The following is a 576716-nucleotide window of genomic DNA, read 5'->3' as shown; positions in this document are numbered from 1 at the left end:
AAATGTGACAGTTATACAATGAGCACTAAACAAAATTATGAATGATGTTATGGATTATGAATCTAATCTCCCTTTTCCATTTTTGATATTTCCCATCTCCATGTTTTCTCCCCTTACTCCTTACAATGTGAGATTTTCTGTTCTATTACATATTGAGAAATTTCTCTGGATTTTTCTTTGGTTTTTCTTTCTACCAACCAAGTCTTACATTTTATTCACATGTTATTCTACTATGAACTCAGATTGGATATAATTTTTTATCCAAGTGCTGATAGCTAAATTTTTTCTATTGATATATACATTTAATTTTCTAACACAAAAGGATTATTGTGAGACACATTTAAGACAGTAAAAGAGATAGACTGAGATAGAATAAAACATACTAAAAAAAAACCCTCTTTAGCAATCTGTTTTCCTAGAGATATGATAATTCTTGAGTTCTCATCCAAGTGTCATGGGGACAGGGGCATAATCAAGTCTCCCCTCATACACAGCTATACGATTTGCTTCTTTTAAAATGGTACTTCTGGGTTGCCAAGACTTGTCAGAGTAATTAGGTGCAGGGACCTTGCATTAAAGAATAAAGCATTCACCTGCAGAATTAGAAAGCTGACTACACTTGAAGCAATGTATCTCTGAGTCGGTAGGGCTGAATAACAGAGGATATCCAAGTGTACCTGTCAGAAAAACTGAATGGAGCCCAATTGAAATTTGATACACCATGGAAATGTTTCCGGAAGGTACTGCAGTGGGCCACCCATATGTCATATGCAAGCCATTGCATCGGTGGTAGATTCAAACCCTGCCTAACAGCGAGGCTAAAGAGGTGTCACTATTTCACACCGCAAGTGGTTCTCTAAAATTTCTTGTTGGGGTGAGGGAAGGCTTGGGGTAAGCAAGGAGCAATGGAAGAGTGGGTAGGACACTCGCCTTGCATGAGAACAATGTGGCTTCATTTCAGGTACCTGTGTAGTCTTCCAAGTTCAAGGGTTCCCCAAAGTCAGCCAAGAACAATCCTTGGGCACAGAGACAAGAGTCAGGGCTGAGCAGTACTTAAAACCCAAACAAATAATTAAATCTTCTTTCGGTAAATAATTACATATCTTCTACTTTTCTAAAAAAAAGTGTACTAATTTATATTCTAAAATAATAAACAGATATCATTTTGCTATTTATTTTATCAAGATAAATATTCCAAATCAAGTTGAGTGTAAATAATCCTAGAAGATGACCCCTGTTTTAAGGTTCACAATCATTTATGTAAAGGAATTTGTTGATTACTCCTGGTTCTGTGCTCAGGTCTCACCTTCAGTGGGGCTATGGCATCCATACATGGTACTGGGAATTAAATCCTACCCTCTATACTCTTGCTCGGTGCAAATGAATTTTCTTTAATTCATGTTGAGGCATTAATTTGAAAGACTCTTTGAGTATCTTTAATTTGCTATTGTTTTAATTTGAAGAAACTCTATATAATTTAGCAAGACATGGTTTTAGAAGTAACTATTTTACTTAACTGGATCTCCCATTATCCTTCAACTTACACCTGTTCTAATATTCACCATCCCTATGAACAGAAAGCATCTCTTTCAACGTCATCACCTTTTAGAAAAAATGTGAAATATTTCAAAATGTACAAAAACATGACTGCCTGTCTTATATAGCTCACCCTTTCTAAGTTTAATCAATCAGATAAAGATTAATGAAACCTCAAACTGAAATTGAACCAGAAATAGTGGTTGCATGGAGAAAAAAAATATAGTGTCTCATACAGCCAGACCATTAAGATTGTAATAATACTATTGGTGGCCACTGGGGAAAGCGCAGTCCTCAGAGAACCCAAAAACCCCCCATCTCTCCCAAACACACACACACACACAGACACAGACAGGCAGACAGACAGATACACACACACACACACACACACACACACACACACACCACAGACTGAATAGTAGCCCCACAATTCTTTGAAGTTATTTCCTTGTCCAGATTTTCATTTCTTTTTTTTAAAAAAAACATTTAATGTCACGCCACAGAACCTTTCAATAGTTTGGGCATTTATTTCTCTACAATGCCATCATTAAGCAAGAGTCAGAAGCCATGACCTTTTACAATAGTAACATAATGTTCGCAGTTAGGAGGATGGCCAGAGTGAACCACGCAGCGAGCAGGTCGAACGTGGTCCAGGTTCCCAGCAGGTATTGAAGAGCTGATGCACCTGTAGGAAGGCCACGAGGTCAGGAGCAAGGCTTCCTGGAGAAGTGCAGAAGTTAAAAGTTCCAGGCAGCTCCTTTCCTCGCATCCTGTGTCGCTGTAACATTTCTCTTCACTGCAGAGTTCTTGTGATAGTTGATAATAGATAGATGCATCCTGCTCCACAGGTGCAGGAAGCTTTAGAGAATTTTCACCTTAGCTACTAATGACTGTACAGTGAGCATCCCAGACAAACGCTATGAGTCATATTTACTATCGTCCACAGGTTCAATACATGTTTGCATATTTTAAATTTTCTATTTTGCATTTCTTTTCTTGTCTCGAAGGATGTTTGTCATGGTATTCAGCAAATGATTTTGAAACTCATAGAGCTGTGGCCTGAGTGTTCTCAACAAGATGGTTTTCTTTTGCTCATTCTCAAAATGAACCATTTTTGGTGGCATCATATGACCTTTCTTGGGCACAGTGAAAGGTGTATCAGATCATGTAAAGTCTTCTGAATAAAATAGAAAACAGATATGAGTATGGTTTCAAATGAAAGCCAGATATAAAATTCTTCTCTAGCTTTGTGGGGGATTCAAGGTGCACCCTTGGCCGTATAAAGTCAAACGGGCTGCATGGATAAATGCAGGGAGGCTAGTGACAGAGCAGCCCTCAGACCTCTCGAGCAAAGGTGCCCTGGGCATCCGGCAGTGCTTGTGAGGACCGTATTCTCTTGATTCAGGAAATGAAGCCCAGTCCTTGCACATTCAAGGCATGCTCCCTGACCAGAAACGTGGACGACTTGAACACAGATCTGTAACCCCTCCCTAAAACTAAGTCACCAGATACACAAATTAATTCGAAGTTAATGGCCAACCTAAGTTTATAAACTGACACTGAAAAAGCTCAGAAGTCTCAGAGAAAAGTCATTGTGCTCTTCTATTAGGCAATAGTATCATAGCTATGATATCAAAAACAAAATCTCTAGGAGGAAAAGAATGAACTAAATGACATAGTCAATTACATCTAGTCTTTGAAATATATTGGTGGAAGTATGAAAAAGTAGTACACAGACTGGGAAAAATATTTATAAAACCCTTATCTAGGAAAGGACTTGTATTCGTTACAGTGAACTCTTAAAGCCAAACAAATAAAAACTTTTTTTTTTTAGCTTTTTGGGTCATACCTGGCGATGCAAAGGGGTTATTACTGGCTCTGCATTCAGGAATTACTCCTGGCGGTGCTCAGGGGACCATATGGGATGCTGGGATTTGAACCCGGCTTGGCATCGTGCAAGGCAAACGCCCTACCCGCTGTGCTATTGCTCCAGCCCCCAATAAAAACTTTTTAAAAGTTAAGATATAATTAAATGGACATCAGGGAATTCATATTTGATTATTGGTAAGCAGATATAAGGATATTAATGATCATTAATGACAATAAAAAAGAAAATTAAGACCACACTAAACCACCACTAGGTATCTATCAATACCCCTAAATTTTAAATATTTATAATATAATGATTTCATGGAGGACACAGAACTCTCATGTAGAAGTGCAAAATGGCACAACTACTATGAAAAAGAGTTTGACTGTGTAAGATATTAAACATATATCACTATATCACTTGTCATCCCATTGATCTTCAATTTGCTTGAGCGGGTGCCAGTAACATCTCCATTTATCCCTGTCACGTGCTAGTGCAGTCCAATGATATCTGCTTGCTCCAGGCACAGGAAGAGCCTCAAATTGTTCATTCAGGGATTTGATGAAGAAATCTGACCATCTAGTTGGTGGGCGGCCACGAGGTCTTCTGACATCCCGTGGAATCCAGTCTGTAACAGTTCTAGTTTAGCTGTCCTCTCTGAATTGCATTACATGACCAGCCCATCTGATTATTGATGCCTTGGCAAATGAGACAGTATCCTTGATTCTTGACTGTTGACGGAGGTCAGAACTCCAGATTCTTCTCTCATTTGAGTGAGACGTGATACTCCTAGCATAGCTCTTTCGATTCCTCTTTGGGATACCCTAATAACATTCTCATCCTGTTTGCATAGGGCCCAGGTCTCTGAGGCATATGTTAGTGCAGGAGGAACGGTGGAATTGAAAAGATGTGCCCGGAGTCAGAGGTTCTTCATTCTCTTAACCACTTCCTTGATGCTTTTGAAGGCATTCCACCCTGCTCTCTTCCTCCTGCGCAGTTCTGGCACCAAGTCATTCCTCATGTTGATTTCTCGACCCAGGTATACATAGCTGCTGCATTCAGAGATGTCCTAGAACCTAGATGAACTCTAGGTTCAACAAGACCTGGAAACAAGATCCTCTGTCTGCCTCCTCCAATCTCCGGCATCTGAGGGTGGGGTCAAACCCAGATGCCCCACCCTACCCAAGCCAGATAAATACCTCACTGGCCGACCCTTACTACATCCACTACCCAGCCACTGCCACGCTCCAGGCCGCTCTCCGACACACCATAAGACACTAAATACCGGCGGCCAAAGCTCACGCGGCGGCAAGTAGTTTCCTCGACATCCTATCCAAGACTAACATCCTAGCTATTCGCAAGCAGTAGGACAATAAAACACAAGACTTCACATAAGAACTGAAGGAAACATCTCAGTAGGAGACCAGGTTCTACAACTGGCAAGTAAAAAGCCAACCACTATTAACTGAGCCTATCCACAATCCTTTTTCGCAACAAAAGGAAACAGGGACACTCATCATCAAGGGCCCTCTTTCATATCACCACAAACAACATGAAGAAACAGCGAAAATCCCCAGTGCAACCAGAGGACGATCAAAGGAGTCCGGAAACCTCAATGGGCGCTTCCTACAAACTTGACCTCTCTGAGAAAGAATTCAAACTTGAAATCCTCAACATGTTCAGTGAACTCAATGCAAAGATGGACAACTTCAAGGAAGACCTGGCGGAAACAATACAACAGATAGCCGACAAAATACGGGAAGAAATGAGAGCAGAAATAAAAAACCTTCAAAAAGAAATGAAGGATTCCGTACATGAAATCAAAACCTCTCTGGCTGCCCTCAACAATAGGATGACTGCAGCCGAAGACAGAATCAGTATGCTTGAAGATGAGCTGCAAGAGGCCTACAGGCAACATCAAACCATGGCAAGAGACCTCAAAATAGCTCTAGCCAGAATCAGAGTCCTAGGGGATGAATTCAAGAGGAACAACATTAGAATCATTGGACTACCAGAACCACAGGGAACCAACCCCAACGAAAAAGACACAGTCAAACAAATCATTGCAGAAAACTTCCCACAGCTGGACAATGCAGGCATCCAGATTCAAGGCGCCCGAAGAGTGCCAGCTAAAAGAGATCCTAACAGAAAAACCCCAAGACATATCATAGTTACAATGATGGACATCTTCCAGAGAGACACAATACTCCAAGCAGCAAGGTCCAAGAAGGAAATCGCATACAAAGGAGCACCCCTTAGGCTCACAGCAGATCTATCAGAGGAAACCCTCCAAGCTCGAAGGCAATGGTGGGATATAGTGAAAAAACTCAATGAAATCAACGCTTCACCAAGAATACTTTATCCGGCTAAACTCTCATTCAAACTAGAAGGAATCATACACTACTTTGGGGATAAACAACAGCTCAGGAACTTCATAGACTCAAAACCAAACCTAAAAGAAGCACTAAAGGGGCTATTGTAAGACAAGAACAACCCCTACAAGCACAACAAACCCTTGCACAAAGACGGCACAAAATCCCATAACAATAATCTCCCTTAATGTCAATGGTCTGAATTCACCAATTAAGAGACACAGACTGGCAAAATGGATTCAGAGACTCAACCCAACATTCTGTTGCCTGCAAGAAACACATCTGAATAGCCAGAACAAACACAGACTCAAAGTCAAAGGATGGAAAACAATCCTGCAAGCAAACAACTCCCTCAAGAAAGCCGGGGTGGCGTTACTAGTATCGGACAACATAGACTTCAGGTTGAAAAAGATTAGAAGGGATAGTGAAGGCCACTTTTTATTAATCAAGGGATGTGTACATCAGGAAGAAATCACACTCCTAAATGTCTACGCACCCAATGAGGGACCAGCTAAATACCTACAACAGCTGCTAAGAGACCTCGAGAAGGACATCTCGAGCAACACAATAGTAGTTGGAGACTTCAACACTGCACTGTCTCCTCTGGACAGATCTAGAAGATTAAAACTCACCAATGAAATACTGGCTTTGAAGGAAGAAATAGAAGAGAGAGGGCTAATAGACCTATACAAGGTTTTATATCCCCAAAAAAAGGAATACACATTCTTTTCCAGTGCACATGGAACATTTTCCAGAATAGACCATGCGCTGGGCCACACAACATACCTCAACAGAATCAACAAGATAGACATTGTACCAGCTATCTTTTCAGACCATGATGCACTGAAGATAAAACTTAACTGTGGACAGATGCAGAAAACCAAATCAAACACCTGGAAATTAAATAGCTCGATATTGAACAATGAGTGGGTCAGGAAGGAAATCAAGGAAGAAATCAAAAGGTACCTAGAAACAAATGAGAATGAAGACACGAGCTACCAGAACCTGTGGGACGAAGCTAAAGCCATTTTAAGGGGGAAATTTATAGCTCTGCAAGCATATCTCAGGAAGGAAGAAAGGGCCCACATAAATAACTTGACTTCACAGCTCAAGACCTTAGAAAAGGACCAACAAAAGGAGCCAAAACCAGGCAGAAGGAAAGAGATAATAAAACTTAGAGCAGAAATTAATGACATGGAAACCCAAAAGACAATCCGGAAGATCAATGAAACCAAGAGTTGGTTCTTCGAGAAAATAAAAAAGATTGATAAACCACTAGCAAGACTCACAAAGAAAGAGAGAGAGAGAACCCTTATAAGCCGAATCAGAAATGAAAAGGGGGACATCACAACAGAAACCAATGAAATTCAAAAGATCATCAGAGACTACTTTGAAAATCTCTATGCCACGAAACAAGAGAATCTAGAAGAAATGGATAGATTCCTCGACTCCTATAATCTCCCAAGGCTGAACCAAGAAGACCTGGAGTACCTGAATAGTCCAATTAACATCAAGGAAATTGAAATGGTAATCAAAAGTCTCCCCAAAAACAAAAGCCCAGGTCCAGACGGATTCACTAGTGAGTTCTTCCAAACATTTAAAGAGGACCATTTGCCAGTCCTTCTCAAGCTCTTCCAGGAAATTGAAGAAACAGAAACCCTCCCTAACAGTTTCTATGAGGCTCATATCTCCCTAATACCAAAAGCAAACAAAGACACCACAAAAAAAGAAAACTACAGGCCAATATCCCTGATGAACACAGATGCAAAAATTCTCAACAAAATATTAGCAAATAGAATTCAACAACTCATCAAAAAGATCATACACCACGACCAAGTGGGATTCATCCCGGGAATGCAAGGATGGTTTAACATCCGGAAATCAATCAACATAATGCACCATATCAACAAAAGAAAAGATAAAAATCATATAATCATATCAATAGATGCAGAGAAAGCATTTGATAAGATCCAGCATCCGTTTATGATGAAAACACTAGCCAAAATGGGTATAGAAGGGACCTTCCTCAATATAGTCAAAGCCATTTATCACAAGCCTATGGCAAGCATTGTCCTCAATGGGGAAAAACTAAGAGCCTTCCCTCTGAGAACAGGGACGAGACAAGGATGCCCACTCTCTCCACTTCTGTTCAATATAGTACTGGAAGTACTTGCAATAGCGATTAGGCAAGAAAAAGACATTAAGGGCATTCAGGTAGGAAAGGAAGAAATCAAGCTCTCACTATTCGCAGATGATATGATACTATACTTAGAGAACCCTAAAACCTCTACCAAGAAACTCCTAGAAACAATAGACTCGTACAGTAAAGTTGCAGGCTATAGAATCAATACCCAAAAGTCCATGGCTTTCCTATATGCAAATAATGAGAGAGAAGAAAGTGACCTGAGAAAAGCAATCCCATTCACAATTGCGCCTCAAAAAATCAAATACCTCGGAATCAGCTTAACAAAGGAGGTAAAGGACTTGTATAATGAAAACTATAAAACACTACTTCAGGAAATAAAAGAGGACACGAGGAAATGGAAAGACATCCCCTGCTCATGGATTGGAAGAATTAATATTGTCAAAATGGCAATTCTCCCCAAAGCATTGTACAAATTCAATGCGATCCCTATAGGGATACCCTTGACATTCTTCAAAGAAATGGAGCAAGCGCTCCTGAAATTCATATGGAACAATAAGCCCCCACGAATAGCTAAAGCAATCCTTGGGAAAAAGAAAATGGGAGGAATCAACCTCCCCAACTTCCAACTCTACTACAAAGTGGTAGTCATTAAAACAGCATGGTACTGGAACAAAGGCAGAGCGGCAGACCAATGGAACAGGGTTGAATACTCTGACATACACCCGCAAATATATGATCATCTAATCTTTGATAAGGGAGCAATAAATGTGAAGTGGAGCAAGGAAAGCATGTTTAACAAATTGTGCTGGCAAAACTGGATGGCTACATGCAAAAAAATGGGCTTAGACCTCCATCTATCACCATGTACAAAAATCAGATCAAACTGGATTAAAGACCTCAACATCAGACCAGAATCCCTAAGGTACATTGAAGATAAGGTCAGCAAAACCCTCCACGACATTAAAGCCAAAGGTATCTTCAAAGCTGACACGCCACTGGCTAAGCTAGTGAAAACAAAGATAAATAAATGGGACTATCTCAAACTAAGAAGCTTCTGCAACTCAAAAGAAACAGTGACCAAAATACAAAGACAGTCTACAGAATGGGAAAGGATATTTATGCAGTACCCATCCGATAAAGGGTTGATAACAAGGATATACAATGCACTGGTTGAACTCCACAAGAAGAAAACTGCCAACCCGATCAAAAAATGGGCTGATGAAATGAACAGAAACTTTTCCAAAGAAGAAATCCGAATGGCTAAGAGGCACATGAGAAAATGTTCAATATCACTAATCATCAGGGAGATGCAGATCAAAACAACAATGAGATATCATCTCACACCACAGAGACTGGCCCACATCCCCCAAAACAAAAGCAACCGGTGTTGGCGTGGATGTGGGGGGAAAGGGACTCTCCTTCACTGCTGGTGGGAATGCCGACTGGTTCAGCCCTTTTGGAAAACAATATGGATGATTCTCAAAAAGTTAGAAATTGAGCTCCCATTTGACCCAGCAATACCACTCCTGGGAATATATCCCGGAGAGGCAAAAAGGTATAGTAGAGATGACATCTGCATTTCCATGTTCATTGCCGCTCTGTTCACAATAGCCACAATATGGAAAAAACCAGAGTGCCCGAAAACAGATGATTGGCTAAAGAAACTCTGGTATATTTACACAATGGAATACTATGTAGCTGTCAGGAAACATGAAGTCATGAAATTTGCATACAAGTGGATCAACATGGAAAGTATCATGTTGAGTGAAATGAGTCAGAAAGAAAGAGAGAGACATAGAAAGATTGCACTCATATGTGGAATATAATGTAACTGAGAAGTACAAGTTGGCAACGATGCAACTTCTGGCAGATATCTCTCTGGACTTAGTTACTAAAATACTAAATTACAGAAACCCAAAACTGAGAGGATGCTAAGTGTGGTCACTCGACCTCATACTTCTTCATCCTCAGCAATGGAAAACAAATTTTCTAATGCTTCCTTTTCAGCAGGTCTGACTTTAGGGGAGAGACTCTCCAAACAATAATAGTGAGTTTTGTTGAAATATTGTATGCAATCAAAGTGAAAGTAAAGTGAAATTTATTAGTTACACAGGCGGGGGGGCTTAGGGTGGGGGGGCTGGGGGCGTGGGGGGGTTTGAGGTGTGAGGGGGCGGGGTGGAGCTATACTGGGATTCTTGGTGGTGGAATATGAGCACTGGTGAAGGGATGGGTATTCGAGCATTGTATAACTGAGATTTAAACCTGAAAACTTTGTAACTTTGTAACTTTCCACAATAAAAAATTTTAAAAAAATAAATAAATAAAAAATATAAAAAAATAAATAAAATAAAATAAAATAATTAAAATATATTTCCTAAAAAAAAAAAAGATTGCCCCAGAAGAGCAATTCTATAAGCTTTTCTTATTGTGTCCATACAAAATGATTAAAAAAAAAAAGACACTAAATACCCATTATTCTCCATATTAAACATATATTTAACGTATTTTTCTACCTTCTTGTTTCTAAGTGTTCTCCCAAGGAAAAAAATTATCTGTATATGCAAAGCCTGGCATGGCAATTTTATTTAAAATATTCAGACACTGGAAAAATAGAAATGCTCATCAACTGGTGTAATAAATAACTTTTGGCATATTCACAGCAGCAGTGACTAAAAGACAAGCTATTAGTGATCTTAACAATATGGATGGATTTCAAAATAATCATGCTAAAGGAGTTCATTAAGAAAGACTCTCAGTCTATTATTCCATTTACATAAATATCTGGAATGTACAAATTAATCTTTAGCAACAAAAAACTGTCAGTTCTCAGAGAGGGAAAGCAAACAGGTTAGGAGATGAAATTAAGACATTTCAGAAAGTAATATAGACACTTATTACCTTGATTATGTTAGTACTTCATGAGTGTATATGAATGTCAAAATGCATCTAATTTTAAGATTTAACAATTAGTACTCCTATACATCAGTTATACCCTAAAATTGTTTTTCTCTTAAAAGAGATTTAAATAGGAAAGTCATGAAACAAATAAGAACTGGTAAAATTTGTAATCACTGTATCATGTATCACTGTCATCCCGTTGTTCATCGATTTACTCTAGCAGACGCCAGTAACATCTCCATTTGTCCCAGCCCTGAGATTTTAGCAGCTTCTTCTTACTTGTCTTCCCCAATGATTGGAAGTTCTTTTCGGGCTCAGGGGAATGAGGCTGCTATTGTTATTGTATTTGGCATATCGAGTATGCCACGAGGAGCTTGTTAGGCACTTCTGTGTGAGCAGGATACTCTCGGTAGCTTGTGGGGCTCTCAGAGAGAGGAAAAATAAATATATATGTATATATATAATTTTTTTCTTTATGATGATGTGTCGAGGAATATGTTCACTCATGCATGAGGCTCAGCCTGGGCATGTGGAATTCGCCTGGACCGTGGCGACAGTTGGGTAGTGGAGGTCAGCTGCTGGGGCTGGGTTCCTTGGGGTGGGGAGGGCTCTCACCCACCCCTCTCTGAGGTGTCCATGGTGCAGAGTCCAGTGGCATGGTTATGGGGACCCCATTTTATGCTTCCTTCTGGGAGAAGCAGCAGTGAGTTCTGGAGGGTGGCTGATGAGATTAGCTGGTGCCGGCACGAGGTGGCCTATGGGTGTGTAATAGTTTTCAAAATTTTTAAACATGGGGAGATCATTGAGACACTTTCAGAAGGTTGAATAAACATTTCAAATGCCTTTATTTGGGTGTGGGGGTGAGCGATAGTACTGAGATTAGAGTATTTGTATTGAACGCGGCTGGCCCAGGTTCATTCCCCAGTATCCCGTATGGTCTCCCAAGTAACTCCAGGAGTGATTACTCATCTCAGAGCTAGGAGTAAGCCCCTTTGTTTTGGGTTTGGTCCCAAAACAAAAATAAAGAAAGAAAAATAAAAACGATTTTCTTCAAATGTTATTACATTTTTCTGAAAATGACGTGTAAATAAACTTGGCCAAAGGCAGGTAATTTTCCTTTGCAAAATGTATCACTTTCAGTTGCCAAGAAAGCTTGATGTTTTACCAAAGGCTTTGGAGCTCTCCAGAAACATTAGAAAAACCATTCTGTTAGGAGACCAATGGTGGCAAATGTCAGGGGAGAGTCACTAACACAGAATTTATTTACAATTAAAGTATATAAGTGTTATAATAGAGAAAAAATTGTAAGGCAAAAAGAGGAATGTGGTTTGGATAGCAGAGTTTTCTTTTTCTTTTTCTATGCCCAATTTCAAAGTTTTATTAATGCTTTTTTTCCCATTATCTCATAATTCAAAATATCTTTTAAGCATGTTGCTTCTACTTTTCTTGTTTTGTTTTGGGGCCACATCTAGGAGTGCTCAGGGCTTACTTCTGGATCTATATTCAGGGTTCATTCCTGGCAGGCTCGGGCAACTGACTATTTGGAGTGCCTTGGGTTAAACTGGGTAGGACACATTCAAGGAAAGCTCTTGCCCCCTGTATTATCACTCTGGTCCACATTACTTGCACTATATTCTAGAGAATTTACTTTGGAAATTATTTTAGTTTAGAAACTTAATACTACATCAACTTATACTAATGAAATGTTTCTTTACACTGCATTTTTATCATTAGTATATGAGAAACTGCCACAAGAATATGACAATAAGTTTTTGAAATCTTCAAAGGTAGTGTTAGAATAATTGGTTAACTATATGTAAATCACTAAAACAGGGTTATTTTCTTAGACTATGCACAAAAGTTAACACACATGTATTAAAGTCTTAGATGTTTGCCTAAAACCATAAAATACACAAACACAATGTTTTGGAAACACACTCTAAAATATTGACTTCTGTGTTAGATTAGAGAATTGGACTCTAATCTCAAAATAATATGCAATAAAAATATAATTATATCCAAATATAAAGCTTCTGCACTGGGTCCAGAGAGATACTACAGAGGGTCGGGCACTTTGCACTTGGCCAACCTGGGTTCATTCCCAAATACCCCATATCATCTCCTGAGCCTGCCAAGCGCGATACCTGAGCACTGAGATAGGAGTAAGACTAGAGTACTGCCACATATGGTTCAAAAACAAAAGCAAAATAAAAGCTTCTTCTATACTATGAAAGAAATGATCATTAATAAATTATTCTACTGACTGGAGGATAATATTTGCATGCTGAACATTTGACAAAGGTCTAATACCCAAGATATTAAAAGCACTCAGGATATACAATACCAACAAACAATCTCATTAAAAAATATGAAAGCAGTCTGAACTGACATTTCCAAAAAGAGACATGTCAATGTCCAATCTGTACCTGAAAGAAATGCTAATTATCATGCAGATGTAAGCCAAGTGACAGTGATATCACCTCATCAGCAGAAAGGCCCTATACCAAAAAAGTCTGAAACAAAAAAATAACCAGTTTCAGTGGGAAAGGAGATAAATGAATTCTCTTACATCTGCATCGTTGGTGAGAATGTAATTGGGTCCAGTCTCTATGGAAAACAATACAAAGAATTCTCAAAATATTAAAAACAGATCTACTATATGATTGAGCACCACCCTGCCTTCCTATCCCAAAAGAAAAAAAAGAGAACATAGAAATTTTAAAGACATATATGTGCTCACCCATGTCCAATACTGTGATATTTATAACAATCATGATCTGGACACATCTCAACTCTCTAAAGGCACATGGCAGATAAGGAACAGTGGTATGTATATACACAACGAAATACTACTCAGCTGTAAGAAAGGATGAAATCTTGCCTTTTTCAGCAATATGTATGAAATCGCAGAGTATTGTGCTGTTAAGTCAGGAGATAGACAGATATTAGATTTGTCACTCACATATGGGATGTATATAGAGAAAAGCAAATAAAACCAAGCTTTAGGACTCTGATTCTTTAACTGAGGTTAGTAGAAAAGAGCAGAGAGAGATTATATGGAGATGAAAAGCTGTCCAAGGTCTATGGTGGAGATACATGGAAACTTTGATAAGTTGTATGAGGAGTATAACATAAATTTTGAAGATATACGACTATCGCCCTAAAACATATAGAATCTTAGAAAGCATTCTCTCAATTTAAAATACATTTTTCAATTATCAAAGCTTAAAAATAGCAGTAATGGTGTCTAGAGAGATGGAACAAGAAGTAAGGCTATGGCCTTCTATGAGGCTGACCCCGGTTCGATCCCTGACACTGCATAAGGTCCAGAAACCCTACTAGGGATGATCATAGAGTATATAATCAGGGTTTGGACACCTCCAGGTGTGACCCAAAACAAACAAAAAAGGAATAAAATAACAGTAAACCAGAAAGAAAAGATGATGGAATGATTATGAACTTACACAAATTAGAATGAGCCGAGTGTCAGTCATTAATAATTGAAACATATTATTAAGAATTCTTGTAATTGCTTTCAAGGGCTAATTTAAATCTACTCCATGGAAACAGGATCTTGACTCATCCACCCAAAGCAACAGTGTTGTGTATTCTCTTTTCTGCCAATTTACTACAAGTAGCCTGTTTATTCTCCCAAGAACTAAGGTAAAAAGGACATGTTTCCTAATGAAAACCATTTGTAACAAGAAACAATCTTTACTTAAGAAGGAAGTGAAACGCTCAATAAAGTAATTAGGAAACTAAAAATGCTCTTTAAATTACACCTTTTGAAGTCTTCACTTGAGATTCTTTGCATCCAAAGTTGGTCATTTATATCCTGGGCATGTGAAATCAATTTCTATCCCCAGGATATACATGCAAGGTCCTACTTGTTCATCAGACCCAGGAATCTGCAAGCTTTAAATAACAATATAAAAGCTAAAATGTTAATCCTATTGCCACTTCATCCACTACTGGAAAAAAAAACAAAAAAACCCTAACACTGTACCCTTGCCAGTAATGAAACTAGAAATAGTAGCCAGTAATTATTTATGTGTTTTGTTTTTTCTTAGGGCAAATTTGGAAATTAGCAAACAAGACCCAATAAACTACTGATAAAAGCTGAATCTCAGCTTAAAAGAAAATATCCATTAGATTTGTAATGAAACACAAGAGTTTCTTTTGGAGTTGGATTTTCATTACATTTATTGTGTTTAAAATAAACACTATACTTGTTTTCTAGTTGAAATTATTTTGATTGGTAGTCCCTATTTTTCTAACCTTACTACACATTCTTTGAAAATTTACTTGTTACTGAAATAATTCATTGATAACACAAAACTCAGCCTACTGCTTAACATAATTTAAAAAAAATCGTGATATCGAGCCTAATATCTCAATAGTGAAAAGTCAAAATGTGTTATTCTTGACCTTTGAAATTTGATTTACAAATTCATGATAGTCATAATTCTCATTCACTCTTTGGAATGATTTACCAATAACATTAACTTTCTATTGCTCATTTTTACTATCTTCTTTTGTTGAAGAAAAGAACTATTGTCTTACTATTTTTTAATTTACATTTTTACAAATTTATCATCACTTGAATATGGAGAGTTATGCCATGGTCAACAATCAAAGAATTAAATGAGCTCTTAAATTCTCTTCAGAATTCATGACATCGAATAAAACACATATTGGATATGACATATGGCCTCCAATAGTGCTCCTGCAGAGGGCCACTCAAGGCATAGGCCGTATGTTTTAGTTTCAAACTAAAATACTTCTCTATCAAGAAGATCACACTGGTTCTAGCTGGTTTGGATTTTGTTACTCATAATTAAATATGTCGTTTTAGTATATTTTATAGTATACATACATATATATATACTATATGTGTATATATACATATATAGTCATATATACATATATGTATTCAAAATATTTTTAATATAATTGGTGTGTTAAGCATCCTAACCATGCTCAGCGGGTCTGTGATTTGTTTGTTTTGTTTTAATTTCCAGCAGTATGGTAATTGATTCACTGTTTGGGCCTGGAAATGCTGCTTTGCTTAGGGTCAACACTGCTGAGTGCCACCAGAGCCAGTGTCATCTGGTCCTGGCACAGCAGACTGCTGAATTTGCATCTCTGTGCAAGTATTTCACGTACTCCTGAGCTCTTTGGTTCTGTATTTGTACTAATCTTATGAATTGCACTGGCCATCGAACCGCAGTTCATTTCCTGGTGCCACGTATGATCCCCTGAGCACTGCCAGGAACCATCCCTTAGCAAGAGCCCAGAGTAAGCCCTGAACACTGCCAGGTGTAGCCCAGTACCTCCTGCCCACTTCCACCCCAAAGGGAATGTGGAAAGCAGCTATTGTAGGATAACATTGATTTGTCCTTTCTCCCTTGCTACAGAGAGCTTAGGTTTTTCGGATGATACCCATCACAGTGCTCCTGAAGCATCTCCATTCCTCTGTGTTTATTGGAATGTAGCTCTAAATACTTTAGGCCTAACATTGGTTTGTCCTTTCTCCTCTGTCACCAGAAGCTTAGGTTTATCACAGTTCTCCTGAGGTACTTCTGTTCCACTATACTTATCTGTAAACTCCTCTCCATGCTTTCTTCCCAACTGCTCTATCACCTTTTTCCCTCAATCAGACTTTGTTAACGTACAAGGTCAGATTCCTCAGAAATCTATGATTTATATGTATGAGTGAACTATTGCCTTTATCCTCTCCTTACGTGTTTTGAATAGTTTACTTTAAAGCAATGTCCTTTCTGTATAGACACAGGAAGACAATGTTATGCTTTGTAACTTGGGATTTAATTGACTTTGAATATTATTCCCTCCCGGCATCTGCTTCCTTGATTTAAGCTTCAGCTTCCTTTAGTTCCTCACACTCCAAAAGCAGGGTCCTGGTGAGGGACTGATTGGTACCAGGGCAAGCTGTGAGCTACACTGGCATCGAAGTGGGCCAGGCCAAAGTGCCACAATACTCAACAATAAGTTGAGAGCTTGGTCATGGACAAATGCTGTCATGATCCAAATGTATCAACGAAATAAGGACCCTGCTAAGGATAGGAAACACTAATCTGGCCTGAGCACTGTAATCTGAGATTGAGATGGCCCCAGGAGAGCAATTCTATAAACTTAATGTATCTCTTTCTGTGTCCACCCAAAGTGATTAATATTATAAATGTTTATGTGTTCGTTGGACTAAGGAGAGGAGAAACACACCCATACTTGCCTTTAGACCTTGCTGGATAAGAATCTGTCCTGGAAGTAGATTCCCCTGAGGGAAGAACCTTACATCCGCTGATTGTATGATGATACCTATGTGTAAGCCCCAACCCCTCATGCTTGGGGATTTAGCTAGGCTGTAAGAGTGGGGGAATACAGATCCAGAGTCGTAGGAGAAGGAGAATGAGAGAGGCAGAAGGAGATTGATGAGAGATCAAGAAGAAGAGTGAAGTAGCATGGGGGAGGGAGAAGCAGAGAGAGAGACAGGAGTGAATGGAGATGAGATTGGAATCAACGGCAATTGAGACCAACCAGCCTGGCTCTCCTTTCTTCATTCGCCTGTCTGTTGCCTTCAGCCTCCCTGGAGTTGGGGAAGCGGGTTGGGACTACTGAACACAGGCAGAGGGAGAGAGAAAGCACCCCTGCCTTTTTCTGATTACACAAACTATAGCCTTGGGAAAAATGTTATTCATCATGATTTCTATATTCTAATAACCTACAGTTTTACACAATCTACACTACTATAAATAGTCAAAGAAAAAATATGAACAATTCAAACTAAATAAAATGAGCAATATTACTTTATTATTTTTTTTTGCAAAATTTTTTTTAATTAAATAACCAAGAGATACATAGTTACAAAGCTGTTCATGATCAGGTTTGGGTCATACAATGATCCAATAGCTATCTATCCCTCCACCAGTGTATATTTCCCACACCAATGTCCCCAGTTTCCCGTTTGTCTCCCTGCACCCCCAGCCCAACCACCCCTGTCCTTTTCTGGTCACTATAGTCTGCAACCCAAATACTGAAAGGTTATCATGTTTGTTCCTTTACCTACTTTCAGCATGCAGTTCCTACCCAAAGTGATCATTTCCAACTATTTTTGTCATAATTGTCCCTTCTCTATCCCAATTACCTTCTCCCCGAGCACTTGAGATAGACTTCTAACCATAGACTAATCCTCCTTGCCCTGGTTTCTACTGTGCATGGGTATTAGTCTCATATTATGGTTATATTACTGAATTTTTTAATTAACCTTTTAATTGAATCACTGTGAGATAGACATTACAAAGCTGTTCCTGACTGGATTTCAGTCATACAATGTTCCAACACCCATCCCTCCACCAGTGTACATTTCCCAGCACCAGTGTCCCCAGGTTCCCTCCCATCACCCCCCACCACCATCCCTTGCCTGCCTCTATATAGGCACTTTTCTTCTCTCTCTCTCTCTCTCTCTCTCTCTCTCTCTCTCTCTCTCTCTCTCTCTCTCTCTCTCTCTTTCTCTCTCTCTTCTTCTCTCCCTTTGCTCACGCTCCTTTTGGGCATTGTGGGTTAAAGCATTTTCTTGACCCCACTCACTTTTGTAGAATTTATATCAAGTACTTTTAATTTTAATGTTTATTCATCCTACCAGAGATACTATTGCCTAAGAAGGTCAGAGGAAATAAGTAGAGACTTAATAGGGAGGGTATTTTGAAAAATTCTTCACAGAATGATTGTTGTTATGAGGAATTTACTATTTACTATGAATATTCACTTCTACCTGTCTTGGCTAAATGTTGTCTACACGCTTGACAACTGTACACCCAAGACCATGCAGAGATTTTACCTGATAGAATTATAACAAATTGGAATAAGAACACAAGAATTTATTAGTTTGACAAATGGCTAAAATAACACTCTAAATTAATTACTTAGAGAATTTATTAGCTCTCAAAGATGATGTTAAGTTTGTAATGAGGCGAATAGTTAAATATTGCCTATGTACTGTCATTCTTCTCTCAGCTGGCTCCCCTATAGTTTCCTCTTATTTGAATCCTTATTTTAAGGACTTAAAATGGCAATAAAATGATGGTCATAGAAATTTAAAGATCTTCATAAAATATTTAGATACAACTTCTGTAGGCTAAATTTCATAATAAAGTCAGTGAGAAAAAATTCCAAGAGTTTAATCTAATGCTTATTTTTAAGAATAACTCATTTGGGGAAAACCAAGATATCATTTTAGAATGGGTTAAAATAGTGTAACGATTAATTGAAACAACATGATAATTTGTTGTTTCATTCTGCTTCATTACACTCCTTTTTATTAAAAAAGACAATATCATTTTTAATCCCTTTTAGTATAAGAATTAATACTTTCTCATAGGCCAAAAAGTAACAAAAACCATTGCATATTTGTTTTACTATTGAAAGTTGTGGAAAAACGTTGAATTTTGTTGTACAGACAGACTCTTTATCAGCTTAGGATCTTCTAATACTTGGTTTACTTATTTTTCTTAAGATCTTTATATCCACACTACAATGTTCTACTCTAAGATATTATGGAACATCATAGGAATATAAATTTTATAGAATGTTTATTGAACGTTTATGATTAGAAATTAGGTTTTAAAAATTATCTCTGGGGCTGGAGCATTTGCTTTGGACGCGGGTGACCCAGGTTCAATCCCTGGCATCCCATATGGTTCCCCAGCACTGTCAGGAATAATTCTTGAGTGAAGAGCCAGGAGTAACCCCTGAGCATCACTGGGTGTGACCCAAAAAGCAAAAGCAAAAAAAAAAAAGATCTCTTGCATGCTATATGGTGGGTGGACTTTTTCCAATCATTAAAATTCTCAGGATAAACAGCTAGGTTTTCCAGGAAAGAAGAATTTCTAATAGAATACTGTAGCACCCACTCATTATCTAGACTATGGGTCAAATTGTGGATTTGAGACTCAAAACTGATTTCACATTTTCCTCAAGTTTCTTTCTGTGTTAAATAGTAGATGTTGGACTAATCGGCCAACATATAACTTGAATCAAATTTTTAGAATATATTAGAGAGAAAGAGAAAAAAAAATAGACAGAGAATATGTAGACGGCTCCATAGTAAGTTGCACAAAGATCCGTTCATAATGTCTACCACGTCTACACCAAAATATATTCCCCCAAGACTAAATTGGGCTAAATTGAGTCTTACTCAATTTAGTAAGACTCTTACCCCCAAGAAGGAGAGTAAATGTCTAGTCCATTAAGCTGGTTTAAATTGAACTAAGTCAAAAACATAGTTACCTTTCATATTCTCTTAAGAGAGATACTAAGTAATGAGCAGAAATATAAAATCTATATCAGAAATTTGGGCACAGCCCATAGTTACTATCTCTACAAATCAAGAGATATATTCTAATAGAAAAATATCAGCGGCAGCAAAGTATTTTGTTGCTAAGGAAAGATAATTTGTAAGGAAAATAATAAATATAGCTATCTGTGTTTCAACCAAGTAGTAGGGTGTTTGCAACAATTATTATTGTTCTTTAAATACGGTTTATCATTAAGAAGCATTAAGCAACCATGTAGGAAAACTAACAGCTAAATAAACTCAATCTGTCTTTACAATCAATCACCCTAGTGCTAGCCTAATGCTCTTATGTAATAGTAATATAACAGTAGGGCTATGTAAGGGCCCAATAACACAGGTGCCAATAATAAGGCCAAAATTAAGTCTTCTCATTCTTTTTTTTTTTTTTTTTGCTTTTTGGGTCACACCCAGCGATGCTCAGGGGTTACGCCTGGCTTTGCACTCAGGAATTACTCCTGGCGGTGCTTGGAGGACCATATGGGATGCCGAGGATCGAACCCTGGTCGGCTGCATGCAAGGCAAATGCCCTACCCGCTGTGCTATCGCTCCGGCCCCCTTCTCATTCTTTTAATACCCAATAGCTAGTCACAAAGACAAATGTTGAAACCAATATTATCGCTATCACTTGGGGCCAATATGACCGTAGATGACCAGTTGGCACGAACTGGGTTCAGTCTATCCTCTAGAAAGTGCAGGGCTCATTCTTATTTCATACACAGCATACACCTCCTGCCTCTTGGACTTCAGCTCTTCCCAGTAGAGAGAAGTTCAGAGTCTTAAAGCCACCTACACAGCGTTTCACAAAATACCATCCCAGACCAAGAGACTCATCGTGAAAGCAAAAATTGCAATGAACCAAGTTTTAAAAAGTCACAGAAGATATTTCCAAAGACTTTTGCCACAAGGAAACGATGGTAACACTCAGTCTGAATCCATTCTGTTGAAATGAAAGGCAGGAAGTTTTCTAAATGCTGAGGTGAACTGTGGGAGAGAACTGGAAATCATTAGAGGGAGACCTATCAGTGGGATGAGTTCAACACATTCAGTTATTCCTGTGTTAGCAAATGTTTTTCCCAGCGATTAGCCATCTGTGTTTCTAACTGAAGCTCACAGAGCTAGGATCGTGCCTCTCTTCTCTAGGGTACAGAAACGGAGGCCCTGTGTTCCTTGATGATTATGCCTAGGGTGAAGTGTTCCATGCATCAGAGGAAGTGCTCCAGGTCTTCGTATAGATCTTTTCTCAATTATAAAACTTGCAAGAGACCTTTTTAAACACAGGTCAAAGATTCAAATAAAGCTTTTATAATTACACCTTTTCTAATATAAATGCTCTGAGTAAAGGGTGATCAAGGTCCAGAGTCTTTCAGTTTTAACTTAAAGTTTGGTTAAGTTATCTTGTCACCACTTTATGGTAAAAAAGAAAAAATCTATCTATCTATCTATCTATCTATCTATCTATCTATCTATCTATCTATCTATCTATCTATCTATGTGTGTGCCTAAGGCCTAAGAATTCACAGCTGCTTTTAAATAAACTTACAGTATGATACATCAATAGAATGACATTTTGGCATCACCGTTAAAGTATAGAAATGGAGATAAGACACTCCATGAGTAAGAGCTATGCTCTAGGATGCACTATACCATCAGAATTGGTAAACATTTTATGACTTTGCATCTCCACCAGATAGGTCCAAGAATCAAAAAGCAGAAAAAGAAAGAGTATCATTCTCTGGGACTCACCTCGGGCATTTGCTACTACAAATTTAATTTCCAGCCTAGAGATCATAATCCTTAAAAAGAAAAATGTGTCTGCAAAGGATCCAGCACTATTCCCATTCATTGTTCAATTCTAGCTCTTTGCTACTCTGTTACTTTAGGTTTTTCATGCCAGGAATAGCTGCAGCCTTCTACCAAGGATAGATCCAGTTATGAGAACCCCTTCTTCCCAAATATCTTGGTATCAATAGCTTAATATTAGTCAGTAATCGTCGTTATACTATGGAAATTGCAAAAGCTGAGAAATCAAAGTTCCTCAGTCCTACCCCTGGAGCTGGCTGTTAAATATCTCCCAGCACACCTTTGACAGGAGCTGAGAAAGGACTGTCCATTCCAGCAGGAGTAATTGACCTTCCTGGTCAGGAAGAAGTAGGGATTTTATTGGCATTAGCCTCTTTGAACTCAAAGGACCTTGACCTAGACTGAAAGGCTACTGCAATCTCCTGATCACTTCCATATGTCACAGAACTAGTCATTACTCCCACACAGCACTAAGGGAAATATCTGGACTCATTTATCACAAAGACTCCCAACCTTTTGACCCGAGAAAGTGGAAAGCTTTTTTTCTCCCTGTTTTCCAAAAAATACCCATTTTCTGCAAGGCGGGAAGAGGGTGGGAATGGCAGGGCACTTTGTGCACTGGAAACCCCCAGCCTCATACAGAGAATGTGGCCAGACTTTCTTTTCATTTTTCCCTTGCACCAAAGAAAATTCCAATGGATTTTGATGTATTTCCTTGAAATTTTGTGTTGTTCTAAAATAAAACCATGCTGTTGTTGTTTTTAATATTTGGATGGGGAGGAGAGGGTGAAAATTTAACACCTAAATATTTGTAAGTAAATTTTATCAGATTTTTTTTAAAGAACATAGTTTGGTTAACACTAAACAAAATTAACAGTGATCTTTTCCTCATGCATCCTTTTATCTGTATTTGATCTGATTATTCCCAGATTAGGTGAGAAGTCATTTTACCTTTTGGTGACTCTCTTGATAATTTTTCTAAAATAAAGGTTGTATTAAATGTCACTGATTTGGAGCCTGTGACACAGTATGGGGGTGAGGCACATGCAGCCAACCCCATTCAATCCCCCTTACAACATATGATTCCCTGAACACTGTAAAGAGTGTCTGAGCACAAAGACAGGAGTAAGCTCTGAGCATAAACAATTGTTCAAATGCCCCTCTTCCAAATAAATGACAAAAGTAACTGAGATTTAGACCCAATTTGGCCACAACTACAAGTTCACTACCTTTAAAATATCCTCTTAATGGACAATTCTCTTTGGAAAACTTGTTTTATTTCCTCCGAAACACTTTTAATTAAATATAAGTCCTTAAGAACAGTTGCAATCCCTACTTTTTATATATCGTTTGGCTTGCTTTTCACCACAAGCTGTTACTGTGTTGGGAAATTGCAAATGATGCTCTACCAAATAGGATCAGGTGTATCACCTGTCATCCCATTATTCATCGATTTGTTCTAGTGGGCGCCAGTAGCATCTCTATTTGCCCCTGTAGCATACTAGTGTATCCCAATGACATCTGCTCGCTCCAGGAACACGAAGAGTCTCAAACTGTTCATTCAGGGTCTTGATGAAGAAGTTTGACCATCTTGTAGGTGGGCGGCCACGTGGTCTTTTGACGTCCCATGGAATCCAGTCGGTAACAGCTCTAGTCCAGCGGTTGTCTCTACATCTCATGACGTGTCCGGCCCATCTGATTTTCAACGCCGTGGCAAACAAGACAGCATCCCTGATTCTTGATTTTTGATGGAGGTTGGAACTCTGGATTTCTTCTCTCACTTGTTCTGATGTTCTGATCACTAGAGGTGGTTTTAATGGTGGCATCAGCAAAAATACATAGAGACACAACCTTGACTCTGTTAATTTCTGCCAAAGAACTGTCTCAACTTTATAAGCTAATGATTTTGCAGGAGGAATGTTAATTCTTATATGAAACAACACAGTTGGTTGAGTAACAGTCCTTGGCAAGACAACTTCCATACTCTTAAGTCCTTTGAATGTATTCAGTGACTGTCAAATTATCTTAAATATTCTGTCTTGTGGTAATATAGATACATTAGTTTTTAACTATGTTCTCTACTTCAAGACACAGTTTTTACTATCTTTGGAGAAATTTCTTTTCCCACTAAAGTCTATGATAATATTCATTGGTCTCATCCTGTCAAAATGTGCTTAGTTGTTATATTATTTTATGTAGATCATTTAAATTATTTTTTATTTAAATGACTGCAAATGCTTGTGTAAACACATATGTAAACATATTAACATAACTAACACCTAAATCGAAAAAGAGGAAATACAATTACAAAAATAGATATGCATATAAATAAATGTGAATTTCTTCAATTAGCCAGAAAGTATAGTATGAAGCTTTAAATGTATAGTAAGTTTACATTCAGATAATACTTGATCATTTTAAAATAATTATGTGCATGTAACTCAGCATAAAAAAGTTTGTAATATGCTCTAGTGTTTTATCTCTTTATGATTTTAATTATAAAAAAGTTCTCATAGAGTCTTTGAGTTTTGGAATCTCTATGATAAAAAGAAAAATAAACTCTATTGGAAATCAAGCAAATCTGGTGTTGAGTTATATTTCTCTAATTTACTAAGTATATGCCTGAGAAAGTTAATTTCTGCATACTCATTTTTTATCCTAATAATGATTTCTGAAAATTAATAAAACGACAGTAAAATTTAATAAAAAAATAAAATAGCCGTTCAGTGTAGAAAGCAGGAAATGTTTATGACAAAAGGTAAATTAATTTGAAAAAACAGAATAGAAGGATTAAGAAAACAAAAATCTGTTCTCTTAAAAATACAAACAAACCAACCACTTCCATCAATTTTAAAGAGTACATAAATTAATACTAGATTATAAAATTGAATTTTGTTATGCATCCAGAAATTAAGGCAGAGTAGTAAATATAAGGATGTTTGTTAATTTAGGCTCTTACCATCTTTGTGGCTGGATTATAGCACAGCCCGTAGGGCATTTGCCTTGCATGTGGCTGATCTGGGTTCGATTCCTTCGTCCCTTTCAGAGAGCCTGGCGAGCTACTGAGAGTATCTTGCCTGCACGGCAGAGCCAGGCAAGCTACCTGTGGCATATTTGATATGCCAAAAACAGTAACAAGAAGTCTCACAATGGAGACGTTACTGGTGCCGCATAAGCAAATTGATGAGCAATGGGATGACAGTGATATAGTGAATAATGAGACAGAAGAATGCTCTAAATTATTTGATAAAATTATTAGCATGCAATCTAGCTAATTTCACTCCTCGAACATTGCAGGTATCATGACAAATGATACTGTAATAATTAAAATTAATGTGATCCCTGAAATTCCATTATTTTTATAGAAACATGTTTTTTCATATGAACCAATATAATATGGACTATAAACATATACTTTTTGAGGCAGATAAAGATAAGTTTCTTTTTTACAATAATTAATTCGTAGGAAAAAATATTCATTACCATTTTATAAAGGCGTTGTTGAGGTTAGCCTGTTAAATTTCATGTGTTTTGATGTAATTCTTTATCCACAGACTTTTTTTATTAGTCAAATAACTGACTCCAAATGAAAAGCTCTTCTTTCTTAAGAATTTATTATATTACATATGGGAATTTAGAAGAATATTGCCAAGATAATCTTCTTAGTTAAATCTTATATCTCCTTAAAATATGCTATAAAATAACACTTTCTTTTGTGGAGAGAGAAAGAATATAAAAAATGTATTACTTACACTATAAAAATATTAAGCTAAATTAAAAACATTAAACATGTTTTATTAATTATTAATGCTGTTATACTCATATGTATGATATGTAAGTACACATACTCCACACATTTACAGATAGGCCACACAAAAATGTGCCAGATTTAATGATTAGTTATACCTAAAATTGAAAATATTTGAGAAATGAAACACTATTTCAGAGGTGTTCTTTTCTCTGTATCTGATAGAGGATCACACTTTTCAGTGTGTTTTCACTTTTCAGGTATCATAATTTAATCTAAGGATATAAAGATAAATAATTACATTGCTTTTATAATATTGATTCAATGTCTTTCATTTCAACTTTTGTTTATCCATAAACAAAGTTAAGAAATATTTTTAAAGAAAATGCTCTTTTTTTCTGAAAATATTTTTTTTTAATGCTTCTGGTTGTAAATTTGATAGCACATCAGTCCTAATTAACACATAAGTCCTAGATAAAATCTAGCTTTCTAGGCAAAAAAAAAAAAAAAGAATCTTCCCTTAGACATTCTCCTGTATTTATTTGCAACATCAATTATAAGACACAGAGTTGGCCCCTTTTATATCTGGTTCCATTGCCAAAAAACGTGACTTTCACAAGCCTCAGAGAGCTACTTAAGTTAGTTACATTCTAGCCAACAATATAGGGAGAGATGATATGAGATAGCTCAGCTTTTTCTCAAAGAACCCTGGGTGAATATTGTCACATGGTCTCTAGAATCATCAAGAGACACTGCAAGTGGTAGAATTTAGTTAGTTTCAGCTTACACAAGAAGGGTGTGATGGAGGTAGACTGGTAGGGAATGAGGGGTGAGAAAGGTAGGGAGCGAGTACCAGAGAAAGGATAGTAGTTCAGTTACTGAATGAAGAGGTGAAATGGGATTTAATGAATGTCATATAGATGGGAATCTTTCAATTTTATATTTCTTATATTTAAGACTTCAGCAATTGTGAGACATAATATTAATTTATATATCACTACAAAAAAACACAGTTAAGCCATTATATCATGAATTTCTCATCACTTAGTATTTTATTTTATAGCTTTTGAATGTATTCTCATGGACTTAATTAGAGATAACATGGTTTTACTGACCAAATGAACGATACCTATGTATCCATATAGAGTTGACCTTTGTTCTTACAAAAACTTTGATGATGAAATAGTTCTCTACTCAGTACATACTAATGCCTGTATTGAAAAAATTTCATGCTATCACATTAGATATTATGAGAAAATTTCAACAGGAAATTTTAAACAAACATAACTCATATTTCTTTCTCAAATGACTTGGTGACTGAAAAGATATTAGTAGCAGAAATGCCATATGTGACATCGGAAATGACTAATAAGTAAGTCTATAATATATATGTATTTAAATTGTCTGGCCAATACATAATATGAGATCTCAACAGAGTAATCTGCATTAAAATTGTGTGAATAAGAAACTAAAGAAAAGTGTGTGTAAGTCATTTCAAATTGGATAAACAATAAGATGTGTATTTAAGAAGATAATTCTGAAATTATATAAAACATGACAAAAATTAGTGTTCCATATTATGCTGACTGCATAAGAGGTAGCTTTATTAATAATTTGTATTTTCAGTTTTGTCTGTAAAAATAATAACAATAATAACATCTGGTCCTAAAATTTTAGAAGTATACAGATGTAGGTAAAGTTTTTAGAACAGTACCTGACACATATAAATGTTATATAAAATTAACTCATTATTATTATTATTATTATTATTATTATTATTATTATTGTGGAATACAAGTTTTTGATCCATTTAATTTGTTTCTTCATCTTTTTCCTTCAACATTGAAATTGACTATTTTTTAAGAAAATAATCCATTTTATGAAATTATGGAATACCTTGTTGAGTAAAGTCAGTCAAAAGGCAAAGACAGAAAGATCTCTCTCCTACACAGGACTTAAAGATTCACAGTGAGGTAGAACAAAGGGCCAAACTCAATGTAATGGAAGAGTTGATCCACACATTATTGAATCTGGGATAGAAGGGCCTTGGGAAAGAAGGAAGTCCTTGGAGAAAGGAGGGATCTTGGAATTATGCTCATGAAAAACCATTACTAATAGCACCATAAACCACAGAATCAGAACTTGAAAATTTAAGGGCAAGTAATTCATTTCACTTAGGTTACCAAATATATGTCCTCTTAAGTGAAATACCTTTCAAATTGGCTGGAGCAATAGCGTGTAGGGCATTTGCCTTGCATGCGGTTAACCCAGGTTCAATTCCTCCGTCCCTCTCCTAGAGCCCGGCAAGCTACCAAGAGTATCCTGCCCACATGGCAGAGCCTGGCAAGCTACCCGTGGCATATTCGATATGCCAAAAACAGTAACAACAAGTCTCACAATAGAGATGTTACTGGTGCCCACTCAAGTAAATCGAAGAGCAACAGGATGACAGTGATACCTTTCAAATTATGTTTTTGTTATTATTATATCTATACTAATTTTCACTATTTCATTTATTTATATTTCATTATTGCTTTCATAAAATTTATCAATAACATAGCAATATTATTTTTTAATTTTTTAATGTTGTGGAAGTACCAAGATACTACATTGATTTTAATTACAGAGTTTCATACATGCAGAATTTGAACACCACACCTTCCATCAGATAGTAACATTTTAATATTCAAAAATTATCTTCCAATTTTATCGCATGCATATTTGTTTGTGCTATCATTATTAATTTTATGTAGCATTGATTTTATATATTAAGTTTATGTATTTATTCTATGTCACTTGTCACTTGTCATCCCGTTGATCTTTGATTTGCTCAAGCGGGCATCAGTAACGTCTCCATTTGTCCCTATCGCATGCTAGTGTAGCTCATTGATATCTGCTCACTCCAGGAATAGGAAGAGCCTCAAACCGTTCATTCAGGGTTTTGACAAAGAAGTCTGACGATCTCGTTGGTAGGCGGCCACGTGATCTTTTGACATCCGGTGGAATCCAGTCGGTAACAGCTCTAGTCCAGCGGTCATTTTATTATATGCATTTTACATATTTACATTTATTTTATGCTTATTTTTACATGTTAATTTCACTTTTAAAATTTTCTATTTGTTAATTTGCTTTAGTATCTGTCTAATGATGTAAATATATATTTTTGTTTTGATATTTTATTCCATTTTTTCAATTTGATATTTTACCATGTCATAAGTAAAGATATTATGTTTTATTTATTTGATATATATTAGTCCTTTGTAATATATTTTGGCATTTTGTGACTGCCTTTTGTTTGCCTATAAATACGCTAAATACTTTTCATCAGACATAGGCTACATATGTTCAAACTTAATAATCACAGTGAAATTATTTATCTCTGTGGTTCCTATTTTTAAAAGGAGAATGGCTTCTTTATTTGGGGAATGGGTGCACCTGGAGGTGCTCAGGGCTTACTCCTGGGTCCGCTACATGCAAGACAACACCCTCCCTGCTGGACTATCACCCTGGCCTCATCTCTGTAGCTCTTATATCAGCAAATTTCATTGGTTATTTCAAATTAAGCCCAAGCAGTGCGGGGTTATACAGAAATAGCTTCTCTAGGTATTTTTAAATGAGTTAAACAGTCCAGATTTCAGAAATATCTGAAATATTTTCTTGAACATATGTGGCCCAAAGGCTTCATAGATTAAGTCCTCATAACTATCAGTAGTTGCTTATTATTCATATACGTGATATATACCACTTCATTTGATACATATGTTCATAATAGTTGTCTTCTTGATTTATTCATCCCTTAACCAGTATATAGCGTCCATCCCTAGATTTTATTACTTTTTAAGTTTGAATGCTAATTCGTCTGGCACAAGTATAACCATCATGCTTATATTTTGTGCATAATTAGCCGATATGATTGTTTTCCAAACCCTTCTTGAGTCTGTTTCTATCATGAAGAGTGCAAGTGTGTCTCTTGTAAGCAGCAGAAGTTCGAATATTTGTTTGCTGAGCCATTCAGGCACTCTGCATCTTATAATGGGAAAGTTCACACTACTGGTATTAAGATAAAGTACTGATTTAAAAAAAAAAGATGGATGCTCTGTATATATGAGGGGTTTTGTGGTAGATTTTGCCCTTTGCTCTTTGCTTTTTATATGAGGCCATTCAACTATTCCTTGCAAAGCTGCTGTAGACATTGCAAATTCCTTTGGCAGTATTAGTCTGAGAATGTTTCTATCACTCCTTTAACTAGGGGGGAATAACCTTGTACAGTCTAGAGGATTCTTGGCTTAATGCACTGACTAGTATTTTAATAATATTTTGAATATATTGTTTCATTCCCTACTTGCCTATAGAGTTTCATTTGAAAAAATCTGATGGAAATCTTACATTTTCCCCTCTTCCATATGATAATTGAGTTTTTTCTTGATACTTTAAGGAATCTACCTCCCCCTTTGATTTCTGCCATTTCCATGACAATGATCTAGATGTTGCTCAGTTTGGGTTTACTCTCAGTGCATTTGCTTGGCCTCATGGTCAGGGCATCAGTCTTGTTAGATGCGGGGAAACTCTCAGCTATTATTTCTTCACCTGCCCTGCTAGTCATTCCACTTCCTTCTTGCCTCTCTTTAGGTATTCTTACCATACAGAGGTTTCTGCTTCCGGTGTTATCAAAAATATCTCTGAAATTATGACTTTGTCCCTGATCTCTTCTTTGATGTCGCCTTTATTGATGGAATTGTATACATTATCTTTGAAGCCACCGAGTTGATTTTCAAATCCATCCATTCTATTGCTAGATTTGCTGCAGCATTCACCAGTTCTTTCATTTTTATTTGAATATGGCCTTTCATTTTTTCAATAGACTCATAAAATTGATTGACTCGAATCACTCAACATTGAGAAGATTGTTGTCCTAAACATTTATTTCAGCAATTTTTGGTTGTTTGTTTTGTTTGGGGGTATGCCTGGCTGTTCTCTGGCCTTATTCCTGCCTCTACGTCACTCTTAGCGGGGCTCTGGGGACAATATAGGGTGCTGGTAATGGAATCCTGGTTGACTACATCTAAGACAAGGGCCCCAATCACTGTACTATCTCTTTGACCCTTCTTCCATCATTTGTTTAAAGGATCTGATAAGGTTGGCTATGTATTTCTAGACTTTGTTCCCTGTCTAGTCCTTGTCTGTTGATGCTACTAAATTCCTTCATATTTCATTGCTCCTGGGACTACATTCTTTTCCTACGTGAGCCTCTGACTTCTTACATATCTGAGGCATCTCACTTCCATAGCTGAGGCTTGGCTCCCTCACAGACTCCAGAGAATTGGAGAGGAAAAAAAATAAAAAGAAACATTTTGGTATATGCTATTTTTTAAATGACCTTTGATGTGAAATACAATTAAATTCAGTAAGAAGTTAAAAAACAGACTTTTCTTTTATGTATCTATCTACTCTTTTATTCATCTATTCATTCATTCCAACATTGATATTTTATAAATGTTTGTTATCACTGAGAGATTATCATCGATATATTACCTAAACTCTAGATTGTTTCACCATTTTTTATGCATTGCTTTCTCTGTTCTAAGATCAATTCAGGATGAACCATATCACATTTAGGTGTGGCCCTCTATTAGGTCAAATAGGTCACCTGTTTGCAGGCTATGAACAGAAAGTCCAAAGCCTTGTCATCACTTGTATCACCTGCATCACTAGCCATCCTGCTGTTCATTGATTTGCTCAAGCGGGCGCCAGTAACATCTCCAATTGTCCTTGTAACATGCTAGTGTAGCCCAATGGCATCTGCTCACTCCAGGAACATGAAGAGCCTCAAACTGTTCATTCAGGGTCTTGAAGAAGTCTGACCATCTCGTAGATGGGTGGCCAGCATTTTTTGACGTCCCATAGAATGCAGTCAGTAACAGCTCTAGGCTAGCAGCAGTCTCCAAATCGCATTATATGTCAGGCCCATCTGATTTTCAACTGCTTGGCAAATGAGACAGGGTCCCTGATCCTTGATCATCAACAGAGGTTGGAACTCCAGATTCCTTCTCTCACTTGATCGAAACATGATACTCCAAGCATAGCTCTTTTGATTCCTCTTTGGGAGACCCAAATAGAATTCTTATCCTGTTTGCATAGGGCCCAGGTCTCTGGGGCATATGTTAGTGCCGGAAGAATGGTGGAATCGAAAAGATGTGCCTGGAGTTGGAGGTCCTTCGTCCTCTTGACCAATTTTTTTGATGCTCATAAAGGCATTCCATGCTGCTCTCTTCCTTCTGTGCAGTTCTGGTGCCAAGTCGTTCCTCATGCTGAGTTCTTGACCCAGTTACACATAGCTGCTGCATTCGGAGATGTTCATTCCATTGAGAGCAAATGGAGTGTCAGGGACTAGTTCGTTTTTCATGAACATCGTCTTGTTGAGGTTCAGCTGCAGTCCGACCTTTCCACACTCGTGGTTGAAGTTCAGCCAGCATTTGTGCTGCTTGGCTAATGTTTGGTGTCATTAGAATGATGTCATCAGCAAAATGGAGGTGGTGTAGTTGCCGACCATCTATCTTCACTTCCATTCCTTCCCATTCCAGTTGTCCCATGAGATTCTCAAAGTTGGCAATGAAGAGTTTCAGTGAAATGGTGTTGCCTTGATGAACCCCTCTCTTTGCATCAATGATCACTTCTTTGTAGAATGGTGAGCCCCTGGTGGTGAAACTGTAATACCACTCATAGAGGATCCTGATGTACTGAGTTTGAACACCTTGTTTGGCTAGGGCTCCAATAACAGTCAGTCTCAACAGAATCAAAGGCCTTCTTTAAATAAATGAATGTTAGACAGAGTAGCATCTTGAACTCTTACAAAACCTCAATGAGCTTGGTGACCGTGTGGATATGGTCGATTGTGCTGAATCCCGTCACAACTCAGCTTGCTTACATGGTTGTCCATTGCCTAGTGTTCTGCTAATCCTATTCATTTGGCTCCAGTGAACAGCTTTTAGACAAAGGACAACAGGCAGATCAGGCGATAGTTTCTGATGTCGTGGATGTCTCCCTTCTTGTATAACGGGATGATTCTGCTGGTTTCCCATTGGGACGTAACCTTGCATTCAGACAGATTGTTGTGAAGAGCTTAGTCAGTGTATAGATGAGTACTGGAGGCAGATTCTTTGGGTGTTCTGGTCTGACCTTGTCTGGACCTGTGCTATACATGTCTTTACTGATGAAATGGCATGTCGAGATTTCGGAAGGGAGAACTCTGGGAACGACATATCCATCTTGTGAAATTTGGTATGTGGGCAGGTGAATGTGGCTATCGAAGAGATCCAAGTAGAAGTCATGGATAACCTTTTCCATTGCCCTTCTGGAAGATGTGATAGATCCATCAGGATGTCGGAGGGAAGTCATCTTGGTCTTACAGTTGGTGAAGAACAGGCGAGTATTGCAAATAGTTTTCCTGGCTTTTGCTGCCTCGGCCAACACTGCTGCTCTACTCTCTTTGAGGTCTTCTCTTATCACTTATCTGCACAGCTTTGCAAGCTCGGACATAGCTTGTGATTGCCTGAGTCTCTCACCAAACCATGTTGACGAATGAGCACAAGAGTTTCCAAAGACAGGCATTTTTTGTGGCTTTTTCTCTCTCAGTGCTCCTCACACAATCATGGAGGTGCTTAACCAATCGATTGTATTCCTCATTGATGTTGGCAATGATGGCATCTTCCCATATTGTTGCAATAGTGCCAAAGAGCTCCCAGTTGGTGTTTGTTCTAAGAGTTCTCTTCTTAAACTTTGCAGTCCTTTCTTCCCGCTCCCAAGCAGAATTTCATATGAAGGAGAGGGTTGTCTGATCCCGTTTGGAATTTTGGGACAGCAAAACCGTTGATCGAATATGATCTGGTCAATTTTGTTGTGGAACTGTCCACCGGGAGATTCCCATGTCCAACGTTTAGATTTGGCCTTCAGGAATTGTGAGTTACCATGGATAGTCTTGGTCAACATGATGAACTCAGTCTCTCACCCTGTTCATTCCATTCTAGACTGTGGGTCCTGATGTGGAGTTCTTTGGGCGACCTTCTTGGTCCTCTCTTGGTGTTAAAATCACCGACAGTGACCTTGTAGAAGGTGTGATCTTCTTTATAGAACTTCTTCAGCTCCATTTAGAACTTCTCAATTTTTTACATACCTCTATCAAATTTCCTTTGTCCAATTTAAAAACATTTACCCATATGCCTGGTTGTGCTGGCTATTCCACGGCCTGCCTCAAATGGCAAATGTTCCACCAGCTGCATGCTGATGTGTTCCCATCTAGCTATTTTATCCATTGTATCGTAACGGCTGTCAGGCCTATAGTGCTTTTAAAACTAGTCAAAACAATTTTTATAAGCCTTTCTAAATTTAACCAAATCTGCCCCAGGAGAACTAACTGCTGTCTTTGATTAGCTTCATTATACCTACTTTGCATGCAGTCATTGAACTCAAAGTCTAAGTTGTATTTGATGGGTGAAATACCAATATTTCCCTGCCATTCTTTTCTCAACATACCCAATCCCCTTCATTGGTTGTGACTTGGAACCTCAGTGAGTCTCACATAAACATAACACATAATAAATAATAATAAATGCATAATAAATACAAAATTCTTCAACCACCTGTGTCCTCATCTCCTAAAGCACATATGAAATCCCTCAATGAAATAAAAGTGCACATATATGTGTATATGAGCTTTTACATGTTACTATAATGTGCATGGACTGGAGCAATAGCACAGCGGTAGGGTGTTTGCCTTGCATGCGGCCAACTGGGTTTTATTCCTCTGTCCCCCTCAGAGACCACAGCAAGCTATCAAGAGTATTCCGCCCACACAACAGAACCTGGCAAGCTACCCATGGCATATTCGATATGCCAAAAATAGTAACAACAAGCCTCACGATGGAGATGTTACTGGTACCCACTTGAGGAAATCAATGAACAACAGTATGACAGTGCAGTGCAGGAATAAAAATGTTCATGTGGAACTTATAAAAATCAAAGTTAATATTGTTTCTGCAATGTTCTTACTTATAATGACAGAATCTAATCAACGTTTCTTAAATACCTTTACTACTGGAAGCATCATTTATATACTGTGTTTCAAACTTTGTAACTAAAATGTAGGCAATTGACTAATGGATAAAGAAACTATGGTACATCTACATAATGGAATACTATGCAGCTGTCAGGAAGAATGAAGTCATGAATATTGCCTATAAACAGATGGACATGGAGGATATCATGCTGAGTGAAATAACTTAGAAGGTAAGGGACTGATATAGAATGATTGCATTTATTTGTGTCATATTAATAATATATATAGAGAAGATAATATCCATGGCCAGGGCAAAGAGGGGTTAGGAGAACTGATCAATGGTTGGATCAAACCACAAGCATGTGTAGGTCTGAGGGTAAGTAAGATAGAGAAGAGACCAACATGACAATAATAGCTGGGAATGATCACACTGGACAAGATATGAGGGTTAAAATTAGATGAGGGTTATTCTTGCTTTTTTTTTTATCTTTTTGGGTAGCACCCAGTGATGCACAGAGGTTACTCTTGGCTTTGCACTCACTCAGGGATTACTCCTGGGGGTGCCAGGGGATCATATGGGATGCAGGATACTGGGAACTGAACTCGGGTCAGCCACATGCAAGGCAAATGCCCTACCAGTTCTACTATCACTCCAGCCCATGTAAGGGATATTCTTGATAATCTTTCAGTAACAATATTGCAAACCACAATGCCCAAAAGGAGAGATAGAGAGAGACAGAGAGAGACAGAGGGAGACAGAGAGAGACAGAGACAGATAGAGACAGAGAGACAGAGAGAGAGAAAAATTCAAAGCACCTGGCAAAGAGGCAAAGAGGCAGGCAAGGGGTGGGGATGGGGGTGATGAAAAGGATCCTGGGGACACTGGTGCTGAGAATGTACACTGAGGGAAGGATGGGTGTTGGAACACTGTATGTCTGAAATTCAATCATGAATGGCTTTGCAATTCTCTAAATAAATAAATAAATAAATAAATAAAATACGGGTGATTATATTGATATCTATCTCTGCATGTGGTAAATTGTTTAAATGTAATAGTGCTAGCAAAGAGGGAGAAGAATGAAATAAGACAGAGATTATTAAAGGACCATGTTTTAAGCAAAACTAATTTATAGGCTAGAGTTCAAAATACAGGTAGCTCCTGAGACTGGTATCCTGACTAAGTAATCCATTATTCACTAAAAAGGTCACTTTAGTCGCTGGAAATATTCTGCTTCTTGATCAAATACTGGTTATGTGTACTTCTTAAATTAAAAAAATTATCAAGTTATGCAATTATTATTTGAGCACTTTTCTATATGCAAGATTTATTTGAATTTAAAAAAATAGTCAAATTTTCTCACTTCCCATATTCAGCCTCCTGTGCCTTACAAGTAACATTTACCACAGTCAGTTAATGTTTCTCATAGAACTGTCCATTAATCTTTAGGGATTTTTAAAAATTCTCTTTTATTTATTAACAGATTGCTTTCATAATTCATTTTGTCAGAACCTACTTTTTGAGGTTTTTTTGTTTTTTAACTCCAATTTCTCTAAATACTAACTTTAAAACATCCTTCATTTTAAAATGTTCATGGGAGATTCATAAAACATACTAATATCCTTCAGGGCACTAATTTTAAAATCTAAAATCAGATATATTGCCGACTAGAATTATAGTATGATTTTAAGATATAATTGTTTATAGAAGAAGAAATACAAATGAGGTTATGATATAATGTTTCTCAAATTGAACCATATTGCTTGATGCTTTAAATAAGAATTTTAAATTAGATTGCTAAATTGTATGTTTTGTTGCTAAATTAATGATAAAATAAATTTTAAAACTGTGTTCTATATGTTTTTTTATTTAAAAACTTAAGTGTATGCTAAATACAGCAACATATAAAACTCCCATATCTCATCGATCTAAAACCCTATTGATGTATTATTTAAACAGGTGTACAACTGAAAATTACTTGCTTTACTTGCTTTACGTTATTAGCCTTAAACTTCAGTGAAGGAAAAATCAATACATATATGAGTATTTGACTCAGTACTATTGGGATCATCACACGGGTAATTAGAGTGAAATAAGTCTCCTGCCTTCTCCTCCCTTTCTGTCACACATTTTTCCTTCACACAGTCACACCCAAAAGAACAAGCACCACAGGACAATTATCACAGAAATTCCACATTCCTCCTCATTTTTGCTTATAGATCCACACATATAAAAGGGTCTTCCTGCCCACGTGCCATATGTTGAGCAATCCAGACTCGTGGAAAGTGTGGAAGTGCTTTATGGAACTTGTAGATGTGCATTTGTTTAATCTTTGCAGAGTTGCATGGAGCTACAAATTTCCCTGCAGTAGATTTTGTGTTGTGAGTTCTGAAAGACTGCAACTAACACTCTTTGACATAGCTTATAACTCAATTTCTTCTTCAAACCCATTCTCGTTTTTTTTTTTTAGAACCATTAGTGGATACTAAGCAGGTATCTCTGTTTCCAAGTCCAACTCGGCTGGTTTCTTATCTATTTCTTTGAGCAGCTCTATGCTCAGTCTGAAACAGGAATTTATTCTGGTTTAGTGATATTATCCTCCCATCATCCAGCCGGCTCACATCCTCTGCACCATCTGTTTGCAATATATCTTCACTACAGCATTTGCTACCAGGAGGAAAGTATTTAACTAGAGTTATTTCTTTCTTTGATAAGCATGTTTTTATGACTTCAAAAACTTAGAGTTACTGTTTATTTGTTACATATTACAAGATATTAACTTTTAAGTTTCACTGTTAATGTGGCAAAACAAGGAATTGTCTCCTCTTTTTGTTCCAGGAATGTATCTTTTCAGCAGTGAGCATTAACACTAGGCTCTGATTAATATTTGTTTTTCTATCTTTCTCACTAGCTCATAACTCTAAAACACCCTTCAAATAATTGCTACTATGATACAGTTCTTTCTAACTGTGCAGTTCCACAGGATAAGGAAAATTGGATTTGGATGTGTAAATATTTATGCAGAATTACAGATAAAATAAATACTATTTTATATATCTTTCTATTTGTGAAGTCCCTTTCCTTTAGAAACTTCCAAATTTTCCTATTTTATTATACTGAATACATTACCAAATATTATTTGTTATTTCAATTCTTAGGAAATTTTCACATTTCACTGTACCTCATCCTAAATTCCATTCAGTCAAACTCTTATTTTCTCACCTGAAAAGTGGTTGAACTTCTCATGAACAGAGAATCTCAAGTTTCCCTTTTAGATTCATGTGTGTACACATCCACACACTTAGAATACTGAGTCACCAGTTTAAATTAGTTGATAATATATATAACTTACATAAATATTTAATTTGAATATGTCTAGTACTTGTGCATACTTATATATAATTAATATCCTTGGTCATATGTATAAGTTAGGAATATTTTTCTGATAAATATATAACCACTGACTCCTGGGGATGGGAGAAATGAAGAGAATGGAGACAACTACTGACTGCCCTGTCTGCACCTCTGTGAGGTAAATCCTCTCATCTTTTCAGAACTGAGCCTCACTAAATATGCAGTTAGGCTGTATGCACAAAGAAAACCATATCATGGCACACAGAACAGAGAAAGTGCACATTTGGATGGGGAACCAAAAATACTAGTTTTCAAAAAATACACTGAGGTAAATGAATTTTCTGGCAGTTGATGATTACAGACTTCATATATGAAGATTTTGTCAAATATGAAATGTCAATATATGTTTTATCAGATATGGGTTTAAATTTTCATATTTGATCACAATGCTTCAAACATATTTGCCTTCTTTCAGTCTTGTGTGTATGCCAAGATCTTTGCTGCCAAACTGTATATCATTTAAAAGAGCAAAACTTTAAAGTAATTTTATTATGTTATGTAATTTAATACATAAAACTTAAAGTTAAAATATTACAATTAATATTTCATTATAATTATATCATCATCATCATCATTATCATCCCGTTGATCGTCAAATTTCTTGAACAGTCTCAGTAACGTCTCTATTCATCCTAGCCCTGAAATTTTAGAAGCCTCTCTTTACTCATCCTTCCCAATGGTGTTGCATTGGAGGCTCTTTCAGGGTCAGGGGAATGAGATCCATCATTGTTACTGGTTTTGACATATGAATACGCTATGGGGAGTTTGCCAGGCTCTTCCAGGTGGGCTAGAAACTCTTGGTAGCTTGCCAGATTCTCCAAGAGGGAGAACTAGGTTATAAGATGTCTCTAGCTTGTGGGAGCTTGGCTTTATAGTATCTGGATGTTGGACATTGGTGGGATTACATGGCTCCGGGGGCAGTCCCGGGGTATGATTGCCAAGCTACTGGAAAATGGGGAATCTGGGCGGAAGAGGCCCAGTCCCAATCTGAGTAGGCTTGGAGGTCTCAGCCCCGGGTCCCACACACCTGGGTTCCTTCATGTGTGAGGCTCATCCAGAAGTGTGAAGAGGGGCCTTGAGCATGACTGTGGCTAGGATCTGGAGTCTTAGGCTGAGGGAGCTCTGCTCAGGGCGGGGAGGGAAACTGAAGCCCACCTCCTTCAAGAGGCCCTGGGGGAAGACAACCAGGCACGGGGGCAATTGCTAAATTAATTGCTAAATATGTAACATATGAAAGATTTAAATATCTCCCATTTATAAGTAGCAAGCACTATTATTTGATTTTTTTGAATTAATTATGCAACGGCAAAAATTTATCACTTGATTACTTTAAGAAAAAGTATACGTGGGATTTGGTGTATACACCAAGAGAAATTTTGTGTGTAGTAAATCAGAGGTATGGATGCATGCCTCTGCATACACTCTTACTAACAAACTCATGTCTACTTTCAGTTGTAAGCAGAGTTCTCCAAAGTTCTCTTCTATTTTCCCATTTGTGATACTGTTTGTTCTCAACTCTCTTTTCAAACACCAGCACCTGGATGAGGATCCTTAATCAGAGGTGAGGTCTCTCTCTGGGGCGGAGGAAAAGTCTGTTTGCCACCCAAGACAAGAACAATTCCAGCATGGAGTTGATAATTACATGAAAATAATGGGGTTATCTAAACTCAATCCCCCCTTGCCTCTGGCACAAGCCTACTTCATTCATATGGTCTCCTGGATCCTCCTTTACATGGTTAGTGGGGGACTTAGACTTCAAAGGTAACCAATGCAAACATAGATCGTAGTAACTTTTCTGCTATAAATAATAAAATCCATTGTGTATATTCCAAAACTCTTGTGACTTTCTCAATATCTATGGAAATGGTGGCAGACTCATTTGTTGTCTTAAATTATGCTATACTCTCAAACCATTCAAATATATTTATATAAAAATATGTAGATAGATAGGTAGATAGAGAATTTTCCTACCTAAGTTTAGCTACAGACCTGCTATAATAGTAATATACTATGATTATATAAACCAATGTAGTAATAATAATGGGCTGGAGTGATAGCACAGCGGGTAGGGCGTTTGTCTGGTATGGGGAGCTGCCCACCTATGCAGGATCCTTAAGTAGACATAACCCTGGGAGCTGCCTCAAACGATGGCCAAGAATACTCTCTGTAGAATCTCTGTCCCACTAGCCCTAGTACATGGAGTGGCCATTGTGTCGCCAAACTAAGCCTATAGAGAAGTTCACCATTCATAGTCTGCAAGAGAAGTTAATAAGAAATAGATGTATTGTGATTTTGCGGAAACTACACCTTTTGCAATTATTGGAAAGTACAGGAATAATTAGATTGTTTTTCTATGTACTTGTTCTTATTTCCAGTAATTGATCTAGGAACAAGTCGTGTTTCCTTATACTGTGTTCCTCACCATTGTTATAATCAAATACATGTGCTTTTTTGTAACAATCATGAATAACTATGAATAATGATTTTACCTGCCACGTTCCTGATAAAGATGTCTAAAAGGTTACCTGAAATAAAGATCAAGGCTGCTGTTCCATGAGAGCTCAGCCCTCTCAATCACTTGCGTTGTCTCTTTAAGATCACCACCTTCCCTCTTGACCGGCTCTACTGTCGGCTGGCCCCGCAGTCTTGCATGCGGCCAACCTGGATTCAATTCCTCTGTCCCTCTGGAGAGCCTGGCAAGCTACCAAGAGTATCCCTACCACACGGCAGAGCCTTGCCAGCTACCAGTGGTGTATTCAATATGTCAAAAACAGTAACAAGTCTCACTTCATGTTCCTGGAGCGAGCAGATGCCATTGGGCTACACTAGCAGGTGACAGGGATGAATGGAGATGTTACTGGTGCCCACTAGAGCAAACTGATGAGCAACTGACAGACAGTGCAGTGCAGTGCAGTGCTATGTAGTAATAATACTACAAATGTATGTGCTCTGTGGCTATTAGAGTACATAGTCCTAGAGGGACTGCAGAGATAGTCCAGGTGATGAGGTGCTTTCCTTGCATGCAGCTGACCCTAGTCTGATCCCCATCCCATAGGTGGTCTGATCCCCCCATCCGTGCAATATCAGGGACTCACCTCTGACCAAGCAGTGATCACTCTTATAGTTGAGGTTTTTCTTCTCCTTGTTACTTTAAGTAGTCTGTCTGTTTGCTTCTTGTCATTCTGATTACCATAAGTCTTGTTTTTTTTTTCTATTTGAATATAGTTTGTTTGGTCCAACATGGGCGCTTTGAAACTGTCCAGAATTCTCCCTCTAAAACTGGGGCGTTCTGCATTATCACCTCTTCCACCTATTGTTCTTTTCCTGCTACTTCTCTCCTTCTTGGGTCTCCTGGTCCATTTTGTTATTTTATACAATAGGCTACTATTATTATACTATTACTATTATACTATTACTACTATTATACAATAGGCTACTACTTATGCGTCTGTTACCCTATTTACATTAACATTAAAGAGTATTTCCAAGGGACAGGCAGGTTAGATTTACCCCACTTTTTAGTTGAGGGAGCTTCTGTGTGGGTTCCTTGGCAGTGAATTAAGACCATACATTTCCCTCCCTTCCTTTGAGTGTGTGAATTGGGTGAAGCACAGGTCTTGAGTGGACTCATTCAAAATCCATGAGGTACCTGGTATTCTATGCAGCACTTGGGGGCTAGAGTTTGTTCTTCCTGGAGTGGGGTAGAAATTTTCCTATTTGGGTCTTGTCAACGTACCTGATACCTGGACTGGGAGAACTTAAATTGGCATTGACTGGCACACCTCCCAGTTATGATAAATCAGGGGCAGGCAATATCTTTATACATATTACATAACCCTGCCCTACTAACCTTCTGCAACTGTAGTATCAAATATTAATCAGAAAAAATAAGTTCATTTTTTATTTTTATTGCTTTTCCTTATAAAAAATCAATGTAATTTTTTGTTATGTAGGATGTATAACAGTATGTCTTTTATACTGTAATAACAATGTGTTCCAGCTAGCTAAAGAAAGCCTGTATATGCTATAGACTTCTTTTATAGCTCATTACCTTGTGAAATGCTATAGATTCAGGGAGAAAAACGTGACTAAGCTTATTTTCTTCCACAGGTTCACAGAAAATAATTATTTGATACCTTTGATTATTGTCATGAGTCCAGATCTTATTTAATTTGGGGGATCTTTATGAACCCAACAGTCAATAACAAATCCATAAAGACAGTCACAAGACATACTTAACTTAAGGACATTTTCAGTGTGAGTTAGTTTCCATTATGAAAGGAATACACCAATTGGCAGGTCAATGAATAACATTTATTTATTATGAACAAAAGCAGTCTAAGGACTGTGCTCCAATAAACTGCTTCATTATTTATTCTATTCTATCCATTCCTGTTTGTACCTGAATATATGTAATACAGGGGACTCTACTGCCTAAACGAATACCAGTGACCATCCCATTGTTTACAATGGATTGTATTCTAATTGTGCTAAATTGTATTTGTTGACGGTAGATATCTATGGTATTTAATGTGTTTCATCATTGAAAATATATTATAGTTCAAATATTTCATTTCTCAGGATAGACAAAATATTTTGGTTTGTATTTTGAGGGGTCTGGCAGTTCTAGGGTGTGAGGGGGTATTTCGGGCTTATTACGGAGACCATATGATTGACTGGACCAGCCTTCTGCATCCAAAGTTGACCCTTGTACTACAGTGTGGTGAGCTTTCTGTCAGCTTCCTAGACAAAATCTTTTTGTTTGGGGATTTTTGGGGTCATGGAGGCACATGAGTGATGCTCAAGGATTACTCCTAGATCTGTGCTCAGGAATCACTCCTGGAACTGCTCGAGGTACCTCTGAGTGTCAGGGAATCAACCCAGGATTGACCACATAAAAGCAAGCACTCTACCCATTTTACTATCCCTCTAGCCCCCAGACAAAATCCTAAAGGAAGAAAATAAGCCCAATTTTAAGTTATATATCAGCAGAAAATATTAAAAATTATAGGAGAAAGATTATATCCTTCCTTACGTTTACTTCAGAAGTGTTCAGTTTAATTTGGGTTCAATTTAGAAGTGGTGCAGAGGCACGAAATGACTTTATGTGTAAAATTCTCCTAATTTTTCCAGATACAATATATGTAAGAGACTGTATTAGTCTGACATTGGACATTATTTTCTGCTTTAGTGATATGCAAAGTGAATAATAACACTTTCCAAAGTTTGGGCTGCCAAACACCTGCCAGCAATCAAGAGCGAGTGAAAAATTTAACCTAGAGGTGATGGTCCTCTAATGGTAATCAGCTAGCATTGTTAAACAGAGGTTACCATGGGAATAGTCCTTTCTTTTCCTCAAAGGTGATCAGCGCACAATATAAAAAGAGTTTGATATGGCCACCAGGACCATTTTTTAATGAATGTTTTTTGCTTATGTCATTTTAACATAGAAATGTGATGTGAAAAGCACAATAAATAATCATTTTAAAAATTACCTCTGGAATTACTTAGACAACTCACTATACTAAAACTAGTTCCTTTGGTTTCTTACAAATTTCTTATGATTTCTTACATTGTTAGTTTGTCTGTTCTTACTTTTATGGTCTGTAGAAGGCAAATGAATCAAAATGAGAGCTCATGTAGAGAAGGTTGGGATCTGAAGTAAAATTCGAGTTTCAATCAACTTTTTTTTCCTTTTTGGATCACACCCAGTGATGCTCAGGAGTTACTCCTGGCTTTGCACTTAGGAATCACTCCTGGTAGTGCTTGGGGGACCATATGGGATGCTGAGAATCAAACCCAGGTCAGCTACCTGCAAGGCAAACTACCCGCTGTGCTATTGTTCCAGTCCCTCAATCAACTTTTAAAATAAAATTAAAATTTTCTGATACTTCTGCCTTCTTTACATGCAAAATTTTGATATTCCCTACTACCTTCATTTTTTTCCTGAGCATCAGAATTTATAACATCAAAAGAAAAATGAACAGTGAAGCTATAAAGATAGACTCATTATCTTGCCATGTCTAAGGAATTCAGATAACAGCATTTAGGGACTTAGGGAAAAGAGAATTTATGGCTACAGTACAAAAGGGAAATCCCAATTTACATCTTACATGTATCTGAGATATTTAGTGAAAGAAACACTTTCTTTCACTAAAAGAAAGTACAGTAGTACTTTCCAAGTTGCTCTTCTGTGATCATACTTTTTTTCTTGCCTTAGCAATTTTCTGTGTTTTTATTTTAAGAATATGTGAATAACCAGGAAAATTCCCCAATTGTCATCTATATTTTGACACTGTGGACTTTCATTGAGTTATAGTTACCTTGTAAGTATAGCTAAATATGAAGCACTGAAGACTGCTTCAATAAGTCAAAAAGATAATTTTAAAATATATGCATAAATAATCAAACCTGACAATCATATGATCAATTAACAACATGCTTTTGAAGAGTTAAAAAAGAATTTTTTTACATATGTAAAGAAAAATAACATTTGACAGAAAAAATAACAAGTGCTACATGTAAATGTTTTATGAAATAAATTTAATCTAGGTGAGTTGAGATGTTCATCTTATTTTCTAAAATTCATTGTTCAGTATCATATGAGATAAAAGTAAAAACATAGTTGCTTGTGTATGTTTTAGTGTGTAACTGCCATATGGCGTATTGTGGCAATTTAAATATGTGGATATTGTGATATTGTTTTCTTTTTCTTTTCTTTTCCTTGGGTGCCACACCTGGTGATACTCAGGGGTTACTCCTGGCTGTGCACTCAGGAATTACTCTTAGAGGTGCTTGGGGGACCAGAAGGGATCTTAGGGATCAAACCCAGGTTGAATGTGTGCAAGCCAAACTCCCTCCCCACTGCTTTAGACTCAGAATTGTGATTTTTAATAACTTTGATATTTTAAAATAAATTTGAATGTACATATTGTATCTCCTCATTGTGAAACTGCTACCAGTACAGGAAACAAAGCATTTATCAGTCTTCACTCACGCAAAGTTTCATAGCAGGTAAGGGGAAACCAATGGAATATTGTAATGGGGGAAACTATTTCCCAGTGGAGACATAGTTAAGGAAAATGTGTGTCTGGCTGGGAGGGAGCAGCAGGCTGAGGCGAGGGGGTTGGGCGCTGGAGGATGACAGTAGTACTGGACCATGAGCGTTTCTACCAAGATATCCCTGGAGATGTATATCAGATCTGATGGATCATGAAAACGAACATATTTTCACTAAATTAAAATTATATTAGTCCTACTTCTTTTCCATTCTTCAGTCATATCTTGCTCAAGAGACTTGATCAAACACTGAAAATTAGAATGTTGATCTAATTATATTTTAACTTGCCACACTATTGTTTTAAAGTAATATCCTCCACAAGCTCCTTAGTCTTCTTTTCCAAAACTTACCTTGTTTCCAGATATCCTTGGTTTAGTATTCAAACGCATCATTAAAGATGAAAGACCACTGAAATAAAATATTTTGCCAATGGGGAGAGCCTGGACTACTTTCATGCTAATATAATACATTTGCTTTAGACATTTTAAAGTTATTTTAAAAAATAAAATTATTTAAAAACAGATTTTATTTTATTGTATATAACTAAACTTAGTTGGGCAAACAATAACTATCTTCATCTTAATGCAATGGAGAGAAATGCAAACTTTGACTATTTCAGTCAGGTTATCCTACTACTTTGCTGAGAATTATACGTTTCTACATCTCTTAAGAATCTTGCTAAGAGTGAGTTAAATAAATCAGAAGCAGTTAATCATGTGGGAAATCCAAGGTGAACAGCATGTTTCTTCATTTTGTCAAGTCTAGGACCCTTTTCACCTGTATGACCTTGCCATTTTGGACTAAGATATGTTCTAAATATATTATCCACATTGCATTAACAGAAAGAAAAGATGAAGAAGGAAACAGTCTACCCAAACTTGCACAGGATATTCCTGTTTATATCTCCTTGACCAAATGTTACAGCAGCTTGTCAGGTTGAAAAATGCTGTCTCCATCCTGAACTGCTATATTTCCAGACAAAAATAGGTCCTCTATTACCAGGCAGCAAAAGGAGAACAAATATTGGGGAGCAAATGACATCTACTGAACACCAATCTATAGCACACACTCATAGGAAAACATGTATACACTCATCCCTGAATACTCAGCAACAATAAGAATAACAATTTTTGCATACAATTTTAGTAATATAGATATTGGACATGATATTAAAAAGAAAACAAAAATATAGCTGCTACAAATCCGTGCCTGCATTCAAATACCTTTTTAGAGGTATAAGTATGTGATATTAAAAAATAAAACTGTCTCGGCCCTCCCGCGCCCCGCTTCCCGCCGCCTGGACTCCCCGAGACCTTCCAGCCGCCCCAGCCCGTGTCCTCTGCGCCCCGGCTCCTCCCCGGGCCCCCTAACTGCGGCCCGCCCTCTCAGGTACCTTTCCGGACCCTCGGCCACGCCCTCCCGCGCCCCGCTTCCCGCTGCCTGGACTCCCCGAGACCTTCCAGCCGCCCCAGCCCGTGTCCTCTGCGCCCCGGCTCCTCCCCGGCCCCCTAACTGCGGCCCGCCCTCGCAGGAAGACACTGGGGGCGTGTCCTGTATGTTAGTGGGCGTGGTCTAAAAGTGGGCGTGGCCTCCTCTCAGAGCGGCCAACACTAACGCGGCCGCAGTTATTCTCTGTTACCTCAGCTCAATCAGTACTTGTATGTTTTTGAAAATTCACTTTTGCAATCTCTAACACACAAAATAGCCATTAGCTTAGTCTGACACTATAAAAGCTCTCAGTTAATAAGGGAAGTTTAGCACGATCAGAAAACCTTCTTTCCACAAGAAGGAAAAAGGAACAAATAACTACAGAGCTCCAACTCTATACTTCCGTAACAATATGAAGAAGCAGCGAAAATCCCCTCCACCAAGAGAGGGAGAAGAAAAAATTCCAGAAACATCAATGGGGGCTACTCACATCTATGACCTCTCAGATAAACAATTTAGAGAGCAGATCTGGAGGAGAGTCGACCTACTCCAAGCAACCATGGAACAGACATCCAATAAACTAAGGGAGGAGATGAATGAAGCGCTGGAACGGTCTACCAAGAAAATTCAGGAAGAAATGAGAGCAGAAATGAGAGCAGAAATTTCAAATCTTCGAACGGAAATCTCACAAATAAAGGAATCGGTAGATGAAATAAAAATCTCACTAGATGCCCTCAACAGTAGAATGACTACAGCTGAAGAAAGAATCAGCGACCTGGAAGATGAGCTGCAGAAAGCTTATAGACAACAACAAATCATGGCCAAAGACCTCAAAATGGCTATAGAGCGAATCAGAGCCCTGGGGGATGACTTCAAGAGAAACAACATAAGAATCATTGGAGTACCAGAACCGCAGGGAAGTAACCCCAATGAAAAAAACACAGTCAAAGACATCATTGCTAAGAAATTCCCAGAGCTGGAGAAGGCAGGCATCCAGATACAAGGAGTCCGAAGAGTACCAGCAAAAAGAGACCCGAATAAAAAGACTCCAAGGCATATCATAGTCAGAATGACGGATGCTATGGATAGAGACACAATTCTGCAAGCAGCAAGGTCAAAGAAGGAAATTACATACAAAGGAGCACCCCTCAGATTTACAGCAGACCTGTCAGAGGAAACCCTCCGAGCCCGAAGACAATGGTGGGACATAGTGAAAAGACTCAACGAAATGAATGCCTCACCAAGAATACTTTATCCGGCTAAACTCTCACTCAAACTCGAAGGAACCATACACTACTTCTCGGATAAACAACAGCTCAGGTCCTTCATAGACTCAAAACCAAACTTGAAAGAAGGTCTCAAGGGGCTACTGTAAGACAAGGTGGAGCCACATAAAAACAACAAATACCACAGAAATATGACACAAAATCCTATCACAATAATCTCTCTCAACGTCAACGGCCTAAATGCACCCATCAAGAGACACAGAGTGGCAAAATGGATCCAGAAATTAAACCCATCATTCTGCTGCCTGCAAGAAACACACCTGAACAAACAGAGTAAACATAGACTCAAAGTCAAAGGATGGAAAACAATCCTGCAAGCAAACAACCCCCGTAAAAAAGCTGGAGTGGCCATCCTAATATCCGACAACATAGATTTCAGGTTGAAAAAGATTAAAAGGGACAGCGAAGGTCATTTTCTGTTTATCAAGGGATATGTTCAACAGGAAGAAATCACACTCTTAAACATATATGCACCTAGTGAGCGACCAGCTAAATATTTAAAACAACTCCTAACAGACTTCAAAGAGGACATCACTAACAGCACAATAGTAGTCGGAGACTTCAATATGGCCTTATCGCCTCTAGATAGATCGACAAGAACAAAACTCAACAAGGAAACACTGACTCTGAAAGAAGAAATTGAAGAGAGAGGCCTAATAGACCTATACAGGGCCTTACACCCCCAAAAGAAAGAATACACATTCTTTTCCAGTGCACACGGAACATTTTCTAAAATAGACCATGTACTGGGCCCCAGAACATACCTCAATAGAATCGGAAAAATAGAAATTGTATCAACCATCTTTTCAGACCACGATGCGCTGAAGATAGAAGCTAACCACTCACTGACACGGAGAATCAAGTCAAACACTTGGAAATTAAACAATTCAATGTTGAACAATGAGTGGGTCAGGAAGGAAATCAAGGAAGAAATCAAAAAATACTTAGAAACAAATGAGAATGAAGACACGAGCTGCCAAAACCTATGGGACGCAGCTAAAGCCGTGTTAAGGGGAAAATTTATAGCTCTCCAAGCATTCCTCAGGAAGGAAGAAAGGGCCCACATAGACAGCTTGACTTCACGACTCAAGACCTTAGAAAAGGACCAGAAAAGGGAACCCAAACCAGATCGAAGGAAAGAAATAATAAAAATTAGAGCAGAAATTAATGACATGGAAACCAAAAAGACAATCCGAAAGAGCAATGAAACAAAGACCTGGTTCTTCGAGAAAATAAACAAGATTGATAAACCGCTAGCAAGACTCACAAAGAAAGAAAGAGAAAGAACCCTAATAAATCGAATCAGAAATGAAAAGGGGGACATCATAACAGAAACCAGTGAGATTCAAAAGATCATTAGAGACTACTTCGAAAGTCTATATGCCACAAAACAGGAGAACCTAAAAGAAATGGATGGATTCCTCGATTCTTACAATCTCCCAAGACTGAACAAAGAAGACTTGGAATACCTGAATAGACCCATCAATGTTAAGGAAATTGAAGCTGTGATCAAAAACCTCCCCAAAAACAAAAGCCCAGGCCCAGATGGCTTCACTGGCGAATTCTTCCAAACATTTAAAGAAGACCTGCTGCCTGTTTTCCTCAAACTTTTCCAGGAAATTGAAAAAACAGGAAATCTCCCAAACAGTTTCTATGAAGCACACATCTCCCTAATACCAAAAGCAAACAAAGACATCACTAAGAAAGAAAATTACAGACCAATATCCCTGATGAACACCGATGCGAAGATCCTCAACAAAATACTGGCAAATAGGATCCAACAACTCATCAAAAAGATCATACATCACGACCAAGTGGGATTCATCCCAGGGATGCAAGGATGGTTTAACATTCGGAAATCAATCAACATAATCCAGCATATCAACAAAAGTAAAGATAAAAACCATATGATCATATCAATAGATGCAGAGAAAGCATTTGACAAGATCCAACATCCTTTCATGATGAAAACCCTCGCCAAAATGGGGTTTGGAGGAACTTTCCTCAAGATAGTCGAAGCCATCTATCACAAGCCTACGGCAAGCATTATCCTCAACGGGGAAAAACTAAGGGCCTTTCCTCTGAGATCAGGCACAAGACAAGGATGCCCACTCTCACCACTCCTCTTCAATATAGTACTGGAAGTACTTGCGATAGCTATTAGACAAGAAAAAGAGATTAAGGGCATCCAGATAGGAAGGGAAGAAATCAAACTCTCACTATTTGCAGACGACATGATACTATATCTAGAGAAGCCTAAAACCTCTACTAAGAAACTCTTAGAAACAATAGACTTATACAGTAAAGTTGCAGGCTACAAAATCAATACCCAAAAATCCATGGCCTTCATATATGCAAACAATGAGGCAGAGGAAAGGGACATGAAAAAAGCAATCCCATTCACAATCGTGCCCCAGAAAATCAAGTACCTCGGAATCAGCTTAACCAAGGAAGTAAAAGACCTTTACAAAGAAAACTACATAACGCTACTCCATGAAATCAAAGAGGACATGAGGAAATGGAAACATATACCCTGCTCGTGGATAGGGAGAATCAATGTTGTCAAAATGGCAATACTCCCTAAAGCATTATACAGATTCAATGCGATCCCTATAAATATACCCATGACACTCTTCAAAGAAATGGATCAAGCAATCCTAAAATTCATATGGAATAACAAACGTCCAAGGATAGCTAAAACAATTCTTGGGAAAAAGATGATGGGAGGCATCACCATCCCCAACCTCAAACTTTACTACAAAGCAGTAACAATTAAAACAGCATGGTACTGGAACAAAGGCAGAGCCGTAGACCAATGGAACAGGGTGGAATATCCCTACACACAACCCCAAATGTATGACCATCTAATGTTTGATAAGGGAGCAAGAGATGTGAAGTGGAGCAAGGAAAGCCTCTTTAACAAATGGTGTTGGCATAACTGGACAACCACATGCAAAAAAATGGGTTTAGACCTTGACCTGACACCATGCACAAAAGTCAGATCAAAATGGATTAAAGACCTCAACATTAGACCACAAACCATAAGGTACATTGAAGACAATGTCAGCGAAACCCTCCACGATATTGAAGATAAAGGTATCTTCAAAGGTGGCACGGAACTAAGCAATCTAGTAAAAACAGAGATCAACAAATGGGACTACATTAAACTAAAAAGCTTCTGCACCGCAAGAGATACTTTGACCAGAATCCAAAGACTATCCACAGAATGGGAAAGGATATTTACACAATACCCATCAGATAAGGGGTTGATATCAATGGTATATAAAGCACTGGTTGAACTCTACAAGAAGAAAACATCCAACCCCATCAAAAAATGGGGCGAAGAAATGAACAGAAACTTTACCAAGGAAGAAATACGAATGGCCAAAAGGCACATGAAAAAGTGCTCTGCATCACTAATCATCAGAGAGATGCAGATCAAAACAACCATGAGATACCACCTCACACCACAGAGACTAGCACACATCCAAAAGAACAAAAGCAACCGCTGTTGGAGAGGATGTGGGGAGAAAGGGACCCTTCTTCACTGCTGGTGGGAATGCCGACTGGTTCAGCCCTTCTGGAAAACAATTTGGACGATTCTCAAAAAATTAGATATTGAATTCCCATTTGACCCAGCAATACCACTGCTGGGAATATATCCCAGAGAGGCAAAAAAGTACAATCGAAACAACATCTGCACATGTATGTTCATCGCAGCACTGTTTACAATAGCCAGAATCTGGAAAAAACCCGAATGCCCCAGAACGGATGACTGGTTGAGGAAACTTTGGTACATCTATACAATGGAATACTATGCAGCTGTTAGAAAAAAGGAGGTCAAGAATTTTGTAGTTAAGTGGATGGGCATGAAAAGTTTCATGCTGAGTGAAATGAGTCAGAAAGAGAGAGACAGACATAGAAAGATTGCACTCATCTATGGTATATAGAATAACAGAGTGGGAGACTATCACCCAAGAACTGTAGAAATAAGTACCAGGAGGTTGACTCCATGGCTTCGAGGCTGGCCTCACGTTCCGGGGAAAGGTCAACTCAGAGAAGCGATCACCAACTACATTGTAGTCGAAGGCCATGTGGGGGAAGGGAGTTGCGGGCTGAATGAGGGCTAGAGACTGAGCACAGCGGCCACTGAACACCTTTATTGCAAACCACAACAGCTAATTAGAGAGAGAGAACAGAAGGGAATGCCTTGCCACAGTGGCAGGGTGGGGTGGGGGGGAGATGGGATTGGGGAGGGTGGGAGGGATGCTGGGTTTACGGGTGGTGGAGAATGGGCACTGGTGAAGGGATGGGTTCCCGAACTTTGTATGAGGGAAGTATAAGCACAAAAGTGTATAAATCTGTAACTGTACCCTCATGGTGATTCTCTAATTAAAAATAAATAAAATTTAAAAAAAAAAAAAACTAACCCAAACTGGAAGAAATCCAAATACCTGTAAATGGATAAATAAATTGCATGTCTGTCTAAAAAAAAAAATAAATAAAAAAAATAAAACTGTCTCATGTGCTATAAAATAAATACCTATTATTTGTTACCTTTTCTTTTCCATCAAACAATCCCAAAATATAGAAAACAGTTTTCTCATGTGTGAAAATATACTGTGTATTCTGAAGTCACGTGACAGTTAGTTTCTACATTGCTTTAGCAGATGCTACAGTTTTGGAGGATGCCACTGGGCTTACAAGTCAACATAATCAACTTCATGGCTGGGAATTAGCTCAATGTGCCTGTCAATTAGAGAACCTCAGGATATCTAACCCATGAGTCTTGGGTGCTTTGCAATATGAAGAAAGGATTCCATGAGTAGAAGAAATGAAGCTACTAGTTGCCTTAAGTACTGATTTCAGAATTTTCAGAACATCACTTCTGCCACATTCTCCTAAATGGGCCAAAATCAGGGAGTGGATTTTGATGAATGCAGAGGGACAAATAAATGAAGAAGAGATGCATTGTGAGAGGTCAATTTTGGGGAGAGTAGCTATAGCTCTATGCAGATGATTTCAACAACAATATAAGTAGCAAATATAAAAAAATACTTTGTTGGAAAATCTGAAATATAAAATTTCACAGGAAGCACTGCTTGGCCTTTAAGTGCCTTTAAGATGTCTGATTGAGATTCATCTACAAAATAAAGATGATCCAATTCTTTATAAATACAACAAAACTGAAGGTTTATTTAGTAACATCAGGGAGTGTTTTCATTTATTAATTTATGCTCCAGATATACGTCACATGTTGAGTTTACTTAAGAGCATCTTCAGTCTAAGGTCACATGTGGCTAAGAATCTGAGGAAGCATACTTGTGTTCTGACTTTCCCTGGGTGAGGGGTACCTGGGGATGGGTTTGGTGGTGGTGATTAAGCTACAGAGTTTAACTCCTGCTTGATAAGAAGCCATAAGCCTCACTTCCACAGTCAGTTTTGAAACCAGGAGCCTTAGATACACACAGGAATTTCTCATCCCAGTACTAATCTGTTGAATCCTAGTCCTTAGAACTCAGGGATAAGAGGTTAGAATTAAAGCACTTTGACTCTGACTCCACTATTTTCATCATATGGGAAACACACAACACACTATATGGGCTTGTATTACATTCCTGGAAAAATAAGTCTTTGTTCTGAAAAGTGGTCTTAGACCAACAAGAGCGACAAAAATTATGAGCATGTGATAATGTAAAGGAAATCCATCCATTCATTGGGTCTTCCTCTAGGTTCTCTTGCAAATAAACCATGTAACTTGGATTTTCTCTTCCATTTAACATTCAGATTATTGACAGTACTGGGAGAGAAAGAAGATGAATTAAAAAATAAAACTTTTACACTAAGAAAAGGTTAAAAAATAAAAGCTTTACATTCAGTCTAAAAGATTCAGAATGGATTCTAAGTTTCCTATTCTACTAACAACATTAGGAACTCAAGGCAGTAGAACACATTTTAGTTAAAACAATGTCTATTAATATATATTAATATATAGGTTTATTGCTTCTATTTCTCCTGGTCAAATTTCCTACACTGTTTATCAATTTCTTATCATTCACACACATTTCTACTCATCTGGACAGAGAGGACAAATTAAGTTGGTTTCAATATGCCTGTTGACTTTTCAAAATTAATCTTTCTAAATTAATAAATTTCTTAAAAATAGTTTAAAGGTAAAACTTTGTGTCAATTGTATTTATATATAAAATGCGTTTCATATTTTGCCTGAAGGGAATACTTTGTTTTCAAGAAATATGTTTCCGCCAATTCCATAAACTTTCATGTAAGTATCCAATTTTATTTTAGGTTTTACTACCTGGAAAATTCTTCAAGTGAAAATAACCTGTCAACAAAATATTGGGTTAAATGTGAATATCATTCAGGTAAGGTATTATTTGATAGCACAAAATATCAGATCTTGCCAATATGGTCAATGTAATATTTCGAAGAGTATTCTTGTCTGACACTTCGCATGGCTGAGTTTTCAATCTGGGGGAGGAAAAAGTCTCTGTGGAATTTCAAGACAAAATGAAAGAAAGATTCTTAAATGGAAAAATCATTAGCTTTGCTCCAAATCTAGAAAAATACCAATTTTCAGTGTCAATAAAATTTGTCTTAGTTTATTGTACACTATAAATGTTATGGGTTAGAAATAATTTTAATTGATTTTGCTGCTTAAAAGCCTGTTCTTTATTCTTTATTTACAACTGTGTTTTCAAGCATAACTTCTGTAAATTACAGAGTCAATATTAAGCTTGTAATGTAAAAAATCAACTCCTTTGGCCTCAAACTGCTTTCAGTTTAAACATTCAGTGCAAGTATTTTGTCTCATACAGAAAATCAACCTTATTACTTTTTATATTTTAATATTTCAGCTTAAGATAAACAATAGACTTACTCTTGAGATAGGGCATATAGATAATAAATGTCTTTTTTATACTAAATCTCAATACTTTATAGATTTTTCCTTTCTTGTTTTTTTCTCACAGTGATCAAGTTGTCTCAGGTATACTATAGTATCCCAGAGTCAATACCAGAAACTGAAATATTCTAGATATTTACCCTATACTTTATTAAGAAAAGCAAGAGCATAACCTCTTACCTTAGTTTCATCTGATTTTCTTAGATCCTCTCTAGAAATAAATCTCTGCATTTGTTAAGACAATTTTGAAACCAATTACTGACCAAATTAACTATTGGCAGATATGCTTTTAAATTTAATCTCTCATCAGAATTGTTGTAAATTACTGTAAACTCTACTTCGAAGATACCAGCTTTCCCTTTTAAATCATCAGAATAAGTGAATTTCCTCTGTGAAAATCGTATAGCAATTAAGAACAAAAGTTTGGAATTATACTTTATTTGAATCCTATCTTGTATGTTAAAAAGTTTTGCATGTAGCATAAAAATATTAACAGAAAAAGAAGCTTTCACATATATGAAATGCATAAGCATCATTATATAAACATAAATTTACCATATTATAAATATTCTAATTTTTCAACAATTCTTAATTTGAAATTCCTGGTGATTCTTATACTTCTTTATCAAAATCATATCTGAACCCTAATTCCTTCACTTTGACTGTACCTGTGTTATTTTTTTTACTGTTGCCATAACAAATTAGCACAAGCATAAAAGCACAAATTAATTTATTATCTCACTACTATAAGTGCCATGACTAAGAGGCTGGCTGAGAAAGCTTAGTGGAGAGCTAGCAACCGTCTCTGAGAGATTCCCATTTGTGCAACCAATGGCCAATTTGAAAGCTAAAGAATTTGAGCAGGTGTGTAGCTGAGGTGGTCCAGAGACTACTAAGGCAAGGGAGGAACTTGTCCTGGGGGGGAAAAATAAGGTGAGACTAACCAAGAGCCAGAAAGCCTGCCTTACATCTCCACTGTGAGAATACCTGAATGGAAGCAAAACCTAGCCAGGCAAACTATGTGTATATCACAGCCCTGCTGGGTGGTGAACTCAGAACCTGGAGTTTCTAGGTCTGGAGAACCTGCACCCGTTGGACAGGTCTAGAGAGTCTCTGCAGGCTTCTTACTGAAAAGGGCTGAGCTGCAGTCCCAGCTGATGATAGAGAGAGCATCAGCTGGCTGAGGGGGCACAGAGTCCAGAGCCCAACAGAGGATCACCTCGAGCTCAAGACCCCCTCTGAACTCCCTGGAAGGTCTGTAGGGCGATCGCCCCACATAGCGGTCTAGCACCTTTGTTCCCTGTTACATGTGGTCTAGCGCATTTCCTTGCCATTACAGGAGGTCTAGCTCATTTGCTTGCAGTTACAGGTGGTCTAGCACATTTGCTTGCTGTTACAGGAGGTCTAGGGCTGGTTAGCTCGGCTCTTGTCAGGTCTGCAAAATTCCACTTTTTGCTGCAAACTTCTGACTTGATGAGCAGGGCCTTTTCCAGTAGTTTCATCGGAAGTTTCATTTATTTTCATTTAAGTCATCTAACAAAAGTGGCAAATCCTCTGTAATCCAAAGAGGTCACTTAATATGAGACTGAAAGAAAGAACAATGAATTCTTGAAAATGACAGATCCAAACGGGATTTGCCCGGGGCAAAGTAAAAGCAAGTTGGATAGTCTAGGCAGTGGATACTAGGGTTATGCAATATGTATTCTCATGTTTGGTAGAATCTCATAGTTAACTGACATGAATAAGTAGTTTATGCTTGTAGAGAGAGAAACATAAAGGGAAATAAGTGTGTGTGTCAGTGGGGGGAGGTAGTGCCATGATGGATCCTCTACTTCATAGATGCAAAGTGTATGTTCAACCAACCTCAGTGTCACAACTTAAATACAGTAAGTTATTTTTAATATTATATAAATTCTATATGTTTTATTGAGATAAAATGCATTATGAGATCATATAAATTTTGGTAGACATCACTACAAAACAATGCAGATATGAAACCAAACTCACCATTTAAAGTCCAATTCTATCTTTCACTCTGCAGTTATACCCTGTACCCTAATTTGTCCACCTGCTTTGTCCATGCTCTTCAGGAAACCATTAATTGGTCTTTGTAGTCTTAAAGTTTACCTTTGTTTTATTTAGTGCATCTGTTTGTTTTGTTTCCTTATGTACCATATACAAATGAAATCCCATGTTTGTGCCTGCCTTTCTTTGACAGGCTTATTTCCCTAAACATAAAATCATCTATGCCCATTTATGCTGTTGCAAATAGCAGAATTCATGAATAATATCTTTACCTTGATTTGATGACTTTCAAGTGCTTTGAGATATATATATATATATATATATATATATCATCATCATCCCGTTGATGGTCGATTTTATTGAGCAGGCTCAGTAACGTCTCCATTTATCGTAGCCCTGAGATTTTAGAAGCCTCTCTTTACTCGTCCTTCCCAACAGTGGATGATGGAGGTTCTTTCAGGGTCAGGGGAATAAGAACCAGCATTGTTACTGGTTTTGGCATATGAATATGCCACGGGGAGCTTGTCAGGCTCTCTCATGTGGGCAGGAAGCTCTCAGTAGCTTGCTAGGTTCTCTGAAAGGGAGAACTAGGCTATAAGATGTTGCATGGCCGAAAAGCAGCCACGTATGCAAATCCAGGAGCTTGGTTTTATAGTCTCTGGATGTTGGCCGTTGATCGGATTACACGTCACTGGGGGCAGTTTCTGTGTGTGACTGCCTACGTACTGGAAAATGGGGGATCTGGGTGGAAGAGGCCCAGTCCCAAACCGAGCAAGTTTGGAGCAGGCTATATATATATTTGCTGCTATGATATTGGAAAGCAAAATGTAAGTATCACACAGAAATAAATTATATTAACCTCAAATTCAAGAATATGTGATAGAGAATTGCCTTGGAAAGTACAGAATTCAGCAGCAGGTATATAGAAGCTTGAAGTTACAGGGAAGACAGTTTAGAGGAAAGAGGAAAGCAAAAATATTCATACTGCTAGAACACACCACTGAAAGAATTTCTGAAGGAAAATTAACATATATGCATATATGTCTATGTATACATTATATATACGTATATACATATAAATATAGACAAAATTTCTATTTATAGAGTTTTCAGTACACTGTGCTTAAGAGAAGAAATATTCATATTGTAATAGATATAAAACTTAATGATGCCAAAAAACAGCAAATTCTGGTTGCTGTTCTGGAAAGTACAAGTTAAATTCCTTCTTGCTTCTTAAGTTTTCTGGCTAAAAATGACATGCATTTCTTCATTTCAAAGTTGGTCGGCAAATAGATATTATACAGCCATTATCTAATTATAAGAGGACATTATACTTGTGTATATGAACAACAAACAGTGTGTTCAACATCAGCAACATCTATTGCAAACTGCATGAAAAAGAGTTGAATATGTTTGAACCCCCAGATCCATACGACTCCTATCTTATTCCTTCCCCAAAACTTCAAGTGAGTATAATTCTTTCCCCAGAAGATAGTGTGAGCCTCTGGAGAGAGTGAATTTCATTCCTGTACTTAGGTGACTTTATCTAAGTGGCTTTGAACTGTACGTCTGAGGACTGCTGATTGTCAGCCAAAGTTTTCTGCGGGTCCAGAAAAAAGTTATTGCTGCTGAACTTTTCTGTAGATCAGTGCCAATCTACAGGGAAAAGGCAGTAAACCATGTTACTTTCTATGACCTGCGTGAAGGAAACTTGCAGGTGTAATTAAGTTCTCAAATCAATTGACATTAAAATAATCAAACAGGAGATTATACTGGCTGGATCTGATTTTTAATCAATTGTGCCCTTACAAAGGACAGGGAGCTTCCTGAGGGAAGAAATTCAAAACATAAGAGGCATTAACTCCTGACTTTGAAGAGGATGCCAGGAGAGGCAGCTGGTGACATGCGGCAAAGTCTTGGAGCTGAGAGTGACCCCCTACACAATAGCCAGCAGGAAAAGAGAGATTGCAGTATCATAGCCGGAAACACCTAATTGTCTAATAATTTAAATCATCGCAGGAAAGGAAACTGAAGCCCTGATAAGCAAGCCTCCTAGCTCACACATTTATTTTAGCCCCTGAGCCAGGGTCCTGGGAATGCTGAGTGTATTTAGAACAGTGAAGCAATTTTTTTAAATACATTCTCTAAGGATAAGTCTTAAATTAGATGCTCAATAGAAATAAATAAACACAGTTATTCATTAACCACGTCTTTAAATTATAGAGATTGGGGGAGTCCTCGCAGTCAGGGTTCGGGGATGCTGGCCCCCTTCCTGGCAATTCTACATCACCAGGACCAGCAGGTCCATGAAAAGGTTGGATGCCACTGAGCTGCATGGGCCTTGCAGTTCTGGGGTTGGCCCAAGCTACCTGGGGGTGTTGGCAGCTCAGGGGCCAAACTCGGAGTGATGAGCAGCCATCACGCAGTACCCAGACATGCTCAGGGGAACATGTGAACTGGACAAAAAGAATCACATATACAGCAAGTTGCCTAAACCTTGTACTACCTCTATGGCTTCTACAATATATCATATTTTATTTATTATTTTTTAAATTTTTTATTTGTGAACCACTCTAAGGTACAGTTACAAACTTATGAACTTTCAAATTTGCATTTCAGTCATACAGTGATCGTTTACATCCCTCCACCAGTGCCCATTCTCCTCCATCAATGTTCCCAGTATCCCTCCCACCACCCGCACCCCATCTGCCATCATCTCACCCTGCCTCTGTGGCAGGACAATCCCTTTTGTTCTCTCTCCTTTTGGGTGTGCAGTTTGCTATTGAGGTATTGAGTGGCCATCATGTTTGGTCTATAGTCTACTTTCAGGATGTATCTTCCAATCCGAATGGGTCCTCCCAACATCCTCTACTCAGTGTCTACTTCTTTATCTCAGCTGCCTACAATACATCATATTTTAAACAGCAGTCACTGTCACTGTCACTGTCATCCCATTGCTCATCGATTTGCTCGAGCGGGCACCAGTAACATCTCCATTGTGAGACTTGTTGGTACTGTTTTTGGCATATTGAATATGCTACAGGTAGCTTGCCAGGCTCTGCCAGGAGGGCGAGATAATCTCGGTAGCTTGTCGGGCTCTCAGAGAGGGGCGGAGGAATCGAACCCGGGTCGGCCATGTGCAAGGTGAATGCCCTACCCGCTGCGCTCTCTCTCCTGCCCAAATGGCAGTCATAATACAAAAATAAAAAAGGCAATTTCGTTTGTAAGTGCATATATTTGAGGACCAAGGAGATAGTATATCAGGTAAAGTACTGGCCTTGGCTGTGACTTACCTGGATTCAGTTCCCATCAGCCCATATGGTTTCCTAAATCTGCCAAAAGCAAGCCCTGGGTACAGACTTGTATAGCCCCCCAAAGCAATATTTAATTAACTACTGAAAGTTTGCACAAAAATAATTATAATATTTAATAACTGTTAACTAATTCAATGTTAACAAATCAAATGTAGTTTACCCTGAGAGGCAAATTTACCTATATATAATGCTACATATTGATAATCTTATCTTCACAAAACCCTAAAGGTGGTTATTATTATCACCAGGCATTTAAGGTTGAATAACTGGCTTTCTTTTCTTGTAGTTTTCAAATTTATTGGAATCAAAACTTTCCTTTGTTAGATAAGAATAATAAAATAGTTACATTTTATACATAGTCTATATTTACAGGAGAGTAACATTGGAGAAAACACGAATCATGAACATGGCACAGACCAAACATGACATCATAATGAGATTAAAAAATGAAATCAGCCATCTTAAACTAATTTGGTAACTCTATTTCAACTAGTTTCATATGACTCATCAAATTCCACTCCCTCTTCTACTTGAGTTGACTGTCATAATTCCCAGATCTCCTCCCTTACACTTTGCCATGACCCTGAGTTCTAGTCCGGAATAGGATATGAAAAGGATATTAGACACCTCCAAGTCTAGCACATAAAAGCCTTCCTTTCCTGCTTTATATTCTTTTCTGACCCCTCTGGCTGACTGGGAGGTCATCTGTGGTTTCCGGTGCTAAAGATAACAGAGTTTTATCAATCTGGGTTCCTGAAAGACTCGCGATTCTTCCCCTCCCAGAGTCTATTTGGGTACCTTGCACAAAACTACTATAGGTTAAGTTGCTTAAACAAAGACATGCATTTCCGCCCAGCAAGATCCTGGAAAATGTGCGGTCTAGAGAGAACCACTTCCTGTTTCACTAGTGGCTATGTCTCACTACCGTCACATGGTAGAAGAGTAAAATGAAACTCTGCACTCTCTCTAGCCCTGTCTCTATTTCTGTCTCTGTCTATCTCTATCTCTATCTCTCTCTCTCTCAAAGTTAAGTTATCACAACATATGATACTATCCATGGTAGTGTTCCATGCACACAATGTCCGAATACCACACCTTCACACATTGTCTGCTTCCCTTTGCCACTTCTCAGTGTGCCCTCCCTCCACTGTCCACACCCCTGCCCTCAGAAAGCTCAGTTCCATATACCAGTTCTCATGTCTCCTTGTCTTTGACCATTTCTAGTTTGCTTATTACATTTCTTTATATCCCACAGAGAGAAACAAATCTGTACCTATCTGTCCCTCTTCTTCTAACTTCATTCACCATGACAACCTCTAGTTTCAACCATGCAGGGAACTGCATGATTTCATCTTTTCTTAAAACTGAGAAGTTTTATAGTGTGTGTTTATACCAGTTTCTTTATCCACTCATCTGTTCTTGGATACTCAAGTTGTTTCTAGATTTTGGCAATTATAAACAGTGCTGCAATGAACCACATGGAACAAACACCTTTCAGGAAAAAAAATTTGGAGTCCTGGGAATAGATTCGAAGTAGAATTGCTGGATCATATAAAAGTTCAGTCTTAGTTTTTGTTGAGAACTGTCCAAGAGGCTGAACCAATAACCATCCCCACCAACAGTGGATGAATGTTCCTTTTTCTCTGGGGCTTATTTTACTAGGGAATAGATGCCATTCTTAAGGCTCAATCAAAGAGCTATAAAATGAAGTTCTAGCTTGTCTAAAATAAAATGAGATAAATAAGAAACACTGGATGACTATCACAAAAGACTAATTTACAGTTGCTACTCAGTTTTATAACATTGTACCTATTCTATGTGGAAACACTCTCATTAAATCATGTGGTATGGTTCATAACGTATTCTTTTTTTTCTTTTTGGGTCACACCCAGCGATGAACAGGGGTTACTCCTGGCTCATACACAGGAATTCCTCCAGGCGGTGCTCGGGGAACCATATGGGATACTGGCAAATTGAACCCGGGTCAGCTGTGTGTGCAAGGCAAAAGCCCTAACTGCTGTGCTATCACTCCAGCCACTCATAATTTATCCTTGATTGCATGTTAGAGTTTTTACTTTGAAATAACAACTATCAAACTCTGTTGTCCATAAAATTTTTGGATAAATTTTGTTATTCTACCAAGCACTGCAGTGTAATAACCTAAGTAATTTTTAGCCAAATTAAAAGCTAAATGGTGCTTGTCAGATAAATGGAGATTTTCCAGGTAAAGGTGTGTACTCAAAAAGCATAAAGATACCAAGTCTTTCTGTCTCTTTCGTGATTCCAAAGTAATTGGATCTTGTTGGAATACTGAATATCTCAAGGAAAGTAGCAATAAGATAAGTTCATAGTTGTAGAAATTAAAAGGAACCACATTGCTATATTAATTCTAAAATACTAAAATTGTAAAATATATCTAAAATTATAAAACATACTAAAAATTCTAATGCAATTCTATAGACAGTAAAGTCCAAACAAAGGATTTTCAATCTATCAATAAGTACAATATATTCCATATGGATCTGTATACTGTTATTCTATGCTCAATTTGTTTTATTTGTTTTGGGTTTTTCATTCTGAGATTATTACCTTTTTAAACATGGTAAGTAAACACAGCAAAAAAATAACATTAGAAATATCTTTCATCTATACTCAAAAATGTTTTACAGGGACTGGAGTGATAGCGCAGCTGGTAGGGCATTTTCCTTGCATGCAGCTGATCCAGGTTCGATTCCCAGCATCCCATATGGTTCCCTAAGCACTGTTGGAGTAATTCCTGAATGCAGAGCCAGGAGTAATGCCTGAGCATCGCCGGGTGTGACCCAAAAGCCAAAAAAAAATTTTTACAGAGTATTTTTTAAACCTATTTCAGTTTAAAAAATGAAATTAATGTGATCCTATTTACTACTTACAAAGAACATATTTTTATGTGAAAGTTGAATTGGAAAAAAATAGTGTGGGCCCACCTGATCTTATAGATTTATAAGTTTCTTAAAAATTTAAAATCTTTGCAGCAGTAAATCTATTACAACTTTCCTCAATACTATCAGTGAAATAATTCTTTGCATTATTAATACTTAAATTTTCTGTTTAAAAGAACATAAACATTTAAATAATAATGGATATGGTATTAGGTACAATGTTATGGTAAAAAATAAAGAATTATTAGCTGTCTTTGTTTTTTCAGGTATGGTTTTCTCCATGTTTTTCTCCTAATTTGAATTGCTGTAAAAGGGGCATGGACTACTTCCTAGCATCTCTTTAAATCTGTAACATTTGCCAACCTGAGTGTGTCCTCAGGTGCCCTAAAAGCCCTGAGCAGCCACCACAGGCCCTCGCTCCCACCCGTACAGGGCATCTGCTTCATCATCACTGTATCCTACCTGTCAAGGTGCTGCAGCATCAGACATAAGGAAGAAGCAGAGGGATTCAGCCACACAATGGGAAAAATATACCAACAAAGATCCCAGAGTTAGAAGATCTGTCAAACCTCCAGTATGAAAAGTTAAACGTAATAATGAATTAGAGAAAACAATAGAGTATACTTCCTACAAAAAAGAGATATTAGGAGATTTCTTCAATTATGAAACTCCAAGCTGGTGACAGAGAGATCTTACAAGGAGAGAAGTACTTGCATCGCACACAAACAGTGCCGGATTGATTCCTGGCACCCCATATCACCCTCAAGAACTACAGAGTAATAGGAAACAATACAAGAGATTCAACAATTCAGAAATGGAAACTAGAGTGGTGAAGATGCAGTAACTTTATACACCAAAACCAGAAATGTAACCTTGTTTCCTAAGTTATAGTAAAATTTTGAAAATAAAAAGTAACAAAATACATAGAATCTTCCTAAGATAACATGCCATTATTGTACATAACTGACTATGGACTACTAAGGTATAGACATCCTTGCTTAGATTTTATTTTTTGTGCATTATATGGACATTAAGCTTACTAAAATTCTACTAGCAGACTAATTTATAAAATTTATAACAATAAATCATTTTGCAAAATCTGTTAAATCACAATTTCAAAATAATTCTTCATGTTGAGAAAATTATGTGATCTGAATGGAATCCAGGATTTCATAGTTATTCCAACTGAGAATAATAATCAATATTTTAATATTTCTTTGCTTCCATGTGAGTCACATTAAAGGTCCTAATGTCCTTTATGTGACTCACATCAGACCATAGACAGTTTAACCTTCCCTTTGATAAATTACTTCCTGATTGTCTGTACTAACAGTCAAGTATTTCGGTAATTAGTTTTTTAAATTAAGTTCTCTGTGTCTAAAATTTGTTGATAATTTTTATATTTTATATTAATGAATATTCACCTCCCATTCTTTTTCTGCTGGGTATTTAACATATATAGACATTACAAGTGGTCTTAGAAGGAATTGTAAATTTTTTTCATCATAATCAATGTGGTTTATTTAACTTACAAATCACATATTCTTTTATTCTACAAAAATTATTTTACTATGCTGTTAGGAAAAACAAAGTTATGAAATTTGCTTATAATGGAGGTACCTGAAAAATATTGTTCTGAGTGAAGACAATCAGAAGGAGAGAGATGGACACATAGAATGATTGGACTCTTGTGATATATAAAAAACATAATAGGGGACAAATACCCAAAGACAATAGAAACAAGGGTCAGGAGAATAGGTCCACAGTTAGAAGCCTTCCTCAACTCCTGGAGAAGGCAGATGGGATAGAGAAGGAACCACTATGACAGTAATATTGGAAATGATCACCCTGGATAAGAACTGTGTGCTGAAAATAGGTAAGGAAACAGAATAACCTCTCAGTATCAGTATTACTCATGGGCCACCCTCCAGAACTCATGGCCTCTTCTCCAAGAGGGAACATAAAATGAGGCCCCCATAACCATGCCACTGGACTCCATGCCAGAAGTGTCCCAGAAGGGGGCGGATGAGAGCCCTCCCTGCCCCAAGGAACCCAGCCCCAACAGCTGACCTCCACTACCCCACTGCCGCCACACTCCAGGCCGCTTTCCACACACTAAGGCTGTGTGAGCCTCATGCATGAGCAAAGTCCCACAGCACCCAGGTAATGCAACTTTGTGATCTTGGACTCTGGGCTCAACAGGACCCGGGAGCAGAGATCCTCTGCCTGCTTCCCCCAATCTCCGGTGACTCAGGGATCACACTCATAAGCCATCTGCTGCTGGCACCCGATAATCTCATCAGCCACCCTCCAGAATTTATGGATGCATCCCCCAGAAGGGAGCATAAAATGAGGCCCGCATAACCATGCTACCAGACTCCGAGTCAGAGGTGCCCCAGAGAGGGGCCAGTGAGAGCCCTCCCCGCTCCAAAGGACCCAGACCCTGCAGTTGACCTCCACTACCCAACTGCCACCATGCTCCAGGCCACTTTCCACACGCTCAGGCAGAGCCTTTACTCATGAGTGAATGTATTCCTGGATTGGCCGCGCAACACATCATCATAAAGGGAAATATATACATATGCCTTTCAGAGTGATACCGATAGTATCTCTACTAATGGAAGAACCTGGCAAGCTCCCCGTGGTGTATTAGATATGCCAAATATAGTAACAATGACAGGTCTCATTTCCCTGACCCTGGCCCTGAAAAGAACCTCCACTCATTGGAAAAAACAAGTAAGGAGAGGCTGCTAATCTCTCAGGGCTGGGATGAATGGAGACATTACTGGTGCCTACTCGAGTAAATCAATGAACAACAGGATGATAGTGATACAGTCATGGAATCTCAGACTGCTAGTCAGTGCTTAACTCACGTTAGTTTTCAGTATGGTAGTAATCAGTTATTGTTGCCTTTTTAGGTCTGGCATGTCTACATAATAAAAATAGCATTGCTATTAATTTTTTTTAATCCATACTTTAGAAAATCCATGTTCATGGTGTTTTCTTTTTTCCATCGTTTCTATGTAGAAATTATTTCTATGTATTTCTATATAGAGAAGATGAAAATGAATAGAACTGTGCATGGAAACTATTTTCATAACAACAGAATATCAGAACAACAGAATATCTCTGGGAAGGGAGGTACCCCTCAGTTTACCTTTTTTCACTCTTGACGGTCCAATATCATGAGGGTAAAATCCTACGTGGCAAGTGGTGTGGAATTTCAAATTGCTATTCTGTTCAGTTGGTAAATGTTATTTTGCCTGCTGCTTAATCTAGTTAAATAAAGATGAAATTTCCACAAGGTTTGCTCTCCCATCCAAAACCAACTCTGTTAGATGAGCATAAACATTGATTCAGTGGCTTGAAAGGTCCTGACCTTTATGATGCAGAATCAAAGCACTAGGTGAGCCAACCTCTTGATGTCTTTTGTTCTCCTATGTAACAGAACACGAGCTGTCACATCCCATGATAGATGGGCAATGTGTTAAGTTGAAGTAAAACTTTTAAATGATGTGGGAGAAAAATGAGTCATTTGCATTTAAAATCAGCAGGACAATAATACACTTGTGTGATTCCAGTTAAATATACAAAGAGGTTCCAGTGCCAAATAAATGTCTACAACTGCACTTAGCTTGCTTCCTTTAGCAGTCTATGCAGCTTTTAGTTCTAAATTCACTGTGGTAATGATAGGAAGTAACATATGTAGCCTACAAGGTCACGTTCCACTCATAATCCAACCACTCTGGTGGCTTCATGGTGGCCAGCTGTACGGGTCTTTGTTTTTAACTTAATGGCCACGCGGTATGCCATTTTGTGAGATGCGAGGTTCATTAGACCTTCTGTTCAAGTGCCTTAAGGCCACAATTCATTCTGACTCTGCAATTACTGATGACAATTTTTATATGCAGCCAAATTTTTCTATCGCAGTGGGAAGGTTTGCATAATTTGTGGCTTTTTGCTCTTGTCTCTGATAATCTGACATTGGGAAATAAAGATGCATTCTATAGAAGAATTAATGTTCTATGTACCATTTTACTATCTTTCAAAAGAACAGGCCCTAGGGAAAGACAGAGAATGGGGAGGAAAGGATACTCGCACATCTGTTTTGTTGTGTCTTGCTTTGTTTTGTCTTTTTATTTTTTCTGTAAATAGTTCACATTTACTTGTGATAGAAACTCGAAGGGGAGGGGATATCTGATAATCTTCTTTGTTGGTCATATCTTGTAAAAGGCAATTTTCAACGATTTTAGTTCTTTGAAAGTTTTTCGCTATAATTTACACCTTTCAGTGATTCTCCTATGGTGCTTTTCAAATAAATTTTGAAAACAACAAACAGCTATGAGTTACTGTCACTGAACTTTTGCTGCCAATTTAAGAGATACTGAGAGGAAGTCAGTCAGGCAAAAATTTAAATCACTGCTGGCCAGAAACTTGGAGTGAATCCATTATAAGCCTGATGGTGTGCAAAAAATCTAATTGGAAGACAAATAAAGATAGAAGTATTCCTATGCAGAATCCTGGGGTTTGATTTGCAGGTTATCAGTACATGCTGACCTAGAGCAGATTTTTACAAGACCAAAAAAGTTATATTTTAGGTAAACAAGTGTGAAATGGCAACTATCCAGTATTTTTAAAAAGTACAGGCTGAACACAATTCATTTCAACAAATGAACATAAGGAAGTTAATTTTTTCCAGAAATATTGTTACTACTTTGAAGTTTTGAAGATGAGTGAAGAGATATAGAAAAATAAAACTGTTCAAAGGTCGTAGCATTAAACAATAGCTCAGAAAGGTTGGAGATGATCAGAGAGAGAGCTAGAGGGTGTAATGACAGAGAGCAAGAGTGAGGAAGAGGAGAGAGATAAGGACCGAGTATGTGATGGAGAGGAAGGAAAGAAACTCAGTAACGTGAAGGAAAATAAAACTTTCTGGGACTGGAGTGAAAATACAGTGGCTAGGGTGTTTGCCTCGCACACAGCCTATCTGGGTTTGATCCTCGGCATCCCATATGGTCTCCCAGGCACCCTAGGGGTAATTCCTGAGTGCGGAGCCAAGAGTAACCCCTGTGTATGCCAGGTGTGGCCCAACGAGCAAAAGAAATTTTCTTCAGAATTCAATTAAAGCAATTTGTACAAAATATACACATTCATTAGCCTGGAGGAGGAACTACACTTCAATAATCTAGCATTCTCTGGGGATTTGTGTTTTAGATATAATTTATTTCTACTTCAAACACTGTATTCATCTTTATTCTTCAACAGCAGTTGTTCTAACGCATATTGAACACCTGAGTTCCAATCCCACTCAAGCTAGTAGACTAGAGATGCCATGTAGAGCAAATCACTGTCTTCGTGGGCATCAGTTTCCTCAGGGAAAAGATTTGGTAGCAACAGCAGCTTTCAAAGTCTGTGGAGTGACTTTAAGTTTTAGGTTTTACAAGAAACATTCATATATGTTCATCAACTCTGAATTTTTTTGTGGAAGCACAATATTCTATGTTGACATAGTACTGATCAAAGCTCTAGTGATTTTATATTCACTGGAGGATCTTCTCCCACTGTAACAAATGCCACCTGGTTGTAATAATTATCACCTCTCATCCCTGGCTGGCAGTTTCCCCATCTCAACACTGGCTTGCACTGAAATTTCCTGGAAGTTATTCAATACACAAGTTCTTGTTTCCAAGACCTTAAGTAAGTTGCTAGGTTACCACTGGGACCTTTTCATACATAATTCTACTTCTCTAAGCAAACTACTCAAGGGGTTTGTCATTTCATAAATTGGAATGTAATATGTTTCCCAAAGTGGCACATAGCAATCTGCAAAATTATGTTGCAAAAAGCTAGGCATGTTAAATTGAAGTTAAGTGTCTTAGATGGTTGTTGTTAAATAGTTCCGACCTAATTCTTTAATAATTTAAACTTTAGTATATTATTCAAACACTTAAATCCTTACCTAATCATTTCTTTAACTTCTGTCAGCTAGTTAATAAAAATAAAATAGAAAAGACTACTTTAATATAAAATTACCATCATTTTAATGCATGTTCCAAATATTTTAATTTTTCTCAACCAAAGAAATACAGTATTATACAGGTTGATTGTAATAACTAAAGCATATAATTCCCTTTAGTTAAATAAATAATCACCTATGGAATGTTTATGATCCATTCTATTCAAAGCTCTAAGAATAGAGAGAAAGGGGAGTAAACATTTTACGTGGTTGTTTAACAGGTGAGTTGCTTAGCAACAAAAAACAAGATCTCAAAGACTATGTCAATTAAGAATTCAGAATTAAACTCTCAGATGTACGAGCAGTTAATTTTTGACAAAGGATCTTGGTGCTATGAAAGGAATAAAAGCATTTTCAACTAATAGTGTTGGAGAAACGTAATCACATGCAAAAAAAGAAAAAGAAAATCGGACCTTTATATCACATCATATATACAAGTTAATTTAGTATGGATTAAAGGCCTTGATATACGACTAACATACATTAAAAAATCAAGAAAAAATAGGGAGATGTTGACTTGTGAGGCATTTTCAATGATTTGACTCAACTAGCAAAGAAAAGAAAAGCCAAACTAAGTAAGTAGGACTTCAATTAACTAAGACATTTTTTGCATTGTTAAACTGTGATTAAAATGAAAAGATACTCAAATGAAAAAAAAATGCACACTATACATATGGCAAAGAACTGATATTCAAGACATATAAAACACTCACAAAATTCAACCATCAAAAAACTCAAATAAAAAGTGTAAAAGCAAATGAATAGATACACCCTCAAAAGAGACAGCAGTCTATGAATTTTTTAAAAGTGTTCATGATCACTGATTATCTGAGAAAGCTAATAAGAACAATAATAATATATCAACTTACAACAGTGAGAATGGATTATAACAAAAGGACCAAAGTAGCCATTGCAGGTAGAGATGCAATGCTATAGGATGCTCATTCACTGTTGAAGGGACTTTGGGTTAGACTCTATGGAAAGCAGAATGAAAACCTAAAAATATTCTCTAAAAAAGACCTTCCACGTGGCAGAGAGATTCCACTCCTCGTATTCTATCCTAAAAAACAAAAACATTAATTTGAATGTATATGTACACCAATGTTTACTGCAGTGCGATTTGAAATAGCCAAGAACCGAAAACACCAAAATGCCCAATACTGGTAAATAGATAAAGTCATGATAATATATACAAAAATTAAATATTATTTCATTATAAGAAAAGATAATAGCTTGCCTTTTGCTCCAACTGGATGGAACTAGAGGATGTCACTTTAAAAGAAATTAGTCAGAGGATGAAAGACACATGCCAGATGTTCTCGCTCATACTGTAGTATATAAAATAGCAGAGAAAGGGATGGATAATAGCCAACAAAAACAAATCTTTGGTCACTGACAACAAAGTCGTTGTTAGCGAGTAGAGGCCATGGAGGCGCAGTTCAGAATTAGAAGTGACACAAGAACAGTTGTGGAGAGTTGTTCGCACTTCGCTAGCTTTGGAAGTGCAATAATTTCATATACCACAAACATAAATGTTAATGCTATTGTAAACCCTATTACCTCAATAGGAAAAAAAGAGATTAGATCAGTAATGTCTAACCAAGGGACTGGAGAGATAGTACAGAAAATAAGGCTCTTGCTTTGCACACAGCCCTAACCTCGGTTTAATTCTTGGCACCACGTATGCTTTCCTGAGTACTACCGAACTTGAGAGCACAGTTCCAGGCATCGCCTCAGAGCCTAATAATAACAATACCTAACAAATTTGTTCATATTAATCTTATCCTTTTGCCCATTGGCCATCTGCCTGTCTTTTTGACGAAATGTCTTTTCAGCTTTATTTCCATTTTCTGATGGAGTTGTTCAATAGACAATCTCCTGTTTAACATGGTTTCACAAGCTATGCTCATATAGGTAATAGCAGATTCCCAAACCCCCTTCATGTTAGAAAGACCTCTTCCACACTCCTACCCGCCTCTGACCTGCCACTTTAGATTACTTCCTCTGCCTGCCTGATGTAGAAATTCAGCAGGACCAAAAGCAGCAGAACCTTTTGTTTTGACTCCAAATCAGAGACTCCAATATTTGATTTGCATATTTCTCATTTACATAAAGAAAAAGATAAAACATTCAGCACTTCCCTGAAAATCTACCTTCTTAAAATGAATAAAAAGCAACAAGAGCTGGGGTTGATTCAGGGAGAAAGGGACTCCCATTCATTGTTGGTGGGAAGGTCAACTGGGGTAGGCCTTTTGGAATACACCAAGGGCATTCCTCTTAAAACTAGAAATTGGTCTTCCATATGATTCGCAATACCACTTCTGGGAATATACCCTGGGGGAGTAGTCAAAAATACAATGCACAAAGCTATCTGCATGCTATGTTCATTGCAGCACTATTCACCATAGCCAGAATCTGGAAAGAACCAGACTGCCCAAGAATAAATGACTGATTAAAGAAAATGGCACAAACACATAATGGAATACTACACAGCTTCCAGGAAAAATGAAATGATGAAATTTGCTTATAAATGGATGGACATGAAGTATAATATTGAGTAAACTGAGCCAGAGAGAAAGGAACAGACACATAATGACTGCACTCATTTGTTGGATATATAAAAAAGCATATACAGTATGATACTCATTGCCAAGGACAGTAGAAGCAAGGAACAGGAGGACTGTGACATGATTGGAAGCTTGACACAAGTTGGGAGTTGGGAGGCAATTAGGACAGAGAAGAGACCACTGTGATGATGACAACTGGAAATGATCACACTGGACAAGAACTACCAGTATATACAGTATATACATGGATAATCCTTAAGTACCTGAATTGGAAACCATACTGCCCAAAAGGAATGAAAGACAGAGCATTATCTAGTGATAAGAAAAGCAGAGAGAGGCTGGGTGATGAGGTATTAAGAGAGGTGACAGGAGAAAAACTAGGTCACTGGTCATGGAAAATATACACTGGTGAAGGAATGGATGTTGGAACATTGTATGACTGAAATCCAACCATGAACCACTTTGAAACAATATATGTCATGGTGATTCAGTTTTTAAAATGAATTCAAGGAAATAAATGCACAAAAGAAAAAGGACCCCTTCAATTGCTTCACAGGATACTACTAATTCCCTGGATGAATTCAGAACACCTTCAGGGAGCAGCACCCACTTTTAAGAAATGTTTCTAAGTTATCCTGGGACAAATAGGATGTCCCAATATCCCATACCTCAATACTTCTAGGGCCTACTATTCCTAGAAGAATTTTGGTACTACTTTTTTTTAAGAAAATCTCATGTCTAGCCAATGTATCAAATGAAATGCTTGCTGAAAAAAATTAAAATAAAAATATCTGAAGTTTTAAGAATAGCTGCTGGTTCAGACATGAACCATGGCAGTTTCCTAGAAAATACCTTGAATCTCAGAGTTTGGGATGATCTCCCCAAAGGCTAATTCATAATGCATTGTGAATGTAGATTCAAAATGACAGTAATTTCATTAATACTAAAAGGGAGATCCTAGGAAGAATAGTAGAACTTGTTTGCATTGTATGAATAACCATTCAGCTTCCTTTGAATAATTTCCATTTTCCTAATCTCATAATTGTCTCCTTGATCTTACAATAAAAAAGAAAAAAAAACAGGCAACTATGAGCAATAAAGTAAGAAAAAACTAATTGGACTACAATAATTATTTATTTGTTTTATGGGGTTTTCTTACCTTATTAAGTGTTCCAGAATTAAGAGCACTTGTAATATATAAGCAGAACCTGTCATTTACAATAGTCACTCCTTCCTAACATATTAGGTTAAACTGGTTCTACAATTTAGGGATTTCACATTGAGATTGTTGATAAACATTCCCCCTTTATATCCTAGAGTATTATATTGAATCCCAGGTGAACATTTTCACCAGTTTCTATCATTTTTTCTCCTTTTGTCAAATTTAAAGAAAACCACAAAGAGTGGGTAATTTGAAATGAACTTGACAGAGTAATTATGACACAAATTTCAACACAGTTGAATGTTGAAGCAGACAGCTATCACAGTGGTACCATTCACCCAGAAGTCTAGCACTGGGATTACTAGTAACTGTTCCATACATTTTGATTTCCCAAAAGTTTTTCAGTCCATATCACATCTCTTCTCTTCACTCTTAGAAGCTCTGCTAGACCACATATTTCTCTTGAGAAATTACATTTTAATCTGATTTTCAAAAACCTGAGCTATACTTAGGATAAGTAGGCATTCCGGTTCTTTCTCAAAACCACAGACTCCTCGTTTTTCTCAATTTCTTCAATTCCCCTCTTTCTCTGTATCCACAGGGTTGAAATGGATTTCTCATACTAGAGGCCTAAGCTATGTTTAACAAGTCAAGTTCCTCAAATACTTCAATTAGAGTGACTGACAAAAAACATTCTTACATAGAAGGGGATACTAAAATTATGTGATTGATTTTGATCTTTCATTATTCTATTTCATGTTGAAAGAAAGCATTTGAAAAACTTCAATTATAAAATAAATATCCCTCAGGATGGTCACATCCAATGTTGAATAATTATTTCCGACAAATTTTCCATTATTCAAATATTCTCTGGAAATTTTATTCTAGAAGACTTCACTGTCAATTTATAAAAAATATAAGGACATCCTATTCCTTTGTGCCTCACAAATATAATTTTCTCAAGAAAATAAATGACATGTTTTATACCTAGGCCCAGTTGCAGCCTCTGTAAGTGGTATTCAAGTCATGTTAAGAAAATTTTTGACCAGAGATTTGAGACAACATTAAACTAAACTTGTCCCTTTCATGTATGCCTTATACTATGTCTACACAGAATCTTCCATTTGAAAGTAAAAATTTAGCCAATTATTTATTATGAACTTACAGAAACCCTATGGCATTTTTTGTTCACTTTTCTTTTATGACCAGTTCTTAAAAGAATTGTTCCGATCAATGTTTTATAATATCCTGACAGAAAAAATGCCAGAGAGATTCTTGCCTCAAATATAGACTACACATTTAACAGAACAATCATGATCCTTTCAAGAATGTTTAGGGCTGACTTCAGGGCCAGAGTGATAGTATAGCAGTCGAGATACTTGACTTGCACATGACTGTTTCAGGTTCAAACCTAATAGCCCATCAGGACCCCTGAGCCTGCTAGGAGTGATCCCTAAGTGTATAGCCTGTTGATGGGGCCCAAAGAGCAAATTTTTAAATAAAATAAATTACCCTCAAAAGTTTATGATTTATGGGAGACAAATGCATTCTTCATAATCAGCATTATTTATCTCATATCTCCACAAATTTACATTAAGTAATATTGCCTTAAATTCTAGGATCTTCAGTATCTAGTGTTAATAGAATTCTATATAATAAATATCTACATAAAATTTTACTCTTAACTTAAAATACTTAAGTGTTTAGGTGGTAAGGGTACAATAATATAAGTTACTATGCTTAATCAGGGAGCAATAAAAATTCTACTTACTGAAAATCTAGGAGAACATAGAATTAAATGTCAAAATCTAAGTTTTATGTGAATAAAACTATGTATTAGAAATCCTTGAGGGATACAGGTTAGCTGTAAAAATGTCTCATCAGAAGTGACTCATTTTATTTCTGAATTTCAAAGTTCATGTGTAGTTCTACGAGAAATTGTGAAATTTGCCACATTTTATTTCAGATTTAACAAGAAGACAATAAAGCATATGTATATTTAGGGATACGTAGTCTAGTAACTGAAAATGTAATCAATTATGAAATGATTGTGATCAATGATTAAAATCCATTGATCAATTTCACACATGTAAAATGTGTATATTGATAGTAATTCAGAACCTATGGAGTACGTTTATGTGTAATAGTTCCTTAATGAATATTAACCAAAGGCACACCTTCAAAGTTAAAGAATCTCTTCACATATCAAAAATACCCTTGAAAAATTGAAAAAAAGAATTTAAAACATTCCAACTAAAGTTAAATATTGACATTTAGTATGCCTTGCTGTATCATTCAGATTGAAATAAGCAATTTATGGTGAATAATTTTATTGTCATTATATATAAAATGATAGCAGATAGAGTAAAATAAATTTTAGTTGCTTACACTCAAAGTATTTGATTTGGGGTTGGGGCAGTGGCCACACCCTGTGTTCAGGAATTACTCCTGTCAGGCTCAGAAAACCATCTCTAGGGCTGGGGATCTAACTTGGTTTAGCTATGTGTAAAAAAAGTGCCTTAATCTACAGTAGTATCTCTCTTGTCCTCATGCAAGATACTTGAAAACATGATTATTTTAAAACAGATAAGAACAAACATGTGTGATAACATCATTGTTTATTACAGAAGGCATTAAAAACCTTTATAAATAAATGCAAATGTGTATATATAAATATGCATTTATTTATATATATATATTTTGCATTACCCTTTTTGTAAGGTGAGTTGTTTTTTTGTTTGTTTGTTCTTTTTAGCATTTTAGATCATACATGGCGATACTCAGGGGTTACTCCTGGCTCTGTACTCAGGAATTAATCCTGGCAGTGCTCAGGGGACAACATGGGATGCCAATGATCAAACCCAGGTCAGCTGCATGCAAGGCAACACACTACCTGCCATACTATAGCTCCAGCACCCACGTTACCCACCCACCCTGTTTTTTAACCTACCTGGCAAAGAGTTAACTAAACAATCTATGATTATATATTTTTTCTAAATCCCATCACAATGGAGTTAGAAGGTACTCATTAAGTGTGTTTTATATGACACTCAAACAGAGCTGAATTTATTATGTAGCACTGTCCTCCCATTGTTCATTGATTTGCTCAAGCGGACACCAGTAATATCTCCATTGTGAGACTTGTTGTTACTGTTTTTGGCATACTGAATACGCCTCGGGGAGCTTGCCAGGCTCTGCCATGTGGGCTGCATACTCTCAGTAGCTTGCCAGGCTCTCAGAGAGGGACGGAGGAATTGAACCCGGGTTGGCCACATGCAAGGCAAACCCCCTACCCGCTGTACTATTACTGCTGCCATAGTATAGTCAATAGTCATTTAGTATAGTCAATTGAAAACCGATGCCAAAACTTCTTCCAGTATTTAATGCATGGGGTTTTATTTTCTACGTAAATCTGAACCTCAAGCAAAGATTTCTGTATCTCTGACTATGAATACTTCCTGTCATTTCAAATATCATCATCTTCCTGCAGTCTTATAATTATCCCATATGGTAGAAGAAAGTAAATGTTGCACATTAAATTAAGATAATGGTTAAAATTCCAGATGTGCAACTCTCTAACTATAATTTTAGCCAACTTACATTTTTTTATTTTAAAAATTGTTATAATAGGATGGAATATAAAAGGTGTAAGTTCACATCTCCATATGCCTGCATTGTCATAGCTGTCTTTACTACAAATATAATGTTTTCTACTGGAGACTCTACCCACCTTCCCTCTTCTAAGTATCATAGTTTTCGTCATTTCTACTGATCAACTTGATAACTAGACAAGTTGAAGTGAATTTTGTTGTTTCTTGCCAACCAGTTTGCTTCAGTAAGTACATGTTCCAAGTATAAGTGAAACCATTCAAAATTTATCTTTCACATACTTCCTTCAATTAGCAGTATCACCGTAAGATATATCCATTATATCCTTAAGGACACAATTTTATAGTTATTATGCCAGAGTTGTCTTCCAATGAGTATCGATACCACCGTTTCTTCAGCCACTCATTTATTAATAAACGTTTAAGTGACTACCTCCACTATGCAGCCACCACCACGTTCCACGCTACTTTCCACTCGTTCAGGCCAAGCCTCACACATGAGTGAAGCCACTCAGAACCACGTAAAGGGAAATTTGTGATATTGGACTCCAACTCAGAAACAGAGGTCCTCTGGCTGATTCCCCCAATCTCCAGTGCCCCAGGGGTCACACCCAGATGACCCACCCTACTGGTGCCAGGTAAATACCTCATCGGCCGACCCCCACTATCTCCACTACCCAGCCACTGCCACGCTCCAGACCTCTCTCTGGCCCACAACACATCGTAAGATACTTAATACCCATTTTCCATAATCACCGAACCATATTTGATGGGGTTCAAATATGGTGTGAACCATGGGAACAGCTATAAGGGCAATTAGAGGCCACCCTAAAACCCTCCCTCCTGGCAAACTACCAAGAGTATCCCACCCGCAAGGCAGAGCCTGGCAAGCTACCTGTGTAGTATTCAATATGCCAAAAACAGTAAAAACAATGTGCCTCATTTCCCCGACACTGAAAGAGCCCCCAATATGGCAGCATTAAGAAGGATGAGCAAGGAGAGACTAATCAAATCTCATGGGCGAACTAGGCTGCCAAAACGAAGGACTAAAATAACTGTATTCTCAATGCACGTATGCTGGCATCTGGAAGCATCCATCAAGGATGTGATGGTGCAAGTGCAGAAGATCAAGTATGGCATCTTTGATCTGATTGAGATGAGAAGGCATCCATCACATCAGGCAATTTTTGACACTGGAGAAGAACTGTTCCTCAGAACATGCAAAAATATAGATGTCGGTGGTGTTGGTGTCCTTGTCAACACTAACTTGGCCATGAGCATTAATTCATTCAAATGCCTAACAACCCTAATCAGAAGATTATGCTTTAATATATGTGGTTTACTGCCAGCAGTGTTTATCTTCATTGTCTATGCACCAACATCCAACTACAATGAAGAAGAAATTGAGAAGTTCTACATGGAGCTGGAGAAGTTCTATAAAGAACACCACACCTTCTACAAGGTCATTGTCGGTGATTTTAATGCCAAGACTGGACTGAGAGAGAAGGTTGCTCGAAAAACTCCGTATCAAGATCCATGGCCTAGAATCAAACGAACAGTGTGAGAAACTGTCTGAGTTCATCATGTCGAACAAAACCATCCATGGTAACTCACAGCACCAGAAGGATGAATCTAAACGTTGGATGTGGGAGTCTCCCGTAGACAGTTCCACAAAGAAATTGACTACATCATATTTAATCGATGGATTTGCCTAACCAATGTCACTGTTGTCCCAAAATTTCAAACGAGATTAGACTACTATCTCCTTCGTGCAAAATTCTACTTCACAGAGTGGAGAGAAAGGACTGCAAAGTTTAAGTTTAAGAAGAGAACTCCCAGAATGAACCAGATGGGAGCCCTTTGGTACTATTGCAGAAGCGTGGGAAGAAACCATTGTTGACAACATTCACAAGGAATACGATCGACTGGTTCAGCACCTCCATGACTGAGAGAGGAATGCCGAGTGGGAAAGCCACAAACAGACGCCTGTCTTTGGAAACTCTCGACCTCATTTGCCAACTGGTTTGGAGCAAGCCTCAGGCAATCACGAGCTAATGGCTGAGCTCGAAAAGCTGTGTAGAGAAGCAATAAAGGAAGATATCAAAGAGAGAAGAGCAGCAGTGTTGGCTGTTCATTTCCCGATGCAGCAGAATCCAGAAATATATTCACAATGCTCACGTATCTTTTGCCAACTACAAGACCAAGATGTCCTGATGGCTCTATCACATCTTCCAGACAGGAAATGGAAAAGATTATCAATGACTTTTACTCAGATGTCTTTGATAGCCAGGACCACCTGCAGACATACCAAATTCCTCAGGATGGATATGTCGTTCCCAACATTCTCCCTTCTGAAATCTGTTATGGCATTTTGTCGACAAAGATGCATCAGCACCCAGTCCAGACCAGGTTAGACCCACTTGAAAAATTTGTTGCCAGTACTAGTCAATACACTAGCTATTCACACGCTACCTGACTGAAAACAAGGTTCCATCCCAATGGAAAACCAGCAGGACTATTTGTTGTGCAAAAAGGGATACATCCACGACATTGGCAACTATCACCCAATCTGCCTGTTGTCCGTTGTTTACAAGTAATTCTGAATAGAATAGGCAGAACATCAGATGAAGAACAACCATTCGAGCAAGCTGGCTTCTGAAAAGGATTCAGCACACTCGACCATATCCACACAGTGACCAAGCTCATTGATGTTTCGAGAGAGTTCAAGATGCCGCTATGTCTAACGTTCATCGATTTAAAGAAGACCTTAGATTCTGTTGAGACTGACACTGTCATCGAAGCCCTAAACAAACAGGGTGTCCAAACTCAGTTCATCAGAATCCTCTGCAATCTGTATTATGGATTCACTACCAGGATCTCACCATTCTACAAGGAAGAGATCATTGACGTAAAGAGAGTGGTTCGGCAGGGTGATACCATTTCACCGAAACATCAGTGCCACCCTCGAGAACTTCATGCGATGACTGGAATGGGAAGGAATGGGAGTTTAGATAGACGGTCGGCAACTATACCACCTCCGCTTCATTGATGACATCATTCTAATAACACTAAACATTAGCCAAGCGGCACAAATGCTGGCCAACTTCAACCGAGGCTGTGAAAAAGTCAGACTGCAGCTAAATCTCACCAAGACAATGTTCATGAAAAACAAACTAGTCCCTGACGTTCCATTTGCATTCAACGGAACAAATATCTTTGAATGCAGCAGCTATGTGCACCTGGGTCAAGAACTCAACGTGAGAAACAACTTGACACCAGAACTGCGCAGGAGGAAGAGAGCAGCATGGAACACCTTCAAGAGCATCGAAGAAGTTGTTAAGAGAACAAAGAATCTTCAGCTTTGGGCAAAGCTTTTTGACTCAATCATTCTTCCTGCACTAACATACACCTCAGAGACCTCGGCCCTACAAAAACAGGACGAGAACTCTGTTCAGGTATCCCAAAGAGGAATCGAAAGAGCTATGCTTGGAGTATCACATTTCACACAAGTGAGAGAAGGAATCCGGAGTTCTGACCTCTGTCGACAGTCAAGAATCAGGGACGCTGTCTTGTTTGCCAAGGCCTCAAAAGTCAGATGGGCCAGACACGTAATGCAATTTAGAGATGACCACTGAACTAGAGCTGTTACCGACTGGATTCCACGTAATGTAAAAAACCGCATGGCTGCCGACCTACTTCATCAAAACCCTGAACAAAATGTTTGAGGCTCTTTGTGTTCCTGGAGCGAGTAGATGCCATTAGGTAAACTTGCATGCAACAGGGACGAATGGATACGTTACTGGCACACGCTCAAGCAAATAGGAGATCAATGAGATGACAAGAGAACAAGTGATTTAAGTGACTCTATGTTCTGCAGAGAGTCTCTTTCCCGCACGCCTGGCTGTCTTCCCCGGGGCCCCTCAGAGAGGATGGGCTCCAGCTTCCCTCCCCACCCTGAGCAGAGCTCCTGGTGACCAAAGACCACCGGAACCTAGCTACAGCCATGCTCAAGGCCCCTCTCCACACGTTCAGACAGGCCTCATGCATGAAGGTACCAGTAGAGGAACCCAGTTGTGTGTAATTCCATCAATTGTCAACCACCCAGAGACTTAAAAGCAAGCTCCCAGAAGCGCGTGATATCTTGTAGCCTACTTCTCCCTCTGGGAGAAACTGGCAAGCTTCTGAGAGTTTCCTGCCCACATGGGACAGCCTTGCAAGCTTCCCATGGTGTATTCATATGCTAAATCCAGTAACAAGCTGGATCCCGTTCCCCTGACCCTGAAAGAGCCCCCAGTGCAACATCATTTGGAGGACTGAGTCCAGATGGACTGCTAAGATCGCAGGGAAAGGATGAATGGAGAGGTTACTGAGCCTGCTTGAGAAATCGATGATTAACGGGGATTTCGTGATTTGTGATGTTTTGCTATTATGAGTAGAACTTCTAGGAATATAGCAGTGTGAAACTATTTTCAGATTATAGCTTCACGTCCTTCAAATACATGTCTAAGGATGGTATTGCCAGATCACATATTGTTTCCATTTATTGAAAGACTCTCCAGGTCATTTTTCATAAAGTCCATCCAACTTATTTCCAATTTGCATCTCAACACAGTGATAATTCATTTTCATTTTCTCCTCACTAGCCATTGCTATCATTTTCACAGACAACACAATCACAAGAGAAAGACTGAATCTCTTTATGATGTCAATGGACATTTTCCTAATAAGTAATGCTGGGCCCATGTTCATCTGTTTGTATGCCTTCTTTGGAGAGGTGTCTATTATGGTTTTTTATCCATATTATAACTAGGTTCTTTTGTTCTTGAGCTGTGTGAGTTCTTTATATATTTGATATATACATAGCAGATGTATAATATGGAAATATCTTTCAGTTAAAATTTTTATTTTCTTGTGGTAGTTTCTTTTATTCAGTAGATAGTTTTACTATGATACAGTATTATTTATTTATTCACCAAGGATATGTGTAGCTCTTAGAGTCATTTGCTGGTCCCCGAAACTCATATTTATGAAACTCTATTGGTTGTCTTATTTTTCTTTCTACCTATTTTTTTTTTGCTTTTTAGGTCACACCTGGCAATGCACAGGGGTTACTCCTGGCTCTGCACTCAGGAATCACCCCTGACGGTGCGCAGGGGACCATATGGGATGCTGGGAATCAAACCCGGGTCTCCCGCTTGCAAGGCAAACGCCCTACCCACTGTGCTATTGCTCCAGCCCCCTATTTTTTTTAATTTATCAAGTCACCATGAGATGGATCATTGCAAAGCTGTTCATGATTGGATTTTAGTCATATAATGTTCCAGCACCCAAACCTCTACCACTGTAATTTCTCAGAACCAGTGTACCCAATTTCCCCCCGCCCCTCTGAACTACCCCACACCCCTCTTTTCTCTCTTTCCTTTTATTTCTTTCATTTTAGACATCATGGTTTGCAATACAGAGGCTGAAAGTTTATCATGTATATATCTTAATCTGTTTTAAACACTCGGTCCTTATGCAGAGTAATCATTTCTAACTAATATTGTCATAGTGGACCCCTCTATCTTAACTAACTTAATGCCCCACACACTTGTGGTCATTTCAAACATTGGACAGCTCTCTTGGCCCATTTTCCCTGGCCTTGGATATTAGTTTCATGCTGTATTTTTAAAAATATATATCCCACAGATGAATGTAATTATTATATATCTGTCCCTCTCTTACTGTCTCATTTCACTCAGCCTGATACTCTCCAAGTCAATCCATTTCTTGGAAAATTTCATGACCACATTTTTCCTAATAGCTGTGTAGTATTACATTGTGTAGATAGATGTTCCATAGTTTCTTTATCCAGATTTCTGTTCTCAGGCAATCATGTTGTTTCCAGATTCTGGCTACTGTGATGGTGCTGCTGTGTGTTTTTGGACCCCCAGGTTATATTCCCAGAAGTGATATATCTGGGTCAAATGGAATCTCAATTTCTAGTTTAATGAATAACCATGAGATATAGTTACAGACTTAACAAACTTTCATGATTATGTTTCATTCACACAATGATTGAGTACCACAAGTGCCCATTCTCCACCACCAATATTTCCAGGATCTCTCCGACCATCCACACCTCATCCCCCTCTTTCTCTGAGGCAGGCACATTCCCTTTTACTATCTCTCCCCTTTGGAGTGTTATGGTTTGCAATACAGGTAGTAAGTAGCCATCCTATTCTGTAGTCTGCTTTCAGCACTCATCTCCGAACCCGAGTGAGCTCCCCAAGGGTGGTTGCATTTTATAAAACTTTTTAAATCAGTAACAAGCTTTTTATAAATTTATGTATTCTGCTTTTAAAGTATTATCTATAATTTTTAACTCATAATGTTCATCTCTTCCATCACTTTACATTAAGATATAAATACATATAACATACATAGAAAGATATCTACCTATGAATACACATACACAATTATATATTATGGTTATGAGCTGAACATTTATATTCTTCCAAAATTCATATTCCAAAACTTTATGCCCTCAAAATGATGTTACTTACAGATAGAGTCTCTGTTGGTTATTTTATTGGTCATGACTGGAGGACAACCTGACGGTATTGAGTGCTCCTAGGAGATGCAGAGAAAAACAGAGTTCTTATATACTCAATATCCCTCACCCTCTCATGTAAGAAGACAAAAAAATGATCAATAGTTCAAAAAATTTCATCTACACAGAGAATATTTTTAATGTATCATTATTTTTCTTTTATTTTAAAAATTTAATTGTTTTTATTATATGTGCCTCGGTTTACAATAACATTAATGACAATGTTTCATGCATAATATGTTCCAGGACCACGCCCTCCACTACAGGGTCTATTTCCCTCCAGCATTACCCCAGCCTTCCCCCCATCTTACACTCTCTCCTTACCTGCCCTGCTTGATGTTTTAAATTTCGTCTATTTATTTATTCTTTCTATTATATTTAAGGCATCATATTAAACTGCATTATTTTATTTTTTAATTTTATTTTTCAGCCTATTTTTCACTTTAGGCATTTTAACTTACACTACTATTAATGGTAAGATTTCATGTCTGAGGTTTTCCATCATCACAAGTTTACACCAGTGTCCCCTTCCCTCCGCCATTGTCTCAGGATCCCACCTCCCCTTTGTCCTACCACACCATGCTGGTGAACTCACTTCTACAGACCAGTTCCCTGCTACCATTCCTGTTTAACATTTGTTATTTCCTTAATATGTTTCTCTACATCCCACCTGTGAGAGACCAGACTATATCTAGCACTCTCTCCATCTGACTAACTTCACTCGGCAGGAAACTTTCCAGATTTATCCACTTGGCAGTAAATTGCATGCCTTTGTCTTTTCTGTGGCTGTGTAGCACTCCATCACACACACACACACACACACACACACACACACACACACACACACACCAGCACGCACTAAGGTTTCTTATCCACTCTTCTGTTATGGACCTGAGTTGTTTACAAATTTGGGGGTATTGTGAAGATTGCTTTAATTGAACATAGGAATGCAGATGTTTTCCAGAATAGAGTTTTGGTTAATTGGAGTAGAAGCCAATAAACGGAATTGTTGGGTCATATGGAAGGTCAATTCTTTTTTTTTGGGGGGTCACACCTGGCGATGCACAGGAATCACTCCTGGCGGTGCTCAGGGGACCATATGGGATGCTGGGATTAGAACCCGGGTCGGCCGCGTTCAAGGCAAACGCCCTACCCACTGTGCTATCACTCCAGCCCCTGAAGGTCAATTATTAACTTTAATAAAGCTATTCATATTATTTTCCAACAAGGTTTAATCACTTGGCATTCCCACAAGCTCTAGATGAGAATGCTATTTTTCCTAAAAATTACTGATATGACATTTAATAAAATTTGTTTTTCTCTCATAGTTCAACCTGCTAGCACAAAATGAAATGATAAAGGGGGTAATAAAAGAAAAAAAAGATAAAATGGATAATAATCTAAAAATGAAAGGTTAAAAATTAAAGAATTAAAGTAAAAATCAATCTTGGAAAGAGAATCCTTGGATAAGATGAGACTTGCATGTACTGAATCCAGTTCAACCCCTGACAATAGTTTGGTTCCTTGAGCACCACCAAGAGTGATCCATGAGCACAGTGTCAGAGTGAAGTCCTGAGACCCACAATTAAATGATATTTTTTGAAATTTTGATATCTGCAAGAATCCAAAGATTTTATGTAGAATCTCTAATTTTCAATTAATGAGTGAAGTGCTGTTATATTTTGGAAGGGTTGTTTTGTCTACATAGAAAACAATTTAGCAAATCAATTTGAATGGGTAAAATTAAGGCTATCTTTCGGTTTTGTATTGCAAAGCAGAGATTTTATTTCTCAATTCCTTCTGTGTTATATTTCCTTTTTCAGAACTGTTTGTGATCAGAAACATATTTTCTTCTATCTTCCTACCTTCATAATTAAATACATGACATTACTAGTATGTACACTGCATATATGAGATATTTTCCTTAGAAAGAGATGTGAAATTTTACAGTCTTCAAGACCTCAAAAACAATGAGCAGAGGCAATAGCACTGAGAAACTGCATTTTTGTCATCGCAAGATGAGCACTGAAGCACAGAAAATTAAGTCTTTCAAAAATTATTAATTCAGCAATCTCATTGATTTGCCTAGCCAATGACCCGTATGAAATATACACACAAAATAAATAATTTGGTTCATTGAACAGTGTCTTAACTAAAACTCACCAGATGTTAGCAATCACTCATTCCCATTCCACATTGCATCCTACTGATGAAAGAAGAAAATCCCACAGTCCCTCAACTATTCATTAACTAGTCAAGCAGCTCTCGTAAGAGGCGGCCCTTCCTGCTCTCCGCGGTTCTTTCATCTCCTGTAATATCTGCGGATTTTTCTTCAGCGGTTACAGGGAGAAGTCGGTCACAACTTTTTTGATCACTTCAGGTGTTCAAAACTTTTTCTTACGGAACACATCCTCTCACCTACTCCTGTTTCTTTATTCTTCACTTCCACTGAGATGTTCACAATTTCTTCTCTACTAACTGACAGAGACACACTAACACTTGATAGCTTTCACTTCCCAACCTTCCATAACCATGGCTGGATCGACCTCTCAGGCCACTCACTCCCACAGATGCCCAGACATTCATTAATTTTTTGTAATTATGTATAACTTGTCACCTGAAATACCGAAGGGAATTTTCTATAAATGTTCTAAATGTTAAAGCCTTTTCTGACTTCACTCAATGTTTATTGCCTCATTGGTCTGTAGCTCACCTACAATTAAAGTTCTGGTGTGATATAATGAGTGACGATTTACTATTTTCCTTGGCTCTATTAAAAGCTGGCGAACAAAACTAATTGAAAAGACTCCTTTTCCCATTATTTGATTGTTTTATCACTGTAACAAAAGGGAATAACTAAAAATGCATGGATCTATCATAAGCTTCTCTTTCTATACCAAATGATTTGTATAGGGTTTTTCTTAATACCACAATATGCTGAAAACTTAATTTCTATTAATAATTTTTTTTGTATTGATGCCTCCGCCTCTCTCGGAGAGCCCAGCAAGCTACCAAGAGTATCTTGCCAGGGCAGGGCCAGGCAAGCTATGCTACTCGTGGCATACTCGATATGCCAAAAACAATAACAACAAGTCTCATAATGGAGATGTTACTGATGCCAGCTCGAGCAAATCAATGAGCAATGAGATGACAGTGACAGTGACAGTGACAGTCTTGAAGACAGGGATTACACTATATTTTAGTGTTCTTTGTTATTTTAGTCTTCCTATGTTCATATATGTTTTAGGACAATTTTATCAGTTTAATGGATAAATGTTCAAATAAAAACTCATCAGACTGTAACTTTAAAGATGCATAACCTATTATGCACATTGATTTTCTTGTTTGCTTTTATATTTGTTTTGTGGCCATCCCAGGCTCTGCTCAGTACTAACTCATAGTGTTGAGCTCAGGGATCACTCCTGGCTGTCCTAGAGGACCATATAGAGTGGCAAATGTCAAATACAGGCCAGATGTGTGCAAGGCAAATGCCCTATCTGCTATACTATCTCTCGGGCCCCACAATGATGCTTTTAAAGTACTATAGTGTTTGATTTCCAGACAATGGAGTAAATACACTGCTAAAACAAAAGTGTGAACAAAAAATGACATTTAAAAAAATTTAAAAATCACAAAAATACATCTTACCACAGAAAATGATGTGCAGATGGCAAATATCTACATGAAAAGATGTTCAATAACACTAGCCATTAGGGAAATGCAAATTAAAACCACTGTGAGTTATTACTATATAACCATCAGAATGGCTAAAGTGAAAAAATGTGACAGCACCAAATGGCAATAAGGTTGTGTGAAACTAGATCATTCATGCATTACTTGTAGGAATGATAAATTACACAGCCATTCTAGAAATCAGTTTGGCAGTTCCTTTAAAAACAAAATGTGTAATTATTATGCAACTTGGCAGTGGAAGTCCTGGACATGTATCTATGATAAATGGTAATTTATGATCACAAAAATCTGTACATAGATTATTATCGCAGATTTATTATATTAAAAAAAAAGCCCCAAATTGGAAATAAAGCAGATACCCATGTATCTTACAACAGGTGAATGGCTAAACACAAAAACAAAACTTTGGTACGTTCATTGTATGTAATCCTGCTTAGTAATAAAAATGATCAAATGAATCATATATGCAATGGTAGAAAAAACACCAAGGAACACTGAGTGACAAAATTAAGTTTCAAATTATGATTTCATTTATATAACATACTTGACATGGCGGTATTTTATATATTTTATACTTGATTTGTGGAGCAAACTATCCTCAGAGCTTACTCCTGGCTCTGCACTCAGTGATCATTCTTGCAGTGCTCGGGGCCATACTTGGTGGGGCAGGGGTGAGGGATGAACGGAGTAGAGGGCTGGGGGAGGGGAAGGCTGGGGATCAAATCGAAGGATGCTGAATGCAAGGCAAGTGCTTCAGTGGCTGTGCCATATCTCTGCCCCAAAATTAGATATAGAGAACATATTAATGATATCACAAGATAATGAATGCTGTAGGTGGATGGCAATTGAGGGTAACACTGTAACACTGCTGTAGCACTGCCGTCCACTCTTCATGGATTTGTTCAAGCGGGCACCAGTAATGTCTCCATTGTGAGACTTGTTGTTACTGTTTTTGGCATACTGAATATGCCACGGGTAGCTTGCCAAGCTCTGCCATGCAGGCAGGATACTCTTGGTAGCTTGCCGGGCTCTCCGAGAGGGAAGGAGGAATCAAACCCGGGTCGGCACTGTTCAAGGCAAACGCCCTACCCTCTGTGATACTGCTTTAGTCTGGCAAATGGGATACCCATAAGAAAAAAACATTCAAATTTTATGTCATTATCCTGCTTATGATAAAATTCTAGAGTCCTGTGAGATACTACTTACAGGGGAATAAAGTGTACATGGGTTATATTTGTATTGTTTCATACCACAGCTTGTGAGGGGCTGAGAAGCTGGAGGGATAAAACAACAGCAACAACCAGTAAAGCTGTTTGAGAATCTAAAAATAATTTCAAAGTAGAAATATTTATTTTTATAAAGCTAACGGGGCCGGGAAGGTTTCTCAAAGGGCTGGAGTGCCTGCCCTGCATTGCACAAAGGGGCCAAGGCTCAATCTCCAGCACCACATTGTCCTGGAATATATCCAGCGAGCAGTGTCTGGGCACCTAACCAAAAGTAACCCTGAAGTGTCACTGATCCCAAAATCAAAAAATTAATCAATGAACATAATTAGTTAATTACAGTTAAGAGCATCACAGTTTGAGCTTATAATTTCTACTATAGAGTGGTTGATGTCATAAATTCACATGGCCATAATCAAAAGTAAAATCTAAAAAGTAATGTAGCTTTACTCCCATTTTCCTCACTATAAAGTTAGCTGACTGGTATGAAATTATGTATATATGTGTATATATATATATATAATCATCACTAAATCCTATTAATCATCGATTTCTCGAGTGGGCTCTCCATTCATCCTTTCCCTGAGATCTTAGAATTCTCTCTCAACTCGGCCCTCCCAATGATGTCACACTGAAAGCTCTTTCAGGGTCAGGGGAATGGGATCCAGCTTGTTACTGGATTTAGCATATGAATACACCATGGGAAGCTTGCAAGGCTGTCTCATGTGGGCAGGAAACTCTCAGAAGATTGCCAGTTTCTCCCAGAGGGAGTAGTAGGCTACAAGATATCACGCGCTTCTGGGAGCTTGCTTTTAAGTCTCTGGGTGTTGACCATTGATGGAATTACACACACCTGGGTTCCTCTGCTGGTACCTTCATGCGTGAGGCCTGTCTGAACGTGTGGAGAAGGGCCTCGAGCATGGTTGTAACTAGGTTCTGGTGGTCTTCTGCCGCCGGGAGCTCTGCTCGGGGTGGGGAGGGAAGCTGGAGCCCATTCCCTCCGAGGGGCCCCAGGGAGGGCAGCCAGGCTTGTGGGCAAGAGACTCTCTCTATAATATATATATATATATATATATATATTACAAGGGTTAAGGCATCTACTTATCATGGGAAGATTCCTCCAAAACACTGTCAGTTGTGCCCTCCACAACGCTTTTTAATTCAGATTTTATTTATTTTGGTTTTGGGGCCATACGTAGCAGTGCTGAGGGCTTATTCCTGGCTCTGTGCATAAGTTATCACCCCAGCAAGGCTCAGGGGACCCTATGAAGAGCCTAGTATCAAACTATCTCTGCAGCTCATAATCTTTTCTTTTTCTAAAGAAATGTTAAAAATCTATAAATCATATAATTTTTCACCTTATTAAATGTTCTTGGCAGATCTCTTGCCTCCATATCTGGCTGTCTTCACCAGGGCCCCTCAGAGGGGTTGGGTTGAGTTTCTTTCCCCACCCCAAGCAGAGCCTTGGCAGCTGAAGACCTCCAGAACCCAGCCACAGCCATGCTCAAGGCCCCTCTCCGAAACTTTGGACAAGCCTCACTCATGAAAGAACCAGCAGAGGAACCCAGGTGTGCGGGACCCGGGCTGAGATCTTCAAGCCTGCTCGGATCAGGATTGGGCCTCTTCCACCCAGATCCCCTATTTTCCAGTAGGTAGGCAGTCACACCCAGAAACTATCCCCGGCGTTGTGTAATCCTATCAATGGCTAACATCCAGAGATTATAAAACCAAGCTCCCAGAAGTGAGAGGCATCTTATAGCCTAGTTCTCCCTCTCGGAGAACCTGGCAAGCTACCGAGAATTTCCTGCTCACATGGGAGAGCCTGGCAAACTCCCTGTACCATATTTATATGTCAAAACCAGTAACAATTATGGGTCTCATTCTCCTGACCCTGAAAGACTCTCCAATGAGGCACCGTTGGGAAAGACAAGTAAAGAGATGTTTCTAAAATCTCAGGACTAGGATGAATGGAGACGTTACTACTAAGACTGATCGAGAAAATCAATGATCAACCGGATGATGATGATGATGATGATGATAATTAAATATTCTTAAATTTCCAGGATAAGTAGATAACAAAAAACCTTGTTTTCCTCTAACATCCTTATTCTGCTCACCTTACCACTATATAAGATGAACTGCTCCCCCTCTTCATTTTTTTTTGTCCAATGCTTTTTTATTAAACAATTGCTCTGTGAGCACTTGTCTGTTGCTTAGACTTTATGTTATCATTTGGGCTCCAGCAATGAATAAGAGATACAAGATCTGCCTTTCACACCCACTTCTCTTTAAATGTCACTTGCCAAATGCAAATGTTACCCTTCCAGAAAGGTTTTCTTCAACCAGATGTACCTCATTCCTACAAATCTCAAAGTGTAATTTCATCTTGTACTAATGTTATTTTTTACACCTGAGTCATTCCCCCCTACACACACACACACACACACACACACACACACACACACACACACACACACACACACACACACACGGAGGTGGTGGAAGAAACTAATCCCAGAGTTTATAATCACATCTCCCAGAGGAAAGCACAGTTTCTTACAAATAGCAGACTTTTTGTTGTTGTTGTTAACAATGAAGAGGCCAAAGAAATAGTGTATACAGGAGGCAAGGGCTTTTGCCTTGCATGTGGCTGACCCCAGCTGATCTCAGCACCAAATATGGCCTGCTAAGAAGTGCCAGGAGTGATTCCTGAGCAAAGAGCCAGGAGTAAGCCCTGAGCACAGTCGCTGGTGGTACAGACATCAAAATAAAAAATTGGAAATAATTGTCTAACTCACTCTGCTTTTAAAACTTACTTTTCCTCTTATTTAATATGTTAAGTTAAAGTATATATCCCATAGCTTCTTCTCCAGAAATTATAAATATATGAATTATATGGAATCCTCAAGGAAAGTTCATATTCTAAGTCCTGATCTGAGAAAAGTATAAGAATAATGAGATGATTCGTCTATTATGATTAATTAGAAATGGACTAGTTCCTGATGTTCCATTTGCCCTCAATGGAACAAACATCTCCGAATGCAGCAGCTATGTGTACCTAGGTCGAGAACTCAATATGACAAATAACCTGGCACCTGAACTGCACAAGAGGGAGAGAGCAGCATGGAACCATGGAACGTCTTCAAAAGCGTTGAAGAAGTGGTTAAGAGGATGAATAACCTCCAGTTCTGGGCACATGTTTTCGACTCCACCATTCTTCCTGCACTAATATATGCGTCAGAGACCTGGGCCCTACACAAACAGGATGAGAACACTATTTGGGTATCCCAAAGAGGAATCGAAAGAACTATGCTTGGAGTATCAAGTGAGAGAAGGAATCTGGAGTTCCAATCTCCATCAACGATCAAGAATCAGGGACGCTGTCTCGTTTGCCAAGGCATCGGAAAATTAGATGGGCCTGACATGTAAGGCAAGATTTAGAGATGACTGCTGGGCTAGAGCTGTTACCAACTGGATTCCATGGAATGTCAAATGACCATGTGGCTGCCCACCTACAAGATGGTCAGACTACTTCAAGACCCTGAATTAACAGTTTGAGGCTCTTCCTTGTTCCTGGAGCGAGCAGACGCCATTGGGCTACACTAACACGTGGGGATGAATGGAGACGTTACTGGCGCCTGCTCGGGCAAATCTAAGATCAGTGAGATGATAAGTGATACAAATGATGGCATATTTCTAATTTATGGCATAAATATAAAAATAATATTACAACGCTATACTTGTTTGTGCTTTATTCTTCAGCTTGGTTCTGTAAACCTTAGTTTGCATGGTTTTAGCTCAGCTTTTGAAGTTGGAATCTTTCTTTGTTCTGTTCATTGAATCTCAAATAGAATTTGTTTATTGAAAATTTAAACAGATTTTGTTTTAATTTCTACTTCCTACTTAGTTATATTTTTTTTGCTTTTTACATTTACATAACTATTCACCTGTTTTAAAATTATACTGGAAATTATTTTAAAATTAACATATTGAATATTGTCCTATTAAAACGAGGTAACTGAAGAGATGGAAAAATGGGTGTATTAATTGAGTGTGCATATTTGTACAAATAATTTCTGACTAGAAAATCAACATTTTGATTCTGATTAATGAAGCATAATTTTTTCAAATGTTATATACGCAAGGAATGACAATATTAAGGAGTGCGTTCTAGAACCATATTCAATGTCAGTAGATGTAAGCAAAATTTAATTTAAATAAGAAAGATAACTTTTGATATATATATATATCACCATACTTTGAATCTTTTTTTTTTTTTTAGCAGGAGTTCCCATGGCCAGCTCGGAGGACTGGAGCCCTACTTATATTCTCTGCCCTGCGGGCCAGCTGTTCAGTGCCAGGCCCAAGGATTTGGTACTGCCCCAGCTCTGAGGTGTCAGGGATTATCCAGTTTACAGCAGTGCTGCTTGGGGGTCTCCAGGCTCATCCCTCTGGTGTTCTGAGCCATCCAGGGCTGCACTGACTGATGCTCTTGGGACAACAAGGTGCCTGGGAATGAACCAATTCAGCAAGACCTGCTTTTATTTGGGGGGGGGGGGTCTCACACCCAGTGATGCTCAGGGGTTACTCCTGGCTCTGCACTCAGGAATTGCTTCTGGCGGTGGTACTTGGGGGAACCATATGGGATGCTGGGAATCGAACCCGGGTCAGCCGCGTGCAAGGCAAACGCCCTACCCGCTGTGCTATAACTCCAGCCCCAGCAAGACCTGCTTTAACCCTTATATTGTTTTGTATTATCTCTGAAGCTCCATGCTTTTTTATTGTTGTTGTTATTGCTCTCATTCTGTTTTTGTGAGTTCTCCCATGCAGTGCTCAGTGAGCGTAAAGACCGTTCCTGGTGATTCTCAGTCAGCCAGGCTTGCAGTTCAAACTGAGGCTGTGGTGCCACTCAGGCTCTGAGTGTCAGGATTCCCTGGGACACTCACTGTGTTTACAGGCCTCAAGGCTACGCCCAGCAGTGCTCAGGGGGCCTTCAGGTTCAGGAGATGAAGCAGGGTGGATCCCGTGCAAGTCATGTCTTAAGCTTGTGCTACCTCTCTGCATCTCGACCCCTATCCTTTAAATCCTTTAGGAGATTTAAAAATATTTTACCAAAGATTTTTCTCACCTCAGACCTTAAGTTCCTGAGTGAATTAAAGACTATTTCTTCCTAGACCAATAAAATGTCATTAAATGGGGCCTTGAGTAGCAATTATTCTTATCAGTACAATATCTACCAAATGGAAGCATTAAAATGGAGCAAATAACGGATTTGTTCATGTTTGCGTGAGATTCTGCATACTCCAGGAAAATGATTTGTATGTGGGCTTCTGTTCCAGTTCCATCACATCACCAAACATTTTAGCTTCAGGAAGAGACAGCTAAAAGAGTAAAACCAAATTCCCTGTCACTGTCTCTGTCATCCCGTTGCTCATCGATTTGTTCGAGCAGGCACCAGTAACGTCTCTCATTGTGAGACGTATTGTTACTGTTTTTGGCATATCGAATATGGCACGGGTAGCTTGCCAGGCTCTGACATTTAGTAGGAACCAGCAATAATAGTATGTACTGGGGCAGGGGGCAAATTCAAAATTTTCCTAACAATAAAGGAGCAAACAAGTGAGTGGTGCATATGCAGTAGGTTGTGCTCATTAGCATAATATTCCACTCAGTCATCAGATCACTGTGAATGGTGCCAAAATGTGTAATTTCCTCAATGCTTGGTAGATTCAAAAAAGTCAGGTGAACTGTTCTTCAGCAGGATGATTAAGCAATTAGAATTTTGTAAATTGTCCTGATATTTAGTTGGCAAAGAGATGTTCTTGAAATGTCTGCAGAAATGTCTTAAGCCAACTTATAAATGATAGATTAATCCAATATTTAAAATTATTCTGAACCAAATAAGAATTTAGTGTAAAAAAATGTGGAAACATGGGAATATCCCAATGATTTGTTTATGACTCCTTTGGTTATTGGATATGGAATAACTCAGGAAACTAATAGTGAAAATCACAAAAGAACGAATTAATCTGCTTGATTATAATTTTTGTGATATGGAATTTTATAGTCTGTGAGATATGCATAAACCTATAGATGATATATGCTATATCATGCTGAGGAAAATACCTAAATCTTGGATTTAAATCCCTTTATAAACACATAAAGGTAAAATTCACTTGATAAAAAGTAACTATTTCTGGGGCCTGAGCAATAATAAAGTGGGTAGGTCACTTACCTTGCACAGGGCACACTCGGATTCACTCTCTTGTACCCCATATGTTTCCTGGAGATATTTCCAGGAGATATTCCTGAGTGCAGAGCTCGAAGTACTAAACCCTGAGCATTTTCACGTTTGGCTCAAACTCCCCACCAAAAACTTAAATTAATGATTTAAAAACAAATAATTCTGTGTTTACAACACAGTACATAAGTTAAGTAGTTTCGTGGTTATGCAACTGACCCTTCTTAGAACCCCAGCATCACTTATGATACACGGAGCACCTCCAGAATGAGTCCTTGAACAGAGGCCCTGAGCACCTCCAGCTAAGGCTATCCTTTCTCTCTCTGCACAGTGAACAAGTCTGAAGCCTGAAGCTTCAGTATATATATATATATATATATATATATATATATATATATATATATATATACAGTGGTTGTAGAGCACTCTACATGGTGTGAATTTATATATATATACATACATATATATATGTGCATGATTCCCTCTACCCTACCTTATAGCCACCCATCTGCTTTAAACTTCAGTGGATTTATCCAGTCTTCATGTCTTACATATGGAATCACAAATTATGAGACTTTTTTGCCTTTAGGCTAGTATATTGTCATCATCCAACCATGATGCACCAATTACGAGGACTTGCTCCTTTGGAAGCCAAATGATATTCCATTCTACATATATTACTATTTCTCTGTCCTTTGATCTGCTCATGGAAACAGCATTTTTGTTTTTGTAAATAGTGCTGCTAGTAGCATCTAATTATAAATAGTGCTGCTAGTAACATCAATCTACATGTTTTTGTTTGATATTCTTTTTCAGTACTTTAGGATATATACCAAGCAGCGGAACTGTTAGGTTATATGGTAATTCTATGTTCAAATTTTTAAGGATCTCCAACCTGTTCTCTATGATGGCTAAACATGTTTACATTGCCATGGCAATATGCAAGTGTTCCAGTTTCTTTCTATCACCAACATTTGTTATTTTCCTGTTTTCATTATAAACACAAACTTTGTGTATAATGATACGTATTGAAGAAATAAACTTATAAAGTCAACTATTATTAGTCATGCCAAATCATAGTTTAAATTTGTCTGTACATATGGACATTCATAAATTTTTAGGACATGCAGTAGAATTTTAATCTAAGAGAAACATTACTTGTGAATGACTGTGGAAACACTTCATGAGTATATTTTTCTAACCTTTGTAAATAAATTCAAAGAGTGTTTGGGATATTTTCTCACACCTGTGCATAACGATGATAAGTAAAAATGGTATAAATTAAGTAAATTGCTTCCTTCTGCTAAACACCATATTGTAAAAAATTAAACTGAGATCTGGTGTTGCCTCTCAGAGTTACCCCTTGACTGGCGTCGGAGTGTTTGCCATGCACACAGCTGACTTAGGTGTGAGCTCCATATGGTTTCCAGAGCCCACCCAGTAATGATCCCTGAGTTCAGAAACTGGAGTGATCCCTGAGCACTGCTGGTTTTGCTTCCCCCTCAAACAAAATCAAAAAGTATTAACCCATAATGAAATTTTGAAATCAATTAGCATGAATTATCATCTGTCTCTACCTCCCTGCTTTCCTATAGCTCTGATTTCAAGATCCTTACCAATCTCCTATCATTACTGAAAATATAAAGATAAATTGTTTGCATATATTGCCATACATGTGTGAGAATAAGGCATTTACACTTTAAAAATGCAAAAGATAAGATAAATAGGCATGGAATAAAAATCTCATTTGAAACCACAAATTTTTAATATGGATCTATTAGCTTTCTAAAAGGGAAGAATCTTACTTGAATATTGGACTCATGGGACATATAAAGAATACTTTAGATCCTTTGCATCATTTATAATTTCATGCGTCTCATTGTCAACTCTGCACGGTACTATTCTAGAAGAATTAGATTGAAACTTGGGAAGATAGTTATTTGGAAAGATATGCTGCACTTGGAAAAGACATTAGTACTGTGGCATGTGGGCCAAGAAGTGCAGAATACAGATTAGTTGCATATATCATATTAGACTACTCAGCAATTTTTGTAGCTTTATTGATTATTATTCTTTATGTTGTATAAAAAATTGGGTTAAAGGAAACTTTCCATTTTCTCCAACATTTCTGTCTGCTACTCAAGTAGCTCTTTTGTTTGCTTTTTGGGCCACAGCCGGCATTGCTCAGGAGTTACTCCTAGATCTGCATTCAGGAATTACTTCTGGTGGTTCTCAGGACACAATATGGGATGCCAGAGACTGAACACTGGTTGGTTGTGTGCTAGGCAAATGCCCTACCAGCTGTTCTATTCTTCGTCCCCTATTAGGTCACTCGTCTGGCATTTTGGGAGGCTTAAATGAGGCATATTTAGCATACATTGATTCAGATATCACAATCAATATCCACTGTAGGCCAATTACATTGTGTGTCCAATGATATTCTAAGTATTAAAGTGAGGTTATAGGGAAAAATAAAAGATTAGGAGAAATGATACTGTTGAGTCAGGGCTTTTTACTTCATCTTTTACTGAGGTCTTGTCACAGCTAGAAGAGATGTATAGTAATAGCACATTTCTTCATGTGTTTTCATGAAATTCTCTACCCCAAATAACTCAGAAAATATCAATACTTTTTTATATGTAAGTCTTCTCCCAAGGAGTCTAATGACGTTATCAGACATTTCAATATAATTTGTCCAGATATTTGAGTAAAGGATGTGAAGTCTAGGGGCTGGAGTGATAGCACAGCAGGTAGGACGTTTGCCTTGCACGTGGCCAACCCGGGTTCTAATCCCAGCATCCCATATGGTCCCCTGAACACAGCCAGGGGTAATTCCTGAGTGCAGAGCCAGGAGTAACTTCTGTGCATCACAGGGTGTGATCCAAAAAGCAAAAAAAAAAAAAAAAGAATGTGAAGTATGAAAATGTCAGGTTATCTCCAAAGTCAACAAATGTCTCAAATACAAACAGGTGTGAAGGACGAAAATAACATTTTACTTGTCTTTAGCTAGCTAATAATATGATAATAAATAAGTTATAAGTACAGCATAATGAAATCTAAGTCATAAAATGGTTAGTTTTAAGTATTTCAAAATAATCCACTTTTACTATTTGTACAAGAAAATCACTTATTTTGTTTAAACCCTGAAGAAATCAAAACACATATATACCATCATATATTTTGAAGGCCATGTCTAATCAAAGGATATAGAAGCTTGATTTACCATTTGTAGCACTGTCACTGTCATCCAGTTGTTGATCAATTTGCTTGATCGGGCACCAGTAAAGTCTCCATTGTGAGACTTATTGTTACTGTTTTTGGCATCTCGAGTACACCATGGGTAGCTTTCAGGTTCTGCTGTGTGGGCGGGATACTCTCGGTAGCTTGCCGTGCTCTCTGAGAGGCATGGAGGAACTGAACCCAGGTCGGTTGCATGCAAGGCAGACTCCCTATTTGCTGTGCTATTGCTCCAGCTCGATTTACCATTTAACTATTGAATATTTAAAGGAAAATATCATTTTTCCAGTTGATTTGTAACACTTACATCAATATATTTTATATCATTTTCTGTACATTTTCTATCTGTAAAGTAGATTTAAAAAAAAAAACCCTTCTGCTAGCTTTTGTAAATTTAGTAAAGTGGTGACAAGTCTCTTAGACCATATTTTTCTAAACTTTTAATTTTTATTTTATTTTAAAATAACACTGACTTTTTCCCAACTGTCATAGAATTTAAATGACAAATAAATTGATGTCTCAACTTTAAGAACCATGGCTCTATAGATAACCCAGGGGAAAAAAGTCCATGTAAAAATAACATCTAGAAAACTATATATCTACTCAAATTAATATGTCATAAAGTTAGTAAGAAGAACCTTTTAAGAAACAATAAATTATTTCCTAAGATAATTAGTTCTTTAAACCTCCTGAGAAGTTAAAAGACAGAGGTTTTATTACCAACTCCCGACCGAGATTTTTTTTTTTAATGCTGAAATATTGAACAATGAGAGTTCTACACTTTCAAGAGTCAGTGACTATGGAACATTAAGATGAATGCTTCAGGATGTTAGAAATACAATTTTTACTGTTTAATTTTTCACCTCCCCTGTTAATCACATGAAAGCTGGCTTTCATCCATAGAGGTATACTGTAACTGCTCTCTTGGCTGACACCAATGATCTTGCTTAAAATTCAGTAGTTATTTCTCTACTTCATCCTCCTTGACCTTTATGTTGCATTTGTTACTACTGATCATTCACTTTGAAACCTGCTTCCCTAGATGTACCCATTAAAGCAATGTCCTTGTTCTCTTCGAATCTTGAACAGACCATTAAAGGTGTTATCTATCTATCTATCTATCTATCTATCTATCTATCTATCTATCTATCTATCTATCTATCTATATATGCATATATATATATATGTTTTATATATATGGATACAGAACATTTGTTCATCTCCTGTTCTTTTCTGAAGTAGAAAAGATGGAGTAGAGCCCATCAACAGTCATCTTATATTTTAATTTTCTTATTCGGTATGCCAAAAACAGTAACAACAAATCTCACAATGGAGATGTTACTGGTGACTGCTCGAGAAAATCAATGGGCAATGGAATGACAGTGATACAGTAATACAGTGGTTCACAAAGCTTCTACACTGTAGAAGAGCTAAGAAATTCAAATAATTAAATTCTAAGTAAATACATCATACAAATTCTAATAATGTATTTTCAGTTTTTTAACTGAAAAAATCTATCCAGTTATTGAAGCCTGGATGGATAGAAAGGAAAGAGAAAGTCAGGGTCTCAGTAAAATATTTCACTTAAGTACTCCAAAACAGATACCAACAGCAAGGCTTAATACCCAGAAACAGTGACATTTTTATGATCATAAACCAGAGCATGAGTCTAAGACATTGGGGAGAAGAATGAAAGACTTATGTCTGGATCATAGTGTGATTCTCTGTACTGTGGGTGCTGGAAAGTAGAACCATGAATGAGAATAAATAAGAATAACAACTTCAAACTAAGGAGGAATGCAGAAGTGGTCATATATTTAAAAGTAAGTGCAAAAAAAAAGAGAAAAACAAAACAGAGCTACCTATAGTTTGGGCAAGGGTCACAATAATTTCTAAAATTAAGATTATAGAAGCTATAGCAGAGAGTTGATGTTAAATGTGTGATTACGGGTTTTGAGACGATAACAAGTAATATTTATTAAATGTTTTCTCTGTGCTCAATACTTGATTAATTTATAACCAATCTCTTGGACTCTGGACTATTATTATTACCATTAATTAGCAGGGAAGGAAGTAAGGTTCGGAATGTTTCTCCAGATACTTTGTTCAAAGAGGCAGATGGTGAATTGGTACCATGATCTTTCTGATTCCAGCACACCATCTATTACCCAGTAGACTACTCTTTAGACTACTCATCTAAAGAATTTTCTATAAGAAGGTTTCTGGGGACCTCTGTAGGATGCTACATCAAAAATCATACAGCCTATCTCTTGTGCAAAACAGGGCAGTCGATTTCAAATTTAGTCTGGTCTTGTTGCTTATCTTTCATAAGTTTAGTATTCTATTTGTATGCAAAAAGGAAAAAAAATCTAGATCAAGTAACTATAAAGTGATATTAAGTCTTGCCAAGACTGCATTACCCAGAACAAAATCATATGTTTCAACTTACTTAGATACTTATCTTTCCTGACTAAAAGATTTCCTACTTATTTTTGAGGCATGAAGTTGAACCAGAATAATGAATATCTAGACTACATCTTTGATGACATCAAGTTGAATGACCAGTCACTATAAAATAAACTGTTTGCAATTTGTTGAATTTATCATCAAAAATATTTGAGCAATATATAGCACTCAGTTACAAAGATGAATGAGAAAGAAATCTCCACTAACTGAAAGATTTCAACCCAGTTGTGCTGAAAGCAAATTGGGTTGCCAATTTTTTAAAAGTTTCAAAATAAGTCATCCAAGTCCCACCAAGGCAGATTGGAATTCATTCTCTCAGAAGGAAAAAAAAAATCAATCATTCTAGATTTTCCTGGCTAAGTCTGATATGGAGATCTGACTGATAAGAATACTACCTCCCCCTAAGCAAAGGTTGCATTTTTTAAAAGAATTTTTGTCATCTTTTGTTAGTAACCATTTTTTTTTGCCTATTTTAGACTACAAAAGCATTTCCCTTCATACAACCCCTAGCAGCACCTTTTATTTGCTAGATGTAATACCACTTTATTCATGAATTATTTAACCAAGTCAATCAAATCTATACATATATTCAGATAACATTTGCTTCCGAACCTGTTTGAATAAAAGAATATATCTCAGATTGTATGACTATGTAACAGATTACTAAGTTATTAAAATTAAATAGCTAGCATAGAATTATGCTTATAGATTCTCTATAGTTGGGGATTTTGAAGGTTTACTCGGGAGGTTTCAGTTTGTTCCATGATGTTTTATTCACGGTTTAGGAAAACATGAAAGGCTGAAGATTAGAGCCAACCCCTGGCTTTTCATTTTGCATTGACACCAGGATCGAATCGAGGTCGGCTAGGTTTTCATCTGTTTCCTAAAGCTGAGGTTTTTAAGGTTTCAAATCACAGGTTTATAGTTGTAAAAAGGTTAGAAACCATTGGGAATCAGTACCTATATTTGATATATAGGATGATGCAGTCTTCTCTTTGTATTCTTTTAATCTTGCTTCCTTTTCCATAAATGTTGCCTTTGTTTAAGGAGCTTATAATACTTGATTTCTCAGTGAAGATGTTCTCAGTTAAACTCTAGATGCAGACATTTGGGGTAATGCGGCCAGGACTTGGCTCAGTGGTTAAGTATTTGCTATGCATCTGTGAGGTCTTGAGCTGAATCTCCACTATCCCTAGGGGAAGAAAGAAAAAAAAATTAAATTTACAGAGGAATTTTAATTTCTTTGTTTAAGTCCAAAATAGCATAATAACCTTTTCTTTCTTTTTTTTTTTTTAAATTTTTCATATCGTTATATCCTAGTCCATGAGGCAAAAGTCCTACCTACAATCATTTTTTGAAATAAGCCTTTTCCTGCTTTGGAGTTTCGGGAGGCCACTGTAGGGCAATGCCTTGGGGTGCTTAGGGGCCTTTTATTACTTAGTGGAGAGCACATGTGAGGCCCATCCTAAAATCCCCAGAAAGCCTTTAGTCTTTGTTTTTTTCTGCTTTGAGAGACTATGAGAAACCAATTGAAATCCTTCTGAAGTGGTAACCCAGACTTCACAGTCACACCCTTGACCTCTGTGACTTGCCCACAGGCCACTGTTTCCGATTCCAACTTGGATTTGAGTTTTGTCCTGTGGTCCCCCCACCATTTTTTTTTTGTTGTTGAAGAATATTTTACTTGGGAGAGGGACAACCTAAAATAGTTTTATTAACAAAATTAGCAATCTGAGTGTTTGAAATCTTTTTTTCTAATTTCCACTTAAAAAAAAAGAGAGAACCTAGAGTATTTCTTTATTCTGGTAATACTTCCTGTAATGTATAATAATCATTTCAAAGCAATTTACTGACATATTAAATATCCTGCAAGGAAAATTTGTTCATCAACCCCAATAGTTCCTTAAGTATATTTTCTATGTCCCACATAACAGTTCTACTAAATCACCTCTCTTAGTAAGTAGCAAAGTTCTTCCTGGCTTACAGTGACTGTATATTTTTGAGGAGCTTTTCTTGTAACCTAGTGACTCTGGTTCAAATCCCTGGCACCACAGAAGGTCCTCAGCACGGCCAGCAGTCAACCCTCAGCACAGAGGCCAGGGATAGACTCTGGGCACTATTGAGGATGCATCTCCAAACAATCAAACAAACAAGGCAGTTTTCTCCTTCATTCCAATTTCCAGTTAACATTTGAGCACTTGCTTTTAAGCCTCATCTTCATTCCCTAGGAACCCTGTTAGAATTTTACTAATCACCCCCTCAGTGGCTTTCTGAGTCTTTCATTGCCTAGACAGAAAGTTAATGCCAGATAAGCTGTTGTTTCAATGGCATTTCATTTTCTGTACCTATCTAATTTATGTAACTACTTAATGCCCACTAGAGTAATAAAATTACCGTTGCATAACTGTGAATGAGAAATCTGCAACAGGAGTAAAAACTTGCACAATTTAGGTAGAAAAGTCTATGTGTGTTTTTTTTTAAAAATTTAATGAATCACTGTGGGGTATAGTTACAGACTTACACACTTCCATGCTTACATTTCAGTCATAAAGTGATTGAGTACCCATCCCTTCACCAATGCCCATTCTCATACGCCCAATGATCCCAGTATCCCTCCCACTACCCCCATCCCATCCCCCCCACTCCACCCCGCCTGTGTGGCAGGGCATTTCCTTTTGCTCGATCTCTCTTTATGGGTGTTGTAGGTTGCAATAGATGTATTAAATGGCCATCGTTCGGTCTGTGGTCAATTTTCAGCCCACATCTCCCATCTCGAGGGGCCCTCCAAGCACTTTTTACAATAGCCAGAATCTGGAAAAAAACCTGAGTGCCCGAGAACAGATGACTAGTTAAAGAAACTTTGGTACATCTATACAATGGAATACTATGTGCGATTTTTAATCTCTTGTTTTGGTCTGAAAAGACTACAGATCAAGTGAGTCGTGATTCTAGAAAGACAGATGTAAAAATGGAAGGAACATTGACAGACTGGAACAAATAGGGTAAAATAGAATTCATGTGCAAAAACTGGCCCCGCTGAGAAGAAATGGGAATCTTTTCTAATCTCAGTGTTATAGAAGATATGGTGAAGGAGTTAACATCTTTGCCAAGAAAGATACAAGTCCAAAATTTAGACAAACTGAATAATTTTAAGAGATGTTAAACTTCAGATCCAGATTTTACCTAAACTCATAACAGAGGGGCTGCCGAGATAGCACAGTGGGCAGGGCACTTGCATTGTACATAGTTGACCTGGGCTCAATACCCTGCATCCAGTATGCTTCCCTGAGAATCACCAGGAGTAAGTCCTTAGTGCAGAAGAAGGAAAAACCCTGGGCATCATAGCAATTCAAAGGCAGGTGACAAGCTGTCACATTGACCTGTCCACCCACTGTCCTTCCACTCTGTGAAACTGCTGCCACAGTGACCCCTCCAGTCCCTTGTGTTCAATCCTAGCTTGCAACAATACAGATAAAACTAATTTAGAAATATTTAGCTCAGACCACCAAAGAAGTATCGAAAGACATGTTGTTTGAGGTAAATCTCAAACATGGGGTATATTTGGCCAAATAGTGATGAAACGGCAAAAAAATCACCATAATCAATTTACCACTGTATCATTGTCATCCTGTTATACATTGATTTGCTCAAGCCAGTGCCAGTAACATCTTCATTTGTCCCTGTCGAGTGCTAGTATAGCTCTATGGCATCTGCTCACTCTAGGAACACTAAGAGCACATTGTTGTTACTGTTTTTTTTTGCATATCAAATAAGATATGGGTAGCTTGCCAGGCTCTGCCATGTGGGGAAAAAATAAAAGTAATAAATAAAAATAAAGAGGTCGTGCGGCCGCACTCCAGGAAAAATTGCATCACTCTCTTCCCGGAGCTTTGTTTTATAGACTTTAATGGACCTTGGCCATTGATGAGATTACATGGGGATGGGGAGGTGACAGAACAGTTTGTGTGTGACTGCCAAGCTGCTTGAAAACTGGGGATCTGGGTAGAGGAGCCCCAGTCCCGATCCTAACAGGCTTGGAGATCTCAGCCTTGGGTCCCGCATACCCGGGTTACTCTGTCGGTTCCTTCATTGATGAGGCTCATCTGAGCATGTGGAGAGTGTCCCTGAGCATGTTTGTGGCTGGATTCTAGAGGTTTTCTGCTGCCAGGGCTCTGCTTGGGGAAGGGAGGAAAACTCAACCCGCCCCTCTCCAAGGTGCACCAGTGAAGACAGCCTGGTGTGGGGGCAGGAGATTCTGCATCACTCTCTTCCCACAAACTCCCCTGGCGCCATGTAGTTTCATCAAAAGCCAAGGTCCAGAGACTATCAAACAAAGCTCCTGGAAGAGAGCAAAGTGATCACCATAATCAAAGATATAAATTTAGCAGATTATTTACAGAATTTAGAGGGAAAAAGGGCACTGGAATATGAGATGGACACAAGTAGAGACTGGTTCTTATTTGTTCCACAGCCGTGTTCATTGCATTCACTTCAGTAGATATTCTCAAATTATTCATTGAAGAAATACCTGTGCTGATCAACAAAACATGAGGCAGATAATGGCAGAATTTGAAGCAAGACATCTGCCATCATTTGAGTCAGGATTTGTATATGAGACAAAAGAAAGAAGTCTGGGTCTGAGAATACTGCCTGTGAGGCTCTTGCCTTGTATGCAGCTGACCTCATTTCAATTCCTGGCACCACAAATGGTCCTCTCAATTCCTCCATGAGAGGTTCCTGAGTACAGAACAAGGATTAAGCACTGAAAACCATCAGGTTTGTCCCAAAACCACATCAAAAGAAACACACACGTGTGCATGTGCACGCGTGCACGTGCGCGCGCGCGCACACACACACACACACACACACACACGTAAAGTTTTAGGCAAAAAAAAAAAAAAAAGAAATGACTTTCTTAGATGTGCACTTCTCTCCCTGCCTGTGTGTGGGCTAATGGCAGTGTAGCAGTGTTACCAGCCCAGATGTTAAAAAAGAAAAAAAAAAGGAGGGGGGAAAAATAAAGAGAAAAGACTTAAATTGGGGCAAAAGAGTGAAACTAATATTGGCTGGGCAAAGGGTGAGAAAGCTGTGACTGAAACAAAGTTTTAACAGCATGTTCCAAAGTGCACTTAATAAGGATTTTTTTTCCTAGCAACTGTTCAACCAGTTCTTGTCACATTTATGGAAAAATAAAAATCACTTGGATCATTCATTTCTGAGAAAATTTGCTACATCTAATACTGTCCACCTTTAAATTAAACACTTTCATCCTATCCCATATTTTACTCTTTTTCTCCAATTCTCTGAGTTGGAGAACAAAACATATCCCTTTGTCAGTGAAGTGTAGTATATCATCCAGTTAGAATTTTTTTTCTTACACTTGAAATTCATAACTCTTAATGGGTAATCCAGCTGAATCATATTTCCATATGGTGAAAGAAAAAGAATTGCCAGTCACTAAGAGAGATAAAGACATTTTCCAGTCAACCATTAACAGCACAACACATATAGCTTGTTTTATTTGGCAACGGAGTTTTTCTTTTTAAACTCCAAAGCGACACTAATTTAATAAAACAGAAGATAGTTCTGTTGACAGGAAAACTATTCTGTAAAACAGAATGACAGGAAAACTATTCTGCCCTGCCAGAGCTCTGTGCACGATTGAAAGTCTTTTCAATTCTCAATCAAGAGAGCCAGAAATCCCTTTGGTCACAGGAGGAAATAGTTTCTGGATCCTCCCTGGCAAAATACAGGAATCAGACCCTCCCATTCTCCAGCCACTGGAGCCCCGCTAAGCCCATTTAGCAGAAGATGTCAAACTTTAGCTTCCGCAGCACTTTTCTCTCAGATAATTACACAGAAAGATGCTCTCTGCAGACTCTCACATTTGGTAAGGCCTGGGGGTTGGGATATTAGTTGACCTCTTTGCCCTTCTTCCGAGAATTTGACAAAATCAAGGTTTACACTTTAGGGCTTCTTGTTTTCACAAGCTACAGGAACACCCCAAGATTTATGCAAATATTGATCTCAATCACAGCTTATAGCAATCCATGGCTTGGAAATGATATCAGCTTTTATTTATTGATTCCAAAGCATGTTTTATTAATGTTTGTTCTGGCTAGTATATGACTCGCTTTTACCTTACTTTATTGTATTCAGAACTCTGCTCAAGACTTCCTCTATGACGCTTCAATTCATCACTCACATCCAATTAGCCACTAAAATCAGCTCTTCACCTTTCGCATTCTTCCCCAGTATAACCTCTCAGCCTGAATGCACCCCAGTCTGCCTTCAAAATATGTGTTTGTGTGTCTGCCACAAATGTAGCCACTGATTAGGAATGTTAACATATGTATGTGGGTCATTTTTAAAGCACAGATAATTCTCATGTTTACACAGATGCATATACTCACCATCACTGGACCCTGCCAAGGAATAATTGAAGAGTTGAGAGATGACAGGAAGTGTCAGTGAATTTTGCAGCCCAAGATAAAGGAGAGCAATCAGAAGAAAGGCAGGATTTGGGATAAAAGTTAATGAGAAAATCTAGAATTATTTTCGAATTGCTGGCATTTGTGTAGTGGAGGTCGGCCAGTGAGGAATTTATCTGGCATCCGGCAGGGTGGGTCTTATGGCTGTGACCCTTGGGTCGCTGGAGACTGGTGGAAGCAGGCAGAGGATCTGTTTTTGGGTCCCGTTGAGCCTAGAGTCCAAGGTCACAAAGTTCCGCATTACCTGGTTCTGTGGGACTTAGCTCATGCATGAGGCTCGGCCCAAGCGAGTTGTATAGTGGATGTCGGCCTACGAGGAATTTATCTGGTGCCGGCAAGGTGGGAAACAGGGATCTGCTGCCTGCTTCTATCAACCTCTAGCGACCCAGGACTCACAGCCTTATGACCCACCCTGCCGGCGCCAGATAAATTCCTAATCAGGCAACTTCCACTACACAACTGCCTCATGCTCCAGGACACTTGCCCAGAACTGTGCAGCCACTTCTCGGGCATTCAACACATCATTAACACTTCCTACCCACTTTCCATCATTACCCCACCATATCTGATGAGGTTCAAATATGGTGTGAACCGTCAGAATGGCAAATTGGAGGCCTACCTAAAAGCCTCCATCCCTCTCAGAGAGCTAGGCAACCTACTGAGAGTCCTGCCCACAGGGCAGAGCCTGGCAAGATACCTGTGGCCTATTCAATATGCCCAAACCAGTAACAACAATGAGCCTCATTCCCCTGATCCTGGAAGGGCCCCCAATAGGGCAGAGTTAAGAAGGACAAACTAGGATGGGCTGATAAAATCTCAGGGCCGAACTAGGCTGCCAAAATAAAGAAGGACCAAAATGACTGTTTGTACTTGTTTGTTTGTTTTGCTTTTTTGGGTCATACCTGGTGATGTACAGGGGTTACTCCTGCCTTTGCACTCAGGAATCACTCCTGGCGGTGATCAGGGGACCATATGGGATGCTGGGAATCAAACCCGGGTCGGCCGCTTGCAAAGCAAATGCCCTACCTGCTGTGTTTGCACTTTTAACGCATGTACACTGGCATAAGAAACATCCACCGAGGACTTGATGGTGCAAGCATGGAAGATCAAGTATGAGGTCATTGGATTGACCAAGATGAGAAGGCATCAAATAAATACATCACACGTTTTTTGATACTGAAGAACTATTCCTTGGAACATGTGACAGTAGAGGCATCAGCGCATCGGTATCCTTGTCAACACAAACTTGGCCATGAGCATTGATTCTTTTGAATGCTTAACAACCCAAATTGGATGCTTACATTTGAATAGATGTGGTTTGTTGACACCATTTTCTGTCTTCATCATCTATGCACCAACATCCAACTATGATGAAAAAGAAATTGAGAAGTTCTAGATGGAGCTGGAGAAGTTCTATAAAGAACACCACACCTTCTACAAGGTCATTGTTGGTGACTTTAGTGCCAAGATAGAATCTAGAAAGTCACCCAAAGAACTCCACATCAGGACCCACAGCCTAGAATGGAACAAACAGGGTGAAAGACTGAGTTCATCATGTTGATCAAGACTTTCAATGGTAACTTGCAGTTCCAGAAAGCCAAATCTAAACAGTGGACAAACATCTCCTGGTGGACATTTCCACAATGAAATTAACCACATCATATTCACATTCATATTCAATTTCACACATATTAATGTGTGAAATTAAACACATCACATTGATCGGTTTTACCTGATCGATGTTGCTGTTGTGCCAAAATTCCAAATGGGATCAGAACACCATCTCCCTCATGTGAAATTCTACTTCACTGAGTTTGGAGAAAGGGCTGCAAAGCTTAAGAAGAGAACTCCCAGTACGACCACAAACTGGGAGCTCTTTGGCACTACTGCAGCAATATGGGAAGATGCTGTCATTGAAAATATAGACAAGGAATACGATCGACTGGTTCATTACATCTACGATTGTGCAAGGAAAGCAGAGAGAGAGAAAGCCACAAAAAGTCGCCTATCTTCAGAAACTTTCGAGCTCATTCACCAACATGGTCCGGTGTGAGCCTCAGGGAATCACAAGCTAACATTGAGCTTACAAATCTATGCAAAGAAGCAATAAAGGAAGACCACAACGAAAGAAGAGCAACAGAAGCCGGGAAAAGTATTCACAATGACTACCTGTCCTTCAACTATAAGACCAAGATGATTGCCCTCCAACATCCTGATGGACCCATCACATCTTCCAGAAGGGCAATGGAAAAAATTATCCACAACTTCTACTCGGATCTCTTAGATAGTCAAGTTCACCTGCCCACATACAAAAGTCCACAGGATGGACATGTCATTCCCAACGTTCTCCCTTCTGAAATCTGACTTGCCATTTCTTCTGTAAAGAAGCTTACAACACCCAGTCCAGACAGGGTCAGACCCGAATACCTGAAGAAGCTGCTGCCAGTATTCCTCAATACACTAAATCAGCTCTTCACACGCTACCTGTCTGAATGCAAGATTCCGTCCCAATGGAAAACCAGGAGAACCGTTCTGTTGTACAAGAAGGGAGACATCCAGGACATCAGCAACCATCGCCCAATCTGCCTGTTGTCCATCGACTGCAAGTCCTTCATTCGAGTCATGCTGAATAGGATTGGCAGAACACTAGATGAAAATCAACCATGCAAGCAAGCTAGGTTCCAAAAAGGATTCAGCACAATTGACCATATCCACATGGTGACCAAGCTCATTGAGGTTTCACGAGAGTTCAAGATGCCACTCTACCTAATGTTCATCGATTTATAGAAGGCCTTTGATTCTGTTGAGTAAAAGCAGTCATCAAAGTCCTAGCCAAACAGGGTGTTCAAACTCAATAGATCAGGATCCTCCATGAGCTGTTCACCACCAGGATCTTACCATTCTACAAAGAAGTGATCATCGATGTAAAGAGAGGGGTTCAGCAGGACAACACCATTTCACTGAAACTCTTCAGTGCCACCCTCGAGAAGATCATCAGATGACTGGAATGGGAAGGAAAGGGAGTAAAGATAGACAGTTGGCAACTACACCACCTCTGCTTCACTGATGACATCATTCTAATAACACCCTATATCAGCCAAGCGGCATGAATGCTGGCTGAATTCGACTATGAGTATGGAAAGGTCGAACTGCAGATATATCTCACCAAGACAATGTTTATGAGAAACGGACTAATTCCTGATGTTTCATTTGCCCTCAATAGAACGAGCATCTCTCAATGCAGCAGCTATGTGTACCTAGGTCGAGAACTCACCATGACAAACGATCTGGCACCTGAACTGCGCAGGAAGAAGAGAGCAGCATGAATGCCTTCAAGAGCGTCAAAGAAGTGGTTAAGAGGATGAGGAACATCCGTCTCCAGGCACATCTTTTTGACTTCACCATTCTTCCTGCACTAACATATGCCTCAGAAACCTGGGCCCTACGAAAACAGGATGAGACCTCTGTTCAGGTATCCCAAAGAGGAATAGAAAGAGCTATGCTTGGAGTATCATGATTCACCCAAGTGAGAGAAGGAATCCAGAGTTCTGATTCTACAATCAAGTACCAGGGATTCTGTCTCAATTGTTAAGGTGATGAAAATCAGATGGGCCAGACAGGTCAGGCAATTTAGAGATGACTGATGGACTAGAGCTATTACTGACTGGATTCCACAGGACGTCAAAAGACCACACGGCCGCCCACCTACGAGATGGTCAACTTCTTCATCAAGACCCTGAATGAACAGTTTGAGGCTCTTGTCCTGGAGTGAGCAGATGCCATTGGGCTACACTAGCATACAACAAGGATGAATGGAGACATTACTGGTGCCCGCTCAACTAAATCAATGAAAAACCAGATGATAAGTGATTTTTGAATTGCTTTATACCTTCACAACGTCATGTCCTGGCACTGATTTATTCCAAAGATGTTTTCTGTATTTAGACATGATATCAGAGCCGATGGAAACTGTGTAGAAGATCCTTTTCTCTAGATGAAGAAAGTTCAGAGATAAGATACAAATTCAGTAGGAGAAATAGTGTAGCGACTGAGTCACTAGCATTACATGTAGCTGACCTGGGTCTGACCCTCAAGAACCAAATATGGTCCCTTGACTCCCACCATAAGTGACAACAAAGCACAAAGCCAGGAGTGATATCTGAGCATCTCAAACCCAAAGAAAAGATGAGGAAACTAAAATACAAACTTATTTGTGTGTTTCCCGAGCATAATTGTCTGTCAGAGTGTTCTTGGAGAAAGAGGAAGAGACCCATCAGGTTTCTGTTAGTTTTTATTCTATTCCCATGGGATAAGCAAGAAGCAAAACAAGAAATAAAGGAAAATACTTGTCCCAGTATGACACTCATGGGCTCTTTCAGCACTTAGCAATGCTCTAGAATGTGTTTCCTGTACTTAGGAGGCAACTCATGTGTGTGTGATTTGCAGAGTTGATCAGAGGAGTGTTTCCCGGTGAGGAGAAAGGGGCAGGAGGCGTGGCTTCTCACTCAATGGGTGACTAGGGACTGAATCTGGACAAAAGAATATGTCAAGAAAATCCTTTGCTTATCCATTAAATACCCTTAAAGGTGTCATATCTTTGAATTATTTTAGAATTTCCTAATATCATGTATGAAGACAGTCAAATTTTAGACAATAGAAGGTTGACAGGAACTCACAAGAGCACCCCAGGTTATCTCGGTATCTGGAGGCAAAAAATCCCTCCAGTGCCTTTAAGGCTACACTAGATAAAATGATTGGGAATGGTGACTGCTCGGCCACACCCAGAAGTGTTCAAGGCTTACTGCTGGCCCTGTGCTCAGGAATCACTCCTGGCTAAGCAGAGAGAAATATATATGGTGCTGGGAATCGAACCTAGGTTGACTTCATGAAAGGCAAGTACATTAACCCCAATAAACAATAAAACAACCAAGGCAAATACACAACCAATAAACAATTAAACGATGTTCTATATAATGCAACCATAAGCACTTAAGCAGATATTTCTTTCTTTCTTTTTTTTTTTCTTTTTGCGTCACACCTGGCGATGCTCAGGGGTTACTTCTGGCTCTGCATTCAGGAATTACTCCTGGCGGTGCTCAGGGGACCATATGGGATGCTGGGAATTGAATCTGGGTTTGCAGCAGGATGTAAGGCAAACGCCTTCCTCACTGTACTCCCGGACCCCCAGATGTCTTTAATGGCAGAAGATTTGTCCCATAGACAGACTTCTTACCATGTATCATAAATGTTGCTCAGAAAAGCCAACACCTGCTAATATATCTGGTAAATGTTATAAGATAGCCAAAAGATATCAGAGCATAAATCAAGGTTAAACAGTCAAATTCTTTTTAACACTGAATCCAAGAAATGTAAACTTTTCCTAAAACAACTTTTTGTTGGATTATATCCGTGCTTACCATTCCCTGTCCTGAGTTGCTGGCAATGAAGTGCTCTACTGCGGTGATCTTTAGTTACTGTCCCCACATCTGATTCATCAGGCACCTATGTCTTCCTCACAATCACCTTAGGAAACAAACAGCCTACATATGCAAACTAAAAAATAATAAGTAATATCTAGATGCTAGTATGTGGAATATTTGTAGATAATATACTTATTCCCGGGACTGGAGCAAGAGCACAGCATGTAAGGTATTTGCCTTGCACGCAGCAGACAGTTTGATTCCCAGCATCCCATATGGTCCCCTGAGAACTGCCAGGAGTAATTCCTGAGTGCAGAGCCAGGACTAACCACTGTGCATTGCCAGGTGTGACGCAAAAAGCATATATAAATATATATTTATATACTTATCCCGTATAAAAGATCTCTTTTGTGTAGAAGTCACACCTTGTAATTCTTCTCTCTATAAAGTCAGAACACAATGGTTTAAGAAACAGGATAAAATAGCATAATTTTATTGCAGTAATTCCCATACAGTTTTCGTTTTTGAGGAGACAAAGAGGGAGAAATTAAAGTATAGTTTCAGAATTTTCCAGCTTTTCTTGCTTCTTAATGCTTCAGAGAGATTTTTCCCTTTGCTTGAATATACTAATGACCATATCTATTTTTCAAATTACATATAAAATAAAAAATCTGTTCTATATTAGAACAGGGAACTGAGGTAGAAAGGATGTTGAAAATCATTTCCACATTCTACTCAGCTGTCCCTTAGCATTGCTGGACAATTAATGCACTCTCCAGATTGAAATCTGACCTCGACTGCAAGCAGAAGGAACTTAGAGCATTTGTTTTTATACTTAAAAAAATACTTCTCTAGTTTGGTTTGGAGCACCAAACAGACATGGAATACTGTTCATGTAGACAGATATCTTAAAATAAACCCCAAAAGAAATGGAACACCTTCCTAAGAATAATTCTAACTCCTTTATTTGTTTTGGATCCTGGCAGTAAAGAGTGAAACAATAAGTCAAGATGATAATCAGCATGAGATTTATTTTAAAATAACTGTATACAAAGAAATAATTTTAAAATGGTCTGTTGTTACATTTCCATTTATTGCCCTAGTATGTATAGAATTCTGTGATCCTTGCACAAAATTTCTCTAGCCATGTAAGAGAAATAATGCCACTTCAGTGAGAAAAATTGTAGTTTGCTCAGTTTTCTACACAGCGAACATCTCTGTTTCTTTGGGAAATGTTCTATTTAACTTCCTTATACAATATCCAACAAGATAATTCCTTTAAACTTTATCTTCAAATGTTTTGCCTTAAAATATTTGTTTAGGGGAGCGGCCTTAATATTGTAGGTGCCTAAGGGGCCACCTTCGAGAGTTTCAATGAGTGAGGCTGCCGTTAATTTGGGAGGTTGGGGACAGTTTGGGCCACACCCACCTATGCCGTAGGGTTCCTCTTCTGGCCACATCTGATGGACCATGTGCTGCCAGGCATGGAACTGGGGTCAGCAGCATGCTGAGTCCTCTGCACTTTTAAATACATTATGTTAAATTTAAATTATATTAAATTTAAACATAATGCATATGCCAGGAACCTAGAAGACAATTTTAAATTAAAGATTAACAAACAACAACTATAGACATTCTGGAAATTCCTATTGAATTTAAAAATTACTTGTTATCATACCAACACAATGTTGTTTGGTTTTGGTTTTTGGACCACACCTGGTGATGCTCAAGGATTACTCTTGACTTAGCACCCAGGAATTGCTTCTGGAAGTTCTTGGAGGACTATATTTATTGTATGCTGCAGATTGAATTCAAGTCAGCCCCATGCAAGGCAAATTTCTTACCAACTGTACAACCCTCCAACCCAAATCCTCCTCCTCATCATCATTATCATCCCATTGATCATCAAATTTCTCGAGTGGTCTCAGTAACGTCTCCATTTGTCCTAGCCCTGAGATTTTAGAAGCCTCTCTTTACTCGTCCTTTCCAATGCTGCAGCATTGGAGACTCTTTCAGGGTTAGGGGAATGAGACCCATCATTGTTACTGGTTTGGGCATATGAATACACCATGGGAAGTTTGTGAGGCTCTCCCATATGGGCAGAAAACTCTCGGTAGCTTCCCAGGATCTCCCAGAGGGAAAACTAGGCTATAAGATGTCACAGGCTTCCGGGAGCTTGGTTTTATAGTCTCTGGATGTTGGCCATTGGTGGAATTACATGGCGCTGGGGGCAGTCCCTGGGTGTCACCGCCTAGCTACTTGATAATGGGGAATCTGAGCAGAAGAGGCCCAGTCCTGATCCGAGCAGGCTTAGAGGTCTCAGCCCCAGGTCCCACACACCTGGGTTCCTCTGCTAGTTCCTTCATGAGTGAGGCTCGTCTGAACATGTGGAGAGGGGTCTTGAGCATGGTTGTGTCTAGGCTCCGGAGGTCTTCGGCCTCGGGAGCTCTGCTCAGGGTAGGGAGAGAAACTGAAGCCCACCCCTTCCAAGGGGCCCCGGGGAAGACAGCCAGGTGCAGGGGCAAGAGACTCTGCACTCAAATCCTCATATTGTTGTTGTTATCATTAGTATTATCATTATTATTATTTATTATAACTAACAATTCCCAAAGACAATAACTACTGAGAACTGGTCTTCAGTAGGAAGCTGACCACAGATATGGCAGAGGAGAGAAGAGTATTTGTGGTGGTGGAAGCGGAGCACACTGGGACAACGGTGAACAGAAGTGGTGGGTATGGTGCTGGGATGAATTATGCATGAAACTCTACATTAACAATATATTAAACCATGATGTCTAAAATTTTAAAAATAAATTGAAAAATTGTTTTTAAATTATTTATTAATCCTATACAAGAAGATAGTAAAGAAGAAGGCAGAGGAGCTAAAAATAAAACCTGAAAGAATAAATCAATTTATTCTATTCTTTGTTACCCATATTCACCTATTGGTGGATTAAAAGTGGCTAAAAGATAGGAGCACTCAGAAAAGATGGTGTAATATTGGGTAATTAGAAAGAGTGGGATGGGTCCAAACAGAGCTGGGAAGGAGGGAGCAAGCAGTTCACCACAGGGCAAAGGCTCAGATATCAGGCTGCACTCACCCTCCAAACCGAGATATACGCCCTTCTGGACTTTTCATTTCATTGAGCACCATTATTAATCATCTGAGCAGCTTGAATCTATTCTGAAAGGAAGAGTTATATCCTTTAGTGAGTGTCAAACTCTGTGAGTATGTGTATGTGTGTGTATATGTGTATATGTGTGTATGTGTATTATGTGCATCTGTTTATATGTGTATGTATGTGTTTGTGTATGTGTGTATGTGTATGTGTGTATATATGTGTTTACGAATGTGTATGTGTTTGTGTATGTTTGTGTATATGTGTGTATGTGTGTATGTGTCTATGAGCGTGTGTGTTAGTACATGTGCACATCAACATTGGAGATGAAAATGATAACCACCACTTTATTTATTTATTTATTTATTTATTTTTAATTTAATAGTTTATTTTTAATTAGTGAGTCAATGTGAGGATACAGTTACAGATTTATACATTTTTGTGCTCATGTTTCTCCCTTACAAAGTTTGATAACCCATCCCTTCACCAGTGCCCATTCTCTACCAAAAGTAAACCCAACATCCCTCTCCCCCCCTTCCCAGTCCCGTCTCCCCCCACCCCACACTGCCACTATGGTAGGGTATTCCCTTTTGTTCTCTCTTTCTGATTAGGTGTTGTGGTTTGCAATAAAGGTGTTGAGTGGCCATTGTGTTCAGTCTCTAGCCTATATTGGGCCCGCATCATCTTTCCCCCACATGACCTCCAATCACATTTTACTTGGTGTTCCCTTCTCTGAGTTGCCCAGAATGAGAGACCAGCCTCCAAGCCATGGAGACAACCTCCTGGTACTTATTTCTACTATTCTTGGGTGTTAGTCTTATAGTCTGTTATTCTATAGTCCACAGATGAGTGCAATCTTCCTATGTCTGTCTCTCTCTTTCTGGCTCATTTCACTTAGCATAATACTTTCCATGCTGATCCACTTATATGCAAACGTCATGACCTCATTCTTTCTAACAGCTGCATAGTATTCCATTATATAGATGTACCAGAGTTTCTTCAACCAGTCATCTGTTCTAGGGCACTCGGGTTTTTTCCAGATTCTGGCTATTGTAAACAGTGCTGCGATGAACATATAAGTACAGATGTCATTTCGACTATACTTTTTGGCTTTTCTGGGATATATTCCCAGCAGTGGTATTGCTGGGTCAAATGGGAGCTCAACCTCTAGTTTTTTGAGAATCGTCCATATTGTTTTCCAAAAGGGCTGAACTAGCCGACATTTCCACCAGTAGTGTAGAAGGGTCCCTTTCTCCCCACATCCTCTCCAACAGCGGTTGCTTTTGTTCTTTTGGATGTGTGCTAGTCTCTGTGGTGTGAGGTGGTATCTCATGGTTGTTTTGATCTGCATCTCTCTGATGATTAGTGATGTAGAGCACTTTTTCATGTGCCTTTTGGCCATTCGTATCTCTTCCTTGGTAAAGTTTCTGTTCATTTCTTCGTCCCATTTTTTGATGGGGTTGGATGTTTTCTTCTTGTAGAGTTCAACCAGTGCTTTATATACCCTTGATATCAACCCCTTATCTGATGGGTATTGGATAACCACCACTTTATCTTAGCTTAGATACTGGATCTAACAGATACACGTCAGATGTATCTGACAGATTTGGTATTATTCTGGCTCTGTGCTCAGGGATCACTCCTGGAGAGACTTGGGACTCAGGGGGCCATTTTAAAAGCCAGGGGTCAGCCGTGGGCAAGTTAAGTGCCCTCCCTACAGGACTATCACTCAATTGATTGCTCAGTTGAGTCCTTTGATCAATCCTGTGAAAATTTTATCATGGCAATTGAGACTTAGGGGCTAAAAATTACAGTTAAATACAAAATTGGGGTGGGGGTTAATATTTTGGAGTCACCCATAATGCATGATTAGTAATTCTAAAAACAAATATAAAAATCACATCGATGACCACAAACAAAGTGCTTCTGTAAGTTCAAACAGTTGTAATATGGAAAATTAAAAACTTGTGACATTTAGAAAAGGGCAAATTGGAACCCAGGAGAATCCCAGGACATGAGCTGACATCCCTGGTGTCCCACATGCATTATAACTACCTCGACAGCTTAATTGCTTGCGTTTCCTGGAACCACGAGCCATTTCTAGCTGCAGCATATCCACATATATATAAACAGTATCAAAAAGGGCGTGACCCTTGGTGGACAACACAACTACAGTGAGGTGTGCATGTCACAGCCAGGTTGGGTGACATCTGACACCTTATGTATGATCCCCACAGTGATCTACATTATAGTGAGCACCAGAACTGTGACTCATATTCCTCAGCCAGGAGTGTGGCTTGGAGGAAGATGCAGAAAAAATGAGCACCACAGCCAGTGTATGTGCAGTCTCTGGATTTCACATCATCAACAGCAATGAAAAAGAAGGCACAGAGGGATAAAAATATTAATCAGTTCATTTACACAACCCTCCCTAAACAGGAAATAAAAGACAACTTGATTTATTCTGAGTCTTATAAAAGTTAATCTTGGGTTTGAAAGAACATTCTCAGAAATTGGTGGGCTTGTTAGTAAAAGGAAAACAGTGGCAAGTATACATAATTATTATGGCGATTAAAAATAGGTTCTATATTGTAAAATATATCAAGAACTCAAGAATGTTACTGTTTTAAACTGGAGTTTTAATATATTAAATCAATTAATATTGTAATAAAAATACATCAATCATGCTTTATACCATTGTTTGTCAACTTTTGAATATTTCTTTAATATAGAATGATTTACAGATGACATCATATAAGGATGCATGCAGAACAGAGATACCACTGCACAAATATTTGATTCAATATAAATCTGTTTTCTGAGGTTGTTTTTATGGAGGTAGTTCCTGCTACAATGAACATTAGTTTTGACATTCTCTTAAGTGTTTACATATTTTGCATTTCAAAAATATGTTGAGTATCCTAAAGCTTTCCTGAATCTAAATTTAGTTCCTGCATTTATTTACAGTATTTTATAAAATACAGGAGCTTTTATTTTCAAATACATTTGAAAAATATAGTATTTTTTAAAACCATAAATTTTGTTTCTTTAAAATTATATCAGGAGCTAGGGAAATAGTTGTGCAGGTAGGTTGCTAGCCTTATATACACACAGTAGGAGTTTGAGCCCAGCACATTATATGATCCCCTGTGCCTCATTAGAGTGATCCTTGAACCTAGAGACCAGAGTCAGTCCTGAGTACCTATTGGCCCCAAAACGAAAATGAATAAATGAAACATATTAGAATCAATACTGGTGATGAAACACCAACCCTAAGCATATCAGTTCTTCTTCTCTGCATTTTAATATTTTTCTTCTTTGAAACAACCCTATATATAGAATCTCCGAAGTAGAAAATCTTGTTAGCAGAATCTTCCTTGAGTTTAAATTTAGGTGAACGACACCACTTTGAATTATTCAGGAAACAGGGTATCACTCACCAAGAACTTGTAAGATCAAATGTGTCAGAGCTCCCCCAAACTGATTGGAATGTGGAATCCTGGATTCTAGGTCTACCGAATAAAAGCCATGATTCTGTTTCCTTTTTCATGTTAGTCTCCCCGGCGATGGATAGTGATAATAAAGAGTCAGTTCTCGTTACATTAAAGAACATTCATGGAGGAGGGGAACACAGGGAGTTTTCCACACGGTTGACCCCAGTGTGAATTCTCAGGCCCATAAAACTACCAGTTTTATCTATCCCTGAGGAAAGGACCAGAAGTAAACACTGACCACAGCAAGGTATGGCTTAAAAAAACACAAATCAATCATTTATGAATCACTGTGTCACTGTCATCCCATTGTTCATTGATTTGCTCGAGCACTCACCAATAACATCTCCATTCCTCCCAGTGTGAGATTTTAGGGACTGACTTCTTATTATTCGTCTTTCCCAACGATTGGAGGCTCTTTCAGGATCAGAGGAATGAGACCTGTTATTGTTACATTATTTGGCATATCAAACACTCCATGGGGAGAAATGCCAGGCTCTTCCATGCAGCAACATATAATTCAAGATCTATACATTTTATAAAAAATATATAAAATGAAATCAAGAACTATCACTGCGCCACTGTTCATAGATTTGCTTAAGCGGGCACCAGTAATTTCTCCATTGTGAGACTTGCTGGTACTGTTTTTGGCATATCAAATACACCACAGGGAGCTTGCCAGGCTCTGCCATGGGGGCAAGATGCTCTCCTAGCTTGCCAGCTCTCTGAGAGGGAAAAAGAATCGAACCCCTGGTAGGCCTTGTGCAAGGCAAATGTGCTATTGTCAGCAAAACCCGCTGTGCTATTGTCAGCAAAATTAATTGTGGCTAAAGAGGAAGTATAGGGTGTTTGCCTTGCATGCAGCTGTCCCAGGGTTGAGTTCCACCACCTCATATATTCCCTCAGGCCCTGCCAGGAGTGGTCCTTGAGCACAGAGCAAGGAATGAGCCCTGAACACACGCCCCGCCAAAAGAGAAATGCTCAGCAAGAAGTTCCTATGGGAGAGACCAGAAGAAATAAGCCCCAGCTGCTTCCCTCACCTGTCAGCAGCTGTGCAGCCAGGTGGACCATCACCACCAGAATTCTCCCACACAGACTGAGGGCTTACAGAAGAAACGCTTCAGTTTCTTTCAAGCACTGTTGTTACAAACAAGATGAATACTGCAAGAACTATACATTTTATAATATTTTAATCAGTATATAATTGAAAAGTATGCTGGGAAAATGGAGAGAAAAGATAACAAAACTAAAACTACTAACACAAAGTGCTTGTGTGACTTCTCACCTTGAGCTAAATTAATGCCACTAACATCCAAGTCACTAATGGAAGTCTCTGAGAAATGTACTATTCATAAGAAAACCTTCACGGAAATCAAATTTTAAAAACTAAGCTATCATAAAATATCAAAATCATGAAGATGATACATTTGCAGAATTAAATATAGTATTTATAATAAAATCATATGAAAATAAAATTTTAAAATAAAGCTAATGCATAGAATTGAAGTTGCAAAGTTATTTTTATAAAATTAAAGAGTATTAAAATATAAAGAATGATCAATTTATTTGTGATTATAACTAATTTTTTCCTCTAAATATTTTTAAAAATTGTATTGAATCACCATGAGATAGTTACAAGCTTTCATGTTTGGGTTACAATCTCACAATGATCAAACACCCATCCCTCCACCAGTGCACATTCCCCACCACCGATATCCTGGGTTTTCCTCCAAATTTTGAATACATACTATAATGGTTTAAGTCTTCCAAATCAGAGATTTTTTTTTCCCTAACACTTTACTCACACATTCTGTTTTCCACAGATGCTTTGCAATTTGGCTGGTTTCCACATTGTTCACTAGATTACCTGATCTCGTGGCAGGGTAATGTGAGGATTGAAAAGCCAATTGCTCAATGTTCAGGACACGGCCAACAGTGTCCCCACTGTTGGTGAACTCTATATGGTGAACCGCTACTTTCTAGTTCACCATATAGACCGAAGGCTATATGTGGTGAATACTCACCACAGCAAGGTTTAACTTCTCTTTATTGTTGTCTAATGATGTAGGTGTCGAGATCTATGTACACTTTTAATCTGACAGTGTGTAGCTATGGAAACAGAAATAATGAAGATAGTAAGAGCTTGCTGCTCACACTATAGTTTTATTAGCTCCCAATTCAACTCCTCTGTTTATATAACAACCCCCAAATTGTGTCTTGCAAAAACCGTGTGACATAGGAATCAGAGCAGTGCACTAGGGAAGAGAAATCAAAATATTACTTGCTACCCTTGTGAACTTCTACAAATCACTTAACCTTCTAAACCTATTTCCTCAACTATGAAATGGAAATAATTGTGTGTTTTCTGACCATTTACAGTGCTATTTTTTTCTGAATGCCTCTGTAAAGACAGCTATCTTCCTAACAACTTCTTTCTCAGAAGGTCTTTAGTGGCTCCCAATTGCTTGTGAAATTCTTCTGGCTGACAAGGACAATGACAGGAGAAAGCTCGGTTTCACTACCACACTCTGACCACCAGTCTCGATATTTGGATTCTGATTCTTTTAAGGCTGTTAAAAAGAAACAAAAAAAATCATATCTTTCTATCCTCCAAGTTCATCTGGGAGTGCTAATTGCCTTCTGACAATGTCGTGTACTTGAATATAAATGAAAACTTCTGATTGCACTTAAGGTAATGTGGTTACCTATGCCACAACCTTCATTGTTTTGTTGTTTGAGATAACTGCAATTTCTCACCACTGCTCTTGATGATTTTAAAACAGAGGATGTATGAATGGTCCAGATCTAATTAATTAACTGCGGAATGGTCAGCCCAGGTTTTCCCTTAATCATTAAGATGAAATTTGCTTGAAGCGCTGTTTTTATATTTTTTGGATTTTTTTGTTTAGTATTATATTATAGGACACAGATATAATAACCAATGAACAGATGAAGAATCAGTGTAAAAGTGTTCAAAACAAAACAAAAGCTCCTGTGTTAACAGGCTTAACACAGAATGACTCTCTGTAGTCCAGGGTAGGCAAAAGGTTATAAGGATATACTGCATCAGTTATTCATGTCTTAAAACAAAATTGTTCTCATTGGGTTTTAAGATTGTGCCTGATTTTATTATTATGTATTCAAACAAGAGGCTTTTTTCTATAGAAAGTATATGTTAATACTTTTGAAAGGGCATATATCAAACATAGCAAAATTTAGAAGTACCTTCAAATTATAGACACAGAAGCTAGAATGGAGTATAGAGAAATAAATGAGACATTATAGAAATTGAAAATCTTTAGCAAAATTTACCTTCACTTCCATACTCTACTTTCCAACTTCTTGCTTTCAGTATCTTTGTGTATTTCTTCCCATAAGTTGCCTTTGAACCAATGTTCAGGTAGTTTATGGATTTGAAGTTTATACAATTATTTGGATTGGAATGAAAGCATAGTGGGTAAGGCGTTTGCCTTACATTCAGCCAACCCGAATTTGATTCGTCCATCCCTCTTGGAGAGCCCGGCAAGCAGCCGAAAGTATCCCGCCCACATGGCAGACGCTGGCAAAGCTACCCGTGGTATATTCAATATGCCAAAAACAGTAACAACAGGTGTCACAATGGAGACATTACTGGTGTCCCCTCGAGCAAAGTGATGAACTAAGGGACAATAGTGCTACAATGCTACAATTATTTGAGGTAGGACTTAAAGAGAACTTCTCTAAGGAAATGAATACACAAATTAGATGAACTTTGATGCAGTAGTGTTTTGTTTTGTTGTTTAGAGTTCCAAGTCACACTTAGGAGGCTCAAGACCCCAGCCAGTAATTCTTAGCCAGTCAGCAGGTGATTAAATGGAAAACCAAGAGCCATTCAGGGCTCAGGCCATGCAGTACTTCCGGTTACTCGTGCCGCCCTAGCAGCAACAGTTAGTACTTTTTGGGGGCCTCCTTATCTGCATGAGGCAGCTTGGGGGGACAAAGCAGAGATCAAATAGGGTCGGCCACAAAAGCATGTAAGGCATGCAATGCAATCCCTGTACTATCTCTCTGAGCCCAGAATTGAATCTTTTAGACAAGGATCACACAAGATAAAAGCATCACTTCAAATCCTATACTTTATTTACTTTATAGTAAATATTCCATTGGTTAGCATTAAAATTGTATTTTTTATTCAAGTCCTAGCTACAAATCTACCATTCAGTGACAATTTGTCTAGCCTTCACTAATAAGTCTCATTGCCGATATTTATTCTTCTCTATAAAGCATTTTATAGAGCAGAGAGATGGTACAGAGAGTGTCACTGTATCACTGTCAACCCATTGCTCATCGATTTGCTAGAGCAGGCACCAGTAACATCTCCATTGTGAGACTTGTTGTTCCTGTTTTGGCATACCAAATACACCACAAGTGGGCACCAGTAACATCTTTATTCCACTCAGCCCTGAGATTTTAGCAGACTCTCCTTGCTCATCTTTTCCAACAATTGGAGGTTCTTTCAGGGTCAGGGGTATAAGAACTATTGTTACTATTTTTGGCATATTGAATACGCCACGGATAGCTTGCCAGGCTCTCCTGTGTGGGCGGGATACTCTCAGTAGCTTTCCAGGCTCTCCGAGAGGTATGTATGTATCTGTTACTGTATTTTGGATATGAATATGCCACAGGGAGCTTGCCAGGCATATATACATGTATATATCACTGTATCACTGTCATCCCATTGCTCATAGATTTGCTCGAGCAGGTACCAGTAACATCTCTATTGTGAGACTTGTTGTTACTGTTTTCGGCATATTGACTATGCCATGGGGAGCTTGCCAAGATTTGCCGTGTGGGCAGGGTACTCTGGGTAGCTTGCCAGGCTCTCCGAGAGGGACGGAGGAATTGAACCCAGGTCTGCTGTGTGCAAGGCAAATGCTCTACCTGCTGTGCTGTATATATATGTAAAAATATATTTCACTCTAGGTTTAGCTGCCTTTTACTTTAAACTCCATCAAATGTGGTACGCTCTTCTTGGATTATGAGTGCTGTGGAGTACGAGATGTCCAGGAATAGGTTTACTCATGGGTGAGGCTCAGACCAAGCATGTGGAGAGTGGCCATGAGCAGGGGGTGGTTGAGTTCTGGAGGTTTCCGGTTACAGGGGCTGGGTCCCTTGGGGCAGAGAGGGGTCTCACCTGTCCCACTCTAGGGCGCCCCAAATGAAGCAGCTTGGAGCAGGGTCCAGTGACTTGGCTATGCCGAGTCATTTTATGCTTTTCTGAGGGGACAAGGAGTCTCTTGTAGTTTTGTTCTATATAAAGACAAACCAAAGAACTTTTTATAAAGTTTCTTAAACTATGTGTTCTTTGGCACTTGTTAAGGGAACTAGATAATAAATATTTATCACCAGAAGAAGGTATTCTATAGTTGATTGCTGATCTAGGAACAAGTCTTAACATGTCATTATCTTTATCTGTGTCTTGTATAAGACCAAGTAGATATGACTATATAATGGCTATATAATGGCTACAAATTAAAAACATATTCCCCATTAAATGCCAACTAATTTATCTCCAAATCAATATCCCTTGACAGATTCTTAATTGGACAGGCAGTGATAACCAATGATCCAGAGAATGCAGTATAAAGAACAAAACTCAGAAACCCAATCCAAGCCTATTCTCTGGGCCATCCTGTGTCTAATACCTAAAGTTGTTGCTTCTGTTCTCCCAGAATAATCCACTTAGGTCCATCCCACATGTCCAGTCAGGCTTTAATTCTTACAAGTACTCATTGTACTTTAAACACATGTTAGAATTTGCGTCCATGGGTGGTGAGGAGAATAATACATAATAATTAATCATCTTGTCACTAACTTTTATGTAATAATTCTTTAAGGCTAAATTTGTTGCTATTTCTTTAAATCTTTTCTGCATGTTATTTATGCTTATGCTTAATTTTCTCACATCATTTTAATTTAAATCCCATCCCAAATTCTCCAGATCCTTTTTATTTATTTTCTCAAAGTAGATTGTGTTGCAGCATCCCAAGCTGTAACAGACTAAAGACAATCACTTCATTGCATCTTAATGACTTAAGTAAGATCACAAATTAAAATGTCTCTATTAAGCAGGCAAATAGCTAAAAGAAGGGAATCTCAGAAATTTCTAATAGGCTATCACAGACCCTAAGTAAAGCAGATATGTTTTTCACATATCTGGCTGTTTTTCACATAAGAATATTATATTTCCTAGACTTCCAAAATTTTTGTTAATAAGTTAGAAATTATCATTTTAGTATAAATCTCTCAAATTCTAAATAAAAACTTCAAATATATATTAATCAAAACCAAACTTGTAGGCCAATTACTAGCCATTCCTTTCCCCCTAAAACCCAAGAGAGAATTATGCTGGAAAGAGATCACCAGAATGAGTAGCAGATATAAAGGGAAGAATTCACTTAAACAGAGAACGTTCTCTGGGAGCAAGATACACAGTGATGCAAACTTTTATTTTCTGAACCTTGGTAAAGTGTCCTGGGATGCAGGTGAGCATGAAACAATGATTTCCTAGTTCATTCTGTGAGGGGAAAAATGGGGGACTAAAACGAGACTAATGTAAACTGTATCATTCTGGATTCTGGAAATCTGAAATTAGTTTTATTAAATAAGCTGCAAACAAAAAGAATGGGAGAAAATGTGTGCCCAACATTCAATCTGACAAAGGGCTAATATTCAAGATTATATTTATATGTCACTTGGGAAATTTAGCATCAAAAATTGAAACACCCCTATCATAAAGTCAGGCAAAATGATGGACTTTTCCTTGTAGAAGACATTAAGATGGTCAGTATGTAAAAAATAAAAGCTCTCCATCACATATCATGAGGGAAATGCAAATAAAAACAACAATAAGCTATCATATGACACAGTGTGAGACTGGCACACATTGCAAAGAACAAAACCAATGAGTAAAGGCATGAATGTAGGAGTAAAAGAAATCCTCATCCGTTATTGATTGGAACATTGACTGGGTTCACCTCTTTGAAAAACAATCAGACTCTTCTCAAAATTAAAAACTGAGCTTCCATCTGACCTTGCAATTTCGTTTTTAGGGATCTCCGCCAAGGACTCTGAACCAGTACTTAGGGAAAAAAATACTTGTACTCTTTGTTCATTGCAGCATTATTCACAAGATAAGATTTGGAAATAACTCAAGTGCCCAAGGACAGATGACTAGATAAAGAAACTATCATAGAAATACAGAATGAAATACTACTTTGCTATTAGAAAAGACAAGAATCATGCCATTCGTCAGTCCATGGGTTGGATTCGTGTATATCTTAGTGATGTCATCAGTTGGAGAGGGACAGGTACAGAATGGTCTTTCCCACATGAGTGCTATAAAGAAACACAGTAAGGCTATGATTCTAATGTGGGTGAAATCAGAAGGAAAGGAACAGAGACAGAATGACCTCTTACATATGAGTAATATGAAGAAACACAGTTAGGTTGATAGCAGAACTTGAGATTTGTTCTACAGGAGAGAGCTTATTTGGGGGTGAAAGGGTGGTAAGTGTCATAGCGATATTGATGGAAAGAAGTGGGCATTCTGGTGGTGAGTGTGTGTTGGAACATTGTATGTTCAATAATTTCATTGAAATTCATGATACCAATTTAAAACAAAAACTAAAGAGATTGGATCCCTACTGGAATGATTCCCTTTTTTTTTTTTCTTTTCTTTCTTTTTTTTTTTTTTTGTAGCTTTGGGAGTCAGACTGCATTCCTTATCTTATGGTCCCTTTCTAAGTTACTTCAAATCCTTGCTTTCAGAGTCACAGCAAATATTTCCTCCCATTTTCTTTTTACCATTTTGTTTGGGGGATTTTTTCCCTTTAATTTTTCGTTTTTGAGACAACAGCTGACAGTGCTCAGAATTCAGTTACTCCTGGGTCTGTGCGTAGGACTCACCCACAGTGATGTCCAGGGGACCACAAAGGGTGCCAGGGACCAAACCAGGTTAAGTCCTGTGGAAGGGAAGTTTCCCTCATCCTCCATACAATGTCTGCGGCTCTTTCCTTTCTTCTCTGATTAGACACGTGTGATTCCATTTTGGACCCATCTGGGTAGTGTGAGACATAAGAAGATCCACAGATTAATAATGTTTGCACATCTCATAGATCCCAAGGATTTGGGTATAGGTAGCATTTGCAGGATCACTATGCAGCCTACCACAAAGTGAATGCTTCCTAAAAAAGGTAAAGTTGTGGGTTGAACAATAATGGATTCTACCTATCTTATCTTTTAAAGGCAGCACTCACTTCATTGAAATCTTCTGTACAGTCTAATAAAAGAACTGGCCACTTAATAGCAACTGAAATAGGATTTTCCATCAGTTCAATGGGAAGAAATCTTTCAAAGAACCTTCACTTAATTTAAGGTGTGACATTGCTTTGCGTGTGGATCAACACCCCTACCTTTGACTGTTACCTCTCTCACATGGAGGCTTTTCCCCTCTATCTGTATTCTTTTAAAACCATATTCACTTTTTACAATGGATTACTATGTTTACTAAAATTGCATGTTCACTATCTGAACAAAAGGTATTAGTAATTTTTATAATAACAGTTCATCTCCAGGACCAAATACACTAAATACTTAATGGAATAAGTGAGATGGAAGAATATTTAAAACATATCCTAAATATGTCATGTTTTTCTTTCAATTTTTATAATTTGATAAGGAAATTGAGTGCAGAGATCTGGTGGGGAGATAAGAGACACTTTAAAGCGTGTGAAGCTAAACCACCAAAATATTCTACTCTAATAAACCAAGTCAATGAGAAGACAAAATTTAAAATTTTCTCTCCCTTCCTTCCTTCCTTCCTTCCTTCCTTCCTTCCTTCCTTCCTTCCTTCCTTCCTTCCTTCCTTCCTTCCTTCCTTCCTTCCTTCCATTTTTGGATCACACCCAGTGATGCTCAGGGGTTATTCCTGGCTCTGCACACAGGAATTACTCCTGGCAGTGCTCAAGGGACCACATAGCATGCCAGGAGTAGGCTGAGTCCAAAGCAAATTGAGAAACTATCACTGCAATAAAAAAATTAAAATTAATTGTAACTAATTATAAGAAGAAGCAAGGATAGTGAATGACTGAGGAGAAACCCCTCCTTGAGAACCCCTCCTTTTGTTGTCTTTGGGCCAAACCCTATTCCAATCAGTGCTGTGGGCCTTACAAATACTAGGCAAGTGCCCAATACTTGAGGTACTAACCCAACATTGATCTTTGTATTTTTTAACTCATCTTCAAAATAATCTTTTAGAAAACCTAATTATGTTTAGCTGACTCAGAGGTAAAACACATGACTTCCTTGTAGGAGGCTCTGGTTTCAATTCCTATCAGTGCAAGCCCCTCTTAACTATGTACATGGGTGTGGCCTAAAATTAACAACGGCCTATATACCGAAAGTTTAGCAAGCACATCAGTTGGTGGCCGAGCACTTGCTGTATGGGTGTGAGTCTCTGTGTCCAGTCCCCATCACAGGGGGAAAAATATTATTAGGAATATAATTATTTATTTCAGATCACTGAATGATGAAGCCTTCCAAGTGGATGTTGGATTTACAGAAATATTGTCTGATTGCAGACACATGTATTTGTCATTTCTCCCTTTTCTCTTTATTTAGAATGTCATACTTGATTCTCAGATTTTTTTTTTTTTTGCTGGATTCCAGTAATGATCAAATCATTGCTCTGATGAAAATAGTGCCAGTTTTCTTTCCTTTTTGCTTTTTTTAAAATTTTCCCTTTTCCGCAACTCCCACTGTCCCTTCAGGGATAAAGCACAGTTACTTCCTGGGGCCCGGCAGCATCCCACAGCGCAGAACACAGTAGAGGAGCTGTGCTTCTTCCTCCCTGCACTGCCCCCCGCATAAATCCTGGCAGCTCCTGAGAGTGTTTATTCAGGCGAGCTTTTCCACCCCACAGGGGAGAAAACCAGGCTCATTAAATCGTGAATAGTACTTATTATTGCTTGGATAGAAAAAAAAAATTAAGAGGATTTATTCTTGAATATGTGGGGAAGAAAATGTATGTACTGGCACACAAAATGATCTTCTCAGGGAAATATCGAAATCCCTGTAATTTGAGTTACACATTTTAGGAGGCACATCAGACGAGGAGATGCCAAAGAATGAGATGCTTGTATAAATAAAGTCCATCTACGTGCCTGGTGAGTTTACACTTGAACTCTAATGTCTGACCCAACAGGGCATGCACAGGTAATCTTCTCAACCAGAAATCCTGATGCCAAGGGTAAAAGAGAGAAGGGAGGGAAGAAATGCATATTCTTTTAACCTGGAAACATTAATTTTTCTTACTTTGTTTTCTTATGGTTTGGGGCCACATCCAGCTGTGCTCAGGGCTTAATCTTGGCTCAGATTTCACGTTTCACACCTGTTGGATATCAGGGGACTATATATGGTGCCTGGAATCAAATCTGGGTTGGCTGTTTGCAAAACAATCAGCCTATCCACTGAACTATCTTTCTAGCCCCTTAATAATTTTAACAAAAGGGGAGGAATAAGAAGTCAAACGTCTCATTGACTTACTGAGATCTGCCACTTGAAAAATGAAAGTGAATTAGGTTAAGTTCTTATAAAGCTCCTATAAAATTCTTGTAAACTACAAATGAAAGCTCATGCATTATCTTCTCTCATGGCATATTTTATCTGAAACCTCTATATTAGCATGGCCTGAATATAATCAACAAGGTAACTGATTCCTATTATAAAATAAAAAAGTTATCTGACTAAATATGGATATGTCACTTGGTTAGTGAATGTCACATTTTAACATGAATTAAAAAAGATTAAGACAACATATTAATTATAAAGATCAAGGGTTCTACCTAAACTGCACATTTATAATCTTCATATTCTAACTTGTGCCAAGAATTCCAGCACTTCAATTACATAAAAACATCTAAGCTTGATTAAATAATATGAAAAGGAAGGGAACTAAATTGTCCCAACATACACGTATTGCTTGAAGACTCTCCAGCAATTAAATATGTTTTCTGAAAATAGAAGATACATTATATCTATTTTAAGAATCAGAACAAATTTGATTTAATAGAAGCTATTTCCATAAGAGCATATTTTTTTATATCATGAGTACAATGAGTATTGTTCTGAAGTTGGGTCTTATTGATTCACAATTGCTAATTGTTAAAAATCAACAATTCTGTGAGAAACTGTTGAACCATTGCTAACCTCACATGAGCCATGGTGGGAATATTTATGTTTTAGAAATTGGCAAATACTACAACAAATCAGGGCTTATTTTTAATGTATATTTTTCTCTTTCATAAAGTCATTCTTCACTGCACATCTTATTATCACTCAAAAATTAAATTCAAACACTTTTTTAAAGATAGAAATTTGATATTGGATATTCATGTGAGAGCCATGGGTGATCATTTAGATTTTTTTTTTATTTTTGAGTTCTTAATTAACTCCCTTTGGTTTTTATCAGAGAAAGAAACAGTACAGTCTTTCTGTTGTTAAGTGTGATTTTTGTAAGATTACCCATGGGATAAAAAAAGGCAAAAGGCAATTTTTAATCAAAAGAAAAACATAGTAATATTCACTACAACAGTTGTTCAGAGATATTCAGCGTAAACATGAGTTCAATATGGATGACCTATCACCATAAAAAAATAGAAATTGTTGCTTAATGATTTCTGTGAGAATAATTTATTGTATTTTTATTTTATTTTATTTTATATTGATGGTTGTATTCCCAGTGTGCATACCTTTTGTGATATTTCCCAATTTTCAAATCATTATTATATATTCCAGAGATTGTTGAAAATAAAGTATACATAAATTACTTTCTATACAGTGTCAAAATTTTGCTAGTTACTCAAGTTTGCCATGAAGGGACATAATTTTATTTTTAAAATATATAAAATATAAATGCAAGGCTAAATTAAATAAAAATGCTGTTATTGTCATCTTTAAAAATACTAATTATCTGCATTCAGAAAATCTACTGGGTTCTGAAAGCAGTTCATAATGGCTATAATAATAATAATATTAGTTGTAATAATTGTTATTTGTAATGAGCAAAGTTCCTTTATCATAATTTATAATCATATAAATACCATCATATTCTTCCTTGTATCCATAAGAACATTCCAAAGATGGAAGAGAATTTTTTTTGAAGGAGAATTTTTGAAATTGGAAGAATCTTCCTAGGACACAGCAAAATATAATAAAATAAATAGTAATAAATATGTACAGTTGACATCTAAAGTCAAACTTTGAGGCAGGTCTGTTTTAAACTAAGTATTGCAACCAGTTTATCAGTTCTTATGTAGTATCTGTTTAAAAGAACAAAATCAGAAATGTGGCCCACCTTATTAGTACGTCTAGCACTGTAGCACTGTTGTCCCATGGTTCATCGATTTGCTCGAGCGGGCACCAGTAGCATCTCCGTTGTGAGACTTCTTGTTACTGTTTTTGGCATATCCAAAATGCCACAGGTAGCTTTTGAGGCTCTGTCGTCCGGGCGGGATACTCTCGGTAGCTTGCCTGGCTCTCTGAGAGGGATGAAGGAATGGAATCCAGGTTGGCCACGGGCAAGGCAAATGCCCCTCCTGGCTGTGCTATCGCTCCAGCCCAGTAAAACTGAGTAGATTTACTTTTCACTCTGCTTTTACTTTTAAATCTGCTCTTTTACTTCTTACTCTGCTCTTTGGATTGGAGACCACACTAGGCTTACTCCTGGTGATGCTCTGGGGCCCGAATGTGATGTCATGGACCAAGCCCAGGTGAGGACAGGCAAGCCAAGTGCCCTAGCTGCTGACCACCTTTGTGGCTCTCACATTTGTAGTCCGAGTTTTGCAATTCTAAGATCGGAGCATACAGCATCCCCATTACTTGCTGTCACATTTATAGTGACACACATTATGGGATGGATGAAAGGATTGTTGATTCACTCTACCAACGCAAAGTGTGGATGAGAGAGGCCGAGAGCGGGTGGCTGGCCCAACACTGGGTCACTAGGCGGAGCCCGTTCAAGCTGCTCTGAAGAACATTTTCCACTTGAGCTTGGTCAGCAATCTCCCAGATTACACTACTGTTTTAAGTAAGGAGTAAAAAAAAGCTGTATGGATTACACAGGATCTTTCAAGCTACTTGGTAAAAGAAAAAAACAATTAAAAATAAATATTATTATGTCTGATTATCATAAAATGAATCTGCAGAAATTAATTTCTTTGTTAGGAATGTCTACATGATGATGTGTATTCAAAAAATCCCTGAATTTTATGTTATGTTCACACAAGAAATAATCTTTAAAAGTAGATGTGCAGGGGATGGACTGGAGCGATAGCACAGCAGTAGGTCATTCACCTTTGATGCAGCCGACCCGTGTTCGATTTCCCTGCTCCTCTTGGAAAGCCCGGCAAGCTACCAAGAGTATTGCGCCCACATGGAAGAGCCTGGCAAGCTACCTGTGGCGTATTGGGTATGCCAAAAACAGTAACAATAAGTTTCACAATGAGAGATGTTACTGGTGCCCGCTCGAACAAATAGATGAGCAACAGAATGACAGTGACAGTGCTGGGGACAGAAAAGATAACTCAGTTGACAAATCACATAGCTAGCATGTGGGAAGCCTTGAATATGATCCCAGGTATGACCCTGGAGGTCACTTGAGCACAGAATTATTGGAAGGAGGATTAAATCACTTGGTCTCCAGGTCTTGCAAAGTTGAATTTGTAAACCCTTTATAACATTTAATACCTAGTCATTGTCTTTATAATGCATGTGATAAGTAGTAATTAATATGCACAATATGCACCATCTATGTACTCTAGTGGCAAATAACAAAGCAACCCTACTTAAACTCCTTCTAATGATGAACATTTGAGAGATTATGTGTTTAATGTCCACACCCCCATCTCCCTGCCACTCCTTTTATAATGCTGTGCACAAAAGACTCTTTTGATAATAATTTAATGAAAGAAAGAAGCAATGAATATGCGATGAATGAAAAGGTATTCAAGATTTTATTTTTACCGTTAAAAAACACATATCACCCAACACACACACACACTATGTATTGCAAATTTTTCCATAGTATTTCATGTTTGAAAATGCTTCTCTAACTCAAGGATAGTATCAATGGTTGCATTCATAAAACTGAATAACCAAAAAAGTAGTCTGTAGAAAAAAAATGATTCATTATGTTGTTCTTCATTCAGTTCTCCTGCTTCAGACAGTATCTTACTAAGGATTAGTTCCACTTACAAACAAGGCATCTTAACTACGCTCTCTCGTGCTCTGCCTTCTAGCAATTGAGAAAGGAGATGGGTGAACTACTCTTTTGCTGTAAAGTTCTATCCTCCTAGGGATGAAAGAAAGCTCAGTGTTACAAGTTGAACAGTGCTTTCTTGTACAGCTTGTGAAAACACTTTATGTCTTGTGTAGGAACTGAATCAAAATCTCCTTTGGAGGCCACAGGATGTCATTTTAGTGAACTACAGTGTCTCTTTCAGTGCATTATACACTATTTAACCACAGTCTTCAGATACACAAAGGAAGCTGTATGAGTCAGAGAATCTTTGTTTTCTCCTGAACAGACATAGTGAACTCTTTTTTTCTCACAACTGAGACAGGAAGCATTTAGGTTAATCAGTCAGTAGGTCAGTCTGTCAAAATATTTTATCTTATGCTTATAATTGGTATCAATATTCATATAAAAAAGAATCAAACATGCAAATTAAGAAGACTAAGTTAAAGAAAAACAAATTATTTACAAAAGGCATATTTTAGCAAAGTTAATTTGCCACACATTTTACTTCTAAACTCAAAATTCTTTTTCAAGTGCACATTTATGCAGACTCTCTCTTCTACCTACAACATTTTCTTGTCTTTCATTTCCCTAGAATTCATTCATAAATCTAGTTCTAATGCCATTTGCTCTGGTAAGTCTTCACTGATCTCATCTTTCCCTCAACACTCGATTATATTTATCTGCTTTTATGTAATAAAACTTATTTTTAAAGAAAATTTAAGTTCACAACAAAATTGAGTGCAATTATAGAGTTCACTTAATCCCCCACCTGCCCCATACATTTGGTCATCCTCTGCCAGTGATACATTTGCTATAGTCAATAAGCCTACCATGACATTATTATCATCAAAGTCCATAGTTGATTTTATGGTTCATTTTTTAAAAAAAAATATATATGTATATATATTTTGAATCACAGAGAGATACACAGTTACAAAGTTGCTCATGATTGGGTTTCAGTCTTATAATGTTCCAACACCTGTCCCTTCAATTTATGTTCACTTTTGGTATAACACATTCTATGACCTTTAACAAATATTAAATGTCCCCATAATTATAGAACACTTTCAGTAGCCCTGAAACTTCTCTGGGCTCTAGTCATCACTCCTAAATAACTTCTGATGCTTTTACTATCTCTATAGTTTTGCAGTCTCTTGCCCCTATGCTTGACTGTCTTCAACAGGGCCCATTGGAACAGAGCAGGTTGAGTTCCCCCTCCCCAGCCCCAAGCAGAGATCCAGCAGCCAAAGACTTCCGGAACCAGCCACAGCCATGTGTAAGTCCCCTCTCCACAGTTTGTACGAGCCTCACACATGAAGGAACCAGCAGGGGAACCCAGGTGTACAGGACCCAGGACTGAAATCCCCAAGCCTGCTCGGATCGGGACTGGTCCTCCTCCACCCAGACCCTCCATTTTCCAGTAGCTTGGCAGCCACACCCACAAATTGCCCCCACTGTGTAATCCCATCAATGGCCAAGATACAGAGACTATTAAGCAAAGCTCCCGGATCTCTTATAGCCTAGTTTACCCTCTTGGAGAACCTGGCAATGTACCAAGAGCATCCTGCCCGCAAGGCAGAGACTGGCAAGCTCTCCGTGGTTTATTAGATGTGCCAAATGCAGTAAAAATGATAGACCTCATTCTCCTTACCCTGAAATATCCTCCTATGCAGCACTGCTGAGAAGAACGAGTAAAGAGAAGCTGCTAAAATCTCAGGGCTAGGATACCCGCTTAACTAATTTGATGATCAACTGAATGACAGTAATACAGTGATAGTTTTGCCCTCACTTTTCAATTTGTTTTCCACTTGGTAGTTTTTAAGTTTTCTCTCTGTCTTTTTATGATTTGATATTTACTTGTATCACTTGTCATCCCATTGATCTTCAATTTGTTCAAGTGGGTGTCAATAACATCTCCATTCAACCCTGTCGCGTGCTAGTGTAGCCCAATGATATCTGCTCGCTCCAGGAACAAGAAGAGCCTCAAACCATACATTCAGGGTTTTGATGAAGAAGTCTGACCATCTCGTTGGTGGGCGGCCATGGGGGATTTTGACATCCCGTGGAATCCAGTCTGTAACAGCTCTAGTCCAGCGGTTGTCTCTGAATCGCATTACGTGACTAGCCCTTCTGATTTTTGTGCAAATGCATTGACTCTTATCTTTCCTGTGTAGAAGGATACCTTAGCTGATTTGAAATTTAACTATTAATAAAACCTTTTGGGGAAGGAGAGTTGGGGCTGCAACCAGAAAGTGCAGTGACAGGGATTCAAAAAGTCTTGCATGTTATGTCAGGCACATGATCACTCCTTTCAGACCATCTCTGACCCTAATTAAAGCTATTTCAAACATTCATGCACAGATCTTTCTCACATGCTTATTTGAGAAAGATCCACACTTATATGCAGTGAATATATAAGGAATACCTACTTTCTGACAGATTCCCTGGCAGGCAGTGAATTATATGTGACATTTGCTATGGCATAGGAGTAAACAGTAATTTATGAAAATAATTGAGACAATAAGAAAGAAATCTCTTCCCAAATACAGCCTTGACACTAGCAAATATACCTATGTGCAGACATATTGCTAAAGACTTAAGATGTATCATGGAATTCTTAAAACATATAGTCTATTTAAAAATTCCCAAGGGGGTAATTTCAAACAAAAGAAATAGATCCACATTGAAAGTGAAGTCTATTGAGAGTACCAAAAATGATTTTTTAAGATTGATTGAATATTTGTAATCAAAATTCATTGGTAATCTTTTGAAGATGCTTGTAGGAAAGCTAGTAACAAAATACTGGATGCAGTTGGTGTAGGAGTAAAATAAAAACAAGAAGGAACTGGTTTAACCTCTTATATAATAAGGTAAGGGCTCAGAAAAATCACTCTAGGGGCTGGAGTGTATGCTTGTATGTGAGTGGCCTGTGTTCCAACCTCATCATTGTACGTCCGAGTAGCAAACCCCGAGCACTGAGACAGGAGTATCCCACAAATACCATGGGGCATCTCCTCCAAAAGAAATTTTAAGAAGCAACAAAAATAACATATAATCCAGCAGTATCAATAAAATTAAGTGCACTCAACATTTAATAAATACTTACTACTTTCCAGGAATAGTTTATTTATATCCGATATTATTCCAACTATCTTGGATCTAGTGTCACTTAATCCACACAATGGAAATTTTAAGTATTGTCATTATCTCCAATTCACAGATGAGAAATCAACTGAAACATTAAAAATGCTGAATAACTTGCACTACAAATCTAATTAATCTAACAAAGCCAAGATATCGAGAAAGTAAGTTAAAAACGTCATGTCCACCTCTTAGCTTCAGGCACTTAACCCTGCTGATATCCCTAATGGAAATTGTTATTTCTATGATTTCCTAGTAGAGTTTGTATTTAAACATTATCTCCAACTCAATCTGCTGGTATTTCCCTTGCCTTTTAAACTTTTCAAATAATTGTTTAATCAAGACTTTGTGACAATTTTGCAAAGAAATTCCATTCTAATGTGCTCTGAAACATGAATGCACAGACTAGCTAAATGGATAATATTGTTTCTGCTGGTCCCATTTTAATGGTTAGTTCTATTTTCAATGAAATTATCTTACAACAGGATTATTATGATATGACTTTGATGTCTGTGATTGCATTTTTGGGGAGATTGTGGCCATACCCGGATTTGCTCAGGGTTTACTCCTGGCTCTGTTCTCAAGGATCTCTCCTGCCATGACTAGAGAACCGTATGTGATACTAAGGATTGAATCTTGATGAGCCATATGCAAGGCAAGTATCCTACTTGGACTATCCTTCGGGCACCTTCAGTGATACCTTAAAGCTAAACATTCAATTGAATGAATCCAAATGTATCTATTATACAGTGAACACTTTTCTATAAGAAATTACTTTTATTTGAATAATTCTTAAATATAAAGTTATTTAATATAGTGATTAGCATAGCCTTAGAATCAGATCAGCCCAATATTACCACTTCCAGATGAAGTGATTTCAGGTGTCTCAGTTTGATAATTCCCATTTCCATGGTTTACATACACCATGCATTTTTCATAAAAAGTATTGTAAATATTGTAACATGTACATCATGAGTAGAATTTGAGGCTTTATATATAATATACATGTATCTTCATGTATATTAAATTGAACTGTTAAATGAAACTAAATATTTTATCTCTGTCAACTACTGAGAGACTTCATGATAATTACTACAACCTGCTAACTTGAGTCCTATTGAACAGATATTGAAGCTTCAAAAAAGTAACTTGTTACAGTTTAGAGTTAGATTCTAATCCTGAATGACTCTCACAGCAAACAATATAGTGAGATTCGGATGTGTCTGAAAAACAAAAATAGAACCATTGCATTTATTTATACATTTATACAAATATGTGTATTAGCTTGTATATACATAGGTATAATGCATATGTGTATATATGTGCGTATATACATATGTATGTATATGTGCATATACCTTTGTATATATGCGTATGAAATATTCACTGTATTTACCATGCACTTATTATACTTTTAAAGATTTAACATTTCTCTTTAAATTGTATATTTTATCCATTCTGAAAATTCACTGTAAGGTATTTGAATAATTCATTTCAATTCTCTAAAATGTCCTTATGCTTTCCAAAATAAATGGGCCATTATTTTTTTCCTTTTTCTGAATACTTATATCTCAGAGTATTTCTTACAATGTGCTGATTCTTTTCTTTATTTTTAAATTAATATTAACTAAGGAGCTCAAATGTTCTTTGTAACTGCATCCTTATTTGTCAATTTGATTTCACTTGAATATTCATAAAGGGGTTTATTTTATTAGCTTTAATGTTCATTACTGACCACTAAAACAAAATTAATTTTCTTTTGTTGAAATGAGGAAAGATATATTTTAAGGTTTTGTATATTAATTTTATGATATTCAACAATTTTTCCTTAGAGGATTGTTCCATTTCAATATTCAAGGAAAGCACTTTCTTAGCTAAGATATTAAAACTGTTCATATATATACATCATACATATAGATATATGTAATAGTCATAAAGCTGTCATAAAACACAAAATATACCCTTTTTTTGTTTAGTACTTTAGTATTCAATTATTGACAGTTTTTATATTAAAAAACTGAATTTCAATTAGCATCAATGTAAATGTGAATTAACTGCATTAAAATGACATAAAGGGAACAGAATCTTTGCTGTGCTTCTGGCTCACAAATTGGAAGTTATCCCATATCTGCCAAAGAATAATACACCCTGAAGAATTCCTACCTAGATATTTTTCTCCCATCAATTCAAACTTGCTTGTCAAATAACATTGTTTAAAGCAATTGTCTAGATATTGGATATTTTGATAATTGTCTAGATATTGTCTAAATATTACATGATTTAATCAAATAATTTTTTAACATTTCTGTTTCCTTCTATCTGATGCACTTGAATTATTACTTAAAATGTTAATTCAATCACCCTCTGTTACAGCAGGATTCTCTTCTGAGTCCCTTGCTGGTGTTTATTCATGATACAATGTAAGGTCTTGGTAGTTACATACTATTTTCTGTTTCACAGTAGCTTAATAGTATAATGATTGAACCCTTAGAACTATTTAATTATTGACATCTGGTTGACACTCTTTGACTTTCACACTTAGCCCTCTTCTATGACAGTAATGTGTTTCTGCTTGAGCCAGAAAATTCTGCATTGTGGGAAAAATCACTGCAAGACTTTGTTAAAATAGATAAAAAGGATTTAGCTCTGGGAGACAAAACAAATAAAAATACATGTTCTGTCAAGGAGAGGGACCAAGTAGAAAATGGCACCCTCTGAGTGCAGGGCTTGAGAATGATTACCTGCCAGACCCGTGCTCCGATCATCCTCTCAGCCAGGAGCCTTTGCACAGTGATTAAGCTGAAGAACTCTAAGTGGACTTTCAAAATCACATTATTTTGTTACAAATGCCTTTCTCATAATCCAGAATGCAATAGATAGATATTGTTGGTCTAAACATAGGTTGATTTAAGGTACTCTTTCCTTTTATTAAAACCGTTCCACTACAGGTCATTCAGAATATATAGTTCTAAGTGCCATTTGTAAGGTTACATTTTCCCACAACATGATGCTGTGCATTATCATCAGAATTACATTCAATTCTTCTTCTAGTATTACTCATTGTCTCCTCCTGGTTAAGTTTCTTCATACCTGTGGCCTCAATTCCCTGCAAGAATAGGATAATGTGATGTATCCTGGAGTGTAAATGTAGAAGGTTGGTAAATCAAAGTTAAATGCACAGTGTGTAAAGTGTAAGGCTAAGTATTCCATCAGGACATTATCCTGATGAATTAGTAGAAGCATCATTTTATTCACACAGTGATGTGAATATAATTCTGTTTGTCACTATAACCCTCATATTAACTTAGCACAATTCTTGTAAATATGTGTTCATATTTATTTTCTGAAGCTAACTTAATAAATGATCTTTATTATTACAAAGAAAGAAGTTTTACTTACAGGAGAGAGAAAGGAAGGTATTAGGAAATAGAGAGGCAAGAGAAAAATTCTCTTTTCTAGCAATTTAGTTTATTATGTATGCCTTTTTTTAAGCATGCAGTTTGAAAAACGTTTTCTCTATATCTCTTTGCATTCCTTTTTAACCCATTTTCTCTTCTACCCCAACTTAAAAACCACTAGATACCTAGATATTAGTATATACCTAAACGAAACCCAGCACTACTGAAAGTATGGGGCCCAAATGACAACAAGTAAATTTACAAATGTATCGGTCAATGGTTCACCTTGGGAATAAAGAGATGGTATCAGGAACTGGTGTGATAGAAAGTAGGAACATTGTATTTATGAAATTCAATTATAACCAACTTTGTAAACCATTATGTCTAAATAAAATTTAAATTTTTAAAATGAAAAACTTTTAAAATAAATAGAGAAATTTAGAGTAACCAAAATAGCAGACTTTGCAAAAGAATAGTCAAGAGCTTAATGGAATATAGTATTACAAGAAGAAAATCAGATTTCAGAAATAGGAGGGATCTTGACCCTGGTAAAAGGTGTAGTGTAGCAGTACTTTAAATAAAAAAATGATTTCAAAGCCATTATAAACTATGACACCTCAATAAAAACTGATTTTAGTATTCGTAATAAATAACCAAAGGTCTGGTACTACTTCAAGCTTCCATTCAAGTTTCCCAAATAAGATATTCACTAAAATTTAATCTCATCCATTCTTCAGAATTACCTAGTTGCTCCAACAAAAGCCTATTCTTTCAGAGTTAGTTTGAAATAAAGTTATTATAATACTGATGAGATATTTATTAAATAGATTAATGTAAATTTGCTGAACTCTTACCCTTAACTTGTGGTCACATTAAAAAAGAAAAACAGTCATGCCAAAAATTTTAATTGGAAAAAATAAATTGTGATATGAACAAGGGGAAAACGTGATATCTGAGAGAAATACTAGATTAGATGGAGGTAAAGAAAGGGTTGATTTTAGGATTAAGTCCAGTACATCAAGGAACCATACTCCACACAAATGCTATGTTCAATAACAGCATATTAAACCTATTATGCTGAATAGAAAAAGACACCGTCAAACATATTTGGGTCCACAAATAATATAAGCTGCTTGTTTATACATTTTTGATTTCTTAAGAAATGACATGAAAAATTAAGAAAACTTGAGTTTTTGCCATTCTACCCATAGTGCCAACTCAAGAGATTGTTGGAAAAAGTAAACATTTAATATATGATGTTTACTTAATATAGATGATTCCCAAATTTGGTAAAGGTACAAAAAAGAAAAACTGACCCCATCAATAAGTGGTAGATATTATTATAAACCCACATTCAAATTGACTAGTAAATTGAGCTTTGATAGGAATTTCAGCTGAAAGGGAAATGGCCACAATTGGATACCAATTAAACAGTTGCTTTCTTCATTTTTTTTTCTGAAGAACAACAATGATCAATGATGAAGCCCTGCTCATTTTCTCAGCCAGGTGTGCATTTTCAACCATCTAATATAAATACAGCCAATAGGGAAACAAAGAAAAGATTTTTAGTAGGCTGGCATTTTGAGCTGGATTCAAAGGTGGATAGATGACAATTCATTAAAATTGTCCTGAATTCCTGTGCATGTTAAAGACAATTCCAAGGCATCCTCTGATGATTGCAGCGTGTCAGTCTCATTAGGATGCATCCTCTCTGTGCTGAGGGGGCAGCCTTTCAAGGCTGGGCCACTGAACAGGGGAAGCTTTATGCGTGCCCGGACTCCTGCCGGCCACCTGCTCATCCCTCTCTTTGGCTTCCATATAAGTTGTTTTGTTCCAGTAATGCTGGCACATGTTCAATATCATTTAGGACAAGATTAATACTGTGAACTGACATGCTTTCCTGGCAGTCTTTGTCTTGTCGTTTCTCTAAAACACCTCTCACTTCCTATAATGTCTAATGTTATCATTCACACAACAGTGAAAGGAGAGGAATTTCACTTCTTTCTTGTTGTGATAAGCAGTTGGTGGGGGGGATCACATAATTAATAATGTTCTCATTATTTTCATGATACACATTAGAATAAATTATGACAAAATTGACCAAAGAAATAATTTAAAAGTAAGATGCAAATAGATAGCCTTGACATCATAAGTCTATTTTCTCCAGTCCAATGGTACATTTTACTTTATCACTCTGCACAATTCTAGACTCTAAATTTGACAGTCTAGTATTTTAGTAAAACAAATATTTCATACATTAGGAAATTTTGACCTGTGGAAACAAAATGGTGAGATTTCATGAATAATACAAATTATCTGAGAGACGTGACTGGAAATTACTGCCAGTTGTCTACAAGAGACTTTATTCCTCTATGTAGTTCAACCATAGCTAACTGAAAGCTAACAAAAGACAAGATGACAAAGTTGAATGTGAAAAAATAAATAAGGACTTTCATCACTGACTCTCTTCTAAAAACTATTTACAAATAAAGCAAACATAAAGCTGGTCATAACTGATTGAAAAGAAATGAATAAGGCAAAATGTTTTAATTAAGTGTGCCTTCAAATGGACGAATATCGGGAATGATTTGGCACAGTGAACCATAAAGCAACAAAGATAAGTTACATATAAATAAAATATATAACATATGAAGTATATTGAATATATGTGGGTTAGAAAGATAGTTCAATGAAGCAGATCCGTCCCTCGGGTAATTCACAGATCCTGGAATAGTCCCCAAGAACCTGCAGTTATGCCCATCAAACACACAAAAATCCATAATTTTCCATCTCTTGGAGAGGTTAAGAATTGCTCAGAATGAGTTCTTATTTGGTGAGATCAAGATGCAGATCATTCGTAAATGCCCCACAAATTGCAGTGGAGAACACACCTAACATATTGGTCCCTTGTTGGTTGATACTGATTTGGAACCCTCGATAGTTTGCTACCTCATCATGGCGAGGGGTTGGCAATGGTGCCAGCTGGCGAAGAGCAAACCAATAGGTGCTGCCCAGAGATGCAGGCAGGTGCAGGGCTGGACTCCTTGCATTAACTCTGTCGATCTGGCCAGTACTTGATGTATGTGAGCAGTATGTCCATGCACAAAGTGTGTGCCATGTTTGTCAGCGTGCAAATCTTTACAACATGCCACCAGCATGGCAGAGCCTGGCAAGCTATCCGTGGTGTATTCAATATGCCAAAAACAGTAACAAAAATGGGCCTCATTCCCCTGATCCTGGTAGAGTCCCAATATGGCAGCATTGAGAAGAATGACCAAGAAGAGGCTACTAAAATCTCAGGGCCAAACTAGGCTGCTAAAACGAAGGACTAAAATGACTGTCTGCACTTTTTTTGTCTTTCTGGGTCACACCGAGTGATGCACAGGGGTTATTCCTGGTTCATACACTCAAGAATTACTCCTGCCAGTGATTGGGGGACCATATGGGATGCTGGAATGGAACCCAGATTGGTCACATACAAAGCAAACGACCTATCCGCTGTGCTATCATTGCAGCCCCTGACTGTCTGCACTTTTAACGCACCTACGTGTTGCGGTCTCAGCAGCCAGCCTGAGACCGTGGCCAAATACCCTGCCCTTAGAAGCAGGAGCAGGCTCTCTTCAAACAGAGACCTAAGGCCCTGCGCCAGCACTGCACCCAGAAAGGTGCCCTGGTTGAGGAGATAATGGGATGAAACTTGAAACTCACCACTTGTCTGAGCTAGCATGCCCAACCTTGAGAGTTAGGGAACATAAATCATTAGCTAACATCTATAAAGGGCCCAGCAACATGTTTACATCAAGAGTTGATAACCAGGTGTCCATAGTATCCACAGCACCCTAAAGTTTGACTATAAAAATTAGTGTGTGAGAGCCAATAAAATGAGAGTTGCTTGACCTCCAACTCTCGCCCCTCTGCATGGTTCTTTCTCAGTGGTGGCGGTGGGGTGACTGTGGTGTGCAGAGGAGCAGGGCAGAGGCTTCTCCCCTTCCCACTTCCTCTCCTATAGGGAGTAAGTCTGGTTGCTTGGGGGATCATACTTTAGTTTTCCAGGGTCTACTGGCCAGGACCCTGACACCTACGCTGGCATCTAAAGGTTCCTTCGAGGACCTGATGGTGCAAGTGCAGAAGATCAAGGACGACATCATTGGATTGACCGAAATGAGAAGGCATTGATAACATCACGCAGTTTTCAACACTGGAGAAGAACTGTTCCTCAGAACATATGACAGTAGAGGAGTCATTGGTGTTGGTGTTCTTAACAACATGAACTTAGCCATGAGTATGATTTATTCAAATACCTAACAACCCGAATCAGACGCTTATATTTGAATAGATGTGGCTCATTGCCGGCAGTTTCTATCTTCGTTATCTACACACCAACATCCAAACACAACAAAGAAGAAATTGAGTTCTCCATGGAGCTGGAGAAGTTCTATAAACACCACACCTTCTACAAGGTCATTGTCAGCGATTTTATCACCAAGATAGGAGCTAGAAGTTCACCTGAAGACTCCACATCAGTACACAAGGCCTAGAATAGAGGGATCAGCATGAGAGACTGTCTGAGTTCATCATGTTGACCAAGACCATCCATGGTAACTTTCAGTTCCAGAAGGCTGACTCTAAACATTGGGCATGGGAGTCTCCTGGTGGACTGTTCCACAATGAAATTGACCACAACCTATTCAATTGACAGTTTTGCCTGACCAATGTCGCTGTTGTCCCAAAATTCCAAACAGGTCTCCTTCCTGTGAAATTCTATTTCGCAGAGCAGGGAGAAAGGGTTGCAAAGTTTAAGAAGAGAACTCTCTGAACAGCCACCAACTAGGAGCTCTTTGGCACTATTGCAGCAATGTGGGAAGATGCCATCATTGACAACATTGACAAGGAATATGATCGACTGGTTCAGCACCTCCTTGATTATGTGAGGAACACCAAGACAGAGAAAGGCACAAAACGATGCCTGTCTTCGGAAACTTGAGTCATTCATCAATGTGGGTTGGCGTGAGCCTCAGACAATCACAAGCTAATGTCATGAGTTTGCAAATCTGTGCAGACAAGCAATAAAGAAAGACCTCAAAGAAAGAAGAGCAGCAGTATTAGCTGATGGGGCAGAAGCTGGGAAAAGTATCACAGCACCACCTGTCCTTCACTAACTATAAGAACAAGATGACTGCCTTCCAACATCCTGATGGATCTATCACATCTTCCAGATGAGCAATTGAAAAGGTAATCCATGACTTCTACTTGGATCTCCTCAATAGCCATGTCCACCTGCACACATACCAAATTCCGCAGGATGGGTATATTCTTTGCAGTGTTCTCCCTTCTGAAATCTGACACTCCATTTCATCAGTAAAGAAGCATACAGTACCGGGTCCAGACAAGGTCATAGCCAAATACCTGAAGTATCGGCCGACAGTACTCATCAATACTCTGACTCAGCTCTTCACACACTACCTGTCCAAATGCAAGGTTTCATTTTAATGGAAAACCAGCAGGACTGTCCTGTTGTACAAGTAGGGAGACATCCACAACATAGACAACTATTGCCTGATCTACCTGTTGTCTGTCGACTACAAGTTATTCACTTGAGTCATCCTGAATAGGATTGGTAGAACAGTAGATAAAAAAACAACCACGCAAGCAAACTGGGTTCCGAAAAGGATTCAGCACAATCGGCCATATCTACATGGTGACCAAGCTCATTGAGGTTTCACGAGAGTTCAAGATGACGCTCTACCTAACGTTCATTGATTTAAAGAAGGTCTTTGATTCTGTTGAGACTGAAGTGGTCATCTGTAAAGTAACACGCAACCCGGAGATTCTTCTTCCAGCTATTTATTAAGAAACCTTCTCATGCAAACGGGAAAAAAGGACGAACGAAGCATGGACTAAGGACGAACGAAGGAAAAGGAACCAGGGGGGAACCCACTAGCTAGGCAGCTTCCCTCCTTATATACCTCTCGCTGCTTGTTTACGCCCAAGTGTCTGCAGCTGATAGGCTAGTTACACCTTGTGGGCGTGACAGGACATCCTGTTTTCTTACCCCTTGTGGGCGTGACAGGACATCCTGTTTTTCAAAGCACGGTGAAATTAACAAGAACAGGTGTTGTTTATGAAGTACCCGGTCCTGTGGAGGCTCTCCACAGTCATCAAAGCCCTTGCCAAACAGGGTGTTCAAACTCAGTACATTAGGATTCTCCATGATATGTATTACAGATTCACCACCAGGATTTCACCATTCTACAAGGAAATGATCATCGATATAAAGAGAGGGGTTTAGTAGGGCAACACCATTTCACTGAAACTCTTCAGTGCCACCCTCAAGAATGCCATGCAATAGACTGAAATGGGAAGAAATAAGAGTGAAGATAGACAACTGGCAACTACACCACCTCTGCTTCACTGATGACATCGTTCTAATAATATCAAACATTAGCTAAGTGGCACAAATGCTGTCTGACTTCGGCCATGAGTGTGGAAGTATTGGACTGCAGCTGAATCTCATGAAGACAATGTTCATGAGAAACGGACTAGTCCCTGACGTTTCCTTTGCTCTCAATAGAACAAACATCTCTGAATACAGCAGTCATGTGTATCTAGGTCGAGAACTCAACTTGAGAAATGACTTGGCACCTGAACTGTGCAGGAGGAAGAGAGCAGCGTGGAACACCTTCAAAAGCATTGAAGAAGTGGTTGGTTAACAGGTTAAAGAACCTCTAGCTCCGGGCACATATTTTCGACTCCACTGTTCTTCCTGCACTATCATACACCTCAGAGACCTGGGCCCTACGAAAACAAGATAAGAACACTATTTGGGTCTCCCAAAGAGGAATTGAAAGAGCCATGCTCTGAATCTCACATTTCCCTCAAGTGAGAGAAAGAATCCAGAGTTCTGACCTCTGTCAACTATCAAGAATTAGGGATGCTTTCTCGTTTTCCAGGGCATCAAAAATCAGATGGGCTGGATACATAATGAGATTTGGAGACGACCACTGGACTAGAGTTGTTACCCACTGGATTCCAAGGGACATTAAAAGAACGCCTGGCCGCACATGAATGAGATGGTCAGACTTCTTTGTCAAGAACCTGAACAAATGTTTTGACGCTCTTCATGTTCCTAGAATGAGCTGACACCATTGGGCTACACTAGCATTCAACAGGGACGAATGGAGAACTTACTGGTGCCCACTCGAGCAAATTGATGAGCAAAGGGATGACAAGTTATACAAGTGATATTGATTTGGGCATCATTATCTAATCAAACACCAGTAAGAGGTTTTATATGATAAACTGGTGTGGGACAGTAGTTGGGAAAGTTTTTTTTTTTTGAAACTCTTAAAAACATAGCATCATTCTTAAACAATGCTTAGTTACAGCAGCATCTTCTGTGAAGATTAAGACAGCCCAAAATTTAGGTCATAGGAATTAGGGAACTGATATTTTCAAACTTCTTGAGATTTTCCTTTCAATGTGTAAGTCAAAAACAGGAATGAAAGCAAGTTGTACTGTCCAGGAAATTGCCTTTTCAATCCTGTGATCTTCTTTTTGGTAAAAAGCCTTGATTACATTATCCTTCCTCAAATACAAGGTTTTCAGTGCAGTATTTCTAGCAGAATTGCTATTTAGGACAGTTGCTGTTAATTTTTCCCCTTCCCCAAAGTTTAAATATGCATTACACTTAAAATATGTTTTTCTATGCATCACTTAAACAGATATATGATTGGTAATTTTTTTTTCAAGAGCAAAAACTAAATCTCTAAAGGAAATACTCTTAAATACATATAATAGTTCTTAAAGGTTTTCTTGTATTTTTCTGCATGTGCATCCTACTTTGTTCCCTCCAGTAGTAATTATGAATCGATATATTTCCATATGTTCACTAGAAATATTATTTCTTCAGGGTTATGGAAATACAGCTATAAATAGCAGGCTTCAAGACCCTGTTTTCAAGAAGTTCACAATCATCTAAGAGAAATGCAATAAATCACAACAAAAATGTATAAAAATAACCTAAAGACAGTGGCTTGCCTATCTTCTTTACAAAGACAATTTTATTGTCAACATAACATATGATTTTCCCATTTTCAAGACTGTTAAATAGATTTGGTTCTCTCTGACAATAACGTACTTCAGTTTTGTTTGTTTTATCTTCTTTTAAAATTTACTTAAAATTTTAGAGGAACTCATGTGTGTGTAATCCCATCACAACATCCAGAGAGAGACTTAAAAGCAAGCTCTCAGAAGAGAGTGATGCAGAAAGTCTCTTACCCGCACGCCTGGCTGTCTTCCCCGGGGCTCCTAGGAGAAGATAGGCTCCAGCTTCCTTCCCTACCCCGAGCAGAGCTCCCGGCGGCCAAAGACCACCGGAACCTAGCTACAGCCATGCTCAAGGCCCCTCGCCACACGTTCGGACATTCCTCACGCATGAAGGTACCGGCAGAGGAACCCAGGTGTGTGTAATTCCGTCACAACATCCAGAGAGAGACTTAAAAGCAAGCTCTCAGAAGCATGTGGCCACTTTGTGGCCACACGATATCTTGCAGCCTACTTCTCCCTCTGGGAGAAACTGGCAATCTTCTGAGAGTTTTCTGGCCACATAGGACAGCCTTGCAAGCTTCCCATGGTGTATTCATATGCTGAATCCAGTAACAAGCTGGATTTCATTCCCCTGACCATGAAAGAGCCCCCAGTGCGACATTGTTGGGAGGGCCAAGTCGAGATAGACTTCTAAGATCTCAGAGAAAGGACAAAATGAGAGGTTACTGAGCCCACCCGAGAAATCGGTGATTAACGGGTTTTTGTGCTCGTGACATTAGCTCCTATTAAAATAAAGTCATTTGTTTGTTTTCTGCCTTCTAAAGGAATCAAAATCACAGGAAAGTTGTTTGTCTTTTTTGGGGGGGGGCTACAGTCAGTGGTGCTCAGAGCTTACTTGCTCCTTATGCAATTCTCAGCAATAATTCCTGGAACAATGTACATTACTAGGTATGGAAGTAAGGTTTGTTGTACACAAGGCAAGTGTATTAACCTCTATTCTATTTCTCTGACCCAATGAAACTTGAACTTTCATAATTAATTTCAACTCTAACACATTTTTCCCTCCCTTCTTTTTCTGTCCACAAGTCTTCCCTCATTTAACAAACAAATCTTCGTAGCTAGACTCAAATTCAGAATAGACAGGTTAAAACCAAGAAGCCTGGGACCCTTCTTACACAGACCTAGTGGTTTATGAGAGAGAGAGAGAGAAACATCATTTTAAAACTTAACACACTTTTAAAATAAAAAGCATTTTGCAAGTAGCCATAGGAAGCTGAATGGAGAAAATTAAAATTTTTCAGTAAATGAAGGATCAGTTGAGGAAATGATTTTCAGAAATTGAAGGGGGAATGAATATAAGTTGTTCTAGAAATGATCTTCAAATGTAATAGAAATTAGTCTAGAATAATCGCAAAGTAGGTAGCAAAACAGAACATAAGTCAGTGAGCTAGGTTTGGTATCACATGAAGATTCAGTGGTAGGGAGGCAAAAAATAGTGCCTGGTCTATATTAAAAAAATTTGGGTTTTATTCTATGCAAGAAAGAACAATTTTAGGTAAGCAAGTGATCTGGTATAATTTATATCTTATAAAAATTATTCAGTTAACTTTGTGGAAAATTGGTAGAAAGTAGAAATTGAAACGACTTAGGTTGCTGGGGGCTTTTGTTATTCAGTGAGAGAAAATGGGACTTTGGATAAGGCACTGGCAGTAGAAATGAAAAAGCAAATAGGAAGTATATTTTTGGAAGCAGGACAGACCTGAATTCCCCTCAGGTTTTTGAGGACAGTAAACAAGCCCACCAAGTGAACCCCCAGATATCTTCAGTACTGTAGCTCTCTATTTCACTTCACATAGGTAACAGTTGAATAGCAAACTCCGTGTCCGAGAGAAAACATCCCCCAAAACCTCAACTCTCAACGGAGACCTGAGTTTGCACATATTCTGTATCCACATTTACTGTTTCTGCTGATTGATTGGTTATGCCCTACCGAAAAGGATGTTTTGTGGAACTGACAAATTGAATTATGTCTGCCCTTATGCAAATAAGAATTTTCAAAATGACCAATCAGAGGTCATGGATATATGGTCCCTCCCTCTCATTTTCTCTGTAACAGTTTGAATCCAGAGATTTGGAAGAGGATTCTTGAGATACACCCAGTTTGAGGAAAAACACAGATTCACAGTGTAGAAAAGAAAATAGACCTTAAATATAGCATCATGATGAGTGTAATGAAAATATATTCCATTTAAAGGTGAAAGGTAATCTGATAATACCTGTTTTAGCTAGTGTATTTATGTAAAATAAATTAAAACACTAACTCAAAAATATTTAGTTCCGTGTCTATCACAACACTATTGCACAATAACCAATTATAGAAAGAACTCAAGTGTCCTTCAATGGATGGATATACATTAAAAATGTGAATTGTGTAGACAATGGAATATCATTCCGCCTCCAAATTGAAATGATTCTATGCATCTGTGACCACAATGATGGATCTTGAGTGCAATATGTATTAAGTGAAAAATGTCATATAATGGAATATGTATGATCTTTATGTGAAATCCCCCCAAAAATGTATCATAACCAAAAAAAGAAAGATTCATAGAAAATCGTTCAGGCTTCTAGAGCAGCTGATGTGGGATGATGCGGCCTCAGATATTGTTTTCCTCATGATTTATAAAGATTTGGAGGAAAGTTTGGGTGTTCTTTGAAATGTTACATGTGCCAACATCAGAGCAAAGAAACAGTCACTAAAACCACATTAACTTAGAGAGTGAGTGGTAGTTGGAAAGTAACAATTTTGAGTTAGAGATGACTGGATAATGTAGGCTCTAAGGCCCTATCATTCTGCTTGCCAATCCATTTTCAGTATATTTTGTAACATCTGTGAATGTTTTAGTGTTTCAAATAAGGAGTCATTGAATCAGCTTTGTTTATGACCAACTCCAAGAAATCTCTGATCTTCCATAATTTTAAAAGGGAACAAGAAATGTCTCAAGCTCTTGATCTAAGGATTCTTATTAACTTTTTTTTTTTGCAGTGAATTTCTCCTTTACCGCTCTAGTTAATGTTAGAGGCATAACATACTTCATTCCCCAGCTTTATTTTTCACATTAAGCAACTCTGGAATTGTTCTAAAATGTAGTAGGGGTCCTGGGCCTAACCACGCCAGGCTTATGAACAAGGATAGATAAAAATGACACTTTGGAATTTTCTAGGGTTAGTGAATATGCAAGCTTTTGTTCTTTGGCTAAGAAAAGGCAATGAAGCATCTGCATTGATACCAGTTCAAGTAGCTCTCTGATGCCTTCGTATTTTCTACTTAGATGCACCAATTGATTTTCCCCCAATAACCAGAAGGAACAGACAACACTGGCTGAATGGAAACCAGAAGAGCTAGCTGCCTTTACACTCTCAGGCTGAGAAGCTGGGGCAAGAAGTCGTGTCAAAATACTATTAAAAGAAACTCTGTTACTGGAGCAATAGCACTGCGGGCAGGTCATTTGCCTGGCACACAGAGGGCTCGGGATTGATTCCTGGCATCCCATATGGTCCCCCAAGCACCACCTGGAGTAATTCCTGAGTGCAAAGTGAGGAGTAACCACTGTGCATTGCTGGGTGTGACCCAAAAAGCAAAAAAAAAAAATCTGCTTGCCACCATTTCATAGCCCAGTTACTTCTGTGTTGTACTTCTTGCCATTACGTTCTTATGTTTTAACTATGGCACAAAACAATAAAAGCCCATTGATTTTGGAAATATTTCACAATCTTTAAATGCCATGACACAACTAATTCTCACTAAATACCGGTAGGTTCTTAGTATGCTAGACTTTAGCTGACAACATTTATAACAATACTGCTTATAGAGATTGCCACGACTGATGGATGTGTAACTGATAGAGTTACATTTCTACTGCTTATCTCTGCTCACAAAAGTACCATCACACTTCTACTAACCCCCAAAATTCTAATTTTAAACAATAATTTGTATTCATTAACCTGGCTATTCATTCTTTATTTTCTGAACCACTTTACCAGTTCTAGGTGGAAAGTGACTAAAATACAAAACATCCTGTTTCCCTCCATCATCAGACTTGCCCACATACAACTTTCAGATTCACCCAGGCTAGGAAAATCTAGACATACCATTAAACTTAATGTGTAAATCAGGAATAACTAGAGAACAGCTCTTCAGGCAAAGGAACAAAAGAAAATTAAAGTCAAAATCAAATGTTTTTTTTCCATCCATGTTATTAAAAAATGACATTATAATGTCATCATTTATTTGTATACGTGGGAGATGGGAGCACAGGGGTGGGAGTGGTTATTCCTGTGCAAACTCTTGGTTCTCTGTCCAGGAACTTTTTCTGAAAGCACATAGGGGACCAAGTGTTATAGCTGGGAAATAACCCAACTGAGCTGTACGCAAGTGAAGTGCCTCATCGCATGTACTATCTTTCCAATCTGTTCATTATTAAAATAATTATTGTATATAGTAATGGATATATACAAAGACTCAAGAATATGATCAATAAACTAGCAGCTTCAGACTCTAGGCTATGCCTGGGTTAAGGAGATTAATATCTTACACTTACAGCTCATTTGTGGCACATCCATACTTTATGGTGTACTAACATAATAAAATGAACTAAACAAGATAATAGCTTATTTCACTTAGGAGATGAGAGAAGTTCAGGATTTGTGTGGTTACCAGGAGTTCTGATTCAGACTAATTTGTAGCTTCAGTATGCCCTTCAAGTGTACTGAAGGACCCTTTGTCTAAAGAACCCAAGTCACACATCACCAAATTTGTATTTCATACAACTGGGTTAAGAATGAGAGTAAGAAGTCACTTCCACCTCTAGCCCCACTTACTTTTTCGGTAAATTTTTCTTTTGGGCCCAGACTGTGGCCGTATTCCAGACTTAATTTAGAATTAAGCTCAGGGAATCACTCCTGGCAAAGCTCAGAGTACCATATGTGGTATCTGTGATCAAATTATTGTCTGCTGCAAGCAAGACAAGTGTCCTGCCTGCTGTATTATCACTCCAGGCTGCTCGTTTCTTTTAAAGTCATAACAACAACAAAACAACACATTTCTTACTGCACCATTGCTGAATTAAGCAAAATAAACAGGGACACTGAGTAATGTAATATTTGACACAAGTCTGGTTTTTGGTGAAAATGGTAACATGTAAACACAATTATATATTGGAAAAGGAATATTGAGTTTCTGACCATTTAATTATGGGAATTTTGTGATTTATGTGAAACTTTTTATATACATAAGACTATATTCATCTTCTCTCCAAAAGACTCATTCTATATTTCAAGTAACTTGATTCATTCCAAGCTATAAGACATTGATGATATGAATGTACCTCCTTAACAAAAATATGATCTGTATAACTTCTTAATATATACACATGTTTGTATAAAGGAAAGAGAGCCTGGGGATATCTAAAATATGATATGCTATTCAAATCCCCCAATACAAATATGTACACAAACAAATTGCATGAATGTATAAATTAAGACAAAAATTATTATATCAAGACATTATATTCAGAAAGAAGAATTGGAAAAATGGGGCAGAGTCCTCATAAAGATTAGATCCTATTGTTTTATTTCCCAATTCATTCTGTTCCAGAGAAACAACCTTACACATGGTTCTACAAGTTCTTCTGAAAGTTCTTCCACCCATCCTATACAACTACCACATGTTAAGAGAACACAGGAGTTTTGCTCATCCTGGTGGCTAAATAACTTTTAAAGCCCTATTCCTTCAAGTGTACCTTTGAAAGCATAGGTGTTACTGAAGTCATATACATTTTGGCATCCAGGATTCAAATTACATGTGCAAGTAACCATTATCAAAAATCTGCTACTTACAGTTTTAACTTAAAGCCTTAGTATATGTTATCCATTTGCCTGTTTTCTGAACCTTCCTTTTTCACTTAATAAAGGCAATCTTAAAACTATACCAATAGTACAGTAAGTGAGAAAGAGAGGACCCTTTTAATATGATTCCAATGTCCAACTCACTTCTAACTTTGACCAAAAACCCTGCAGGGAAAAATGTCTGAGAATATTTGGGGGGCATCGCTCTTGCAGGTCCTCAGCAAACACATCTAAGTGTATTAGTTTAAGGTACAAAAGAAGTTTTGGTGTTTTGGTTTAACTTTTCAAGGCAGTGGAGACATAGCTACCAGTCACTTAGCCAACTGGAATTGTTCATTGCAGACAAAGAGTATTCTTCACACTCCCTGCATATATTTAAATTTCTTACCCTGAAGTTGATTAGCAATAGCTCAGATTCTTTGTGACCATCTTATCTTGAATTGCTTAAAAGTCTAACTGTACACTTATGTGTATACTGGCATTCAGGGGTTTTTTTTCCAACTGTTTCCCTAATCAAAGTACTAGTCAGCACATGATCTCAGATGCTCTAATTTCCAGGAGATCATAAGCAAAATTACTTTGTAACAATATCCCAACTACTCAGCCAGGATATCTGTGTCATGATTAGCTGTCTCCTGACATCTTAGCCAATGAATATCATATGTTTCGCAAAGTGCTATGTCAAGACAACACATGCAGATGCCTGATACTGTGACAAGTAGGATAGCTTTAGTTACTAAAAGTAGACAAAAAAATAATAGAATTTTGTGAGTGAGGATATGGTTTCTTAATAATAATTTAAATGTCAGCTGCCCATGACTACTGTACCAGTGCGACAGGATATTTTCAAGCTGCTGCTCACTTGATTTAGTGGGTAACCTTTGCCCACAATAGAACTGGGCTCAACACTGTATGTACATTCTAGAAAACAGCATAGAGAAAGGAAAAGAATGCCTCTCGATCATGGTTTGAGAAGTGGTTCACACTCCTCAGTCCAACATATTCACTGGCCAAAATTTAGCAACAAAATCAGAATCATATACAACACATTGTAGAAAATGTACCCTATAGCTGAGAAATCATATTTTGCTCACCTAGGAATCTTGAATATGAAAATAGAGAATCCAATTTAGATAGGAAATGCCAGGCTATTTAATAATTTCTTTCTTTTTAGGAATTTATTACAGCAAAATAGTTTTATTCCAAATTCTTTTATGTTTGTATTTGGCTTACATCTTACAACCTGTTTCCTGCATTTTTAAATTTCATACCATGTGGAAATGAGAGTTTATTTTTAAATTTTTTAAACTCAAGGGTTTTTCAAAAAAATCTTACTTGTTTCACCTTAAAAACTTTTCTATTGAATGTAAGTTAACCTGCTTTATATTACATCAGTCATTGATCAGTAAGAACCAAAAGTCACTAAGTTTTAATAAGGCTGTCTCTAAGAAAGTTTGGCTCCACAAATTTGCTATAAAGTTTCCTAATTCTGTACATCAGGTAACAATATGTCACTGTCACTGTCATCCCCGTTGCTCATCGATTTGTTCGAGCAGGCACCAATAATGTCTCTCATTGAGAGACTTTTTGTTACTGTTTTTGGCATATCCAATACATACGGTAGCTTGCCAGGCTCTGCCGTGCGGGCTCCAGGCTCCATACTCTCGGTAGCTTGCCGGGCTCTCCGAGAGGGGCGGAGGAATCGAACTCGGGTCGGCCGTGTGAAAGGCGAATGCCCAACCGCTGTGCTATCACTCCAGCCCCAACAATATGTAACCAATGTAAATTTTAAAATATGTAACAATTGACCTATGAGAAAAAACATCTCGATTTATCTTTTAATTTTTCCTATTATATAGAAAAAACAGCTGGTTGACTGTAGACAATGATTTTTCACTTCTCAACTCATTGTTTCAGCTTTACATAGACAGCATCGATATCTAATTACATTATTACTTGATATCCCCTGGGTTTCTTAAACTAACTCCTCAAGCTACAATCTTTTCTCTGAAAAACCTCATTTGTCTGCTACAAATAAAAGTATGTGGTCATTTTCCGTTTAGATTTTCTTTCCTCTGTCACTGTTAATTACTGTTCTCTCTTCTCAAATCTACCAGCTGCTGCTACCACAATGAATAAACAAATCAACTATAAACTACTTGAGAGATTTTTAGCAAGATGTCCTCAGAATGCAATGGCAATAAACTAAGTGTAGACATTCTCTTGCCTAATACAAATATCTGTTTCCAAAACTTAGAGCAATGTTAGAAAGGTTAAAGTACAGTAACAGAAGGGCATTAGACTGAGGTAGTTCCGCATAAGCACAACAAAAACTTAACCCAAGTCAATGTGCTAATGCACTTGAATCTGCAAAAAATTCAAAATTCAGGACGGCCAGTGATGATTACCCAACCAATTTTTCTCAAATAAGATAACCAGTTAAATAGAATAATTCCCTTGCTCTGTTTCCCATCTTCTCTACTAATACATTTCCTCTAGCATCTCTTTTGTTCTGTTTGTATGTGATGGGAATGTATCCTTGCTTAAATACTAAACCATACATTTTAATATGCTTTTGTTTATGTTAAAATATTAATTGGTTATCATTACTGTTCAAAACTATAGAACTTTAAGAATATTGCTATCTTCATCTATATGTGTATAGAATGAACCACACATATTGCCAATGTTTCAGTTCTGTACCCTCAAAAATAAGGCCCGTTCATGCATTACTCTTACACATTTATCCATTTCCATCCAGTAATTACTTTAGCCTAGGAGCCATTTTGCTTTTAGGTATCGTTTTTCTTGCATTATTTGTTGTCCGTTAAAGAAGAAACTATTTGGTACTTGGCATTGATGGGCTGCTTTATGTCACTGAACATACATACCTCATGTACCATTCATTTTGTCACAAAAGGTACAACTTTCATGTATTGTATGACAGAAATATTCCACCAAGTCTGTACACAACAGGTCTTTTTTCAGTCATATTTATATATTTCTTATTTTGATGGATATTAAAGGTGAATCTATGTTTTTAGCTGTTGAGATAGTGTTCTTACAAATGTAAGTGTGCAAATGCATTTGATTTATCTCTGTCTTTGCTTTCGGGGTGTGTGTGTCATTGGTGAAGTCTTATTTCAACCAATTCTCTGCCAAATGGGATAAAAGTTCAATTCAAGGCTAAAGAGTGAGTACTGTTTGGTCATGTATAGCCTGGGGTCCTCTAGAGCTACTTCCAGTGATGCTCAAAGCACCGCGGCCATGATATGCTGAGAATCTAATCAAATCTCAACTATCTCTCTGTGCATCCTTCACCCAAATTGATCTCAACAGGTTGAATGCACGCTTGCAGACAGATATTGGTTTTCAATCCCTGGTCCCTTCATGGTTTCAATCCACTTCTAGGAGCTAACACTGAGCCAAGAGTAATGAATAGAAAACCTACAACTGCTCGTTGTGGTCACAAAAGCACTATAGCACTGTAGTACTGTCGCCCCTTTGATCATTGATTTGCTCCAGCGGGCACCAGTAACGTCTCCATTGTGAGACTTGTTACTGTTTTTTGGCATGTTGAATATGCCATGAGTAGCTTGCCAGGCTCTGCTGTGTGGATGGGATACTCTTGGTAGTTTGCCGGGTTCTCTGAGAGGGACGGAGGAATCGAACCCCGGTTGGCCTCATGCAAGGCAAACACCCCACCCGCTGTACTATCACTCTAGTCCTGGAGCAAAGCATACATATAATTTCAAAATAGCTCACTAAAAGGGAAATATATATATATATGTTACATAAATTCCTGTTATTTCAGCATGAATTATTTAAAAACTTAAGGAGTTCAAAATTAACAAACATTTAGATTTAGTGTTCCTGTCACTGTCACTGTCATCCCATTGCTCATTGATTTGCTCGAGAAGGCACAAGTACGCTTCCATTGTGAGACTTGTTGTTACTGTTGTTACTGTTTTGGCATATCTAATATGCTACAGGTAGCTTGCCAGGCTCTGCCATGCAGGCAAGATACTCTTGGTAGCTTGCCGGGCTCTCCAAGAGGGATGGAGGAATCAAACCCAGTTGGCTGCCTGCAAGGCAAACGCCCTGCCCGCTGTATTATCACTCCAGTCCAGTTCAAATATCATTAATACAACTATTACTTCCTTAGTATCTTTGATGTTCTAGGATTTTCTTAGTTTTTTTTTGATCAAGCATTAAAAAAATCAAGCCCTAGGCTAAGGTGGGAGTCAGGGGCACTTGTTTTGCATGCCTGGGGCCCCTATTTGATCCCTAACAGCATATGGTTCCCTGAGCACCTCTGGGTATAGTCCTGAAATTTCCCAAACACCCAGGTGTGGCCTTGATGATCCTGAAATGCTGGCTAGGGTGACCCAGATGGTCTTCAGAATTTTAGGATCCAAGTAAGAATTGTACTGTTAAATTATTTGGCGTGTTTGGCTGCAAATCAACTGGAGTGGCCCCAGACCCCTGAACACTGCTTTGCAAAGGGTGTGGTCACAAAATAAAAGGTAAAAATAAATTACTAATATAAATAGAATTACTTTTTAACTCTGTACTCTTTGTCCCTTTATCTTCTGTCATCCCATCATCCCGTTGCTCATCGATTTGTTTGAGCGGGCACCAGTAACGTCTCTCATTGAGAGACTTATTGTTACTGTTCTTGGCATATCCAATACGCACGAGTAGCTTGCCAGGCTCTGCCGTGCGGGCTCCATACTCTGGGTAGCTTGCCAGGCTCTCCGAGAGGGGCGGAGGAATCAAACTCGGGTCGGCCGCGTGGAAGGCGAATGCCCAACCGCTGTGCTATCGTTCCAGCCCTGTCCCTTTATCTTATAATAAATAATTACTTTTAAGTGAGAATAATTGTAGACTTTTCTGCATTGTGAAACAGTTTGGTTATCTGAAAACATTTTAATGCTATTTTCTATTTTGTAATGTAATAATCATAAATTTGTATGCAGCTTACTTGGCTCCGAACATATAAGTAAAATCACAGTAAAAAATGCATTTAATCCAGTTTTCTTAAAAGTTTTGTTTACCTTATAAATAGATCAGTAACTAAATTTAATTTCTAATTAAAATAATTGGAGCATTATAATGAAATATATGTTATGCAGATTCTATTCGCTTAAATATTTTCAAATGTTAATAACCAATTTTTTACATGCCTACTTATATAAACCTGGTCATCTTCAAGAGAGGTAGACAAAACGTTAAAATTTCACTGTAAAGAAATCTCTTAAGATAAAACTTAATAAATACTTAAAACTAAGTTTGGACTATTTATAAAATTGTGATCACCTACTTTTCAGAATTAAACAGAGGTACTAGGTTTTTTTTTACTGTTTTTCTTTTTTAAACGAAGAACAAATTGAGTACTTAGTAAGCTGCACAAAATCTCGAACTGCAAGTAAAACACTGTGATTGGCCTCCTGGGCATTTTATCTCCATAGTCCAGCAAAGACTGTGCATCTGTAGCATATAAACTGCATGTCCTTTTTATGTGTGCATGACAGACATTGATAATCAATTTCAATATTCCTTTGCTCTTCATTTCAGTGTCATCCCAGAATCCTTTTCTTGCCAGCACTTCAAGAAGCCATTACTAATCAATTGGTGTTGGGTGCAACTTAAAATCTGTTTTCCCTTCCTAGCCTCACATTTTTTTCCATAAGAGCAGAATACCTCTTGAGAAATGATTGAACAGTGTCTACTTCCCAGATGCTCTAGTGTTTAAAATATAAAAACCCAGATCATCATGCGGCTGATTAATGTTTTCAAAGTCTTGTATTGAGTGAATTTTAAATAGATTCTGTTCAGTGCACCAACTAGTCTCTGGAAGCATATTTCCCTCTTTTTGAAAGCTGTTTTGGGACAGTTCATTAACATGACACAATAAATTAGTACTTTTCTGCAAACTAAAAGGCACTTTAGAACATTTAAGTGCTCTGCAATAATGCACACTCAGTAAGTGCCCTTGGGTGGTGAGTTGCCATTAGTAAAAGGAAGAAAAACCTTGAAAAGGATGCAGAATTAGGATTGCTATTTATTTTTAAGATTTGCAGCAAGCTATAAGTAGAGAACAGTGACCTACAAAGAGTCTTCACTTCAGCTTGAGCAGGTCGGTATATGTGCCGAAGTGCTCACCAAATGTTGGATTCAGAAACTGGACCAGGATGTTCTTATCTTTAATGGTGCTAGAGGTGGTGAAAATGATTAGCATACAATATGAGGGCTAAGCTATAATTTATGAAGCACTCTTCATGATAAGGGATGCGACTTAATTTCACTACTTGTATTTCTTTTCGAAAGCACAGCGGGTAGGGTGTTTGTTTTGCATGTGACCGACCCAGGTTCAATTCCTTTGTCCCTCTCAGAGAACCTGGCAAGCTACTGAGAGTATCCTGCCCGCACAGCAAAGCCTGGCAAGCTACCCATGGTGTATTCGATATGCCAAAAACAGTAACAACAAGTCTCACAATGGAGATGTTACTGGTGCCTGCTCGAGCAAATCGATGGACAACCAGACTACAGGGCTATAGTGCTGCAGGATTACTTTCACAGAAACACTCTTCATAACAGAGCACGACTATGTTTTAGAACTAACGTGTAAATTGTTTACACATTTTTAATTGTTCTAGTTTCTTCAGTTTTGTTTTTCCTATTTTAGTGACATTAATAGTCAAAGGATATCAAACAAAAAAGGCTAAAGGATAAAATCTGTATAATCATGTAGACTCATTTATAAAGAGAAATAAACTCAGAAAGTATTATTAGAGAATTCAAAGGTTTGTTTAGATTGAAATAAAAATAAACATCCTATTCTTATTCTTGTCTATTTGTGATGACTAGATATTCTAGGTAACTCAAAGTTTAAATATGATTGTATGCATAGATATTAAAATGTGTTACAAAGATTTTCTGTTATACCCATATAACTTTTGCTTCTGTTTTAGTCTTCTAATTATTCTCATTTTCTGATATTTGAGGGATGCCCTTAGTTACCTGAATGAAAATTAGGTGTACCTTCAGAGTATGTGATCTGAACAAAACATCAGCTAAAGCATCTAAGTGAAGTGCTGGCTTCACTATCACACAAAAGAAAAATCTGGGCAGCTAAACAAAGCTTCCTGTCAATTCTCTGGTTTCCTGGTGCTGACTCTTGCTGTGAGTGAATATCTGACTGCTGCTGTTTGGTGATTTCCTCTTTCTAATCTTTGAGGAAATATAACTTGAAGTCTATGGGATTTTTCTCTTGAAAAAAGAAAAAAACCTCTAATACTACAATAATGGCAAGAAATGCAAAAGTAGTAGGGAAACACAAGAACAGCAAAAAGACAGTTCAATAGTAACGCACATGGGGAGCTTTAGAATTTCTGACAGTTTTTTGTGACTCAGCAAATGCAGCTGGACAACCTGAGTATGTGCATACAGCACATTGCACATTGTTGACTTCATAATAATCAGTCTTAAATTATCTCCATGCAAGACGGACACTAAATGGCCTCCTCAATTTCCCACAATATTGGGGAGTTTAGATTTCAAAACTTCAGTGTTCCATCCTGGAGAGATGAATGAGTTCCTAATGGGCGGAGCTCTTTTGAGGGTAGGAGATATCGGATATGACTAAGTGAGAAGGTTTTGATTTATTTTCCATATTTCTATATTGTCTATACTACCTATCTTTTTCTTCCCAGAACTGCCACTCTGCCTTAAGATGCCAAGGAAATGAATGTCCTCGTTCACAGGCAGACCACAGAATTTATTAATTAATGAGTTGTGCCCTTTTAGGAAGGGAGAGGGTGGGCACACCCAGCAATGCTGAGGGGTTACTCCTGGCTCTCCACTCAGGAATTACTACTGGTGGTGCTTGAGGTACCATATGGGATGCTAGGGATGAAGTCTGGGCTGCTGCTTGCAAGACAAGCTTCCTACCCATCTTACTATCCCTAAGGTCCCTGAAATGTGTTCTTCTCCAGAGATATGTCAGTACCTTTCCACAGTCAAGTACTTTGGCCTTCTCCAGTATAGGAACAACAAACTCTCATAATTGGGACATATTTCTGGCTTCTTTGCCACACATCTGTCTATATATATTTATAGAGCACCTTTAGAGAATTTAATTTGAGTAATATTCCCGTAAATGTTCAGGAAATTTGAGAAAGGTATAGTCATAATATATATGTAGCACTATAGCACTGTCTTCCACTAGTTAGATATATATTATATATATTTAACTATATGTGGTTAGAAGGATCAGTTCTCACACTAAGAGGATCCACTTCTAACTGAAAAGAACAAATATACACATTTGAATAAACAGCATCATTTGGTATTGTGTATATAAGAAAATGTCTACATAATATTATTTTTATAAAGCAATATGAGATAATAGCTTATTTCTAGAGATATATAAAATTAGCCAAAAGTATATAACACTTTATATAAAGAATATATCAAGGCATCTATAAAAACTAAAACACTACTGCACTGCAAAAAAAAATAAACCAGAATAAAGACACCCCACAGACAAGGAGAAAATATCTACTCACCACTCATCTGACAAAGGTTTAATGTTCCAGATACATAAAACCTCCTAAAACTTAACAAGAAAGATCAATTGACCCCACTAAAATTGAACAGAAACATTCGCAAAGAAGGTATACATAATGGTAAATATGTACATGAAAAAGTGCTTTGCATATCTTATCACCATGAAAATTCAAATCAAAACAATAAGATATCACATCACATCAGTGAAATTGGCACATATCCACAAAAACTAAAACAACCGGTGTTGGCAAGGATGTGTTGCAAAATGTACCTTCATTCACTGCGGGTGGGAATGTTAAATATTAACTGGTCCTATCATTTGGAGAACAATATGAATGCTTCTCAATATAAATTAGGAATTGAACTTTCAAGTTATCCACTAATTTCACTCCCCAAAGTCCGAAAGTTGTTCAGAAAGACATTTGCATTCCCATGTTCTTGGAGCAATGTTCACAGTAGCCAAAATCTGGAAAAAGGAGCTAGAGAGTCCAGTTGGTAAGGGGCTTTCCTTGCAAACAGCTAACCCTATGTCTCGCCTCGCCCCCATCTGGTGCCTCACATCTTCCTCAAGTGATCCCTAGGTGCAAAGTTCTCAGTAAGCCCTGAGAACAGCGAGGTGTGGCCCCAAAACAAAACAAACAAAATGAAAAACCTCCCATTCACTCAGTTCTGAGGGCCAAGGCCAACTCTCCACTTTTGTTTTCTGTTATCTCTGTCTTTATTTTTACCCTTATTGTGTATCTTTAAAGCCATATATGTGTGCCTTTCCATCTGACTGACTAATCTGTTGTTGGGCACTTGGGTTGTTTCCAGATTCTGACTATTGTGTATATTGCTGCAATGCACATAGTACTATATAGATGTCTTTTCTTTTCTGCATTGCCTATTCTTTTTCTTTTTTTCCTTTAGAAATCTTCACAGAGGTTTAACCAGTTGACATTTCCTCTGATAGTGAATGAGGCTTCCTTTCTCACCACAACCCTACCAACACTGGCTGCTTTCAAGCATTTCGACAAGTGCTGTTCTCATCAGTGTAAGATAATATCTCACTGTTGTTTCGCTTTGCATTTCCCTAATCATCAGTGACTGAGCACCTTTTACTCTTTGCCATCCGTATGACTTTTTTGAGGAAGCTCCTGAACCCATTTTTGGTGGGGTTATTTGTCATTTGTTATGTTGCATCAACAAATCTAGCTGAGATATTATGTATGGTGTACAAATATCGTCTCTCATCATGTAGAGTATCTTTATATTTTAGCTATCCTTTTTTCCTCACTGAATTTTTTTTGAAAGTGCCCCAAGTGTCTGTGTTTCCAACTGTCATATCATGCAGTAAACATTGTATAATTGAACAAATAAAAATGTAAGAGTACCTGGAAACAGCAAACTCAAACTTTCAGTAATAAAGCTTTTATTTCTGAACATCCAAACTTTGATTTGTTTTGTGCTTATTGAGCATAGAATATTATAATAAAGCAAGGAAACAGTTTGCTGTTGTGAAGTGAGTAATTTGGAGTTCAAGAAAATTACACTTTCTAGAACAAATAATGGCTGGGAACTTATAGAATTTCCATCCTATTTTACATTATGAATTTACATTTTGGAAATATTCATCAAAATTAACTGGAAAAAAGGCAGCTAAAAGCAAACTAAATATTTTAGGGATAAAAATTACCCCTAAACCAGCTACCACAAACCATATTTCTATAATAGATTTTTTTTTTAATTTTATGGAAAAATTTTCTCTGACTGAAGACCTCCAGAGCCTAGTCACAGCCATGCTCAAGGCCCCTCTCCACATGTTCAGATGAGCCTCACGCATGAAGGAACCGGCAGAGGAACCCAGTTGTATGGGCCCCAGGGCTGAGATCTCCAAGCCTGCTCAGATCGAGTCTGGGCCTCTTCCGCCCAGATTTCCCATTTTCCAGTAGCTAGGCGGTCACACCCAGGGACTGCCTCCAGCGCTGTGTAATCCTGTCAAGGCCAGCATCCAGAGATTTAAAAGCAAGTTTCTGGAAGCGGCCTTGAGATATCTTATAGCCTACTTATCCCTCTGGGAGAACCTGGCAAACTACTGGGAGTTTCCTGCCCACATGGGAGAGCCTTGCAATGTCCCCATGGTGTATTAATATGCCAAAACCAGTAACAAGCTGGGTCTCATTCCCTTGACCCTGAAAGAACCTCCAGTACGGCATCACTGGAAGGACGAGTAGAAAGAGGCTTCTAAAATCTCAGGGCTTGGACGAGTGGAGACGTTACTGAGACCGCTCTGGAAATTTGACTATCAATGGGATGATGATGATGATGATGATGATGATGATGATGATGATGATGATGATGATGATGATGATGATGATGATGGAGGAATAACAAAAACTTATTTTAAAAAAACCCTAATTTTTCAACACAATGATGAAGAAAGAGCTTTTGAATAGAAAAATGAGTGATCGGGAGGATGAGTATATTGGGTTTTTGTTTGTTTGTTTGTTTGTTTTTTAATTTTCAACATTTTATTGAATCACCATGAGATAGTTACAAGCTTTCATATTTGGGTTACAATCTCACAATGATCAAACACCAATCCCTTTACCAGTGCACATTCCCCACCACCAATATACCAGTTATACCCCCCCTTCCCCACCTTCCCCCTGCCTCTGAGGCAGACAATATTCCCCATACTCTCTCTCTACTTTTGGGCATTATAGCTTGCAACACAGACACTGAAGGGTCATCATGATTGGTCTATTATATACTTTCGGCATGCATCTCCCATCCCAACTGGTTCCTCTAGCCATCATTTTCTTAGTGATCCTTTCTCTATTCCATCTGCCTTCTCCCCTCCACTCATAAAGTAGTCTTACATCTATGGGGCAATCCCCATGGCCCTTGTATCTACCGTCCTTGGGTGTCAGTCTCATGTGATGGTACCCTACACACCACAAATGAGTGCAGTCCCTCTATGTCTGTCCATCTCTTTCTGACTCGTTTCACTTAGCATGATACTCTCCATGTTTATCCATTTATAAGCAAATTTCATGACTTCATCTCTCCTAACAGCTGCATAGTATTCCATTGTGAAGATGTACCAAAGTTTCTTTAACCAGTCATCTGTTTTAGGACACTCGGGTTGTTTCCATATTCTGGCTACTGTCAACAGTGCTGCAATAAATATATAGGTACAGATATCATTTCTATTGTGCTCTTTTGCATCCTCAGGATATATTCCCAGAAGTGGTATTGTGGGGTCATATGGAAGCTCAATTTCTAGTTTTTGAAGGACTGTCCATATCGTTTTCCAGAAAGGCTGGACCAGTCAGCATTCTCACCAACAATGAAGGAACATCCCTTTTTCCCCCACATCCACGCCAGCACTGGTTGTTTTTGTTCTTTTGAATGTGTGCCAGTCTCAGGTATATAGAGAAATCCTGCTTCTGCAGGCAGAATTTGGAGTGATCTTGTGGAGACACTTATATTTATTATTATAGTTTAGGTAATAGGGATTACCTATTTATCAGACTGATGTACAAAGTTGCCCTACATCGCTGCCACCAAATTGTCGGTGACCCTCCACTGCTATCTCTGTCACTCTGGTCTGATATTCCTCTCCCACCTTCCATTCCCACTATTTGTTGACTTAATATTTTGGTGCATATCATTACCTCCACGAGTCAGTATCCACCCATGTGCTCTGCACCTCCCACCGATGTTTCAATGTTACTTCCAGTTTACCTTATCATTCCCCACTCCCGCCCACCCACACATACTTAAAATTGCACAATGAAATAATAAATGGGGAAGTTGTAGAATGCCTTAAGCTAAAAGTCATTACAGCTACTGCTAATCCAATTCTATTTCTTCTATTTTAAATGAAGAGGGGGACTGGGAGGCACTTTGCAAACATACAGTAACTTATGACTGTATAATTATAGAATAATGAATTCTGCATTTTTCGTTTTCATTTTTCACTCAGCAAACACTTACGGAGTACCTAAATGTTTTGTGGCATGAACATATTTCATTTGCATGTCCAATTAAACATTTCAATAAATTAAAAATCACTGGGTGCTTATCTGCTGTTTTCCTTAAGTCTGGAATTAATATCCTCATCTTCACCTTGGTCTCATGACTCATACTCAGGATTCTCGATAGCTAAGAAATAATGCTCCACCACTAACCTCATGATGTGCCGTGTTTTCTACTGTCCTATGTTAATTTCATGTTTAAAAACAGTAACCTAAGTATAGTTGTGAAAATATTTAAAAAAATATTCTCCTTGTAATGTAAATACAGAATCCATCCAATTAAATGTGGGTTGGAAATACATTTTTTGAACTTGTTAGGCAGTTTCTGATCAGCATCTAAGAACTGAAAGAAACAGAAAGAAGTGCTGTCTTCTGTCTAGAATTTCGTTTGCCTGCCTCCATAAATCAAAACACAGATTTTACGAGAAATCTTAGAGCATATTTCTAAGTAGACTAAAGTTCCCGCAACTTTATTACTAAACGCAAATGCATACAGATTTTCCTCTTAGGACTTCCTTTTCATTGCCAGCTTTGAAAAGAAATTTGAGTTAGAATTGCTCTACAGAGTTACTATTAGCATAGGCTGTTAAGGCTGGTTTACCTTCTTGGAAAGAGGGAGGCAAGGCGATAGGTCTGAAGTTTCACCTGATTTGAATTGAAAGATTGCAAAATAATTAGAGTCTAGTGTGTTTCGTGGAAGTCTGTAGCATCTATTTGAGCATTTATTCTACACAATGCCTTTCATAATTGAAAATAAAACCATTTCGCTTTCATTTCTTTTTAAAGCCCATTACTGAAATTGCTACACTGATGCCGATTTGTGAGTAAGGCTTTGACAAGCAGGATAGAAGAATCTGTTGCCTAATTGGCAAAGTTTAGGGAAAGGAAGAACACTGACACTTTCACAGGCAAAGACTAAAAGTGCAAACGGTGTGTGATTTAGCCTGTGCCTTCCAAGAAAGTCATGTTTGCTGACAATGGATTCATTAGAACCTCTCTCCTACCGCCAACGGGCACAGTGGGGAAAAAAATATTCTGGCTGCTCCTGGTGTTGATGGAGGAATCAGTGGCCTTCACGGAACCCCTGGTAAAAGGAGAGCTTTGTTTTCTGTTCCAAAAGACTTGAAAACGGTCATTTTGTAACTCAATAAAGGTGTCTGTTCTAGGAAGTCAAGAAGTTGTTTGCTAATCCAGGAGGCCCCCACAGAGGAAGCTGGCTTAAATATGTCACTAGGAAATTTATGATGCATGCAGGTTTTCTGACTTTTGGGCCCTCAGAGACTATGTTAATTTTTCGATATTAATAGAAAAAATTCAGAGGGAAAGCTTTTAATGTGAAGCACAAAATAGGATGATTCCACGAGCTTTATAACTGAGTATATTTTCTCAAAATCAAATTTAGTATTTCTTTCTGAGATGATCTGTATTTTAGTAATTTACTGCAAATCCTGAAAAAAGTGAATATTTTTAGCAATAGTGTTATCAGTACAGCTTATTATTTGAAATTGACCATTAGCCTTCATATTGGCAAAGCTATATATCTTTACTGCTCCAGTATATATATAAAGAAAGATGCTTTTTGACATCACTCTAGAGTTACTAGATGTAGACTAAAGAGCAAATCCAGTTATTGATATAATTACTGTGACTCAGAACAGTACCAAGAAATCAATTCAAAAATTATTGCAAGGCATGTTTTTCAGACCTAAAAAAATAACATGAACTGTAATCTATTGATAGAAGTGAACACATAAAAGTTACCTTGTTTTATAAATTCTTTCATTTTTTGTGCTATTGAGTTTTCACAAAATATAACCCCGCAGTGGTTTTGAATAACCACTGTATCTTTTAGTTCTATATATTTTACTTAAACCAGTTGTTGATGATTCAAGAAACGTAAAGAAGAATCTCTGGCATTGGAACATAAACCCTTTCCTTTGCTGAGTTTTAAGGCCTTTTTCTCTCGGATCAATCATCCTTACATCTTCATTATAAAAAGAAAGCATTGAAGGCTGAGCTGAATATATTCTGATTGGCTGTAGGCTTGTTAGATAAGAATTAATTTTGTCAGTGAAATGCAAGGTAAAATTAGCACAAGGTCTAAAGATAGTCATCCAATGTATTCAATAGAGCTTACTAATTTATATGAATTTAAATGATCTCTCCATAAATTTGGATGCAATGCTGAAAAACTCTGTAACTTATATTTACAAATGTGTGCCAGACTTTGAAACAAAGATCAGTCTTACTAATATAATGCCACACACATGGTTTTCCTTATAAAGAATACTCTTACTATATGCTGCTGAAATAGACCAAGAACTGGGCTGTTTCCATTCAGGAGCCAAATCCCCCATCTATAGATTCCTTAGACCCAGTTAAACCACTTTGCCCATGGATGCAACCTCAGGACCAAACATGGTCTCTCCGAAAACATCCTCCCGCTTCTTCCACTCTGCCCCCACACTATGAAAAAGTTAAGTGTCGCTTATTGAGACAGCTGTGAAGAGCAGTTTGGGTTTGGGAATCCGGCGGGTGTGTCGTGCAGGGGCTCGCTTGGCCCACAGTGGCCAGCTAGTGCTGCGTGACTAACTCGGGGTGCCCCGTATGATAACACACTCAATATTCGAGTCGCCTTCTCGGTTCCTTTGCAAGTTCACAGGCCTAGACCTATGAGTCCCTCTCCAGCGAGACCAAGGAGGAGGCTGAGCCCCGGAATTTGCATCTCTCCATGGCCTTCCCGTGCGGGTGCCAGGACCCGCTCTGCTCTCTCCGTGGGGGCTGAGGCGGCGTTCTTTGGAACAGAGGGCAGCAAATCCTCCAGAGCTGGTGCAGACCCTCAGGGCCACGCAGAGCTTCAATTGCAGCATCTCCTGGCAAGAGACAAGCCAGCTGCTGAATCAGACTGTGATTAGCAGTGTCTGAGTTTGGGTCCTTACAGCCTCCTCTGATGCTCTTCAGAAAGCAGGTCCTGACACTGCCTCCTGCTGCTGGCCTGGCGCTCTGCCACAGCCCCCTTCCCAAAGACATCCTAAAGACCCCTTCCCACAAGATACCTCGGAGGAAAAGCTTCTGCTTTCTTCCTCTCCTCCTTTCTTCCTCCTCCTCCACCTCCTCTTTCCCTCTTCTTACTCCTCTTCTTCCTTCACTTCCTTCACTTCCTTTTTCTCCTCTTTCTCCTCTTCTTCCTCTTTTTCTTCTTCTGCCTCCTCCCTTTCCCTCTCCCCCTTCTCTCTCTCCCCCTTCTCCTGCCTCTTCCTCCTCCTCCTCCTCCTCCTCCTCTTCTTCTTCTTCTTCTTCTTCTTCTTCTTCTTCTTCTTCTTCTTCTTCTTCTTCTTCTTCTTCTTCTTCTTCTTCTTCTTCTTCTTCTTCTTCTTCTTCTTCTTCTTCTTCTTCCTCCTCCTCCTCCTCCTCCTCCTCCTCCTCCTCCTCCTCTTCCTCCTCCTTCTTCTTCTGATATTTGACTATTTAGAAAGTGTCAAGATACCTGCTTCTCCTATTCTTTTTTCCTAATGATAAAGATAGGATTAGAGGGTGGAAATTTTCATTTGAAATATTTATTTGACCTCATAGAAAATATACCTCAAGAGGCCATCCTCTGTGTGAAATTTTTGATCCCTCTGAAGCCCACTTACCTGTTACTCACTCTCCCTAAAAAGTGCTCACCTGTTCTCTTTCTCTACTGAGACCCTTCTTGTGTCAGTGCGAACAGATGGTTACTTTGATGGGAGGAGTCCACCATCTTTGAACTAAAAGGCTCACTGTCAATCCAGGTTTCCCTCCACCTGTCACTGGCTTTTCTGATTGGCCCTTGAGTGGCAGGAGAACAGAAACTTGACAGTTATAAAATCAATCTCCCAAATAATATAATATAGTAATGGTATTTTTCTTTATAATTAAAATTAAATAGCAATATCAATTAGGAAGAAAGCTATAAACTGGCATTTGTTCCATTTGTTCAATGCTATAGGGAGATGTATTTGGTAAAATCTTTCTGGACAGCAAATTTGACTATATGTATTTATTCCACCCCAAAACTCACTGTCACTGTCACTGTCATCACTATTGCCCATCGATTTGCTTGAGTGGGCACCAGTAACATCTCGATTGTGAGACTTGTTATTACTGTTTTTGGCATGCTGAATACGCCATGGGTAGCTTTTCAGGCACTGCTGTGCAGGTCAGATACTCTGGGTAGCTTGCTGGTCTCTCTGAGAGGGGTGGAGGAATCGGACCCAGGTTAGCCACATGAAAGGCAAATGCCCTAGCCGTTAGGCTATTGCTCCAGTCCCCCAAAATTCATCACCTAAAAACATATCCTAAGCAAATGCCAAGAGAAGACAGTTATGACTAAAAGTTTTCATCCAGTTATTTATAGAAACAAGAAAGTTGAGATCATATGTATAATATATACATATTTATACATATGTACGTGTATACATATATATATTATTCACATACATCCAAAAATTATAAATGGAACAGAAAGGCTAAATGAATTCATCCATGTAACTGAACATTGGATATTACTAAAATAATGTTAAAGGAACAATTAATAATTCTCAAAAATATTACTCCTTCAGCGTTAGGAGAAAAAGCAGCATAAAACTTGCATTAGCAAAATGGTCTCAATGTTCTAATTATGTCATAAGATAATATTAAAATAGCTATACAGTTAAATTATGTGTGGCAGTCATAAATAATGGCTATTTTGGTATTTGATTTTATTTAATGTTTAATTTTCTCATTTGATATACCTCAAATATTCTGTAATAGGCATGCATTATTTCATAGCAAAAAAGTGTTATGAGATTACTTAATTCGGAGAGGGTTTGGGCCACATTTAGTGATGCTCAGGGCCTACTCCTGCTTCTGTGCTCAGACACCACTCCTGTCAGAACTTGGGGGTCCATATGTGGTACCAAAGATCAAAGCAGTGTTGGTTGCACGCAAGACAAGTGCTTTAACCTCTTTACTATCTCTCCTGTCTCTGAGATTTTACCAGATAATTGAAGGAAAATTTAAATGCTACCTCTTCATAAAAACCATACCTGATACCTTATAAGAAACATTCTCCTACCGCCAGGAACCAGTATATAAACCTCTCCATAGTGTTTCAAACTTTACAAAACATTTTGGATCCATTCTTAGCATTTTATTTGTTAATTTGTATTTTATCTCCTAATCTATTGAGACTAAAATGTAAGTCTGGTCAGAGAAAGAACTCTGAATATTCTGTCCATTTCTTTATGTCCTCACTAATACCTTTATGAGTGTTTGGCGAGTAAAAGTTAAATATGTAGATAAGTGAATGGATCAGTAACTAGATAAATGAGTGATAAGTGAATTATAGTGGCTCATTTTCAATTAAGTAATGTTGAGCAAAGTCTTAACTCTGGGTTTCCATGTCTTTATACCTAAAACTAGGAAAGTTAGAATATGTATCTCATAAAAGTATAAAGAAATAATGACAAAATAATTGTAAAGTTTATGAAATAATACCTAGCACACAGTTACTGCCCTACAATGTTAGTTATTCAGCTTATTAACCATCATTTGTCCTTTATTATTTATATGTTCATATATAAATAATATATATATGAACCTGAATTTGTTGAATGACAAATGCAACCCCAACTGATCAACAATATCATTATCAGACACTTTATTTTCTTAAAAAATCATTTTTTCACAGAGCATTGTGTAGAGAGGAAAATACATAGTAATTATCATTATTATAACAATTTTCTAAATATTTAGTTTCCTAATAATGCTTTAATGTTTTTTGAATAATGTCCTCAATTATCCAGTATACTTTAGTGATTATGGTGATAGTCCTAGACTCAGAGATGGATATCACCCCTCCCTCACACCCACCACCCCACACACGTGTATAAATCACTATTTAGCATTTAGTAAGTGGGAAATGATTAGTATAAAAGACTGCTTTCATACATTAAGAGAGAACTTCCAACCATGATGCAGTGTCTAGTCAACATGTTATTCCAGGACAGATATTAGGACAGATATTTTGGCAACTCCCAGCATGCGGTGTGAACGGGTGAGAAAACAGATGAGGTTGGAAATTAAACATGCCAGAAAAAATAATGAAAATGTTAAGACCTAAAACTACTGCTTCATAAGTGTATTTCAAGCTAAATACCCAAGTGAAGGCATGCCAACTTTAAGGACTGATTGGGACCTGACTTTTCAATAAGCAATGACCTTGACCAGCTGGTAATAAGAATCATAAGTTCAATACTTTTAAATTTTATTGCTTGAATTTTTCCACCATTTCCTTTTTTCTTTTCGGAGCAGGGTGGTTGTTCCAAAGAAGTATTCAGGGTCTCCCAGGCCGCACCTGACGATCCTTAAGTCATCTGTGCCAGAAATTCTATGTAAGAGCTAAGGGTATGTTGTTGCTAGGGCCTCAGGTGCTGGGAATATCCATGCCAAGTCATTGGTGCCAGGGTACCATAACTTTCTGTAATCACGCATGAAAGAATTGATCGCATGATTTTGTGAGGGCAGATTCCACGAGTTACTGTCATAACAAGTCAGCAACATTTTTTTTTTTTAACCATTCAAAAACTATTTGATGACTTAGGGGAAATCTGGTAACTTCCTCCTTTGGAACTTAAAGGTCCTGTCCAAAACCTATTTGTTTATGTCAAGAATGCCGAATAGGTCAAAGGGAGAGCTCAAAGGTCTGAGTGCATGATTTACACTCTCAGGCCAAGTTTAAAAAAAATAAAAATTGGGCGGGGGAGCCATACACAGCAGTGTTTAGGGCAAATTCCTGTCTGGTCTCAGGGGACAACATGTCGCCCCAAGTGCTAGGGACTGAACTAGGGTCTGCCATGTGCAATTCGAGGGCCTTGCCCAAAGTGTTTAAGCTCCAGTACTTGACGGTCTCTCAAGCACAGAGACAAGACCAGCAACTGAACGCTGTGCATATGCCCAAACCCCACCTTCAACCTTGATCCCCACAAAAAAAAAATAATAATAATGCCAATTAGCTATGTGTTCTGCTTCTTTTGTTTTCAATTTGCCAGACAAGCATAGGGAAGATGACAAGGAGCATGTGCAAATCTGGCATTTTCACTTCTCTACAATTTTTCTCTCAGAGACATCTTCTCTTGCAGGAAGCATAGTTTAGCTGATCAAACCATTTTTTTTTATTATCTTCCTTTAAACTGTAGGTGCAGCTCATGAAAATACCAGTCTGCAATCATTAGATTGCATTCAAAGAAGTTTCTTAGCAGTTCCATTTATTTTGGCTCACTTCTTAGACTTGGTTGACATCAGAGGTAAAAAAAAAAAAAATATGCCACTCAGCACCTGGGTCTCATCTTATCAGTTACTGGCATTATAAGAGAAATTCTAAACTAATATATGAAACGGCGTTTAATTCTATGAGGCCAGCTGTCAAACTAAACTTTCTATATTGTATTGACGAAAAGCGAATTTCTCTCCGCAGCAAGAGCAGCTGGAACCAGTACTGTTTTCTTTCTAATAAAGATAAAATCCTATTATAAACAACTCTGGAGGACACTTGAATTATTCTGTTTCAGCCGAATTTCGCTAAAAGTAATATGAGTATATAAATCACATTCTCATCTGCGCTAATAGAATATGAAAACAACACTAGACTCTGCCTCAGATCTAGTCAGAAGGCGTCCAACACACACCCACTCTATTCTTTTGCTCAACCTTCAGATCTTTGCTTTCTCAACTGATACTTTGTGGCTTGGGGATAGCTTAGACTTTGATTTGATTGAGCTTTGAGGTGGGGAGGAATTAGGTGGAGACTGGATACTTGATAGCACAGGAAATGAGAACAAAGGGTTCACCAGGAGAGACCCCTGTAGCTGGCCTTTCCCACTCTACAACAAACTACTGAATGAAGCAATTTGGTCAGAGGAGGGACTCTTATTTAAGGAAATCAGATAAAGCTCAGACTATTCTTTGCAAGGAAACAATGTAATTAGTTTAACAAAATACTACTGTTTCCTTGGGAAATCAGCCAGGACTTTGGTCTAATTTAGCTGAATAAAAAGGATTTATTTTGTGCTGATTTTGTCCTACTGCTCTTTTGTATGTAGTTTTTTCTTGTGCCTAAAAAAGCAATACTTTCCTATCTGCCTAGAATATTAAAAAAAAAGTAGCCATTTAAGAAAAAAAATTGTCAACCATATTTACTTACCCAGGGAGTGACAAAATTTGTGAAGTTATTTCATTTTCACTGACTTATTGTCAGGAATCATAGTGAAAGAGTTGGAGATTTATGTCCCCAGTGACATTCTCTTTATCCATTCATCACAGCACATACTAGGATCATTATGGCATATATCATACCAGGCTCTTCAAATAATCTGGAGAGATTGAGCCTAATCAGATCTCCTCAAGGTTCATTTATGAAAAAATATTTTTATATTTTTACCCTTATCATTTCTATGGTTACATACCCCCTAACTGTGGTTAGCCAAAAAAGTGTCTATTGAAATGGAATGAGATAGATTACTGACCTCGGCTGACACAGAGAGACAGACACAGGGAAAAGTGATGGGGATAGGGAGAAGCTTATTGGGGTGCACTCAGAGGTGAAACTCCAGGAACCACTGGTGAGGCTGGGGTCGAGTCACGCCTTGATAGAGACTAGGGGAGCCTTTAAGTTTTCTTGGGTTGGAAAATGGGAGAAAGGAACAAAGACCACTGGGACCAGTGTGCTTGGTCTGGTTTGTCTGTCATCGCAGGGGATGGATGTGAGGAAGAATGGAATACAGCCTGGTGGCTTCCTGTCCCCAGGTGTGCCGTAAGTCCTGTCTTCTGAACTGGGGACAGGGTGATCTCTGATTCTGGGAATGTTGCCATTTGATCCTGGTTGCCATTTTGTCTGAGAAAACTTCATGGTGAGGAGTAAGTTTTCGAGAGAATAGCCAGGGCTTTCTACATTAGCTTTTATAAATATTCCCAATTAATATGTGTCAGATAGCCTTCGTGCATCATCTAACTTGAAGTCCAGAACTTTTCCTGAAGTGTGGGTTATTAAAACTAGGTCAGAAATAGGGAAATTGACTTCTAGGTATGATGTGCTTTTTCAAAGATCTCTCTCTTGTTAAAAGTTGAGTCTGGACTAGTATTAGAAACCTCGACTGGAAGACGGAGATAAGAGAATTAGAAGATGGATTTTCTCTCCCAGGACAAAAATCGAGTATGGTAATTTTTAAGTATATAAACAAGAAGTTAAAAATGATTTAGGAAGTCGTATTGAAGTGTTTTGGGAGTTGAGAAGTTATTAAAAGTTGAAATCTTAAATTGAAAAACAGCCATGGGTGTCAAAGGCCAAAAAACAACTTTTGGGAAATGAACATGAGCAAAGACCACTATATAGTTTGTTTGTTTGTATTTTCTTTGAAATGAAGAAAAGCTTGTGTAAGGATTGCATACTTTTATTGGAGTAAATCTGAATGACTCCTTCGGAGTGAAACTTAATGCTTATCAGTTTCCAATTGTATTTAGCTTTTGGTTGGAATTTGAAAAAAATGAAAACCTAAATAAAATAGGTGAAAGTTCCCTGAATATTCAGGTAAACACACACACATACACACACACACACACACACACACACACACACCATACACAATGTTTTAGGAAGTAGTAAGGAATCTGAAATTATCAGATGTAGGAGAGATGCAGATTGAAAGGCGAGAAAGATGGATAATTGTGTTGTTGTTTCATTTTAAAATGCCTGCTCATACATTACCATAAATGCAAACCCTTTACCCATGTTTGTCTTTTAGCAGGTTGAATTCAAACCCAACTTTTCTTATTCCAACGTTCCTGCTCTAGGTGAATTTCTTACACAGTTTTCCTGGTTCTCCATATCCCTTGAGTTGTCTCTTTGGGGTTTTCCATTGGCTCAGTAGCCACCAAAGACTTCAGGAATTATTACCTGAAGAGCTGTAAAGGCTTGAGAGAGTTGATATCAGTTATCTTTCTTCTGACACACACTTTGAGAGATATGCAAGGCTAACTCATGGTCATCTATATTCTAATTACTGGAGCTGTTAACTCATCTTCTTAAATAGTAAAGGACATTTAAATACATGATTCAATTAAAAATCTTTAGATGGGGAGTATTATACAAAATTATATTTGCAGATGAAAAAATTATAAGGGCAGCCATAGAGGCAGCTATATGCACTAGAATTAGAATCAGTGAGAGATATGACAGTATGTCAGCATTTATGGTGGAGGAAAGAACCAGAGACCAAGGAATTGAGATGACCCCTTAATAGCAACCCTGCTGATAATTTGATTTTAGAACATCTGACTTGTAGAACTCTGAGGATACATTTGTGTTGCTTTAAGACACGAGTTGAAATTTATCACAGTAGCAGCAGAAAACTAAGGTAAATGGTAACTACAAAATAATAATCTCCCCTTCACGCTATTGGAAAGAAAATAAGACAAACTAGCTAGAGTGAATTTCTTCCAAAGTGCTTTACAATCCCAACGAATGTCAAATGACCCGGCGCTTCTGTAAAGAGTAGGTGGAAGGTACTGGAAACAGTTCACTGACTTAGATAAAAGTTAAGATATTTGACCTCCTTGTCTCTTCGCAATATATTTGAAACCTTACAACTTCTATCTGTTTGAGTGATGCAATGGGGTTAGCCACCTGATTGAGGGGTTGTTTAGTTTCATTTGTTAAAGCTTGTAAAATACTTAGAAGATAATAAACATTAATCTTTATTTAATCAACTAGGCAAATAGACAATTAAATAAAAGACCAGGCGTGTGCCTTGCAGCATAGTATCAGATGGAGTTCTTGTAGCTTTAGCCAACAGAGACCTATATTTAAAATACAATTTCCATAATCTGTCCTATCAAAGTGATGAATTAAAGTTTAGGGCTCCCAATTCCTTGTTTATCTCAACTGCTTAAATTCAATTGCTTTAATTAAAATTTCATTGAGAACGCATTTTCCAATTTAGACTTTCAAAGGCCATTGGGGGTTTTGTTCCATTACATCCTTTTCTTGTTTGAATGTTTGAAGAATTGTCACTTAATTTTCTCAACAGTAAAAAGACAATTTCCTTCTTGAATTAATACCGTTTCGACTAATAAGTCATACAACAGGTCACAAAATTGACAGTTAATTTTGTGAACTAGCAAGTGTTAGTTAGTGGTATATATAGATATTCTATAATCATTTTAGCTGTGAAATCTGCCTTTACCTTGTTGCTTTCTGAATTAAGAGGTTTGCTAGATGGCCTTAAGGGGTACATATCCTCATCCTAGCAATCGTTTTATATTATGAATACTTCTAGAAATGACCCTAGATTACAGTGCTGGAGTAGCCCTTGAGCACATCTGGGTATGGTCCCCTCTTTCAGTAAAACTGAAAAGATTTATAAAACAATATTACTTTCATGTGTTCCCCTTTATGAGTAGATTAGAATTCATGTTATTTTCTAGGTCTGAAAAAAATGCCTTGCAACATATATTTTTTAATTGATTTCTTGGTACTGTTTTGAGTCACAGTAATTGTATCAATAACTGAATTTGCTCTTTAGTCTACACCTAGTAACTCTAAAATGATATCCAAAAGCATCTTTCTTCACATATACAAATTTGGTTTATTTTTCTTCAAACCAATATGATACATATCAGTAATAAATGTGTTATCTTCTAAAATGTGTTTTTATTTTACTTACATCATATCAGAATTTTCTCATCTGTTTAGATGGAGCATAATATTTAATGTTATGCTTCTTTAACTTTAAGAAAAACTAAAAAAAACCATGAGTGAGCAAAAAAGTATTTATCATAGTTTTTCTCCAGCACACACAGATTATTTTTAGGACTTCTACTGATTCTCTAAAGTTCCTGAACTTTTCCTTAGTGTATAGCCCTGAGGTTGCAAATTATATACACACTCAATCTTTACAGCCAGATTCAAAAAATCATTTGTAAATTCTAGTAATATTTGCTTGGGTACTTGTGTTCTTAAATCCAACATCAGAACAACTTTCTAGAAAAACTGTTGAGAAATCAAGATTATGACATCCATAAAATTCAGAATGAAATTTAGCAAAGAAGTTTGCTAAAGAGAAAAAAAACTCACATTTTTAGTTTTCTTTCAACCTCAAGTCAGATCACTACTTATAAATCCTAACTGCTGCCAAAGAGAAACAAAAAGAAAAACATTCTGATATCTCTCCTATCATATGTATAAGGCACCACTGATATTAACACCACTTAATTTTAGCAAAGTTCATGAAATGAGTAACTCATCCTATAGCCTTGAAGGTTTATATCACTGAGTCTCAGGTCAATTGAGAGGAAAGATGACTAGCAGAGAAAGAGCTTCAGGGGCCAGAGCAGTAGTACAGTGGGAATTGGTGTTTGTCTTGCATGTGGCCAACCAGGAGTTTTATCCCCAGCACCTGTAAGATTCCGAGATATGATCCCCTCAGCCTGCCAGGAGTGCTCCCTGAGCAAAGTGCCAGTAGACCTGAGCACTACCAGGTGTGGCCCCCAAACAAAACAAAGCAAAAAAAAGAAAAAGAGCCTTATCAGCATCAAGCCAGGTGGCTGACTTACATCCTAGATAACCATTTTGCCTTCATGAATACATTATGCAATTTACAAAGGAAAAGAACTGGGGAAGTATATTTTTAGAAAGGGCAGACTATTGAATGGTGGATGCTGAGGTGGTCAAAACATTCCCTTGTGGGCTGATTCTTTCATGCATTTCTGATCAAGGGTTCTGCCTACACGTGATCTTCCTTATAGACTTTTGGAGAAAGCACAAAGAAAAACATTCTTTATATTCTCAAAAGCTCAAGCTCAGAGCAGTTTGAGGTTTTGATTTTTAGTCCAGTTCTTAATTCCTTTTGCACTAATATAATCACCAGTATTATTAATTATATTATCATGCTGTGGAAATAAAGACGCCATGAAAATATAAGCCCCAATAGTTTCTATTTAAATAGTTTCATTGCAATTAAAGTCTAGACAATAGGTCAATCATTAAAAATACTATCTTGTTTAATATCTCCCTTCTAATTGGTATTTTAAAATTACTTTTTATTAAATTAAAATGATAAAATTGGAACCTCTTCTGAGTGGGGGGAAGAAGCATTTTTATCAGTTTTTTTCTTTAACCACATGCTATGCTTTTTTTACTCTGATACAGAATGAATTATTTTTTTCTTATAAAGAAGAATTTGGGGCATTGGAGTGGATGGCCAGGAAGATGATGTGACCAGAGTAGATCAAGATCAGAGCTCTGAAAATCATTAAATTAACAGAGGAGAAAATGTCTGTCATTAATTTTTAAACATAATAATGAAGTAGTCTTGGGATGGTTAAATTGCAAAACTTTGGAAAGAAGAAAGGAATTAGGGTCAAGCATCTAATTGTGCGACTGTTATACCAGATATTAGTTTCTGTACTCAAAATGTGTACATTCAGATCTAAAACTAGAGCATTCATATGTGAAAGCTTCTGACCACCAGAAAGGAAGATTATTCTATTGGACTTTTCAGTAGACATGTTTTAAATAACATCATTCTGTGTATCAAGCATTCCATAGAAACATAACAAAGAAACTAAGAAAAATATATATGTACTATTTATATACAATATATTATATATTATATTTCTCAATACACCTCACCAAAGTTAGTTTCTTAATAAATAGCACATATATTTTAGGTATTTGACAGAGTACTTTTAATTTTATGAATAAGAACTTCACTTGCATCACTTGTAGTCCCATTGATCTTCGATTTGCTCGAGCAGGCGTCAGTAACGTCTCCATTAGTCCCTGTTGAGTGCTAGTGCAGCCCAGTGATATCTGCATGCTCCAGGAACAGGAAGAGCCTCAAATCATTCATTCAGGGATTTGACAAAGAAATCTGACCATCTAGTTGGTGGGCGGCCACGAGGTCTTCTGATGTCCCATGGAATCCAGTCATTAACAGCTCTAGTCCAAAGGTCGTCTCTGAATCGAATTGCATGACCAGCCCATCTGATTTTTGATGCCCTGGCAAACGAGACAGCATCCCTGATTTTTGACCGTCAACGAAGGTCAGAACTCCGCATTCCTTCTCTCACTTGAGTGAGACATGATATTCCCAGCATAGCTCTTTCGATTCCTCTTTGGGATACCCTAATAGCATTCTCATCCTGCTTGAGTAGGGCCCAGGTCTCCGAGGCATATGTTAGTGCAGGAAGAATGGTGGAATCGAAAAGATGTGCCTGGAGTCAGAGGTTCTTCGTTCTCTTAACCACCTCTTCAACGCTCTTGAATGCATTCCACGCTGCTCTCTTCCTCCTGCGCAGTTCTGGCACCAAGTCGTTCCTCATGTTTATTTCTCAACCCAGGTACACATAGCTGCTGCATTCGGAGATGTTCATTCCATTGAGAGCAAATGGAGCTTCAAGGACCAGTTCGTTTTTCATGAACATCATCTTGTTGAGATTCAGCTGCAATTCGACCTCTCCACACTCATGGTCGAAGTCAGCCAGCATTTGAGAAAAAAAGTAGCAGTGTTGGCCAGTGCTGCAGAAGCCGGGAAAAGTATTCACAATGCTCGCCTGTCCTTCACCAACTACAAGACCAAGATGACTGCCCTCCGACATCCCGATGGATCTGTCACATCCTCCAGAAAGGCAATGGAGAAAATTATTCACGACTTCTCGGATCTCTTTGACAGCCATGTCCACCTGCCCACATACCAAATTCCCCAGGATAGATAGGTCGTTCCTAACGTTCTCCCTTCTGAAATCCGACACACCATTTCGCTGGTAAAGACGGGAACAGCACCTGGTCCGGACAAGGTCAGACCCGAACACCTGAAGAATCTCCAAAAGGAGAGAGAAAGTAAAAGGGAATGTGCCTCCCACAGAGACAGAGGGTGTGGCTGGCGGGAAAGATACTGAGAACATTGGTGGTGGAGAATGGGCACTGGTGGAGGGATGGGTACTCGATCATTGTATGACTGAAACGTAATCATGAAAGTTTTTAAGTCTGTAAAAAACAAAATAAAATGATTTTTAAAAAGAAGTGACAAAAATTAACTACCTTTCAAGACAAATATCAGATTTAAATGGTGCACAATGAGTATTTCATCCGTCAATTATATCGCAAGCTAGAAAGTCACGGTTAACAAGGATGTGTCTGTATGCCACTGCAGGGTGTTGTTTAAAAATAGAAAACTGCCAGAAAATAGGAGAAGCATAATCAATACTGTGATTAATGGCAGTAATTTCACACAAACATCTGGACAATTAAATATGCTCTTTTAGAAGGTGTTTTGCCTTGTGACTAGTGAAGGAATGAATGAGTTTCAAATCACTGTCAGTACACTGAATAATTCACAACCACACACATACATTCAAGTAGGTACATTTTCCGCTGTCACATCTATAAAAATTCTTTTTTAATTTAGATGAAAATGCAGTGCAGCTTACCTTTTTACTCTGTTGTCCTTGTTCATAAAATTAAAAGTCCCATGTCGAATATCTGAAATACATACACTGTCTGTGAAGAAACTAACTTTGGTGAGATGCACTGAGAAATCATAGGACAGTGTCTTGTATGGCCCCTGCCTCCAGGGAAGCTAAGAGCTTAATAAAAAACATGCTCAGGAAGGTATTAGCTATACTGCCAAATGACTGTATTTCTAAACCTTTGACAAACATTATAAAACAAAAAGATGTGAAGTGCTGCCCTGCACTGGGGTAGCACAGCACTACACTAACAGCAATGAGCAAAACTGAGAGTGGCCCCGGGTCCCGAGAACACCAAGTTTTTAAGTTTAGTTCAGGAAATCTGAGATAGAAATTAGGAAATTTTCAATCACTTAATATTTTATTTTATTTTTTTCATAGAGCTATGATCTGTTTTATTCATGCATACTTAGGGTCTCCATTCCCCTCACAAATGCAGTGATGTAGAATTTTATGTCAGTATTTTAAAGATAAGAAAAAATGACTCAGCAAAATTAATATATATCTTCAACATCACACACTAAGTGGCAAAGGAATAATTCAAATTTAGTCTAACAGCCTAAATTCACTGCATTTTCTTCATATTTCCAATGTTTCTTTAAATTCACTTATTTTTAATTAGTGAATCACCGTGAGGGTACAGTTACAGATTTATATATTTTTGTGCTCATGTTTCCCCCATACAAAGTTTGAGAACCCATCTCTTCACCAGTGCCCATTCTCTACCACCAGTAAACCCAGCATCCCTCCCACCCTCCCCAATCCCATCTCCCTCCACCCCACACTGCCACTGTAGCACCATCTATCCTGGGGAATTTGGTATGTGGGCAGGTGGACATGGCTGTCAAAGAGATCCGAGTAGAAGTCGTGAATAATTTTCTCCATTGCCTTTCTGGAGGATGTGATAGATCCATCGGGATGTCGGAGGGCAGTCATCTTGGTCTTGTAGTTGGTGAAGGACAGGCGAGCATTGTGAATACTTTTCTCTCTCTAATTAGGTGTTGTTCTCTCTCTCTAATTAGGTGTTGTGGTTTGCAATAAAGGTGTTGAGTTGCCATTGTGTTCAGTCTCTAGTCTACATTCGGCATGCATCACCCTTCCCTCGAATGACCTCCGACCACATTTTACTTGATGTTCCCTTCTCTGAGTTGCCTAGAATGAGAGACTAGCCTCGAAGCCATGAAGTCAACCTCCTGGTACTCAATCACTTAATATTTTAAATGTTTGTGATAGTTACCTTTAGAAACTACTGCATTTTTGAAAGTATGATATAAAATCATATGTGAAAACACATAATTTAAGACAGGCTATATTGCCCTAAAGTAACATGACACTAAGCTTTCATAATAACACTTATTCATAAAATATATTTTTATGATGAAAGCTTGCCATCTTCATAAACCACTCACCTTAGTCATCTGCTAGAATCTTGGAATTCCTTCTAGACCACCCCAAATATTAATAAAAAGATATTTTTTATAAAGAGAGAGTGAAAGGATCAGGGAAATAATTTACCTGGTTCCCAAAACTAAATGCTTTACTGGATTCTTCTTTAGATCCACTAACATCACATGACCACCGTTTGTGAAAGTGAGACTCTAATTAGTCAACAAAATTTTAGTCGCTTCACTATAAATGTACATTTTTGAATATTTACTACAATAAACTGTTTGAAAATATCATAACATAATTTCAGGAAAAAAAGGTTCTTCAAAAGAATCGGATCTTACAGCCAGAAAATTACCAGGAGCATTACCACCAGTGAAGTAGAGATTGATTTTACTTACGAGAAAGCATTGTTGTATAAATGATGTCTCTGTGTCTTAAGTCATCTGATGAAGAGTGTCTATGAAGCCAGTGGGTTGCTATGATTCTATCTTGACCTATAAACTCCTAGGTCATTCAGTGAAACGATTAGCCATAATCTGTGCATCAGTGCTGACTTATTCAACACCATCTCTCTTTCCCCGCAAAGCAAAAAATTTATCACTTATTTAATTATTTAAAATCCTAAAAATTATTTAATTCCTTTTCCCCACACTCTTTCAGGAGAACTAATGATTTCCACTGCAATGTTCTTTAGTTGGTGTTAGAACTTCAAGAAACCCTTTAAACAATTTGAAGAATTTCTTTCCTCTGGCACTGCCAATATGCCAAGGAGGGGTGACCTTGTACCAGGTACAGTGGGAATGTGCCCTCTTCTTGCACATCACTTGTGCACTAACCTTCCAAGATCTGCTCTAGAATATGCCACTTCCACTTGATAACAGAATTCTGTTGGCATGTTTCACTTTGTTGGCATCCAAGGCACCAATATATTGTTTGTTCTTTTGGGGGGGGATTGGGAGTAGGGAGGTAGAGAGCACGCACGGTGGTGCTCAGGGCTTTCTCCTAGCTGTGTGCTCAGAGATCACCCCTGGTGGCCACCACATGCGTTCATTCCAGGCCTGGAAACCCAGTCACTGCACACACGGCAAGGCTTTACCCACTGTACTATTTCTCTGGCCTACTTCAGTCTCTGGAAAGGCACAGTGGCAAGTCAACAATTACTTTCTGTAAAGAGAATCGTTACTTGATGTACTTGTTGTTACTTCCATGATGTTTTGCTACTTAAGTGTTTATTACTTAAATTATGATTTAATTGCACAAATTACAATGTCTCTGAAGATTTCTCCTATCATATGTCCAGTAGGTCAAAGACAATTGAAAGTGAGTAGACACAGGGAAATGACAGCCAGCCAGTAAGCTTTATATACTATTGACAGATACGTCCTTCTCTGACACACATTCTCATCTAGGATCTTAAATGGCTTTATGTGCCATATTCAAAATAACATGTGTGCCTTTTTCATGATAATACATTTACAGTACAGCAAATTATTAATGCTTTTATGAATTTAATTTACTGTAATATAATTGAATTAATGGAGTGATAGCACAGCGGGTTTACCTTGCATGCGGCCAACCTGGGTTCAATTCCTCCGTCCCTCTCGGAGAGCCCAGCAAGCTACCAAGAGTATCCCGCCTGCATAGCAGGCATATGGTGTATTCGATATGCCAAAACAGTAACGAGTCTCACAATGGAGACGTTACTGGTACCCGCTCAAGCAAATCAATGAATAACGGGATGACAGTGCTACAATGCTACAGTACAGTAAATTATTAACAATTTTATTGTTAACTTACAGATGCTATTCTGATATGTGTGATATTCAGACACCTGAGAGTTTCTTCAGCTCTGTCAAACTTCTTAATGACATTTATCACCATATGCTGACATGCATGCATTTGTATTGTCTAGCACTTTCTATCTAGGCTCACTCAGCATGCTGCTATAAATGCCGTTGGCAAGTGAGAATCCAGTGTAAGTGTAGGAATGATTTATTTTACTTCAAACGACACTTTAATACAGATCTGACATAATATGAGGACATTATAGTGATGTTGTACCACTCTCCTGGTTAAGAAAGACAAACGGATCTGAAATTCTCATTTTTTTTTTCTTACGTCAGTGTCTGCAAGTCAAGTGGCAAGAAGTATGTACTGAATTTCAGTAAAGAGATCACATTTGGAATACTTACGGCAATTTAAGTCATCTGACTATCGTAATACTTTATCACACTTCTGTAAAGCTTTATTCGTGTCCTTTCATTTATTTATTTATTTTTAATTTGGGGGAGGGGATTCCAGAGGGTGCTCAGCTCCAGTGATTCCCAGTGTCCAGCTAGCAGTTCAGTGCGAGGGTCAGAGGACGTGGTGGTGCTTTTGCCCTGGGGTTTACTTGGATTAATGAAATGATAGTACAGCGGGTAGGCCGTTTATGTTGCATGCGGCCAACCCAGGTTCAATTCCTCCATTGAGGAATCTGTCGGTGCTTGGTTGTCCTCCTGGGTGATACCCTCAGATACTCTGGGATCATTCAGTATCAGAGATAGAACTGGTAGAGATAGTCCCTGTCCTCGTGTTTATATTCTTTTCAGGTCTACTCAATGGTTATGTGGTAGCATGGGAAATAGAAGAAGGAACCATGAAGGGGATCATCATCATCATCATCATCCCATTGATCATCAAATTTCTCGAGTGGTCTCAGTAGTGTCTCCATTTGTCCTAGCCCGGAGATTTTAGAAGCCTCACTTTACTCGTCCTTTCCAATGGTGCCACATTGGAGGCTCTTTCAGGGTCAGGGGAATGAGACCCATCATTGTTACTGGTTTTGGCATATGAATACACCATAGGGAGTTTGTGAGGCTCTCCCATGTAGGTGGGAAACTCTGGGTAGCTTGCCAGGTTCTCCCAGAGGGAGAACTAGGCTCTAAGAAGTCACTTCTGGGAGCTTGGTCTTACAGCCTCTGGATGTTGGTCGTTGGTGGGATTACATGTCTCCAGGAAGAGTCCCAGTGTGTGATCGCTTAGCTACTGGGAAATGGGGAAACTGGGTGAAAGAGGCCCAGTCCCGATCCGAGCAGGCTTGGAGGTCTCAGCCCCAGGACCCCTGACACCTGGGTTTCTCTGCTGGTTCCTTCATGCGTGAGGCTCATCTGAACGTGTGTAGAGGGGCCTAGAGGATGGCTGTGGTTAGGATCCGGAGGTCTTTGGCAGCGGGAGCTTTGCTCAGGGTGGGGAGGTAATCTGAAGCCCACCCCCTCCGAAGGGACCCGGGAAGACAGCCAGGTGTGGGGGGGTAAGAGACTCTCTGCCATGAAGGGGATACTTTGAATAAAACTATCTGTGCATAAGTGGCTTTCCTGAGTTGAGTTTGCTATTTGCTATTTTGTGCTAGAACACTTTTATTATGTGAAAGTATCACAATTCTTGTAGGAAAAGTTAGTGGGGAAAGTTATGATCAGGATGGAATGATATTAGAAAGCTGTCTCAGGAAGAATTAGATGCTTCTTTTTCTAGTTCAAGAAATATTCCATGTATAAATGGTTTCAGCTAAGTATGGTAACTGATTTGTTAACTGTTGCAGTTATTTATTATGGGGCCTGAGTCGGGCCTCTGCTTTCCTGATTCATCATCATGTTTATTAGTTCTGTGATTCTGATAAATCTTATGCGTTATTCTTCTATTTCAGCCTTAGGAACTTTCATGACTGAATTATTATCCCCCACAATCCTATAATTATAATGGGAACACAAACTCCTACGACCAGTGGTTAATTGCTGTGACTTGGACTTTGCCATTCTTGGAATCTATTCTTGCAGCAGTAATATAATCCTACTGCAATAGTAGGCCCATTTAATTTCTTTTATTAGTATTTACAACGGATTGGAGTGATAGCATAGCGGGTAGGGCATTTGCCTTGCATGCTGGCTGACCTGGATTTGATTCCTCCGTCCCTCTCAGAGAGCAAGGTACCGGGAGTATCCCACCTGTGCGGTAGAGCCTGGCAAGCTACCCATGATGTATTTGATATGCCAAAAACAGGAACAAGTCTCACAATGGAGATTTACTGGTGCCCACTCGAGCAAATTGACGAACAATGGGATGACAGTGCTATAGTGCTACAATGCTACAGCATTTACAATTATTAGAATATCTACTAAGGGTTTCTTTCAAAGTGGATCATTCTCTACCAATCTTCTGTACTTTTAATCTGAAGATGTGACCAGTTTATTGAGTTATCTATATAAATCCACTAGATACTCCAAATCACTAATCCTTGGCACAATTTTTTTCCTAAAGATGAGGAAATTGTAACATCTTATTTTCAAATCTGTGAATCAATGTTGATCCCAGATTTTCAATATCCCCTGTTATTTGAATGAACTAATTTGTTGTAGTTAAACCTGCCCTAGTAATAGCAGCTAATTAAAAAGCATTTTCTACCATTTTAGTGTAACAACTTCTGGATTAATTTTTATGTGTATTCCACAGAATCTGGATGACATACAGTAGCTATATTTTGTGATTTGGGGCATAAGAGACATTTCTTCCAATGTTTGAAATTATACTTAGTATCTCTTCAAGGCATGTTTGAATATGAATCTGGTTTTAGAACCAGTAACAAGTGTTAAAAATAGACAATATCATCTTTCTTCTTTCAAGATTTACTTTCTTTTCTTTCACAAGACTGTTGAAAAATTTACCAAACCCCTATTTTTCACATAAGAATTTTAATAAAACTGTGAATTAATGGACACTGATATTTAACAAAATACAGGATCAAAGAAACCTTTTGTGTGTATACAACCCAGACATGTGTCTCAGAAACTAAAAAATTAACAGAAATTCTTTAATTCTCTGTAAATGTTTAAGTGATGAGCATGTGATTTTAAATTTAGAATATGTCATTTATGTTTTTATTTATTATAAATATAACCCCATTAGACCATCGTTATTTTTTTATGTCCTTAATTGATTTTTTTTAAAATTCAGCTATGTAATAGCACTAAGCAAGTCCTTTCAAGCACCACATCTCTGGGTCTCCTTCAGGCCCACACAATTGGTCTGAGTATTATCAGGAGCAGACCCCAAATTCACTCAGCATTACTTAGGAGGCTAAAAAAATAATAGTGATAAAGAATAAAGTAAAAGAAAATAAAGGTGTATCTGCCTTGCATTGTCTAATCAGCATAGATACATGATTTCTGGTCCTCTTTTAACCATTATTTTTTACAATAACTGACCAGTTAGAGGTCTTAATTGAATGTTCTTCTAAAGTAACTGCTTGATTTTAGCTGTAAACAAATACATTTTAGGTTTACAGAATCAATAGCCAAGTGGGATGAAAAATTCCTTGAGGCATTAAATCCCTCCATGATCTGGATATTGATTCTACCTTTTTTGTTTGGGTTTAGTTTTGGTTTGGGGTCTGTACCTGGCTCCATTCAGGACTTACTCATGGCTTTGTGCTCAGGGAACCAAATGTGGTGTTAGGATCAAAACTGCTTCAGCCTTGTATAAGCTAAACACCTTACTTTTTGGAAACTTGCCTTTCATCACTCATTTCTTGTTCATTAAACTTCAGTTATGTATCAATGTATTTTCTTAATGTGCTGGGCTCTCTCACAATTTTCAACTTTCTATAGTTGCACTCTTCACCTAAAACCCAGTTTCCTGAAATTCTTTTGTTTGCCTTCTACTTTTGTAAAAACATCCATTGCTTTACTTTAATGTGTACTTTTTTAAATTCAAAATGTAGATGCTATCTGGATTTTCTTATGATCTAGCAATATATACAAAATTAAAAGGTAGGATTTGTTATATATCATATTTTATGTAACATAATCTTCCTTGCAACAAGCTATAAAAACTTGGAAAACTGACACCCTTCTTTGAATTTGTAAATTTTATGCCATCTTAGCTAATATTTAAAGTATAGGAAACATTTCAGTTAAATGAGTAGAGAGAAAAATGGATAATTGTTTTACTAAGAATAATTTACAGTTTCATTCTAACTCAATTGAAATGACATTCAGCATGTTGCAAGTACTTCCTGAAAACAAACTCTATTTTCCTAGGACATCATAAATCCTACCTAGATCTTTAGGATTCTTATTCTCTGGTCTGATAGGAGAGAACTGACTGACATCCTGTTCTAATTTAACTCTCTTGACATTTGCTTCCCTTGGTGACCCTTCCACTGAAGAATATCTTTCACACTCAATGAAACTGAAAGACTTTGTTTTCCGGAACTATTATCATCCAAAAACTTTTGACCTAGTATCTCCCTAAGGCAGAAATGAAATGTCCCTGAAAAGCAGTTGCCAGGATTCCTCAGACTCCTCTTTTTCTCTGTCAAATGAGGGTTCAGAAAGTTTTTAAAAGGTGGAAAAGGAAAAGGTAATCAGAGGCAAAAAAAAGAATATGTTGGGCAGTAGGTAAAAAGGAAAATAATGAGCAAATAGTGTGGCAAAATCCAGTAGCAGAAGCAAAGAAGTTAAATACTAGTCGGCACTTTCATATCTATGAAAATGTGGAGACCACTGACAGTCTGTTTTTCCCAATTTTAACTTTCTATTATCATATAGTTACATCATTTAAAACACTTATTAGTAAAATAATGCCTTGAAAAATATAGCATTCCTATATTTTCAAGGCTCTACACAAAACCCCGTTCCACGTTTTTCATTATTTTGTTCTCTTGTTATTGTTTCCTCAATAATTCTAAGTACTATTGATGCATATTATGCTTTTATTATTACTGTTATCAGGGGGCTTGGGGTCATACCTAGAGGTATATGGACTTACTCCAGACTGTGATTATGAATCATTCCTGGCAGGGCTCTGGGGATTTTATGGGGTGCTGGGATTGAGCCAAGGCAGACCTCCTCAAAGTCAAGCTTCCTATCTGCTGTACTTATTATCCCTCTGGCCCTATATAGTTACATACATTCTTAAATCCATCAATTATAGGCATTATCTGTTGGTTTTGTAATTAGATAGAAATTTAATTCCCTTTGCATTTTTTTACTTGCCTTTTTACCTTCACTTTTGCAATAAATTTACTTATGCTGTTTTTTTTTTTTGCTATATCAAGATTAAGTTTTACATTATCATGCCTGTAGCTACTAAAAATCATATAACTGAAATTTTGTTTGATTTGGTTCCATACTCACTGTGCTCAGGATTTATTCCTGGTTCTGTGCTCAGGCATCACACTTGACAGTGATTAGGAGATCAAACGTGGTGCCTGGGATCAAACCAGGAGGTTAGCTACATTCAAGACAAGTGTTTGAATGCCTATACTATCTCTCTGGCTCCCAGATAATTGAATTTATTTAGAATTAAAAAAAATTAATCCCCACAATGCCAAAAGTCATTCTATACCTATACCTTCCCATCACAAAATCATTGGAACCACCATCATCCACTGATAATTTAAATATCCCCAAATTCAGTTGCATTCAAAGGACCAAAAACCTCCCCTTATGATACACTCTGGGTCAAAACCAGCCCCACCAATCCAGTGATAGTGCAGAAATATCAGGGATTCTAGATTGTCTTCACCCACCTCACATAATCTGAGGACAGGTAGGGAAACAGTCTTAGATTTAAGTCCGGGTGCCTCCATAAAGCATCAGCAACTTAAAGGGAGAAACTCTATACCTGCCTCATTGGCGGACATACATGGTAATGGAAATAGTCAAATAACAGGAATAAATACCAGTCTGCTAGGGTAAAATAATAATCAGGTTACGACTCAGTTAACCAGGAATCTAAAGCTCCACTGTCAACACCCATAGAACTCTAAGAACAAAGGGGAAGCAAAAACACAGCTTCAGTGTCACACAGGGAACAGAAGTCTAGGCAATTCCTAGAGTCCTTCCTATTTTTGAATCTGGATGAGAAGGGTCTCAAGTCCATGCTCTTTGGGATGGAAAATGGAAATTAACTAATCATTGGAAGGGAAATTCAATCACCTCAAAGAAGAATTGATTCAAAGTATTCAAAAAACCCATACAAACAGAATTAGAGGAGCTAAGGAATACAATAGGGAGTCTAAACAACATGCTTTTGAATGAGTGGGGCAGTGTCAGTGAACTTAAAGGCAGAATACAAGTCATCAGCAGTATTGAAATGGCAAGGGAAAAGAGAAGCAACATAATGGAAAAGAATGTGAAAATCTTAATAAACAACAGCAATAGGAATAGTCTCTGACTTAGAAGAATGCTAAAAGAGGAGAATGAGAAAGAGGAGGAATGACAGGTGGAAAAGATAGTAGCTCAGAACTACCCAGTCCCCAAAGGATGTCTGCAGACATATGAGTCCCAGAGTGCCAAGCAAAATAAATTGAAACAGAAGAACAGCAAGACACATTATTGGCAGGTTGACACAAAACAAAAGGAGATACCCACTACTAAAGGACTGAGAAGAACAAGCTCAAATTCAAAGAAAACAACAGTATCACAATACATCTACCATCTGAACCCATATAAGCAAGGAGTGAGACGGTATATTCAAACTACAGAATGAACAGAACTTTCAACCTAGAGTTCATTATCCTGCAAACATGTCATTTAGGTTTGAGGGAACGATAAAAACAGTTTCAGAAAAACAAAACCTGATGATATTCATTATAACTAAACCAACACTCCAGAAATTACTGAAAGCCACATATAAAAAGCGATGACACCTGCAAAAAACTCAACCTCAAACACGAAAAAATGACAACATGGTCCTCTCTTTGTAGTATATAATCTACCTTAAAGGTAATAAAATAAACCCTCCAAGAATAAGGCATAAGGTGACTGGACAGATCAGGAAGCGAAATTCAGCTATTTGCAGCTTACAGAAAGCACAACCCAAATTCACAGGATAAATGGACTCAGAGTGAGAGCATGGAAAGCAATCATATAAGCAACTGACAGACAGAAATCTGAAACAACTGTACTTCAACCAGAATAAATAACATACAGTAATAAAAGTAATTAGACATAGGAGCAATTTACTAATTGGTTAAGGGATCAAGAAATAGTAACTTGTATTAATATAACATGTACCAAATGATGGGTCAGCAAAGCAAAGGTTCTGTTCACAGGCCTAAACATACACATACACACACACACCCACACACACGCACACATACACACACACACACACACAAACTGGATGGAAACACAGTACTACTGGCTCCCCTTTCACCATTAGACAAAAACACACCAACCAAACGGAGTGTCAGTATATATCCAAGGGCTCTATATGAAAAATTACCAAGTGGGCTAATTGAAATGTGAAGTGTCCTCTGGTATAGTTTACATGAAAGATTCTTCAGGATACATCACTTACTAGGAAATAGTGGTAGAATTAATGTTGGGACACTGCATGCATCTCAATTACAACTAACTTTCTTAATCATTAGTCCCTCAATAAAAACAATAAATAAGAAAATAAATACTATTATAAAGGCTATTAATTTAACTATCAATTTCTTCCTTTTTAACCTCAGCTTCGTTTTTACCACTTATGCCTTCCAAAAGTCTCTTGACTTAATTTTCCATGATGCCAAGAAAATGATCAGTTTTACTTTTCAATGTTTGAATGTCATGTGTGGGGATATGCTCACACATACCCTGATATCTATATGAGACTTAACTGCATTCCTGTTATTTGAATAGCTGCTCTCTAAGAATGCTATCCTGAGATTTATTTTTACTGTCATTTTAAAAAGCAAATTGACTTTCTTAAGAAATAGGTCATCTATTCTTCAACTTGCATGTACTAACTTCATCTTGTATTTTTTGTTTTGGCAGAGCATATCTTGCAGCAGCTTCATAGGTTTAAAAATGTATGACTTAACAACAAAAGCCATGAGGACAGAACGTTTTTCATATGCTTGTTTCTTGACCTTGCTCTTCTAATCAGAATGTTGGGGCGAAATTTTTGTGCTAGTACATTTTTATAATCTTAAAAATGCCCTTCACAGTCTTTTGTAATAGTCTCTTTGTGTTGTTCTTCCAATTTTGGAATTCCTGTTTTACTTTTGAATTTAGTGTTTCTCACTTAGATTTTAGTGGAACACGTGGAAAGCAGCATATCAGAAAGAAAACAGAGGAAGAAAGAGTGTTTAAACATTGTCTTGATTCTACCCAAAATTGAATTAATATTTGCCTAAATTTCTATATTGAAATTTTATTGCATAATATTCTGTATAGGAAAATTTCCTTCAGAATTTTAAGGAGATAATACTAAAATCTTCAGGCTTCTCCTATGACTCTGGAAAAATGTGATTCCAGTCTGCTTCCTTTGCAAGTTCATTTTCATCTCTGAGTTTGTACTGTTACATTGTTCATCTGAATTTTCATGATATAGATGATGAGTTCACTTGAGATAGCTGAGAATATGTCTATTTTCATTCATTACTCTGAAAAGAAAGAGGGCATTTCAATTTGTAAATTCATGTTTCTAAATTAGAGATAATTTGATTGAATTATGCAATGGTCATATTTATTTTAAATTTTTTTCTTGTCTCTTTTCTAGAATTCCAGTTACATAAATATCAAATTTCTTGGACCTTTGGTCTGTCCTCTAATTTTATATTTTCCTTTGTGATTTTTCTCATCTTTCTGGTTTTGGAGTCTTGAAGAGATTTATCTTTTTAACTTTGTCTTTTAAACTATTGAACTCATTTTTCCTATGGCTTTTTAAATTTCTAAGTGTTTTGCAAAATCTCTTTTGTTTTCTTTACATGGCATTTTCTTTTCTTTGCCAAGAATAACAAAGAATTAGGACTGCCTTGGTATCCAATATGACCCTAGTCTGAAAAAGAAGTTGCAAAATCTAATCTTTGCCTAAAGCTTTTAAGACATTGATCCATCTTCTGTATTCTTAAAGATTTTTGTTTGTTTGTTTGTTCAGTTTATAAATTGAGGGGTGCTTAATCCATACCTTCCAGTGCAATGGAGGGACTTATAAGTTTTCATTAAAGATGATTTTACTGGCCATTTGTTGGAGAGACCTTGATTAAAGATTTTATTGTCTTTCTTCCTGGTTTCTCTAGGTTCACCAGAGATTACCCCATTTTCTGGCTCATATGGAAACAAAATAGAACATAAAACAATCAGATATTTTTTTCCCTCCTGTATTAGCTTCTAAGATATCATCAGTGAAGTACAAGAAGGAAAAAATGGGGTGTGTGGTGAAGGAAAGGCGGGTGTCTCTGCATTAACATTCAAAACGCAGAAATATCTTAGTCTTGATTTTCATAGAGAACTAGTCCCTATTTCAGAGGCCCTTTAGTTTGTTTTTAACTGGAGAGGAAGAACGGTTGTCCAAAGACAGAGAATTCTACAAAATTTGTTTCCTACAATGTTCTCACTTATTGACAGTTATTTCCAGTCACTCCATTTTCAGTCCATTTTGACATAGACTCCCTGAGCCTTTATTACAATATATGCTTGGCGTTTGCCCTAGCATATTTCTTATCTGGTTTCTTTGGTCTGATATCAGGTGTTCACATGCTTTTCGTTTTTCAAATTTGTTATTGCCATATTTCAGTACTCTCCCCGCACCCCGTCCTTGAAAATTAAATTGAAAATAAATCCATTTTTATAGTTTGAGTAGAACTTCAGAGAGAATGAGTTCCATGCCCATCCACCATTTGACCTATAAGATCCAGTATGGCTCTCAATTGTCTAGAAGACACCAGTAAAATCTATGGGTTCTCTGGTGAGTTTTTGCAGTTTAAACATGCTGAATGTTTAAACTGAATATGGGAGTCATAAAAAAAAATTGTAATAGTAAAAAATTTCTGAACATTCAATGTCACTGTCACTATCATCCTGTTGTTCATCGATTTGCTCGAATGGACACCAGTAACGTCATATTCATCTGTGTGTATGGATCTGGTTTGTTTCTTTGTCTGTTTATCATACCCTGGTATACTTGGGGTCACTTGCAACTCTGCGCTCAGGAATTATTTCTGGCAATGCTCAGGAGACCATATGGGAATTAAATCAAGGTTGGGTATGTGCAAGCAAGCACCTTATCTGCTGTACTATCTTTCCAACTTCCAAATCCTCTATATAGAGATCTGAATTGTTTTGGGCATCACTTCCTGTGTGATATTTCTTGGGTGAAAGGTGTTAGGAGTGAAGAAGTTTAAGAAACAAGTAATGTTTTTATTTTAATTTTTTTTCTTTTTTGGGTCACACCCATCGATGCACAGGGGTCACTCCTGGCTCAACACTCAGGAATCACTCCTGGCAGTGCTTGGGGGACCATATGGGATGCTGGGAATAGAACCCAGGTTGGCTGCATAAAAGGCAAACGCCCTACCCAGTGTGCTATCACTCCAGCCCCACAAGTAATGTTTTTAAAAAAACTGCTTTTCCATCTGCCTTTGAAACTGTGTACTTTGGTCCTTCTTCCCATTGGAATCTTCCTCACCAGAGTCTGACCTGTCTCGAGGATTGAATATTCGATTGCACTCTGTCCTGTAAAGTTGCAATCATCTGAATAGACTTATAATTGTTTTAGACTTTTCAGAATGTCTTTTATTAGAGAAACTGCCCTACCACCTCGTGGAACTATTTTCATATTGATGTACAGATTGGAGTGAGTAGGAATGAATTTTTGTTATTGTTGCTGTTACTTGGCCTAGCCTCTCTACAACCAATCTGGTCCCATGACTAAGCTTTTGAATATTTTAAATACTGACAACTTATTTCTACTTTGATAATGCGTTCAATAGAAAGGTCTTCCCTTCATTCAGCTAAGACTACTGACAAATTTCCTCTGGTTTAAAGGTGGTTACTGGAAGGAGAAGATGAATATATAAAAATGGTTAGACAACATATGATTAGAGATATCAAATATATAGATTATTTTAAAATTAAAAAGTAACCCGTTTGAATAAAATACCATTACGCATAATTTTATTTATCAAATACTAAATATAATTTTACTGGTATGGTATATGGCAATAAATGAATCAAGCGAATGTGATAGGATGTATTATGAAAGGCCATTGAAAGTAAAAATTATTGTGTGCTAAAAAAAATATTAGCCTACATGGGGTTTTTGTGATTTAATGAGAAATATTTTAAAGTGCTTAGGAAAAAACGAAGGCCTTGGAAAACATCAAGGTCAACTGCTTAAAATATTTTATCTTGGATTCAAATGATTTTAAACATATTTATTCATAAGACATCTGGAAAATAGGTTAGAGAATGTGCTTCAAAGTGAAATAAAACATCTGTTTCCAAGTATAATAAAAATTATAATTTAACTTATATAAAGTTTTAAAACTACTTATGGAATATCTTCATTCAGGTAACTGCCTTAGATTTAGATGCTATATGAGGGAAAAATATAACTGGAAAAAAAAAAGGATGCTGTTCTTCAGGAGCTTGAGCATTAAATAATAGTGATAATAAATCAAATTAGACCAAGAAGTAGTATACAACTTGTTATTAAAACAATATTTTCTAAAAAAATTTGGCATTATTATTGTTTATAATAGAATGAATCTAAGTAAAACAGATGCAAAGATGAATAAAATTTTTAAGGTCTAGGGAGATTAATTGACTCAGTAAGATCATGAACGATGAAGAGAAAAGGGAAATTCACAGTGAGGAGGGCAGCATGTGTCAAATTATAAAGGAGAGATAAAAGTATCTGTATGATTTTAAGTATCCACGATCACGAAATCCCATTAATCACCTATTTCTCGGGTGGGCTCAGTAACATCTCATTTCGTCCTTTCCCTGAGATCTTAGAAGTCTATCTCGACTCGGCCCTCCTAACGATGTTGCACTGGGGGCTCTTCAGGGTCAGGGGAATGAGATCCAGCTTGTTACTGGATTTTGAATATGAATACACCATGGGAAGCTTGCAAGGCTGTCCCATGTGGGCAGGAAACTCTCAGAAGATTGCCAGTTTCTCCCAGAGGGAGAGAAGAAAGCTAAAGATATCGCTTCTGAGAGCTTGCTTTTAAGTATTAGTACTTAAATAATTAAATCTTGGAAGAAAAGATAAAAAAATGGAACTTAGAGTGAATACATATACGCTCTTTTAAATTGAGGAATAATTTACTGCAAATTTAATGTAAGATTAGCCTGTCAGGAATGTGTAGTAGAATGGGGTAGAGAGAAAGATTAAGTTAAGTAAGGATATTGAGTAAAGGATGAAGTAATTACAAATCCTAAAGAATGACAAATAAATATTAAGTTATTGATTATAATTAGGAAATAGAATTCAGAAACTTGTAAAATATCTATGGAGGGACTTATGATATTCTCCAAAGATACATGAGAAAGGGAAAGAATGCTCAATGCTCATTCTGCTAAGTCAGAAGGAGAAGACAGACTGCACTCCTTTGTGGGATATAAAAAATCCAGTGTGATGTTGGAGAGGATGTGGGGAGAAAGGGACCCTTCTACACTGTTGGTGGGAATGCCGACTGGTTCAGCCCTTTTGGAAAACAATATGGACAATTCTCAAAAGCATAGAAATTGAGCTCCCATTTGACCCAGCAATACCACTTCTGGGAATATATCCCAGAGAAGCAAAAAAGTATAGTCGAAATGACATCTGCACTTATATGTTCATCGCAGCACTGTTTACAATAGCAAGAAACAGGAAAAAACCCAAGTGCCCTAGAACAGATGACTGGTTGAAGAAACTTTGGTACATCTATACAATGGAATACTATGCCACTGTTAGAAAAAATGAGGTCATGAACTTTGGATATAAGTGGATCAGCATGAAAAGTATTGGCTTGGAAGCTGGTCTCACATTCTGGGGATAGGGCAACCCAGATAGAGAAGGAAACACCAACTAAAATGTGGTTGGAGGCCACGAGGGGGAAGGGTGATGCGTGCTGAATGTAGACTAGAGACTGAACACATTGGCCACTCAACACCTTTATTGCAAACCACAGCACCTAATTAGAGAGAGAAAACAAAAGTGAATACCCTGCCACAGAGGCAAGGTGGAGTGCGGCGAGATGGGATTGGGGAGGGTGGGAGGGATGCTGGGTTTAATTGTGGTGGAGAATGGGCACTGGTGAAGGGATGGGTTCTCGAACTTCATATGAGGGAAACATGAGCACAAAAATGTATAAATCTGTAACTGTACCCTCAAAAAAAAAAATCCAGTGTGAGACTGATACCCAAGGACAGTAGAAGCAAAGGCCAAGAGCAGTGATCACGGTTGGAAGCCTGCCTCAAGGGCTGTGGAAGAGGGCAGTTGGGAGAGAAAAGGGACCATTGTGAGAGTAATGGTTCGGAGGGATGGCTCAGGATAGGAGATGTGTGCTGAAAGGTGCTAAAGAACCAAACATGATGCCTCTCATATCTGTATTACAAACCATAATGCCCAAATATGGGTTGGATGGGGGGAGAGAGATAAAGAGAGACAGACAGACAGAGACAGAGAGAGACAGAGACAGAGAGAGAGGAGACTTGTGCCTGCCACAGAGACAGGCTGGGGTGGGGTGTGCAAGGAGGATTAGAGGGTCATTGGTGGTGGGAAATACACCCTGGTGGAGGAACAGTGTTGGAACATTGTATGACTGAAACTTTATCGTGAAAGCTTCGTAACTATATCTTATGGTGATTCATTAAAAAAATATACTTAATGCTTTAACAAGGGAGATAACTGAGGTAATTCAGTGGCATTAATAACTTAGGCAGTTGAGGAGAAAGCATGCTTATTTTGAGGGAAGAGAAAGGATATAAGGAATTTTATATTTCCTACACTACAGAAACAAATTAAAGAAAACTTCAGATTAAGTTATTCATGAGATAATACAACATCTAAAGCCATGCATATGAAAGAAGGGCACAGAAGAGTTTGACAATTAAAGAAGAAAAGACATTAGGAATATAAAGGTGACCTACATGCATTCCTAAGAATTCTTTAGAAGAAAAATATTTCTAAATTGGTATCTATTAAAAAACATTTTATCATTGATGGGTACGTAAGATAAGAGAAATGAATAGTCCTAACTCAAGAAATTTTGTAGAAAAGTATAAATATCAGGCCAACTATTAATATCAAATACTGCCTTAAAATATGGTTAAGAAGTCAAATAACAAATTAGAAATATTATATTTGGCTATCAATAGTTAAATAAATATAATTTTATTTAAAGACATAATCAAAGTATTTTGGTGGAGAAACAACAAAATTATAAATAAAATGGAATTATTAAAAATTTAAAGGAGTGGATTTTTTTCACATCAAGACATAAAGGTACATAATGTGGAAGGAAAATAGAGAAGAGTGAGAGAGAGAGAGGAGAACAGAGAGCAAGACATAGAGAAAAAGGAGAAAGACCAATTACCTACTAGAATAGCTAGTGAGTGACAGATTTAAATTAAGTTAGGCATATACTTATAAGACAATTTTTATAGCATATTTAGAACTATTATTAATGATCCTGAATTTTTTTCTTCATTCTCCAGAATTTCATGATATATTATTACAATTTGGTCTTGATTGTACTTGAAATATTATATAATAGTACTTGACATATAATATAATAAGTACTTGACATATCACATAATAGTATATTCTGGTATAAAATCGATTTTTTATAAAAGCCAGGTACATAAGAAAAATTTATGTTCTACTGGGTTGGATTACTGTTTTATTTATATTTTGAACTTCATTTTTCCCATTTGATAATAAAAAAAGGGGAGATTCATTCTTGGGTTCAACCTGATAACTCTGGTTGTACATTTTTAAAATGCAATGTTTAGTTAAAAAGTCTTTCACAATAAAAACAAACTTTATATTTCCTTGGCAGTATATCTAGATCTTTAGATGTCAATATGTGCCAAAACTACAGCTTACTCAAGAGTTCTTGAGATAAATTTCTAAATGCACAAGAATTGACCACAGTTGAATATTTAAAAAAACCTAACACAGTTTTCTGTCCATCTAGTCTATTTGTTGCTTCAGATAATTAAATCCTTATGATACTCTTGGTCACTGCTTCAGAGTTCCCCTCTTGAATGTTGATTAAGTTCCATCAGATTCATTTCTTGATCAAAGATGCATCATGCTTTTTGAATGAGAGCACATTTTATTTTATTTTCCACAGACATTTCTAATTCTTACTAAAATGTACGAGTTTTTTGATGACTGACGTATACAAGATTTGATTATTGGAAAAACTCTTGGCTCATTACTTAGTCCTCTATGTAACAATTTGATATTCTAAGAAAGAGATTTTACAGTTGGCAAGATGTTCAAGAGAGAATTAAATTAGATATGAAAATATTTATCCACATTCTTGTCTCTCTGTGAGTCAGTTCTCTCTTTGTGGTCACCATTTACTACAATCTGACCACTAAGATAAAAGTGAGGGTGCAAAGTCCTTAATAGGATTCGTTGAAAATGTCCGATATATAAACATAAACTTCTCTGATTAAATTTGCCTAGCTAAAATGCTGGTTTAAACAATAAATTATACTCACCTATTCAAAATATAATCTTTATTCTTTGTTAAATGGTGATGGAATTTTAACAATGACCTATGTTCACAGACTCTTGCCTAAAATACATTTATACATTTGATGCAGTAATACTTCCTGTCTCTATCCTTGAACACAGTTGCATGCATTGCCTAAGATGTTGAACAATTCTCCAGTTGATATGGCCAGTTTAATATATTCACTAATTTAAATAACACATAGGTGATTTTGTCATAAATTACCTAACAGTTTTCTTTTTGCTTCATTGTTGATTAGGAAGACATTAAGATATTAAAGGCTATTGCTATCGATCACAGTCTACATATTCATCATACATGTATGTATATCATTCATTGAGTAAAACCACAATACCTATAAACCATTTTTCTGTTCTCTTATTTATTGACAGATTTTTTTAAAATTACAACACAATGAATTTATGGTAAATACAGAAGATGCAATAGTATAAAAAGCCATTTAACCCTTCACTAGGTTAAGACACTTACAGCAGACAAAAACTGCCCCACCCCAAAAATCCCCTCCTTAAATGAAAACAAAATAAATATAAATCAATAAATACAAACAAATCACTGCACAGCCCTTAACTCTTTGATTGCCATGGCAAGAACCATGCTGATGATTCTAGCTTGTGACATTTGTGTGGTTAAAGGTTGTCTCAGCAGTCAAAGGGTTATAGCATTGTAAACATAAGTACTTTGTGAAAAGTTCAGTCATGTTAATGATACAGTGATGGGATTAATAACATGACCCCTTGACCTTTAATGACACAACATTTTAAGGAGTTAAAGAGAGAGAAGCTTGGTGAGCTATTACATAGACTAATCAACCACTTTACTTAACAATGTGCTATGAGGCCTTGACAGCGTGTGAATAATAAACACTGTTCAATGCATTGATCAATAAAATCAATGAAAAAATTAATTTTAAGCACCACAAAATTTGCCTGATTATATCTGACAGTCATAATACACTTTAGCACCATTTATTCAGCCTTATATTTGCACACAAACATTGTGTTTGTCAGTAGAAGCTATCTGAATAGATATATATTACACATATATATCTATATATGTATGCCAAAGTTAATATGGTATATGGTATAAATGCATAGAATCCTGTGTAAGCAAAACACCAGTAATAATTTGCAAACTGTAAAAGTCATACGAGAAATAAATGTGTTATTTATTTCTTTCCTTGCACACAGAAGACTATATATTATAAAAAATTTAATGAAATCATATTTAGTGTAGTGTGAACAATTCATAAGCTTAAAATTAAATGTTAATACTTTCCATAACTGAAAAATATCATGGGGGGATTAAAGTAATGGTAACGTATCATTAGACAACCAAAAGAAAAAGGCGCAAACATATAATTTTCTAGTGTTTTTCTCTAATTCAGTTTGTACTTAAACTAAGTCTTTAATAATTTTATCCATTAAATTCTTTCAATTTTGTACTACCACAGGATGGAAAGGAAAAATGATTTTCATAAGCTAGAAATTTGTATTGTTTGCTGAAGACAAGTTTGTCTTGTAGTTACTTGCATCTCATTTTGAATGTTAAATGTCTGTTTTAAAAATATATGTGGTATTTCCTTACAAACTAACTTGCAGGAGCTTTTCCCATTTAATCTATTCAGTGACTATATATATACATATACACATATATATGCAATATATACTATATAGTTCCAAATCTATTTAACCAGATAGCTCATATTTATGGCATAAATTGCATTCATTATACTGATCCACTATCGGAATCAAAATAATGTTAATACAGGTATGGAAGTTTTAAAGCATCTTAAAGATAAATTACTACACTGATAAAGCAGGCAATTTTTCTCAAAGTCAATAATTGATACTTTAAAAAAACATCAATAGACTATGGACTAATTAGATTTTATGTTTTCATTAAAAAATTAAGTTTATTAAAAGTTATATTAGCGCAAAATTGAACTAGTAAAATCCATTTGTTTCCATCTCATAATATAAAAACAAGATATATTCGTTTAAAATTATATAGCTAAAAAAGAATCTCCCAAGACTTTCAAACCTGAAGCAAATTTTTATGGATGAGTCTCTAAAACCCCTGAAAATAGAGGTCCACAATAGAAATGCTGATGCAGGCAAACCAATGCAGCAAAAAGCTGCCACTATAATATCCCTTAATCTTTTATTCTCTATTGTTTTTAATATATATGTAATTTACACACAAAAGGAACTTGACCAAAGAGTTAGGCTTTAAGTATTTGTGTACTTATTATGTACCTTAAGCAGAACATTGCATTGTAGTTTTTTTTTCCTGCCTAATTATTAAAGATACGTTCTTAAAAGCAAACTTCCTAAGCTGGCTTATCAATAGAAAGCAGTGTTCATCCTCTCAGCATTTCAATTTTTACAGGGAGAACAGCCTGAAGTCAAAATCCAATGCAAGAAGTCAGTATCAAATGCAAAAAAATGGGAGGTATGTAAGTTTTATAGGAACAAAGTGAGTCTTTGTCTGAAATTTGTGAAGGGAAATTTTGAAGACAAGTTATATTTTCTGGGCACTATACCTATAGTAAATGCTGCTCATTTCCTTTTTCTCTTTTATTCACGAAGGAAAGGGAAAATTAAATATGAAAAAGGGGGGTAGGTATGGCAAGGTAGAAATTGAAAGGAAGGCAAATATAGGCACACACTACATAAGACAACATCAAATACTCTATTCCTCTCAACTGTCTGTGTTTTGGGGTGAGGAACAGAAATAAATCAAATAATAATAGAATCAGAGAAACAAAACCCAGGCATACAACCCTTCTGCTTTTGGAAATCATGTTAAGAAGTGAAAAACTAATGAAGTTGGCGAAATTTTGTATTTGTAAACCTATAAAAGAATAGTGGTTTCCATGTCAGATTCAAGAAGTGACAAAAAAGAAAAATTCAGGCAATTATATATATATGAAAGAGCTGGCAGAAGACTGGCAATGTGGTTTTGATGGTGTTATTTCATTGGTTGCAAAAATTATGAGACTGATTAAGAGTTGAATCCTTTAAGAAAACTATGTTCTACTTTCACAAATGGATTGTCAATAAAGAGGGAACAGTTCAGACGGGCATTGTGTTAGAACAAATAAACATGCGAGTGAATTTTCAAGGTTGTCCACACCAGGTATTATTCACCCATGTCTCGGCAAGACTGGCCAACATAGAAACATACATTCATATTAAAGGTGGCAAGGCAAGCAGCACCATATCCTGTCCTAGAGAAAATAATCTGCCATCTGCTCATATCTCCCCAAAACTCACTGTCTACGAGGCATGTATAAAAGGCCCGTGTGAAAAAGTATTCTACCTAGGATCCAAGCTAGTTACAGACCAAGTGCTATAAAATGTCTCTATCATGAGTGATTTTTGTTTTCTAGAGAGAAAAAAATATAACTAAAATGAGAAATATCTCCGTAAGTCAAAAATGTCATCCCCCTATTCATGTGAATCGTTTTCTCCTACCTTCTCTTTGAGAAACAAAGAACTCTTGACATCTTTCTCTGAAACTAAGTGACCTAACGTGACACAATGATCTTATTTTCATATTTATATTAACTTTCTTCTCCCTTCTTAAGGGCATATATATCCAGCTCTACAGTAGAGCACATGGCAAAGTTAGAAGTAAAACATTCCAGTTTACGATATATCTACCCTATACCTCTACACCTCTAGTGTGCCCTTGAACTTAATGGCACATTGTGTGCAAATTTGAATATTATTCCCAGTCCAATGTTAGTTCCAAGATAAATTCCAAGACACACTGCTTTTTAAATTGACACGGCATAACACCTTCAGAAATCTTTATGAATAAACATTTTCTCTGTAACTTTTAATGATTTTATACACTGACCGTATGTTTCTCAGAATTCCCTAATTTCCCCTAATGAATTTTATGAACGAAGCTTATGGGATGCTGTCTCAGCACTCATAATCTCATATCCTCGGTTAACAATAAAAAAGTTGGAATCATTCTAAAAAATAGACACCTCAGGTCCAGTCATCAGACTCACATCTGTGATTGAAAACTGAAGACTAATACTTCAGAAATTGCAACACTATATCTGGTGTTTGACTCAAGATCTGTGAGTATGTCAGTGTTCATTTATAGGCTTATATACTACTGATTCAATTTTAAAGATTATGTTAATAAATCAACAAAAGATATTGGTAATTAATATTCTTAAAATGACTTGAAATATCTTAATTTCAAAATTATACCAGTGGAAACAAAAGAAAAATGTTTGGAGTAACCCAGAACCGACAACAATCATTACAAAGGAGAGCAGAGCAAGAGGCAATTTCTTTGCTTCTATGCCTCATGTTTTGTGATTATTGAGGTAAATTGCTATCCTAAGCAAATGGCTTTTTTTCAGAAGATGCTAATATTACATAACTTTCCAGTGGGACTTCGGAGTACCTAACATTGACATTTCCAGCCTATAAGGCAATATATGAGTATCATATGTGTTTATGGAAGGAAGTATCTACTGACCACTGCCTAATTGTATACATTGATATATCACATATTCATCACTAGGGTGAAAAGCTAGAAGTAGAATTTTTTCTATACTATTTTTATACTTTTTAAAGTAAAATTTTTGGTTGTATTTAAAACTGCTTCAGTATGCTTTCAAATTTTATAAAGAACTTATTTTCCCTCTTCATTTCTATTACAGTTACTAAATATGTGGTTTCTGATTAATTGCGTGCTATGCCTCATAGTTGTTTTGTTTATTATGTGATGATTAATTTTTAAAAAATAGCATACATTTTTCTGATGATTCTAGACAATATGAAACATAAAGCATACATATATATGCCTGATTCTTGTCCTGGGGTCAAAATTAATCAATATTATGAAGGTTCATGAATGCAATGAGATGGTCGATTTTCTAACATTATTGCCTTGAAAACTTGTCCAATATCATATACCGGCTGACATGTACTTACAGCTATTTGTAATAGTTCATCTGAATTTAACATTTTTGATTTAGACAGTGTGTTCTGTGTGACATCTGTGGTACTTTGGAATGTGCTCTTGAGTGCATGAAAAAAAAATTAAATGAACTCTCTACAATGTTTACTGAGAAAATATTCCATTAGATTCGCAAATTTGTTGAAGATTATGCTACAATCTTAAAGACTAATACCATCAATAAATCAACACCCTTATTAGTTTTAGAAATATTTCCAAAACTTTTAAAGAAATGTTATTTTCATGACTCATGTGAGTCCTGTGTATTTATGACATCAATTCATCTTAAATTAGCTCACTGACTTCAGTTGGTAAAGATTCGCTGGATACTCTACTATGAATTCCACCAAGTGTGGATTTTTCATTCTACCATGACACTGTTATTCTCCCTTGCATCAAGGATCTAATCGTTATCCATATATTGGAACTATAAGCAAAATTGTGTTGTGCCCTTATCCACCAGATTACATTTTAAAATCACCAATAGAAAAAGGAAATAAAATATAAAAGTATACATAGTATATGGAATAAATTTATGTCAACAGGAAAAGATTATAAGCAACATGACTAGCAAAAGTAAGATTTGCTCATTAAAGTCAACCTATTTTTTTATTACTTAGTAATGTTTTGGCAAAGTATGACTTAGTAATTTGTTTCACTGATTCAGAAAAGCTTTGCCCTCTGATTTATAAAGAAGTTTTCTTTGCTCATATTTTATGGCATTTCCTAACTTCTCTATGCTAATTTTTCAATTGTAAACAGTTGTATTTACCTGTTTTGATGCCATGTTGGCAGACAGTTTGCTCTGAAAAGGATAATGGTTAAATTTACAACCTCCTCTATAAGTATGATGCAAATTTAGTGCTTTATAGAAGGTATATATTGAACACATCCTTTGGTATTTTATTCAGTCCAATTACTAATATAGAATAATAATATTTAGCTAAAATTATAAGCTATGTATACTTGATTTTTGTAAGAAACATTATCTTAGTTATATTTGCATTTAAAGTAAGAAGAAACAATGAAATAGAAGTATTATTTTTGTAATGGTAAATATATTTTCATTACAAGTTAGGAAATTCTAGGTTAAATTTTCCATGCTATTAGTAATGTGTTCATGAAAAATGTTACTTAGCTTGCCTGTGTCTATTGTTAGGAACTATTAATATATTAACTTTTACCAGTTGGAATCATTATTGTTATATGTTAGACCAATAGTCATTCTCGAATATCACTAGTGTATTAAGATTGAGATTTATTTTTCCAAATTCTCTGTAGATGGGTCAGCAGTCATACTGAAAAGGAACCTAGCATACAATAAAAAAAAGAGAATTCCGATGTTTGTGATGATGTCAGCATTTCCTGTTTTCTTATCTCCGTAGCCATTCACAGACTGAACAGTTTAAACATTTAAACGTTTCTATTGAGAAACCACTTGTGCCTTTCTTATCACATCCATCTCATCTCATCTTTAATTTCAACCTAAAATTTCCGATACAATCCATGAAATTTCTTAAAATCCTGTATCATGACAGTCCTTCCCTTCTTAATGCTATGGTTATTTTCTAGCCCTTATAAACTTAGTGTTATAATGAACCAGGATATTGTGGCAAATGAGTTAAGAGGCAAAAGATTATTCCCTCCATTTCATTCTCACTTTAGAGGAAAAATCAAAAAAACACAAATGTATTTTCAATGCAGGTTGACAGAAGTCAGCATCCCTAAATGACAAAGTGCCTCATCTGTAAGTTTGGCTAAATATAATTTCCAGTCATTTTATTTTTTTTCCTCCTTGCTAGCAAGGTCCTAAATGGATTAGCTGCTCCCACAAGCAGACACGGGATAAACAAGCTTATGTATACAGTCTTCATGCACGCGGACACGACTCTCAATGACTCTCAATACTAGCATCGTGTAGAATGGAAGAAGTGAAGTAAAGGCCCGGATTGATCCTAACCCTCTCCCCTTGCCTTTTGGGTCCTTCTATCCATAACCTCCAACATTTTCTTAAAGTACAGTCTGCAAAGCATAATGTTTTTCTCCAAAGTGATTCTTCCTTCAAAGTGATATTCGGTCCCCTCCCGAGCTTTACATTATGTATGTGCAGGTTGTAAGAAGTACCATTCTGCAAGGCTTTTCAGCATGCCACCCAGGATTTACAAAACGTTTTCCCAAACCAATTCCTAAACATGTAGCTCAACCAAAAGGCATTCGGATTCTCATGCTATGTTAAGTATAAATATAAATTCAAGGCAGCCGAACGATCCATTTCCAAATAAGAATGTATACCTACACTCATTAAAAATCATCTGGAAATGTGTATTCTTAGCAAATGAGTAAGAAATTTTCAATAGTATAAAATTCCTGCTTTATATAAAAGCCACGCTGGCCGTTCAAGTATTTTGAGGTTTTTTTTTCTCCTATAGTTTTATATTTGTAACAAAATGATGGATATAGACTTGAAATTATACTAAAGGAAAATTAAAAGTGACTTCTACCTATCAGGCATTTTCCGAGTGTGCATGTAAAAAGCAAAGTGTCCATCCAGTGAACCTCATGGCACTCTGTCTCCGCTCTAAGGAAACAGCTCACACTTACTAGGTTTTTTGAGAACAATTAACAATCCAATGGAGAAACAATGCCAGATTTCTTTCGGTTTGTGCCAGTTTGCAAGTTAAAGGTCAAAGGGCAACGACACAGAAGCGGACTCTTCAAGAAAAAATTTTCACAGAAGACAATGTTTAAGTTGTTGTTAATGACAGTCAACAGATCAATAATCAAGTTCAAGGCAAGCTGTTCATTGTTTCAAAAGCTAATCCCCTCAAAAGCTGGCTTTCCCAAAAAGCCAATGTTCCGCTCAGGGGTGCATTCCTTCTGCCCGTCTCTAATAAGTTCACAGCCCAGTGGCTGGAAACCTCTCACTGCAAGAAGCAGCTCCCAGAAATCAATAGAGGTCTGTCAGTTGCTGACTTTTCTCTAGGAAAAAAATATTGATACAAACCCGCTCTGCAGGTCACAAGGAAATGACAATACTGCTGTAATGACAAATTACACTCAACAATGAAATGCTTTGGTGGTCTCTTGGCTCTGTCAGTGATCCCAATAGATGGCTAAATGCCAGAAGCCACATTAACCCTTTGAGAACTATGGTTGCCATGCAATAGTTAACGCACTTAAGGGTACTCATGCAAATCTCAGAGTCATCGTTTTAAAATGGCAATGCTAACTGCATGTACCAAGGAAAATTGACATTCATGCAGTGGACTTTAAAACTGAAATTGAAAACGAAGAAGGGAGTAAAAAGGCAGGCTATTATCGTCAGTTGTTCAAATAAAATTTCACTCTTACAAGATACTTAATAAAATACTTTTTTATTTGCCAGGAAAGTTTTTGGCAAGTAACATCATTTCTTTGTGTTAAAAAAAGCATTTATGTAGTACCATAAACCACTTAAAAATTACATGGGTTATATCTATTTTAAAAACCTGAACTTCTCGAACCCTTTCCTGTTTTTACCATTGCCCTGTTTGCTAATTTACCAGACAGCGATCCTAAGACTCTGAAAGCTGCACTGATAGTTCTCAAAGGGTTACACCAATGTATTACCAGCATCACATATCCTTGGAAAATAACTGTCACTTAAACCACATTAGAGACATACTGTTTCTTGCTCTGCTTGCAATGAATATTCCTGACAGACCCGTGGAAGGCCTGGGGCAATGGCCTAATACAACTTGGGGAGAGTATCACAATGATGTCTTGGGAAGGTGGCAGGAAGGGGTTGAGAAACACTTCAAAACAATGTCAAGGTCCAGTTTGAATTTAACTATGAGTATAAATGCAATGCGACATTGAGGACGTAGCTGAGAACAGCTGTAGAAAACGAAAAATGGATGTATTATTAAGGCTGTTACTATATTGCAGATATTTTGGCCCCTTGTTTGTTGGAAAATGGCTGTCCCAACAGTCTGAAGTCCTGCGTGTGTTTTCCGTATCTCCCACCTGACAAATCCGAAGTGTACTAGGCTTCCTGGAGCAGGAAGAGAGCTATCTTCTTTGGAGACAAAGCTGTTTTGGGTCTTCACTTCTCTGAAAGTTCAAATGTGGGTTTGTTGTTGAACCTTTTTCATTTGTTTTCCTTTGTTTTAAAGAAAAAATTTAAAAAAAATGTGGGTTTTCCATTTTGCAATTTTCTCCCCGAAAATGGGCTCAGGCTTCTGAAGAAAAATATTCAAAGAAAACTTTAAGAAGAATCTTTTCTTCTTCTTCTTCTTCTTCTTTTTTTTTTCCTCTTTAGTTAATCCTGAAAATTGACTGGGCATTGAGCGTGCAGAGGAAAGGCCTATAACTGAATGACAAAGAAAGACAAAGGACTGAAGAACGGCAGATACTGTGCATCATGGAAGCTTCCCCACGAGGGAGTCTCCACTCGTGTACAGGACTATCAACTCTCTGGGTTTGCAAGGTCAGCCCCGAACCAGGCTGCCACCAGCCTGCTCCTAGCTAGGAAACAGCATAACAGCTCTTGTCTTGAATCTCAAGTTACCACAAACTCCTGGAAAAGAAAGAAAGGGAAAAAAACCCTACATCACACCCACTCTTGCATAGAACGTTTACAGTACAGTATGTGGCGGGGTGTTCCTTTCCTCTTGAACTGGAACACAGTGTAAATCAATACAAGGAGGCATAAGGCCAAGATGCAAGGGATGACAATAGCTATGGCTTTCACAGTGCTGGCTGTGTTGTCCAGTTTGATGACAATGTCTACATCGTTTGGAGGGCTGTGCCCTTCTTTATCTCTGTCTGTCGGTCCATCACAGCCCATAAAGTCCTTGAGGATGGATCTGGGGTATCCAGGTTCTACCTTAAGTATCTGGTTGTTGAATTTCCAATATTCTTTTCCTTTGTAGAAATACGTAAAGCCTGGGAAGGAAACACACACAGAGAACCGCTTTTTGTAAAATAAAACATTCCTTTCATGTAGAGGTATTTAATCAAATTGGTGCCTTAAAACATGCATTTCTGTCATAAGAAAAAGACTATCATCAGCTCAGTTGTCAATTGAAATGAATCTGGCCTGTGTATGCCAGAGACTGTTACCTTCTTATGTCTATGAAAAATTTAGTGGAGAGAAATATCTGCAGAGGACTGTTGACAAACCTAGCTGTGAGCGTGCAGTCTGCACCGGGAAAACAGGTTTATCCTTTCATTTGATTAACGGATTACTGCCAGAGGATTGTACATTAATATGATGAGATCAATCTGTATCGAAAGATGTTGAACCAGCTTTATCAATTAAAGTCCTATTTGGTCTTAGGCTGCTACTGAGTTGCAATATATTATAAAGAGACTTCTTGTAACACCTCAAAGGAAGTTGCTCCTCCTGTATGTACCAGAAATGTTTATGCTCCTGCTAACCAGGTAAGCTTTTGTCCTTTGGACAATATCTAATGACAACTTGTGTTTTCTTAATGAAACTGGTCATGTTCTCTGCCTGGAAGAAATCTGAGTAAGCAAACTAGGTATTTATGTTATCTGTACATTAACTTTATTTCTGGTTCTAAGTCAAGCCCATCTCTCTTGTTCTCTTGAAAGTTTCCTTAACTTTCTTTTAACTAACTTCTATTTATGTCACATAGCCACATTTTTATAGAATTCTGAAGGTCAATGAACTTTTTTGGCTAAAGAATTTATAGAGTAAAATGAATTGACAATTCTAGGTTTAATGCTTCCAACTAACATGTAATGTGGAAGGGGGTAGCATGTGGAAGGCTTGAAATACTAGGAAAATGCCCGAGATATATCCCCAAACAATATGGACTCAGTTAATATATTTTATAAGTTTATGGCAAATATTAAAAATATCTGTCTTTCTGTGAACTTTTTATGAACTCCAAACCTTTTTGTGAACTACATTATTAATTTTTTTCTTAAGAGCTATTTTTAAAAATAGTATGCCTGTTTTAAAGTCATCCAGTATTTGAAAAAAGTGTGCTAAACATTTACAAAGTGACATTTTAAAAATCTGCATTATCATGGTCAGGTGAAATTAATTACATATACTTTTCAGGCACAGATAAAAAGGTGCAGAGATAAAGTGAAGTGCTCAGTTCTGATGAAAACAGTACTTAAATCTTGTCCTAGCTCTAAAGCATGAGCACTTGATTTTCCTAATATTAGAGAGCTTCTAAATTCTAATGAACACTCCATGCGTATACATCACAAACTGTGATGTTTACGGCTCTTGAAACATACAAAAAACCAAAAACATCTGTCAACTCTGAAAAACTGTCAGGTAGGAGAGATCATTACTTTGGGTCACTTCATTTTGGTACAGCATTCTGCTAAATTCCATAAAAATCTGCTGCTGCTTTTAGTTTGGAAGGACAGTTTTGCAATCAGAGTAACTTGCCAAGTGAAAACAGGTGTATGTAGATTCAAATGTTTCTGCAGGGAGCTGGTATTTGATCATACTAATGAAATCCAATGTAATTACTCAATAAGCTTGGATGAAGAAATGCTGAGGACTGCCAAATAACAGTATACTAGATGATAATAGTTGAATAATGGCACTGATCTAGAATTAAGCAGACCTTCAAAAACAGGTGAACGCACTTCTTATGTTTATAAACTAGAAATCAGCAGCTGGAACTGTCCTCATCTTTGATACTTAGTCAAGGCTAATTACTAGAAACCAACTGGGTGTTATATAAAAATCTGATGTTTCTATTTTTATGTTTGTTAGATCTGCTGACCAAATTTTATAGTAATACTCTTCATAGACAGACGCAGAACTGTTTACTTGTTGGAAATAGAGTCTAATCAGTAGGAGTCTGATCATTAAAGCACTGAAAATAAGTGGAATACGTATTGGACATATAAATCTGTTAAACTTTGATCCAACACACTTTATCCCATTCAATAATTTAGTCTTTTATCCCATTATGAACTGTCAGTTGGAGAAATGTTTACATATTCATATTTTTCCCTCTTAAGAGTAGCTTTTACATTACATTTCTGCAGGGGGTTGTGCTTATTAAGAACAGCAACTTCAGATGAATTCGTATCCAAATTTTATGATTTGTTTTTAAGTAACTCTGATGGATCAGTGAAGCTTTAATATATTATTTGGTGACTTTCTCTATCATATTCTGCTGATTATTACTGGCGATTGCCCTATTGCATAGTCCTAAAACGTAGTGGGATGTAGCTGTTCTGCTCTCACATTGTAGATGCTCCTGGAATGCAGCACGTACTTACTCCACTTTTACATGCTTAATTGGAAAGAAGATAATCACTGTTTTAAAAATGTGAATGCAAAAACTAAACGTTGTGAAAATAGATGTTTGAATCATACTTGCAGATTTTAAGAAAAATTGAAAGTGGGTGTTAAAAATTAAAACAACAAATCAACTAATAGACTGTGAATGGCATTATAACCAGCAACACATCATGCAAGAGTTAAAATAGAATCTGGAATTAACCTTAAAATTAGATTTTCTAAGGTGAGAAAAATAGGAAACTTTGGAGTAGGTATGAGAGTAATAACACAAATAATTTGAAGGATGTGGGGAATCCATTGATGATTGCTAAAATAAGAGTAGGCACTAGAAACTCATGCTGTTGGGCTAGAGACATAGTAAAGGAGTTAGGGTCCATGCATTGCATATAGCTGGTCTGGGTAAGGCCTGTGACCACAGGGCCAGAGTAATACTGTATTTTCAGGCTGACCCAGTTGCCCAAGAATCACTAGGCATAGGGGCTGGAGTGATATAGCACAGCGAGTAGGGCGTTTGTCTTACACTTGGCCGGCCCAGGTTCGATCCCTGGCATCCCATATGGTCCCCTGAGCACTGCCAGGAGTAATTCCTGATTGTAAAGCCAGGAGTAACCCCTGTGCATCGCCAGGTGTGACCCCTCAAAAATCCAAAAACAAAAAGAATCACTGGGAGGGCCACCCCTCTCCCCAAGACCTCGAGCATAACATAAGAGACCATTTCTCCCCCAGTAAAAGCCAACAACACATCTTGTTGTTACACAAAGAAACTGATCAACTGCACAAAGGAGAAATAATTACACTCTGTCCTGCATTTGCCACAACTCATTTGGATCATTGTCCTTATTTTCAGAAGTTAAAAGAAAAAGGAAAATAAGAACATGTTTAAATTAATATTACAGGTATTACAGGGAAAACCAGTAGGATGGTAGCCCAGGCGAGCAGCAATCAGAAAACTTGGCTCTTTATAAGAATAAATGAAAAACTTACAGGCGTGGTAGCTTGTTAATTCTTTTAGTGATATGACCTAGAAAAAGATAGGAACTTTGCCTCCGTGTTTGTAGTAGTTAGGACATGTATAGTAGTTTAAAATTTTAATAATGTTACCACTTTTACAGTGTTTAAGATCATGGATAAACTTTTTAAACTACCTAAAACAATAAGTCTCACAATAGAGACATTACTGGTGCTTGAGCAAATCGATGAACAATGGGACGACAGTGCAGTGCAGTGCTACCTTAAATTGGTTTCTTCATAGTTGATTATAGTGAATCAAAGATGTATTTGTGTTTAATGATTAATTTAGATAATGAATTTAAGAAACAACTGACACATAGTAGGCATTCAATAAATGTACTATATTGATCATGATGGACAAAGCCACATTAATGGGCATTATGAAGGTAGACTCCACCTTAATATCCAAAGCAGCTGTTAAAATCTAAATACTGATTTCTGCCTTGAGACAAAAAACAAAAGAAAACAAAAAACCCACAACATAAGATTCCAACAAAGGAATCCCACATTAGTGGAAGAGTAGAAAAATTGCAGTTCTCTGTTAACTGATTTCTCATTGTGAAATAGTATGTGTAAAGATTATTAGTGCAAATTTGAGTCAAAAATATATACGAAAGGTTTTTTTTTCAACTTAATGATTTGGGTTTGCTTTCTTTTATTGAAAAATAAAATTTTGGAAAATGTGTAAAATGAATTTAAAAAACCAGGGCATGAAATTTGAGTTAATAACAAAAAGTATGAAATTTATTATTTGAAGGCTATTTAGATCAAGATACTAAAAACGGGTTGATAATAGTATTACAGATCAAGGATTTGGGGAAACTAATGTTTCATTGTCACAAAGACTTCAAGGAGAAGAGTTTTTGAGTAATAGAGCAGGATAAAATAAATTTTAGCAACTAATATCTATTGAATTTTACAATGTTACTGCCATTAAAAATTTATACCCTAGGGTAAATATTTATGGAAAAAAAGAATCTTGGTATTCTTAGTCTTATTTGATGCAAGATATAAAACTGAGTAATGGATTTTTAAAAAATAAAAACTTTGTTATATAATCATAACATTAAAATAATACAATTGAATATTATATTTAAAAATTTTAATGTCCTATTTATAAACTATATGTCACATCTAGAGTTCAGGATACATATTTTATAATGCAATTTAACTGATTTACACTGTATAGATATTATGCATTTTTGAAAATCATGACTGGGGACAGCACGAAGCTTCTTTTTGTAATTCTATTGATTATTTTCAGAGAAACAATAAAATTTCATAAAGGAGTAATCTTGTAAATAGAAACAGGGAAAATGAAAATCTGTTAAAATGCTAAGGAACTAAGATAATGTATAATTTAAACAGCTTTGAAACAAGTTGTTGAAGTGTTTTTATTAAAACACTTTTTAAATTAATAAATATGAGGAAAGAAGACCTGTTATTAAATTTATTGCTAGACTGTTGTGTAGATATTGGATCCATCTCTTCACATATATTTTTGTGTAAATTGTGATAGTTTTAATAGAGTTATCTAGCCATATAGAGCAGTGCGAAGATTTCTCTGAAGGTTTGCTAGAATTGGTCCTATCTGGGCCATGAGAATATCTGTTAGCAAGAGTCCAGGCAATCTCCCACCCCCTCTCCACTTTGTTTCTTCCTTGATAATAGCTAAATCCTCAGAAGTGATCTCAGTTTCATAGCTTCCACGTAATCACTCACTTCCACATTCTTTATCATTTCTTTGTCTATTTCCTCTGTCACTTTATTACTTCTTGAGTTCTGTTGTTTATTTTTGTTTGCTTTTGAAGGGGGTGAGTGGTTTTGTTCCATACTTAGCAGTACTCAGGGTTTACTCATGACTTGGTGCTCAGGGTTCATTCCTTGACTGAGTACAGGGGACCACAGACAGGGATTGAACCAGGTATGCTGCATGCAAGGCAAGGAACTGACCCACTGCACTATCTTTTTGGTGCAGTTTCTTGAGTTTTTGTTCACACTGTTATGTGATTTTACTATCTCCCATATTTTTTCCCTTTATTTATTTCATTTTAACATCAGACAGATATTTTATTTTGCTTCACTTTATTCTGGGCCATGGTGCTTACATATGGCTCTGAAATCAGGGATTACTCCTGGTGGCTTTGGCGGACTATGTGTGACTTTGGGGATCTACCCTGGGTTGATGCTTGCAAGACAAGTGTCCTGCCCACTGCACTATCACTCCACCCCGCACATAGTTTCATCTTGATCTTTCCTCTTGTATGGTTTTCTGATTTTGCTGTTTACATATTATCTCTAAACAAGCCCTTTTAATTCTAAGGTCAACAGAAATATAATTGCTATAAAGATATATTCTTAAATAAAAACTATAGTTAAAATCATACTGTATAAAATTATAATTTTCTAGCAAAATAAAAATATAATTCTTGCAAGTTGCTATGAATAGAATTCAAATTGCCTTTGATCATTATTCTGGCTACAGATTTTTACTTATAGGAAATTAAACACATCATTTTTAGCAAAATCAGAGAAAAGTTTGTGTTTTATGATATTTTTCTGAAGTTATTCCTCCTTGGTGTCATTCCTTCAAGTTTATACTCATTGTAGTTTTCTGAAATTCTGATAACATATGATGGTTAAACACAGTTTTCAGTGATGGTATTGATCATTTCTTTTTCCCCTGTTCAAAGAATTTTTTCCCTTTCTCTGGATACTTTTAATTTTGTTATGTCAAGTGATGCTTATTTATTCTTACTATATTTATATCATCTAGACTTTTCATACTATTGAGGACTTAATAGCATATTTTGTTCTGGTGTCCATAAAAATAATTTGGTGAGGAACATTTTTTCTCTTTCAGAATAATTTATCTTCCCTTTGTTCTATAATATTATGCACAACTATTATTTTAAATTATTATTGTTATTTATTAATCTCTGGATTTCAAACATTTAATAAACTAACAGAAGGAATTGCAGACTTTGCACATGCTATTATTTAGGAGAGTATGGGCTATCTATCCCTTGGGTAATACTGTATTTAAGATCTGGCTTAATTTCAAAGTCTAAGAGAGTGAGAGATCAAAGTACCTAAGTAGTTTGCTGACTTGTTTCTGAGAAATCATGCAGCTAATCTACCCTGATTGTACTCAGATGAAGCCTTTTCTATTTCCTGACATTCTGAATCAACAGGGTACATAAAATGTCATATTTTTTAATATGTATTGGTTGTCCTTGTACCCTGGTTGACACATATCTTTCAATGTGACAGATCTGGTTTTGTGTAAGTTTGTTATTATTATCTTTACAGAGATTTTAGTAGAAATATTGTAGGGTTACTTAAAATAGTGTTCTCCATTTTAAAATATATATTTTTGCTTTTTCCTCCTATACTAATATAAGTTCAGTAAAAAAAACAGCTGGAGCATATTAAATCCAAATCTAGGTAGAAAAGATTATAACAATGTAATGTTATAAAATGTATGTGACATTTTCTGATGATTTAACATAGTCAAACTATTCTATAGAAGTAAGTAATGGATTCATAAAGTACATAGAGGGTAGGTTACATACCGTTTTCTTTGTGTACAAAGGCTCCCTGTGGGGATTCAGGGATGCCCTTCCAGACTGTGATGGGTTTGGGATAGCCAGGGTCCATGGTCTTCATTTCTTCACTATACCTCCAATACCTAGAAAGAATGACAGTAGCGACATGCATAAGGCAGAAAATTATGCAGATAAACAATAAGAGCTAACATTTAATCCTTATGATATGTTTATTGGCATGTAAATATAATAGTCTGTTCATGATTTACAGAAAGTGGTGCATCTGATATGCCAAATACAGTCAAAATAACAGGTCTCATTCCCCTGACCCTGAAAAGAGCCTCCAATCGTTGGGAGGAAAAAGTAAGGAGAGGCTGCTAAAATCTCAGGGCTGGGGCAAATGGAGACATTACTGGCACCCGCTTGAGTAAATTGATGAACAACAGGATGACAGTGATACAGTGATACTAAGACAGTAGGCACAAAATATTTATTGTGCTTCTATTATGGAATATGTTTTTAAGATGTTATTTTATAGTCTTCAGTCTTCTAAAATTAATTTTAACATACTACCAAATAAAGAGGCCAAGGATATATTAGGGTTGGTATGATGTTTGGCTTGTATGTACACAAACTATACTTCATCCTCAACATCTCATTTGGTTCTCTCTGAACGACACCAGGAATGATCCCTGAGCACACAGCCAGCAGTAGACCTAGGCAAGCTTCTCCATACGATCTAATTATGGTGTGCTGACTGAAATTATTTATAATTCAAAAGGTATCACCAATCTTTGTATAAATCATAAGCTTACATGACTTTACTTCTCATTAATTAAAATTAGTTTACTTTAACTTAAAATTAATTTAAATGACTTAAATTGATACACTAATAATAATGTTTTTTTTCCCCTTTCATTGAATAGTCGGGTTGAGTTACACCCAGCAGTGTTCAAGGCTTCCTCTTGGCTCTCTGCTCAGAGGCTTCTCTGGAAGTGCTCAGGGGACCGTTTGGGGAATGAGGGATGAAAGCCAGAACAGTCGCATGCATGGCAAACACCTTACCCCTATACTATTCACTCTGTTTACAAAATTTTAAAAGATACTTTCTTAGGTAGAGCACTTGGAAATAACATTGAGTAGATTTTAGATTAATTTTTCCATTCGTTAATTTAACAAATATTTATTAAGTACTTACTATGTTTCTTGGCATTATTTTAGGTGTCAGATATAAAAATTTAAAAATAATGAATATGGTGAGCCTTCATCAATCTTAAAGAATTGATTCTGTGGGGTTATAGGAAGTATGTCAATTTAGCAATAAATATATACTCTTTATATTTGTACCATTTACATGTTGGCAAGATTTTTCAAGAAAACAAAGATCAAGTTTCCTAGAAATATTGAGAAGTTGCTATAAATCATTGGACAGAGGAGTCCTCTCTGATACACCAAAAATTGAACAGAGAACAGAAAAAAGTGACCGAGAAGCAACATACTCTCCCTAGGAAAAGAATATTCTAGGTGGAAGACCTCGTTATTGAAGAGTTCCATGTCAAATTCAAGCTTAGATTCCTTGAGGGTCTCCAAGGATGCAAGGAGGACTAGTCTTGAACTTGAAATTTATTACAGGACAATGAATGGGCACACGAAACTAAGATTAAACTGACCTTTACACTATTAAAAATAGTCTTTGATTTCCCTCTAGGAGATATGTGAAGTCAACACAGATTTTTGAACAAAAGGTCCAGAAGTTTGTTTTAAAAGGAACATATTGGCTTCTGAAGGTTAAACAGATTTAAAGAGGTAATGTTAGAAGCAGAGATACCGTTAGGATGTTATTGCAATAATCCACGGACTAGAGTAAAAACTCTAGCGCTGACCTGGACTATATTTTGAAGGAAATCCCCAAAGGGCTGGCAGAGCAATACAATATAAGCTGTGAGAGAAGGAAGCTCCTGGGTCTGAAAATCTGGAAGATAAATGCCACTTAAGAGATATAAGGAAAAAGGACGGGAGGGTTGAGAGAGCAATCCAAAATTTGATTTAAGAATTTTAAATTCGGATGCTTAATATCAAAGTGGAATTGTCAGTTGGGCAATTGGCATATGAGTGTACGCTTTGCCTGGAATACTTGCCACAAAGACGGTAAAACAGCTAAAAGCAAATTTCTCCATGTGTCAGAAAGTCAGGCCCCGCTCGCTTCACAAGGCAGTCCTTGGACTACTTTCACAGAGCCATCAGATCTCAGGAAATGAAACATGAACCTTTATTATTTTGGAATATTGAATACTCACTATGAATTTTGTGAATTCAATCAGCATATGAAGGAGGTGTTGAAATGGATTGACAAAGATGGGTGAAATCAATGGCAATGCCCAATGGCAGTTCCTGTGTCAGAGAACATACAATGCTCCACATCTCAACTAACCCAGTGAGAGAGTCATCAGTGCTCTCATGTGAGCGAGGAAAATTCTTGGAGGATAACGAGTGTCATATGCTTTTATAGCTAGCTCTGTCTCTTTCAAAAGTCTCAACCAATTATACCATGATCACAAATTTGCCAACTGTTCTATATCTTCTGCCACCACTAAACATATCATGTTGTCTGCTTAAGTTAATGCCTCACTGACATAATTTTGGCACACTTGATACATTAATTTGGGGTGAAATAGTTTAAATGAAATAAGAAAAATAAAGAATTTTTGTCTTTTTCATTGCTTTCTAGATATTTTCATGTTCTAGATCCGTGTAGAATCTTTGACCTGCAGAGTTGTGGAGTCTTAAACAGAACAGTTAGCCTTATAGATTCATAGAAAGATTATTCAAGTAACACACGGAAAATTAGCATGTCCTCCATTTTAATGTTTACATCACTGTCACTGTATCACTGTCATCCCATTGTTCATTGATGTACTCGAGCCAGTGCCAGTAACATTTCCATTCATCCCATCCCTGAGATTTTAGCAGCCTCTCTTTACTCATTTTTCCCAAATATTGGAGAATCTTTTCAGGGTCAGGGGAATGAGACCTGTTATTGTTACTGTATTTGGCATATCAAATACAACACAGGGAGCTTGCCAGGCTCTTCCGTGCAGACAGGATACTCTCAGTAGCTCACTGGGCTCTCCGAAAGGTGTATATATATATATATATGTATATATATACATATACACACATAATACATACACACATATATACATTTATATATAAATGTATATATACAAAATATATATTATACATTTATATATACACATTTATACACAAATGTATATATACTATATATACATTTCTCTTTATGATGATGTGTCCCACAGGCGCTTTGGGGGCTGTGCAGTCCAGGAATATGTTCATTCATGTGTAATGCTCAGCCAGAGTATGTGGAAAGTGGCCTGCAGCATGGCGGTGGAGGGGTAGTGGAGGTTGGTTGCCAAGGCTGGGTCTCTTAAGGAGGAGAGGGCTCTCGCCTGCCCCCCCACCGGGGCACCCCTGGTGTGGAGTGTGGTGGCATGGTTATGGGGGCCTCATTTTATGCTCCCTTCCTGGAGAAGCAGCTGTGAGGTCTGGAGAGTGACCAATGAGGAGATTATCTGGTGCTGGCAGGAGGTGGCTTAAGGGTGTGATCCCTGGGTCATCTGCGATTGGGGGAAGCAGGCAGAGAAACTCTGCTCCCGGGTCCCGTTGAGCCCAGAGTCCAAAATCACAAAGTTCCGCATTACCTGGGTTCCGTGGGACTTCACTCAATAAAGACGTAAGAAAGAAAAATGTTTCCTTTTTAATGTTTACATAAATAGAGAAAATCTTGACAGGTAGATTTTATTCAAAGAGTAAAGCAAAGTCATATCTATCAAGGCATCAGGAAAATCTTGATAGAGAAGCACTGAATATAACAACGATGGAGTTTCCTTCCTGAAGCTGCTAAACAGGGAGAGTTATTAGTAGAATTATTACTCTTTCACTTAAAAGTTCATTTTCTTTCACAGTTTGTTGATCTACTGTCTCCCCCTACCACCTGAACACCCTTTCTCATAAGGCATTCTAAGATGAGTGTGGTAGATCACACTCAAATTCCCAAGATCTCTTCTCAAGTCAATATTTCAATGGGCTTATAAGAGTCATAAAAGTGGTTTCTTTTTTACCATTCAAAGGGATCTCTCACAGGGAAACAGTCAGATTCTTTATCCCATGTGTTCCAAACACTCCTTTCCCATTTTATATCTTAAAATCAGGTTTCAGGGATAGTACAGGATTATGTCATGTGTCTTGCATGTGGCTGGGCTTATTCTGCCCCAACACTATATACGGTCCCTCAGCAATATCAGGAATAATCCCCGAGCCCAGAGCCAGGAGTAACCCCACGGGGTGTTACTCAAAAACAAAACACAATTCCGCATGTACCTTATAATTGAAATATCAAAATTGGCTTGGCATGGTATTTCCCTTAATAGTAGATAGTAGTAACAATGAATCTTAAAATTGATGGCACTTTGAGATGAGGTAAAATTTTAAGTGAGATACATTTATTTATTGGTTTGTTCTGGGATCTAGCTCTGGATATCATATATGAAAGGCCAGTGGAAAGTGAAATTAACAAAGTTGATAATTTATTTGTCTATTTTTCTTTGGTTTTAGTGCCACACCTGGTGATGCTCAGATCCCTGACTATGTGCTCAAGGAATAACTGCTGTCAGTGCTCAGAGGACCATTGCAGATGCTAGGGATCAAACCAGTAAGGAAAGAGCCTTACCTGATATACTATTGCTCTGGCTTCAATGTTGGTAATATAAATGTCTGGAATAATTAAAAATTTTGAGGACAATGGGAGAACACCTGTATGTTGGCCTATGATGGATTACTCTATGTGGACTGGAGAAATAATACATCAGGTAAGGCTCATGCCTTACATGGAATCATCCCCACACATAAGGTCACCTGAGCACCATCAGTAGTGATCTCCACCTGTAGTAAGTCCTGGGTACCACTGAGTGTGGCTCAGTCCCAACTCCAAGATTACTGTGTACAGTGATAATAATAGTGATGTTCATGTAGTAATACCTAGCCTTTATGTAGTGCTGAGTATTTACAAATTAATTAATGTACACATGCTGCTTTAGCTTAGTTTATTTAAATTCATCAGTTTTCATATCACATTTTACAATTTTCTGTAAAATTATAATCTAACATCAATTACAGTACATATAGCCACTTAGTTTAGTTAATTAAAAGAAAGTTAGACACCACAGTATGGTAAAATAATTTTTGTCACATTTTTCATTGTTGTACACTAAAGAACTGGATGCAGATGAACTCTCATTCATACATTAGAATGATTTTCTGCCATGTCACTGCTAGTGTTTCTCTTGAAACTGGCATACAATCCTATTTTCCACTAGTCATTCTTACTCTCCTAATGATTTCACTTAAACTCTTCATACTTAGTGCTTGATTATCATTCTTTCTTCTATTTACTCATAGATCTATACACTCACAAATTTTCTTGAGCATCTATATGTATAACAAGTGCATAAACATTGCATTAAAACTAAAATTAATGTAATGTGAATTGTATTAAACTATGGCACATATACATGTGAAATACTACATAGCCACCAGGTAAAAATGAAGTCATCAATTTCACTTATAAATAGATGGTCATGGAGAGTATCATAATCAGAAGAAGAGGGACAGGCATAGAATTATTGCATTAATTTGGGGGATATAAAACAACAACAATAATATAGTATGGGACTAATACCCAAGGACAGTAGAAACAAGGGCCAGAAGGATTGTTTCATGGTTGGAAGTCTGCCTCAGTTGCTGGGGGAGAAGGTAGTTGGGATAGAGAATTTGGGATAACACCACTATGTCGATGTTAGTTGGAAGAACTGCATGATGAAAGTAGGTAGTGGAACAAACATGATAAACTCTCAGTTACCTGTATTGCAAACCATAATGGCCAAAAAGGTGTGTGTGTGTGTGTGTGAGAGAGAGAGAGATAGAGAGAGAGAGATAGAGAGAGAGAGGGAGAGAGAGACAGAGACAGAGAGACAGAGAGGGAAAGAGAGAGAGAAAGAGAGAGAGAGAAAGAGAGAGAAAGAGAGAGAGAGAAAGAGAGAGAGAGGGAGAGAGGGAGAGAGAGAGAGAGAAAGAGAGAGAGAGAGAGAGAGAGAGAGAAAGGAAAACTGCCTGCCTCTAATAGAGGCACACTGGTGGTGGCAGGAGGGAAAATAGGGACATAGGGACATTTGTGGTGGGAAATATACACGGTGATTCAATTAAAAAAAAAACTGAAGTGAAAAAAAAGAGCTTGTAGAAACAATTCTAATATGAATGTCAGAATTAAGGCATTTCCCCTTTCTTTCTGGAAAATAAGTCAAACCAAAATTGGAATCATTTTGAAATCTGTGAGAAACTTTGCCTAAGTCTGCATCCTCAGGTTCTCTGTAGTATGTCAACTTCAGAATATATGCAGTCAACTCAATGTGATTAACGCCATCTACCTGCATTCAGAATGACTTAAAAGGTGCTTATGTTTATTCATAAATAAATGTTTGAATTTAAATTTCTACCATTTGAGCATATTTGAATATGAACAAAAATTCATTCCACTGTTTTCTATCCTCTCTAGACATAAGTTTATAGATTCATTGAAAAGTATATTAACATATGCATTTAATTTTTTTTCCAAATAAACCACTTTTGAGGTTTTAAATTTCTTTATCATGAAAAGTGGTTTTTTTTTTTTTTTGCAGAGGGTGATTGGCAAAGGATAAAATTTATTGTAAATAAACCTTGTATGTTATTATTTTATTATGTTAATCCCCTCAACTATAGTATCATGAGTTCAAGTGCTGACTCCTGAGAAGCACTGTGAATCAATGCTTCAAAATAAATTATGATTTGAAATAAAATCATTTTAATTTAGCATGTTTATATTTGTTCAAGATGCAAATCAATAAAAGATAAAAGTTTTCAAATAATATTATTACTCATCATACTTTTACATTACTCTGTAAAAAAAAACCACAACAGGAATAGTATATTTAAATGAGATACTCCAAGATACTTGAACGGAATTACAACAAGAAAGGTAAACCTCATAATGCCCAAAAGTTGAGAGAGAGTAGGGGGGGATTGTCTGCCATGGAGACAGGGGGAGGGTTGGAAAGGGGGTATAGAGGAGACATTTGTGGTGAAGAATGTGTGTTGGTGGAGGGATGGGTGTTTGATCATTGCACGATTGAAACTCAAACATGAACACTTGTAATCGTATCTCATGATGATTCAATAATAAAAATGAAAAATAAGACAAAAGGAAATCTGAGATTAATTCATGTGTCTCCAATGTATGTATAGATGTGTGTGATAGTGTGATTGTGTGTGTGTGTGTGTGTGTTTGTCAGTTCATTGGGGAGGGAGGAACTTAGGGACATACCTGACTTTGCTCTGGCCCTACTCCTGGCTCTGTTCTCAAGGGTCATTTCTTCGTGGAGCTGAGAGATCTAAAGCAGTGTGGGGGATCAAACCAAGGTTGGCCCTAAACCAGACAAGTATCTTAATCCCCTTTTTACACTTCTTCCAAGTTGAGACTACATGTTTCTGTTAAGTTATAACAAAACACATGATTAACAAAAGACAGTCTTTTTTTAATAAGAAAAAAAGAAACTTAAGCGAAGAGTTGGAAGAGCTGGCCTAAGAGACATTACTCTTCTCTTTAACTTCCCTCCCACCCCCACAATTAATACACATTTTTCTCTAGCAGATAAATATTCCCAAGGGTTGATTTTAGAACGGGGGAAAAAAAGCAAGTTTCAATAAAGTCAGAAGACTGAAATAATATTAATCATCTTTTCAGATCACAACAGAATACTAAATAAGAGTTAGAAAAGCATCAAAATTTGGAATTATACAAAGCTGAAGAGAGGATTCACTGAAAAAGAAACTATCATTAAAATGAAAAGTCATTCCACTGAAGGGATTCACACACCATATTTCTCAAAAACTAATATGCTAAGATTTATATACTTCAAAAAATGGGGATAATGGCTGAACAGATGCATCATCAAAGACCACAGGCCATCGGTGACCAACAAGCACACGGAACATTGCTTAGGGTCAGTGATGATCAGGAAGGTTCAAAACAAGCTATCTTCTCACATCAGTACAATGGTATGATGTATCAAAAAGGCCAGAAACAATGGCAGCTGGAGATGTAACAAAAAAGTCATCTTTACTTATTATTTTGGATATAAATGAGTACAACTTATATGGAAAAAGTATGCAAATTCTTAAAAAATAGAAATTCATGTCATCTAAAAATTCTACTCCAAGGCATCTATTCAAAGTACAGAAAAAAATAATCTGGATAGATGCCAACCTATGATAATCGCATTGCTAGTTAAAACAGAACTTGCAATAAATGCAAGTAGCCAACCTCCCAGGTAAGCGTAGCTATAGGACATGACAACATCTTTCTTTCCCTACAATATGGGCAATATGAGAATGTGTCATGCTAAGTTTAGCAAGTCAGGAGGAGACACATACTGGATGTCCTCACTGATGTGTTATAAAGACATAAAGCAGGTGAGCAGACAATGCCCAATTGGCTGGGCTGAATGTGCCCAATGGACCATGATAAAGGGATATTGACATTTTTGGGTGGGAGTGGTGTAGTACCATTGCATGCTCAGAGCATAGAAACATTTACAGTTTTGTAAACCAAATTTAACTCAATATAAAATAAACTATAATATTACATATAAGTGTCAATGTATGAAGAAAAAAACAACAGATGTAACTTCTATGCTTGCAAATATCTAAAACTTAGAATAAACTATTTTTAATGAAAAGTATACAAAGAAATTAAGTCAATAATTCTGTTATTTTAACCTTCCCTTTAAATACCCTAATATTTATACTTGTACATCTTTTCCTGGACTGTTATAGCATAAATGCTATTATAGCCACTTTACAATTACTGCTTTGTATTGTCTTCAAAATTTTAATTTAAATATACATTTATCTGCATATTTTTCCAACATAAGAATTTTTCAAATTGAATCACCTAAGATAAAGCATTCCAAAATTGTTCATGTTTGCGTTTCAGTCACACAATGTTCCAACCCCCACCTCTCTACCAGTGTATTTTCCCAGCACGAGTGTCCCCAGTTTCCTTCCCACCCCTTCAAGCCACCTCCCACCCCAGCCTGCCTCTATGGCAGGCACCTCTCTTCTCTCTCTCTGTATGTCTCATATTAGGCATAATTCTTTCAGGTTAAATATATGGATAGCATTAACAGTTAATAATAGCCCAAATTTTCAACTGTGTTAGACATTCTTACATGTGTGTATGAATATACCTATATATATTTATATCGAAATACTGATAAACATCTCTTTTGGGAGGTGTACATCAGACAGTGCTCATGGCTTACTCATATCTCTGTCGAAGTTTTACCCTGGATGTCCCAATATTGACTCTGCTGCATCAAGGAAAGTGATGTCCCCTGCTGTACTATATTTCCAGACTTTTGATAAATTTCTTAATCTATTTCCTCCCTATTCCCTCACTTTTTAGACTGTCTGCAGAAACAGCACCATCTCTTCAACAAGTTAGATGAAAAAATGTGAAAGTTTCTGAGTTTGATGCTCTCCTCGTGCCTGAAATCCAGGCAGAGAAAGACCTTTCATGAAGACATTAGAAACATATCTTGTATCCATTCCCTCCGTTCCATGTCCACTGCTACTACGGCATTCCTCTGAAAATACTCTAGCAGGCACCTATACTCTTCTTATTCTCAGCCACGCGGTCCATTCTTCACACAAATATCATAGGGATTTTGTGAATACACCTCAGATCAGTTCACTCTCCCATTTAGACCCCCCACCCCCGCCAGTGAGGGCTGGAGTGGTAGCATAGCGGGTAGGACGTTGCCTTGCATGCGGCCAACCTGGGCTCAATTCCCAGCATCCCATATGGTCCCCCCATCACCACCAGGAGTAATTCCTAAGTAATTCCTGAGTGCAAACCCAGGGTAACTCCTGTGCATCACCGACGTGCTGCCCTCCCCCAGCCCCCCGCCCCCCTCCGCCAACCCTGCCAAAGCAAAACAAAACAAAACAAAACAAAACAAAACATAACAAAACAAAACCCTCCAGTGCCGTTTTATTGCACTTCATATAAACCTTAAAGTCTTTGCCAGGATCAAGAGAAGCTCGTGTTTCCTGTTCCAGCATTACCCATCTGACCTCCTTGGCAACTTACTCTAATAATATATGCATTAGTCGTGATGACTTTTTCCCTAATTTTCATATTCTCCCATTATTACTTCTATACCACTATAGCATTTACCACATGGACTTGAACAGTACCATGTGGTTAAATCTTCTAAATGCAAAATCCCAATCGCAGGGCCTCCAACACAAGTGGGGTTTTCCTAACTTCCACACTAATGTTCGAGCCACATACACATAAATGTTGGTATCACTACACCAACATATTTTATTTCTCGATAGCATTTATACTGTCAACTTTGTGGTCATTTACTTACTCTTTACTGTTATTTGCCTTCATCAAATCTGTGTCATTGGAGCAGGATCCTGGGGAGTTGGGGGACCCTCGGTTACATAGAATATGTCATTTTGTATATGGCTCAACCCGTCTTCTGAATAAAGTACTTGGGCTATGCTAGATTCAGCACATATATCTTAAGCAAGTATGAGACCCACTGGGAATGCAATGATGTTCATATTCATAATGTCACCAAGGACAACATACAGGGCTGTCACTCTGGCAATATTGGAAGCAAAACTAATTTAAAGGTATGCTTTGTATGTCTAGCAACGTGTAGAAATAATTTTGATTTTGAATGATTTGCTAGAGCAGCTTCACATTCTAGTTCACTACAGTGCCATCATTCCACTACTTTATATACTACTGCTATATGCAATACTAAATACATGATTTGCTGGATCACTTACAACAACTGAATATTTCATACCTGCACTGTATATGTATATATATACATATATATACACTATATATAGTGTGTGTAGATATAAAAGTATATATTTTTCTGCTCTTAGAGAAATAGAGACTGGTAATGTAAGTTTTAAAGTAGTGGAAAAATAGGAAGAAATAAGTCAGAACAATTATGCTTTCCGCATATTTCTAAAAGTAAGTAAAACATTTATGAGACATTAAAATAACAATCACAGATATATAGTATATATAGTATTTATAAAACTACTACATATTTAATATAAAACCAAAAAGTATTGATGTATTTTTATAAATACTTTGATATCTTTCCTAGTTTTTAGTTCTTATTTTTATTTCTTGGAGGACTAATTAAATTGAGCTTCTTGTCAGTTGTGAGTTGTCATTCTTTATATATGTTAGACATCAATTTTTTAATCAGAAGTAGAATCTACAAATATTTTCTTCTATTTAATGGGTTGTCTTTTATTCTATTCACCTTTCATTTAGAACAAAGTAAAATACTGATAAATGTAACCTTTGCATTATCCAGTTAATATTTGAACTAATCTACTTTTATAAAGTCTATATCCCACAAAATCTTATGAGATTAGACCTGAAAATTGAACTGTTTCTTTCTAAGGCTAATAAAGTTGATTATTTTAGCAGAAACTTAAAGTAATTTTCATACATTTTAGTATATTTTGCCCGTAGTCTCTCAAGTAAGAAAAATCAATTAAAATTCCTTTTGTATTTACTGCAGTCTTTATTATAAACTTGGCAACTTGGCATCTAACCTTCACTGGTTTCACATAAGTCCATATTTAATTTTTGGATTGAAAATTTTCTCTTAGTTCTACATTTTTGAGGCTAGAGATAATTTAAAAATAATATATTCAAGTATAAAACAACTAGACTATCTGATAATGAAATGGCATCATTTATTATCATCTATAAAAGCCTAATTAAAACTGTCATAAGAAAGCTGAGCTTTCATGTCCTGTTCTATAGAAGTGCCTTTCCTCACACTTTTGATACTGCTTCTTTTAGCAGTGGGGGGATGCGGGTTAACTCTATACTGAACATAATCTTGAAAGTGTTCATGCAGAAAATTAAAACTTCCTGATATAAAACTTTAACAAACTGGTGGGTTGACGTATTAAAGACTATATTATAGATCTGCAGATTTATTTACCGGTCATTACGCTGTGGAAATTTCCTCATTCCTTCGTTCATATTGCACTAGACTTACTGAGCCTCTTTTGTGGCTTTAAGTAGGTTATATTTTTTAACCAGCATTTTTTACCTAATGGATCATTTTGTTTTGAATTTAGTAAGAAAAATGAGTAAAACTGTAGATCTATGAGGATGGATTGAAAGCTGTGAATATCTTGCTATATAAAACACATAGATTTAATATATAAAACACAATAAATTTAGAGTCCAGAGGCACTCTTGCCTATATTCCCAATGTCTCAGTACCTTATATGGAATTGTTGATGACCCTGACCAGTACCAAGGTCACTCCTGATCACAGAGTCAGAAAGAGATCCTGAGCACTGCCTGACATGAATACCAGTACCCCCCCCTGCAAAATAAATAGCCAAAAAAGAATATATTTAAAATTATACTACTTTCTATGGGGAAAATTTAGATATAACATCTTATGCATAAAATACTCATGTTAAAAATCAAAATTCCCTGCAATACACGTACATAAATTGCAAAACTGACAAAGGTTATATCATTACATATGTCCTCCTAAAGCTTGAAACACTTCATAGGATTAAATTAAGCTATGAGGCAAGCTCAATACTAGTTTATAAGACACTAAAAGCTGTTGTTTAATGTAGGTGTGTGAGAAATTTACTTGTATAGGCAGTTAAGTGGCAGAATTATGCCATGATATATCATCATCCTCATCATCATCCCGCTGATCCTTGAATTTCTCAAACAGTCTCAGTAACGTCTCCATTGGTTCTAGCCCTGAGATTTTAGAAGTCTCTCTTTACTCATCCTTCCCAATGATGCCGCATTGGAGGCTCTTCCAGGGTCAGGGGAATGAGACCCAGTATTGTTACTGGTTTTGGCATATGAATACACCATGGGGAGTTTGTAAGGCTCTCCCATGTGGGCAGGAAACTCTGGGTAGCTTGCCATGTTCTCCCAATGGAAGAACTAGGCTATCAGATGTTGCTTCTGGGAGCTTGGTTTTAAGTCTCTTGATGTTGGTCGTTGGTGGGATTACAAGGCGCTGGGGGCAGTCCCTGGATGTGACCGCCTAGCTACTGTAAAGTGGGGAATCTGGGCAGAAGAAGCCCAGGCCCGATCCAAGCAGGCTTGGAGATCTAAGCCCCAGGTCCCACACACCTGGGTTCCTCTGCTGGTACCTTCATGCGTGAGGCTCATCCAAATGTGTGGAGAGGGGCCTTGAGCATGGCTGTGGCTAGGCTCCGGAGGTCTTCAGCTGCTGGGAGCTCTGCTCAGGGTGGGTAGGGAAGATGGAGCCCACCCCCTCTGAGGGGCCCCGGGGAAGACAGCTAGGCACGTGGGCAAGAGACTCTCTGCATTGCTCTCTTCTGTTTCAGCTTCCCTCTCCACCCTGAGCAGAGCACCTGAGGCCGAAGACCTCTGGAGCCTAGCCACAGCCATACTCAAGGACCTTCTCCACTCATTCAGACAAGCCTCACACATGAAGGTACCGGCAGAGGAACCCAGGTGTGAGGGACCCAGGGCTGAGACCTTTAAGCCTGCTAGTATCGTGACTGGGCCACTTTCGTCCAGATTTCCCATTTTCCAGTAGTTAGGCAGTCACACTAAGGACTGCCCCTGGCACCGTGTAATCCCGCCAATGGCCAACATCCAGAGACTTAAAACCAAGTCATGATATATAACAATACATATTATAAAAATACATTTATGTAAGTTTTCTTTATTACAGTAAGTAATTTGATCCTTTGGCTGCAACTGATAATATTTGAAAATGTACTTATCCTGGATTACTTTGAAATCATAAGACACTCCCTACCCAATTTACATAAAATCATAGAGGGAATGTAAATATATATATATGTATATATATATGTATATATATATATATATATATATATATATGCCTCTCTGAGAGCCTGGCAAGCTACTGAGAGTATCCTGCGCGTATGGCAGAACCTGGCAAGCTCCTCTTGGTGTATTCAATATGCCAAAAATAGTAACAATAACAGGTCTCATTCCCCTGACCCTAAAAGAGCCTCCAATCATTGGGAAAGATGAGTAAAGAGAGGCTGCTAAAATCTCAGGGCTGGGACAAATGGAGACATTACTGGCAGCTGCTCTAGTAAATTTGATGAACAGTGGGATGACAGTGATACAGTGATTATTTCTATGTTGGATTTTTACCTAACATGTCATATATTCAAAATTGCATTTTTAGTCTTTATGACTTTTGTACTTCACACTCTTTTGAATTATTCAAATAACATATAGCACCTATTTGCTGGTATCTAAATAAGAAGCATCACAAACTAAAATTACTTGAAAATACACAGAATGAACGATCTGCAAAGTGGAAATTTTTTAACTTTTAATTTGAAATCATAAAAAGTTTGTGCCAAAATGATTATATTTTGAACAAATAAGTGAAAGAAAATGCAGAGCAGTATATACATACGCTGCCAACATGGTTTTATAGGCATAGTAAACTCTGGAAAAGAGACATGACATATACAATCGACATTCCTTTATGAGAATATCACATTATTTTGATATATTAAGAAAATATTTACCATGGATGTTATTTAAAGATATACTTAAAAACATTTTTGATGATGTTAAGTCTAAGATTTTATAGCTACCTCTTCAGAGTCTCATTAGCACATGTCTACGAAAGACTGATAAATTGACTTTTCTAAACATTGTGTTACCATTTCCTCAAGTGTACTGACCTGTCCCCCTTGAAGAAATAGGTTTTCCCAACGTCCTCCCACCAGATGGCCGAATCAATACCGTGTGGTGGAATCCCACTTCCAAGAGAAATCAAGTCATGAGGGTAACCAGGTTGAAGAGTCGTGTCCTTGAATACCCAATATTTGTTTCCTGTATGAAATAAGTAAAAATGAATAATACACTCATTTAATATCTGAAACCAGAATAAAGCTCTTCACACACAGCATTCAAGTTTGCATGAACTTTATATAACTACTTAGCAGCCATAACAAATGAGTTATTGTTATTTTAAAAACATTACTTTTAAGTGGATCATCATCATCATCATATCATTGATTGTCCAATTTCTCAAGTAGTCTCAGTAATGTCTCCATTCATCCTAGCCCTGAGATTTTAGAAGACTTTCTTTACTCAACCTTTCCAATGGTGCTGCATTGGAGGCTCTTTCAGGGTCAGGGGAATGAGACCCATCACTGTTATTGATTTTGGCATATGAATACACCATGGGGAGTTTGTAAGGCTCTCCCATGTGGGCAGGAAACTCTGGGTAGCTTGCCAGGTTCTCCCAGAGGGACAACTGGCCTATAAAATATCGAGCGACTGCAAAGCTTCGGGGAACTTGGTTTTATAGTGGATATAGTGAATAAAATAAAATCCAAATTTTTGAGATTACTGAAAATCATTTATGTCTGACATAATGAAACAATTCTGAAATAAGAATCCAAGATTCTTTCCCTGGGGCCCCAAGTTCCTATTTTCAGTCCTGGCTAAATCATTCCTGTGCTTTGTGCAGTCCATCCCCCTTCACACTTCTTTGTGGATTGTAACCTCCACTCAGTTCAAACACTTCCTCTTTCAATTGACACGCACAATTTTGTGTGTGTGTGGGTTATAAAGTCATCTCCCTTTAAGCCAATACCTCTTCTGCTTACACTTTCTCTTTAGAAGTAGAAACTGAATGGAGAATTTTAACCCTTCAGTTGTTCGGAATTGCTGATTATTCTAAAAATAAGACAAACTTCAATCAGCTGCACGGCTGTGGAAATTATCTCCAGACAGCACACTGCCTCATGAATGATTCCCTGTTGTAAATCAGGCCTACTATTCTCCCCGCATGAGTAGCCTACAATCATTCCTTACTTCCCTGATGGTCGATTCCAATCATTTGTCCCCTGAAGGCGAATGTCCTGAGGTTTTTAGTATCTAAAGCATTCCAAAGGGGCAATTCGTCACCCTTATCTACTGACATGTGGCCCACTGGAAGCATTTTTCTCCCAGAACTTTGAGAAAACGTTATGTTTTTGGGTCCCCTTCCTTCTTGAGCTGTTCCTGCCCGGGCTCCTTCGATGTCACTCAGTCATCACTGGATGACTTTTCCCAGCATCCTCATCCTGGTTTTCTCTGCTTGTTCTAAATTAGGCAGCAGAAATAACGCAAAACATTATTTGCAAGGGCCAGGTTAAAGGATAAAAGTAGACTGCCAGGGGATATTGAAATATCGAGGCATTTCAATAAAAGTCATTAGGTATTCATTGTCCTAAAGGCCCATCTGACCCCAAACTTCTTTCCTCCCTGGTTCTTGTCAATTTTCCTCTAATCAGGTGATCTCTTAGATTACTGTCTTCTCCCAGGGTGAATGACTGACAAAGTACAACAGTTAATATCTAACATTTCCTGAGTCCTTTCTAAGTGATATAAAACCTTATTTGTTTAAAGATGTTGACACTAATTCCTAGAAGAGAATCATGATAAACAACTGCATTCAAGGTACACCAAAAGGATATTAAAAAAAATTAAATGCAAACTAGAGATGTGTCTCAAGTAGGAGAGCACTTGCCTTACAGTGGTGAGGTGCTAGGTTTGATCCCCTTAACACTGCTGATATGACTCCCACAATAAAAAAACAAAAAAACCAATGCATATATAAAAAATAGCCCCCAAATTATACTTTAAGGCTAGTTAGAAGCTTAAAGGCTTCTAACTTTAAGGTTAGAAGTTTTTATTTATAAGAGAGTATTTTTTTTTTCTTTTGCTTTTTGGGTCATACCCGGCGATGCACAGTGGTTACTCCTGGCGGTGTTCAGGGAACCATATGGGATGCTGGATTCGAATCTGGGTTGGCCGCGTGCAAGGCAAACGCCCTACCCACTGTGCTATGGCTTCAGCCCCTAAGAGAGTAATCTTAATGTAAGAGTTTCTAATGCTGTCTTTTCTTATTATTATTTTAATTTTTTTGGTGTGGACATCCCAAATGGAGCTCAGGCAACCCAGGAACCACATCCATAATTCTAGAGTAACAAAAACAGATGGTTGAATGCCAGCACACGAGGCTGATGTGCTAGCAGCTACCCTGGCCGTGCTCAAGACTTTGATTTCAGGGGACCATGTAGTTCTGGGATAAAACCATAATCCTTCCTTCAATAGCAAGGAAGACAACTTAACTCCTGTACTATCTCCTTAGTCCCTGATACTTCTTTTTTTTTTTTACTTTAACACGGTATTTACTGCTTACTTTCTTAGTCAATGGATATTAGGGATTAAGGATACCAAAGAAAATCAGACATATCTACTTGCTACACTCTCATTCTACATTCTATTGGACTAGGCTACTAAAAGCATATAAATGCATAATTGGAGCGATTGAAAAATTACTGAGTGAATTTAAAAGAACAGATATAAGGCTAAGAAAAAGAACAAAATTCACACTGAGAGAAAATCAGGATAGCCTCTCTGAAGAAATAACACACTTTCAGACAAATTTTAAAGAAAGATTAGATAGTATCTCTGCAAAAAATTCCAGTAAGGGTCTAGAGTGATCGAGGGATTGAAAGACACCTGTATGTAAACAGTTGCATAGAAAATGAAAATGATATATTTGGACTTTATTTGGAGAATACTGGAAAATCATCAAAAATTAAATTAGCGAAAAGAGAAGATATAATATTTTTATTTTTAAAAATATTTTGTTTTCTTGTGGAAAACAGACACGGAAGGAATAATGGAAAGGAGGAGATCTAATAAGGGCAACTTTCAAGAATTTTAATCAGAGGAATCTTTCTACCAACCTACCTATTATATACCAGACACTGTTTTAGGCACAAAATATAACAGGAGTTTATAATGATAATATTTCTCTCTCACAGAGATACATTATTGTGAGTAACTATAGAGGGCGATACCTTAAGCAGACAATGAAGATATTCTCAGAATAAATAACAAAAATAAATTTTTATAAAGACATAAACATGTATGTGAGAGTCATAGGATTGGGGGCAAAAGCTGCTTAAAAAACATTTTTATTCATGTACCATGCACATTAATTATACATTTATTCATGTACAATGAATGATACTGTATATATTCATTGTTTCATTGTTCCAACAACACCCCCACCATCAAAATTCTTGCTTTTCTCCACCAGAGTTCCAAGGATCTCTCCCATATACCCTCACCCTCCAAGTAAATTCAATTTTGTACATCAACTCTCAATTTCTATTGCCTTTGGCCATTTCTCTCCAAGTTTCTTTATATTCCACATATAAAAAGAGATCATTCTATCTTTTTCTCTTCTTCTGACTGACTTCACTCAGTATACTATCCTCTAGCTCCAACTATATAGGAGCAACATGCATTATTTAATATCTTCTAAAGCTGAGTATTATTCCATTGTGAGTATATCTAATTTCTTCATTCAGCCAACTATTTGGGCACTACTGTTGTTTCCAGATATACTGCATATTATGAATAAGTGCTCTAGTGAACATAGGAGAATTTTCTTTTGAAAATAGTGTATTTTAATCCTTGGGATAGATTTTAAAAGGTAGAATTGACAGAAAGTGCAATTCTAATGGTGTTGAGAAGTGTCCATATAGTTTTTCAAAGAGGATGAACCAGTTGATATTTCCAATAGCAGTGAATGAGAGGTCAATTTCCCCCATACCCATGACAACATTGATATCTTTTGTTCTGTTTATGTGCAACAATCTCACCAATGTGAACTGACATTTCATTATTGTTTTGATTTGCATTTTCCCTTTGATAATAATGGTAATGAGGAGTGTTTTCTCATAGGCCTATTGGTGATCCATATGTCTTCTTTAAGAAAGTATCTGTTTATATTTTCTTCATATGTTGTAATTTTTTTCCTCTTAAGTTTTATGTTTTCTAATCTATCTTGGGTATTAATCTGTTGTCAGATAAGTGGTTGGAAAATATTTCCTCCAGGTCTATGGGGTGTCTTTTTGTATTAGTCATATTTTTTTAGGGGAGGGGTGTTTGGGCCACTTCTGGTGGTGCTTAGGGCTTACTTATGGCTCGATCCTCAGGGATTGCTCCTGGCAGGATGGACTGGAGGGTAGGAACTGGATGGAACTATGGAAGCCAGCCAGTAGGAGAGTGGCAGATAAAGAACTTCATGTGTGTGACATAGAGAAGCATAGTAAGAGAATGACAAACGGTCAAAGACAATAGAAGTTGGGAACCTGTCTACAGAACTGAGCTTCATACAGCAGGGAGAGAGGAAGGCAGCTATGCTCACCACTATCCCACCAACGCTGCTTCAGCAGGGAGACAGGAGAGAAACACTGAGATGGTATGGGGTAAGAAAGCTGTATGCAGGAAACATTAGCAATGTTTTCAACCACAGGGTCTAAAACTCTTAAAAAGGAAGACAAAGAAGACTAGCATATGCTATTTTTTTTTTAAAGACCAGTATGAGGTTTCAAATTAAAATTTTATATGCCAGTGCGAGGCCTAATTGAAGACGCCAAGTAGACACTTGGCTAGGTGAATTAATGAAGAGTTTAAGTCACAGCCATATATGTGATATTTACTAATTTTGGATTTGATGCTATCTATAAAAGTATATAAAATAACAAACCAGGACTATGCCTCTAGAAATATATGATCTTCAATAAAGAGGGATGTAGGAAAATGAGGATGAGATAAGAAAATTCAAGAAGGAAAAATATTCAGACGTGAACAATGTGTGGTAATAAAATCTTATTATAGTCCATATATTGCTAGGAAGATAGAAAGAGAGAGACAGAGAGAGAGAGTGTGTCTGTGTGTGTCTCTGTGTGTACTGGAACTTTCTAGACAATTAACTCAGATCAAATTTGAACTCTTCAAATGATATTTCTTCAGAGAGAGGAAGGAAATAAAAAAAAAATCATAATGTCCTAGATGAAAAAAGCAAAGCTACAAAATAAAAAACCGGGAGTTCCATTAGAGGTCATATCACATATTTACTTATACTCTTAATTAACCTGGCGAGGTCTATTTTTCTCTCAATTAAATGAAAGTCTTCAATATACACTTTGATAAACAATTGCCTCTTAAGATATGAGAGTGTACTGCTGGACAAAGGCCTGGCTCTTATACAGTGGGTGATTCAGTCTTGTGTTTAAATTAGTAAGCCTTTTATTTTCTAGATTACTACAATAGAACCCAAAAGAAATTCCTGTTTTCTTAGTTTCTCCCTCAGTGACTTGCTGTTAGCTTTTCCTTTCTTAAGTTTTAATTAGGAAAGGATACATAGGTTAAATGCTTCCCATATCAGCTTTTTAAAGTAAAGTGTTTTATCAACTGAACCCAACTGTCATTTATTATGTCAGGGGGTGTTTGAATGATATTTTTCAGTTCCTAACTTCTTACTCTTTTCCTGAATATGTTTTAACTCTGTGTCAGACCTTGTAGTGACATTTCCTGCTCATGAATACATAGGATGCCGTAGTGCTTGGAACATAAAAAAAAATGTTCACGGAAACACAGTTCATATGTTGTCCAGGATATTTTAGGAGCAGATGTTAGTGAAAAGACAGTATAGTTCTTCCAGGAAAATCTTCTTAGTTTATAAAAATTATTTAAAATAGTTACTTTGGAAATTCTCTATCTCATTAGTCAAGTATGTTCTGTCAATAGAAATCATTGATAGTTTTTCACTTTTAATAACTAAAGTCTTTATGTAGAATATTTCAATTAATTTATTCTGAATAAACAGGTGATTTTTTTTTTGCTTTTTGGGTCACACCTGGTGATGCACAGGGGTTACTCCTGGCTCTGCACTCAGGAATTACTCCTGGCGGTGCTCAGGGGACCATATGGGATGCTGGGAATTGAACCTGAGTCAGCCATGTGCAAGGCAAATGCCCTACCCGCTGTGCTATCGCTCCAGCCCCTAAACAGGTGATTTTTAAAAATTTTGCTTAAGTTGATTTCAAACATATAACCACACATACAGGCAACAAAAAATACTCATCAACAATATTTACTGAAAGGGTTCATGAAGAAAACTTTTAAGAAACAGGGTACCCTCTCTGTTGAGTTTTTGACATAGAATTCAAAAGAATAACTCAACAATTATTAATTATAATTTGTACCTTTAATTGTCTAAGTGTTTATTGAGAAAATTCAACTACAGAATTCTTTTTGTATAGCTTTAACAAGGTAAGATTTGTTACATGACAAATATCAAGTGACCTTCTATTTTTCCAATATTTAGTATGTGGAATTCAAAGCCAACTAATTTTTTAACATCAGAAAGGTGAATTTTTAATGACTTTGCCATTGTAAGTCTGGATTTCAAGGAAAATATTGCCTACTTGGCAGAATAAAAGCATTTACTGGATTTCATATGAAGTTGACATATTCTGGAGCAAGTGGAAAACTGCTCTTACCGACTTGGCAGAATGCACAATAAATCAATAATTCTCAGTTTTTATAGAGGATTTTTATAAATTTGAAAAAAACTCAAAGAATGTCTAGAACTGGAGAGGAATTTCCAAACTATGTACCCAGTGATTCTGAGATTGGATCCACCCATCAATCCATTGATATCTATTTATTAAGAGCCTAATATGGCCATTCACATCTGCTTTCCTTAAACACAGCTAATAATGCATGTATGATAATATGTACAATGATATAAATATAATTATATTCACTGTACTTGATCATAATAAAAGACTGATAACCAAGTAAAATAAATTTGTAGATGAAAGAAATTATATGCTTGATAGACTGGTTATATAACCAAGGTCTTTTCATTCTGTGCTTGTCTTAAATCCTGACGCAGAGAACACATTTGTCAAATTACCTGGTGGCTTTGCTCCTGATTGTCAGCTAATCATTAAACATCAGTTGACAGTAATGCTTTTTAATTTATTCAGTGTATTCTCTTTGTATGTTGTTGTTGTTGTTTTGTTTTGTTTAGGGACTCCATCAGGCAATACTCAAGGGTTAATCCTGGTAGGCTCAGGACTACTTGGGGTACTGGGGATCGAACCCTGGTCAGCTGTATGCAAGGCAAAATCCTACATGCTGTACTACTGCTCAGACCACACTGTATTCTATTTACTTTGTTCATGTATAATCCATTAAAAATCAGCAGTTTATCTTCTCAGTGTTGACAAAACTCCAAACACTTATATTTTATGTCTTTTATTACAATAATAGTAAACTCAAAGACCATAAGCTATTTCCTGCTCTGTAAAATATATTTTAGCAAAACACAACCACATCTATATTTTGATATTTTACATCAGTCACCCTAGAATGGTAGCATACTTGCAAAGTTAAAGTACTGTAAAATACTACTTTGTAATCTGTTACAGAAAACACTAAAAGGTCAAAGACTAGGTTTTCTTTATAGAGAGGACATCTGTTTTTATATTATTCAACAACTGTTGTTTAAAGACTGATTTGTATTTAAAAATCATGTATTATTTAGTAGTATATTCCTTATAAATAATTTTTAAATAAGGCACTTTAAAAAGAAAACTGCAAAAACTTTAATATTTTTAATTAAAATCTGTGGCTTAGTTAAGCAGTCATAAACCAGATAGAACTGGGGGCTACACAGGATAATATTTCTTACTCAATGGGGGGAAACTGAATGTATGGTACATGTACACCGTATTCAGCTCAGAGTGGCCAAGAAATGTTACAGGTTATTATGTAACAATATTTCTCTGATAAAATAAATTTGCTCACTATTCAAATAATACCAATCATAACCCTGATCTATTTAGTGCCAATTATTACACTGACCTAATTTTTTGTGTTCAATTGTCAGGTTACTTAATCAGATTTCTTAATCTGAATAAATGTCCAGCTCAGGAAATAGTTGATTTCCTGTTACCCACAATCATTCAAGGTTCTAGAATATTTCCTGTTAAGCACAGAATTGTGGCATGTACTTTAAATGTCCCATCAGGAAAATAAGCAATCTGGCAATTCAGCTAAGCATCCTCTGGATCTGAGAGTTGGGTCCAGAGACTGATGAGTTGGTTTTCTTATTCTCTTTTCCCTACTGACTCTCCTAAGCCTTTTGCCTGTAGCACAATTCAGTGCTCTTTAAGACTGTCCTACTTCTTCCTCCTTTATCCTTCTCAAGTTTACCTCCCATCTCATAACCTTATTTTAGTGCCTTCTTCCCAGGGAACTCAAACTGACACAGTAAATGAAAGTGCTTTTGAAAAAAAAGAAAAATGAGATGCACAAGTATATGCTATCGTTTGAAGTACAAATAAAGACAATCATAATAAAATATAAATTCTTAATCTAACAAACTCTTTAGAAATCAATTTACATTATTACCTATAGAAAAGAAGGCATTCATATTATTAATCTGTTGTAGTGAAGTATCTCTCCTAGATTATTCATTGTATTTTGTGAAGAACAATGGGTTTTTACCCCAAATGAACTTCATTAGGTTTTCCTAAGCCTTCCCAAAGTGACAATCTGCATGCACCATAAAGAAATTGCAGTTTCTTAAGCATTTGGAATCACGTAATACTGCAAGTGACATAAATAATTTCTTATACAACATTTGTCATCTTGTAGTTCACATATATTGAGTTAATTCTTCATTGCCATATTTATTTCATATGCTATTTTCAAGTTTTTAACCTCCACTTTTCTGCCTTAGATGTCTTAGTTCTCATTTGAGAATTGTTTTTGCCCCTTAAAATAAAGCAGTCAAATAGGTTGAAAAGCACTGATTAAAAATTACTAAAGTATCAATATGAATATTAAGACAACTTTTCAAGTACTTGATTTTGACTGCTACTGATTTTGACAACACACGAAGCTTTGTTTTAAAATTTAATTTCAGTTCTTGAAGGAGACTGCATCAGCTCAATTCTCAACATAAAATGTTGCTATTATTATCTCATAACCATTCAGCCTGAAAATAACTAGTAATTGAGAATGAAAACATCTGGCTAAATTGTGCTTATACAACGTTACTTTATTACACTGAATTTACCTCAGTGATATTAAGAGAACTGGTTAGCACAAAGTTCATCATTTAATCAGTTATTGGAGAAAACTATATTACTTTTTTGAGGTGTCAGGCATTTTCTATTTTTTGGCTCTCCAACTAAAGAAATGAATGTGAAACATAAAGAAGAAATTATTCAGAATGAGTAAAAATATTAGAAAATATAATATCATCAAATCTAATGTTAAATTGAGATTATCAATTTTTAAATATATCTCCAGTAACTGAATTGATTTTATATTCACTTAATTAGTTTCTCACTTTACTATTCTCAGTAATAGAACTCTGAGAGTAAAGGTTTGCTGGGAAATGAGGCTTTTCTATCATAATGGAATACACTGCTTCATTATCACGGGGTTCAAATAACAAACTGAAAAGAGGAGAATATTAACTTGTATATTCAAAATTAGTTCAGAAAAAAATGGTTCAGAGACAGTTCAAAAATGGTTCAGAATCATGAATAAATAGAACTGTATAACCTATGATCCTTTACATATTAAATTTATGAATATTTACAGAAGGGATTCCGACATAAACTTATGTTCTTAAATAAGGGTATTTTTGTTTGTTTGGGGGGGCCACGTCCAGTTGTGCTAAGGGCTTTTACTCCTGGCTCTGTGCTCAGCATCACTCCTGGTGGGGCTTGGAGGACTATAGATAGTGCCAGAGATCAAACCCACGTCAGCTGTGTATTAGGCAAGTGATCAACTTGCTGTACTATTGCTCCAGCTCCGCAAAAAAACTTTCTATAAGAAACAGCAGCTTTATTTTGGTACAAAGGACAAGTAATAATTAATAGCTGATATTTAAATGTAAACAGTTTGAATCTTCACTATAGGTCTATATCTATCTATGCACTACATATAATGAAGATAAATAACAAAATTTATTATAAAAGTATTCTCATGTTGTTTATATATCCTCCCACCCAAGTCAGTTGAGGCAATTACTATTATTTTATGTCACAACACATTAGTTTGAATTTTCTACAATGTTGTATGTGTATGTATATGGCATCTATTCTTTATTATCTGAACTATTTTAATCAGTATAATTATTTTTAGCTTCCCCATATTGTTGTATGAATCAGGGGTTCATTTTCATTTTTTATTGCTGAGTAATATAACACCAAAGAGTCCTAGGACAGCACCTATATGTTCACAGCAGATATCTTAATTATTTTTTTTATTTGGAATTCATACATTTGCTTTGGTTGTTCACAAGGATGTCTTGGTTTGAACATAGATTTTCATTTATTTTGAGGAAATACCTAAAAGTACCCATGGATAGATCAATACATGTTTACCGTAGAACATACATGTGTGTAAACAGCATACAACATAGCAGCAAAAGTTTTAATTTTTGAGGGAAGTGCCCTCATGTGACATGGCCAGACTTTTAAACGTTAGCCATTCTAACACTTACATAGTGGTATCTCATGGTTTTAACTTACATTTTCGTAATGGATAATGCTATTTAACATCTTTACATACTCTTAATTGCCACCTATGTGTGACCTTGTGAGATTTTTGTTTAATTTATCCTTGCTTTTTTTCAATGCATTTATGTTGGTCTGATTGTGTGTGTGTGTGTATATCTGTGTGTGTGAGAGAGAGAAAGAGAGAGAGATAGGGAGAAAGAGAGAGAAAGAGAGAGAGAAAGAGAGAGAGAAAAACTACTACTACTTGGTATAGAGGCAGGAAGTGGAGAGGGCAGGAAGAAAACAGGTGTCATTCAAGGTGGGAAATGTACTCTGGTGAAAGGACCGGTGTGGGAACATTATATGACTGAAACCCTGTTGCTGCTGCGCCAGGACATTAGGACGAGCTGCTGGATGCTGCCCTGCATGCAGGAAGCAGAATCGAGAACCGAGACCCCACTTTTACATTAAGTAGGCAAGCTAAAACTTGTGAATCCAGATGATCTGGAGAAGTACAGCATGCTCTCATATGCCCGCCTGGTCATACATTATCTTGGCAGTGCAAGTCAGCAGTTTCCCCCTCTCTTGCACATCCTTAAAATGGTTTCAACTTTAATATCAGTATGAGCCTTCTCTTTGCCCTGTGTGTAACCAACCACAAGAATGTGGGGGACCTAATCTGTAGATCCTACGTGTCCAACTCCGTATCTTCCTCTGACGTTTTAATCAGGACAACATAGCTTTGACAAGATGTATACCCTGATGTTCTTTTGATGAATGCTTATCCTGTAACTGTTTGTATTCTCGTTAGTGATTCTTTTTCTGTGATGAAGTCATTAGGATGTAACTGATCAAAATCAGAATAAAAGGAGGCCTCTGGCAGTTGCTCTTCACCTGGAGCCAGATAGATGCCTTGGCCCTCTGTGCTCTCTACATTCCTCTCGCGCGTCTTGTCTCTGTGCCTCCGACCGAAAGAATATTCATGCAACGAAAACCAATCATGAACAACTTTGTACCTGCATATCTCTGTGTATCTCGCTGTGAGTCAATTGAATAAGAAGAGAATATCTAAAATTAAATTTTATTTATGTGATGTGTTCACAAAAAACTATTATTACCTGTGCCATGAATCCAGCACCATTTGTTGACAGGGTTATTTTTTCTCCACTAAATAACTTTGGATCTCTGACAATATTTACATGGACATCTATATTTTAGTTTATCTCCAGTCTCTTATTTGGTTCTATGGTTCTCTTCTTTTTTCTGTCTTAATATTAATGTCACACTGTCTTAATTACTTTATCTTTAAAATAATATTTGAAATAAATAGAATGATCAAATGAATGTATGTATATATCATGGATAGAGGAATTGGGCCACATACCCAAGTGGCACTTGGGAATTACTCCTGTCTCTCAGTTCAGAGCTCAGCTCAGGGACATGCTTCGGGAACTATACGTGGTGTTCTGAATCAAACTGGGTCAGCCACATGCAAGGCTTAAGCCCTATTCTATCTCTCTAGACCCTCAGTCCTATATTTTTAAGAAAATACTAGCTCTCTTGAACTCACACATGTAATTTCAATCAGCTTGTTGTTTCTACTAACAAAGCCTTTCAGATTTTTTCTTGAGATTTTAACATAAATGCATTGAGAATTGACACTGTTAATATAGTGAGTACTCTAATCTATGGAAAAATACATTTATGTATTTATTTTTCTTCCTTACATTCACGTAACAACATTTTTGTGCTTAATTTTTATATTATTATTGCAGATTATAGAATTCTGCCCATAGTTAAAAACCACAAGTAAATGGTAACAAAATATAACAAATAACAAAAACATGAATTCTTGGAACATTTGAAAAAGTATATTTTAATATTATATAATTATTTTATATTAACAAAACAATATACTTGCTGTATAAATAAGTATTCACATTGTATTTAAACCCAAACCTTTAAATTCTCATACAGGATGCAAGCACCAGTAAGTACTTTTAAAAAATTAAGTGGCTAATAATTTTTATCTCAACATACACTTCATTTAATTTGGAAAAAGAATAAGTATTATTGTACAGAACATCAAAGGTCACAAAAAAGACTATCTATAAAAAAAGAGAAAATATAAAACACAGAAAGATAATTCGACTGCTAGGTATTTATTCAAAACCACAAAAATAATACTTTGAAAAAATACTTATGTTCACTGCAGTTATTTACAATATCCAAGATATAGAAACAACCCAAGGGTTCAGTGACAGGTTGATAAAGAATCGGTATCATATACTCAGCTAGAGAAAGAGAAAGAATTGGTTGGGGTAAGAGAAAGGTGGATAGAAGAGAGAGGGAGAGAGAGAAAGAGAGGAAGAGAGAGAACCTTAATTTTATAAAACTGGTAATCTCTGATGGGAAAGATACAGATGAGAAATGCATAAGTGAAATAGCTTTTAGGTTGTCTGATGACTATTAAAGCATGGAAGGGGAGTTGAACTGCTAGAGACAAAGTGTAGATTGGTTTATGAACTACAGAGAAAAATTGGAAGGACAATTTGAGGATGAGGAATAATCTGATTATCTTTTATAGGCAATAAAAGCCTAGAGGGATGAATCTCAGTGGAAAGTGTCAAAACAGCAAAGTGGCAAATGAGTTAAAATGAGAGGCAGTAAAAAGCTATCAAAAATCTGACTTCGGACTGTGGAACTTCTTTGTAGGTGTTTTAATCAGAGAGCTCCACTGACTGTGGAAGGACATGCTTGCCTAGGAGAGTGTGCAACCATCTATTCAGGGCTTGTCCAGTTAGATCTCTAAATTTACTAAGATGAATTTTATTTTTTCAACATACCTGAAGCATTATATCTCCTCCTTTTTTTTTTTTTTGCTTTTTGGGTACACCCAGTGATGCTCAGGGGTTACTCCTGGCTTTGCACTCAGGAATTGCTCCTGGCAGTGCTTGGGGGACCATATGGGATGCCGGGGATCGAACCCAGGTCGGCCGTGTGCAAGGCAAACGCCCTACCCGCTGTGCTATCGCTCTGGCCCATATCTCCTCCTTTTTGAAGATGCAATATACATACATGTCCAGATGGATTTTTGATTTGTTTTTTGGATCATACCCAATGGTGCTCAGAGCTTACTCCTGGCTCTACACTCAGGGATAACTCCTGGCAAGGCTCGGGGAACCGTATGCCATGCTGAGTTTTGGACCTGGGTCAGCCACTTACAAAGCAAATAATTTCCCTGCTGTACTGTGACTCTGGTTCCAGAAACAATCTTAATTTTGTTAGAAGGACACACGTTGTAGTAGTCAGGGGAATGTGGGTATGGTATGCTGGGAACCAAACTGGGGTTCCCACATGAAACGCATATGCTCTAGCCCACTGTGCCACTGTTTTCCCAGTTCTCAAGAAATAAGAAGTATATGTAAAATATCTTTCAGGTACATGTGTAGTCTGGAACACCCTTTGAATGTTACAAATATTTCCTAAATTCCACCTCATTATTACTATAAATTGCTTTAATTTAAGCTGAAGAACTGCATTTCACTGTTAAGATACCCTCCCTACTTTCTTTTTTTTTCTCTCTTTTTGGGTCATGCCCAGTGATGCTCAGGGGTTACTCCTGGCTCTGCACTCAGGAATTACTCCTGGTGGTGCTTGGGGTACCATATGGGTTGCCAGGGATTAAACCCGGGTCTGCTGTGTGCAAGGCAAACGCCTTACTCACTCTGGCCCCACCCTCCCTACTTTCTTTCTCAACTTTTGGCCCTGTTTTATTTCCAGTGCTTTGTGATCCTGCATAACAAGTTCAATTATATTCATTTTACTCACATATACTGTCCTTACAATTAGTTCTCCAAGTCATTTTTTTTTCCTTTTCTCTTTCTCCTACAGACTTATAATTTATCATTTTAAACTTTACCAAGTTTTGAGAGTAGAGTACCAAATGTATGCCTAAGATATTTTATTTAGTTATTTTTGTTATCGTTAATGTTATTGTTATTTTTGAGTCATGTCTGGCAATACTGAAGGCTTACTCCTGGCACTGCACTCAGGGATCACGCCTGAAATGACTCCAGGAAATATATATGGTTCCTGGAATCAAATCCAGGTCAGATGCATGGAAGACAAATGCCCTACACACTGTACTGTTGCTCTGGCCCTTGGAATAAGTCATTTTCAAAGTGTTCACACTTTACCAACTCAGGCAATTAGTATTTGCGCAATTTCAATTTGACACCAATATAAGTCTTATACATTTTATTTAGTGAAGTTAATAAGGCAAGTTATTTCTACTCATAAATATTCCTTGTCTTTGTGATAAATTTCTTAGCTTACACAAAATTAGTTAATAAAATGTAACTAAAATATGTAATGTTTAAGAGACTGTCTCTGAAAACAAGAAATGAAATAGATTTCATTCAATAAAAGCAGCAACTAAAATACTCAAAGAAAAAAAAACTCTTAGTACATCATAAAATGTTTTCAATTTATCCATTTACTGATATGTTTTATTTATTTAGCTTAAAACATTTATAAAACTCTGAGAGTAACAAACCTCTGATAAATATATTTTATTTGAGGACATTCTATGAAAAAATATGAATTAGGGAACTAAAAATATCATTGATTTCATTTTATTTTTATGTCCAACAGACTGGTTTTACTTTATTAAGTGAGTTACTTGACTGAACTCAACCAAGACGTTTTACTTATACGTATCGATATTTTTTTATATTCCAAAATAAAATTACCAAAATACAACAAAGTAAGGCATGGAGAGGATTACTTACCTTTAAAGAAGACAAAATTCCCATCGCTGTTTTCGTAAACTGCATCTATACTAGGAGGCAACCCCCTCCAGAAGTAAGTAATTTGCATGGGGTATCCATCCATCACCCTGTTGTTTCTTACTCGCCAAAACCACTGGTCCTGAAAACCAAGCAAAAGCATCTCAAATGTGCAAGCTTTCGTGTGCAGTGGTTTAACACTTTTAAGCAAGTAAGTTCCTGATCACCATATAAAATCAAAACTGCAAAAGAGACTGTTAACCACATGCAATAATGGTGGCACCTTTTATAAACAACATGATTTCTAAATTTTACAGTGTGATATAATGAAAAAATAGTTAACATTCTGGATTATACTCAGAGCTTTCTCTGAGTAAGAAAGGAGGGAAGCCATATAAATCCATCAGATTTAGTTATTAAATCAGTTTTTCTGTAAATATGAATGTTTAAAACAACTGCTAATTAGATGTGAAGGGAGACATAGACAGTTACGCAATTGTAGTTAGTTAACTGAACACCTCTCTGACATTGATGGATACACCAAATAGGCAAAAATTCAACGAGGAAACACTCGATGTGAAGGAAAAACTGAAATAAATCAGCGAAGAAGAAATACATATGGTTCCTCACCCACCAAAAATTGAGTACACATGCTTCACCAGTGAACAGAGGACATTCTCCAAAGCAAACCACTCGCTGTGTCACGAAGCAGATGACCATAAAATCAATGAGACAGAAACTGCATCAACTACCTCCCCATGTCATGATGCTTTGAAAATGGAAATTGATCTTAAGCAGAAATGAGAAAAGCCCCTCAAACCCTTGGAAATTAAGCATGTTATAATCAGTGGTTCAAAAAGAAAACTCAGAAAACAGATCAAACTATTTCTGGAAATAAATGAGAATTAAACATAAATTACCATAATACCTGGAGCACAGCAAAAGTACTGCTAACAGGCCAGTTAATATTAATGCAAAAAGCCCCAAATAACCTAATGGCAAGGAGTAAGCAGTTAGAGAATGACCAATAAAGGGAACTCAAAGGAAGCAGAAAGAAAAAACTATACGACATAGAGAAAAAGTCAATAAAACGGAAACTAAAAACAGAATTTTAAAAGATTAATGAAATCTAGAGATTTTCTTTTTCTTCTTCTTTTTTTTTAAGAATAAACCAGATTGGGGCTGGAGGATAGCACAGTGGGTAGGGTTTTGCCTTGCACTCAGCCGACCAGGGTTCAATTCCCAGCATCCCATATGGTTCCCCTAGCACTTCCAGGAGTAATTCCTGAGTGCAGAGCCAGGAATAACCCTTATGCATCTCCAGGTGTGACTCAAAAAGGAAAAAATAAGAATAAACAAGATTGAGAAGCCATAAGCCACATTCACACAAAAAAGAGAGTAGACTATATTAAACTGAAATATAAGCTGAGATAGAGAAGGGAACATCAAATAGAGGATGTTGGGAAGACCCATTTGGGTTGAACGATGAGTGCCAAAAGTAGACTGTAGACCGAACATGATGGCCACTCAATACCTCTATTGCAAACTACAATACCCCAAAGAAGAGAGAACAAAAGGTAATGCTCTGTCACAGAGGCAGGGTGAGGTGGTGAGGGCTGGGGTGGGGGTGGTGGGAAAGATACTGGGAACATTGGTGGAGGAGAATGGGCACTGATGGAGGGATGGGTAAACATCACTCTATGAGTGAAATGCAAACACAAAAGTTCATAAGTTTGTAACTGTATGTACCTCACTGTGATTCACTAATAAAAAAATGTAAAAAATAAATAAATAAAAAAATAAACTGAAATACAAATGAATCAGGAGCTATCATAACAGATACCAAAAAAAAATTCTAAGGGATCATTAGGGATTTCTATGAATTTCATGGATTTCATGGCCCATAGTTAGGCCATGAAACTCAAGAACCTAGAAGAAATGGAAAAATTTTTTGACTCTCAGAAACTTCCACGGCTCAAGCAAAAGTAATCAGAGAACTTAAGCGACAGATTACGGTCAAGGAAATTGAAATAATTAATCTCCCCCCAAACAAAATCCCAGTCCCACATGGGTTCACTAGGGAGTTCTCCCAAATCTTTAACGAAGACCCACTTCCAGAGCTTTTCAGGCACTTCCTGCAAGTCAATGAAACAGATACCATCCCAAACAATTTCTATAAGGCAAAGGTTACACTGACCCAAAAGCTGAAAGAAGCAAAGCTATATGGAAAACCTAGACTTGTATCACTGATGAATTCAGGCACAAATATGCTTACGAAAATATTAGCAAACTGAATCCAATAATACATGAAAAAAATATATACTGTAAGCAAGTATGAGTGATCCCAGCTTTGTTAAGAATAATTTAATATATCCAGTCAATCAATGTAATATATCATATTAATGTAATGAACAATAAAAAAGACCCTGAATATATCAATAGACACAGAGTAAGAATCTGATAAAATGTAACTTTCCCATAGCCTGAGCCATTTCACACGAAACCATAGCTATGATCATAATCAATAGTGGAAAACTAGAAGACTTTCCTCTACAGATCAGGCACAAGTGAAGGTTGCCTACTCTTCCTACTATGACAGCATATTATTGAAAGCCCTTGTCATAGATATTAGACAAGAAAGAGGTACTAAGTGCATCCATACTGGAAAAGAGAGCATATTTGGAGATGGCAGGATACTACACCTAGAACACTCTAAAGAGGACCCCCAAAAGATTCTCCTAGAAACATTGTAGCACTGCACTGTTGTCCCCTTGTTCATCGATTTGCTCAAGTGGGCACCAGTAATGCCTCCATTGTGAGACTTGTTGTTACTGTTTTTGGCATACAGAATACGCCACAGGTAGCTTGCCAGGCTCTGCTGTGCGGGCGGGATACTCTCGTTAACTTGCAAGGCTCTCCGAAAGAGACAGAGGAATCGAACCTGGGTTGTCTGCGTGTAAGACAAAAGGTTCTAGAAACAACAAACTTATTAAATTTAATAATTTAATAGAGAAAACATAGAAACAAACAAAAAACTATACCATCATAACCGTGCCTGAAAAACGAAGCACCTGGGAACCAGATTTGTATCATCAGTGACACAAGTCCAGGTTTTCCTTATAGCTTTGCTTCTCTCAGCTTTGGGATCAGTGTCATCTTTGCCTCATAGAAATTGTTTGGGATGGTATCTGTTTCATTGACTTGCAGGAAGTGCCTGAAAAGCTCTGGAAGTGGGTCTTCGTTAAAGATTTGGGAGAACTCCCTAGTGAACCCATGTGGGACTGGGATTTTGTTTGGGGGGAGATTATTTCAATTTCCTTGACCGTAATCTGTCGCTTAAATTCTCTGATTACTTTTGCTTGAGCCGTGGAAGTTTCTGAGAGTCAAAAAATTTTTCCATTTCTTCTAGGTTCTTGAGTTTCATGGCCTAAATATTTTCATAGAAATCCCTAATGATCCTTTAGATTTCTTGGTATCTGTTGTGATAGCTCCTGATTCATTTATATTTCAGTTTAATACAGTCTTCACTCTCTCTCTCTCTTTTTTTTGTGTGTGAACGTGGCTTATGGCTTCTCAATCTTGTTCTTTTTTTTTTCCTTTTCAGTCACACCTAGAGATGCACAAGGGTTATTCCTGGCTCTGCACTCAGGAATTACTCCTGGCGGTGCTCAGGGAACCATATGGGATGCTGGGAATCGAACCCTGGTCGGCAGGGTGCAAGACAAACACCGTACCTGCTGTGCTATCACTCCAGCCCCGATCTATTAAATTATTTTTTTTTTGCATATAGGATTTTGCAAATAGAAAGGTCATAGATTTCTGAGTGTTGGTTTTGTAGCCTGCCCACTCTATGATATAAGTTTGTTGGGTGAACGTGGCAACAAGAAAACAAAAAGAGGGAAAGGCGGAATAAAAATGTTCGTCGTTACTATTAAAATGGTGCTGAAAATAAAATAAAATAAAATAAAATGGTGCTGAGGGTCTGAGCCATAGTACAGTGGGCAGGGCACTTCCCTCGCATAGGCTGACTCAGGTTCTGTGTGACTTTGGCACTCAGAAGGCCCCATGAGCCCACGGGAGTGATTTCTGAGAGCAGAGAGAGGAGTTAGCTCTGATCATTGCCAGGTGTGGCCCAAAAAAGCAAATAAATAAATAAAAATAAATGCTGAAAGGTGTTAAGCTTCTGTTCTGATTTACAGCTCTGTTTACAGCATTGCCTTTATTACAGTGCTTTATTTCTTCCTTAGTTTTCAAGACCCACTTTGGTTCTACCCATGTTTCTCTTTTCCATAAATATCTGCTGTGTTCCCACTAATCATTTTCATAGCACCAGGTATCCAGAATGATGTATATGTAGTAGCCACACTGAGCTGATTTTGTTCTTGAAAGAAAGCCTTTTTATGAAAAGAGTGATTTTAGAAAGAAAATATATATATGAAGATCCATCAGGGATTTTACTAATAATTCATGAGTAGCTGATGTTCTGATATTTAAAGGAAGAAACACTTATGTTTAGTTACTAAAAACACTTTTATCTATAAAAATACATTCATATCACCCTCCAAAATATTATAAAATTTATGTAATACGTATTTTAATAATAAGTCAACTGGCTGGATTTTGCTGATTCAATGATGGTGAGTTTTTTATGGAGCAGTGGCATGGAAAAGCCTGTAGGGTGAAGGACATGAGCACTGAAGTGAATAGACCTGAACTGCATTCTCTGGAAGGAGTCCACGACTCTCCTTCACACAGTAAGAAAGGGGAAAGTGTTTTTGGAGACAGGCAGAATGCTCCATTGGAACAAATCTCAATTTGCCACTAATAATGGAAGAAATGAAACTTCCACCTCAAACGAAGCATCAGCTATTTACAAACGTTCCAAAGGTAACATGAAATCTTAGATGGCTTCAAGAATTTTTCTTGGCAAAGAAACTCTTCCAGAGAATTATGTAAATTGTAGATATGCAGGTTGTACTTTTATTGAACTCACAGACAATTGTTAAGATGATCAGAATGCAGAGAGAATTTAGCAATAATTCATCAGAGAAGATGTAAAGATAAACTGCAGTCACTATACAAAGCCATCTTAGAAATGATGCTCTGAACTACTTGGAGAATGAGGCTATTTAAAGTAATAATTGAAATTAATGTGTTTCCTCCTAAATGAAACTTCTTTGGCCACTCTCTAGAAAATGGAAGACTCCATCCTACATACTTTATTTCACTTTTTACCTTTTTCGCTTACTACTCTCTACCACTTTATTTAATTTGTCGTGTATTTTAAAACAAAATACGTGTTCCATTCATTTATTTTCATCTTCTTTTCATTGGAACATAAATTCCGTTATGAGTTTTGTTGCTGTTGCTGTTGTTCATGTGGTTCCCCATTTCCAGAAAACTGCCTTTTATAAAAACTATTTAGTGAAAGGAAATGCAAATCAAGAAGGAAAGGGCCAAGTGAAAGCAGGTGATGCTTTCAAGAACTAAAACCTATATGGAAGTTAGAAGAATACAGAAGTTCTACTTGAATAAGCAGATAATATATATTTAGTTTTCTAGAAAAGTACAACGTATAAAGGTGTTTGAACCATGGAGGACAAAATGTTTTCAATATTCCAAACAATATTGTCTTTTGTCAATTTTATCTTAACTTTATGTATAAAGGGAAAGAAAAACCAGAATAAGCCTCCACAGAGTCCAAAACAGTATTACTTTGCCCCAGTCTCATTTTGGCTATAGGCCAAATGAAGGGGCGGGTTAGGCTCCACTAAAAATACATTCATATGTGTGCAGAGTCAACGTCTTAAAAATAGTGCTTAAAAATCACAAAATAGAAATTCCTATTTAAACACCAAAATTTCTTTCAGACACAAAAATATTTGGGTTGACACACATACTTTTTCTTTCCATGTAGCACAGTATCCATACAGACCATTTTGCTTAACCAAGATAACGAGCATGCAGAGTAACTCATGGAATAAACCATGGGGCAGCATTACCCAGGAGAAATTTGCTACGCTTTTCTTCCATTCCTTTTAAAGTTCTATTTTTATAGACATATTTGCTGAGAACTATACAGAAAAAGTATAAAAGTGTCTGAATATTTAGATGATAATATTGATATGTAGTCTGGACAATACAAATTTCAGGCCTCTTTTAAAAAATCAATTAGTAAAACTAACTCACTTTCACGTCTCATTTCATATAGACATTCATTTTATTTTTTTGAAAAAAAAAGAAAAAAATAGAAATAGCTTGATGTAAATTCCAATGTCCAATGTCTTTCAAACTGAGTATCTCCAGAAGGCTGATTTGTTCTGAGTCCTCTCAGCCCCTCCACCAGTTTTCTTCTTGCCTTTCTCACTTCTGAAAAAGCACAGGAAGTCTCTTGATTTATAAACATGGCACTGTTGTCACCCTACTCCACAGTGCATGTATCTTACAGAGATATCTCACAGAGAGCAATGACAAATCAAAGCCACTGACTCACCTCCTGCTATATCTAATGCAGAATGCAAACTCCTTTGGTGTAGGACATAGAACTGCAGGGAGGGAGTTTTACCTTGCACAGGGCCATTTGGGGTTTCATCCCTGGCCTGCCAAATGGTTACTAGAGCTCACCAGGAGTGACCCCTGAGCCCAGATCCGAAAGTAAGCCCTCAGCACCGTCACTAGGTGTGGCCCCAAAGAAAACTCAACTCAACAGCAAAATAAAAGAATGCGAATTGCAGAACTGAGTCCTGCAGTCAGCTCCTAGGAAGGGCTTTGGGAGCAGAGTGTGTGTGTGTGTGTGGGGGGGGGGGTTGGGGGTAGGGGAGAGATGGGGGGAGTTCTCTCTCATGCTCATAGAATCCAAATTACAACTGCTTTCTTTCAGTGGTCTCTTGTTAGAATCAAGCTCTTTTTTTCCTTAAACCTCTCATGCATTTTTTCCAACAATGAACTTTTTTTTTTCCAATCCTCAAACTCTTCACTGAGTAATGATGCATCACCTGGTATAGTCCTCAATTTAAACATCCTTTCCACAAAAAGCCATTACCATCCCCCTGATTAAAATCAGGGACCCTGTTATATGATGCCACGGTGGTCTGTAATTTCACTTTTCAACACACAGCAAATCTGTTACTGTATTATTCCTTTGGTGGTTTAAAGTTGTCGCCTGTTCTGCCTTGCTGTGTCCATTACAGTGGGGACAATGCATTTACTTATCACTGAATTACCTGATTGAATGTTTATTATAGTAACTCTCTATATGTCCCATGTCAATGGTATTTTAAAGGAACACAATGCAGGCGATCCTATGCACACCCTAAATAATTAGTTCCGAGCCTTTTCATAAAGACAAGCAAAAGTTTAACCATCTTAAGCGACTATGTTACTGAAAGAAAAAATATCTAGGAAATGTATGAGAAAAATAGCAAAACTTAAAGGAAAGGGAAAATATGCCTCAGTGCAACTGTTATTAACTAGTGAGCAATTCTGGGGGGTTGAAGAGTCAGTAGAGTGGGCACAGGACTTTCCTGGCACGAGGCTGATTCAGGTTTGATTCCTAGTACCCAGATGGTCCCATAAGCCCACCAGCACACAACTTAAACCCCTGAAAATTTCTGGGTATGGCCCCCAAACAAAACAAATGAAATAATCATAAATAGCTAACAATTCCACCACTAGGCTGATTCACTGCTTTATATGTACCTCAAGAGTCTCTAGCCCCCACGCCTGGTTGTCTTCACCGGGGCCCCAAGAGGGGTGGGTTGAGTTTCCCTCCCCACCCCAAGCAGAAGTCCCAAAGCTGAAGACCTCCGGAACCCAGCCACAGCTATGCTCAAGGCTCCTCTCCACACGTTCGGATGAGCCTCACGCATGAAGGAACCAGCAGAGAAACCCAGGTGTACGGGACATGGGGCTGAGATCTCTAAGCCTGCTTGGATCAGGACTGGGCCTCTGTGTAATCCCATCAACGGCCAACATCCAGAGACTATAAAAATAAGTTCCGGGAAGGAGACATCTTATAGCCTAATTCTCCCCTTCAGAGAACCTGGCATGCTATTGAGTTTCCTGTCTGCATGGGAGAGCCTGGAATGCTCCCCGTGGCATATTCAAATGCCCAAACTAGTAACAATGATGGGTCTCATTCCTCTGACCCTGAAAGAGCCTCCAATGCAGCACTGTTGGGAAGGACGAGTCAAGAGAGGCTTCTAAAATCTCTGGGCTAGGAGACGAATGGAGACGTTACCGAGACCGCTCGAGAAAATCCACGATCAATAGAATGATGATGATGATGATGATGATGATGATGATGATGGTGGTGGTGATGATAATGATGATATGTACCTCAAAAGCACAAAGCTTCATGTGGTGAAAATTACTTATATCATGCAACAATTTAAAATTGCTTTAATAGTACCATATCTAGGTTCAATCTCTTAATTACACAGTTATATGCTTAACATATTGAAATGAAAATTGGTATTTATGGTTATCAGTTAGTTAAATTTATTCATTCTTACTAAGATATATTAGCAAAATTAGTCTATAAATTTTCTGCCTGTAAATGTGGCATTTTTATTTTAATGTAAATACAAATTCACATTGTAATTATAACCCAGAGGTGAGAGATGTCCTACCTAGAAGTCATATACAGCCATGAAATCCTGTGGTCTGGCTCTGGTATATGATGGACAGGGTATATGTGCTTCTTATTTGCTGGCCATGGCCCATATGCCTCTGTTGCATGACTCATGAGCGATGTTATAAGTAACAAATGGAAAAAAAGCTTCCCCACTCTTACTTTAGGCTTTTTTCATGTTTGTACCCAAGGCAACTCTGTTGTTGCAATAGTATACATCGACCCAAGGAAACCAGGATTAATGCAATCCTTCAAATGTACCAGAATTCCACATGGGGTTATGTGTAGCACTGTAGCAGTAGTCCCATTGTTCATCTATTTGCTCAAGGCACCAGTAACATCTCTATTGTGAGACTTGTTGTTATAATATTTGGCATATCCAGTATGCCATGGGGAACTTGCCAGGCTCTGCCGTGCAGACTGGATACTCTCAGTAGTTTGTCGGGCTCTCTGAGAGGGACAGAGGAATCGAACCCGGGTTGGTCGCATGCAAGGAAAATGCCCTTCTTGCTCTGTTATTGCTCCAGTTATGTGTATATGTGTATCTTTACAAAACAATTTAAACCAAAATCACATCTATACCATGCAGAGATATGATAATTTCCAACTTAATCAAGTGATCAAGCTTTATATCAGTGATTAGGACAACTGGGCATATATAACCTAATGTGTTGCAACATAAAATGGCTAAGCATTTAGAAATCAGAATCATCTATTAACAAAAATACACTGAAACCAAATATGCTTAAAATAAAATCTAAGCAACAGTCTAGTCCTTTTTTTAGATTTAAGGAAGAAATAAATAAATTAAATGGAACAGAAAAGAAGCAATCAAATGCATTCTAGAATATAAGATGGTTTTTAAGTCAAATGGTCTGGTCTCAGCAAGAAAAGCTTATTTTTTTTTAATAAGGAAAAAGCTGGAAAATAGTTGTAAGACTGAAATAGTCAAATCCAAGCTACAATCATTGGATCCTGTTTATGAAGTTTCATCATACAACTTTCTATCCAGTGTTTCATTAAATACATGGACATGCTAGTTCCACTTCCCTCCATATGCATAGATGCATATATATTTTTAAAAACACAGGCAAACACCAGTGGGATAAATCTACATGTTTGGTGCTCACTTAAGTTATACTTGAGTCTTCATTCTTTCTAATTTCCTCTAATTTTTTAAGTTTCACAATTAAAACTCTCTCTTTCAGGCTTTACTATCAGTTTCAGTTTTTTTTTTCTTTTTATTTGCTTTTTGGGTCACACCTGGCGATGCACAGGGGTTAACTCCTGGCTTCGCACTCAGGATTTACTCCTGGCGGTGCTCGGGGGACCCTATGGGATGCTGGGAATCAAATCCGGGTCAACTGTGTGCAAGGCAAACACCCTAACCGCTGTGATATGGCAGAGGCCCTGAAACCTATCCATTTTTAAAGACTGGAAAAGGCAGGCAATTCTCTTATGATTAAAACAAAAAATCCACTATGTTTATAAGTATTTGAGATAGTAAATACTTTTCTCATTATAACTGTAAGACTAAACTTTTATCTTAATCATTTAAATTTTCTACTATAAATAGTGCTGTAACCAATATCTTTGTGCACTAAAAAGACAAAACTATATTCTGTGCCATTTAACTAAGTATAATGCATGCTTCATTCAACAGTACCATATGTGGTCTAAATATAAAATCACATATTGTAATATCATACAAATGTACTAAAATCATTACTTATATTTACACTTATTTTAATATTTAATGTCTATTAAAAAGGCAATAGAGTATTTAAAGAAATCGACAACATATATAATTATCTATATTTTTCAAAATGAATTATCTGTATTTTCTTTTAGAACATTTACAATTTTCTCCAAAATAATAATTTGAAGGGAGAAATAACTATCAAGAATGATGAGTAGGTATATCTGGCAAAGTTAATGCCATTCTGGGTAACTTCCATTATATTATCACAAGAGCTGACACAAACTGTCTTTTGATATTTAAACATTAGAGGAAAACCTGTTCATAGAAACTATTAGAATACATCTTTTACCGAGATAGTCAGACATGAATGTCTGCAATAACTGTTGGCATGATTTTCAGGGCTCACCAATCAAATATTAAGCAAATGCATTTCTGGGAGAAATGACTCAGCAGTATATTTCAATAGGTCAAATCAATTTAGATATTATCTTCATGGTGTGAAAAATGTTCAACATACAGATTTACTATAATAGGGAAGGAAGTAACATCAGCAAGTCATTCTCACAAGTCCCGACAAAAATTGCAATTCTGGAATTTTGTTAACAGTTTAAACCTATTTTTCAAAGACAAATCTGTCATAGTTACCAGTTAATTTTAGAAATGTAATTTTTCAAAAATTTGTATTTAGGAACTTTGATATACAATCCTGCTAATAATAGAATTTGTGGTATATGATGTTACGAATCAACACCTACCACCAGGGTTATCCTCCCTTCACCAATGACTCAGCATCCTCTTGTCCCCCTGCCCAGGCCCCTGGCAAAATGTAAAAAGTATTTTTGATGTTATAGTTTGGATCACATGCTTATTATAATGTTCATGCATATAGCAGAGATGTGAATAATTCTATAAATAAAATGTATATTTGTGGACTTCAAAGGAAAGGACAGTTTTCACTTTTACTATATGTTTATTTACAGCACTGTAGCACTGTCATCCCATTGTTCATCAATTTGCTAGAGAGGGCACCAGTAACGTTTCCATTGTGAGACTTGTCGTTAATGTTTTTGGCTTCCCAGGCTCTGGGTGGGATACTCTCGGTAGCTGGCCGGGCTCTCCAAAAGGGGCAGAGGAATTGAACCTTGGTCAACCACGTGCAAGGCAAATGCCCTACCCACTGTGTTACTTACCACTTGAACTAAATCTATATAACATGTTTTGGCTTTTTTTGTTTTAGGCTACACTTGGCAGTGCATAGAGCTTACATCTGGCTTTGTGCTCAGCGACCACTCCTGATAGGTTTGGGGGACCATGTGGGGGTCCCGGGGATTGAACCTGGGTCAGCTGAGTGAAAAGCAAGTGCTCTAATAGCTGTACTATCACTCTGCCCTAAATGTAAATGAAAACTTTTATAGCGTACAAATGCTAAAACTATATGCTGTCTTTGATAACAAGTTAAAAATCTCTTGATATCAAAGTATTTAAGTGACATGGTGAGATCTGAAATACTTCTTTTTTTTTTCTTTTTGGGTCAGACCTGGCGATGCACAGGGGTTACTCCTGGCTCTGCACTCAGGAATTACCCCTGGCGGTGCTCAGGGGACCATATGGGATGCTGGGAATCAAACCCGGGTCAGCCGCGTGCAAGGCAAATGCCCTACCCGCTGTACTATTGCTCCAGCCCCCACGAAATACTTCTTGTTAATTTATATTTGTTAAATCTCGACATAAAGAGTACCCTTTAACACTTAAAATGTTAAAATTTTGAAATTATTTCAAAATATAACAAACATTTGTTTTGTATTCATTTTAAATGTGAATAACGGAGAGTAAAGAAGTAAAGTAGCCAAATGTATGGTGAAGCCCTAGCAGAGAGAGGAATGGGATGCAGTCAAGATAGATGTATCCTGTATAAGTCTTCTATTTCCATCTCCGTTTCTCTGTTTCTGGTTTTATTCAGACACTGCACTACTTCCTAAGTACCCTCCAGTTTGGGGCAAGGGCAAGTTCACGTTTACTATAAATTTTGCACTATTTTCCTCCCCTATCTTTTGGGATCTGCAAATCATGTGTATTGGCAGAGTAATCTACACTTCTACACAATTAAATGAAAAATATTAAGGTTTCATTCCTCTCATGACAGGAAGTTTCACATTCCAAACCAAGAACTCTTTAAAGTGTATACTTGGAGGCAAACGACTAATTTCAAAGGCTATGTAAAATGCTATTATTGCTGTCTCTATAAAATGGTAAGTACCACTTAGTGAATATAATGAGTCTGAGAACAGCTGTGTCATTAGTACGCCTATCACGAATTGCCATCCCTTTGTATCTGACCTGTAGAAAGATTTCTCATTGACAATAAAAACTATGTTCATGCTGAATAAAGTATAGGGCGATTTTTACTGAAGGTACATAGGGCAGGGTATTCAATTTAGTTTTTTAACCATGCAATCTAAAGTTGTCTCCTCGATCTATTTTTTTATCAACTCATCATGTTTTATTCCTTTCAAAATACCTATTATTCTCTGTAATTATCTTTTATTCTTTTTCTCGCCAGTCTCTCATCAAACCGTGCATCTCTTCTATCTCATTCCAACCCAGTACTTAGCTCTGGAATAATGCCGTGTACACTACACATTTAAAGAGTCCGACATTTAAAAAAGAAACAAACAAACAAACAAAAAACCCACCGACAAACAAACAAAAAAAATACAGAGTGAAAGACACATGAGCAATTCTTTTCATTGCCTTTCATGTTAGGGGTCTGGGTGGTCAATATTTATCTTAAATGTCCCCACAGCAAACATTCTTTTTGGTTTGTGTTATTTATTTGGGGGGCGTGGGGGTGTCACAGCAGTTCAGTTTAGGAATTATTCCTCGATCTGAGCTCAGGGATCACTCCTGGGGGTGGTCGGGGTCCCTACGCCAGGGAGTTAACCTGGGTCAGCCCTGCGCAAGGCAAATGCCCTGTCAGCTGCCCTATGGCTCTGGCCTCTTTGCTCTGGCAGCTGCATTAGTGTCAAGACACTAAAACTGTTGTATGGGAATTCTCCATTTGCCAGCCCGTTTCTAGCGCATTCCTCCCCAGGAGCATCATTAACATCCCTTGGTTTAGCTTCTGCATTTTTTTTTTTAAGACTCAATTTAGGTTGCACCATCTCTGGGGATATTCTTTTGAAACTATGCCTCCTGGACTCTTCTTGTCCTTTACATGACCCTACTGTTTATTTCCATAGTATCCAGTAGTTTAAACTGGTCAGTAGGCTACCATTTGTCATGCTGGAGAGGTCAGGGGAGAGGTGTTTCATGATAGAACATATGACAAATCAAATGAGCTGGACTAGAGAGAAAGAGTATTTGCGGTGGCTTCAACTTCCTTCAGTCATAGTTTCCCCCTGGATCTCACAATAATAGACAAGGGAACATTATTGGCGTTAAAATATGTAGAAAGTTGAAAGTCCAGGGGTACTAGGAATAGTATATTTAACAGGATAGAGTCCCTTCGACATTTCTGAGCAAAGAGAGACTTAAGAGAATGCCCAGATGGAAAAATACCAGAGGGAATTCTTTTCTTTCAAAGGGACTTGAAGTTACTTGTCAACAAATTAGGTGTTAAAGGTCTATGTTGAATTAGAGCCTGGCTCCTAAGAGATAAGGGGAAATGGATGAAGAATTCCCAAGAAACTTCAAAGCAAAAAGCACTGAAAGATTCCTAAGCGACTTCCTTCCAGAGTTCAGAAGCAGTTGTTGCCATACAGGAGAGACTCAGCCCTCATTACCCAGCACTAATTGCTTTATGCTAATATGCTCTGGAAACCTGGTCTTCGGTTGCCATTGCTTTGCAGCAGTTTATTTACTAAAACAGGGAGTTCAAAAGGTAACTGCCCCTCCCTACAAGAAAGTCCTCAATAATAATGCAATGTACAATAAAATAGTGATGAACTTTCCAGAGCAATCTCAAGGGAAGCTGCATTATCACAATCATTAGCAAAGGGAGTAGGCTGGTCTTGCTAGTTTTTTTTATCAATTGAGAGACAGAAGACAAAATTCATTTTACTAATGTGAAACAAACTTTAGTAAACCCTATCTGTTTACTAATGGAGGAAATGCAAAAGAGGACTTTTCCAAAAACATTTTCTCATCAGTCAAATAACAGGGCCCCAACAACTATAGATGCAATCAAATCTTTTCTGTGAATTATTTCGGGCTATAAGAAATCTAACGACAGAAATTTAAGTAAAATTTCTATGTAAGATCTGAAATTTTAGAGGCATAGTGTAAGAATATTTTTGTAAACAAAAAGAAGCTTTTTCTTTTCACTAAGCTATTAATACAATTAAGAACCTAAAGGATATATTGTAAAACATCATATTCACGGGGCTGGAGCAGGTAGGGTAGTTGCCTTGCATGTGGCTGGCCCTGGTTGATTCTCAGCATCACATATGTTCCCTGCCAGGAGTAATTCCTAAATGCAGAGACAGGAGAAACCCCTGTCCTCTGTGCATCGCTGGTCATGACCCAAAAAGAAAAAAAAATCATATTTATATCAAAGGTATGTGTAACCTCCCCCCTTCCCCCATTTCTTTTTGTTTTTGTTCCATTCCCTGCAGTGCTTAGAGGTTATTCCTGCCTGTGCTCAGGTGACCCCTGGCTGTTCTTGGGGGATTCATCTGCAGTGCCTGGTTCATCTACATGCAAAGCAGGAGCCTGATCTCCTGTAATATCATGTACAAACCTTATTATGTATTATCTCTCTGCTCCAGTGTCAAAAGGTGGGTGCTCTATCAGGCAAGGGTGCTGGGGAGCAGGAGAGGAAGCGTTTTATTTTTTTGTTTGTTTTAGACAAAGAAGTAAAGAAACCCCAAGGTGAGATGACTGATGGCAGAGCTCAGTGCTTGAGGTAGATGCAGTATGAAAGTGTCTCCAGCTCTGTGCTCAGGGGTCTTTCCCAGCAGTGTTTGGAGGTCCAGGGTGCTGGCAACTAAACATGGGCCTCCCTGAGGCAAAGATGCACTCAGACTACCGAGGTGTCTCTAGGTTCACACTAATATTTTTCGTTAACATGAACAAATTCTCCCACCTTCCCTTCCCACCCTCCCTCTTTCCTTCCTCCCCCTTCTCTCCTTCCTTCCTTCCTTCCTTCCTTCCTTCCTTCCTTCCTTCCTTCCTTCCTTCCTTCCTTCCTTCCTTCCTTCCTTCCTTCCTTCCCTCCCTCCCTCCCTCCCTCCCTCCCTCCCTCCTTTCCTTTCCTTTCCTTTCCTTTCCTTTCCTTTCCTTTCCTTTCCTTTCCTTTCCTTTCCTTTCCTTTCCTTTCCTTTCCTTTCCTTTCCTTTCCTTTCCTTTCTCATTTCTTTTTCCCTCCCTCCCTCCCTTTTTCCCTTTTCTTGGGACTGAACTTAGGGATTCTTGCATGTATTATACCTCTTGAGCTATTTCCTTGGCCATGAAGTTTAGAATTGTAAAGAGATCATTTCTAGGATCCAAGAGAGTGAAGAAATATTCAAATTCAAGTCTCTCTATCTCTATGCTGATGTTATAACTAAAAGCTGTATGTTTTTTTTAAATAGGTAAACAGTATAATTTGAAACATCCGTTTCTCTAGTTGTACTAGCCACCTCTTAATGGCTGAAGAGTCACAAGTGCTTGTGACTACCATGATGGACAGAATTGATATGCATATGTATATATGCTTATATGTTTAAATACTATATATACATATATGTTCATATAAACCACCATATGTTTTTGAACAGTCCTGTTTTGGTTTTTGGTGGATGTTACATCTTTTCCCCCATCCTGACTTAGGCCTGCTACATTACTGTTAAAATAAATTCCTAAGTGGAGTAGTAGTCCAATACTATATGAAAATGTTTACTGACATAATCTCTAAAAGCACTAGTGTGTCTAGAGCCAATATTTAGCAGAAACACTACAACTATTGAACAGGAATTTGGCATATTTATACAACTCCACTGTTGGAGTCCGTTGGAATATTAACTGTGGTATCAGAGATGGAAGCACCATGTCTAAGACCTCCAGAATTTTGTAGAAACCTGAAGAAGAAAGCTTTTACCTTCAGCGTGGTTTTCCTGTAGAGTCACAGACTATTCTCTCATATTTTTGCATTGCTTTTTCTTTTGCTATTTAAATCTCAGCTAAAATGACACTCCTTTAGAAAGATCCTTCTTGATCACCAAACCAGAGTCATTTCCAATCCACCTGTTTAAAACCCTAGCAACTTTCAGGTTTATCATTTTATTTTCCCCATTGAACTTAGATATTTTACACACACACACACGCATTCACACACACTAAAAAGAAATGGAGATAAAAGTTATTCATGATACGGGTTAAAATATAAAAAAAATACTTAAAAATTTCAAGTAAAAAGACTATTTTTATTGATATTTGCTGTTAAGTTTCCACATTTTATATTTATAATGTAGCCACTGCAGTATTTAGTATTGTAAACATGCTATACTTTTATGAAAGTTAAATTAGAATTCATCCTATAATAGGTGAGATGGGTGAACTGTAGCAGCAATCTTCTCAAAGAGATGGTAGTTATCTCTTGAAGCAAAGAAAGCTGCATGCAAATCCTTGGAAGACTATCAAAGGTATGTAAGTCTTATGTTTCTAAATGTTCTATAGAAGTCCCATCTAAGTGGAAGCTTTCAAACATTTTTTTTTAATTTTATTATTTGGCTTTCTGCATCTCACCCGACGTTGCTCACCCTGGCTCTGCACTCAGGAATTGCCCTGTGTGGTGCTCAGGGAACCACATGGGATGCTGGGGATCGAACCTGCGTCTGCCGAGTACAAGGCAACCGACCTACCAGCTGTATTATTACTCCTGCCCAGAAATGGGCTGTTTAGACAGAATATTATCTCAAAAAAGAGGTGCAAATAGAGAAATTTTAACTAGGGGAACTTCATTACTATTTAAGGGAGTTTATATCCTGGAAATAACATGCAATCATGTACAATTTCAACTATGTATTAACAGTGACATTGGGGAGTATAAGACTATCAAAAAATAATGGCTCCGGGGGCACCATTACGATTGTCCAACTGTTTCAATATCAGCCTTCTGATTATAATATGGCTTATAAAGCAGAATTTTCTGGAGCATAAATAATGCATGTTTCCACTGTTATAATTACTGTTCTCACTGTAAATCGATGTTATCATTTCAGCTCATGCCTGCATCTGACAGACCTCTGTGAGTAGATTAGGTGAGTTGAGTCGTTTACGAGCTTGAATCTCTGACTCAGTCAGCCCCGCCTAAGGTCTAGACCTTGAATCACTGTGATTGTCCACACTGGGGAACAGTTATCCTCCTTCCTGTCTATTTTAACATCTTAAAATACAGTGCAATTCTGATTTACATGGTTTTGTTTTTTCTGTATTCAGAATTTTGTTGTCTTTGCATATCTGGACAAATAGGTTTAATAAAAGTTTATTAGCCTAATAAAATTAAATTATGAAAAGTTAAGAAAACAAAACATAAATTACTATATATGTAGCACTGTAGCGCTGTCGCCCTGTTGTTTATTGATTTGTTGAAGCGGGCACCAGTAACGTCTCCATTAATAACTCTAAAATGCAATTTTTTTCCTGTAGCACTGTCATCCCGTTCAACGATTTGCTCGAGTGGGCACCAGTAATGTCTCCATTGTGAGACTTGTTACTGCTTTTGGCATACTGAATATGCCACGGGTAGTTTGCCGGGATCTCTGAGAGGGATGAAGGAATCAAACCCAGGTCGGCCGCATGCAAGGCAAATGCCCTACCCGCTGTGCTATCGCTCCAAAAGTAACAGTTTTTAAGTCATACATAAATAGGCAAATTTAAAATTCTGAAATGCATCTTGTTTCAGGAGTGCTGGGTAAAACTGAATAACAATTAATTTTAAACATTTTTACTCTTATTTATATTGTATCAATTGTAATCATGCTTATAAATAGTTCACATATGACAGGAATAACTAAATAATTTTAAGAAAACAATAATTGCATGCACTATAATAAAGAGTTTGGCTGAAACTCACAATGAATTCTTTTTTTTTTTTTTTTTTGGCTTTTTGGTTCACACCGGGCGATGCACAGGGGTTACTCCTCGATTCACACTCAGGAATTACTCCTGGCAGTGTTCAGGGACCATATGGGATGTTGGGAATAGAACCCCGGTCAGTCACGTGCAAGGCAAACACCCTGCCCACTATACTATCTCTCCAGCCCTCCACAATGAATCCTTGCTCTAATATGAAATTCCGTAACATTTACTTTGCAGAAGAATCGTCTGTTATCCTAGACCAAAACTGAATGGGGAATCACAGAAAGAAATATTTATTGCATACCTAAAAGAATTAAGTATTGTGAATTTGGAATAAGCATGGCAGTATATTTCATATAGAATTAATTATATTAATTTCTTTTCCCCAAGTACTCTTAAGTGCTCTTTAAAATTTATTTGTATAAAGTTGTTACTGTTAAGTGTTAAAATCAGACATTCTGTCATGATATCTTCTACATAATACAATAGTACCTTTTTTACTAACAAAAACATATTAGGTAACCATGATTCTATTGACAAGTATAGTTACTCTATGAATAGTTTATTAAGATGACTTATGTGCCACTGTCTGATGCATATAGATATTAGTTATCATTAATATGGATATGATAGTTATCAGAAATTACTGATCATAATTAGATGAGTAAGAAAAAATGGTAAATGTAGCTGATTCTTAAGTTAAAAATTTTAATGTGAAATAAGATTGTTATTGGTTTATTTTAAAAACTTTATTTAATAAGATTGAAGAGCATAACATAAACCTGAATAAATAGTGCATTTCTCCCTCTTGCTATGTTTTGGCTTTCCTTCAGTTTATGTTATCCAGGTTAAAAATCTCACTTTGTGATTTATAAAGCATCTTAAAAAATATTTATGATTTTATAATAAAGAACTCTAAGGAAATGAAAGAGGTCAATAATGACTAGAACACATATCCAACAGAAATTATGTCTTTATAGCCCTCCTTCATTCACAGTTTAAAAATATAAGTTCATACTTAAATGCCAGCAGTAGTAAAGTTTATCTTTTTTTTTTTTTTTCATGTCTCATGAAAAACTCGCTGTCTTGTACCGCAGTGGTAGTTAATAGGCTTTACTCGGTGTGTTACGCAAAGCCTCTCTTGTGTGCCAACATGAAAAAGGTTTTTAAAGGAATGTCAGCAACTTCAGAAATTGCTTGTCAAAAGGATTTCAGTTTTCTTTTCTTGGCTTTCCTAAAACTTTCAAAGGCTTATTTCATTCATGGTCGTTTCCATATTACTAATGTATATAGCTTGCAACTGTAATTCAGGGTGGGCCTGTGCGGGTACACAACTATAGACAGAGTTCATTAGGTATAAAAATAAAAGACAGAACTCCACAGATTTACATAGCGCATTAATATTTTACTACTGGTAATGGTTAGTGGTATGGCAGGAAAAAAAAACTATAACAACTTGCTGAACAGCATAAAAATTGCTCAATTAGCTTTTCCTTTATATTGACTTACGTTTTTGTTCAATTGTTACCTGAATCTTCAAAAAAAATTTCCAAACTACTAATCATCTAGAAAAGATTCACTTAGTAATGACACATGTCTCGCAAAATCTAGGTGCTGCGCTTGGAATTAGAAATTGAGTGGTAGAACTTAGTCCTAAACTAAGTTCTTGTCCCCCCACCACACACTTAAGAAGCTCCTTTTCTTTCCTCTTCTATTTTCCAATAAACATTCCTAATTTGCACAAAAAACAAAAAGAAAAAAGAAAAAGAAAAGAAATTGAGCGGTAAATAAGAGGGAGATATTAAAGCGCCAACTACCACATGTTAAACCATCAGCACAGAATATTGTTTTTATAATTTGTATCTCACAAGGTATTAAAACATTCTGTAATGGTATTTTTGAATATTGCTAAAGGAAAATAAGAGTATGAATTATTTACAATGCTATACAATGCTCATTGTCTAGGTCTAATTTATTTTATTCATGATTCTGAAATCTAGACAGCTAGATTTTCTTTTAAAAAGTAACTCTTGACTTTTGTGAATTTATTTGGCAGAGCCTAATTTGACTTGGTTTGAGGAATTTTAGGGACTTTTGCCCTCCTTACTGCAACTACTTATGTTTCACTGATAAAATATGAATGGGTTGGATTATGGATGTTTCCCTAGATCTACTGAATTATTATGGGAGGCTGATTAAATGGACTGAATTATTATTTTAAAAATCTTTTAAAAAGTTTTTCTTGGCCATACTGTACTCACATACAACCAGCCCTTCAAAGATTCAAATGTCAATGCCATTGGCAAGTCTCAAAAATTGAAAATCTCAATTTTTATCTTTTTCTTGAAAGAAACAAAGTACCATTTTTGGGGTTTTTATATTTTTCTCCTTTGTTGTTTCAACAAGTACAGATTTAGTTTTTTTTTTTTTTTTAAAGAATTTAACTTCTTTCTTGCACACTTTTTTTTTCCTTTTTCTCTCTAAGGTGAACAAATTTACAGCTGACTGAGTGTTATACAGAGAGACAGCCCCTGTCATGAGTTGATTGATTAGAGGTCAACTCCGTAGGCACTGTGGAGGCTGACAGAATTCATCAAATATGCAACCCTCACTTGAAAGTCAGTCAAAACTCCTCAAGCAAGTAGGTCGAAATATGGAGGTGAATGTGTACATGTGTTTAACTTAAAAAAAGATTCTTAGATAGACTTGTTCATCATTGGAAACATAAAAATATCCTAATATTATGAATTTTTAGCGTTAAAAACACTGAAAGTGATCGTATTCATTATATTTAGTGGAGCAATTATTTCTTAGACTCTATGGTTTGAGATGAAGGCCTTGGGAGCAATTTCTGTGTGATGGGAAACTTTCATTGTCATTGTCACAGTCATCCCATTGCTCACTGATTTGCTCAAGCGTGCACCAGTAACGTCTCCATCTTGAGACTTGCTGTTACTGTTTTTGGCATATGGAATACGCCACGGGTAGCTTGCTAGGTTCTGCCATGTGGGAGGGATACTCTTGGTAGCTTGCTGGGCTCTCCAAGAGGGATGGAGGAGTCGAATCTGGTTGGCTTTGTACATGGCAAATGCCCTACTGCTGTGCTATGGCTCCAGCCCAATGGGAAACGTTAGGGAGGTAAAACCCACCTTCCCTCTGGGCAATTTTTCTACATCTGCATGGACATACAAGTCCCATTTCATTGCAGTGCTTTAGAGTTTGAGGTCATTTTATGTGACCTCTGTTGGAAAATCACTTCTTTTGACTTTTCCTGACAGGATTTTGATGTAGTATGTCAGGAAAAGTCTTCGCGGTTTGTTTAACTTTGGATTCTTTGAAATGAAAAAAAAAAAGAACTTTGCAGAGAAGGTAAATTCAAATATTATGTATGTTAATCCTCGGTTACATTGCTAAGGAGCTTTTACATATCTGATTCACACTATTTGACCCTTCTATTAAGTACATAGAAACAAAAAAGACTGGACTTGGGGCACTGAAATTTCCACATCATTTTAATCGGAAAGTGAAAATTAATTTACAAGGATATATACATATCAGTTGGTGAGTTGCAAATCTTAAAATTCAAGAAGAAATAGGTACCAGAAAAGAGGGCAGATAACAAGTCATTATATATTTTTTTAAAGACTGAGTTTAAATGGAAGAAAATGGCCTCCTCGAAGGCCACGAGTGAAAGTTGAATTTGGTCAAATTCCTAGAGTAGGTCAAATTACAAAGTTAAGGACACAGCTCTGCAAATTATCAAGTCTTCCTAACCCCCCCACTCAGATAAGGTAGAGTTCAACTAACAAATTTGTGAAGGGTCCACCAAGATTACTCTAAGTTCTTAAACCTAATGTAAATTTAGAAGTTGTAAAAAAACACTAAGATACAAAGGATTAAAAGAAATTAAACCATTACATTTATTACTTAAAATAGGAGAGCTAATGCTTAAACACAAGTAGCATAAGATATTCATGCAACAGCACTGGAGAAGTTTCCACGGGTCTCCGTATGCTATCAGCAGCTGGCATCTTATCAAGGGGAAAATGCCAACCAGAGAGGCACACCTGACTTTCAGAGCCCAGGATATTGTTTAGGGCTTCATTTCATAGACATGCTTAATCAAATACTGCTTACATGGAGGAATTTAATTGGTTAATTGATATGCATTAATCCCAAACCCTCCCATATAGCATTCCATGATTTTCCTGGTTTAGTCAATGTTTATCCTAAAGCAGGTTATTCCTACTAGGCATGACATGATATTAGTTTCAAAGGTAAAGGGTAGACTTCTTTTAGGACCAGACCAGTACTTCGTAACACAGCAAATACACATATCAAAGATCAATTAATGTAATTGTGGATTTTTAAAAAAGTAATCAAAAGTAAATACATATTGTTAGTTTGAAATAAATTCACTTCTAAGAAAAGCAAAACAACAAATAAAATAACTTTCATGACTAGCATCAATATGATCTAGCTTTAGTTTGACATATTTCAAGGCAAATACAAGCATGATATTATGAAAACTAATTTGCAAATATGAAATCACTGTATCACTGCCATCCCGTTGCTCATCGATTTGCTCTAGTGGGCACCAGTAATGTCTCCATTTTGAGACTAGTTGTTACTGTTTTTGGCATATCGAATATGTCACAGGTAGCTTGCCAGGCTCTGCTTCTTGGGTTGGCCCTCGAATTATGTAGGACTTAAGACGAAAATATGAAAAGGAAACCAAAATTAGGTGAACTAGGTACATAAATTTATAATGAGAATTATGGCTAAGGTGAAAAATTTTTATATTAGTAGAATCACATGATCATTACCTTAGATTCATTCTATAAATTAAAAATATGCATCTTTATAAAGAATTATATTACTGATATATAATTTTTATAATATATGCTTTTCTTAGACATGCTATTCTAATATGCACACAATAAATTATTTTCACAAAAATCTAACTGATGAAATGATTCTCAATATCCAATATTCATGTTCACTATTTGAAATACAGTAAAAATGCATTCTTCATGAGAAATGGAATTATTTCAATGAACACTGGCAGTAAAGAAGATAGATTATTATACAATAGTGTACATTTTTCATATTTCTCTGGTTTCATATCATTGTTAATTATTTTGGCAAATGAATTTTTGAGAAACCGCTAAGAATGTCAAGGCATTTGAAGCCTCCAGTAAAACATATACTAAATTAAAAAAAAAAGGAAAGGAAACTCTAAAGTACCTTATTGGCAAGACTCATTTTAAAAGCTCTTCCTAAAAGCTGTGTCAGCCTCGGACAGTGTCTCATGCTGTGTACTCTATTTCTCCTAGCTTGTCTCATTGTGAGATGTGTTACCTTGCTATTATTTGTCTTCTTTCATATATATATGTATATAAATATATAAAATATATAAATATGTATTTGGTGTAAATATACCAAAATATATAAATATATAAAATAAATGTAACATATATGAAGAGGTGATTCTCATCCAATTCCATATATATGTACATATATGTTATATATATATTATAGTGGCAAATGGGATTTTTTTTCGAGTAATCCTTCCTTGATTTTGTTTTATGAACAAAAAGTCACCTCTGGTCTTAGTCTCCGAAGCAGGATGATGAAGCGAATGTCATCATGGGAAAAGCACAGTTCAGGTAAAGCCAGGCTGAAACGCTCCAGGGGCTCACGAACTCGCCACAATCTAGCCACGCCGCCAACCGGAAGAGGGAACAAAACCGCAGTACCAAGGCGAGAAGATGAAATGGCACTGGGGCCGTCTGAATGAGGCCCCTGAGATTTGGAGCACGTTTGGGCGTGGACTCCAGGGATGAATTTCAAATCTTGGTGGGCTGCTGCCCTTTATTTTCAGGATTTCAGAGAAGACGATGCTTGTTTTGTTTTGTTCTGGAGCCACATCCAGCAGTACTGAGAGTTCACTCTGCACTCACGAATCACTCCGGGAGGTGCTTGCAGGACCCTGTGGGATGCCTGGGATGGAATCCAGGTTGGAATCCGGGTTGGCCTCCGGCAAGGCAAGCAGCGCCTTTCCCACTGGACTATTCTTTCGGGCCCTTTTCAGGATTTCAGTGATTACTTGCATCCATAAATGTCCTTGTTATTAAAAATATATGAAGAAAAAACTCTATGCAGTTCTTTCTTTATGTTTATTAGGTATGTCACTTTTCTTCCTATTAAGTGATTAGTATTGACTGTCCATACTAGACAACAAACCTTTTTTAGACAAGGGCTCCTAGAGTGCTTTGACAGCCCCATTTTACAGATGCAGCTCAGTCTCAGAGGTAGAATCTTTGCCATACATTTGTCCAGTGCCTGAATTTTTCCATTTTCACCACAACTGGACTGTATATATATTTGCATATGAATATACATATTATGCATATACATATAAATTTGTATGTACACATATACATATTTCCAATTTTACCACAATCTAATATAAATATATATATATATGCATGAATATATTTAATTAAATCAGGATACAGAATCACCAAATAAATAATATATATTTATAAACATAGTAATAATATAAAGTCCAAATATTTCATATATCACTTGTATCACTTCTATCATTTGTCATCCCGTTGCTCATCGATTTGCTCAGGCGGGTTCCAGTAACATCTCCATTTGTCCCTGTTATGTGCTAGTGTAGCCTCTGCTACACTAGCGTCTGCTCTCTCCAGGAACACGAAGAGCCTCAAATTCAGAGTCTTGACGAAGAAGTCCAACATCTCATAAGTGGGTGGCCAGGCGTTCTTTTGACATCACATGGAATCCAGTTGGTAATGGCTCTAGTCCAGTGGTCATCTCCAAATCGTATTACATGTCCAGCCCATCTGATTTTTGACACCTTGGCAAACGAGGCAGCATCTCTGATTCTTGATCATCAATGGAGGTCGGAACCTCTCACTTGAGTGAAACGTGATATTCCAAGCATAGCTCTTTCAATTCCTCTTTGGGAGACCCGAATAGTGTTCTGATTCTGTTTTCATAGGTCCCAGATCTCTGGGGCATATGTTAGTGCAGGAAAAATGGTGAAGTCAAAAAGATGTGCCAGGAGCCAGAGGACATTATATATTATATATTATATATATAGACACTTTATATAAATTCATGTGTATATATATGTATATATGTATATTTCTGTTGGAGTAGGGAAATATAACACGACTATACATGTATATGTAATCAATTTAATGATTTTCTAAAATTATTTTTGGGCCACACCTGGCAGTGCTCAGGCCTTACTCATGGCTCTGTACTCAGGGGTTACTCCTAGATGTGCTCGGGTATTATCTATGCTGCAGGTGATAGAATCTGGGTTAACCCATGTAAGGCAAATACCCTGCTTGTACACTATTGCTCAAGCCTTTAATATACGATTTTTTCACCAGCAGTCTTGAAAATTCTAGTCATTTAATTTTGATCATCAATTAGACTGTAAGAGGCAAACTGGGCTGATACACATAATTAAGTCATTTTTTATGAGTATATAATTTTATACAAAAATATTTCACAGATCAAACAAGAAGCTGGGGTGGCCTATTTTTCTTGATTATGAGTGCATGAACAATCAAAAGGATGTTAATTGAAAAGGATCTATACAGGAGTATGAATGAGCAGGTTTACATGTGAACATCATGCAAGTGGTATGCTCTTACATCAGTCTTGACCTTCAGTTCAAGGATCTAATCAGTCTTTATTTGCTTAATGTTCAGACCAGCAAATGTACATAAAATTGCTCTTTAGAAGCAAAGAAATGTGCTGTGATGAATGCTGAAACAGAGTAACTGTGCTAGGTTAGATACAAAAGAAAGTGGCTTAAGAATTACCAAACTTGGGGCTGGAGTAATAGCACAGCGGGTAGGGCGTTTTCCTTGCACGCAGCCAACCTGGGTCTGATTCCCAGCATCACATATGGTGCCCGAGCACCACCAGGAGTAATTCCTGAGTGCAGAGCCAGGAGTAACCCCTGAGCATCGCTGGGTATCACCCAAAGACAAACAAACAAAAAAACAAACAAACTTAAGTTCTCCCGAAAAATACTTCCGGTCATTTGATAGTGTTGACTGAGAGTATGATACATAATTTACTGAATATAGTTCCAGTAAATAATTTTTGCACAGAGAAATGAAGCCCAGTGACTTCTTTTTTAGAGAAGTCTGAATATGATGGTATGGGAGATCTGGTGCTTCTCATCTAATTCAAGGAAAGGACCGTGAAAAGAATGCCCATCATTACCTAGTCTGAGGGAAACCCAAAGCCAGATGACAAGGAGGTATCTCACACTGCTGTGAAGGGCACATAAAAAAAAAGCAAAACAAAACAAAAACGCATCTGTTGGCATGGATGTGGTGAAAAAGAAATTCCCATTCACTATTGGTGGGAATGTTGTCTGGTTCAACTGCTATAAAAAAAAAAGTGTAGAGATTTCTCAGAAAATAAGAATAGAGCTTCCGTATGATCCAGAAATTCCATTTCTTGTTATATTTAGCCAGAGCACAAAAACATTTGTTCCAAAGACATATGCACACCTTTATTCACTGCAGCAACCAGTACAACTGCTAAGATAATGGAATCAACCCAGCTGTCCAAAACCTGATGAAATATTGCAAACCACAATACGCAAAAGGAGAGAGGGAGCAAAGCGGAATGCCCTGCCACAGAGGCACAACAGGGTGGAGGAGACGGGGTGGGGGTGGTGGGAGGGATGCTGGAACCATTGGTGGTGGAAAATGGGCACTGTGGAGGGATGGGTACTCGATCGCTGTATGACTGAAACACAAGCACAAAGTTTGTAAGTCTGTAACTGTACCGCACGGTGATTCACTAATAAAATAAAATAAATTAAAAAGCAAAACCAAACAAAAACTGATGAACAGATAATGAAGGTATGGTATATACATACAATCAATACTATTCAGCTTCAAAGAATTACAAAACCAAACAATTTGCTGTAACTTGAATAAAACATGTTAAATGAAGTCATAAGAAGTACAGATGATTTAAGTGTATTAGGTGATATGAGATGAGTTTGCTTATTTGTGACATAAAGATTAACAGGACAAGGAAATGCAAAATATCAGGTGTGGATACAGAAGTTACTCTTGACCATTTATTTTATTTTATTTTATTTTGCTTTTTGGGTCACCCCCGGCGATGCACAGGGGTCACTCCTGGCTCATGCACTCAGGAATCACCCCTGACGGCGTTCAGGGGACCATATGGGATGCTGGGATTCGAACTCGTGTCAGCCGTGTGCAAGGCAAATGCCCTACCCGCTGTGCTATCACTCCAACCCTTGACCATATATTTTAGAAATGAGATGGATAGGGAAGAAAGTAAGTGTGGGGTGGGGGCTTGGGAGCATGGGGAATAAGAAGAGGCAGACAGGAGGTAAGATGGGCAGGAATCAGGAGTCTTGGGCACATTAGCAGCGTAAAGATGTGCCAACAACACTGGAAACAGGAGACGTAAACTGAAACAACAAAACTTAAAAATGTACCTGTCAAGAAGATGGGCAGAGTTTAGGGTGACAGGTGGTAGGAGGGAAACTAGAACATGGTAAAAGAAGCTCACACTGGTTGTGGGATTGTTGCTGAAACATTTTATGCCTGAAAATTTGCTACAAATAACAGACAATTCATATATCTTTTTTTTTTTTTTTTTTTGCTTTTCGGGTCACACCCAGCGATGCACAGGGCTTACTCCTGGCTCTACACTCAGGAATTACTCCTGGAGGTGCTGGGGGACCATATGGGATGCTGGGAATCGAACCCGGGTCGGCCGCGTGCAAGGCAAACGCCCTACCTGCTGTGCTATCGCTCCAGCCCCCCAATTCATATATCTTAATTAAAATATTTTTCAAAATAGAACTGAAAATTCAGGTAAATGTGAATCTCTTCTATTGAATATTCATACGCTGCCCCAGTGGCTTACGCGGAGTAGTTATGTCAACCAAAGAATTTAAGGATTTTTAAGAAGCAAATCTTAAACTATAATTAAATATGAATAATTCAAAAATCAATTAAAAGTTAAAAACTAAAATGTCGCTTCATCTGCAATTGCAGTAGCTTCCTAACATGTTTACTTAAAATCTTTGAAAGACTATGATTTGATAGTACAAGGAAATTTTAATTTATTCTGTGCTTAAAATGTCTTGGCAAATGTTCTCTTTGGTCTTATGTGCATCTAGCCTCAATTACAATGTATTATTAATATTAACAGATAATGCTTCATAGCAGGATGGAATTAATTTGGGACTCAGTGAATTCCTATTACCTTGTGCTTTTTTAAATATCTTTATTTTTTGGAGGGGTGGTTGTTGTTTGTAAAACACAAACATTTACTAAGAAGCTACAGTGGTAGCACAGAGGTTCTGGTGCTGGATTTTGGTTCAGCAACAATTCTAGGTACTGCATTTGGTTCTTTAAGCACCACCCAAAATGTTCCCTCAGCACAGGGGCCAGGAGTAAACCCTGAGCACCTTTACCTGTGTCCTAAAAGAACACCATGGCAAAACAAACAAAAAAATCTAAAACACTGATGGGTTTTGCTGCCAAAAGAATGTATTTAATCGTTTCCAAATATGTCATTGCTTTTCCTTATACTGTTAGAATTTGCACCATTCTTGTGGTCTTTATTTGGCTGAAATAATTTAAACTTAGCATGCTATTTTGAATTAATAAATATAATTGATAGTGCTAGATTGCCTTGATTCATGGAAATTATTATTTCCTGAGCTTATACCGTATACTAATGATGAAATTTGTTAGCCATTATACAGATGAAAAAAGTAAATTCCCAAATATTTGACAGTTGCACACTGTCTACTGTGTTCAGAGCACTGAGTAATCTAGCAGTGAACAGAGGAGTAGGTGTAGTCCTTTATGGAAGTCTATATTTGGAATTTTACTCAAGTAAAGCTATGGCTAAGAGGTTAAGTATTATCTTATACAGATGAAAACAAGTCTATACATGTATGCAATATTGAATGACATCATTTGGTTGCAATCTGTTAGTGAATATTTCCAACTGTACAAGACATACATATACATTTATATATATATATGTATATATGTACAAGGGAGAACATCCTGTCCCCGATCCAGGCTGTCTTCACCGAGGCCCCCTCAGTGGGGGAGGGTTGAGTTTCCCTCCCTGTCCCAAGCAAAGCCCTGGCAGCTGAAAACCTCCAGGACCCAGCCTCAACCATGGTCAAGGCCACACTCCACAAGCTTGGACGAGCCTTACCCATCTAGGAAACAACAGAGGAATCCATGTATGCGGTACCCGTGGCTGAGATCTTCAAGCTTGCCCAGATTTGGACTGGGCCTCCTCCACCCAGATCCCCTGTTTTCCAGTAGCTTGGCATTCACACACACAAACTGCCCCTTACACCATGTAATCTCATCAACAGCCAAGATCCAGAGACTATAAAACAAAGCTCATTGAAGAGAGTGATGCAGAGCCTGGCAAGCTACCTGTGGTATATCTGATATGCCAAAAACAGTAACAATAATGGCTGTCATTCCCCTGACCCTGAACGCAATGGGGACAAATGGAGACGTTACTGGTACCCTTCCTCCCTCCCTCCCTCCCTCCCTCCCTCCCTCCCTCCCTCCCTCCCTCCCTCCCTCTCTTCCTTCCTTCCTTCCTTCCTTCCTTCCTTCCTTCCTTCCTTCCTTCCTTCCTTCCTTCCTTCCTTCCTTCCTTCCTTCTTCCTTCCTTCCTTCCTTCCTTCCTTCCTTCCTTCCTTCCTTCCTTCCTTCCTTGTTTCCTTCCCTTTTCCTTCCTTCTTTCTTCCTTTCCTTCTCTCTCGTCTTTCTTCTCTCTTTCTCTTTCTCTCTTTCTCTCATTCTCTCTCTCTTTCTTTCTTTCTTTCTTTCTTTCTTTCTTTCTTTCTTTCTTTCTTTCTTTCTTTCTTTCTTTCTTTCTTTCTTTCTTTCTCCTTCCTTCCTTCCTTCCTTCCTTCCTTCCTTCCTTCCTTCCTTCCTTCCTTCCTTCCTTCCTTCCTTCCTTCCTTCCTTCCTTCTTTTTTTTGAATCAATGAGCAACGGATGAAGGTGATACAGTGACAATGACACATATATACATATGTATATGTATACATGTATATATGTATGGCAAAAAGTACATGAACCGTTTGGAACATCTGCAAGTACTGACATTCCTAACTGTCTAAAAGAGCAGACGATCTGGGCTGGTATGGAGACTGGAAACAGATATCTGCTAATCTACTCGGAGATGCAGAAATTCGAAAGCAACTTTAGAATGTGAATCTTTGAGAGATAAAGACTTGCAAAGTCAGAGGAGAATGGCAAGCACTGTGAATTATGGGGAAACTGGCAGAAGTGGTGTGAAAGAGAGTAAACACAGAAGAGGTAAGGTCGCTGGGTAGAGAGAAATGCTCTGTTCGGGAGGCTTGTGCGAAATTGGCAAACCATTTTCCTTCTCCAACTTTATCAAGATGATTGAAAAATACATTTCTTATATTGCTTCAATTGTACTACTGGGTAATTTGGTGCACACATATTGTGAAAAGTTTACCACAATCGGGCTAATAAATATATCTATCGTCACACATACTAGTGTCTGTGTGTTCCGTCTTTCTTTTCTCTTTCTCTTTCTTTCTCTCTTTATTTCCTTCCTTCCTTCCTCCCTCCCTCCCTCCCTCCCTCCCTCCCTCCCTCCCTCCCTCCCTCCCTTCCTTCCTTCCTTCCTTCCTTCCTTCCTTCCTTCCTTGTTTCCTTCCCTTTTCCTTCCTTCTTTCTTCCTTTCCTTCTCTCTCGTCTTCCTTCTCTCTTTCTTTCTCTTTCTCTCTTTCTCTCATTCTCTCTCTTTCTCTCTTTCTTTCTTTCTTTCTTTCTTTCTTTCTTTCTTTCTTTCTTTCTTTCTTTCTTTCTTTCTTTCTTTCTTTCTTTCTTTCTTTCTTTCTTTCTCCTTCCTTCCTTCCTTCCTTCCTTCCTTCCTTCCTTCCTTCCTTCCTTCCTTCCTTCCTTCCTTCCTTCCTTCTTTCCTTCCCTTTTCCTTCCTTCTTTCTTCCTTTCCTTCTCTCTCGTCTTCCTTCTCTCTTTCTTTCTCTTTCTCTCTTTCTCTCATTCTCTCTCTTTCTCTCTTTCTTCCTTCCTTCCTTCCTTCCTTCCTTCCTTCCTTCCTTCCTTTCTTTCTTTCTTTCTTTCTTTCTTTCTTTCTTTCTTTCTTTCTTTCTTTCTTTCTTTCTTTCTTTCTTTCTTTCTTTCTCTCTTTCTTTCTCTTCTTTCTTTCCCCTTCCTTCCTTCCTTCCTTCCTTCCTTCCTTCCTTCCTTCCTTCCTTCCTTCCTTCCTTCCTTCCTTCCTTCCTTCCTTCCTTCCTTCCTTCTTCCTCCTTTTTTTTGGAATCAACTAGCTCCATTGATATTAGAACACTGAGCACATACAAGTATGTGTGGGCTGAAGCAGGGATGCAGTGTAATTTTTTCCCATCCCTTGATTTTGTTAATTTACTCAGTACACATTCCACTCTGGCAAACACGGCTTACTCCACTACAACTTTTTGTTTTATTCTTCACCCAGCATCTCCCCATTTTCCCACTCCATGATTCCTTAGCAACCAGAATTCTATTCTGAAAGAATGATTGACTTTGACTTTTTGAAATGATTCCACATGTAATTAAGATCAAACAATATTCATATTTCTGTTCTGTTCACTTCACCTGGGTTAGGACTATAGTTTAATTTATCTAGTCAGAAATGAAAGCATTTCCTTTATTTTATTTGAAAGACTGACTATGTTTGTATATCATTTGTACACAGACATAAATTATAGCTAGTATAATCTTGTGCTGGATACTTAAGATGTTTCTATACTCTGGCTACTGTGAATAGTGTTGCCTTATGTAGGGGTGGGTTGAGTTTTGGGGCCACACTTGGAGTAGCTCAGGGACTATTCTGGTAATTTGCTCTGCTCAGGAGTAATCCCTGGAAAACAATATTATGGTGCTAGAATTTAAGACAGGGTTTTCCTTGTATAAGCCAAGTGTCTTATATCTACCATTTCTCTGGCCCATTACTAAGACTGCTTTGAAATGAGGATCCCAATACCTTACATGTGACAGTGGTTTCATTTCATTGATACATAACCAGAAGCAGAGATTCCTGCTTAAAAACTTGGATTTTTACTCCCAGTCAGACATTGAAGGGTTTTCCACAGAGCAATGACATGACATGATGCCAGTCTTAGCAGATCGGATATTTCACAGAATTAACAATAAGCTGAGGGAGGCGGTAAAGGAGACAGCAGGAAAACTAGTTTGGAAGCTCTTACAATGTAAAGGTGAAAGGAAATTATACCTTGGATTTTCGATGAAAGGGACAGAAGTGGCTAGATTTTTTTTTTTATGTTCTAAAAGGTAAAGCTAGTCAACTCAGCAAATATTTTAGTGTTTGCTCAGTAAGTGGGGAAATGGTGACTTTAATTTAGATGGAAAAAGAAAATGGAGCAGGAGTAGATTTGTGAAGTCAGTTCAGTATCTGCTTTGAATATGTTGAATTTGGCATCTGGGTGGAGAGGTCAAGAAACTGGGATAAATAACTCTCAGTTAATTCTCATCACAGTTTTCAGAGAAAAGTCACTCTTTTCTTGAACTTTTAAAGCTGAGTAAATACAAGAGCTAGACATTCCCATTCTCTCTTTAAGCTGGGCAGCAGTATGGAAAAGTGCTACCTGAATCATGTTTGTTTCTATAATATCCATGCTCAGTTCACTATTCTTTATGTGTGAAAGCGTCTCTTCTTTTTCACTCCTCTTCCTCTTTTGCAGGATTCAGATAGAGGCATAATTTCTCGTGGATATTTACATATTAGCATAACACTGGCAGAATATAAGAATTTTAAGGTAAGAGCCACATTTTAACTTAAATCTAAAAGTATAGTAGCACTGTAGCACTGTCATCCCATTGCTCATCGATTTGCTCGAGTGGGCACCAGTAACATCTCCATTGTAAGACTTGTTGTTACTATTTTTGGCATATAGAATACGCCACGAGTAGCTTGCAGGTAGCTTGCCAAGCTCTGCCGTGCAGGTGAGATACTCTCAGTAGCTTGCCGGGCAATCTGAGAGGGACGGAGGAATCAAACCTGGGTCGGTCATGTGCTAGGTACAGTGTCACATGTATCATATCAAAAGTATAGTATCATATGATAAAAACTGGGTTCAATTCTTTCACCTCTCAAGGAGAGCCAGGCAAGCTACCAAGAGTATCCCGCCTGCACGGCAGAGCCTGGCAAGCTACCTGTGGCGTATTCGATATGTCAAAAACAGTAACAAGTCTCAAAATGGAGACGTTAATGGTGCCTGCTCGAGCAAATCGATGAGCAATTGAATGACAGTGACAGTGACAGTGATGTAATAAACTTGAAAAAATGAAACAAATAATTTGCGTGGAATTAATACACATGTATATATAAATAAAGTATTATAAGAAAGACAAAATTCTAGTTTCAATGATAGTAAGTTGAAAGACAGGAAAGCAAGAAATATATAGAAGTGAAATAGTTGATGAAGCAATTTATAGTACATCTGCAAACATTTAGCATAGATTAAGAATATGAATTCAATTTAAATACCAAGAGATAATAAGTAAGTTGATAGAGGTGATAGTATGTTTAATTTTAACCACTTGTAAAGACTTTAGTTACAAATCACTATTATGGATATATAACTGAAGGGAAAATCTTATACCACTAACTTATCTAATAGTGTGGACTCAATTCAGTACTTCCATAGCCCCACATAAAATATTTTCTTTCATAAAATGTGATGGGCATCTCATCAAATGAAACTAAACATCTATATACTTACTGGGTCTGATTAATAGAACAATTCACCTTTTTTGGTGGGTCACCAAAACAGTGCTCAGTGGTCACTAGGCCTGGCTCTGCACTCAGGAGTAACTCCTGGAATGTGCCTGGGGGACATATGAGATGTCAGAGATTGAATCAGAGTTGGCTGCACGCTGGCAAATGCTGTACCATCTTTCTGGGGCTTCTATATTTATTCTGATCATTAACTTTTCAGTTTTGTGCTTTAGGTGGTTTATATTCCTCAACAATTATGAAGTGATATGCAAGATATAATTTTTCATATATAGCAAAATAACTTTATTTATATGGATGTGTAGATGTGTAGTACACATGTGATGTACACATTCACTTTTTATAATTCACAGTCTTGTGAAAATACTTGTCCAGGTAAACTCACTCAAAATAAGTGGGTTCTTGGAAAGTCCACCATAAACCTAATCACTAAAAAAAAAGAAAAATTCTAAAATCCAAAATAATTATGCCAGAACTCCTCATATAAAGAAAATAGCACTGTACTGTACTGTTGTCTGATTGTTCATCGATTTGCTTGGTTGGGCACCAGTAATGTCTCCATTGTGAGACTTGTTGCTACTGTTTTTGGCATATCAAATATGCCACGGGTAGCAAATATGCCGCTTGAACAAATCAATGAGCAACAGGATGACAGTGACAGTGACAGAAATCGAACTGTTGGAGATCCTGAAAATTACTGGAATAATAAATAACCTAAATAACAATAATAAGCATAATGAAGAAGTAGTTACAAGGCAGGTATACAGAGTGAAAGATCCATGGGGAAACAACATTAATTTATTGGTAAGCTCAAATGATAGACTAGACTGCAGGTAAAAGTGAGAAATAGAGAAAATAGTTATCATTAAAGGAAAAATAGAACTTGGAAATTCAGTCATGTGTATACTTTCTCACATCTTCTATGGAACTTTGTGGGATCTTTTTATAAAGCATTCTTACCACGTCTAAGCAATTTAAAATAGAATGTAAGTTCCAAGAAATCAGGGTCCATCCTGTTTTATTTACTGCTACACTGCTAGTACCTAGAATAGCAACTCACAGTGAGAGCTCAATAAATATTCCTTAAATGTTTATTTTTTAAAAATACAGTTTGCACTGCTTTTAACATGTTAACTCCTTCTGGTATATAGTGTGAAATTCATAGATTCTGAAATCAAGTGGATCATGGTAACCTACTGAATGCTACACATAAAATGTTTGACTTGTATAAACTACTTGATACTCCTTATTCTGTTTTCTCATTTTTTAAAGAGAAAGCTATGCATTTTGCTGTATTAATTAAAAGTCCAGAGATTATAAATGTAAAGCACCTGGCATACATCAAGGCTTATGGTAGTAACTCCAATCCATGGTAGTTACTAAAAAGCAGGAATTACTCAATCAAACTCAATTACTCTGATGAAATCTTGCATATGGTTTAATTATATATCATTTTCACTGTTTAATATATAAATATGCTCTCCCTTGATACACATTTTTAGTACTGTCACTGTCACTGTCATCCTGTTGCTCATTGATTTGCTCAAATGGGCACCAGTAACATCTCCATTGTGAGACTTGGTGTTACTGTTTTTAGCATATTGAATACTCCATGGCTAGCTTGTCAGGTTCTGGTGATTTTTAGTACATAAAATAAAAATTATTTTAATCTTCCTTTTAACAACCTCCCTTAAAATTCAGCATGAGTTTTTTTTTTCTATCAAGTTTTCTTAATCCATTCAATAAGACAGCAATAATTATTCTTCATATCCACATTGTACCTTTAACTCCTGCCTCACAGTTGAACTTGAGTCTCTCTGATTTTGTTAATTATATATGAGTTATTTAAAGACACATTTCTTTTTTTTTTTTTTTTTTTTTTTTGCTTTTTGGGTCACACCCAGCGATGCACAGGGGTCACTCCTGGCTCTGCACTCAGGAATCTCCCCTGGCGGTGCTCAGGGGACCATATGGGATGCTGGGATTCGAACCAGGGTTGGCCGCGTGCAAGGCAAACGCCCTACCCGCTGTGCTATCGCTCCAGCCCCCAAGACACATTTCTTTTTATAAATCCTTGGATACTAGTAAACCACTGGCATACATACTTATTTGTGAAATAAATGAATATAAAAATTATGAAACTATTAAACAAGAAGTCTACAAGATAGATATAAATTTTTTATAAAATGGTAATGTCATACCTATCATAAAATATACTCAGCAGAAAATATTCTTAGAGAAATATTTTCAAATATTTTCTAATATTTCTCTAAGAATATTTTGCTAAATAAGAGAAATAAATTCTAAAAAGGTTAGGAACTCTGTTTTGTAAACACCCTATCAAAGGTAAAATGAGAGTTTAGAGTTTGGCATTTCTTTAATGCTTTATATGGGTATAAATGCTAATGCTTTTTAAATGTACATCTTTATAATAAAAATACTGGTTACTGGATTTTACTTGAGACTGTGTCTATGTACTGTTTATCCATTTCCTGGTTCCAGGAACAAGTGATTACAAACCTTCTTTCTGTGAGCCTTTTATGCATTATTCTCACAATGTAGAGATAAAAACTGGCTATAGAAAAAATTAGACTGACAGGAAGAATGAAAAGAATGTATCCAGAATCAACTTCTACATCATCGAGTCAGATAAGGTTGACATTTTGGTGATATCACTATGATACCCAAGGGAAAACTGAAAATGCTGAAATTCAGCCAAAAAAAAGAAATTAAAATATTGCAGTTTTTTCCTTCTTTCTTTCTTTCTTTCTTTCTTTCTTTCTTTCTTTCTTTCTTTCTTTCTTTCTTTCTTTCTTTCTTTCTTTCTTTCTTTCTTTCTTTCTCTTTCTTTCTTTCTTTCTCTTTCTTTCTTTCTTTCTTTCTTTCTCTTTCTTTTTTCTTTCTCTCTCTTTTTCTTTCAGTCCTTTCCTCCTTTCTTTTCTTTCTTTTCTCTCTTTCTTTCTCTCTATCTCTCTTTCTTTTTATTTCTTTCTTTCTTTTTCTTTCTTTCTTTCTTTCTTTCTTTCTTTCTTTCTTTCTTTCTTTCTTTCTTTCTTTCTTTCTTTCTTTCTCTTTTTCTTTCTTTCTCTCCCTCTCTCTTTCTCTCTTTCTTTCTTTCTTTCTTTCTTTCTTTCTTTCTTTCTTTCTTTCTTTCTTTCTTTCTTTCTTTCTTTCTTTCTTTCTGCTTTTTCTTTCTCTCTTTTTTTTTTATTGAATCAACTAGCTGCCATGGATATTAGAACACGGAGCACATACCAAGTATGTGAGGGCTGAAGCAGGGATGCCGTGTAATTTTTCTACATTCATTGATTTTGTTAATCTACTTAAGTTGATAGGAGATACCTAATTAAGAACTGCACAGCACTTATAGAAATCAAAAACATATTCATGTGTTTAAACAATGTATTGAAGTTTCCTGGAAAGTATGGTGCCCCTATACATGTCATATCATATCAAATTATCATTTTCAAATAAGGGACATAGAGTTTTTTTGTCTAGTAAAACTATTTAAAATCTATACCTTTCAAGTATGCTATCTAGTTGGTAGAACAGTCTATATAAATGGAACATTTCATTATTTATTGATATGTGTTCACAAAAATTTAGAGCATATTATCTTGTTTGAAAATAAATGGTATAGGGAATATAGCTATTTTAATATTCCACTGTCAAAGTAAAAATATATTTTTATTAATCTTTAAGATTAGTTTATGAATATTAAGATAGGAAACTATTTTCGGTATTATCCCGTCATTACTTTTCAACTTATGTAACTTACATTGACATGCTATTTTTTAATATTATTGTCTAAGAATGCAATAGCATAATAAAACACATTTAGCAAAAAAGCAAAATTAGCTTAACCTTAATCTTTATAAAAACAATATAAACTGGGGAGACTTAAATGCCTGACTAAAGTAAACAGCATAAGTAGGTAAAATCAAATGATATAATAGATGAGATTAAATACCCAAACTATCAGCAGACCCCCACAGACTAAACCAAATGATCAACACTCCTCCTGAAAAACAATGCTGTAATTTCAAGAGAAATTATGGAGAAATCATAAAGATTTTCAAACCAAATATAGAAGAGCTTCAGTGAGCCTGGAAGTGGCTAAGCTCCCAAGCAAATCATCCCTATTAGTTGCTATTCATGATTTAAATGATGCTTTTTTATCTGTTCATAACATGCAGCATTTCCTTACTCTCACATATCTAGGCATTTTAGCTTCTGCTGGCAGAAATGCATTCCCCAAATAGAACGCTACAGCCGTCTTCTGCTACGCATTGAAGCCCATTTGTGCACTTATATTTTAAGATGCTTTTTTTGAACTTCTGGGAGAGGTCTGGGAAAGCAGGGGTTGCATGAATGAGAACTTGTTTTCTAAAGCGACACGGTAGGCACTTAATCTATCGTTAAAAAATAAATAAATAACATAAAATAAAAATAAAAACACAACCTCCTACCTTGAAAACAAACATCTCACGTCGAAGAATAGCTAAAGTGTTGAAGTTCCCATCGCAGATGTTGGGTTTGGCTCCGGGGTAGGAAGGCCTGCCAGTGGGTGGCCGGGGGGGCTTGGGTCTGTCATTCTTCCTGGGGTCCAGCGGAGGAATAGAGCGGTGTGGGGGTGCTGTGGGGAGAGGTCGCGTAGGTGGTGGGATCTTGTCAGGTGGACCTTTGGGGAATATGAGAACAGCACTTAAAATCGGAAGGTTGCTGGATGCAGACCACAGAGGACGATCACTTACCAGAGAGGGTACCGGCCACGTGAGCAGAAAGGGCTCTAAGGTCAGACGGATTCTGAAAAGAATCAACTGCACGACTTAGGAAGCCCTTGCCAAATCTATCACAAACTGTCCTTCACATGCTAACGTCTGAATCCAAGTGTCTAGGTTTGCTTGGTACAATTTTCATGATTTTCTTTTATAGCATCACCATAAACTTTATTGGAACAGCTGTTTTGCAATCTTTTTTGGAGGTAGGTGGTGTATAAATAATAGATACATGGAAATTAACGCCAGAATCATGCATGTAGGCTTCATCACATTTAATCTCATTTTTATAGATGGCAATTCTAGGCGATTATTTCTAAAAGATAAACAGGAACAAAACCAAATTTATTCTACCTTGTGTGTCTAACTCTGTTTCTAATCTTTTGCTGGCTGTCATTAATTTGTTTAATTGAAATGTTTTTAAAAACTTCTAGAATAATGCTTCTTTGAATGAACACTTTATCTAAAATATCTATTAATGAATACACCCCTAGTGAAATATTAATGTGAAAAAGAAGTATTTCTAAAATGAGTTCTCTAAACCAACCCAAAGTTTACACATGCAACTTGGTATAGATGTAAAGCATCGTTTCTCAAGGGATTTCTTTTTTTTTTTTTAAAACAGAACTGTTTGGATATAACATTTAGAGTTGAAAGGAATATTCTTTTGCAGACCTCTAGTCTAGACTACTAATTCATGAGGTCATGAGAAAAAGCCTACTTAAGTTAACAACTTAGTAGGAATTCCTGATGACCACACTTGGGCATAAGATAGTTCACTCAACATATGAACTATTTTGTCTTGTGCCAGAGATATTTATCTTTTCTCAGTATTCCTCCAAATAAAAGCCTGAAAAATGACCTTTTCATCCCAAATATATTTTGACCGGAGAGAAAGCTTACCACAGAGATATTAAAATAGGAAAGCTAATAAATGCAAAATAAATTAGTGAACTTAAACTATGCTATTTAAAAATGCAAATGCCATCTTCTAGATACTGGCTATTAACATACAAATAGCACACATTTGTCTTTGTATTATCAAAATGAAAGCTTCACTTCATTAATTTACTGAAGCATATTCTTTATATGTAAATTATAAATCTCAAGTTCTTAACAATTATGATGAAATAACAGTCTTTTTAAAGGTCAATGGTTCTGTTGAGAGAGTTAGGATTATAGTAAATATGTTTAATAGTTTTTCCTTCATTTGCATTCATTAACTATATCACATAAATAAAAATGATTTTTACTCTACTAGAAATTTGTTCTGAATTATGTCATAAAGTTAAACCGTTTGTTAACTTTTATTTCCATGTTTGATCATTTCTACACTGCCGATAAGTACGTGGTTTGGTGGTTATTGCTTTTGCTTGTTTGGGGGCCACGTGTGGGAGTGTTCAGTGGCTTTTCTCAGTTCTGTGTTCTTGATTGCTCCTGCCATTGCTCAGGGGACCATGTGGTCCTGGTGACTCAAGCAGACCTCTGCCTGTTGAGATTATTTCATCAATTATCAATTTATCCTGAAAGGAATGATCTGAAACTCAGAAGTGATATGTGTGGAAACCAATACCAAATTTCATGAGAAGAGAGTTCAGTCTGTCAGTTTGTTACAGATTCCAAATATCTTCTCTAAGAGATAAGTATTTTTAAATGTTTTTATTCATTACATATTTTAATCTCAATTTTAAATAGTAAATCGACCAGGTTAATTTTTAAGTATATTATTTAAACACAGTAAAAACACTTCATCAGTACATAGGCTTATAATATGTATATATATTAAGATATATGGAACTGATATCAATAAGGCATAATTGATTTCTCAAAATATAAAGCATCTATTCTCAAAAAAGGGAATAAGAGAGAATCTGAAATTCATTGTTTTATTGATTGAATAAATAGTGACAACCTACCATATATCTTCTGGATCCCCTGCAAATCATCATTAGGTAGTTTGAAGTTGTCAGTTTCCATGTACTGGTAAAATGGAGCCATGATTGCAGTGGGGTCATTGGAATGTTCCAGTCCCAAAGCATGTCCCAGCTCATGAACAGCTACAAGAAATAAGTCATTTCCTGTGCAAATGAGAAGAAAAAACTTCTATAGCAACTGATATTTAGTAATGATTCAAAAAGACCTTGCTTCATGCAAACTTACTCATAAAAAATGGAAGGAATTTTTGAATTTCAGTTATCACTATCATTATCATTGGATTTTCTACTAACAAGATATGAAGCTGCTGAAAATAACAAGAACAAAAGCAGAAGAAAGAGCACTGGCAACAGAATTGATATATACTAACTAAATATACTAACAAAATACACTCCCAATGATCAAACATATGATATACGACATCTTGATACCTTCACTTTGAACATATACTAATAGCATGTTGAAAAATGGGGCAGGGGCTGGAGAAACGGTACAATGGGTAAGTAGGACGTTTGTGTTGAATACAGCCTATCTGGGTTTGATCCCAGCACCCCATGTGGTTCCCGAGCTTATCTGGAGTGATCCTGGGGTGCAGCGTGAGGAGTAAGCCCTGAGTACCAGCATGGGGGCCCAAAAACTTTAAAGAAATAAAGAAATGAAAAGAGCAGGGCAGATATAAACTTATCTTTAAACTTATGCTAGAATTAACAGTTAATTAAAGCATAGAACTAACTACTACTTTTATCAAGAACAGCAAATCTTAGTATTTACAGAGCTATGGATAGAACACAGTTTTTTAATTCGAAATAAACCTCTTCTAACCAAGGAGAAAGGAATACACTCATGTAGAGCAAAACCTACAAGATTAGCAACCACATTAACTAGGATTCTAGTCTAGTTATTTCATACAAACTCTACTCAATTCTTAATGAATAGGAACAAAACATATTTATCTTAGAGCTGCTGAATTTTTACTAGAAAAAGAAAGAATTCCTCACCAGTAGTAAGCTTGCACAGTGAAATATGGTTACACAAACTCTTAGGCACTTGGTCTTCCTTTTATTTTTATTTTTCTATTTTATAAGTTAGTTCACAATATTTGATAACATTTAATATTCAAGCACCAATCCCACCACCATTACACCTTCCCACCACTAAATTTGGGATGTTTCTATCCCAAGCCCCAATATCTGTCTCAAAACACAACTGAAATAATATATTTTGTATTGTCTGTTATGAAGAACTGCTGAACATGCTTACAAAAAAGTGTTCATATAGGAAACAGTATGAAGATTGTTCTATTTTTGCAGGAGCCAGTAAGGCATACTATAGGATATCACTAACATGTTGTTGAAGCCACCATCCAGATCACATGGCTACTTCTCCTGGAGCGAAGCATAACAGGAGGCCCCCATAACCATGCCACCAAACTTCAGGCCAGGTTGTTTCACTCAGGGTGTCCCAGAGGGGGTGGATGACAGCCTTCCCCACCCCAAGGGACCCAGCACCGCCAGACGAAAATCTCCACAACCTAACTGCCGTCACGCTCAAGGCTGTCCCCAACAGGCTTAGGCCGAGCCTCACATATGAATGAACATATTCCTGGACACATCATAAGACACTCCCTACCCATTCTCCATAATGGCTACACCTCATTGGATGAGGTTCAGATAGGCAATAAGTCATAGAGGGAAATATATACGTATATATACATATATATGCATATATACATATTTTCATATAATACATATATATGTATATATACCAAATGTCTTCTTTTTTTGTAATCAAACTTCTACTAATAACCTCAATATACCATCCATTACACACTGGTCATCATACCTAAACTCATGAAGAAATGAGTTCTGGATGTATACTTGGTGGGTTTTTTTTTTCCTGTTCTGTTTTGATTAGGTCTGGGGGCCACACCCAGTTTACATCTGGCTCCATGCTCATGGGTCACTCCCAGGGTGCTGGAATTAAACCCGGATTAGCTGCTTACAAGGCAAGTCCCCTACCTTCGGCACTATCTCTCCAGCCCTTCCTGCATGTATATTTATTAATTCAAAAAATAATCAGAATTAATGAATATTAGTTAAGGCTAAAGTCTGGTGCTCTACCGAATGAGCTATCCAGGCTCTGGACTGGATCAGTAGCACAGTGGGTAGGGTGTTTGCCTTGCACACGGCTGACTGGGTCCGATTCCTCCGTCCTTCTCCATCCGGCAAGCTACTGAGAGTATCCCGCCCACATGGCAGAGCCTGGCAAGCTACCCATGGCATATTTGATATGCCAAAAACAGTGACAAGAAGTCTCACAATGGAGACATTACTGGTGTCTGGTCGAGCAAATCGATGACCAACGGGATGGCAGTGCTACAGTTAAGGCTACTGTACTTCTTTCTTAAAAAAATTTCATAGTTTAAGTAACATTATTGAGATAGTGTTAAATTTTATGTCACTGGTGTACAAAGTGGCTGCATTTTGCTATCACTAACTTGCTCATGACCAGTCACCACCATCCTTCATCAACTTTAGTCCTGTTTCTCTCCACCCCCGAAATGTCTGCCAAGTTATGTGATCTAAGGCCAAGGAGTTTGCATATTTTGATATTCTCTAGTCCCTAGTTTTGTCTCTTTGTATTCAACAGATGAGTGCTATCATGCGGTATAAGTCTTCCCTCTGATTTATTTCACTTAATGGGATACCCTACAGTTCGGTCCATGTCCCGGGGTATTTTCTCATGGTCTTTCCCTATAATTACATGGCTTTCCACTGGGGAGTTGTACTCCTAAGAGATATTCTTCTAAGTGAAAAATTTCACCCGATTTCACATGAGATGTAAAGTTTTACATGGATGCCTTTCTACAATGAAAATGACTTCAATAAACTTCCTGAGTATTTTTAGGAAAACGCCTTTCTAGCCATTTTCATGATGTACTATGATGGCTCCCTGTGGGGGACTTTGTGTAATGTAAAAGTCAGCTATATAACCGCATTTTTTTTCTCGCTCTGAAGTTGTCTATACTACTGAAATGGATGAAATGACAGGGCTGTCCCAATATGACATTAGCATATTGAAAATGAGCCATTCAAATACTTCAGGGCCCTGTCAGACTCTGAAAGAACTCCTGATTATATATCAGTCTGAAACAAACTCATAGAGAGTAAAATGAAATCGAGGTTAAAATTTTCAATCTCAAATGGATTAGCCTCTAAGAAATTTATTTAAAAGTAAAAACCATGAGACAAAAAAGAAAAGTTGTATACATGATTGGAACAACATACTGAGATATCTGAAGTATATATATATATATATATGTATGTATATATATATATATATATATTTGAAGTTTACCAAGTCTCACAATGGAGACATTAATGGTGCCCACTCGAGCAAATCAATGAACAACTGGAGGACAGTGCTACAGTGTTACCATCTCTGCTCTATGGATTTTAAACATTTTACATGGATTTTTTCATGTTCATTCTCAAAAAACCCGAGGAACCAGCCACTGTTTATTATCATGTAAAATGAGACAACAAGGTTCAGAGAAATTAAGTATGATTTTCAAAGTCAAATCATAAGATAAAATTTATTTATCAAAATTTCCTGTATAATTCTGGAGTTTTTTTTTAATTACTACATTGAACCACAGTTATGAAAGAAATGATGTGCATCGCAGAATATATAATATGACACGAGAAAATTGTTTAATTCATTACATTTTTCATCTGCTCCTGTGTGTCCTTACCTTGTTTCCTTCTTATGGCCCCTGCTGTCTTATCTCTGGGCCCCTAACTCATTCTGTGGACCCTCCTCCCAGCCCATTATGCAATATTCACCTGTTGTCCCCCTTAGAATACTATGAGGGTCTCTGGTTGAGGGCTGATAATTTGCTGAATCATCTCTTTTCCAGCCTAAAGTGTAATAGGTTCTGGTCTAGGCTTTGATACAATAATGGACAAAAAGACATCCCCCCAACTTCTACCCTCTTGCCTTCTATAGTCTAATGAGAGAGACAGAATGGAGCTAGAAAAGTGAAACATATAGGCCATTACATTGGTAAATTATATGGAGAAATAATAAATCAGAGGGAGAATGAGTCACAGAGGAAATGCAGTCTGGAATATGCATGGCAGTTTTAGGCAATATTAACAGTTTCTGACTTCTAGTCTGATTGTTGAGGAGTATTGCTATAAATTTTTGAGCAGAAAAGGGACATAATCTGATTTAAATTTTAACAGACTCCCTCTGGTAATTACCACTGAAAATCAAGAGCAGTGGAAAAGGGAAGCGGGCTGATTCAGTCTTTGAACTAACTTAGTGCAGTGATTCAGGCAAAAGTGCTGAAAAAAAAGTTGAGTTGGACTCAAGTGAACGGAATGGAAGAAATAGATAGAAGCACAAAACTCATGATATATAGGAAAGATCACATGGATTTGTAAAGGACAAGATGCAAGATGTGAGAAAAGAAAAAGGCCAGGACAGCGCAAAGTTTTCTGGCCCCATAAACTAGAAGAAGGAAGTTGTCAATCACTGAGATGGAAGAAAGAATTAAAAGCAGAAATCATTTACTGTTTCCTTTTTGTTTTCGAGAGTTAGGTTAGAGATGCCATTTATATAATTAAATTAGACACGCAAGTCCAGTTAGATATAGATGCCATGCAGGTTGAGCTACACCTTCTGGTGTAGATGAGCACCTTGGGGAAGGCTGGTCTTGGGGTGATTGCTCGATCACAGTAACATAGTAGCACTGTCATACCATTGCTCATCAATTTGCTCCAGTGGGCACCAGTAACGTCTCCATTGTGAGACTTGTTGTTGCTGTTTTTGGCATATTGGATATGCCACGGGCAGCTTGCCAGGCTCTGCCGTGTGGGCGGGATCATCTTGGCAACTCGCCAGGCTCTCCAAGAGGGATGGAGGAATAGAAACCAGGTCGGCTATGTGCACGGGGTTACGCCCTACCTGCTGTGCTTTGGCTCCATTCTGGAAGTAGTGAGTGGTCGCAAGGTCAACATAATGTCTCACATTAACGTAAAGAAATAAAATATATAAAACCTCAGAATCTGAAACACCATAGAAGTCATGATAAAGATCGAAGAAACATCTCTCCTGAATGTTTAAAAATAAGAAATTTGGTGGTAGAGGTGGGTGGGGATTGAGTGGGGTTGTTCCATAGGGGGTGCTCACTCAGAGCTTCCACTGGCTCTGCTCAGGGCTCATCCTCCAGGTGCTGGGGGAACTAGCTGTGAGGCTGGGGACTGAACCAGATGTCTGTGAGGCACACTACTTTCCTATCATTGTTACTTTTTATAAAGAACAAACAAGATTTGTCAACTAAAGAATAGAAAGGGGAAAAAAGAGAGAGAATGAGATACTAGGGAAGTAGTAACTGCCGGGAGATCCCAAGGAAGATCTCAGTATGCTCTGCGGCTTAAAAGGCAGCCTTGCAAGAGCACACTCGCAGGCGCCAGCCCCAGTCCAAGGGTGCAGTGAATGATACAGTGGCTGTACTTTCAGCACACATCTCCCAAACCAAACGGTTCCCCCCAACTATCATTGATTCAGCGATCCCCTCTCTAAGGACCAAACGTGATGGCCTCTCAGTATCTACATTGCAAACCATAATGCCCAAAAGGAGAGAGTATGGGGGAAATTGTCAGCCACAGAGGCAGGGGAAGAGTTGGAAAAGGGGTGGTGGTGGTGGTAATCCTGGGGACATTGATGGTGGAAGATGTGCACTGGTGAAGGGATGGGTGCGTGATCATTGTATGACTGAAACTCTAACATGAAAGTTTCCTAACTGTATCTCAATAATAATAATAAAAAAAAAATAGTGGCTGTATATGCCTTCTCCAGAAACTCCACAGTCAGCTGTGTATAAGTACCACAGCTGTTCCGTGCAATCTCTGTTGAGCGCTACAGCTAAAAGGACAGGCAAGTGTCGCAAGTGTCATGTGTGAAATTAGGGGTGCAGTCTTGCACTGGTGCCAATGCCACAATACTACAAACAGAATGTGTGCACCACAACCAAATCAGGATCTTATAGTTCTTGTAGTCCCTGGTAAGGACACGAGCAGGTGCCACAAATAAGGGAGCCTGGATCTCAAGGATCACTGCAGCCAAGGAGAAGAGCAACCCTAAGCAGGCACCCTATTGAACTGCATGAGGGTCAGGCATCCATGTGACTTCCAGTCATCGCTACAACAACAACAACAACAACAACAACAACAACAACACAGCAATATGGCAAGGGACAGGGTAGAGGTAATCACCTTCCCTGTATGTGGGTTCATCATCATCATCATCATCACCATCATTATTATGGCAGTGTTGAACTGTGTATATATGATAATACTAAGGTGGAAGTGCTGAATTCAACAAATCTTTTTTTTTTTTTTTGCTTTTTTGGGTCACACCCAGCGATTCTCAGGGGTTACTCCTGGCTCTGTACTCAGTAATTACTCCTAACGGTGCTGGGGCAGCCATATAGGATGCCAGGGATTGAACCTGGAGCAGCCGTGTGCAAGGCAAATGCCCTACTCGCTTTACTATTGCTCCAGCAGAATTCAACAAATCTTTGATATCACCAGGTGACTATGAAAGCAGAAAGTCAAAGAAGCTTCGGCTCTCTGTAGGAGAGTGATTTTTGACTAATTGTGGTACTTTTATTGAGGAAGGAGGAAAGAAACTTCCTGAAAGGAGGGAAGGCACTGGAGAGAAGGTGATGACGTCCGTTTGGATCACTTAAGTTCTCACACGCTCAAAGGCAACCTGGAGTGGATATTTCGAGAGGCACTCGAGTAAGTGGCAGTCACAGCTGATCTGTCAGACTGAAATATTAAAGAGATCTGTTCAAAATCTATTTATAGAATTGAGTCTCAGGGTGGAGTGAAATACTGAATAGAAGATTTAATAACTGAGAGGTCAGAAAACTGAACAAAGTATCATCATGAATGCTGATATTCAAGAATTAAGGGTAAAGAACTTGCCTTGAGGCAAGTGATCTGAGTTCAAATCCCACCACCACATCTGGTCTCCTGAGCATCCCTAAGGGGGACCCCTGAGCACAAAGCCAGGAGTAAGGCTGAAGTACAGCTGAGTGCAGCCCCTAGACAAAGAAATCGAAACAAAAAAAGATATCCATATCTCTCTATCTCCTAATTCCTAGTTCCTGTATAGAAGAAATCTGGAAGGTTTTTTTTTTTCCTTTCTTTCTAGCCACTACTTCAAAGCAATGTAAGGAAGAGCATATAATCAACAGAGAGATTTATTTTTCACAAAAAGAACATAACATGAAAATTAAAAAAATAGATTTATATTAAGACAATTTTGTGAATGATTGGCTCAGAGCTTCTCTTTTCTGAGGGAATAGCTCTAGACATGTAGGACTGGAAAGAAATTGAAGCAATGGCAAGGGACACACTAGATGTTGACTGTGCTTCTGGTGATGCCAAGAGGTGAGCGGAAATAAGAAACCAAATCAAATTAGCCCTCACATTCCATAAGGTCAAATCTAAATTATTATTACCCCAAGAACACTTTTAAAGCAGCATGACTATAGGAAAAGGCATGAAGTCAACTTGCCAAGGGAATGTAAGGAGGAAATGTAAGCTATATATCACCTTGCACATTTTAATGTTTGCCATTCTTCTTTTAACTTTTAACTGCTTTTGTTTAATTGGTGGCTATTTTTCTACCACTTGTCAAAATACTGCACATTTCTCAGCAGGATAACCAAGACCCTATCCTTGGCTATTTTAATTCCTTGTCCTTTTCTAATAGTATACCTACTTTCTTGTCCTTGTGCATCTTCATCAGTCCTTAAGATCTGTACATCAAGGGGCCAGAGAGAAAGGACAGCAGGCAGGTGACAGCCATGCACGCGGCCAAGCTGCTGGTTCCAAGCCCACATCCCATATAGTCCCTCAAACGCCTCCAGGAGAAATTTCTGAATGCAGAGCCACCAATTATCCCTGACCAGCCCCGGGTATAGCTCCCAAATAAAGAACAATTTAATTAAATTTTGAAAGAGGGACTTTTACATCAAGTGTCTTCTTCTTCTTCTTCTTCTTTTTTCCTTTTTGGGTCACATCTTGTGATGAATAGGGTTTACTCCTGTCTCTGCAGTCAGGAATTACTCCTGGCAGTTCTCAGGGGACCATATGGGATGGTGGGAATCAAACCCGGGTCGGGTACATGCAAGGGGAACGCCCTACCCACTGTGCTATAGCCCCAGCCCCATCAAGTATCTTCTTATCATAAAGTGTCTATACTATCTGCACATCAAATCTGACCCCTTGTCAGACTTGATGTGGCTGCTTAGGAGTCACCTTCTTAAAAGGCCCTTGTTCCCAAAGGCACTGAGCCACTTTCTCACTCGAAGCTCCCACAGTCCCTTTTGAATCCCTCTTTCATTCACTCGGTACTATTGTATTGTCACCACCTTTTGGAGAATCTTTCCAATACATGCCTTTATTTTTATAGACTTAAATAGAGACTGGAGAGAGGATAGAACACTTGCATTGCACACTGCTGACCTGGGTTTGACCCCTGGCACCTGATACGGTTTCCTGAGCACCCCAAGAGTGACACCTGACTGCAGAGTCAGGGGTAAGCCCTGAGCACTGCCAGGTGTGGCCCAATCACCAAAATCAACTACGAGTGAAAGAAAATGCACATCATTCATCTCTGCGTCCTCTCTTCAAACAAACTGCCAAATGTCTTTTTATCAATTTTTTATTAACACAGCATGATGATTTACTAAGTTATTCATAACTGAATTTTAGGCATACAATGTTCTAGCACCAATCCCACCACCACTGCCAATTTTCCTCCACCATTGTTTGCAGTTTCCTCCCTACTTTTCCAGCCTGCCTTCCTGACGGACACATTCAACAGTGCACAAGGCTTACTCCTGGCTCGATTTTAAGGGATCACGTCTGGCAAGGTTTGGCAGATATTATGGGCTGCCAGGGATCAAACCTGGGTAAGCCGTTTGTAAGGTAAGCATCCTGCCTGCTATCCTATGCCTCGGACCCCTACAGGCACAGCTTTAAGTTGGGCTGCTGTGGTTTGCATCACCTGCTTTCAGTGATGTGGACCCTTCAGGGTGTAGAGCTATTCAACTTCTCCTTTAATGTTACTCTCTAAAAAAGTTAAATAAACAGGTAAGTGAGGTGAAAGGCACTGCAAATTTGGGCAATAAAGAATATTAAGTAATATCCACCTAACTATGTCCCATCTTCCCCTGGTCCCCACCCCAAAAGGAATCTAAAGACTAACTCCTGGAAATACATTATGTATTCATACATTTGAAACCATTCCGGCCTTGAGTTAAAAATGCATAGATCATCTCATACATTTGGGTGGGAATAGTTAATTTCTACTTTAGTAAAATTTAATTACACAGTGCAGGTCCGTCAGCTATAGTCACATGTTACATACAAGAATTTAGAATTTCACAAATTAAAGTCTACATCTTTTACCAATTTCCATAACCCCTCAATATTTTTCCCCGGTTACCAAGCAAATAATTGGAAAGGGAAAGCAATGAAATGAGAAGAAAATTTCTGATACTTACGAGGATATAATTAAATGGCTTCAGTCAATGGAAAAAGTAACCAGCACTGCCAGAAACTTATGAACACAGTGAGCAGCAAATGCTTTGGCTGTGGGTAATTAAAAGATGACTGATCTAGACAAGATGGATGCAGGATGAAGGACACATTTGACTTTATTAACTGTCAATGAGAGGGATTACAATTCAGGGAATTTGTTTTTTATTATCCCTTATTTTAATAAAGTTGTTCACAATGATTTATTGCATTCAATATTCCAAAATCAACCCCACCACCCCTACACCTTCTCACTACCAATTTTCCTAACAATTCTGCAAGCCTGCCCCAATAGCAGGATCTAAATGATTTATTTTGTATTGCTTGTATGATTAATTCACTAAAAATGATCAAAAGAGATTTCCTTAGAAGAATGCATATAAAGATTATTGTACCTCACTCTAGAGCTATTAAGACCTTGTAGAAGAGATTCCTAACATGTTGTTATGGGGTAAGCCTTGTGTGTTATTAATCTTTTCCTAATTGAGGTTGGTTGCCTTCTACTTTACATCCCATGCAATGTGGTGTGCTATTCCTGATATAGCACATGAGAAGTCATGACAGAAATTCTAAAATTCTGAAGGGGTGATACAGGTGGAGTTTAGAATTTTAGAATTCCTGTCATGACAGGTAGAGTATGAGATGTCATGACAGGAATTCTAAAATTCTGAAGGGGTGATACAGGTGGAGTTCGATTTTTAACTGGAGAGTGACTTTGGGATCTGGAAACAACGTTGCAGCTTGCTGATAGATATCCTTTTTTGAGATTTATTGAATACATTCATTGAAAAACTCAGATATGCAGGTTTGTGATGAAAATCTCCAGACTCTCACAGAATCGGGGCTGGACGACCTTCCCTCCATCCTCCTGTTCTTCAGGGAGCCTGGCAGTCACGCCCATGACCTGCCTCTAGCATCGTGTAAACTCACTAATCAGCCATGATCCAGAGACTCATAAATAATTTAGGGAATTTGAAGGAACAAAATTGGAAAAAAAAAGAAGTCTAGAAGTCAAAGTTAAGAAAGGCAGTGGAAAATCATTTAAAAAAATGAGTTATGTGAAAATCTGTATTGTTTTGAATGGAGTCTCCCCAGCAGTGCTCAGGAGGCCTTAAGGTATATCCTGACAATTATTGACCATGGAAGCTGGTGGATGAGTGTGAGGGGAGACAATGTCCTTAAGAGCTAATAGTGCTTAGTATCATGTCCAGATCATCATAGCCTTACTCCGGTCTCCAGCTTCACTCTGTGATGGTTGGGGAATCATGGGTGCCAGAAATTCATTCAGACATCATCAGCTGCATGCATGCAGGGCACAAATTAATCCCTGTGCTAGCTCTACAGCCAGAATATTTTTTAAATCATGTCATATTGTGTGTGTGTGTGTGTGTGTGTGTGTGTGTGTGTGTGTGGTGTGTGCACAAGGAAACATGTTAAGAGTGGTTGCCTGGGGAACACATTCTGGTCACAAGCTGAGATGTGAAATGCTGAGATAAAACACAGGGAAATAAGAATTTATTTATGACAGACTGCAAGAACTATGAAAGTTTGCAAGTGAATAAAAAGAGTTATATGAGAGCTTCTAAAATTTTCCCACTCTTGACTCCTTTTCACCTGAGAAATTTTTTATTTGACTTTGTGTATGAAAAATAAGAATACAAATAACATACATCTCCTGACTAAAAACATAATTTTTTTTTAAAAACAAAGTTTTCTTATTGCCACATTCAGTTGAAATGCCATATGGGGCCATACCCCATACAGTAAAAACTACATATCGGAGGATGCACAGGATTGAGAAGAAAGAAGATAGCAAAGGAGGTATAAGTGTTTTTGGATGTAGATCACCCATCATCCAATCTGAAATGAACATCTTTGTTATTTCAAATTAGAGATACCTCTGTTATGGTACAAATTTTATTTTGATACAATTTACCACAACTTAAGAAATGCTACATAAATATGTACATTAGTTTTTGTGCATACCACATCCATCCCAGTAATACTGAGCAAAAAAAAAAAAAAAACCAAAGGGAAGGTCGGAGAGATGGTACAGCAGGTGAGGCTCTTGCCTTGTCCATGGTCTATGTGGATTCGAACCCTGGCATTCCAAATGCTCCCTCAAGCCTGTCAGGACTGATTCCCTAGTGCAGAGTCTGAAGTAACTCCATGCACTGCCAGGTGTGGCCCCTGAACAAAAACTAAAAAAATTTTCATCAAGAGCAGACTTAAAGATTTAATAAAGATCCATCCATCAATCAAAGAGTCAACAAAAAACTCAGGCAACATAACCTGGTACAAGTGTCCCAGGAAGACCTAACTTGACAAATGAGCTCTATCAAAAGATACTGCTAATTACAAACATACTTGGAGATACTCTTCACCTCTTGGCAAGAGATGCGACTTCTTGTTGGAAAGTCCCAACCAATATGACATTAGAAGTACTATGCTTTGATTTTATTTTTCATAAGGAAAAAGAAAACAAAACAGCACCATAACCTTCCTTCTGAGTATCTTAACTCTCCTCCTAGATAAACAAGTATCCTGGGCCCTGTTCTCTAATAAACAGTTAGGAACTCATTCAAACTCTCAGGCAGATAAAAATTGCTGCAGTCATTCATCAACTTTTTGGACCTTGTTGGATTATTAAAAGCACTTCACAGGAAAGTAGTTTTTCAGTCACAAATTATTATTTTTCTTTATCTTTCTTGGCTACTCAGGAAATAAATAGAGACAAAAAGTAAAGGATAGTAACCACAGCCAAATCATTACGTGCATTGTTATCTGTATCTTCAGAGCAAGTTTTGCCTAAGCACCATTGTCAAGAGCAGAATCAGTTCTCGTCCAGGAATAAAGTTAGGCTTTAGAATAAAATTAATAGGCTCAGGATATGAACCTATGACCTGTTGAATTGCCACAGCACTTTTAATCAGAAATACTGGCCAAGATACCCAAGTAATTACCATTCTTCAGATGATTGGCAATAATATAATTAAACCTCACTTGCCGCTTCACAATAGTTTAAAAGGGTAAGTTGTTAAATAAAGTACCACCCTGTGATTTGATTTCCACTAAGAACAAAAGTTGTTGGCACATGATGAGTTCTAGACAATTAAAATGCACCAGACCTCTTTTCTAATGATGAAAATAATAACTGCTCCTGGAACTTATCATTAATTCACATTATTCAAGATTCTCAATTGTAATGTGTGCTGATCTTATCACCACTCAGGCAACAATGGAGAAATCAGCCCCCTAGTTCCTAACATAGAAATTGTACTTGCTCCTTTTGCAAGATTTTGAATTTGAATTCATTGCTTTCAATTGTATCTCTAATCTTCTTTCCTTTGTCTACTCCAATAACATTTCAGAACACTGAACTGTATATTATGAAAGATAATGCAGTATTTATAATTTCCTGGTCACAATTATGTCTTTATATTTTATTCCAAGCTCTTTTCCCCTCCATGCATTTTTCACATGGCACTTCTGCTGACAACATATCCAAACTGTTAGAACTCACAGTTTCTTCACATTGTTGTAAATAATTCTAACATTCATAAGCCTATAAAGCTATTCAGGAAGTAAAGTGTGGCAAGCTAATGATATTGAATATGACAACGATTCAATATTATTAAAATGATCTTCGAATTTTCTTATCTCATGCCTTTGATGTACTAGTTCCTTCAAGATAATCACTAGCTTGAGTTGAAGAAATTCCAATGCTTATATTCTGGCTTTTTTGGTGGGAGGTTAAGGTCACACACAGCAATGCTCAGGACTTACTCCTGGCTCTGTGTTAGGGATCACTCCTGGTGGGGCTTGGTGATCCTTTGAGATGCCAGGTGTGGATCCCCATTTGCCACATGCAAGGCAACTACCCTACCCACTAAAAATACAACATTTTTAATGTCTACCTGGTATCTGCCAGAGAAGATGGATACATTCACATTCCTAGCATTACTTTATCAGGGTTTCTTTTTCTCCACATCCATGCCGACATTATGTTTTAGGAATTTTTCATATAGACCATTCTCATAGGCATGATTTCTATTTTTATTGCATTGTCTTGATAATCATAACATTTTTTATATGTTGTGGGATATCTGTAATACCCTGCTTGGTGACATGTCTGTTAAGTTTTCCTCCCATTTTTTAAATGAGGTGAATTATTTTCTGGTTGCTTTTTTTTTTTTTACTTCCTGAAATATCTTGAATGTCAGTCATCAGTGCAAAGTGGTATGTGAGTATTTTTTTCTGCTTGGTAGGCTATCTTTTTGTTTTAGCGATAGTTTCTTGGCTCTGTAGAAGTCTTTTAGTTTGATGTAATCCCTCTTTATTCACTTTTGCTCATTTCCCTTGCCACTAGAGTTGACTCCCCTAGTATATCACACAAACCAATAACACAGAGTGTTTTGCCTAGACTTTTTTCGATATGTTTTATGGTTTGGGTCTAACATTTAAGCCTCTAAACCATTCTGAGTATCTTCTGTGTTGAGAATGAAACAGTGAGTTCCAGTTTTATTCTTTTGCATGCGGTTATCCAGATTTCCCAACATTGACTGGCTTTTCTCCATTTTATGGTATCAGCTTGTTTATCATAAATGAACTGTTCATATTTATGCAAATCTCACCCTGGAATTCTATATTCTCTCTTTTGTTCCACTTTCTATTCTAATTCAAGCACTATTTTGATTACTACCACATTGTAGTATAGCATGAAAAGGCATGTGATGACTCCATTATTTTTCCTCATGATGGTTTTGTTTTTTAGGATCTGCTGGGGTTCCATCCAAATTTCAATACAGTTTGTTCTATTTCTTTGAAAAATGACATTGTGACTTTGAAAGACTTTAAATGGAATCTAGATAGTGTTTCAAAGAGAAGGGTCAACTTATCATTTTTATACTTCTAATAGCTGAGCATGAAATATCATTCAAACTCCTTGTGTCTCCTGATCTTTCTTTTAACAATGGCATAATTTTCAGTGCACACATTTTCCACTATTTTTGTTGATTCTCAGCTATTTCGTTTTTTAGATGTGATGATAAAAGGGATTTAAAAAAGTGGTTTTATTTTCGAGTTCATTGCCTGCATATAGAAATCAAACAAATTTTGCATATTGATTTTACAGTCTACCACTTTATTAGCTGTTTTAGATCTCATCATTTTTAGTGGAGTCTTCAGGGTCTCTATGCACATCATGATCCTCTTTGCAAATAGAGAACTGCTATGGCAATGAGAATTTTTCAAATCTGTAGCTGGTCCCATCTAAACAGTTAAATTTGAGGACGCCTGAATCTTTATGTGTTTGGCACATGTGACAGTCATCCAGTAGGCCTGGGAAACATCAGGAGGGTTTTCAGTCAAAACTCTCTGGTGTGGGACCTGGGCGATCGTACTGCGGCTGGGGTGTTTGCCTTGCAAGTGGCTGACCCGGGTTCAATCCCCGGCACCCCATATGGTCCCTCAAGCACTATCAGGAGTAATTCCTGAGTGCAGAGCCAGGAGCAACCCCTGAACATCACCGGGTGTAACCCCAAAAGCAAAAAACGAACAAACAAACAAAAAAGCACAAAAATGATTATCCGGCTGCTAGGGGTTGGAGAGAGTACCACGGGTAGGCTGTTGCCTTGCATGCAGCCCACCTAGCTTCTATCCCTGGCATCCCATATGGTCCCTGAGCACACAGCCAAGAGTAAGCCCCGGGCACTGCTGGGTATGGCCTCAAAACCAAAAAGGAAAAGAAAATAAATGACTATCTGTCTGTTGCCAAGTTCATGGTCATACAGACGTGGGTGGCCCGTGGGGAACCACGGCAGCGAGGGTTGCACACTCAGTTCCAGCTGTCCATGAGTGCACGCCCCACGCACTGGCGAGAACCCTCCTGTCTGCCTTGTGCCAGCAGAGGAGCAAAGCAGGCTGGCCGTGACCAGGAAACTACTCTCACTGCTGCCTGGGGACACGTGCTTGGCAGGTTTGTGGTGGCTTGTGATGTGAGATGGGCCGGGCACACACATGGACCCAGTAACAGCTATGCTCCAAGCCGGGAAGGTTCTGGATGGCTGCTTTCTAGTTTGTGAGCACGAGGGGTCACTAACCTCCTGTTGTCTCAGAGACTCAGGTGGACGCTTAGACACAGAGTCAAGTGGGGTTGGGGGGGCAGCAGCAGGCTAGGGGCATGGAGGCAGGAGGGCAGGCCTGGCAGATGGACAGGGGACACTGTGCAGGCACACAGGCAACTGTGCCTCGCTAGGAGTTGGGGGGAGCGGCAAACAGGTGGGTTGCTTTGGGGGTCCAGGAGCAGCAATATGGCCAGCAGCCTGCCCCCTGGACACTGGCAGCTGTCCAGACTATCCTAGTGGGAGCCAGCGTGCTAGCTGGGAATCCTTCCCCAGCAGACCTAAGGCGGGGATAAGGGACCATACCAGCTGGGGGCAGAGAGCACTTTGGGGCTCCCAAGAGCAGAGACTGGCAGAGAGAGGGGAGGGAGGGGAGCACTGTGGGCACTGGGAACCCCGCCCTGGTCAGCAGGGAGCTCTCTCTCCTTACACTCGTGGTTTGCTCACTGTCAGCGCCTGCCAGGTTGCAGGGCGCTTTGTGGCCCAGGTCAAGAGGACTTGGTCATTTTCCCTCCTTCATCCCTGAGCTCAACTACTCGGGAGGAACTTGCCTGAGGACTTTTCCCTCAGGATATGCTAGAGAGATCCAGATTGCAGCAGCCAGCAGTATCACTGCTGAAAGGCGGCTAGGACAGTCCCACAAAGGAACACAGCCCCTAGTTTCTTGGCTTTGCTCCGTGTGGAACACACATGTGAGTGAATGTGAGGGTTTCTGTTCAGGGAAAACACCCTGCTCTCCAGGGCCAAGCTCTGCAACTAAGAAAACATTTTTCCCAACAGCAGGTCATTATCACATACTGGGGGTTCTTGATTTGGCAACAGGGTCTCCATTCTAATCTCTGGACCGTGTCCTTTGATTCTCTAGCGAAGAGACCTTGCTTGCTTCCCTTTGGGGGAGGTTTCTGTGGAAAATAAGCTAGATTTGGGCGGAGCTCTGCTGTGTTCAGGATGAATTTGGAGACAAGTTTTTCCTCTTTGGCCATGTCAAGCTCTGTTCTAACAACAATTCAAATTATTTTCATATGTGCTCAAGATGTCAAAAATCAGATAGGCTAGACACTGTAATGTGATTTAGAGATGACCGCTGGACTAGAGCTGTTACCCACTGGATTCCACGGGATGTCAAATGAACGCATGGCTACCCACCTAGGAGGTGGTCAGACGTTTTCATCAACACCCTAAATAAACGGTTTGAGGTTCTTTGTGTTCCTGAAGTGGGCAGATGCCATGGGGCTACAATAGCATGCAACAGGGACTCATGGAGACGTTACTGGCACCCGCTCAAGCAAATTGATGAACAATGGGATGACAAGTGACAAGTGATAAAAGTGATGTGCTCAAAGGAAAGTGTTTCGTTGAAATAAATGCATCCTATTTTATGATGCTCAAAGCCAGAAGGATTAAAGGAAACAATATAATTTTTTTAAACATCATAAATAAAACACGAAAATGCCACCTGAATCATAAATACTAATAGGGCTTTATTGGGAGGATATGGAAAAACACTAAAAGAAAATTTGTATGCTCAGGACAGCATTGTTATTTATAGCAGCTAAAGCATGGAATCATGTCAAATGGCCAACAGCAGAGGGCCGGGCAAAGAAGCTATGGAAACTGACTTGGTGCTGTACACTACTCAGCTAGAACGATGGAAATTTAGTTTGAGAGGACAAGATGGAAATAACTTAATATGACAATGTTGAGTGTAAAAATCTAGAAAATAATATATGATTATAGCCACTAATATGTAGAAAATTAATCGTACATAGAGACTAACAAAAATAGGACTAGATAGATAGCACATCGGGTAGGGAGTTTGCCTTGCCTGTGGCCGACGCGGGTTCAATTCCTCTGCCCCTCTCGGAGAGCCCAGCAAGCTACCAGAGTATCCCGCCCACGCGGCAGAGCCTGGCAAGCTACCGGTGGCATATTCGATATGCCAAAAATAGTAACAAGTCTCACAATGGAGACGATACTGGTGCCCACTCGAGCAAATAGATGAACAAAGAGCTGACAGTGCTACAGTGAGAGAGAAACAGTCATCCATTGGTCTTCTTAAGTCAGAAAAGGTATTTTCAACAATACCTTAAGTCCAAACATTTGTAATTTTTTATTAAACAAGCTCATCCAAGAACAGGGCTTGGGCTCTATATGGCTGACATCTGCTTGATCTTCACCCCTGAGCATCATCTGGACTATCTCGGGGTGACCATGCTGGGGGGTGACCCTCATAGCTCGAGGTGACCCTGATGCCTCCCAGCACAGCAGTCCCCAAGAAGCTTCCTCACACGCAACTGCATGGCTCAGTTGCTTCACACCCGGAAACATCTCTGTGAAGCCCCTCAACCCCTCAAAAGCACATTGCAACAAATCTCTGTCACTAAATCCAATTTTGGTCTACGTCATCAAGTCAAAGTAGAGATTCTAAAAAAATTTCTATTTAGTCAATCAATGCCAGAATATTTGTAAATATATTCCTTGAACCTTTCCTTTAACTATGAGTCTTTTTTTTGTTTGTTTCGGGGGACATACTTCAAGGGTTTTGTTCAAGGGCTGACGCCTAACTCTGTGCTTAGGGATCATTCCCAGTAGTGCCAGGGGGACTACACTTAATGCTGGCATAAATCAGGGTCATCCATGCAGAAGGGAAGAACTTTATGCGATATTATCTCTAAATCCTATTCTTTGACTATGAAGTCTTCTTATTTATTTATTTATTTATTTATTCATTCATTCATTTATTTTTTTGTAAAATGATTTAGATTTCTATTAATTCAGGAAAGAATTTCACAAAAATAAACAAGATCAGATGTGGCTAATTTTTAACAAGATATTAATGAGGATTTCCTTTCTCCTGTTGAGCAAAGGTAGAACTCTTCCTCCCCACCCCCCCGCCCCCACAAACGCCCAAAGAAGGATCTTCAGGGCATTTCAAATTATGTCTGTCATTTTATCATGTGTGAAATAGGTTTGTGGTATCCTTCCCTTGGGGGAAAGTTAATGGTCAGAATGATTCTGAAGATTTACTTTCCTCTCTCATATAAGTAGAGTGAAAGATCAATTTTAGCAACTTCTTAAACCAACAAAAAAAACTGATAATTTCAAAACCACTTTTTTCAATTGATTTAATTGATTTCTTTCTACCGTTTGCCAACTATATTACTATTTCATCCATTCAAAATTCTAAATATGGCTAGCACAGTAATCTGAGTATTATGTATCACAATTATAGAGCAGCAACAATTACCTGACCAATGTTCTTTTAAAAATTACTAATTACCTACAATATGCAAAGAAATATTTATAGAATGACGGAAGTATTAATAAATAATTCATCTTAACATGTAATTGATATTTTCGTTTACTATGTGCCAGACGAAACAAGTGCTTTGGTCTCTAAAGATAAATTACCCAGCTCCTTTGTTCTTAATTAAGAAACTGAACGTCCAGTGATTCTGAGCTCTTTGGGGCTGAAAGATCCTTCGGAGAATCTGAGATGCTATGAAACTTCTCCCAGGAAAAATGAAAGTGTGAACAAAGGATTGCATGTAAAGTTAGTTTAACTCCACTTGTAACTTGAAGAGGAACCAGACTTGAAATTCTAACTCAGTATGGGGAGATCCCCCAAATGGGAAAGCACGTGCAGAGGATGGGCCAAGACCTTGTTTGATCCCTGGCCTCCCACCAAACTCTCAAAACTGGTCCTGGTGACCACAGCTGACCTACAGCACCTTTGGGCATGCAGCCCAAGTGACCCCTAGGTACCAGCAGCTTAATTACTGCTGGGTCTGAGAGGCTGAGGTTTGGAGGGAGGGCCTCATCCCTGGAACACTGCCAGGCCTGCCTTTAAAAAAATAAGTTTAAGGGCCAGAAATATAGTCTAGTGGTTAAGGTTCTTGCCTTGCACTCACCTAACCCCGAGTTTGATCTCTGAGGCCTGCCAGAAGTGATTTCTGAGCAAAGAGTTATGAATAAACCTTGAGCACAGCTGAGTTGACCCATTCCAGTAAACACCCCCAAATAAAGAAAGGTTTCTATTTTAGTTGCTGACTACATAAAACAGTAAATCAGTTATCTTTTGAAATTACATTCTTTAAAGTTGTAAATTGGGCCTAACATCACATATTTATTAGAAATACATTGGATAAATAATATATGAAAATATTTTGCACAAGTCTTGAACATAGCTTAGTGATTTAAAGGTGATAGCTAACAAAAACTACTGTTTCTAGTAACATATAATTAGACTTTACAAGCATTTGAAGTGCAAGCTAAATTCCTCTTTCATAAGAGAAGAAACTGAAGCACAAGCATACTGCTTATCCAAAGTGAGACACCTTAAAGCATGAGAAGAAGTCTTAAATGTTAGTTTTGACTTCATGAAAAAGTATTGCACCAACTGGTAAAAAATGGTCCTGATACAAAGTTAAGTTAGTACTGTGACTGAAATATATGTTAAAATCAAGTTTTGAAGAGCTGTGAATTCTACACTTAAGAGTTTGATAATTATATAGGAGGCAATCAGTACAAGAGTACTTCAGAAAGTCTGATATCAAAATAGGATTCCTACAAAATAAAGGAGTGTCACTAAATCAACTAAAAAGCCATTTTCACTGAGGAAGAAAGGAAGCTTATAAACAAAGAACACCCTATTGATTGGGAGAAAATATTGACATAGCATATGTCAGACAAAGGACTTAAGCAAAGACATAAGTTTTTCTCAAAGTTGAACTACAAAAACAAACAAACTCATCCCAAACAGGGGGGGAGAAATAGAAACACAATGAAAAAGTGTTCATTGGAACTTAGTCAAACACATGAGGATCAAAAATACCAAGAGCTCATCGCACACCTGTGAAAACAGCATATAACAATGGAATGGAAACAAGCATTACAGGCAATGTGGTGGAAAGAGAACCCTCACGCACTGCTAGCATGAATGTAGCCTCGCTCAACCTATTTGGAAAATGACATAGATTTTTTAAAAAATTAATAATACTACTTTCATGTGATCCAGAAATTCTGCTTCTTTTGATATCAGGTTTTGGACCATATTTGGTAGTGCTCAAGGGTTACTCTTAGCTCTGCATTCAAGAATTTCTCTTGCTACTGCTCAATCCTGGGGAGTATATGGGATCCTGGGTATCGATCCCAGGTCAGTCCTGTGCAAAGTCATCAGCCTACCTGATGTACTATTGCTCTGGCCCTAAATTCTTCTTCTTGGACTCTATACTCCAAACACAAAACATTAGCTTAAAAAGATTCCTTCACATCTGACCTTGCTAAATATTAGTGCCAGGATATGCATACATTCAAAAGTCCAATGACAGATGAGTGGACAAACAAGTTTGGCATATATGATACATATATGTATATATACACATATACACATATATTTACACACATGTTATACATAATGAAGTACTATTCAGCTATGAAAAATTACAATACCTTGCAGTTTTCTATAATTTGGATGGGATGGAAGAAAGTCATGCTAAATGAAGCGATTCAGAAAGAAAATGACAAATACCAGATGATCTTACTCATATGTTAAGCAAAGAGAAATAAGTATGAATTAGCCAATCCTAATGGCCACAAACCCTAATATAGTCAAAAGAACCATGATCTGTGTTCCTTAGGGTGTCAGGGTGGTGGCATTTGACACTCGTGGGAGACATGATGAAGCAGCACTACAAGTATAAGACAGAACTATCAATACTTTGTGAACTTTAATAAAGATTGATTTGGGAAACAAAAACAAAATGAAAGCTCAATAAACTACAAAAGACCATTAAAAAGAATAAAATAAAAACAAAATAAAAAATAATACTGTGGGGTTCTACGGACAGACCAATGGATAAGGAAGTTGCCCTATACACAGTCAATCCAGGTTTGACCCAGTGTCTACTCTTCAGTCCCTCAGCCTCCACCAGACTCATCACTGGGCACAGATCAAGGGAGAAGTTCTAAGCATCACTGCATACGGCCCAAACACCGTGTTCACAGGAAAGAAAAAAAGGGGGGTGGGGGGAGTTATTGATTCTACTGAAAATGACTTGCCATTTGGATGCAGGTGTGATTGGAGTAATGACGTAACTGAAGACAAAGGAAGTGGACTGTCTCAGTAGTCCTCTTGATTAGGTCAGGAGGACCCAATCTAAAGCAGTGTTAAACAATATAGAAACAGGTGTCTCTGGAATGGAAGTGCAAATACTTGACTGCAATCGTGTTTTGTGATGCTATTTGGCAAGATTAAATGGTGCAGTTTAGGAGTGCCCGAGATACTAAAATAGACCTCTCCAGCACATCCAGAACTGACCTCTCTAAGATACGACACTTTGGCTTTTGCATTATTTCTAGCTGAGGTTAATCTAGGCCCTGCCAGTTCACAAAACAATTTATCACCCCCTGAGCTACCTCAAAGATTGCAAACTGGTGTTTTTACCAGGAACTGAGGCTATTACCAGAAATAACTTTTCTCTCCTTTGCTGCCTCAGGCACTGATTTTTTCTTACCTGAATGTTTATACACCCCATTATGTCTGGCCTTTAAAATATAAGTGTACGTGTTGATCCACTTTACAAACAGACTTTTGTTCTCTGATAACCTGTTTTATTTATTTTTTTTGGGGGGGGACCATACCCAGTGGTGTTCAGGGTTTAATCTTCGGTCTGGGGCTCAAGGATTACCCCAGGCAGTGCTCAGAGCTAGGCCCTGGATTAGGGTTGGCTGTTCAAGACAAGAACCTTAACTCCTGCACTATATCGCTGATGCTCTATTTTATTTTATTCATTTATTCACTTATAGTAATTTATTTATGTGGGATCCGGGGATGAGATCTCCAAGCCTGCTCAGATCTGGGACTGGGTATCCTCCACCCAGATCCCCCATTTTCCAGTAAACTTGGCAGTCACACCCACAAGCTACATCCCCCAACCTCCACTGTGTAATCCCATCAATGGCCAAGATCCAAAGGATATAAAACAAAGCTCCCAGAAGCACGGGGCTGTATTTGCTACTGCTCAACCTCTTATAGTCTAGCCCACTGATGTACCTAAAGCAGCACACATGTATTTGGTCTTAACATACTTGCTTGTATTATCTTATATGCATTCTTCATCCCTCTCAGAGAGCCCAGCAAGCTACTGAGAGTATCCCACCCACACGGCAGAGCCTGGCAAGCTCCCCGTGATGTATTCAATATGCCAAAAACAGTAACAATAGCAGGTCTCATTGCCCTGGCCCTAAAAGAGCCTCCAATAGGGTACCATTGGGAAGAACGAGTAAAGAGAGGCTGCTAAAATCCCAGGGCTAGGACGAATGGAGACATTACCGGTGCTCGCTTGAACAAATTAATAAAGAACAGGATGACAGTGATGACAGTGACAGTGATGATAATATTTAATTTACAGACCTCTCTGACACAGGACAAAACTCATCTGGGTAAATGAAACATTCCATGTTAAAACATTGCTCAATGCAAGTTCCTAATAAAAAATATTTTAATGTAAAAATAAACATGTTACTATGATATTTAGGTTAATAAAAAATCAGGTAACGAAAGCGAGGAAAATATGGTTTACCGGAAAACACAGCACTGAGACAGTCATGCTCTATCTGATTTTAAAATGATTATTTGACCAGACCAAAAAGCCCCAAGTCACTTTCTTCTCTCATTATTTGTGTGTAGGGAAGCCATGGACTTTTCGGTATTAGTTTTATAACCTGCAACTTTATTACACAAGCCTATTATTTCTTGGTAGAGGCTTTAGGGTTCTCTATATACAGTATCATATCATTAGGAGTTGTTGAGAGTTTTATTTCTTCCTTTCCTACTTGAATACCCCAAATATATTTTTCTTGCCTAACCATTGTTGCAAGTACTTCCAATACTATATTGAACAGAAGTGGAGAGACGGGGCATCCTTGTCTCGTCCCTGATCTCAGAGGGAAGGCTTTTAGTTTTTTCCCATTGAGGATGATGCTTGCCATAGGCCTGTGGTAGATGGCTTTGACTATATTGAGGAAATTTCCTTCAATACCCATTTTGGCAAGTTTTCATCATAAACGGGTGCTGGATCTTGTCAAATGCTTTCTCTGCATCTATTGATTTGATTATATGAATTTTATTTTTTCTTTTGTTGATATGATGGATTATGTTGATTGATTTCCAGATGTTAAACCATCCTTGCATCCCTGGGATAAATCCCACTTGGTCGTGATGTATGATGTTTTTGATGAGTTTTTGAATTCTATTGGCTAATATTTTGTTGACTATCTTCGCATACGCGTTCATCAGGGATATCGACCTGTAGGGTTTTTTTTTTTGTGTGTGTGTGTGATGTCTCTGTTTGTTTTTGGTATTAGAGAGATATGAGCCTCAGGGAAATTGTTTGGGAGAGTTTCTATATTCAAGAGAGGCAAAACGGTATAGTAGAAATGACATTTGCACTTGTATGTTCATTGCTGCACTGTTCACAATAGCCAAAATCTGGAAAAAACCTGAGTGTCCAAGAACAGATGACTGGTTAAAGAAACTTTGGTACATCTACACAATCCAATACTATGCAGCTGTTAGAAAAGATGAAGTCATGAAATTTGCATATAAGTGGGTCAACATGGAAAATATCATGTTAAGTGAAATGAGTCAGAAAGAGAGGGACAGACATAGAAAGATTGCGCTCATCTGTGGAATATAAAGTAACAGAATAGGAGACTAACACTCAAGAATAGTAGAAATAATTACCTGGAGGTTTGCCCCATGGCTTGGAAGCCAGCCTCACATGCTAGGGGAAAAGGCAGCTCAGATAGAGAAGGGAACACCAAGTAAAGGGGGTTTGGAGGACCCTCTCGGGTTTGGAGATGCGTGCAGAATGTAGACTATATATCAAACGCAATGGCCATTCAATGCCTCTACTGCAAACCACAATGCCCAAAAGGAGAGAGAGAACAAAAGGGAATGCCCTGCCTCAGGGGCAGGTTGGCGTGGGGGGGGTAAGGGGGGTGGGATAGATACTGGGATCATTATTGGTGGAGAACTGGCACTGGTGTAGGGATGGGTACTCGATCGTTGTATGACTGAAATGCAAGCACGGAAGTTTGTTAGTATGTAACATGGTGATTCACCATTAAAAAAAAATAACAAAATAAAATAAAATTCTTTGCAGTATAAAAGACAAACAAACAAAAAAAGCACCCAGGGAATTGGGGCCAAATTTTCAACCCCATATGTATTACCAATTTATAACATGAAAATCAAAATTTACAAAATCCATATTCAAAATGTTATAATTATTATTGCAAAAGACAGTCAAGTCTAACCCAGATTTAACTTAAAATAAAAAGCATATCCAATGGTCATGATTTTTAAACAATATTTAAGATCCTCAAACTTTTTTATATAACAACTAAATTTTATACTTATCCTGCAAATTTTGAGCTAAAATAAAGATAATTATAAGAAAACGATGAAAATATTGAGGATGGTTTCATTCAGGTCTTCTAATAATCTATATATTATTCCTCTAATATAGTCTCCATGTGAACTAGAGTTCATATGTTTCCTCTATGTATTTGGCTGAAGCCACCAGCATTTCTTCACTGACCCAGCTAATCCTATAAGAGTGCTTAAAAGACTCACCAAAACATCATGATATAGGTGTTGCTATTAGGTCGGAGCTGGCTCATAATAAGATGGTTTGACTTTGTTTATTTTTTTCCCTTTTAGTAAGAAGGACACTGATTTTCCTCTGAGGCAGAAGCAGAACTGGAAAAGGGATGGCTGGCTCTGTAAATAGCAGACACAGCTGCACGCTCAAGGTCAGTCTTTATGTGTGTGCAGCAGAGAAATGCTTCTGTTTCTTATCAAAAAGCCTAGCTATCAAAATCTTCAGGTGCATTTCCCATTCGTGGGGTCACCTGCATCTCACCTTAGATGTAGAATGCCTTTCACTTGATGGCTCTCTCCTGACAGAGAAGCCCATATTCTTTCTCTCTCTCTTCCTCTGTCTCTCTATCTCTCTTTCTCTCTTTCTGTCCTTCTACCCTCCCCTTATATGGTACCTAATTCATGCTGGCATGGGAGAATAATTCACAAAATAATTAAAGTCTTTGGTTCATATAATTTATGTTGTCAGACTAAATGTTTGAGCAGTAGCAATGTTTTATAATTTTCATGGGACAGGGACTTCTAATTACGATACCAAAGAAACTACTCTGAATAAAGAATAAAGAGTAAATTATAAAGCAATTGAATTTCAGATATACTTTGGGATTTACATTTTACTTATAAACCATTGGGGCTTTAAAGTTTTCTTCAGTTTGACTGACTGGTAGGCAAGTTTCTTCTTGACTAAGTTTTCCATATCTCTTTTTCAGAAAAATAACTTTAAGCAACTTGCATTTATATTTTTATCCCTTGTGAAGTAATTTTTCTCAACTTTATAAATGGTTTTAAAATCCAAGAACATCTTTTTTTTCAAAGACTTGAGATTTATGGCCTTATAGTGCAATTATTAAGAAAGGGGGGGTGGGGAGTAGGTATAGTAACATGTTAATTCCTAGAATCCGTAATAGTATAAATGCTGAGATATGAATATTGAAACACTATACTTCTTATTCAAACTGTTACTTCTGCCCTCGTCTTGAAAATTTCTCCCATTTTGTCAGTCCACAGGCATAAATAACATTTAGAATTACTGATTGCTTTCATTTTTTAAATAACTAAACTATCTTCCCAAAAGAATGTTTTAGTTCAATAAGGTTTTTTTTTTAATATTATATATGTGGACATTTTTTTTGTCTCTGCTTTTGCTACAGAAATCCAAGTTTATTATTATCCATAGCTTCCCCCTGCCCCCACGTCACAGTAAAATCAGACAAATGTATAAAATATAAAAATAATAGTCAAGTTTACAATTTAATGTCAACATGTATTTTTACAGCAGGTTCATTTTATACATATATCATGCATATGTTATGGATGTATATAGCTCTATTAAAAAGAAACATCAGGTCTAAAATTTGGTGGTTTGTGTTTGATTCCTTCGCCCCTCTCTGAGAGCCCAGCGAGCTACCGAGAGTGTCTCGCCCTCACGGCAGAGCCTGGCAAGCTAGCCGTGGCATATTGGATATGCCCAAAACAGTAACAATAAGCTCTGTGCCAAGCTCCTTCAATTCTTCATGGGAATCTAAGGGCAGTTCAAACCTTTTCCAAAGTAGAACTTTAAACCTACAAATCTCACATCACCAGGTCAGTACTAATGAAGTAATCTGTAAGACAAACCTCCCAGCCTTGTCCTAAAGGAAGGGAAGTAAGCTTTGCTTCAAAATAATCTTTCTTTTCTTTTGCTAATAGCATTGCTCAATATTCTATCTGACTAAGGAAATCTTCCATTGTAGCGCCTTTTTACTCGGTATATTGGAGGTTATAAGACTCAGGAATAGTTAAAAAAAAAACAATTAGAACTCCACATCTATTTGAATAAATTTGGTTTTTGCTAACACATATTTGACATATTTATTATTTGAAGATGATTAGTCTTGAGAACAAATGACTTAGAAAAAATTCAGAAAATTAAGCAGATGTTCCCTTTGGTTAGAAATATGTATATAAAGGTTATTTATATATTTATCTATATATTTATACTTATATTTATCTATATATTTATATTTATATAGAGAGCTTTTTTATATTTCCCTTTGGTTAGAAATATGTATAAACAAACATGTATAAACCAGTACTATGGGTTATGTGTTTGTAGTATGGTTGGAAGGCATTTCTATCTCAGGACCAGAAAAGTGTGGATGAATAAAATCTCTAGAGACCATTATCCACAGAGAAGTTAGGACTGAAATCTGTATCACGTCCATATCCTTGTTCACTACACTTTACCTAGTGACATACCAGATTGGATGTATCTCTCCTAAGTTTTAATCATTACTAAAGATGTTATATAAGGTGATGACTTAGATCATTTCTGGGAACTTCCAAGTTTTTTTTCCCGATATGTGAAGTATTCTTGTTAACAAACATGTGTTATTAAATGAGTTTTTCACCTATCAGTCTGTCTTTGATTACTGCGGAGTGGAAAGAGGCTTAATCAAAAACCTGAAAGGTGAATTAAAAATTAAGATATATATATATGTAATGCACTATTATATTTATGACACTACATATTTATGGCTATCGATACCAAAGAGACAAGGTACATGCTTTTGACTTTCTGCAATTCTCATTTCAATACAATAACGTGAGTTCTTATTTGTGCCATCAGAGTGATAAAATGGATAAAACATTCTATTCGAGAAATCTTTGTGAAGGAAGAAAAATCATATATTTGATAATTGTCATCAACCACTGAGATTATGAAGTGAACTGGCTCATCAAAAACTACTTTTATCAAGCAGAAGACCTCTAAAGGTCACAGAACTGGTCAGAAGCCTGAGCTTCCATGGCAGGGACACTCCGTGGTGGTGGAGGGAAGACCAGAGCTGAGGCAATGGTGGAGGAGGGTGGGGTTGGAAAGCTATGTGGACAAAAACACACTCTAAGCAGCATTGTAAACTGCATGCCTCAAATAAATTGTCAACAGCAATAAGAGCTAAAATGAGGAACAATACCAATGACAATAACCAGGAACATTTTTTTTAAAGTATGTATCTGAGAGAGAGAGAGAGAGAGAGAGAGAGAGAGAGAGAGAGAGAGAGAGAGAGAGAGAGAGAGAGAGAGAGAGAGAGAGAGAGAGAGGGAGGGAGAGAGAGAGAGGGAGGGAGAGAGAGACAGAGAGAAAGAGAGACCGAGAGCCTGCAGAGTGCTCAGTGGTTGTATGCAGAGGGGCTGGGTTTCAGACTCCAGCCAGTACCGATCTGTGTAGCCCTCATGGCCCTTAGAACCGCCCGGAGGGTTCTAGAATTGAATCCCCTAGCCTGGTTGGCTCAGTGTGGAAGTTCTGTGTGGGCCTCAGAGTACTGCTTGGAAGCCCTCCAAGACACCTCCTCAAATACAGATTCTGATGCCATATAAGAAGAAAATCAACTAAGAATAAAATATTCGGTTGCTATTTACATACTCGTTTTTTGAAAAATAGTTCTGGGTCTAGCAGAAGGATGCCCACCCAGCTACCTAGGTTCACACTTGGCACACTTTGTGTTTGTCCTGAAGCAGAGGTTTCCTCAAAAATGTCTGACTATTTTGCCACTCACTTTCCTATTTAGAATGAAAATTGGGTATCTTCCTCAGAATTTCTACCCCCCACCAAGCCCAAGACAACTTTTGTATTTGGAAAACCTACCCAAATGCAAGACATAGGGCTACCCCTCTTTGCCATGTGACTAGCCCTGGATTCTCCTTGAAATCCCGGATATGACCCTATAACTTAGCTCAGGATTTAAATCCTTACAAGCCCCCTCATTTGTTTCATTGTTTTCAGAATACAAATTTATGTAGTTTCCCCAAACATGTGACCAAAGTTCTTCACTTCTCCTTCTAATATGAATAATGTTAGTCGAACTGTTCTACCAGTCTGAGAATAGCCCAGAGTGCTAGGGAGATTTTTCTCTCTTCCCTCATGGCATGAGGAAACGAAAATAGATAATGAAAATAAGAGTAAAAACAGAAGGGCATATCTTTTTCCAATAATAGAAGTGATTTTCATCTGACTGTAAGTTATTCATCGTATTATATAATTAAATCTCTTATTTTAATTATTTCTACAGAGGTGTAGTAAAAGTACTGGCTCACTTTTATTTGGTAAATAAATATTGGAAAGGGTAGAATTTTAACTTAGGTCTTGGCAGAATTTTCAGTTGGCAATGTGCTTGGGAAATGTTCTTAAGAATATTTTCTTTCTAGGATATGCGAGTTGGAAGAAAACCATAATCTAAATGTCTTGAGAAATTCATGCTTGTATATGCATCTGTTCTGAAAATTATGCAATGAATAAAGCACCTATGTTTCAGAATTCTTATAGATTCCACAAATAAATAAAAAACAACAATTTCAATATAGTCTTGGAAAATCCATCAGAGACAGGAAAAATTAAAAAATATATAAGTATTCAACCTACAGAAGACATATACATTTTAAAATTATACATATATTTTCTTTTTTTTTGTGCCAGAACAAGACCCAGGATGCAGAAAAGTGAGAAATAAATTCTACTTTTGCTATAATTTAATTGTAAAATACCTACTTCATTATAAGTCATTTTTTTATTTGCTAAAAGAATATAAGAGTGAATATAAATGGAGCTGTCTCTATAGCCAAGAGAGTTAATTCTATAACATTCTCCTGAGGTAGGTACACATATCCCCAAGTAAGAATAGATGTAGCAAAGGTTTGATGTAACTTAAAGCTGTTAGATGGGAGGTTTTCCACTTTTCACTGCTGCATATGATGTTAGCTGTGGATTTGTGGTAAATGGCTTTAATTGTACTGAGGAAAATTCCTTCAACCCACTTTTATTGAGAATTATTATCATAATTGGCTTTTATGTTGTGTCACTAACTTATATAAGAATGTAGTTTATTTTCCAATGTATTAATATTGTTTATTACGTTGATTGACTTGCATATATTACATAATCTGGTATCCCTGGAATTAATCCTACTCATTATGGTGTGTGATCATTTTGACGTATTGTGGACTTAGTTTGCTAATATTTGGCTAATTTTATATCTATGTTCATTAGGAATATAGGCCTATAAATTTCTTCTTTAGTGGTTTCTCTGGTTTTGATATCAGGTTAATGCCTGCTCCGAGAAACTTTTGGGGACTATTCCTATTTCTTTAACTTTTTCCAAGTGTCTGAGAAAGAATGGAAGTAGGTCTTCTTTAGAGGTCAGAAAGACTCTTCAGTAAATCCATCTGGATCTGAACTTTTTTTGCGGGGGAGACTTTTGATCACCATTTTAATTCCTGGTACTAATTAACGTGTCCAGGTGCTCTATTTCCTCTTGAATCTGCCTTGGAGAATTGTATAGGACTATAAATTTATCCATTTCTTCTATGGATAATTTGATGGCATAAAGATTTGCAGGTAATCTCAGGTGATATTTTGATATCTGTTGCACTGTCTCTCCATTCATTTCTTAATTGCTTTAGTAGGGTTTTCTCCTTTCAGAGTATCAGTAATAGTCACTTTTGCATATTCTTAAAAAAATTCCGCCTGTGGTTTTGTTTATACTTTGACACATATGATACACACACACACACACACACACACACACACATATATTTAGTTCCCACTTTGTTGAATTCTGCTCTCATTTTTATTACTTTCAACCTTCTGCTGCTTCTCTGTGGTTGCTTTTATGGACTCTTTTATAGCAGCTTAAACTGTGCTATTAAGTTATTGATTGGGGTCCCTTTTTGTTTCCTAATGAACACTTCCAAGGTGAGGAACTTCACTCTTAGCATTACTTTTGCTGTGCCCCATATGTCTATGAACTCATAACTTCATTCCTGTTTGCTCTGAGGAACCTTGTGATTTCTCCTTTGTTTACCTATGCCCACAATACTCTTTACAAGTGGTACAATTTACAAGTGTTTGATTTTTCTCCCAATATTTCTTTGTGATTAATTTCCATTTTCAAAGCATCATGGTCTCAGATGAGAGTTGATATCATTTCTATCTTCTTGATTTTATGGAGATATGTTTTGCGTCTCAGTCTGTGGTCTATCTTAAAGAGATAGATAAGTCCCAAATGCATTAGAGAATAATGCGTACTCAGCTTTTAGGAAATAAGGCCCTATCATTAATAGTATTATAAAACACAGTGCTTCAAAATTACTTTTAACAAAGGCTGCAAAATGGCACTGAGTCCTATATTGTTACTGGTATTTTTTAACCTCAGTATAATTGCTAGAGCCTATAGTTGAGTGATTATTGTGTGCACAAAAACATATTCTATATCAAGATAAAAAGAAATCCCTGTAGCCTATGACACAAATGGAAAAGAAGAAAAACTTTGCTTATATCAAAAAGCAATAACATCCTATAATGTTTGCTCATGAACTAAGAGTTCCCATGAGTTTAATGATAACAAAGCCAGAATGTATTGTAGAATTTATTTCAAAGAATAAAGGTTATAACCCATAGAAATGTATAAGTCTCTGTGGAATATAACTATAGTAGAGAGACCTAACCTCCTATAATATATTGAGGGTTATAAATAAAACATAACTATCATCATATTACTCCATTGCTCAAAATTCTAAAATGGGTTCTTCCTAATGGTAGTTCAGCTAATTATTAAAAACTGCCCTCCACAGTCTGATTCAACCTTTACTGTGTCCCATTATAACTTAATTTTTTAAGTCCTCCTAAAATAACTCTCATTTATTCATGCCTCATTAGCATAAAACTGCATGTCTTTAAAATTATAATGTTTGATGTTTTATCACCAAGTATTCGTGGAGAATCAATGTTAAAACTGAGAAATAAACAGTATACAAATTATTCTATTTATCTCTTGCATCGTTTATAACTGCAAGGGATGTATCTTCTTCAGAGATAGATTTTCCCTTTGAAACCACCTTGACTATTTTCAAATAATGCATCTAACTGTGTTTGTCTCTGTTTTGCTACTTAGTCTAGCAACAAAGTAATATTTACTGAATGATGTTTACTAAATCATGTTTATCTTCAGAGAGTCTGTGCAACCAACTAAATTACTAATACATTCTTAGTATCAGTGTGGGGAATACAAAATTTTGTATGGACATCAATATAAGCACTTGCAAAAAATCATTAAAATAGTTTTAGTTATTTTGCAAATAATTTAATAATAACATGTTACGGAATGTTGTCGCATACATCAGCAGTTTTAAATATCTGATTTATTGGATTACATTTCCTTAGGGCAAATAATCTGAAGAGGGGGATCCTGAGTGATAGTACCGCAGGCAATGATAGTACTACCTTGCACTACAACCAACTTGAAATCAATCCTGGCATCCCAAAGGATGCCCCGAGCTAGTAGTAATCCCTTACTATAGATAAGGAGTAAGCCCTAAATACCACTGGGTATGCTCCCCCTCCCCCAAATAAAAAAACAAACAAAAGAATTTGAAGGTGATTTAATTCAGTTGTCGATGCAGTTCACAGTTTTATGATGTTGTTAGCAAGTTTGGAAGTCAAAAGTCTTGATTAGGGATTACTCTCTCCTTTCAAGATTCATCAGAAAGTTGTGGGCAGTTGGTGGCTACTGCTAGCTGCTGAATAGAGAAAAGGTACTACATGGGCTTTTCATGTTGTCCAAGTGTAATGAAAACACACCATCTGGCTATTTCTGCAGCCGTTTATGACACAGGGACAGGGATGGGAACTACAGTCACTTTTAACACCATTTGGAAGTGATTCATCATAATTTATCCCTTACTTTGTTCACTCAAGTCACTTTGTCTAGATTATACACTTGGACAGACAGAGGTGATCACCTGAGGTATAACTTAAAGTGGTCATTATAGAGGTTGGCTCCTCCTATATCAATAACAATGACAAATATTACTTTGGAACAATTTCTAGATTTCAATATAGTTTTTCCTATCTATATTTATTACAAAAAAAAAGCAAGGGAGATCTTTTCGTGTCCAATTTCTGGGAGAAAACTGACAGTCTTGATTACTAGTTAAATACTTCTGGATATTACTTGTAAATAACAGAAATGCAATTTAAACTCAGATCCATTATCCTTCAGTATAAGTGAAATTTTGCCCTTTTGCTTTATCTTCTACAGCAATAATGATAAATTATCTAAAATATGTATTCATTAAGCTTACCAGTTTTATGAATTTACATTACTTACACATAAGAGAAATAAAAAGTTTATTGAACTATCTTACTGTTAATGTTAATGATAGGTTTTAGGAGAAAATCATTCCCATAAAATTCTTCTACTTTTCAATATCATTCTTAAAGATATGTTATAATAGATCCAACTTGATAAATCCCCAAATAAAATATGTGAACACAAAATTTTTCTCCCAATTGTCATGCAGAAATAAAAGGTCCTTTGGATCTTTATCAGTAAAACATTGGAAACCAACATAAGCCTCCATAAGCTGTACTTCCTTCATAAAATTGGAGAATTGGTAAAAATTGATAAAATAAAAGGAGCTTGGTTAAACTAAACATTCAGATGAGTACATATGTGGATTTCTGCAGTATATCACTGTATCACTGTCATTTTATTGCTCATTGATTTGCTCAAGCGGGCACCGGTAACGTGTCCATTGTGAGACATGTTGTTACTGTTTTTGGCATATCGAATACGCCACAGGTAGCTTGCCAGGCTCTGCCACTGGGGCAAAATACTCTCAGTAGCTTGCCGGGCTCTCCGAGAGGGATGGAGGAATCGAACCTGGGTCAGCCGCATGCAAGGCGGCATACCTGTTGTACTATCGCTCCAGCCCCTAAAGTATATACTCTAGTAATTTCTGAGTGCAAAGCCAGGTAAGCCCTGAGCACTGCTGGGTGTGCCCCCCCCGAAAAAAAAAGAATAGAAAGAAAGATAAAGTAATAAAACAAAAGGATTGCCCACTGAGTCTTTATAATTGTGCTTTATTATGCTTCTTTATCACGGTAGAGCCTCATAAACTACCCATGGCATATTCTATATGTCAAAAACAGTAACAAGTCTCACAATGGAGATGTTACTGGTGCCCGCTCAAACAAACTGATGAACAACGAGTAACAGTGATAACAGTGAACAATGATATTCAACATATATTAAAATAATAAAGGGCAATCCAGATCATTTTTCTATATAATGTGGTGAGTAATCTAGATGACTCCCTCTGTAACTTTAATGTGCATATATTTTCAAGATGGTCAAATTTATGCATGAACAAAACCATAGCTTTAAATAATGATGTAGACTTAACTGGAACATTTGAAAATTGAATTTACAAGTAAACAAAATTTAATGTGAAAATTACATTTCTTCTTTAATTAGCATCCCTATTATGATGACTATTTTATCATCTAATATATTATACATTTAGTGTTCGTAATTTTTTGATAAATATCTCATAACATCACATTCAAGCCAACTATAAAAATGATAGTCAAGAACCAGGATTGTAATTGATGATCAGTATGCAGAGCATCAAAAGTTAAGTGAAACACTACTAAATAGAAAAAGAAAACTCCTTGGGCAATTTTTACATATAAATATACAGATAAAAATTTTCATAATGTATATTTCTCAGGTAATTACAAAGCTCTAACAATATGTTCCCAGTATTAACAGAAATACTAACAATTTACAATGGTTTTCAAAATTCCTCTCCAAGTCAGGACAATAAACTATGAATGACATATATATATATATGTATATATATATGTATATACATATATATCGCCAATCAAAAAAGGGCTACTTCTTTACAGTTACACAAATAGATTTGGTTTTTACTCTTTCATATTTGAAACTTCCATGCCAAGGTGAGTTTAATTCACCCTTCAATTAAAGGTTCTTTTATTTCTCTCAATCTTGAGCAAATTTCCCCAGAAACATGTAATTTATAGATATATAGTTTTCAGAGATCATATTTTCTTTAATTTTCCTTTTTAAAATCAAGGAAATCCTGCTACTGTATTAACAGTCACTGTTTTTATTTTCTTTGTTCTTGAAAAATTTAAAAACCTGTCAAAACTTATTTGACTGTCTAAATCACGTTCTGGATGCTGCCGAACGATTGCTCAGGAAACCAAAGGACCTTCAGGTGACAGCTGGCAAGGACTATTTTGTACACCACAGGGAGGATGTGGTGATACCTGGGCCTTGACATGTCTGGGTCAACCTGGGCAAACCCACTGGTGATTTGGGGCCATCAGCGCCACATCCCCGAGGGATTGGGGGTCTCCAGGGCTATATGGTAATGTTGGGCACTACTGTAGTGCTAGGGATAGAAATATGGGGAAAACAATTCCTTCATCAATCATATATGAATATCTCCCTGGTAGAAAATCTAAATAATTTTAATATACATATTTACTTGATTGAGTTTCATTTTTTCTCAACACTAATTTATTAGATACATCTTTCCTAGAGAAATATTTTTGTCCATCTAGTAGTCTAATGTAAACAGTCCTTTGAAATAGTCTTTAATATTTCACATATATTATTTTCTATGCAGTAAGAGTCTCTTTTTTTTTCTTTTTGGGTCACACCTGGCAATGCACAGGGGTTGCTCCTGGCTCTGCTCTCAGGAATTACCCCTGGCGGTGCTCGGGGGACCATATGGGATGCTGGGAATCGAACCCGGGTCGGCCGTGTGCAAGGCAAACACCCTACCCGCTGTGCTATTGCTCCAGCCCCAATGCAGAGAGTCTCTTGCCCTCACGCCTGGCTGTCTTCCCTGGGGCCCCTCAAAGGGGATAGACTTTAGCTTCCCTCCCCGCCCCGAGCAGAGCTCCAGGTGGCCAAAGACCACCGGAACCTAGCCACAGCCATGCTCGAGGCCCCTCTCCACAGGTTAGGACGGGCCTCACGCATGAAGGTACTGGCAGAGGAACCCAGGTGTGTGTAATCCCATCAACAGCCAACATCCAGAGACTTTAAATTGAGCTCCCAGAAGCCATGTCTTATAACCTACTTCTCCCTCTAGGAGAAACTGGCAAGCTTCTGGGAGTTTCCTGCCCACATGGGGCAGCCTTGCAAGCTTCCCATAGTGTATTCATATGCTAAAGCCAGTAACAAGATTGATCCCATTCCCCTGACCCTGAAAGAGCCTCCAGTGCGACATCATTGGGAGGGCCGAGTTGAGAGACTTCTAAGATCTCAGGGAAAGGACGAATGGAGAGGTTACTGAGCCCGCTCGAGAAATCGATGATTAACGGGATTTCGTGATTCGTGATTATTTTCTATCAAATGTATATGTGGCCTATTCAGTTTTCCTTCCAACCTTAAAAAACAGCTGAAATTGTCATATATATAATTATATAGAGGATATTGATAGATATAGATAAATGTTTGCTTTGATAATGTCCTAAAACATGATATAATTTATGACTCTTTGGTTTCACAAATCTTAATATTTAGAAGACTATGTGCAGTTTTACTCAGTAAGCTTCTCTGTTATGGAAAAGGAGAGAGCTTGAGAGGTAGTACAGCAGGTATGGGGTTTGCCTTGCACAGACCCTCTCCAACTCCATCCCTGGCACTCGTCAAGATCCCCTGTGCTAGCTCCGGAGTGATGGGACAGACCCAGAGACAAGCCCTCTGCTCTGCCCAGTGTGGCTGCCTCCAAAATATGACAGTATAACTCATTTTTCCACAGTAGATTTACTATTTTACAACTATGTTATTGATTCTTTGTGCACTCACTACCTTCGACATGTTTTTAAAGCTTGGTTATTGATCTTTTATTTCCTTACCCGTTCCTAATCACAATTCATTTCAGCCTAACCAAATTTTACTAGACAAAGCAAACATTAATTATCAGTTTAAGCATGTGGACCTGACTCTTAATAAAATTAGTCTGAAAGGGGAGATTTAAAACCTGAAAAAAAGACACTCAGCTAATCCCAGAGATATCAATTCATTTAATAACCATATATATGACATCAAAATGTTGCCTTTCAATGTATTTGGAGACAAAATATAAACAGTAAAAGTTTCATTCTATGATTTTTAAGATGGATGTAAGCAAATATGTCAGAAGTTTTTAAGTATTGCAGATGCTAGGTTGAATAATTCATCTGGAAGATGTAAAGAAATGTAGAAACCTATGAATAACTATATTATAGCAATGTATGTTCATAGGTTACTTTACATATAAGTACAACAAACATCAATTTCAAATAGATTAGAGTTTCTCATATACCTTTTACATTTTTGCTTTAAATGAACACATTAATCATAATATAACCCAACCTATAATTAAAACTTTTTTTGGATTTATGTTATACTTCAGTGTTTATTTTTCTTCTAATAGTTTTAGTTCACACAAAAATTGTAAAATAAGATAATTCCTTTACACTTATTTCTCAGACATGCATAGTCTCACCTATAATGGACAATCCCCACAAGAGTGTGACATTTGTTTCACCCGACAAATACAGTTAAGATAAATTACATACTTGAAGATACTGTATGACTGTCTCTACTTCTGGATTCTCTGTTCTGTCCATGTGTCGGGATTATCATTCAAATCATTAGTTTTGCTTTACATATCCAACAGCCTGAAATCCAATAGGATTTCTTATGTGTAGCAGTTATTAACAAACTAGGAATTATTTATGCTGAGAAAAAAATTTTGCATTTATTTTTTGCAGAGTGAGTTGGGATTTGCACTCAGGGATCACTACTGACGAGGATCAGGAAACCATGTGGAGCCAGACTCAGACCCAGGTCAGAAACATGGATGGCACAAAGCCCTACCCACTGGATTATTCTTCTGGCCTCCTGCATTTATTTTTTAGAATATTTTACTGAAATAGAGTATCAGTTTGATTTACTTGCCTTCACAATGTTAAAGATGCCATCCTATTGTATCCTTATTTTTCAATGTTAAAAATTAAATGTAATTATTTTTCTCCAAATAAATTTGTCCCTTCCTATTTCACTTCTTTTAAGATTGTGTCCTTTGATGTCACTGGTTTTCCTCTAAATCTTGTATTAATTTCCTTTGTATTTAATCATACTGGAATGTAAGAGTTTTTTCAAATTTTGGTGAGATAGTTTTGTCTGTTACAAAAAAACATTTCTCTTTAAATATAGCATCATACTGTTTATTTTATCTGTTTCAAATAGTTGGATTTACATGTACTAGTGTACTGGAGGGACAGAACAGTGGGTAGGGCGTTTGCCTTGCACGTAGCTGACCCGGGTTCGATTCCTCCGCCCCCTCAGAGCCTGGCAAGCTACTAAGAGTATCCCGGATGCACAGCAGAGCCTGGCAAGCTACCTGTGGTATATTCAATATGCCAAAAACAGTAACAAGTCTCACAATGGAGACATTACTGGTGCCTGCTTGAGCAAATCGATGAGCAATGGGACAACAGTACTACATGGATAGGATGTAGTCTATTTGCCTACCTCTGCTTACATCTCTCTCTCTTGCTTTTTATATGTATATAATATATATTTACTGTGTGGATGTATACATACATATATATATATATATAGATACACCTTGTTCTTGATTTTCCTATGCTTCTTCCTTCATATCACAAAACCTCATATCATGTTCATTTTTCTATAAATACCTACATCAGTTTGATGTACAAATTTACTGTACCTTCACTAGCACCTAAGTGCCAAAGGTATTTCACCACTGTCCTTATTTCACTCTGAGGTCACTTCTTTGTAGCCTGAATGACACAATAAAGAGTATTCAGGTTTACTGATTTGCATTACCTTCTTCAGGAAAGTTGGCTCTATAATCCTGGCTTCCTTTATATAGCCAGGTATAATTTCTTCTCTCTCTTTCTCCATCATATGCCTAAAAGTCCTCCTAACTTCCTCAATCTGAAATTCCCATCAGAATTTAAAAACTGCCTAACAATTACCCAGTCTGTAGTTTCCCCATGATCTCTTTAGTTCTTTTTTATTAGGATCTGCAAATATCAAACTCTAGAACTCCTGGCAGTTCTCTAATATCTTTTAACTTACAGGAACACAAATTGTTAGATAACATTGTTCTGTTCTTGATCCTACGCAAGAAACTTAGGTTTATTAGTTACCCCCACCAAAAGTTCTCCCAAGGCACACCCAATTCCATCAGGCACTAATAATACTGCCTTTCTCTTTCCTTTATGTCCTTTGCAGGGTTTAGCAATGCCCATTTGTATAGACACAGGAAGACAGTAAATGTTATGCTTTTGTAACATGAGAGCTAATTGACTTCGAATAATATTTACTTCTGGGCATCCATCATATTTACCTGACTTAAGCCACAGTTCCCCTTACTTCCTAATACCCCCTAAAGGAGGGTTCCAGCAAGGAACAAGGATGGATCCAGGATAAGCTGTAAGCTACCCTGGCATCGAAAAGGGTCAGGCTAAGTACCACAAGAAGTATCAGAAGTTAAGAGAACTGTTATGAGACAAACTCGGTCATGATCCAAAAAGAAGAAACTGAGTAAGGACCCTGTAGGGGTTAGGAAAGATTAACCTGGCCTGGGATTGTAGTCTGGGATATATAACGAGACATCCCCAGGAAGGGCCACCTTATAATCGTAATTTACCTCTTACTGTGTTCATACAAAATGACTAGAAATATTAGTAAGAAATATATTTAATATGCTTGTTCAAATGGATTAGTGAAGGAAAGGAAAAACTCAATCTGCCTTTAGGTGGAATCCCGCCCTTGAGAAGATCTCCTAGTAATCTAGAGTGCTGAGCCCCCAGATGAGATTTGGTCCCTGAGTTAATCTCCTAGAACTTCCCCTGAAGGAGTGGGTTTACCTCTGCTTATTGTAATGACAATGTTCAACCCCACAGATGTGTATTCCCACCCTTCATGATCTCTATTAAATATGCTGTAAGGGAGAAAGATGAGGAGGAAAGAGGAGAAATAAATGGTCCCTGACTACCAACCAGCCTTTGGCTCCTGTTTCTTCTTCTTCTGTTGGTCCGTCAAGGTTGGTGACCTGGTTCTCAGCCACCAAATGCATGCACTGAGCGCCCACACTTTTTGAACTCACACAAATTTTATTTTATCTGGGGTATTTTTATTTGGTTTTATCCTCAAGCAAGACCTTGTTCTTCAATAGCAAAACTGCCATTATAACCAAGGTGTTGAATCTTAAAGGACACTGAGCCACTCTCTTGACTTTGTAACAATAAAAAGAATTTTAAATGTTTCTAATAAGTTTGATTCTGAGATGGTCCTTTATGACCAAAAAAAAAAAAATGATGCCTGTCACTCCTCTCCACCTCCTTTCCCCGCAAAAAAAAAATCTCTAGACTATTTTGGTAGGAAATACTAACTTCTTCCATGTAGCTGATTGTTTAAATTTTCATATATTGCAGATTTTTATCTGAGTTGCATTCTCATTTCCTTTTGGAGGGGACCACTTGGCAGTGCTCAGGGTCCTGGTTCCATGCTCAGGAGGGATCCCTTGGCGGTGTTCAGGAGATTTCTCTGGTGCTGGAGAATCGAGCCAAGGCACGTGCAAAGTGAAGTGCCTGACACTCTGCACTAGATCCCCGGCACATGGTACATAAAAACCCTGAGCACGTCTTTCAATTTGATGCCCAGCCATGTTCCTGTGTGTTCACTTGTAACATTTTATATTTACCTCAAGGACTCTTTCATTTTTTTGTTTGAGTTTTGGGACCACAAAGAGTTGGATTTTTAAAAATGCATTATCTTCAAATAATTCATAAAGTAGCCGAACATAGGACTTGTTTTCATAACAATACTCTATTATTAGAGTTTTTTTTCCACCAGAGTTGAGCTGAATATGTTGGTTTTTCTACATTTCTAATGCCCTTGCTGTAGGTTATTCTATTAGAATTCACGGTAGTTTACATATTTGCACAAAGTCGTCCTTAAGATTCTGGTAGAAACCTTTAGGGATGGGATGAATTTTTGTTAAATAGCTTTTTAATTCTACATCAACATAATTATCAGTTTTCCTTTTAAATACTAGGGAATGAGTTTGGTTCACTACTCTTTTTACTTTACGTAAAAGGGCAGAAAAGTTAATGGCATTACAGTGATGCATTTATTCATCAACTATTGAATTAATTAATTATTCTTAGGAATATTAGCCAAGGGCCTGAGAGAGAGAGAGTTCAGTGGCCTGAGCACATGCTAAGTATGGAGAAAGTCCATGTTTGACTCCAAAATTTGCAAGCAGCAGCTATGTCCTTTATGTCACTTCGTCTCAGAAATGACAACATGTCACTTCTGCTGTGTTGTATTCATTCAAAGTGTCCTACTGGCTGCCCCTTATACAATGGGAAAGGAAGCAGATTCCATGTTTTAAAGGCACAAATGCCACATGATTTATGGATATTCTTTATAAGCACAATAAACTACAGATAACTTAGTTTAAATCAAATCATAATTTAGTCACTTCTGGAAACTGGGAAGTTAAAATTAATCTGGTTTCCATTGTAGCAGTGAAGACAATTCTACTGAATTAATTTTGTAAGATACTGAATATAGAACTAAGTTCTTTATATTTTCATATATTTTTCAAAAGTCTTAATAACCCTGGTGAGTGAATTTCATAACATTTTGATTAGAAAGAACTGTGAGAGCCCCAAAAACCAATTATTTCATATCAAAATTAAAAAAAAAGAAAGTGGATAAAATACTGTCTGCTAAAGTAATTCAGCATTCGGAAGAAATCATGAAGCATACTCAGCAATACCACAATATGGGGAACTAAGAAACTCTTAAATAATGTACTGCTTGAAGCATCAGAATCAGATTTGGATTATTATGATCCAGTATCCAACTGCCCCTTTTCTAGTCTTGCTTTTAGGTTTTGGGTCATGGCTAAAGATACTCTGGAACTTCTCCTGGCTGAGCATTTCGGGGTTCCTCTTGGCAGTGCTCACAGGAACGCATGTTGCTAGTGATTAAGTGTAGGACTCTGCCTGCTAAGCATGAATAGCCCTTTGAGCTAATTCCTTGCACAATGCTGGTCTTTATAACTTACCTGCTATGATAAAAAATAATAAGAAATATGACATATAACTGAGGGAATATTCCACCCATGGCTATTAACCTGGTACATGCATTTAAGACAGCAAAATATTCCCACAAACATACACCAGGCAAATTAAGTGAAGTGAATGAAGATAATTTTTCTATTTACACATCCTGAAAATGAACAGGAGGGAAAAATAATAAATAATCTTTCTAGCTAAAGACCTCTTACAAGCTAGTAAAAATAGTTTGTCTGATGGAAATAGGGGTGGAGAATTGTCAATATTTGCAAGGCAAATACAAATGAATAAAATATATTCATTTTATTCCATGTGCCATTCAGTAGTAAAACTATATGCAAGAACTGTGATTAAATATTTATTTATTCTAATTGGCCAAGGCAAAAAAACAGGTAATATATGAGTTAAAGTGAGGTGAATAGCATTTAGCTGGCTATCTTTGTGTATTGTATAGCTAATCCTATCTGGGTTTAATGCATGAGTGGTGAAATACAAAATATCACCTCTGTCACTTCTCCATTTTTAATGTAATATTTTACATCTATCTTTTTGGTTCAATAAGATAATAGATATAATAAAAATTTTAGTGAGAATTAAAAATTATTCTAAGACATAAGGCACCTACCAATTTTTAACATCTAGTATACAGTATTATTGTGTTACTGATTGACACAGAAGTAATCAAAGTTTGTTATAAGAAATGTGCTGGAGTTACCAGAATGTTCACATTTAAATAAATCCAAATTAAAAACAAATTTCTTACATGCGTCATTTTGTACAATAATTGAGTATTTGTGAGACCATTAATTGCTAATGAGGTGTTTTCAAATATATCTATTTTTTAGTTCTTATATATACATAGGTTATATTTAGAATCTAAACTATAATATTGAGAAAAAGACACAAAACAATTTCAATAGGGGACTATTTCTGAATAACATGGAAATCTACTCTATGCATTTTCCTCATTCTGTAACAGTTTATATCTTGAGAACTGTATAAAATTCCCTAAATCTGATATGTTCAATTTATGTCCATGTTCAGTAGACTACATTAGATTCTAATGAACCAAAAGAGAAATATAGCTCATTACAACTATTGCAAGTAAATAAATGAAACCAATTATCATACTCATAGCTATTACTACAATTCACTCTCTTTTTTTCTAGTTTTTTGTGTCACATCCATCAGTGCTCTATGATTACTCTTAGATCTGCATTCAGGAATTACTCTTGGTAATGGTTGGGTCATGGAATGAGATGCCAGGATTGGTCCCAGGTTGGGTGTGTAAAAGGCAAGTGTCTTGTGCACTGTACTTTCTCTCCAGACCCTACATTTCATCCCTAATTGATTCCATTTTCAAGACTGAGGTTTTCATCTGGGGTTAATTTTGTGCCTCCACCCAACGGACAGCTGAAAAGGATAGCCAATATGTGGGACCAACCAAAATGCCAAACTACAGATGAATATATCACAAAGCTGTGGTATATATATGCAATGGAATACTATGCAGATCTAAGAAATAACAAGGTGATGCACTTTTCAGCAGCATAAATGGAACTAGAGGCTGTGATGTTGAGTGAAGTCAGTCATAATGAAAGGGACATATACAGAATGGTCTCCTCCATTTAGGGGACTTCAAGATATCAGCGAGGTAGCAACAAAGATCGAAAGGCAACATAACAGGGATATCAAAATGTTAGAACCACACTTTACTGGGCCAGAGAGAAAGTGCAGCGACTAAGATTCTCAGCCTTAACACACTTGACCCCGGTCCCATCCCAGGAACTAGCTACTTCATAGAAAGAAGGATCATCGGAGCATCTGATCCCTTAGCTATAGGATTTTCAAAATATTTTAGAGTATGTAGTCTCTACGTTAAATGAATAAAAAAAAATCTATATGGCACTTCTCTTGCCAATATTATAAATAGCCACATTAGATTACTAACCTGGATTGTAAAAGTATCCTTTACAAAGTGCATAGCCCTTCATATTTTATTTAAATTATTATTTTTGTTCTCAGCTGTGTTCAGAGTGTTGGAGGTGCTGCCTGGCGATCAAGCCCAGATGCGGAGGCATTTCACCGGCTCGGGCTCAGGGTTCTGGACCTCCAGGGCTCTCTCAGGTCATACTAGGGAACATGAGGGCAGGAGACATGTGCAGCCACGGGCTGGATACGGGATCCTGTACCTGCAAAGGATTTGCTCTACAATTTAGGACACAATCCCAGTCCTTTTCTTGGAATTTTATACAAAGCTGAATCTTTTCTTTAGGCATTTTTATCTTTTAATCTTTTCTTTAAATGTAGAGGTTTCCACAATAATACTAACAATAGCAAATCAATGGCATATTGTTGATGGAAGAGTATCTGAAAATACGGGGATATCGGATCTCAAATTAAAGTCACTTTTTATATGAAGGCTGAACATTTATTTTAATATCTGTGCCTATCTTTATTTGGTTAATTATTAGATTTAATCCAACGGCTTTCTAAAACAATGATCAGTTTTACAGAAATATTTGGACTGGAGCGATAGCACTGCGGTAGGACATATGCCTTGCATGAGGCTGACCCGGGTTCAATTCCTCCATCCCTCTCGGAGAGCCTGGCAAGCTACCCGTGGCATATTTGATATGCCAAAAACAGTAACAAGTCTCACAATGGAGATGGTACTGGTGCCCACTCAAACAAATTGATGAACAACGGATGATAGTGCTACAGAAATATTTGAAGAGCATAGATATTAACACCAAAGAAGATGAAACAATTTATTGTCATATGAAATATTATATCTATTTTGTCACCATTTTTAAAATTGTTTAGAATGATTATAAAAACTAATTATCCTTATTTTCAGTTTTTTGAGAACTTTTATTTTTTCTGTCTAGTTGCTAAGGAAATATGTCCCTCTTACCTCTAGGATACAATTTCAATGGTCTGATTATATTACGTTACAATAAATAAAATGTCTTCTTTTGAATTGCATACTATTAAAATTTAGAAGAAACTTTTACTGGCGCGAGTTATTTATTTTTTATGCTTTTTAAGTTCTCTATTCTTCCCTGTCTGTAGGAGAAAATATAATTCAAAATTTGGAGCTATTTACCAGCAATTCTATGTCTATCCTTGAATTTCACATGATTTTTATTTTGTTCATTAAGTATTCTGTACAATATATGCATTATATGCATTTCCATGTTCAAAATCCTTATATATTCTTTATTAAAACTGATATGGAAGATAATTTTGTGAGTGTGATGATTATAAATCATCTGCTCTTCTCTAATTGCACACAAAGATCTAAAAATAAAGAACCAAAAAGAGACTGCATAATGATCATATGAAGCCACATAATTGTGAGGTTTCAAAAAGTCAAAACTATCACAAATCAGCTTGAAATGAACTCAGTGAAATGAATCTTAATCCTAAATTTTATAAACCATGGAATCAGAACTATGTTGTAGAGAGTGAATATTTTTAGAATTTAAAATATCAAGACACATGCGATTCAAATGATGCACATCTGAAACTTATTTGTCCTAATGCAATGTAATTTTGATTAAAAAAAAAGTAAATGCTGTGATTTTAAACGAGCGTTAAAGTCCTTCACTGTCAATAAAATCAAATGTATCCCTTTGGTTCAAGTCAGGACAGACAGATCAAAACAATATTCTCACAGATTTTCTCACTTTTAGGCTATTGACTAATATCCACTTGGATTGTATCTTTTCTTGTACTCAATAATGAAGTTCAAGTTCAGATGTTACTAAAAGATTTGTATAACAGTTGGAACTACAAAATAGAAGAAAAGGTAAGGCAGTGTCAGATATATTGTTAATACTTAGATTTACCCCATGGTGGGGATTATTTTTATGCATCGGAGACAAAAATCTCTCTTACATAGTCTGCATAAATCATGCTTATTGACTCAAGGTCAGACCTAAAGAAGAAATGAAAGGAATAATACAAATGACATAATATATACATACATATAGATGTATGCACAAATATATATGCAACCATGCATATTTGTGTATATATGTGTGTGTTTAGAGAGAGACAAAGATTTGTTATATGACCTTATGAAGATTGTGAATTCCTAATTTTTTCAGATGCTTATATTTCTAATCCAGGTTTCCAAAGAACCAAGAATTCTGATATCCAATGGCAGAAAACACATGGGTGCTTTATCTCAAGAAATAAGAAATCGTTTGTGCTCTTTTTGTCATCTCTTCCATGAAATCTTCAGTGAATGGATGGAATGATGCCTACCCACGTTGGTGAAGAAATATGTGCTGTGCTCAGATTACTAAATCAAATGTCAATCTGTACCAGAAATACTGTTGCAGACTTATCTGAAAAGAACATTTACCACCTATTTGGGTGGTGATGTCTGATGGCTGCCTTCCCTAGTCAAGGTGACACAGAGAAATTTTATCGACAGTTCTCTCACACTAATTTTTAGAAAGTCTACTACAACTAATGATCCCCATAGCAGCTTTTCACCTTAGAAACTGCCACCATGGAGAACCGATGAGATGCATTCTTTCAGATAAAGAAATATGTGGAAAAATAATCTGTCTCTGGATATTTTTCTGACATAGATTTTTTTAATACATTTTAGCAGGTAACCTTTTTGCTTCCAGCTTGTCAGTTTGAAATCTACTATTCTGGTAGATACTGGTCTAATTAGAAGAGTTTTGTGTTTTTATTTTTATATATATAAGTTTGTGTTTATACTTTGACAGTGCCATTTAAACTTTAGACTGTTTCCATGGAAACAATATGCTAATGATACAGAAAATGAATCTTAACATTTTGCTAGAGTTAAAGTTTCCAACTTCTTTCTCATTCCGGCATGCATACACTTCAAAAATCATATCACAATAACACATTCTGTTTAGAATTACTAGGCACATGTCTGCTTCTCTGCTCCATATCTCTTCCATAAACCATAAAAAAAAATAAACCCCCCACAATAAAATGGCGTTATTTTCAATAGGGTTTTCCCATGGGTGTATTGTTTCATCTGTTTATTAATAAGCCTTTAGTTGTCAGTTTTATAGGTTTCACACCCAGCTGTGATCCAGGGTCCAGGGTGATTCCTGGAGCACTCTACCCAGTATTGTGTGGGACTCACAGTTTGGTGCTCAGCTCTGAGTCCTTAGGGCTCAAATGGCCACGAGCTGTGAGAGGTCCAATGAAGGACTAGCTCTCTCCTACCAGATCTAGGCTCCTGCCTCTGACTTAACTATTGTGGTACTGTCCCAATGAGCAGGAGCTTGAGTTTTCACAACTGATGATGACAATAAGCACGTTGACAGGAAAGTGGGCAGCACTGAAAAGGGGTGACTGGCAGGCTATCACACTGTTTATCTCTTTGGAGGTAGACAGAGTTCAAGTTCCTTTCATTAGCTGAGCAATATGCTGTGGGGACTAGGCAGGGTACTCTCATCTGCATTTGCTAAAGTGTCAAGCTGCTGTTTTCTAGGTGCTTCACTGCTGTGAAGAGGAGAATAGAAAAAAAAAAAAAACTCAGGTAAGAAAGCCAGGGGGCATGTGCACACTAGATTAAAGAAAAAAAAAGAGAAAAAAATTATCAGTGAAGAGTGGGAACTGTGACTCCTGTGTAGCAAAGGACAGCATTACAGTTGGAAGCTAGAAGGACCATTCATTCTCCCAGTCACCAGTAGCATAAACGAAGCTAGAGGCTGTTCTTTTGATAAATGATCAATACTTGACCAAGACACTGCTGTTGGTAACTAGAAGTTTGAATTTCAATTAAGCAGTAAATCTTTATGGGATCACATCTTAAATAGTCAGTTATCATCTGCCTAATCACATACAATCTGAACACAGCTACTTGACAGTTATTTCCTTTCAGCTCACATTAAAGTAAAAATATTCTTGTTTGTTTAAAAAATTTTTTTAAAGGAAACACTAAATATCAAATAATTGTTTGTATTTTAATAATACACTCCCAACTAAAAAAATAAAACTATACTACCATAAGTATTTGTATATTAATGGGTAATCAAATGTATTAATATATGATCTGAATCAGAGATCTATTTATTTGGTTGCATACATGGGTGATCTATTGAATAATACTTTAGTTATACATATAATTACTGAGAAAAAGTTAAGCTATTTAAGCCATAAAAAACAAAATCATCTATAATATTCATCTAACCTAAATCAATGTAAATAGTCTAATTTTTTTCTTTGTCATCAAATGAAATTTTTTTGTAAAGTTTTTTGGGGTCCACAACCCAGAATGCTCAATGCTTACTACTGGCTCTGTGCGCAGGGGTCAATCCTGAGCAGTGGTGGTCCGGAGACCATATATGGTACCGGAGATTTGAACTAGGGTTGGCCACATGTAAGACAAGACTCTTTACACCTGTGCTATCATTCTAGTATCATCTGTAATTGCATTATTTGCTGGTTACTTGCATATAAGCTTACAGACAGGATACGTTAAAATAATTTTCAAAGTTCTCTTGAGTATCTAATAGTTTTAGACAAAATTAAGATATAGAGACAACAGATTCTTCATCTGGGGTATGAAAACAATTTTTAATTTATGAGACATAGTTCAAAATTACCACATCTTCAATGCTACAGAACACTATTAGATTCAATATTCTGATAAGTATATATATATATATTTTTTTTCTGTTCAGAACTTTGGAAGAAAGTATTAATCCTGAAAGCAAATTCTGATTCTTAACTAAATTTTTCCATTAAATGAACTCAACTATTTTCTTTCTTTTTTAGTGTTTTTTTTTAAAAAAACTTGATTCACTATGAGATATACAGTTAAAAAGTTGTTCATGATTGAGTTTCAGTTCTATGAAATTTCCCTTCCCCAGTCCACATTTTCCACCGCCATGTCCCCAGTTTCCCTCCCACCCCCCAGCCTGCCTCTATGGAAAAGTTTTCTCTCCTCTCTGTTTCTCTCTCTGTCTCTCTCTCTGTCTCTCTGTCTCTGTCTCTCTATCTATTTTCCTCCCACTCCCTTCCCTCACTCTCTCCTCTCTCCCTCGCCCCCCCTTTGTGCATTATGGTTAACAATCCAGGTATGAGATGTTGTCGTGCATATCCCTTTACCTCCTTTCAGCACTCAGTTCTTGTCCAGGGTGATTATTTCCAACTATCCTTATTACAGCAGTTCCATCTCTACCCTAACTTCCCTTTCACACTTGTGGCAAGCCCTAGCTACTAGTCCTCCTGGCCCTTATTTCTAATGTCCTTGGTGCTAAATTTCTCTTACTTTGATTGTAAAATTTTGTTTTATTATTTAAAATAATATGAGCAATTTAGAAATTATGACACATTATCATGTCCATTTTAATAAAAATAAAATAAGATGATTTATTTTAAACAAATTATATATCAAACCTGTATTGTCATGTTTTGGATATGTTATTAGATGCTAAAATGTGGGGGAAAAACATGTATCCTTTCGATGCGCAAAACAGAGCAGAAACAGGCGTGGGGCATGGTACGCTCCTTGATCTGATTATTATTTAACTAGAAATTCATTTTACATCTGTTTGTTTCCAAAAGTTTGCTTTTTCCCTTGACTAAAATATCACATAAGAGCAGAACACTCTAATTGATAAAGATTAAAAACTGTACTGGTTCGGACGTAGTGAAAAGGGAACTCTTATTCACTCCTGGAGGGCTGCTGAACTGGTCAACTACTTTGGAAAATTATTTGGATACTTCCTGAAACATTAAAATGGAACTTCATATGACCCAATATTCTGTATCTTGTTATTTACCCCAGGAACACAAAAACAGCAATCCAAAGAAACACCAGTATCCCTATGTTCATCGCATCAATATTTACAATAGCCGAGATCTAGAAACAAGCCACATGCCAACATCAGATGAGTAGATAAGGAAATTGTCTCTCACACACACACAGTCACACACACACATACATGCAAGCGCATGTGTGTGCACACTGGGATACTATACGGCTATGAGAAAAGGTAACATTTTGTGGTTTGAAATTGTAGAGTGACATATTAAATAATGTGAGTCAGCAGGTAAAGACAAATACCAAATGTTCTTGCTTATAGGCAGACTCTAAAGAAACAAAGAGATGGGTATGACAATACACAATGCAGAAGAAACCTGAAGAATGGCAAACCAAGGACTGAGGATGTTGGAGGGAGAGCGAGAGGGGGAGCGTGGCTATGGGATAATGGTGGGAGAATCTTTATTCTTAAATGCTGGCTTAATAGCTCTGCAATTGAGAGAAAAAGTGATTTCAATAGTCCTGTAACTATGACACCACTATTTATATCAATTGTTGAGAAAGTACAAAATGTCATATTTTCTCTTTTTCCAGAAAAGTAAAAACAACGTTTCAGGTTCTTTATACCACTACAGTAAAATCTCACAACAAATTTGCCATCCATCTTCAAATGATGTAATAACAATTGAAATTACAGTTAAATATTACCGACAATGTACTGTAAATAACAATTTAATTATCATTTTATTAATAGTGGGTATTATCATTTTTTAAAAAAATACAGATGCCCACTTATTTTTTTTCTTTGAATACCAATGCTATTTCAAGTTTAACCAGTCTAATTCATTCAGTCTATAATGTGTTTGAACTCAGTTTTAAAAATGTAAGACTATTACACTAATCCAGCTAACTAAACATTCTAACGAACTAATAAAGCTTAATTTGATGGCCGGGTTTAACTCAGTAAGGAGAAATTAAGAGTTTTAAAAGCTGATTAGTTGCCATTAAAACAATTAATGCTATATAATCAAAACAATTAATGCTATATATTCAACAACGTTATGCTATGGTGAGAGAGAAAAATATTTCAGACTTGATTTCTTGGGAAAGACTGCTGTTTAGTAATTTAATATAACTCTAAGGTCCTGTAATTCTACAAGTTCTTTATACCACTTGTTTTTAAACATAAATTTGAAATATTGATAGTTATCTAATAAAGAAACATATGTACATGTGTCATGTAGCTATTCTTTTACTGAGAATTCTATTTATTCTTCTTTTGAATTTCAGTTTAAGTACTGGAAAACTGATGTGTTTGAACAGAATAGTAATGATTTATATTTGACAAAGATAATGATATAATGTGGTATATTTGTATCAGATGGGGGGAAGGAAACAGATACAGCAAAATTTTACAAACTAGAAAGATGATTATTGAACAGAAAATGACACAAGAGATATATGGTAGAAGTCAAGAGATATATGGTAGAAGTCACTCGGTGAATGTTAGGGTTGTTTCAAATGGAGAAACATTAATAAAGTATTGGGTGAAATAGAATTTTTAATATATCAAATGAATTAAATACTGTCTATAAAATTTTCTAAATGACATTTTATTTAAAAATATACAGTAAATGTGCTTAAAAATTCTCTACAACATTCTAACCTTTAGTCAATAAAATAACAGGAGGTCCAGAGAGATAATACAGTGGGTAGTGAGTGCCTCGCACAGGTATCATGCCCGGGATGCTATATGGTGCCCCAAACACTGCCCAGAATGATTCCTGAGCACTGAACCAAGAGAAACCCCTGAGTGTGGAGAAAACACACAAAAAAATGGGGAAAACAAACAAACAAAAAAACAGGGTAAACAATTCTAATGATCCAAAGAAATTAATGTGATCAAGTAGATATAAAAGAGTCATTTATTAACTTTTTAATTTGAAAGGACAATTGTAGAATTGATAACGTAAGTTTGTAAATTAGTAAACCATCTGGAAATTCTGAAAAGAAAAGTAAGAAAGAGAATTAACTGGCAATGAAAGGAACCATGCACTTACCGTCATGATTAGGATTCCCAAGCGTCCATGGTTCATCAGAATCAAAATGGGTATCTCCCCCAATTCCTGGTCCAGGGAAGTAGGCATGTGCCAAAAACCCTCCTTCTCCATCAAAGGGAGAACTGTCACCATGGAAACCAGATGCAAAAATGATGGTTATATCCACATCACGTTTGCCATTTTCTAATTCACTGTAGGGAACTTCTTCAAATGTCAGAGGAGTTACATTCTGCCACACATCAAACGCGCGCCGAATAGCTTTGCGGGTTTCAGGATCTCCTACTTTCGGAGTCACGTTCTTTATACTGAAATTAAAAAAAAAAGAATAATCAGTATGCCTTTGTTATGTATAAGCTGATCCATTACAGATGCTAATCTATTCAGTTGATTAATATATTAAACAATTAGTCTATGTCAGGCAGGAAATAAATGAAATCATTCCTGATGCATTAAATTTCACGATGCTGAGTTCTTTAATTTTCCGAAGCGTAATATTAGCCTACTGTAGCTATAAAAAGATCTCTGTAGAATGGTAAAGCAGTGGCATAAACAGATCCATCAGTCACATTGCCTCATGGACAACAAAAGCCAGTCAGCTTTGTCCAATGATCAAACGGTGGCAGCACTTTTAAGTTAAAATAAAAACTGCCAATTCTTTCTGGTTACAGTTACTTTTAGGGGTATACCATACCATAGAGATATGTAATTTCAAAATAGTGTCTTTGCTTGTCTTCTTATCCATACATAACACCACTGTAAGCACAAGTTTTAGCTTTAAGTTTAGTATTTTAAAAATAAGGCAATTAATTATAATTTCTGATGTTTTACTATTTCTGGTATGTACTTCCTACATAAAAAGAAAATGAGGAAGAAAACTAAATGGAAATGGAGAATAGGCAGAGTAGGTTCATTGGTGGGAAAGGGCTGGAGTAGACATATGCTTCACTAGTTTAAAGAGTGGAAGTCAGCGGAGAGACAGAGCAGAGAGAAAAGAAGGCAAACATCAGCATATGACATCAAGAATGCACGAAAGGAAATGAAGTAGGTTTTGTGAATAACTGCAGGGAGTTTGGCATTTGCTCTAAGAAACACGGAGAGAACTGGAGTGCATGAGTAGAGAAATATTATTTGAATTACACTTTATATAAATGAACTGTTAGGTAGAAAATATATCAAGAGCAAGAGGTGAAGGCAGGTACCACGGGAACCACTGCAAGAAATGTAGGAGAAGCATGGTAGTACTTGGAGCAGAGTGGAGAAGAGAAATATCTTGCAGATTGGCTAGGTTATGAAGATACAATCACAAACACATACTGATACTCAGAACAGTGACTGGGAGAGAAAAGAAGTGTCATGAAAGATACTGTTTCTTTCCTTTTTGTTGTTGTTGTTTTGTTTTGTTTTGGGGGACACACCCAGTTGTGCTCAAGACTTACTCCTGGCTCCATACTCAGCTATTACTCCTGGTTGTGCTGAGACCATATGGAAGGCTAGGGTTTGAGTCCTCATTGGCCATGTGCAAGGTCAGCGTCCTATCTTCTGTACTGTCACTATCACTGTCACTGTCATCCCATTGCTCATCTATTTGCTCAATTGGGCACCAGTAATCTCTCCATTGTGAGACTTGTCTGTTACTGTTTCTGACATGTTGAATATGCCATAGTTAGCTTGCCAGGCTCTGCTGTGCGGGCGGGATACTCTTTGTAGCTTGCTGGGTTCTCCGAGAGGGGCGGAGGAATCAAACCCCGGTTGGCCGCGTGCAAGGCCAACCCCTACCGCTGTGCTATCGCTCCAGCCCATTTCTGTACTGTATGAATGAATAGAGTGAAACAGTGAATATCTCATGGGTTATAAGTTATGCAGCTGTGTGTGTGCATGTGTGTATGTGTTAATATTATGCCCCATTCAGCAATATGCTCTGTGCTTTACTTTGATAAAGAGTTAATAAAGTGTTAATCTATCCATTGGACATTATATATTTTTCTAGCATTTTTTCCTCAGAAATTCCTCCTGATGGCTAAAAAGCCTGCAGATGTTTTAATGTTTTAAGCAAATTTTATTTAAAAAGTTTTTTGTAACAAACCATCTTTTATTCCTACCCTCTGGGACATCAGAAGACCCCTAATGGCAGACAGATATTCTTATGCTTTATTTGAAAGACTTTGCTAGAAAATATTAATCTTCTAGATCCTATAGATACATTTGTGAACAAGAATATCTTAATAGAGTTTACATAGTTTGGTGGTGAGACAAATAGCAGAGAACAAAAATATAATACTGATGTGGGTAACTGAGGGGGAAAAAGAAATGACATGAAGTCAGTTAATAAATTGTCAACTGTCCTTGAGTGTCAGTCTCATGTGATATTATTTTATACTCCACAAATGACTGCAGTCCCTCTGTGTTTCAAGCCATAATGCCCAAAAGTAGAGAGACAGGATGAGGAATATTGTCTGCCATGCAAGCAGGGGGAGGGTGGGAAAAGGGGGGTATACCGGGGATATTGGTGGGGGAAATGTGCAGTGGTGAAGAGATGGGTGTTTGATCATTGTTTGATTGTAACCCAAATATAAAAGCTTGTAACTATCTCACAATGATTCAATAATTTTTTTTAAATGTCAATGACAAAAGAAGTGAAAATATCAGCACTCTTTCCACCACACAAAAAAAAAAACACACACACACACAGGCATGAAGAACCTGGCCAGTTCCAAGAATAGGACTTCTCAGGGAACCCCTGGGAAATAAACTGTCCATGCAGCTGTGTGAGTAACATGGGCGAGACCACGCAAGTCTGGGATTATAGTCTGTGAAGGCAAATCACTGGGTAGTTTCAAAAGGAAAAGTATGTCACTGTGACTCCAAATCACAAACATCACTGTCTCTAAAGAAAGAATGAATGAGAAGGCAAGAATGGCAGCAACAAAACATCTCAGAAGCTCAAATAGAGAGAGATGGAGGCCAGTACTAGAGTGGTATCAAGCAGATATGAAGATTGAATAGTCTTGTATATATTCTGATATGGTGACAGATTCTATGTGTAACAGAGAAATGACTTTTCCTTGAAGTAAAATGGTAATCTAACAAAAAAGAATAATTGAAATAATATAGCACAGCAGATAGGCCGTTTGCCTTGCACACGACCAATCCGGGTTCGATTCCTCCATCCCTGTTAAAGAGCCCGGCAAGCTACCGAGAGTATCCCACCCACAGAGCAGAGCCTGGGAAGCTACCTGTGGCATATTCAATATGCCAAAAACAGTAACAACAAGTCTCACAATGGAGATCAATGGAGAAGTTACTGGTGCCCGCTCGAACAAATTGATGAACAATGGGATGACAGTGCTACAGTGCTACATACTATATATTATGCATGAATGCATGCATATATGCATATATATTACGTATACATATATGTGTACATATGCAACACATATGCATACACATACACTGACAAACTTTGACATACACATGCATACACAAACTTTGACAAAGTTTTTTTGCATGCAATAGTAAAGCAAAATAATTCATTTATAATGTGTTATCAGTAGTCAGAGTCATTCATTAAAATCAAGGCTAGCAAAAGGATAAATTACCTAGGAAAATATTATGGATACTTATTGAACATTAAAATTGTTCCCTGGATAACATTAAAATGGTATCCCTGTGCGAAAGCACAGTAGATAGACCATTTGCCTTGCACTCCGCAGACCCATGTTCAATTCCTTTGTCTCTCTTGGAGAGCCCAGCAAGCTACCAAGAGTATCCCGCCTGCACGGCAGAGCCTGGCAAGATACCTGTGGCGTATTCAGTGTGCCAAAAGCAGTAACAACAAGTCTCACAATGAGACGTTGACGTTACTGGTGCCCGCTTGAGCAAATCGATGAGCAACAGGATGACAGTGACAGTGATAACTCAATACAAAATGGTCAGCAAATATGTGAATACATAAAAACATTTCAAACTAGTTAGAACTAATTACTGCTCAAACTAGTTAGAATAGTTACTCCAAGTTTAGAAAACTTTCCATTCTGATAGTATTTTAACAGGAGACAAAAAAAGGATGATCTATTTGCATGTTTGACAAAGCATATAGTAAGTAAAATGGCTGGATCAGTACTAAAACTTGAGATTCAAATGTTTTGCTAAAATGGCAATTTTTAATACTTTTTATTATTTATTAAATGATGCAACATTAAAATGCTCATCAAAAAGCATTAAAGAAACTGGAAGACATTTATTTTAATTGGATTATCCTGTGATACAGTTACAAAGTTGTTCACGATCAGGTTTCAGTCATACAACACTCCAACACCCACTGCCTTCAGCAGTGTCCACTTCTCACCACAATGTCCCTAGTTTCCCTCCTGCCAACCCTCCTCAGCCTGCCTCTGTGGTAGGCCTATTTTTTCTCCTTTGGGGCACTATGATTTGTAATACAGGTACTCAGTGGTAAGAAGGTAAAATTTATAAAACAAACAATGTCTCAAGAAATATCACCAAGGCCCCCAGGTGAACAAATGAATGTTTTTCAATCATAGTTTCAAATTTCATATGTGAATATGATATCACTCTATGTTACTTTGCAGTCACTACACGCAACATGACAAAATATGAAAATGAAGAGATGTGGAAAGGAACACACTATAATTTGTCATGAGTTCCAATACCTGTAGGTGATGTGCTTATGCTGCCACTTCTGTCCTGTCAATGCATATCGCTTCCGACGGATATTAAATCTGGAGCTGCCTCTCGTCTGATCAGGCACGCCACACCGAGGTTTCTTCATCCAACTGAAAAGAGAAATCCCAGTTATTTGCAAACAATCCTGATCATTAATTAAAATAAAAGAAAATTAATTTAAATTAAAATAGCCAATTTAGAAGTTAACCTCTGAGAGTATTGATAATAGTACCGGGCTTGAAGCCCTTTGTTGGTGGTGGGATGTAGTCATTTTGTACATAAACAACAAAAACATCAGGTTGCTGTAACTCCCTAAAAAATATAAACAACTCAAGTAAGTTAGCTATTATCTACCCTTTGACCCCAAATTTCAACCTCAAGTACTACCCCAGAGAAATAAACAAAACTTTTATAAAACATAAAAACTGAGGTGTAAAAAATGTTTCAGTTTGAATTTAAGTGGAATCCTCCGCCACAAAATTCCATTGACAATTTTCAGTTGTCATTTTGAGTTGTCGATGGAAATACTCAGGATTGTTAACAGCAGGGCCAGACAGATGCTACAGGGATTATGGCATTTGTTTCACATGTGGCCAAGACTGTTTTGCTGTTGTTGTTGCTGTTGCTTTTTTGAGTCATACCTAGCAATGAACAGGGGTTACTCCTGCCTCTGCACTCAGGAATTATTTCTGGTGGTGCTCAGGGGACCATATGGGATGCTGGGAATCGAACCCGGATCTGCCACATGCAAGGCAAACGCCCTACGTGCTGTGCTATCACTCCAGGCCTTGTTTTGATATCAGGAACCGTCTATATCCCTGTGTAGCAAATTGTGGTCCCTGTCTCTTCAAATTATGCTGTAAAGTTAGGTGACTGTTACTAATTACTTGTCTCATTCATAAAGTAAGAGTTTTACTAATATTCATCCAGCTTTATTAATCAGTTTCTTCACAAATCTCTATCACCTTAAATTGCAGGAGTTGAGATGGTATAAGCTCTTCATCATACTTAGAAATCCAATCAACAGCCTCATTTAAATAGCATTAGCATGAAAGCTTGTAACTACCTCAGGTGATTCAATAAAATTTAAAATAAATAAATGAATAAATAAATAAATAAATAGCATTAGCATTTTCCCATTCACTTCACCTCTTCAGTCTCATCATTATCTCCATTCCCAAGTACAACTGATTGACTTTGAATCTTTATCAATAACCGTATTCAAAATGGAAATAAATAATTTCATCTTATGATCCTGAGAGTTAGCACTGCACAAATTGAGTGTAATCTGCTTAGAATAGGAACAGAAAATGTTACTTTTGATTTTTCTCATGAGTTGTGGGGGGCGTACCCAGCAGTGCTCAGGAGGTACAGGACTCCTCGTAGGTGATCCGCAGTGAGTGGGACAGGCCTGATGGTTCAGTGCTTGGTGCAACTGTGCAGGAGTGCTGGTGCCCGGTGCTGCCCTGAGGGCCCCCACAGCCAGCTGACCTGTGCTTGGCCTTGGAGCACCATGCATGAAGGGCTTGTGCTTCAGTCCTATCTTCCCAGTCTCTGATCTGCTTATTTTTTTTTGTTGAGGGCGTGGGGCACTCCTACCTGTACTCAGCGCTTACTCTTGGCTCCACCCTCAGGGGGTCACACCCAGGGGGTTTTGGGGAACCACAGGGAGTGCAAGGGGATTCAACCTGGGTCAGAGTCAGTTATGTGCAAGGCAAGAACCTTGCCCACTAGACCATCTCTCCGGCCCCCAGCATCTGATTTCTAATACTTAAATAGAAAATGTTTTCTAACTTCTCCCAGAGGGTCACTTGATCATTATCTTGCTTTTAAAATAACATACCTTCTGCACTTTTTTTACACTTATTGAGAGATTGTTCATGATTTTTCATGACTTCTATTGAGTGACTCAGTGATTTTACTCTTAATTAGTCCATCTGGCTTAAGAGAGTTAATGCAGAATTTTGCTGGGGTCAAGAGATTCAGAAAGCAGAAATGCATAAATAATCATGTTTTGCTGTATTTTTACCAAATATTTAGAAATTCTACTCTGTTTTGTTTCTGTGCCACACACAGTGGTGACCACTGCTCATGGCAGGCTCTGTGCTCAAGGATCACTGCTGGAAGGCTCAGGGGACAATTTGTGGTGCCAGGAATTGAACCAGAGTCTGTTGTGTTCAAGGAAGAGCTCTACCCACTGCAATCACTCAAGCCCAAACTTTCTATTATTCAAGAATTTAATAATTAGCTGTAGAAATTACTATATTAAAAAGTTTTTTGTGAAGATAAATGCAAAAATTTACATGCCACATAGAAAATTCAGATTAGCTATTATAAACAGAAGAGCCTCATATTACAATGAGATACTGACTTTAACATTTTAAGAAAAATAACACTTTTCTAATTAACATGTTGTCCTTTGTAATTGTGCCTCAGTGACAATACAATGTAGTGATCAGACTTAACAAATTATACACTAAAATGTACAATTTATATATATCATATAAAATAAATACTTCAGAAAATGACTCTTTTATGTTATTAAAAATCTCTATACCAAATGATTTGCCTTGTAAGTGGTAACTTTTAGGTGGCTATCCAGCCTTGTGGAACGAACTTTATAGAGATGAAATTGAGGGTTCTTTTACTTAATTAACATGGTTTGCGCATATAAAAGTCCCAAGGTTTGATAAAATTTTACTAGACTGTTCTATACACAAGGGCTGAGGATCTGCAGTGTACAACTTCTTACATATAAATATATTCAATGAATAGAAGGATGGGGATACTTCATATTTTAAACAATAAAATCATTTATTTTAATTATATAAAGCAAGGCATAGATCTAGATCTAGATTTAACTAGGAAACACTAAGCATTCGTTGGAAACTTTGTGTTTAAGTGGTTTTTACATATGGCCAGTTTATAATTGTACTCTCAATAAAAATTATAATATTTATAATCCAATGTTCATCCATCATTATCTCACTAAAAGTGCTGGGGGCATAAAATGTTTTATTATTAAAAATATTAATTACCATATATAAGATGTGGTTACACTTACATTTTTCTGAGGAAAATGTTTAAGTAAGCATCTTGGGAATGAAGCTGATTATGAATTAGAGATAGGGAGAAAATTTAACAACATAATTAGCTATTATAAGAATGAAATGTTTTATGTGATGATATATTTTAAAATTACCTTAATAATAAGTTAAATGAAGAGATGAAGATTGTAATTAAATAAAATTAAATATACTAGTATGAATTCAATTTAAAACCGTGCATTACTGGATTAAGTAGAAGTTTTCTCCAGAGTATAGCATCTTTCAAAGATCAGGGTTATGAGTAATAAGTTTAGAGCCCTCTGTTGGAAGACAAGATGCTGAATTATTCACATATTTTTGGTATCCTCGTATATTTTTCTTACGTTCCAAATATTTTTAATCTCTTAGCTCCATCCTAGTGTTTGCTTCTCTTTGCTTGTTTGTTTATTTTCAGGCCACATTTGGGAGTGCTCAGGGTCCATAGGAGGTGCTTGGGATTGAGTGTGGGTCAGCTCTGTGCAGGCAAGTACCCTATCTCTTCAGCCAGACCCTGCTCATTCCATACTGATCCATTCTCCCTACACTATTTCTGAGTTGCATCATATACAAAGAGCTAAAAAAGAAAAAGAGTGAATGAAAAGATTAGCAATCCTAGAGCTCAGCGTATAGGTGGAAACATCTGATGAAAGCTACAGTATAATAGGTAACTGTTCTCACACTTTCATAAAGATTCGGCATCATCATTTTTAACTTGATTCTTCCTTAAGGTGTGAGATTTTTCTTAGTCCTTTGCTTTTTGTTTACAGAGACTGGGGAATAGGAAGGAGTACTGAGTTAGTATGGTTTTTTCATATGTGTTTATTTTGCTTTGTGGTGCCAGGAATGGAACCCAAGACCACAGGCATGCAAAGCATATACCCTCCACTTTAACTATCTCCTTGACCCTTCTAATGCTATTTTTTAATAAAAACAATAAAATTTCACTAACCCAGCTAACAGCTTCCACTGCTCCCCTCTCATCAGTCATAGTCATAAAACCGTCTTCTGTGACTGCATAATGCCTCTAAGAATTTGCACTCACACCAATACTTCCCTTGTCACTCTTATTTTTTTTTAATTTATTCTTTTATTGAATCACCATGCGGAAAGTTACAGAGCTTTCAGGTTTAAGTTCCCTTATCACTCTTAAAGACAGATCTTCTCAAGGTAGAGATGTGCCCTCTGCATTTCGGAACACAGAATACTTTTAAACAAAGAATTTGATTCAGGCCTGCTTAAAGGAGGGTCTCTCCTCTCTCCTGATTGCCAGGATCTTCTTGGTTCCCGTACAACCAAATCTCTGAATTTGCAGGTAACGATCTCCACCTGAAATAAGCTTTTTCTTCATGTTTCTGCAGAGGATCCTCATCACCTTTCACCACTCAACTCCTGCAGGTACAGTTTGCCATTTCACACAGCAGATATTAGCATACTGTGACTTTCAATTTGTGTACGCCTGACAGTTTCCCAGTGGCCTGTGAGTCAGAGAACCCAGATGAACTCAGCACACAGTGAAGTTTCCAATTAGGAACAAGAAGCAAATGAGCTAAGCCCAAATCTCTTTCCTCTCTCTTTTCCTATATTGTTACCTACAGTAAAGACAGGAGTTTCCCAAGGACTTCACAACTCTCTCTGGCTCTGTACCTTAAACGAATGCTCACTGTAAGGACACTACACATTTTTATGCAAAGCTGAATAATAAAGTAGATGATTTAAGCATAAAAAACATTTATTTCTTATCTAATATCAAGATCTGTTTTTGTCATTTCTTATAATACAAGTAATATTATTGTTATTATATATTATCATGTGTTATAATTTGCTATTTGCTCTTATTATTTGTTATTATTATTTGAATATTAACATTTGTTCTTTGATAATATAATATCAAGGAACTTCATGCAAGAATGCTGAACATGGCTAGCCAAGATGAGAATGCTCTATATCAACTCTGCCAATAATTATTTTTTCTTTTTGGATCACGCCTGGCGATGCACAGGGGTCACTCCTGGCTCTGCACTCAGGAATTACCCCTGATGATGCTCAGGGGACCATATGGGATGCTGGGAATCGAACCCGGGTCGGCCGCATGCAAGGCAAATGCCCTACCCGCTGTGCTATCGCTCTAGCCCCAAACTCTACCAATATTTGTATCCAAAGAAATTTGCACAGAATATTTGGTAGGCTTTATTTACCAAAACATGTAAAATCTCCAAAATATGATCAAAGAACATCTTCACAATGAATATGACATATATTATCTGAGATAAATTGTTTCTCAGGCTTTTTCTATGCTTCAAACATTGAATGTATACATAATTTTGCAAGCTGTGAAGTTCCTTAACGTGAAGTTTTAAAGTTCTCAATAAATATACAGAATGTAAATGTTTAATAGGACTTCTAAATAAATAAAGTTATGTACATTAATGGCAATATTTGCATTTTAATCCTATTACTCAGGTGGAATCTGGTGATAGGATTCATTTCTAGTTGACATTGGATCAGCTGAATTTATTTACACAAAATGTTAGTAGCATTTAGACATGATTGTGACAAATCCTAAACATATATTTACACAAATAAGAAAAACTTGACAATTTTAAGTAGAATCTGATTGCCTCGCTCAAAATAACAATTAGATCACAATACAGGAACTGAGTTAGAAACAGGCAAGTGTGTGTGTGAGAGTGTGTGTGTTTCAGGCAGTGTATTCTTTCTGAATAACTTATTTTTCAAACAGATTTGCTTCTCCTTGTGTTAAAACACAGCTGAGATACTTGTGATGCTTTTACCAACTCAACTTTAAGATTTTTAAGCTGGCAAATAAGTACACAGTGGATAAGGGAAAAAGATAAAAGGCCTACTAGTAGCCATATTTAAAATATAAATAATGCATCATCTCGAATTTCATAAATATGTTAATAATATTCAACATTGATGTCATTATTTTGATTCCATGGCATCTTGAAATTAGGTATGCTTTCAATGTTTTTATCTAAATCAACTTAAAAAGGGAGATATCTGAATTCAGTGCTTTTAGGAATTCTTTCCTAATATTTGGAAACGGTCACCTGAGAACCACACCGCCAAGACATCACCCTGACTCCAGTAACTTGATATTCCTTTAAAAGTAGTCAGGCCTTGTTTCTCTCCACTCTGTTCTCTAATAGTAGATATGGAGAGGAGAACTATTACTGAGTTACTTTGAGGATGAAGTTTTATTAATTAGCCATCATATGTATCATTAATTTAAAATTATGATTGTACAACTTTCAGAAACTAGGTGTATTAGTCCGTGTAAAAGAAGTAGTAGCAAACAACAGAGCAACATGTTCCTGTTCATTTTACCCTCTGCTAGCCAACGTTAACATAGAGCACTTTGGTATTAAAGACAGGAATAAGAAGCCAGGAAGTCTAGGAGTAAGGCTGCCTGCCTACCGCACATGCAAGCTCCATCACTCATCCCACCCAATTCCCCAGCACTGCCAAGAGTGATCCCTGAGCACGGAGCCAGGAGTAAACCTGTAGTATTGTCAGTGGATTCCCAAACAAGATGATGATAATAATAATAATAATAATAATAATAATAATCTGTCACTGTCACTGCATCCCATTGTTCATCGATTTGTTCGAGCGGGCATCAGTAACGTCTCTCAATGTGAGACTTATTGTTACTGTTTTTGGCATATCCAATACGCCACAGGTAGCTTGCCAGGCTCTGCTGTGCGGGTGCAATACTCTCCGTAGCTTGCCGGGCTCTCCGAGAGGGGCGGAGGAATTGAACATAGGTGGGCTGCGTGAAAGGCGAATGCCCTACCTCTGTGCTATCACTCCAGCCCATAATAATAATAATTAATTAATAATTAATAATAATAATAATAAATATATAGGAATAGTTCTGGTATTTTTATCAAAAAGATCCAACAGATACCACACTATTCTCGGTTTTATTAAAAAAAGCAGCTGTATTTCTTCAAAGGCTTGCAATGACGTTGAGTCACTGGGTTTCGTTTTGTTTGGGGGCTATACTCAGCAGCAGTGGTGCTCGGGGCTTAGTACTGACTGTACTCCATGGTCACTCCTGCAGGGGCTGGGGGGACCAGAGGCAGAACTGGGGATCGCAGTGAGCGGCCACTCAATTTCAAATGGACATTCCCATTAGCTTCAGTAAAATGAATTTTAAACGCCAAACTGGACATCCAGGCCACGACGGGTTAGTCACTGTCTGACTCCAAGAAGGACTCACTCCAGCAGAAATCACTGGAAAAGCCACCCCTTGGCGTAGGCCTTTTAGCAAACACACGTCCTGCCCCTGTACCTGGCTGGGCTAAGAGGGAAAACTTATCTACAGGAAATAGACCTCCTCCCTTATGAAGTCCTAACCTTAGAAACATATTCACCAGTAATCAAGCAGGTTTGTATTCTCCAGTCTTTCCCAAGTTCTAGTGAAGCCAATTTTTTGTTTTCCCCGCCATAGCCTTATAGAATTTTGAAAATCTGCTTTAATTTTATTACTTCAAATATCCCTAGTTCTTTTTGTACTGGTACTGGTAGATTCAAAGCCCTGTAGTCACCAGGAATGTTTTTTTAAGAGTAAATGAATATTGGCTCAAATTGTAGATAAGTGACAGCTCACTCTAGTATAAATTTTTCTTGTTTTTCTATCAACTCATTAGGTATCAGTATAAGGATGCACATTCTCTTTACAGGAAAGACACTCTTCAGGTCATGTACTTAAAAACCTGATTTATTTTTTCTTTGCATAGAGAATTCATATATTTGGCCCCTGATACCTGCCAATAAGCAACTGCTGTTATGGTAAACTCATACTTAAGCTTTTACCTTTTCTCTTTCATAATGAAAATCTAAACTCTATGTTTATCTTTCATTCTACCTTCTGTGGCTGCTAGGATGAAGGTTGGCATAATGTATAAGCATCTTTGATAGATGCACAAATAAATAAAAAGAACCCGAATGCCAGTGAATCTACCACTTAGATTCAAATTGAAATCAGCGTTTACTTGATAATTTAAACAAAATAAAAACTCGGTATCAAATCGGTAACTTAGCCAAAAGGCATATGATTCTTGATAGAGCTAAGTAAATATTTCAGTTCTCAAATTAGTAACTTTAATATCATCACAGTACCATAATAATTCTTCAGAATGAAAGCTATTTTTTTTTCATCTGAAGTTTTTGCTATTTTTTGGAGAGACTTTCCAATGTGGTGTTAGCAGGCTTGGCTGCCCACTGGTCATGCAATGCAAGGGCACTGAACGTGTGCAAGAATGACTAGGACCAAACCCAGCAGTGCTCATGGGAGAATGTAGTGCTGGGAACTGAACCTCAATTGGGTGTTTGCTAGACATGAGCCATAACCACTATCCTGTTTCCCAGTCCTTTAAGTTAAAGTTTATCCAAATAAATTTATGAGCTTTGATTGAATACATAAAACAGATGTTTTACTTGATAATTAAAAAAAAGACTGCAATAAATGCACCTACAACATAAATGCCAGATTTCACAGCATTCTAGTTGAAAAGGTCTACTTATAATTCCCTAAACATTCAACAGAAACAACATTTTATGTCAAAAGGGAAAGCCCCCTAAAAGTCACTTTTTTAAAATGAAAAAGCTGTAGAGGGATAAAAAGGGAATACAGTAGATATTTTTTTCTTTGGTACTATAATTTACAAAAATGCTACTTTAAGTCCTACACAATGACACAATCATTTCTTTTCTAATTTGCAATCTGAGACACTGTACGAAGATCCATATTCTCTCTATTATTGTACTTTCAAATCATCTTTCCCGAGAACAACTGCAAACTGTGCAGTCCCATTTCCACATAAAGGGCACAAATAATTTCTGCACACATTCCTCTTCCATTATCTTCTGGCAAATATATTTTCCAGCTATTTTAGAAAATCAAATTTATCTATTCTGTGTCCTTCCAATCATCATCAGCAATTCTCAAAATCAGGGGGCAATGCAGATACCAGGTTCTACAGATGACTTTTCTTAGTTTAATGTCTTAGTTTTAAGTATTAGAAGATTTAATGTAATTCTCAAAGTTGTTTGCATTATAAACTACTGTTATGTTTTCAAGAATTTAAATCATAAAAAGATCCATATTAGGAAATTTCAAAAAGCTTTCCAAATTAGTTTGTAAACCGTTGGAATAAAGAACCTAGTTTAAATGTACTAACCAGCCACAACAAAACAGCTTTGTTGAAGATTAGTTTTTGTTAACTTAAAACTACACTTATCAGGAGAAGCTGTACTTTATGACTTATACATAAGTTTGATATCACACTGTTTAAAGAGAATTGCAAAGATCCCAAGATAACTGGACAAAAGCATCAAACTTCTACTCATAGTTTGAAAGCAAACTTCTATTTATTACATAATATATTAGTTCTTGGTTCTATTTCCAAGATTAGTTCGAGGTTGATATTGATGTAACTTTTACGAACTCTAGAACAGGTAGTGAAATTTTCAACCTACTTATTCAAGTATTTGGGATGTAAAATGAAAAATACATGTTTTGTTACTTGAGGTATGCACCACAGTTCAGTGGGATGTTTCCCAAATTACTACCAGAAGATATGTTCTTTAAAACTTCTTCATAGTTTACTTAATATTTGACATTCAGTTTATTTTCATAAACGTGGAAATAAAATGTGTTATGTTCTTCACTATTGTGTAGAGTTAAAGTGTGATGATTAAATGGAATAAATAGTATATTTATTTTATATCAAGCATTCAAGCAAACAAATTATTTCCATTGGGCTTATATAAATCAATCACCTACTCCTTTGCTGTCCAGAAGTACTATTTTGTAGTTTTGTGGGACTTATCCGTGTTTTATTAAACTGCAGAAACCCATGACTATGTCTCGTTATACACTTGTCCACTGCTTCATTAAGTAGAGAGCATATCTAGACTCCATCTTCATGCACACTTCAGTTATCCAGGGCCTAGGAGCTGGGAGCACAAGCTTTGCATGATGGAGATCTGGATTTGATCTCCATCGCCACACTGTCCCCCAAAACTGCTGGAGCTGACCCCAGTAACACTGCGAATCATCTCTGGGCACGACTGATGTGGCCCCAAAACTAAAACAGCAACACTAATAATATAAAAGTCTTGTAAAAGTGCCCAGTAAAGTTACTGATGAATAAATTGTGATGCAATAAAAAATAAACACCATTTTAGGGTAAAATTAATTAGAGACTTCATAGTGAAAAATCCCTTCTTGATATTATTATTTTAGAGACTTAACCACAGTGGAATTCTGATAACCCAGACATATTAATTAATGCCCCCTTACCCTTGCACATACTAGTAACTTACCCTCACCACCCCCCTTAAAAAAAATCCTGATTTATGTTGCCATTTAAATCACGATCATTATTTCTGATGTAATGTCATTGAAGGAGGAAGGAACAGAGACAATACACTGGCTGGCTCTACAAGCTACCCCCTCCATACCCCACACCCCCATTTACAGATTGTCACTCTGCTTTGAGTGACTTCGGCTGTCCAGACTGCTACACATTGGTGGATGTCAAAGTACTTTTAATTATTTTTAATTTTTTTTGACTATGTAGCTCCACCCTCGTACCAAAGATGAAAGAGGATGGGTGCCGTAACTTACTCAATAGTGTTGCGGTCCACTTTGCCTGTCATGTTAATGCCATAAAACTGCTGCATGGCAGCTAGGGCGGACTGCATGGTCTCCGCGGAGCGCAGCACGGACATTCTGGGGTCAGTCGGTGGAAGGTAGCCGTACTTTTGTAACCAAACCTGCAATAACAAATACAGTTCTTTTTAGGTCCGATACAATGATTTTATGATAACCAACTTATATCGATAGTATGTTTAAGCTTCATTAACTTGACAAGGGAATACATGATTTGCCTGATGCATTTTTGATTAAACGCAACTTAAGTTGTTCTCAGATAATTCCCATGATTGTCTGGGATCTTACTAATATAACCGTAAGTGCAAGAATAAAAGACAAAGATCAATCATGCCTTGCCAGCTTACAGTGTGCAGGTACTATAGTAAACCCTGGATAGAAGTCTCTAAGATCAGCTCTGTCTTCTAGGAACACACTATCTCAAAATAAAACATGATACTTTTTGAACACTACACCCCCTGTCAGATGTCAATGTTAGAGGGCAAGTTATATGAACACACCACATCTTAAATGTCATTTTCCTGGACTAACCAATGCCTACAGCTGTTATAAGCAGATCATAAAAGAAAGATCATGCAACTCAGGGACAATATTTGGGGTTATAAATTTTATAGAACCAATGTATTCAGTTATAACTAGATATTCTTCAGAGTAGATAGCTGCATCTCTTTTAATGCATATGATTATTTTAAGGTCATTAACTTTGACCTAAATCATGCACTCCACCAAATTCTTCACGTGCATACAAACTCAGACTATCTTGTTAAGTATATTTGATCTTCTCTTTTAGGTCTCATAATTCTCATTTTGCTTTTTTTGTCCACTAAAAAAAAGATGATAGTTAAAGAGGTTGGAATTGAGCTCACATCCCAATTGTGATTATATCAACAATTCTGAGTCATTTAAAGTTAGATGTTAAAAGCAGACTTAAACTTAGGATATTTAGGGGGAAAGAAGTCTGCCAGAAAGCAGATGGTTTCTAGTTTTATAATTCCAAGCATTTATTTTAAATACATAATAAAATATACATCTCATATCTTTTTATCCCCAGTTTGTCTTTCACAGGGCTCTAAAATTTCTTGAAATGCAGTGATCAACCTGCCAAATTAAGAAGGGTCAAGTCATTCTGCTTCTGGTACAGGAAAGAACCTATGCTAGCTAACAGATAATCAACAGAAAGGGTATATCCCTTCCTCTCTGGGAATCATCAAATGAGGTTCCCATGAAGTTGCACCGATTCCCCTACACCTAATCCACTTGCATTACCTTACAACTAAAATACAGAGGACTTATTTATCAGTGAAACTACACAGAAATTATACAAACCAAATTCCACCCAAATAAATATATTAAACTCATCAGTGTTAAAATGTGAAACACAAGGTGGAAACTTCTGTGGTAATCCTAAGAAGTTGATCTCCCCCACAAACTGCAGTGCTGTAAGTATGGTACTTGGAAAACAATGAAAAGATTTGCCTGCAGAATAGTTGAGAGATTAGCAATGTATCAATGTCAGCAATGTTATTATTGAAACCATCTCATAAATCCCTCTACCATATAGAAAACATACCAAGACACATTTCTCATTTAATCTGCAATGAGCACACTGCCAGGTAAGACACATATATTCAGTTACCTTCTCAACAGCACAATCTAAAACAGATTAGACTTTTTTTCTCAATAGAGGAGATCAGATTTCCCGGGCAATGTATTATTTCTAGGAAATTTCCTACATATTACCATGAAAATTCACCCAAATTAGAGGATTTTATCTTGGTTTTTAATGCTGTTCATGTACTAATATTCTAATATTCTCAAATTTGACAGATTGTTTTTCCATAGCACTTTGTTTGCATTCACTTTTTAATTGCTCAAAAGCTAAATTGTTACTAGTTTACTTGTGGGAGCTGAGCAATGAGCAATTACATTTATGAGGAAAGAAAAAAAATTAAACTCTATAATTTACATATAGATAGAAAAACTATAAAATACATAAATTTAAAAGGCATAATGAAAAGTGCCATGCCCTCAAAAATAAATATTTGTTTTATGCCCTAACCTTTTATAATATGAACTAGGATAATATAAAAATAAATTGCAATCTTTCCTCAAGTTATCTTTTATAATAAGCCATTTATCAGGGAAGTTTGTTCTTCAAAATATTGATACTTAGCTAATTCTCCTTAAAATTAAAACATCATAAAAGCTGTAGAATATACCAACATATGTGTGTAAAATGGCTTTTGAAATGGACACATTAATGTCACTAAGGTTATGGATACGCCTGAGTTAACAATTCTTAATTTGATTGTTTTCATGTTAATCAGAAATACCCTTGGCCATCATCAAGAATTTAACACATTAGCAATAATTCAATCTTGGAAACTGTAATGTACTTTTCATAAAATAACATAAAATCTAGCATAACTCTATTGGGTATGTTAGAGAATGACACTAAATCCCTAATTAATAGCATAATTTTTTCTTCTTCAGGCAAATACTGCTATAAAACTTAGACAAAGTGAATGAAAAAGAAAATAATATACCTTCAATGACCTCAACTATTAGTTTGATTCCCCATAATTTTCCACTTATGCTTGATTCAGAACAGAATCTGCAGATATAAAAATTCTTAAATAAAATTTTAATCACCAAAATGTTTGTTTCTGAAAGTTGTAGATATTAAATAAATTAAATAAAACTTAAATAAATTTAATTAAGCTAAAATAAAGTAGAACTACATTTCTGTTAAGACCACAAAATTGTAAGTGGGTATTGCATTATTTAAGCAGCACTGTAGTACTGTCATCCCCTTGTTCATCAATTTGCTCAAGCGGGCACCAGTAACATCTCCATTGTGAGACTTGTTGTTACTGTTTTTGGCTTACTGAATATGCTACAGGTAGCTTGCTAGTCTCTGCCATGTGGGCAGGATACTCTCGGTAGCTTGCCGGGCTCTCCAAGAGTGACAGAGGAAGTGAACATGGATCGGCCTTGTGCAAGGCAGACGCCCTACCCGCTGTGCTATCACTCCAGTCCAGTAGGGAAAAAAAAAGATCTAAGTCAATCGCCCCATTATAAAATGTTAACAATCCTTGCAATAGACCAAGTTGCTCAATATGGTGATGTAAATCTAATCAGAACTGTAAAATTAGTTATCAATACCAAAGAACTACAGTGGCAGAAATCTATATTACTTGATGACTGATAATTCTTTAATCTCTAATGAATGAAGATAAAGTACAAGTAGATGATGCACACTGGTCAAAAAGTATCATAGAAGTATAGGAGATGGGTATAGGTAATCTATCGATCACTATCAAATAAACCTTTGTTGCACACAGGGTCAGGAATTTGTAGCACTTTATTCTTCAATACTAATCAAAAGAAGTTTGAAAAATTACTATATGACAGAAATGTGTTATTCTACTAAACTACAAACATAAAATATTGGATAAAAATAAAATCTAATATTATTCCATATCATATCTACAACTATTCAATATTCCTTAAAATATACTATAATCATCTTCCTCTTTACTGATCTTAGCAATTGATCCCTGTACTCAACATTTATTTAAAATATTACAAACCCCAAAAGGAGAAAGAGAATAAAAGGGAATGCCCTGCCACAGTAGCAGGATGAGATGGGATGGATGAGGTGGCGGGTGGTAGGGATGCTGGGATCATGGATGGTGGAGCATGGTGGAGCATGGTGGTAGAATGGGTACTCGAGCATTGTATGACTGAAACACAAGCAAGGAAGTTCGTAAGTCTGTAACTATACCTCATGATGATTCACTAATAAAACATTTTAAAAAATAAAATGAAATAAAATAAAATATTACTTCTTCTATTCATCTGCTTCTCTTTTAGGGGCCATACACAGTGCTCTTCAGGGCTTCCTCCTTGCCCTCTATTCGGGGATCACTCCTGGTGGGCTCAGGGCACAGCATGGGATAACTAGGGTTGAACCTAGATTGAGGCATGGCATGCAGAATCTCTACCTGCTGCATTCTCTCTACAGCCTCCCATTTGCTTCTTGAGTTCATTTGTGCCATGATATTTTTTTCAATGTCTTCAGACTTACATAGTTAATATTTAAGAAATAATTTTTTTACGTGTGCACTTGAGGGGAAATGATTAGCAAATTTGTCAAGCTGATATCAGGATTTATATTGTGTCTTGTTTAGTGGAGGGATGGGTCACGTCTGGTGGTGCAGGAGCTCCTCCTGGCTCTGCACATATGTGTCATCCCTAGGATGTACAGGAAATCATGAAGCACCAGAAACTGAATTCAAAGCTCACACAAAGGATGTGCTCAGTCTGCGTCTCTCCAGCCTGTCACATGGATTTTATACTAACTACTCCGAGCAATGAATATGGAACTTTATCTAGCTTTAAATATTGTTCTTGGACATGGGGCAGACTAAAAGTGTTGGCAAAACTGAAGTAGAGTCATGAGACATAATAAATCACAGCAGGTAAGTAACCAGCAATATATGATCCTTATATACATTATTATATCACTGTATCACTGTCGTCCCATTGCTCATCGATTTGCTCAAGCCGGCACCAGTAACTTCTCCAAGTGAGACTTGTTGTTACTGTTTTTGGCACATCAAATATGCCACGGGTAGCTTGCCAGGCTCTGCCATGGGGGGAAGATACTCTCAGTAGCTTGCCGGCCTCTCCAAGAGGGATGGAGGAATCTAACATGAGTCGGCCTCATGCAAGGTAAACGCCCTACCTACCCGCTGCGCTATCGCTCCAGCCCTACGTTATATACGTTTTGTACACACACACACACACACACACACACACACACACACACACATATATATGTAGCACTGTTATCCCATTGTTCATCGATTTGCTTGAGCAGGCACCAGGGATGAAACCCCCTACCTGCTGTGCTACTGCTCCAGTCCATATATATAATATGTATTATATATTATATATTGTTTATAATATATGTTATACAATACATTATTATATAGTGTATAATATATAATAATGACATATATTATATATGAGCAAATGTGTGCATATATATGTGAAGCAAGTAAATGACATTTAAGTAAAATAATGATAAAGAACATCTCTGTCACTTGTATTCCATGTAGCCCTACTGTGAAGACATGTTAATCAACACAAGTGTCCAGACACTCAATATGAGGGTGTATTCCTGAAAGATTCTTAAAGGCAACAATATCAACAAAAAGAAATTAGAGTTTTCTATTATAATAAATGTGAGAAGAACTTTTTTAGACTATATATTATCATTTCGTACTTCAGACCAATACTAAAATATAGATAAATAAATTTTCCTCTTATTGTGGAATCAAAAAAATCTGTCGGGGGCTGGAGCGATAGCACAGAGGGTAGGGCATTTGCCTTGCATGAGGATGACCTGGGTTCAATTCCCAGAATTCCATATGGTCCCCCTAGCACCGCCAGGAGTAATTCCTGAGTGCATGAGCCGGGAGTAACCCCTGTGCAACACTCGGTGTGACCCAAAAAGCAAAAAAAAAATAAAAGAAATAATAAATAGAATTTCTTAAAAAAAAATTAAAATTAAGTTAAAAAATCTGTCAATGTTTCAGCAAAATTAAGATACTGTCAGTTATTTACTCAGATGAATCACCAGCAATAGAACTATATTAAAATATACTTACTAACAGAATTTGACTGAATAAATTTATTAGGGTGAGAGATATGTAGAAATTGTTAGGGAAAAAACAAAAAAGATCAGTTTGTAACATTAATAAGAAACATCACTTTATAAGTCCATAATTTCTATCTGTGACTGATTTAATTATTTAATTGCCAGCTAACGCATTGTGTTGCCAAATCCAAGCTTCATATACACAGAGATCCTATAATGCAAACTACATTACTCAATATGAAAATAAAAAGAGAAAAGGGGTAAAATGCTTTCTAGTATCTCTTTGGTAACACTGATTGCTTCTTTCCTTATTAAATACCTTCACATGTGAGGACAAGTTAAAAATAACATCTATTTTATGCTAAAATTGAACATTTTCACTAGCAAAAAATTACTTTATCTATAATAGTTACTGTTCACTTGATTAAGTGACTAAAATTATAAAATCGAAATCATACATTTTAGTAGTTCTATCGTTGCTATTTTAAACTTATTTTTCAGTACAAGATTTTCGTTAACTTCTGTTATTAAGTAAAATGTGATCACCCTGTATTTTGTAGCATCATCAGAAAAGTTAGCAAAGCCTAAGCACATTTTCCCCCTTGGAATAGCATCTATTCACTGGTCATAAAGAATGCTCGAATTTAGTGCTTAAAATTTTGAGTCTGAAAAGTGCCTATAAACATGAATTATAACTGTCTATTAACCAAAAAATTAAACTGATTTGGGAATAGTCATTCAATTGGTCAAATTTAAAATTCATAGGATAAGTTAATGAGGCAGAAATTAGCCTTTCTGTTCATTCAAAAATCTAAATGTGCTCTAAATCACCATCTCATCCCACCATGAATGAATTCTTGTATGAAATTGCATATATAGAATTCAATTCCTTTTGAATTTTACTGTCTATTTAAATGGCTTCTTAAATGGAAATGAAACAGAGGAAGGACCAAAAATAACTCTACTGAACATCTTAGCAATCGTTTGGGTAAGGGTATGGCAAAATGTGATTCCTCAGTAAACTTGTAATAATCATGAAAATATTTTTCACTCTAACAAAAAGTTCCCTAATTTTAATAAAAAATAAAAGTTTTTGGTTTTTTTTTTGCTTTTTGCTTTTTGGGTCACACCCAGCGATGCTCAGGGGTTACTCCTGGCTTTGCACTCAGGAATTACTCCTGGTGGTGCTGGGGGACCATATGGGATGCCAGGGATCGAACCCGGGTCGGCCGCGTGCAAGGCAAACGCCCTACCCGCTGTGCTATCGCTCCGGCCCCTAAAAAATAAAAGTTTAAGGCATAAAGATTATAGAAATGTTTAATCTCATTCTACATTAGAGTGAATTTGTACTTTTTACTTAGGATCATGGAAGAAAAAGCCTCAATACTGAATTGCAGTAATTAAGAACAAATATGCAGATGGACAAACAAAGCCAGAAGACCAAACTGATATTCCCTTTTAAATTAGCCACTATGCTATAAACTTAAAGAGTAATACAATATGCTATTTATCTATTTTTATTGTTTTTTTCCTACTACTGTTTTAGATTCTTTTAAATGTATGTACACATACAAACTGAAAGAACAAATTTCAGAAAACACAAAAATCAATAATAAGCAAGAGCATATGTGTGTACTACTGTCATAATTCTTACAAAATGCTTTGTATAAAATAATTATCTCCAAATTGCCTATGTTAATTATTAACATGATTCTAATATATATATATATATATTCATCTCAATTCAAATCAAAGCAAAATCTTCAATCTGATGCTTGTTCAGTAGTCAGTGGGGTATAAAGCTATACATACGCCAATAATTTTCTAAAAGACAAGTCCATATGACTAGATCATGACACATGATTAAATCAGCTCATCTTTATTTTCTGTGGACAAATTTCAATTTCACCATGATAACAAAATGGTGAAAAAAATAATTTCAATTAGGCCTTCATATTAGGAGTACAAGATAGCCAAATGATATACAGGCACAAGATACCAGAGAATTTTGTGTAATGTACATACCCATACATTCATAAACACAAGTATCTAAAATAAGGAAAAAATATTTCAATTTTATTTAATGTACAGACTGATCCAGTCCCTTGATTTGGATAGACTTATCCAAGTGACATTTGGCACTCATGTTCCACCAGGGCCCCTTTACTGTGTCACCTTCAACTGTTGGTTTGATTCTGGCACATAATAACAAACCACCCTTTCTGTGACAGACAAAATAGATTTATGGATTATATCATCTAAAGAAACAGAAATCTCATAATATTTGTGAAAGGAAGACAATGAGCATAAAAGTATTTTGTACCATACATATAGTTCTCTATTATCTTGTGACAAAGTACTAAAAAAGGTTTGTCAAACTTAAGCCTTGCATACATTTCACAAAAAGACAAAGGTGTGTCCTTTTCTAGTATAAAAAGTGGCTGCAAATAGCATGCTACTTAATAGCTATTTGGGGAGTATACATAAAAGAACACTTACTCTGTCAGGTCAAGATAAAAGTGACATTTTAGCAAAGCAGGAGAATAGAAACTACTTTTGGAAGAAAGATGTGCCAGCCAGAAAGTATTTTAAAGACACATGCCTAAAATGTTTCATTGTCACACAATTTTTTTACTCAAAAAGCTGTAAGTTCATCACCTATTAAAAATCTCAGAACTCCCACATTAAAATTCCATCAACAGAATCTTCCTTCCACCTGTAAAATATCACTATTACTATCACTATCATTATCATCCCGTTGATCCTCAATTTGCTTGAGCAGGCCCAGTAATGTCTCCATTCATCCTAGCCCTGAGATTTTAGCAGCCTCTGTTTACTAGTCCTTCCCAACAGTGCTGCATTAGAGGCTTTTTCAGGGTCAGGAGAATGAGACCCATCAATGTTACTGTATTTGGCATCTGAATATGTCACGGGGAGCTTACTAGGCTCTCCCGTACAGGCAGAAAAACTCGGTAGCTTGCCAGGTTCTCCGAGAGGGAGAACTAGGCTATCAGATGTTACTTCCAGGAGTTTTGTTTTATAGTCTCTGGATGTTGGGCGTTCATGAGATTACACAGTGCCAGGTGCAGTTCCTGGGTGTGACTGCCTAGCTACTGGAAAATGGGGTATCTGGGCGGAAGAGGCCCCATCCCTATCTGAGCAGGCTTGAAGATCTTAGCCTTGGGTCCCGCACACCTGGGTTCCTCTGCCGGTTCCTTCATGAGTGAGGCTCATCTGACCGTGTGGAGAGGGGCTTTGAGCATGGCTGTGGCTGGGTTCCAGAGGTCTTTGGCTGCCAGTGCTCTGCTCAGGGGGCGAAGGAAACTCAACGCAGCCCCTTCGAGGGGCCCTGGTGAAGACAGCCATGTGGAGGGAAAAGACTCTGTCACCTGTAAAATAACCCCTAAGTTTTTCCAATAGGTTTAAGGCCATTTATTGAAAATATGAAAATAGAACATATTTTGATTGTTTTATAAATAGGTAACAGACATCAGAGAAAATGTAAATTTACCATAAATCTTTTTCATAACTGATGGCTATAGAACTATAAAATGAAACTAATGACTTGTGTAATATCCCCCATTTGCCTTTTTATATCCTTGTCAGATGCCTTTTGTTTGGACATGGCAATTCTTTAGAAAAAATAAGAAATAAATGAAACATGAAAATTTAGTATTTCAAAGTGTTAAGTCACTCTGAAATGATTTTCCAAATAATGAAGCACAATCAATCACTGAAAAGGTATAAAGGATGATTTAAAATGATACAATAAGGGCAACTGAATGCAAATGCAATAATGAAGAAAGAGAAAAACTTTTAAAAATGTAATTCTTAGCTTATAATATTTCTTAATTTGTTTTTTATGTACATAATGTTGAGTATATTTGTCCATGAATATAATTTTAAATCTAAGAGGGGATATGAAAGCCAATGACAGTGGTATATAATAAAGGGTTCAGCATTCACTGCAGTGATAGAAAGTTCCCTTTTAAAATGAAGCTAGTGCCTTAAATTATCTTCAATGTGACATGCTTACTCTCCCTAAGGTATAGGAAGACAGTTTATCAATATCTATATATTATATTCTGACTGCGACAATTCCCAAGCTCTTACTTTCTGTCATGCACTATTGAAGCGACTCAAATCCAGTAAAATAAATGCCTGAGAATGATTTCTATGCCATTCATGATTTGGTCTCACAGTAAGCCTTTGTTAGTGTTTGCACTATCAAATCTATTCGTTGGTCACACTGAAATTTCGGTCACACCCCCAACAGGCTTGGATAAAGACAGCCACTGTGGACATTACTGGGTGTTGGGAGGCATAAAATGTACTGACGTTAATTGTAACTGTGATGACAAGTCTGTGAATTCAAAAATCTTACACAGATTAAATAACGTTGCCAAGGACACATCTACTAGAGGGATAATCAAGTATTCCAATAGGACCCAAAGCCAAGCTAACTTGTGTTAGTGAATGCAAGGTTGCCTGAACAGCATAGTCACATAATCCCAGGAAATCTGAGGAGACAAATTCACATTTTCAAACAAAAAATCCAACTGTCTGAGAATATATTTACGATAACTGACACCTGGGAATGTTCGCTTGTTCTGAAACATCCCATTTTCCATTGGGATAGGTCACTTGGTGGCGGCAGTATATGCTATGGTGAGAACAGTCACTCCTACTTCTGAGGACTTCTCTGCCTATGAAAAAAAAAAAAACACCCTACACTGTGCAATTTTTCAGGCCCAATTTAGCATTGTTTCCATGTAAGAATATTTCATTCACAGGTATTTACATCTCAAATCTTTAAAAAAAAAAACGAACCAAGCAATGAGAACCAGTGCCAGCTAGAGCTCCAGAATTCTCCTCCTCACTTGGTTAATTCTTCCCTAAGACTTTCTTACTGTAGCCCTGAGGTTGCCATTTAAATGTATTTATACTTTCCATAGTTATGCCTTCTAAAATTAATTCCTTAACGGACATGTATGCATTGCTAATACATCAATTGCATCCATTAAACTTTGAGTTCACCCTAATGTCCATACTCAGCTATTTCACCACTATTTAAATGAAAACGACTTGACGCATCCTTAAGTCTGTTTCCTTACTCACATTCATTCCTTCATCACATCCCAGCTCAAGTATTACGTTAAATGGAAATTCATTTCTGCTCTTCTCACTTTGCCCTAGGATCTTCTTTTCCATTAGAAAACACAAGATTTTTCAACAGACCTCTGAACTTTCATACTGCTCTCTCTTCTCACCCAACTCACATGGAGAACTGTTCTTTTTATTGGGATTATATACTAACCTGCATAGCATTTCAAGGGTTGATTCCAGTGTGTCAAATATTATGTTCAATTTATTTTGCATTCAATCACCACTCTCCTGAAATTATTTTTTCCCAAACTGATGTTCTGGACAAATTACTTCTCCCAATTCTTGGTAACCGATTCTTCTACATCCTGTCTCTGTGAATTTGACCTGACTATGTACTCTTATAAAACATTTCACTTGTTATCTACCCCTCTGTTATTGGTGTATTTAATTTAGGATATTTCTGAGACATGTCTGCATTACCTTAGAATGCAGATAGTATCAGCATTTTTTTTCTTTTATGGAGGTGGTGCACCCAGTTTTGTTTAGAGCTTACTCCAGGATCTGTTCCCAGGGAGACCCCTAGCAGGTGTTGGGGACATATGGGCTGCCAGAGATCAAACTCAGTTTCATCTGATGTGACTGCCCTGTACACTGTATTATCTCTCTGGCCACAGAATTAATATATGTATATTTAATTATAATAATGCATACTATCCCTTTGTATGTTTGTATGATTTTATTTTATCTTTGATCCATCAACAAGCATTTAGTCTCCCATCAGCTAGATACTGTGAATAATTTTTGTTGTAAACCTTGGTCTAGAAATATTTTGAATTCCTGCTACTAATGTTTGTATCATAGTTCTACATCACACGGTAATTCTACAAAAATTTGAAGACACTAACAAAGCATTTTACATAAAGACTTCACCATTTTATCACCAGGATAGCACAAAGTGTTAAAATTCTTCAGATATCCCCAATGTGAGTATTGGTATCATTACAATCATGTTATAGTCATCCTAAAGCGTGGGAAAGGTGCTTTATTTTATTTGTTTTTGGGAACCACATAAGCAGTTCTCAGGGTTTACTCCTGGCTTTGTGCTTAAGGGTCACTTCTGGAAGTAGTTGAGGTATCATACGTGGAGCCAGAAAATAAAGCATCATTACTTCTGTACTATCTTGCTGGACCATGGTGCTTTAAAAAAAATGCAGAGAAAGCTATATTACTCACTTGAATATAACTGTTAAGCAGTGAATAAAGTATGGCATTGGTGTTATTTCTTTTAATTATTATGAATTATTATTATGTTGATACCCTTTCTGTGTTTGCTATATATTGTGGTTGGGTTTTCTATTTCTAGAAGTAAAGAAACAACCAAAATATTTGCCAGCAGGAAGTTCATAATTAAAGCATCAGAGAAACAAGCAGTTATTTTGACAGAGACAAACTAGGGCATTCCAGAGGATCCAGTTATCGCAGGATAGAGGTTTTAGTTTAGATTAGTTTTGTTTGGGGGCCATACCCAGAGGTGTTCAGGTGTTCCTTCGGGCTCTGTGCTCAGAAGTCACCCCTAAAAGTGCACAGGGGACCATATGGGATGCAGGGGATAGAACCTGCCTTGGCTAAATGCAAGGCAAATGCCTTATCCACTGTATTATTGCTCCAACCCCCAAAACAGGGTTTTTAAATGATAGAAATAGAACTTGAATATATCCTAAAATAAATTTAAAAACACTTAAATCTATTGAATAAATCGAAAGTCTCCTTTGCTCTTTTCCTGCCTCAAGGCCATTAGGTTAGACTCTGCTTTACTTGAATATTACATTTCCCTACTTCATTTCCATGGTTCCATGTTGGGTTTTTTCTTCTATTTTTATCTTCCTTCTTAGTCCTGAAAGAATAATTATCCTAAAATACCATTTCCTTTTTTATATCTCTGCCACAAGACATGACATGATTGCTCTTATTTATTTCCTAAATTGGTTTAAGATTCCTTACACAGGGGCCAGAGAGAGAATATATTTGTCTTGTCTTTGTCAACTTGGGTTCAATCCTTGGCATCACATCTGGCCACACAACCAACAAGAGTGATCTCTGAGTATAGAATCAAGAGTCAACCCTGAGTACTGCCAGTTGTGGCTTCCAAAACAGAAAATAAAATAAAATTCTTTATCCATGTACTTAATAATCTAAAGCATTCACCTACACACACACATATACATATATCAATCTGCAACCTTACCTGTGCTTAAAAACCTTACATATTCCTTAACTTTTGGCAATATTTTCTATGTATGGGAAAAGTATGCATTTCTCGGACTTCACCTATATTAAATTAGCCCTGTACACAAGTGCCCCACTTGATAGTGATTTTCGTGGCTCCTCGGGTGTTAGTGTGTTTGATGGTCTCGAATATTCATAGATCCTTCTCTAGCCTCTCATAGCATCTGTGTCCTTGCAACTCACAGTGCATTTCCCTATCGGTGCGTGGTGTGGACAGGTACATGTGAATCCTTTAAGTTGAAGAACCCAGAACCTAGATTAGACACCTATAGTTTACTTTTGAGAAAAAGAAATGGTCTTTTTAACTTCTGATGTCACATCTGTTAAATGGAGATGATACTGTATGTCTAGGTTGGGGTAAGGACTGAATGTTAAAGGTTTTTTTAAAAAAAATTTCAATAGAAGTGCTTAGTGCAATGTAGAGAACAAAAGAGCCCAACAATTGTAGATAAAACTATTACCCTGAAGACGAAATAATTATTTATGACACTTTGAATTCCCAATGTATATTATGAATAGTTTTTTAAAATGTCAAGTAAAAGATTTTTAAAGGTTTTTTTGGGGGGTAGAGGGGCGCTTGTGCACCTGGGTCTGCCCAGGGGTTATTCCCAGGTGCTCTCTGTCCTCAGGTATCAGTCTTGAGGGACTGGGGGACCATATGTGGTGCCAGGGATAGAATTTTGGTTGCTTTCATGCAAGGCAAATACCCTACCTTCTGTACTATGCCTGACACTTGGGCAACAGAGATTCTTATAAAAATAACTATGATCTTTATACCAAGTAGAAATTACAAAGTGACACAACACAAACGGTGCTCTGACACCACAGATGATTATGATACACGTCTCAGAGAACAGTGGGGTTTTATGTTTTATGTCATGTTCATCCTATGCTGTAAATCTTTTGTCTTATTTGTTTTGCTTCTTTAAATTGCTGGATCTTCTTGAGTTCATATAATTTATGTGTACAAGATGTTCTTTGTTTGCTTTTAGGCCAGACCCGAGCTACTCAGAGCTTACTCTTTGCTCTTTGTTCAGGGATCACTCTTGGCAGGGCTCAGGGGCCCAGATGAGATGCTGGGGATCAAGCCTGGATCAGCAGTGTGCAAGGCACGTGCCCTGACTACTGTGTTATCTCTCTGTCCTCTAACATAGTAAATATTTTTAATAAACTTGCTCAAAATCTCTTGCAGGCATCAGCGTTCGCTTTTTAATCTTACCATCTCCCGAATTTCCTTCTGAGAACATTTCCTTCCCTGTATCTGAATATAAAGCAAAATCTCGCCTTCATTCTGCATAACCATTGTTTAGTCTCCTAACTGATCAAATGTTACTTACACACATCATTGGGTGTACATTCACTCATTACTACTAACTTCTCTATGGTAACTGTGCCCAGAAAGCAACATTTTTTAACATCATATACTTCCTGGAGAGCCTGGCAAGCTACCGAGAGTATCTCGCCCACAAGGCAGAGCCTGGCAAGCAACCTGTGGCATATTTGATAGGCCAAAAACAGTAACAAGTCTCACAATGGAGACGTTACTGGTGCCCGCACGAGCAAATCGATGAGCAACGGGATGACAGTGATACAGTGATACTTCCTGGAAATGTAAACAGCAACATGTCAAAACAGAATTATAAGAGCTGTGTTGTTTGAAAACAATATTAAAGACACAAAAATACAAAAAAAGATTGGAGAGTGTCAGGAGAAAGACAGAAACAGAATATTTGTTAACATATAGGAACACAAACTTTCTTCCACATTGTTGATGGAATATAAATTTTTGTAGAAAGTAGGAATAATTTAGAATATATTATAGAATAAGTAAGTACTCTATGATGATAAAATTTTATTTGTCTGTATATTCCTTGGAGACATTGTTGATAACATACACCAGGAGACTTACTGATAAAGAAATAGTCATAGCAGTTTTAAAATTCCTATTAGTAAATAAAACATACTAAATAAATAGAACTCTCTATAGCCTTTTGGATTCTTATACTTTGCACAATAGGTATTTAATAAGTTGTTCACCTCTCACTATGATGGTATGGATTGTATATGCTTAAATAGAATAAAGAGTCTTGACACTGAGTAGATGCTCAATAAAAGTTGCATGGATTTAAAAAAAATTATAAAGTGATTATAAAGAAAATTAGATGAAGAGATATGAACAAAGAGAAAGAATTGAATTCAAATCATTGGTAGGTAAAAATGAATAAGCATTTACATAATGCATTTTTGCTTGCAAATACATAGGAAACTTCTTCATGGGAACAGAAATGAGAAGGTCTTCAGGAGGAAGTTTACCAAGGAGCATGGAGAGCAAGTTGTGAGGGTGCAGGGACACCAACAACAGTGAAGTTTTTGCACTCCGGTGGAGAATGTAGTGTTGGAATGGTTTATGTATGAAACCCTGTCATTGACAGTGTTGTAAAACATAGTGTCTAAAACAAAGTAAAACCATTTAACATTAAACATCACTTAGGTAACATTCAGTGAAAAAAATCATTTAAGGTATTAGTTCTCATCCTTGGAATTTATAAGTAAAATACTGGAACTGTGCTTGTCCTGATTAAGTAGTAAACTCTTTCTTTCTGTAATATCATCAGATCACAATCCAGTAAACACCATATTAAAATCTCCAGAGTTCACTCTTGATATTACTCATTTGTGTTTAACTGAACATTTACCTTCACTTGCTAAACACTATGGACTAAAATTTGAAATGGCTCTAGTCTGTAATTCTAAGTGTCTTGAAAATGAGAACCCCCCCAAACAGCCAGGATTTATCACAAAGTAGCTTCTGAGCACTGTTGGGTATGGTGAGAAATCCAAAAGTTTGCAAAGTACTACTCTATTACAATTAGCTGATATTTAGAGAATACCTCTTCTCCTAAGGAAATAAGTTAATAGGCCCCTTTGTTTCTGTCAACTGTCTGAAGTCATATAGTGTTTAAAAAATAACAGTAATTGCTAATAATAATAGCTATAATAATGATGGTGTATTCAAACAGGTCTGATGACTTATCTGTCCAGATAATGCTATCTCCAGATCTTCGGAAATGTATATAACAAATCCTAGCAAGCTTCTACCTGGAAAGAGCTCCATTGGCACCTCACATAAAAGTAAATCTGTCATCAATGCTTGTCAGGCACCCAGTGCAGGCAAAACATGCCTAGCTCAGTCCTCTTTGTGAGGCAAATGGTTGCATCTATTCAATGACACTTCAGATCTGAAAGCTGTCCATGTACATCCTCCCCAACTCCACAAAGTGTACAAAGTCAACCAGTCGACACTTGTGACTGATTGTGCATATGTATCTCATATCCATTCACATCTCTTACTCCTTGGTATTAAGTTAGAACGTCAGACATTTTGAACTGAAAACCGGTCCTTATTCCCTAACATGCGCTCACTCTGCTTCTTCCTTTAGTCTTAATTTAACTCCCTAACTACTCCCAGTGTACTTATAACGTCAAAAACTTTCTAAACACTTGAAAAAAGAGCAAAAACAAATAGGAAACATCAATTTGGATATTCAATAAGTAAATTGCCATTATAATATTTAAATTTATATAAAAAAACAGGGATAACAAGTTTCAAACAAGTTTTAGGACTAAACTTATAGGAAATCTACAAGTAAGTAACAGCAACAGAATCTAGAAACACTTGAAAGTCATCTTTCAAGTCACTTTGGGTTCCAACTGCATTTCTACACTTGGTCTTTCATCTCCCTCTGTTCTTACCCTAGGAGGCTGAGGAGGCTGATCTCTACTGATGGCATCACCGAGGCCCCCTTGCCATTGACTTTCTTTTGCACTGAGGAAATAAGCAGTTTTAATGGTAAAGGACAGTGGACAGAAGAAAGGAAGTTGGATATATTAGCTCCTTTCGCTATATCCATTGCATCTCTCTCAGGCTGTTCATCTTACAGACAGCTACTCTCTCACAACTCAAGATCTCATGAGATTCTGAAAACGGAATCAGCTCCCATTGCCTTCTCAGACATACTAATGGCTTCTGGCTGTTACTAATGTCACTTATGCGCCATTCCCAAAGGCTCCCTAAACTTTATCTAAATTTCAAGAAATAGGCCCTGTAAACAGCTTTCAATATTTTTAAACCATTGAGAAAATCCTTCCAAGACTCCATTAACTAGAGCACTCTAATATTTATTTTAATAGGAACATTTTCTTTCATGGATAGGTATTAGTGTTAGAAATATAATATATAATGTATATTATACTGTGAATGCAATTAGAAAATTAACAGCATCACACTGTTATTTAAAATATCAGATCCTATTTAAAGTTACCCAATAATAGCTCTCTTAGTAAAGAAATTTCACACACACAAAATGAAAGTTTGTCAGTTTTACCAGAGTCCCCTCAAACTAGAATGTTATCTATTCTCTTCCATAGTTCCATGAGCTTCATAATTTGGGATATTGCCAACCAGCTGAGGAATGTCTTTTCAGTGGTTGGCATAACACAGATTTATAATTATATCTAGTTGGGTATGTATATGTGTCAGAAAATACTGATATTGTATGTATCTTTCTAATTTGTCCCATTAATCATGATGTTGGGCTGGAGCTATAGGACAGCGGGTAGGGCGTTTCCTTTGCATGTGGCCAACCCAGGTTCGATTCCTCGGTCCCTCTCAAAGAGCCCAGCAAGCTACCGAGCGTATCCAGCTCACACAGCAGAGCCTGGCAAGCTACCCATGGCGTATTCGATATGCCAAAAACAGTAACAAGTCTCACTCAGAGACGTTACTGTGCCCGCTGGAGCATATCTATGAGCAACGGGATGACAGTGATACAGTGAATCATGATGTTGACTTTTTTTGATCACCTGACCAAATCTGTCAGGCTTCACCACTAAAATCTGTGTGATACATCAATAGAATTCTCCTGTTCCTCATGAAATTTCATATTATTTACTTATGTATATAAATCTGCATTGAACCCTGGATTGATATTTTGATGAGCTGAAAACTATCACTACTAGTTGAAAACTATTTCTACAATTATTTACTTTGATGTTCAAATGGTAGGATGACCTCCAAGCTATCATCTGTGTCCTCTGACATGCTTACTCAATTCCCTCAATAGTTCTATGCATCCTAACAAAAAGATCTAGGGTCATTGTGTACATTCCCAGCCTGAATCTTGTAAGCAGAGTTTTCTCTAAGGCATGGACTGTAACTGCTTCCATAAAATAAAATCTTAATGTGTAAAGCTAGGGAATACACACAAGCTCATGTACATCTGTTCAGATAACTATGTATATGTATATATATATATATGTATAATCCATAATTATCACTATACTATCACTGACATATTTCTATAAAAGTTGCAAGGTAACGTAACATTATCAATGAGATATAAACTATTACAGGGTTGAAATGCTTCCAGTAAAGCATCGTAACATGTTTCTTTTGTCATTACAAAATCCAGATTCCATCATCCTTAATACATCCAACCACATTATCAAACACTCTCTCTGGAACTAATCTCTTGTCTCCGTCATCACTTCTTCTACCACACCCCACACATGCCATAGTTAGAGCTGAAGTTATACTCTTTAAAATGAAAATATATGCATATGAACAACGATTATACCATTTTCATTTCATTCAGACGAAACAAAAAATAAATAATACGAACAAGTGAGAAACAAGGGAAATTAATGTTTTTGCAAGTTAATATTTTCTTATTAATAAAAAAATTCAAAGAATAGCCTAGTAAATCAGTTAGGAATTTGGAAGTATATCTGTTTTAGTTTAGCGGGTTGTTTTTCGGTTTTTGGCACGTCTGCTTTGTGTTAGACCCACAGCAGGCAGTACTCAAAGGCTACTCCCAGCCCGGCGCCTGGGGGTCACTGCTGTGCTCGGGGTAGGCAGTGCTGTGGACTTTAAACCAGGGTCCTGGGCATGCAAAGCACGTTTTCCTTGTGAGCTATCTTCACAATACAAAACCTTATCTTTTTAGATTATCGGAAATACGTGTATCTACGCAGTCTGGTCTCTACATCTCTTCTCCTCCAACCCAGCAATAAAACTCAGGTCCTGAATGTAAGAAAAAGTATGATGAGGACACAAAAGACTGTCCATCGCTTATTTTTATTGCTTTGTCCTGCTCACTTCTTTTGTGGCTTACTTTACTGGGTGAAATCAGGGAGTCACAGTGTCAGTAGAGCGGGTAGGGTGCTTGCCTTGTATGCCGACAAGTTGGGTGCCACCCATGGCATCACATATAATCCCCTGAACGCCAGCATTCCTGGGTGCAGAGTGAGGAGAACCCCTGAGCATCGCCGGATGTGTGCTTCCAAATCAAAACTCAAATAAAAACACTGTATGACCTGGGGCTGGAGCAATAGCCAGCGGGTAGGGTGTTTGCTTTGCAGGCGGCCGACCCGGGTTCGATTCCCAGCATCTCATATGGTCCCCCGAGGACCACCAGGAGCAACTCCTTAGTGCATAAGCCAGGAATAACCCCTGTGCATTGCCGGGTGTGACCCAAAAAACAAAAACAAAACAAAACAAAACAAAACAAACACTGTATGACCGTCCGGCTTTATTACAATTTTATCACCTACCAGGTTTTAGTAAGCAAAACAACCATTAGGGAAAAACCTGAAGGGATGATATTTATGTATACATCTACCTAAGGAATAGTAGTCTGAATTATTTATATGTAAGACACATCACATAATTGTCTCTTATTTTAATGTTGATAAATATTTTAAAAACTGATTATGCAGACATATATCCAACTATTACTCAGAGATATAAAAAAAATCAGTGATTTAAAAGCAAAATGCAAATCTAATGCAAGGAGGTCATCACTCAGAAACATTCACTGAGTGTGGAAATGCTAATGACTGCCTGCTGCTAAGTTTCCTTTAATAGTGTTGATCGGATGTCCTAGTAACTACATGGGAGAAACACTGCATATAAGGTATACTTCAAAGTATAATATTTAATGTATAATCTGCAGAAATGGACCCAAAATAACTCACGATTACAACTTAAAAACTATTCAACATTATTAGTAACATTTGAGTGTGTACTGCAAAGCTGCCAGTTAATTTAATAAATCAAATACAAATCATTTATGCAACACCTATTGTGTACAAGGAACATAGGTTTTAGAGACAAGCATAAAAGCGACATTCATCTTAAACCGTGTGTGTGTGTGTGTGTGTGTGTGTGTGTGCATTTGTGCGTGTGTGTAACTCAAGAAGTGATAGGCAAAAGAAAATGAATATATGAATGTATATAGAGACAGGTAAGTATGTAGTATATTATAAAGAGATGAGTCATGAGGGAAAAAAATAAAGTAAGAAAGAAGGATCAAGGTCAAAGTAGTGTGGGGAAATTAAAGCCAAAAATTGTTAAAAATAAAACTGTGAGTAGAAAAGAGAATAGGGTAAAACAAAGGCAGAAATACCAGAAATTTCCACAAAGACTAGAAAATAGTCCTTTATAACTGGACTGTAGTAAAATGGGGAAACTTAGGAGATGTGTTCAAAATTCCAGAATGTGACGAGATGATAATTATAGAATTTTTTTATTTATTTGTTTGTTTTTAATAGCTTTGGCTTTTATGATCTGACTGCAGATAAGGCATTTATCTTGAACATGACTATTCTCCCCTAGGGTTGAGTGACAGTCTACACGGGTGACTTCTTCAAAGTAACTGAGGAAAATTTTCTGAAAATTGAAATAAACAAAGCAAAATTATAACAATTGCAATCCACAGAGAAACTTGAAATAAATGACACATAAAACAAAAAGATTGATATCCCCAGAGTGGAAACCATTAAAAAGCAAATGAGAAAAAAATCCCCTAGACATTTTTAAAAATTAAAATTAAATATAATCAGTAGCTAAAATGAGATGAAATGATCTGACACCATGCCCCCTCAAGAAGAGCAATGCAAATGATTGTGAGAGAATTGAATATAATAAAATATAAAAGGATGAATTTTAAAATATTGAGAATAACAAGTGTAACCAGTTCAACTGGATCATATTACTTATCTTTGCAACTCCCACCCATAGTTTTATGAAATATATATGGACATAAAGGCCTGTAAACACAAAATACTGTTAAATTATTTTATTTTATTGTTTATTTGGTTTTGAGTTCACACTTGATAGTACTCAGGGGTGACTCATGGCTTAACGCTCAAGAATCACCCTGGTAGGCTCAGAGGACCATTTGGGCGCTAGAATCAATCATGGCTGCATGTAAGTAACCATCCTACTGATTATACTATCTCTCTCTGACTCTCATAATGCTTTAAAATAATTTAAATTTCTGTTTTCTCATCGAGGCTTCAGGTATTGTTATACCATAAAACAACCATGTTTTTAAATATATTTTTCAATTTTTGATTCAGAATCAATTTTTATTCCTGCTTTTTATTTGAATACCTTATCTTGACAAAACAGTAGATACATCTATTCATATCAGAAAAATGTTTTACTACTAGGATAGAGTCAATGCATAGTGCAAGATTGTAATTTATTCCCACTTCAAGTATCTCTCCATCTGGTATGGAACATCCTCAAATAATTTTATTAATAATTAGCTTGATATAAAATTGACTTATTTAAAGATATTACTAATAGTAATAGTACCCAAAGCAGCACACATGTATTTGGCTGTATTAACATGTATTTGGCTTTATAACACATGTATTAACATGCTTGCTTGTATTCTCTTATATACATTCTTCGTCCCTCTTGGAGAGCCCGGTAAGGTGAGGAGAGTATCATGTCTGCATGGCAGAGCCTGGCAAGCTCCCCGTGCCATATTGGATATGCCAAAAACAGTAACAATAATGGGTCTCATTCCCCTGACCCTGAAAGAGCCTCCAATATGGCACCATTGGGAAGGATGAGTAAGGAGAGGCTCCTAAAATCTCAGGGCTGGGACAAAGGGAGATGTTACTGGTGCCCGCTCGAGCAAATCAATGAATGATAGAATGACAGTGATGACAGTGATACAGTGATATTAATTCTAATCCCAAAACTACAATTTTATAATACTGAGACAATCAAAACATGCTTTGTAGGAAGACAGTTCTTGATATGAGTATAAAATATTTAAGATTTGATAATCAGAAAAAAAAAAAGATGGGTTTTAAGAACACAACAAAGTTCATAAGAACCAAACAGGAATAGTCATATGGAAATTCATCTGAGTAATAGAGTACCATAGGACTTTAAAAAAGAAGTGAATAAAACCACAACATGAAGGTTTCTGAAGAAAATATAATCTTAACCTTTAAAACCTTGTAAAAAATTTAAAATCCTAGTACAGGTCATATGAATTTAATGGAAAATGGTTTGATCCTACGCTGGACATCAATATAAGGACGAATAAAATAGAATTTTATCTGCAGTTGTTCTTCAAGAATTTAAAACACAATTCTAGATAGCGTCTAATATGAATACTTTTTTCTTGAAAATTTAATTTTATTAAGAATCATGTATAATTATAAATTTATTTAGAATTGAGTTTTTGGCACACAATGTTCCATCACCAATCCCACTTCCTCTGTCGACTTCCCTCCACCACTGTCCCTGGGTTTCTTCTCCTAACCCCTTCCTCAGCCCCAGCCCACCTTCTTCACAGGCACATTTTTAGTAAGGTTATCAAAGGTTGGGTCTTGTGATTTCAAGACTCTTTGGATTGGATATTATCTCTATCATTCCTTAACACCACCAGTGTACCTAAATCCCCTTAACCCCCAGCCCTGTTGCTTCACATCTATTTCTTCTATCACTCTTTCTTTCTCCTCCCTATACTCTGGGGTCAAGGATATTCCAGGTATTCACCATTTATACCACTACATTTCCTCAGACACACCACTATCCATTCCAGCACTCAATATTGGAGCTAAGATTTGCAATCAACCTAGATATACAACAACAGATCATTGGATCATGAAGAAGTGCTACATATAGACAATGGAATACTATGCAGCTATAAGGAATGATGAAAACATGCAATTTGCTGCACCATGGATGGAACTGGAAGTTCTGTTAAATAAAATAAGCCAAAAAAAAAAAGAATTAATACCTATTAACAACTGAATATAATTTGAGATGTTTCTGTGTAAAGGTTTAGGTTAACCAGCACAGGGGTTGGGTGTTCGCCTTTCACGCGGCCAACCCGAGTTTGATTCCTCCATCCCTCTCGGAGAGCCCGGCAAGCTACCGAGAGTATCGAGCCTGTGCGGCAGAGCCTGGCAAGCTACCTGTGCATATTAGATATGCCAAAAACAGCAACAATAAGTCTCTCAATGACAGACGTTACTGGTGCCCGCTCGAACAAATCGATGAACAACGGGATGATAGTGACAGTGACTGAATGAGAAATTTAATAAACCTGGTAATACTTCAAATCATTGATAAATAAGCATCACCTGTTTAAATAGTAGGAATACTAAATTTCTTTTTATACAGAACTAAATTTGACATTAAAAAACTCACAAATCATTTAACTAAATTTAATGAGAAAAAAAGATTTTTGTTTGTGCAATGAAAAATAAAAATTCACTGAGGCAACACAGAAAAACTCACATTAAGACTATTTAGTTCAAATTAAAATGTTATAGTTCGCATAAAAGATTTCCATGGCATAGTCAAAATATAAACACATTTTTTCATTTAATTTCCATTGTTAAAATTAACCCAGCTCATTATTTTATTCAGCATAATTGAAATTTATTACCCTACTTTTTGTGATTTGAAGTTTATTTGTAATCTTTTGGTTAGGAATGGTGAATTTTTAATACTTCATTAGGGAAGGAATTTCTACACTTAAAAGAAATGATGGAAGTTTGCAAAATAAATGTTGATAGATATTTATGCCAAAGTTTGAACCCCCACTCCTAAAAAGAAATATAGAAAATTACAAACACAAATAAAAAAAAAGTATAAGGCAAACAAAAAATAAATAAACAGGAAAACCAAGAGCTGGCAAAGACTGGTTAATTTCAGTGGGGACTTGACTGGACACATTTGCTATTACAAAATAATATTACCCATATCGTAAACATAGCTTTATAAAAGACTGACTCTTTTCATGGCCCAGCCCGCAATCTAGGGTATTTTTTCCAGACTACATGTTTGTACTTTCTAATCTATAAAATCAATTGTATTCTTTACTCTATGGTGTTCAATTACTCTGCAAAGCAGATATTTCTATTGCTGTGTTTAACTTACTTTTTAAGTGCCAGCTCCCTAAAACATGAGGCCCCTTCAATATTGTCATTCTTTTAATGGAAAAAAGTAAAAAGGCTAATATCTTTAACAGCAAATGGAAAGGCATAGAGACATAAGGGGAAAAAACTGGCAATGGCTATGTACTAAAAATCCCTAGTATACAAATGACTAATGAACATGAAAATACTCAAATGCAACTAATCAAAGAAATGCAAATTGAAATAAAATACTATTTTCCCTATAAACTTAGCAATGATTAAAACATTATAATGTTCAGTGCTAAAAAGAGAGCACTGAATCAAGTATTCTTATATCCCGCTAATGGTACAAATTAGCAAACCATTCTGCAAACAATTTTGGCAAGATGTTTCAGAGCTTTAATTTGTGATCAAGCCCTTTGATGCACTTTGGAGAATTTATTACAAGAAAATGAGAGAACTAGAAAGTTATGTTCACACACAAGTTTTGGCGCAGATTTCAATGAGAGTATCAAAATAACTAAATAGAGTAATTAAACTCAAAACTATTATCTTTGGACTGGACAGAGAGTACAGTGAGTAGAGCACCACCCTTGCATGCAGTCAACTGGTGCTAAATCTCTGGCATCAGATATGGTTCCCCGAACTGCACCAGGAATAATCCCTGAAAAGCCAAGCATAATCTCTGAGCACTGCCATGTATGAGCCCCAAATAAAGACAAATGCATAAATAAATAAAATCTGATGTCCTTTAAATAGCATATTAAAATGAGGTTTTTAATGAAGGAGATAGTTTTATTTAATGAAATTTATGTAAATGTGAGGAAGGAATGAAAGACAGACAGAGAGTAAGTGATAGAGAGAAAGGAAAGGAGAGAGAGAAAGAGTGAGGGAGGGAAAGAGAGAAAGAGGAAGGGAGAGAGAGAGAGAGGGAGAGAGATAGAGGGAATGTTTTCAAGAGAGAACATGGCCTTCTCCAGAGTCTAGTTTTACAACGAATTTTACAAATTTTAATGTCACAGTAACTATGTATGTTAGCATTTTAAAAGAAAAAACATTAAGACAAAATTATGCATAGTACAAACTACTATATAAAAATAAATGCCAAAGAGCCAGAGAGATAGTTCCAGGGGCTGGAGTACATCCCTGGCATGCATCAGTCCCTGGATTTAACTACCGCAAGTTAAAGCAGCTCACGTGGTGAAATGAGGCGGTGTGAGGACGGAAAGCACCCCAAACAAACCCAACAAATAAAAATAAAACAAAATGACTGCAAGAGAAAGAACTGGACGTGCAGTTCTAAAAATATAATAGGCGGGCTGGAGAGAGAGCACAGCAGTAAGGTGTTTGCACGCGAGCGGCCAATACGGGTTCAATCCCTGACACCACACAGCATCCTCCAAGTCCACCAGGAGTGACTCCCAAAGCACAGAGGCAGGAGAAAGCCCTGGGTACAGCTTGAATAACAAACAATAGCAGTAAAAATATAACTTTGCAGTTCCTACGAAGTGACAGAAAGAACATGACTTAATTTCTAGTAAGTGGAATAACTATAGACTTAACGTACACTGTTAAAATTACCTTGTGCTGTGGTAATGCTGGCTTGTTTTAGGAGTACAATTTTACAACTTTTCAAAGTATGTCGCCATCCCACCAGCACCTCCAATGTACCAGTGCTCCTCTAGAGCTGTCCAAAGTACTTCTGTCTTCCTTCCATGCCCACTGCCCTTTTTGGCTCCATTACTTCAGTTCTGAGTTCAAGAGTTTGTTTTTATTACCAAAAAATGTTATTGGGGTTTACCTAATTCCCAATTTCCTTTTCTATGTACCATTTACTAGAGACAACTATTGCATTTTTCATTCTAGCATAACACCACCCAATTTCATCCATGTTGTTGCAAAAGGCAAAATTTCACCATTCCTCATGGTTGAGTGGTTTTCTCTTAAGCACATATGTCACAACTTTATCATGCACCCATCTGTCTTCGGACTCTGTTTTGTCCAGAGCTTGGCTAGCGTGACTAGTGCTGCAGAGAACGCAGGTAATCATATGTCTGTTGTTCAGTTAAGTATTTTTGTTTCATGGAATGGAATCCAGAAGAATGGAATTACTGATTATAAGGTAGATCATTTAAGAAATCTTTATGCTATTTTTCATAAAAAAATGACAAATTTCAGCTTTCACTAAAGATATATGAAAATCCCTTTCTTTCCACAGCAGTGTCAATTCTTAATTGTACTTCTTTCTGATTCGTGTTGCTTCTGGGTTTTTGACGTAGAATTATCATAGTAATATTGATATGTCCCCCTGTAGTATGTGATAGTGACTCTTTTTTACATCCCATTGACCACCTTTTTACCTTCTTTGGTAAGAATCCATATAGTTCTGATTTCTTAAGTGGGATTTTTTTTTGTCGTTTTTAACTACTTACATCACTGTATCACTGTTATCCCATTGTTTGTCAATTTACTCAAGCGGATACCACTAACATCTCTAACATTACACTCAGCCCTGAGATTTTATTTATTTATTTATTTTGCTTTTTGGGTCACACCTGGCAATGCATAGGGGTTACTCCTGGCTTTGCACTCAGGAATTACTCCTAGCGGTGCTCAGCGGACCATATGGGATGCTGGGAATCAAACCTGGGTTGGCCACGTGTAAGGCAAATGCCCCACACACTATGCTATTGCTCCAGCCCCAGCCCTGAGATTTTAGCAGCCTCTCCTTACGGGAGCATTACAGCAGCCTTTCCCAACAATTGGAGGCTCTTTCAGGGTAAGGGGGATGAGACCTTTGTTACTATTTTTGGCATATCAAATACACCACTGCCAGGCTCTGCCTTGCAGGCAGGATACTCTTGGTAGCTTTCCAGGCTCTCCAAGAGGTACGTGTATATCTATTACTGTATTTGAGATGTGAATACACTATGAGGACCTTGCCAGGCTCTCCCAAGTGAGAAATAGATGCTCAGTAGCTTGTCAGGTTCTCCAAGAGGGAGAACTAGAGTATTAGATGTCACGTGGCCGCATCGACTCTGGGAGCGTGGTTTTATAGTCTCTGGATGTTGGCCGTTGATGGGATTACACGGTGTTGGGGGCAGTCTCTGGGTGTGACTGCCTAGATACTGGAAAATGGGGTATCGGGGTAGAAGAGGCTCAGTCCCGATCTAAGTAGCCTTGGAGATCTCAGCCCCAGGTCCAGCACACCTCGGTTCCTCTGCTGGCTCCTTACATTCCTTACATATCTCAATTAATAGCACTTTGTCAAATGTATTGTGTGAAAATACTTTTCACTCATTAGGAATTATTTTCATTCTAACTAGTTTTCTTTCCCTCGCAGGAGCTTTATAGCTTGATATAATCTCATCTGCTCATTTTTGCTATGCTATTAATATTTCCTATGCTATTAAAGGCATTAAGAATATGTACACACAAAAAAGCACTTAGATGATTATAGCAGCTTTATTTCTAATTACCGAAAGTTGGAAATTACCAAGGTGTACTTCAGCAGATGAATGGGAAAATAAACCATTGTACATCCAGACAATGCATTATTAATCAGTGCCTTAAAATATATGGACCCAATAAACAAAAAAAAAGAATTAAGTGAAAAGAGAGATATTTGTCAAAGGATGTGTCCTTTTAATCATAAGGTGACTAAGCCCTACGTGTCTAATATGCATGGTGACAAAAGTCAGTAACACATCACTGTGCACCAGTTTAAAGTGCCTATCTTGTATTCTCATGCATGAGTACCAAAAAATAAACTAATCATATGGTGTGAGGAGGTACTTACTGGCAGTACTGTGATGCCATAATATATATGTGTAACACATCATCATTTTGTACACCTTAATCATATACTAGTTTTATTGATCAGTAAGTTCAAGAAAGTTAAAAAATGTAAGTGAGTTTTAAAATATTTTTATAAGAAATGAGGAACAGGACAAAAATAGAGGTTATAAAATTAGATGAAAAGAATCCTTAGCAAAAATAAGTCTTTTGACTTAAGCAAGAGTTTGTTTCCTTAGTTTTATTTTTTTCTTTCTATTATGCAGAACAACAGCGTTGGGCAATATACCAATAGTGTTTATCTGTACAAAACAATATACAGTACCAGGAGCATGAGATGTACTAGAAGTACAAGAAACACCTGATGTTTCCAGGGGGTTAGGGGTTTAGGGGGAAACGGGGTACTGGAGTGGAGAAGGACCAGATTAAGTTGTGGAGACAGAATTGCTAAATTTAAGAGCTATGAAGAGGTACTATTATCTTACGGGTGTCTGCAGATAATTCAGAATATTTTTAGGTTACAAATAATGCTAAATTTAAAGAATATAGGAGGCCCATACTGGAGATAAACCAGTGCTAGAAATACCCTCTGCATATATAAAGCTCTGGGTCTGACACCCCGCTCACCCCCACATTACCCCTAATTACCCTTAATGGGTAAGAGAAAGAGACTTTAGATAGCATGTGATTTCAATCAACTCATGAACTATTTCTAGCAATTCATTTTAGCGGAATTTTTATGAGGGAACGTGGGGGTGTTACACCTGGCTGTTTTTGAGGCTTACTCTTGTCTCTGCATTCAGGATCACTGCTGGCTGATTTGGGAAACTGTAAGCAGCACTGAGGATTAAGCCCTGATTGACTGAGTGCAAGGCAAGTGACCTACCCTCTGTACTATCTCTCTAGCCCATCTTTATAAATTTGCATATTATCATACCTGTATATATGCAGATAGCAATAGTTATACTCCTTTTCCAATTTGGATTTTCTTTCTTTTTTTTTTTTTTTGTCTAGTCTTCTGGCTAGGACTGCAAGATCTCTGTTGAAAATAGTGAAGTCACACATAGATATCCATGTCTTATTCCAGATCTCACAGGAAGTCTTTTCACGATTCAGTATTCTGTAAGCATTGTAGTTTTCATACATGACCTCTATTAAGCTGAGATATGTTCCTTATGTTATCACTTAATTGGTTATTTTAAGAACAAAGATGCTGAATCTTGTCAAATAACTTCAGCATGAATTGATATGATTTTTAATTTTTATTCTTTTGATTTATTGTATTTCAGAATTGATTTTCATTTGCAGAACCATCCTTTCATTCCTGCTAGAAATTCTCCTTGGGTATGAAGAATATTCTTAACCTGCTGTTACATTCTATTTGCTAAGACTTTTTGCGAGGTTGGGTTTTAGCGGGAACACTTGTGGTACCCAACAGAGTAGTGTCAGGGTTCAACTGGGAATTCCTGCATGCACGTGCATTGGGATTCCCGCACACCTGCCCTCACAACTACAGCCTGGACCTAATTTCTTCTCCTTTTCTCTTCTTCTTTTGGTTTGTTTGTTTGGCTGGCTTAGTTTTTTGTTACTAGGTCACATTGAGCAGTGCTCTGCTCTTACTCCTTGCTCTGAGGGCAAACATCACACCTGGTGTTGATGGGGAACCGTATGCAGAGCTGGGGATCAAACCTTGGTTGGCTGTGTGCAAGGCAAGCACCCTGCCTCCAGCCTCTATCTGCCAAAACATTGAGAGTTTTGAACTCTATGTTCATTAGAGACACAGCCTCTGTATTTACTTAGGTGTTTAATTCTGGTTTGGTAGCATTATGCTAATGGAGTCATAGACAATGCTTGGGAATGTGCGCCATTACTCGATATTTCAAAAACGTTTTGTTAATACTTTTTAAAGTTTTGTGTAACTAACTCATTTAATAGAAAAATATGAAGTGCAAAAGGACAAACACAGCGTAATATAATTTATCTTTGACTGGACTGGAACAAAAGCATAGCGGGTAAGGCATTTGCCTTGCACGCGGCCGACCCGGGTTCAATTCCTCCGACTCTCTCGAAGAGCCTGGCAAGCTACCAAGAATATCCCGCCCACACAGCAGAGCCTGGCAAACTACCCGTGGCATATTCAATATGCCAAAAACAGTAACAACAAGTCTCACTATGTACCATAATGTATCTGAGAAGAGAAAGTGGAATCAGGGCCAAAGGGCTGTAAGGCAGCAGTTGGCTGACCTGAATTCGATCACTAGTATCACATACATTCCCACAAGCCCAGCCAAGACTGATCCCTGAGCATGGACTAGGCCCTGAGTGCCACAGGGTGTATCCCCAAACAAACAAAAAATGGAATCACTGACAGATCATAAAGACTGAATTAACTGTCCAATAATCCACAAAAATGACACTGATTCAAGGCAAAACTCAGTCATCACTTAAGTAGTTATATTCATAAAATTATTAAATCTCTCATCACTATGAAATTACCAGTTGCATTTATTTTGATAATTGTGGTGTATAGTTTTTTAGAATCAACTAAAAGTAGAATCAAAAGTTACACAACTTCAATATATCTAAAATTCTTAGGTAAGACCTTTAACAATGACAAAAAAAGATGCTAAACTGCACACATCCTAACATGTATAGAAATAAATTAGAGAGAAATATTATATATATATATATATATATATATATATACATGCTCACTGAGTTGTTTGAGTGGGCACCAGTAACATCTCTCATTGTGAGACTTATTATTACTGTTTTTGGCATATCAAATATGCCATGGGTAGCTTGCCAGGCTCTGCCGTGCGGGCAAAATACTCTCGGTAGCTTGCCAGGCTCTCCGAGAGGGGCGGAGGAATCAAACACAGGTTGGTGGCGCGAAAGGCGAACTCCCTACCGCTGTGCTATCACTCCAGATTCCAAAATTCTAAAGCTTTAATAACAGTTGTGATAATATTTTTTCTCTTATAAGTAAAATATTCAACTGTATCAAAATTATGTACAAGATGAAAGAAAAGTCTTTATTAGTCTCTGAAAATTTAAATATTTAAAAAATCTGTACTTTAAAAAAATGTGATAAGTATGTATGCATTGCAAATTATAACCCTGGATTTTATACATATATATGTGTATATATATATATATTCTTTGATTCAGCATATTGGCTAAACTATATTAAAAGTCTAAATTTTCTAGCATGAATCAGAGCTAGTGATACAGTCAAAGGCAAACTTTTTTAAAATTCTGTGTTCAATCTGCTTCAGAGACAGCAAACCATAAAAAGAGCAAATGGAATGGGGAGGAAACCTATGTGTTATCACGCATTTACTTCACAAGCCTTTCATCTATGAGGATCAAAGTTCACATCTGGGCAAGCAAAGAAGGGGTCCCCATCTAAACCTTGATAGATATTTAATGCAAATTTGAACTTTGGAAACAACTTTTATCTCTGATTTCAAAGTGAGTTTGTAAGAAAACTTAAAAAACAAAACTATGCATTGTTAATTTAGTTTTGTTGACCAAGAAGCCACATGGTTAAAAATCATAAGTTGCAGTGATTAAATATAGGACTAAAACATACACTACCCAGGAAAAAAAGGCATTGGACACATAGGGATACTGAAGAAATCTTCCAATGAATCAGGAACTCAGAAGTTTCCTAGTTCCTAGAACTGCATTTGCTACATGTTAAGCAGATTTAATCACTGCAGCACTTGTAGCACTCTTGTCCCATTGTTCACTGATTTGCTCAATTGGGCACCAGTAACATCTCCATTGTGAGACTTGTTACTGTTTTTGGCATATCGAATATGCCATGGGGAGATTCCAGGCTCTGCCATGCGGGTAGGATACTCTCGGTAGCTTGCCAGGCTCTCCGAGAGGGACGGAGGAATCAAATCCAGGTTGGCTGCGTGCAAGGCAAACACCCTACCCGCTGTGCTATCGCTCCAGTCCAAGAATAATAGTAGCAGTAGTAGTAGTAATAATCATAATAATCACAATAATGATAACAGTAATAAATGATAAAGTTTTATCAACAAATACAACAAATATCAGGCACAGACCCTGAGAGCAGGAAAACTAAATGTCTGGACAGGAGGACTTTGGGGAAAAGTAACTCAGCCTTCATCCCAGGAGAAAGACATGATATATTTAAATTAAATTAAATATTTAAATTAATTTAAATTAAAGCAGGTTTAATATATTTCTCAATTACCTTTTTCTTTTTTATGTCAGAGCATTTCACATGATCCTCCTCAAAAGCATGCCAGCTTAAAATCTGGCTATGTTGATCAACATATGATCCTGTATTCTGAGATTCTCCACATTTTCAAACAATCACAACATATTCTAAATGTTTTAAGTGCATACCTTTTAGTGTAAAGAGAAAGCACTGGAGTTCCCTAAACGCCTAATGTTAAATATATTATGACTGAACAGACTTCTCTGAGCAACAGAGACAAAGCCAATCAGAGACACCTATCTAGCACAAAATTAAATGTACTGAACACTCTCAATGCAAACAGCAAATTAACTTCCAGTACAAGCTGAATACTTCATTTTCAGCAAAATTCCATTGAGCACTCAGTTAAGGTAGTGCAAAATAGATTCAACAATGAGAGGAACTTCTTGTCTTTGTTGAATTGGGAACCTACCAGGTAAAATAAAGCATTCACATATAAAAAAGGCAGCAGTCAATACAGGCCAATACTACATGACAACTGAAACATGAGGGATCATTAAATTTTATGATATCACTGAAATGTAGTCCACCTGAAAAGGAAGGTTATTCCACAGGAAGCAGTAACATTGGGCTAACTTTCCTCTTCTGATCTTTACATGGAAGGTTGGAACTGTTCCACACATTCCTAAGAATGCAGTATCATCCCTTCATTTTCATCCCGCATCATGTTATTCGGGATCTCTGGCTTCTTCTGTCAATATCCTAAGCTCTACAGTCCTTTGAGAACTGCCTTCCCAACAGACAGAAAAGATAATGGTAAAGTGAGCTAGTGTTAGACCCGGAGTAAAGAAAATCAGAATAAACCTAGAGCCTTCCGTTTATATAAGCTACTTTGTGCATCTTATTATCTCTGAGTAAAATTACTTATCTAATGTTAAACAGATAATATTTTATTTTTTTTCATCAAGTCTAAGTAAAATATTTAAATTCTTAACCAAATGCCTAGAGTATAGAAAGTGTTCAATAAATGTCCAGTAGTATCTAAATTATATTCTAATCCTCTCACAAAAAAAACCAGTCCCTTAAATATTGCCTGTGAGAAAACCCTAAGTCAGAAATTCTAGCCCTTTGACTTCATGACACACTCTTAACTGTCTTCTATGTTCCTATCACAATCCATGTTACAATCACATCACAATCCATGTTACAATCAAACCAGTTGAAGTCTCCTTCCCATTCGACCCATAGTACCTATCTCTTCTTTCCTCATTGTTTCAAATTAAGCTTGATCACCTCTCCCTCCCCACATTATCCTTATCGAAATCGTGTCTGAATGGCCAAACACAAGCGCTACCCCCAGCTTGACAACGTTTTGATCCACTGACCTCACACAAAATCTCTCTCAATTCCCGGAGCACATTCTCTTGGGACAGGCAAGTCCCTGCCAACACTGCCCTTGAGCTCGAGAGCATCAAAGACTAAGACTTTTCTCTGCTTTCCATGACCAAAGCTGTCGTCATATAAATCTATACAAACGAGGGTAAAAATAAATGCTAAATGAATGATGGGGAAAGAGATTTCTTCACGAAAGAAATATGGGCACACAACTTGTTCTGAACACTGGAACTTCTCATACAGCTGTTTATTCCCACTTGCACAAATATTTCATGGACTGGATAAGAAAAACACTGCCTCTCATTAATATACAATTACTTTATTGAAAGGTCATCAAAGGGGGCATTACATCCAGGTTTTTCAGTGTTGACTTACTTATGTCAACCATGCAAATATATTATGTACAACTTCAAGGAGCTAAATACAGCATGTTATATATAGCTCTAATCTTGAAATTAAGATTTTTTTAAAAGCTAGCAATGAATATGTATAGTGTTTGCAATATAGTTTCATCTCTCAAAAGATATGTTATGGGCTGAGATATTAGTGCTCACTTTTTAGAGATGGACCTGATTTAAAACTCATTTATCCCTAATAAAATAATATAGACCTGTGTTCATCGTACCAAATAGCTGGTAGGTAACTTAGAAACTCATTTAATTAGCCAAACATGTTTATTCATGTGACGATACCTCCTGCACCCATAATTTCATCGCAAATATAAACTCAAATTTAGGTTATGTTACAGATGTAAAATGTGGGAATCGTGCTTCCATGATAGTTCAAGAAATGTCAGAATATACTGGCAGGAGTTTGATATAATCCAAAGCAACAGAATACAATTACTTTTCTTGTTCACCCCTTCCTGGAACAGCTTTGGCCTTAAAGCAATGCATTTAAGCTTACTCTGCTTTAATAGCTCGAGGTTCCATAGGTCTGCTCAGCAATTATTTTAAAATTAATGAGTGCTTTCTGACTTAATCATCGAGCTAACTTTTCTGCCTTGACCCTTCTTAAACTCCAGCAGATCTCCTGTTTCCTTCAAGAGAAATGAGGACAAATATAGCAAATTCAGGGTTAGGTTCTAACCTTTCCTTGCACGCACAGTTGGAACCAGCCCCTTTTAACTATGGTGACTCGGTAAAAGAGACCCGAGGAAAAGAAGGGCAGTAAAAGAAGGTCAAAGACTAATGGGAAAAGGTGCTAAGTGGCCTTTCAAAACCCTGAAGCATACACACTCTCTATTTCATTTACTCATTCAGTGTTTAAACGTCGTTTGGACACTAATCAAAGTGTAACACATCACTCAAGGTACTAATTGTGGATCTATTAAGGCCAAGCCATGGAATGGGAACTCAGCCTACAGCCCAGGGAAAGGCTGACCTCTGCCCATATTTAGAGTGCACAATACCTAGTGATGTATTTATCTTTCTATTTCCATAAAGACTTCATAGGCTCATCAACTTCTTGATTCTCTTCTAAAAGGATTCTATCTCACGTTCAGAATGCTATCATTTATAAATTGCAACCGCATTAGATGTCATCCAAATTATTACTTTTAAATGACACGGACAGAGGCAGCATAAGTCAAATAATTTGATATCTCAGAGAAACCCTGAGCACCTCAGGAAGTTGCCCCAAAAATAAATATAGTAAGATTTCTAGCAGAAATGTATTGACAATAAAAGTTTCAACTGTCTCTGGAGCAATAGCACAGCGGGCAGGGCATTCGCCTTGCATGCAAGGTAAGATTGATGACATCCCATATGTTCCCCTGAGAATCACGAGGAGTAATTCCTGAGTGCAGCCAGGAATAACCTCTAAGAATTGCTGGTGTGGCCCATAAAACCAAAATAATAAAAAAGAGAAACTTTCAACTTTTGAGGCTTATTGAAAATAAGAAATCAAAACATGAAGATTGTACATGAAGATGAAAATCAGAGAGGCAATGTATAAAAAGAACATGGAGCACAGAAGAAGTAGAGTAGCAGAAATAGGGTTCTGTGTAATAGAATAGTTGAGTGTCCATATTTTGGGATGAAACCATCAGGACCCCATACCCTTCATCTACCTGTTCTTTGTAAACCTTCAAAAGGATGCCCCATTCACTTAACCCTCAAACCATGAGGACTGAATGACATGTATTGATATGTATTAGCAGCTTGGCACATGACCGGCGCACCTTAAATGATACCATTAGTTACTGGTGGCAGGAGCACATGATGGAGAAGATTCCAGCAAAATGAACTTGAACTTGATCTTGGAACTGCGGTTATTGACTTGGTCTTTTGCTTGCTACGACTCATTTTTCATATGTAGGCAACCACTGATTTCACCTACTCTAACACTTACTCTTCAGCCATACCTTCAAGACTGTTAACACTTAATAGGAATTAAGGCAGGATTAGTATTAATAGTAATAAAAGTAAAGCCATGCATTGCTAAAATACTTCACAGTCCCTGGGATGTAGAAAAGTCAGGCCATGCTATCGCTACATCAATATTTTTTATAAATAAAAATTTTATTTTAAGTCTCATACAAATTAACTCTCCAGGAGATGATTAACAGACTATTTTGGCAACCAGTAATTTTTAAAAGCTACGGAGAGTATCCCACCCGCACATCAGAGCCTGGAAAGCTACCCGTGGTGTGTTTGATATGCCAAAAACAGTAACCATATGTCTCACAATGGAGACATTACTGGTGCCCGCTTGACCTACTTGATGAACAACGGGACAACAGTGCTAACAGTGCTAACTGTGGGATCCACATTTTAGTGAGAAAACCTTCCTTCATAACTTTTTATAAAATACATGTTGCCTTGCATATTGCCAACCCAGATTCTATCCCTGGCATCACACACATACAGCCCGCCGTGCAACACTAGGAGTCATCCCTGAACACACAGACAGCAGTTAGCCCTGAGCATTGCAGGGTGTGCCTCCCCCACCAAAGAAACAACACAGAAATGAGTCAAAGAGATAGTAGAGAGAGCAGGGCACTTGCCGTGCACATGGCCATTCGAGATTTGACCTAGGCACCCCATGTGGTCGCCTGAACACTGCTGGGAGTACTATTGAGTGCAGAGCCAGGAGCAAACCTTGAGCATCGCTGGGCGTTGCCCTGAATTTTTTTTTTCATAAAATACTAGCATGAATTTTAGCAATGATCCCTGAGCAAAGATCCAGGAGTAAGCTCTGAGCACTTCCAGGGGTAAAGCCCACTACCCTCATTACCCCTCCTCCAAAAAATAATTTTAGAGGTGTAAGGATTAGCTACATTTTATGGATGAAGAAACATTATTTATGCATATATCATATCTTATAACCTACTTCTCCCTCTGGGAGAAACTGGCAAGCTACTGAGAGTTTCCTGCCCACATGGAAGAGCCTCGCAAGCTTCCCATGGTGTATCCATATGCTAAAGCCAGTAACAAACTGGATCTCATTCCCCTGACCCTGAAAGAGCTTCCAATGCGGCATCGTTGGGAAGGCCGAGTAGAGAGAGGCTTCTGAGATCTCAGGGATAGGACGAATGGAGAGGTTACTGAGCCTGCTCGAGCAATTCGACGATCGACGGGATTTTGTGATTTGTGATCATGTGATATTACCCAAAGACATATTTATTACTAACAGCCTTGATTAAAATTCACTTTCCAAACTTTAGTTTCGCTCACTTGTCCGCAGGACAAAGAACAAAGAGTTTGTTTGCTAAAGGAATGGAGGCCTTTGCTGAGGGGGTGGAGGAAGAGGAGTCCGGGCACCTGCTCGCATGTCACTGAGCCATTAGTGGACACTCCTGAGAGCAGAGCCTGGCCCACTCTCTCAGCAGTACCAGGGTGCTGCCCAACAGCCACCCCTGTCCCAAGATGGAAAACAAAACTTTGAACCTGTGTGTAAACTAATCTTTCTCAAACACTGAAACTAACAGCTTTGATGCTACAGGCAAAGAACTCTACATTCCTACTTAAACTTAAAGGCTGGGAATTATTCAGACACTTACTGTGTATCAAAAATGGAAAAGTCAACATTAAGTTCACATAAAGAACCTCAAAGTAGCAAGTATTCCATCAGTTATGTAGATAAAATTAACTATGACTTATGGTGTTATGAACTATTTCTGGGTGGTCATCTTGGCTCTCTCCTCACCATATCCTGGAGTAGGCTAACGACAATCTTCATTGTCACCTCAGGAGGGAAAATTCACATATCAAAGGAGATCATGTAGTTGGGAGTTTATTTTTATTTCCTGTCCTTCAACGCTTTTCATACCAGCTGTATGCACTAAATCTGTAATAAACCTGAGGTATGCTTAAAAGTGTATATTTCTTTGCTAATAAGAAATATAATAAAGGATAAAAAGTAAACAAAAATGTTAAAATTTACATGCTTTTTATATTTAAAAAATAACTGTCAATTCTCTTCAGGAATAAATGCACATGAATGCTGTGTAGTAAAATAAATATTGATTATGCTTACCTCACCTCACTGTAAAACCAAAGCACACGGCTAAAAATGGAAATGATCGTGGCATCCAAAGAGCAGAGTGCTGAAAGAAAAGGGAAAAGAAAGGGAAGGGAAAGAGAGAGAAGCAGGAAGAACATATTCTACAGCAGGCAGGGCACAAGCCTTGCACTCAGCCCACCCAGGTTTAGTCGCTGGAATCACACACATCCCTTTCTCTGAGCCCCATCAGAAGAAAGCCCTGAACACAGAGCCAAGAGTAAGCCCTGATGTCCGATCATTGCATGACAGAAATACAAACATAAAAGCTTTGTAACTGCACCTCATGGTGATTCAATAAAAACTGAAAATAAATAAATAAATAATTTTAGAGATGTACAAAAAACATGAGCCCTGAGCACTGCCAGATGTGGGCCCCCCAAAACCAAACAAACACATAAATAATATAGTGAAAAAATGTGCTTCCACACATATATAAATAAAACCATACATGATTACTTGAGCACTAATAATTTATTTTAAGGTATCTTTTATTTTTTTGCCAAATACAGTCCGTTTGATGGACAGGACAAAACTTAATTGAAGCTATGCTATTAGAACAACTAACCTTGCTACATGATTTTTCTACTCCATTTTCTATTTTCACTTATGAAAAGACAGGAAAAATTTAACCCTGGATAGAGGGATCTTAACTTCTCCCTCCAACAGTATCACTTGTATCACTTGTCATCCCCTTGATCTTCGATTTGCTTGAGCAGGTGCCAGTAACGTCTACATTCGTCCCTGTCACATGCTAGTGTAGCCCAATGTAGCCCAATGGTATCTGCTAGCTCCAGGAACACGAAGAGCCTCAAACCATTCGTTTAGGGTTTTGATGAAAAAGTCTCACCATCTCGTGGGTGGGTGGCCACGCAGTCCTCTGACTTCCAATGGAATCCAGTCCGTAACAGCTCTAGTCCAGCGGTCCTCTAAATTGCATGACATGTCTGGCTCATTTGATTGTTGACACCTTAGCAAACTGAGACAGTGTTACTGGTTCTCTTTTTTTTTTTTTTATTCTTGACCATCAACGGAAGTGGGAACTCCAGATTCCTTCTCTCACTTGAGTGAAATGTAATACTCCAAGCATAGAGCTTTCAATTCCTCTTTGGGATACCTGAATAGCATTCTCCTCCTGTTTTCTTAGGGCCCAGGTCTAAGGGGCGTATGTTAGTGCAGAAAGAAGAGTGAAGTCGAAAAGATGTGTCCAGGGAGGTTCTTTGTCCTCTTAACCACTTCTTCAATTCTCTTGAAGGTGTTCCACGCTACTCTCTTCCTCCTGCACAGTTCTGGCACCAAGTTGTTCCTCATGTTGGATTCTCAACACAGCTACACATAGCTGCTGCATTAGGAGATGTTTGTTCCATTGAGAGCAAATGGAGCATCAGGGACTAGTTTGTTTTTCAAGAACATTGTTTTTGTGAGATCCAGCTGCAGTCCAACCTTTCCACACTCATGGTCGAGATCGGCCAGCATTTGTGCCACTTGGCTAATGTTTGGTGTTATTAGAACGATGTCATCAGCGAAGCAGAGCTGGTGTAGTAACACAAATATTCTTCTCACTAACATATATTACTAGAGATAAATCTTTCACTTTTATGTTTTTAAATATAAAGCACAAATAAAAACAGACTGGAGAATGTATTACCAAAAAATTGCTTCTAATTATTACTGATTTAGTACATCACAGGTGAGCTGAACAGCAGTTTTCCAGCTTCCAGTACTACACGCCTAGAGACTTGTGTCCCCGGTTTGCTGCAGACCATCTTGCAGAGTCTCCTTCAATTAGCATCACGAAGAACTGTTGCAGTCTCTGTTTCACTTAAAGAGGAGCTGGGGAAATGGAAACAGGTGACCCACAATCTGTATCTTGGGGACTCGAGGTCACTAACCAGCTAAGTCACAGTATCCAGCTAGTTTCCAAGTGTGAGTGGAGATGTTGTTCGGAAGCTTTCTTTGAGATTAAATAGGCACTGAAGTCAACAGACTTGCATCCTATCCTTTTGCCCATCGTAACAGATGTGAGTCTTAGCCAATCAGCAGAGGCTTCAGTGAGGGGAGGGGAGAAGCTGTCATTCCAAACAGACCAATTGTTTGAACTTATTCCTTAAAATTTCTTCCTTTCTACAAGTTCATATCTCTGTAAAAGGGAACAGCGTGTAAATTTTCAGAGTGTGGGAAACCCAGAATCCCAGGAAATCTTCTGCTACTCCCCGTGACGCTCAGCCAAGCGGGGCATGCCTGACTGGTGCTCACCCCAGCCGGAGTTGGCGACCACCAAGGCTACTCAAGTACTCTGAGGTCCGTAAGTGCTAAGCGTCACAGTGAGGGCTGCATACATGCTCGACGTGTGCTCTACCATTTAAGTCATGTATTGAACCTGAGATTCTGCTCAATTATTTGCTTGCCTGTGTTTTGGGGTACATGGACCACATAAAGCTGGCCTCGGGGCTTACTCCTGGCCAGTGCCCACGGATAACTCTTTGGAGGGTGTAAAGGACAGTATGCTGCAATGGAAATCAAACTAAGGGCAGACACACACAGAACTACCACTCTGTAAAATGTCATTCCCGATTTTTTTTGGGGGGAAGGAGACTGGGCCACACTCCTCCCTTTGTCCTCAGGGATCCCTTATTGGAGGGGAAGGGGGTATCAAGGAACAATAGGTAGTAGTGCATCGGGTAGGGCATTCACCTTACATGCAGCTGACTCAGATTTGATTCCTCCTTCCCTCTCAGAGAGCCTGGCAAGCTACCGAGAGTATCTCACCCGCACAGCAAAGCCTGGCAAGCTCCCTGTGGCATATTTGATATGCCAAACAGAGGAACAACAAGTCACACAATGGAGACGTTACTGGTGCCCGCTCAAGCAAGTCAATGAGCAACGGGATGACAGTGACAGTGTCCAGTGATCAAACCGAGGGATGCCCCATACAAGGCAAATAACCTACCCACTGAACTATCTCTCCAGCCACCAACCTTTAGTTCATAAAGAAGATCAGGAACTAAGGGATAGTACAGCAGGTAAGGTTCTTGCCTTGGAAGCGTCCATAGGGTACCACAGACGATGTCTGAGCACCACCCGAGCAGTCCCTGAGCCATACAGCCACAGAGCCAGGAGTAAGCCCTGAGCACAACAGGGTCTGGCACAGAAAGGCAAATAAAACATAAAACAGAATACCATGGTTTACAAACTAAAGACATATTTGTTAATACCAACACTTTACTAAGAAAATGCTGCACTTTTATTTATGTTCAATCACCATCTCTAACAGAGTCAATGATTAGAAAACATGACTGGTATGATAAAAGTGCATTGCAGAGAATTTTAAAATATTTTAACCAGAGTTCCACTGTCAGTCTTTGCTCATAGAAAATGTACTAAAAACATGGCATTGTAGTAACACATTTATGTGCTTCCGAATTAACATCCAATAATCATAGAATTTTTTTTAAAAATCAGTTTTACATTTTTACATGTAATCACTGAATTGTAAGTTAAATAATTCAATCATAGACCTAGAATTAAGCACACAATACTACATTTCAGGAACAATACAGATGAAATATCCATTAGGGAAGATAATAACAGCAAATCTATTTAATTAGAATAGATAGAATTACAGTTAACCCAGTTTCCAATATTGGAAGACACAGTCTGAAAATCAATTTTGAACTGCTTAGAATTGTCAGTCACATACAAATCTAGCAATATTATAGTATACTTCTTATATCTGGATTTCCTCTCCATTTGTCATTCAAATTTGCTGAATTTTAATATGTTAAATTATTTTCATTTAAAAGTGTGATCTAAAAGCTTAATAAGTCCTGTTTCAGGAAGAATAAATCTGGTAATATGACACAACAGCAATATTGAATAGGCAGTATCATATATCAAGGGTAAGCAGCCAGTGTTAAAAATTCTAGTATATTCTATTATTTTTTTTTATTTAAATGACTTTCTCTCTTTCTTGCACTGTACTAAAAATGACTATAAAAATACTGTTGTAGGACCACTTTCAAGAAGAGAATATTGGAAGGTTTTGTTTTCATTTTGTTTTATTTTGTTTTTATTCATTATTTCTTGAATTAGCACTGTTACAACTGCTTGGCACACACACAGACACATCACACACACATACACACAAACACACACACACACAAAACAGTTGGTAAAGAGCTACTGAGAGTGATGTTCCATGTCTAGACATATATTTTAAATAACTTAAACTCAAAACAAAAATAAAAGCATGCAGCATTATCCCTATGCAAGATGAAATAGTAGTTAAGCTTAAAAATGAAAATAAAATGGCAACAGAAATAGCACAAAAACACCTATGAGATTACTTTGCTCATACTTCTTTTCATCTAAGAGTCATTATTGGAAAGAAACCAGTAATATAAAAGAATTCTTTTTTCAGTGAAAAAAGTTACTATATTCTATTTTCTCCACATTTCTTAAGGAATATTAACCATAAGTTTATATGTCCAAAACAGAATTTATATATGTATTACTGTATCACTGTAACTGTTATCCATTGCTCATCGATTTGCTCGAGCAGGCACCAGTAACGCCTCCATTGTGAGACTTGTGGTTACTGTTTTTGGCATATCGGATATGCCATGTGTAGTTTGCCAGGCTCTGCCATGTGGGCGAGATACTCTTCATAGTTTACCGGGCTCTTGAGAGGGGCGGAGGAATCAAACCCAGTTAGGCCACATGCAAGGCAAACACTCAACCCAGTGTGCTATTGCCCCAGCCCTTTATATATGTAATTTTATATTTATCTTCATTTTTAAAAAATTTTATTGAATCATTATGAGACAGTTACAAGCTCTCATGTTTGGGTTATAATCACACAATGATCAAACATTCATCCCTCCACCAGTATACATTCTTCAACACCAATATCCCTGGTATAACACCTCCCACCCTCCCCCTGCCTCCATGCAGACACTATTCCCCATACTCTCTCTCTACTTTTGGGCATTAGTTGTCTTTGTTGTCTTTTGCAACAAAGACACTGACAGGTCATCATGTTTGGTCCATTATCTACTTTCAGCATGCATCTCCCATCCCAACTGGTTCCTCCAGCCATCAATTTCTTAGTGATCCCTTCTCTATTCCATCTGCCTTCTCCCCTCTGCTCATGAAGCAGGCTTCCAGCTATGGAGCAATCCCCCTGGCCCTTGTATCTATTGTCCTTGGATGTCAGCCTCATGTTATGTTATTCTATACTCCACAAATGAGTGTAGTCCTTCTATGTCTGTCCCTCTCCTTCTGACTCATTTCAGTTAGCATTATACTCTCCAAGTCTATCCAAATATAAGCAAATTTCATGACTTAATCTCTCCTAACAGCTGCATAGTATTGCATTGTATAGATGTTCCAAAGTTTCTTTAACTAGTCATCTGTTCTAGGGCACTTGGGTTGTTTCCAGATTTTGGCTATTGTGAACACTCCTGCAATGAACATATAGATAGAGATGTCATTTCTACTGTGATGTGCTTTATTGCATCCTTGGGATATATTCCCAGAAGTGGTATTGCAGGGTCATATGGAAGCTCAATTTCTAGTTTTTGAAGGACTGTCCATATTGTTTACCAGAAAGGCTGGACTAGTTGGCATTCCCACCAATAGTGAAAATGTGTCCCTTTTTCCCCACATCCATGCCAGCACTGGTTGCTTTTGTTCTTTTGAATATGGCCAGTCTCTGTGGTGTGAGATGATATCTCATTGTTGTTTTGATTTGCATCTCTCTGATGACTAGCCATGTGGAACGTTTTTTCATGTGCCTTTTGACCATTTGTATTTATTTTTTGAGGAAACTTCTGTTCATTTCTTCTCCCCATTTTTGATGAGGTTGGAGGTTTTTCCTTATACAATTCTAATAGTGTGTTGTATATCCTGGGTATCAATCCCTTATCAAATGGGTATTGGGTAAATACCCTTTCCCATTCTGCGGGCTCTTTCTGTATTTTGGTCACTGTTTCTTTTGAACTGCAGAAGCTTCTTAGTTTGATGTAAACCCATTTATAAAGTGGCAGGCTACAAAATCAACACCCCAAAGTCCATGACTTTCTTATATAAAAATAATGAAAGAGAAGAAAGAGACATTAAAAAAACTATCCCATTCACAATAGTATCTCAGAAAATCAAGTACATTGGAATAAGCTTAACCAAAGAGGTGAAGGACCTATACAAGGAAAATTAAAAAAACACTACATCAAGAAATAAAAGAGACTCTAGGAAATAGAGACACATCCACTGCTCATAGATAGGAAGAATTAACATGATCAAAATCGCAATACTGCCCAAAGCATTATACAAATTTAATGCGGTCCCTATCAGGATACCCATGATGGTTTTTTCAAAGAAATAGACAAAACACTCCTGAAGTTCATAAAGAACATTAAACCCCCACAAATAGCTAAAACAATCATTGAGAAAAAGAATAAGATGGGTGGCATCACCTTCCTCAACTTCAGACTCTACTACAAAGCAGTAGTAATTAAAACAGCATGGTATTGGGCTAGAAACAAATCTGCAGATCAATGGAACAGAGTAGAATATCCTGTCACAGACACCCAAATATATGGCCAATTAATCTTTGTCAAAGTAGCAAGAAATAAGAAGCAAGAAATAAGCAAGAAGTGGAACAAGGAAAGCCTCTTCAACAGGTGGTCCTGAGAAAACTGCATATATACCTGCAAAAAAATGAACTCTGAACTCTGTCTAATGCCAGGCAAAAAGTCAGATCAAAGTGGATTAAAAACCTTAATATCAGACATGAATCTACAAGGTACATAGAGGAAAATGTAATCAGAACTCTCCATGACATTGAAGCTAAAAGCATCTTTAAAGATAAAACAGCACTGACCATGAAAGTGGAAGCAAACATAAACAAATGGGACTTTTTATCTTCATTTTAACTATTAAGCAAGCAGTGATGATAAGAATATTTAACTATCATTGTAGTTTCCCTTCCTTTTCCAAAATCATGTGATTATCATAGATAATTGTCAGATTGCTGACAATTATCTATGATAACCACATGATTTTGATTTATTTGATACTACAAAATGATAATACAATTTGATAATACAAAATGTTTAACTTAAAAATATCAAGGAAAATATTAAGGACAGAATACTACTAGTTCTTTAAGCCACAAAGTTTAATTTTGGGTTTCCTTATTTCCAACGTATATAGGCTTTATTATTACTTGTGCAATCATAGAGGGACAAGTGACAATTTAAAAATTATATATTAGAGCCATCAGTATGGATAACACAAATTCTGTAACATCTACAAGATAACATACTACTGAGCAGTAAACATGACTGAAACAATGATATAACATGTATATAAATCTCCAAATTGTATGTTGAATTAAAAAAAATACAAAAGCTTTCATACATGGTCATGCCATGTATATAAAACTGAATAAGAAGAAAAAGAAAGCTGGTGATCAATTGCTTGGAGGATATAGAAGGAAGGCAGGAAGCAATGTTTAAAACAGTTCATACATGCATCAAATTGTATTCTTTAAATATTAGCAGGTTATTGACTGACCCTGGTCAGCAGACTGGAAAGTGGGTGCAGGTGGCTTACAGGAGAACTCAGAGACAGTGGAGGAAGGAAACAGCTTCCCTGGCGTGAGGTACAATGATGGAATGGTGTACTCATTAAAAACTTTCATGGACAGTACTCTAAGTTCTGGTGACTACATAAAAAACTAAAATAAATAAATATAAGAAAAACAGTAAGCATGTGTAAACTCGCTTGGTACCTGATCATCATGCTGTACAGCTAAGGACTGAGAAGGGGTAAGAGCCTAGTGTAGAGGGGTGTTTATGAGACTTGAATAGTGATACAGGAAGGTTACAATCCACTTAAGTTTTCAAAGCTTACTGGTATAAAATTGTTTCAGTACATTCTCTTCTTAGTGATTAAGGCTATGTGGTATTCATAGTTGTATCTCCATCTCATTGTATTTGAGATATCTCCTTTTAATTAATCCTAATAGAAGATTTGATATTTTTTATCAGTCTTTCAAAGAACCTGTGCAACTTAGCAGATCTATTAAGTTGTACACTTATGTATACTAAGATCTGCCTACAGCATAATAATATGTTAATACATACTCTGCCATATGGTTAATGTTCATTAATTTATGGTCTTGCCTTCTATCTCCTGCTTACATTCTGGAAACTATTCAGTTGTCATTTTCTGTAGGTTTGATGTTTGCTAATGAATTTGGAACATTTGATTTTTTACTCAATTTTCATTATAAAATTTGTATTGTATGTTTTTAATCTGACTTACTTCCATGTAAGTTTTTAAATTTACAAGTAATTTTCCTATATTTTTTACTTCAAACCATATTATAATAAAATTGATTCTGCATAAAATAAATTTTAAATATGGTGAAAGTCATTGTATAGCTCACTAACAGTTATTTTTAAAATTCTATTACTATTGACAAATGTGTATTTCTCTCAGGAATGAATGAAATTACCTAGGTAGAGATTTCAATCTGTAAAACATGAGGAATAAAAGGCATTTACTCTTTCTACTATAAATATATTTGCTAAATGTTATAAAAGTCCTATTATAGACATTAGAACTAGATTAGAAAAACCTGTGCTGCACAGGTACTACTTCCAGTCATATAAAACTATTTTTATATAGTCTTTACTCCTTTTACTAGTCTTTACTAATAAAAGACTAATAAATAATAAAGAAGAAAAAGAAAGCTGGTGATCAATTGCTTGGAGGATATAGAAAGAAGGCAGGATACAATGTTTAAAATGGTTCATACAGGGGCTGGAGTGATAGCACAGCAGGTAGGGCGTTTGCCTTGTACGCGGCCGACCCGGGTTCGAATCCCAGCATCCCATATGGTCCCATGAGCACCGCCAGGGGTAATTCCTGAGTGCATGAGCCAGGAATTACCCCTGTGCATTGCTGGGTGTGACCCAAAAAAGCAAAAATAAAATAAAATAAAATAAAATAAAATGGTTCATACATGCATCAAATTGTATTTATTATTTATTAGTCTTTACTCCTTTATACTTCCACAGATTCTAATTGTTTTTCTCAAACACTCTCCATAGTCATCACTTGTATCACATGTCATCCCATTGTTAGTCAGTTTGTTCGAGCAGGTGCCAGTAACGTCTCCATTCGTCCCTGTTTCATACTGGTGTAGCCCAATGGTGTCTACTCACTCCAGGAACACGAAGAGCCTCAGACCGTTCATTCAGGGTCTTGATGAAGTAGTCTGACCATCTCGTAGGTGGGCAGCTCGGAGTTCTTTTGACGTTCCATGGAATCCAGTCGGTAACAACTCTAGTTCAGCGGTTGTCTCTGAATTACATGACTTGTGTGACCCATCAGATTGTTGACGCCTGGGCAAATGAGACAGCATCCCTGATTCTTGATTGTCAACTCCAGATTCCTTCTCTCACTTGAGTGAAACGTGATACTCCTAGTATGGCTCTTTCAATCTTTCTTTGGGATACCCGAATAGTGTTCTCATCCTGTTTGCATAGGGCCCAGGTCTCTAAGGCATGTTAGTGCAGGGAGAATGGTGGAGTCAAAAAAGATGTGCCCAGAGCTGGAGGTTCTCTGACCTCTTAACCACTTCTTTGATGCTCTGAAAGGCGTTCCACGCTGCTCTGTTCCTCCTGTGCAGTTCAGGTCCCAGGTCGATTGTCATGTTGAGTTCTCGACCTAAGTACACATAGCTGCTGCATTCGGAGATGTTCATGCTGTTGAGGGCAAATGGAACATCCATAGCCATACATCTCTAAAACTGCTAATGTAGTGTTGTGTGTCTAAAATACAATGAAGACACCGACTTTCATAGCAAAGATCTGTGATTTCTCTGGCTTATGTTTGAAGTCCCTTAAACATAACATACTGCCTCCCTAAGCATACATACTGTACAAAAATATCTTGATTCCAAATATACACAAGGACAGGAACATCTGAGATATTGATTTGTTTTTCCTTTAACCACAATTAATTACTCAGTTGTATTGTAGATGTTCAACAATGGCTACAACTTACAAAACACTCATACAATCCGTAGAGTAACAAATGAGGCAATGAGTTTTATTTCAGCAAAAAAGCAAATATATTAAAGGACTAATAATATAGTAGGAGACTTCTTTTTAAGAGCATCTTTAAAACAAACATTTTATATAGCATCTTTTCAAATAATTTCTTTGTAAAACATTTTTTCTATATACTGAAAACTTTTTCCTTTCATTTTTCATTGATAAAATAAATTTATGCATATAGAAAGATGTTAGGCACGCATACATTGGAATCATAAATGTAATTAAAATGTCCACACTATCCAATGCCACCGATAATTTTAACTCTATAAAAGTTTCAACAACATTTTCCCACAAATAATGAGCAACCTTAATATCTGTATAGAATCACCACAAACCTCAAATAATAAATTAGTGTAAAGAACCAATTTAGCGGAATTACATTTTCCCTTTAAGAGTAAACTATATTACAAAACTATACTAACACAAACATCATAATATTAGCATAAAAGTAGATATATATCAATGAAACAGAACAGATTGCTCAGAAGTACATTCATACATTTAAGTCAAGAGCATATGAAAATTAGCTATGAATATATAATGAGAAAAAAAGACAATCTTCAATAAATTGGCATCGAGAAAGTTAGATTGATGCACAGGAAGAATACATCTAAAGAGCAATTAGTATTAAAAACAATCCAATTCTATAAAAAACTAATTTAGAGACACGCATGTATCTGTGAAGACATCTGGTACTTAAAAAGAAATAGGGTTGGGTAACTCAGTGATAATGTGCAATTTAAAAATGCACAGACACCTGTAAAGAAAACTGATTTAAGTAGGAAACAAAGGCCTATATGACTCAGTGTTCAAATACACACTTTACATGTATGATGCCCCAGATTCATCTCCAGGAACCACACACACACAATAAAGCTTCATTAAAGAAAGACCCTGAGATAGACAGACACATGGAAAAATGTACAACATTCCAAATCGTCAAAATAATAAAATGTAAAATCCTTAACAATATCACACTTATTAACTCAGCTATTATCAGAAAGAACAGAAACAACAAGCATTGGCAAGGATGTGGAGAAAAGACCCCCTGAGCACTGTCGCTGGCAAAGTAATTGCTGCAACCACTAGAAAACGGTAAGATGCCCTCAAAAGTTGAAAACAAAATTCCCATGCAGTCACCAATTTCATTTCACAGAATTTTTCCAGAGAACTTCAAAGAACTAACTCAAAGATATGTATTCACAGCCATGTTTGTTGAATCAATATTCACAACTGCCAAGACATGAAAAAAATATGCTCACTGACGGATTGAAAAATGAGAGACAAGCATAGAAAGAAGTGGAGTGGGAGAAACATGAGTATTGGTGAGGGTCTTAGAAATTTGGGGAGGAAAGAGTAGGAGACCACACATCAAAACCAGATCATTATTACACTATTATATTTACAACACCATTATAAAAATGTAACTCGAATATTATAATTAATCATTCTAATTGAGTAACTGTGAGCTAGACCCTTACAAAAATGTTCATGATTATGTTTCATTCATAGTGTTCCAACAGTCATCCCTTCACCACTGTGCCTTTCAGAGCACCAATGTCCCTGTTTTCCCTCTGATGACCCCCCTACCCCACCCAAAGCCTGCCTCTATGCACGCATTTCAAAGTGAGTTGATCAGGGGGGCGGCTGAGGGACAGAAAGATGTTGAGATGTTGGTAAGTGAATGCCGACACTGCTGGTGGATATGGAGTAGGATAACTGCATGCTTTAAACTATATGCAATATTAACAGAATTAATAGAAGTTAATAATTCATAGGATTTCAAAATTTTGAATCATGGTACCAATATGGGGGTAAAAACAAAGAAATCTTTTCACATCTGACAACATGGATTGATCTTCAGAATCTTAAGCTTGTGAATGAAGAAAAAGAAATAATTTATCAACTGATTTCACTAGAATCTTAGAGATGGGCCAGGTGATGGTGGCCACTGGCAGCAGGTGGGGGCTGGTAAATCAAGTGAAGGGGGGAGGAGCACAAACATACAGTTAATCAAGGAACTACACAGCATGGCGACTGTGCATACTACTTTGTTGCATATATGAAAATTATTAAACATACATCTTCAAGTTCTCAGCATATGGACAAAATTATAACTATACTGACAACAAATATGGTGCTAAACTTTCATAATAATTTTCAGTATATGCAAATTTGAATTATTATATTGTACATCTAAAATATGCTATATGTCAATAAAATTAATGTGTTGGGGAGAAAAAATGGACAAAAGACCAGAGGGACAGGGGTTAATACTTATGTCGTGAACATGGCTAACTCTGGTTCAATCCCCAGCACCACATATAATTTCTAGAGCACTTCCAGGAATAATACCTAAGCACTAAACCAGGAGTAAAATCCCCAGAGAACCACTAATGGTTAACCAACACTCCCCGAACCCCCCAAACCCACAGAAACTTAGACAAAACACAAAAGTCTACATGGAATGACCAAATCCATTGGCAAGCTTTAAGTATTTACAGTGTCATATGAAAAATATCCATTCTCTATACTTCACACAAAGATTACAGTGGAAAGAAGATATCTTAAGACAAAGATAACTTTGCAATAAAGGTTAAGTATATTTGTTTGGTTTGGATATGGCAATGTAGAGAAATGCATACCAAAAGAAGATGCAAAGCTAAGCACTCATAAATTATAGAGGAGACAGTACCACAGAATGCTCTGTTATTGAGTTGTACACATAACTTGCACTGAGGCAGGTTGAACTTCCAACTTGAATGCTAAATGCACAATGAAACTGATGGTTTCAATTCATTTTAAAGTATAAATAGCACTCTGAGATGATAAACATATGAGAACTCAATCATGGGTAATATGAGTCATAACAATAAAAATCTTGAATAGTCACAATTTAGATACTAAAAGTGGAATACTGTTCTTCTTAAACTTCTTTGGTTTGGGGAGAGGAAAGGAGTTAATTCTCATTTCCTTTGATCAGTGAAAAGAATGGATTAGAAAAGAGGGCCATTTGTTAACATATTTCTAACTGTTCTTTCTTATTGTTTTTTGCTTTTTGGGTCATACCCAGTGATGCTCAGGGGTTATTCCTGGCTCTGCACTCAGGAATTACTCCTGGCGGTACTCGAGGAAACCATATTGGATGCCGGAGATAGAACCCAGGCTAGCCGCATGCAAGGCAAATGCCCTCCCCGATGAACTGTCTCTCTAGCCCCCTGTTGTTTTTTAATGGACTTATACTGATTAATCATTTGATTAAGAAATTCTGGTAAAATGAAATATCTTTAACATATCTCAGAGGAAATATCCTCTGAAATCAGAACCCACTGTTAAATTTACTTAGAAGTATGTTTTCCTGGATCCTACATTTTCAAGAATGTGAATCATCAGCTAAGGTAGCATCTTCCTCCCAATTTCTACATTAGGTTTAAATAATGGTGGCCTAAAATAAAAATTCCAATTGTTAGTAATTTTCAGAGAAATAAATGACTGTATCCCCAAGGTTACTTAAGTTTCTTATGGTTTAGCTTTTGGATTAAATACTATTAGAAATAATTTTGTTTAGCAAGACTTAAGAAGGAAAGAAACATATTTGATCATATACCCAACTAAAGGAAGCAAAGGAAAGATAGAGAGAAAGAGTCACTGAGCGTTTAGCACATAGCAAAGGCAAATGGCTGCTTATCACTTCATTGCATCCAAGGTTCCATCTGAAATTATGGGTGACCTGGACCTTTAGTACAACAGGTAAAGCCACAGTGAACGGGGGTTTGATTCCTGGCACCCTATATAGTCTCCCAAGCAGGTCAGTAGTGATTTCTGAGTTCAGAGCCAGAAAAATCCCTGAGCACAGCTGAGTATACCCCCAAACAAAACAAATTAAAAACTAAATATGACCTGGCCATTACTGAAACTAAAGATATTCAATACTTGTCTTCCCAATTTTATTTCTAGCCAGCTTAATTTCTCTCACAAAATGCAACAACAGTATATGGAGGAAGGTAGAATAGGATAGGAGAAGCTTAAAAAGCTGAATTTTCGACAAGAATCTTATGATTTATTATAGAGTTGCATTAAATACTTGCTTTCTGCTGATGTAGGTATTTTATGCTAATATTTGGAAGAGGGCCCGAGACTCTTCTGAGCTGAGAATTGTTTAGTAAGCAGCTATCTTTTGTTCTGCATGTTAATATAATGTGTGACACTATTGTGTTCTTTGGGCAACAATTCAAAAGTGATGAATAATAAACTGCTCTCCAGGTAATAGTCCTTGGCTTGTCTACTGAAGATAATGTAAAGCTCATGTTTTGAGAATTTACTCTTACAGTCATTCATTTGAGCTAAAGTATTAAAAAAAAAAAGGAAGTTCAGAAGCAAAAGACAGCTGCAATTCAGTGGTTTAGGGTACTAGTTACTAAGATTGCTTTTCTTCAGGGAAAAAATAAAGAAAGTTTGTTACCTAGAGAAAAATTATAATTAAGAACAGGTAGGGCATTTGCCTTGCACTCAGCCGACCCAGGTTCAATTCCTTCGTCCCTCTGGGTGAGCCCGGGAAGCTACCGAGAGTATCCTGCCAGCACGGCAGAGCCTGGCACGCTCCCCATGGCGTATTCAATATGCCAAAAACAGTAACAACAAGTCTCACAATGGAGACATTACTGGTGCCCGCTCAAGCAAATGGATGAGCAATGGGATGGCAGTGATACAGTGACACAGGAGCTGGCCATAACTCTAGCTCAGTGGATTTAAGCATGTGTTCTGCAGGCAGAAGGCCTGGGTTCCTTCCTTAGCAATTTCACAGTCCCTCAAACACTGAGCGGGGATAGCCCCTGAACGCTGTTGGGTGGGACTAAGCAATCTTTGAAACAAGTCGATGTTTTCTTGGACAGCAGAAGATTACCATAGAATCATAAATATTTCTTTATGTCAGGACTGTATTTTAGCAATCTCAAGTCCATAAGGGCAAACTTTTAAGTAGTCTTAAGCCATCGATACTGTCCACCTGACTTACCTATTTAAAAGCACACTCCCTCCCCCCAAAAAATATAAATAAACTGTTATAAAATGGAAAACAAATGCATGGTACTATCATTTTGGAGTTTAAAAGAAATAGCTAACAGGTTCTGATTTATGTCTAAAAAGCACTTACGGGCTTGAATAAAGAAGCCAAGCTACAACAAACACTCGCAGCACAGTCCTAAAAATTACTTAGCATATTTTAGGGCGAACAGTAAAAATAGGTCCAACTCCCACCGTGCAAACCATTCTTTCCTTTCACATGCATCATAGGTACATTAATAATAATTACTTCTATAACAAACACATTCTAGGCAGTTTTTCTGTCCTACACAGCCTTGGTAAACAGTTTAGTTATATTCATTAGCTGACAGATCCTGACCAAACCCCAGGCTCCACAGACTCTTCTGAGCAAACCAAGAGACAGGGATGTTAACTGTCTTGTCAAAAGTCAAAGAGCTAGAAAAAGCCAGACCCAGAATTTGAATACAAGCAGTGCTACTTAGAGTTTTGGATTTGAATGACTCCCATTATCACATTTCCTTTCACTTGATGACTTTCTTAGATATTAATAAAAATTCTCTGCCAGAAAGGTTTGGAAACTCTTTGTGTTACTACTCAATTATCATGACCTGTATTCTCAATAGATATTAATTAGCAGCCAACCCATCACCCAGGGATTTACATTCTTTGGCTGCTGAATAAAACCTGAGCCAAATTTATATCCTCAGCTCCAGTGGAAATGTCTTAACATTTTGCATTCCACACTTGTAAGCGGGGCTGTGGTGTTTAAGTCTCAGGCTGGTTCAATTTTACTTATCTAAACTTTTATCATTTTTTTAATAAGGCTGCTACCAGCCCTGCTTGGGGCCCCAGAGTCAGCTGAAATGAGTCTAGGCCCGTGGACACAGGTCTCTCTATTGGAACCCATGGTTCTGCCCTGCAGGCCTCAGTGCTTAGCTGTCAAGGCTCAGCCATCCTGGCAGTGTTTGGGGACACATGTGACCAGAGATCAAACTCAAGGTCTCATTCATGCGAGGCATGAGGTCAACTCTTGCTCAACCCTTTTTCCCATTTCACTTTTTTTTTCATCTTGGGTCACACCCAGCAATGCACAGGGGTTACTCCTGGCTCTGCACTCAGGAATTATTCCTGGCAGTGTTCAGGGGACCATATGGGATGCTGGGAATTTGACTTGGGTCGGCCGCGTGCAAGGCAAACACCCTACCTGCTGTGCTATTATTGCTCCAGCCCCTCACTTTGTTTTTTATCCTTGAGCTTTCAATACCTAATACTATTTTCTCTTCACCATAGGTTTTGTGTAACTTTCTTTCCCAGACCTGCAATTACGTCCTGTTTGGTCATTTTTGCCCAACAGGCCGACCCTCAGTCTGCAAGGACCAGAACAGAAGCTCTGCTTAAATATAGGCAGATACTTCAGGAACTGGCATAATCCACCCCACCCCCACACCCTCTAAACAACATGCAGCATCAATCGTGTATCTACAGAGTCTCACAGGCAGCAAATATCCCTGCTAGGATCAGCTGGCCCAGGAGATCTAGAGCCCCCCTAAGCCTTCACTCTGCTGCTCTATTCCAACAATTGGCCCAGCCCCGCTTTCCCTGGGATTGAATCAAATTCCGTTACATCCACCTCACTCCCTTCTCATGACTGGCTTTGTATATTTTATGGACAGCTCTCGCCCTCCCCAGAATTGGCTACACATCCCCTGTTTATCCAGGGCCCAGAATGAACACATCTATAAAGAATAGAAATCTCCCTTCTAAGCTGCCAGAGGCACATAATAAAAGACTCCCGTAGACTTCGCTATGTGGGTTTCTCTGTTTGGAGACCTCATCACATATCGGGCTGACCAGTGGACTCTTTATACAATTTGAGGGGGGGGGGTTTGCAGGATTTTTTTGAGGAGGGAATTGGACATCCTCAGAGATGCAAATATATTACTCCTGTCTCTATGCTCAGGGATCACTCTTGGCAGGCTTTGGGGTACCAGATGGGTACTATATGGGACAGACCTGGGTGGCCTCAGTCAAGGCAAGCTTCCCGCCCGCTGTACAATTGCCCAGCCCTAGTAAACTCTTATTAAATAAACTTACTTTGCCTTAATCTCAGCCTTTTTCCTTTCCTTGTAAATTCCATTCTGTCCTATTCCAAGGCTCCAGTGCCATCAACAATGGCCCCATATCCCAGGTCCTGTAGCATGTACAAGGTCCTCCCCACTAGCTATTTGTCACTGTTCAAAGTATAAGGAACAGTTCCAGGAACTCATAAGGCATCAGTCACTCTGAATTAAGCAAGCCTTGTTTCCTCTCAGAGAGAGGCATAGAAATCAAGACTTGTACTCGAGACTCACCCTTTGAAAGAGCAAGGAAATATCTGACCCTGAAAGGCAGGAAAAGCAGCAGGATTATCATGATACTACTCTGCAATTATATGAGGAAACTGCATGGACAAGAGATGGGGTGGGGGAATAAAATAAAATATTCCCAGCAGAGTTCAGCAATATGAGTGTTAAAATTCCAACAAAACTGGGAAGAAACACTTTTTTTTTTATCAGACAAGCAGCGATACAAGTATTACCCATTTTTTTACAGATGATTTCTTTTAATTTTATATGATTATTGAGTGGAAGGACAATCTTTAGCACAAAACAAATAGTTATTGTTTTGGTCAAAAGACACAGACTATACTCAACTTAATGAAACACTGTAGAGCTAACAAGAGAAAATCTACCCTGCCATTTCCAAGTAGAAAGAGTCTACAAAAACAATGATAACACTGTTGTCCCGTTGTTCATCGATTTGTCCGAGCGGGCACCAGGAATGTCTCCATTGTGAGACTTGTTGTTACTGTTTCTGGCATATCAAATATGCCATGGGTAGCTTGCTAGGCTCTGCCATCAGGCGGAATATTCTTGGTAGCTTGCCGGGCTCTCCAAGAGGGACGGAGGAACCGAACACAAGTCGGTCCTGCAAGGCAAATGCTCTGGTGCTATCGCACCAGTCCACAGAAACAATAGAAGCACCCAATTGTCTATCTAGTAAATTGAATTCGAAGCATAAAAACAGTGATTTGATGTCATCATTCTCAGCACATCTATGTGTATATATGTATAAATATATAGGTAGCTATAAATATATAATAAAAGCTTTCAAAATAAGATTATACTTTAAGGGATATTTTATAAGGAATTTTATAGAACAATCCATTAGCACTATGACTAATGTTGTGGTTCTTTTGCCAAAAAGTTTTACTCAAACTTTTTGAGTAATAACACATTAAGCTGGTCATTTTAAGTGAGAATATACTTTTATCCAATGGAACATTTCATTTTCCTCACAGAAACTATTCTTTTGGAAGGTTTGCTGGAAAACATCACATTCTATAACATGAGTATGTTCTTCTAGGCAAGCATTACAAAAAAAAATGTTACAGAATTTAGTAGTGACCTATTTTAATCAAGCTCCTATATGAAGAGTTCCAGTTTTATCTCATTATAATGGCTCAATTTCGTTTAATGGTCACACTGCTTGTAATGAACTGTCACATTAAATAAATTACAAACTTTTTCATTATTGGTGGGGAGGGTTGGGCCACACCTGGCTGTGCCACGGGCTTATTCCTGACTCTCAGCTCAGAGATCACTCGTGGGCGTCCTCAGGAGGCCATATGCAGTGCCACGGGTGAAACCTTCTTGGAACACATACAAGGCAAGCACCTTAATCACTGCACCGTCTCTCCAGCCCCAAACTAAAAATTTTAAATAGGGAAAGTTTGGGCTGGATCGATAGCACAGCGGTTGGGCATTTGCCTTTCACGCGGCCGACCCGATTTCGATTTCTCCGCCCCCTCAGAAAGCCCGGCAAGCTACCGTGAGTATCAAGCCCGCACGGGGAACCTGGTAAGTTCCCCGTGTGTATTGGATATGCCAAAAACAGTAACAGTTAGTCTCTCAATGAGAGATGTTACTGGTGCCCGCTCAAACAAATTGATGAGCAACGGGATGACAGGAAAAGTTTAACCACTCCAAAAAAAAAAAAGAGAATTAGAATTTACAAATTATACATTTTTGTTTGGAGGTCAACGTTAATATTCTAATTACCATATTACTTTTGATGAATTATCAAAGTGTAATTCCTATGCTGGTTTCTCTCTCTTCCGAGCCCTTCTCTCACCTCCCCTATCTTCACTTGTGGTGTTGCAGGCCGGGGAGGCTGGGGTTACTCACCTAACTGACTGCAGTGTTCACAATCTGGAACTCTCTTCTATTATTTAGGGATTAAACAGGCAGAGCCAAGGATCATCAGTCATGTAGCATGGTGCAGAGACTAAACTAACACTGTCTACATAAGCAAGGTCAGATCTTCTCCCACCCAACACACATTTGGGATCTAAAATATTTCATGAAGGACTTATTACATTTATCAAATGGACTTCACCGAGACACATGATCTTTAAAATTCAGTAATATATATTTACTTACATATTCAATAGCCCATCTATGGATTAAATTACATCAATATCTGTGTGACTGGCATCACTGATTAGAATAAATAATCTACTGACCTTAAAACTAAAAAACGTACCAATTTAACATCAAGTGGGAATGGCTGAGAGTTCAGTGCTATCTGTACATAAAGAAAAATATATACATATATATAAATATTTACACATATATAATATATAGCACTGTAGCACTGTCATCCCATTGCTCATCGATTTGCTCAAGCAGGTAACAGTAACATCTCCATTGTGAGACTTGTTGCTGTTCTTGGTTCTTGTTGTTCTTGTTGCTGTTCTTGCTGTTCTTTATGTATGTATATATGTACTTACATATATACACACATATGTATATATGTATGTGCATATATATACATGTATATATATAAAACTAGAGAATGATAAGATGATCCAGCCTATTAGTTTTGAGCTTTCACCTCAGTCGATGACATAGTATTTATGAGAGAATTGGTAGGTCCAAAACAGTATACATTAAAGGAAGGACTGACAATGTATCTCAGTCAAAAAACAATGTCTTCTTCTACAGTCTTGAGTGAAAGGAGGAAACTAAGACCACTGCTGTTAATAAAGACAGCACATAAGGAAATAGTATTCTATTTAACTAGATTAACTATATGTCCTCTCGAGTGACTGTTTAAATTCAGCAAATTCAACTGCCTATAATTCTGAAATATGCCAATATTATGTCCCATCAATTAAAAAAACAAATTTCACAAAATTTTGTATTATATGATGATCTTTAAATTATACTGAGTGTATTTGCTATTTTAATAGGATTCAAATATGATAGATATACCCTTGTTTAGTGGTTTATAAAAGGAGCTTTGCATTAAAGAAAATCAGATAAATTTGTTTTTTTTTGAAGGCATGGGAAATAATAACAGCCAACTACTAAAAAAAGAAAACTATCAAGTTATAAAATAGCTCCAGAGTCTGCAAGGGCATAATGAAATACAGTCACTATTATTCATTATGGTTGCCTTAAGATTTTACAAAATGTTTCAAGTATACCCATAAACAGCATTTGATAGAGCAAAAAAAATCACCAAATAATCGAAAAAGATTCTCAAAAACAATGCAATGGAAGGCATCAATTATAAATGTTCCATACGAATATTTTCCATTATAAATCACTTCTAGGCTTCTTTTTTTGAGCATTTTTTGCTCTTTATAAACAATATAAATTTTTTATCATTGTATAGGTTTTCAGAAACAGAAGTTATGTTGCCCAGAGGTTGTAATGAACTGATTGAAATCTAGGGAGTTTGGAAATCTAAGAATCTGTCACAATTTAGTACTGGCTCTCCTCCGTATTTTCAGCCTATTCATAGGGATAGGATAACAGAGAACCACTCTTACCATTTTTATCAAGAAATTCGTCTGGGAAAGAGAGATTAAGATGAGACAACTAAAAGATAAATCTTAGGTTATAAATGGCTGTGAGTACAATGTTTATTTCTCCCCTCTCTGTCTCTTCATTAGATACATGACAATGACAGTGACGGGCCATAGCATTAAGGTACCCAGTGATTCACGATCATTTCCAACTACTCCATTGCCCCCTGGAATTCGCAATGCATGACCACACACTGACTTCACCAAGGCAACTCTGAAACACTTGAACATAGGTCCCCAGCAAACCAAAGGATGAAATGTGTCAAGAGAGATGACAAGGTATTGATATATTTTCAGGTAATAAAATTTATCTCTCTAGGGTATTGCTACCCTCCCACTTACACTCACTAACTCTCAGAGATCGAGAAACACAGGCAGAGGTTGGAGTTTCACCTTGAATATTCTCTGAATACTCCACCCACTACTCCACCCACTTCCAGCACAACCTCTTTAAGAGAAAATGAGTGATATTCTCTATATCATATTATGCATAACTAAAGACCAAAATGGAAAAAATATTTAAGATAAGTATCTCTGTATCACTGTCATCCTGTTGCTCACCGATCCAACTATATATAAGTATATTAAATATTAAAAGTTAATACATTTGGAATATCTGAGAACAAATATTAAGGTATAAAATAAAAAATAGAAGAAAATATGGAGATTAGATAAATAAAAGATATTTGTGAACATAACCAAATCAATGTGTTGACCAAAAAGTAGAATAGTTTAGAAGTAAAGAATCAATGAGTTGCAATAAAGATTAAAACCTGTTCCGATAAAGCATCAGAAAGGATAGAATATAAAATTAAAAGTCTCAGAAGTACAGAAAACTGACTTGATGAATAGATACCAAAATCTAAGCTATCTCTGGAACCACAGGTATAGCTCAGTGGAGGAGTTTAGCCTTGAATGCATGAAGCTATGGATTTCATTTCTGACAGCAGAAAACAAAAAATAAAACAAACCCATTCTTTATACCCCTTTCTCTCTCATGTCACGGTAACCAAAGCAAACTAACAACTAAAAACCATAACTTTTCCACCAAAGATATAGGCTCACACAGCTGCCCAGTTCCTTCTATACTCGAATTTTTATTCCAGAACCTCTTGAATTAAGCCCATATGACTTCCAGCGCTTCCAATATTTCTGAGCATAAAAATATTTCACACATATACTCATCACATATGCACAGCAGAACTTGCTAGCACATAACAGTGCTGTTCTCTAGGTAGAAGTTGGTGGAAATACTTTTGTTTCTGGAGCTGTGTGAGAAGATACTTTCAAGTAGGTTTCCAAATCACAATAGAGATTATAGTACTACTGTGATCATCCAGAATTTAAAAGATCACACTCACCAAACTGAACTGCTGATTCATTCTGTTATCACCTGGTAGCAAAAATTACATTTTATATCATGGAAAATAAAATTCCACTAGCAACATAACTCTTTAAATTTGTTGACTACCAAAGGACCTAAGTTATATTTCTTAATGAAGGACCTGCAACCTCGTATCATAGAGACAGAGTGGACACCAAGGTATAAAAATAGATTAAATTGCAAAAGAAATCACATAGAAGGTATGTAGAAGAGTTTATGCTCATGATGCCATCTGGAATGCCCTGTAGACCTAAGATTTACAACTGATGGGGCAGAGGTCAATGCATGGAAATAGCCAGGGGACAAGGAACAAGAATAATCCTGATCAAAAAAAAGGCACCCTGGTAGAGTCCACAAATTGACCTTTCTAAGTCTGCAGAGGCCTATTGAATGCATGAAGACAACACGGGTATAAAAACTGAAAATGGGTAAAAATGAAAAGAAAACATAACCCAGCCCTTTCACACACTACAACTCCAACTATATCCTCAGTGTGAAGAAGAGAAACATTTCCTAATCTGAAAAGAAAATTCCTACCACTTTTGAATCTTGAAGCATTCTTCCACTCCAACATCCCTGCTTTGAGAGGGAAGTTTGCTTGGACCGATTGACAAAGAGAAGTCACTAGTGATTGAATGGCCTTCCCCATGTCAGATAAGTAACTCTGGAATAACATTTCTCTTCATTAGTCAATACCTTCTTCAGACAATGTCTCTAAAGAGAAGCCACCGAAAGAACATGTGCTTATATTTGTGCATACTTTATGGTTCTGAGTCAGGAGTACGAGGGTGGAAGAAAATATATAAGGAAGAGAGACAAGATGGTGGTCATTGAGATGGAATATGCTCTATCCAGCAACGTGCGTTTCTGGTACTCCACAGCAAGAAGTCAACTAGGAAACATTTCAAGATTTGATCTAGTTTTGGCTAAATTGTTAAAATAAATTTAATGACCATGGTCCTAAATTTTTATTTTTCTTTTGCTTTGTTTTAAATTTATAACCGCTTTCTTCTTCCTATTAGCTGCTCTATTTCTCTGCCATCCAAAGATGCCCTAGCCCTATATAGAGATTGTCTGCATTCCTACTAGGATAACGTGTCTTAAATTCTTAACTAAAACTGCTTTTTCAATGTCCAAAGTTTCTATTTCTGCCTTCAGAGTCCCTACTGCATTTTCATGATTTAATTTGAGAATTATACTTGGAAAATCCTTAACCATCAACCTTGCAAACTCTGTATAAAGCTCCACCATATAGAGAGAACATATTGCAAAGGATTTTTTTTCTAACTGACTGGGTATAAGTATCATGACTTACTTTCAATTTTAAGCACCTGATACAGTTTCAGCATACAGAATAAACTACAAATACATTCTATATAGAAGGATGAATATTAATATTATAAATAATCCCAAATTCTTATACACTTCATTTAAAAATGTAAAAATGCATGAAAGTGAAAAACTTACCCTAACTTTAATTTCGGACTGGACTGACAGCACAGTGAGCAGGGCATTTGCCTTGCACGCGGCCGACCCCATTGTTCAGTTCCTCCATCCTTCTCGGAGAGCCCTGCAAGCTACCGAGTATCCCGCCCACATGGCAGAGCCTGGCAAGCTACCCATGCCATATTTGATATGATAAAAACAGAAAAAAGTCTCACAATGGAGACATTACTGGTGCCCGCTCAAGCAAATCGATGAACAACAGGATGACAGTGCTACAGTGCTACCTTTAATTTCATTTTTCACGTCACTTAACCAAACATGAGCAATTTTATTTTTCTTGGGAGAGCCTAAAGGAGTTCAACTATTAATCAGATTCTTTTGTAATGAGAAAATCATCAACATTAACCAACTTCATGTAAAATATGCAGAAGGCCAATTGGTAAATAATGAAAAGGTTTTCTTTTCTTAAAATTCATATTAATTATGTATAAAAGTATCATTAAGAGGTTCCTGAAATTTACCAAAGCAGCCTTCAGTGTCTCTAATTCTTTGGTGTAGTTCTATATTCCTCAACATTTATGACCTCTGATTGCTGCAGCTTTTCATATGGTATCTTGTACCTGCTCTAGACACACTATTCTTAGTCCACACGGCTTATCATCTTAATGGACAATTACAGTTTCCAAATTGATTTCTCAATAACTAAAGAAAATAGGAAGATTTTCATTAACACTTAAACTTTCAAGTTTTTGAGTAGCATATGCATTTACTTATTTCCTATTCCAACTATTTCCCCAGATTTCAAACAAACTATAACCTTCTTTCAAGCCTCAAGAAGAAATAAACTAGGAAAATAAAATGTGCTTTGTGTAAAATTCAAGCAGAACAGCACTTTTAATACAAAAATAAGAGAAACAAGTATTTAGTTCTTAACAGGGAAAAAAACCTTTGCAGCACCATCTGCCACCCTGTGCTGGGTCTCCTGGACTCACAAATCCCCTCCCAGAGCCCTTGGAACCCAAAACTACACAGATGCAATAGTACCCTTTCATTCCCCCCACTTCAGGGTTCTTGGTCTTTATATATCTCCTCAAATATGTCTCTTTTAACACTTCTGTGCAAGCGAATATATTAAGAGACTGAAGTCCATGACCAGTAAAGTAACATCCTAAGTGCACACATATTGTCAGACTAACAGATTCTAAAGGGTACTGCTTGATAAAAAAATAACAAATTAGGTGGGATCTCAGATATCTGGTATCGTAAATTCAATTTTCACAGCCACAAATCTTTAGAAACAATAGTGAAACAAAAGATTTCATCCCTTCTGTCAGATAAGGTCAGAAGCACTGGTAAAACACAGATCTCAAATAAATCTTCAAGCTTCATTGATGAGGAACTGATATCAATGTTCCATACAATGGCCATTGAATTAGAAGCAATCACTGGAATAAAAATTCAACCAACCTAAAGAAGAACTTATCCAGAATATCAAAAATGCATATGAATGGAATTGAGGCCCCAAACTGGAAGAAATATTCAACCAACTTTAAGAGGAACTAATGCAGAATATCAAAGAGTGCATGCAAATTAAATTGAGGCTGAAAACTCAAAGAAAAATTCAACCAATTTAAAGAGGACTCCAGAATATCAAAGAGTGCTTACAAATGGAACTGAAGGACTTAAAAAATACAGTAACAAATCACAGCAATAGAATTCAATATGCAGAGGACCTTTTCAGTGTTACTGAAGAGAAAATATTAGTTATCACTAATAACAAAGTAAAAAAGAAGGAACAAAAAGTAAACAAATGGAAGAGAATGTAAGATTCTTGATAGATAACAAGGTAGAATCATATTCCTATGATCCCAGATACCAAAAGAAGAGAAAATAGGTAAAGAGGAAGAATAGTTGATCAAAGAAATAATAACTGAGAACTTTCCTGTTATTTTGGGAGAGTACTCTAATGAGATACGACAAAAGCTGTACTAAGGAGGAAATTCATAGGAATGCAAGCTTACATTAAGACAGAAGTAAAAGTCCAAATAGATACATAAAATATCTGGAGACGGAACACCAAACAGACCCAAAAAGTAGCAGGAGGGAAATAATAAAACTAGAGCATAAATCGACATCATAGAAACCAAGAAATCCATTCAAAGAATCAGTAAAACCAGGAGCTGGTTCTTTGAAAAAAATAAACAAGATAGATAAATCTTTAGCTAGACTCACAAGGAAAAAAATAATAAAATGTTCTAATCAATCAGATCAAAGATGAAAAAGGTAGAAGTTACAACAGATATTTCAGAAATTCAAAATATAATGAGACGTTACTCTGAACAACTTTATGCACTAGAGATTCTAGAAGGAACTGACAGATTCCCAGAGTAATATAATCTCCCAAAGCTTAATCAGGAGGAAGTCAAAAGCCTAAACAGGCCAATTACAAATAAATAAATTAAAATCACAATTAAAAATCTCCAAAAGTACAAGAGTCCCAGTCAGACTCACTGGTGAGTTCTATCAACCTTCAAATAAATTTTACTGCCTATACTCCTTAAGCTCTTCCAAAATATCAAGGACACAGGCATTCTTCCTAGTCCTTTTCTGAAGTTAATATTACACTAATACCCAAAGCATACCGAGATGTTTCCAGAAAAGAAATTTCACAGCAATATCCCTGATGAATATCACTTCAAAAATCCTTAACAAAATCTTATCTAACCGAATCCAACAACATATCACAAAAATCATACAACTCATCAAATAGAATTCATTGCAGGGATGCAAGGATGGTTGAACATATGCATATCAGTTAACATAATACACCAAATTAATAAAAAATAATTTAAATACCATAGAATCATAACAATTAGTGCAGAGAACTCCTTTGGCAAGATCCAACATCCATTCATGAAAAATCCCTCAACAAAATAGGGGTGGAAAGAACCATCCACAAGAAAATCTATAACAAACCTACAGCCAGTATCATACTTAATGGTGAAAGAATGAAATAATTCCCTCTGAGATCAGTTACAAGACAGGAATATCCATCCCCTCTCTCCCTCTCTCCACTTCTATTCAACTGATGGCTACAGCAATCAGGCAAGATAAACAAATCAAAGGGATACAAACTGGAAAAAAGAACTCAAGCTATCACTATTTGTAGCTGACATGATAATGTATATTGAAGACCCTAAAGAGTCCAGAAAAAAAAACTCTTCGAAACGATAAACCAATACAAAAAAAGTGACCAGGTACAAAGTGGATATGCAGAAATCAACTACATTCGTATATACAAACAATGATGCAGAGGAGAAATCCGTCAGTTTATCCCATTTAAAGTAGTACCCCGAAACATCAACTATCTAGCAGTTAGCTTAACAGCTGACATAGGAGAGCTACATCATGATAATTTTTAGTCACTTTTAAAGAGATAAAGGAAGACCTTAAGAATTGGAACAATATCCCATGCTCATGGATTAGAAGAATCAATATTATTAAAATGACTATCCAACCTAAGCTATTATATAGATTCAATGCAATCCCCATTTTAACTCAGATGACATTCTTCCAGGATCTAGAAAAGTCAATAATAAAGGTTGTATGGAATCAGAAAAGACCAAGAATGGCCAGAATCATACTCAGAAATAAGAAGTTGGGAGATATTTTGTTACCTAATTTGGAACTGTAACATAGTCATAGTAATCCAAAGTGCCTGGTATTGAAATAAAAATAAGCCTTCCAACCAATGGGTTGAATCAAATACCTTATGAAAAAAAAACATATATATGGTCAGTTAATTTCCAATAAAGGAGTTGAGAACATGAAATGGAGTAAAGATAGTCTCTTCAACAAATGGTGCTAGGAAAATTGGATAACTACCTGTAGGAAACTAAAGCTGGGTCCATATATTTCATTTCACACAAAAGTCAATTCAAAGTGGATCAAAGACCTTGAGATCTGACCAGAAACTACAAAGGGCACTGAGGAAAATATAGTTACGACACTTTAAGATTTGGACCACAAAAGTGCCTTTGATGATCTGATACCTCTGGAAAAGGAAACAAAACAGAAGTAAACAAATGGGAGTACATAAAGTTAAAGAGCTTCTGCATGGAAAAAAAACTGGCTAGAATTTAAAAAAAAAAATACCAGCAAACTGAATGGTACTGAATGAGAAAAAAATTGCATGCAACACATTATATGTTTGATATCCAGGATATATCAAGTGCTCACAAAGATCAACAAAAAGAAATTTTAAAACCCTATCATCAAATAGGGGCAAGGAATGAATAGATACTTCTCAGAGGAAGACAGACAACTGGCTTGTAGGCACATGAAAAGTAGCTCAGCATCACTTAACATCAGGGAAATCCAAATCTAGACAACGATGAGATACCACTTCACACCAGTGAGAATGGCACATAGCAAAAATTGTAAGAACAATTGGTGTTGTCAGGGATGTGGTGAAAAAGGAACTCTCCCGCTGCTTGTGAAAATATTGTCTGGTACTACACTTGTGAGATACAGTATGGAAAGTTCTCAGTAAATTTAGAATTTAACTTCCATATGACCCAGTGATTCTACTTTTGGTTATCTATCATCGAGACATAAAATCACTCTCTCAAAAGAACATAAGCACATCATTATTCACTGCTGCATTCCATACAGTAGCTAAAATATGGAATCAACCTAGTTGTCCAATGACAGAAGAATGGATATGAAGATGTGGTATATACACACAATGGAATATTCTGCAGCTAAAGGCAATGAAGAAAGCATACAATTTGTTGCTACATGGTTGGAACTGAAAAATATCATGCTGAGTGAAGTCAGAAGGAAGACAAATACAGGATGATCTCACTTACCTGTGGATAATAGAACACTGGATGAGGAAATGTAGTGTAGTAAAAGGGGTATAGTTATATCATCCTTGATCCCACTTTTTAGAGAGGAGATAGACAGGGAGGGACAGAAATCAAGAGGGGGAGTGAAGCAGAAAGGAAGAAGTAACAGGTTAATAGTCTTCTGGGCTTCAGTTATTGCAGTGATATAACTGAAATGGGGGGTATAGCTGTATATACCAAACACAGATCAAACAAAACTGAAAACATGAGGTCTGATCAGCAACCACTGAAACTTTGTAATGTGCCTGTCAAGTTAACAAGTCGGGATGGTGTGGGGGTTGGGATGGGGAGGGAAGCTGGGGACACTGGTGGAGGGAAGTTGACACTGGTGGAGGGATTGGTGTTGATTTATTTTATACCAAACATGCAACTATCAGTAACTTAGCAAATCATGGCTCTTTTTTTTTCTTTTTTTTTTGCTTTTTGGGTCAAACCCGGCAATGCACAGGGGTCATTCCTGGCTCATGCACTCAGGAATTACCCCTGGCGGTGCTCAGGGGACCATATGGGATGCTGGGATTCGAACCCGGGTCGGACGCGTGCAAGGCAAACGCCCTACCCGCTGTGCTATCACTCCAGCCCCGCAAATCATGGCTCTTTAATAAAAAAATTAAATGAATTAAGCAAAATGTAACTGTAGGAACTAAAATACTATTTCACATTATTTCATAGATTGTTTAATTATAATCTTCAAACATTACAAAGTGCATAATAAAAGTAAATGAACTTACAATTGTTCTTGGAATATCTTGCCTTAACACTTCATCCCAGTTAAAGTAAAAAAATTAATTATAATATTAACTACCAAGAGGAAAATAGGAGAATATATATGTCTAGCTTGAGAAATCTATTATTTTAGTACTTTTTCTCAAATTATGAGAATAATTTCAAACTTTAGCTTTTCAAAAGAGATATGAAGTAGCAATGACCCGAGGTCCATGCCAAACAGAACTTCTATTAGTAGCTTATCTGCTAGTATTACCTTATAGTAAGTCTTCATAAATATAAAAATAAATGTGAATTGGTATACAACACTGAAAAACAGTATAAATAAAATTTCTAATAAGCCACTTACTTATGATGATTTTTTCTTTAGTTAAAATTCTACTTTCTTTCTTTAAACTCTTTCAACTTTCTAAAACAGCTGCCAGTTATTTTCAGACAAGCTGGTTCAACAGCACAACCAACATTCATCTGACATTCTTACTATTAAATATGATAAATATTTATTGAAACAACACCACCATTTTCTATACCTTATATATGAATGATTTTAATCACTTATACCAATAATATCATAGAATATATCCCTCAGAGCAGCACCTAACTCTCAACTCATCAAATGTGGGCTGTCCATACATTACTCGCTACCCACTAGGGAAACGTGACCAAAATGGTGGAATAGAGAGAATAAGTATTCACCTCTGCCATTATCATATCAAATCCACACATAATTTGTATTAATCTACACACAAACTCAAGCTGGACCCATAGCACAGCGGGCAGGGAGTTTGCCTTGCATGCGGCCAACCCAGGTTCGATATCTCCGTCCCTCTCGGAGAGCCCGGCAAGCTACTGAATAATATCCGTGGCATATTTGATATGCCAAAAACAGTAACAAGTCTCACAATGGAGACGTTACTGGTGAACGCTCAAGAAATCGATGAACAACAGGATGACAGTGTTACATACAACTCACCTGAAGCCTCAATGATCAAAGCTGCTATAGGAACGGAATAAAAATTTTAAAAATCTAAAGTACAAACAGAGAGTCACAATTATCAGGGGAAAAAGCCAGAGCTATAACTGAGATTTCTAAGTGCAGAACTTCATTCTGGGCTTGAGCACTGGTATTCTCATGCGACTCCAAGGATACAAGAATGGGAAATAAGATGCTGGCTATATTCTACTCCGAGTTCCTGGATTCTATTTTCTTCCTTTGAAGAAAAGATTTTTGCTTCATTTTCTGATTTTAACTGGGTTTGACTCCCACTCCAAAGTCTGTCTCTTGGATAGGGCTCAAATTTCTGCTTGATTCCTTTATTTCCTCATGGGGATCCTTTACTCTCCCTTGGATACACAACGGTAGGGTATGAAGAACATACAAATGATTTATATTTATTTTAACGACAGATTGTTTTTAATCTATTTTTTATGTCTATGCCAAATCAACCTTGCTTAAGAGCTCTCTACCGAAGTACTACTGAAAAATTTTACTTCCTCTATGTGTCTTAAGACTTCTTGTGATTTTGAAAGGCTAGAGGGAAGTTAAGCTTTCAATTAGAGTTTTGGTTGAGTATGTACTGCCCTAGAGTCATAAATTGTAAAAATGAAAACTAAATCTGTACCACTTATGAAGTCTTGACATCCTTCCAATGTCTTCCTGATTTCCATACATACAATCACTTCAGAGAGTTGTAGAGGCGTTTGTTGCTATCATATTTTATATAAGTGTTTCTCCACCTTTTTCAGACTATTCACCACCCCATCCCACCTGCTCCTACTCCCATCCTGACCTTGTTTTCTTCCAGATGCTACAATTCATGCGACTTTACCCTGTGCTTCTCTTAAAATGTCCTGGAGGTGCATCAGAGTCCACACAATTTCATAGAGCTTCTAATTCTTTAACACAGCTTATTGTTCGTTGCTTTATTAAAGAGCTATGCAGTATGTACTCTTCACTACAGAGGTGGCACTCTAAATTAAAATATAAATCTTTAATAATAAGATATAGGGATTATCAGAATCTACTTTCAACCCTTTTCCCAAGTCACATCTCTTTTCTATTTGCCCATAACTCACCAAATAAACTGGGTTTCCAAAAACATTCTAAACTCGTTTTCCTCTAGGAGATCCAGAAAAAAACAATACTTGTTTTTTTTTTGTTTTGTTTTGTTTTGTTTTGTTTTGTTTCTGCCTCATGTTTTGTGTTTTGACAAAGCATTCCAGATGGACTTCCATTTCCATTAATTTATCATAAACTTTGGAGATTTCTTGGGTCACACCAATTTGGATTCACTGCCTGTTCTTGGCTCCGTGCTCAAGGGTCATTCCTGGTGGTACTTGGAGGATTATATATGGTGACAGGGATAAAATTTGGCCTATAAATGACTTAGCCTGTGCAATCTCTCCCTGAATTTATACTGTAGCACCGTCGTCCCATTGTTCATCGATTTGCTCTAGCGGGCACCAGTAACATCTCCATTGTGAGACTTGTTGTTACTGATTTTGGCATATCAAATACAACATGGGTAGCTTGCCAGGCTCTCTGCTCTGTGGGCAGGATACTCTTGGTAGCTTGCCGGGCTCTCCAAGAGGGATAGAGGAATCCAACCCAGGTTGGCTCCGTGCAAGGCAAACACCCTACCCTCCATGCTATCACTCCAGTCCTATCTTATACTATACTCCAAAAGTTATGGGCCAGAGACACAGGAGAGTGGAGTGCATGTTTGGGATACAGGACTCAGGGACTGATCGCCAGTACCACATAATCTCCAAAACAGTTTCAGGATAATGGAGATGAAAGTACCTCTAAACACCATTGGAAATGGCCCTCAATGCAAAATATTTACTTATACATTTATTCACTCGTTAAAGTTTATTTTAAAAGAGCAATGAGAGACATTGATAACTACTGAGTATTAAGGAGCATAAGTTCCTAATAAGGAGGTATCACCCATCACCTATAACATGGGAACATTAAAATTAGAGAATATACCTGAGTGTGATCATCCCAAACCAGAGAATAAAATAAGGGCGGGATTTACAATAGGGAAGTGGTTGATATTAATGCTCATTCTGTCACTACTCCAGACATTTTGCTTTTCCTTTTTTTTCTATATGAATTAAAAATTAGTTACAATGAAAAGGGAACATACATGAAAAGAGATAAAATTAACTATTTTCTACTCTACAGTCATTAAAAAATATCACCACTGCCAAATGATACAGATTAATGCCAACAGTGATAAATCCTAATTGCTATAAAACTCAGTATGATATACTGAATATTGTATTCTGTCTCATAAGAAGTGGTCTTCCTCCCCAAACCCTCAATGTTAATTTAAAGAGAAAAACATCAGATAAATACCAACTGAGGCATGTTCTACAAAATGCTCTTATCAATGCCTCTAAGACTTTCAATGTCACTAACAACAGGAAAAAAAAATCTTAAAAACAGTACCTCAATGCAGCAAAGAAGAGTATAAGGAGGAGTATAAGGGAGTAAACAAGTAAGCCTAATGTTATAACCTAGAATGGACTATGGTGGAAGCAAAGGGTGGGAAAGACAAGACCAAAATTAGTGAATTTGAGTAAGACATTGACTTAATAATTATGAATCAATTTCAGGTTATTATGGCAAATATATCACATTTATATGAATATTGGTAATGGAACAAACATGTTTTAGAAAATACATATATTATGTATTACTATCATAACATTTCTGTAAACTTACATATTCTCTAAACTAAAACTAAACAGGAGAAATAAGTCACACATAGATGTGCTATAGTTAAAAAGGAGAGCTTCTCTGAGACCCAGTGAACTCGAAAGCACTAGAGAAGACTAAATTTAAATCAATTCAAACTTTTCAAACCTAAAAGCAATGCTTTCCTCCAAACTGACTCTTGATGGACATAAATTTTAAATAAAGATTTACAAAACTATTTAAGTTAAAATTAATAAGTGCTTATTTTTTGTCAAAACGTTGTAAGGATGAGAAGGGTTAACTTTTAGAACATTTTATATATGCACATAAAAGAGTCTTAAACATTCAGATACACTAATGGACAGCTGAGTAAGAATCTAGTTTTTTTATCAAAAAGGCGTAGGCCTTGGGCAGTTCTTTTGTGAAAATGTGGAATCCAATCTTTTAGACTTTTCTGTAGAGATGGTCTCATTTTTCTCTTACTCTATCTTTTCATTTATCCAGAGGTCATTCTTATCTCTCCTCTTGGTTGAACCTCAAGGTTGTCTCAGCTTATCTTTGTAATTTCTCTGCACCTGGTGTTCCTGATCTTATTAAAACAGCTCATCTCCTGTTTTCAGCTTGTGATTTTTCTAGGTAGTATTTTTAACCCACTATTCTTACTTCAATTCTATCCTCATGTTCAAACTCAAATTTATAATCAGCAGCATTTCCAAAGTATAAAGTATAAAAAATGTTTATATTCTTATAATCATCAAAGCAGGACCTAATAATAATACCATGCATTTATAAAAACAACCTTTATAATGAACAAGTATGCTATCAAATAACAACATTATAGCTAAGATGGATGATGTTGTCTGCAAAATCAAAAATTGAAGAGCCAAAATTTTTTCCATAACAACCACCAATATTAAATTTAAAAATGTTTTCAAGTCACTCACTGCTTTGTTTTCCTTTTAAGGTACAGATGGCTTTATAAAGTGTCAAGTTCTCCTTCCAAATCTACAGAGGGGAATCCCAACATTTTGAATATAGCCATTTCATAAAATAACCTCTTTGCTTCTGAATCAAACCTCAACTCTTATATAACCAGTTCTAAGCACCAACCACTAAACCAGCACGAGATAAGACAGTAGCACTAAGTGCCCGCTGCAATCTGTGCTCTCGTTGGTTTACTCCCACAGTACTGCAACGTACAGAACATCCCCGCCATGGTGACCACACTAGCCAGGACCACCAACACTGCAAATACCCAAGAGACAAGAGTTCAACAACCTGGATTCTGAGAAACTCTCAGGATGGAAACTTGAGAGCAGAGTCCAGGGCCCACAAGTGTGATGACCTTGGTGGAAAGAAAAGTTATTCTGAAGGCAACAAGTCAAGGCAAGATGGGAAAGAGAGAAACTTCAGTTAGTGATTCACATGTTATTGTTCCTTTGTTTAGGCTTGGCATTTCTAGCTCTATATTCATATTTCCAGTGATGCAAAAAAAAACACTCAGAATTGTACAGTAGTAGCTACAAGGAAAACAGATTTCATTCATATTGTAATGGGGGAGGAAGAGATTCCCACAATAAAACTGAGTTCAAATCCAAATGAAATGTGGACAAGAATTTATATACAAGTATTGGGAGTTGGGGACAGGGTGTTGATGTTAGGGGATGGAGAATCATGAATGACATTACCAGGCCAAGGAGAATGGGAGTGTTTTGGGCAACATAACCTAATATGACCCTTGCTAACGAATCAGGTGATCAGATATGATAGAGTGGAGGATGAGGAACCTAACCAGATAGCGGGGTCAATTAGATATCAAAGGCATAGGCAAGCACTTCTAATTGAAATGATTTAGTCAGTTCCAGCCAAACTACCTTCTGCAAAGAAATGCACAAATGGTCTAGGAGAAGGTTAAGGAGGTTAACCAAAATTAGATCTGGCAAAGAATCTTTGTCTGTCCTTCCTCTTTAAAAATTATATATCCATTTCTCTTTTGGTTGCCTTTTCTTCATTACCAATTGTATTGTCCATTGAGATTAGAGGAAATTTGTCAGAGAGTACTAGAAGAAGGCAGACATTTAATAAAGGAACTTCCTAGTAAAATAAAGACAAACAAGATTTTGTACAGCCCAAAATCTACTTTGAGTGCAGAAATTATCCAGCTGGGATTTCTAGATGTTGTGCTTAAAGTTTTCATAGGTGCAGAGAGAGGAAAACACAGACAGTGGAAAAGATTTCGTGACGGTGGCAAATGGTGATAAATGGTGACGTGACAAGTGGTGACGGTAGATGCCATCCTGGTGAACTTCAGAGAGGTGCACACAGAAGCAAGTACTTCGGAAAGTCCTGCTCAGTATTTTCTTATGATTATTCTTTTATACACTGCTTTGGCAAAGGACAAATTAAGTCCTCAATGACTTCAACTCAGAAGGCAGAAATATTGGAAATATTTGGAGAGTTGTAGAAGGCAGTAAGTACAAAATCAAATAATTCAGTATTAAGTTCAATTCACAAGTAAGGAAACCTTAAAGATACTAAGCAGGGCTAGAACATTCAGAACACTTGAAATAATACCCAGGAATACAATAGAGTTTTATGATTAAAACATAGTTTTCTTTACATTTACTTTCATCTCTATCTATTATAAGCAAAGTAGAGCCACGCTGTTTTTTTTAATAAATCCAGGTTCATTAAAATTCATCTGATTATTTCATGTATGTAGTCAGCAAAGTGACTGATCACAGAAGCAATCTGAGATTGGGTCCTGAATTTCAATAGCTTCAGTGCACTGCTTCACTTCATGCATATGGAACCCATGCAGAGAGGGAGAACTATAATATATACACAGATTTTCAACTATGAGCGAATCGATGCCTCAGCTTCTGTGTTGCTCAAGTGCCAGTTTTGTACTCCTAAAAAAATAAGAACACTCAATATAAATTTAGCAATGCTGGAGGAATTAGGTTATGAGAAAAAATAAATCTTTCAACACACTTTGGTTTTTGGGCCACATCCAGCGGTGCTCAGTACCTGGCCGCAGGGCCTTGCTTAGAAGTTACCTGCAGTGGTCATCAGGGAATTATGGGAAGGCAGTATTGAACCCAAGTCTCCCACAAGTGAACTAGGCATTGGACATACATTCCTGGCCTCTGTTTCTATACTTTTAACAAATTCGTATAGTCCAGAGACGGTGTAAGATAAATGGGTTAAAAAATATTTCCTTACATTATAAAAACACCCTGAAGAACTCAGTAATTCAGCAAATAAACAATTTAGTGTCATCCTGGTCAGTTTATTTAGGTCTCTGTTCTTGGAAAAAGACCGGATTGGTTGAATTCAGTTTTTCTATGAGTTCTGGGAATTCTTATTAAGTTTCATGGTATTATTTTAAGGCTCTGAGAAACATGCCAAAGTCATTTCCATAAGTTTCTTTGAAGACGAAGCATCAGAGAATAACAATAGCCCACCTACATCTCCGTTCCTTGTAGAGTAGCCTCTTAGTGACAGCACAGCTTGGGACAGGACCCAGGTCCTGCTTGCTTGAGACTCTAACATATCTTCAGGGAATACGCAGAATCTTAAGAATCAAAATCTGTCCCTATCGCCTTTTTCTACTATGAATACCACTGTGTTCTCTCTTTAACATGGATCCCTCTCTTCTTCTCTTCCTCTTTCTCTAAGTAAACTTCATGTTTCTTTAAGTCAACGTCCTTATTTTTATTTTAATTAAATTGTGTGTGTGTTTGGGCCATACCCAGCTAAGTTCAGGGGTTACTCCTGGATTTGCACTAAGGAATCACTCCTGATGGAGCTCAGGGGACAATATGGGATGCCGGGGGATTGAACCTGGGTTGATTGTGTGCAAGGCAAACGAGCTATCTGCTGTACAATCTGGTTCTTCTGTATAAACTTATTTAATTAAAACTATTTTACTAAAAAAAATCCCATACCTACCAGCTTCAACAGATATTTGTCTAAAGGAATGGTTTAGGAGTCCGGTTCACCAACGGGTCTCCGATAATCACTCAAAAGTGAAAACAGACTTCAAAATGAGACAAAATTAAAGTTCTGGAAGAGGGGGCTGGTGATTATTCGGATAATTTCTCAGCAGCAGCAACATAACAGTCAAAGACAAACCAAAGCTGGACAACTGTGAAAGCAGTAAAATAATATTTTTCCCCAAGATTGGTCTATTAAAAAAAAAAAAGAAGTCCTTTGCGTAGGAATCTACTTTAATCCAAATAAATGCATGAAGTAAATGGCAAACGTCAAGGAATAGCAGAGAGGCTCAGCGGATGGAACATTCCAAGAAAGAACCATCAGGAATAGAGGGAAGCTAACTGAGAGGACGTGAATAACAGGCAGAAAGCAGGCCGGCAGCAGAGAGCACCTGGGGGATGGGAGAGGATGGAGTACCACGGAGATCAGAGGGAGAGTGATCTGAAGGTATGTGGAGTTGGCAGGCATCTTGGAAAAACTGAATCTTATGAGAAAGTACAAACTAAATTTTATAAGAGGTAACACAGGTTACCTCTTTTATAAGAGGTAACATAGGTGACCTAGGAGCAATCTTTGCTACTCACTACTGTGCTATTTGATGTTTCAAATATTTCATGAATTTGAAAAATTTCTTCTAAAAAAAAACCTATACCTTCAGTTTTTCCCCAAAGGTGCATAGTTTAAACATCATTTTTATCCCCAAGGCATAATAGTGCTTCAGCAAGGAGAAAGCCTTTGATTAACATTTGTTGAATTGTCGAATTCTTTCAGACTAGTAACTAAAACTAAAATGCAAATACCAGCCAGACAGCTAGTTATGTAGAAAAAATATATATATTGGTTGAGTTTCAAATCACTTTATCACTGACAGTAACCTGAAAATAGCCTATAGAATTCAAGAGCAGAAGAAACTTCTGAAAAGATAGTGATATGAACTTGTAGATTTCTAGAGATGCATTTTTATTTCCTTCAATGATGCTAGATTGTTGAAATATGCCAGGTTCAGGTTATAGAAAATAAGCAAATCTAGAAGAGAAAACTAACAAGCATTTGTATTAGCCTTAGAAAGATGTTATAACAAAGCAGCTAAGAATTTGGTACAGATTTATCGAACCATCACTATATAGTTTCCAATGTTAAAAGTATTGCTTAGATCAGATACATAACCAGAGCTTTTAGTTGTTTGGCAAGTCTGATTGTTTCCTCTCTGATGTCAAGGGTATCTTTGAGGTGCAGAGATACTAGCCCCAGTTTCCCTTTAAAAATTGCTGTTTGTTATGAATGAAAGCAATAAGTCAGATGGAACATCATGTCTAATGAATTAGCATCTTCCTATTTATCTAACAGAATTCATATTTTCCTCTGCTGTTTCTGTGGTTCTATAATAATAAGAAACACAAAGGTTTCCATTTGGTGACCAGCAATCCCAAGGCGTGCTATGCCCTTAAAGGTCTGCCAAGAACATTGTCGAACCTATTGGTCAGGGTCCAAGTAATTCTACAGTGGAGAAAACTGCCCTTCCCAAAGATCCCATCCACACACTGAACAAATTTAGGAGTTCTAGCTTGCAGAAACATCATTTTCTTCCATCTAACCTCATTCCTGGATTTATTTTCAGATAAATCCCTCTAGGTTTTATCTGAAATTTTCCCAATAGTATCCCACTACCTATTATCAATTTTAAAAACATTGATGTTTTCCCTAATCAAACTAATATTTTAGAACTGGTGGAAAAAGCATAGATGTCAGCTCCTCTGTTGATTAACAGGATCAATCTTACTTTGAAAAGATATTCAAAATCTTGTCTGACCTTTCCCCAAATTAACAGTGATTGATGGATAGAAAATTTCCTTACAGCATATTAATTCCTTTTAATGAAAATGAATCTGCCCATTATGAATGTAAGAAAATGAATGATCATATAACACAATAGACTTTCGAAGCACTAATACTTTGAATGTTTACTGTATAGACTATAAAAAAAAACAATGAATTAAAGAAAATCAGTATAGTACTTAAGCAAAATGTAACAGGTGAGTTAAGATTTAAATAAATGTAAATCGTTTGAAAATACACTCTTGTCAAAAAAATCTAGCAGCACTGCTTTCTTTTTCATTCTTGGAAATAACATTCCTTATTTCAAGACTTTGACCTTTTATTGTCTTTTCCCATTACAGGAAAAAGCCCCTACACAAGGGAAAGGATTCATTTGCTGATGTCTATGCCTCTCCTCTTGGCTTCTAACCTACATGCAAATCTAAGTTTTATTTCATTTTTTTTTGTCCTAGACTAGTCAATAACTTGTGCTCAGAAAACAAGCAACATTCATTTTCTTACTCCCAATTCCTATGACTTTTATATGACTTTTACTAAGAAGAAACAGTATTCTGTGGGAATGTGTACTTTGCTAATGTCTTGGTGGTTTCTCCCCTTATCCATGTCCATTCAATTTTTCCAAATCATCTTCTTTTACCTTCTCTCTCTTTCCTCTCCTCCTCCTCTGCTCTCTCTCTCTCTCTCTCTCTCTCTCTCTCTCTCTCTCTCTCTCACACACACACACACACACACACACACACACACACACACGCACACACCGTGTCTTTTCCATCAATTGAGACAAAAGTCCATTCCTATCTTAGAATCATTGGCTTATAAATTACCCATAAGAAATATAATGTCCAGATTTTATAGGGATAATCTTCCTACTGGAAGCTTCTGTCTGTAAGATCACCACAGTTAAGTGTGTTACTTTTTAAATTTTCAGGTTTTTAGTCATTTCCAGTGGTGCTCATGCAGACCCATAGCTCTGCACTCAGGAATCATTTCTGGGAGTTCTTGGGGATCATACCGGGTGCCAGGGATTGATCTGGGTCAGCAGTGTATAAAGCAAGAGCTTCTTTCCTCTTTCAGAACCTACTTCAGCAATTCTGACCCTAAAATTCTTACTTTGAAAAATAAATATCACATTCATTAAAAATTAGCAGAATTTTCTTTGTCCTATTCTTTCTTTTTTTCGCTTTTTGGGTCATACCCAGCGATGCTCAGGGGTTACTCCTGGCTTTGCCCTCAGGAATTGCTCCTGGCAGTGCTTGGGGGGACCATATGGGATGCCGGGGATCGAACCCAGGTCGGCTGCGTGCAAGGCAAACGCCCTACCCGCTGTGCTATCGCTCTGGCCCTGTTTTGTCCTATTCTTAATAAGAAATCATTGTTTTCTATACAATGTATTTTCTCAACTTCATTTCAATAATTTATTTTATTAAATTGTACTGGAGCGATAGTGCAGCGGGTAGGGACTTTTCCTTGCACACGGCTGACCGGGGTTTGATTCCTCCACCCTCTCAGAGAGCTCGGCAAGCTACTGAGAGTATCTCCCCCCGCACAGCAGAGCCTGGCAAGCTACTTGTAGCATATTTGATATGCCAAAAATAGTAACAACAATTCTCACAATGGAGATGTTACTCGTGCCCATTCGAGCAAATCTATGAGTAATGGGATGACAGTGAGAGTAACAGTGATAGTATAGTTAATTGCTACTTTATATACTTCCAATAGGTATTCTCAGAACATTGTGTGAGGTCAGATTGTATTCTATTTTACTTAAACTAATGAATTTATTCATAGGAAAGTTTGCTATACCAAAGCTGAAGGACCCTACATTCACTCAACAAACACATGAGGCCAAAATGTTTTTTCAGTACAGTCAGGAATACGTAATACAAGTCTTCATGGGCAATCCTCTCTAGAAACCCATAGAAGGAAAAGAATAGGGAAAAAGTTTCTCTACCACACAAGAAAATTAACCAGAAATTAAGTCTTGCAGAATTATGTGTGTGCAAAATCACAGCTACTGGGAAACAAAACTGCAAAGAAATGGAAAGTTAAATAAAAAATTTAATTACTTTTGCAGCTACCGTAGTATTTTACACATCAAGTAAATATTAAGTCAGTCAGTGTAATTAAAACCATCTAACAAAACTACCATTTATGCAGCTCTGTATCTCTAATAGTAAAACGTTTAAGGTTTTGTTTTTGTTTTTTTTTTTTTTTTTTTTTTTTGCTTTTCGGGTCACACCCAGCGATGCTCAGGGGTTACTCCTGGCTTTGCACTCAGGAGTTACTCCTGACGGTGCTTGGGGGACCATATGGGATGCCGGGGATCGAACCTGGGTCGGCCGCGTGCAAGGCAAACGCCCTACCCGCTGTGCTATCGCTCCGGCCCCAAAACGTTTAAGTTTTGTTTATAACTTATTGACATGTATTCCACTAGTCTATGAGAACTGGTTATTCCTTTTGCTCACCAACGTTAAACGATATGTATTAAGTACAAAGCTTGATTTTTTACTGTGCAATGAATATTTGTTAAATTGACAAAATAAATTACTATCCCATCATTTCTTCATTTTCCTTTTCTGCATTTTGGGCACAGCTGGTCATCCTGGAGGTGGTTCTCAGCAATGCTCAGGTGACAGTGCGGTGGGAGGAATGGAACCCAGGCCCCCACATGCAGAGCTAGTGCCCAGCCCATTGAGCAATCCTTCTAACCCTTGTACCTGAACATATTGGTTTGTTTCGGGGGCCTCACCCAGCAGTGTTCAGGGAATCCTTCTGGCTCTGTGCTCAAGGATCACTCTGAGTGGGCCCTGGGGTAGTTGAAAGCCAAAGAGGCTGAGATGCATGAAGGGCAAGTGCCCTGCCCACTGTAATCTCTAAGCCCCATCATGCTTAAACACTTAAAGAGTGTACTTCCAATAGGATATGTTGGGTCACATCATTTCTAAAATGATACAAAAATAAATGATACCTGACTCTTATTGACAAAATTTACAATTAAATAGAAGACACTATTAGGGTGTGCACGTCTGAACTACATTTTCCAGGACAGACTGATAACAGGAAAAGTCAAAGAAATGGAATGGTGGCTACCCGAAATGCCCCGAGCTAGGAAAAGCACATGTCGGTGAAGTGTCTCTAGTCCAAGAATTCCTTCATATCTCCTTCTCCTTCCCTACCACTTCATGCAACGCTTCTTCTTTGAATCTCTCTGCTGGTTTAATACAATTTATTTCTAGCCTGCCTTCAAGAAGAATGATGATTAAAATGCACCTATGGTAAGAAGCCTATACTTGCATCAGTAGCTAAAATAAGTTTTCAATTTCAAACACTATGAATAGCTTACTCGAGCAAGTTTCCAGTGAGTTGGTGGGAAAGCATACTAATTCCTGCCTGAGACCATATTAGGCTCTCCTAGAATAGAAAAAATCCTCTCTGCCTAAACCCTCTTTTCCCAGAAATGCCTTCTGACTGCTATCCTTTACTCTAAAACAAAGGAAATTACTTTTGATTTAAAAAAGCAACATGAAAAAAATTATGTTTAAAAATAATATCTATGACCCAAAAATTTTAAGGTGATGTTCATACCATTGGTACTCATTAAGTATTAAATTATTTATGTATGAGAAGTAACAAAGAAAAGGCTTCTAAGTTCTAAAATATTTTTCATTTTCTACCTGGGATCCATTGATCTCCTATCTCAGTAATTTCAAAATGTCATTGTATTTATTAGAGAAAGGGAATGGTTTCACAGTTTGAATATTTAACAATAAGAGAACTATCAAAGATAATAAAGTAATCTTAATCGTGTTCTATAAAACTTTAAGTTAAATAGTCATGATTCAGAGATTTCATCTCCCATCTAGAACCATCAAAGAAAGTCATATTATTTCATGTAATGGCGTCCGGAGGAAAAATGTTGCCTACCTTCCTCTCTTCCTTTCATCCCTCACCTATTCATCATCTCCATGTCATAGGTGAAGAAAATGAAGACTCTGAGGTACAAAGAGGTTAGGCCCTTTGTCTGGGAGCTGAATTGCGATTTCAATTTATATTTATTTAACTCCAGTACCAGGTTCTGCAGGGAGCTATAGATGGCTACTATTTACATAGAGTTTCTATTTTCCTATGTGGACAATTCCTACCAAACTAAATTTCTGTCTTAAGGGGAATAAAAGTTAAGTTTAAGAAAACGATGCATTCTCAGTGACAAATTCTCAATGATAATTGTCTAATTATACCAAAAGGCCAATCATATTGAATTAGAATAACAAAATAAAATGAAAATCTTCACACAAAGGCCACAGTTTGTATACATTTATGGCCTTCTATATTGCTATGCCTCTTCTCTGAAGGAATTCAGAAATATCGGTGACTTTGCCATTATAAGTTGGAGAATGATTCCCAGCATCCCATATGGTCCCCTGAGCACTGCCAGGAGTAATTCCTGAGTGCAGAGCCAGGAGTAACCCCTGTGCATCGCCAGGTGTGACCCAAAAAGCAAAAAAAAAAAAAAGAATATTCTAAATCCTAGAAAAATGACTTAAAATTACAGAGTAAGTAAAATATGTAGAGAGACCTATTTTATTGTTATTTTAAATATAAAAAGAAAAATGTCCAACAACTATTATTATACCTCTGGTAATAATGGAATATTGAATCTAGTAAAGAGTATTCATACAGGAAATGCACTGATTAATGTGAAGACTACAAAGAGGCACACCGACTAATAATACAACACAGTTCCCCCAACTCACACATTCCATCTTAACTATAGACGTTTATCAATAAAAAGAGAAATAATCAGACTCAAACGTGTATCCCATACAAATCTGTTCTGGTAAACTGGCGTGAATAACTCATAATGCACTAGCTGAACCACTATTTCCTTCCCCTGCCTCAAACATTAATACTTGGAGTCCAGACAATGGTACAGAAGGTCAGTGCTGGCCTTGCACTTGGCCACCCAGATCTGCTCCTTGGCAGCACACGGAGTCCCTGGAATCGGCCAGGAGTCACCCCTGAGCAGGGCCAGGTGGGGCCCAAACAAAAAGGAGAAAAAAAGTCATGTCGCTACAGCACAAGATAGAAAGTACTTGGCAGAATTTGTTGGAATGTTATATATTAAAAAATATATTATATAAGGAAGCAGGAAAAAAGCCACAAATGTTACTGAAAAAAAAAAACAGACCTATAAAAATATGTAAAGGCAGAGTTCATTTTTTAAATACCATATATTCTTTTTTTAATTAAATTACCATGAGATAGTTATAAAGCTTTTATGTTTGACTTTCAGTCATACAATGATTGAACACCCGTCCCTCCACCAGTGCATACTTTATACCACCAACATCCCCAGTATACCTCTCCTTCCCAACCCTTCCCTCTGCCTCTATGACAGATAATTTCGCCCATTCTCTCTCTCTCTATTTTGGGGCATTATGGTTTGCATATTTTCTTATTTCTATTTATTAACTTTGCAAAATTTAAGAGTATGCATTCTTATCTGGCCACATAGATAATTTATTATATATACTCTATATTACATATATATACATAGATTTCTCTTATTTCACTTATAGTTAAGGACTGCATCTCTGATTTGCAAAATCAAAGAAATTTAGATAAAGAAACTATTTTCTTTGCTATTTAATAGACCGTTAACTATCTGACATTTTTATCTAAGATTTACTTTTTTTTCTTATTTTGTAGAGCCAGTTATTTAAAGTATCATGAGGTTTCTAAAATAAGTATATGCTGATGGTTTTTATTGTTTTACACTTTTTCTATTATACTATTTTATGCTTTTTCTTTTTTATACTTAATACACAGTCCTTACTGTGCATTTTCATTAACAATGAAAAGAGGATGCCATCACTCTATACTCAGTATGTTAGGGAAAAAAATTAACACTCTAATGAGAATCTGAAGAAATTCAGCAACTACAGCATATAATAAAAATTGTTTTAAATATTCTATACTATAAAGTATCAATAAATATGTAGGATGGGAAAATCCTTGTTTCATTAATAAATTTATCATGGTCCATATTTAAAGACTTTAACAACTGGCTATTAGACTTAAATAGCCAAGTGCCTAAAGGAAACAATTCTCAATTTAATTTAAATTATAAAAGTGACATGATTATAGTTGATGAGATAGCACAGAAGGCAGGTTGCTTGCCTTGTATGTGGCTGACCTGGATTCGATCTCTTACACATGAAGTCCTCAAAGCACCACAAGTGATTCCTGGACAGAGATCCAGGGATAATCCCTGAGCCAGGTGTGGAACAAAATGGAAAAAGATATATAGAGAGAGATACTGAGAGGCTATCATGTTTGGTCCTTTATCTACTTTCAGCACACATCTCCCATCCTGAACAAATCCTCCAACCATCATTGATTTAGTGATCCCTTCTCTATCCCAGCTGCCTTCTCCCCAGCTCATGAGGCAGGCTTCCAACTATGGGGCAATATTCCTGGCCCTTGTCTCTACAGCCCATAGCTGTCAGTGTCATATGTTATTTTACATTCCACAAATGAGTGCAGTCCTTCTATCTCTCCCCCTCTTACTGACTAATTTCACTTAGCATGATACTCTTCATGACCATCCACATAAAGGCAGATTTCATGACTGCATCTTTCCTAGCAGCTGCATAGTATTCCATTGTGTAGATGTACTAAAGTTTGTGCACTGGTGGAGAGATGGGTGTTCGATCATTGTACGGCTGAAGTTCAAACGTGAAAGCTGTGGAACTCTCTCACAGTGATTCAATAAAGCAAAAAAAAAATTACAATGCATAAAAGTAAGAATAAAATAGTAACAACAAAGTGAATAATTATTTTATCCTCCAATGTTCTAAAATTCTTATATTCCTAATTTTAATAACAGATGCACTTGAATGATGTGCTGTCACACAAACAGTTCAACTCAGTCTGGCCTGTAATAGGCAAAGGAATATACTAGAGTTATTGGCTGAAAGTAGTGTTAATAGACATAAAATACAGCACACATTTCCCTGTCCTATTAAACAGAGTACATGTATAATGTAAGGTTACATGATAAACATTTTATCACCATATAGATAAATAGATATAATATGTTCAATCTGACTTCATTTTCAATATTCAGTTTATTATTATTACAAAATATGTAGGAGACAAATATGTCATCTTTGGTTCCAAAATTTCAGACAGACTATCCTATTTTCCATTCTCTAAAAATAAGTTAGAGTCTATCCATCATTTTGATTTTATGAAGAAAAATATCTATAGTTTATAACACCATTATACCTCTAAGCTACAGGACCCCAAACTCCCATTTTATGGCTCATTTTTACTACCATATTTGATAATTTAATCAATATTTCTCTCTCTAGGTCATGACTCAGGATAGCTTTCCACCCAACTGCTCAATTTTAACTCTTTCTCTGATACCATCAGGCAAAAAAGACATCAGGTAAAGGAGATTATGAATCACCTATATCTACTACTAGAGTATATCACCTCTACCTATAATTAGAAACGCATTTCAAAGTAACTTCTGTCCATTATTATCATTAGTTATTTATACTATACAGTATAAAACATAAACAATTTACCTTCATTGATTAATATAATTTATAACACATATATTTGATATATTTCCCAGTACATAATCATATTAGTAAACCCATCATGCCATTATTCCTAGATGAAGGAATAAGATAACAAATTTACTGAGTGACCCCCATGCAATAAACACTGGACATAGAATGATATACATTATGTAATTTAATCCCAAAGCCAATCTATAATATTATAAAGAATCAGAAAGTATCCTGGTAAATATCATTATTGTAAAGATTACAAGCTATAAGAACAATATGCATTTTAATAAAAATTTACACATACAACTCAGGCCAAATAAGGACATCCAAGGGTTTGAGATAAAATGACTTCTGAACTGTGGTAAATTCAAGCCAGAGCTCCATTTTCCCCCAAATCAAAGCATAAAGAATTATAAAACTCAGGACTATGTACAGCAGTGGGATACATTCTTAATAGAAAATTAAGTAGGCTTGAGAAATGTAAAGCCTATATGCTATTTAAAAATAAAATGTATACTTCAATTTAGCAATGAAAGATTGGTACACATTCATTCTTCAGGAGGAAGTCACACAACACATTTGACTAAAGAAATTAAAAAAAAAGAACCATAACCACATTTACAAAATCAAGAGGAAATGTGATTTTTTTCTTTCGATTGGAAAGTGGAGTGAGAGGGTTGGGGTCACGCCTGGCTATGTTCAAGGCAACTCCCAGCTGTGCACTCAGGGATCACTCCTGGCAACGCTCAAGGACCAGGTGGAACAGCAGATGAACACAAGTCAGCTGCTCGGAGGAAAGGGCTTTACACACTCTACTACTTCTCTGCCTCCGCGATTTTTTTTTTAATACTTCCTTTTTGGAAGACTGTTTGGATTTTTTTTGAGCTTCAAGGTTTACCATGGGCTTGGTGCGGTAATACTGTCTGTCTACCACATCACACTTCTAAAAACTAAAGCATATTCCTAAACTTCAGCAAAATCAGAGGTCCAATTTCCCACTTGTTTCACTGTTTCTGCATCTATTTTCTGGTAAGCAGAAAATCTACTCTGTGAAAATACTAGCTGGGAGAGGAACCACTTACTCAGCAAAGCTGCATGCTACCGTCCCTGGCTTCCTCCGCAGTAGCTTATATTGCTGTTGACTATTTATTTTCCCTTTAGATTTCTATTTCTTTGGGATTTGAATGCACTTTAAAGTTTTTGAAAATCTGTTTTCAGACAATTCAAATTTTGAGAAAATTATTTTTACAGTTTGTCTCAAAGACCATTAGTGCATTATATATCAACATGTTGGCCCAACAACATCTTATAAATAAAAAAAATCAGTGATGATAATAAAGAATATGTTCTAATCTTCCACTGTTCTAACAAATACATTCAAGATAACCATGATGTAATTTTCTTTACAATTCTGTTTTTTTTATATTTTTTTGGCCTCCTAGCTATATTGACTTCATTTTTCCAATGATATTGATTGGCCTCTGTTTAAACAACAGAAATGGATAGTCTCACAGTTTTGGAAATTGTAGCACTGTCATCCTGTTGTTCATCGATTTGCTTGAGCAGGCACCAGTAACGTCTCCATTGTGAGACTTATTGTTACTGTTTTTGGCATATCGAAGATGCCACAGGTAGCTTGACAGGCTCTGCTGTGTGGGCAGGATACTCTTGGTAGCTTGCTGGGCTCTTTGAGAGGGACAAAGGAATCAAACCCAGGTCAGGAACATGCAAGGCAAACACCCTACCCACTGTGCTATCGCTCCATCCCTTGGAAACAAGAAATTCAAAATGGAGACGTTGAAAGATGAGTGTATTACATGATTCTCTCCTTGTCTCACATAAAGCCAGGTTCTCCCTCTGTCTCTATTTCTTTCCCATCATGTATGTCTCTGTATATACAGTTCACTCAAGGCTACTAGTGATATAGAATTGGGTCTCACTCCTTATTTTAATTAAATTATACCCATAAAGACTTTTTATCCATGTAAAGTCATTCTGAGATTCTGGGAATTAGGAGTAGAAAACTCTGATAGTTTTTAAATAATGTGATCACTAATTATTTATATTGACTGATTACTAAATTTTGACAAATGTGCATACCATGATAAATTATAGTTCTGCAAATTACACTCTTCAAATATTCCCTATCAGTATCAACTAAATTATTAGCTGTATTACCCTTCGAATTTATAGCAAAAAGAAGTATAACTGGGAGATAATCAATAAGCCTGAGCATTTAGTCTTACCAATTCTCAAACTCTGTGCTCTGATTGACAAAATCAATGGAGAAAATACTATTCCTTCCAATTTTTCAGATAAAATCATTCATGGAGAGGTCAAGTGGTTATACAGCTTCAAGAGACTCATTTTGTAATCTAGCTAGGATATAATCTCCATTATAGTCATTTGATTCTGCTCCACTGTAGATTTTCCACTTACAATGCAAGCTACTCTCAAAGATATGATGAAAATTGGAAGAGAAGGAGGCAAGGAAAATTCAACAACGAAGAGCACACAATAACCTCATCTTTGATTAGTTGTTGCTTTGAATTTGACTTTTGCATTGTCTTAGTACTTTTTTTTCTGAAATAACATTTTTTACTAACACATAACTATAGGAAGGTTTTGTTTTGGAAGATGGTAACTAGGATATAAAGCTGACAATGGCATTATGTATATATCATATATATTTATATATATGATATATTTTAAGTTATTTGTTAAATCACTGTGAGATAGAGCATTACAAAGCTGTTCATAAATGGATTTCAGTCATGTAATGTCCCAACACACATCTCTCCACCATCGTAATTTCTCAGCCCCAATGTCTCAAATTTGCCTCCCAAGCCCCCTCCACCCCACCTAACTCTATAACAGGCATTTTAGATAGCTTTCATGTAAATTAAGAAAAGTTTGGTGGTAGAGTTTTTCAAAGCAGATAAAAGCAATTTCACTGAACTTTTATATGAACAACAAAACAGAGATAAATAATCTGAGAATCAGAAATCTAGAGCAGCCTGTGTTGAGAACAGGTTTAATTTACTACTTTTTAAAACTGTCCTATCATCTCTGTAAAATAGAACTCTAATACTATTTCTCAGTAGAGTACCAAGGGCATTCTAGAGAGAATTCTCACTATGGTTGACATTTACAAGTAGGACCTTTAGCATCCCCCCAATGCTAGTGGTACCCTCAACACTGTGACAAGAAAAGAAAATAACCCACCATCCCTACTTAATTCCCAAATTCCTCTCATGCCCTCTGATCGGAAACTAGAAAACTCAGTAATCTCCCTCTATGCCCCTGATTCTGTGACTGTTTATATCCCTCAAACTAATGGCATCTATTAATTAGTGAATATGATTTTCTTTAACCCACATTCTTCCACAGGAAAAAAAAAGTTCAGATTCAAGTTCATCTTCAGGATTTTAAAAATAAAAATCATATAGTGTTTTAAAAATAAAAATCATAGAGCCAGAGAGATAGTATAGCATGGAAGGTGCTTGTCTCGCACAGAATCAACCCTGGTACCACATCTAGTTCCCGAAGCACGACCAGGAAGGAGCCCTCAACACAGAGCCAGGAGTAAGTCCTAGCCCAGCCAGGATTGGCTCCCAAACCAATAAAAACAATAACATCACAGCATCATTAGCAATGTGGGATGCTATCTCCTGTACATGTGCTGCTAGGGATTATAGACAGCTTGGTGAAAACTGCAATATGATCACCAGATCCAGTCTCTTGCTAACCTATGCAGGGCTCTTTTGACAGTTTATTTCCAACGATCTGGCACCCGATTTTCCCAAGTCCCCTCCTGCCATGGTACAATGGGTCTTTCATAACACTGTGGAAATTTGCTTATAGCGGTATAGTTCCACTCAGTGCTCCCTAAGAGATCATCCTCTTAAGCAGCTTGCAAAAACACAAGAAGAAATGTGCCCGTCTAGGTGAGCAACTGTTCTGTTTCCTAATGGGAAGCCCTAGAGCATGAAAAAAAGGAACACACTGCAATCTTTTCCTAACCAATTTTATCATGTGGATTTCAATCATGCTGAATCAGTAGCAATTACCTTCAAATAGCTATTTCATGACTTCAGAAACCCTTTGCTTTATATATTTCCTTGTAGAAATTGGTCACATTAGTTGAGAATCTAATAACCAATCTAAAATAGTCCCCTGAGTGGGAAGAACACAGGAAATGAATATGCGTACTGAAAAAAAGGAAGATGTTTATGTGATGAATACTGATTTATAAGGCACTTATGGGAAACTAAAGATATCCTTCTTAGTTACATCACATTCTCTACCTGATCCTGCATATCCATATTATAAATGTTTATTTATTTTTATTCAAGATAGAGATAGAGGGGTGGAAGGCATTTAAATTTCTAGAGTTAAAAAAACACTTTACAAAGTGTGTCATTTGATTCTCATATTTTTGTAGCGATTAACTGTCATTGTACAGAGGCAAAAGTGAGGAAATCCAAAGTATGACTTGCTTGTCCTGAACACTATTGTTTGAATTTACCACTTAAATCTTAACCTTGTCACTTAAATTTCAGACAATTTTCCTTCACTAAGACTCCCTCAATTTTTTTTTAATTAAATCACTGTGAGATAGAGTTACAAAGCTTTCATGTTTAGGTTTCAGTGATACAATGATCGAACACCCATCTCTTCACCAGTGTGCATTTTCCACCACTAATGTCCCCAGTTTCCAACCTTCCCCGCCCCCCACCCATCCCAACCCTCCCCCTGTCTCTATGGCAGACAATTTTCCACATACTCTCTCTCTACTTGTGGGCATTATGGCTTGCAAGACTTCCTCAATTACAGTGATTTCTCTGTGCCCCAATAATACCCAAATAAACCTGTTGACACAATGCCCTAGAAATACCCTAGAACTTATTAATATGCTGATTTCCTCATGTCAGACCATGAGCTTTGGTAAGAACCACACCTGTCTTAATGTCCCACAGGCTGCACTGTGCCTTATATGGAACAAGCACTTAATACTCATTGAATGCAAAGGAAAAAAGCAACACCAGTGGAAGTTGTAAATTGTTAAAAGAAAAAAAAAAAACGAAGATTTTGTTTCATCATCACATATAGCACAGGGTAAAATTTTCTTGCCAAGGACTAAAAGAAAATTTCATGAGGAAATTCAGCTAATTATATGTTTATTATAACAAAATTTATATAAGTTCATCACCATATATGAATAAAAATGTTAAATATGAACTTCATAAAAATGCATAACTAATTTAAAATTCTTATCATATTCCTTCTTAGTGACACATATAACTGAATTGTTACTACAAATGAGAAGAAAGCACTCAAAAAAATTCAACATTTCAAATTTGGTAAATATAGGAAAAGACGCATTTTCATCCCCAATTTAATCCAACCATGGCCCCTTCTATTGTGGAGATACACCTGCAGGTAATCCAAGAATCATTCACATCAACAATCAACAAGAACTGTAAGAAGCACGGAGTTTAGTTCTGTAATATGCATGACTTCTTCAGATTATTCTGTTTAGCGACCTCAAATGTAAGCTCAATAATAAGTCTTGAACATTTGAACGAAAGACACAAAACAGAGGTTGTTCTGGCTGAATAGGGACAAAAGGACATGTAGGATCTCAAATCACAAGATCTCAACTTCCCTCATTTGTTAAATCAATTTGAAAACTCACAAAAAAATAATGGGTAGATATCTAAGCAAAGATTTAGATTTCCTTTTCTGTGTAGATAATGAACCTCTATGTGAATGCATCACTTACGCATAAACTCATATCCATAGGTGTTTCTCTTTCTAGTTCTTTCTAAATTCCACTCTTTTGCTGTTGTTCCTTAAGTTTTCAAGCATATAATTATTCCATTCTCTCTGTTTCCACTGGGATACTTCCAATAGAAAACCTAAATATCCACCAGGGTTCTTAGCCGTATCTCCTGTAACAGCTAAATGAATATTCACGGGACTTCAGAATCTATTAATAGTGCCCAAGTGAAAAATTTCAGTGAAAAAGTTGGAATACACAGTAGTATATACAACAGGCGACCAGAAACTACCACACGTGCTGATGAGCCAAAGCCCCTTCTAGCGTTAACAGAACATATGGCAAGAAGAGCAGAGCACACCAGCAAAATCAAAGGCCTTTTGCATTTGCATCTCATTGTTCTAACTTTTTGAATAATCCTCAACTTATTTTCCAATTGAAAAGGTTATTAGTGTGTCAGAATAAAGTTTTAAATTGCTCAAGTGTTTCAGTTAGGGCACAGAGAAGACTTGACCAATTTTTGATGCAATTCTGCAACTTGCTGACAGAACGCTCATTTAGTTTGTTCCCTTTGGGCTCCAAAGGGACTTTCTTTATGGCACATAAACCCAAGCAATAGTTTCTCTGTCACAGAAACCACTGTTCTCCCACTGTGACTGTCCTAAATAATAAAAAAGAACAAAACAGCAAGTGTTCTCTCTAGAAGAAAATATTATCATAGAGCAACCAGGAAGAGCTAGGAGAAAAATGCACAAGAATCTTGCACCTACCTTGGGGATGAAATCAGGCACTCAACCAGAGCTGTGAAAAATAATATAGCTACTCAGGACTGAGACTGATACCATATGGTCAGCTAGAATGTAACAAGGTCTTCTTGTTGATTATCACATAAAATATCTTCAATAAAGCTTCACGTAATCAATGAGCCAATTAGTCGCATCACATAAGCAAAGTTTATCATCAACCAGAGAGATCTCTGGGATCCTAACCCAGTCCTTGGAATGACAGCCACAGAGAGCATTATAGTACCGCATCTCTTCAAACACTTTAGCAGTTCTCCTCGCAATGAACCACTTGAAAGAAGACAGCTCTTAAGTATAATTTATAAACTCAAAATGAACCAGATAGGATACAAACTGTGCATCTGACAAACAATTCCTTTAAAATATCTAAGCTTCACATGTTCATGACTAATGGACTAATATTATACTTTAGTAAAAAATGTTTCTGCTCCTAATTTCCTTTACCTGAAATCAATTCTACAGCACCTTTTGAAACCATGATTACAGGTTTAAATTGATAAGCCCATGTTCACATGGAAGCCCTTCTACTCTCTGGGATGTACTTCCTTCTCTTCTTCCCCCACTTGATGTGGTTTTAATGGAGCTGGTGCAATGTTTTTAAAAAAAATCACCTTATACTTTCTCATGTTAAAGAAAGGCATTGGTTTGAAAAGCCTAAGACACACTCACAGGAACTGGGTGAGAGGGAGGGGCAGAATCATCTTGAGCAAATCCAGTGCAGTGACTTGGCCCTTGAGGTTTTCCACAGCACGGAACTCATGTGGAAAAACAAAGTGTCATGGAGTTTGGAAAACGGTGAATAAGCTGATGTTGACAATAGTCTCAAAGCAATTCCATGCTCTCTGCAGAGATGGTTTTGCATGCAAGAGTTCATTTCCAAGTATGGTGCAACCCTTCTGGCATGTTCCCTGAATTTTAGGTTTACTTTTTTGTTTGTTGGCTATGTGCAAGGCAAACACCCTACCCACTGTGCTATCACATGTGGCCGACCCAGGTTCAATTCTTCTTCCGTCCCTCTTGGAGAGCCCGGCAAGCTACCGAGAGTATCCCACCTGCATGGCAGAGCCTGACAAGCTACCCATAGCATATTCAATATGCCAAAAAACAGGAACAAGTCTCACAATGGAGACATTACTGGTGCCCGATCAAGCAAATCCATGAACAATGGGAAGACAGTGCTACACAGTGCTACGGTGCTTTTATGTTTGTACTACAATGTAATTATTTTTATTTTACAATAAAAATAAAACTGCGTTTTACAAGGTTACCAACTTATTCATGACTAAGATTCAGGCACACTGTTCCAATACCAGTCCCTTCATCAGTGTCCACTCCCATCCACCAATGTCCCCAGTTACTCCCCCCGCCCCGCCGCAGACTGCCTCTATGGTTGGCTCTTTATAGCTCCTTTCAGCACCCTTTTCTCCTCCGAATGATTAGCTTTTCTCTCAGCCACATCAACAGTGCTTACTCAGCATGCACTACTTTTAGCCATTGATGAAGATGTTCATCCTTTTTGTTTGTTTGAGCCATATCTTTGGTGCTCAAGAATTACTCCTGACTCTACCCTTGGGAATCGCAACCGGCAAGATCTGAGAACCAGATGTAGTGCTGGGAATCCTAACTCAGGTCAGCTGAATGCAAGACAAGTGCTCTCCATGCTGTACTCTCACTCCAGGCCAGTGACCGTCCTTTCCAAAGTGTACATGTTGGTATCATATATGGTTAATACCACTTCCTGATCTCGGGCTTTGTGGCTTGCCAAGGTTAGAGAAGGAGGCAGGTAGAGAGGATTTTCATGCTCCAGGGTAATACAGGTTCAAGAATGTATGGTATCTGGGGCTGGAGCGATAGCACAGTGCATAGGGCATTTGCCTTGCACGAGGCTGACCCAGGTTTGATTCCCAGCATCCCATTGGTCCCCCGAGCACTGCCAGGAGTAATTCGTGTGTGCATGAGCCTGCGCAACGCCGAGTGTGACCCAAAAGAAGGAAAAAAAAAAAGAATGTACAGTGTGATCCCAGGGCAGTGGGCATTAGGGCAGAAGCCTGGCCCAGCATGGAGCCCTTTACCATTCAGTGAGTCCAGAGAGGATCAGCCAAGAAACGGAATCCCAGAAGCAACTGAGAAACCGGCCCCCCTTTTTCCCCAAAGGGCACACAGGAGCGCAGGTCTGGGCGAAGCTGAAGAGAGTTGCTCTCCAGCTCTGGGCCTCACTAGTGAGGGACTCCGGCAGGGGCAGCATTTTTGAACTCTGGTCTGTGACTCAGCATGCACCCCGATCTCCACTCCCCGTCTCTGCAGGGTCCAAGAGCAGCTCGGGGACCAGGAGGCGGATGCTGAGTGTGCTTTTGCAGGAGTGCCCAGGGCAGCTTCTGCAGCTTCAGGGAGCCGCATGCCTGCTTCAACGAGGTTCACAAAGAAGTCATGAATGAGCTCTGTGCATGACAGATTCCAGTCTGTGCACTCAACTTCCTGCACAGATCCCGGAGCACCTCTGGCAGGGCTGACTGTGGTAGGAAGTGGGAGAGGCTGAAGGTCCTTGGGGTCTGAGACATCCTTTCAGGAAGGGAGCTGATTTGGTGTGGTCAGCGTCTTCTCGAGCACCTTGGCTCAGTTGAGCAGGCATGGCTGGGGGTCACCTCAGGGCTGAGGAAGCTCAGAGAGCATCTGGGCCTCCACAAGATCAGAAGCTTCCTGGGGGCAAGAATCTTCGCTGGGCCAAGTGCCAGGTCCCACAGGCCTACCGCTGGGCCTAACAGAACCTCAGTTCTGGAATGATACTCCCTCTTAACCAGTTCCTCCGGGCAAATAGCAGGATCCTTATTTCTGAACCCCGAAAGGTGATAACTCAAAGGAAATACCAACAAATAGCTGTTGAATAAATGTATTGCATGGTTATTAAAATGGCATAAATCCTAAGGATGACAATTGAACCAGAGACAACCCAAGCCATGTAGTCAATACACTTATAAGGAATTTAAGATAACTAAAGCTATAATTCTTCTTCCAAATTCCTTAAAAAAATTAACAAATCAAGTTTGTATATGCCAGGGAGGAAAATAAGACTGGAAACCTTGTGACAGATTCAGAGAATGGGATCTGCAGCTATTTTACTCCTACTGTAATTTACTCAGTACCTTACATATGCTTAGGAACTTAATATGAGAAGTCGTTTGAAAGAATAAATAATTTACACACAAAATTTATGGCTACTTCATTGAATATTTACAACAACCAATTATGCACATTTTTGGGATAAAGGCATTAAGGAAAAAGAAGCGCCTGTAGTAAATTAAAGAAATTGGGATTAAGTGGTTAATGAATTAATAAATCCCTGACTCCCTAAATATTTCAAGGAACAGAAAGAGTTCAAAGGTAACTCCTATTAATTTCAATGGGTGTAATTTCTTTGAAATGTTTCATAAATGCCTAGATAAAGTTCTTTATCTTATGTTTCAAAGTCTGATTTACTTCTTTTAACATTTGTGAAACTTGATTTTTTTTTTTTGTACATAATTCACAGTCATCCCACCATAGCTATACTGTCAACTTACTTAAATCAGAACCAAACAACTTTCTGGTGTGTAAGAGAAACTTTGAGTACTTGTGACTTTGAGTAGTTATAACCTGGATTATAAATGCAGATAAAAAAAGTTTTCTCTAAACAGGACTGACTAAAAGAAACGTGTTTTGGTGAGAAGTACATAAGATGAATATTACAGAAAATTATATATGAGGCTAAAGAGTATCACACCAGGTAGTGTCTCAGTCATGGATTAAGATTTTAGGAAAAACTGACCCTCAGTGTTACAGACTTTAAAAAAAAAAATAGTATTACTGTTAGACGCAAGTGCTAAAATAGAAAAGATTTCAAAATAGAGGGTCCCAAACCAAAAAATGTTGGTTTAAAAGAGAGGAGGTAAGAGAGTAAGCATAAGAAATTAATAATGAAACTCATTACATGATAGAAAAGTTGGTTTTAAACACTGACATATTTGTATTGCATTTTTATTACATAAACGTAACTTGAGTTTATGGGAGGTTGGATATGAATACTAGTTCTGCAACCTAATAAGTATTTTAGTTCTGGATGTCTCCATGAAAATAATACCTAGTGCACAAATCTTCTATAAACACTAAATTAAGAGAATAAGTATAATGTGCCTCATACAAGGAATGGCATATATTAATATTCAGTTAAACATCTGTTTGTGAGCTTACTCAAAATTTAACCTTAAACACTGCATCAGTGTCCCATGCTATTATTTAGAAAGAAAATTTTGCATGGGCTTAAAGACAACTCAGTTAAGTTTTTTTTTTTTGTCTCACTATATGCTCTACTATATGCTCTATATGCTCTAGGCATGTAGTATTTATAATATATGGATTAATTATCAGTAAATGCACTCATAAATCCATAGTGGTGCTTTGTTTTGTCAGGAGAATAGGAGAGCACACAAAATGTAGTCACGCATAATTGTGAAACCAATGTTGACAGAAGACAAATGGTCAAAAATCTCAAATCAGTGAGCATGGATCACTAGGGAAGTTTTAGAAGATGTCTTCAAAGCACTCAGTCAAGGGGCCAGAGAGATAGTAACGTGGGGAGAGTGTTTGTCTTGCAGCTGATGTGGATTAGATTCCCAGCAGAATATATGCTCCCCTGAGCACCACCTGGGGTGCTCCCTGAGCACGAAGCCAGGAGTAAGCCCTGAGCACGGCTAGGCACGTCTCTCTCCACACCTCCATAACACTCAGTAGAGGGAGTTTCTCGGTTAGGGAAGCAGCAGTGACCACCCAAAGCAAACACTTCAGGGAAACTGAATGGAATCTCTGGTTATCAGATATTCAGATTTCTTCCCCAGAGACTGAAAGAATCAAAATATTATGAGGACATACAACTCTAGTAGAACTCCGGTTTTTAGTCTCTACTATTAAATAATTAAGAACATAAAATGTGTCATGTTTCTTTGAATATATAAATAGTACAGAAGTTAGCTTTGTGACAGACAAACTGACCCATTTGAGCTATAAGCCATTTTTTAACTCTGGGCTAGTGTCACACAGAGAGATATAAATACATAAGATCCTGACAGAGAATAGCACCTCTACATTTTAGCTACTAATGAACTGAATTAAATAAAACGAATAGCCACATGCCAATATGAGATTTTAGTTATCAATTTCTTTATTGGAGTAAGTTCTAATTTTTCACAAAAAATTTATATTTCAAAAGACTTTCTTTGTGGAATTTCTTTTTTTTCTGGATAAATATTTAGAATTTCTTATTCTTACTTTAATAAGAATGGGCACCTTCAAATTCAATACCCCTTTAACTAACTTAAGGGAAACAAAAGCTGAATAATAAATTGCTGTACTTTACCATAAAATAACTCAATAATAAAATAGAATTCATTCTCAAAAAAAGTAAAGGGGTGAAGAAATTATCCAAAAACCCAGAGGAAAAAAACAGGGAGCAACCTACAGTTCAAATTAAAGTCAGGGATAGAAAACGTGTCTTAGTGGCAGACCTTAAGTCTCTTAAGAAAGACTGTAAGTGAACAACTGGAAGGAACTCTGGCCCTCATTCAGGGCATTCCCCCCCAAAAAAAATGTGGGTCGCAGTAGGGGAGGAGGGAACATACAGAAAAGAGAAAGGGGAGGAGAGTAAGGGAGATCTGCATTTCCTGCTACTAAGTAGAGATGAACTCTCTTCCTACACTTCTTGGCCACCCACATGTCCTCCCCATGAAACTGTCTGCTCATCTGTCCTCTGCAGTCTGGGATGGGCTTATTGGTTTATTTGTCCCTGAGACTCTGAAGTGCCCCTTGGATAATATCCCTTTATCTAATGTACTCTTCTGGGCAAATATTTCCTCCAGGTAAACTGTCTATTCTATTTTCACCCAAGGTTCATTTGCCACGTGGTTAACTCGGAAGTGGTAGATAAGTCCTATTGTTTGCTTTTGTTTCTGTAATCCTTGTCAATGGCTCTCTGCCTTTCTTGGCAAACACTCACTCCTCACTCCAGCCTTGGGTCCCTTTGAGATATTCGGTGCTCTGCGTGTCTCCGGAACTGGCTTCTGTTCTAGTTGTTCTTACCAAAAGGTGAGTGTGATCCTTTGCCTGGCATAGTTCTACAGAAGAAGAGAGTCTGACTGAAATCTCTATTTTGAACTCAATTACTCTTTTGGGCACAAAGAAGAGGAAATTAAAAGTGATCAATAAACGTATGAAAAAAGAACTGCTTTAATGAACCAGTGCACATGTGTAAGTTTACTTAAAAGCAGACGACAGCACATGCGCTGCCCAGACCTAAAAGATTCCATCCGGAACCAGTACATTTCAGCTTGATGAAACATAAAGTCTGATGTGACTCCTTTATCTACGTTTATTCTTCATGAAAGGAATTCTTTATGAACCTCCAAGTGTTACAGGACCAGACAATGAGAGCATTTTAAAACAGAGATGTATAAAGCTAGCCTGAATTGTCTGTAAATAATCAAAGCAGCTGGGTGTGACCCCAACACCAAAAAATAAATGAACATTCTGTGTTGGGAAAGTAACTTGTGTAAAAGTAAACGTGGACTGTGGGTGGGGGTGACGCTCAACAGGCAGAGGCTGGCTCTGTGTGCAGGTCCCCCAGGAGGGTCAACTCGTCACTGCTGGGAGTGAGTCCTGAGCACTGCTGGGGGTGACGGGTGACGTCCCCAGAGAAAAGAAACACCTGCTCCCTGGCCCAGAGCATGCTTGCCACATGTTGGAGTTATTCCAGGCCCATGTGTGTGTGTTTGTGTATGTGTTTGTGTATGTGTTTGTATGTATTTGTGTGTGTTTGTACTGTGTATATACTTGTGTTTGCTTGTGTTTTTGGGTATATGTATATATGTTTCTCTGTGTCTGTATATGTGTATTTCTTTTTTAAAAAATTTATTTTATTATTATAAAGTTCAGAACATCGTATAGCCTAGTTCTCCCTCTCGGAGAACCTGGCAAGCTACTGAGAGTTTCCTGGCCGCATAAAGAGTCTGGCAACCTCCCTGGGGCATATTCATATGCCAAAACCAGCAACAATGACGGGTCTCAATCCCCTGACCTGAAAGAGCCTCCAATGAGGCACTGCTGGGAAGGACGAGTAAAAAGAGTCTGCTTGAAATCTCAGGGCTAGAACTAATGGAAACAATACTGAGAACGCTCGAGAAAATCGATGATCAACAGGATGATGATGACGATGAATAAAAGCAGCAACATTGCTACAAAAGACATTCCTAAAGAAAACCTTAAAAAAAAAAATTTAAACAATATGTCATAACATTCTCCTTAATGTATTCTGAATGTGTGGGGCTGGAGCAAAAGCAGAGCGGGCAGAGTGTTTGCCTTGCATGTGGCCGACCCGGGTTCGATTTCCAGTATCCCATTTGGTCCCCCGAACACCTCCAGGAGTAATTCCTGAGTGCATTAGCTAGGAGTAAGCCCTGTGTAACACCGGGTGTGACCCAAAAGAAGAAAAAAAAAAGTATTTTGAATGTGCACACAAACACTGTCTCTTGATTGTTTCCAATAATCTAATTTATACTGACAAGAGATTACGTTTTCTTAAAAGAGAATCACCAAGTAGTAAAATAAAACATCATAATAACTAAAGTAACTTTTAAGCTACTGGAGGAAAATTCTGACATTATAATGAGGTAGAAATATAAAATTAAATAGGATTCATGTAAAGAAACTTTGAGATTCAAAATTATGTTAATTTTCCTATTCTTTTGTTTCAGTTTAGATCAGTGTCAAAGGGAACATAAGTTAATAAATTTAAGTACTAAAAATGTGTGTAAAATAAATGTGAGATTAGAATAGTTTAATAGATAAAAAGTTATTGAGTAAGAGTAGTTATTGAATAATCTCCCTTAATAACTTTTAAATCTAAGATAAACTACCTCTGGCTATTATAGATGTTTTAATAATAATTGCAGCATAGCGAAATTTATATTAGATTTATATTTTTATATAAATAATTTATTATTATTATTTTAATTTATTTAATTTATATTTATATTTATTTAATTTATTCACCTTTCATTACATTGGTCTTTGCTTTATGCATTATTTACTATCAAAATATCAAATTTGGTCTAATAAACGTTTTCATGAATTTTTACCATAATTACTCATAATTACAATAATAATTTACAAAAGCTATTCTCACCAACCTCATAAATAATGCAGTTGTGAACATTTGAAAAATATGTAGCTGTGCTTATTATCTTCTTCTTAGGCAAGACAGAAATCTATCTTCATAGACCTTTTATGAATTATGAATTTGCTGTTCTTATGGATGGTCTAGGGAAAATCAACTAATAGCATCATTAGTCCTTTTCTAAATAGAAAACTGCAAAGATGTCAAAGATAAGCTCATTTCCAAGTTGTCACTTTCAAATGTGTCCCTGAGATCCAGTACACATAAGCATCTTGTAAGACTTGTAAAATTGAGTTCTTTTATATTTCAAATTAAGTGTTTGGGGCTGGAGTGATAGCACAGCAGGTAGGGTATTTGCCATGCACATGGCCAACCCAGGTTCGATTCACAGCATCCCATATGGTCCCCTGAGCACTGCCAGGAATAATTCCTGAGTGCATGAGCCAGGAGTAACCCCTGTGCATCATCGGGTGTAACCAAAAAAGCAAAAAAAAATAGTGGTTTAAAAATTAAAATTATAAGTAAATAAATGTTCAATTTTGCATAACTGGGAGACAGGAGCTATGTAATTATCTAGCAGAACAGTGACAATAATGAGGCACACACATCTGACACACACAACAAAAGTATAACTCATATTCCAATGACTTATGTAAATCCTCATGTTCTTAAAACTGTGTGTGTTAACATGCTTACTAAGGTGTGCATGTGCCTGTTTATAATGAACTGCTACATCTTGGGTCCCAAGCATGACTCAAGTCCCTTGGGGATGATTCCACTGTCTCAACACAAGCTTAAATAATAAATGAAAGCAATTTTCTACTTCCTGCATTCAAATGGACTACTCTGTATTTATGCAAATATAAGCTCAATATCTCACAATATCCCAGAGAACTACTCTGAATAACTATGAAAACAAAAGTTACCCAGAATTAAAAGAAAATATATTTTAAAATTCCCTTCAAATAGGTAAGGTGTACAATATTGACAGCTCTCTACCCTCTGCTTCTTAAAAAAATTGGGGAAAGATAACATCCATCAGTACTCAGGGTGTACTGAGTGCTCAGGCATGACTCTGGTAGTGCTCCAGGGACCATGTGATGTTGGGATCAAATCTGAAGTTCCTGTATGCAGAAAACATGTGTCAATATATATCTTGATAGATACATATCCATAATATTGATTGTGTAATGCGTATTTATACGCTAAAACCAGTAACAATGATGGTTCTAATTCCCCTAACCCTGAAAGAGCCTCCAATGCGGCACTGTTGGAAAGGACGAGTAAAGAGGGGCTGCTAAAATCTCAGGGCTAGGACGAATGGAGAAGTTACTGAGACCACTCCCTTGAGAAAATCGATAATCAACGGGATGATGATGATGATGATGATGATGATGATGATGATGATGATGATGATGATGATGATGAAGAATCAGTCCACAACTTCTTTGGTCATGCAAGGAAAAACATAAAGCTGCTCATTACTCATCGTAAGTTTTACCCAATTCTACTTAGGTGCTGCTACTCTCCTGTTACTAAAGAGAAGTTATATTTCCCATCTCTGAATTATAAATATGACAGTCTTTGAAAGATTCATTAATCACTCTGCATTGGTTAAATTAATTAAAAATAAATTAGGTCAAGTTTTATTCTTTCTGCTTTCATATTTAAAAAAGTATGTTAAATATCTAGTTGGATGTACAAGCCACAGATCTCCATTAATAATATCCAAAAATAATTATCTTTACTGTCAGATAAATTTTTAATTAGTATGATTTTTACCATAATTTTTCTTTCCCGTGAAATGAATATTAGCCGAAAACACTGGCACCACATAGCTTAAAAAAGAAGTGAATCGCATAGTTTAAAAAAGAAGTGAATATCACACACATAGATGCTGGGTAGATTATCATTGGGAGTGACCTCAAGGATTCCTGAGGACTCCTGGTCACCCTTTCACCAAAATAAAATAATCTGCTAAAATATGCAAAATAACCTATGTGATATGTGTCACCTATTTTCAGTATAGTCAAAGGTTTTTGTGACTTTAACCCTTTGTTGCTTTATTCCTGAAAAATCAGGACTGTCTGAAGTTTGGAAAAACAAAAACAGCTTTATGTTTCCCAGTGTGGAACTGGTAGCTTGGAGGGTAAGCGAAGCTCCCCCTCAGAGAAGGCACCTTACTATATTCTCTTCTCTTAAAAATGCTTAGATTGGGACTGGAGTGACAGTGCAGCGTGTAGGGCATTTGCCTTGCACACAGCCAACCCTGGTTCAATTCTTAGTATTCCATATGGTCCCCAGGAGTAATTCCTGAGTGCAAAGCCAGGAGTAAACCCTGAGCATCACCAGGTGTGACCCAAAAAGCAATAGATAAATAAATAATGAAAATTGTTAGATTTATAAGACTCTAAGGGCTCCAGCTGGACTGTGGCATAAGTCCAGTCACTTTCCTCTCTCACCCCCTGAAGGTATTTCATCATCATTACCTGCACATGTGATGTCACTGTCACTGTCATCCCGTTGCTCATCGATTTGCTCGAGAGGGCACCAGTAACATCTCCATTGTGAGACTTGTTTGTTACTGGTTTTGGCATGTTGAATACGCCACACATAGCTTGCCAGGCTCTGCCATGCGGGCGAGATACTCTCGGTAGCTTGCTGGGCTCTCTGAGAAGGGCAGAGGAATCGAACCTGGGTTGGCCACATGGCATGTAAGGCAAACACCCTACTGCTGTGCTATCGCTCCAGCCCATGTGATGTATGTTTCTTAATTGTCCATCTGCCATGAAAGTGCCTGAGTTTCCTGGAAAACTAACGGAGTGTGTATAAGTTGTTTCGTCTCCCCATTTCTACTGGGCAGCAAATGATACGTTTATTCTCTCTGCTAGAAGCTTGAGTTCCACGAAGTGCTAGTGAGTATCCTTCCTAACTTGAAATTATTTTCATTCCATTTACACTCCTCATTTCCATTCACTTATTCCCCCTGTTGTTTGTTGTTGTTGTTGTTGTTGTTTTGTGTGGCAGATATGGGGGCATTAAATGGTTACTAAAAGTAAAGCTAAATAAATTCAACTTTTAATTTTTTACTTTTTTTAATCCCTATTTTGAAACATATGGAATTTTGAAGATAAGCAAAACAAAGAAATGCTCAGCAGCTCAATACTAATTACTCCAGATGTGTCTCCCTAATACATTTAAATTTTTAGTGTAATTAGAGGTACTTCTGTTAAATGCCTTCAATTACCTTCAATTATGAATATATTTTCAGGACATTTAGTCAAGGTTCCAAAGCCTCCAAAATTGCATCTTCACCCAAGGTCACTTTTAGGATGAAACATATGTAAGTTCTAGGAGGCTCCTGATCAAAGATTCAGGTGTCTACCTGACAGTGAGAAACAAACATACATCGTTGCTTTCTACTTCTGATCTGCCAGAGCTGAGCTGAGCTCAGGGCAGATGCACTAGCTATTTGTGAAAGCGATACCTACCTGAATAAGTACATAATAGAAGGAACTTTGTGAACAACAAGACTAGATTTCCTTAGTAGTCATTCTATTTATTTATATAAAAGAAAAAAAAAACCTCCCAGAAGAGAGCAATGCAGAATCTCACAAAGCAAAACCTGGCAAGCTACCTATGGCATATTCGATATGCCAAAAACTGTAACAACAATGGGCCTCATTCCCCTGAACATGACAGGGACAAATGCAGACGTTACTGGTGCCCACTCGAGCAAAGGGACGACAGTGATACAGTGATTCACACTATTTACATTAATAACAATGTGTTTTTTTTAATTTTTTATTTACAAACAATGTTTTATGAAGATGCCTACTTTTCAGAGAGGTTTTATCTGAAATGAATGTTTGGTCACTTATAAGCCTGGACTTTCTGTACAATTTCTGTAATTTCAACATTACTTTTCTACTTAAAAGGCTGGAGCAATAGCACAGTGGGTAGGTCTTTGCCTTGCACGCGGCTGAGCCAGGTTCGATTCCCAGCATCCCATATGGTCCCCCAGCACCGCCAGGAGTAATTTATGTGTGCATGAGCCTGTGCAACGCCAGGTGTGCCCAAAAGAAGGGAAAAAAAGAATGTATGGTGTCACCCCAGGGCAGTAGGCACTGGGACACAAGCCTGGAGCCAGCATTGAGCCCTTTGCCATTCAGAGATGCCAAACTGCCAAAATTTCAGGTGTGCCAGGTGTTTGGGAGCTGAAACTCTGGGCCTTCTCAGAGTGAGGTTGAGTGACCTCCCTCCAAGAGAAGCCACACCCACATCCTGAGGCCACCATGTAAGCTCGTTGCCCAATTAAATATTTGGGACTTTCCAAACTCTACACTAGTAACAGCCCAGTAGGAGACACCAGATCGGATGGGAACGTAACAACTAAGCTTAATTAACAAAAGTATTAATAAAGAAGGCTCAACTAGCAACAACAGCTTAGCAAACCCTCAGGTGAGGACTTCATGTCCATCCCTATGGTGAGATATAACAATTTTCACACGTTATCTTTTACAGAATTATTTTTTGATAATTCCATTAACCATTTAGTAGTAATGAGCAATATAAAATAAATTATTTTGGACCTGCTATGGTGTAGGTTTGATGGGTGGTTAGGGAAATGGAGACAATGGTGGAGATAAGGTCACAGCTGTAGTTGACTGGGGTTGGAATATTTAATGCCTATAATAAATGCACCATGAGCAACTTTGTAAACCACAGTGTTTAAATGCAGTATAAAAAATAGACTGTTGAGGTGTCCATATTTGGTTCATATTTAGGTATGCAGCAATATTTTAATGGAGGAGTTGAAGAGGGAGGGGGAAGATCAATAAACCTCCAATTTAACATTTACAGCCTCATTTGTACAGAGCATAACCAATCAGACAGCAGGAAAAGCTAAAGGAGCGATGGTCGTATATACAAAAATACAGGACTCCATGAAAGCACGGAGATGGCAGGCAAGCCATAAGGTTGACAGCACTGCCAATGCAGACAGTACCAGGCACTCAACAGTGGAGTGGGCAAAAATGACTGAGCAGTGGATGGTGACCAGCTAGATAAATAGTGATGAGGAAATTGAGACTGCTGGCCCTGGTGCGGAGATTCCTTTTTCTGAGGCCACTGAGGCCCACATAAGTGAGCTTGTCTGAGCTCAAAAATAGAAGAACTGTGACAACAAACCATCTGGTGATCAGCACGCTAATCTTACATGAAGTCCACAAGAACAGGTACAGGAGTCAAAATCCATGGCAAGGTTACTACCATGGCCTGTTCCTGCAGAATATCGGATGGGGCACTGTATAATCCCAGCTGGTAGATTCGCTAAGATAACGTACCTGCATACACTTACAGTGAAAGGATTCATGGTCCACCCGTAATGCTGTACTATGCATTAACAGGAGACTTTAAATATATAGAGCTATGGAACACTAGAAATGTGGAGAAATCCACATCTTAACAGATTCAAACTAAGCGAAGTTCAAAATTATAAACCAGATAGCTTATTGATTCTATGTTGAAAAACAATATTTTAAACAACATTCCATTAGTTACTACAATGAGTGTACTCTTTATATATGTACATATGTATATATACTATATATATATATATATATATATACACACACACAATATAGTGGTTAAAATGTATGGATGGGCTGAAGAGAGAGCAGAAAGGACTCGAGCTAGCACATGCTCTCCCTGGGGATGGCTGGGTTCAATTTCTGGAACTTTTCAGTCCTCTGAGTATTTCCACTACTTAGGAGTGACTCCTAAGTACCATGCTGAGATTAGCCCCTTAAGAACTGCCGGGTGCAGACCCCAAAATGTTCCAGATACCTATGTAGTGTGAATTGCATTTCTATGGGCCAGAACTGTTCCAACATTAAGAAACAGTACCACATAAGTTAGATAAGAGCCATGTGAGGTATGTCTGGACCTTTTAGGACATTGAAGAATGTTTTACAAAACTCTTATAAGGTTGCATTAGCATCTACGTTGCTCTCATGTAATAACACGTAAGTAGTAGCAATGTTTGTAAAAACAATAAACCAAAAAGAAAAAAGAAAAATATCTGAATTACCAGATGGAGAACAGAGAGCTAGAAAATGCCCCTGAGCACTGCCATGTATGGCTCAAGAGGAAAACTTTTAAAAGCTCCTGGTTGCAGAGATAACACATTAATAAACGTGTTTGTCTTGCACAATCCTGAGTTTGATCTCCTGCATCACAATGGCACCCCTTTCCTAATGCAAAGCAAAAAGAAGCAGCAGCAGGAGTAATCCCTGAGCCCTGAGCCAGCAGGAAGCACTGAGCAATGATGGGACCAGAACCACAACCCTCACCGCCCCCCAAAAGAGCCCGAGCAACACATCCACTGATAAGGTGAGAAAACAAATTAAAGTTATGTAAGAAATTTAAAAGCTAAGGGGGCAATGTCTAGTGTAAAAAACTAAGGCACGCTGAGGGGCTTGTGCACTAGCGGGCTCTCTACCTGAGGCTATGTAATCCTACAGCCTAGTATATATAAATCCAGGTCTCCACATAAGGCAGGCAGTTGTGAGAATGACGCAATGGTCTGGCAGACAGGGCCAGGCACCTGAATACTAGAGTGCGCAGAAAGACTGAGCAGCTTTTTGCGCGAGTACAGGGACAGTACAGGGACAACATTTCTCAAATATTTGATTTTTTTTTTTGCCACACTTGCTTATTCTAAAGGATCCCAATTCCTAATCATCATCATTCTGTTGATCATCGATTTTCTCGAGCGGCCTCAGTAACATCTCCATTCATCCTACAACTGAGATTTTAGCAGCCTCTCTTTACTCGTCCTTCCCAGCGGTGCCTGATTGGAGGCTCTTTCAGGGTCAGGGGAATGAGACCATCATTATCACTGTATCTGGCATATGAATATGCCACGAGGAGCTTGCTAGGCTCTCCCATGTGGCCAGGAAACTCTCCGTAGCTTGCCAGGTTCTCTGAGAGGGAGAACTAGGATATAAGAGGCCTGCCCTGCAACTGTGGTCGTGTGCTTCCGGGAGCTTGCTTTTACAGTCTCTGGATGTTGGCTATTGATGGGATTACACAGTGCCTGGGACAGTTTGTGGGGGTGGCTGCCAAGCTACTGGAAAATGGGGGATCTGGGTGGAGGAAGGGGAGGCCCAGTCTCAATCTGAGCAGGCTTGGAGATCTCAGACCCAGGTCCCGCACACCTGGGTTTCTCTGCGGGTTCCTTCATGCATGAGGCTTATCCAAATGTGTAGAGAGGGGCCTTGAGCATGGCTGTGGCTGGGTTCTGGAGGTCTTAGGCTGCTGGGGCTCTGCTCAGGGTGGGGAGGGAGACTCAACCCACCCCGCTCCGAGGGGCCCCAGTAAAGACAACCAGGCGCAGGGGCAAGAGACTCTGCGCCCATCTACTAAAGGACTGTAATAAACAAGAGCCTTCAGTACAACCTAATGAGGCCTTAGGGAGCGGCAATACCTCTGGGGCAGAGTCTAAAGGTGCACAGAACTGGGGGTGGAAGCAAAGGAGAGTCCTGGGGCCAGGAGGCTGCAGGCGGCAGAGCAGGAACTGACAGGAGGTGCCCAGGGGGCAGACGGACCCGCGCTTTAGAATCCAGATGTGTGCAGACCATCTTTCCTGCCCTCTCTGCCATCTCAAAGCCACGCGCAGTCTCCCACAAGGAGTAATCTTGAATTCTGCCTGCGGCAGGACAAAATGGTTGAAGCCAACGAAACAGCCAAACTGCATCTGTCTGAAGTGGCGCAATGTGTACACATATGGTTTGCCCTGAAATTTCTTTTAACATGACACCAAGTTTAACCAAAATATCCTGCAGTTGGTACTACAGTAGGTCTGTGTTCCCTTATACTTACTGGATGCATACTTTTTCTTCTTTTCATGGTTCATGAAGTTGTGGAATAAAATCCAGCAATGGGAAAGTGGATAGACAAGGGGTATTCATTTAACCCAGAAGGTAAAACAAACAAAAAACAGCAACGAAACTTCCCTTTTGGGTGCTACATGTGTGTCTCTCTGCCCTTTATATGCCTACATGAAGACACCAAGCTAACCACAGTAACTGTAAACCCACCTCTAATAGTTTCTGCTAATATATACTGGTCTCACGAATACAAAATATGCTTTCTCTTGTTCTTGGTGGTTAGAAAGTTCCAGATGCCATCAAAAGAAAATACTATTTTTATCACCTTTATGTAATGTCTCCTCTATTGAGAACTACATGTAAGTTAGAAACTGCCAGCATTGCTGGGTGCTGAGGAAGCAACGAAAAACAATTCTGTGTGTTGGTTTCTTCCTTAAGGTAGTCCTCAACTCAAACTTAGAGATATCAAGGAGTTTTGTTTTGTTTTGTTTCAATTCTCCATGAGGTCATGGGATTTTAATTGTTAAAGTAAATTAAATTGGATATATTCCAAATGTATAATAAATAAGTATTTCAAAACTAAAATCATATCAGCAAAATTTATTATTCTGTGTATGAACACGAAAAAATTTATTATCCTATGCATTTAGATGAGTAAAGACAATTATATCCATGCTGCTATAATCAAATTAAATAGAAAATGGGAGATTAAAAATATCATCTTTTTTACACAGCGGGTAGGGCATTTGTGTTGCATGCAGCTGACCCAGTTTCAATCCCTCCGTCCCTCTCGGAGAGCCCAGCAAGCTACTGAGAGTATCCCACCCGCACGGCAGAGCCTGGCAACCTCCCTGTGGCGTATTCCATATGCCAAAAACAGTAACAACAAGTCTCACAATGGAGACCTTACTGGTGCCCACTCGAGCCAATCGATGAGCATCAGGATGACAGAGATACAATGAAATTAAAGGAAAGGTAATAGGGGGATGGATAGATAGTACAGAAAGTAAGGTCCTTGCTTTACACACACCATTTCTGTTCAAATGCCCTGCAAGGTACTTTGTTCCCAGAACCACAGGGAAAGTGACCTCTGAGCACAGAGCCAGGAGTTAACCCCAAGCACTATTGGATGTGGTCCTCAAACAGAGCAAAATGAAACAAGAAAGATTTTACTTTTCTGTTGTTGCTGTTGTTGTTGTTTTCTTTCCCACTTTATTTCAACACTGTCGTTTGCAATGTTGTGCACGACATATTTGTTAGAGGTATTCAGTCTCCTACCCCCAATCCCACCACCACTGTGACCTTCCCTCCACCACTGCCCCCGTTTTCCAACCATCCCTCAAATCTTTCCCTGTAGCAGGCCCAAATTACTTTATTTCATATTGCTAAACAAGAAAGCAGAACCTGGCAAGCTCCCCGGGGTGTATTCGATATGCCAAAAACAGTAACAAAAAGTCTCACAATGGAGACTGGTGCCCGCTCGAGCAAATCTATGAACAACGGGACAACAGTGCAGTGCCAAAGCAGGGAAGACTTCAGGTGCATGTCTTAAGGTTTGAAGTTGAGAGCAGTGGGAAATTTCATTTGGCAGTACACAGAAAATATTAATATGAAAGACGGATTATTTTATTCTTAGAAAAAATTCAAATTCACATTGAAAACACAAATTGAGGATTTGATCAAACAGTATATTGTTCAACATTAATGTATTTTATTCAGACTAAAATTATGGAATAAAATTGAGGACAGAATACTGAATTATTTTTCTACACTGAATTTTTTTTATAACTTATCCTTAACATGTTGACATCATGCCCTGACCAATCTCTGACCAGTTTCTATCTTTTGACTTTCACCTTCTTATGTAGCCATATACAATGCTGGGAGGTTTTAATATGCTTTTGCCAAAGAGTTAATATGATACAGATGTAAAATACTTCAAAAGGTAAAACAATCAGAATCAGATATAAAACTCATTGGAATATAAGAGTTAGAGGCCAGAAAACCAACGATGGGATACCAAACCAAATAGAAATAAACTCCCAGTTTCACTCTACGTTCATTATAATACCCCTGTGTGATTAAATCACACCCACTTGCATCTTGACCGTTAACATGAACGCTGCTGTGAATGTTGCACTCACATGGCTAATTCGAGACAACCAAATTGTTAGAACTGGGGGCCCTGCTGGCCCTGAAAAGTTACTACCCCAAATTCCTTTTGATTCTTTTAAACATTACAAATATTCTCTCTTACCCTATTAGTTTACCCAATTCCTACACCACACACACTAGATGCTGGTGTAGAAAAAGCAGATTTCTATCTGGAGCATACCCACACTCTGATTAAGAGTGTGGATTCCCTTTCAAAAAGGGAGTGGTAGGATTGGTGATGGAACATCGTGTCTCAAAAACTCAAAATGAATAACTCTCTAATTCATGGTCACTGTCACTGTCATCCCGTTGCTCATCAATTTGTTCGAGCAGGCACCAGTAAAGTCTCCATTGTAAGACTTGTTATTGTTTTTGGCATATCCAATACACCACATGTAGCTTACTAGGCTCTGCCATGCAGGCGGAATACTCTTGGTAGTTTGCTGGGCTCATCGAAAGGGACAGAGGAATTGAACCTGAGTCGGCCACATGCAAGGCAAACACTCAACCTGCTGTGTTATTTAAATTAAAAAAAAATAATAAAAAGGAAAATAGAACTACAAAAATATGTGGATAGTTACAACTCAGAAATAATCATTTTATTAAAGAGTAAGTAATCTATTTTCCTCCCCCAAAAGAAATGAAATTTTGCATTAAAAATTAGTTAAAAATTTAAAAATCCTTACTTTTTGCCTGAATGCCAATTTTTAAGTATATAACTGTTCTCTATTAAACTTTTTAAATCTATTCCATGGAGCCCTGTAATCCTCTCAATGACCAAGATCCAGAGACTATAAAACAATGCTCTCGGGAGCACGCGCTGTGTGACATTTTAGAGTCTAGTTCTCCCTCTCAGAGAAACTGGCAAGGTACTAAGAGTGTCCTGTCCACACGGCAGAGCCTGGCAAGCTCTCTGTGGCATATTCGATATGCCAAATACAGTAACAATGATGGGTCTCATTCCCCTTACCCTTGAAAGAGCCTCCAATGCGGCACCACTGAGAAGAACGAGTAAAGAGAGGCTGCTAAAATCTCAGGGCTATGACAAATGGAGACATTACTGGCATCCACTTGAGTAAATCGATGATCAATGTGATGACAGTGATACACTGATATCTATTGTTTATTTTTCTGACTAGTGTTTCAATTATTTTCTATTTGGTTCTAAGGATACCGGTTCCCAGACCTGGACCTAATGGGTTGGTCACTAACTCGTGACTTCTGCAAGGCGAGGTAGGCCCGGCCATAAAGAGGTAACGAGTGCTTTCTCAGACTCATCAGATTCTTTCCACACCAAACTACCAACCTAGGAAACACCCTTTGCTTCAAGGAGAGGACTGATACCAGTGATGGGATTGGATTCTGAGTCTCAACGATGAAGGACTTATAAATCACAGTGCTTGATAAAACAGGACAGCAAACAACAAAAACAAAATACTCAATTCTTCTAGAACTTTCCTTCTGAGAATTTTCCCATATCATTCCTTATCTTCCACGAGCTGTGTTTTTTTGTTTGTTTGTTTGTTTTAGTCTGGTTTGGTTTGATTTTGACTTTTGTTTTATTTGGGGGCCATACCTGGTGCTGCTCAGAGCTCTCTCCTGACTCTACACTCGGGGATCACTCCTGGAAGTGCTCAGGGGAGTGTGTGCAGTGATGGGAATCAAACAGGGATCCACCCACCCACCATACTCTCTCTCCAGTTCCCCACAAACTCGTTTGAACAGTTCCACAGCAAGGTTTTTAAGTTTTATTCTAATAGTTTCCTCTTGCTTTTGCAAGGAGCTAAATTACTACTCATAATGTTTTAAAGAAACATTTACTGACTTCAGTAAATAAAACCCCCCAGTGCATTTCTTTTAAAAGTGAACTATTAAAGTTAATGAAAAGGAAACTATAAAAATCAGAAATGGTGGCCCAGAGAGATAGCACAGAGATTAAGCAAGGCATGTGCCTTTCATGCAGCTGACTCAAGTTTGATCCTGGCGCCACACACGTGTTTCCCCATGCACAGCCAGGGTTCTCTCCTGAGCACAGAGATAGGACTACCTCCACTGGACTGCCATACGTGGCCGAACCCCAAACCTGGCCCCCAAAGCCACTAAATATCATCAGAGGATTTTCCAGAAAATGTCACATTGCAGACAATGATGGTGAATTTCATCTCATCCCAACTACGCACCCTCTTCTTCCTCTTTCCTAAAAACAGTAACTGGAGATCTCACAACACTCCCAATTGCACTACAGCTGAGTTACTTTAACTACGTTATTATCAAGACATCATTCTCGGTACTGATAAGACATAGGTCCCTAAGGAGATAGTCATGTCAATGATTTCTATTTAGGTGTTTGATAGTTTTTTAAGCTATTTATGGAATTCATCTATGGAAAGCTCCTTTGCATTCCTTGAAAGGAGATCTGGTTTTTCTTTACAATCTTATTAAGTGTATGATAGTAAAACATTTCTCATTTTTAAATGACACTTATGTTCTTGCGGCTTGTATCACTTTGTTTCATATATAAATTTTAATACTGTTTACCTCAAGATTATTCAAGATCCTGGAATTTCAATAATTGACTATTTTTAACTTGATTCTCTAAGTTACATTGTACCAACATGGGATTTGATAAAATGGTTTTTATTACCTTTAATCACTAAACTTTTCTTATGCCTAGTATTCTTTTGGCACATCTATCTCAGCTGGCAGTGTGCTGTGGATACAACGAGGTAGGCAATTTAATAAAGAGAATAAAGCCTCATCCTGATCAGAGAAGTTTCATTGCTTCCATTTGACTGTGGGAACTGAAATGTGATGGACAACAGTGGACTTGATATTACTGTGGCCAAAATCCTACACACAAAGTCATTGTACACTAATATGCCGCTTTTACTTTCTTTTCTCTTCATCTAGTATTTCTTTCCGCCCTGCCGCCTTTTCCTAAGGTGACCTATTTTATTGTCCATTTTCCTGACTTGACCTTTGTTTTGCTCATCTATTTATTAAGCTACGTTCTCATAGTGAACACAGCGAGGAAATCATCTTTCTTTCTGCATTAACACTGTTAAAGCAGATGGTCTAAGAGTAGAGCAGGGGAGTAAGGCACTCGCGCTTCTGTTGTATGTGGCCAACTCCAATTTGACTCCTGGCATATGGTCCCGTAAGCATAGCCAGGAGTGATTCCTGAACACAGATCCAAGAGAGGCCCCTAATATCACCAGTGTTCACAATTTCTGGCAAAGAACTACATCTGGAATACAGTATTTAGCTAGGAAAATTACTTTAGGGTATTTTGAAGATAATACTATTTTCAACTATTTGAGGAAGCTGCCAGAAATGATATTTTTAAAGGAAACCTAGCAATATTAACACTCCATTCGAAGATGGCTTTTACAAATAATGTTGTTTATGAATCACAGATATACACTCAGTGGTAAATAGCTCATGAATAATGTCTGTCAATACTTGGCTTTTACTTTCAATGTGGTATGCATTGAATACATGAAAAATAAGAAGGAATTGTTCAGTAAGAAAGATTTAAAGAAGCATCGACATCTATTCCTTCCATTTACAGTGACTATTGACTTTGAGCCAAGTTAATTACCTACCCAAGGCTAGGAAGAGCCTTGAAAGCAATGAATGGTACTCTACCCTATCTCAGTGTTCTTTCAACAAAAAGTTACCCCCCCCCCCCCTGAAGAATGTGGTCTGGAGACATTGGTTGGAACTTCTGAGCATGAATAGCAGAGTTAACTAAAATAGTTCTGCTGCATGGAGGAAGAGAAAAAACATTTTTTTTTTTTTTTAGTTTAAGGGCTGCCAGCAAAGAGCCAACAGAGTTTGTTCTGATTATTTGCTTCCTTTCCTCCAACGTATACGCAGTTGGGACCAGCTGGTATTCTCAGTAGAGGAAAAATTTTACATTAAAGTCCAACTATTTGTCTTTGAAGGGCATATTCCAATTCCCAACATCCTGGCTAAGCAAGAAAATACTTATTTTGAATTGGAGATCATTTTCTCTGACACAGGAAATATTCTAGGTTCCAAGAAATGCAAATTAAGAGATAACAATTTCTGGTAAGATTTTTTCCAGTGAGATGGAAGCTTCGTCCTCTTTCATTAGAGTTACCGGGATCTGCTACTTGCTGTCCCAGGTAGTCACAAGTCCAAAACGGAAGGGGAAAAGAGCATTCATTCTTTTTTTTTCCCCTTTGGGTCACACCTGGAGATGCACAGGGGTTACTCCTGACTCTGCACTCAGCAATTACTTTTGATCGTGCTTGGGGGACCTGGAATGCTGGGAATCAAACATGGGTGGGCCACATGCAAGGCAAATGCCCTACCTGTGCTACCGCTCCAGTCCCCATTCTTTAGGGTTTGTTCCAGAACCCTGTGCAGACACCTCCCTGTACTCAATTTTACACCACCACAGACACTGGAGAGGGCCAGAATGATGCTAAGTGCCTTGACTCCAGGTGCAGATAGGCCTCTCTACACTGCATTGTTTTTGTATCAATGTTATCATTCCTTTTGCTGGGATCCCTTTCCCTAATTCCTCCTTAGAATGTGCTTGCCTTGTAAATGTTACTGTCTCCAGGTAAAAGCCATTGATCCTTGTGGGTCCCTCTGGTATGATCCCATCAGGGGATTTCAGCACTGGCCTGTTATGCCCATAGCCTTTAGCCCGGGTTATTATTATTTCTTACTTAATTGTATGAATCTGTCTCCTTGACAGATGACATATTTCAGGAAGGACAAGGGCTGGACACACCCAGCATCACTGAAAGGAGAAAGCTCGGGACACTGCAGGAGTCTGATGAGTACCTGTGGTGGGTATTTGGGCCCTGGGGGATTGTGTGAGGAGCCACCAAGATCACAGGATGCGGTGTGGAAAGGCCAAAACTCTGGATGCACCAAACTCTGGACGTGCAGCATGTGTATTACTACTTGACCTCTTGCCTCTCACCCCAAAGAATTGTTCTTTGATCTATTTTTCTGTTCCAGGAAATTAAATATTATTAATATATTATTATATATTTCTCCAAATCTGCCCACTCCCACAGTCAAATTTACCTCTATTCAACTTATAGGTATGTCCTAGGTCAAGCTCTCGACTTGTACTCACCATTATACTCCCTTAACCTCACAGAGAATCTGGATTAGATGTTACTTTTTAAATAGTTTTTGAAGAAAATAGTGGACACATGGATGTAAAATGATTTGTAGTATCATAAAATATTGGTTGGAAAAGCACATTCTTACAACAAACCATTTTATAAATACCTATTGCATGATAGGACTGGAGCGATAGCACAGTGGGTAGAGCGTTTGCCTTGCACATTGCCGACCCGGGGTTTGATTTCTCTGTCCCTCTCGGGGAGCCCGGCATGCTACTGAGAGTATTCCGTCCGCACAGCAGAACCTGGCAAACTCCCCGTGGCGTACTCAATATGCCAAAAACAGTAACAAAAATTCTCACAGAGGAGATGTTATTGGTGCCCGCTCAAGCAAACTGATGAACAAAGGGGACTACAGTGCTACAATGCTACAATACATTGCATGAATGGCACTACCCAAACTTTGATTGTTCTGATGTTTTCTGGAGTTAGAACTACAAAGAGATTGTTCCCATTTTAGTTTTATTTTACAAAGAAACAGACTCAAAGAAATTTCACAGTTTCCTTAGGGTCATTTAAACAATAAGTAAAATCAAAATAATTCTCAGTAAAGTCAAGTTCCATTTTAATTAAACTCCTTGATTGAGTGATAATAGCCAAACATAATAATTTAGCCAAATGTAGTTGCCAGTGTCATGAAGAAATAATGGTCTAGTGGATGCCAAAAAGTGGACAGTAGGCATACCACTTTAACACTAACTCGAAACCTCACTGGCTTCTGACACAGAAATGCTGAATATGATACCAGCTAACCGTGTCTCTTACCAATAGAGAGGATTCTATTTCAAGGGTTAGAAGCTAATGCAATGTATAGCCATTAAGCTTGGTGAGTTATACAGTTCTACAATAAATCTGTCTCTGAAATTCCAGAAACATAGTTCTTCCAATGCAATCAACACCTACTTCACAGGACACTACTTTTAATTGTTGACAGGATGTAATACAAGATGCTATATTGGCTAATAATGTGTGTTGACACCAAGGATTTCAAACATGCTGGAGTTATCTTGAGAGGTTACCAGCATGCTACTGAGATATATATATGGAACTTACGATTCCATAACTGCAAAATATTTATGAAGCAGTATGCTGCATATCTAGAGAGTTAAAACAATAGAGATATTTTTCTTACCCACAAAACAGGCAAATATTTTAATATATAAATCAATGTTAATTAGGATACAGTGAAATATAATTCAGAATATGCTCTTGAAAGCAGTGTAAGGTATAGCAATTTTTCAAGAAAGCAATATGTATTCTGTTTTAAGAACTTTAAGATGTCTATAAACACTTAGTAATCCCATATTCAAGAAAGAATGAGTGAAGATATAAAGACTCATTCACTCTTTCCTGATTTATCCAAAGATAAATTTCCACTCAAAAATAATCATTGGGGCTGGAATGATATTACAGCAAGTAGGGCATTTTCCTTACAAAGCAGCCAACCTGGGTTCAATACCCAGCATCCCAGGAGTAATTCCTGAGTGCAGAGACAGGAGTAACCTTTCAGCATTGCTGGGTGTGACCCTCCCCCCACCAAAAAAAAGCACTGTAGCACTGTAGTCCTGTTGTTCATAGATTTGCTCAAGTGGGCACCAGTAACGTCTCCATTGTGAGACTTGTTACTGTTTTTGGCATATCGGATACAACATGGGTAGCTTGCCAGGCTCTGGCATGCAGGCGGGATACTCTCTGTAGCTTACAGGGCTCTCCGAGAGGGAAGGAGGAATCAAACCCGGATCGGCCTCGTGCAAGGCAAACGCCCTATCCACTGTGCTATTGCTCCAGCCCAAAAAAAGCTTAAGAATTACATGAAAATAGTGTTGTATACACCTCTAGGAAAAAGGAATGGGACAAGCAAAGGTCTGTTCACACAAGTCCAGGAGAAAAACACTCAAGACCACAGTGGCCAGAAAGATCATACAGCTGGTAGAACACATACTTATATCCTTGCACGTAACTGACCCGAGTTCAACCCTCAATACCCCATGTTTCCCTGAGCCCAGACAGGGGTGATCTCTGGGAGCAGAGCCAGGAGGAAGCCCTGCACCGCTGGATGCACCCCTCCCGCCAGAAATGCAAGACTCTTTTAATTTTTAGGTTATGATGGCTCAAGGTTAGGGACAGAAAATCTGGACTTATAATTGATAAACTATAGTCAGATCATTGAGAGAAAGGTGAAGGGGAAATGATTCCAATCGGGGAGGAAAGGAAAAGATGAATGTCATAGTAACAGAAGTCACTTTGTTTTCTATTTCTGAAAAATATTTACATGATTCATCAACAAATATTTTAAAGGTTAACATAAAAGCAAGTGAAATTGAAAATAGTTGCATTTACACATAAAAACCGATCCATGTAGCATATCCCCAAACAAGTCTTATGTTAAACACTGTAGTTGGAAGAATTTAAAGGAGAAATAAATTTCAAAAGCCTGAACAAAGGTACATCATATGTAAATACTCACACAGGACATATATTTGTGTGACATATATTTACAGTATTGGTCACTTCACACTAAACATTTCTTTTTAGATCTTAAAATAGTAATTTTTCATTATTACAAAAGTTTATATTCTAAAAAGCCTTTGTCAAAACCAATTAATGAATACTGAATATTGAATGCTGAATAATGAATACTCCTGCAAGAAACACACAGACACATATATGCACAATTTCAGAGTATATTCTTAAGTACTAAAAATTATTTTAAACTGTTGAATTCTATGTATTTTTTGGCATCAGAAAACCGTCAAAGGGAAAGGAAAATGTTTGTGTGTGTATGTGTGAGAGTTTAAGTTATTAGTTTTTAAAATCAGTCCTTTTTAATGGAAATAACGACCAAAAATCTGTCACAGAACTTTGAGACCCATTAAAAACAAAGTTTATTGAGGAAAAAAAAAAAGAGAGAGAGAGAAAATAAGATTCAGAAATGTTAAGAGATAACTAGCATCCTTCCTCACGAGCCAACGTTAGTTAGAATTTCAACTCTGTACAACTGAGTCAAATACGCATTTATTTTTCCAGGATACCCCCTAGTATATCGATCAGATATCCATCAGTTATGGGCTGGAGCGATAGTGCAGCGGGTAGGGAATTCGCCTTTCATGTGGCCAACCCAGGTTCGATTCCTTCGCCCCTCTCGGAGAGCCCGGCAAGCTACCGAGAGTATTTCGCCCACTGGGCAGAGCCTGGCAAACTCCCTGTGGCATATTCAATATGCCAAAAACAGTAACAAAAAGGCTCACAATGGAGACATTACTGGTTGCCGCTTGAGCAAATCGATGAGCAACAGGATGACAGTGACAGTGACATCCATCAGTGGGTGAGCAAAATAAGCCCGATTACTCATTCTTCAATGGAAAAATGTATGTCAGTGATGTGACATAAAGGTTTGGGGTTTTGTGTTTGTCCATGAATGACCAAGAAAATGCCATTGAGTTTGAGATTATACATAAATTATAGCAAATATGAAACCTGTGAATAATGGTCGATGCTACGGGAGAAAAACCTACATAACAAATAATACGACGCATCCAATGATGATTTTGTGCAGAGGAACACTCCGGGCTCGGCTTTTGGGTGGTACAGGAGAAGGAACTCATCAGACTCCATTGAAGAACAATGCTATTTAGAGAAAACCCACCACCTATGAGAAGTAAAATATCCTCTTCATATAATCAGGGGGGAAAAAAACTCTGATACAATCTCTACTCTCTTCTGACATCAAGTCTACAGATGTCTAAGGTTATTTCCCATCTCAAAATATTTCTACTTCAAGTGTTTTATGGCCTTGCAGGCATGTATCAAATTTAGTTATCTAACAATAACTCAATAAATTCCACCTCACTGGTGAGACAATTTTATCAACAGGCATTAGAATCTACAGCACTTGAAAGCAGAAAGCAGGAAGATTAGGGAAAGAATATTTGGATTTTAAACTGAATCTCAGCATCAATGCCAAATAAATCAAGCAAGAATGGTGCTTACTAAATCTCAAAACCTTATTTATTTATAATATTGCAAAAAAAAAAACAAAAACCAACACAAAAGTATTCCTAGCCTAATTTGTAAATTGTGTTCAGTTATTACACAAAAACCATAGGAAAAACCCCTCTCCATATTCAACAACTATAGCATTATTTTATTCTAATTAGTAAAAAATTACTTAGTTTCACCTTTGACTCAATTAAAAATAAGGTCATTTTGGGGGGAATAAGGATTTTAAATGTTTTACTATGGATGAGGGCAAAATTCAAAAAAGTTCTTATCACTGAGAAATATGATATGCATAATCTGAAACTATTACTTGAAGCTACAAGGGGCTATAATGAGAAAAGTAAAGTAGGAAGATTTAAATGTCTTCGTCCAGCATTTCAGCTCTAAGGGTCTTCTTCATGGTTAACTTCTCCTTTTGCCAGAAGTCAAACGGCATACTCAGAATTACAGAATAGGGAGGCAGAGAAGCAAATACTTCTTATATTAGTGGAGAGGCAAGGGAAATCTCTCCTTAATAAGGCAGGAAAAATACATGAGAGTGAGCAAATTAATAAGAGCTGAAGGCAAGGTATAAAAACCCCAAGGAAAGAAAAGATCTTGGGTTTTGGAAAATAATCACTAGTGACGTTTTTTATTACAAGTTAATGTTTAGGGCGAAATGAAAAAGAAAGAAAGAAAGATAGAGAGAGAGGGAGAGAGAAAGAGAGAGAGAGGAGAGAGAAAGGAAGGACAAAAGGAAGGGAGGGAGGCAGACAGAAGGGAAGGAAGGAAGGAAGGAAGGAAGGAAGGAAGGAAGGAAGGAAGGAAGGAAGGAAGGAAGGAAGGAAGGAAGGAAGGAAGGAAGGGAGGGAAGGAGGGAGGGAGAGAGGGAGGGAGGGAGGGGCCAGTGAGACTGGTGGGCATGCTTTGTAAGTAGGTGCTGGGTACTTGGTACTGCACAGTCTCCCAGCATACTGGAAATGACCCCCAAGTGCCAAACTGGAGTAAGCCACACCCCTTCAGCACTGACACTGCGCGCACGCGCGCACACACACACACACACACACACACACACACGCGCGCGCGCGCATGCACGCACGCACACATATACAAGAATGAAAGGAAAAAGGCAACTGAAAAATTGTCAAGTTGCATCTCCAATAGATGACAGATGAATTTTATTAATATAAACCAATTTCTTGGTATTTAGAGGAGTCTTGGTAAGTGCTATACTTACTCCTCGTACTGGCAGTACTGAATGCAACTGTTGGTTTGTTTTAAGAAGAAAGACAGTAGGTCTCAAAAATGCTAACTAATTTTCTTAATGTATAGTACAGCTAGTAATTTAAGAAGGTATTATTTTTCTATTCGAATTGCAATACAAAGCTCATACAAATTCCATTGCAAAATAAGGTCTGCTTTCTGGAAACAGTTCCTTGAGAATCAAAATCAATACTTATTAAGAATTATTCCAACAGAATTACCCGCTGTGTCGAAAAATTAACATTTAGTAAGAAATTGTATTTATAAATTAGAAGTTAACAAAATTCTATGAACTGTTCTTAGTTTAACCGTACTCATTTTTTATATTAGTTCATAGCATCAGTAATTGAACTCTTAATTAATTGGGGGATTACGGCACTCCAGGAAACTAAAAAAAAAAAAAAAGCCTGCTGAAATGCCCACACATGAAACCTGCATTTCATTCCCTAGAGATCACGTGACTCTGGCATTCAGGAATGTATTCTGTAAATACAAGGTAGGAGTATTTGGGGCATTTGTAGCTCAAACAGCTTTGAAATATATAAATGACAAAAGTCTATTTATGTCACAAATGATCACTTTTTGAGGTAAGAGCCAAATAAACTGTATTTATCATCGGAATAACTCAACAGGTATTCCATTACCAGCATTCACAAAGTCTATCAAGACCCATAAACAACATTTAATCCAAAAAACACCATAAAACATGAACAGAAATATTTTGCAGGAAAAAAACCTGACATTTAGTAAAAATTTTATTCGTAAATTAAAAGCTAAAAAATAAGCCTTGGGGCCAAAGAGCTAGAAGTGGGGGGTAAGGTGTGCACACTTTCACTGTAACAAAAATACGGAAATTCAGAGAAAGTAAAATTCAGAATGCTTTAAGAAATCATTCGAAGTCCAAAGTGTGTCAGTGACATTGTTTTCAATACAATGGGTTCAAGAGTATACCAGGTAGATGCTTGCTTTGGCTGACTGGATACAAGCGCTGGTACCCAAGATGGTCTCTGAGCACTGCCAGGAGTGATTCCTGAGCACAGAGCACTGCAGGGGGTTGGCCAACACCCCCCTCAATAGATATGTTAGTAAGTGGCCCTCTCCATTTCCTATATTTCGGGGTCCTCTTAAGCTCTATGAAGGGTTCCCAGTGGCTGCTCCTGGCAACACGAGGCTAAAACAACTGGAGACTGAATGGGAAGGGCTGAAAATGCAGTTCTACTGCGTCAGACTCCAAAGGTGCCTGGGTCTACCACAGCTAGATACATCTCAATTTTGCATTTCTAAAGCACTGGCTTCTGGTGTCTAATTTGATAATAAAGAAGAGATAAATAGAAAACTAAAGAACATGGCAAAACATTTCAAGACTACACCAAGCATTGGTCCAATAATGCTTAGAGTCATTCAAGCCTGAAAAAGTGCTAAATTACTGAACCATGATATAGGAAAATGCCTGTGATTTTAATTGACTTCATATAAGAAGCTTTATAAATCCCAACATTCCACCAACTAAGGAAACCTAATAGTCATATCTCGATGTGCACATGTGCATGCATGCACAGTAAGTTACTTGACAATTCATCTGGGCTAGGGTTACAGTTCCCTAAGTCAACATCTGGAGCTGAAATCCAAACCAACTAAGAAACTGCATGCACTGATTAAGCTGTATGAACACATGCACGTGTGCTGGGGCGTGTGTGAGCATTCTTGGTTTGTGTTTCTCTTTCTTGGACCTAACATTCTCACAGCTAGCAGTGAATTATAAGAAACAGTTATGTAACTCTCAACTCCTCTTCTCTGGGAAAGAATGTAAATATCCTTTACATTCTGCATAATGTAGTGCATCCTTCAAAACATAGCGTACAAGATAGGACTCAAAACACTATTTAATCCACAGAACCCTATTTCTACCGAACAAATGTACACTTTCCTCCATATTTTCTCCCGTACTTATAGTCATCGTCCTCTCTGCAGAATGTATGATCAATATTGAATTCTACTTTTCTTTTAACAGCCGAATATTTGGTTGCTTACCCCTGGAATCTAGATCGATCTTCAATCATTTCAGGTAGGAAATTAACAGTGGGGCAAAAACCAATAATGTCTACTCAAAGTCACTCTTGGTGACCACTAACTACAATATAAGAAGTTGAAGAAGACAAAATGGAACTATCATTACACAAAAAAATGATCTGTTTCTAGAGACTAATGAGAAAATACTCAACAAGCTCCTTCAAACAGACTCTCAAGTACAACTATGGAAAACATACTGTATGACTTAAAGGAGCAATTGAAATTAAGCAAATTTTTGTGATAATCTCAATTTCAGAGGAGATTAATCTAGCAAAGAACAGATTTTATAATTCAACCGTTTTGTTTATTGCTGCTCAAATCTAATAAACATGGTAGTTTCTGGAAAGAACTCAGAAAGAATTCTCCAAATCTAAATCTGTTTTCATAAAAACACATGTTGGTTAAAGAAATAAGGTAATTCTAGAAATTATGTAGTAATTTCTTTGGAAAGCATAAGTGAAACAGATGGCAATACATCATTTTTATAGGATATATTTGTCAATGCAGGTGATATTATCAGAAACCCTGTACATTACCATTTCTTTTCCCCTACCAAGACATAAAACAACACCATAATAAGTAAATAAAAGGGAAAAAAGGAAAATCAAACTGTAGATATTTTCCTTGGCTTCATTAAAACATTTTATAATTCTATGTATATTTACATATTTCAGAATTATGCATAAGGTACACTGTTGCAGAAAACTAACCATGGTTTGGGTAAAGTTCCTGAAACATATTCATAGTCCAATATTTTTTCAGATACTCTTAGTCACAAATTCTCAACAATTATTTATTTACCCTTAGAAAATTTCAGCATAATGCTAGAAACAAACAGTAAACAAGAAAATGACTCTAACTAACCTCTCAGTTATCTGAAGTGAAGTGAATCACAATTTCAAACAGTTCTCTTTCACAGTAAAGACAATAACACTTACTCCTATATAGTCTATATAGTTGGTATTATCTTCCTTAAAAATAAAATTCAAAGTAAGTTAATTTCTACAACTAGGAATGATAACCCTATTATTCTAAAATTCAAAAGACAGATCCTCTGAGACTGGAGCGACAGCACAGTGGTTTGCCTTGCACGTGGCCAAACTGGGTTCGATTCACAGCATCCTATATGGTCCCCTGAGCACCGCCAGGAGTAATTCCTGTGTGCAAAGCCAGGAGTAACCCCTGTGCATTGGCCGGGTGTGACCCAAAAAGAAAAAAAAAAGATTCTCAGACCAACAGAATAGAGTTAAATATTGTAACACACATCCTCAAATATATGGTCATCTAATCTTTGATAAGGGAGAAAGAAATATGAAGTGTACCAAGGAAAGCCTCATTAACAAGTGGTGCTGGGAAAAATGGACAGCTACATGCAAAAAAAAAAAAAAAAATGGGCTCAGACCTCTACTTAACACCATGCACAAAAGTCAGATCAAAATGGATTAACACCTCAACATCAGACCAGAATCCATAAGGTACATTGAAGAAAAGGTCAGCAAAACCCTCCACGACATTGAGGCTAAAGTTATCTTCAAAGATTAAATGCCACTAACCAAGCAAGTGGAAACAGAGATAAATAAATGGGACTGTCTTAAACTAAGAAGCTTCTGCGCCTCAAAAGAAACAGTGACCAGAATACAGAGACAGTCTACAAAATGGGAAAGGATATTCACCCAATACCCTTCTGATAAGGAGTTAATATCAAGGATATACAAGGTACTAGCTGAACTCTACAAGAAAAAAATCTATTCCATCAGAAAATGGGGTAATAGGGGCCGGAGCGATAGCACAGCGGGTAGGGCATTTGCCTTGCACGCGGCCGACCTGGGTTCGATCCCCGGCATCCCATATGGTCCCCCAAGCACTGCCAGGAGTAATTCCTGAGTGCAGAACCAGGAGTAACCCCTGAGCATCGCTGGGTGTGACCGAAAAAGCAAAAAAAAAAAAAATGGGGTAATAATATGAACAGAAACTTTATCAAAGAAGAAATTTGAATGGACAAAAGGGACATGAAAAAATGCTCTTCATCACTAATCATCAAGGAGATGCAGATCAAAATAATAAGATATCTCACACCACAAAGACTGGAACAAATACAAAAGAACAAAAGCAACCGGTGTTGGTGTGGATGTGGGGAGAAAGAGGCTCTCCTTCACTATTGGTGGGAATGCCAACTGGAAAACAGTATGGATATTTTTATATTTATTTTTTTATATTTTTATATTTTTACATTATATTTTTATCAGATTGGCTGAGAAATAACTTTGTTTGAGAAATATGGATATTTCTCAAAAAACTAGAAATTGAGCTCCCATTTGACCTAGAAATATTCTGGGAATATACCCTGGGGGCACCAGTCAGACAGCAGAAACACCAAGTGCATCCCTATGTTCATTGCAGCACTCTTCACCATGGCCAGAATCTGGAAACAACCTGTGTGCCCAAGAACAGACGAATGGATAAAGAAACTATGGCACATCTACATAATGGAATATTATGCAGCTGTCAGGAAAAATGAAGTCATGAAATGTGTCTATAAATGGATGGACATGAAGAGTATCATGCTGAGTGAAATGAGTCAGAAGGAAAGGGACAGATATAGAATAACTATATTTATTTACGGAATATATATTCCATAATCAGAACTATTTCATTATATATACATATATATAATAAAAGAGTAATATCCATGGCCAAGGTAAACAGGTGTTAGGAGAGCTGGTCAATGGTTGGAATTAACCACAAGTGTGTGGGGGGCTGAGGGTAGATAGGATAGAGAAGAAACCAGTATGACAATAATAGCTGGGAATGATCACACTTGACAAGATCCGAGGGTTAAAAGTAGGTAAGGGATATTCCTGATAACCTTCCAGTATCAATATTGCAAACTACAATGCCCCAAAAGGGGGAGAGAGAGAGACAGACAGACAGACAGAGACAGAGACAGAGAGAGAGAGAGAGACAGAGAAAAAAGACAAGTGCCTGCCAAAGGGGCAGGCAAGGTGTGGGGTCGGGGGTTGGGGGTGGGGGGTGATAGGAGGGAACCTGGGGACACTGGTGCTGGGAAATGTACACTGGTGGAGGGATGGGTGTTGGAATACTGTATGACTGAAATTCAGTCATGAATGGCTTTGTAATGCTGTAAAAAAATGAACAATAAAACATTTTTAAAAATAAAATAAAGGCCAGCATGTTCATTGTAAATAAATACACTATTACATTACTCAGCCATGGGGTTTCATTAGTATTACTCCATCATCATTATATTTTTATCAGATTGGCTGAGAAATAACTTTGTTCAAAGGATGCACTCTTACATTGCTACCTGTATTGCATCTGATGACCTACATTCCTCTAGCTTGTCTGAAAGTGACCCTCAAGACCGCTTTGGGACATTGTTATAGGCAATATAGAGTATTTCGTCACCACCACCACCACCAGTGGCAGCTACTGAGAGATGGAACGGAACAAAAGTGCCTCAAGAAAGACAAGCCAACATCTGTATATTGAAGAACTGCCTGGCCCGAACTGGGACAACTTCGCTGTGAAAACCAAGAAAGGATGAAACATTCGAACATCCCCCTCAAGGGGAACGAGGAAAAAAATCTCCACCAGCTATTCGGATGAAACACGAAGATGATCTCTTTGAGTGTGGCTCACGCCCAAGTTCCCTGTGAGTCGCCCAAAATTAAAGAACCAATTAGAGAAGAGGAATGAAGAGTCAGTGATGCTCTCATCAGGAGGGTCTTCGTAGAGGCTGACTTGGAGTCTGTCCTGACTTACTATTCTAAGGACTGTGCAGCAGTGGCCTAAGTGTTTTAGAGTAAACGGTACCCAATGCGGGTCCCTAGAGGATGATGTCTAAGACTTTGATAGGGCAAGTTTCTCCACTTTCCTCTGGCCCCAGTTTTCTTGTTTCAAAAGTGAGCATGGTGATATCACTGTGGTGTTAAATTTGGAACCAAGTATGGTAACTATGTCACAGTGCCTGATATATTTGCAAATCACTTGGTACATGATGAGTGTTTTTCAAAGGAAAAAGTCAACTCTATGAAGATGGCAGTTGAAGAAACAGCATTCGGGGTCAACCAAAACTGATGTTCTCTTAAACAGAAGTGAATTCAAGTGCACACAAAGCAAACATCCAGGCCTGTCTAAAGTGGCAGGGAGAAGCCAAAATGATGGATAAATAAAGTATTAGAGGTTGCTAAAATTATACGTCTGACTGTGCAAAGTGACTAGAAGGGAAGAGACAAAGTGAGAAATTCACTTAAAGGTCACCATTAGGAAATGCGGTGGTAAGATCATTTGGCAGCACGTTCATAATAGCCTTAAAACATTTCTATCTTTTTGCCCCCCCTGTTCACCGCCCCCCACACACACACCTCCCGTCTCACATACACACCTCATGTTACAAATAGTGTTAAAAAGGCAAGTCTAACTCACCATCAAAGTACAAACTGGGAGGTAGAAAATGTACTGCTTGTAATTGCCAAATTTACATGTGGAACAAGAGATGAACCAGAGAATTACAGGCCAATAAACCTGAATTCAATTTAGAGAAAGAAATGAGAAACACGTGGAATTGCTCAGATAACAATCCTTGAGGAAATTCTATAATCATGTGTCCCAAAGCCTGATCAATGATTGGGCGCCTTTAAACTCACCTAGGGGGAGGGAAGACAATTCACAATGTAGAATCTCAAATTCTACCACAGATCTCCTGAAAGAGACCTGGAGGAGAGAGAGAATCATCACCTTAGCCAGGTTCCACCAAATGACTCATCTGCACCTCGGAGTAAGAAATCTACAACTCCGTGGCCCATAAAGAACAAGTGACAGTAAGAGGTGATGACTCAAACAAGCTAAGTTCTTTTGACATTACCTCAGCTCAGTGATGACTGGCTCTGTGACTGACTGTACGAAAGATTATTATCTATGTTGCCTTGCAATATCCTATTTCAAATACATGCCTTACATTGTAGAAGTTGGAAAAGCCTTAAATTGAGTGTCAATATGTAAGTAAAATTACTCGTGAATCAATATGTCACACTTTTTTAATATAAAAATTCATAGGTAAATCTGAGAGCATTTCTAACATTCTATTTATGCCTGTAACTTGTTTAGTACTAATTCATTTTTTCCATTTTTAAAAATTTAATCTACTCAGATCACACACTATGTAGGAAATGGTAAAGTAAGAATATCCCATGAGAGAAAAGGTACAATGGGCAGAGGAATAAAGCTGTGCTTATTCCGTAAAAATACCTCTGTAGCTACAAATACATCTGTTCCTAATTTTAAAAGGCTATATTGCAAACAGATTAGTTCATTTTTTATGGCTGACCTCCTCTGTTCATAAAGTGAATACATAATTCTAGCTTTACACTTTTATTTATCCACTTGTATCAATACAAAATTTATAAAGCCATCCAAATTCCAAAGTCTTTAATGCTAATACTATGAACTTTTCATCTCTCTGTGTCACACTGGAAGATGTGTGTTACCATGACTTCATCAAATGAGTCAATCTGAGGAGATTTACATTATTATTACACTGTTTGCAATGTATCTTGTAACAACAACATTTGAAAAAGTTTATAGTTAATCATATCTAAATCATACCTCAGAAACCAGAGTATTCACAGAGTACTATTCACAGAGTAGGTTTTCCTTAACCTATAAAGAAGTCTATAAAGAAGTCTATAACTGATGGCTTATATTATAAACATCAGAACCTGGACACAAACTGTTTTATGGATTTATGACTGTCATGCCTTGTCTATCTTCATATCTAGTTTTGCATACCTTAGATACTAGATACGGACTAGAATGCAGAACTAGAATGCATATGTATACACTTAAAAAATGTATATATTACATTTCTTCCCTAGTAAAATAAATGTAAATGCCAGCCATGTTAGGCAATGCCAAAAACATTCACGTGGAAAAGGTGAATATAATGGAAACCACATGCCAGTGGTATCTCTGGGAAAGAGGGGCCAGTATCTTATGGTACCAAGTTCTGGGCAGAAACAACTAGAGGCCTTCATAAAAAGAAACGATAGGTAAATTCAACTGTACTTCACTCTCAAAACGACTCTAAACTAAGGGGCTGGAAAGACAATATAGCGCGTAAGGCACTTGCCTTACACACAGCCAACCTGGGTTCCATCCCCGGCATCCCATGTGGTCCCCTGAGCTCAGCCCTAGTGATTGCTGAGTGCAGAGCCAGGAGTAACTGCAGAGTGCCCCTGGATGTGGCCCCAAAACAAACAAACAAAAAATAACTACACTACATGAAACTATGTACCAATAATTATCAGGCATAAGGAAACTTCTTCAAGAGAAAATGGAAAAGGAGAAAGGAAGGGAAGACAGAATGAAAGGCACAGGGCCCTTCTCTGCTCTAGTGTCTTTGACCCATCACAGTGGTTATCTGAAGTACCAGTCCACAGGCTGCCATGTTGGTCCTCTGTATAAAAACTTTGAAAACCGCTACCTGATGTTGTCTAAATTCAAAAATTATACTGTTCATTGTGTATTGGTATATGATTTTTGTGTTGGGTGAAACCATGCATCTGGAACAAAGTCTTGAATAAAGTACTCAAAGTCCATGGCAAACTTTACGAACCAATTGGGTTCATTGTTTCAGATAAAAGTCTGGGCCCACCCACCACTATGAAAATGTTACCCCATAAAAAACTACAAGATAAATTAAAAGAAAAAACCCTTGAAAATCAAGAAAGACATAGAAGGAATGTTGAGAGACTATCACATGTCTGTCTCTTGTCCCGCTATTTTTGCTTACCTCACAGTCTCTGTTTAAAGGCAACACTAAAAGATTTTAGAATTTATTATCATGAACAAAGTGACAGGATTTCAATTAATTTATTTAAGGTCAGTGGCTCACATCTGAAAAAAATGTGTCTACATTTCCCCTAAAATTTGAAAATTACCAATTTGAAAATTAATTCATGAAAGATAATATTTCATTTTTCAATGAAATTCCCCAAGTAATATAATATCCCACTGTAAATAATACCCCCCCTCAAAAAAAAAAAAACAGAAGAAGAAAGCAAAAAACCTAAGTTCAATTCTACAGATAGAGAAAAAATTAGGGAATATAAGTAGACTTGACCGGATTAATTAAAATAAAATAAATTCCCAGAAAATCCTAAATAAATTAGAAAAGAAAACTGTATTCTAAGATAAAAGCAGTACTTAAGTCATCATGTTGTACACTGAATTACCAGTGTCAACTATTTACCTTTTCCTGCACCCACGGCTCTCAAAGAGAATGTGGACATCCAGGTTCCTGGACTATGGACCTTGCCCTTTGTCCCTTAGACCAAAGGATGCAGTCCAGGAAAACTGCATGTTTTGGTAAGACTTGTGCTTCATATATATACATATATATATATATACACATATATATACATATGTGTATATATACACACATATTTTTATTTTATAAGGTAGTTCACAATATTTGATTACATTTAATATTCAAACACCAATCCCACCACCATTACGCCTTCCCACCACCATATTTGGAGTGTTTCCATCCCAAGCCCCCAGCCCTGTCCCAAAGCACAACCGAACTAATATATTTTGTATTGTTTGTTATGAAAAAAACCCTGAAAATGCTACATAAAAAGTACCCAGAGAGGAAACAGCATGAAAATTGTTCTATTCTGGCAGGGGCCATTAAGACATTCTTTAGGATATCACTAACGTATTGTTAAAGGTTGAGTGATGTGAACTTTCGTATATATATCTGAAACTATGCATATATGCATAGACTCATGCTTCTAAGACTTCAGAGTAACGGCACATGTGACTTTTTTTTTTCCAGAGCGTTTTTCTTCCTCACCAAGGCAGCATGTTCCCATTTGCCTCCGATCCCAGGAGGAACACACAGAGAAAAGTTACTCTAGACAGGTGACACGAATCAGGTTCCCTGAACAAGTCAAGAATCCATCAAATCATGTCACATGAGTCTCAGGCTACTGTACTTTACAGTTGTTAGCTATCTACTAAACCTTAACTGATATCCAGGAAAAGATACAGAACCAACTTGGGGGGAATTAGAAGATTCTAATTTTAGGGTTACACCGAAAGAACTACATATCGCTAAAATTTAACGGGGAAAAAAATGACTAAAAAGATAGACAGAGAGAACAAAAGTTTTCTAAAAGATAAGTTTTTTTAAAGCCTGACACAAAACTAAAGTCATGCTACAAATCAATACTAAAAAATGGTAAAGTATTTTAGCATGCCCAAATTTTATCAACAAATTTATATTATTAGATATAATAGAGAATTTTTCTTAAATTTTATAGAGTTCTTATAAATAAATAAGATTAAAAAACAACATAATGTTAGGTAAAGGAAGTCTTTGCAACATAAGAAGTAAATGGACTAAATTAAATGTAATGTAAAATATTAATATTAATTTAATTTTCACTGATTAATGGGCTGGAGCAATAGCACAGCAGGTAAGGCGTTTGCCTTGCATGCAGCCAACCCAGGTTCGATTTTTCTGTCCCTCTTGGAGAGCCCGACAAGCTACTGAGAGTATCCTGCCTGCACGGCAGAGCCTGGCAAGGTCCCCAAACCGTAATATCAAAATATGCCAAAAACTGTAATAACAAGTCTCACAATGGAGACGTTACTGGTGTCCACTTGAGCAAATAGATGAACAAGGAGATGACAGTGCTACAGTGCTAGAGTAGGAAAACTTTAAGTACTGGCAGATAAGGATGAAATTAAGCATGCACAAAAATTGCTGATAAACAATGAACTTGATAAATAATTGGATTAGCGATTTGTCAAAATAGACCAAATTAAAAAGACATTTAGTCACAAATTTCAATTCCAAAACGTACTTGCTAGATACAGTCATACAAAATAAGCATTCAGCATTATTTTTTGAAATAGAAACAACCACTGTATAAAGAAATTCACTTGCTCAGCAGCAAAATTATAAGGAAATAAATTATGTTACATTGAAACACATAAGTATAATTTTCTATATGTGATGGTCTCCAAATATAGTTTTTTAAAAAGCATAAATATTATATATAATGTGAGGAAGGAAGGAAGGAAGGAAGGAAGGAAGGAAGGAAGGAAGGAAGGAAGGAAGGAAGGAAGGAAGGAAGGAAGGAAGGAAGGAAGGGAGGGGGGAGGGAGGAAAGAAGGGAGAAAGGGAGAGAGGAGGGGGAGGGGAGAAAAGAGAAGGGAAGGGAGGGAGGAGGAAGGGTATGAGTATAAGTATACTTGTGTTTCTAGAAAAAAACTTTTTAATTGGTTTAGAGGTCACATTTAGTGATAGATTTTACTGCTGTTCCATGCTCAAGGATCACTCCTGATAGGGCTCGAGGGACTATGTGCCACACAGGGGACTGGAAGCCAGCGTGGCTATAAAAAGCAGTGCCTTGCTGCTGTAGTATCTCTCCAGCACCAGTGCCTAGAACACTGCGGAAACTTACTCACATCACAGAGGACAAGAAAACCATGTTAAAAAAAGAAAAAAAGAATGGGACCTGAAGCCTGGAAGCAGATGGCTATTGTCAACCAAGAGATTTACTTCAGTATTGCCACTCTGAATATCTGATGATAGAACACTCATTTTTCCAGTTAAATGTGAAAATGAAAAATGGACTGTTTAATATCCAGACGGCTTCATCTTCTTCCATCCTAAGGAGCTATAAAAGGGATAGGGAGTAGATGTATCAATGAAAGTCTGATGAAACCCTTGTTTGTTTGTTTTCCTGTTTATACAGTGTTAATAAAAAAGATACAGGTGTTAGGAAGAGAAAAAAAATGTATGAAATTCACCACCCTTGAGTAAATTCTTCGTGTATCTTCAATATTGTGTTATAATAAAAGAATTCCTAATTTTACTATATGCTTTTGGACTAGAGCGATAGCACAGTGGGTAGGGTATTTGCCTTGCACATAGCCGACCCAGGTTTGATTCCTTCATCCCTTGCAGAGAGCCCAGCAAGTTACTGAGAGTATCCTACCCGAAGGGCAGAACCTGGCAAGCTACCCGTGGTGTATTCGATATGCCAAAAACAGTAACAACAAGTCTCACAATGGAGACGTTACTGGTACACACGCAAGCAAATCGATGAACAAAAGGATGACAGTGACAGTGACAGTTTTTCAAAAGAAATTCAAATTATGTGATTATTCATTCACTATGAAAGCTATGCATGCTAATGGATAGAAGCGGTGACCCTATATCACCTTTCATCATACCATACCATTCCATTCATCTAGGTCGGCAGCTAAAAGACAGGTTAAAATAATTTAAGATGTCCATTGAAATACAAGGAACATTTTTGTCTTTCCTAAATACAGTCTTGGGAGACTAAATGTTTATCAGTAGTACTGACTGTGCCTGAAGTCACTAATCTAGAACAAGGCTACTTTCTGTTAATATTGCCCTTAGGTTCTGATATCCATCTAGAAAAAACCATGACCACAGTATAAGAACAAAATCCTTAAAACTAATGGGGGAAGGTTAAAGTAGAGGGTGCTGGGGCCCTTGAGGAACAGAGCTGGTTACACAGTGAGGGGTGTGGTATTGAATTATGTGCATGGGAAACCATTATTAGCAGAATTATAAATCACAGAACCACAATCAATAAGAAGGTATTTTAAAAAGGTATTTTGAAAAGCTGACAAATTTTATAATTTATTGTAATGCCAAGCTAAGTAATTATTATATAAATTTCCTATGAGCTAATAAAGATGGAAAACCCTAGTTATATCAGTATACAGAAGAGAGATCACTTTTAAAAAATACATATTTCCAAGCTACTCACCAGTTTTCCATTAATTACTAAGATAAATATCATCGTTGGGTATCAGAAGTTAAATATTTCAAGTAGGTTCACAGAATAACATGTAACATTAATACCATATTTTCACATAGTAAAATTCAAATTAGTTTGGGGGAAAAACAATTACTTAAATGGATTAGAAAATATCAGTTCAACTACACTAACAACCATGAGTGGGAATGGCATAACCCACTAAATCTCTCTTTGCATTTCTAGTATGTGATCTACTTATTTCATGACAATGTTTAGTTCATGTAATCAAGTGGTGACCGAGGTATAATTCTATCTCATCATAAAGTTATGATTTACTATGAGACAGATACAAATCTATTGAAAAAAAAAACTTGTACAACAAATTATGTTCACATGTTCACATATTTAATGTATCCTTATATATAAAATTTAACCATATGTTCAGGCAAAAAAGAGAAAAAGATCAATTAGACTTCCCATAAATTTATCCTCCAGCAAATATAAATTAGGCCTACACATTTTAGACACAAATACTTCAACTAAAAGGTACAAAAAAAAAAATGGAAGCTGATCCTTTCTTGGCTTACTTGTATTCCTGGGCCAAGTCTTAGCAATTTATAAGTCACTTAATGGATTTTTCAGGAGTAATTGCAATATTGAGCTTTTTGCCTGCCTTACATACATCAGTGTCCAACTTTAATGTAAGATAAAACATCCTTTGATTATAATTATGAAAGGTACTTTGAAACTAAGTAGGGAATGTTACTTTAAGGGCATAGAGAATTAGTATGTGGTAATAATGATGAAGACTAGAGGAGCACTAAGAAAAGGCAGAAGAGTGAGGAAGAAAGGAAAATTTAAGTATTTTGATGAAGACAAAATTAAAAAGATCTTGCTGTACACCTATATATGAGAAGAAAAGAAAGAATTGCTTGGCTGTTAAAGTAGTGGTTCTCAAAATATAGTCAAGGATCCTCTCTCTCAGTTGGTCAAAACTATGTTTAAAAGCTGGTATTTGCCTTGTACTTTGATTTGCTTAAAATTGACGAAAATTACAATTGAATTTACCAGACATGAATGCTCTGTAGTTAGTGTGAGTGATGAACAAATAAAACTAGCTTTTCATTGAGATAGCAATTATTTAAATCAAATTTGCAATTTCACTCTTCTTGTACAGTTAATCCTTAATAAATATTTAATTAATTTGAACTATGAATTTATTCTTTTGAAATGAATATGTACATTTTTTGAAGCACTTAGGTTTCAGAATCTGGTTAAATCGTGCATCAGTTAAGGTGCTTGCCTTGCATATGCCGAACCAGGTTCAACTCCTAGCACTTCATATGGTTGAAGAGTTTGAGTATTTCAAGCACTATTGGGTACTGATGATGTTTCCTTTCAGCTACTGTATGCACGGAAATGTTTTCCCCTTGGGCTTGAGTACAGCAGGTATGGTGTCTGCTTTGTACATATCTATCCAGTCCCATCCGCAGCATGACATGTATGTATGTGTGTGATATAAACATATTCATTCCTAAGTAGATATATACTACATATATATGTATGTATATATGTATGTATATATATTCATTCCAGATATCTACCTATAGATAGATATATAGATAGATAGGTAGGTAGATGATAGATAGATAGATAGATGATAGATAAAGTGCCCTAAGTTCTGGAATAAATCTTCACTGAGGATAAAATTCCAAGTGCCATTACTTTTCTTTATTTTGGCATTGTCAGGCTTTTTCCTAAGACTTCTTATTTTCCTTGTTTAAAACAAATATTTCATCCTTACATATATTTTTAAGTTTAATGCTGTTCTTATATATGTGAAGTGCATTTTATTCCCTAATGCTTTCATTATTTTTCCATCTTTAACTATTGAGTGATTTAATTAATGTATGCCTTAGTGCAGATTCCTTCATGAAGTTTATGCTTGTCGTTCACTAAGTTTCTTGGATGCGAGTATATATATATTTTCAAACAAAATAGGAAATACTTGTTGCTATTACATCGGATAATAGTCTGATTCCCTCCCACTTCAGACACTCATATACAACATGTACTCTCCCGGCAAGCTACCGAGAGTATGGAGCCCGAGCAGCAGAGCCTGGCAAGCTACCCGTGCGTATTCATATTAGATATGCCAAAAACAGTAACAATAAGTCTCTCAATGAGAGATGTTACTGGTGCCTGCTTAAACAAATCGATGAGCAATGGGATGACAGTGACAGTGACAGTGACTAGTCCAGTAGAAGTTGTCCAATGCCTTGGTGAAGTTACAATCAATTGTTAAAATAGGTGTATTCCCTGATCCACTGTGGATAGCTTCTACTGATGATTTTCTGATTTTGCTTTATTTTGTTTTGTTTTTCAGGGGAATACACGTTGTTTTAGTCACAATAATTCACAATTTGCCAGTGCTATCAAAGATAGTCTGATTCACACATTTCCAGACTGCACCCACACCAGTGTGCCTGTTTCCCTCAGACACTGCCTCAGGGTCCTTCCCTCACCTACTCACCCCTCCTATGCTGCTTCACCGCCCCACCCCCTCTCCCCACATCCCAGTGCCCTGGTTTGCTCCGTTCTATAGACCAGTTCTTAAATTCTGTTCCTCTTGGCCATTTGAGTTTCCTTAGTATCGGTTTTTAATACACACACACACAAACACACACACACACACACACAAACACACAAGAGATATTATTCTGCATCGATCCCTTCTTTTTTTTATGGCTGGAGGAACCAGTTGGGATGGGAGATGCATGCTGAAAGTAGATAATGGACCAAACATGATGACCTCTCAGTGTCTGCATTGCAAGCCATAATGCCCAAAAATGAGAGAGTATGGGGAATATTGTCTGCCATAGAGGCAGGGGGAGGGTAGGAAACGGGGGGGGGGTATACCAGGGATATTGGTGGTGGGGAATGTGCACTGGTGGAGGGATGGGTGTTTGATCATTGTGAAATTGTAACCTAAACATGAAAGTTTGTAACTATCTCACGGTGATTCAATAGAATTTAAAAAAAAAAAGTTCACATCCATTGAAAACATAAAATTCTGAAAATATTTCCTGGAAAACCATCTATCCCTTCTAACTTCACTCAGCAGGATATCTTCCAGTTCAATCCCCACAATGGCAAATTGAATGATTTTTTTTTCACCCAAACAGCTGAGTAGTATTCCATCTTGTTTATATACCTGAGTTTCTTTAGCCAGTCATCTGTTCTTGGACATTTTAGTTGTCTTCATTTTCTGGATACTGTGAATAGTGCTGCAATTAACAGACACACAAAAATCTTTTCTAGGTAGCTTTGGGGCCACTGGAGTAGCTACACAAAAGTGGAGTTGCTGGGTTATATGGAAGCTCAATTCCTAGGGGGTTTTTGTTGTTGTTTGTTTGTTTTTAAGAAGGGTTCACATTGCTTTCCAAAAAAAGTTGAACCAGTCAACAGACAATTACATCAGCAATGGATGAGGGTTCCTTCTCCCCACATCATACAAACACTGGTTGCTTTATCTCTGTAACATGTGCCACTCTCACTGATGTCAGGTGACGATTCAATGCTATTCTAATGATCAATGATGTGGAGCATTTTCCAAAAATATGCCTCTTGGTCAACTGTATGTTTTCAAGTTAACTATTTTTTTTTCCTCCAAGAAGTAAAACTTGATATAAATTTCAGTGCATACTATATTTTCTACATCTTAATTTGTAATTACTTTTCATTCTCTCCCTACTTCACTTTTTTACATATAAAAATACAATTACAATACTCCAATCTGCTTATTCTAACATGTGCCATTTCTGAGTCAGTCTAGATAGAGCAACTTGTCTACGTATGATTTTTTTTTCCTTATTTCTCCACATGCTTTTTTTATTGGATGCCAGCCATTGTGAATTTTAAGCTACTGGGTGCCAGATTATCTTTTCTATTTCTACAATTCTTACTGAATTTTACTGTAAAGTAGTGAGGTCAGACTCTTTCAGGTTGTTTGTCTTTTCAATTAAAAAAAGCAGCTTTCAGGTTTCAGTCCAGGGCTTATTGTTTCCCACTACTGACACTTTCCCCAAGTCCTCTGACTGATGGTGTTTCCCACTGGGACTGATTCGAAACGTCCTGTTGCCTGTTCTTGGAGCATGGACACTAAGCATTATCCGCTTATTTTTCTGGTCTTTTCCCAGCCCACCGTCATTATGTCACAGAAATGTTCAGGATTGCTTTCAGCTGAATATTAAATGGGAAGTCTGCAGATCTCTGGGGTTTTTAATCAATCCACATCCCTCTTCTCCAGTTGTCTGTCTGAATGCCCTGGTCACGGTGGGGTCCCCATATTCCCAGCTCCTGCCCCTTCATTCAGGGCTGCTGTCAGAGTCAACAAGATTTTAACTTCCCTTAAAGTCACTTAAAAAGTCTCGAAGGTGGTAAACTGAGTCAATAATGCTGCTCACTTTCTTTGTTTCATCTCTCAAGTGTGATTAGCTTTCATTACCCGATGCTCAGTGATGATGTCAGAACCAATATTTTATTATAATTTTGGTTGATTTTAGAAAAAAAAAATTGGGGAGAGAGAGTTAATGAGATGTCTGTTTCCCCCACATGGCCCCTGATCACTTGCCTTTTGATATTACTCTCACCCTGGAGCTGGTTATTAGTATCTCTCTTTTACACATGAAGAAATGGGCATAAATGATCTCATTCTAGATATCTGAGTTGAACTATTAGCGGTACATGACTTCCAAGCATACATCCCAAAGTCCTTGCACATGGCTATTGTATATACAGCTTCTGGAGAAATCGGGATAGTTAAATGGACATTTCCAGTGAGAGATGCATACAACCAGCCCCACCCTCACCTTCCTTGAGTGGCTGAGAAACAGCCCTCTTTTGAAATGCTAATCCTGAGCCAATTGAGTCCTGCATTCTATGGACAGCCATAGTCTGAAGGACTGAAGAAGCTTGCTTGTGTTAGTCGATGCCAGCATGAAGTTCCCAAGACCTCCAGAGCCAAAGTTCACGCCTATTCCAAAACAGAAGACTGAGGCAACTAATGCATCTTTACAACGACCCATTTCAGAAAAACTATCATTGTATCCAACGTCAATATATATATTCGAAATAGAGAATTGGGAAGAGATTTGGGGTGCAGGCAGCTGTGCTCAGGGTTCACTCCTGACAGGTTTAATCCTGACAGTGCTCAACAATCCCTCCTCCGAGGGCCTGGGGACCATAGGCAGTGCTGGGATCAAACCAGGCTGGATACCCCGACTGCGTCTGTGAAAGGCAGGTGCCCTACCCACTGTACCATCTCTCTTGAACAGAAAAAATTTCATCAGTTTTCTTGTGACTTTTATCCAGTCAGTCTTATATATGAAAATAAACTCTGGAAACTGTAATACATCGAAGACAGGAGCCTCAGACATACCCACTGGTATTTGGGCAAAAGGTTAGGTGCTTGTCTTGCACTCACTGACCTGGTTTTGATCCCCAGTATCCCACATGGTCGTTGAATCCATCAGGACTGAACTCTGAGTACAGAGCCAGGAGTAAGCCCTGAGCACAGCCAAGTGTGCCCAGTGTGGCTCAGAAACCAAAGGGATTAAAAAAAAAAAAAAAAAAAACCACCAACCAACCAACATGAGAACTGCCAAGCAATTGTTTAAAGAGAGGATAAATGCACAGACATTAAAAATCTAAACCAAATTCAAATATTTAATGCCTATAAACAATGAGAAGCTATTAACACATGGCATGAATTTGACTGTGCAAGTTACCATGGAAAAAATACATCCACTGACATCACTGAGTCTGACTGTGCATCAGGCACTTGCCCACATTCCACTGACATCACTGCAGGTGCATGCAATTTGGGGACATGAAATAAGGTTCATAAACGTATCTCACTTCCCTCTTAAAGGGATAGTTTATTACCCCTGATCTTCAGCGTGACTAAAACAAATACTGCAAAGTTCCTTTGTGATGAGTAACTTATTTGGGTTGACATGGTCACTGGAACACATCATTCTAAAGACTATCTCTTCCAAGCGCATCTGTCTGTCAGATCATGGTTAACTTCATGTATTCATATTTTACTTAACTGAAAATTTGAGTAACACTAGTGAGAAGGCAATGACATCTTAATTAAATGTGGCCTGGCCAATGCATTAAATGTTGGCGTGCCTTTTGTGTATCCCTTTCATGTGCTGGTCACATAATCTGCTCCACTGAGAACATGTGGGCTGCAGTTAAAGACACAAACACTATTTCACGCTTTTTGTGTGTGGCTCACTTGTGACCAGTTGTTTTTTCAAGGACTAGGCAAAGCTGTATATAAGAAAAGTCTTTCATTAAAAATATATATTTATTCCATAGCATTCAATAGTGAATAGAAAAAAATTAAATTACTGTAGTCTCAGCAGTGTTCTTGATTTTGTTTGGGGGGGCCACACCCCTTAGTGCTCAGGATTTATTCTTGGCTCTGTTCTCTGAGATCACTCCTAGAGGAATCGGGGTAATCTACGGGATCCCAGGAATGGAACCCAGACTTAAAGCATGCAAAGCAAGTGCTCTGCTCACTATACTATCACTCTGGTCCCCAGCCTCACTAGTTTTAAATTGGATTCTGTTACACATAATCACATTTATCTGACTTTAATCAGCAAGACTACAAGGATTTCATTTGGCATTTCAGTTAAAATGAAAACACCAAAAGCACTTACAGTCACTATAATGGATAACGTCTGACCTGCTCCACATATAAAAGCAAGGGATGTACATGATATAATATAAAATTATTTGTCATACTCTCCTGTCTAGAATAACTCTCTTCCCAGGAGTGTTTCATTTTTCCCCTCAGTTCATCAAGTATGTAATCACTTGTGCCAAGTGGCTCGCAGTAAACACAGTTTACATGTTAAATTGTGAATCATATGTTCATAGATTTCACTGAGCTCTCTGTGATTGTCTATGATTTATTTTAAGACATCTGGTTGAACCAGTGTTTGATTTGAAACCACTTGGTATAAAAGATACCACTTCCACGCCATTGGCATCCTAAAACAGCTCAATAGCTCCCTCTAGCAGCCTTTTATATACTACACCACAAGTCACCTTAAATCAGAGGCCTGGGGGCAATACTTATTGCTAACTTCCTTCTGTGACTCCTCAAGGTAACCACTCATCGAAAGCCAAGAATACACAACTCCGAATCGTCATGGCAAAGCACTAAGGCCAAGCACATCCATTTGGAATATTAAATGACGAGAAGCACAACAGAAGAGGCTACCTCAAAACATGAATACCTCAAAATCTATACATAATTTTCCCAAGGACAAAACAATGAATGCAACATAAGCCGTCATCAACAAAGTATTACTAAGTATCTTAGTCTTCTAAGGTAGAATGTTTTTGTAGACCAAGTAAGCTATACATTTCATAAAAACAAATGTTAATTTTCACATTTAAAATTTAATGGGTTACATAAACAAACCATATTCCTTACCAAGTAAGGTACCAAAACTATTTTCCATAAATAGGAAAAGGAACAAAACAGTATCAGTACTTAATTTTACCAAAAAATACATGAAAATTTAGATGGGTGACAGATTTGAATTTTGAGACCCTGCTTCCAAAATAACTTTTTTACTTTATTCCAACTTGCCTATGGTGATGAAAGTGCCACTTGTATTATATGCTATTATATGCTTATATTATATGCTATACAAGCATATAATAACAAAATAACATTAAACCATGTTTCTAACATTAAAATTTTAACTTTGTTACCCTGGCCAAAAATTGATTTTAAAATTATATACAGTTTGCTGCCAGTGATCTTCTTACTCAGCAGAAGATTAGGATTATTTTGAAAATACTGCGTCACTACAGATGATAACAAATATGACACTTGCTGTATATTAGGTATTTCCTCATGAGATAGATTTTAGTTTGAACTACCTTCATGACCAAGAATATTTACAAGACAAGTATTTATTTCCACTCCCTCTGGCTATATAAATAGGAGCTTAAACATAAATAAAATCAAATTTCAAATTTGGAAATGAGCTATAGTTTAGCTCGTCTCATTTTTGCAGACAGAGGCATTAAAAACATAACCATAACTTTTGTTCAAGAAAAAAACAATATTGTACCAGAATTAGTTAGATTGTATCATTTCACCCACTGTTCCATTATACAGTACCATTCCCAATATTATATAGATATGAAGGACATAGTTGTTTCTTCAATAAACTTTTCACTATAAAAAAGTTTAATCCATTTCTGCCCATTTTTATTCTCTCCTACTAATATTCTGAATTTGAATGTGGGCTATATCATAGAGCTGGGTAAATTATATGCTGAATCTTACTCCTACTGTAGAAATGAAGCATTTGGACCTTGGACTTCAGCCAATTAAAATAAACAGGCTCTCTGAATCATAAAGTCCTATTTATTATCCATGATATTAGAAAAGATGAACAGATTTCAGCAAATTCAGTCTTGGAAAAAAGGGTGTGAGTTGAACTTAACATTCTATGATAGTAACAGATGACAAGACAAAATGTGAAAATCACATTCCCAAACTAAACTGTCTAAGAAAAACCCCACTAGCGGAATATATAAAGATGTCAAATGTGTTGATTTTCAATACATTAGTTTTTTTTTTACGAAACTGGTATCAAAACAAAATCTTTCTAGACCAACTGGTATTCCCTTATTTGATAGACTTTTACATAATTAGAGGAATCCTTGTCCATAGAGTTGAACAACTATTAATGACATTTAAAAGGTAATGGATTTACCCACATGAAAGAATCTAACTAATAGGTTATAGGTACATGCACTCATTTAAAAATTAAGACAACCCTGAGGTAAGAACTATAATTAAAAGAGCTGGGATTAGATTACCAGAGACTCAGCTTCCAAAACTCAGCTCTGGAAACTGAGATCATTATACTACTATACCTATATCTATATAGGTATGTATGTATGTATGTATGTATGTATATATTATGACTTAACAGTAAAATTTATGTGTATAATTACATTCACAAATATTTCATTTAAGAAATTTATATTTTTAGATATTTAATTTAATAAATTTAAGATTTAATAAATCTTCATGGAAAGTAATTGCAATATAGCTATTTCTACTTGAAATATATACATATACATATATATGTTTTGGGGTAAGAAATTTGCTGAAGGCACATAAGAAATAAGTACTTCTCTTTTGACAATGGGTAAGCCTAACTAATGGATTTACATATTCAATGGCTTTTTTCCCTCCCAGTTCCAAAATTATTCCAAGTGGCATTTACTAAACATTCTGCAGAGGTACACTTTGAATAGCTGGAGTAGGTCAATTAATGCATTTAATTTCCATGAAACAATGAGTTCATCCAGTTACAAATAAATGATATCACTAAACAAGAACGTTGAAATTTTCTTCTGATAATAACCTGAAAGAGCACAATAATAAAAACTGAAAAATTTAGGACTGTTACTTTAAAAACCAAACTCAAGAGATATAAAAACTAAACCCAGCTCTTTCCTTCCTTGAGAGAAAAAAAGAGGTTGAAAGAAATGACAGCTGCGTTGAAGAGGGTGGTCTGCGATGGTCATCCTCTTTGGATTGCATACGTGGGTAGCAAGAGACTATCCTTCATTTGAGCACATCTCAGCTCTAAGAGTTTCTTGAATTCCCCTAGGCGTGGGCAACCCGACCAAGCAACTGTGAACAGAGGAAGGCATGAGGTGTGGTCCATGGAGCTGAGACGCCTGGTCCTATTCAGCACTCAGGTTTCGTGGCCAGCGTTGAAGTCCTCAGTCCACTGGGGATGGCTGACAGAGCTCAGAATCTCGAAGGAACTTAAATGTTTCTGAGTCAGCCAGGCAGTCATCCCCTTGACTGATAGGATGGTGGTTTCTGGGATGTGCTTACGGAGCTCTCCTTACTCAGGGAGACTGACCAGATCATGAGGTCACAATCTGTCCACGAGAAGCTGAGGTAAAACATGTTCCCAGAAAAATGATCTGCAAACTGGCCCCGGGACAGAATTGTAAAATCTATAAAATATGGTCTTTGAGTTCTGAAATGCATCACAACCAACTGCTGCCAAATATATAAACAAGATAACAATGCTGCTGGTGAGTCTAACGAGGGTGAATAATCAATTGGGATCAATTAAAGAAAAGATATTGCAAGAAAAAGACATAAAATGGTTGTACTCTTCATTCAAAGTATTCATCATAAAATACCCACTGAAATTCTGAAACTCTTTTCTGCCTTTAATGCAAATAACAAAAATCAATCATTGTTTAACCAAGCTTTTTGGTGACAAGAATGATGCTCTTCTTATGACTTTATGTATTATACATATTTTTATTTCACTATTAAAGAATTCTCATTGCAAAATTGTGTGGAAAGCAATAAAACTATGCTGTTCATTAATTTAACATAAGACAAGATATCAAAGCTAACAAAGTTTACTATCATGAAGTATAATGTAGTTCAAATTTCACAAAAGAAATGCAGTAAAACAGAGCAAAATGAAGGAGAGAGGAGGGACCAAGAAAGATCATTCAAAATAATACAAATTACCACTGAAACAAGAAAGTCAGTCTAGAGATTAAATACTTTTGCAAGTATAGCTATTACAACCTGATTCTCTCAGTAACGTAGCTTGCATTGGCCAATCAACATTACTGATTCAGACTGTGCTCCAATAGTATCAATCTCTGATTTTTAGTGAAGATTAGCAATGGACATCCTTTGCACTATGCGATTGAATATATATACTGGAAGACCCAGTTCCTAAAAAGAGGGACAAACCTCTAAAGAAATGTACACTGAGAATTTAGCGTAGAAGTATTTCACCTGAACTATATACGGAGAAAAATGTATGGCATTGCTTTCACTATAGTACTGCTGGCACAGACTGACCCTTTCTTAGCGCCAAATGATGTTCCTTTGCTTCTATAAACAAAACAAACATGGGCAGAGACATAGAACAGCAGGCAAAGCACTTTCCTTGCACACTGATCCAGATTCTATTTTTCAGTGTCACATATGGTACCCTAAGTGCTACCAAGAGTAATCCCTAAGCACAGAGCCAGGAGTAAATGCCAAACACCACCGGGCGGGCGGGTGTGGCCCCAAACCCAAACAAACCAAATGCTGTCTTTTCTTTCTTTTCTCTGGAACTCGCTTCAATCAGCATATCTCTTGCTCTGATCTCGAAAAATGTCAAGTGCTGAAAATAACAGACATTTTCTTCATATTTTTGTCTAAGGATATCAGACAGGAAAGAGTTAACGTGAATACTTCTAAGCACTCACCATCCTCTGGGGAGAAACAGGCTTTCTAAACCTTAAGTTAGAGGATGAATAAGGAAAGGGGGTCTGGTCAGTTGTGGATAAATCATTGTAATCTCAGTTGACTGCCTAAAAAGCACCTCTAAGAAGCTTCCTTCCAACTATAATAACTTGGTGTGCATGCTAGAAAAAAAAAAATGAATGCTCATAGGAGCATCATGCATGATTGATAGCATTACTGTTTCAAGTCTGTCCTTGAGAGTCAATCAACTCAATCATTCCCAGTGTATGTTTTGAAACCAATTATGAGGAACACAATGTAAGTGCCTTTGCTAGAGAAGGAAGATGTGATGGACCATTCTTGACATTAGTGCTTCCTATAAAAAAAAAAAAAACCCTAGTAAAAATGAATGAGGCAGACATTCATATTAAAAAAAAAAACATACTTTTACCCCATGTTTTTAATAGCAGGTTGAACTGTTATGGTTAAACACTAGTGGAAGAAGTATTTACATTGTCCTAAGGAAATGCTCAAGAGCTTTTCAAAAACACCTTTGACAATAATATAAACTATGAAGTATAATCCATTCAAACTCATTACAAATTCTCCTCTGAATCAAATGTGTCTTATCTTTCCTGTTTAAACCTTCCTGTCCTGCAATATATAGAGGTCGAATAACTTAGATGCTCTAAAAATTACCAAGTAACATCTTCCCATGAACTATTTTTATATGTATCATACTGAAGTGACAAAGAAAATTCAAAAATATTTTTCTTAGAGTTGTAACTTTTTCTTGCAAAGAATCTTAAGTGACCAAGGATATCACATTAAGAAGAAAAACAAAATGTTTACTGAGCCCCTAGAAGGAAATCAAATAATCAAAGCATTGCTACTACCTAATAATCTCTGAAGTCAATTATAGTATGTTCCCAAAGAAGTTAGCTATCAACACAGGCTCTTATTTCCTCTTCACTTGGACCAAGATTAAACCAAGCGCTTACTTGAACACCCCCCCCTCAACCCACGGCATCTCACCGACACCAACACCAACACCAGCACACCAATCGGAAGCAATAGGCCCTTCAATTTATAACATCAGAAGTAACAACTCCCTACTTGGATTGCTCGTCTAGACACTACATTTTTCTTCTTTCCAATATTAAATTTTCTCTTGAGTTAAATGTTAGGAAGAACAAAATTCATCTCTAGTATCTAATTCCAAAATTTCAGCCTTTGACAGCATGTAATGTCAACTTTCAAACCTTTCCACCTTTTTTTTTTTAATTCAGAAAAAGTAATGTTGTATTTGGCAAAGGGTTAAGCACTTTGGGTTTTTTTTGGGGGGGGGTGGTCTTGAAGAATATAATCAGGCTTAACATCTGCAAAATTCTTGAAATCTTTGGATAATAGTTCTTTTTTCCAACAATTCTGTTTCTCCACCCACCATCACTTCCATTACATGGAGTCCTGAGAATGGTTTATATAAACAGAGTTATATTCAGAATGTGCCCTCACACATGGCATGTATTATGCATACTTTGGACATAAATCTGCTACATGAAACATATTCAAATATAATGCAACAGGTCCTGCTATTGTGTAAACACACATTCCCAACAAAATGACAGTATGCTTTAAAGGATTCACAGTATTTGAAAAATCCACTTCAGTCTTAATCAGAATTCTTTCGAGGTGTCAGGAGACTGATGGACTCATCCAAAGGAGCAGACTCTACTAAGAAAAACCTCTGAGGGTCTGTGCATTTCTCTGTGCCCATGATAAACTGGTGGCAGAGCCCAGGTGTACACGCTGCCATGGATTTATTACACAGCCCTGGCTTTAGTGAGGAGTTGATGACAGGAAGACTACTTTGGCAGAGGTCTGACAAGTACTTATCCTTAAGTTCCCTTTTGCTTTGCGTCTGTCTCTTCCCAACGCTATCAAAGTTAAGCACACAACAGTGTAACAACCCCCCCCCCATTTGTCATGGGTGTGTAAATTCAAATTAAAAACACACCTCAGAACTATTACGTTTATTTTCACTTGGCGGGGGAGGGGAAAAGACAGTTCAAAAGAGATGGATTTCACGTCCTCTGTGAAGCCAGATCTAGTTACGGTGTATTAAGTTCTGTCTAACCGACAAAGAGACCATCTCGTCAGTGTTTTATCACAGTGTCATTAAACACGCCGAGCATTCCCACGCTCTCCTCTGGATGCTTTGATTTTTTAACTCCTTTGTTAGGTACAAAACAAGGAAAGATTTCAAGAACAATACTAAGGCGGCACAGGATGGCAAGCGATTGATTCTGCACCCCCCACCCCACCCCCAGCAGTTTATTCATCCCAAACTCCAGCAGCTCTGGTGGAACCCCACGTTTGCTCTGTGGGAGGACTTCACCTCTTCCCCCCCCCCAAAAAAAAAAAGCATGAACTGGCTACAATTGTGTCTCCTGAGCGCGCAGCATCCTGCTTTGTGCTGCCGGGGATAACGGATTCCCACCTCACGCGCATCCATCACCTCCGACACAGGGAAACTAAACTAGGACCTCGGCGGCAGGAAAGGAAACAATGTGCCGGGCGGCCGGCGGCTCCCTGCGACGCGGATCCCCGGACTCCGACTCCAGGAAAAAAAAAAAATGTTGCACAGCACAGCCCAGGCTGGGGGGAAGGCAGAAAGCGCTCCAGACTCTTACCTCCACATTGAAATACTGCTCCGTTCCGCAGACGGTAGCGCAGACAATCCAGATCAGGGTGTGCAGGAGGAAGAGCCCCGAGTGATGCACGAAATCCAACCGTCTTGCAGTGCAGGGTGCGAGTAAGATCATAGTGAACTGCGCTTCAGCGGATGGACGAGCTCCCCTCGGTCGCTTCCCCTCTCCCTCCCTCCCTGCTTCCTTTCGAAAAAAAGTGCCGGGGTGGGGAAGGCGCCCGCAGGTTCACCCGCCGCCGGGAAGGGGTGGAGACGGCTCCCCGCCGAGCCGCGGCCGCTGGCATGGACCGTCCCCCGGGCCCGTCGCCCCCGCGGCTCCCGCTGCCAGCGCCCGCCCGCGTCCTCCAACGCCGCCGCCGGCTTGTGCGGGCAGGGCCTGGGCCGCTCCTGGCGCGGGGCTCCGCTGCTCCTGCCCTCCCCGCCTCGCCCCTCCACAGCTTCATCCGTGATCTACATAACTCCTCCTTCCCGGCCCGCGCCGCGCACACGCGCGCGCGCACACGCCTCAGCCGCGCGCGCGCACGCACACACGCACACACAGACACACGCACAGACACACACACATACCTACACATATGCACACACATGCACACACACAGATATACAACGCACGCGCGCGCACACTGCACAGGAGCCCAAGACCCTCCTAGACTGCGCGCGAGCACACACACATACACACACACACACACATACACGCACATACATATACACGCACACGCGCACACACTGCACACGAGCTCAGGGCCCTCCTGGGCCCACGCGCTCGCGCACACATACACACACATATAAACGCACGCGCGTACGCGCGCACGCACACACATGCACACACATATGGACGCACGCGCGCACACACGCTGCACACGCGCCCACGCCCCTCCTCGCACACACGCACACACAGCTGCGTCCATACCTCCGCGCACGCGCGCGCACAGCTGCACGGCAGCCCCCGACCATCTGGGGCCGGGAGAGGCACAGACCCCCGGGGGAGCAGCGGGCAGGCCTAGGGGCGAGCTGGGGGCTTCACCCGCCCGCGGGGCCGCCGGGTCCTCCCCGTGCACCGTCTCCCGCGGCCAGCGGACCCCAACGTGGCCCGGCCCGGCCCTCCCGCGCCCCCCAATGCTTGCGCGCGCTCCCCACTTTGTAAAGCCGGACACGGCCAGTCCCGAGTGTCCCAAACTTTCTTAAGGACCCCCTAGAGGAGCCGGCGGCCTCGGCCACCCCGCACTAGCTCTCCAGTCACCCCAGCCCGCCTTCCAAGGTGTAGGTCTCGAAGCATCTGCACGGACGGGGGGGGGGGGGGGGGGGTAAACTGGAGGGCTGCGGGGGTGGGGGGGGGCTCTGCGCGGAGCTGGGCTTTGTTCCTCCCCCTGGTGGCTGGGGGAGGCTCGGTCGTCCCGGGGCGCGGGAAGGAAATGGACACGTTTCCAAAGACATGTCCCTTCTAGGTCCCTCTGGGACCGCGTCCACACTTTGGAACGCAGGCAAGGTGGTGCTGGTGTTGGAAACCTCGGTCCCGAGCAGCGGGGGGCGCTGTGGGGAGCGAGGACCAGCCCCAGGATCCGGGTCCCCGCGGGAGGACGCGGCTGCGCGCAGCCCCGGCCCCGGGAGCGGCAGGCCCAGGCGGGGATGCTGGCGGGGATGCTGGCGGGGATGCTGGCCGCGCTGCGGGCGCCGAACTTCCGACGGGGTTGCCAGGAAGGGCGCCAGCCTCGGCCGCGTGCGCCAGGGAGCGGCGGGGCAGCAGCCGCCGGCCCTTGGCAGGTGATGGTTTGGCTGGGAGAGGACGCGGGGGAAGGGAGGCAGGCTGGCATCTGTCTGGGGGCCGTGCCAATCGCTGTGCTTCTCCCTGGCAGCCAGCAGAGGGGAAAGGGAGCTCGCGGGAAGAAAGGCCGGCGAGGTGAAGAAGCAAGGCTGGGCTAGGTAGCACCGCTGCCTCGGCGAGGTGGAAGAGGGAACTGACGGCGAGAAATTCTCCAGAGTGCGCTGAGAAAGCAAGAAGTAAAATTGTAGGAGGTCATGTTTGGGAAGCAGGTGAAAAGAGAAAAGAGGCTGCTGAAAATTGCACTGGATGTAATAATGTGTAACCTGAACACACACACACACACACACACACACACACACACACACACACACACACACCCCTTCTAGGAACAGGACTTGGCAGCTGTTCCTTTATAAACCGAAGGAAATAGGACCCACCCAAACTGTCTCTACACTCAGGTAGAAACTGATCATTGCACAATGTCCTCTCTCCAAAAGAATTTTTAAAGAGCTGACAAAAAAATAGTAAAGCGGAAAAAGCACTTGCCTTACACAGCCCCAATCCAGGTTCAATCCAAAGCACCACGAATGGTCCCCGGAGCATTGCCAGGAGTGATCCCTGATCACAGACCCCCGACTGTGGTCTGAGCCTCTCTGAGTGTGGGGCCAAGACATACAAAAAGTATCATATGCTGCATGCTATATTAGAACGGCATAATGTTCACGATTTCATTGAATTCTAGCAACATCTGCAACATGCGGGCGCTGAACTTCCGAAGGTTGCCAGGAAGGATGCCAGCCTTGGCCGTGTGTGCCAGTTTGGTTTTCATTTGAGGGATAGGAGAACTTTCCAGCAAATGGTTTGAGTGGAAGAATTTAGACCTGAGATTCCTGACGTCGGTTTAATGCAGTTCCCACTACAAACCAGTGGCTTGTCACAAAGTCATCAGTTTCTAGGGGCGGAGAGATCATAGTGGGCTTAAGGCGTTTGCAAACACGCTGATATAGTCCCTACCGCCACTTATGGTCCCCTGAACACCTCCGGGACTAGCCTCTGAGCACAGAAACTGGAGTAAGCCTGAGAACCACTAGATGAGGCCCAACACCCCACCCCACCCCCCAAAAGAAATCTGTTTCTGCTCTTAGCTTTTTGACAACCAGTAGGCTAAATAATACGCCCAAAGAAGCGTCTATTATATAGGAATTTATAATGTAACAAAATGTGATAGAGTATTTGCTAATAAATCAAGCGTGATTTTTTTTTACATTGTATCTAACAAAGTACAAAATTCAGAAATCGGCCATTGGGGGGATGGAGTTTATATTCACTCTGATTCTTGGAATGGAATGGAAAGAAGGGAGGAAAAGCTTGTACATAATAAACCATACACGAGAGAAAACAGTTCTAAAGGTTGTAGTCCTTGCTAAATGAGCCAGAATGTTACTAGAACTTATCAAAGCAGTAGAACGTAATTGGGTACTTCTCGACTATCAGCAAGGAGTGGTTTCTCACAGCAAACAACCTGTTTGCCCAGAAAAAAATATCTATACTCAGAACAAAGAGATACATCAATGGGAAAATTATGGAGACAAAGATAAGGACGGACAAAATATGCAATAGCAACTTTTGATGTCATTTAATTGAATAGAAAAATAAGGCTCAATACGCCATTATTTTTTATATGAATAGCTTTAGAGGACAGAGCCCAGCAAGCTACCCGTGACATATTCAATATGCCAAAATCAGTAACAAGTCTCACAATGGAGATGTTACTGGTACCCACTCTAGCAAATGCATGAACAACGAGACAGTACGACAGTGCTAAAGAGCTACAGCTTTAAAGGACACCAAAGAAAGAGTATATTCAAAAATCATGCATCAGATTGTCCTGGGAGCAAAAAGGTAACAACTAAAGCAAGGAAATCTACCACCATTACTACTGAACCTCCAAGGAACCATCCTAAGTAGAACAATACTCCACTGAAAGAAGAGAATCCTTTTTTAAAAAATCAAATTAGAAATTTATTTGCCAACATGTATTAAATTCATTAGCGGACATTCTGGGAGCAACAAATGAATAAATATGAGTTCACAGTTCTAGAAATAGTCAGAGAAATAAAATAATGAGCCAGGCATTTAATAATTATAGCAATGTCAGAAGGACCAAGTAATGAGTATAAAGATACCCTAGAACAGAATGGAAGGAGTTATAATTTATTTCCTCAGAAGTCTTGAGAGAAAGCATAATTTTAAAAAACATTTTAAATGACTATTAAAGGGTGTTTTGAAGAATCAAGAGAAATTTTTCTGGCAGTTTAAAACAGGGATGAAATGAAAGACCTGCATATAATTTAGAAATAATACACTTAAAGTTGCATCTAAGGACAAATAATTTGTTAGCCCCCCTGGTCTCTGTGCATAGAAAGCAGTGTTAAATTCTGAGACTGCATGGGTTTGTAGAGACAAAATTAGGAAGAGTCTAGAAGTTTTTAAGTTTTACCCTAAAGGAATTCTTAGGAGAAATTAAAATTTTCCCTTCTTTGCTATAGGTTTGCTATGTGAAAACAGTCACCTTATTAAAGTTTCCATATTTATTTTTACCTCCTATATTGTTAAACATACAATATTTACTATCTTTATATATGTATCTGTGTAAATCACATAACTCTGACACTACAATTCTTCCTCTGTGCTCAGTTACAGTAATCAATATTTTTTTTCTCAAATGAGTTCCTTTTTTTGGTTGTTTGTTTTTGTTTCTTTGGAGGAGTCAACACCCTACAGTGCTCAGGGATTTCTCCTAGCTCTGTGTTCAGGGATGACTTCTAGTGGGCTCAGGGAACCATATGTGGTGCTGCAAGTGCTCTACCCCTGTACTACTGTACTATCACTTCAGCCCCAATATGAATTGTTTTTTTTTTTTTGCTTTTTGGGTCACACCCAGCAATGCTCAGGGGTTACTCCTGGCTTTGCACTCAGGAATTACTCCTGGCGGTGCTTGGGGGACCATATGGGATGCCTGGGATCGAACCCGGGTCGGCCGCGTGCAAGGCAAACACCCTACCCGCTGTGCTATCGCTCCGGCCCCTGTTTTCTTATTTCATCTTTTGTCTGGTATATACTTAGGCATGTTGGTTCCTGGTTAGTAGTATTCAAGAGAATGAATTGTTTCTGCTCTGTGGTAAGTTCAAATATAGAATAACATCATCCCTTTTAGGTGTTAAGAAAGATTTTTCTCTTGACTCTCATTATGTGTTTTCTGCCAGATATTTTATCTCCTCAAAATTTTCAAAACCTAATGAACAATCCCAGAATTACATGATACTGAAGAGAATCTATAAGGGATGAAAGAAAATGAACAAGAAAGTCCAAAGAAAATAGTAACTGCCCCTAATGACGGTCAATAGCAATTCAATAAAATATTTAGTGAGAGAGGAGACCCAAAAAATTCATAAAATGAATAACTCTCAAGAAGCAAATGACAGACACTTAAAAATGGGATTTTGAATGACATGCTGTAATTCATGAATAATTATGCTACCTAAAATTAGAGAAAAATAATGTGCTACAACTCTCATTGAACCAGATTTTTCAATAAGCCAGTGCCTTTCAAATGAGTTCTACACCATGCTAATTTCTTTATCATATCAATTTACATATTTCCTCTCTACTTTATCAGGGGAAACTGTATGACTGGGTTTTGGTCACACAATATTCCAACAATCATCCCTTCACCAGTGCACATCTCCCACCACTAATGTCTCTGGTTCCCCCCCACACTACCACACCCCAGGCCACTACTATGGCAGACACTTCTCTCTCTCTCTCTTTCCCCCTCCCTCATCCTCCATCTCTCTTTCTTCCTCCCTCAAGTTCCTTCCATCTCTCTCCTTCCCACCCTCACTCTTCCTTCCTCCCTCTCTCACTTCCTCACACCCTCCCTCCTTTTTTCTTTCCTTCTAGGCATTGTAGTTTGAGAGAATTCAGAGAATATGGAATTACTGTTCAGTTATTGAAATTCTTTCATGCATTTCTTTTTCTAAAGACCATACTTATAAAGCCTGATCATCTATTCTAATGCATTGTTTAAGTGTATTTCCAAAAGCACCAAAATCACCTGAAAATTCATAAGCTGATTGAAATTAAGAAATTATTACCTATTATCATAACTGGTGAAATAATATGATTTTCTCCAGTTTTTTTTGCTAATGTATATTCTCTTTTCACTGCATAACTAATCATTTTCTCAAAACTTTGCTTCTCTACTCACTGAGTTGTTATTTCACTAATCCACTGAATATTCATTCAATGTTATAAAATAGTAAGTAAATAAAGATATGAACAAAAAACTAAGAAAATCTGAAGTGAGTTTAGCTTGGAACACCTTTGTTTGGGTAGATCTAAATAATAATGAAGTCTTGGACTTATAGTTTTGTTTTCTTAACTTAGGTTTCCTATCAACATTATAAGTAGCAGTGCACACTGTTGAAAGATTGTTTTACCATCAGAGAGTAGAATCGTCATCTGTGGTATCTACTGCCTCTTTATAGCCTCATCCTCAAGACCTGCTTTAAACGTCAAAGATAGTTGGAAAGAATGAAATGAGAGAAGAAGATAAATATCTATCTATAGATAGAAATAGATATATATCTTTGTGTATGTAATGGTATATATATGCATTCATATATGTATATATTTTTAATGAACACAGAATCTTCTCTGTCCTTCATTGTATTTACTACTGTGTATTCATCCGGCACTAGAAGGGTATTCTTCACATTGATATTGTAGGGAATTATGGAAACATAGGATCTAGCTCTGCTCCTCTCTATGATCTCACTCAGGTACATTCTTCATTATTAAGGTGGGGATGTGGGGGGGGGTGTTATTTATTTTTTTACCTTTGGGTTAACACCCAGCAATGCTCCTGACTCTGTCCTCAGGAATTACTCCTGGCGGTGCTTGGGAGACCATATGGGATGCCCAGAATTGAACCCAAGTTGGTAGCGTGCAAATTAATTGCCCTTCTGGTTGTTCTATTGCTCGAGTTTATGCTGCTTCTACTCTGGTGCTTTGGATCTACAGCTTCGATCTTAAGCTCAGTCCCATGGTTTACAATTCATCAGATCATTTTCACTGAAAACTCCGCATATCTACAATGCTGCAGTCACCTTGTCCTTCCAGGGTGGACCTTAGTTCCCTGAGTCAAAAATAGCCCTACTGTTCGGTCTGGATCCACTTTACCACTAAGCCTTAGCACACCTTTGGCGCAGATATTAATTTATGTTCCATGTTGAATTAATCACCAGTCGCTGCTGTGTCTTTTTGTCCAATATCACTTTGATTCATTCCTTCATCAGCACTTGTACTTCATCACTGACCTTTATAAATTCATACTCTTGTCATTTTGTGACTAACCACTTCAACAGCTTACATGCAAGTTCTTTTTAATCTCCAGTCCATGTTTGTCTGTTGAAAATTCCCCTTTAATTTTCTTGCAAAACTATAATTTTCAACATAGAAACCAATTGTTAAGTCCGAAGGAAAACTTTCATGTTCCTTTCTTTAAATTTCTCATATTCAGAAAGTAAGATCGAGGAACACGTAGGTTAAGCAAAATCTGTGATGAATTTTCAATGATAAGAGCACTTGTATTTTTTTGTTTTGTTTTGTTTTTATTTTTGTTTGGGGGCTACACCTGGCAATGCTCAGGGCTTATTCCAGGCTCTGTTCTCAGGAATTACTCTGAGGTAAATAACACCTGTGTTTTAATTTATAGTTGATTACTTTTTTGTTAATAAAATGATTTACTAGTATACTCACTTTGTTAGTTTATTTTTGATTTGGGGCCATATCTAGTAGTTCCAAGGGCCTAATCCCAGGTCCATGTTTGGCTGTGCTTCTGGCAGTGCTCCAGAGACCATGTGGTGTCAGGAATTGCATCCGGGCCTCCTGCATGAGAAGCACATCTCCAGCTTTTTGAAGTATCTCTCCAACCTCAATGTTTTAAGCTGATGCATTTATTTGATAACTCAGCTCGGTGAATCTTACTTTTCATTTTTCAATTGTATCTATTTTTTAAAAAAAAATTATTGCATGATACCATTGCATTAAAGCATTTTATAAGGGGGCCAGCACCATAGTATAGTGGGAAGGGTGTTTGTCCTGCACAATGCTGACCTGGGTTCAATCCCCGGCATCCCGTATGGTTCCCTGAGCTCCACCATGAGTGATTCCTGAGTGCAGAGTCAGGAGTAATCCCTGTGCATTGCTAGGTGTGGCCCAAAATACAAAACACAAAAACGAAAAACAATCAAAACAGTTATATAAATTTAAGGTGCTCATAAGATGAGATCCATTACTCAAAGTCCAATTTTATATATCACCAAGCTTTTGACTGCTTTATTTATTTTACTTTTTAAAAATTTATTTATTTTATTGAATCACCATGTGGAAAATTACAACGTTTTCAGGCTTAAGTTTCAGTTATACAATGCTTGGTCACCTGTCCCTTCACCAGTGCCCATTTCCACTACCAAAAACCCCAGTATACCTCCCACCCCCCACCCCCCCACCCCCACCTGCGTAGTTGATAAATTTTACTTCACTTGCTCTTTACCTTGATTACATTCCATATTTCAACACAAAACTCACTATTGTTGTTGGAGTTGCCCCCAAATAAAACAGCCCTGCTGACAAGGAAGCACTTGATAGTTTTCCATTGCTGAGAATGAAGAGATATGAAGTCGCGGCCGCGCACGGTTTAGGATTTCTGTATTTTAGTATTTTAGTAATTAAGTCCAGGGAGATTTATGTTAGAAATTGCATCATTTCCCTTCCTGGAGCAGCATGATTTTCACAGACCATACTCTGATCATTTTATAACCACTATTGCCACTAACCTGGTCTTTTTTTTTTTTTTTATCTGTTTTGGGGTCATACCCAGTTAGCTCTGTGCTCAGGAGTCACTCATCATGGTGCTCAGGAAACCATTTATAATGTCAGGGATCAAACTCATGTCAGCCACATGCAAGGCAAAACACTGACTGAACTATCTTGAACTATATCTCAGGCCCTAGTTCAGCCTTAATAATAAAATCTTATTTTTCTTTCTTTAGTTCATCCATTTTTATTTTTTCCTGTAGCATAATTTAGTGAAATCATGCAGTTTTTATCATTCTGTGTCTAATTTTCATTGTTTGTCATTCTGTGTTTATTTTCATTCTTTTATTGCCATTCTTTCTTTGTCATTCTGTGTTTATTTCCTTTAGATACAGGGACCTTCTATGCCCATCTATTTTGTGGCAAATAGGATAATTTTATCATGTCCTAAAAGTCTAATAATATTATACTCTGTATTATGTACCACATTTGCAAGAAAATACCATGAACCAACAATCCAATTTAAGAAATAGCTTTGTTATTATTTACCCATGTCATGTCAAAAAGGGTGATAAATGAAATGTGGGCAATATCAGATATATGGTTTTGCATGTGACTATATATAAGAAATGGCATCTTTTTTTGTTTCTTTTTGGGTCACACTCTGCAATGCACAGAGGTTACTCCTGGCTCTGTACTCAGGAATTATTCCTGGCAGTGTTCAGGGGACCATATGGGATGCTGGGAATCGAACCTGGGTTGGCCACAAGCAAGGCAAACACCCTACCCGCTGTGCTATCGCTACAGAGAAAGGGCATCTTTTTATGCAGGTTTCTGGTAAAATTAAGTAAAAGGATTGGAGGCGCCAGAGAGATAGTTCAGAAGGTACAGTGCTTGCCTTGCATGTGCAGACACTTGCTAAACCAACAAACAAAAAATAGTGAGGATTTGAGATTTAAAATTATTGTGTTTTTACCCCGCCCCCTGCCCGCCGCGGCTCGGGGCTTCTCCTGAAGCCCCTGCCTGGCACCTGTCCGCCGCCGCCGTCGGATCCTGACCAATCCCCACTCTGCTGCTTAGGGGCGTGTCCTCATCTCAGGGGGCGTGGCCTAAAAAGTGGGCGTGGCTTCTTTCCGGAGCACAGGCCGCTAACGCGGCCGCAGTTATTCTTTGCTACCTCAGCTCAATCCGTACTGTGTATTCCTTTGAAAACTCACTTTTGCGATCTCAAACATTTACGCAAAATAGCCATTAGCTTAGGCTGACACTATAAAAGCTATCAGTGAATAAGGGAAGTTTAGCACAATCGGAGCCCCTTCTTCCCACAAAAAGGAAGAGGAATAAAGAACTACAAGGTTCCAACTCTGCACTTCCGTGACAATATGAAGAAACAGCGAAAATCCCCTCCACCAAGAGAGGGAGAAGAAAAGATACTAGAAACCTCAAAAGAGTCTCCCAACATCTACGACCTCTCAGATAAACAATTCAGAGAGGAAATATGGAGGAGAGTCGACCTACTCCAAGCAAATATGGAACAGACATCCAATAAATTAAGGGAGGAGATGAATCAAGCGCTGGAACGGTCTACCAAGAAAATACAGGAAGAAATGAGAGCAGAAATGAGAGCAGAAATTTCAAACCTTCGAACCGAAGTCTCACAAATAAAGCAATCGGTAGATGAAATAAAAATCTCACTAGATGCCCTCAACAGCAGAATGACTACAGCCGAAGACAGAATCAGCGAGCTTGAGGATGAGCTGCAGAAAGCTTACAGACAGCAACAAATCATGGCCAAAGACCTCAAAATGGCTATAGAGCGAATCAGAGCCCTGGGGGATGACTTCAAGAGGAACAACATAAGAATCATTGGAGTACCAGAACCACAGGGAAGGAACCCCAATGAAAAAAACATAGTCAAAGACATCATCACTAAGAAATTCCCAGAGCTGGAGAAGGCAGGCGTCCAGATACAAGAAGTCCGAAGAGTGCCAGCAAAAAGAGACCCAAATAAAAAGACTCCAAGGCATATCATAGTCAGAATGGCAGATGCTGTAGATAGAGACACAATTCTACAAGTAGCAAGGTCAAAGAGGGAAATCACATACAAAGGAGCACCCCTCAGATTTACGGCCGATCTGTCAGAAGAAACCCTCCGAGCCCGAAGACAATGGTGGGACATAGTGAAAAAACTCAACGAAATGAATGCCTCACCAAGAATACTTTATCCGGCTAAACTCTCACTCAAACTCGAAGGAACCATACACTACTTCTCGGATAAACAACAGCTCAGGTCCTTCATAGACTCAAAACCAATCTTGAAAGAAGGTCTAAAGGGGCTACTGTAAGGCAAGGAGGAGCCCCATAAGAACAACAAATCCCACAGAAAGATGGCACAAAACCACATCACAATAATCTCTCTCAATGTCAATGGCCTAAATGCACCTATCAAGAGACACAGAGTGGCTAAATGGATCCGGAAATTAAACCCAACATTCTGTTGCCTGCAAGAAACACACCTGAACAAACAGAGTAAACATAGACTCAAAGTCAAAGGATGGAAAACAATCCTCCAAGCAAACAACCCCCTTAAAAAAGCTGGAGTGGCCATCCTGGTATCCGACAACATAGATTTCAGGATGAAAAAGATCAAAAGGGACAGCGAAGGTCATTTTCTGTTTATCAAGGGATATGTACAACAGGAAGAAATCACACTCTTAAACGTATATGCTCCTAACGAACGACCGGCTAAATATTTAAAACGACTCCTAACAGACTTCAAAGAGGACATCACTAACAGCACAATTGTAGTCGGAGACTTCAATACGGCCTTATCACCTCTAGATAGATCCACAAGAACAAAACTCAACAAGGAAACACTGACCCTGAATGAAGAAATTGAAGAGAGAGGCCTAATAGACCTATACAGGGCCTTACACCCCAAAAAGAAAGAATACACATTCTTTTCCAGTGCACATGGAACATTTTCAAAAATAGACCATGTACTGGGCCCCAGAACATACCTCAATCGAATCGGAAAAATAGAAATTGTATCAACCATCTTTTCAGACCACGATGCGCTGAAGATAGAAGCTAACCACCCACAAATACGGAAAATCAAATCAAACACCTGGAAATTAAACAATTCCATGTTGAACAATGAGTGGGTCAAGAAGGAAATCAAGGAAGAAATCAAAAGATACTTAGAAACAAATGAGAATGAAGACACGAGCTACCAAAACCTATGGGACGCAGCTAAAGCCGTGTTAAGGGGCAAATTTATAGCTCTCCAAGCATTCCTCAGGAAGGAAGAAAGGACCCACATAGATAGCTTGACTTTACGACTCAAGACCCTAGAAAAGGACCAGAAAAAGGACCCCAAACCAGACCGAAGGAAAGAAATAATAAAAATTAGAGCAGAAATTAATGACATCGAAACCAAAAAAACAATCCGAAAGATCAATGAAACAAAGAGTTGGTTCTTTGAGAAAATAAATAAGATTGATAAACCGCTAGCAAGTCTCACAAAGAAAGAAAGAGAGAAAACTCTAATAAATCGAATCAGAAATGAAAAGGGGGACATCATAACAGAAACCAGTGAGATTCAAAAGATCATTAGAGACTACTTTGAAAGTCTTTACGCCACAAAAAAGGAGAACCTAAAAGAAATGGATGGATTCCTTGATTCCTACAATCTCCCAAGACTGAAGAAAGAAGACCTGGAATACCTGAATAGACCCATCAATGTTAAGGAAATTGAAATGGTAATCAAAAACCTCCCCAAAAACAAAAGCCCAGGCCCAGATGGTTTCACTGGCGAATTCTTCCAAACATTTAAAGAAGACCTATTGCCTGTTTTCCTCAAACTTTTCCAGGAAATTGAAAAAACAGGAACTCTCCCAAACAGTTTCTATGAAGCACATATCTCCCTAATACCAAAAGCAAACAAAGACACCACTAAGAAAGAAAATTACAGACCAATTTCCCTGATGAACACCGATGCGAAGATCCTCAACAAAATACTAGCAAATAGGATCCAACAACTCATCAAAAAGATCATACACCACGACCAAGTGGGATTCATCCCAGGGATGCAAGGATGGTTTAACATTCGGAAATCAATCAACATAATCCAGCATATCAACAAAAGTAAAGATAAAAACCATATGATCATATCAATAGATGCAGAGAAAGCATTTGACAAGATCCAACATCCTTTCATGATGAAAACCCTCGCCAAAATGGGGTTTGGAGGAACTTTCCTCAAGATAGTCGAAGCCATCTATCACAAGCCTACGGCAAGCATTATCCTCAACGGGGAAAAACTAAGGGCCTTTCCTCTGAGATCAGGCACAAGACAAGGATGCCCACTCTCACCACTCCTCTTCAATATAGTACTGGAAGTACTTGCGATAGCTATTAGACAAGAAAAAGAGATTAAGGGCATCCAGATAGGAAGGGAAGAAATCAAACTCTCACTATTTGCAGACGACATGATACTATATCTAGAGAAGCCTAAAACCTCTACTAAGAAACTCTTAGAAACAATAGACTCATACAGTAAAGTTGCAGGCTACAAAATCAATACCCAAAAATCCATGGCCTTCATATATGCAAACAATGAGGCAGAGGAAAGGGACATGAAAAAAGCAATCCCATTCACAATCGTGCCCCAGAAAATCAGGTACCTCGGAATCAGCTTAACCAAGGAAGTAAAAGACCTTTACAAAGAAAACTACATAACGCTACTCCATGAAATCAAAGAGGACATGAGGAAATGGAGACATATACCCTGCTCGTGGATAGGGAGAATCAATGTTGTCAAAATGGCAATACTCCCTAAAGCATTATACAGATTCAATGCGATCCCTATAAATATACCCATGACATTCTTCAAAGAAATGGATCAAGCAATCCTAAAATTCATATGGAATAACAAACGTCCAAGGATAGCTAAAACAATTCTTGGGAAAAAGATGATGGGAGGCATCACCATCCCCAACCTCAAACTTTACTACAAAGCAGTAACAATTAAAACAGCATGGTACTGGAACAAAGGCAGAGCCGTAGACCAATGGAACAGGGTGGAATATCCCTACACACAACCCCAAATGTATGACCATCTAATCTTTGATAAGGGAGCAAGAGTAGTGAAGTGGAGCAAGGAAAGCCTCTTTAACAAATGGTGCTGGCACAACTGGACAACCACATGCAAAAAAATGGGTTTAGACCTTGACCTGACACCATGCACAAAAGTCAGATCAAAATGGATTAAAGACCTCAACATTAGACCACAAACCATAAGGTACATTGAAGACAAGGTCGGCGAAACCCTCCACGATATTGAAGATAAGGGTATCTTCAAAGGTGACACGGAACTAAGCAATCTAGTAAAAACAGAGATCAACAAATGGGACTACATTAAACTGAAAAGCTTCTGCACCGCAAGAGATACAGTGACCAGAATACAAAGACTATCCACAGAATGGGAAAGGATATTTACACAATACCCATCAGATAAGGGGTTGATATCAATGGTATATAAAGCACTGGTTGAGCTCTACAAGAAGAAAACATCCAACCCCATCAAAAAATGGGGCAAAGAAATGAACAGAAACTTTACCAAGGAAGAAATACGAATGGCCAAAAGGCACATGAAAAAGTGCTCTACATCACTAATCATCAGAGAGATGCAGATCAAAACAACCATGAGATACCACCTCACACCACAGAGACTAGCACACATCCAAAAGAACAAAAGCAACCGCTGTTGGAGAGGATGTGGGGAGAAAGGGACCCTTCTTCACTGCTGGTGGGAATGCCGACTGGTTCAGCCCTTCTGGAAAACAATTTGGACGACTCTCAAAAAATTAGATATTGAATTCCCATTTGACCCAGCAATACCACTGCTGGGAATATATCCCAGAGAATCAAAAAAGTACAATCGAAACAACATCTGCACATGTATGTTCATCGCAGCACTGTTTACAATAGCCAGAATCTGGAAAAAACCCGAATGCCCCAGAACGGATGACTGGTTGAGGAAACTTTGGTACATCTATACAATGGAATACTATGCAGCTGTTAGAAAAAAGGAGGTCAAGAATTTTGTAGTTAAGTGGATGGGCATGAAAAGTTTCATGCTGAGTGAAATGAGTCAGAAAGAGAGAGACAGACATAGAAAGACTGCACTCATCTATGGTATATAGAATAACAGAGTGGGAGACTAACACCCAAGAACTGTAGAAATAAGTACCAGGAGGTTGATTCCATGGCTTCGAGGCTGGCCTCACGTTCCGGGGAAAGGTCAACTCAGAGAAGCGATCACCAACTACATTGCAGTCGAAGGCCATGTGGGGGAAGGGAGTTGCGGGCTGAATGAGGGCTAGAGACTGAGCACAGCGGCCACTCAACACCTTTATTGCAAACCACAACAGCTAATTAGAGAGAGAAAACAGAAGGGAATGCCTTGCCACAGTGGCAGGGTGGGGTGGGGGGGAGATGGGATTGGGGAGGGTGGGAGGGACACTGGGTTTACGGGTGGTGGAGAATGGGCACTGGTGAAGGGATGGGTTCCCAAACTTTGTATGAGGGAAGTATAAGCACAAAAGTGTATAAATCTGTAACTGTACCCTCACGGTGATTCTCTAATTAAAAATAAATAAATTAAAAAAAAATAATAAAAAATAAAATTATTGTGTTTTATTTTTATTTTATACTTTTGCTTTATAGTGTGTCAGGAATTAAACCCAGAATCTGACACATGCAAGCCAAGTGTTTTCTCATTGAGCTATAAGCCCAGACGTGGGGATATTTTTAATATTGTATTTAAAATTGTATAAAAAATATTTAGCAAAATCAAATATTTTATTTCATTGTTTTATGCTTGAAATAAGATTTCTGAGTAATTGTGAAGATTAAATTAAAGCTATGTAGAAGATTTCTAAAAAAATGTTAAAATATAATAAACGGAATTTTTATAATATGACGATTGCATGTTATGTATACAGCAATCAGATGCAAAGATTTAATGGAACTTTGGTTAGCACAGGATGTTTAAAAATTATGATAATAAAATAAACAAATAAAATAAAACTGCATGCTGAAACTCCATTAGAACATTTCAAATAAGTTATATTAAAAAGTAACAAGTTTTGTGTATTTTGCTGGCACTAATAGAAATTATAAAAGTCTTTATGTATCAGTTCCTGAAAAGGAACTATGCTTGGTAGCAATAAATCAGTTCCTTTTGAACTATTACATAATGAAATAAATGAGCTTTTTAATGGTTCTTAAGCAACAGGTTGGAAACAATGTAAATTATATTGATGTTCATAAAATCCAGAATGTTGCAATTAAAATCTATGATATAAAAGTGAATATTATATTAAATTGGAGAATTTGAATTGAATTCTAAGTGCATTAAGCTTAAAAAAATGTCATGAGAAATTTTCCAACAGCAATGTGAAAATAAATGAATAGTAATTCTTATAAGAATAAAAATAGAAGTGATGTACCCATTTGAGTGTAGACATGGGTGGAGGAAAGGCTAAAAATGAGAGGTAAAATGTTGGATAATTTTAGTTCTAGTATAAAGAGTGCTTCCATTCATGTTAAATCATTTTGAAATGATTTATTTTCATTTGTCTCTAATTCCTTAAATGCTAGTATCAGCTAAATAACTCAAATGCCGCTTTTTATTATTAAGGAATAATATGATAATAAACTAGATTCATTCTACATCTTTCACTATCTGAAGAATGTATCTGCTTTAATTGCGAGGGCATGCTAATGGTGTGACAGTCTCAAAGGGAGTTACTAGTCATACAGATTTATAGAATCCCCCAAGAGATAGTGCCTCTGTGTTAGCCTTTGCAATTGTTTTATTAATGTCATTTTGATAACTGATTCAGTATATATTGGAACAGTTATCTTTTAAGTCAAGGTGAAATACATTAATCTTTTGTTGTAGAGTTAATGTCTGAAAAGCTGGAGACCTATAAAAACTTATTTCTTTTTGGAAACATAGTAACAGAAGACAAAGAAATTGTAACAGTGGGAAGGGTGATTGCTTTACATGTGGCCAACCCAGGTTTTATTCCAGACCTCCACATGTTCCCTAAGCATTGGGCACCACCAGGAGTGATCCCTGAGCACACTGGCAGGAGTAAGACCTGATAACCACTGGGTGTGGCCCAAATAAAAAAAATAGAATTAAAAAAAAAACTTTTTTAAAAAACCGACTGAAATTTAGAAAAAACGTGTATATATATATGAGCATATGTCACTATCAGTAACAATATAATTAGTACTTTTGTTTGATTTGGTAAAATATAACTCCTCCCCAAAATTAAAACATACTTATTCATAACACAAATTGTGACATAATTTAGGGAAGTGTTTCAGATATTTAATTTAAGATTTTCTGTAACATCAGTTGCTCTAATATTTTTCTTATAAAACCATGATGTATTAGTCAAAGGAGTCAGAAAGATATTTAATGCCATGGCTTAGACTCATAATTTCAGGAGTACTCTTCAGGTACAGCTAAAATATTGATATTTCTTAAATTCTGAAACAGAAAATATACACATATGATAATGCCTTTGAAATGTCAATATATCCATAACAATGACACATCTATGTTTACACATTTTAATTCATTGATACTTTAAAAAGATCTTACTGTGATTATTTTACATAAAATATTATTTTCTACTTTTAAAACATTATACTCAGATTTATTTATTTATTTATTTATTTTTGTATTAGCTTTTTGGGTCACACCCGGCGATGCAAAGGGGTTTCTCCTGGCTCTGCACTAGGAATTACTCCTGGCGGTGCTCAGGGGACCATACGGGATGCTGGGATTCGAATCTCGGTCGGCCGAGTGCAAGGTAAATGCCCTGCCCACTCTGCTATCGCTCCAGCCCCAGATTTTTTTTTTAAGTTTTCTTTTTGGTTTGGTTTTGGGTCACACCCAGCAGTGAGCAAGTCTTTCTCCTGGCTCTGCACTCAGGAATTACCCCTGGTAAGGTTGAAGGCACTATAAGGGTATCAGGGATTGAATGCGGGCTAACTGCATGCAAGGCACGGGCCCTCACCACTGTACTCTGGTCCACTAAGATGCTTATTTTTGTCTTAGAAGAATTTGGAAATTTACTTAAATTTTTTATTAACAAAGATTAATTTAAAATTGTTTATGGAAATTAGGTAGTCTCGAGCATCTTTCATAGGATTTTGAGAATATAACTGCTAATTATCATATTTTAGAATCATTATGTGGAGTGCAAAGATGTAAACAACTTATTTCATGCTTTGACCCTTGGAAAATTCATTTTAACTATTGCTGATAAATAGTCATTCATCTACTGAATGACTGAGAAGATCCAGAGATGTGCCTTGGACTGTTTTGTAAAAAAAGTATCCATTGGATCTTCCAATATCATCTGGTCTTTGGATTTTGATTAGCTTTCGATAATGTGTATATACTGAAATTATATAGTTTTTCAAACCTAAAATAATTTCTGAATCATTTAAAATATATTAAACAGTTAAAGATCCACTTAAACATATCCTTAAAATTTTTGTTACTATGAAAAATCATAATTTTTGATGCCAAACAGAGCAGAAAAAATTTTTGAAGTCTGTTTTATGAACCTATCATTGATTTAAAGAAAGCAATCCATAAAAGCAGTTCTCATAAAAATTTAAATTTCAAGTTTTCTGGGGACTTTTTAGAGGTTAATTACTTTATTTTCTTAACCCAAAATTGAATTATCTCTATAATATCACCAAAAAATAAGACTTTTAAAATCTTAACATTATGTATGACTGTTTACAAAGATATAAGTTCTTACTCAAACTTTATGATTATGTTTAATATAAAGGGCATCTGTGAGAATGAAATATGTAGTTTCAGTGTACCATAAAGTTTCACTTTTTGACTTTAAAAACATTTTTTTTGAGCCACCCTCAGGTAGAACTTAAAATTTATTGCTGGCTCAGTGCTCAGGGGTTACTTCTGGTGATTCTCTGGGAACCACATCAACACCAGGGCTTAAACTAGTGTAGACATGTGCAGGCCTTACGCCTGTACTATCCCCTCCCCTGTTTTACTCTTTATATTCTCTTGTATTCTACTATAATAGCTTAAGTTTATAAAATTCAATTCAATTTTTGTGTGATGTATGCATATTTAGCAGTCCTTAACATTAATCGAATGCATAACTTATTTCTTGTCTCTCACAATAGAATATATTCCTTAGAAACTAAGATGAACACCTTCCTTCAGGAAAGATATTATAAAGTATTATGGCTCTATACAGAACCGGAAAGTTTTTGCTCTTTTTTCACCTCAGAGTAAATAGTGTGACCTTTCTGGAAGGAAACACTAGTGTATATTGAAAATTGCACAAAAATGGTAGTCTGGAGACTAATTCTTAGTTCTGAGACTATCAATAACAGCTGATTGAATTTAAGTTAGCCTGCCAACCAAATTAAGTTACCCTGCTTGTGAAATGGAGAATTTGAATCAGCTACATTAAAACAGCTTCAATTTCTCAAAACTCGTGTATGTATAAATCTGTACCAATTGGTAGTTGTCTTATTTTTCACAGAAGTCATATTTCAATATAATGAACAAGATATAAAAATAGTTTAATCTATTTTTAACTTCTAGTAAATTTCATGTTCTAACAGAAATAAGTGGAAATATTTTCAGATTACCCTGAATCAAATTCAGAGCAACAGGAGGACATGATAAACCAGTGACTTTTTATACCCACGAGACTTCTTAAAAGCAGTGCAAGCACGTGTCAGAATTTCTGTGTAGCTTGTGCTTTCTTTGTCTGATTTGACCACTAGGGGTCAGCACAGAGTGATGTCTGAGGGAAGGAAATTCTGTCACTCCTTAATCATTTACAGGAGGAGCAGCACGTGATAATCACCTTTTTTCACGTGTCATATGGCTAAAATACAACCTTCTTATGAAAATAGGGTTTTTTGCATATATGCGCTATTATGTTGGCATAAAAAACAAGTTTTATGAGAAGATATGTTCCATTCTTCATTCCCCATTCAATTGTTTCAAATTTGATGTGTGCTCATTGCAAACGTCTTGCATTTTGTTTTGCTGTATTGCCAGTTGATTAATGGAATCTATAAAGCATGCAAGTGTTTTAGAATAAGTCAATATGTTCATTTAATATAAGGAGGTTATTTGCCTCTTTGGATTCCAATAAAATAAATTTGCGATGTTCTTAAAACATGACATTTAATTATAAAAATAAAATGAATATATATATATATGTATATATATATTTTGCTTTTTGGGTCACACCTGGTGATGCACAGGAGTCACTCCTGGTCTGCACTCAGGAATTACTCCTGGCGGTGCTCAGGGGACCATATGGGATGCTGGGAATCGAACCCGAGTCAGCCACGTGCAAGGAAAACGCCATACCCCTTGTGCTATCACTCCAACCCCAAAATGGGTAATTTTTGATGGCCACTCTAATATGTACAAACAATTTTTTTAACTTAAATATAGCAAGTCCCAGTTGCATACATGCAAATTTTAGCATCTCTTTCATAGATAATTGGTATAATTTTAACATTCAAAATTATGAAATGACTTCACTTATTGAAAATAGAATTATCATGTCTATAAAAATAATTAGCCTTATTTTATTTTTTTGTTTGTTAAATTTGGGACCAAATCAGGTGATGCTTAGGGCTTACTCATGGCTCAGGAATTACTACTGGTAGTTCTCAAGGGACCATATGGGATGCCCAGGGACTGGATCTGGGTCAGCTGCATCCCTGTATCACCATATCACTGTCATCCTGTTGTTCATCAATTTATTCGGGCAGGCACCAGTAATATCTCCATTCGTCCCAGCCCTGAGAATTTAGCAGCCTCTCCTTATTCATCTTTCCCAATGTTTGGAGGCTCTTTTGTGGTCAGGGGAATGGGACCTGTTATTGTTACTGTTTTTGGCATATCGAATACACCATGGGGAGCTTGCCAGGCTCTGCCATGCAGGCGGGATACTCTCGGTGGCTTGCTGGGCTCTCCGAGAGGTATATATATATTTATTTCCCTCTATGATGATGTGTTGCACAGCTGCTTTGTGGCTTCGTGGTCCAGGAATATGGTCACTCATATGAGATGCTCGGCCCGAGCATGTGGAAAGCGACCTCGAGCATGGCAGTGATTGGCTAGTGGATGTCAGCTGCCAGGGCTGGGTACCGTGGGGCGGGAAGGGCTCTCACCCACCCCCCACCTCTGGGGCACCCTGAGTGGAAACAGGCTGGCGTGGAGTACAGTGACATGGTTATGGGGGCCTCATTTTATGCTTCCTTCCAGAGTTCTGAAGGGTGGCCGAGGAGATTATCTGGTACCCGTAGAAGGTGGCTTATGGGTGTGAGCCCGGGTTCTCTGGAAACTGGGGGAAGCAGGCAGAGGATCTCTTCTCCGCAGTCCATTGAGCCCAGAGTCCAAGATCACAAATTTCTGCATTACCTGGGTTCTGTGGGATTTCACTCATGTGTGAGGCTAGGCCCGAGGGTCAGTTGCATACAAGGCAAAAACTCGAGGGTCAGCTGCATACAAGGCTGTGCTATTGCCCCAGTCACTGAAAATACATAGCCTTGGATAGCCAAAGTCAGCAAATAAAAATATAGGACATTTTGCTGAATTTTAGTTTGAGATTACTAGCAAATGATTTTTAGTGTAAACTCATCTCATATAATATTTGGTATATAAATGAAGAATTTTATATTCAAGTTAAATTAAACTTATGAACGTATTTTATGTAGCAAGACTTTCTAGGTGACTCAGCTATCTGGAAGTCAAACTTTATAGATTCCTTAAGTCTAAATAAAGATGTATATGCAGAATTATAGACAGGCAGGCAGTAGGAAAAAAGAGAAAAGGAAAGGATCCAGAAAGGTGAAAGTAATGAGAAAGAAAAGAAGTGTTGGGAACTAAAATGGGAAAAGAAGAAAGTAATAAATGAGTCTGGCTTCATAAAAGTGATCTGCAAATTTCTAGCATTTAAAAGTAACCAAGCATGACATAAGGAAAGGGACTATCCTCGATTATCTTCTTGTCAGGTGAAAAGTGACACTTATATGGGTAAACAAGTGCACAAAAACTAGAATATTAGAAAGACAGGACAAGCAAAATATTTAAAAAAAAGATTTACTGAAGGAAAATTGAAAAGGAACTTTTTAAAAAGCCTAAGTAATGACAATAATAGCGATGGAATTCTTAGTGAAAATAGAGATCTAGTGCCTTCTATCTATCCCAGTCTTTGTAAATGTAATGCTGTGGCTTAGTACAGAAGAAATAGGTTGAGTCTGTGACAAGTGATGAAGACTTGGGCTGCTTCATTCACTTGCTTATGTATGTTAATTTATCTCTATGCAGAATGGAGACAATAAGAGCCAATTCATGGAGATTTAAAGTGTAGTACCTGGTAAGAACTAGGTGGTCAGTTAAAGTGCTTCTTTTTTCTTACATGGAAAATTGCAGGATTCATTTGGTGAATTAAAATATTAATTTATCACTACCTTATTGGGTCTGTATCTCAGAACACTTTCTCACAGCAGAGACTGGGGAATTCCTTTCTGATGATTCTCTAGTGAAAATGACGGGCTATCTAGGATTCAGAACCAATGTCTTCTGCATTTCTTTACACTCATTATTTTCATACTCTCTTACTTAACCATTGAAACTGCCCACATTGTTCTTAATCAAAAATGATTAAGAACAAAAAGAGAAGTGTATGTTTGGTAATATCATTTTCTAACTCTAACAAGGTGTAAACAACCAAGAGTTGGTTCTTTTAAAAGATCAGGTTAACCAAGCTTTATCAAGGATTACTAATAAGATAAAAAGACAGTGTCATAAATGGAAGAGAAAGTGTAATTACCTATACTATATAAATAAAAGATCATAAGACACTGGCATTGATGTCGGTGGGCCCCACGGGTGACTTACGTGAAGCGGGGAGGAGAAAGATGGTCACTTTCTCCCCAACCGCCTCTACCACCCGGGACCCAGAGGTACTGGGTTCTTGTCTCGCTCGAGGAAAAGAATTTCAGGAGTAGACAAGCAGTGAAGTAACAGATTTTATTTAGAGGTTTCTGAGGGAGGGAGCAAGGGATAAGTGGAAAGGAAAAAACAGTAGGAGTAACACACTCAAGAGCGAACGCGGGCTTCTCCAAGGGTGGAGGAAGCTCTACACACATCTTAGCACTGGACACGAAAGCATGAAAGTACACATCTCAAGGGGGGCGATGTGGGCAACACATGTGCATGGGCACCACATGTGCTCGGCCACGTGGGCACAAGCAGCACATGGGCTCAGCCAGCATATGCGCGTACTTCCTTTGTTCAAGGTGTCTTTTATAGGGTCTCTTCAACCTGCCCCCAGGTGGGAGTTTTCTTCCCAGGTAAAAGTCCATTGCAAAGGAGGTTACCAGGAAGGTTGGGAGTGGTGATGGTCTTCTTTAGGCTGGATCACATTTTAATCAGATTAAGGGAAAGATTGACAGAATTGGGGAACTTCATGGGGAGGGGTCCAACCTCCTCAGGGTCTGCTGAAGGTCTTATCAGGTCTGTTTTCTGTATCCACAAGGTGGGTCAGTCTCAAGATTCTTCTTCCCAGAGACTTTGTTAATCTGTTTCATTGCCAAGGGCCTTTCCCTATCTACCTGCCTACATCAGCATAACCATCTATATAACATTAAATTTTAAAACCTAGGGAAAATGGATTAATTCTTAGAATTATATAACCTTCAGAGACAGGAACAAGTCATGAATCTGAACAGACAAAAAGTACAGAAATTTAAACAGCAATTAAAAGCAAAAGTTCTAAAGTGTTTTTCATGGCATATTGAGATGATCACTTGAGTTTTGTCCTTCCTATTTATTGACATTATCTATAATTTCAATTTACATGTTAAATCCTCCTTGCCTCCCTGGAATAAGCATAATTTGTTGGTTTGGTTCTTTTAATGTAATGTTGATTTTGACCTTCTAAAGTTTTGCTGAGAATTTTGGAATCTATGCTCATCTAAGATATAATCTAGACTATTTCTCTAATATCCTTTTTTATTGGTATTGGGTTAATATTGGTCTCATAAATTTTAGGGGAGTAGTTCCTGCCTTTTTACTATTAGAGAACAAGTTTTACAGAAGTGGATTTTCATATTTTCTGAAATTTTAGTAGAATTTCATAGAGAAAACTTTTGATTTTGAGGATGGAAAGAAAACAGACTTTTTGTTGAGATGGTGATGCATTATATACAGAAGTAACATTATAAGGTTGTACTTCTTAAATATAAATAATGTTGTAAGTCATTTTACTTCAGTTAAAACTTCAAATATTAAGCTTATGTATATGTAGATTACTCTTTCTAATTCTTCAACCATCATTGCTTTCCTTTTTCTCAAACTTTTCAAGATCAAAATAATTCAAGTTGGAAAAGCCAGAAGCAAAACTTAACTTTAGCAACAAAAGTTAGCTCTATGGACGTTAACTTTACAAAACTATTAGCAAACAATTTAGCTATTTATTTCTGTCCTTATATTTCTTTTGCTCCAAATAGAACTTCAAAGTCATCAAACCCACCTTATTATAGTTTTAGAACATTTAATTTAATGAACATACATTATGAGTTTTGTTAGCCACACATTATTATGCTAGTCATGCTAATTTTTTAAATACTTCATTTATTGTCTAGCAATGTGCTAATAGTACAATTTCCAAATGAATTAGAAAGGTATAAAGTGTGTTTGTGATGCTAATTAAATCACAACAATATAAGTAATTTTAGCTTCAGATTATGTAAAATGTGCACTTTACATCTAACAAGAATTAAATTACTGTAAGTGCCATGCTTGATGTAATATGGCTCTCTTCCTCCAAAACAGTGTTTCAACGTGTAATTGTTCCGAGGCAAACGTCCTACTCCATATGGACCCTATTAAGTCACGGCTATGATTTAATGTAAGCATATGTTACTGAATACATACTTGTTAGCTCTCTTATCTAAGTTCGTGATTACATGATAAACATGCATTTGTCTATTTCAGACTAGACTTTAAGGCCCTCTAAGCATCAGTATGTACCTTTTTTTCCCTTTTAATTTCAGTGTCGTATATATATCTAGCAGGACCAGACCACCTTCTCTTGACTCTGCACAGTTCACCTATAATCCCCATGATTCATCTCCATCCTTTCTTGTTCAACACATTTTAAACTGTGTGAGATCACAGTTGCTGTGCCACCATTGTATTACCAGTGAATCTAGAGGATAAAGGCAAGTACTAAAACTTCAGTAAAATCATATTTACATGAGGGTTGCTTGTGCTAATATAAAAAACACAGGAGGCCGTCATACATTCACTTGAATATTCAAAATAACAGTATAAAAATTTTATGGAGTGTTTTGACTAGAAAATGTTTTTTTCCCCAAGATATACAGAAGTCTGAAAATTTTTATCAAAATTACTCATAAATTCTGCTATAAATTCATATACATTTAATACTTATTAGACAGTTTTCAGTGACTTTCTTGTGACTCCATGCCTTGGGTGTGAGACACTAACTTTCTCTGCCCTGGCCTCTCCTTTCAAAGAAAATTGCACAGAGGTTAAAATCTGGAGGTATCATGTCTCACTCCCAAGCCAAGTAAGCTTGCCTTCTGTTTAGCATCAAATACCTCCAGCACCGCTATAGGGCAGACATTCTCCCTCTCTCTTAAAGGAAATTCAACTCTTCGAAGCCAAAGATTACTCTTCTGAAACCCACTGTGTTTTCTCAGTTTATCTGTAAGAATTGGTATTTAATAAATGAAAAGTTTACTTACCATACCAATAAATGAATTGGTATGGAGGATGAGAGCAATAAAGGATTCTCTGACTACTGTTACTGTCATAAAAGGTAATTTTTTTCCTTCTTATTGTTGTATTGTGTGTGTGAGTGAGAGTGAGGGAGCCACCAGAGAGATTCCTTCGGGTCACCAGTGCTCAAGATGAGGGACATGTGCTATAGATGGAGATTGGAATTTACACACCAGCTTTCAACCCCCACGACATTCACAAAATTGTGAAAGATTCAGTTATCATCATGAAAGTTAAGGGAAGACCTCAGCCCTTTATATTTCTTGAAAAAAAATTTTTTGTGCTTTTTGGGTCACACCCAGCGATGCTCAGGGATTACTCCTGCCTCTGCACTCATGAATAACTCCTGTTCAATGGTTAGGGGACCATATGGGATGCCAGGGATTGAACCCAGGTCAGCTGCATGCAAGGCAAATGGACTGCCCGCTGTACTATAACTCCAGCCCCCGCCAAATGTTTCTTCAGTAAAAAGGCGGTGATGACAGAGACAAGAATTTGTATAATGGGAGGGATGGGAACTATACATGCTGAAAAAAAATTACACGAAGTCTATGGTCACTAATGATGAATCACTCTCAATTTGTTTATCTGTTAATGAGAAGAAAATATGGAGTAGATCTATGTAATAACTGGAAATTGGGTTCAAAAACAATTATCTGAAGAGTGTACTTTATTTTCTACTGCTCCTAAAGGTTATGGATGGGAGAGGAGTGAGGAAGGCCGTGCATGGAGAGAGATAATATTCATGAGTGTGGAAAGCATTATTCATGGAAGGATACAAGGGCTGCTTCCATAAGACAACAGAGATCAGAATCTACCTAGCTTGGAAGGAGATTTCATAAGCAGCATAGACAGAGAACTTGGCAAATCTTAAGAAACTTGGAAACTTTATTTCAGAGAAAAGGGCAAGCAGGACTCAAGAGAATGAATTGAAGAGCTGGAGAATAATGAAGCAGGAGAGACCCTTGCCTTGCACACAGTTGACCTGGATTCTACCCTCAGATATCGGTATGGCCCCTTGGAAACTGTCAGGGGTTACTCCTGAGTGTAGAGCCAGGAGTAACACTTCAGCATCACCAGGTGTGGCTTAATTACCCCCAGCTCCCCAAAAAGGAGAATAAATTCAATGCAGCATAGATAATTTTTATTTTCAACAATATATATCTAAATTTATATAATGTTAAATACAATGTCACCAATAAGAACTTAATAATTAGGCTTCATCTTCTTTCAAAGATATTCTCAAGGAATGTAAATGGTAGTTATAGATTAAAAGAGTGTAGTTGCAAATATTATGTCAAATAAATGAAGTTGTATTCAAATATTTAAAGATGATCCATGACTCAGTAACCAGAACATGAAAGATTTTGGCTAAATAATTTTATTATTATTGTTGTTGTTGTTATTGTTATGGGCTTTGGCATTGCACCTGCCATCTCAGGGCGTATTCCTGACTCTACACTCAGGAATCACTCTTGAAAGACTCGGGGAACCTTATGGCATGCCAGGGATTGAACCCAGGTCAGTCATGTGTAAGGAAAGAACCTTACTCACTATACTATTGCTCCAGCCCCTTAAGATTTTAAAAGTCTTCATCAAGGAAAAACAAAACCCAATAAACTATGAAATGATGTTTTACAACATTAATCATTTAAAACATGAATATTTAAGCTGCAATAAGATTCCATTAGTGACTGAAAATAAAATGTGGACATAGGTTTGAGTACTAGGAACCCTCAGAATGTTTGTGAAAATGAAAATATGATGTAAGCATTTAAAAGCATTTTCTTAGTCTCTTTTCAATTTGTCATTCATCGTGTAATCTAACAGTTCAGGTTTTGGACATAAGAAAAATGAGCACACATACATGCAACAAGATTAACATACAAATGTGCACAGCAATTCTATTTATAGTGGCTGAAAAATAGAAAAAAATAGAGAACAATCACTTTGGTACAGATAGCATAGTAATGAAAAAAGTTACTTTTATTTGTCAATGAGTCTCAAAAACCCTATGTTAACAAAAGAAAATAGATAAAATACTATGTATATGCATATATATAGGTGTATGTACATAATTCCATAGATATTGAGATCTCTAAGAGTTGGCCTATAGTAAGAAAAGGACCTTGAGAGTAATTGAGGCAGTAGACATGATATAAAATTGATTATGGTTATAATTGAATAAATGTGTACAATTTCAAAACTCACAAAATGTATGACATTATATTCTTTATGTAGTATATAAATAATTTTAATTGCAATCTTTACTAATTGAAATAATAGACTTGTTTTATAGCTCAGTGCCTTAATCAATCTTTAGTGTCAGCCATAAATCAGCTTAAATCAGTTCAAAGATGACAGTAAAATGTCCAAGAGACATTTTCTTGTTTTCTTTAATGGATCCTGAATGTTGTAAGAGTATAGTTCTGATTCCTTTATTCTCTGGAGAAGAATTTCCTGAGGAGAAAAAAAAAGTCATTGGGAACCGTATGAGGAGGCACTGACTAGAATCTAGTCTCCTGCTATCCACGGTCACTTAGAATGCTGACAAAAATCAGAATTTTCTGGAGAATGAGAAGTGGAATCCCCAAATTTAGAGAAACTCTCTTGAACCAAATAGACAAAAATTCTTGTGATCTAATACAGAGCCTCGTAAGCCGAAGTCAATGCATCTTGCTGATTATTTTTAGTGTGTTGGCCCCGATCTCATACTCTGCGGATCTTTGCTCTTTGCCTGAGTCAATTTAAAGAATAAGCTCATCAAACATAGAAGGCAGGTCTTCTTGTCTGTAAGAGGAACCAAAGTCATACATCCCGGCATGCTGAGAAACTTCAGGGAGGGAAGATTTATGAACTATGTGGCTCTGTTGGACAGAGTCCCCCCAGGTCACCTGGTTCCATGAGATAAGGCATCCGAGTAGATATGGCAGTGGGTCTGGTGGATAGACATGGCTATGGGGGCTTCTGGGATTACTGGGGCAGGGAACTCGGAAAAGGCTGCTCATCCTTATACTTAATTTGTAATCCGTTGAGTCTTCAAATTTTGATTATGTCTTCATACTATCTAAGTATATATTATTTGTATTTAATTATGCAAAATTTTTATATTCTTAACCCAATAACTTCTATTATTTATGGAGCTTCATCTTTTAGAGTCTCTATGAACTTATTTTAGAGTTTACTTTTATATTCTATGACATATTTGAAAGTCTATGAATAGTAAACAATAATAATCCTATGCTTTGATTTAAAACAACTAACCTTTTAAACTTCAATGTTTCTTCAAAATGTATCAGCTAAATGACACTCATTTCTTAGTAGACACAATACAAAGCTATTCATTAAATGGATTTATGCTAAAATATGCAACAAAAGTACTATTTTATAAGAAATCTGAAGTCAACATAACATAAAGTCTAATTCCTAAAATAATACAAAAGTATAAAACAAAGGAAATCACAGGCCATGTCATACAAATGACATTAAGATCTATATGGACTTAGATATAGAAAAGAACATAGCTATGTGTATTATTGGAGCGAAAGCACAGAAGGTAGGGCATTTGCTTTGCATGCAGCTGACCCGGGTTCGATTTCTCCATCCCTCTCAGAGAGCCCTGAAAGCTACCGAGAGTAACTTGCCTGCACTCATGGCGTATTTGACATGCCAAAAACAGCAACAAGTCTCACAATGGAGATGTTACTGGTGCCCACTCTAACAAATCGATGAGCAATGGGATGTCAGTGATACAGTGACAGAATTAGAAAAAGAGAACTAAATAATAGGGAAAGGGCAAATTATATAGAGTAGGATTGTTTATACTGATTCTAATTATAAGGAGTAAACTTACTTCATCATTAACCATACAATTAACCAATTATAATTAACCAATCACAATTATGTGATTATATGTTCAGCGCATGATTACCACATTCAGTTCGTTGAGAACCTATGAGACAATCATTGTATTTACAGGTGTGAGAAAGAATTTTATTATAAAGAAATAAGTAAGGATGAATCAGAAAATATATGTTGGGATTCATAGCATTGGGGCTAAAATAGACATCAAACCTAAAAGCAGCATCTTCTTGTAAACTAAGTCGATTTCTTGGGTAGAAAGGAACTTCCTGGGGCTGGAGCGATAGCACAGCGGGTAGGGCGTTTGCCTTGCATGCAGCCAACCTGGGTTCTAATCCCAGCATCCCATATGGTCCCCTGAGCACCGCCAGGGGTAATTCCTGAGTGAAGAGCCAGGAGTAACCCCTGTGCATCGCCGGGTGTGACCCAAAAAACAAAAAAAAAAAAAAAAAAGGAACTTCCAAAACAGATTATCTGGGAGCCAGAGTGACAGTACAGTGGACATGGTGTTTGCAATCATTGGATCCCAGTTTGGTCTCTGGTATTCTGTGTACTTCCCCAAGCACTGCTAAGAGTAATTAATCCCTGAGCACAGAAGTAAGATTACACTCTAAGCATCTCCAGGCATGCCCCTTTGCACCCTCCCCAAAGACAAATTATCTGAATTGTAATATCAGCACTCTTATTTCCTGAGACACCAAGTTATTTTTCTCACAGAAATGCAGTCTTTGAACTCATACAAGAGGAACAGTAGTGCTTATCTCAGAATGTCATAATAATTAAATGCAAGGGTGAAAGTTGTATCACTGTCACTGTCACTGTCAATTACCCCTGGCGGTGCTCATCGATTTGTTCGAGAGGGCATCAGTAACGTCTCTCATTGAGAGACTTATTGTTACTGTTTTTTGGCATATCCAATATGCCACGGGTAGCTTGCCAGGCTCTGCCGTGCGGGCGCGATACTCTCGGTAGCTTGCCGGGCTCTCTGAGAGGGACAGAGGAATCGAACACGGGTCGGCCTCGTGAAAGGCGAACGCCCTACTGCTGTGCTATCTGATACATCATACTGTGATATAGCTTGAGTTTTATTTTACAAAAAAATATATAAGAATATTAAATTGAAGTACAAAAGTGAGAAAACACTTTAAACAAAGATCAGTTCGAAGCATATAAATAATTCAGGTGCAACTTGTATCCAGTGCCATGCCTGTTATTTCCTTATATTTTTATTTATTTTATTGCTATTGGCGAACAGTTAACTGTTACAATTGAGCTGTCCTAGATAGTGGTAAAAATCAATATATTCGTTTGAAGTCAAGTTCTTAGTCAAAAATGAAGTCAAAATTCCGTGCTTCCTTTAACTTTTTACCTGGCAAGCTACCCGTGGCATATTCAATATGCCAAAATCAGTAACAATAAGTCTCACATTGGAGATGTTACTGGTGCCCACTTGAGCAAATCGATGAGCAATGGCATGACAGTGATACAGTGTTAGCTCTAGAACTACTAACCTAAATTTTACTGGATCTTCTAGAAGACTTCTTGATGATACTTCCAATATCAGCCTTATATTAGTCACTTCTCATTGACCTTGGCTAAAAGAATAACTTTAAGGTGAAAATATGATTATTTGCCTTTTCTGGCTACAATAAGTATGCTATTTGAGAGCAAGGATTATATTGGGTATTTGGGAAGTTGTTGGTAAGTCAGCCCTCTTGGGGGATAAAATGTTCACTATATAATGCCAATCTTGGAACAATCTCCTAAAGCCAATTTCCAACCACATGGTATGTTAATGTGAATATATGCATTCTGTCAGCTTTCATGAAGCTGTAAAATCAAGTCTTAACATTCAGCTAGAATTGGACAGTTATTAGTTAAATGTTTCTTTATTATTAGTTAAATGTTTCTCAAATGAAACAATTATTTCTATGCAGGCATCAAAACATAAAGATAACTGCTGAACATTAAATAGGAAAGGCATATTTCAAAAATTATGCCTCCAAAAATCAATAAGATACACCCATCTAGTTAATTAGAAAAATAACATTATGCATATATTAAACATTTCATGTGAAGATACCCAAGCATAAAAAATCAATGTAACCTTACTGCGAAGTTAGAAAAATAATAGCTTACTTAACTACTGTTTAACATTATTCTGCAATGCAAGTGAAAATTTGGGGACAATAGGTAAGCTCTGGAAAGTAAATTACATGAGACTGGACTTGTATTAACTTATATTCTTCTGATATGGTGATTTTAATAATGCTAGAAGATATTTAAATTATATCATTTTAGGTCTGAGTACGACAATCTCTTACTAGGAAACACATCATACATCATATAATAAAGAAGAAATGTTGGAAGATAGTCTGCATTAAATATTTAAGATAAGCAAAGCTAGAAAGTTATGGTGGAAAGTTGTAATTGCAATATAATGAGGATGTCTAAGCATTGACAAATTATCCCCAACAACAAATCTTTAGAAATAACCTAATTTACTTTATGCCACAACATGTAAATTAGAAGAATCTATCTCTTTAACAACGTTGATTCAGATAATAACTGAGAAGTATACATATTTTATGACATTATGTAGCATATAGCTGCCTGTAGTATCTACACATATAATAAGTTATTCCTCCATGAGTCAATAGATCCTTTTCAAACTCCCAACAAAGGTAGATGGGGAGTGATTCTGAGTGGAAGGGGGAGCAGGTGAGAGAAGGGGAGGGGAAGGCATTATTGAGGCAGGAAGAGAGAAAATCGGAGAAAAATCATCCAATTCAATCTCCAGTTAGACTGACCTTGACCATAAAACTTATAAGAGGGAATGCAAACAGCAAATTTTGCATTTGCATTTTAGAAAAGTTGCTTACTATATCTTCGGAGTTCATCCTTGTAGTTTAATTTTGATGGAAACAGTCTATGAATATAAGCATATACTTTTCTTTTTTTTTTTAGTAACACCGGAACAGAGAGATGTACATGGGGTAAGGCTCTGGCCTTGCATACATCCACCTGGATCCAAACCAGGCACTCTGTGTGGCCTCCAGATCCCACCAAGAGTGATCTCTGAGTTTAGCACCGGGACTAAGACCTGGGCATAGCTGGGTGTGACCCCTAATTCAAAATAATGATGATGATGATAACAAAAAATTCAGTGTTGATTTGGGGGTCACACCTATCAGTGCTCAGTAATTACTCCTGGATCAGTGTTCAGGAGTAATTCCTAGTGACAGTCAGGGGATTATGAGGTACAAGGATTTTCAATCTAGGGTACCTACATGCAATCTATGTACACCAGCAATTTTTAGCTATCTTTCTAATGAGAAATAAGAAAATAAATAATACTTGGCACATTAAAATAACTTTAACATAGTAATGGTCTGGGTTAGAGATGAATAGATGTGGCTCACTGCCGGCAGTTTCTATCTTCGTCATCCACGCACCAACATCAAACTACAATGAAGAAGAAATTGAGAAGTTCTACATGGAGCTGGAGAAGTTCTATTAAGAAGACCGCACCTTTTATAAGATCATTGCCGGTGATTTTAATGCCAAGATAGGATTGAGAAGGTCACCCAAAGAACTCCACATTGGGACCCATGTCCTAGAATAGAATGAACAAACGAACAGGATGAGAGACGGTCTGAGTTCATCATGTTGACCAAGAACATCCATGGTAACTCACAGTTCCAGAAGGCAGAATCTAAACGTTGGATATGGGAGTCTCCCTGTGGACAGTTCTACAACGAAACTAACCACATCATATTCTATCGAAGGTTTTGCCTGACTAATGCTGCTGTTGTCCCAAAATTCCAAGTGGGATCGGACCACTGTCTGCTCTGTGCAAAATTCTACTTCACAGAGTGGGGAGAAAGAATTGCAAAGTTTAAGTTGAAGAAGAGAACTCCCAGAATGACCATCAACTGGGAGCTCTTGGGCACTATTGCAGCAATGTAGGAAAATGCCGTCGTTGACCACATTGACGAGGAATACAATCAATTGGTTCAGTACCTCCATGAGTGTGCGAGGAACGCCAAGAGTGGGAAAGCCACAAACAGACACCTGTCTTCAGAAACTCTAGAGCTCATTCACCAACGTGGTTTGGCACGAGCCTCAGGCAACCACAATCTAACGTCCGAACTCGCAAAGCTATGCAGAGAAGTGATAAAGGAGGACCTCAAAGAGAGAAGAGTAGCAGTGTTGAATAGGCAGAGCACTAGATGAAGGACAGCTATGTGAGCAAGCCGAGTTCTGAAAAAGATTCAGCACAATCGACCATATCCACACAGTGACTAAGCTCAGTGAAATTTCACGAGAGTTCAAGGTGCTGCTCTGTCTAATGTTCATCGATTTAAAGAAGGCCTTTCATTCTGTTGAAAATGAAATGATCATCAAAGCCCTAGCCAAACAGGGCATTCAAATTCAGTACATCAAGATCCTCTGCGAGCTTACGGATCCACCACCAGGATCTCACCATTCTACAAGGAAGTGATCATTGATGTAAAGAGAGGGTCTTCGCAGGATACCATTTCACTGAAACTCTTCAGTGCCAGCCTCGAGAATATCATGCGGCAACTGGAATGGGAAGTAATGGGAGTAAAGATAGTCGGTCGGAAACTACTTCATTTCTAATAACATTGTTCTAACAACATTAGCCAAGTGGAACAAATGCTGACCAACTTTGACCTCAAGTGTGGAAATGTCGGACTGCAGGTGAATCCCACCAAGACAATGTCTATGAAAAATGAACTAGTCCCTGACATTCCATTTGATCTCAATAGAACAAACATCTCTGAATGCAACAGCTATGTGTTCCTGGGTCAAGAACTCAACATGAGGAACAACTTGGCACCAGAACTGCGCAGGAGGAAGAGAGCAGTGTGGAATGCTTTCAAGAGTGTCAAAGAAATGGTTAAGAGAATGAAGAACCTCCGGTTCTGGGCACATCTTTTTGACTCCACCATTCTTCCTGCACTAACATATGACTTAGAGACCTGGGCCCTATGAAAACAGGATAAGAATGCTCTTTTTGTATCCCAAAGAGGAATTGAAAGAGCTATGCTTGGAGTATCACGTTTCACTCAAGTAAGAGAGGGAATCCGGAGTTCCGACATCTGTCGACAATCAAGAATGAGGGACACTGATTCGTTTGCCAAGCTGTCAAAAATCAGATGGGCCAGACACATAATACAATTTAGAGACGACTGCTGGACTACAGCTGTTACTGACTGGATTCCCTTGGACGTCAAAGGACTGGGTAGGCGCCCACCTACAAGATTGTTAGACATCTTCGTTAAAACCCTGAACGAAGTGTTTGAGGCTCTTCATGTTCCTGGAGCGAGCAGATACCACTGGGCTTCACTAGCATGTGACAGGAACAAATGGAGACGTAACTGGCGCCCCCTCGAGCAAATCAAAAATCAATGGGATGACAAGTGATACAAATGATACAGTAAGTAAACATATACTGTGATTCTTCTGTACTTGAGAGTTTTTGATACACTACTACTGTTTTATTTTGGAAGGGGAAATTCCATGCCACTGAACATGATAGAAATTATCTCCAACATATGAATTGACATCAGCCTAGGCAAAACTGTAATGACAAGGATGAAAGTTTTATCAAAGGATTAGTTGAACTGAGTTAAAAATGAATAATATCCAATCTGACAGATCAAGAAATTATCCTTGATAATCCTGTGAATTTATGTGGGATCCCTTGAGATATCTTCCCTTTCATTTCTCATTTGGTTTACTAGGTAATGAGATGCTTAGGGAAAGAACAAGAGAATTTGGGACATAGTGAGAAAATACAGGGAACCTCTAGCAAGGGAACTTCCTTTTTGACGCCATCACTATGATCAGGCAGGAGACAGAACAGCAGAAGGTCTCACTCATGAGCATGTGTTCATGTCTGGAGAACCAAGAAATTCAAGAAAATTTTCTACTTTCTACTAACTTTTTACTTGGACGTGATAGAAGTGATCCATGATAGAAATGATAGAAACGGACTCCACCGAGTATGGGATGTAAGGAAAGGGAGGGGAGGAGAACGGAAGGGTAGGGAAAGGAGGAGGAGAAAGAAAAGGTAGGGAAGGGAAAGGAAGGGACAGGGGAAGATAAGGAAGTGAAAGAAGGGAAGGGATAGGTGAAAAAAACTTATATTCACAAAGCAAAATAATTGATATACTAAAACAATATTATTTTTTATGTAGCCTGGACCTTTCAGAAAATGTTATTGTCTAAATCTTAGAAGGAAAATTTCTTAAACTCTGTAGAATTTTAAAACATTGACCATAAATTTCAGAGATTTATCAATTTAAAACTAAGAAAAATAAATGTTTAGGTGAAAATGTTTATGTGAAAGCTATCATTAATTTCTATACAAAGTCCAATATGAAACTATTACTTTTGTCAAAGAAAATTCCACCAAACAAAATTAAACAGGCCAGGAAGACTATTCAAGACTCAAGATTGAATTCAGTATTCATGAAATAAAAGGTAGGAGGAATTTTAGTATTGAGGTAAGTGAGTGGAAAATCACAAAAGGATACTGTGCTTTAGGTGTTCAATGTGATTAGGCCATATGTGCTCCTTGATGGACACTTAAAGAAGTTAGGATGCTATCCTTCCGCAGACACTAACAGATAAGAACATTCTCTTTCTGAAGGATTACCTTTCAAAGATATGATTTATTGGTTCTTAAGAAAAATAGTCCTCCCTTGTAAAATGGACCAGAGACTCAGATAAAATTATACTCAGAGGAAAAGGGAAATAATTACATTTTGAGAGCTCTGAAGAAAATGATCTAGGAAAATGGAAAAAAACAAGGGCTAAGAAAAGTCAAGAAAAACAGGATCTAAGAAAAGGAGACTTATAGTAATAAAGGGAGAAATATTTTAAAAGTTAGGGAAATTGGAAGGCAATGTTAATATTATCTTAGTGAATTCCCTCTTTCGAAACTTTCAAATGAGTGTTTCTATGCATTAATTCATGCGTTGTAGTTCTTTATTAAATATTGAATTATATTAGTCCACACTTAATTCATCTAATCATGTGGGCAGGTTAATTACATAATTTGAGGTATGGTCTACATATTTAATTTTACATTATTTTAAACTTCAAAATATTTGCTTAGTACCTAAATTGCATATTTGTTGACTTAAGCAAATTTTTTTAAAGTTTATAATTTTGGGTTAAGAATAGTATTGGCAAGTTGTCCTCCTAATATAAACTCTCCTGATTTCTCATGAAAATTCCCCAAATGCCTCTCAAAAAATAAAATCCCCCAATCATTCCAGTTAAAGAGGGGGTAAGAGAATCTATCCAGTGACACATACTGGCATCAATTAAAGAAAATAGGGTTCTTACCTTGTGTCCCTTCTTTGAAGCACCAGATTGATTTAAAATGAACATTAAGTCACACTACTCTACTCCCCATAAATGTTCCCTGCCCCAAATCTAATGAATGTAAAAAAAATCAGTACTAAATTGGATACTTTAAAGCTCAGAATATAACCAGGGGCAATAAATAAGGTTTACAACTGACAGTGTTTTGTATTCTGAAGGTTGTAACCCCTTCCTCCCGTTCCATGTAAAGTGAACATAAATTGGTAGCAAGTCATAAGTATCTAAGTTAATTAGATAACACTAGGACAGCTTAGGATAGAAGTTGTGCATGAGGTATTTATTAAAAAGCCATTCATTTTCCATAATTTAGCAGAGTGCATGTTTACATTCAGTTCTACTAGCTTTATACTGAAACTTCTCTTTCCCATAAGAACACTCCCCTTCAACCCCTGCTCAGTGCTTCCTTCCTTTACCTTCTTAAGTGCTTGTTTTAAATATTTATTGCTCTCCATGAAATCCTTCTCAGGGATTTACAAGAATCAGGGACTAGGGGTCTGTGTTTGCACCCTTGTCATGGCACCCTTCTCATTTTATCACTGTTTGCTTTAAAACTAATTTGGTCCTTCAAGTAAATCTGTTTTGTCTAACACATGAAGCTTTGAAGAACTCAGAACCACAATGTTATCACCCCTAGGAGTTTCTCCTTCCCATTTAGGCCTAGCCTCTTCCTATCCTCTTGAAATAAATATTGCAAATGTAGTTAGTTTCTTGTAAATAAAAAAATAAACTTATGCATTTTAAAATCTAGCTTCATTTGCTTTCATCTTTCATGACCCCATAATATATAAAATATGTTAAATATATCATATATATACACAAATGAGTCTCATTTCCCTGACCCTGAAAGAGCCTCCAATTTGGCACTGTTGGGAAGGAAAAGTAAAGAGAGGCTTCTAAACTCTCAGGGCTAGGACGAATGGAGACGTTACTGAGACTGCTCAAGAAAATCAACGATCAACGGGATGATGATGATGATTATGATAATGGTGATGATGATATATACACACATATCAGACACATACACAATTTTTTCTAATGAATAAAACTCTGTCCAGTATAACTCTTCAACATTGTTTTAGGTATTGCTTCCTTCAGGAAAACTTCCCTCGGCCTATACTCCCATAGCTCATGATATTATAAATTTTTTATTAAGTTACTTTTACACCAAGATATGGGCTCTTTGAAGAATCAACATCTTCTCCTGACACCTAATACAGGAACAAGTCTATAGTAGAGGTTCAATAGATATTTGTTCTATGAATAATTTAGAAAAAACTCAGAAGGCAATTTGATATGCTATGACTTGTTTAGCCTTAATTAATAATTTAATTAAATGTAAGTAGTTTAATTTATTTTTTACTTTCCAGATATTAAAGATGTCTTGATTGCTTAACAAAAATGCATTTTTGCTCTAAGAAGCACACAGTGAGAATAATGGGGTCTTTCTGTTTTCAATCAAGCCAGCAGCTTTCCCTTTTTGTTTCACTTACAATTCATGGGATACTTAGATCAGTTTTTCAATTCATTAACCTCATTTTTGTCATCAAAGGGGTAAAATTTCTTCAATAATATTAATAGTGTGCAAATAATTCCTAAGCTTTGATTTGTTGAAAGATTTTATTATTAATTCTGAATTTGGGGGATATTTCAGTGGAAAGTTAAGAATGCTCTATGAATCACTATCTGGAGGGCATTTAAATCATATTACAGTGAAATCATTACAGGTTGCCTGTGTTGTACAGCCCACATCTATGGATGTGCTATTTTATTATTTATTTGTTGCCACTGCACATTATTCACATCAGAGCAAGTAAAAGGAGAAAAGTAGACTTCAAACATCATGCATTAGAGACAGAAAGATTGCAATATAAAATTAGAAGACAAAGGTTGTGTTTAACCCATTAAAATAAATTTGCTCAATGAATATAATATGCTATGATGTCAACATGTTGGAGGACCACAATAGGTGTCTTAAGTTTATTTTTCAAAACTGACTGGAATTAGAAACATTTTAATAAGGTATTTGGTGATGGAATAATTCCTTCATAAAAATAAAAATTGAAAATGGGGGCTGGAGAGGGCAACAGAGGAGTGAAGGTATATACCTCGCATACATTAGACCCCCACGGCATTCCCAGTACCATATACCCCACATGCATTGCAGGCGTGACCTCAGACTTCCAGGCGCCACACACTTCCAGCAACTCCGAATCTATGCAACTGACCCTCTGGCCCAGATGGCTGAAAAAGCACTGACTGGCCTGCCTTTGCCTCCAGCCTCCTGAGCACTGTTTGGGACTAAAAGAACACTGGCTTGTTTTTTAAACAAGAGGACTTGTATCACTTGTCATCCGTTGCTCATCAATTTGCTGAAGCTGGCGCCAGTAAAGTCTGGTCTCCATATGTTCCTGTTGCCAGTAACGTCTCCATTCATCCCTGTTGTGTGCTAGTGTAGCCCAATGGCATCTGCTTGCTCCAGGAACACAAAGAGTCTCAAATTATTCATTCAGGGACTTAATGAAGAAGTTTGACCACCTCGTAGGTGGGCGGCCAGGTGTTCTTTTGATGTCCCATGGAATGCAGTCGGTAACAGCTCTAGTTCAGTGGTCGTCTCCAAACCACATTAGGTGTCTGGCCCATCTGATTTTCGACACCTTGGCAAATAAGAAAGCGTGCCTGATTCTCAATCATCGACAGAGGTCGAACTCCGGATTTCCTTCTCTCACTTGGGTGAAATGTGATATACCAAGCATAGCTCTTTTGATTCAACAAGCAAGAGGAAACAATAGGACAACTTACTTAATTAAATTTTATTATATTGCAATACTCCCACCCCCCACACACAGCTCAATATTGAGGAAAAACAAATATTTAAGATCAAAAGATATTTGGTGAGAAGAAATCTAAAGAAATTTGTAAACAAGGTAAGACAGCAACAGGTAATTTACAAGTTGCAACTGACCTCAAGAAGCTTTTTACAACATCTGAGGTATCCACAGATAGCATGTGTAGTGCTTTGATGTTTTATATCTACTAAGTCAATGCCAAGCTTATAGTTGTTTTAAATAATCAAATTATACAAATATTTTCTATGGGCAGGCAAAAGTGCTTTTAAAAAAACTCAAGAAAACACAAAAGAAGGATCTTTTGAATTATTTCACAATAGGTTTGTAGTAGAAACAGGAACATTTGAACAAAGTTACAAAATGTGAAAATGTTATATGGATAAAATTTATAGTCATTTTAAAATTCACAAAGGTATTTTGTTCAAAACACTTAACCTCTATGACTTAGAGTATTGTAAATATGCTCATTTTCTTTTGGAGATCCAAATCTGATTAACTATATTTTGATATAAACAAGTGATTAAACTGACTTGCCATATTTCACAAGTATTTGCGATTTTTCATCAATAAAATTGCACTGGGATTTTTTGAGCTCAGAACCAGACCTAAGCATTTTTTGACTGAAAACGATTTCTTCAACAACTGTTAATTGTAAATATGATAACGTTTCTTGATGAATTCCACTTAAAAGTCATAATGTTTATGTGTGACACTTATACTGTGATGAGGTAATTTCATTGGCCAATAAGGTTCTTTGACTAAAAAGTAATGTCAGCATTCTTTAAACTCTTTGTCAAAACTTAAAAAAAAATGTGAGATATCTTTTCCAAGACAAATTTGTAATGGACAGATCTTGTGAGCTCACCAGATACATCTGGCAGTATCATTTTTGAAACTGGATGCAAAGAAAAAAAATTTAATTTCAAAATCCATTATATAGTATATTTGAGAAGCTTCCACCTACCTATCACACAGAGTAATTAATCTACAAAATAACGACCAACTGGGTAATCTAGTTTTATAAATTACTTTGAAGAGATGAATGTGTTCTATTAAAAGTATAATCTTGTGGATTGATATCAGTAGTTAATAGTACTTGCATGGAAAGACATTTTCCAAGGTAAAATATGATAATATAGTGGTATTAAATATTTTACTTCAACCTACATTAAGAATGCATAATGTAATCCAAAATAATGCTGTTAAAGTTTATTTCTCATTTGGACTTACTTTATTTTTTATTTATTTTTATTAATGAATCACTGAGGGGGTACAGATACAGGTCTACATATTCTCGTGCTGTGTTTCAGTCATACACAGCTTGAGTACCCATCCCTCCACCAGTGTCCATTTCCATTGATGACCCCATCATCGGTCTCCCTTCCTCCCCGCCCCCGCCCCGCCTCTGTGACAGGGCATTCCCTTTTGTTCTCTCTCTCCTTTTGGGTGTTGAGGTTAGTAATGGAGTTATTGGGTGGCCATTGTTCAGTCTATAGTCTGCTTTGAGCACTCGTCTCCCATCCCGAGCGGGACCTCCCAGCACATTTTTACTTGGTATTCCCTTCTCTATCTGAGCTGCCTTCTCCCCCCAGGATGTGAGGCCAGCTTCCAAGCCATGGAGCAAATATGGTACTTATTTCTGTTATTCTTGCGTGTTAGTCTCCCATTCTGTTGTTTTATATTCCGCAGATGAGTACAATCCTTTCATGTCTGTCTCTCTCTTTCTGGCTCATTTCACTTAGCATGATAATTTCCATGTTGATCCACTTCTATGCAAAGTTCCTGACTTTGTCTTTTCTGACAGCTGCATAGTATTCCATTGTGTAGATGTACCAAAGTTTCTTTAGCCAGTCATCTGTTCTCGGGCACTCGGGTTTTTTCCAGATTTTGGCTATTGTAAGCAGTGCTGTGATGAACATACAAGTGCAGATGTCATTTCAGCTGTACCTTTTTGCTTCTCCGGGATATATTCCCAGAAGTGATATTGCTGGGTCAAATGAGAGCTCAATTTCTAATTTTTTTGAGGAGTGACCATATTGCTTTCCAGAAGAGTTGAACCAGTCAGCATTCTCACCAGGAGTGTAGGAGGGTCCCTTTTTCCCCACATCCACGCCAAGAGCGGTTGCTTCTGTTCTTTTGGATGTTGCCAGTCTCTGTGGTGTGAGGTGGTACCTCATAGTTGTGTTATTTCTAACTTTATCATGAACTCTCTCCAGTTGTTTTTATCTCCCTTTCTTACCTGGACACCTTTTCTTGGATATTTTTCTGTTAGTTCATTTGCATTTTGTGATTAAGGAATGATGATCACCATCTTTCCATGCATTTGTTTCACGTGTCTATTGATCATCGGTATGTATAAATTGAGGAACAATTTAGATCCCATATCCATTTATAAATCATGTTGCTAGCTTTTCTGAACTGTGTTCCCCCTTCTCCCATTTTTACAATACTGTCAGTGATAGTTTTGTGCATGTGTTGTGCCACTCGGTGCCCACCACCAGAATTCCTACTTCCCTCCCCCATTGTCCCACTCCCCACTTCCATTGACCTTCCCCTCACTTCTGACTTATCTCTCCCACAAGCTCAGTGTTGTAGACCCATTCTCTGCTTCTAATGCTTTGGACCATTTGATGATCCCTTACTATATTTCTTTATATAGAATCTCTATGAGAGACATCCTTCTGTATATTCTCTCTCTTTTATCTTTTCCTTTGGATTCTTCAGGTTTGTATGTAGGTATCCATTCTGTCATGTCTATTAGTTTTACTTGCAGACCTGTCTTTGGTGGCCAATTTGATTTTTTTCTTTTTTACCTCACCCTTCCAGCACAGTCCTACTCCTGGATTGTATGAGTAAGCTGAATTTTTCTGCCTTCCTATCTTCTGTTCTATATCTACTCATCATAACTCTTAGGGTTAGTTCTTAATATCATATTTGTGAAAGATAATGTTTACAGTCTGAAATTGTTTATTGTGTCCTCATATTTAATAACATTTTTGAGTCAGTATAGAAATTGAGATTGACTATATTTTCATTACTGTAGTATTTTTCTCCACAAGTTAAGTTTAGTTTAGCTATCACACTAATGCTCATTCTGATTTTATAATGGCACAATATTATTTGTTTTCAATGTTGAATATTTTGCAACTAATCTAATTTGTATGCTATTATTTTGCTATCCTAGACCTAAATATCAGTCTTTTTTCTTTCATTATATCCTGAGCTAAGTTCTTTCAATAGCAACACTCTAGCTTCATTATCTCCATTAATTTCTATTCTTTTAGTAGATGTTCAAATATAGTATATACTATGTTCATCTTGATGGTATTTTATTTCCTTTTGTATAAGATGTGTTTACAAGTTAATGTTTTTCTTGTTCTGGTCCTTCTTTTAGAAAAATTATTTAATTTTTATATTCTTAAAACTTTATTTTAAAATTTGCATGCTAACGTTTTAGCTTTAGAATTATTTTTAGAATTACTTTTTAGAATTACTTTTGCCACACTGGGGGGTGCTCAAGACTTATTTCTGGCTCTGCACACAGAAGTCACTCCTGGCTAAACTCAAGGGACCTTATGTGGTTCCAGGGATTGAACCTAGTTGGCCACATGCAAGGCAAGTGCCCTCCCTGCTGGACTATGGCTCCACTCCCCAATATTTTGAGAATACCTTATCTGTAATAATCCTAAAATTCATGGGGAAAGAGATAATAGTACAGCAGATAAGATACTTGGCTTGCAGCTACAGTCTACCTGGATTCGATCCCCAGCACTAAATACAATTTCCCAAGCTCAACCAGGAGTGAACCTTGAACACAGAGCCAGGAAGAAGCTCTGAGCGCAATCAGATGTGACCCCACCCAAAATAAATGACTAAATAGAATTCACAGTATCAGCTTTAACTTTCTAGATCGTTCTTGTTATATTACTATAAATATAAAACTGAAATTTTGACTTAGGCTTAAGTGATTGACTGGAAAGTGTCTTTATGTGTGCTTCTTATCGAGAGAGAGGGAATGGTAAATCAATAGTTCCATATAATGTCTAAAATTACTACCTCTGCTTTTAGCTCCCCATTTCTATTTCTTTGCTAAACCTGCTGCTTAACACATGACTTTTCCTCAATGCAACCACACTGTATAAATTCTAAATCTATCACTCTTGGGTGTTTGATTTATTCTGTTTATATTTTCAAGTAGTTGTTGAAAATATTTTCAGGATTGAAGTGACCACAGCTCCTGCTTTCATATCTCTTAATGGGGTATTGAGAAAGAAGATATCAAATGAGACGTGTGTGCCTCAGCCTTATTGAAATGGAGACACGTTCAGAAAATGCTGAGCATCTAAGGTCTGCTAGTAATTAGCATCTTCCTATATAAAGAAGCAAAGGTGGTCCCTTCTCCTATATATTTTACCTTTTAATGGAAAACACAAATGAAAAAAAAGATTATCCTTATTATTATTATCATCTGATTATTATTTTATCACTTATCATTTATCATATTACAAATGATAAACAAATGAATACCTATCCCATAATTAAATTTTTGATAATTAAATGAGGAGAAAAGACAGCACCTATGTTAGGGAATAACAGAAGATTTTGCAATGTTAGATTTGATGGTTAGGAATGAAAAATGGAGTAGAATATAATTAAATTCAGCCTCCAAATATAAAGCAATAGACAAGCAATCAAAGAAAAGTGGATAAAATATTATAGGCAAGAGGACCACACTCTAAAAAGTGTTTTGTATAACAGAAATAAGAAATTGAAAGAAAGCCAAAGAGTCTGTGAGTGGGTAGTAGAATAGGAAGTGTTGAGACATACATTCAGATGCCAGATTACTCTGGGCATTGAAATTCAAGGAATAGTATAGGTCTACTTTATTGTTATGTTTTATTTTAAGGCATGGAATAATTTAATTTGTGCTTTAAATTTATTGTTTTGTTTTTCTGAGGATAGGATTGGAGATGAAAAGTGGAAGTAAGGATAAATCTCAGGAGCATATATTAGTAATTTAATTGAGAGATAATGAAGGCCTGCCTGAGCAAAAAGACAGGAGAAAGAGAAAATAAATTGAATAGATATTATTTATTTCCTTACTGCATTTAGTGAAAGATCAAATCACTAACAGTCTTAGATTCATATGGGGGAGTGAGAAAAAGAGAATCCAAATGACTGCATTATACAACAGAATTCATTGTTTTGTGGAGATTTTACTGAGATGGGATGGCTAGGAAAATAAAGGAATGAAGATTTTAATCTGGAACTCATTAAGATTAAGATGTCAGCAAAGCATTTAAATGCAAATGAGAATTCAGGCTAGACTGGAGATTTAAATTTACTTTATTAGTACATATATTGTAATGAAAACCATGTGACTAAATATGATGACCTACAGAAAAAGAGAAATTAGGTGAAGGAACCCAAACTACTCTAGGTCTCAGGTCAGGTAGAGGTAGATAAGCTAGCAATGAAGACTAAGAAATGACAGGATCAAGAAGGCATAAGAAGTCAGCCAGGAATTCTGAAGTTGCTCATGAAAGTCAAATCAGGAAAGTGAAGATAAAAGAGAGTTCAAAGAAGGAAGCTTTCAAATGAGAGGCAGAGAGGCATGCATTAGATTTGTTGATTTTGACAATGGCAGTTTCAGAGAAGGCGAGTTGATTGGAGTATTTTCAAGAGTAAATGAGAGATAAGGAAGTGGTTGGGAAAGCATATGCACTAAATTATTGTAAGAATCTTTAGATATGAAGGAGATCTGAAAGAAGCAGAATAGACAGACGGGGTAAAGGAGGGTTTTGTTTATTTGTTCATTTGTTTCATTATAAGATGAAAGACATTAGATCTTATTATGTAAAACCTCCTACATAAGTTGTGGCCCACAGTTGTTCCTGTAATGCTCCAGATGGCCTGAGAAAAGGGGAGACATATGCTTCAGGATTTTAACAATCTCACCATTTTTCCCAAGTCAAACTTCAAAATTATTACAATTTTATATATGTGCAAGGAGAGGAGAGGATGGAAGAGAGAGAGGGACAGGGGAGGGGAGGGAAAGGGGAGAAGGGGAGGGGAAGGGGAGAAGGGGAGGGGAAGGGAGGGAGCAGTAAGTGGAGAGGGGCGGGCAATGGTGAGGATAGGAGAGGAACAGGAGAGTAGAATAGAGTAGACTAGAGTAGACTAGAGTAGAGGAAAGGAGAGGAGGGGCGGGGAGGTGATGGGAGAAGAGGGGAGGGGAGGAGGCTTAAAGCTATTAGAAGAAAGAAAATAGTCAAAGAAATAAAAACCATAGATAAGGCATCATATAAGCAACCATTTATCATTTCCACAAGAAAAAATATCTTCCCCCTTTTTTCAGTAAAAGAAGAAGTAAGTTCTAGGCAGATGTATATTGTTTTTTCATTTAATATAGGTAGATATTTGAGGCTGAAAGGATAGCTCAACAAGCTGGAGTATGTGCTTTGCATACAGGGGGCCAGAGTATGAGCCCTGTGATCTCATGTTCACTTGAGCACAGAGCTGATTATAGCCCTCAAGTATTGCCAGGTTTGGGCACAAAACCCCCCAAATGGGGAAAAAACAATAAATCTTTTGTAATGCCTGTATTCTCCATGTCAAATATACAAATATAAAGCAGATTATAATATAACATGAGTAAGATGTGTTTAGGGCATCGGAAGCAATGTGACATACTTACTAAGAAGAAATAGAACTATGCTTGATAAGATGGTGTTTGAGATACCATCTTTTGATCAAATAGATGCAACATACCTCATTTACTTATACAGACATAGAGAGTTGATAGCTAAATATGATACAGTTTAATTCTGTAATACATAGAATGCAAACACCAGGTCAGAAAAGTATGTTTTCCATTGGGCTGCCTCATGAACACTATGAGCTAACTAAATCACTAATGTATATTTATTTAATGCACAAATAAATGAACAAATAATAATAACCTGATTCTTGCAAAACAATGTTATGGAATCAATAGACTGTGAAATGAGTTGCAACATTTCTTTATTAGCAAAATGTCATCTTCTATTCAATGATTTCTCCTCCATCTTTCTCTTCTTTATCTTTCCTTCTCATCCAAATAAAATACTGGAGCCAACATTTCTAGCCAAACCCTTTTAAAAAATATTGCTCCCTAATGTAAAGATTGACTGTCAGCCAAAATGTCTATAACTGATTTAATTGGACAAATATTAGAGCAAATTAAAATTTTAATCATAAACCCCCCAAGTAAGAATTATCTTTCTAGCATAATATTTCATTTCTGGATAGTCTTCTCACGTAGAATGCCAAAGTCAGCTGTTTTTCATGAGTCTTTTAGTAGCAAATTTAAGCTATAGCTTTAGCTTGATTGACTCCACTTTCTTTTTGGCTTCAAGAAAACCTGTTGCCTCTGTTGGCATATTTACTGCTACCCTTGCAGATATTTGAAGTATCTCAAGCATAACGTACCCGCAGATGGTAAAATGCTTGCTTTAATCTACTCCTTGCTGTGCTTCTAGAAGCACCACTGTCACCCGTCCTTTGAGACCATGGATTGTGTGGAGGCACTAATTTGTTAAATTTTAAGAGAGCACAAAGTTGTACCATGCAGCTTTTAAGGGAGTAAATATTTATCTCTTAGTACTTTCTGCATAGTTCAAGGATGACTACGCATTCTGAGCTAAGGGATTTCAATGTGTTGGACTTTCTGTTTAAAATAAGTAGGCAGATAATGTGAAATGTTTTGATCTTCTTTAAGTGATTATAAAGGCATTTTAAACAGTCTTTTGTTTGCTTAGACTAACAGAAAAAGAGCATGGTTTGTTATGCGATCTAACTGGATAGCATCATTATTTGCTTCTAGGGAAACCAACCTTGAGATTAGTTTGCCCCTCTCAGGTAGGAAGTGAAGATATTGCCTGCAGCAGGTTAGGGCTGAGTATGTTGTCTTTCATCACCATAGCTCTAACACCTGTTTATAAAATAAAAAAGCAACCTCGGAAAGAATTGTATTCTTTTCTGGCTTCAATATAAATGCAGTTTTTCTTGCTGTTCTTAGACCCTTGGGGATGACTTAAAGAAAAATAAAGGAAATTATTTATAAAATATAACAAAGGAGTGATAATAATACGATTGAGCATGATTCTTATTATGCTGGTAAATCACAGAGTTTTGGATAAAATAAGTCATGTGTTATGCAACTTTAGAACAAAAAAAGCTATGTAATTTATTTGTAAGTAGAGAAAATTATCTTATGAAAATACATTAGTGCATGCATTTTCTCTTCTTTAAAGTCAGTAATATGTTTTAAAACATTACCTCCAAATAGTACATAAACTAAAAATTTCTCTCTAAGATCCTTTCAGCCCATAAAAATAAACTTTTGATACTATAAAAGCTGTATAAATAGACTTAAGGGTTTTTAAATACTACCATAATTTATTTTTTGTCCCCATTAATTTCAAAATTTTTACTACTTATTATGACTTTTACCAATCAATGGTATCAAATAATATATAAAAAATTTCAAAGAGCTTAAAAAATACAGAATTTCTTACATTTAAGTATCTAAATGTCATAAAATGAAATATGAATAAATTTGAAATCAAGACCAATTTCAACAGATAAAGTTCTTTCTACCATCTACCTGCTATAGACTTCATGAATATAAAGAAAGTTGTCACTTCCTCAATGGTACACCTAAGACTAAATTTACAAACCCTGGACTTATATTCAAACCAAGGATTTAGGCTGGAGAGAATGCTTGTAATGACAAACAGATGCTTCCCATGTAGAAAGTTTGCGTGGTGTCACGTGTTTTCCCAGAATGCAACCACTCTCTTGCAGAAGTATTATTTTATAGTCTCTTAATAATAACCAACACATTAAGATTTCTATTAAGCAATGAAAGAAAACTATCTAAAGAACTCTAACATACAATATAGTATGTTGGACATATGATTTGTATGCATTTACTTTCTATATCTTTATATATAATGAGTACTTTTCATGTTGTGTGCTATTAATTCTCACATAACCTTTCAGAAACCACCAATAAATGCATACTTTATAGAATTCAGATGCCATTGTTGTTTACCTTTGTTATATAAAGCTATGTGTTTCAATGTTGAACAATGAGTGGTTCAGAAAGAAAATCTAGAAAGAAATCAAAAGATACCTGGAAACAAACGAGAATGTAGACACTTGTTACCCGAACTTATGGGATGCAGCTAAAGCCATATTTAGGGGAAAAATTATAGGAAGGAAAAAAGGGCCAAAATTATATGAAGGAAGAAAGGGGCAACATCAATAACTTGACTTCATAGCTCAAGAACTTAGAAAAGGGTGACCATCTAAATGACCCTAAACCAGGCAGAGGGAAAAAAATAACAAATCTTAGAGCAGAAATTAATGACATGGAAACCCAAAAAACAATCTGAAAGATCAATGAAACCAAAAGCTGATTCTTAGAGAAAATAAACAAGATTGATAAGCCACTAACAAGATTCACAAAGAAAGAGAAAGAGAGAACCCTAATAAACTGAATCAGAAATAAAAAGGGGGATATCACAACATAAATCAAAGAAATTCAAAAGATCATAAGAGACTCCTTTGAAAATCTGTATGCCACGAAACAAGAGAACCTAGAAGAAATGGATAAATTCCTGGATTCCTATACTCTCCCAAGACTGAACCAAGAAGACTTGGAATACCTGAATAGACTTATCACTGTCAAGGAAATTGAAACCGTAATCAAAAGTAACCAAAACAAAAGCCGAGGTCCAGATGGATTCTCTAGCCAATTCTTCCAAACATTTAAAGAGGACCTATTGCCAGTTCTTCTCAAACATTTCCAGGAAATTTAAGAAACAGAAACCCTCCCAAACAGTTTCTATGAGGCACATATCTCCCTAATACCAAAAGCAAACAAAGACACCACAAAAAAAGAAAACTACAGGCCGATCCCTGATGAACACAGATGAGAAGATCCTCAGCAAAGTATTAGCAAATAGATTCCAACAACTCATCAAAAAGATCATACACCACGACCAAGTGGGATTCATCCTGGGGATGCAAGGATGGTTTAACATTTGGAAATCAATCAACATAATCCATTATATCAACAAAAGAAAAGATAAAAACCATATGATCATATAAATAGATGCAGAGAAAGCATTTAACAAGATCCAGCACCTGCTTATAATGAAAACTCTCACCAAGATAGGCTTTGAGGGGACTTTCCTCAATATAGCCAAAGGCATATACCACAAGCCTATAGCAACATTATCCTCAATGGCGAAAAACTAAGAGCCTTCCCTCTAAGATGAGGGACAAGACAAGGATGGCCACTCTCACTACTTCTGTTCAATATAGTTCTGGAAGTTCTTGCAAAAGCGGGTAGGCAAAAAAAAGATATTAAGGGCATTCAGATAGGAAAAGAAGAAATCAAGCTCTCATTATTTGCAGATGATATGATTCTATATTTAGAGGACTCTAAAGCCTCCACCAAGAAACTCCTAGAAACTATAGATTTGTATAGTAAAGTTGCAGGCTATAAAATCGATATCCAAAAGTCCATGGCTTTCCCATATGCAAATAATGAAAGAGAGGAAAGTGATATTAAAAAAATCAATCCTGTTCACAATCATGCCTCAGAAAATCAAGTACCTAGGGATAAGCGTATCTAAGGATGTAAGGGACCTCTACAAAGGAAACTATGAAATGCTACTTTGCAAAATAAAAGAGGACAGGAGGAAATGGAAACATATCCCTTGCTCATGGATTGGGAGAATTAACATTGTCAAGATGGCAATACTCCCCAAAGCATTATACAGATTCAATGTGATCCCTTTAAGTATACCCAGGAAATTCTTCAAAGAAATGGATCAAACACTCCTGAAATTCATAAGGAAAACAAACCCCCACGAATAGCTATAGCAATTCTTGAGAGAAGGAAGATGGGAGGCATCAACTTCCCCTACCTCAAACTCTACTACAATGTAGTGATAATGAAAACAGCATAGTATTGGAGCAAAGGCAGAGGCACAGAGCAATGGAACAGGGCTGAATATCCTTACACACACCCTCAAATATGTGATCATTTAATCTTTGATAAGGGCGCAAGAACTGTGAAGTGGAATAAGGAAAGCCTCTTTAACAAATAGTGCTGGCAAAACTGGAAAGCTTCATGCAAAAAAATGGGCTCCCACCTAACACCATGTAAGAAAGTCAGATCAAAATGGATTAAAGACCTCAACATCAGACCAGAATCCATAAGGTACATTGAAGACAAGGTCGGCAAAGCCCTCCAGGACATTATTTATTTTTTTAAATTTTTAAATGAATCACCGTAAGGCAGGGTGGGGTGGTGGGGGATGGGGTGGGTGTCGTGGGAGGGATACTGCGAACGTTGATGAAGGAGAATGGGCACTGGTGGAGGGATGGGTACCCGATCATTGTGTGACTGAAAGGTAAGCATGAAAGTTTGTAAGTCTGTAACTGTTGTTTGATCATTGTGAGATTGTAACCCAAACATGAAAGCTTGTAACTATCTCACGGTGATTCAATAAAATTTTCAAAATTAAAAAAAGAAGTCTGTAACTGTACCTTACGGTGATTCATTTAAAATTTAAAATAAATAAATAAATAAATAAACAAAGCTATGTGTTAATTTGTGATCTGTGTAAAAAGAATCCTTGTGTCTTTCCATTACTGTATTTTGGAAGAGACATATATACAAACAACTTTGGCGCAATGTTAATGATTCTGATACATAGACGCTTTTTTGCCATGTTGTCTTCCAATAGATTGAGAAATAACTTTTACGAACAATATTGGTTTTACAATTACAGGATTCATATGAAAATATTAAAAATATCATTAATCAGAAGAAAAATGCACTTCATGGTATTCACTGGGAAAACAGAGCCAAATAGATATTTGCTGTCTTCTTTGAACCTCTTTCTGACGTAGTCTCACCATTAACACTGTCGTAATTTCAATTTCAGATTTGCATTCTCTGAACTGCTGGCTAGAGTAACTCCTATAACTTGTTCTAGATTAATAAACATAAGATTGTAGATCTAAGTAAGTCAGTTCATTAAATTTCTCCTGCTATCTGAAATGTTCACATATGAACACTATACTCACCTTAGAACAAAAAGTTGCACTGATCTATTTTCTTGGTCTTAAATTGAGATAAAATAGGTTTTTCTTTTCTTTGGATATTCTGTGGTCAATCATGTGTATCAAAAAGCCTTTTATTTTCCCGATAAAGCCAAATAAGAAAAGATACAGTTGGAAAAATCCTCTAGACATAGTATAATAAGAGTAGCACTGCAGCTCGGTCATCCCGTTGTTCAATGATTTGCTCGAGTGGGCACCAGTAATGTCTCCATTGTGAGACTTGTTACTTGTTGGCATACTGAATATGCCACAGGTAGCTTTCCAGGCTCTGCCGGGCAGGTGGGATACTCTCTATAGTTTGCTGGGCTCTCTGAGAGTGACAGAGGAATTGAACCCGGATTGGCCTCATGCAAGACAAATGCCCTACCTGCTGTGATTTAACCAAATAACATAGTGTATTTTATTTTTATGCAATTTGTAGATAAAATTATTCTGATACATGGGATAATTATTACTATTAATTACAAAATTCTAAAGAGGGTGCCAAAATAAGTGATTTATGTTATCTCATCTGGTACTAAAATATGACGCAAAACATATTATTTTACACTAAAAAGTTAAAATACAGCCCCTCAACATAAAGGTAATAAATAGTAGAGCCTGAGTTTAAATCAAAGTGAGCTTGACCTCAAGTCTGCAAAGTTATTATCTCTTTTCAATGATCATTTTATTAGTACCTTTGGATGAAATTAATAAAAACATTAATAGTGGTTTCTGAGATCTTTTCAATTGTGCAAAAATCAAAATTTACTTTCAAAGGTGTGTCTGCCATTACTGTCTAGAATAGAAAAGAGCATTGCAATTTTAATTGACATTTTAATGACATTTTAAAGTCAGTTCCATGTTTGAACACATTTTCTGTCACATTATGCCAATGTCACCACATTTTTCAGTTTTCTCTATTTCCATAACTACAATACTGACACAGTTGGAGTCCACAAAAAAGCAAAATACTCAATCAAGGTTGCTCATCAAATTGATAAATCTGGACATTTAAAACTACCTTAATCAAAGACACTGGAAAGAAAAATATGATGTACACTGAACATGTAGAACCCTTGAGGTGTTCTTTTCTTATATACAAGAATGAATGAGATTAACAATGAAATGTTAACAATGAAACAAAGCCATAAAGTTTCTTAGTTTACATTCATTCCTATGGGAAGATTAAGGAAGTCTTAACCCCCTCCTCACAAAAGGGAGAAGAAAGACCCAGTCAAAACTCAAAATAGCTAAGATCTTAACTACAAATGTTTGTAATGAGACTTTATTAGACCAAAAAAAAAAAAAAGCTACTAGAAATACCTCACTTAACTAGGATAAAGTCAACGGGAATATCTTCTCTTTAGTAGTAGTTCTGAGTTCCAGATATGTAGAGGCTAAGAACTTAGAATTCGGAGAGATATTGTCAGGGTTTGAATACTTTATTTGTTCCACCACTAGCTGGGTGACTGAGTGATTCTCTTAAAATTAACTTATTTCTCTCTACTCAATCCTGGCAGTTCTTATGGGTCCATAAGGAATGCTGGAAATCAAATCTGGGTCAGTTGCATGCAAGACAAATGCCCTACTCTCTGTACTATTATTCTGGCTCCATAATTAATTTATTTCTTTGCACAAAATTTATTTTCTTCTTCATCTTCCTTGTTTTTCTTCTATTTTCCTTGAGCATTATTACGAGGGTAGAATTGGGATTTAAATAAATGCACCATTTCAAAATAGAATATCTGGTATGGAGAGATGCCTCAAAGGATCAATGTGAATGTTTTGCTTGCTGGAGCCCAGGATTGATCCCAAGAAACATATGGCATCCTGAGCACTAAACTTTGAGTTTCCCTCCCAAGACACTAGCACTGCTAGGTATGCTACCTGTATACTGTGTCAGAAGTAGACCCTGAGCACCATTGGGTGTTTCACAAGAATTAAAAAATGAAGTGTGAACTATGACACGGATGTAATAAGCACCCAAGTATTCTTTAGTAGCAATGACATAAATAATAATAAGAAAAAATATTGTCATATTATGGCAGATATTATCTCCATTTGGTGCTTTACAAATATTATCTTAAACACCTGATACTATTTAAATAAAATTGGTGTTATCTTTTATTAGAAGAGAAATTTAAGGAACTGGATATGTGATGTTCTAATTCAGATAACCCTGTAAATATTGGATGCAAATCTTTCCAATGTTAAGACTGGATGATAACCACCATTCAAGGATGCTTTCTTTGGTGTGATTTATTTAAACCTGAGCGTTTACATCTCATAAAACTAGATGTAATAGTTATTTAGACATAATTATTTTTTATTATATAAACACAATATATAAGTTAAAATTAAGGAATTAAGTTAATTGTAGATGTGAATTAATAATAGTCTGATTTTTAGGAAACTTTTAAACCATTGATATGATTAAGTGGTGTCAAAAATGACAGGCATTACCAGTCAGTGCCAATAGCTTACAAACAAACAACAGTAAGAACAATGAAACAGACATCCATGCTTCTGCCACATAAAAAGTGCAGGGACCACAATACAGCATCTTGCTGAATAGGAAAACAGGTAACAATGTTAGAATTTTAGCATAAAATATTAACATGAGCAGTTAATATTATACAAATATAAATATTATCTCAATGCAAGACCCCACCAGGTGTGAACCCTGAGTGCAAAGTTGGAGTAAGTTCTAACCAAGTTGGGCGTGGTTCCAAAACTTATAAAATTACTTATAAAATTATTTGGGCAGTGACTGCAAACTCTTAAAAAGCTGACATCCTTTCTTGCCCATTTTTTAACACTATATTATTGAATATTCATTTTATTGAGTCAGTTTATACTTCTTTTAGTGAAGATATTTTTTCATTTATGCAACACTGTATTCTGTGGATAACCCCTGGTTCTTTGCAACTGTAGAGGTACTGAGGAGAAAATTATGAAGGGCAACATAAATGAAAAATAGAGCATCTTTTTCTATTGAGAAGAATAATAGCTGTGTGATTTTGTTAAACTGAAGACTTTCAGGATGATTCAATTTTATTTTTTGAAAAGATTAATGCATGATCCAAAACCATTCAGTGCTGGGACACTGATGAAATCCAGCAGCCATTAAATACAACAAAACAAAACAAAACAAAAACTAACAGAAAAGATTATTTCTGTATGTCCAGAAGCACACAAAGCAAAAAACATAGAAAAGAGAGAAGGAACCTCAAAATTTTATCCTCATTTACTCTATTAGTCTTTCTCCTTTAGAAAATAGTTCCTCTAATAATCCTTGATTCTATGTTAACTTTTTTCTTTAAGCCTCAGTTGTTTTCATTATCATTATCATTATCACCCAGGTAATAAATGATATTTGTTAAACTCCTATTATAATTTAGAATTGCACTAGATTTTAAAATCCAAAGAAAGGATATTGTTATACTTAGCTGACCATTATGTTATTTCAGGTTAACATTTGCAGACTAATATTGTTTATTATATATTTTATATGGATGTATATATATCATAATAACAAATCTGTTCAGGATCTCTAGTCTTTAGTTTTATCTTCTATGAAGATTAAATAATCCAGGGAAAATGAGGCACAGAGTTAATATGCTTAGTAAATGTGCCAGGTTTATGAATAAAATGACTAATACTTCAAACATATTGATGTCAGCCTAACTACTGATGCTTTTAATAATTAAATACATGTGATAGTAATGTGATGTGGATGGGTGGTGATACATGGGGCTAGGATTTGAATTCCGTATCATCCCCAAGCCTTTAAATCAAATCATGGAAATCAAACATAGATCCTAAATAACCCACAGTGTTTTATTCTTATTTAAGTATTCAAATTTCTTTGTTGGTTTTAGGGCTATTCCCAGCAGTGCTTAAGGGATTGATTCTAGCTGTGTGCTCCAGAATCACGCCTGGCAGGACTCAGGGGACCAGATAGGGGTACCAAGAATCAAACCAAGGTCAGCGGCATGAAGGGCAAATACCTTACCAACCAACTACCACTCCAGCCCAAGTCTAAAGATCTGGTAATGTTCATATTTTCCCTGATTGCCATTAACATAATAACTAGAAAAACTGTTTGACTATCTGTAAAAAAAAATTGACTCCTAAAAGTGTGTTGTCTCCAAACTAGAGAAGATGTGTAGGATTAAGACATTTGCCTTGTAAGTTACCAGCCCCGCTGGAATCCCTGTACAGCATATGGTCCCTTGAGCTCTTCCAGGAGTGACTCCTAAGAACAGAGCTAAAACAAAACCCTAAACATCATTAGGTGTGACCCCAAACCAAAGACACCAACAAAATAGCACTGTAGCACTGTAGTACTGTTGTCCCATTGTTCATCGATTTGCTCGAGCAGGCACCAGTAACGCCTCCATTGTGAGACTTGTTACTGTTTTTGGCATATCGAATATGCCACAGGTAGCTTGCCAGGCTCTGTTGTGTGGGTGGGATACTCTCGGTAGCTCGTTGGGCTCTTGGAGAGGGATGGAGGAATCAAACTCGGGTCATGCTTGGGAAATCACAGAGGCCGGCATATCCAGAGTGCCATGGATAAGCATCACCCTGGGAAAACCACTTTTGTGGTCATGATATCTCTCCTGCCAGGTAAATATTATAGTTGCCTATTTTTAAAAAAAAATTCCATTTTTATCAGGCATAATCAGATATCATAATTAAAATATTTTAATAATTTTATAGCTATGTTGATGGGTATAAAATTAAATATGGCATATCAAGCATCTATGTAAGATATAGGTAAATGATAGTCAAAGTAAAAAAAATATAGACTTGCTCACTCAGAGAAAATGGTATAAAATATACTTCAAAAAAGCGTCAAATTCAACACATAGAAGACAAAAGTGTCAGGATACTATTTATAATATTTATAAGCTAACAAGGATCAGATCAAATAAAGATCTTTTGCTATTATACAAAGGCAATAAAATATATTAATAAGATGTTAATTGGAAAGATACCTATTGCAGAATATAAATAAACTTCCTTTCTCCCTTGCTCTTTTGTGTGTGTTTTAAAAATAAACATACAATAAACACAGCAGAAAAAAATGCTCAAACTTTCCACTCCTGAGGAGAAGCCATCTGTATTTTTTAAATAATGATCAAGTAATAAACAAAGATTAGCCAAGTGCGCTCTGTTCATTGTGTCAGAAGAACAACCCAGAAAATACGAACCATACTTCCTATTTTCCAATAGCTTAAAGATTACTTGAATCCCTTTACCATATAAGTTTTATGATCAAATAAATGAATATGAGTGGGTCATGGGTCCAATCATGTTGCAGGGAAAAAGAGAGTATGCTTAAGAGATAACTGTGTTTATCTTCATGGACAAAGTTGCTCTGAAAAGTGAATTATCCCCTGGCTCGACTGGATCAGCTGCCTCACTGCTGGGTATGAATAATCAAGGTCCCAAAAAAGCAAGAATAAATGTGTGGGGGGGATTCTCTGTCTACTTCTTAGGAGAATCCCTCACCCCACCACAAAGGAATATTGAAAACTAGACTGAATAGTCACTAATATGGGGCAGGAAGTTCTATGTGAAAGAAGAATGTGGGGAAAGTTACAAAAGAAGAATCCCAATCAATCTATAGAGGGAGAGAACAGGCCAATTGGCAAAAGCAAAGTTTAGCAAAACTCCAAGGTTTTTATTTTTCCTTTCTAACTTTGGAAGGAAAGGACAAACACCCGGAGGACTTTGATGGTAAGTCTGAAATTGTTGAAGTGCCACAAGGTGATAAAGGACTTTGCAGCTGGAAGTGACATGTTGAATGTTAAGAGTTGAAAAGCAAATATTATGGGAGAACAGAAGATTGGACGAAGGACATAACAAGATAAGTTGGAGACTGGAGAATTTCCCGACTGTGGTAGCAACCAGAGTGCAAAGAGGAGAAAGGCAGAGAGGGGTGCCAAGCTGGCAACATCAAAACAAAGCACAGTGAGCAGTGAGGAAGGTCTCGGAGGGAGAAGCTGAGTTAGGTCTCAGCCGATATTTTGCAGGGTACTGCACTGGGCTTCCTCGCCCATCCGGAAGACACTTGCTGGAAGGAAACAGCAAATTGTGGAGCGACAAAGCCGGGAGTCCGAGCAGCTGCAGACAGCAAATGGTGAAGGATCACAGAGAGATGGAGGGACCAGAAGAGACTCCGGGGGATGGAGTGATAGTCCAGGGGGTAGGGCATTTGCCTTGCACGCTACCAACCTGGGTTCGATCCTCAGCATCCAATATGGTCCCCCGATCACCTCCAGGAGTGATTCCTGAGTGCAGAACCAGGAGTAACCCCTGAGCATTGCTGATTGTGACCCAAAAAAAATAATTTTTTTTAAGAAAGAAGAGACTCCGTAAGCAGGGTGATGAGGGTAGTGTGCCAGGATGGGGCAAGTGTGCAAGGAAGCTTGGGCGCATCCTTGCACAGCAGAGAAGCCCAGCATCCCGTACTGTCTCTGGCCGCATTGGTAGGAGCCTGGCCATCAGCACATCTCATGGCTGCAACTCTGGAGGTGAACATGTCCCATCGAATTAGCAGCCAAGCAGACTGATCCTGCAACTCTGATGTGCGTGCTCAGTCCAAACTGCTCTCTCCCATTGCCCACTTCTGGTGTCCGCGGGAGTCCCGTACAATGCTCTTCCTACAGATGCTCACTGGATTGGAGGTGCACAGTCAAACTAGGCAATTCAGCATCATCCCACCTGACTGAGTTTGCCGTATCTGTGAGAACACACAGCCCGGTTGGCTGGCTTAACGTGATTCTGTCACCAGCTTCCCCGTGAGCCAAATCTGAGCATCACCAGTCCAGGCTGGTGTAAGCAGAGCCAGACTCACTGACTTGATCAATGACCAGTCTATCACCACATGCTTCCGCCAGCACTGAAAACCAACATCCAAAAATAAGTGAATAAAAAGACGGCCAGCATCCAGATCCAAGGAACACGGAAATGACAGACATCAGTCTCACCTGCCATTTGACTCTCTCCAATATATGGGCTCTGTCACCTGGGATATTTTCCATCTAAAACCCAGTTACCCAGTAGGGCCAGGGGGATATTGGTGCGCATTCTGCCGAGATGCGACCCGAGTGGCCACATGTTTATTTGTGCGGCCACCAGAGTTGCTGCTGATGACCACGATCTACAGGCCAGCTAGACTCCTTTAGGTACCAGCAACTGCTTCCACCAGTGTCTCTAGACTGTGAACTAAGCCAGAGCTCCCTGCTGCCCCAGGAAGGGAAATGATGCCATTTCTAACATAAATCTCACTGAATTTAACTACTAAAGTACTAAAATACAGAAATCCCAAACCGCGCATCATATCTCTTCATTCTCAGCAATGGAAAACTAACTATCAAATGCTTCCTTGTCAGCAGGGCTGTTTTTTTGAGGGGAAATTCCAACAACAATAGTGAATATTGTGTTGAAATATGAAATTTAATCAAGGTAAAGAGAAAATGAAGTGAAATTTATCAGATACACAAGTGGGGGTGGGGGGTGGGGGTGGGAGGTATACTGGGGTTTTTGGTGGTGGAATATGGGCACTGGTGAAGGGACGGGTGTTCGAGCAGTGTATAACCGAGATAAGCCTGGAAACTGTAACTTTCCACATGGTGATTTAATAAAAAAAATTAAATTAAAAACAAACAAACAAACAAACAAAAAGCCCAGTTACCCAGAGTTGAAGGAATTTTTGCTCACAGCTACTCTTGGCCACACACAAGCCCAAACTCTGGCTATTGCCGCTCAGGTCCTTGGAACCACTGCCAGAAAACTAGCATGAGAGGCAACCCACAGACCTTCTCAAACTTAACACACAAAAGGGAATAGGGACATAGGAGGAACTTTCCACGTGATAGCAAGGTCAAAGGTTACTTCAATGTTTCGCCTCCATTAGCAAAGGCAAAAAATAAACAAGTGAAACTATAAGCTTTTTGTGTACAGAGAAAGAAACTAGGCTTAAAATAAGACAACACTAGCCCATGGCTGCTTCTCTCGCAAGGGAGCATAAAATGGGACCCCAAAACCATGCCACCGGACTCCATGCTAGGCTGTTTCTGCACAGGGAGCCCCAGAGGGGGGTGGGTGAGAGCCCTCCCAGCCCCAAGGGACCCAGCTTCGGCAATCAAAAAACTCCTCCACCCAACTACCACCACACTCAAGGTCACTCCCCAAATACTCAGACCGTGACTCAGATATGAGTGAACATATTCCTGAACCGCACAGCCGAAATACATCATAAGACACTCCCTACCCATTCTCCATAATTACCACAACACATTTGATGGGGTTCAGACAGTAAGCAAAAAAATCATAGAGGAAAATATATATATGTGCATATATACATATTTTCAGATATATATACCAAAACTCACATCACCCAAACTGTAACAACATTTTAGTGATATCCTATAGAGTGTCTTAATGGCTCCTGCCAAAATAGAATAATCTTCACCCTATTTTCTATATGAACACTTTTTTGTAGGCATGTTCAGCAGTTCTTCATAACAGAGAATATGAAATACATTATTTTGGTTGTGTTTTGGGACAAGGATTTTGGCTTGGGATGGAAAATCCCGATTTGGTGGTGAGAAGGTGTAATGGTGGTGGGATTAGTGTTTGAATATAGTATGTAATCAAATATTGTGAACTAATTTATAAAATAAAAAAAATTAAAAATACGACAACATTAAAAACAGTATTGGCTAAACACTACTTAGTAAAAGCATATATCACAAAATGGGCTACTATTGAAGATCTATAAAGCTCTCACAAAACTTACGAACAAAAATCATTGTCACAAAATAGTGAGGAGAGGTGATGCTGGAGAGAAAAGCAGACAGGCTGTTTACTTGCTGACAGGGCTGACCAGGTTTTGATCCCCAGCATACCACATGCTTCCCCAAGCACTTCCAGGAGTAATTCCTGAGTGCAGAGCTAGGAGTAAGCCCTGTACATCATGGGTGTGACCCCCAAGATAAAATACAAAGCAGAAACAAAACAATGGGGAAAGGAGATTAACAGACCCTTCCTCAATGGATGAACACTAAGTATATAAAACATATATATATTTTTTAGGGAAATGCAAATTAAATATGGCAATGAAGTTCATCTTAAGACCACTGAGAACAGCCTATATCAAAAATCCTGAAACAATCAGTATTGGCAGGAATGTCATGACAAAGGAATCTACATTTATTATTGGTGGGAATGATATCTGATTCATCTTCTATGGAAAATGATATGGAGACTTCTCAGAAAATTAAAAGTAGACCTCACATATGACTCAGTGATTCTGCATCTTGGCATCAGTTCCAATAATACAAAAACATTAATGTGGAAAGATACAAACATACTGTATTTATTACAGAGCTATTTACAACAGCCAAAATATGGAAAAAGCAATTTCTAATGACAGATTAGTGAATATATAGGTTGTGGCATAGAAATATATGCAATGGAGTACTACCCAGCTATGAAAAGATGACAGCTTGCCTTGTGCTACAACTTAATAAAGCTAGAAACAAGTCAAAAAAGATGGCAAATACTGATGATCTCAAATATTTGTGTATATGACGAATGGCCAAAAGGCACATGAAAAAGTGCTCTGCATCACTAATCATCAGAGAGATGCAGATCAAAACAACTTTGAGATACCACCTCACACCACAGAGACTAGCACACATCCAAAAGAACAAAAGCAACCGCTGTTGGAGAGGATGTGGGGAGAAAGGGACCCTTCTTCACTGCTGGTGGGAATGCCGACTGGTTCAGCCCTTCTGGAAAACAATTTGGACGACTCTCAAAAAATTAGATATTGAATTCCCATTTGACCCAGCAATACCACTGCTGGGAATATATCCCAGAGAGGCAAAAAAGTACAATCGAAACAACATCTGCACATGTATGTTCATCGCAGCACTGTTTACAATAGCCAGAATCTGGAAAAAACCCGAATGCCCCAGAACGGATGACTGGTTGAGGAAACTTTGGTACATCTATACAATGGAATACTATGCAGCTGTTAGAAAAAAGGAGGTCAAGAATTTTGTAGTCAAGTGGATGGGCATGAAAAGTTTCATGCTGAGTGAAATGAGTCAGAAAGAGAGAGACAGACATAGAAAGATTGCACTCATCTATGGTATATAGAATAACAGAGTGGGAGACTAACACCCAAGAACTGTAGAAATAAGTACCAGGAGGTTGACTCCATGGCTTCGAGGCTGGCCTCACGTTCCGGGGAAAGGTCAACTCAGAGAAGCGATCACCAACTACATTGTAGTCGAAGGCCATGTGGGGGAAGGGAGTTGCGGGCTGAATGAGGGCTAGAGACTGAGCACAGCGGCCACTCAACACCTTTATTGCAAACCACAACAGCTAATTAGAGAGAGAAAACAGAAGGGAATGCCTTGCCACAGTGGCAGGGTGGGGTGGGGGGGAGATGGGATTGGGGAGGGTGGGAGGGACACTGGGTTTACGGGTGGTGGAGAATGGGCACTGGTGAAGGGATGGGTTCCCAAACTTTGTATGAGGGAAGTATAAGCACAAAAGTGTATAAATCTGTAACTGTACCCTCACGGTGATTCTCTAATTAAAAATAAATAAATTTAAAAAAATAATAAAATAATAAAAAAAAAGTGACATCTGAAAAAAAAAATATTTGTGTATATGGATTGTATCTAATCATAAGACCTTGGACTTTGAGTATAAACTATGGTTTCCAAGGGGAGGGGAAAGGAAGAGATGAACTAGAAGTGGCACTGGCGCAGTGAGGCAAGCTCCTACAGTGGAGGACAGCAGTGTTAACACCAAAAGCAGGGACATAAATACTCTTGTTTTTATGTTTCCTCAACTACACCTGAAAAAAGAAGAAGAACAATGGCGTTCTGTGATTGCAGAGTTTGGAAAATAGCCAGAATTGTCTGAAACATCAGATGTTGTCTACTTTTCAAAAAATTTCATGGAGTAGACAATATGCATGGATATGAGTTCTCCTGGGCTGGGGTGATAGCACAGCAGGTAGGGTGCTTGCCTTGCACATGGCCGACCTGGGTTTGATCCTTCCTCCCCTCTCAGAGAGCCTGGCAAAGTACTGAGAGTATCCCGCCTGCACAGCAGAGCCTGGCAAGCTACTTGTGATGTATTCAATATGCCAAAAACAGTAGCAACAAGTATCACAATGGAGACATTACTGGTACCCGCTCGAGCAAATTGATGAACAACGGGATGATAGTGATGACAGTGATTATGAATTTTCCTGAACAAACCATAAATATCTCTGAACCTCATGTTGAGAAACATGCTGCAAGTCTATAACTAGGACATTGAAAAAAAGTTATGAACTCCTTCCTTTAGTTAGGGTGCTCTCTTTGATTTTACGTTATGTCTGTAAAGAAGGCAGAAAATATTTCTTTTATATTCATGCAATAAAAAAGTTTAAATAAATGATTTGTAACTTTAATATTTATAATTTTTCAATCCATGAAAATATAATAACAAGAGATTAAATATCCTCTTTGTTGAAGATCATTAAAAAATCTTAGGTCACTTCCTTTTGGCCGATTACAATTACAAAGAGATCTATTTGAATTCTGTGGATTAGGACAATTTGAACATTGAAGTGCCCTGAATTTAATCCCTGGCATTGAAATCAATCCCCCCAACCAGTCATCCTGAACTGCCAGATGTGGCCACTATAAAAGCATGTTTAACTGTGTTCTATTTCAGGTCTGTGTGGCTGGCGTGCTCGGGAAGTACCATGTGGTGCTGGATATTAAGCGTGGGATTTATGCATGCAACATGTGCTCTTCAGCCCTTTGGACTATCTTCCAGGAGTATGGGAATATTGTATGTGATATAAATAAAATATCACCAACTTATTTGGACTTAAAGAGAATTTGAGGGAGATGATATTGGGTGTCAATAAAGTGACGGAGATAAATGTGTTGATAAAATAGTAGAGTTTAAAATCCATTGTATTAGGAGAGAGTTTGTAGAAAGAAAAACAATGGTCCAAAGATTGGGCCTTCTTGACTTTCTACATTTGGATGTTTAAAGAGCTCTCATTTAATACGCCCAAGGGAGGGCAAATCTAGAAGGAAAAATGCTAATTAAAAGCAGGCCTGTTATTAAGGTCTAAGGAAGACCTTCATCAGGTATATAGCACCCTACTTTGGAACCCCCAGACTCTTAAATTGATAAATTCAATGTGAGAAATAAATTTCTAAGCAGGTAGGGCATTTGCCTTGCACACTGCCGACCTGAGTTTGATTTCTCTGTCCCTTTAAGAGAGCCCAGCAAGCTACCAAGAGTATCCTGCCTGCATGGAAGAGACTGACAAGCTACCCATGGCATATTTGATATGCGCAAAACAGTAAAAACAAGTCTCACAAGGGAGACGTTACTGGTGCCCATTCGAGTAAATTGATGAAAAACGGGATGATAGTGTTACAGATAGTGCTCATAAATATATATTAAAATGAAAGACTAAGTCAGGATCACATAAAAATTTTAAAAAATACAAAAACAGTCCATGAGCATCCCTTGTTGTAGTAGCCTCAAAACAAATGAAATAAATGAAACAAAACAAACAACAAAATTAAGTGAACTGATGCATAAATAGAGGACCAAATCCCATTCCAATTATTTAGCTGGTGATGACTATGATGATGATGATAATGATGATGATGATGATGATGATGATGATGTATCTGAAGAAGCCTAGGCCTGCATAAATGGAGAGCCCTTATTACATACAAAGAACTAGAAGCTATTTGTTCCAAATTTTACCCATAGTCCAAGATTAGAGTCTGAATCTGTTTTTAAATACTCCAGATGAACAATGATTATAAGCATTTTGTACACAAAACAGGGTAAGAAAATAAGAGGAAAATCCTTAAAATTTATAGCCCTTTCTTTTTCCCAAAGTAGCCGCAGCTGTGTGTCTGTGATTTATAATGAAAAATAAATTATTGCTGTGTCTCAGTTTTTCTTTGTGTTTTGAGTGCCCCCAAAATTATTTTCAAGAATCATTGGAGTAGTTATTGACACTCCCTGAATTAATCATTTTATTATTCTTGCAATGCTAGAAATTAAATTATGGCCTTTTATTGCCTTAGACCTTTTCATCATATCTAAGAGAAACATTTTTTAAAGAATCTTTGAATATATCACTCTTGAGTTATTCAAATTATAAAGAGACAGTTGTAGTCTCCAAATAGAAAAAAAAATCAAAACTTAACATCTTGAAAAATCAAATGCCTTGACTTATGGAAAGGATAGTTTAGTATAGATCATTCAAAATCTGTAGAACTTTGTTTTCAGAGCTGCAATTAATGAAGGTCATTGTCATTGTCACTCTTATCCCGTTGTTCATCGATTTGCTCAAGCGGTCACCAGTAACGTCTCTATTGTGAGACTTGTTACTGTTCAATTCAAAAAATGTAACATCATTCAATCCCGCACAGCAGAGCCTGGCAAGCTCCCGGTGGCATATTCGATATGCCAAAAACAGTAACAGTAACAGGTGTCATTCCCTGACCCTGAAAGAGCCTCCAATCGTTGGGAAAGACGAATAAGGAGAGGCTGCTAAAATGTCAGGGCTGGGATGAATGGAGATGTTATTGGCACCCACTCGAGTAAATCGATGAACAATGGGGTGACAGTGATACAGTGATTTTGAGCACCATTCAAAAGACATTGATTATTTACTGGGGCTGGAGCAATAACACAGCGGGTAGGGCGTTTGCCTTGCATGTGGCCAACCCGGGTTCAATTCCCAGCATCCCATATGGTCCCCTGAGCATGAGCACCGCCAGGGGTGATTCCTGAGTGCAGAGCCAGGAGTAACCCCTGTGCATAGCCGGGTGTGACCCAAAAAGCAAAAAAAAAAAGGACATTGATTACTAATTTATAAATTAATGGTTAACTAGCCTCAACATCACCCTTGAAAGTTTATAGAAATAGTAATGACAATAACATATGTCATATGTCCCCTGTAATTCCTTTGCAAATGATTGAAAGTAAGTATCGGGTGAGAAAAAAAAAGAATGTTCATTCTCAGGTCCACTGAATCCTCAGCTTACTGAGGCAGAAATTGTGGGCAGGCTTGAGATATATGTGGGTTTTCAATACCTCCGGGTGATTAGAATGCAATGTGGCATTAGTGCATACTATACTATGCTAACCTAAAAACAAAACAGCTAAGATCTTTTATAATGAAAAGAAATGAAGTCGCAAGATGCATGAATAAAGTAAGAAAGTCTTTTGGATTGCAAATTATAGAGTCAAGTAGAAACTGCACAACTCCCCAGTAAGTAGTCTTCCTCTAAATGGCCTAGTGCTCTTGCTCCCGACATCAATGCCTTCTAATGTGGGTCCAGCTCAGCGACTTGCTGCTAATGAGAATAGAGAAAATTAATGGGACCTCATCTCTGAGGTCAGCTTCTGGCTAGCTTCTCACTCTTTTCTTTGTTCAGTTCTTTGCTACCTGAGAGATGGTGTCATGGGGCAAATGTCTGGGCTAATAGTGTGGAACTGAGACCTCAACCCCAAGCCCATGAGAAGCTACTCAAAGCCCTCTGGAGTTAGGTGAGAATAAATTCTCTTCCATTGAACACTGAAATGACTGCAGTCTCCACCTAATCTCTATTACACCCCGCCCCTGGGCGAATCCTTAGTCCAAGGATCATTGTAGGAGGCCGTGTGTTCAGAACTCAAAGAAACTGAAGAAAGAAGTTTGTTGCTTCAAGAGACTAAACTTTGGGAGTATAATCTCTAATACATAATCTGCAAGGATAAACTTGGCAAAATAATTTCATGGTGCCATATTACATTTCTCTTCAGTTTGTGTCAGTGGACTGTGCGCCCCGCTGCTTGCTGTTTGTTTGGTAGAGAAAGCAGTGAAATCACTAAAATCACACCATCCTTCATCAGGGTGTGAAAAACTTGACTTTACAGAAACATTCATTTTTAGGTTGAGTTGGATTTCCCAGAATCAGCAATGTTCTTAAGAACAACCACAGCGCTCATTAAAGTACTTTTCGAAGCTCTACAGTTTAATCCCCTCTATAGGATATCTTTATGGATTGCGTAGTAAGGGTGACCAGGTAAGAAAAATTTATTTATTTTTTTTTCTTTCTTGTGGATGGATGTGGTAAAATGTTAGGAAGAAAACTTTACATAGTAACCATCAAAAAGAAAACTTACTATTAACGTATTGTTAATTACCAACCATCTATTTTTACTGCTTTGGGAAGTTTCATTTGTTCAAGAACCCCTAGAATTGTTTATTTTTGAGGGGGTGAGATTTCTACTAATTTTGCTGTAGGATCTTTGGGCAGAAGAACATATTTTATTCATGTATTTACTTAGATTTTTTTGGCCCCACCCAGAGATGCACAGGGCTTACTCCTGGCTCTGCACTTAAGAATTACACAGGCGGGGTGGGCGACTGGGGAGGTGGCGGGGTGAAGGGAGGTATTCTGTGAATCTTGGTGGTGGAATATGTGCACTGGTGAAGGGATGGGTGTTCGAGCATTGTATAACTGGGACTTAAACCTGAAAGGTTTGTAACTTTCCACATGGTGATTCAATAAAAGAATAAATTAAAAAAAAAAAGAATTACTCCTGGTGGGCTCTGGGGACCATATGGGATGCTAGATTGAACTCTAGTCATCCACGAGCAAGCCAAGTCCTCTAACTGTTGCACTATTGCTCAGGCCCCAATTTGTTTCTTTTTATGCCAGAATTACTTGCAAGTAGGGTAGTTTTCTATCAAGAAGCAGTAATCCTGATGGCTAAATGCTTTAACTTCATCACTTTCTGATTTAACAAGGCTGAGTTTTATCTTGATCATCACTTGTTGTGTCCTGCTGCCAAACCATCCAGGGTTCTGTGTTTAATGAGAAAATGACTAAGGGATTCATTGAAAATAGGGCAATTTGTCCCTCTTAATAATGAAATATCCTTAACATTGGATTATTGTTGTCAATAGGCATGCAGTTTAATTATTCCAAAGCCTACAATTTTTGTGTATTATTCTATTCAGTGGTCATAACATCCAGGGAGGAAAAAAAGTGTCCAAATTTCTAAGGAATGAAGAAACATATTATTTTCAGTTTAAATATTGCCTGCAGCGAGAATTTAGAGTATTTTGAGAATTATTTTAATAGCATTAAATCAGAGTGCTTTTCTGGCTTATCTCCTATACTCTCTGTCCGTTCAACTATTCGACTAGTCAGAGTTAATGTAGTGAAATTAATGTAGGGATTATGTTTTAATCATGAATTGGTCACAATAAATTGTAATGTGATTACTTAAACAGCTTTATTGGGCAAATTCTCAGAAAAGGTAGGAAATATACGTAATATCTTTTAGTGTAAACAGAGTCAGCATGAATCTGATAGGCATTGTGGAGTTTATGTTGAGGGTAGGTGATAGATATACTATTAATATAATTTTTAAATGACTAAAAGAGCACATTCTAAGTGGAATGCATTATCTGTTTGTTTGTTTGGCGGCCACGCCCAGCAATATTAGGGGTTACTCCTGGCTTTGTACTCAGGAATTACTCCAGTCAGTACTTGGAGACCTTTCTGGGTATCCGGGATTGAACTCAGTTCAGCCAGGTGCAAGGCAAGCACCCTGCCAGCTGTCCTTTCTCTCTTTCCATGAGTGTGCTACTGTTACCTAATTAATTATAATCAATATTCAAAGAATGATGCTTTAGACTTAATTTTTAAAGCATTAACAATCAAAAATAAACCCACAATGCTTATTTTAAAATTTAAATAATCAATTAAAATTTAATTTAAAAATTCCTGAATATTGAATAAAGAGAGTTGCCACACAAATTAATCCTTCCTTATGAGAATGGAATAAATCTTGGCTCACATGACAACTTAAAATCAAAGACATTTCCATTTATATTTTTTTCCTACATTTTGGGCAGAAATTTATGATCAATAATTAGCTCAATATATATTTATTAAAACATTATTCTCTCACATATTGGAATAAATGTTTTATATAATGAACCCTGAATATGAGGGAGCAATGTATTATCTTGGATTTATAAAGCATGTAAGGGAATTAATAAAAATGTATTTTAATTTATGCCCCTTTGCCCAATATCAATATCAATACTTGAGTTATAAACATTTACAAAGAAGAATTATGAGAAATGGAGAATGAATATAATTGCAGCTTCTTATAGTAAAGATATTATTTGCAGTCTTTGAAAATCCAGACTAAATCTTATACTAGCAAAACAAACTAAGAAGTTACATTTGGACAGGCTTGAAGAAAAACCTAGCAAAGAGGCTGGTGATTCAAACTTCTAAAATGTGGCTAAGACCACACTGTAGACAAGTTCATTGTCTGCCTCACTTTCGAGAACTTGCTTCATTCATCAATCAGTTATTACTCTTTCATGTTTCCCAACACTTTTTACATGGCTCGGTCACAACTTTAAAGCTTCGAGTAAACTGCAAATCATTCCTTCTGAAGATTATTCAAAGAGCATACTGATTTATAGACTTTGTTGTTGAATTAATCTCTTAACTGGGCTGTTCATTCTGCATTCTTTGTGCTTTCCATATCATAGAGAGTATTCTCTGCCATTTTTAAGGGAGAATGTTGCTTCAAAAGGAAAAAAAATAACCTATGACATATATACTACTTAAATGCTATACACTGCTTATATACTATAGTACAGCTCCTTCTTCCTCTCTCACAGAAGTAAAAGAAAATGGCCTTTCACATTCAAACTGTTTCCTATTAAGTTGCTGCCTCTTCATCTCCCATTTGTTTATGCCTCTGAAGTTTCTTCTTGGAAGCTATTGATGTGGTGGCAAGAGTAAAAAGTTGCTCTGAGCACTCATCATACAAATTAAATTTTAAGTAAAAGCAATTGGTATTGCTGCTGAGTAAGTTCTTCCTGTAGATTGTTCAGACACTCTGCAAAATTGCCTGCTGACCTACTCCATGGGCCAGAGATGCCAGTGGCCTGATAGCCAACAGTATCTATCATAGGTGACATTTATAGTGGAAAGCTCTGTGCAGTTGTGCCAAAAGTACACAGCAACTGCAAGCAGGCTATTTGGGAGGAGATGATATATTAAATTATATGCTGCATTTCAATTGAAAAATGAGCATATTGGAAAAATAAAACACTCCTGAAAAACAAACTGGGAAAAAAGTGAGAATAGACAGAATTTTTTTTTTGTAATTGAGAATGCAAAAATTCATAAGGGTGGTACTCATACACTTATTAAATGTAAAATGCAACCATCCTATTCATTGCTATCTTTGTATTATGATTTATGTGCAGTCATTTCAATCTTACAGATGAGGAAATTAAGGGATAGATTAAATGGCTTAGGTCTAACAACTAATACAAATAATCCCATGCATGTAACACTCACACATTAAGTCTGAGACATAGATTTTTCTGTCTTATCATTTCATCCAATACATCCCAAGTATTTTAGGTTACATTTTTACCTCCTAAATATGGCACAGATTAAATTATCAATTTGTTATTATCTCAGTTAAGATTCAATGTTTGGATATGACAGTGAAAAATATAATTATCAAAAATTGCTCTTCAGAAATTAACTGTATGCCAGTTTAAGGAAGAGAATAGCAATTCAATCATTGCTATCAATTGCCATTTAATCAAGTAATCATTTAATCTTCTTGATTCCCCTTTCTTCCAATTAATCAATGTGATTGCCAAATGTTTAATTTATAAAAATTGAGATCTCACCATTTTTATAGGATATGGAAGGAGGGCTTTAAAAACATTAAAATATGACACAAACTTCTAGAGACAATGTTAAATGAATATCTAAATTTAATAAAATATAAACAAAAAACAAGGCATTTTAAAAAAAGATGTTTTATACTAAAAGATCTAGTAAGTCCATTTAACTTTGCATTATCTTAGTGAAAATTATCATCTGGCACTAATACATTTATAATTCTTTTTTTTATTTTAGAACCTGTATAACTGCCAAATACATGGTTTATTCTTACATAGTGGTTGACTAATTGGCTAACATGGTTTCTGAACTTTTTCTTTGATACTACCTTTTAAATTACCATAAAACATGCTCATGTAAAATATTTTTTAAAACATAAACTAATTCTATTCCAATTATGAGTAAAAAAATCTATGAAAATGCTCCCATGAAAATTTATAATAGTTTCAGTGACAGGAAAAAATATCATACTTATGGGGCTGAAGTGATAGCACACAGTGGGTAGGGCATTTGCCTTGCATGCGGCCAACCCAGGTTCGATTCCCAGCATCCCATATGGTCCCTCGAGCACCACCAGGACTAATTCCTGAGTGCATGAGGCAAGAGTTACCCCTGTGCAGCACCAGGTGTGACCCAAAAAGCAAACAAACAAAAATTATCATACTTATAACCAATAAACATTAATAAAACAATATATCCAAAGTTTTAAAAGAATTTAAAATTCAGTATTATTTAAGAAATTTCAGCTGACATCTTAAATCTTTATGATATCAGACCATTTAATTAAGTTTTGTTGTTTAGATAGCATTGGTACTTGACTATTTTCCGTATGGAAGGATACCTATTTATGAATTTAACTTAAAAAGTTCCTAGATGTTTTTAATATCCAAAGTTAAGTTACAAGCATCAACTTTAAAGAAATGATGGTACAGAAACACAATGGAATTCTCAGCTACAAGGAAAGATGAAATCATGCAATTTGACGTTATGTGAAGCTAGTCATGAGAGAGACATGTTCTCTCATTTGTGGAATATAAAAAAAGCATAGTATGGAAATAACAAATGCCTGAAGGCAAAAGAAACTGAAAATTTGGCCTTTAGTAGTTAGTTTGCTGGTTGGGGAGATATTGGTGGAACAATGATGGAGAGAAGCAGACATTTTGGTTGTGGTGGAATGATTTATGCAGGAAACAGTGTTTTATCATTAATGCTACTTTAAACCATGGTGGCTTTAAAATAATAACTAAATCAATTAAAAATTCAAAAATATCTCATTTACCTCCCTGACTCAATTCTGTCTTACTGTAGTTGAAAAGCAAGATAGAATATTCAGAAACAATGCTCAGATTTGAAGTCTTTAAACACATTTATGAACAGTGAATGACCTTTGAGTAAGGGTAAGCCCTGTAGGGATGCATGAGAATTGGAATTCTAGTCAGTCTTCTCCCAGCCAGCGCTTTGATTCTGTGAGAGCTACTGGGAGCTCTTTCTTGGATATCCTCAGGCACAAAATGAGTATATGCAGCAAGCCTGTATTCCAGGAGACTGGAGGAAAACAAACGTTTTCTGTTTGTTTGTTTGTTTGCAGTATTATTATATTTTGTTTTAAGGCCACACCCTTCAGAGCTCCGGGGCTATTTCTGGCTGACCTTCCGCTGTGCCTGGTGATGGAACTAGGATGACGCTGTGCAACACCAGCCCCCTGGAATGTCTTCCTGGCCGCAGATGTGAGCTTCCCACTCCTTGCCCTTTGGCCAAGCAGGTGTGGACAATTCACATTGTTTTCACCTGCTGCTGGTGTAAGTGGTGCAGGAGCAGTGACAGGTGGGTCTGGTTACCAGGTTCTTCAACTTTTCAAGGATGAAGACATTGAATAATAAAGATTCTCAGACTCAGAGTTAGAAAATATGTTGGAAGGTAGAAGAGAAACCCCACAGCTCAGGGGGGACTTAGTATAGAATTAAGTTAAATATGGCTCCTTTTGTGGAGGGGCTTTACAAGAAAACTGGAGTGATAGCACAGAGGGTAGGGTGTTTGCTTTGCACACAGCCAACCCGGGTTTGATTCTTCCATCCCTCTCAGAGACCCTGGCAAGCTACCGAGAGTATCCCGCCCTCATGGTAGAGCCTGGCAAGCTCCCTGTGGCATATTTGATATCCCCAAAACAGTAACAAGTCTCATGATGGAGATGTTACTGGTGCCCGTTTGAGCAAATCAATGAACAATGGGATGACAGTGCTACAGTGCTACTTATCAAGTGACAAGAACGTTAGAGGAAACACATGAATTTTACAGTGCTCTGACTGGTTTAGGGTCTTTCAGGTCATCTGTTTGATTTTTGGCTTAGATATTTTATATTATCTCTTAGTTTTCTTTTAATTTAAGGTCTGGGTCAGAATCTATGACCTTGAGGAATTGTTAATCTCTGATTCTCAGAAAGAACCCAGTATATTGCAAGAACATTAGAACATTTAAAATTTGGAATAGAGACAGCTAGGATGGAGCTGCTCACAGTAGCTGGTGAAGGGAAACTGAGTTTTTTTTTTTTTCCAGATCTTACAAGAGGTGTTAGGATACATAAAGTCTTGGCTAGGCGTTCTTGGTAGAATAAGAAGTAACTAGTTATGGCTTTCTGGGACCAATGATGTTTGAATAAAGATAACGCACATCCATTGCCCATGTCTTGAGTTTGGCTTATTTGGGTCAATCTTCACCATGCGTTTTCATATTCCCATTAGATT

The 576716-nt window shown here is 37.5% G+C and overlaps 1 protein-coding gene across 1 annotated transcript; it reads right to left on the bottom strand.

Annotated features, from left to right (window-relative positions):
- Window positions 1–200683: 200683 nt before the first annotated feature.
- Window positions 200684–503437, bottom strand: MMP16 (matrix metallopeptidase 16). The gene is made up of 10 exons (XM_004602360.2): window positions 503306–503437; window positions 356228–356376; window positions 345469–345591; window positions 340799–341103; window positions 288565–288726; window positions 286340–286551; window positions 247591–247729; window positions 232094–232244; window positions 217202–217317; window positions 200684–210256 (listed from the first exon to the last, which is right to left on the bottom strand). Exons 1-10 carry the CDS (start codon window positions 503435–503437, stop codon window positions 209922–209924), a joined length of 1824 nt encoding a protein of 607 aa, XP_004602417.1. The 3' UTR covers window positions 200684–209921.
- Between the last annotated feature and the right edge of the window lie 73279 nt (window positions 503438–576716).

The sequence above is a fragment of the Sorex araneus genome, chromosome 2, assembly GCF_027595985.1.
Source record: "Sorex araneus isolate mSorAra2 chromosome 2, mSorAra2.pri, whole genome shotgun sequence".
NCBI lineage: Eukaryota > Metazoa > Chordata > Mammalia > Eulipotyphla > Soricidae > Sorex > Sorex araneus.
This window is presented reverse-complemented; position numbering and strand designations above follow the sequence as displayed.

Excerpts from the sequence above, each read along its gene's own strand:
- MMP16 (XM_004602360.2), bottom strand. The coding sequence starts at position 503,437 with ATGATCTTACTCGCACCCTGCACTGCAAGACGGTTGGATTTCGTGCAT. Across the intron at positions 356,377-503,305 it reads AGCAGTATTTCAATGTGGAG|GTTTGGTTACAAAAGTACGG; the intron begins GTAAGAGTCTGG and ends TTGTTATTGCAG. Across the intron at positions 286,552-288,564 it reads GGGGATCCAGAAGATATATG|GTCCACCTGACAAGATCCCA; the intron begins GTAGGTTGTCAC and ends TATTCCCCAAAG.